Below are 549222 nucleotides of genomic sequence, written 5' to 3'. Positions count from 1 at the left end.
AATTCATTTTGGGTGGGTGCAGTTTCGATTTTGAAAAGACAGGCTCATTTCATTCACAGTCATCATGAACACCTGCATTGTAGAGAGGGTGATCTGATGGTCAGTCTTATTGTCATCTCATTATTTGTGTGTACTCCAGTCAAAGACTCTGTACACATGTTCTCCCAACTCTTTGTCAGCATAAGTTTAAACAATCGAAATTCAGTTACATGGAACATGCAGAATATGACTCCATCTGAAACAGTTTAATGTTCACTCAATTACCACTAAATTGTAAACAAGATCTCAGTTCAGGAAGGCTAGTTATCTCCAGAAGACTTTGCAGTGATTTAAAGACTTGTTGACCAGAAAAAAAGAGTAAATAATGACTTCACAATTATGAATCTGCAGAACTGAGTGATCTAAAATGTGTTAGATGACCATTCTAATATAAATAATTTCTGGATAAATCTCTCTCCCTCCATAACAGAAACTTCCCAATGAAAAATACAAAGTGTGCCACCAATATAAAATTATATATACTAAGGGAAATGTAACTATAAATAACGACTAGGACAAGTATAGATCACATAATATTGAAAAATCCAGTTCATTTTGTTCTATGACAACAGCTTCATGGAAAGTCATTTTCTTAATTTCTTCAAAATACTAACAACAAAGGTATAGTTGATAATATTTCAAGCAAAATTCTAAAAGCTTGTTCTGACATAATTGTTACATTATGTTATATATGTAATGATAAATTTCAGAAGGAGTTTTTCAAGAAAGATTTGTTTGTTGCTTTTGAACATGTGGCAGTACAGTCAGGCCAATAGCCTGGTCATGGGCTTGAACCACAGACTTTACCTTTTGTTGTTGAACACAGCTATGAAAACCGAAGTAATGCAGATATGAATAATTATTGACTCGTTTCATAGTTAATACACCCATGTTCCAGAAAAACAGAACACCCTGAATGACTAAAGATAGGAAGTTCATATTCACAGGACATGTACATTAGTATGTCCTGCAGGAATGATCAGCATTTCTGTCACCTCAGTTCAGCATGTGTCCTTTTGCCTAGTAGGCACAGGGTCCGCCATGGATCCTGATAACTTGTTCCATGCATGATGGTATCAGTGCATATAAGGCGCAAATCGAGTCCTGTTGTGTAGCAATCTGTGCTGCATTCACCTAGTTCCGAAGTTCATCTGTGGTGGTTGAGAGTGGGTCACAGCGCTGCACCCCTCATTTCAGCATATCCCACAAATTTTCAATTGATGATGAGTCTGGTGATCTGGCAGGCCAGGGCAAAAAGGCTGATATTCTGTGACACTAAGAAGGCACATGTTCACGCAGCAGCACGTGGTCATGCATTGTGTTGCTGAAAACTGGCGTCTCGGGTGACGTGCAAAATGGGTATGACTACGGGTTGCAGGATGTCATTCACGTAAGTCACACTGGTCACAGTACCCTGGACACACAGCAACTGCGATTTGTGGTTTTACCCAATAGCACCACACATCATAAGGCCTTGAGTTGGCACTGTATGTCTGGTGTGAATGCAGTTGCTGTGATGCTGCTCCTCCTGTCTGCAACGAACAAAAATGTGGCCATCATTTTCAAACAACAGAATGTGCATTCATCCGAAAACGCTATCTGAGGCCTTTCCTGTCCCCACTGACATCGTTCCATACACCATTGCCATTTAGAATGTTTCTGCAGATTTGTCAAAAGTAGACTGGTAAGTGGATGACTCACACATAATCCATGCTGTAACCAACAGTGACGGACTGTCACCCCCGGTAAGGTACGGTGTGTTCAACTGTTGCACCATAACCGAGGAGGACGCAGATCTGTTCTGCAATGCCATTCAGATGTGGTGTCGATCTTCTCGGGTGGGGGGGGGGGATGGGAGGGGGGGGTGATACGACCTGACCCATCTTGTGTTCTACGACCTTCCGCGAATCATTCTGCACACATTGGTTGCACTACCAAGATAATTCGTCCCACATGAGCATTAGTTTCCCCGATGGATGCATCACATTCTCTCAGGCCAATGATGCGCCCTCTCTCAAACTCACTGATTTGGTGGTACAGTTCACTCATACATCTGCGAGGCATCCTGCATGTCTACTCATGTCGCACCGATCCATTACCTCCAGCCGCAGACACATTTTCCTCAATGGTGGTGTGCTGCAATATTGATGTTGATCTTGAACCTGTGGACCGACGTGATCCAGATACTAATCATTTCTGCAGAGTATACTAATGTACATGTCCTGTGAATAAGAACGTCCTATTTCTAGTCATTCAAGGCATTCTGTTTTTTCTAAACATGGGAGTATATTTTTCACAACTCTTTAAAAAGGTAATTTATCCAAGATTGCTTGAGCATTTCTACATTGCATTGTAATACAGGGTGTTTCAAAAAGAATGTATGTATTACAAATTATTATATTGTCAAAACTATTGATTGCTGTGCCATGGCTCAGTTATTGGAAAACCAAATGCATAGTCTAGTCCATATTCATTGCCACAATCAAACTAGGGAAAATCTAGGATGGAATAATGGCAGTGTTAATGTAAAGGACAGACTTTTGTTCATCATATAGAGATGTTGAGCCACAGATAGGCACAACAAAAAACTGCTAAACATGTCAGCTTTTGCCGGAAAGGCATCCTTCTAAAGTAGACAACATGTGCTATCTAATTTAGAACAGTGTTCATATTCATTGCTGCTAGATGTCAGTTGTCTTCTGTTTACTTGGGTACCATCACCTGTTGCAAAATGGCTTCTCCATGCAGAAATAATTGTGTGTTCTCGACGTTGCAAAGTCATTTCAAGTTGAGGTACCAAACAGACCCTCCAAATGGATGGAACATTCGCAGATGATATCAACAGATTTTAATTATCTTGTGTATGTAAAGGGAAGAGTCTTTGTGTTCGCAACAAAAATATCTTACAAATTCAGACTGCTTTTCAGCATAGTCCTACAAAAGTCAAATATCATGCCAGTGGGAGTTACAACTGCCTACAACTTCAGTTTAGTGTGTTTTGAGATGTCAGTGGGTTCTGAAGTTTCAAAAGTTCATCTGTTACAGTATCTTTGTCATGGCAACAAACTGAAGTGTTTGGCATTTTCTGACAAACTTCAGAATGCTATTGTCAATGATAACACTTTTGCACAATCCACTGTGTTCAGTGATGAGGCAACAATCCACTTTAGTAGAAAAGTAAACAAATATGATGTTTGAATTTGAAGCCTACAGAACTTGCATGCACACAGTGAACACGTACGAAATTCACCCAAAGTCAATGTGTTTTGTGCGATAACCCACTCATTTGTTTACAGCCTATTCTTATTAGATGGAAACACAGTTAACAGTCAGCAGTATCTTGCTATGGTGCAAAACTGGTTGTTTCTGAGGCTGAACGAGGACAACTTAATTTTTCAACAATATTGGGTAAATCCCCCCCCCCCCCCCTCACCACTGAAGTCACCAAGTGTGTGAATGTCTGAATGAAACTCTACCGAACTGTTGGAATGGTTGCCAAAAAGCCAGCGACGTAGCACTTAGCTGGCCTCCGTGGTCACCAAATTTGACACCCTGCAACTTATTACTGTGAGGTTTCATTAAGAACGTTTCTACACCATCACAACCACAGAACCCAGAAGAGTTGAAGAACTTGATCCATACAGCCTTAACATCAGTGATGATGGACATGTTTATCTGAGTACGTGAGGAATTCAGGTATCAATGTAATATTGATTGTCTTATTGGTGGAGGACATATTGAATGTCTATAATCTAAACTTGTGAGATTCAAAATATGTATCCCAAGTTTCATAGTTGTACGACTTACACTTTAATAAATACATGCATTTGAAATATGTATATTCTATTTGAAATATCCTGTATATTTCATTAGTTGTATTCCATGGATCCAATGGAAGGAGGTCTCTGTGATGAAAATAGATGGCAAGAATGTATGTGCAGTTCAATGAAATGACATAACATTATAAAATATTATTGTATTACAGTACTAATTTAACTATAAAATAACACAAAACATTAATTTTAGAAGTTTCCGTAAAGATAATGTTCAGCCATGTGGAAAGAATTGTCTGACACAAAAGAACTAGAGCTGGTCCCACTGGCATGGTAGCAGAGTCATCAAAGGCATTTTTTTCCTCAAGATTCATGGTGAAGGACAACTTCTCCACTTCCTGCCACAACTGAACTACTTTTCCCAACTCAAATTTAACTGGTCATTTTCCATATCCTGGACATTTACCTCCATGTCACTGAAAACCACATCTGAACCTCAGTCGATTTAAAATCAACCAACATCCTAGTTGAACAAAATGACATCGCCAAACCACTGTCCGTACATGATGGTTCCTACCTGTGCAATAGCAATAGTTTCCACTGTAAAGCCTGCCCAATGCAACCCCCCCGCCCCACTACCACCTCTCCATCCCCACCACTGGTAACTCTTACAGTATCCAAGACAGAGTAACTTGTGGAACCACACATATTGTTCATCAACTAGCTTTTTTTCCACTATACAGTTAGTGCTGGGTGGGATGGTTTGTGTGCATCAGTGACTCTGAGGGTTATGCCACACTTCATATGAACCCGAAATCTTTCAGAAGCTGTTAGCAACAGACCTGGCACTTCAAACCACATACAGCTGTACACCGTCAGAAGACCACTATGCCATCCCCTTTACCAATGTGAGCAACTTCACATAAGTTAGGAAAAACAGTACACAGAAAGTTGTTCCAAGTCAAAGAAAGTGGCAACTGATGAGCCTTCTCCCTTTCTGATGGTTATTTTACTGTCGAGAATATTGAGATCCACGTGGAGGAACCAGAGAGCCGGGCACCGTCTTATGTTCCCCCCTGACCTCTCGGATAAATTACCTCCACCGAGGAAGGAAGACAAGGACAATAATTGCTAATCAATGGCTCCCATAGGAACTTCTGTGTTGCATGGAACTTAAGTGATTTCCAGTCATATTTGGAAGAATTATAGCTCCCGGCCCAGCAGAGACCATTCGGCATGTCTTACAAGAAACTCCTTTTAAAGTCATTGATACACTTGCATCAAGGGGCTATCACGACTACAAGAAGCATTTATGTCGATGGAGACAGGACTAAGGGTAGTGTGTGGGTTTTTTGTCAATGTCAGAGCCATTCCTCTCCTGTCCTTGTGCCAGGGCCATACAAGCAGTTGCAGTGGAAGTTCTCACAACAGTTATAATCACAGAGTGTTCTCCTCATGATCTGTTGGATGCAGGTACACTGACAGAACTGTTCTGGGCACTTCTCTGCCCATTCCTCCTTGTGGGGGATTTCAATGCACACAATGTACTGGGTGGCTTGGCTACCACTTGCTCCAGGGGTCGAATTACCGAGTGTCTCATCCATTCAGAGAATATCTGCCTTTTGAACTAAGAGGAACTCCTGGAAGGAATTTGTGAATTCCATTAAGCAGATCATTTCCACTGCTCTAGTTTGAGACTCAGTAAGATGAATTCCAGGCAAAGGCAGCTTACATCCCCTTACGGCCTTGTTGAGAAATAGGGTTTTGTTGACACACCCAGAAGACATGGCTCAACTTTGCACTGATCATTTTTTTACCGTCACTGTGTCATTGAGATGAACCAGAGTATTCCAGGTGTTTTGTAGGACTGAGGAGATGAGGAGGCTCTGCTACATTGTATGAAATGAGGATGTATGCAGTCTTAGAACTGGAATCAGCTCTGTCCACAGCTGGAGACAGTGTTCCAGAACACGTGGTCAACCACAGCCTCGTCTGTCTCCTTGAATGCAGAGGTCATCTGTGCTGCTCCCAATGCAGTTTCAGGTGCTTCAGTTCTGCTCTTGACAACTTAATTGTACTGGAGACAACAACACCTGGTTGGTGGGTCTTTTTACCTTGAATAACTGTACAAAATCACTTGGAGGTACAATATTCTTCATGGATGGGGTCCACCTGGACATCTGCTGCTTCTTATCCAATCTTTTCAGTGCTTTCAATGTTGCACTGATGATCCCTTGTCTGATTGCTGTGTTAAGGAGAGCGGGGTTCCCAAAGGAAGTGTATTCACTGTCACATTGTTTGCAGTCACTATCAGTAACACCACCTCCACGGGCGGTAGTCCTATTAAATGCTCATTGTTTGTGGATGACTTTGCAGTCTTCTACTCTGTCTCAGATCTTACAATGACAATGAGGTAATTACAGTTGACCACCTGGAGGCTGGAAGCTTGGGCCAGTAAAACTTGTTGTAGGTTTTCATTAGAGAAGACTACATGTATCAGTTTTAACTGTGCTCGTTGAAGTTTAAGCAACCAGAACTCACAGTGGGAGACAATATTTTCATTTTAAGGACAATGTGCACATTTTGGCCCTAATGCTTGATTCTAAATTAACTTGGCTACCACACCTCAAAGACCTGTGGACAAAGGGCTTCAAATCATTGGATATTTTAAAATGCCTCTGCAGAAAATGTGGGGAGCTGGCAGGTCCCTCTTCTTGCAGTTTTACAGGGCATTTGTCAGTCCACAGTTACTTTATGGCAGCATGGTTTGTGGATCAGCCCTTATTTCCTACCTCAAGATGTTAGACTCTCTCCAACATGAAGGTATTTGATTATCGACTGGAAGCTGCCGGACCAGCTCAGTTTAGAGTATGTGGGTGTCTGGACCCCACCCCCAATGAAATTACAAGTGACCTAATTGCCATGCAGTGAAACTGAAAAAAGATATTTTAATTTTCAGTCATATAATGAGAAAGGGGTATGCACTGTTGATAAGTCAGCAAGACCATCAATACATTTAAACTGTTGATATATCAATAACCCCATCAGCTATCGCTCATCCCTACTTTAGCAAGATACACTACTGTACATTGTTGGCCTTGCTTGAGGTCAGTTATTGTTTTGTTGATCAGTTTAGTTCTTACTTGCTGTTGAATTTAATGTAAGCGCTGCAATTTATTGTTTTCGTGCTGTGTGCTGTTATGATAGTTTCTAATTATGCATAAGTTCATGACAAGAAAGAAGAGGAAAACCAATTGTGATTCATCTGCTAACATTATGGTAGATTAAAAATATGTATGCCCTGCTATAATAGCCTAATTCCTTGAGTGTTGCAGTTTAAAGTTAGCACTGGAGTCATAATTAGGAGACTGGTAGAACTTTTGGGTTGACATATTTCAGTATTTCATGAGGCAGCATAGTGGTAAACATCATTACAAATAACATTAAACTAAAGTCAGTGCACAAAAATACACTCCAATTTGCCTGTGTCACCCAAAAATCGCATTGAACAACAAAAATATCACCTAAATGACATAGTTACATTTATTTAAAAAAAAGTTGCTCAAAATTTTATCATTGGTAGCCCAAATAGCTAAATGTCACCCAGTCTGGTCACCTGTGTGGCACTCTGTTATGAAAAGCAGTTCTGGTATGGATCATTGGGGTTTTTGGAGGCTGGAAGAGGTATGTGATGATGGCACATTCTACAATTTGTTTGTTACAAAAATACAACAACCTGTGGTCAGGGGAGGGGAGGGGGGGGGGGGGGAAGAGTCTTCGATTAATAATCAAAATTTCCTTGATCCTGCGTTCGAAACCTGCCTCTGCTTAAATTTAGATAAATAATCAGCATTGGCAGATGAAGACTTCTAGCATAAGAAGTCAGTCTCATCCTGCCAACAGCCTTGTCAAAGAGTGTGGAGGAGTGCAGAGGTCCTTGGGGTGGAAACTGCCCCTAAAGCTGGAGGAATCAGCAATGATCGATGGCATGATGATGCAGAAGGCAATGGAAACCACTGCATTAAAGACACATAACGTGTATCCACAGAACATGTGACCTGTAATTGAAAAATTGTCAAGACAACCTCTCCATTGGCAAAAGATTCTGGAATAGTCCCCCATTCAGATCTCCAGGAGGGGACTGCCAGGGGGGAGGTGACCAAGAGAAAAAGATTGAATAACCAAAAAAAGGTTACATTCTATGAGTCAGGGTGTGGAATGTCAGAAGTTTGAATGTGGTAGGGAAGCTAGAACATCTGAAAAGGGAAATTCAAAGGCTCAACCTAGATATAGTAGGGATCAGCGAAGAAAAATGGGAAGAAGACAAGGGTTTCTGGTCAGATGTGTATAGGGTAATATCAACAGCAGCAGAAAACAGTATAACAGGAGTAGGATTCGTTATGACTAGGAAGGTAGGGCAGAGTGTGTGTGTTACTGTGAACAGTTCAGTGATAGGGTGTTCTTGTCAGAATTGACAGCAAACTAACACCGATAATGATAGTTCAGGTATACATGCTGATGTTGCGAGCTGAAGATAAGAGATGGAGAAAGTGTATGAGGATATTGAAATGGTAAAAAAATATGTAAAAGGAGATGAAATCTAATAGTCATGGGGGACTGGAATGCAGTTGTAGGAGGAGTGGAAGAAAAGGTTACTTGAGAATTTGGGCTAGGGACAAGCAATGAGAGAGGAGATTAGTTGAGTTCTGTAATAAATTTTGGCTAGTAATAATGAATACTCTGTTCAAGAATCACAAGAGGAGGAAGTACACTTGGAAAAGGCCAGGTGAGATGGGAAGATTTCAGTTAGATTACATCATGGTCAAACAGAGATTCCGAAATCAGATACTGGATTGTAAGGCATACCCAGGAGCAGATATACACTCAGATCACAATGTATTAGTGATGAAGAGTAGGTTGAAGTGTAAGAGATTAGTCAGTAAGAATCCATATGCAAAGAAGTGGGATACGGCAGTGCTAAGGAATTACAGAATATGCTCAAAGGATATAGGTACAGCAATAATCAATAGCTCAGTAGGCAGTACAGTTGAAGAGGAATTGATATTTATAAAAAAGGCAAACACAGAAGTTGGAAAGAAAAACATAAGTACAAAGAGGGTAACTGTGAAGAAACCATGGGTAACAGAAGAAATACTTCAGTTGATTGTTGAAAGAAGGAAGTACAAAAATGTTTAGGGAAATTCAGGAATACAGAAATGCAAGTCACTGGGGATTGAAATAAATAGGAAGTGCAGGGAAGCTAATATGAAATGGCTGCATGAAAAAATATGAAGAAATAAAAAAAGAAATAATTGTTGGAAGGACTGACTCAGCATATAGGAAAGTCAAAACAACCTTCGGTGAAATTAAAAGCAAGGGTGGTAACATTAAGAGTGCAATGGGAATTCCACTGTTAAATGCAAAGGAGAGAGCAGATGGCTGGAAAGATTACATTGAAGGCCTCTGAGAGGGGAAGATTTGTCTGATGTGATAGAAGAAGAAACAGAAGTTGGTTTAGAAGAGAGAGGGGATTCAGTACAAGAATCAGAATTTCAGAGAACCTTGAAGGACTTAAGATCAAATAAGGCAGAGGGGATAGATAACATTCCATTAGAATTTCTAAAATCATTTGGAGGAGTGACAACAAAACAATTATTCATGTTGGTGTGTAGAATGTAGGAGTCTGGTGACATACCATCTGACTTTTGGAAAAATATCACCCATACAATTCTGAAGACTGCAGGAGCTGACAAATGTGAGAACTATCACACAATCAGCTTAACAGCTCGCGCATCAAAGTGACTTACAAGAATAATATGCATAAGAATGAAAAATAAAATTGAGGATGTGTTACATGATGAACAGTTTGGCTTTAGGAAAGATAAAAGCGCCAGAGAGGCAGTTCTGATGTTGCGGTTGATAATTGATGCAAGACTAAAGAAAGATCAAGACACCTTCATATAATTTGTCAACCTGGAAAAAGTGCTTGACTATGTAAAATGGTGCGAGGTGTTCAAAATTCGGAGAAAAATAGGAGTAAGCTATAGTGAGAGACAGATAATATACAATATATATACAAGAACCAAGAGGGAATAATAAGAGTGAATGAACAAGAACGAAGTGCTCTGATTAAAAAGGGTGTTCAATCTGTACATTGTACAAGGAATGGTGGAGATAAAAGAAAGATTCAAGAGTGGAATTAATATTCAAGGTGAAAGGATATCAATGATACAATTCGTTGATGACATTGCTATCCTGAGTGAAAGTGAAGAAGAATCACATAATCTCCTAGATGGAATGAACAGTCTAATGAGTACAGAATATGGATTGAGAGTAAATTGAAGAAAGACAAAAGTAATGAGAAGTACTAGAAATGAGAACAGCAAAGAACTTATCCCGGATTGATGGTCATGTGTAGATGGAGTTCAGTGATTCTACTACCTTGTTGTTGTGGTCTTCAGTCCTGAGACTGGTTTGATGCAGCTCTCCATGCTACTCTATCCTGTGCAAGCTTCTTCATCTCCCAGTACCTACTGCAACCTACATCCTTCTGAATCTGCTTAGTGTATTGATCTCTTGGTCTCCCTCTACGATTTTTACCCTCCACGCTGCCCTCCAATGCTAAATTTGTGATCCCTTGATGCCTCAAAACATGTCCTACCAACCGATCCCTTCTTCTAGTCAAGTTGTGCCACAAACTTCTCTTCTCCCCAGTCCTATTCAATACCTCCTCATTAGTTACGTGATCTACCCACCTTATCTTCAGCATTCTTCTGTAGCACCACATTTCTACTACCTAGGCAGCAAAATAACCAATGATGGATGGACCAAGGAGGACATTAAAAGCAGACTAGCACTGGCAAAAAGGGCATTCCTGGCCGAGAGAAGTCTACTAGTATCAAACACAGGCCTAAATTTGAGGAAGAAATTTCTGAGAATAAGTGTTTGGTGCACAGCATTGTATGGTAGTGAAACATGGACTGTGGAAAACCAGAACAGAAGAGAATCGGAGCATTTGAGATGTGGTGCTGCAGATGAATGTTGAAAATTAGGTGGGCTGATAAGGTAAGGAATGAACGGGCTCTGCAGAGAATTGGAGAGGAAAGGAATATGTGGAAAACACTGACAAGGAGAAGGGACAGGATGATAGGACATCTATTAAGACCTCCATGGTATTAGAGGGAGCTGTAGAGGGTAAAAACAATAGAGGAAGACAGAGATTGGAATACATCCAGTAGATAATTGAGGAGGTATTTTGCATTTGCTACTCTTAGATGAAGAGGTTGGCACAGGAAAGGAATTCTTGGTGGGCCGCATCAAACCAGTCAGAAGACTGATGACTCAAAAAAAAGTTTTTCAGCTGGATGCTTGAATTCATCTTAGTCATCTGTGCCCTGCATGTTTTTATGATATTAATTATGAAAGTTTTTTGAAATTTGTTACTGTTTGTTGGACAATTAACTCATAAATGCGCTTAAACAATGATAATGCTTCACTGATTAGCAATCAATTGTTGTACATGGTGAAGAAAGGGACTGATTGCGTAAAGGAGAGGAGAACTCATTATGATCGAAACTCAGGGTTGAAATATCGCCATATTAGGAAAAGGTTAGATTGTACTCATCATAAAGATGACAAGTGACAGTCTGACTTTCATATATCTTGAAATAGTTTCTAATTTGTTTGAAGACCTGAAAGTGTTAATAGATGTGTTTCTTATATGTTAACTTTGTGATATAAACTGTATGCTTGTATATTTTAATGGTTTGTTCCATACGAAAAAATTGTGTGTCATTCTGTGACATGGCAGAGGTTACAGAACACCAAAAAGTGGTGGCCACACCTACTGGATGCCATTTTTCCCTGTCTGGCCTATTTCTGCTCTGGCAGATGGCATCCTATCATGACCGTATGTCACTTGTCCTGAAACTCCATGTAAAAGTTGTCACAATGTATGTACGAGGGAGCACTCCATAAGGATTTATGCAATTTTCATTTGTGAACAAACTTAAACAAAAAGATAACAGTTTGTTTAATAAGACAAGATGTTGTTATGATTTAAAACCAGAATGCTCAGAGTAGTGTACAGCTTATTGTATCAATATTTATAAGTTTATTTTTGAAACTCTGTTGATATTCTGATGTTACTAGTAACTCATCATGTAGAAGCATTTAATTTTTTAGGACAACAGTGTTATTTGCGTCATTCCAGTCTGTATTTTGTAAATACTTCTTTAATTCCTCAATTTCTTTTATTTATTACTCTCACCTTTTCCCAGCTCTTTTAACGTCTTCATGCAGCCTCTTGGGTATTGTTTGTGTAGTTTCTCTGATGCTTTACCAAATCTAATGAGGTGGATGGTGCAGACCTGCTTAATTGCCAGGCTGGCTACCCCTTAACACAGGATGGCACATGCAGGGCAATGGGTCATAAAACAGCAACAACTCGACTGTCATGAAATAAATTGAGCTCAGTTAGAAAATACATTTTCATATTTAATAAGATGCTCATATAGTGATTGAAGGTGGTGACTTGATGCTGTGTGGTGGTCTCCAGGCAACAGTGACTACCTCAGCGTAATAGAAGGCCATATGCTTGACTGCAGCAGTTCACGGTCACCAGGTAGGAGTGCTGGCTCTGCGAAGCGGCAGTGTTAACATGCACATTGTGGACCTGGGGCAAACATCAGGTGTTGATAGCTAGCAATCACGTTTGTGTGGAGTGGACAGGCAGCTGCTCAAGCAGTCGGTCTAGCTTGTCCTGCACCGACACACAGGCTCCAACCCCAAGATCTTTTGGAAACACTCAGACTGGATGAAGTCAGACTGGAGGTGGTCCCTCTTGGTAGCTCTAACTGAAGGCTTGTACTCATCAGGTCTAACAGCAGCTTACAGACTGGCAGCTAGTGGATGTAGTGGCTTGACTTAGATGAAGGTGGTTGACTTACTTGGGTCCGTCAGTTGGCACTTAACATGGCTTGGCGTCAGTACTAGTCGAAGACAAAATGATACTGGGTCTGAGCTGTGAGTATTTCTGGTGGCTGTGCCAAACTTTGTTGTGACAGGGACCCCCTTGGTCATGTACAGGATCAATGCACTGCAACATTAGCTCACTACTTCAGCAGACTGCTGTTTACAGCGTGCTGCCTCAGCAGTGTTCCACCCCTGGCACTAGGATTTAGCTAGCTTGCCTGCCTTGATGCAGTTTGTGAAGTCTGCATGGAGGAATGTTGTCACAATGCAAGGGTGTGTATGGATAATATCCCACTGAGTCCAATAATCAGCAGGTCTGTTACCTCAGTTTACCACACAACACTCTGCCCCTGTTTGAGGAAGGATGCTACCACAGATGCAACTTGATGGTCATCATCCAATACTTTAATGAATTATGCATTGGTGCTGCTGATGTAATGGTAAGATTTAATGTAGTTTACCTGTTCATCTTGAGAGATATGATCTGAGAAACCATCAGTTACAGAATAATTTATGTCTTGATACTTCCACAAAAATGTTATCAATAGTGATGCTGTTGGCTCAAGTAATGCTTGCTGCAGATTGGGTGAGAGGAATTTGATTACAGTATGTGGAATGACAAAGGACTCAAGTATAATTCTAAAATATTTAAATTGAAAAATTTACTATTTATTACTATACCTCTTTTTGTGTGGAAGTTAAAAAGTTCAGTTACACATAAAGTTGTTTTATGAATAACTAGGGTACATGACTTGGGTAGTTCATGCAGCTCTGTTGACCATAATGCTGCGATGGTGTAATGGTCAGCATATCTGCCTAGTAAGTAAGAAGACCCAGGTTTGAGGGCCAGTCAAAGCACAAATTTTAATTCACTTCTTCAGCTTCCATCGTTATTGTAGACAAATTAGAGATTTAAATGTCTCAGGGAAAATTTAATTGAAGGTCTTTATGATCACATGTAGTACTGCACTTTTCCATTATGTCCAATGCTGGGGTGCTATGCCAACGTCAGAGAGCCCTGGTAATAGTGACAATATAAGGGGAGCTGTGAATTGGAGTTTGTGGTGGAGAGGGTATTTGACTTGGGTAGTTCGTGCAGCTATGTTGACCATAATGCTGTGGTGGTATAGTGGTCAGCATATTTGCCTAGTAAGCAAGAAGACCTGGGTTTGAGTCCCAGCCGCAGCACAAATTTTAATTAACTTCTTCAGCTTCCAATGTTACAAAATTATTTACTAGTGTCCTATATATTATGAGTTTTACTGTCAACTTTCCGTGCTTTTCTTGCTCTGTGCACAAGCTTCAAAACTCTGTTCAAAGCAAAATCTAAGAATAACAGTGTTCCTATTTGTATGTTCACCTCCCTCCCTTAATGAAAGTGGCAAATCCTTTCTCCACATGTCACCTGCAGTAACTGGATAATGAGTTATATCCATTCATATTCAGCTTTCTTGTTTTAGTGGTCAATCTGGATTCTGGAAAGGTCCTTTCACTGCAAGTGCCATTTATCAATTTACAAACAACATAATAAAGTATTTAAATGATAAAATATCACCTATTAGTATATTCTGTGAGCCATCTAAGACACTTTTTTACACATATTAAAACATTCTTTTCGCAAAATGTACTCTTATTGGCACTATAGGCATATGTAATAATTGGTTTTCTTCAGATTTAACTAGTAAAGATCCAGGGACTCATGTAGGGCAGGTCCGTTAGTTTTGATATAGAGTCATATTTGGACGGGGAAGGGGGAATCTACTTTCAAAGAGTTTGATACTGGTCAATGTGTTATATTTAGACAACCTGCTGCATTATACCACTGAAACAGAAATAATTGTCTTTATTGATGATGTAGGTGCAATAATCAGGGCCACTAAAGATGCACTGGCCAAAGAGAAAGTGAATTTTTCAGCATGATAGGTTAGTAACAGGACAGCAACTTATGTTAACCAGTTTGATATAGAAACAGCCAAAGGTGCAGAATTAAGTGTTTTTTATTTACTTGATGACTAGTTTTGGGTTACGTTGAACCAATTATCAAATCATCCACACAGGGAAAACAATATTTTTCTGTAATAGCATGCAAACCATGTTGAGATTGCACCTACAAGTATATCAGTGTCAGGTAATTCTATGAACAGTGGGAATGGCAGTTGTATGTTTGCCTTGCAATTGATAATAGAAAAACTTGATTTTCATATACATGTATGTGCAATTTTAACATGGTTTGCATGCTGTTATGGAAAAAAACACTGTTTTGTCTACCTGGATTGTTGAAAGTGGTTTCAGGTAAGTTGAAGCTAGTCGTCAAATAAATTAAAAAAAAGAGAATTTTGCAACTTTGGCTGTTAGTATATCAAACAAAGGAAAAGTATATTAAATTTGCTCTAAAATAATTGGATGACTTCTGTAAGTAGACTGTCATTTATTTTAGAAAAAACACAGTTCTGCATGCAGCAGGTTGCAACCTTCACAGCAGGTAGTAGAATACAGGATGACGGAAAATGTAAATCGGAATGTCTAAAGTTTCTTGATACGCATATTCATAAGAACTTGCTCTGGAAACGACTTGCATTTTTAATTTAATTAACTTTGCCATTGTGAGTTAATGCTGATTTTGTTATCAGAAGTTAGAAATTTTGTTTGCTTTTCAAATATCCTTTCATTAATGTCACTTGGAACAATACTCTTAGGTAATTCTATTGATATGGTATTACATGTCTCCACAGCCTTGAATCTCCTGGAGATAATTCTTGTGAACAACTCAGGAGATTGACAACTCTATAATACATTTAGCCCATTGTGAAGTTTGTGTGACGTGGACAACTTTTTCACATCACACAACTTTCGACTCAGATATTTGCAGTATCTCCTTTCGTAGACAAATTGTGATCAGCAGTTCATGAAACAAAGACCAATATGTTTTTACAACTTAATGACTACTAAGAACAGGGATTCATTTTTAAAGTCGAACTATGATTTCTTTTGCATCAGAATAGCAGATTTCTATGAGACAAATTCTGCAATATAACTCTTTAGTAAGTATGAAAAGAGATTTCAGAATAAAAATGCATTTAATACGGGGATTTTTGTGCTGTTGTTGAAGCCATTTGAATGGTGTGCTGCCTGACAAAACATTATGCTACTTTCCATATAAACTTGGGTGATTTTGCTAAATGGGGACTAATGCAGGAAATGATCCCTGAGAGGATGAGGAGAGAAAATGGTTATATGGACACACTACCAGAAATGCTTTCCAAGGGAGAGGCACCTACTCGAGGGTGGAGATAAACGATCTTTGACAGTGTAGATTGCAATGATTGACAGCACAAATGAGAACACACCAGGCAAGTGAGAATTTTCTTTCAGTACTAGTGTTTTAGCTACACTCTCAAGATGGCTGTGTGTTGTAGCAACATCATACAGCAACTGCATCACCCTTTGCACCAGTAAAGGCAACTCTTCAGCGGTGAGGCAAGGTCACCCACAGGTAGTGCAGATATTTCTCACCTGTGAGATGTTGTGGAAGTACAACTGGTCCCACGAGACAAGTCACTAGTGATCCCTGCTCTCACAAAAACATCCAGGAAACATGGGCTCTACAAGCTATGAGCACTTGTTCATTTTCACTACTGTGAAAAACATTTCATTTACTGTGCCCACAGAGCTAATAGCACTCTTCGGGCAGGGGTGATCAAGCAGCTCGATGAACTGCAGAATGCGCACAAAAGTGCCACATGGTGGGCAGCCCACATTACCTGTGCTTACCGGCTAACACAGCTATGGGCAGCTACAGATGCCTTTGCCCTGTGAGGCAGCATTGGAATAACTGGTGTAGTAAATGAAATTCCACCATGATAAAGACCAAACTGAGAAACACTGCACGAAGGCCAGAAATGATATTCATATGGTTCACACATTCATGGTTTGCCTAGAGATAGACATCCACCACCACCTTTAAAGGAAGGCATGGGAGACAAGATATTGGTACCAATATAAGAACGAAGGGAAAATGAAGTTTCTGGATCACCACAGCAGTCTGAAGAACCTGAACAGCAAGAAACTGTAGGTCAACTAGTTTATTATTCACTAAGTAGTAGTAGTGACCAATGAATACAGCTATTAGAGAAGACACAGTGACATCAGTACCAGACAAAATGCCAAGCACTTCTTGTGGAGGTGCAGGACATCAAATAATGAGTCCTGACAGTGATGGTGGTCCATCTAAAAAGAGGTAAAATAAGTGGACCTTTTAAAGGTGGCAATCAAATTAGTAATTCCTCAAATACCAGAGACTATCCATTACCTGCACCCACATATTCTCCTATTGTAGATGGTGATTTCGTAGTAATGGTGATTTCGTAGTAATGGTGACCACTAGCTGAAATACTTTTTGCTCGACCATTTTTGTATATGTCATCTTCTCCATTTGATTTATTACCAGTGGGGTGCCAGTAGAGGGGATGCTAGGGCACATAACTCGCATATAGCATTCCCCACGAACTCCTCATTTTGAAATCTTGCAACACTGGATCAAAATAAAAATTTGGTAACAGACAGTGGTTTGAATTTACAAATGCCAAGGATTAGTCTTCAGCCTGTTGCATTTGAAGCTACTAATATTGTGGTAACAACTGTTATTAGTAAAGAATGAGGTACAGCATTAGTAGGTTATATGTGAATAATTGGTATGGATTTAATAATACACATAACAGCTTCTCAGCAAATGTTGAAAAGTATAAAACGGGTCTTCATTTTAATAGAAAATTTTAATACTCTTTCATTAATCATGCTGGAACTAATAACACACACACACATGGTGTTGGAGATGATTACAGAGTTGTCTCAGAAATTGACACTGATATAATGACATATAGTTCTATTATTCATTCTGAGTACTCTCCGTAACTTGATTTAGTATGTAATCCATACCCATTGCTTAATATTATTTTTCCGGCTGTATTAGAAAATCAAATACACATTACATACTTGAATAAACAAGGACCTTATATTAATCCACATGTGGGTAGGTTAAATTTTGGTATAAACCCAGCATCTGTATTAACTGCTACAGAATCTGCCTTAGCAACTGAAACTGTTACAAGTGTTGAAAGTTACACTGATCTCGTAGGGAAAGCTGACACATAAAATCTAGGAAATAGAAATAACAGTGACCCATCTTTGCAGTCGAGTGTATGTGTTGGCATAAATCCTACGTACACCTTATCCACATTAACTGCTCCAAATGAAACTTCATTTACAGATACTATGATGTTGTTGAAACAACTGCAGAATGTACTGTGTACTGTGATTGACAAGGAACACTAGCCAAGAGCATATTAGTAATGTGAATAGCTCAGAAACAGTACTTGGTCTAGTCAGAGGCAGTCATTCAACTATGTTCAGTAACCAGTATGATATATAATATACCATTCCAAAAACAAATAACTAATTTTTATAACATTTATTCTAAATATGGATTGGGACTGATAAATAAAACAAGGTTTTAATAAATGCGTTTTTTTATTTCTAATTCCAAAATCGCCTTTTACCACATCAGTATTAAGTAAGAGACTGAATAAGCAACACATTTAAAATCCTCTATAGCACCATCTTCCACTGAAATTTCGTTATCGAGTATAATCCTTCTGTTTACAGCATCTCGGAGCACAAACTGATTTGTTTATTATCGTACTGGTTAATATGTCCAACATTTATTGCTAAGTTGATGAAACAATTAAAAAAAAAACAGTTTTTCCATTATTGTTAGTCCAATGATAATTAAAGCATTTAACTTTCTGTTGAATCTGTTATCAGAAACTCCACTTTTGACATCCATTTATTCCAAGCATTTTTATTGAACCACAGAACTAAATTATTAAGAAACATCAGTGTTATCTTTAAACTGAAAAAGAAGAATTTTATTCAACCATGTTAAGCTATCAAAAAGAGTATAGTAATTGTTCCAAATTTCATTTAACCCTTTAACTGCTCTGAACGTGTTTACGCGTGCCACCAGTCCTTCTACCTACACGTAGACACGTTCAGAGTACCAGGTAGAAGGATTGGTGGCGCGCGTAAACACGTTCAGAGCACACAGGGACAGGTACAAAGGCGTGCACATTAACACGCCCAGAGCAGTTAAAGGGTTAAACTACTATAAAAAGCGTTACTTTCACCAGCTGATGTTAACATTTCTTCAATACCTTGTAAGTCAAGTTCACTAATTTTGCATTTATATAGTTCTAAACTAACATCCCACCATTTGTCATATCTTGGATTTATAAGTATCTCAAAGGTAGATTGATTCATTGGAACAATTATATTGAGATTTTCTGGTGGCATATAGTTGTACTAAATTAGTATGGCCAGAAGGGTCACCTTGATCCCTGATGCTTCACACCATTTTCTTTTAAGGCCCAGGTACTATAGACTGTCAGTTCCTTGATGTGGTAGAAGTGTCTATTGGCCATAAGAGAATGTCCACCTATTTCCCCTTCCATTCATTCATGTACTGCAAGAGACCATGGAACCACTCTAAGACTTCAGCCCTTCTAGGTGTTCCATGGGAGACAGTTCTATATTGTACTTGCTTGTGGTGGTGTTGGGTTGTGTGTTCACATAGGAGCTATAACATTCAGCTGGCTGTTTCAGGTCTTGGGTGACAAAGATGTCTGAGATATAACAGTAGGGACTATTTTTAACTTCTAATTAAACTGCTACTTTTTTTAACTTGTAACTAAACTTAGCAGTTTACCAGAACTGAAGCATCTTCTGTATACTCCTAATGAAGTTAAGATATCTGAATCTTCATTTGGCCACAATAGTATCCTACTCAACACCAACAACTTAGAGAGATCCGCTTGCTTGACTTGACACATTTCACCCAAGTTCATCCAAATAGTTGGTGGGAACATGTGTCATGTAGTACTGTAGTGTACTGTACAGGTGGCCCAGTACACTAGTCAGGAACAGGCCAATCAGGTCTTTACATATGGACACGCAAATGGCAGCAAGACTGAAGTATCCCTGCTGACAGCAACCATATCATAAACTGTTTGCAGCAATTGTTTGTGTGAGGCAGGCTCCTTTATGAGAATGGGTAACCATCAGAGGAAGCGCCTGGACATATGCAAGCTTTGTAGGAACAGGCATTGAACATTATAGAATATGACACAAGTATGAGCACAAGGCTGATGGCCCACCAGCTTGGGGTAAGATGGCCAGCCATATAGAACATTCTGCATGACAGTTGCCACTATCTATATCACTTAAATGTGTGCATGCTTTCTTATCTGTGGACTTGCCTTCACAGTGACTGTTTTGTTGTCAGTTCATTACACAGACCACCATGGTGCTGGGATTTCTGTCATCCACACTATTCACAAATGAGGCGACTTTATGAGAGGCAATGTTGGCAACCTTCACATCACCTGTGGGCTATGGAAAACCCAGTGGTATACTGACAGTGAACCATTAAAACCCGTTCACTCTCAATGTGTGGGTGAGGATTGTTGGTGACTGTCACGCAGGACCAATCATTCTTCCACAATGCCTCACAGATGAGGCATATTTGCACGACCTGTGAGTGACACTGCCTCCGCTGCTAGAAGACTTGACTTTGGTGGTACAAAAGGCAATATGGCTACTACGTGATAGTGCCCCAACTTGCTTCCACATTTCCATGCAGAGACATCTTGGCAACATCTACTGTCGCTGATGGAATGGATGAGCTAATCTAGTTGCATGGCCTGCCCTATCACTGGTTCTCAGCCTTTTAGATCTCTTCCTGTGGGGGCACCTGGAAGAAGTTGTGTACGCAGAACAATCCTGGACCAGTCACTGCGGAATTGTGTTCACACGTGCTTAAGAGGCCTATGGATATCGCATTGAACAGTTTGTGTAATGGTGGTCTCATCACAGTATGGTGTGCACTGATTTGCACTGTACAGGCATGAAGAATTAATTTTTGGCTGTATGTCCATGTAAGTCCACAGCTCGTGGTAGTGTTCTCGCTTCCCAAGCACGGGGTCCTGGGTTTGATTCCTGGCGGGGTCAGGGATTTTCATCTGCCCCGAGATAATTGGGTGGTGTTGTGTCATCTTCATCATCATCATTCATCCCCATTACGGTTGGAGGAAGGCAATGGCAAACCACCTCCATTAGGACCTTGCCTAGTACAGCGGTGCGAGTCTCCCGCATCGTTCCCCTACGCTCTGTCAAGCAGTATGGGACTTCATTTCCATGTACATGTAACCTTTCTTCCTTCTTATCTTCTAAGGGGCTGTTTTGTGCAGTTTGCCCCCATTGAGAAAAATCACCCTTTATAATTTGCACAATAGGCATTCTTATTCACTGAACTCACTCAGCTGGTATTAAAAGTGAGACAGTTGTCTTTTTACCTCCTATAATGTTCAACTAATGGTCAGATATCTGTCATGACATCTGATGCTTGCACTGAATTGTTGATGGTAAATTACATTATTTTACTTGAACATCAAGTGAGTTCTTCTTGTTAACGTTTTTACAGTATGGTGCCACATTTGCATGCAGATAAAATATCGTACATTAAATAATACATGTAAAGAAAACTAAATATTGTTCACAAAAAACCAGACATGATTTTTATGACACAAAAATACTAGCTCAGTTAAAAAAAAATTGCAAATCAGAAGTATTTGACGCATTTCTATTTGTAGCATTATGTCACTACCTGTGAATCTAATATACTGGGTGTATCAAAAAGAATCATCCAAATCAGATGATTCTTTTTGATACACCCAGTATGCCGATTTGGCATGTCTGTATTTCTGAAACTAATAAACATATACAATGAATTTTGTTTTTTTGATGAATGGGAAACTCAAAAAAGTTTTTTTTTCATACCTTTTCATAGGTGTTCAATACGCCCACCTTGAGAGGCACAGCATATGACAGTGCAATATTCAAGTTGTTCCCACACTGCAGCGAGTGTATCTTGAGTTACAGCTTCCACAGTGCTGTTATGCGATGTCTCAGTTCATTTGCTGTTGTTGGTAATGGAGGCACATAAACAGTCTTTTATAAACCCCCACAAGATATAATCACATACAGCCAGGTCTGGTAACCTTGGAGTCTAGTAACGTAAGGCTGAATCACTTGGTCCAGTGCGACCGATCCATTGATCAGTTATCCTTTGATTTAAAAATTCCCGCACTTCCAGATGCCAGTGGGGTAGTGCCCCATCCTGTTGGTAGATGAAGTTGTTTGAAGCAGTCTCCAACTGAGGGAAGAGAAAGTTCTCAACCATATCGAGATATGTGCTTCCTGTAACAGTGTGCTCAGCAAAGAAAAATGGACCATACACCCTTTTCCTGTGAAGCTGCACAAAACACAGTAAATTTTGGAGAGTCCCTTTCATGTTATACAACTTCATGTGGAACCATGGAAAACTTGAGAGTTTGCTCTTTCCAACAGTACAGTGTTCACGCACATATCTCAAACAACATAATAATTATGATTTTTTAAAATTGGGTGGTACTTTTTGACACACCCTGTATTACTGGTGTGATTTTGGATGACTCCATTCCAATGGGAAATCATAATGGAATATTGCGAGCTAATGTTAAACAAAGGAACACTTCCTAATATTCTGAAAAATTGCACTCATGAACTAGATTTCGGCTTCTTAGGTCAGCTTCAGGTTATCACCAAAAGCAAGTTTATTACCAAATAAATATAATTTTGCAAAATATTAGGAAGTGTTTCCTTATCTAATGTTGTTATCACATTTTACAAAGCACTGATGGAAAATGTAGTTCATGTTATTGCCAGTTGATGTTTATCTCAAGATCTTTAACTGATGTTCGTTTATACAGTTAAAGTGTCAGAAAAAAATTAAGAGAATGCCAACTGGGGATCCTGCGATGAAAGTTAACAAGAAAATCTTCAACAAGTCTCCAAACAAATCTCAGTTTTGTAATAACCATAACATTGGAGTATTATTATTGTCTACTGACTTGAAATTTCCTGGTAGATTAAAAGTGTGTGCCAGAACAGGAATCAAACATAGTTTCCATGTCTTTGAAGAGCAATGCTCTTTCTGGGTCAGTTATCGAGGCATGTGTCTCATTTTTAAAAAATTGACCCACATAAAAATTTTATTAGTGGCAAGCAAATGCAGCTTATTGATTGAAACGGAGTATTTTTCCTTAATGGAAAAAGAGATCTATGGAGACAGCTGTCTTGGGATTTTGATAAATATGTATTTTCCATCTATGAAGGGTATTGACTCACTTGTTTGTATATATAATTTCTGGTGATGATGTGTGTCGAAAGCAGGCTGCAGTAGCTATTTAAAGTTTCAAAATTATAAGAAGTAAGAAAGAATGGTAAGATCATTGTTGTCCTTCACTTTAACCCTTTAAATAACACTTGTAAATATATATACCACTGAAACTACCATGCAATAATTTTTTCTCCTTGTGCATTGGTATGAATATTTACCACCTGATTACTCATGTATTTCTAAATACATTATAAATTGACCAGTTTTGTCACTTACTGGGAGAAAAATCCTTGCTTAAAATTGGCACATATTATAAGTAAGCAACTATTATAGTGACCTTTTCACATCTGTATCCAGTAATAATGTAAAGAGAGAATATTTTCTTTGGAAAAATAATAAAATATGTGTTTATTGCAGTATGGAAACATTAGTTGCATCACATTATTCTACATCTTCCTTCTAAGAGCAGAAAAGTACTGTTGAGACAGAAAATATCATTTGTCTTCAAAGAGAACTTCATCGAGAACAACATCAGTCTCAGTCTGTGGAATTTCAGGTACAATTTGTTCTTTGAATGCTAGTCCTAATATTGTAGGGCGTTTCTCCAGTTTCTTGAAACACTTGGCTAAAAACTTATCATAATAGCCTTTTCCTCTTCCTAATCTGACTCCATCTTTGGTGAACGCCTGCCCAGGAGCCAGAACTAAGTCCAAAGTACCTGTAATCATATTTTGTTAATTTCAATGACTGAATAAGGAAAATGTAGTAGAAATCAAGAATTATTTCAGTATGATATATCTATACTGAGCTTATCTGTTGGAGTAAACAACTTTACACTTGTAAACTTATCAGTATGACAGAAAAAACTTATGCACTTTAATGCTAGCAATATGACAGAACAAATCTATCCAACTGGATGTTGCCAATGTACAAGGATGGCTGAACTCTGACAATGTGGATACCTAATAAGAATCCCCTACCTTTTACACTTTCACTTTGTTTTATTTACGAGGACTGCCTTTTAAATTCTCACAAAATCAATGAAATAAAAATATATTTACGCTAGATTTCGTTTTCCTGTTGCTTAAAATAAACACCTTTAAAATTTATATATTTTTTGGATGTGTTTGAACAAATTATGCTCAACATTTATTTCATTCTGATGTTGGAAACATTCATGCTTGAGGTGATGAAACTTGTGTCCACAGTTTTTGTTTGATGTAGGAGAACAAAAAGGAGTAAAGAATAAGTCAGGTGAATACAGGCAATGAGACATTATTTGGTGGAGAAAAACATCAAATTAATCAATTAGTTTATGTGCTGTGTGCCAACTGGCAGTGTCATGTTGAAGAGTAGAGGAATTTTCTCAGTATATTCTTGGTATCTTCAAGGACTTCTGTGATATGCCTAAGGATATCTGTATCTGAGAATATGTCACACACTGATCCTCATCAGTCATGTTGCAAACATCAACTAGGTTTGGTTGGCCTTCATAAAATTTGTTGCGTATCGATTGTAAATCTTGCTTGAAGATAACTGATGAATGAAGATTTTTCGAGATATTGGTGTGAAAAAAACTGTAAAAAATTTTCCAACAAAGACCATTACATGAAATATCAATTTTATTAACAGCACCATTTCTTTAAGCACTCATGCTAACCATTTCTTTAAGCACTCGTGGTAAACAAATTACTCCACCAGTTTCTGAGCTACCATTGTTTTAACAATATCAAATGACCAAAATGTAAAACAATGGTAATGTCACATGTCAGTAGCCTTGTATTATATCTGTTTATGTGTTTCTGAGAGTATAGGAATGAATTTGTTTTCACTATTTAATATCTTAATTGGAACTTTAAAACACGTGTTTTGAGTAAAGAGTTGATGTAGTATGTGGGTTCAGATATTTTTGGCTAACAAAATCAGTCTGTGGTTTGCAGATGCATTCATGTGCCCACTTACTCAATATTTTTGATCAGTACGTCTCCATGTCATGATTGTCTGTTATTCAGTTTCCATAGAGTTGGCGGGAAATGATATTCTTGCTCCTTTATCAGTACCATTTGTGTTACACTGAGGTTATTGTTTTATCCTATGCTTCCTGTCACTTGTCACTATCATACTGGCCCAATAAGGGGTTCTTGAAGAATATAAAAACTGGATACTGATTGTGAAAAGGTCCACAACTTTTGACAATTTGACTGTTCTTACACAGTAAGATCTTTGATGATCATGCTTATGGATTCTCCCTGTTATTGTATACCTGGCAGGTAAATTTTTTTACTGGTATTGTGTAAAAGCTGTTGTATAAGGTGTGCTTTTTAATTAAGGACTGTATATATAATTGGAACCCAATAGTTGAACCTGCTTTTCCAACATAATATACACCAATATGAATACACCATAACAAACAACATACATCTGAATTCTATTCTCATAAAAATGTGCTATTTGGTGTGCAAGCACAAATGTCAGTTTCTGAGCATGCCACACCTTTTGTTTTTGATTGTTTTACACAGTTTGGTTGCAGTCTCACAATGTGCATCAGAATTGTGTTTCCTTGACACAAAAAAAGTTACTCCTCCCCTTAGCCCCCTCCCCAACTCTCCCTGTACGCCTATTCCAGGACCTATATCTGGATCAGAATAATGTGATTGGCAGTTGGACATGGAAGGGGGAAATGCTGGTTTGCTGTTTCATGCAAGGGCAATATGGCTCCCATAACATCAGCTGTGAGGCTCCATACTGACTACATTCCAATGTTGCCCATTAAAGTAAAGTGTTGAGTTTGCTTTGTAGGGTAATAATAATCTTAACACTTTTTTACACAACTTCACAGCTATCTTCACACATTCTGAAAAACGAACATACTGGACAGACAAATGAAGCATATAAGAACAAGTCACAACAATCATCCTATAAACAACAAGCTGTCAGTCACTTTGTTATTTTGACCCAAGTATAGTGCACATGATTTTAGGGCTGAAATTGTTTTCTTGGACTTCGGTTTCTTTGGTAATGTTAAATGAGTCCACTGTCATTTTGATTCTGGTCAGTGTGCAATTACCTTGTGTGGGGAGTTCTCAAAGTCTAAGGTGTATCACAACAAGCCTCATAGTCTTCAATAACTGCAGCAGAACATTTTGGATGAGACTGTAGCAATTACAGCAGTCCAGCTTCGACTTTTTAGGGAGCTGTTCCTCTCTTTGCATATGATCTCTACACTTATCCATAACAGTTGTCATGTTTTATCTGCAAACTCCTGCCCTTGGCTGCTCATGAGTCACTGTCATCGTTTGTGAGGTCCACACAGTCCAGACACTTCTTTATAAGACTGTTTTTCCAGCCCTGTACCACTGCATTGAAATATGTGATCTGTATGAGATCCATACCCATCCTTTGCAGAGTCACAAATAATTTGTATTCTGTGAACAGCGTGTAGAGCTGCTGAAGCATTGACAGGTTTGTTTTGAGATGACAACATCTATGTTGTTGCTCTTTCAATGAATTTGGATCAGGATTCCATGTCCCTTTTGATTAGGTTTTCATACAGCTTAATTTTACTACTTCATTGCTGACTATATCTTAATGCCTGAGAGTCTCACCACATTTGCTTCCACTCCAGACTGTGGTCCAGCTGGACTTACTTTTGTATTAGTATAATGTGGTGTGGATGTTCCACAGAATGAGTCTCCACTGTTTTACTTTTTTGTCCAGCATATGAGAGATTACATTTAATTGTCATGTAATTGGATAGATAAAAAAATCGACTCACCAAACAGCAGCAGGAAGAATTACTTTATTCAGTTACATTGAAATGGACTGCTATAGATTCCTAGCTTTTTGTAAGTGTAAGTCATCTTTAACATAGCCAAGTAAATTGTTTCTTTTGATCAGTGATCATGCCACACATTTGCCACTGCAACTTTTGAGGATTTTGTTGACTTTTTGTGGGAACTATCCTGTGTAATATAGGTACACTTAAGTCTTTGGCTTTTCTCTTACTTTCTGGGTGCAGTTAGTCAGACACATTCAACTTGACAATGAAATAACTCCTTAGATGTTGGAACTCAGAGACTATCTTAATATGGCAGGATGTGTGTTCTGTGAATGGGTCTTCACCTTAACATTCTGCTGTACAGAATGGTGAAAATAAATTGTGTGGCTCTACAAGTTAGTATGTGTTGGATTTTGGTAGTTGCTGTGTCTGTGTGACCTACCTGATGCCTCTTACTGAATCATCTGTCCATTCTTTCCTACTGTTATGGTATAGATGATAGTAGAATGGCATGAGCAGAGATGTTGAAGGAACTTGTTGAGTTCATCTAGTCTGTTGTGCTAATCACAAAAGTGTAATCCACTTATCATATCAAGAGAGACAGGTTAGTTTGTGAGTGAATGATTCCAAGGCCACTCCCTCAAAGTGTGTCATAAACAGCAACCATCCTAGAGAACACACTGTGCATGGCTACAACTTCTGTTTGTTAATAATATTCTGATAGATGTTAATGTGCCTGAGCATGTTAAATATTGTGGAGTCAAGAAACCTTTAACTAATCAGTTCTAATGTGTCTAAAGACATTCAGATGAATGGGAAAACTCTATCTAAATGACAGTAGCACTGAAATTCAGTCCATTAAGGTTTTGGAGTAATTCCTTCAAGCTGCATCTTCAAACATGGGGGAAGCACAGACTTGGAGAATTTTGTGGCTGGGCAAACTGCAGTACCTGTGTATAAGGGAGAAAAGTCTCCCTCCTCATCTAGAATTAATTTGATTTTTGTAGGAAGGATTTTACTGCTCTTTTCTTTGAAACAATTGACAAAATATGTAAATCTTTGTGTTTCCCTTAGTAACATTGCAGGTACCCATGCAGTATTGGGGATGTTTTTGGCTATTAAGTGCTCTCTATTTAAATATGAAGTGTTGAATATACCAGATTCAAGTAAACGCCATATAAAGGCAACAAATGGTAGGTATATTCTGCTAAATTATTCAAAAAATCATTCATCACAAAACATTATCTTACGTAGGACCATGGAACTAAACACAAATTTTCTAAAGAAAACTAATCCTAATTTCTAGAACAGCTTGGAAAAGTGGACCATTAAAATGTGAGTTGTTGCCAAGCCAAGGTGGTTTCCAGATCAACAGAGTGGAAGAACCTGCCTTCATTTAGCTGAAAGAACAGTATGCATCAAAGACAGAACCTGTGTTATGGGAGTGAGTTCTCTGTTTATCTGTGATGAGAAGAGGGTTTTGGTCTATAAATAGACTGCCTTGATCCAAAACAAAGGCCAGGAGGCAAATGCAGACTGTAAACATTTTACTACTCTACAAAATTTGAAGTGGGGAAACTTGGCCAGTTAGGACAGAAATGTGTTCTAATCGCTCCGTGCCACAATCCAGTTTATACTGGCACTGGAGGAGGAGGAGGTTATTAGAGACAGAGCACAAGCCTGGATTAGGGATGGATGGAGAAGGAAAGCATCCATGCCCTTTTGAAGGAGCCATCCTGGCATTTGCCTTAAGTGATTTATAGAAATCATGTAAGACCTAAATCAGGGTGGCCAGATGCAGGTTTGAACCATCATTCTCCCGAATTCACGTCCAGTGTGCTAACCACTGTGCTACCCCACTCACCCTGTCACTGGAGTTTGACAGCTAAAATAATGTTGTCATCTAGTACTGTTCTCATGCTATTTTAACTATTTCAAAATATGTCATTATACATATGTAGCATCATATTTTACAAAAACACAAACTAAACAAAGGAGAAAGCACTACTTATGTTTGAATTAACCATTATGCAATGGAATTTGATTCCTCACAGTATACATAATTGTATATGACAAATTACAGGTAACTGCACTAAAACATACCATTATCAAAAACACTCTCTCTTTGGTCATCAGGTGAGGGCTGTTTTATGTTCCATTTATTTATTGGTAGACTGTTGTAGTCTTGTAGTGAGCGAAGTATAATCATCTCCATTTCAGGAATACCTTTCTGAAATCTTTTAAGGAATTGCTTTTAAATTCTTGTTTCTAAGCAAATAATTCTTTTTTAGAAACAAACTCATTTGCACTTACCTGGGTATGTAACATGTCTTTCCATTCTTGAGTATGTCTTCAACTAAAGTTCCTGTTTGCACTTCCTTATCAAAACTTAGGTATATTGAAACAGAGTTTGCTTTTTGATATGCTGGATGCTTCAGGACCTTAAAAATTAATAAGAACATTTTATTACACAAAGTTTCATCTGAATAATATGAAAGTAAGTGCACTACTCACCAAGTAGTATAGGCAGGCACATAAACAAGACTTAAAACTTAACTAGCTTTTGGACAAATATGGTACTTTTTAAAGCTAGAGAACACTGTGCTAGCTGAATATACAGTGCTAGGACTGCAGTTCTGCAAGTGGACTGGGGTGAGGGTTGAAGAGGGGTGGGAAGCAGGAGGCTGGATTTGGGAAGACTGACTGACTGTTTGAAGGGAGGCAGCATGTGTATGGGGTAAGTATGTGTCACGGAGGAGGAGCAGATGCACTGGATAGGAATGCCACACACAATGAGTGCAACATGCTCAATTTCAATGGCTGCTTCACCATGCGGGCCACCTGCATCTGTTTCTGAGCTCTACAGTTGGGTGTTACCATTGCAACTCATTCTTTGTTTCTAAAGTCTTCCTGTCCTCAATTACCCTTGCCCCCCACATCCACCTCCACCTTGCGCAATAATCCCCAAACTTCACTCATCCTGCAACCCCACCTTCTTCCCCCCAGTCTCCCTTCCTCTGTTCTGTTATTCCCTCCCTGTCCACTCCTCCAGGTCACTAACATTGTACACAGCATGAACTCCCAATCCCTCCTGCGTCCACCTCCTTTCTTCCCTCACCTACCCCACCAAACGCAACCCTTCACCCCAGTCTACTACCTGCAGAACTGCAGTTCTGATATTGTGTATTCAGCCAGTGTTCTATGTATCCGTATGTGTAAAGTTAGTGAAATTTTCGAGTGGGGGGGGCGTTAGGTGGCCTGCCCTAGCTCGAAAACAGATATGTCCAAACACTAGCAAAGTTTTCATTCTTATTTATGTGTCTGTCAACAACTCAGTGCTGCTACTGTACTTTACTCCTAAGTGATTACAATTTACCACAACTTTTCATACTGTATTTGTAAGGTTTTATTTTAGCTATGTTTAAGGGGTGTTTCATGAAAAAATTCAAAACATGTGCACACAGGGAGTGTGTCATTGATAAATTGTCATACATTGGTGTGTTATTGTTGTGAGGCTCCATCTTGTTGAAGAGTGAAACTATTAGTGTGCTTTTGCCATTATAGAAGAAAATGCTATGTAGTGTTTTGAGGTAGTTCATTCGAGTTACTGAGTTGTCCTCAAAAGAGAATGGGCCATACACTTTTTTGTAGCAAATGACCACAAAACACATTCTCTTTATGTGAATCTCTTTCATACTCAATGATTCCCTGATAAGTACACTTTATGTCAGTTAAATTTACTGAAAATTAATCATGATAAAAATCTCTTGCCTTCTGTGTCCTCTAAGAGAATGTTGCTGACATTAGTGTGCTTTCCTTTAGCACCAAAATTTGAAGAGCATGCACTAATTTTAGTTAGCACACCAAACATCACCTTAACACTCTACATACATTTGTATGGAGAACTGCAACTTCTCTGCTTGCATGAGGAGTGTACTTTCATGGGCTCTGCGCAAAAGCCTGCTTAAAGCTCTTCACTCTTTTCTCAGAAGTTTAAAGTCAACCTGGACTCTTATCTTTGCACAGATATCCTGTCTCTTCATTTTAATGATACCAATGACAAATGTTTTTGATGACAGATTGAATCATCTCAAGATACCAATGAAAATTAGGCTAGATCACAATCACTGTCTCGAAATTAGACTGACAAAGATACTTGTATTCATAGAAGTACATTTGTACATAATAATGTCATAATAAATAATCGTCTAAACCAGGAATATAAAGCAGATTTAATGTATAATTCATTTATTAGTGAGAAATGATATAATTTTCACAAAAGGTCATAACGTTACCAATCATGAACTAATACACTGGATATTTAGCATCTGATGGAAACTGGAAAATTGGTACTGTAGATTAAAATTAATTGAACTTATTCTTTTAATAACACAATGAATTTAGTCAGTTGTTAAAAACATAAATAACCTCACTGTGGAGACTGCATGGTTCTTGGCTGTTTAGTTTTGTCAAAGTTGGTCACTCTGTTACTGTACAGGTCTTGCACTTATGCAAAATAGTTTGAGACATACCAAACAAATGCACTGATGTTGTTGTTGTGGTTGCAGTTGTGGTCGTGATGGTCTTACATTGTGAAGAGTAGTTTGATACAGGTGTCCATGCTAGTCTATCCTGTACAAGCCTCTTAATCTCTGCATAACTACCATAATCTACATCCTTTTGAATCTGCTTCCTGTATTCATACTTTTGTCTCCCACTACAGTTTCTACCTCTTCCCCTCTACACACTCACACATCTTACCTTTCATCCGTTGATGCCTCATGGTGTGTCCTATCAAACGATCTCTTCTTTTAGTTGAGCTGTGCCACAAATTTCTTTTCATTAGTCAATCCACTCATCTAATCTTCTTTTATAGAAACACACGTCAAAAGCTTCTGTCTTCTTGTCTGAACTACCTACCATTCATGTTTTACTTCTGCACAAGCTACACTGCAGACAAACACCATCAGAAAAGACGTCTCAACACTTAAATTTATATTAAACAGTAACAAAATCTTTTTTTTCAGAAATGCTTTTCTTAATACTGCCAGTCTGCATTTTATATGTTCTCTACTTCAGCCATCATCAGTCATTTTGCTTCCCAAATAATAAAGCTCATCTACTGTTTTTGGTGTCCCATTTCCTAATGTACTTCCTTAACATCACCTGGTTTATTACAGTTACATTCCATTACAATTTTTTTACTTTTGTTGATGCTCATCTTATAATCTTTTTTCAAGACACTATCCACTCTGTTCAACTGCTCTCCTACATCCTTAGCTATCTTTGACAAAAATACATTGTCATCGTCATACCGCAAAGCTTTTATTCCTTCTTCATGAACTTCAGTTCCCTTTCCAAATTACTCCTTGGTTTCCTTCCAGTGTTCCTAATGTTCTGATCGAATAATATCAGGTATAGGCTATGACCCTGTCTCACACTTTTCTCGACTACCACTTCTGTTTCAAGTCATTTGACTGTTATAAATGCAGTCTGATTTTTGAACAAGTCATAAATAATGATTCGTTCCCTGTATTTTTCTTCAAAAAATGTAGCCAGTCCACATTGTCAAAAGCTTTCTCTGTGTGCGCAAAGGATATAAACATAGGTTTGCTTCCCACCCCACCCCACCCCCACCCCCTTCCCCCAACACATATTCTAAGATAAGTATTACAGTTAGTATTGCCTTGCGTATTATTATTTTTCTCCAGAACCCAAACTGATCTTTCCCAAGTTGGGCTCCATCAGTGTTTTTGTAAATAATTTGTGTCAAAATGTTTTGCAACAATGACATAAACTGATGGTTCAGCAGTATTCCCACTTGTCAGCACCTGCCTCCTTTGGGATTGGAACTGATACATTCTTCCTGACGCCTGTCTCATATATCTTGTACAACAGATGGAATTATCCATGAGTGCAGGCTCTCTAAAGTATCTCAATAATTCTGAGAGAATATCATCTACTCCAGGGACCTGGTTTCTACTTAAGTCTTTCAGTGCTCTGTCCAATCCTTTTTACGGTATCGTATTTCTCATCTCATTTTCATCTATCACCTGTTTCTATAATATTGCTTTTAAATTTTTTACCTTAATATAGACCTCTATACATTCCTTCCAACTTTCAGCTTTGCCTTCTGTACTTTGTACTGGCTTGTCATCTGAGTTCTTGATATTCATACAGTTGCTTCTCTTTTCTTCAAAGATACCTTTAATTTTCCGTTGGGTAACATTTAAATTTCCCCTGGTTATGCATTCTTATGCAGCCTTGAATTTGTCTTCAGCCATTCCTGCTTAGCCATTTTGCACTTTTTGTCAATTTCATTTTTAGGTGTTTGTGCTTCATTTTGGCTGCTTCATCTCCTGCATTTTTATATTTCCTCTTTTCATCAATTATATTCAATATCTCCTGAGTCATCCAGTAATTTCTACTAGGCCTTGTCTGTATGCCTATGCAATCCTCTACTACCTTTCCTGTTTGACCTCTCAAAGCTACCCATTCATTTCATTCAATATTCCTTTCCTTTGTTTCACTCCTGTGTTGCCCAATGCTCCCTCTGAAACTCTCACCAGTCTCTGGTTCCTTCAGTTCACCCATGTCCCATATCCTTCATTTCCCACCTTTTCACAATCTCCTCTATTTTACTCTGCAGTTCATAACCAATAAATTATGATCAGAGTCCACACCTACCCCTGGAAATGTTTTACAGTTTAAAAATTGGTTTCAAAATCTCGTCTTACCATTACGTATTCAATCTGACACCTTCCAGTGTTTCCACGTCTCTTCTGTATATACAGCGTTCTTTCACAATTCGTAAACCAAGTATAAATGATGATTAAATTATTCTCTGTGCAAAATTCTACCAGGCAGCTTCCTCTTTCATTCCTTTTACACTGTCCAGATTCTCCTAATATTTTTCCCTCTCTTCCTTTTCATTCTGCTGAATTACAGACATTAATTACAATAATCTTCCATCTCCTTTAACTACATGAATAACTTTCCTTATCTCATCATACATTCTTTCAGTATCTTCATCATCTTTAGAACTAATTGGCATATAAACTTGTACTACTGTGTTGGGTGTTTGCTTTGTATCTGTGCTGGCTATGGTAATGTGTTAATTATGTTGTTCTGAGTAGTTTACATGCATTCCTATTTTCTTTTTCATTATTAGGCTCACTCCTGTATTACCCCTATCTGATTTTGTGTTGATAACTCAATAACAGAACAAAAATGGAAATTCCTAGATGGAATCATATGTAAAATAAAGGAAAGGCAGGCACTTGACTACAGCTGACTGATGTGTGCTATATAGAAACACTCTACTTGCTCTTCTTCTACACACATTCATACACACCACCACACAGACACATAAATGCACACACATGTGGCTGTGGTGGGATTTGGTCTGTGTCAGTGAAGTATTGTGAATCTGTGTACTTTTACTAGAGGAAGAGCAAGTGCTTGAAAGTTAGTGAAACACAGTTTTCTGTTGCATGTATCTATGTGCCACACATTGATCAGCAATAGGTGAGTGATTGCCTTCCCTATATTTTATGTATCAACCCAATACTAGTCTCACCAAAAGTCCTGTTCTTCATGCCATCACACTTCACAAATTCCCACTATACCTATGTATGTATGTATGTGTGTATGTTAACCGGGGACGTAGAAACGACGGAGAGGCTCCGCCCTCGCAGCAGCCGCAGTGGTCCACAATGCCACGATGACTACTGCAGTCCACATCACCCCTCCACCAGCCCACACCGAACCCAGGGTTATTGTGCAGTTCGGCCCCTGGTGGACCCCCTCCCACCCCCTCCCCCTCCCCAGGAATGTCTCACACCAGACGAGTGTAACCCCTATGTTTGCGTGCTAGAGTAATGGTGGTGTACGCGTACATGGAGAACTTGTTTGCGCAGAAATTGCCGACAGAGTGTAGCTGAGGCGGAATAAGGGGAACCAGCCTCTATTCACTGAGGCAGATGGGAAACCGCCTAAAAACCATCCGCAGACTGGCCAGCTCACTGGCCCTCGACACAAGTCCGCCAGGCAGATTCGTGCCGGGGACCAGGCGCTCCTTCCCACTCTGGACCCACTATACCTAACTTTAACCAATTCATTTTCCTTTTAAAATCCTCTAAGCTACCATCCACCTGATGGGATCTAACATTCCACATTCTGACGACCCGTGGAATGTGTCTTGTTTATCGAAATGATGATGTCCTCCTGAGTAGTCCCTGGACTATTCCTGACAACTACATGAAAGTTCTAAATCATAAATGGGCACTTACCTTCCACACATAATTTAGAGACCTAGGGAGACTACCTTACACTCAAATGGGGAACTACCTTACATCTGCAATATTTTACCTAAGCATTATCATTACATACAGTAGATGTGCATGGCCATGTTGGCTAATGTTGCAACCTAGATCAATCATTCATCTAGACTGTTGCCCCTGTAACTACTGAAAAGGCTGATTCTCCTCTTCAGCAACTATAGGTTAGTCTGGCCTCTCCACAGATACCCATCTGCTGTGGTTGCACGAAGTCTTATCTGTATCGTTGAGGAAGAAGAGGCCCCCATCTCTGCATGGTCCATGTTTCATAGAGGGAATGCACTGTTATTAAAAGTAAAAACCTAGGCCTGTAAATTATGTGTGGAAGGTAAGTCCCCATTTATGATTTAGAACTACGAATCTTTAATTTCCTTTCTACACTGATTGCATGTGGTTGTCTGGTATCAGTTGGTATCCAAACTAATGCCCACAGAGTTTTATTTGATGTAAGAAAAATTTTTCTGTAAATTTTGATTGGAAGGAAATGTTAATTGTTCAATTGCCTACAGTTGGGCAAAGGGCACAGTGTTTCAAACTAATGCTGTATAGGTCATACACAATAAATGCATAGACTAGAATCTAGCAGCATTTTTCTAAAACCCTGTGCTACACATATTCTATTGACATACATTTCCTTTCCTGTATACCTGAAGTGTCATAAATCAGAGCACTTTATAATTTGATAGAGAGCAATTCCAGTAAAAAAACAAAACAAAAAAACTTTAAGGTATACTGAGTTTTTTCTAAGTGATAGCTGTTTATAATATACGTTCATCAACAAATTTTAAATGTTAAAATCTAATATCAAAAACCCTGTATTTGACAGTTTGCCTGATTTTGATACCAGGATTATAAAAAGTACAGTATCACAAGTTTGGACAGGCGGATAAATCGGCTCCAGTTTGCCATCAGCTATGTAGGGTGAACCTTGGCAATGCCAGTCACCATGCTGGTGAAGCATCAGAAAAATTCTTAAACACACACTGGCTGATGATCTTGGGAGAAAAGCTAACATGTAATTCATCAACAAGTGGCCACAAAAGGTTCAATTCTGTAAATTTGTATCTCTTCTTAATAGCTGCCTTTGACTTTAATACCATATTTTCATTCAGCCACACATTAATTGCATAGATCCAATTTTCAGGGGAACCTCTTAACAGATGTGAAGTCAGGAAAAATTGTCACCACACTGATGCAGTTGTGATGAAATGCTTTTGTACACTACAGTGGATACGGTAACCATTATTAAAGACAGACTGCTGAAGTTATTTATGAAGGCCACTTTTTACACTTAGCTTACACTCAGAAGACTACAAATTATTGTATTAAATAACTGAGAGAAAATATATAATTTAAAAAAATGCTGTTGCTTTTTATGAGCACATTATTAGCAGCAATCTATCTACTACTATCTACGCAACAGTAATGCAAGTGTAAGGTCTCATTGATGTTAAATATTAACACTTAATATGTACTGTATGACTGAAGCCTTTCTTATGATGAACACTGAAAACTAGGATTTGTAAACTCAGAAGTTAAAAATGTAGATACTTCACAGAACAAGTTGTTAATGGAAGTTTAGTTTTATGTCAATAGGCAAAATTTTTTCACCAGAATAAAGATCTCCACATAGTAAAGCTATTTGAGCAGTCCACATATTACGCCAATATCCTAGCTCTCCTGGTAACAAAAGGACCTCATTGTTTCAACTCATCAACACAGTGGAAGAAATCAGTAACTGAAGGATACTGCAGCATCAGGTTACTTGTGTTGAAAGAAATGTTAAGAGAAAAGTGTGCAATATTTTTGTTCAGCAGCAGCCTCAAAAACTGTTCATTAATAACTTGTGTAGGCAGCAGTAAGTATTTACTTCTCAAATTAAATAAACATTAAGATGTGTGCTCTGTGCAAGACAATGGGGATGGAAAATAACTCTGTCAAATTTTTTTAATTGGATGAATAGAAAAAAATCTTCTCACCAAGTGGCAACAGAACACACACATAAAAGAGGGCTGTAATAAGGCAAGTTTTCAGAACCAGTGGCTCCTTCTTCAGGCAGACGGGTTGAAGGGGAAGGAAGAGGAGTGAAGGAAAAGGACTGGAGAGGTCTAGGAAAAGAGGTAGGTTTCAGGAAAGTTCTGGGTGACTTTCTGGAAATCCCCCTTTTCCTGGACCTCTCTAGTCCTGTTTCTTCATCCCTCTTCCTTGCCCTTCAACCCTTCTGCCATTAGACAGAGCCACTGACTCTGAAAGCTTGCCTAATTACAATCCTCTTTTATGTATGTGTCCTGCTGATGCTTGGTGAGTTAATTTTTTTATCTATCTAAATGAATTACAAAATTGATTGTTTTCATTTTCATTAAAATTTTGATGCAGTGTATGTATGATTATCATCATGCCAGAAATAGTCATTGAAACTCAACTCACCATGCCATTTGTTTTCTCTGTTCACTATTGAATTCATTCCTATGTGTGTTTCTGTATAAACTGAACTAGCGGTTCTATGTCCGGTTCATATTATCTTTTGAAAAACTGTCTAGTTTTATTTCACAAGTTTCCATGGCAAAATGGTGTGACACTATTCCATAGGCTATAGTTTTGTCTTGACGTTTGCTTATGGATCTTGTATGTCATTAACTGTAGTGATGTGATCAATAACACAATTATCTTCATATGCAAGCCAAAAAAGGGACATGACAACATATCTTCTTCTCTGGATGTTTTGGTCATCAGAAATAAATTTTAGGCATTTAAGGAGCACCAAACTTGCAGTAGCATAAACTGTTAATTACCACCGCAAATGGACCTATCTGTGAAACACGAGGGAGCAGGCTGATAATTCTGTAATAATGAATTGTCAGTTTACACCTGTTGTTTCAACTACATTTCTTGTGTAGGTTTGTTGGTGCCTACAGATAATTTTTTATTCCTCGCCTGATCATGCTCATTACATCATCCAGCCTAAAACATACAGCACTGTTGTCTTACAACACTGTCAGTTACAACATTCTTTCTATGAACTGCACATATTTTATTATGGATGTCAGCAGATTTTTTTTTATTTTTTGCCCACAGAAAATGAATCACTGTACATACTTCACAGTCAGTGGGAATTAAAGCACTGCCTTTAGTAGATTGCTAGAGAAGACAGGGACATAAATAAAATAATATCAAATATTGTGAAAACTGACAGTGATTCAACCGCAACCTGATGTGAGGGAGACTTAGAGTCAGCATGGTTTAATGTGAGAAAAATGAGAATAAAAAAGGATCATTTCAAAACTTATGTATACAACAATGTAGAATGAAAGGTACTACATTCTTTGTTGTGGCACTCCAGCCTTGTTACTCAGGCAGTCATGGCTGACATAAAGCTTACTTGTTCATCTAGCATCTTTTGACCCAGCATCTAGGTGGGCTCATTTTGTTCCTTCCTCACCTGTTTAACCTACTTTTTCACTTTCTTTCTTTCTGACAAAGACTACTGTTGCTCCAAAAAGAATGTAGTATGGTCTGTGTTGTATAGTCCTAGTTTCTCACAGTTCCATTTCTTAGGAGTGTTTTGCAATTTGTGTCTTATTTCAGCAGTGCTTGTATACAGTCCAGTCACATGAATGTGACTACTGCCTGTGTTTGACATCAGTGTGCAATAGACAGTCACTTATGGCAGGTGGCTGCACTAGCAGTGGCGGGTGTATGAAGTGTACTTGTGTGTGTGTGGGGGGGGGGGGGGGCGGGGGGGCGAGGCGGCAGTTGAAAACAGTGCAGTTGCTGCCATAATGCAGAAATGGAGCGATTTATCGGTCATTCAAAAGTTAATGATCACTGACTTTTGGGCCAAGGCTGGAAGCATTTCTGAAATGGCTAAGATCATAAAGATCATGGTGCCTTGGTTGATGTATACCAAACATGGCAAAATGACACTATCCTAAAACCAGTGCCAAGGCAACTGCAGTGCACCACAGGTCATAGATGGCAGGGGTGAATGACTACTGTGGAGATTTGTATAGCCGAATATATATGCACCTGTTGAGTAACTTACTGCCCAGGTAAATCAAGAGGCTACAAACAGTGTGTTTTCAATGACCATTTGGTGAATGTTGCTGCATGTGTGCTTCACAGCAGATGCCTAGTTCCTTCGCCCATGCTGACTGTTGTTCATCAGCGGTGAAGGCTGGAATTTGCATGCCATTACCACAACTGGACGTCCACTGAATGATCACAGGTGGCTCTTTCAGATGAATCTCATCTTATGCTCCATCAGATAGATGGCTATTGGTGTGCACAGCATGAAATGTCTGAAAGCAAACACCCTGTAGCAATTGCCAGAGTGTTAAAGTCTGGGGACTGTTTTTGTGCCATTCTGTTGGTGATCTCATGATTCTGGAAGACACGATAACACAAGTGGGCATCTACACTTGGGGACCGTGCCACCCCTACATGCAGTTTGTTTTTCCTCAGTATGATGCCATCTACCAGCAGGGCAATGCAACATGTAACACTGCGTACAGCGTATGTGTTATATATGTGTGATTCAAAGAGCTCCAGGATTAGTTTATGATGCTCCCCTGGCCACCAAACTCTCCAGATTTAAAGCCAGTAGAGAATCTGTGAGACCAGTTTGATTGATTGTTTGCCCAGTGGATTCTCAGCAGAGAGAGTTAGTGCAGCTGACCACTGCACTGGAGTCAACATGGCTCCACATCCCTGTCAACACCATCCAGATACTGTTTCGGCGTGTCTCACTGTGCTCTGTGCCGCAAAAGGTGATTATTCAGGCTTTTGACAGGTGGCCGCATTAATATGGTTGGACAGTGTATATTCATAAAAGTCACAGACTAGGCTTACTGCCTTAGATAAACACAGTAACTGTCGTGTAAAGTTTTTAATTATATGGGACATGTTGAGAAAGTAAGTGTACTGGCATTTATATACTCTTTTTAGAAAAAATGCATTTGAAAAAAATTATGGTATATTGTTGATAAACTTGTTGACTTTTTTTATTTTTACATATTCGCCATCCCGCTCAGGGCATGTGATGAGCCGTGGCAAATGATTTCTTATGCACTTCTCAAAGATCTCTTCAGATAGCTCCTTTTCTCACTTCAAACCGCTTTCTGCACCTGCTTGTCGGTGAAATTTAATACAACTCGTGTGATTTCAGGGAAGTGAAAAGATGATAACCTGAAGGCGCCAAGTCTGGGGAATATGGGGAGCGGTTCAAAACATCCCAACCAAATCAGTTCAAGAACGATGTGCTAGCTAAGGTTGTGTGAGGACGGAGCGTTGTCGTGCAACAAGCACATTCCTCTCCTTAGCATTCCCCTCCTTTTGTTCTGAATGCTCCTTTTGAGTTTTTTTACGGTCTCAGAATATCGTCATACGTTTATGATCTCCCACTGAGGCGCAAATTCAATCAGAATAATGCCTCTTCAGTGCCAAAACTCTGTAGCCATGACTTCTTTTTGCCCGAAATTGTGGTTCTGAATTTTTTCGCACATAGGGAACTGGTATGACGCTACTGTGACGACTGTCTTTTTGACTCAGGCGTGCAATGAGCGACCCATGTTGCATCTCAAGTCACAACGGTCCTCGGAAAATTCTCACCTTCCAATTCGAGTCGCTCAAGCAACTCGAATGGGTGCTACTGTCCTAATTTTTCTTATGCTGCTGTTTTGGGACCCATCTTGCGCAGTTTCCGGCATCCCAGCGTTTCTGTGAGTGTTTCGTATAACAGTGATCTGGAGAGTTGTGGTAACATCGCCGAAATTTCATCCACTGTCAATCGACGGTCTTCGGGAACAGTTTCCTCGATTTTTTACACCAACTCATCAGTCAGAATGGAAGGTCTTCCACTCCTCTGTTTGCTATGAACGTTTGTTCTGCCTCCACTGCACTTCCTACACCACTTAAACACACTCGTTCTGTTCATAACACCTTCGCTGTAAATCGTTTTGATCCTCGAAAAAATTCGGTTGGTGTTATTCCTTCCGCGAATCGGATCACACCACGTGGCTCTTACTGACATCGTTCGCACGACTGGCCGCTAAAACGTGAGTTTACGTGCTACCCTGTTCCTGCGCTGCTCGCTCGGTAAGGGAATCCATCCCCCTCTCCTATTTAGTACTGCCAAACCTCAAAACACCACACAGTACACTTGCTTTCTGACCATTCTTCGTATATTTCAGTCTTAGGTCACATATGTGGTATCATAAGCAGTTAAGACTTATTACCAAGTCATCATGGGATCAAAAAAACCATGAACTCGTTGTGTCTGCTATGTAATAATACTTGTAACTTTTGCATATGCGGGGTATCATTGTTCACCCAATCAAAAGCCTTTCGTAAGTCACAAAATATCCCCAATATCAGTATTTTCTGACTGATTGATTCTACCATATCTGTCATGGTAAACAGAGTTCTTAGAATCCAAACTCTTTGGTACTGAGTATGTTTTTCTGTACTAGTCTATTGTACATACTCTTCTCGATCTTTAAAAAAATACTGTCAGTTATGAGATGCGCTGGTAATTTTTTACCAATGTTGTCTCCTTGTATTGAAAAGGCTTGACAAATTTCTCTAGGAAAGTACCACTGTGAAAAGATTTGTTACATAAGGAACTCAATATCAAAAAAATGGTTTAAATGGCTCTGAGCATTATCGGACTTCACATCTAAGGTCATCAGTCCCCTAGAACTTAGAACTACTTAAACCTAACTAACATAAGGACATCACACACATCCATGCCCGAGGCAGGATTCGAACCTGCGACCGTGGCGGTCGCGCGGTCCAGACTGAAGCGCCTAGAACCGCTCGGCCACAGCGGCCGGCTGAACTCAATATCAGTTGTACAACATTTGTACATCTACATCTACATGGGTACTCTGCAAACCACATTGAAGTGCCTGGCAGAGGGTTCATCGAACCACCTACACAATTCTCTATTATTACAATCTCGTATAGCGCGCGGAAAGAACGAACACCTATATCTTTCCCCACGAGCTCTGATTGCCCTTATTTTACTGTGGTGATCGTTTCTCCCTATGTAGGTCGGTGTCAACAAAATATTGTCGCATTCGCAGGAGAAAGTTAATGACTGGAATTTCGTAAGAAGATCCGTCGCAACGAAAAACGCCTTTCTTTTAATGATGTGCAGCCCGAATCCTGTTTCATTTCAGTGACACTCTCTCCCATATTTCGCAATAATACAAAACGTGCTGCCCTTCTTTGTACTTTTTCGATGTACTCCGTGAGTCCTATCTGGTAAGGATACCGCACTGTGCAGCAGTATTCTAAAAGAGGACGGACAAGCGTAGTGTAGGCAGTCTCCTTAGTAGATCTGTTACATCTCTATGTGTCCTGCCAATAAAACGCAGTCTTTGGTTAGCCTTCCCCACAACATTTTTATGTGTTCCTTCCAATTTAAGTTGTTCGTAATTGTAATTCCTAGGTATTTAGTTGAATTTACGGCCTTTAGATTTGACTGATTTATCGTGTAACCGAAGTTTAACGAATTCCTTTTAGCACTCATGTGGATGACCTCACACTTTTCGTTATTTAGGGTCAACTGTCCATTTTCGCACCATTGAGATATCATTTTTAAGTTGTTTTGCAATTTGTTTTGACCTTCTGATGACTTTATTAGTAGATAAACGACAGTGTCATCTGCAAACAACTGAAGACGGCTGCTCAGATTGTCTCCCAAATCGTTTATATGGATAAGGAACAACAAAAGACCTATAACACTACTTTGGGGAACGCCAGAAATCATTTCTGTTTTACTCGATGACTTTCCGTGAATTACTACGAACTGTGACCCCTCTGACAGGAAATCACAAACCCAGTCACATAATTGAGACGATATTCCATAAGCACGCAATTTCACTACAAACCGCTTGTGTGGTACAGTGTCAAAAGCCTTCCGCAAATCCAGAAATACAGAATCGATCTGAAATCCCTTGTCAATAGCACTCAACACTTCATGCGAATAAAGAGCTAGTTATGTTTCACAAGAACGATGTTTTCTAAACCCATGTTGACTGTGTGTCAATAGACCGTTTCCTTCGAGGTAATTTATAATGTTCGAACACAATATACGTTCCGGAATCCTACTGCATATCGACGTTATTGATATGGGCTTGTAATTTAGTGGATTACTCCTACTACCTTTCTTGAATATTGGTGTGACCTGTGGAAATTTCCAGTCTTTGGGTACCGTACGGATCTTTAGTCGAGCAAACGGTTGTATATATGATTGTTAAGTATGGAGCTAATGCATCAGCATACTCTGAAAGGAACCCAATTGGTATATAGTCTGGACCAGAAGACTTGCTTTTATTAAGTGATTTAAGTTGCTTCATTACTCTAAGGATATTTACTTCTACGTTAGTCATGTTGGCAGAAATTCTTGACTCGAATTCTGGAATATTTATTTCGTCTTCTTTTGTGAAGGCATGTCGGAAGACTGTGTTTAGTAACCCAGCTTTGGTAGCACTGTCTTCCATGGTATCTCCATTGCTATCGCTCGGAGAAGGTATTGATTGTTTCCTGCCGCTAACATACTTCACATACGACCAGAATCTCTTTGGCTTTTTTGCCAGGTTTCGAGACAAAGTTTCGTTGTGGAAACTATTATAAGCATCTCACATTGAAGTCCGCACTACATTTCGAGCTTCTGTAAAAGATCGCCAATCTTTGGAGTTTTGCGTCTGTTTAAATTTGGCATGTTTTTTTCGTTGTTTCTGCAACAGTGTTCTGACCCGTTTTGTGTACCAAGGAGGATCAGCTCCGTCGTTTGTTAATTTATTTGGTATAAATCTCTCAATTGCTGCCGATACTATTTCTTTGAATTCAAGCCACATTTTGTCTACACTTATGTTATTAATTTGGAAGGAGTGGAGATTGTCTCTCAGGAAGGCGACAAGTGAATTTTTATCTGTCTTTTTGAATAGGTATATTTTTCGTTATTTTTGGAGGATTTGGTGGTTACAATATTCAATCTAGTTACGACAACCCTGTGTTCACTAAACCCTGTATCCGTTTTCATGCTCGTTATTAACTCAGGATTATTTGTCAGTATTTTACTACTGATTTCGTCATAACCTTTTGAACATTTGTTTCCGAGAGAGTTGATAATGGTGGAACCTTGTTTTGGTCGTGTAGAATGAAGCTGTATTTTATCGAACAAGTTTTGGAAGGCTTTACTTAGAAACTGAAGGCTTTCTACTAAGGAAGTGCTCAGACCTAAGATACCTATTGTTACTGACGGTAGCAGTTATTAAAAGTTTCTGCCATTTTAGGGTTATCTTTGATGAGTCCATTATCAATGGTGCTGTTAAAGAAATATCTTCGTTTTCTTGATTTGTTTTTCATGTTTCGTTTCATACTAAGCTGCAGGTGGCTCTTATTTTGTTGCCTGAGGAGCTTATTCTATAACACACACACACACACACACACACACACACACACACACACACATATTTTTAGCGTGAATACACGGCTTACCGTACCTATTTTATGACGGGCCGAGCAGGGTGTCGAAGGTAAGTCTGATAAATATAAAGAAAACTTTTTTTTTGTACGCTTGATAAGACAGTTGAGGTTTTGACTGGACTCTACGGGTGCATTGGAACCGACCTCATTGGTGCTAACCTGTTCTTCAGACGGAGAAAAATCGCTACTCACGGGAAACATGAGGCTTTCGTTAAACGTGTACGCCTGGAGCGACTGAATGAGCGATTCATGTAAACATAATTTCAGAACCGTACGGCGAGAATTATCGTGTCATACAAAACACAGTTGGCGTCAGTCGTATTGTGCAAGTGCAACTACTCGTACATCATTGGTTCTGTTGACAAATGCAATGCATCACGTGAGACACTGACGCCACACTTGCGACAAACTATATCCAGCACGTCTGCATCGGCAGTAATTTTTCAAACGTTGGACATCAGCATGTGATGAACGTGAAGGCATATAGGTTATATTTAATTAAGAAATTCGTTGACTTTTCTTGCTAATTGTCTGAAACAATCAGCATATTAGAATTGTTTTATCTTCGCCAAGGTCCGCTACTGAACTACGGTACTCGGCGCTATATAAGAGATACGGTCACATAGAGATAATAAACACTGGTTTAATGTAATCCTTACTTTAATTAATTTAATGTTCAAAACGCCTCTAGCTTTTTGCCTGTGTTCGGATGATTATACAGGATGAAAGTGACTAATGTGTCTAATTATGGATGTAGGCGCCCGCAGATATTTTTTAGGAGGGGATAGGAATAAAAAATTGCTAGTTCTAGTATTAGGCCTAGTGATTTGACGAGTTTGAGATCGTATTGTCCCAAGAGGTAAATTTGATGAGAAGTATCGTAGACAATACTTTTAATACCTCAAACCCTTGATAGTTATCCGGTAGATAACTTCGATATCTAAATCTACAACTACATCTACATTTATAATCCACAAGCCACCCAACGGTGTGTAGCGGAGGGCACCTTACGTGCCACTGTCATTAGCTCCCTTTCCTGTTCCAGTCGCGTATGGCTCGCGGGAAGAACGACTGCCGGAAAGCCTCCGTGTGCACTCGAATCTCTAATTTTACATTCGTGATCTCCTCGGGAGGTATAAGTAGGGGGAAGCAATATATTCGATACCTCATCCAGAAACGCACCCTCTCGAAACCTGGCGAGCAAGCTACACCGCGATGCAGAGCGCCTCTCTAGCAGAGTCTGCCACTTGAGTTTGCTAAACATCTTCGTAACGCTATCAGGCTTACCAAATAACCCTGTGACGAAACGCGCCGCTCTTCTTTGGATCTTATCTATCTTTTCCGTCAACCAGACCTTGTACGGATCCCACACTGATGAGCAATACTCAAGTGTAGGTCGAACGAGTGTTTTGTAAGCCACCTCCTTTGTTGATGGACTACATTTTCTCGGGACTCTCCCAATGAATCTCAACCTGGCACCCGCCTTACCAACAGTTAATTTTATATGATCATTCCACTTCAAATCGTTCCGTATGCATACTCCCAGATATTTTACAGAAGTAACTGCTACCAGAACTTGTTCCGCTATCATATAATCATACAATAACGGACCCTTCTTTCTATGTATTCGCAATACATGTTAAGGGTCAGTTGCCACTCCCTGCACCAAGTGCCTATCCGCTGCAGATCTTCCTGCATTTCGCTGCAATTTTCTAATGCTGCAACTTCTCTGTATAGTACAGCATCATCCGCGAAAAGCCGCATGGAACTTCCGGCACTATCTACTAGGTCATTTATATATATTGTGAAAAGCAATGGTCCCATAACACTCCCCTGTGGTACGGCAGAGGTTATTTTAACGTCTGTAGACGTCTCTCGATTGAGATCAACATGCTGTGTTCTGTTTGCTAAAAAGTCTTCAATCCAGCCACACAGCTGGTCTGTTACTCCGTAGGCGACAGTGCGGAACTGTATCCGACCGCTGTTTCCGGAATCCATGTTGATTCCTACAGAGTAGATTCTGAGTTTCCAGAAATGACATGATGCGTGAGCAAAAACCATGTTCTAAAATTCTACAATTCTAAATGGAACGCATGTTTCAATATTATATGTAAAGTCCATTGTAATGTAAAGGTGGATTAATTAAGATGAACAGGGATGACAGGTTTTTATTCAACGATCTGAAATTACATCGTCATATGATTAAAACCAGGGTGAAATTAAGCAAGAAAATATGCCCACCATGAACTAATGTTTTCATTATGTTTCACTGCAATTGAAAATTATAAATCTGAAATAGGAAAATGTCAAAATGGTTGAGAATATCGTGTTGAACGTCTACAAAAATAACAAAACAAATTTTATTTCATCTACAACACTTCGTTTGCTTGCAAAACTTTACATCTTAATGGGTTTATTGCATTACTTTCATGCTTTCTGTTTTTTTTTCGGTCTTGACTAGCATAACTAACATTAAAGAAAGCGTGTTCTGAATGCTACACTTTTTGGGATGGTTGGCTGAAGTGTAAGGGGGCCAGTATACGATTACATGAACGAGGGAACTCTGCTAGATGCAGCCTCAGATTGGCCGGTAGACTCGATTTTTAGCAGGTTTCGACTGAACCAAGCGAGTCCACGTCTCTGCAATTCGTCACGTTATTGTGCATCCATGCGCACTGGCCTGAAGAATTCTGCGTTACAACTCATATAGTTTGAGCACGTACCAATTCTTAGAGAGGTATTCTTTTCGACCTCGAAAGTATTTCCTTTTTTCATGTGATACATTTGAGCCAATGGATTCAATACAGATGTTCGTACCTACAATGTAATATGCCAGGATCTTCTGTAACAGCTTTGCCGTGTAAAACTGAAAGTAGAAAGCACACAGGTGTCTTGTTTGCCTGTATACAAACCAGCGAAAAACAGTTCCTGTTTGAGCACAAAAAAGGTTAATATCCTGCTCTTTAAAAGACTCTGACAGAAAACTGGGGAATCAGCTACCTCAGTCCTCGCCAAAAAGTTTCGACATGGGAACATATTCTCGCTTTTCTTTAACACACAACGTTCTATATCCTATTACCCACTCTCTCTTTGTAGTGAAGCCTTCATACTCAGCATCTCCTTCTCACTGCCACTGTGGCCTTTTTCTCCCACTGGCACTTCCTCCTGTCTCTCTCTCTCTCCCCCACTGTCACTGTCTTCACACCTTTCTCTCACTCCTCCTTACCACTGTCTTCTTCTCTGCCACTTTCACTCTCTCTGCCCCACTGCCATAGTCTTTGTCCCATGCTTCATCTCTCCTATTGCCACTGCCACTTTATATCTCGCTCTGTAAAGTTCTGACGCCGCCAGGTGGCACCATAGAATAATGTCCGGATATAGACAGCCTGTACAGGCGTGACGTGGCTATTACACAGAGACAGCAGGTCATAAAGTTTTATTGGTGAAAAATCGGCGACTAAAAACATAGTTTCTTAACCTCAGAATCCTTCATATGATTCCAGAATACTTGTCATGTGTTCACTACGTCAGTTAAAACTACATTTACGCCTCAGATGGGATATTACATGCGTATTTTGCGTGGACAAGTACAGTAACTTTGAACCTCTGGTTCAAGTGGACATCCTCACAATCCTAGTACCACAATATCCGATTTTTCAGAGTTTTCTCTTGAACCGCCCGTGAACAAATGGTGCTTTTATAAGCCGTCTAAAGCCCACCGTGGACCATACCTAATGCAAGATAACCAACGATTTGTTCAGTTTATATGGGCTGGAGGAAGCGTGTAATGCTTAAATTTTGACCCCGTAGTGCAGGATCCTTACAGTGCGCCCGTTCTTCCGATAGGAGCACAAATGATCGCTAGGCCAAGGGCTATCCAAGACACTTGACCCCTTATCTCTGTGACCAATAGAAACCGAGATATGGCCCCCTTAATATTCTCAATTTCGCATGCGGCTTTTTGAATATATTGGTCCGGTGCACAGGCCAGTGGTGGACTACAGTTGTGTGACTGTTACGCAGCAAGGAGGGGTAGGGAAAGCGTCTCTGGCGGATGAACAGCACGCACGGTAATGCTGCCATGTAGTTACGTTGTGCTGGGAATCTGCGTGCCGATGCTTGTCTGTAGTTCGATAAGAGCTGTACGAGAAAGGGGCAGAACAAATATTGAGAACACTATTTCAACGATGTTTTATAAATATTCGCATCCATCTTGACCGCAGAACAGCGCTGAAATTGCCGTCGAAGTAGCAATCAGCATAATTTACCGTGAGCAATGTGACAGCCATGGAAAAAAAAAAAGATATGTAGCGGTTGCTAAAATTTTAGTAATTCCCATCGCGCTCGGCGACGTTAAAATGCATTTAGTGGCGTGCCAACAATCATTGGCAGAAATGCGTGAGAATACTGAAATAAATCAGAAATTTATATCGTAGATTATTCCAGGCGGATGGGAGGGCAAGGGGCCCCTCTTACACTCCCCCACTGCCCTCCCTTTGCAGACGGCAGTCCGTCCCCGTTAAGTTACGTTGTGCAAGACGCGACAGTTGGCTGCGACTGCGACGCTGCCCCCTCCTCTTTTCCCACCCTGGCAGACGGCGACACGGCCGCAACACGACTGGAGTCGTCGCCGTTTCCCAAGCTCCGGTCGGTGGCGGCGGATTCAAATACATAAGAAAAATAAGAATTCCGATTTTCTTGCTGTAAAAAATACTGTATGTTAATGCAACAAAGTTACATCGGCTCCCAGAGTTAGTTTTTCGATACAGATTCTCCTTTTACTTTAAAAATTGAAAAGTATCTCTTCCGGTTTTGCGTGTTTTTTTCGCTGTATATTACTTCTCAATCAATTGTGAGGAAAGTAAAAGGCACAAAAAATTGATGTTTGCGTATCTTAAGATTTCACATCACAGCTTGATAATGAGGTGTCTATTTTTCCGATATTCGTCACAGTTATTCCGATACTTAATTTACAAGTAACCTACTGCATAAAATTTGAATTGTGTGCAGTGAAAAATGTGGTCGCTGGCTACTTTACGTATGGTTCACGTTAGGTCATACATCGTTGCCGATGAAAAGAAGCTAACATATCGAAATTATTTTTAAAGTTGAGATCAGAATGATATCGATCTCCGTTTCCGAGATTTGGGCTCATATATCTCCGGGAGCGTCGCGACTAGCCGCCAGTTCTGTCGACGCGCAACGAGAATCGTGTGGTCATCACACGATAGAGAATGCATTTGTTTTGTTTCGCTGACACATTTGGACCTAATGAAACCATTTTATGTCATATTTCTTCGGTATGAGTTACTAATATTTCTCCATATGCTCTTGACAATTTCATTTAAAATGCCACGAAATGTAGGTTTCTTAAAGCCAAGTGGTCAAGCAGAACCCATTTTCTTGGTTTTGCTGAGGCATCTGAACCTGTTCCAAGTTTTCTTTCTCGTTTATTTCTCTGATACGAGTCCCGAATATTCCTCCATCTGTTTTTGCACATTTTGCCTAAAATTCCAATGAAAGATAAGTTTATTAACAATAAGCGCACGCTAGCGTCATTGCATTGTTTAAAGTTCTTGACAACAAGATAGGGTTACACCTTAAACATTTCTAGAATTTTGATTCTGAACGTCTACAGTATACACTGGCAGAAATGTGGAAGAAATAATGTCCGTGCTTGTTCACAAAATTTCCCCAAATTATACTTGTCAGTTTCTCCCATGCAGAAACTTTAGGAACAAGCTAAGGCTCCCATCCAAATGAACTTCCATATTCTTATATTCTGACAGCATACATCGTTATGGATGACATGAACATTTAATCTTGCCAAGCTGCACTCAAAAGATGACTCCAGGATTTACAAAAGACGAATTTCAATTGTGAACTGTGTCAGACCAGAAGGGCCTTGTAAAACAGTAGTGCACTTTTGGCACAAGTTTTTTGAGCACCGTCTTCTACCAATGAATTGAAGTGAATGTGACAAATTACTTATTGCAGCATACTGTTTGCGCAATCTGTTGAGAAACGCCTTCCTCAAAAACGAACATCTATTGATTACAGAAAGCTGTACAACAATCTGGTGGTGGTTTTTCACAACTAGAAGGTATCATCAAGACACCAATATACCGTTTACTTTCAAAGTGAAGGTATTGTAAAATGTAACTTTCTCGTTGTACTTTAGATTGTTCATTTTATAATGTATTTGCCGTTTTCAATTTTTATCGTCACAAAAAAGAGTAATGCGAAAATTGACCTTCAAGTTCATTTTCATCATTCTAATTCTACATCTGCATGGATTATACTGATTTTCATAACAGGCCTGAAAAATTTGCATTAATGGGAAAATATTATATATTTCACTCACCTGCCAGTTTCAACTGTGCACCAATTTCTTCCCAAATTCTGTCTCTGAACATAGTGTCTCTATATTTATGGTTCTTCAAATCGTAAAGGCGAGGATGTTGCGAGACCAGCTCACAGAGCATCACATCCTGTGAGTGGCTCATTTCAGTTTTCCTTGACTGGCTCGACATCTTTCTGGCAGCCGTACGTCTTTGTGTCGTGCGACTTCCGTCGCAACACTGCTCACTGGTGCAGTGCTGCGGCAGCTGCCGCAACAGTCGCGCGTCGCATCCCAAACTCGAACTGCGCATGCGCCAGCAGGCAACTTCTGACGTCACGTAGCGACCCGTCGCAGTCGCTAATGTGCGTCGCGTCTTGGACAACGTACCTTTAGCTGAGTGGTCAGGCGGTGGAATGCCACGCCAAGTGGCCTGGGATCTATTCCCAGCTGGGGCAGGAGATTTTCTCCGCTCAGGGACTGGGTGTTGTGTTGTCCTCATCATCATTTCATCCCCGTCTCAGACGCGCAAGTCGCCCAATGTGGCGCCGAATGCAATAAGTACTCGCCCTCGGCGGTCGAACTTCCCCGAATGGGGGAACCCAGGCCGACAAGACCGTACGCTCATTTCCATTTTTTTTACGCGGATGGCTATGAATGGATGCTAATTATGCGATCTCCCAGAAAGCACGCTATTAACTGGTGTTAGTTATGTTTCTTTTGTCGCCTTTCCGAGAAGATACGATGAGCATTGGTTAACAACATTCGACAAAATATACCTTGGCCCATTTGATTCATTCTGGCTGTCCGATGCAAACGGCAACTAATTTCACAATTGCTTTCCCTGTCTTGACACTTTAACTGCTAGTAATGTTTCATCACAAGTTTTATTGTACTTTTCCTAATACGTAACGCTGGACGTACCCTCATTTGGCGAGAGGTGGAACATGTAATGCACTCAGGAACAATTTTGAATATGATAGTTTTGGTTCCTGGTTTTATGGTGCGAGGAGGCATAATGCAGCTTGGATGGACTGACATACGAATCTTTGAAGAAGGCACACTCACCGGTCAACGTTACTGTGACGCCTTACTACTTCTCCATGTGCGCCTTCCCATGGGTGCATTTGACCGTGGGTTCATTTTTAAAGAAAACTGCGCGGCCGCATCGAACAGCGCAGGTGGGGGAGCTCTGGGAACGATAAGATAAGCGAATCAGCTGGCCTGCCTATTGCATCGACGTAAAAATACCATCGAGCACTTGTGCGATATGCGCGTGTGTGTGTGTGTGTGTGGGGGAGGGGGGGGGGGGTTGGTATTGCAGCACATATACATGCTGCACGAACGGCCGCCCAGCAGTTGTCAACAGTGCAGGTGGAGGAACAGAACGCCCTGCCACAAGAACTCCTTACCACCGTTGTGGCCAGCACGAGAGCGCGTTGCAGAGCACGCACTGCCGCCCACGGTGACCGCACACCCAATTAAGAACCATGTCTCGCCTTTTATAATGTCCAGAAGACTGTGAATTCAGTGCAATTAGAGTTAAAGTGTCTTTTTTGTTCTTCGCATTGCCTATTTCTTTCAGTTACCTTTTGTACTATACTGAAGCAGTTATTCCCATGTATGATCCAAGCTTCATGGAGCTATGTTGCTTGGCAGTGACACATCGCGCGAAAGTCATTTTCGTCCTTAAGTTTTGCACACCATTGTTTAAAACACTTTCTGCCTCACCCTGAAATTGCGTAAGGCCCAAAACGTGACGAAACGCCGCTCAATAGAAATTATTGCAGGAGCGGAAGGAATGTTGCTAATGAATACATTACTGTAATTAAACAAGTGTAGCCATCTGAAGATGGACATGATATCCTGAAACCGGTAACGCCTTTTACAAGTATGTGGGGCTCGTTCCACTCTCCACCAACAATCGGTAACTGAATAACAAACACGGAGTTCAACAAGGTCCTGCATGGCTAAAATAACATTGACACATGTTTCCCGCTCGTAGGAAGATAGACTGAAGGGACTGGGATGTGTCCTGAAGGGTTTCTTCCAACCAAATTTTCAGCCTTGTTCTCTCCAGTGATGGGATGCTAGAGATTGAGTGATAAGAAGCCAACCCCTCAAACTGCCATCGATCGTCTTGTGAAGAGGACGGAGGAAGCGGCAGAAGCTCGCGGCACCTTTTTAGTCTTCGGATGGAAAACTGGCCCTGGGGCCAGATAAGCTGCATTCTACTACGCAAGACAAAACAAACAGTGATGTTAAAGACGTATGAGTTATCTAAACAATGTGTGTGTGTGTGTTTTTGTTTAACAAGAAAGTCGTTCTGAGAGAAAAATGCTCGAGGCAATCCAATTTTCTGCCCAGATGTTAGTGGGGATAGCCAAAAGAAAAACAAACAAATGTTATTTCATGAATGAGGGCGTTTTATGTTACAAGTCTCCAAGTGATACTCGAATCTACATCTACATGATTACTCCGCAACCACAATTAAATGCCTGGCAGAGGGTTCACCGAGCTACCTCCAAGCAATTTCTCTACCGTCCCACTATCGAAAAGTGCACGGGAAAAAATAACACTTAAATCTTTCCGTTCAAGTGCTGACTTCTGTTACTTTATTATGACGCTCATTTCTCCTTATGTAGGTTGGCACCAACAAAATATTTTCACTCTCTGTGGAGAAAGATGGTGACTGAAACTTCATGAGGACGTCCCTGCAACGTCCCGTGGCACTCTCTCCCCTTTTCGCGATAATACAAAATGAACTGCCCTTCTATGGACTTTTTCGATGTCCTTCGTCAATCCTATCTGATGTGGAACCCACACCGCACAGCAATACTTCAGAAGAAGGGAAAAGTGTAATGTAAGCAGTATCTTTACTAGATCTGTTGCATTTTCTAAGTCTTCTGCCAATAACTCGCACCTTTCGTTTGCTTTCCCCACAGCATCATCTATGTGATCGTTCCAATTTAAGTTATTCAGTTGAATTGACTTTAGATTTGTGTGATTTATTGTGTAACCGAAATTTAGCGGATTTATTTTTGTATTCATGTGAATGACTTCACATTTTTCATTATTTAGAGTCAATTGTTACTTTTCGCACCATAGTTATATCTTGTCTAAATCATTTTGCCATTGGTTTTGATCACCTGATGATTTTACAATACGGTCGAAACTACAGGATCATCTGTAGATGATCTTATGGGGCTGTTGAGATTGTCTCCTAAGTCGTTTATGAACAGTGGAGGGCCTGTAACACTTCCTTGGGGAGGAACTACAGATATTACTTCAGTCTTGCTCGACGACTTTCCATCAGTTACTACGAAAGGAGCTGGAAAAACTGAAAGGTTGCTATGGCAAGAACAAAAGAAATGTGTGTAAACGGAAATGTCTAATGGACTACAATCACATGATGTAGCTTTTAATCATATATGCTGTAATTCTATTGTGCGGGAGGAAAGGAGTATGAATTGCTGGTAACAAATGAAAGCGAAGAAAGTTTCAGGTATTTCACTATAAGTGTTCATTAGTCGAACAAAACAAAACTCATTTGATAATTGCGAGAGGTAGAGGTATAGGTCTACTACGAAGACAATGTGAGGACCAGAATGGAACGCAGGAATAAGATTTTGCACTATAAGGCATCCAGTGTGCTGATCTTTCAGATCATTATCTAGTAACGGTGGTTAATTCTGAAATTACTTTCTGAAGCAAATAAATATATGATTGTCATATTTGTTGTAAATAATCCATTTACAGAATATTACATTAAAACATGCTATGAAAAGAAACCAGAGGTTCCACAATGAAAGTGAACATTAAAACCCGTTCCACTCATCGAAAAGATTAAGAAACTATGTCTTAGGATATCACACCATTAGTCATACAGTTAACTAGCGGGAGACAGCTAGCACTGTGGAATGCTGAAGTTATTTACAGGAAGGTGAGTACGATGTTCGCATGATGAACGGACTTGTGCTAGTGTGGTACCGCAAGCCGAAGTTATTTATAGAAATACTACTAAGGTGAGTATCATATTCTCATTATGAACAAACTTGTGTCACTGTGGTACTTGTCACCTTTAGGTGCCAAATTTCGACTTATGGTTCGCAACGTGACAATGCGGAAGACTTGTGTTGGAGAAGTAAGACGCTTCTAGGAGTGCAGTCTTTGTAATGAATGAAGAAAAACTCGATGAAAAAATAAGAAATATCCATAAAAAGCTTCAATAAACAGAGAAGTTCTGTTCCTATCGAATTTTTGAACGCAGTGCTATGTACAGCTTTCTTCAGCAAAATCATACTTATGTTTACAAAAAGAAGTTCACAGTTTATTACGAGGACTCGACCTTTGGCCAAAATAAGTAAAGCCAACGTGCTGCTATGAAGTCTTCCTCGCTGCATTTTTTTTCTCGGAGTCTGTTGAGGGTCGTATACCATTGCAGTCTTTTTCAGATGTTTACTTTACTTCAGCAACAATGCCAATATATCGATATCAAATGTAGATATTCAATTAATGCACAATTGATTTCAAGACTATAAAGGCTGGTAGGGTATAAGTGAGGCTATTTCTCTTCATGACTGAGGACAGTGTACTGAACAACATACATCGGTATTTACTTTATTTGCAGGCTAGTCGTTATAGCTACTACGAGTAGTATATTTTGAGATTGGTTAGAGCCTCCATGTATGTATGGCATAAGCCAGCCACTGACGTTTACTGTATTTTCCTCGAAGTGGGTTCATATTGAGGTACCAGTTATCACAATATCTGTATCTATACCCCAAATACCCTGTATAGTCTTGTTATCAAACAACAAGCATGTCTTAAAAATCGAGTGCATCTAACTGCTTTGCGTCAGTGCCCTTCACACTTAATTTTTGAGGCACGGTACAGAGTAATGACCTAATTATGATTTATTTGATGACAGACTTTTTTTTTTAAATTCATGCTTGTTGACTCAGAGGAAGTCATTCTGTTTTAAGGTAACTCATTGTGCTTCGGTTCAGAATATGTTCTAAAATTCTACAACAGACGGACGTCATTAAATGAAACTGTGTTTCGTGTATAGCTTCTGCTTCCTTCTTGTAGATGGGTGTAACTTCTAATTTCTTCCAATCACTGGAAGAAGGACGTGTTGTCATCCATATCATTTACAGAACTGTAACTACACGAGTCGATTTTTGGCTAATTAAACTCTCCTTCAATGATGACAGTGATTGGAGAAATTACGTATTACCAAGCTGTTGGTGTTTTCATTTACATCTGGGTATTAGTCTGGTGGTCGATAGGAGGATCGAATTATAAGCTTATGCTCACCGTAGGGAATCTTGCCCAAACAATCTCGCATTCAGCTTCAGTTTCTATCTCGCTAGATTTGAGTTTCTTGTCTACTGTAACAAATACACCACCTCCACTTCTTAGTAGCCTGTCCTTCCGATGTAGATTCATCACAAAAATGTCACTGCTGTCAATGTCGGGTTTTAGGCAGTTTTCAGTAGCGGTTGTTATATGAGCCTAACTACTTTTTACGACCGCTTCAAATTATGACTCTGTGTTGCTGATGCTTCGGCAGTTCTTCACTTCCATTTTAATCGTTTCACCTGTGGACAGCAGTTGTTAGGTCTTGCACTAATACTTTTGGGTTCCCTACAGCGGTCATATTCTAGAATGGATGTAGTGTCGCCACAGCTTTCTTTAAATTTTTTTTTTAACCTTGTGTACTTGTACTCCGCGTGCAGTCAGCCACTGGGTAGTAGGATAGCACCTCTGATGTGTAGTGTGCTCCTGACTCATTTGGGTGAACCCTACAATTCTCAAACGCAAGTCGAAGCCTAGCTTGTCGCATAACCTTCCTGTTCTCTAGTTCAAATATTCTACAGGGATCAGAACCAAGGGCCCACGATCTGTTCTGGAGAAAATGCTGCAGACTTCGAGCTTTGCTGGAACTCGATGTGCAAAGTTGGTTTTGTCCACTTTCTCTGCCAGTCGCTGGAATGTACCATGTTGTAGGGGCAGGCCTCATACACCATTCGGCTCATATTTGGCAAGTCACTTGTGTACAACCTAAAATGAAAGTATCTGAGATATTCTGGCTCAACAGCTCTCCGGTTTTGAGAAAACCACCTCCAAAGTTCATCACGCGCAAACGACTCAAAATTGAAATGCTCGATAGATAATTAAAAATTGGTATTTTTTCATTATCATACGTGGGATCCGCAAATGCATATTCTCCCAGAAATCGAGGAAAGAAACTATTACGGCTACTGATTATGTACCAATAACGTAAAGGCTGTTAAATGAAAACGCCGCTGGTGTAACGACCAATTAGCAAATGTGGTACAAATAAATTTCGCAAAAGAGGTTGATTGTTTACTTATTTATTATTGCTAATAATTTCGGCACCCGCCACCTGAAATCCAGTGGAGGTTGTTCAGTGCAAGAAGTGTAATTTAATGGTTGCGAATAAAGCGTCTTCATAAAGCTACCAGCTTTTGGAAACACCTCATCATTCTTGACTTTTTATTGTTGTTATTTTTATGATAACTTGAACGGTTATTGAGTATTGTTATTGTTATTCATAATGGCTCTGCGCTGTGGTTGCCCTCCCCAGAAAGTTGTCTGAACCTATCAGTGTGGTTTGGTTTTTAATGTAGATAATTCCTCGAAAGTTGGGACTCCGTAACTGTCCATTTACCATTATAAACCTGAAGATGCGTCTATATTGATGTGAAACCGGTAGTTGCGAATAAAGCACCTTCGTACAGATATGCCGCTATTGGAAACACCTCATCATTCTAGATTTTTTAATTGTTGTATTTTTTATAATTTGAACTGTTATTCATAATTTAAGGATTTTCATTAACTGTTGTTGTTCTTCTTGTGGTCTTCAGTCCGAAGACTGGTTTGATGCAGCTCTCCAAGCTACTCTGCAAGCCTCATTATCTCCGATCTACATTCTTCTGAGTCTGCTTACTATGTTCATCTCTTGGTCTCCCTCTGCGTTTTCTATCATAGTCCCCTCCAATAATAAACTGGTGATCGCTTGATGTCTCAGAATGTGTCCTGCCAACCCATCTTTCTTTTAGTCAGTTTGTGCTACATATTTCTTGTCTCCCCAACTCTATTCCGTTCCTCTTCATTAGTTACGCGATCTATTCATTTAATCTTCAGCATTCTTCTGTAGTACCACAACTCAAAAGCTTCTATTCTCTTTTTGTCTGAACTGTTTATGGCTCATGTTTCTCTTCCATGCATGGCTATACTCCGTAACTAGTGAAATTAATTATAAGAAAAATAGAAAATTTGTAAAATGTTAAGTGAAAAGGAAGAAGACCCAAAACTCTTAAGCCATTGTACCACATCTGCTAATCATCTACACTACCTTCGTAGCAGGTGGATTACTGGCAGTTCCTAATCTTAACGATTGGTAAACATGAAGGTTAGTAAAGAATTGAAATTTTAAGCCTCATTTTATGAAAACAATTTCGATTAATACTGCTGAGAATTCGTCACGAGGGAGCACGGATGACCGATTTTATTTGGAGGTTTCAGAACTGTAAAGTGCATCTGCAAAGCCAGCAGCAACTGCACAACCGGGCGGATGCATCAACGATTCTTAGCATAATTCATTATCAATTTTAGCACCTGTTTTTCAGGCGATGTATGCGCGGTATACGTTAAAAAGTATACATTAAAATCAACTCCCGAAAAAGAAGTTTTTTAATGTAATCCAAGTCTATTTCCCGTCAAATATTCGGAAGAAACGAAGATTGCAATCATTGGATGTTCTTGGTGCCGCGTGTATATTTGTTTCGAATGTTTATATGACAAGCATTATCCTTATAGTTGTTCGAAGGGAAGTGAGGACATGTAACAGAGTGAGTGAATGAGCCATTGTAAGGCAACCAGGATTAACATTTTAATTCTGTGCTAATCCAAGTAGTCTGAGAAACCTCGTTATTCTTCCTTATTGATTATCTTATTAACCCTCGTGTTTCTACCAATTTCGATACTGAAAAAAATACAAATACACAAAAAAAACTGCAGGATGCATTTGGGAATCGAACACTGGTTCTCCTCCTCCCCAGCCAGAAGCCCTCATTGCCACACCAGCAGCATTTATATTTGACAGCGTTTAGCTTATGTGTACATTAGCGGAAGTCGTAGCAGTTTACTCATATGTCCTAGATTTCTAACGGTTCAATCCCGCGTCCGGCCATCCTGATTTAGGTTTTCCTTGATTTCCCTAGATCACTCCAGGCAAATGCCGGGATGGTTCCTTTGAAAGGGCACGGCCGACTTCCTTCCCCATCCTTCCCTAATCCGAGCTTGTGCTCCTTCTCTAATGACCTCGTTATCGAAGGGACGTTAAACACCAATATCCTCCTCCTCCTAGATTTCTAGAAAAATACGTGTTTACGGACTCCACATATGATGATGAAACATGCTCAGTTATCAATTCTCTATGTTACCGACAATTCTGAATCGATTAAGTGTCATGAACGTTACAAGCGTACTTCGGAAGCCACCGTACGGCGCGTGGCGGAGGGTACTGTGTACCACCACTTATCATTTCCTTTCCTGTTTCACTCGCAGATAGAGCGAGTGAAAAACGACTGTGTATACATCTCCATATGAACCCTCATTTCTCGCATCTTATTTTCGTGACCCTTACGCGAAGTGTATGTTGGCGGTGGTAGGATCGTTCTGCAGTCAGCTTCAAATACCGCTTTTCTAAATATTCTCAATAGTGTTCTTTGAAAAGAAAGTCGCCTTTCCTCCACGGATTCCCATTTAAGTTCTCAAAGCATCTCCGCAACACTTGCGCGTTGGTCGAACATACCGGTAACAGATCCAGAAGCCCGCCTCTGAATTACTTCGATGTCGTCCTTTAACCCGACCTGGTGCGGGTCCCAAACACTCGAGCAGTACTCAGGAATCAGTCGCACCAGCGTCCTATATGCGGTCCCCTTTACAGATGAACTAAAATTCCGTAAAATTCTCCCAATACACCGAAGTCGACCACAATCATCACATGCTCGTTCCATTTCATATCGCTTTGCAACGTTACACCCAGACATTTAAGCGGCGTGAGGCGTGACTGGGTCAAGCAGGACACTACTAATGCTATATCCGAAAATTAACTTTCTTTTTTCTACATTTAGAGCCAGCTGCTATTCATCACACCTACTAGAAATTTTGTGTAAGTCGCCTTGTATCATCCTATGGTCACTTGTCTTCGATTCCGTCCCTTACAACAGGTATTATCCGCAAACAACTGCAGATTACTGCCCACCCTGTTCCCCGGATCATTTATGTACACAGAAAATAAAAGCGGTCCCATCACACTTTCCTGGGCCACTTCTGGTGGTACCCTTGACTCTGATGAACACTCGCCGTCGAGGAGAACTTGCTGGGTTCTACACTCCTGGAAATGGAAAAAAGAACACATTGACACCGGTGTGTCAGACCCACCATACTTGCTCCGGACACTGCGAGAGGGCTGTACAAGCAATGATCACACGCACGCCACAGCGGACACACCAGGAACCGCGGTGTTGGCCGTCGAATGGCGCTAGCTGCGCAGCATTTGTGCACCGCCGCCGTCAGTGTCAGCCAGTTTGCCGTGGCATACGGAGCTCCATCGCAGTCTTGAACACTGGTAGCATGCCGCGACAGCGTGGACGTGAACCGTATGTGCAGTTGACGGACTTTGAGCGAAGGCGTATAGTGGGCATGCGGGAGGCCGGGTGGACGTACCGCCGAATTGCTCAACACGTGGGGCGTGAGGTCTCCACAGTACATCGACGTTGTCGCCAGTGGTCGGCGGAAGGTGCACGTGCCCGTCGACCTGGGACCGGACCGCAGCGACGCACGGATGCACGCCAAGACCGTAGGATCCTACGCAGTGCCGTAGGGGACCGCACCGCCACTTCCCAGCAAATTAGGGACACTGTTGCTCCTGGGGTATCGGCGAGGACCATTCGCAACCGTCTCCATGAAGCTGGGCTACGGTCCCGCACACCGTTAGGCCGTCTTCCGCTCACGCCCCAACATCGTGCAGCCCGCCTCCAGTGGTGTCGCGACAGGCGTGAATGGAGGGACGAATAGAGACGTGTCGTCTTCAGCGACGAGAGTCGCTTCTGCCTTGGTGCCAATGATGGTCGTATGCGTGTTTGGCGCCGTGCAGGTGAGCGCCACAATCAGGACTGCATACGACCGAGGCACACAGGGCCAACACCCGGCATCATGGTGTGGGGAGCGACCTCCTACACTGGCCGTACACCACTGGTGATCGTCGAGGGGACACTGAATAGTGCACGGTACATCCAAACCGTCATCGAACCCATCGTTCTACCATTCCTAGACCGGCAAGGGAACTTGCTGTTCCAACAGGACAATGCACGTCCGCATGTATCCCGTGCCACCCAACGTGCTCTAGAAGGTGTAAGTCAACTACCCTGGCCAGCAAGATCTCCGGATCTGTCCCCCACTGAGCATGTTTGGGACTGGATGAAGCGTCGTCTCACGCGGTCTGCACGTCCAGCACGAACGCTGGTCCAACTGAGGCGCCAGGTGGAAATGGCATGGCAAGCCGTTCCACAGGACTACATCCAGCATCTCTACGATCGTCTCCATGGGAGAATAGCAGCCTGCATTGCTGCGAAAGGTGGATATACACTGTACTAGTGCCGACATTGTGCATGCTCTGTTGCCTGTGTCTATGTGCCTGTGGTTCTGTCAGTGTGATCATGTGATGTATCTGACCCCAGGAATGTGTCAGTAAAGTTTCCCCTTCCTGGGACAATGAATTCACGGTGTTCTTATTTCAATTTCCAGGAGTGTATTACTAACGAGTTCTTCGAGCCACTCACATATCTGGCAGTCTGTTCCATATGCTCCTTTCTTCGTTAACAGTCTACAGTGGGGTACTTTGTCAAATGCTTTTCTAGAAAGTACATTATGTGAGAAAAAGGCAAGCTGAGTTTCATACGGGCGATGCTTTCTAAAACCTTGCTTTTCTAGACAGTACATCATGTGAGAAAAAGGCAAGCAGAGTTCCATACGGGCGATGCTTTCTAAAACCTTGCTGGTTCGTGGACATTAGCTTTCTGTCGGTAGGGAATTTATTATATTCGAACACAGAACTACGTTGCAGAATTCTGCAGACAAATCGATATTGTTATAAAGTACTGCAGCAAATCGATGTTAAGGATATTGGTCTGTAATTTTGCGGGTCCATTCTCTTACCCTTCCTAGGGGTGTTTTCTCAAGAACAGGTGGCTGTTGAGCCAAAAATCTTAGAGACTTCCGTTTTAGGTTGCACACAAGCGACCTTCCAAATAAGGAATGAGCCTATTCGGTTGGTCATGTGTGACGTCTTCCCTTGTGAACCCTGGCGACAGGCATCGTTAGGCAAAGTGCGCCTCAATCTGCAACTGTTTGCACCCTGATCACTCACTGGCTGCCACAGAACTTGTCTTGACGTGTCGAATGAGATCCCCAGATATATACATTTAGTGCACGAGGCGATTATTGCTATCCGTTTGTGCCATTTCCTCGAGAGCAACCATTATTCGCCACACGTTGGAGCTGTCTACGATTAACGGACCCCTATCGTTACCCTTTTGTGTTTGATTCCCAGTCACGCGGGACACACGAGACTTCCCAACGGGCGCAGTGTGTCACACTGGCTCAATTTCGGCATCTGTCCATCAAAGTGTTGTATTTACGTTGGATCTACAAAAGAGCATTCCTTTCTTTAGGTCGATGGCGTGCTAGGCCACACATTTTACAGGAAAAAGTTCCACACAGACTTGTACCTACACGTAACGATGTGCCAGCATCGGGCGCAGACGCATGCATACGTTGTTAATCACTCTGGTACACATGGCGCGCGTCGAAGAAAACGAACCAGCCGAGCTTTAACACCTGAAAGAAGTCTCCGTCTAAATGCGTAAAGTGAAGCCCATATAAGAAAAGGTTTTAAGGAAAGAAATGATGCAGCAAACCAGGAAGATGAGGCACTAAATAAGGAGAAAAAAAGGAAGAAGGAAGGTTAGTGGCTAACGTCCCATCGACAATGAGGTCTTTAGAGACGGAACATAAGCTGAATTAGGGAAGGTTAAGGAAGGAAATCGGCCCGGCATTTAATTTGAGCGATTTGGGTAAAGGAAGGCACCACATTCTGGCCAGATCGGGAGCGACCGACCGCCGTGTCATCATCTGCCAATGACGCTACTGGATGCGGTATGGAGTGGTATGGGCTCAGCACACCGCTCTCTAGGGCGTCGTCGCCTTGCTTGACTTTGGACCCGCTACTCCTCACTAAGTAGCTCCTCAGTTGGAATTACGAGGCTGAGTGCACTCCGTTCCAGTCCTCGCACTATGGAAAAATCCCTACGAGAATCTAATCCCGGTCCATGGCGTAGCAGCCAGGCACGATGCCCCTCAGCTTCAGAGGCGAACTACGGAAATCACGGGAAACCTAAATCTGGATATCAGAGCGGTTCGAGCAGTCGTCCTTCTAAATGCTAGCCCAGTGTGCTAAACTATGCGGCAGCTAGCTCGGTGCAGGAACCACTCTCGGCCATTAGGCTTCTAGACAAATGCAACATCAAAATCGTCTTTCCTCTCCGAAGGACTCAGTGAAGATTCACGTATCAAGAATATATTGCTACAGTTTCGTAACTCTGTGAGTTGCAGATCCACACTGACCGTGGCAACGGTAGTTGTGAACTTGGGACCAGCGATCTCTATGCTACCTGAGTTATCAAAGTAACAACTGTACATATACCTTGCGGTACCAACTGTATACCGCACATTTCCGCGTTAAAAAGAGGAAAAAGAAACAAAACACGAAATCCGATAAACCGGAAATCCGGATTAATGAGAGCCGGATGAACAAGGTCTTTGTGTATTCCTGTCCCAGCAGATTCCACGAAGAATCTTATTTCTTATTTTATTAGTCTATTTAATTTTCAACATCTTTCTAAGCACACATCTCAAACTCTTATATTCTCTTCTTTTTCGGTTTCCCCACACCACACGGTTCACTTCCAGAAAATACCGTGCTCCAAACCTTCATTGAAATAAATTGAAAGACCAATACACTCAGTTTTAATTTTTTCTGTCATTTTCAGTTCATATTCAATTTTTATTTTTTAAGGAGTTTGTTACACTAAACACCCAGATTTGAAGACTAAGGTTTTGAGCAATAATCAAAAATTTAACAATAACAATGATGGCTAAATTGAAAAAGTTTTAAGCTCAATATTTTTTCAATAATGAATATGTCAATGTTTTTTCTAGGTACCAAAAATAGAAAACGTATAAAAAGACTGTAAATTTGGCTTTTTTAGGTACTTGATGCTGTGATATGACAAGGTACCAATCATGTTCGATGAGGGGGTCCTCGAGAAAATTTTGTTGGGAACCCCTGCGTTAGGCTATCCGAGCATGACTCAGGTCCAGACCCAAAATTCCACCTGTCCTCGTACATGCATTATGTATATTCTCGCACGGGGGAGACATTTTAATTGAAAGTTGCTCGCCCTTTGTCTGCGTATAAATACGATATTACAGTGCATGCATGTCTGACGGAACATTGCATCGTACTTCAGAACAACACAGGCACTGCAATATCGTATCCATGAATAATTTCCATCGTATTATAAGGAGGTATATTAAAGAGACCTTTGGAGAAAAGAGAACCACTTGTATGAACATCAAGAGCTCAGATGGAAACCCAGTTCTAAGCAAAGAAGCTAAAGCAGAAAGGTGGAAGGAGTATATAGAGGGGTCTAAACAATGGCGATGTACTTGAGGGCAATATTATGGAAATGGAAGAGGATGTAGATGAAGATGAAATGGGAGATATGATGCTGCGTGAAGAGTTTGACAGAGCACTGAAAGACCTGAGTCGAAACAAGGCCGCGGGAGTAAACAACATTCCATTAGAACTACTGACAGCCTTGGGAGAGCCAGTCCTGACAAAACTCTACCATCTGGTGAGCAAGATGTATGAGACAGGCGAAATACCCTCAGACTGCAAGAAGAATAATAATTCCAATCCCGAAGAAAGCAGGTGTTGACAGATGTGAAAATTACCGAACTATCAATTTAATAAGTCACGGCTGCAAAATACAAATGCGAATTCTTTACAGACGAATGGAAAAACTGGCAGAAGCCAACCTCGGGGAAGATCAGTTTGGATTCCGTAGAAATGGAACACGTGAGGCAATACTGACTCTACGACTTATCTTAGAAAATAGATTAAGGAAAGGCAAACCTGCGTTTCTAGTATTTGTAGACTTAGAGAAAGCTTTTGACAATGTTGACTGGAATACTCTCTTTCAAATTCTGAAGGTGGCAGGGGTAAAATACAGGGAGCGAAAGGCTACTTACAATTTGTACAGAAACCAGATGGCAGCTATAAGAGTCGAGGGACATGAAAGGGAAGCAGTGGTTGGGAAGGGAGTGAGAGAGGGTTGTAGCCTCTCCCCGATGTTATTCAATCTGTATATTGAGCAAACAGTAAAGGAAACAAAAGAAAAATTCGGAGTAGGTATTAAAATCCATGGAGAAGAAATAAAAAACTTTAAGGTTGGCCGATGACTTTATAATTCTGTCAGAGACAGCAAAGGACTTGGAAGAGCAATTGAACGGAATGGACAGTGTCTTGAAAGGAGGATATAAGATGAACGTCAACAAAAGCAAAACGAGAATAATGGAATGTAGTCGAGTTAACTCGGGTAATGCTGAGGGAATTACATTAGGAAATGAGACACTTAAAGTAGTAAAGGAGTTTTGCTATTTGGGGAGCAAAATAACTGATGATGGTCAGAAGTAGAAAGGATATAAAATGTAGACCGGCAATGGCAAGGAAAGCGTTTCTGAAGAAGAGAAATTTGTTAACATCGAGCATAGATTTAAGTGCCAGGAAGTCGTTTCTGGAAGTATTTGTATGTAGTGTAGCCATGTATGGAAGTGAAACATGGACGATAAATAGTTTAGACAAGAAGAGAATGGAAGCTTTCGAAATGTGGTGCTACAGAAGAATGCTGAAGATTAGATGGGTAGATCACATAACTAATGAGGAGGTATTGAATAGAATTGGGGAGAAGAGAAGTTTGTGGAACAACTTGACTAGAAGAAGGGATCGGTTGGTAGGACATGTTCTGAGGCATCAAGGGATCACCAGTTTAGTATTGGAGGGCAGTGTGGAGGGTAAAAATCGTAAAGGGAGACCAAGAGACGAATACACTAAGCAGATTCAGAAGGATGTAGGCTGCAGTACGTACTGGGAGATGAAGCAATTGCACAGGATAGAGTAGCCTGGAGAGCTGCATCAAACCAGTCTCAGGACTGAAGACCACAACAACAACAAATAATCAAATGTGTGTGAAATCTTATGGGACGTAACTGCTAAGGTTATCAGTCCCTAAGCTTACACACTACTTCACCTAAATTATCCTAAGGACAAACACACACACCAATGCCCGAGGGAGGACTCGAACCTCCGCCGGGACCAGCCTCACAGTCCATGACTGCAGCGCCTTAGACCGCTCGGCTAATCCAGCGCGGCACCACAACAACAACATAGAAAGTAACACTATAGGAGAAGACAGAACGGAGAACTGTAACAAATAGTCAAGGACGCTGGGCGCAAGTTCTTCAACGATGAAGAGGTTGGACCGCGCGGGATTAGAAGAGCGGTCTAGGGGCGCTGCAGTCTTGGACTGTGCGGCTGGTCCCGGTGGAGGTTCGAGTCCTCCCTCGGGCATGGATGTGTGTATTTGTCCATAGGATAATTTAGGTTAAGTAGTGTGTAAGCTTAGGGACTGATGACCTTAGCAGTTAAGTCACATAAGATTTCACACACATTTGAACATTTTGTGAAGAGGTTGGGAGATGAGAGGAATTCATGGTGGAATCTAACAAACCAGTCACAAGACTGATGACACCCCTTCTCCCTCCCCCCCCCCCCTTCCCCTAGATAAAAGGAGAGAAATGTAAGTACGCACAACAGTAACTGTGGATTACTTTAAAATCAGGTACACCGGTCCAAGGACCAACGAACGGCGCACATTTCTACCTCACGACGCTGCATCCAGCACGTAATTTTTCTCGGGACCTGTTACGTAAGCGACAGCGCTGCTCGGCGGGGTTGTTCTGGCGCGCGTGCGTGCGACGCGAGCGACACGATCCGAGTGTCGTTTCGTCCCGTGGCCTACTTGACAGACTCATGCCTCGCCGCTGCTATGCTCTGGAGCAAACACACCCGTGGTTGGGCCTCTCTCTGGCAACTGATGCATTAGCGTTACCCACCTAACAGAACCTAATGGTTCCTTTGGGTTACAACTGGTATCAAGCCGTCATGTGACCTTCCACCTCAGACGTAATAAATGTGTGTGTGTGTGTGTGCGTGTGAGTGCCAATCGGTTGTATAGTATCAGCAGTGAGGTGGGTCGACGTGGCCGTAAGGAGCTATCGTATTTGTACATGTCCATGACCACACTGTGAATAAAGTTACTCGATTTGTTGGTGTATCAACGCCGACTGTCCAGTGAACTTAAAAGGAATGGTGTACCACTCGCACCCATGTAACGGGGCCTACGAAAAGCAGCCGTAAAAAATTACTGACCGATAGAAGCCGGGGACGAGTGTTATGGTTCAAATGGCTCTGAGCACTATGGGACTTAACATCAGTGGTCATCAGTCCCCTCGAACTTAGAACTACTTAAACCTAACTAACCTAAGGACATCACACACATCCATGCCCGAGGCAGGATTCGAACCTGCGACCGTAGCGGTCACGCGGTTCCAGACTGAAGCGCCTAGAACCGCTCGGCCACACCGCGAGTGTTATGCCTTCTCAATGGCAACCATCTACATGTACATTCCTACTCCGCAAGCCACCCAATGGTGTGTGTAGGAGGGCACTTTACGTGCCACTGTCATTACCTCCCTTTCCTGTTCCAGTCGCGTATGGTTCGCGGGAAGAACGACTGCCAGAAAGCCTCCGTGCGCGCTTGAATCTGTCTAATTTTACATTCGTGATCTCCTCGGGAGGTGTAAGTAGGGGGAAGCAATATATTCGATACCTCATCCAGAAACGCACCCTCTCGAAACCTGGACAGCAAGCTACACCGCGATGCAGAGCGCCTCTCTAGCAGAGTCTGCCACTTGAGTTAGCTAAACATCTCCGTAACGCTATCACGCTTATCAAATAACCCTGTGACGAAACGCGCCGCTCTTCTTTCGCTCTTCTCTATCTCCTCTGTCAACCCGACCTGGTACGGATCCCACACTCATGAGTAATACTCAAGTATAGGTCGAAGGAGTGTTTTGTAAGCCACCTCCTTTGTTGATGGACTACATTTTCTAAGGACTCTCCCAATGAACCTCAACCTGGCATCCGCCTTACCAACAATTAATTTTATATGACCGTTCCACTTCAAATCGTTCCGTACGCATACTCCCAGATATTTTACAGAAGTAACTGCTACCAGTGTTTGTTCTGCTATCATATAATCAAATAATAAAGGATCATTCTTTCTATGTATGCGCAATACATTACATTTGTCTGTGTTAAGGGTCAGTTGCCACTCCCTGCACCAAGTGCCTATCCTCTGCAGATCTTCCTGCATTTCGCTGCAGTTTTCTAATGCTGCAACTTCTCCGCGAAAAGTCGCATGGAACTTCCGACACTATCTACTAGGTCATTTATATATATTGTGAAAAGCAATGGTCCCATAACACTCCCCTGTGGCACGCCAGAGGTTACTTTAACGTCTGTAGACGTCTCTCGATTGAGAACAACATGCTGTGTTCTGTTTGCTAAAAAGTCTTCAATCCAGCCACACAGCTGGCCTGATATTCTGTAGGCTCTTACTCTGTTTATCAGGCGACAGTGCGGAACTGTATCGAAACGCCTTCCGGAACTGAAGGAAAATGGCATCTACCCGGGAGCCTGTATCTAATATTTTCTGGGTCTCATGAACAAATAAAGCGAGTTGGGTCTCACACGATCGCTGTTTCCGGAATCCATGTTGATTCCTACAGAGTAGATTCTGGGTTTCAATAAATGGCATGATACGCGAGCAAAAAACATGTTCTAAAATTTTACAACAGATCGATGTCAGAGATATAGACCTATAGTGTTGCCCATCTGCTCGACGACCCTTCTTGAAAACTGGAACTATCTGTGCTCTTTTCTAATCATTTGGAACCTTCCGTTCCTCTAGAGACTTGCGGCACACCGCTGTTAGAAGGCTGGCAAGTTCTTTCGCGTAACCAGTGCCAAACTCGACAGGAATTGCTGCTGTCAGTGAATGCAGGTCCTTCATAACCAGTTTCCGACCGAACATTGCACATCGCAAGAGAATTGTATGCAGTGGACACCTGGATTGGGGTACCTCGCGAAAGGCCACCGCTCACAGCCTCACAAAAAGCTGCACGTCTGTCGTGGCGAAATAATGCAAAAAACTAGACAGTAACTGGCTGAATCCGTGTAATGGAATCCAAAGGGCTGCGATTTGTCTATTTTCAAATCGGGCAAGCCCTGTTTTGAATTTATTTGAACTGAACATGATCATGTACCCATAAGTTATGCGTGATAGAGCAAAATGCAGTATGTAATAAGACAAAGTACTTTTTCTGCCACCATAAAAAGTTAGCGACGAAAATAAAAAAAATAATTTACTGCTATTCAAGCCTCGGTTAAAGTACTCATTTATTCTACTATTTTCTTGTAACTTTTTTGTGTGACTTCCAACAGTGCGTTTCCCTTTACAATTGCTCCACTCCACCTTATATGTTTCTTTATTTTTGTATCATCATCAGTCTTGAGGCGTTCCTTTCACTCGTTTTTTCCTGTTCATTACTGTCATGCACTGGAACCGAACTCTACCATTATTAAAGAATTTTTATCATCACCTCTGTCTTCCTCCATTACAGATCAGATTCACGTCATTTTCCTGTTTTATACATAAACTGTTAAAACTATTTAGGGGAACATGTGTATCAACGTCCATTGTGCTAATCTATTTTGATACAGGCGCCAACGGCCTTGCCTCAGTGGTATCACTGGTTCCCGTCAGATCACCGAAGCTAAGCGCTACTGGGCTAGGCCAGCACTTGGATGGGTGACCACCCGGTCTGCCGAGTGCTGTTCGCAAGCGGGGTGCACTCAGACCTTGTGAGCCAAACTGAGGAGCTACTTGATTGAGAAGTAGCGGCTCCGGTCTCGTGTACTGACCACATGCCCCTCCATATCCGCATCAAGTGACGCTTGTGGGCTGAAGATGACACGGCGGTCGATGGCTACCATGGGGCCTTCATGGCCTGTTGGGGCGGAGTTAAGTTTAGTTTTTTGATACAGGCTGTACCTCTGGTCTGAGATGAGTTGAGATCTTCGCTTTCAGAACAGACAACAATTATGGCTGTTATGCATTACACTGTCAGGTGATCGCTCAGAAGCAAATGAATACCGGTGTCGCAGTGTTTTCTAGTGAGGCACACAGACGACAGTTGTCATCTGTGGACGTTGTATTCAACCAAGGGCATTTAATACGACGTCTTAACGCAGTGCAAGTTGCATCAGCGTTCTATTTGATCCAGAAAGGATGGACTTTGGATTCCGTTGCTGCACACGTCAATGCCTCTCCAAGTGTCATCCGTAAGTTGTGGACACGCTTCAGGGCAACAGATCAGTACATCAGTGCACAAGGTGAGTTCGACAAGGTCGCCGACGCAGTACTACCCTACGTGAAGTCTGATATTTCGCCAACTCTGTGCTGCGGCGTCGTACGGCTACCGCCACAGCACTGCAAGACGATTTCAGAAGGGCCACTGGCGCGTAATGGGGCCCCTTAGGGAAATGGCAGCAAGAGAGGGGAAGAAAACCAATGTGCACTCCGTGTGCATACCGGGGGGAGTCATTCCAGATGTGGAAAGGGTCCTTCCGGATGCCATGAAGGGTACAGGGTGCACCCATCTGCAGGTGGTCGCTCATGTCGGCACTAATGATGTGTGTCGCTATGGATCGGAGGAAATCCTCTCTGGCTTCCGGCGGCTATCTGATTTGGTGAAAACTGCCAGTCTCGCTAGCGGGATGAAAGCAGAGCTCACCATCTGCAGCATCGTCGACAGGACTGACTGCGGACCTTTGGTACAGAGCCGAGTGGAGGGTCTGAATCAGAGGCTGAGACGGTTCTGCGACCGTGTGGGCTGCAGATTCCTCGACTTGCGCCATAGGGTGGTGGGGTTTCGGGTTCCGCTGGATAGGTCAGGAGTCCACTACAAGCAACAAGCGGCTACACGGGTAGCAGGGGTTGTGTGGCGTGGGCTGGGCGGTTTTTTAGGTTAGATGGCCTTGGGCAAGTACAGAAAGGGCAACAGCCTCAACGGGTGCGGGGCAAAGTCAGGACATGCGGGGACCAAGCAGCAATCGGTATTGTAATTGTCAACTGTCGAAGCTGCGTTGGTAAAGTACCAGAACTTCAAGCGCTGATAGAAAGCACCGAAGCTGAAATCGTTATAGGTACAGAAAGCTGGCTTAAGCCAGAGATAAATTCTGCCGAAATTTTTACAAAGGTACAGACGGTGTTTAGAAAGGATAGATTGCATGCAACCGGTGGTGGAGTGTTCGTCGCTGTTAGTAGTAGTTTATCCTGTAGTGAAGTAGAAGTGGATAGTTCCTGTGAATTATTATGGGTGGAGGTTACACTCAACAACCGAGCTAGGTTAATAATTGGCTCCTTTTACCGACCTCCCGACTCAGCAGCATTAGTGGCAGAACAACTGAGAGAAAATTTGGAATACATTTCACATAAATTTTCTCAGCATGTTATAGTCTTAGGTGGAGATTTCAATTTACCAGATATAGACTGGGACACTCAGATGTTTAGGATGGGTGGTAGGGGAAGAGCATCGAGTGACATTATACTGAGTGCACTATCCGAAATTACCTCGAGCAATTAAACAGAGAACCGACACGTGGAGATAACATCTTGGACCTACTGATAACAAACAGACCCGAACTTTTCGACTCTTTAAGTGCAGAACAGGGAATCAGTGATCATAAGGCCGTTGCAGCATCCCTGAACATGGAAGTTAATAGGAATATAAAAAAAGGGAGGAAGGTTTATCTGTTTAGCAAGAGTAATAGAAGGCAGATTTCATACTACCTAACAGATCAAAACGAAAATTTCTGTTCCGACACTGACAATGTTGAGTGTTTATGGAAAAAGTTCAAGGCAATCGTAAAATGCGTTTTAGACAGGTACGTGCCGAGTAAAACTGTGAGGGACGGGAAAAACCCACCATGGTTCAACAACAAAGTTAGGAAACTACTGTGAAAGCAAAGAGAGCTTCACTCCAAGTTTAAACGCAGCCAAAACCTCTCAGACAAACAGAACCTAAACGATGTCAAAGTTAGCGTAAGGAGGGCTATGCGTGAAGCGTTCAGTGAATTCAAAAGTAAAATTCTATGTACCGACTTGACAGAAAATCCTAGGAAGTTCTGGTCTTACGTTAAATCAGTAAGTGGCTCGAAACAGCATATCCAGACACTCCGGGATGATGATGGCATTGAAACAGAGGATGAGACGCGTAAAGCAGAAATACTAAACACCTTTTTCCAAAGCTGTTTCACAGAGGAAGACCGCACTGCAGTTCCTTCTCTAAATCCTCGCACAAACGAAAAAAATGGCTGACATCGAAATAAGTGTCCAAGGAATAGAAAAGCAACTGGAATCACTCAATAGAGGAAAGTGCACTGGACCTGACGGGATACCAATTCGATTCTACACAGACTACGCGAAAGAACTTGCCCCCCTTCTAACAGCCGTGTACCGCAAGTCTCTAGAGGAACGGAGGGTTCCAAATGATTGGAAAAGAGCACAGGTAGTCCCAGTCTTCAAGATGGGTCGTCGAGCAGATGCGCAAAACTATAGCCTATATCTCTGACGTCGATCTGTTGTAGAATTTTAGAACATGTTTTTTGCTCGAGTATCATGTCGTTTTTGGAAACCCAGAATCTACTATGTAGGAATCAACATGGATTCCGGAAACAGCGATCGTGTGAGACCCAACTCGCTTTATTTGTTCATGAGACCCAGAAAATATTAGATACAGGCTCCCAGGTAGATGCTATTTTTTTTGACTTCCGGATGGCGTTCGATACAGTTCCGCACTGTCGCCTGATAAACAAAGTAAGAGCCTACGGAATATCAGACCAGCTGTGTGGCTGGATTGAAGAGTTTTTAGCAAACAGAACACAGCATGTTGTTATCAATGGAGAGACGTCTACAGACGTTAAAATAACCTCTGGCGTGCCACAGGGGAGTGTTATGGGACCATTGCTTTTCACAATATATATAAATGACCTAGTAGATAGTGTCGGAAGTTCCATGCGGCTTTTCGCGGATGATGCTGTAGTATACAGAGAAGTTGCAGCATTAGAAAACTGTAGCGAAATGCAGGAAGATCTGCAGCGGATAGGCACTTGGTGCAGGGAGTGGCAACTGTCCCTTAACATAGACAAATGTAATGTATTACGAATACATAGAAAGAAGGATCCTTTATTGTATGATTATATGATAGCGGAACAAACACTGGTAGCAGTTACTTCTGTAAAATATCTGGGAGTATGCATGCGGAACGATTTGAAGTGAAATGATCATATAAAATTAATTGTTGGTAAGGCGGGTACCAGGTTGAGATTCATTGGGAGAGTGCTTAGAAAATGTAGTCCATCAACAAAGGAGGTGGCTTACAAAACACTCCTTCGACCTATACTTGAGTATTGCTCATCAGTGTGGGATCCGTACCAGATCAGTTTGACGGAGGAGATAGAGAAGATCCAAAGAAGAGCGGCGCGTTTCGTCACAGGGTTATTTGGTAACCGTGATAGCGTTACGGAGATGTTTAATAAACTCAAGTGGCAGACTCTGCAAGAGAGGCGCTCTGCATCGCGGTGTAGATTGCTCGCCAGGTTTCGAGAGGGTGCGTTTCTGGATGAGGTATCGAATATATTGCTTCCCCCTACTTATACCTCCCGAGGAGATCACGAATGTAAAATTAGAGAGATTAGAGCGCGCACGGAGGCTTTCAGACAGTCGTTCTTCCCGCGAACCATACGCGACTGGAACAGGAAAGGGAGGTAATGACAGTGGCACGTAAAGTGCCCTCCGCCACACACCGTTGGGTGGCTTGCGGAGTATAAATGTAGATGTAGAATGTAGATGTAGATGAGCCGTTGTGTCCAGGAAGACTGTAAGGAACAGGTTAGGAGGAAGGACCTAATGACCCAGACGTCCTCTTCGAGTACGTCACTTGACACGAGAACATCTTGCAACAAGCCTTCAGTTGCGCCGTTCCCATGTCAACTGGCAACTTCGTCACTGGCGGAACGTGTTATTCACAAACGAGTCCAGATATTCTCTGACACAAGGTGATGACAATGTTCGCGTGCGGAGACATGTGGTGTGCGGTATATGCCAACTGTTGTCCAGAAAATTGACATTTTCCAATGTTGTGGGGAGGCTTCAGTGTTGACAGCTATACGGATCTTGTCGTTGTCCATGGCAGGCAGTACTTCGAACAGATCCAACACGGGTCCTGGGTTCGATTCCCGGCCGGGTTGGGGATTTTCTTCGCCCAGGGACTGGGTGTTTGAGTTGTTCTCGCCATTTCATCATCATTCATAAAAGTGGCGAGATTGGACTGAGTAAAGATTGGGAATTTGTACGGGCGCTAATAACCGTGCAGTTGAGCGCCCCACAAACCAATCATCATCATCATCATCATCATCATCATCATCATCATCATCAACAACAACAACAAATCATGTTGGACTCGTGTGGTGGCTGCTGCATCGGGTGGTGGCCCTGAATTCCTTCTAATACCTGGGCCTATGTGGCGGACCTCTTGGGATGTTTTGCGAAGCCTGGAAACTGAAGTAATGAAATGGTCAGGGCTGAGTCCCGACCTAAAACCCATCGCGTATATTTGGGACTTGCTTGACAGGCGCGTTCGTGGTCGTGCTGTTCCACCACGGACTCTCCAAGAACTCTCTTGGGCTCTCATTGAAGAATGGGAACTGATGCACAGGCTGACCTCCGTAGACTTATAGGGAGCATGCCACTTAGGTGTCATGCAGTGATAAACGCTCACCGAGGGCATATACATTGCTGAAGCTCTCAAAGTCCAGTGACAGGCACCCAGGACGACGGCATGAATGATTGTTTCCGACATCTGACTGACATTTCAGCTCTTTTTTATGTAAACGATCGAAGACGAAATGATGTTTTATAGTTTACTTAATTTTTTGATAGATAAAATTATAATTTGGTAACATACCTAGACCTCAATTATTGGTCTGTGGGGTTTCCCTAGTTATTTTGAGCAGTATATAAATGGCGTTTCTCCTAAGAGTCTTCAGGAGCACTCTCTCTGATGTTTTGGCACATATCTGTAATTTAGTTTCTGCAATGTTGAGCTGGAATCAGCCCAAACAAATACTGCTCGTCACGTTCTTCATACGACGTCCAGTGTCGACGGAATGGGTTGCTTATTTTCCTGTTACAAACAAAATTATTTTTACACGGGAATTTTACGTGGCCATTCGATAGATCGGCCTCAGATTAGTCTAGTGCAATATTTGTTTCATCGGCACGTATTAACGGGGACCGTAAAACACGAAGAATGGCGAGTAGTCCAGCAGCGATTGAACAACACTGCTGCTTGGCAGTAGCGGTCAGCACAGGCCAGGGCGGCATACGAGTCTCTGCTGGAGTACTCGTTATTCTTCGCGTTGTACTGTATTGCTAGAAAAAACTCTAGGGATTATGTATATGTATAATCCCAAGAGTCAACAAACGGAGTGGGCGAGCGGTTCTAGGCGCTACAGTCTGCAACCGCGCGACCGCTACGGTCGCAGGCTGAATCCTGCCTCGGGCATGGATGTGTGTGATGTCCTTAGGTTAGTTAGGTTTAAGTAGTTCTACGTTTTAGGGGACTGATGACCTCCGAAGTTAAGTCCCATGGTGCTCAGAGCACTTTGAAACAACAAACGGAAATTTGCCAAGTTGCGTTTATTTTGCCACAAAACAGTGTAAACAGGTGATAGTAAAGTAGAAATAACGTAAAGAATGCAGAACGTAATCATCTGGAATATTCATAACGTCAGGCAAAAATGTTCTTCGTTTTTTTTTCAACTTGACGGATTTGCATACACATTCTGGCAACTGTTTAATGTGCTCAGAATGGGGTGTGACCACCTCTGGCACCAATATAGGCCTGACAATGACGGGACATGCGGTGAATGATGTCATCAGTCTCCTGTTGAGGCCATAACGCCCATTCTTCCTACAGAGCAGCTCACAAGTCTTGGAGAGTGGTTGGTGGATGCTGATGTGATGCAACCCGTCTCCTTAGCGCATCCCAGACATGCCCTATGGGATTCAAATCGGGAGAGCGAGCAGGCCACGCCATGCTTGCAATACCTTCCGTTTCCAAAAAAGAAAAAGAAAAGACATCAACCACCCACCAGATCGAGCATTATCGCCCACCAATACGATGTCTGGGCCCACAGCACCTCGCAACAACCGCACATGAGATCCCAAGATCTCCTCACGGTATCTGACAGGAGTTAAATCTTGCTTATTCACCCGTACAATTTCATGAAGGGGTGTTCGGCTGGTCAACATAATACCTGGGGGGCCACACCATTAGGGATCTTCCTCGATATCGGTCTCCTTCCACGATTGGGTCCCGAAATCATCGAAATCATGTTAAATGTGCCCCCCCCCCCCCCCCCAGGTACGAATCCTTCGGGAATGACCCCCCAGCCCAAATCGAGACTCATCTGCCCATCTGTAGAAAGAAAATTGGCCCACCATTCGACCATACAGTTGGCATGATGACGGCTCCACTCCAGACGTTCCCTTCTTCACGCCGGAGATAAACAGGTAGTAGATTTCCAACAATAAAGGCCACTCCGCTGACGCCTTCTGTACACCGTTTGCCTGGATGCAACACGTCCAGGGGATACTGCGAGGTCAGATGGCAGTTGCAGTGCTGTAATAAGGCGGTACCGTCGTGCCCTTACAGCCAGATAACGGCCCAGTCTTTCTGACGTCACGCATGGTCGGCCCTGACCTGCTCTCCGGGATACAGTTTCGGTCTCTATAATCTGTAACCTCATCCGAGAAACAACAGAACGATTCAAATTAAGCCATCGGCCACATCAGTTTGACTCTCCTGCTTCCATTCTTCCTGTGGCCCTCCACAGCAGACAGTCTGTAGGCGTCTTCTCTGTACCATACTGCACAATCTACGACTGTGAAGACAGCGATAGTGGATGTGAGACTACCCTGCAAACACTACCCGAAAAAAAAGTCCAGTAATTACAAGCGACCCACAGAATGCAATAAACAAATCAGAACACCTTATTCTGTTACGGCGAAACAGCAGACCTTGGAATGTAAAATTTACTTGTTATTGCATACGACCGCCGGCCGCTGTGACCGAGCGGTTCTAGGCGCTTCAGTCTGGAACCGCGCTGCTGCTCCGGTCGCAGGTTCGAATCCTGCCTCGGGCATGGACGTTTGTGTTGTCCTTAGGTTAGTTAGATTTATGCAGTTCTAAGTCCAGGGGACTGATGACCTCAGATGTTAAGTCCCATAGTGCTTAGAGCCATTTGAACCATTTTTGCATACGACCTACACTTTGAGCCATCGCTAAAAATCATCTCTATCATTTCCTACGTCGACTAATTAGCTTCCATTGTGCTGGTAAATGCAAAGATAAAACTACGATGTAAAAGCATTTCACATACTCATCAAAACACAAACTGGTCCCCTCAGAACTAATACAGGGCTATTACAAATGATTGAAGCGATTTCATAAATTCACTGTAGCTCCATTCATTGACATATGGTCACGACACACTACAGATATGTAGAAAAACTCATAAAGTTTTGTTCGGCTGAAGCCGCACTTCAGGTTTCTGCCGCCAGAGCGCTCGACAGCGCAGTGAGACAAAATGGCGACAGGAGCCGAGAAAGCGTACGTCGTGCTTGAAATGCGCTCACATCAGTCAGTCATAACAGTGCAACGACACTTCAGGACGAATTTCAACAAAGATCCACCAACTGCTAACTCCATTCGGCGATGGTATGCGCAGTTTAAAGCTTCTGGATGCCTCTGTAAGGGGAAATCAACGGGTCGGCCTGCAGTGAGCGAAGAAACGGTTAAACGCGTGCGGGCAAGTTTCATGCGTAGCCCGCGGAAGTCGACGAATAAAGCAAGCAGGGAGCTAAACGTACCACAGCCGACGGTTTGGAAAATCTTACGGAAAAGGCTAAAGCAGAAGCATTTCTTAAACAGGAGATTGGAAAACCGATGTATCGGTCGTGGTGGAGATCATGATCAACAATTCATGTCATGACCTCCACGCTCTCCCGACTTAACCCCATGCGGTTTCTTTCTGTGGGGTTATGTGAAAGATTCAGTGTTTAAACTTCCTCTACCAAGAAACGTGCCAGAACTGCGAGCTCGCATCAACGATGCTTTTGAACTCATTGATGGGGACATGCTGCGCCGAGTGTGGGAGGAACTTGATTATCGGCTTGATGTCTGCCGAATCACTAAAGGGGCACATATCGAACATTTGAGAATGCCTAAAAAAACTTTTTGAGTTTTTGTATGTGTGTGCAAAGCATTGTGAAAATATCTCAAATAATAAAGTTATTGTAAAGCTGTGAAATCGCTTCAATCATTTGTAATAACCCTGTATATACGTAGCGATTACCCAGAACTGTGAACATAGTTTATAGTAATAGCACAACAGATGTTTACTGCATGCTGCGTCCATTGACAAGAAGAGAGGAATGTGTCCTCACTTGTTTACTGCATTCTGCAGGTCGTCCGTAATAGCAAGGGGCTTACAATAGAATAGATACGTTTCAGACTCGCGAAGATGAACAAGTACTCGTAGCTCATGCTTTTCAGAGCCTTTGTCTACGGTATATTTTTCTGTTGCTTTGGTCCATACTATCACTTCTCAGAATACGGAATACTTTTGTTGTGTGTGTGTGTGTGTGTGTGTGTGTGTGTGTGTGTGTGTGTGTAAGTAACTGTTGCTTCAGCCTCAAAAACGCCGTTTTTTATTATTTATAGCCTAATTTTATTAATCTCAGCTTATAACTCCTACGATCGCTTAAAGATTTACGCTAACTCTGATCACTTCTGTTTGACAGTATCTTCTGCAATTTTTCATTTCAGAAAGTCCATAGCGACGTAAGTATAGGCATTAAGAAAGTAGCGTCGCGTGAAGACTTCCCGATTGCTCAGTAATAAAGTCTACTCCGCTGAAGTTTCTAGTTTTTATTTCTTTTTAAAAGTGACGCCTGAATAATAGCAACATAGAAATATGTCACTGCTCTGAAATGAGGAACGAATCAGGAGAAACAGTCCTCCATAGCGCCTTTGAGTCGGCAGGAAACAAGTAAGACTAAACAGAGATTCCCAACATCACCGTTGCTGTCTTGACGCCAACATTTAGATCGTTCAAAAATTATCAACGGCCATTGTAAGTGCTACTGCGTCAGTAGTACAAATGGCTCTGCGCACTATGGGACTTAACATCTAAGGTCATCAGTCTCCTGGAACTTAGAACTACTTAAACCTGACTAACCTAAGGACATCACACACATCCATGCCCGAGGCAGGATTCGAACCTGCGACCGCGGCAGTCGCGCGGTTCCAGACAAGCGCCTAGGACCGCTCGGCCACCGCGGCCGGCGTCAGTAGTACCCCGCAGACAGTGATGTACGCCTTGGCTTGGGTCATGGGCGGAAACAAATAGCAGCAGAAACACGGCCGTCACGCGGCAGAGCACCGCCAAGCTGGCAATCACCGAGCGCCGTCCGCAGGGCCACCTGGGCCACCTGTTGCTTTCGCAGCAGACAGGACTCTACTGTTTACACGCGGCCCGTGTTCCTTGGCGCGGTTCGTGTTGCCCGGACGCTGCGAAAACAAGAGACACGTCTCCGCTCGGCGGTTACGCAGTGTCAGTTCAAAGGTCGGAGGAAGACAACGGCAAACGACGTCCAGTAGAACTCTGTTTTGTACAGCACTAAAAGTGAAATTTTGCCAGCCAATCTGACTGAAAACCCTAAGTAGATATGATAATACGTCAAGTCAGTAAATTGATCACAATATTCGCCCAATGACCATACTGGCACCGAAAAGGAGACGACAGAGAGATGGTCGAAATACTGATTTCAGCCTTCCGAAACTGTTTTCGTGGTTGGTAGTAATATGTTTCTTCTTTTCAATCATCGCACGAACGCCGAAATGGCGGGCGTTGACATAAGTACTAGCGGAATAGGAAAACAACTACCGTCGCTCATCGGTGGAAAGGCAGCTGGACTAGATGAGATACATGTGAGATTCTACAAAGATTATGCAAAAGAACTTGCTACCTCGCTGGCAATAGTCTGTCGTAGGACTCTGGAGCAACGAAGGTAACTACACTCATGCTCATAAATTAAGGATAATTGCAGAATGTGGTGACACACAACGTGACGCTACACAAAACTGGAGCTAATAGCATAGGCACATAGGAACACACACGACACACATCTGTTAAGTCCACGGTATTGGCGATAAGTTGAGAAAACCGTTCCGAAACACATGTGCTACAAAACGCCACTGTTTCCTGCGCATGTACACCGATATCAATATGGGATGTGATCACCATGCACACGTACACAGGCCGCACAACGGGCTGGCATACTCTGGATCAGGTGGTCGAGCAGCTGCTGGGGTATAGCCTCCCATTCTTGCAGCAGTGCCTGTTTGAACTCCTGATGTGTCCTAGGGGTTTGAAGACGTGCAGCGACACGTCGATCGAGAACATCCTAGACGTGCTCGATGGGGTTTAGGTCTGGAGAACAGGCAGTCCACTGCATTCGCCTGATATCTTCTGTTTCAAGGTACTCCTCCACGATGGTAGGTCGGTGGCGCAGTGCGTCATCATCCATCAGGAGGAAGGTGGGGCCCAATGCAGCCCTGAAAAGACGGACATACTGGTGCAAAATGACGTCCCGATACACCTGACCTGTTACAGTTCCTCTGTCAAAGACATGCAGGGAAATATGTGCACCGATCATAATCCCACCTCACACCATCAAACCACGACCTCCATTCAGGTCCCTTTCAAGGACATTAAGGGGTTGGCATCTGGTTTCTGGTTCACGCCGGATGAAAACCCGGCGAGAATCACTGTTCAGACTATACCTGGACTCGTCCGTGAACATAACCTGGGACCACTGTTCCAATGACCATGTACTGTGTTCTTGACACCAGGCTTTACGGGCTCTCCTGTGACCAGGAGTCAGTGGAATGCACCTTGCAAGTCTCCGGGCGAATAAACCATGCCTGTTCAGTCGCCTGTAGATTGTGTGTCTGGAGACAACTGTTCCAGTGGCTGTGGTAAGGTCCCAAGCAAGGCTATCTGCAGTACTCCGTGGCTGTCTGCGGGCACTGATGGTAAGATATCGGTCTTCTTGTGGTGTTGTACACTGTGGACGTCCCTTACTTTAGCGCCTGGACACGGTTCTTGTCTGCTAGAATCGTTGCCATAATCTTGAGATCATACTTTGTGGCACACGACCTGCTGTCTTTGACCAGCCTCCAGTGTTCTTTGAACCATATTCAACACACAGTCACCATTAACACGTCTGAAAACGTCTACACACTTACTCGCTGCACCGTACTCTGACATGCACCAACACACCTTTGCGTACGTGGACTGCTGCCAGCGCCACCGTGCGACGACCGCAGGTCAAATGCACCGCATGGTCATACCCCGAGGTAATTTAAACCCGCAAACCGCCCACCAGAGCGTTGTTTCACCATGTATCAACATTCTCATTAACTTATGAGCATGAGTGTAGCAACTGCAAAAAAGGGCAGGTCATTTCCGTGTTCAAGAAGGATCGTAGGACAGTTGCACACACATCGCTGGAAAAAATTAGTAAACCATTTTAGAGGCTTCCAATCCACTCAAAATTTATTGTTGCAACAGTGCATTGGGAGTACATGAAATGATTACACTTAACAGATCAATAGCACAAGCGGTTCTGAGGTATCAGGTATCGACCTGTGCTGCAGCACCCGTATCAGTATTCAGTACGCTTCCACAGGTGGCAATGCAGGCGCTGACTCCGGCATCCATTCGATCGTACAAAAGGCTAATACTGTCCTGGGATACGTTATGCCACGCATGCTTGACATGTTCACGTAGTTCTGTAAGAGTTGTTGGCTGGCGAGTCGCATTAGCTGTTTCTCGTCCCATCATATCCCACATGTGTCGATTGAAGACAAGTCCGGAGATCGTGCTGGCCAGGGAAGTTTCTGCACGTCTTGCAGAGCACGTTGAGTCTCATGGACAGTGTGTGGGCGAGCATTATCCTGTTGGAACAACACATCCTTCCTGTTGCAAGAACGGCAAAAGAACGAGTCTAACAACATTTTAGGCTAGGCGCAAATTGAGAAGCGTATAGCACGTGTGACGTGACACGACACTACAGCGCGACACGCACGTGCCGCTCGGGTCGCGCGGGTGCAGCGCATATTGCGACGCGTACACCGTACTTCGTACGCGCCGACTGGCGACGCTCTGCGCTGACTGAACCGAAGCGCGCGCAACCTCTTATCTTTCTCAAGCGATTTTACGGAAACTATCCTCTGAAAATATATGATTTTTGCCTTACTTGTAGCGTTATATGTCAGCTTCGTGACGAAATGCCCATCACCTCGCTAATGACCATTCTTATTGTGATGTACACATTTTAGTAAGACACTACGCAAAACTCAAAAAATTTGCAACGAAAATCAGGGGCTGCAATGATTTTACGTTTGGTGCGTATTACACCATATGTCACTGCGTATGAAATTTAACTAACACACTGAATTTTTGTTTAGACTTGGGAGGAGATCTCTATCTGCCTCCGATCTCGAGAAAATGGATCCCATGTAGCGGGCTCACTTCCGATCTCACGCCCGCGAGAATGAAATACTCGCAACATCTCTCATATCTCCTAAACCGCTCGAGACATCGAAACGAAAGTCTGGCGAATGATAGCACACAAGGATGAGAGTGTTTCGCCAATTATTAAACACACGGAACTTTCTTATCTATGGCGATATATCACTACTTCTTTTTTTATTTCACTCCAGTGACTGTAATTTTTTAAGAGTTATCGACAGCTAACGAAACAAGAGCTTCCTAGTATGAAAATAAACATGAAATTTCTTCTTTTATGTTACTGCAAACCGATACTATGAGGTTTTTCGTAAGCTATTGAGCTCTGTGATTGCCAATTACTTGTTTAATGAGGCCCTCCATTTCGGAATTCTGTCTCAATAGCTGCTGTGAGATGAGTTTGGCAAATTACATTGTGACAAAGGAAGTACAATGAAACCAGTCACCAAGAGGAATGTGGCCTTTCCTCATAAATGTTGATGCTTCTTCGAATGAGAAAAGGTTAACAACTCACACAAAAACAGATTGGCAATTCTGTTGGAATTTTGGTGGAATCCTCGTAACCCATCGTATTTTTAACACTGAGCGACTGGAATGGAAACTTAGCAAAGGATTTTATTCCTTCTTGATCTGAGCAGCATTAAAATAATGACGAGCGTTCCTTCAGGCGGAATGATAGGCACATGCCAGATACTGTTTACTCACCTAGGGCTTGCCTAACTGACAATGCGTGGTCGCGAATAAAATAGTTGTTATTGAGAAAAATAAACAATTGATCTGCCACACAACACAATGGTCAGTGTATTGTCAGTAGCGAAGGATGATGCGCGCGACAGGAATGCACAAGCTAGCCATGTGTGCCTTGTGAGATGGAGTTCGAAAAACATTGTCATGAAAGTAGATCTGCCTTTGTCAGCAGCACATTTCAACAAATTAAATATATCTAATCATAACACTGTTTTAGGATATTCCTACTTTCGTAATAATACCGTCCATTTTCTTTATTTGTGTAGCCTCTTTTTGTATAATTAGTTTACTAATGCTGATAATGACCATGCAACAATTGAAATGCTTTTTCTCATCACGGCGAGCCAATTAAAACATTGTTATTTGTGACTGCTTTTCGACTCTTTCTAGCTTGCAGTGCAAATATGTTGTTCACATGCATGTAATACAGTGTATTACATTACATTACATTTCTCATCACGGCGGACCAATTAAATCATTGTTATTTGTGACTGCTTTTCGACTCTTTCTAGCTTGCAGTGGAAATATGTTGTTCACATGCATGTAGTACAGTGTGTCGTATTACATTATTACATCCATATCAGAGTAATCACAGTGAAACTTCTATACTTCAGATCTTGGACGCTTTTTACCAGAAGCACAAAGGGATCACACACCTGTGGAGATTATCCCTTTCTAAATTTTTGTAACATCGTACAGATACGCTAGCTTACTAGGCAGCGAGAAGATAACCTTGCTTTACTTTCCTGCCTTGATTCTTAATCACATGATTTTATAATATTCCTTCCTTCCTTATTCACTACCCTCTGTCCCTTCTTGCGATCTGAAAACATCGCGGAGACATATGGTGCAATTCCAGCGGCCAATGGCTCATCAGTTACTGAAGTATACATTTTTCTTGACAGATGAAAAACAAAACAAAACTATGCAGATATAAATAACAGAAAAGTATAACGTGCTAACGAAGAAAGCTGGAGCGTTTAAATGGCTAAAAACGAAACACTACCCAAAGGCAATAAAACTCAGTACACAGCAAGGCAAAATTTATCGTATGGGCAATATTACCACTGCTCATATGCGCCGTTCCGATGTGAGCATATGGCCGGGCTACTTTACCGCTCCCCGCCTCAAATTTCCCACGGTGCTAGCGAGTCAAGCGCGACGCGCGGCGCGAGAAACTGTGCCTCAACCACAACGCCGCGCGACCTGGCGCAGGCGCGTGTCGCGTCCCAGTCGCGTCGCGTCACAATTTGCGCGGTCCCATTTGAACCTGTGATGTTACAAAAACACGCGCTGCGCTGCGTCGCGCCACACGCGCGTTTTTGTAACATCACAGGTTCAAATGGGACCGCGCTAATTGCGACGCGACGCGACTGGGACGCGACACGCGCCTGCGCCAGGTCGCGCGGCGTTGTGGTTGAGGCACAGTTTCTCGCGCCGCGCGTCGCGCTTGACTCGCTAGCACCGTGGGAAATTTGAGGCGGGGAGCGGTAAAGTAGCCCGGCCATATGCTCACATCGGAACGGCGCATATGAGCAGTGGTAGTATTGCCCATACGATAAATTTTGCCTTACTGTGTACTGAATTTTATTGCCTTTGGGTAGTGTTTCGTTTTTCGCCATTTAAACGCTCCAGCTTTCTTCGTTAGCACGTTATACTTTTCTGTTACTTATATCTGCATAGTTTTGTTTTGTATTTCTTCTGTCAAGAAAAATGTATACTTCAGTAACTGATGAGCCATTGGCCGCTGAAATTGCACCATATGCCTCCGTGATGTTTTCAGATCGCAAGAAGGGACAGAGGGTAGTGAATAAGGAAGCAAGGAATATTATAAAATCATGTGATTAAGAAGCAAGGCAAGAAAGTAAAGCAAGGTTATATTCTCGCTGCCTAGTAAGCTGGCGTATCTGTACGATCTGTTACAAAAATTTAGAAAGGGATAATCTCCACAGGTGTCATCCCTTTGTTCTTGTGGTAAAAAGCGTCCAAGATCTGAAGCGTATAAGTTTCACTGTGATTACTCTGATATGTATGTAATAATGTAATACGACACACTGTACTACATGCATATGAACATCATATTTCCACTTGAGGCTAGAAACAGTCGAAAAGCAGTCACAAATAACAATGTTTTAATTGGCTCGCCGTGATGAGAAAAAGCAGTTCAATTGTTGCACGCGCATTATCAGCATTAATAAACTAATTATACAGCAGGCTACACAAATGAAGAAATGGTCGGTATTATTACGAAAGTAGGAATATCCTAAAAGAGTGTTACGATTAGATATATTTAATTTGTTGAAATGTGCTGCTGACAAAGGCAGATCTACTTTCATGACAATGTTTTTCGAACTCCATCTCACAAGGCACACGTGGCTAGCTTGTGCATTCCTGTCGCGCGCATTATCCTCCGCTGCTGACAATACACTGACCATTGTGTTGCGCGACAGATCAATTGTTTATTTTTCTCAATAACAACTATTTTATTCGCGATCACGCATTGTCAGTTTGGTAAGCCGTAGGTGAGTCAACAGTATCTGGCATGTGCCTATCATTGCGCCTGAAGGAACGCTCGTCATTATTTTAATACTGCTCAGATCAAGAGAAGGAATAAAATCCTTTGGTAAGTTTCCATTCCAGTCGCTCAGTGTTAAAAATACGATGGGTTACGGGGATTCCACCAAAATTCCAACAGAATTGCCAATCTGTTTTTGTGTGAGTTGTTAACCTTTTCTCATTCGAAGAAGCATCACCATTTATGAGTCAAGGCCACATTTCTCTTGGTGACTAGTTTAATTGTACTTCCTTTGTCACAATGTAATTTGCCAAACTCATCTCACAGCAGCTATTGAGACAGAATTCCGAAACGTAGGGCCTCATTAAACAAGTAATTGGCAGTCACAGAGTTCAATAGCTTACGAAAAACCTCATAGGTCGGTTTGCAGTAACATAAAAGAAGAAATTTCATGTTTATTTTCATGCTAGGAAGCTCTTGTTTCGCTAGCTGTCTATAACTCTTAAAAAGTTACAGTCACTGGAGTGAAATAAATAAAAAAAGAAGTATAAGTAGTGATATATCGCCATAGATAAGACAGTTCCGTGTGCTTAATAATTGGTAAAACACTCTCCTCTTTGTGTGCTGTCATTCGCCCAACTTTCGTTTCGATGTCTCGAGCGGTTTAGGAGATACGAGAGATGTTGCGAGTATTTCATTCTCGCGGGCGTGAGATCGGAAGTGAGCGCGCTGCATGGGATCCATTTTCTCGAGATCGGAGGCAGATAGAGATCTCCTCCCAAGTCTAAACAAAAATTCAGCATGTTAGCTAAATTTCATACGCAGCAAACGCAAAATCATAGCGCCCCCTAATTTTCGTTGCAAACTTTTTGCGTTTTGCGTAGTGTCTTACTAAAACATGTACATCACAATAAGAATGGTCATTAGCGAGGTGATGGGCACAAAGCTGACATATAACGCTACAAGTAAGGCAAAAATCATATATTTTCAGAGAATAGTTTCTGTAAAATCGTTTGAGAAAGATAACAGGTTGCGCGCGCTTCGGTGCTGTCAGCGCAGAGCGTCGCCAGTCGGTGCGTGCGAAGTACGGTGTACGCGTCCCAATATGCGCTGCATCCGCGCGACTCGTGCGGCACGTGCGTGTCGCGCTGTAGCGTCGTGTCACGTCACACGTGCTATACGCGTCTCAATTTGCGCCTAGCCTTATACGTAACGAGATCTGCTTAGCGGCCCCTCCAGAAACGCCACAGGTCTACGAGAGTTGTGCTTATCGCATCCTAGACCATAAGACGTGGGATGGGGCTAGTGTGTCTTGGACGAATGCTCTCTACGAGACAGCGCTCACCAGTTCTACATCGTACGCAGTGAGCACTCCCTATTAAAGGGTACACACAGATGGAGCGCTGGCAACTATGGCAATATACTATCTGTTGGTGGACGACGTTGAAACCATTATTAGCATATCTGTTATCCCCCAGGTGGGATATGCCGTCATCGGATCAAAATCAACATCGTCTTCCCTGGTGTACCAACTGTTTTCCGACAGTGTAATTATAGGCCCGTATCGCTAAGGCGACGCTGTTGCAGAATTGTGGAACATGTTTTTGCTCACGTATTGTGATGATTCTGAAGAACGAAAATCTCTACAAAAATCAACATGGATTCTGCATACAGAGGTCTTGCGAAATTCATCTCGCTCTGTTTATCCATGAGATTCTTAGAGCTGTAGACGACGGCGCTTAGACTGATGCCATGACTTGACTTCAGGAAGACGTTTGACATCGCATCGAACAGCCATTTAGTGAAAAAAAAAATACGAGCTTACCGAGTATCGTACCAGTTTCGTGCTGGATTCAAGGCTTCCTTGCAGATAGAGCTCAACACGCTGCTCTTAACGGAACAAAATCGACAGATGTAAAAGTAAGTTCTGGAATACACCAAGGAAGTGTGATAGGAGCGTTACTGTGTAGACGTAGTGGATGTGGTGTTCTAACCAACAATTGTGTTTGCTTTATCTCGCGACTGATGTTAGACGCTTGTGATACCCCACCCCTATATTATCTGCCCCCCCCCCCCCACCCCCACTCTCCTCCCTCACTAGGAAGGCATCTGTTTCATTTCTACAATACCAATGAAAGAAAAACATTTTCTGTGGCATCCCCAAGACATGGTTCTGGAAGGATTCAGCAACTTCTTAGAGTGATGGGAATCGCTGTCCATGCTTTTTTAGTTTGACTTAAGAGAACAGAGGGTGAATTGAGATAGTGCGGGTAATGATATTGGAATTCGTTGTTTTTCCTCGTCAAATAATCAATTGTTTGACTTGTTGTGTGACACCTGGAACTGTCATTATGAAGAATTATCGATGTTGTCGGTTGTTTCTCCTGATTTTTTGTTAACTTGCGGCAAACAAAATTTTATATGCTTAGATCCTCAACAGTAGTGGCTGCTACATATCAAGTGTAAACAAATAAACGAACGAACAACCATTTTCTTGGAAATGCTTCGCTAACGAACCTCGTTTTGTTGGTTTTTCCGTTAATCTTGGAACACCCGAACAATTATCGACTGCTGCTTAATTCCCGGCTCCTACGACAATACCCAAGTTTCAAGTCTCGTTGCGATGTTATATAAAGGGCCTTCTTTCGGAGGCCATACAGTCCAGAATCGGTATGCCAATCAGGCTAAATCGCCGTCAACAATGAGGCAATCATCCCAGCGGGAACTATGACCGTGCGGTTCTAGGCGCTGCAGTCCGGAACCGCGCGACTGCTACGGTCGCAGGTTCGAATCCTGCCTCGGGGATGGATGTGTGGATGTCCTTAGGTTAGTTAGGTTTAAGTAGTTCTAAGTCTAGGGGACTGACGACCTCAGATGTTAAGTCCCATAGTGCTTAGAGCTATTTGAACCATTTTGAAGCGCCAGGTTGGCGGGTACCCTTCTGGTAATACACCATGTCCTCATGCGTCGGTAAGTCCGTAACCGCCTGCACCACATACCCGTGCGACAGGAATCGTCGTCCCATCAAGGCCTTTTTTAAGGGACAGAGAAGTGATAATTGCATGGTGAAGGTTCAGAGCTATAGGAGGGGTTCCCGAGTGTCTCCCACTCGAGTTGGCGTAACTTGTGCTTCATGATATTTGTGATATGGGCCCTGGTAATTCGAGAACAGGGTAAGCATCACCTTTACAGTAGGTGGCTGACTCCTGAATTCCGAGGGGACGATGTATGACACCACTGCAGAATCGACACTTAAGACCACGGTTCCCTGTGGCGGCACAGCTGCAACAATGCGCTCAAGGGCCGTGGCGCACCATTCCACAACGGTGGACAGACATGCTGCCCCATACATATTCTCCATTCTCCGGTGGATGTCTACTGGCGTGCGTGCTTGAACCCCCTAATAAACAATAACAGTACGTTGGTCCTTTTTGAACACATTTGGCAAAAACGTCCTCATAGTTTGTGTTTCTGTATTTACCGCATGCGCGTTGGAAAGACACGAATGCTAATTAATGTGTGTTTGAAATCTTATGGGACTTTACTGCTAAGGTCATCAGTCCCTAAGCTTACACACTACTTAACCTAAATTATCCTAAGGACAAACACACACACCCATGCCCGAGGGAGGACTCCAACCTCCGCCGGGACCAGCCGCACAGTCCATGACTGCAGCGCCCTAGACCGCTCGGCTAATCCTGCGCGGCTGCTAATTAATCTCATGCCTACATGTCGGTGCTTATATACACGCATCCGGGTCGCGCTAGGTTGCATACACGCTGCAACAACGCCCTCGAACGGAAACTTTTTGATCGCCCTTTATATATCAGATTTTTGTGCAGAATCCATCACGAAAAGCCCTTTTTCACAACTCGCTATCTGATAGAAAGTATGTGGGCACCTATTACTGGACATTCGCCTTTATGGCGGATTGAATTTTGCCCGCGGACAGTTTCAGTGAAGTGGTCTGTGGAGGAATGGCAGCCCGCTCTGACTCAAGAGCCGAAACCAAGTACCATGTACGCTGGGGCTTGGAGCGAAGTCGACGTTCTAACTCATCCCAGAGGTGTTAAACTGGGTTCAGGTCGGGACTGTGGTCAGGCACGTCCATTTCAGGAACGTTATTGTCCACAAACCATTACCTCATAGCTAGTGCTGTATGTCAGGATGCACTGTCGTACTGATGTAATAATAGTCTCCAAACTGTTCCTCTACTGTGTACAGTACAAAATGCTGTGAAGTGTGTTCATAATGTTATGCATTTAGCGTTTTCATAAAAGCAACAAGGAGACCACACCCTAACCACCAAAAACACCCCCAAACCGTAACACTACCTCCTCTGTACTTAGGTGTTGGCACTATACATGATGCCAGATAACGTTCTCCAGGAATCAGACAAATCCATATCTCCGATCGGATTGCCACAGAGCATAGTGTGAGTCATCACTCCTTATCACCAGTCTCCAGACATCCGTCGTCCTTGCTCTTTACGTCACCTCAAGCGCCGCTTAGCAGTTTCTCGACCACTGCACCCCATTCTTTTTCATCCCTACACACACTCATGGTGCTAGTTACACTGCTGGTAGCACTTTGGAACTTACGAGTGATCCCTTCCGCCGATTTAATGCGATTTTTACATCCTCCCTCCACAATGCTCGACGATACTGTCCGTCAGTACACGAGATCTGCCTGGCCTTGGTTTAGCTATGGTTGTTCCTTCGCGGTTCCACTTCAGAGCCACATAACCATCAGTCGACTATCGCAGGGTCAGAATGTCCCTCACGTAGTTGTTACCCAGGTGACATTAAATGACTAGTCGAGGTATGATGTTACTGAGCTCTCCTGACCGCTCATTCTGCCGTTACAGCTTCTCTGCTGACAACACAATAGTCCTCGCTCCCTTTCATACTGGCGAGTCCGCCTCTCGTGGCATTTAATTACTATTCCACATTTCATAATGGTGTCAGGATACTTGACGTCAGATAATTTATGGGGCTACTAGTTGCATTAGATAATTTTGCCTGGACAAACGGTTACTCTTACATAAAAGAGTTTGTTTGGCTGTTATTACGTAAAAGACTTTTAATCACAGTCGTTGTTTACATTTTCGTTACAGTAGCTGCTTATATACACTACTGGTCATTAAAATTGCTACACCAAGAAGAAATGCAGATGATAAACGGGTATTCATTGGACAAATATATTGTAGTAGAACTGAAATGTGATTGCATTTTCACGAAATTTGGGTGCATAGATCCTGAGAAATCAGTACCCAGAACAACCACCTCTGGCCGTAATAACGGCCTTGATACGCCTGGGCATTGAGCCAAACAGAGCTTGGATGCCGTGTACAGGTACAGCTGCCCATGTAGCTTCAACACGATACCACAGTTCATCAACAGTAGTGACTGGCGCATTGTGACGGGCCAGTTGCTCGGCCACCATTGACCAGACGTTTTCAATTGGTGAGAGATCTGGAGAATGTGCTGGACAGGGCAGCAGTCGAACATTTTCTGTATCCACAAAGGCCCGTACAGGACCTGCAACATGGGGTCGTGCATTATCCAGCTGAAATGTAGGGTTTCGCAGGGATCGAATGAAGGGTAGAGCTACGGGTCGTAACACGTCTGAAATGTAACGTCCACTGTTCAAAGTGCCGTCAATGCGAATAAGAGGTGACCGAGACATGTAACCAATGGCACCCCATACCATCACGCCAGGGGATACGCCAGTATGGCGATGACGAATACACGCTTCCAATGTGCGTTCACCGCGATGTCGCCAAACACGGATGCGACCATCATGATGCTGTAAACACAACCTGTATTCATCCGAAAAAATGACGTTTTCCCATTCGTGCACCCCGGTTCGTCGTTGAGTACACCATCGCAGGCGCTCCGGTCTGTGATGCAGCGTCAAGGGTAACCGCAGTCATGGTCTCCGAGCTGATAGTCCATGCTGCTGCAAACGTCGTCGAACTGTTCGTGCAGATGGTTGTTGTCTTGCAAACGTCCCCATCTGTAGACTCAGGGATGGAGATGTGGCTGCACGATCCGTTACAGCCATGCGGATAAGATGCCTGTCATCTCTACTGCTAGTGATACGAGGCCGTTGGGGTCCAGCACGGCGTTCCGTATTACCCTCCTGAACCCACAGATTCCATATTCTGCTAACAGTCATTGGATCTCGAACAACGCGAGCAGCCATGTCGCGATACGATAAACCGCAATCGCGATAGGCTACAATCCGACATTTGTCACAGTCGGAAACTTGATGGTACGCATTTCTCCTCCTTACACGAGGCATCACAACAACGTTTCACCAGGCAACGCCGGTCAACTGCTGTTTGTGTATGAGAAATCGGTTGGAAACTTTCCTCATGTGAGGACGTTGTTGGTGTCGCCACAGGCGCCAACCTTGTGTGAATGCTCTGAAAAGCTAATCATTTGCATATCACAGCATCTTCTTCCTGTCGGTTAAATTTCGCGTCTGTAGCACGTCATCTTCGTGGTGTAGCAATTTTAATGGTCAGTAGCGTACTATTTTCCAAATGTTCAAATGTGTGTGAATTTCTAAGGGACCAAACTGCTTAGGTCATCGATCCCTAGAATTACACACTACTTACACTAACGTAAACTAAGAACAACACACACACCAATGCCCGAGGGAGAACTCGAACCTCCGACGGGAGGGGCCGCGCAGTCCGTGACATGATGCCTCAAACCACGCGGCCATACTATTTTTCTTTACGCCACAGTATCGACACTTCTTGTCCGCTTTTCTGATGACAACACTTGGATGCTGACTGCTTTAGATGAACTGAAACGTCCGTGATTGATTGGATACTCAGGTGACATCCAAACATCCAATTATTAGCCCACTTTCGAGGTCGCTGAGCTCTCCTCAATGACCCACTGTGTTGTTACTCCTTTCTACTGACAACACGATACTCCCTCGCCTCGTTTTACACTGGCGGGACCGCCTCTCGTGACATCTAGTGGTCATTTCTGCATTGCATAGGAGTATCCCCATTATTTTGGTCGGTTTTTTAATTGTTGTCGGCCGGGGTGGTCGAGCGGTTCTAGGCGCTAGTCTGGAACCGCGCGACCGCTACGGTCGCAAGTTCGATTCCTGCCTAGGGCATGCATGTGTGTGATGTCCTTAGGTTAGTTAGGTTTAAGTAGTTCTAAGTTCTAGGGGACTTATGACCTCAGAAGTTAGGTCCTATAGTGCTCAGAGTCATTTGAACCATTTGATTTGTTTAATTGTTGAAGCGAAAATCGAATGTGCTGTAGTTTTCGAAATGCCAAAGGATGCCACCAACTCGCGCTACATTACATGCCGATTCTCTTCAGCCTAGACGTTTTCTGGAACAAAAATCGATTTAGGTAGACCTTCACGCAATTTGTAGCGACGTAAGTACTATCACGACAGAATTCTGCAAAGCAATGGCAAACCGTCTTTTCTGAAGATGACTGATTACCTACAGCTCAATGAAGCGACTCAGTTGTTGTTGTTATTGACGTAGTCTTTTCATAAAATAGTAAATAAAAAATATAAGAAAAAACATTCAGGTGAAACTTCGACTTTTACACAACACTTTCATTAAACACTGACTGTAAACGAACTACTCGGATAATTTCTGAGCTCTTTTGCTTTAATAAGTACTAGACATGAATTCTGAGATAATAGTAATGTCACGTCTGAACTGCGCCATCCAGTGGTCGATTGTTAAGAGTTTAAAGGTGAGCCTCAAGTCAAGGAGAAAGTCGGGCGTTATCTTTCTGATCTCTTCCGTGCGACCTTTAACGAAAAAAGCTAACGACGTTTGACGAACTGTTTCGCGCATAAATTAAACTGGGATGATTACTGCGAAAGAAATGTCGTTCTCCTTATTTAAGTTCATCAGGTATATGTGTAATGCCCTGGAGCCTAGATAAAGTGCACAGCTGTCTCGTCCAGTTTAATGCCCCTGCTGTAGAATGAATTGCTCGCTGCAACACATATCACGTAACGGGGTTCCTTAGCAGATACTCCGCAGCCTTGCGCAATACCTCATTGGCGTCCTTGGCAAGCCAGCGTCTTCCTATCGCGCTTGTTTGTGTAACTTTCTTTTCTTCTGTAGTGAAGTGGCTGTCTGTAACTGGTGCGGCAGCAGAACCTTAGATTTGAAATTTGATCCGAATGCGGCCAAAAATTAAAAAAAAAACCTTTCTTTTATTAAACGTAAAGCAAATGCCTGAAATAGTCTCCTGAAACAGTGTTACAGTTTGTTACTTACACGGTTTTTACTAAAATCGAGCAGGTCCTCTGCAACTACCTCGAAATTTATAGGAGACTGGCATCGCATGTCGATGCTTGTCAGCAGTTGCTCACTGCATTAAATGTGTGTGCACTAAATACTTCAGGCGTTTGCGGTCTCGAATGCATCCTACTTCGAATGTGACATCACTAACTGAACATGCCTGCTAAGTTCGTGTGTACAGAAACGATGCTTATCTATTATAGATTCTGTACGACACATAATTGTATATAAATGGAAATAGATACGGATAACTCCGATCATTCACTTAAGAAATATTTGTTTATTTCGATTAACTAGTTTTCGCCCTTTTCAGGCTCATTTTTAGATAAGATGTATAGAAGATAAGCCTGAAAGGTTTACTGTAAATTAACAAACATTTCATAAATGACTAGTCCAGTTATCCTTATTTATATTCATATGTTCACAAATTTAAAGCATATAAATCTGTATCTAAATATCCTGCAAGCCAATATACGGTGCTTGACAGAGATTATCTTGGAGCACCGCCGGTCATTCGCTTTCCTGTTCCACCCACAAATTAACAAAGTGAGGAAAACAATTGTCCATAAGCTTCCGTACGAGCCCTAGCTTCTCTTGTCTTGCCTTCGTGGTCACTACGCGATATGTATGTTGGTGGCAGTAGGATCGTTCCGCAGTCTGTCGCAAATGCCGTTTCTCTAAATTTTCGCAACAGTGTTCCGTGAAAAGAACGTTATCTTTCTTCCACGTGTTCCCATTTGAGTTCCATAACACTCGCGTGTCGATCGAACCTACCGCTAACAAAACTAGCAGCCCGCCTCTGAACTGCTTCGATGTCTTCTTATAACCCTACCTCAAGAGGATCCCAAACACTCGAGCAGCACTCAAGAATGGGTCGTACGTGTTCTGAACGCGGTTTGCTTTATAGACAAGCTAGAGTTTTCAGGAGTTCTCCCAAGAAGTTTCGTGATCATACTATTGTAATAGGGGGAGACTTCAATCTACCAGGTATAGAATGGGATAGTCACACAATCAGAACTGGAGCCAGGGACAGAGACTCTTGTGACATTATCCTGACTGCCTTGTCCGAGAATTACTTCGAGCAGATAGTTAGAGAACCAACTCGTGAAGCTAACGTTTTAGACCTCATAGCAACAAATAGACCGGAACTTTTCGACTCCGTGAATGTAGAAGAGGGTATAGTGATCATAAGTCAGTGGTTGCATCAATGACTACAAGTGTAATAAGAAATGCCAAGAAAGGAAGGAAAATATATTTGCTTAACAGGAGTGATAGGGCACAAATCGCAGAATATCTGAGTGACCACCATCAAACGTTCATTTCTGAGGAAGAGGATGTGGAACAAAAATGGAAAAAATTCAGAAACATCGTCCAGTACGCCTTAGATAAGTTCGTACCGACTAAGGTCCAAAGCGAGGGGAAAGGTCCGCCGTGGTATAACAATCATGTACGAAAGGTACTACGGAAACAAAGAAAGCTTCATCATAGGTTTAAGAGTAGTCGAATCATAGCTGATAAGGAAAAGCTGAACGAAGCGAAAAAGAGCGTAAAGAGAGCAATGAGAGAAGCATTCAACGAATTCGAACATAAAACATTGGCAAACAATCTAAACAAGAACCCTAAAAAGTTTTGGTCATATGTAAAATCGGTAAGCGGATCTAAATCCCCTATTCAGTCACTCGTTGACCACGATGGCACCGAAACAGAGGACGACCGAAGAAAGGCAGAAATACTGAATTCAGTGTTCCGAAACTGTTTCACTGCGGAAAATCGTAACACGGTCCCTGACTTCAGCCGTCGCACGGACGCCAAAATGGAAAATATTGAAATAAACGATATCGGAATTGAAAAACAACTGCTATCACTTAGTAGCGGAAAAGCATCCGGACCAGACGAGATACCCTTAAGATTCTACAGTGATTATGCTAAAGAACTTGCCCCCTTTCTATCAGCAATTTATCGTAGATCGCTGGAAGAACGTAAAGTACCTAGCGACTGGAAGAAAGCGCAGGTCGTTCCCATTTTCAAGAAGGGTCATAAATCAGATGCGAATAATTATAGGCCTATTTCGCTTACGTCAATCTGTTGTAGAATAATGGAACATGTTTTGTGTTCTCGTATTATGACGTTCTTAGATAATACAAATCTCCTTCATCATAACCAACATGGATTCCGCAAACAGAGATCATGTGAAACTCAGCTCGCCCTATTTGCCCAAGAAATTCAGAGTGCCGTAGACACTGGCGAGCAGATTGATGCCGTATTCCTGGACTTCAGGAACGCATTTGATACGGTTCCGCACTTACGTTTAGTGAAAAAAATACGAGCTTACGGAATATCGGACCAGGTTTGTGATTGGATTCAGGATTTCCTAGAAGAAAGAACACAACATGTCATTCTTAACGGTTCAAAATCTGCAGATGTAGAGGTAATTTCGGGAGTACCACAGGGAAGCGTGATAGGACCTTTATTGTTTACAATATACATAAATGACTTAGTTGACAACATCGGTAGCTCCGTGAGGCTATTTGCAGATGACACGGTTGTCTACAAGAAAGTAGCAACATCAGAAGACTCGTACGTACTCCAGGAGGACCTGCAGAGGATTAATGCATGGTGCGACAGCTGGCAGCTTTCCCTAAACGTAGATAAATGTAATATAAAGCGCATACATAGGGGCAGAAATCCATTCCAGTACGATTATGCCATAGGTGGTAAATCATTGGAAGCGGTAACGACCGTAAAATACTTAGGAGTTACTATCCGGAGCGATCTGAAGTGGAATGATCACATAAAACAAATAGTGGGAAAAGCAGGCGCCAGGTTGAGATTCATAGGAAGAATTCTAAGAAAATGTGACTCATCGACGAAAGAAGTAGCTTACAAAACGCTTGTTCGTCCGATTCTTGAGTATTGCTCATCAGTATGGGACCCTTACCAGGTTGGATTAATAGAAGAGATAGACATGATCCAGCGAAAAGCAGCGCGATTCGTCATGGGGACATTTAGTCAGCGCGAGAGCGTTACGGAGATGCTGAACAAGCTCCAGTGGCGGACACTTCAAGAAAGGCGTTACGCAATACGGAGAGGTTTATTATCGAAATTACGAGAGAGCACATTCCGGGAAGAGATGGGCAACATATTACTACCGCCCACATATATCTCGCGTAATGATCACAACGAAAAGATCCGAGAAATTAGAGCAAATACGGAGACTTACAAGCAGTCGTTCTTCCCACGCACAATTCGTGAATGGAACAGGGAATGAGGGATCAGATAGTGGTACAATAAGTACCCTCCGCCACACACCGTAAGGTGGCTCGCGGAGTATAGATGTAGATGTAGAATAAACCGAAGTCGACCATTCGTCTTTCCTACAACTGATCTTTAATAATCTTTGTATTTAATGTCGCTTTGCAGCGTTACGCGTAGATATTTAATCGACCTTACTTTGTCAAGCAGCACGGCAGTAATAATGTATTCGGACATTAGATGGTTGTTTTTCTTACTTTTTTATCCACTAAAGCTAAGCTGCCATTCATCACACACAACAGAAATCCTATCCAAATCATGCTGTATCCTTGTATACTCAACTCAAAGATAACACTTTCCCTTCACTACAGTGTCATCAGCAAACTATCACAGACTGCTGCATATTATTCCCGTCAGGTCGCTTACTGATGTAGAGAACAAGGGCGGTACAGTTACATTTCCCTGCGGTAGTCCTGATGATGCCTTCTGTTTTCGATGAACACTCGCCATCCACGACAACGTGCATGGTTCTGTTACTTAAAAACTCTTCAAGCCATTCATTTATCTGAGAATCTATTCCGTATGCTCGGACCTTCGTTAACAGTCTGTAGTGTGGCATTGTGTCAAACGCTTTCCGGAAACACAGGAATATGGAATCTACCTGTTGTTCTTAGGATGGTACGCAGGCTATCATACGAGAAAAGGCCAACATTAGTTTCGCACGAGCGATGTTTTCGAAATTCGTGTTGCCTTGTGGCTATCAGCTGTTCTCTCTCAATGTTATTTACGATATTCGAACTTACAATATACTCAAGAATTACGTAGCAAACCGACATTAAGAATATTGGTCCGAAATTCTACGGGGCTGACCTGCGCTTTATTCCAGTTGTTTGGGAATTTTCGCTGGGCAAGAGAGTCTCCCAAGTAAAATCGAACAGGGGTTCCGTCGGATCTGGCGTCTTATTAGTTTTCAACTCTTTCCGCTTTTTTTTTTTTTTTGGGATGCTTCAGTATCTGTCTAGTTTTTAATAACGTCTGGGAAGTGGGACCCACAATCCTTACAGAATTACTAAGTAGCCGTATGTTTTCTTTATCAGGTTCTAAGCGTTATACATGTGGCTTCATGCCTCACACTGTGAGCTGATTTTGGCCACTGTGGACACTTTCAAATGAAGTGTATAGCCTCTTGTGTAATGGTTACATTCCGGTAAAGGAGAAATGATGGAACCTAATAATCTTCTTTCCACTCTTACACGAAATTTTCAGCGGAGCAGAAGAACACGTCTGTGATAAACTGCTCGTCCAGCGGCAGTGAGCTGGAGTGCTTTGATAAAACTTGCCACAGCGTTCAGCGTCGGAAACAGTCGTGCACTATTACTCTACAACAAATAGTACCTCAGTAGAGTGAGCAGTACCAAAACTGTCCGCAGACGCTACTCAAGGCACTCAGGATAGGGATGGAAAAAACCGACCAGTTAAAACCGATAACGGCATTTCAGTTCTGAACAATCGGTATTTTTCGGTACTTATTTGCTCTTGGTTACAAAAGGTACTTTTGTTTTTTACTGAAAACCGATTAAAAAGTGATATATCTCTATCATGGCAGTGATGTTACAATTTTTGATTTTTAAATAACCCTTTTTTTTTAAAAAAAAACGAGTTTGGTAGGAAGTTCTGTAGATTCTGAAAGATTTCGTGTTGTCTTTGAATGATATTGATTCTGATTAAAGGAGTCAGCTTACAGATCAACACATTATATAACGAGTAATATGAACAGACTGGGGAATAAATACATTAATTCATTATTCAAATTTTAATTTCAATTTGACATGTAATCGTTTCTGGTGAATGACGTATTTTGTCTATTACCGAACTTATTCATCTGAATTTTTTGAAAGTGCAGTTCTCATGTTGTCATTAAAAAATCAGTTGTACTCAAATTCCCATAAAAAACATGAGGTTTTAATTTAAAATAATAAAAGAAAAATGCAACAAATATTTCAGAAAAGCTTATTACTTGTCATTTCTACGAAATTATAAAAGACAAATGAAGTTGTGGCAACAGCAGTAAATTAAAAACTTAACAATTTATACATAATTTGCAATAAAAAATAGAAAATAGCGGATCTGCTACGTATGCCTACATATATGATCTAATCTACTTGTTGTCCTTGGAAACACACAGTTTACCACGAAAAATAGAGTTTTACAACCTCAGTTCTCACTCTTTAGCATTGACTATTCCTATTATTTTCGAGCAGTGATTAAAAAAAGAAAAAATAGAATCAGTAGAGAACACTGGTGAATTTTTTGTAGCGTTCAATCTCCCATTATTTTTCGAGCACAGTAAAAAACGCTGGACAGACTAAATTTTCTTTTATTTGCCATTTTGACTGTATGCATCTTGAAATGTATAAAATAAATGCGAGGGAACCTTAGAATTATCCAGTTTCTGTTTCTGTCGACGTATATCGCTGAAATAATGACAACAAAAAACCGAAAATCGAGTATTTCAGAAACCAGTTATTTTCTCAGGTTAAACTGGAGATGAAAAAAACCAGCACAACCAAAAACCGGTTGTTCCAAAGATAACCGCCATTCCTTTCTCGGGGTGAAGTCAGAACTATATCCGAATATAAGTGCAGGCAAAGTACGACTATCCTATACAGTAATTTTCATAAAATGAGCAAGTGCAGAGACAAAAGCATCAGCTATGAAAGGCACGCACAACCAAGTATTCTGCCGGAGAGATTTCAAAGGCTGGCGCCGGTCCAAAGACAGTGGCATCACGACCTCCCTCCAAAATCATTTTCCTGCAAGCGATGATATTGTTATGATATTTTTACATGTCTCAATTTCAAAATTTCGCGTCTAATTTTCGGAGAATAAAGTTGCATGGAAACTAAGAGTCTCGAAAGTGGTAATGAGTTCTATAACTTACAAGCTACTCTTAACACTGAATGCTTTACAGTGGCTTACATGAAGGGACCTGCCCACGTCTTTGTGCTTGGTGTCTGGCCAGTGACATTCCAGCTGCCTAAGTGTGCACATTCAAAGGTTAACTGTACCTGCTGCCAGCGACAAATCCGTTACGGTTCGTCAGTCCACAGGTAAAACTTGCCTAACCACAGGAAGTCGAGCAGGGCAAGACACAAGAGGAATGACACTCCGCTAAAGGGGGGAGGGGGGGCACAACAGAAAGGTTGGGTACCTGAACACAGCAAAGAACGACTCAAAGGTACAGCATTCCCGTCGTTTACGTGCTCGCACAGCCATATTTTACACGACTGACTGCAGAATCGCGGTGCTAAGTTGAATTCTGATAATGGTGAGTCCAGTTTCCTATTTTACATCGGGTAGATTACGACGTTGAGGGAGTTGCGAGAATTTGTTGCTATCATTAGTATTAGGTTGGTGCATAAGTTCGTAGAGTATTTGTTTAGCACGTTGATATTCCGATTGCTATGGGTTAATTTATCGACTGTAATTTTTCATTTGTAATTCACTGTTGCTGTTTGGGTTTACATATTGTCATTTTGTCACATGGAAATAATGAGTGGAACTGTGGACGCTAGAAAATGCAGTTCCAAGTGGAGAAATAGGAACATTTCCGAAGTACCGTTCTGTTTGAGTTCAAAAGATGGGCGACAGCAGCGGGGATAATGGTGTTGGACAAAGCAAGACGTGAAAATGGTTTTATTGTTTTAAGGAGGATGATTTTGACCTTAGGAACTGTCCACGTTCGGGGAGACCTCGAGTGTTTGATGAAGATCCTTTACACGCATTAATGGACAAAGATGCACGTCATTGTACTCAAGAACTGGCAGATGTGATGCACTGTGATCATTCCACCATAGTGCGACATTTGCATGCAATGAGAACGGTCCAAAATCGGTTGTATGCGTGCCGCATGCTTCAAGCCAAAAGCACAAAACTCGGCGCGTGGTCGCATGTGCACCTGTCCTTGGTCGTCATCAATTGGCTCGCGAACAGCACCGTCCATTCCTATCCTGTATCGTTACTGGAGACGATAAATGGTGTTTTTACGCTAACACAGGAAAAAGAAAGGATTGGGTGAGGCTAAATAAAAAAACCTACGCGTCAACGAACGATAATGTTATGCATCTGATGGAACAGCGAGGGTGTGGTGTACTACGGACTGCTTCCCCGAGGTGTAACCATCACTGCTGACGATCATTGTGAACTGAGACCTCTTGCCGACGCACTCCAAGAACAACGACCAGGAACGCTACGTGAAGTGATGTTACTCCGTGATAACGCCCGCCCGCGTTCTGCTAGAATGACAAAAAACACTACACGGGAACTGGGTTGCGAAGTCATTCTACACCCACGTTATGCACATGATTTGTGCCCTCGGAATTTTACCTCTACGCTCTCTATCGAACAACCGTCAAGGAACTTCCTTTCCAGATGAAAATGCGCTCCGAACAGGTCTTGACGACTTCCTCGCCTCAAACAAAACTACGTGATTTCTACAGTCGCGGAATCTGAAAGTTACCCCAGCCTTGGCAGGTGTTGTAAATAGAGAAGGAAAATATATTATTGACGACAACAGTCTCTGTTATGTGTACCTGTTGTGTTTACTAAACTTGTGAAAAAATAATACGAACTTAAGCACCCAACTAATATTATTATATTTATTAACGTCGTAGGGACCTGTGTCACATTAAAAGTTGAGATGACAGCAGGTTATCTGGAGAGCGAGAAACAGAAACAGAGAGAGAGAGAGAGAGAGAGAGAGAGAGAAAGGAAGCTACCTTTCTCCAAGATCCGCGCCTGTTCGCGAGCATTAAATGTGTCCAGGTCTGTTGGCTACTCAGCAGGTCTAAAGCATACTGTTCGGGCCGATGGTAAGACAGGGCTCCGATAAGTAAGGGTTTGTTCGGCTTTGGGGGCTTTCGGGGACGTCCTGGGTGAGGGGTTACGCAAGTGTCCACGGTAAAAACGAACTTATTTATGTCTGGATAAATTCAATTAATGGAAATAAATAGATTTTTAAAAACCTTAGTTAAATTTCACAAATGAAGACTAGCGCGTAGGTAGTTTCGTGCGTATTTTATATTTAAAAAATAACGGCCAGCACACTTAGACGCTCTCCTACGCACACATTTTCCACACTTCGTTGTTGAGAAGAATGAGAAGTTGCCGACAATCGACGATCACATGCCCCGAGCTTCTGCCGCCGTGCCCGCCAGACAGTTTTGCTCATGCAAGCCAACTGTGCAAGTCTAAATTTCATTCCACACCGTGCCGCAAACATATGTCGATACTGCAGTACATCGACTTACATAACTTCGTATCATTTGTATTCGTTAAGATTTATTAACTCGTCTTGGTTTTATTTGCATCTCTTACCTATTTTTTTAAACTGTAAGCGTGCTAATAATCTTACTATTAATCGCCATAAAATCCGAATAACAGCAGCCTATTCCTTGTTTCCAGATGCAAAACATCACAACGTGAATGCTTATTTAATAGCGAACTGCAGAACAAATATCCACCTTTAAAGACAGGAAATCATGACGGTTTGTGTCGAGAAAATAAACCGCTTCAGAGTCCGGGATTTTCGAAGTCTTCGTCAACATCTACATGGATACTCTGCAAATCACATTTAAATGCCTGGCAGAGGCTTCATTGAACCACCTTCACAATTCTTTATTATTCCAATCTCCCATAGCGCGCGGGAAGAATGAACACCTATATCTTTCCGTACGAGCTCTGATTTCCCTTATTTTATCGTGGTGATCGTTCCTCCCTGTGTAAGTCGGTGTCAACAAAATATTTTCGCATTTGGAAAAGAAAGTTCGTGATTGGAATTTCGTGAGAAGATTCCGTCGCAACGAAAAACGCCTTTCAAAAAATGATGTCCATCCCAAATCCTGTATTATTTCTGTGACACTCTCTCCCATATTTCGCGATAATACAACACGTGCTGCCTTTCTTTGAACCTTTTCGATGTACTCAGTCAGTCCTATCTGATAAGGATCCCACACCGCGCAACAGTATTCTAAAAGAGGAGGGACAACTGTAGTGCAGGCAGTCTCTTTAGTAGGTCTGTTACATTTTCTAAGTGTCCTGCCAATAAAAGGCAGTCTTTGGTTAGCCTTCCCCACAACATTTTCTATATGTTCCTTCCAGTTTAAATTGTTCGTAATTGTAATACCTAGGTATTTAGTTGAATTTACGGCTTTTAGATTGGACTGATTTATCGTGTAACCGAAGTTTAACGCGTTCCTTTTAGCACTCGTGTCAAGGGTTGGCAATTTAAGTAATGGCAATCCTAGTAAGACATTACTGTCATATATTTATCGTCGCGTCTCCGATACAGATGTAAACGACAGAAATACCTGTCGGTAAGTAACAGGGCATGATTGTCATTGCCCAGCAGCGCCCAGCAGCAACTGACGACAAGAAATAATGTATGACCAACCCTTGTGTTGTCGGAACAACATTGGTCAGTGGAGCAGTGGAAGGAGGGCTTCTTACACAGTCGTGAGTCAGGGCACAAGGACGTGGTATTCAGACAGATGCGCGTGGACCTGTCCAAACCTGTTTGCCTAAGCGCGTTACGCGGGGAGGGGAGGAGTTGTAACGGCGTGGGGCTGCTTTCCTAGCTTTGGGCTCCCATCAGTAGCTTTACTCGATGACATCGCAGTTCACGCTTCCCGTAATGTGGCAATAATTTCTAAACATACCTGTTCTGCATACGCAATGTCTCCTGCCTGAAAAACAGGGTCCATTGCATCATGGTTGTGGTGGACTGGTCTACTCAGTGTCTCGACTTGAACTTCACAAAATGCCACTGCCGTGACAGATCAGTGTGCAGAAAAACGCGACATCAACTATTCCTCATCAGGACGAGCGTAAACAAGTTCGTCTACAACTCTACCAGAAATCAGAGGAACGCCTTACCTACATCTACATCCACACTCCCCGTACAACCATTGTGAAGTGCATGGCGGAGGATACTCCCTAGTGTATCACATAATAGGATTTTAAGATTTCTTCCTTTTTCCTTCGAATGATTAGAACGGGAAGAGTGTCTACGACAAAGCCTCCATGTTGTATTTAGTGTAACCTTATATTCGCAATCCCTACAGGAGGGACTCGTAGAAGATTGTAGTACTTAATACAGCTTCTCGAACGTTTATAAGCACATTTCTCTGACGGTCTCCCATGAGTCAAACAAACATGTGACCATTCGTGATGTACTTCTTTACATACCTTCAGTATCTCTTGTTAGTCCTGTTTGGTGTGAGTCGAAGTCTGCCACGTGCTTTACGTACTACAAAGCCTATGACACCATCGTATTTCATTGTTGTTGTTGTGGTCTTCAGTCCTGAGACTGGTTTGATGCAGCTCTCCATGCTACTCTATCCTGTGCAAGCTTTTTCATCTCCCAGTACCTACTGCAACCTACATCCTTCTGAATCTGCTTAGTGTATTCATCTCTTGGTCTCCCTCTACGATTTTTACCCTCCACGCTGCCCTCCAATACTAAATTGGTGATCCCTTGATGCCTCAGAACATGTCCTACCAACCGATCCCTTCTTCTGGTCAAGTTGTGCCACAAACTTCTCTTCTCCCCAATCCTATTCAATACTTCCTCATTAGTTATGTGATCTACCCATCTAATCTTCAGCATTCTTCTGTAGCACCACATTTCGAAAGCTTCTATTCTCTTCTTGTCCAAACTATTTATCGTCCATGTTTCACTTCCATACATGGCTACACTCCATACGAATACTTTCAGAAATGACTTCCTGACGTATTTCATGTTCTCGCAAATTACTACATTAAAGTATTTTTATGAGTTTATTGATTCCATTGGTGAAATATTCAGACCTTAGTCGTACGATACCTCGTTTTAGCAATTTGTGAACAGTTTTACATATTTGAACATATAGAGCAAGTTAGCAATCCTAGCATCACCTAGAAATTGTGTCACGATCTGACTGGGTAGAAGCAGCTTTTTTTCAGATTATCATTCCACATGTAACTGCGTTATCTGCAAAAAGTCCGAGGCTACTTCTGCTTCTGTTGACAACTTTTCATTGAAGGTAACATTCTGCGTCCTCCCTCCCAAGAAATCCTCCCACTTCTCATAGGCGACCGTAGAAAAGAGGGCTCAAGATCCTAAAATTATCGTTTTCTTGTATCTGATCGGTGAATCTGAGCCACATTAATAACCCTCGAAGTGGACTTCAGCTCCAAACCAGCCCCCGCGCCGAGGAACGTGCTATATCCCACGAACCGAGTGACAATCAAACAAACGCAAGTAGCATTGTGACGGGTAAATCCACATTACTTCTCAAAGCATTCCGAAATGCTAAAACTGCGATGTGGTAGACTCGCTAGAAATTAGTTAGAATCTTGTAATGAATGAAACATCTGTACTCCTATATTCCTGGAGGGAGAAAGTGCCCCCTCTTGCCTCCCATTTACAGACGTCTCTGCTCCCTCTCAAGAAATCCTCAATCCAGCCCAAATGATGGTACTTTCGTTTGGCCTTGTACTGCGTCAAAAACATTTCGAAAGTGAAGATATACTGTATCTGCCTGTTTGCCTTAAACCATGTTTTTAAGCGTGTCATATAAGACGAGTGTCGGAGTCCGGTAAGTAATAGCAAACGCAAGTACGCTATCATAGTTACGGCTGCTGTTTCCTGGGTAACTTCTTCGGAAGGAAAAACAACTCGAGTACGAAGACTTAGGCAACTGTAGTGCACCTCACGTAGGAAACCGATCAGCACATACCCTTCTATTAACCCACGGCGGCCAATGACATTCAGTCTTCCTCCAGACGCCTTGCCGTGCATTGTGGAAGCTGCCTCCTCAGCCATCTTCTGGCTGTAGTATAGCCATACTTAAGTGGCGAAGCAATGTTATCCAGAGCCGTCCGCAGCAGCACTTTGTAAGGCTTAGCAACATGGAAGGTGCTTGCGCCCTCTCTGCAAAACATCCCCGCTTCCTTAATGTTATCCCTCTGCGGCGAGGCACCTTTCATGTCACGTGCCCAATAGTGAACATTGATGTGCTCAAAAAATTTTCAAATGTGTGTGAGTTCCTAAGGGACTAGATTGCTGAGGTCATCGGTCCATAGACTTACACACTACTTAAACTAACTTACGCTAAGAACAACACACACACCCATGCCAGAGGGAGGACTCGAACTTCCGGCGGGAGACATTGATGTGTAAAGTGGGCATTAAGTACGTAGGTTTTGGGCATTAATAATGAACATGGCCGGGAGACCCCTCGCGGGGCGGTTCAGCCGCCGCTCCACAAGTTCTCTAACGCCACTACGGCGACTTGCGAGTGAATGAGGATGAAATAATGATGAAAGACACACAACATCCAGTCATCTCGAGGCAGAGAAAATCCCTGACCCCGCCAGGAATCGAACCCGGGACCCCGTGCGCTGAAAGCGAGAACGCTACCGCAAGACCATGAGCCGCGAACTTTTGGGCATTGATGTTGTAGTGAAATATTCATAAGTGTGTCGATTTTAAAGATCTGATAATGGTGTACTGGAAAATGCACCATGAAAATTTAAGAATAAAGGGAAAAGACTTTGGCGACCAGGATAACTGTATAATCGTTAGTGCCAATGTGGCCAAAGATGCCCTTAAAGAATTATTGTCTAAGGTGATGGAATAACTAGGTACGTGCAGAAGAGTGCGTCGCTAAAGGACAATACACACGTCAGGTACATTACGCATTTACGAGGACTGATCGATTGTTCCTGTAAACATAGCGTGGTGGAGGTTTTTACGAGCCGCTGAGTGTTATACCTTGTCGGTGATGATGCGGGACTGGCGTTGGATCTCGGCGTCGGTGAGTGCGTCGACGGCGGCGGCCACCTGCTTCCGGAGCGCCGCCTTGCGCTGCTGGATGGTTGCGGAGCTCATGGTAGCCCTGGCGAACTGCCGCTCCTTGCCCAACTGTCCCGCCAGCGGTTCGCGCCAAGCCAACACGAGCGCTAGCGCCGCACGCCATTGGAGCGCCAGCCGCCTGTGGAGGGGCGAGGAATGCGGTCTGCCGTGCGCCTTCTGCTATCGGCATCTCGTTAAGTGGCTGGAAGGCCGCTTTCTTGATCGTGGTTCACTCGCTTACGACAAATACGTAGTATTTTCCTTTTTCCAGAATGACTGTGCATCCGAAACAGGAAGGTCGACACATATAGCGCGCGCCAAGGCGGGGGATGGGTCTTATCTAAGAGATAACGACCTACAGTGCAGTATGTTCACAAAGCTTTGTTGACGGCCGGTACGAAGAAACCGGGCGCCGCTTGTCTTTCTCACTGAGCGCGTCGTTATGCACCACAAGACAATGATTCACATTACACGAAGTCAATTAAAACAACCTTCGGTGAAATTAAAAGCAAGCAAAGGAAATTTCACTGTTAAATGGTAAGGAGAGAGCTGATAGGTGGAAAGAGTACATTGATGGTCTGTACGAGGGGGGACGACTTACCTGATGTGAAAGAAGAAGAAACAGCAGTCGACAGGGAAGGGGTACGGAATCCAGTATTAGAATCAAAATTTACAACAGCTTTCGAAGATTTAAAATCAAATAAGGCAGAAGGGATAGATAACAATACTATCGGCATTTCTAAAACCACTAGGGTAAGAGGCAACAAAATGATTAAACACTTTGGTGTGTAGAATTTTTGAGTCTGGAGTATGAGTCCGGCGGTAAGCCACTTACGAAAAAATATCACCCGCACAGTTCCGAAAGACAGCAAGAGCCGACAAGTGAGGGGATTATCCCACAATCAGTTTAACAGCTTACGCATACAAGTTGCTGACAAGAATAATATACAGAAAAATGGAAAAGAAAATTGAGGATCTTGTCAGATGACTCTCAGTATGGCTTCAGGAAAAGCAAAGCCAGCAGAGAGGCAGTTCTGACAATGCGGTTGATAAAGGAAGCATGAGTGAAGACAAATTAAGACACATTCATAGGATTTGTCGACCTGGAAATAGTGTAAGATGTTCTAAATCCTGAGAAAAACAGGGATAAGCCATAGGGGAAGACAGGTAGCATACATTATGTTCAGGAACCAAGAGGGAACAATAAGAGTGGAAGACCAGGAAGGGAATGTTCAGATCAAAAATTGTGAAAGTCAAAGAAAATCATCAAAGATGTAGTTCTTCGCCCCTGCTGTTCAAGCTACACGTTGAAGACGCAATAACGGAAATAAAAGAAAGGTAAAAGGATATCGATGTTATGATTTGCTGATGACATCGCTATTCTCAGTCAAAGTGAAGAAGAATTACAGGAGTTGTTGAGTGGAACAAACAGTCTAATGAGAACAGGTATGGAGTAAGTCGAAGAAAGTCGAAAGTAATGAGTAGTAGATGAAATGAAAATAGCGAGACATTTAGCATAAAAATTGATGATCTCGAAGTCGATGAAGTTAAGGAATTCTGGTACCTAGACAGCAAAATAACCCATGTCGGCCGGGGCAAGGAGGACATAACAAGCAGATCATCAGTAGCCAAGAGAAGTCTACTAGTATCAAACACCGTCCTTAATTTGAGGAAGAAGTTTATGAGAACGTACGCTTGGTGCACGGCGTTGTGTGGCAGTGAGACGTGGATTGTGGGAAAACCGGAACAGAAGCCAATAGAAGCATTTGAGATGTGGGTTCTACAGAAGAATGTTAAAAATTAGGAGGACTGATAAGGTAAGGAATGAGGAGGGTCTGCGCAGAATCGGCAACGACAGAAATATGTGGAAAACACTGACATGAAGAAAGTACAGGCTGAAGGTACATCAGTTAAGGCATAAGTGAATAACTTCCATAGTACTACATGGTGCAGTAAAGGGTAAAAACAATAGAGGAAGACAGAGATTAGGATACATTCAACAAACAATTGAAAGTACGTTGCAAGCGCTGCTCTGAGATGAAGCGGTTGGCACAGGAGAGGAATTCGTGGCGGGCCGTATCAAACCAGTCAGAATACTGAAAACAGCGAATGTAGCTTCAAAATTATATCATTTTACGACACATAGCTAATGAGATTTGATGTTTCATAAATGGGAATTCGATTCTTTAAAGAGTCTGGAGTGGAGGTTTAATGGTTTAGTTAACTGAGAGGCAAAGACGAGGAGAGAAAACGCCCTGCGTCCAGTCAATTAAAGCTTCATTATTTCCGCATGCTACTCATATAGCTCAAACGATTGAATTGGTGCGTGAGTTCGTAGCGTCCTTCCATAAGTTTAATAAACACAACAGATGCACGTAACAGAAACTTTAGCAATCAATAATATCTTCTCCTTCACTATTTACAACAGTGTGCCAATGTAGGGGTAACTTTTCGATTCCGCTAATGTAGAAATCACGTGGTTTTGAGGCGACGAACTCCTCGAGCCCAGTTTGGAGTGCATTTCCATCCGGAAAGGAAGATCTGTTGAGGCTGCTCTATAGAGAGAGAAAAAGGTGAAAATCTGAGGGTGCAAGGTCAGGTGAATAAGTTGGGTGCGGAATGACTTCCCAACTCAATTCCTGTATAGTGTATTATTTATCGTATGGCATATATATATATATATATATATATATATATATATATATATATATATATATATATATATATATCAGAATGCGGGCGGGGGGAGGGGGGGGGCGGGGTCTTATCGTGAAGTAGCATCACTTAATGCAGCCGTCCTGGTCGTTAGTCTTTGGCTGCGTCTGGAAGACATTTCAGTTGTTAACAAGAAATATCAGCAGTGATGGTTACACCCCGGGGAAGCAATTCGTGGTACACCATACCGTCGCTGTTCCACCGGATGCATAATGTTATCTTTCATGAATGCTCGCAGGTCTTTGTACGGGAGTTACTGATTTCTTTGGGCTCAATGTGTTACCATATGTTAGCATAAAGAGACCATTTCTCGTCACCAGTAACGATACAGCAGAGCCAGTTGATGACGAACAAGCAGAGATGCACACATGGCCACCCACTGAGTTTTGTGAGTTTGGCTCAGAGCATGCGATATCCATACAACCGATTTTTGAAACTTTCCCACTGCATGAAAATGTCGCACGGTGGTGGAATGATTACAGTTCATCACATTTGCCAGTTCTTGAGTACACTAAAGTGGATCGTTGTGGATTAAAGCGTTTAAACGATCTTCATCAAAGCCCGAAGGTCATTCCGAAAGTGGAGAATCACTAACGTCAAAACGATCTTCCTTAAGACGAGAAAACAATTTTCTCGCCGTGCTGTGTTCAACACCATTATCCTCATACATTTCCGGCTGCATCCAATGCTGTCACCCGTCTACTGAACGCAAACAGAAGAATATGTCGGAAGTGTTCCAATTGCTGCCTTGGCACTCCATTTTCTAGCGTCTAGAGTTCCGCTCACTGACTCCAAATGACAATTTGTAAACTCAAATAGCAACAGTGCACCACAAATAAACATAACATTCGATAAATAAACCCACAGCAACCGGAATACCAACATTAAAAATAAATACGGTACGAACTTATGCAGCAACATAATACTGTATATTGTCGAGGCATCACACCGAACGATAGACACACTGGACTCATATTTATGACGGCGACTGTTGATATCTCCCTCCGACCACCCAGATCTAGATTTTCCCTGCATTGCTTAAAGCGAATGTTGGGATGGATGCTTTGGAAGGCCACGGCAGATTTCCATTCCCACGCTTTTCCAAGTGCGAAATGCTGTTGTCAACATGAAACATTAGTCTATCGCAATAATATTGCACCCGGGAGTGAGCGAGCTTCTGTCAACTTATCGTGAGTCAGCGCGTAATCAGCGTAGTGGAGGGACAGAGGGGTGTTATAACTAGAGTTATCCACTGAAAACTGCACCAAACTTGGAGATTAGAGTTATGAAGTGAATGGTCCATCACACGAGTTCTTCACCTGCTGTATCTGTTTCACTGGTATCTGTTCCAATTTCATGCATCGCGTCAGTTTCCACTGTCGTCGTTATCTGCTGCATATTCATCCTCACTCTCCTAATCAATATTGATTATTATATTCTCTATTGCTTCTTCCGTTAACCCATGTCTACGCCAATATTCATCTTCAACTCTTTTCAATGTTCAAAAGCTTTTAACCAATCATGTTGTATAATTCTACATAAGGACTCTCTGATTATTTGTTTTAGGGTTATGAAATTAATGGAGGAAACATTTATTTTCTGTCTCTTATGTGTGAATGCGTTGTATGTTTTATATTCGTGTTTAATTTCTTTTTATATCTTTCGATGTCATTTAATTAGCACGCGATTCGTGTTTCTAGTAGTATGCGAGATTGTAGGATCGCACCCACGTGCTTCGCATGTGGTGTACTGAGGCTTCAGCTATGGTAATTCATCTTCTTATGCCGTAGGCTTTGTTATAATCTTCCATGTGTGTGCTTTCATTTAATTCAAATATCTCTCGCGACTTGGGTGTTTTCCATTGGGTATCTTGTCTGAGTCAGACCTCCTGTGTTCTCGAATCGTGGCGAATTTTCAAGACAATATAATCCGTTATTGTATGCTCCGAATACCAATTTCACCTTATTCTGTATCGTGTGTCAAATTACTTTAGTTCCAAATTTTTCTATATCAGTCGTATTTCCGAAGTATTTAAGTTACTGATACTGCGGTCGACCAGTAAAACTAGTCACTCTCTGGCCCAAATAGAAACATCCCCATAGATTTTATTCTTCTCTGTGTATGAATTATTATTGTGAATGTGCCTGTGCTTTGACGAATCTTTCCTTTTATTTATCCTACAATTAATGAAGTGCGAACTGCATTGTCTAATGAGTACCAGGCACCAGCATTCCCTTGCGATTCTGATTTTCATTTGATATCTTTTGTGTTGAATAATCTAACCAGAAAATAAAAATTTCTTAATTGCGGTCCTATTGTTAATTCATGCAAACAAGCGCCACTTTCCAGCCTAAGCTTCTTCAAAGCCATCCGCTTACCAGTCCCTCAATGAAAACTGTTTGACTTTAATATTTTACTTCATATGCTTAATTAATACAAGAATCTCTATTCTGATTTCGATGAAATACTAATCAGAGAGGTAATTTTGTAACAGCTCCCTTTATTTTAACTGCATTATTTATTCACTCAGAGTGAACGTGCACCAACCAGTCATTCGTCTTGGCCATTCAGTAGGATGCGTTAAGTGAAAACTGAGTAGGAATCATTTAGCTAGATCACGTGCTGCTTATGTAATTCATCTTTATGTTCTAACGCATGTTCATGTTCTCAGGCGTAGCAGTCGGCCGAGACACCAGCAGCATCAGGGAAGTAACCGATTTTGTGACATTTTACGAGTTTCTGACCAGGAGCGAATTGTATAATTTCATCTGCGTGCTCTGGTAGTGCAGTTTCTTGAGTTTCTGCGTGATAATTTAATATTTAAGAGACCCAGTTTTCGCGCTTTCGTTTGTGTCGGAAAGTAAACAGATCCTAATCAGGAGCGAATTATTTAGTCTCACCAGAGTCCTTTGGTTGTTCAGATTTTGAATCTCTGCGTATTAATCTAATTTATTAGACACAGTTCTTGCGTTTTCCTCTGTATCTACAGTAGAGTTTCATATAATGAAAAGTGCTAAGAGGAATTCGTTAAACTTCGGTTACAAGATAAATCAGTCAAATCTGAAGGCCGTAAATTCAACTATATACCTCGGATGTGATTCTTCAATTTCTACAGGTGTTTTTTTTTTAATTTTTTTTTTTAAGAAATAAATCTCGAGTGAACAGCCTGGTACACTGTACACACTCATACCAGGCTGTTCACCCGAGATTTATTTCGTCGTATACCTAGGAATTACAATTCCGAAAAACTTAAAATTGGAAAGAACACATAGAAAATGTTGCGGGGAAGGCAAACCAAAGACACTATATTATTGGCTGAATACTTAGAAATTGTAACAAATCAATGAAGAGACTGCTTACACTACGATTTCCGTTCCTCTTTTGGAGTAATGCTGCGCGGTGTGGGATCCTTACCAGATAGGATTAACGGAGTACATCGAGAAAGTTCAAATATGAGCTGCACGCTTTGTATTATCACAAAATAGGGGAGAGAGTGTCACTAACATGGTACAGGGTTTGGGGTGAACATAATTGAAACAAAGGGATTTTTCGTTACGGCGGAATCTCCTCACGAAATTTCGATCAGCAACTTTCTCCTCCGAATGCGAAAATATTAGGGAGAAACGATCACGATAATGAAATAAAGGAAATCAGAGCTCGCACGGAAAGATTTAGATGTTCATTTTTTCCGCGCACTCTTCGAGATTGGAGTAATAGAGAATTATTGTGAAGGTGGCTCGATAAACCCTCTGGCAGGCACTTCAGTGTTATTTGCAGAGTATCCGTGTAGATATAGATGTAGATGAAAGTATTCTGGAACTTTCTCATTAATGTGACAGAAGTATGTTCGGGAATATTCGATGCTATGCATAAATAAGAACGCTCTCCCTTTTCTCCTTTCAGTAGCCAGTTTGTTCTACTTTGTGTACGTGCCATGGAACGTGGACCAATGAACTGCAAAATTCACTGGCTGGTCCCTCACAATTCGGCACAGCGCTTACCGCAGACAGAACAACCTGCTCTACATGCATACAAGGTAGATGATGTATATCTTAATAGAAACAGTGAAAGATGAGTAGATTTTTGTATAATGTTAAAAGTAACAATTATCTTAACGAACAGTGCCCGAGGCGGTTTCCTGCTTATTTGCATTAGGCAAAAGTTACTCCAAAAGAATGTCAAATCAAATGGTTCAAATGGTTCTGAGCACTATGGGACTTAACTTCTGAGGTCATCAGTCCCCTAGAACTTAGAACTACTTAAACCTAATTAACCGAAGGACATCACACACATCCATGCCCGAGGCAGGATTCGAACCTGCGACCGTTGCGAAAGAAATGTCAAAGCAAATTTTTAAATATGTGTAATAATTAGTTGTTCAATCCATTGACGTGTCGACAACCTTCATTGTGATTTTCTGCGCTCATATTCGACTATAGCTCACAGAGCTAACGTAACTTTTTATGTACGGCCATTTTCGTAAACAAATTGTTGTTTGCCCGCCAGTTATAGGCGACAACTACCTTTGGAGATCGTAGTGGTCCCAAAAAAACAATGTTTTGTCTGAGCGTACACCAGACACGTTGTAAACCACCTATGACGTGCTTCACGACGAGAACCATGTCCCGTGTGTGGACAGCTTTAATCGCCCTGATCGCGAGGGTAGTACAAACATTTTGAATACCAATATGGGCGTCATGGCCTGAACAGACATTATAAGTGTTGGAAGGATGAAGGTGTATCCGACCCCGCTAACAAAATGAAGAAAATTAAAACTGAACATGAAGAAACTTGCGCCTTTATTTTACCATTGTAAGCTCTCCCTTTTGGATTTTGCGTATACTCGTATTGCCGTTTCATTAGTTCATTTATTTATTTAGTTATTCTGCGATCGGATTTGTAAGGGAGGCGACTTAAAACATAGCACGTCCGACATGAAATAAACCGTCCATCTAATTTTCATGACATTTCTGTAATTAATGGCTGTAATGGTGAAAGGTCTCTGTTGGATTCCTTTCATGTTAATTTCTTAAATATGTTGTCATTTATGGCATAAATTCCTCTTCTAAATTTACTGTGGTGTTTCTGACTATCTGGGAGGAGACCGAGCAGTGAAACGTGTTACTTTTGCACATAAACAAGCACGATCTGTCACACTACTACACTTTAAAACACAGTTTATATGTAATTCATGTCACACAGTCTCATACGGAACCTACATCCGCTTTCTTTTATATACTGTATATGATAAGATACTATCATTCCCCTCCCCTTCTGTGTGAGAGGATGAATGAGCAAATGTATTTCTAATTGCATGCTTGATGGTAGCAGACAAGCCTGTCTGCTAGAGAACAGTAGTACCAACGTCGAAACAGGTAGCTACGCTTTCTAAAAGCAGAGAGGTTTCTATTCTTAGGATGGTCCTGTCCATCCCTTGTCATATTGGTATAGGAAGCTGCCTCTCTGGTCACATCCGTTTGTATCTGTTAAGCACGCTCGGTAGGAGCCCAGGTCAGTCTGTCCGCGGCGAGCGTCTGAAGTGGTAAGATCTCTGGCTAAGCGCGTGTCTGCTAAGTCCGTAGGACAATGGATTTCTTAAGTTCAGCCTAACTGAAAATTTAATCACCTTTATTTCAGGTTTAGTTCTAAAATATCTAATGTTATCTTAAATTACAACACAGTGTAATTCGAGTGTGAAGTTCAGAATATCTTCCGGTAGTTGCTTTGTCACTACTTTGTGAGTAAAGTGGAACCACGTGTTGATCAGTAACTCTAACTAAGATCATCAATCTTAAATGCGAATGTGCGTGAGATTATAACGTCTCGTCTTGACAATATTTTTCAATATAGCAACTTTTCTTTATGTTCAACCCACGTGGGGTGTACTTTGTGAGACCAGTACCACGTGCTTATACAATTGTTTGACCCATCAGGTTAATAGTAAGACGATAGTAACCAGTTCGAGGTTTTTCTTTTGTAAATTGCGTTTCAATGTAATTTATTTTAATTATCAATATTATTGTGGAGTTATGCTCCTTGTGTAAACTAAGTTGACCATGTGAAGCATTTGGTGTAATCATCAAAGTAGCCCTCAGCTATTCTTTTCGGGAAAATTTCACAGAGAGTCAGTATGAATTTAGTATACCAGTGTATGGTAATTACATGACGGACAGGATTGCGCTACGAACGTAACTTCTTTGGGTGAAAATTGAATCGGTTGGTTGTGGTTAATTTCCTCTTGCATATGTTTTAATGTTTTTTGTGTGTTATTTTATGAATGCAGTGTTGTATGCAGTCTCCCAATCTTGGCTCCATATTTGATGTGTTCCGTAAGATTACAAACTCACATTTTCACAATCCTAAATAAGGCACCAGTTTAGTTATGAATCAAGTTTACTATGCTGAAATTTTAACCGCACAATGGTCAATGTTAAAATAAATGTCCAAATATAAACTGATTTATTTCTTTTTATTTAAATTGTCTTTATATATATATATATATATATATATATATATATATATATATATATCACTGGTTATCATAAGATGAGTACTAAAAGATTATAATTAATGTTAGTCTGGTTGGGAATTTGGTAAGCTAGACTGGATACCTGGTGAAACAGTTGCTCAGTAATACAAGGTTAACTTCCCCAGATAGCTCACAACTTTTAACCCGCTTTTATTGTCTTGAATATCAGCACCGCTTTCAGAATAAATTAATGCAACAACATTACACATAACAACATTACAATGGATAATTACACATGATCAGGATCCGTTACGAATGACAACACGATGCAACGTAAGTTGGGGGAAGACGCAAGTTGGGGGAAGACGCAAACATCGTTAGATTCATTGAACAAACAACTAGCTGGCAGCACCTCCAGTGTCAGAGCGTGTAGCTACAATCTGTGGACGCTGTGCTTGTGAATGCCACTGTGTTCATCGGCTTTAATCGTCTGAAAAGTAAACTGTTTGACTGTGATGAGTTCACATATTATATCATTGCGCTGTCGATTCTTAAGGTTTGGTGACGGGATCATTAGATTAGACGCGATAATGGTGTGATGTGATGTCGTGCGCAGCTTGGGGAGCATGTGGTAGCGCGAAACAACCAGGGGGAAGCCGCAGTGCACAAAGACATCGTAGTGTCTTCTTTCCCCAATGCTTATTAACATAAAACAATTCACATCGAAACACTTAATACGGTATTTTGTGAGAGAGGAGCATTAGTAATCTAAAGAAGTCGTCAGTTTAGTGTAAATAATGCCATAAACTGAACATAACATGATTAATAACCATATTAAAACACGTTGTTTATTCATGTGTTTAATTAGTTATTCATCCTGCCTTAAAACAAATCATGGGGAGAACGTATGATCGTAAAACTCAACGTGCAGCTTACACAGGAGAAGATCTGCAAGAGGCCTGTGAATCAGTAAACAGCGGGTCATTAAAATTATGGGATGCAGCAAAAACATTTGGAATACCTTACAAAACATTAAAGCGGTATCTTGAGACATTTATTTTTGTGGAAGGATCGCGCAAGGCTTCTTTAATAAATGTTTGTTCGGTTAAATGAAATCCATTTTACAATATTCTTTACTGATATTTGCAGAATGTCTCGGAATAGAAAATGAGAAAAGACTTGTTGAATATATTTAACATCTTCAGAAGACAGGTTGTAAGTAGGCTGTTTAGGTTTTTATGTTGGTAACGCCATGTGGCGCTCTATATGAAAATCACTGACTGTGCTGTGTGCAATCTTTGGCTGGTTTGCATTGTTGGAATAGTCGCCATTGTAGTGTTGGGCAGTTGGATGTTAACAGCGCATAGCGTTGCGCAGTTGGAGGTGAGCCGCCAGCAGTGGTGGATGTGGGGAGAGAGATGGCGGAGTTTTGAGAGCGGATGATCTGGTCGTGTGTCCATCAGAGACAGTAAATTTGTAAGACTGGATGTCATGAACTGATATATATATATATATATATATATATATATATATATATATATATATATATATATATATCTATAATTACTTTTGAACACTATTAAGGTAAATACATTGTTTGTTCTCTACCAAAATCTTTCATTTGCTAACTATGCCTGTCAGTAGTTAGTGCCTTCAGTAGTTAGAATCTTTTATTCAGCTGACAGTATTGGCGCACGCTGTATTGCAGTAGTTTGAGTAACGAAGATTTTTGTGAGGTAAGTGATTCATGAAAGGTATAGGTTATTGTTAGTCAGGGCCATTCTTTTGTAGGGATTTTTGAAAGTCAGATTGTGTTGCGCTAAAAATATTGTGTGTCAATTTAGTGATGATCGGAATAAGTCAAGTGAGAAATGTCTGAGTACGTTCAGTTCTGCTCAGCTGTTTGAAAATCAAATAATTTAAGAGGTTTACCAGCACAATCATTCATAAATTTTTCTAAGGGGACATTTCAAGGTTTCCACCTGCTGAAGCAGATATCCGACGTTTGTTCTTTTCATTTTTCGAAAAGAATAGTATAGCCCACCCCTTCAACAAAGAAACGAAAATCGCAGGCTGCGATTGGCTGCAGTCATTTCGGAGAAGACATTCTGAGGTAGCTGAGCGAAAGGCGCAGGGAATTTCGATGGCAAAAGGGTTGGGAATGAACCGCGCTGAAGTTGGAAACTATTTCACTCTGCTACTGCAAATATCTGATGAAAATGGCTTTGGGGGGCATCCAAGCTAGATTTACAATGTGGATAAATGCGGTCTGGAGTTGACTAATGATCCAGGGAATGTCCTGACAATGAAGGGTCCCTGTGATGTTCATCATGTCGCATCATCAGAAGCCGGCCGCTGTGGCCGAGCGGTTCTAGGCGCTTCAGTTTGGAACCGCGCGACCGCTACGGTCGCAGGTTCGAATCCTGCCTCGGGCATGGATGTGTGTGATGTTCTTAGGTTAGGTAGGTTTAAATAGTTCTAAGTTCTAGGGGACTGATGACCTCAGATGTTAAGTCCCATAGTGCTCAGTGCCATTTGAACCATTTGCATCATCAGAGAAGGGTGAGGCCATCACTGTAATGGCATGTTGCAGTGCAGATGGAAGATTTCTGTCTCTGTATTGCAATTTTTAAATGTCAAAGAAAGAAGGCCGAGTTTGAAGATGGGATGCCACTGGGGGCCATCATTCAGGTGAACCAGCGTATGTGAATTCAGATGTTTTCTTTCAATTGCTGAGGACACACTTCACCCCACATAAAGACCCTGGGAAGGTGCTCCTTATTTTAGATGGGCACAGAACACATTGTTCTGATGTTTCTGTGCTGGATTTCGCATTTGAACATGAAGTGATACTGATATGCCTCGCAAGTCACACGACTCACCATGTTCAGCCCATGGATAGGTCGTCCTTCAAGCCATAGCAGACATTTTGGCAGCAGACCCTAAACAACTGGATCCAATCTGACCTGGGCCACAGAATCAGACTTCATTTTGTGTCTTTGCTGAGCGCTGCCTGGGATTGCACAGCCATTGTTGGAAATGGCAGTGTGGGATTTTGTGCATGTGGAACGTGTCCGTATAACCCACAAAAACTTTCAGAAAAAGCGTTTACCATTTGTGACAATGTAAAAGGGAATTTATCTGACAACAACGAAGTCAATGCCCATCCAGCCGTAGCTACAACAAGCAGCAGCGGTGCCACAACTTCTTTTGCGGAAATCAGTCCTATCTGCAGACGACAGACACATAAAAAAACTAGAAGAAAGAATGAAACTGCAGAAATCCCTATGACGTGGAGAAACGAGATGTGTTGAGATGAATGGCTGCTTCGACGACAAAGAAAAGAGGAAAAATTGCACAGAAGAGGAAGAGGAAGGGCAGTTCATCTTCAGCAACCTCTGCTCCTGAGGAGGACGATGATATTTGCGTTGTGTGTAAGGGATACTTTCTTGACAACAAGGGCCGAAAAAGCGTTTGGCTTCAATGTATAACATGCAAGAAACGGCTCCATGAAATTTACTGCAAAGACAATTTGCATTCCATTAAACGTTAAAAATAAAACAATAAAACAAATTGTAAGTAGGCTGTTTAGGTTTTTATATTGGTAACGCCACGTAGCGCTCTGTATGAAAATCACTGGCTGTGCTGTGTGCAGTCTGTGGCTGGTTAGCATTGTTGTAATATTCGCTATTGTAGTGTTGGGCAGTTGGCTGTTAACAGCGCGTAGCGTTGCGCAGTTGGAGGTGAGCCGCCAGCAGTGGTGGATGTGGGGAGAGAGATAGCAGAATTTTAAGAGCGGATGATCTGGACATGTGTCCGCCAGAAAGAGTAAATTTGTAATACTGAATATCATGAACTGATATATATATATATATATATATATATATATATATATATATATATATATATATAATGACTTTTGAACATTATTAAGGTAAATACATTGTTTGTTGTCTATCAAAATCTTTCATTTGCTAACTATGCCTATAAGTAGTTAGTGCCTTCAGTAGTTTGAATCTTTTATTTAGCTGGCAGTAGTGGCGCTCGCTGTATTGCAGTAGTTCGAATAACGAAGATTTTTGTGAGGTAAGTGATTTGTGAAAGGTATAGGTTAATGTTAGTCAGGGCCATTCTTTTGTAGGGATTATTGAAAATCAGATTGCGTTGCGCTAAAAATATTGTGTGTCAGTTTAGTCTTGATCAGAATAGGTAAAGAGCGAAATGTCTGAGTACGTTCAGTTCTGCTCAGCTGTTTGAAAATCAAATAATGTAAGAGGTTTATCAGCACAGTAATTCATTAATATTTCTAAGGGGACATTTCAAAATTTATTGTCCAGTGTCCCCCCTCCACCTCCGTCCCCTCCCTCAATGATTTATAATGGATACTGTGCAGTGTACCTTCTATGTTGAAATAAATTTTGTAATTTTGTCCATCACAACTGTTATTTCCAGATATGTCGCTTCTTCCCCTGCATTATGTGGCATCTTCCCCACATTATGGGGGGAACAAGCCAGGGTTGTTGCCGTCCATGTAAATGCATATTTCTCAGTTTGACGTGACATTAACTATAATAATATGTCTGTGATTAATAGTATAAAACCCAACCAGGGCGTTTACATAATTGATGCTTTGTCCCTCACTTATTTCTGCCAGTAAATGTTGGGTGTTGCATCTTCCCCCGAGATACCTTTATAAAAACTTAGCAATGAATGTTCTGAACCATTTCTGAATACCTACAATTTTGTAACCCACTCTGATTATTTGTCATTTCGGAGAGTCACTACATTTAATTGATTCTGATTCTTTCACTGATCCCAGTGTCAACTTTTACATTAGTCCCCTATGTGTCGGTGATTCTGATTAGTAACTTCAGTTCTACTCACACTAGAAAGGCTAATGCTCGCTCCTTCTGCTTATGTTTTACACAGAGGGTAATTCTGCTACTTGGGTGCAAACAGAAGGAAAAGTTCGGATAAGGAGCAAAAAAAGGGTCATACGCACATATATCTGGAAATGCATTCAAAGGGAGGTACACCCATTCCGTGGAGATTACAGATATTTGACATTGTAGGTTTCACTAATCGAAAACTTACATGAGAACACACCAGGTGAAAAGGGATTTCCTGAAATTTTCTGGCAGATTAAAACTGTGTGCTAGACCGAGACTCGAACTCGGGACCTCTGTTTTTCGCGGGCAAGGGCTCTACCAACCGAGCTAACCAAGCACGACTCACGATCCGTCCTCACAATTTTACTTCCGCCAGTACCTCGTTTCCTGCCTTCCAAACTTCACAGAAGTTCTCCTGCGGAATTTGAAGTACTAGTACTACTGGAAGAACTTATGTGAAGTTTGGAAGGAAGGAGACGAGGTGCTGGTGGAAGTAAAATTGTCAGAACGGGTTGTGAGTCGTGCGTGGGTAGCTTAGTTGGTAAGAGCACTTGCCTGCGAAAGGCAAAGGTCCCGAGTTCGAGTCCCGGTGCGGTACACAGCTTTAATCTGCCAGGAAGTCTCAAAATCAGCGCACACTCCGCTGCAGATTGAAAATTTCATTCAGGAATTTCCTGTCTGTACTAGTGTTTTAGATCCACACTCAAGAGGGCAGTAATGTCATCCATTATGACGATGCGCTCACACATCGGTACTACAGGGCATCCACTTGTAACCTCCCCCTCACTTATCGGCCTTAATGACAGTGAAAAATTAAACCGCGTGTACCTAATGGAAATTTGGGAAAAGCAATCGTCACCGAAGTTAATCTGTCGGTAAATAGGGAGGAAGGGTTACATCTAAATGAAAGGAAAAATGCGAATGAAATTGGTGGAAATTAATTTTGAAAAGGGGTAAAGTTAATAAAGAAAGTAAATTTGCGGTCTTTACGTTAACAATTAAGTGGCGTTAATTAGATATTTGTGATTTGGGGAAAATTACGGTCGCCAGTCCTATGGACAACTACTATAACAACTGAAAAGAGAAAGGTGATTGCACATATAATTTGCACTAAAAGCGTGGCAACTGAAGGTTGACACGTATTGTGTGAAAACTGAATGTTTGTCAGAAGTAATAAATTTCGCTACACTCTGACTTAATTTAGCAAAAGAATTAATAAAACCGGAAAACTGAAACTTTATTTAGTGACTGAAATTAATAGTGAGCTTTGTTTCTGAAGCACTACGAAATTCAGTAAAATAAGGTTAGTCTTGGGCTACCTCAACAATCATTTCAAAAGATACTTGAATCTACGCGATTTAGAAATAAGAGATTTAACTTTGAACTTGAATTAAATGATTCTGAACAATTAACAATAGTAAAATTTAGTACGTACCAAGCTGAGCTGCAGTCACTGGTAATCTAAAATATGGTAACAAAACTCGCACTCTTAATTTGTGCTTGTGTAATCTAAATATTGCAGCCAGCTATGAATACCTTAACTGAACTTTGAAATTAAAGCAGTGAAATCGAATGATATTACTTTAATGCTGGCGTTTGAATTTCAACGACACTCGGGTTCATTTCGGAAAAGGAAGGGGCCCTGCTTGGTAATGCAGTTGGGACAATGAGCAAAAAAGGTTCATGCTAAGTTGCTGTAATTTTGTGAGGCAAATGGAACATTTTTAAAAGCTGAGGTCTGCCATACAGTTCTAAAACTTTTCGTGCTTCCAGTCTTCCCTGTTGGTTGATTGAAGGTTTGAAGTCGTCCGTCGAGGAGGTGCTTAAAGGCTCGTAGAGGCTGATTCGATCACCTTGTGAAGGGCGGTTTTGTCACAGCATGTCGTACACTTCATTGTGCTATACAGACATGACGAGTTAATAAATACCGTGCAGCACAGACACCACGCGTTTCCGACCGTACGTCCATGTGATCTGTTTTTCTACTTATCCTCTCAGGTATCTGTTCTGCAGTTTGTCCCTGTTTAGCAAAATCACTCTACATATAATTAATAATTTATAACCGCTCGGCTTCTTAACGTAACTCTTTCTCTCAACGCCGTCCTTAGCTTTTACTGCAACCGATCCGCATCTTAACAATTCTACCTCCTGACCTCTACCTACTCGCGTGCCTCCTCGTTACATATTGGTACACTGCCGATGCGACTTGACTATGTCCAGGCCGCCGTACAAAGGCGCGTAACGTACCAATGGTTCCAGGACGCCAGATTCGCCGCATAGCACATGTTAACCGAAGAGTAGTATCCCCGCCGACAACAAACGCACCACGAACTGTTTTATCGTTTGTGTGAGACAGGTTCGTAGACGGACATGAGTGTTAGGTGTGATTCTTCAATATGTTAGGTGTTGCATCTTCCCCTGAGTTACCTTGCATAAACTTAGCATCGTTGGTTTACGTCGTTCAAGACAATTTTACCAGAATACGCAAAGGTTGGTTATATTCGCCTCAAAATATATCACTTCTATTCGAATCAGGTCCGACGCTAGAAACGCCACGGTCGAATCATATCACCATAATTAGCAAACGCCTGGCAACGTGTGGAAAGTTAGGACGTACTCGCGGGCCGGGAAATACCTGATAATCCCCACAATTTCCAGCTTGGAGTGGGAAGAGTACAATGATCAAAGAAGAAAATAAGGTGCGAAAAGCTGAAAATAGTGAAATGTATATCATATTCTCAAGACAAAACAAGTAAGAAAGATAAGCAGCCACCGCAGTTTGTGATAGATTAGTTTAGTGAATATTCTGATCATTACACAAAAAAAAAAAAAAATGGCTCTGAGCACTATGGGACTTAACATCTGAGGTCATCAGTCCCCTAGACTTAGAACTACTTAAACCTAACTAACCTAAGGACATCACACACATCCATGCCCGAGGCAGGATTCGAACCTGCGACCGTAGCGGTCGCGCGGTTCCAGACTGAAGCGCCTAGAACCGCTCGGCCACAGCGGCCGGCCACATTACACATTGGAGGGAAATAGGTCTATATATTTTTTGTCTCTTGTCTGCCTCCCTTCTCCTTATCGCAGCCCGCATCTCGTGGTCGTACGGTAGCGTTCTCGCTTCCCACGCCCGGGTTCCCGGGTTCGATTCCCGGCGGGGTCAGGGATTTTCTCTGCCTCGTGATGGCTGGGTGTTGTGTGCTGTCCTTAGGTTAGTTAGGTTTAATTAGTTCTAAGTTCTAGGGGACTGATGACCATGGATGTTAAGTCCCATAGTGCTCGGAGCCATTTTGAACCTTATCGCAACAACATCCTAGTTTTAGCTAATTGTGTTTTTCCGCAGACATACCGAAATCAACATTGCAAGCATCGTTTGTACTTTTTTTTTGAGTCATCCGTCTTCTGACTGGTTTGATGCTGCCCGCCACGAATTCCTCTCCTGTGCCAATCACTTCATCTCAGAGTAGCACTCGCAATCTTCAGTCTCTGTTATCGTCTACAGGTTTGACCCTTTACATCTCCCTCTAGTACCATGGAAGTCATTCCCTGATGCCTTAACAGATGTCCTATCATCTTGTCCTTTCTTATTATTAGTGTTTTCCACATATTCCTTTCCTCTCCGATTCTGCGTAGAACCCCCTCATTCCATACTTCAACAGTCCACCTAATTTTTCACATTTGTCTGTAGCACCACATCTCAAATGCTTCGATTCTCTTCTGTTCCAGGTTTCCCACAGTCCATGTGTCACTACCATACAATGCTGTGCTCCAAACGTACATTCTCAGAAATTTCTTCCTCAAACCAAGGCCTATGTTTGATACTGGTAGAATTCTCTTGGCCAGGAATGCCATCTTTGCCATTGCTAGTTTGCTTTTGATGTCCTCCTTGCCCTGTCCATCATTGGTTATTTGCTGCCTAGGTAGCAGAATTCCTTAACTTCATCTATTTCGTGACCATCAAAATGGCTCTGAGCACTATGCGACTTAACTTCCGAGGTCATCAGTCGCCTAGAACTTAGAACTAAATAAACCTAACTAACCTAAGGACATCACACACATCCATGCCCGAGGCAGGATTCGAATCTGCGACCGGAGCGGTCTCTCGGCTTCAGACTGTAGCGCCTAGAACCGCACGGCCACTCCGGCCGGCTCGTGACCATCAATCCTGATGTTAAGTTTCTCGCTGTTCTCGTTTCTGCTATTTCTCATTACATTCGTCTTTCTTCGATTTACTCTCAATCCATATTCTATACTCATTAGACTGTTCTCTCCATTCCGCAGATCACTTTCACTCAGGATTGCAATGTCATCAGCGAATCGTGTCATTGATATACTTTTACCTTGAATTTTAATTCCGCTCCTGAATCTTTCTTTTATTTCCATCATTGTTTCTTCGATGTACAGATTGAACAGTAGAGGTGAAAGATTATATCCCTGTCTTGCACCCTTTTTAATCGAAGCACTTTGTTCTTGGTCGTCTACTCGTATCATTTCCTTTTGGCTCTTGTACATATTGCATGTTACCCGTCTCTCCCTATAGCTTACTTCTATTTTTCTCAAAATTTCGAACATCTTGTTCCATTTGACATTGTCGAACACTTTTTCCAGGTCGACAAACCCTATGAAAGTGTCTTGATTTTTCTTTAATCTTCCCTCCATTATCAACCGCAACTTCCTGATCGTCATCCAGCACATTCTCAATTTTCTTTTCCATTCTTCTGTATATTATTCTTGTAAGTAACTTTGATCATGAGCTGTTAAACTGATTGTACGATAATTCTCGCACTTGTCGGTTCTTGCAGTCCTCGGAATTATGCGATTTTTTTTTCTGACAGTCAGATGGTATGTCACCATCACCAACGTGAATAGTCGTTCTGTTGCTACTTCCCCCATTGAGTTTAGAAGTTCTCAAGGAATGTTGTCGATCCCTTCTGCCTTGTTTTATTTGAAGTCCTCCAAAGCTCTTTTAAATTCTGATTCTAATACTGGATACCATATCTCTTCTAAACCGACTCCTGTTTCTTCATCTATCACGTTAGACAAATCTTCCCCCTCACAGAGGCCTTCAGTGTACTATTTCCACGTATTGCTCTCTTCTCTGCATTTAACATTGAAATTCCCGTTGCACTCTTAATATTACCACCTTCGCTTTTCATTTCACCAAAGGCTGTTTTGACTTTCCAATATGCTGAGTGAGTCCTTCCGACAATCATTTCCTTTTCATTTTCTTCACATTTTTCATGCACCCATTTCGGTTTAGCATCCCTGCACTTCCTATTTATTTCATTCCTCAGCATCTTGTACTTCTATATTCCTGAATTTCCCTGAACATTTTTGTACTTCCTACTTTCTTCGATCAGCTGAAGTATTTCTTCTGTTGCCCATGGTTTCTTCGCAGTTGCTTTCTTTGTATCTATCTTCCTGTTTCCAGCATTTGTAATTGTCCTTTTTAGAGATGTTCATTCCTCTTCAACTGTACAGCCTACTGGGTTATTCCTTATTGCATCATCTATAGCCTTAGGGAACTTCAAGCGTGCCTCGTGATTCCTTAGTACTTCCATACCCCACTTCTTTGCATATTCTTTCTTCTTTACTAATCTCTTAAACTTCAGCCTACTCTTGATCACTACTTTATTGTGATCTGAGTCTACATCTGCTCTAAGGTACACCTTACAATCCAGTATCTGATTCTGGAATCTCTGCCTGACCATGATGTAATCTGACTGAAATCTTCCCATATCACCCGGTCTTTTCCAAGTACACCTCCTCCAGTTGTCATCCGTGAACAGAGTAATCACTATAACTAGCTGAAATTAGTCTTTCTCCTCTCTCATACCTTGCACCAAGTCTATTTTCTCCTGTAACCCTTTCTTCAACTCCTTCCCCTACAACTGCATTTCAGTCCCCCATGACTATTACATTTTCATCTCCCTTTAGGTACTGTATTGCCCTTTAAATATCGTCGTATGCTTTCTCTATCTCGTTATCTTCAGCTTGCGACGTCGGCGTGTATACCTGAACTATCGTTGTCGGTGTTGGTTTGCTGTCGATTCTGACCAGAACAACCCTGTCACTGAACTGTCCACAGTAACACACTCTCTGGCCTACCTTCCTAGTCATAACGAATCCTACTCATGTTATACTGTTTTCTGCTGCTGTTGATATTACCCTATACTCATCTGACCAGAAATCCTTTTCTTTCTATTTCACTTCACTGACCCGTACTATATCTAGATTGAGCCTTTGCATTTCCGTTTTCAGATTTATAGCTTCCCTATCACGTTCAAGCTTCTGACATTTCAAGCCCCGACTCGTAGAACGTTATCTTTTCGTTGGTTATTCAATGTTTTTCTTATGGTCACCTGCCCCTTGGCAGTCCTCTCCCGGAATCTTTTGGCAATGGAGAGATCATCGTGGCACTTTTCAATTACATGACACTTTTGTATTAATTTTCCTTAATCTTTAACCATTTCTATTGAAACATCGTCAACATCATCTTTCCCTGCTCATTCCTCTAATGGCTTTATGCAGTTTACAATGAAGATTATGAAAAGTGTTACACTATGTAGTACCAGGCTGATATTTACCTAAGTTTTGGGAGGTGTCATGACATAATGTGTATTAAATCATTAAACTTTCATTCCATTCGGGGCTGATGTACATCATCAACATCACTCTTGTATTCCATGTGACATGAGAGCAAACAGACATGAGGAATGTATGTCATATCTGAAACATGTGCTGTGTCAGTTTAAAAAGGATGCCAGCTGTAAGCTGGTGTGAAAGCGTGGCTTCCCATTGCATTCCAGATATATTGTGTGAGAGACGAATGAGTGTATTGTGCAGACCAGTCAAGAATCTTAGTGAAATTCCTCAAGGCGTTGTAATGTTACGTGAGCCTATCTGCCCTTTTCTTAACTAATTTGCGCCTAATTTTATTCTGAGAAGCTCAGTAATGTATGTAAATACCAAGTGAAGCGCAGTTGAACAGCAAGAAACTCTTTAGCGCGCAATCCCCGCAATGATAGTAGTAGTGAATCTTTGAGTATGGACTCTAAAAGTAAATTGATTTATTAAAAAAAAAGGGGACTGTTAATTTGTCTCTTGTGGAAAGAGGACGTGTTGTTAAGCCGTCGCTCAGAACGTATTGTTACATGTAATTGGATTATGATCTTGTAAATAGTATGGTGCTGAGCCCCACTGACCAATGTTGATGTAGCAGGACCTGTAGTTTGAAGGAAGTTTGTGGGCCAAGTAATCTCCTTTTCTCACGAAAAGCAGATAGCTGTTTGATCTTACTCACTTACATCAGTGGCCCCTTAGGTATGATAAGCTACGAAAACTTGGGTTCAAAGCTATCCGCAATACGGTCAAGTAACCAACAGAATCGAACTTTAGATCTTAAAGAACAATAACTTCCTCCAAATTATAATACATCACCAACTGGTGCAGAAGCTGATCATTTAAGGAGGCAGCAACCAAAATTCAGGTACCAATTACGACTTAAAGTAAAGTATTAATCAAAATCAATCTCTCTCTCTCGAAAAACATATATAAATATTCATATTATTAAGATAAAAGTCATTTTCTAGCGTTTTTAGTGTTAACTGCTGGAATGTGCCAATTGGTATCCTGGTCACGCAGGGTTTATTTGACATTCTTGTCACGTACTAGCGAGCATTCAGCCCCCCTTCAACAGGAGTTGGAAGGGTACACGTGTCGAGACTCATTGCTTTCTGTTACTTTTGCGTCTACGGACACGTTGTCGTCTCTGTGACCGCCAGTAAAAGAAGCGACACCCATCGTTGTACACCACAGACTGCGACTCAATGTCCCAGTTGTCTCGGTCTCCACACCGTGCACATCTCTATCGCCTGCGGTGGGGTGTCAGCGATAAGAGACATGTATCAACTGCAGGTATCAACTGAGCTACAAGTAATCTGTTCCTGACGATTCGTGTTGATAGCCTGGAATTTGTGGCCAGATTTCAGCTGTTGTTATTCGTCTATTCCCCAGAGCCAGTTGAACAATCATATCATATTCTCGTAGTGTAGCCCCTGTGGAAGGACCCAGGCCTGCTCTTATTGCCACGCCATTGTCTTCACTAGTTCTGTCGTCATTGCACTTCAGCCAACTGCCCTCATACTAATGACTCGACCTTTCTCAAAGTCCGAAAGATGGCGGTAAGCTCCACGTGCACATCTTCTGAGAGTACTGTGTTGTGATCTCCAACTGAAATGTTCCTTTGACGTTAGACAAACTCATGGCCATCACGTGTTCACATCATTATTCATCGTATAATGTCAAATCAAACACGTCTCAGACCACTAAATTTCAAAATTGTTATATTATTGGGCTACCAGTTTCGGCGATGTGTTACGCCATATTTAGGCCCCTTGACTGATGTGTAGGAAGATTACAACCTCGGTTCTGATCAAAATAGGTGCCAGCATTCTAAGACTGGCATCTGTAGAATTTGAGACAGCGATCATTTCAAACATCACCTGCCTGGTGTAGTATATCGCCAAAACTGGTAGCCCAATAAAATAGCAATTTGGAAATTTAGACGGCTGAAAGGTGTTTGATTTGATATTCTGTACTGAACAGCCAAGGTCGCGAACCATCTCTGAAAAGATGGACGAAGAGAGACATCATTCTTCATCTGTAGGAATGCCGTTTTCTTCTGTACTGAGAATAAAGGAAATAAGTTTACTTAAAGATGAAATTTTAATCAACATGTCTCACAGGCGTGAAAATGCTGGAGTACCAGTTTGGTAGAGTGTTCACCGTTTAATATCTTCCATTTCCGTCAGTTTATGTGCTATTATTCCCAGGATGCCATTGTTATTATCAGTTATCTGTGTTACTGACTTAGTTTTTGACCTACACAAATAGATAAAAAAAAACTTCGAACTCTTGGATAATTTTCTGTCTTCTTCCACTAGTCTTTCACCTGGACCGGAAACCGATTTCCTAGAAACCTGCACATATCGCGAGGGATTCCGACAACCCTATCCACGAGTACATCAGTCCTCCGAGGCGCTAACGGTTTGGTGCGACACGTGAAGAGTGCTACGATTGGACAGAACTATGCTGGCAGCAGCACCTGAGTTCTTCTGGTTCCCAGGGCTTGCGATCTGTTCCAACAGATCGCTTGCAGATCGCGAGCCACCAGATAATAGAGGCCACTGCTGTCACTTAACAATGAACCAATGTTTGTGTTAGGAGACTTCTACTCACGGCGCTGTCTGCAGCACGGACTGGCGACCACTCCAGCCAGACATGTTTCTCATAAAGCGATTTATTAAGATTTGTTACTTTAAGGGTGCTAATAGCTGTTTGGCGTGAGTACGTCTTGGATATTGGGATCCACCAAGGCTGACTTCCGTTAGTCCTCACTAATATACAACTGTGTACCCTCTCCCCAGTTCTAAGCGAGTCACTTTTTAGAGCTATTATAACTAGTAGTATCTGCTAAGTAATTAACGTATAAAATGAACAATGCTCTTATTACACTTCCGTGGAGCATACAATATGTTATTCCTGTGCTGTAAATAACGTTTCGTACAGGAAAACAGGGCTGCATTCTCCTTGTCAGGAAATGTCCAATCAGTAATGTAACACAATATTTTTCAAATGATGCCATATTCACCATCGACTGTACTATTAATTTCTTACCGAGCGAGGTGGCGCAGTGGCTAGTACACTGGACTCGCATTCGGGAGGACGACGGTTCAATCCCGCGTCCGGCCATCCTGATTTAGGTTTTCCGTGATATCCTTAAATCGCTCCAGGCACATGCTGGGAGCTTCCTTTGAAAGGATTATCCGATGAGACCGATGACCTCGCTGTTTGGTCTCCTCCGCCAAACAAACAACCCAACCCAACTAATTTCTTCATTTGTGTGGCCATATTGTACGTAGTTGCTTTACAGTTCGCGAGGGTATTTTGTTCCGACGTTACAACTACAAGAAAATGCATTTGTTTTTTACTAGACGAGTTTCGCTTTATTCAGGTAAAGCACCATCAGTGGTCTGCAATGAAAGATATTTACAATCTAACTTGTTTTTAAGATCAAAAAACAGTTCGTCAACAATTTATTGGTTTTTACTTAGTGATTTTTGCTTGGATTCTCGCCTACATCAGGAAATCCCGTCTCCTAGCATGTCTTTGGTGTCTTTCTTCTTTAGACACTGATACTTGTAGACTAATTTTTCGTTTCTCTACAGAACTATGCATTTCTTATGTTTTACAGAGCACACTTTTTCGTACACCACTGTTTACTTTCTATTTTTATACTTCTAAGTGTGTATTGCGTTTTGTAGTGTTGCCAACTTAAAATAGCCACTATTTTGTCTTGGACCTACACTTTTAAGTCAAGGGCATGCGTGCTATTCTGTTTAATTATGTTGCTGTGTATTTATATACTGTGTAAGAGTAATGAAGGAATAGTGATGGAGCGTTTTTTTCTTTAAATGGATGGAGGAGGGAGAAGCAAAGATGAGTGATTGCATATTTGTTAAAAAATAGTTATGTAAAAACACACGCGTATCCCAATGAACGTTGTATCTAAATTTCAAAGGATTTTGTCAAAAACTTTCGAAGATTTGCGATTAGGAACATTTACAGTTTTTGTATAAGTGCAAACTTAGATGTTCGCTTCTTCAAAATCACAAATCTCTGACAGTTCTTCGCGGATTGGTTTGAAATTTTGACACAACGCCGCATTCGAATACGAAAGTGTTTTTATATACTTATTGAAACGCCATCTGGTACATATGTAACATATATGTAATAAAAAGGGAAACGTTATAAAAAAGTAAATGTTTGTTTGTTCAAAATGGTTAATTTCCGGAAGTTTTTGACTGATTGCATTAAATTTTGACACACGTCGAGTTCTAATACAGGCGTCGTTTTAGGTACCTAATTCTTTAATATTCGTATATTTTAATACATATAAGTTATATATAATATACAAAGGGAAAACATTTTTACAAAAAATCTCAAAATTTATCTTTTCGCATCACTGTAATAATTGTTTAATACATATAGACTATATACTTTTTAATATATAAATATACAATAGCGATACGTTGTTAGCAAACAGGAAGGTTCTATTTATGGCTTATTAGCTTGTGATTAGAATTCTACTGCAGAATCTGAATTTGCAGTAACGATAAACAAGGGTCAAGGTCAGAGAGAGGGGAAGGAGAAGATGGACGTAGGGGTGGGAGGAAATGTAGAAGGAGGTAGACAGAGGAGGCAGGAGGGTATGAAAAGAGGGGGAGGTTGGAGATGACAGAGAAAGGGGGGAGGAGCTTATGGACTGACAGAGGGGTAGAGAGAGGGGATACAGAAAGTGGGTAGGAGAGGATGGGCAGAGAGTGTGGGAGGAGGTGCTGGACAGAGATAGGGGGAAGGAGAAGGAGATGGACAAAGAAAGGGGGAAAGGAAGACGGACAGAGAGAGGGAAGAGAAGGAGATTTGGGATGTATATCCAATTCCCATACATATTAAAAACGTGTACTTGCTTTTTTTCTTTCGTTTCCATTGAAGCACAGCCACACTAAAGCGTGGCGCGGTATAGCTAGTAGTATTTAAAAGTCGAATTGACGGTCAAGTATTATGAAAAAATTGTTCCTGTGGGTGGGTGGAATTTGTCTTATGGAACGGATGAAATGGTAGGGCGAACATTATGCTTTTACATAGAATTTCTAAGCTTTTTGCTGAATTAATACATGAATTTTCGGGATCTGGAGATCTCTATGAATGACTGAGTTTGGTAGGTAACAGAGTGCATCGATTGGAATTTGTATTGCACAGTTTATACTTCCTTGAAATGAATAGTGGCTGCCAAGGACCAGATTTGAGAGCCATAAGTGGTCGCAGGGAGAATAAAAACTTCGAAGATTGTTGGTTTTATCTTGATGGTGAGTGAAATTGCCTTTGATGAGAAGATAAATTTCATGCATGAGGTGATTTTCTTTATGGCAGATGCGGACAGTGTAGTGTTGTTGTTGTTGTGGTCTTCAGTCCTGAGACTGGTTTGATGCAGCTCTCCATGCTACTCTATCTGGTGCAAGCTGCTTCACCTCCCAGTACCTACTGCAGCCTATATCCTTCTGAATCTGCTTAGTGCATTCATCTCTTGGTCTCCCTCTACGATTTTTACCCTCCACGCTTCCCTCCAATACTAAATTGGTGATCCCTTGATGCCTCAGAACATGTCTCACTAACCGGTCTCTTCTTTTTGTCAAGTTGTGCCACATACTCCTCTTCTCCCCAATTCTATTCAATACTTCATCATTAGTTATGTGATCTACCCATCTAATCTTCAGCATTCTTCTGTAGCACCACATTTCGAAAGCTTCTATTCTCTTCTTGTCTAAATTATTTATCGTCCCCGTATCACTTCCATACATGGCTACACTCCATATAAATACTTTCAGAAACGACTTCCTGACATTTAAATCTATACTCGATGTTAACAAATTTTTCTTCTTCAGAAACGCTTTCCTTGCCATTGCCAGTCTACATTTTATATCCTTTCTACTTCGACCATCATCAGTTATTTTGCTCCCCAAATACCAAAAATCCTTTACTACTTTAAGTCTCTCATTTCCTAATCTAATTCCCTCAGCATCACCCGACGTAATTCGACTACATTCCATTATCTTCGTTTTGCTTTAGTTGATGTTCATCTTGTACCCTCCTTTCAAGACACTGTCCATTCCGTTCAACTGCTCTTCCAAGTCCTTTGCTGTCTCTGACAGAATTACAATGTCATCGGCGAACCTCAAAGTTTTTATTTCTTCTCCATGGATTTTAATACCTACTCCGAACTTTCCTTTTGTTTCCTTTACTGCTTGCTCAATATACAGATTGAATAGCATCGGGGAGAGGCTACAACCCTCTCTCACTCACTTCGCAACCACTGCTTCCCTTTTATAACTGCCATCTGGTTTCTGTACAAATTGTAAATAGCTTTTCGCTCCCTGTATTTTGCCCCTGCCACCTTCAGAATTTGAAAGAGAGTATTCCAATCAACATTGTCAAAAGCTTTCTCTAAGTCTACTAATGCTTGAAACGTAGGTTTGCCTTTCCTTAATCTTTCTTCTAAGATAAGTCGTAGATTCAGTATTGCCTCACGTGTTCCAACATTTCTACGGAATCCAAACTGATCTTCCCCGAGGTCGGCATCTATCAGTTTTTCCATTCGTCTGTAAAGAATTCGCGTTAGTATTTTGCAGCTGTGACTTATTAAACTGATAGTTCGGTAATTTTCACGTCTGTCAACACCTGTTATCTTTGGGATTGGAATTATTATATTCTTCTTGCAGTCTGAGGGTATTTCGCCTGTCTCATACATCTTGCTCACCAGATGGTAGAGTTTTGTCAGGACTGGCTCTCCCAAGGCTGTCAGTAGTTCTAATGGAATCTTGTCTACTCCGGGGGCCTTGTTTCGACTCAGGTCTTTCAGTGCTCTCTCAAACTCTTCACGCAGTATCGTATCTCCCATTTCATCTTCATCTACATACTCTTCCATTTCCATAATATTGTCCTCAAGTACATCGCCCTTGTATAGATAGACCCTCTATATACTCCTTCCATCTTTGTGCTTTCCCTTATTTGCTTAGAACTGGGTTTCCATCAAAGCTCTTGATATTCATGCAAGTGGTTCTCCTCTCTCCAAAGGTCTCTTTAATTTTCCTGCAGGCAGTATCTATCTTACCCCTAGTGAGATAAGCCTCTACATCCTTACATTTGTCCTCTAGCCATTCCTGCTTAGCCATTTTGCACTTCCTGTCGATATCATTTTTGAGACGTTTGTATTCCTTTTTGCCTGCTTCATTTACTGCATTTTTATATTTTCTCCTTTCATCAATTAAATTCAATATTTCTTCTGTTACCCAAGGGTTTCTACTAGCCCTCGTCTTTTTACCTATTTGATCCTCTGCTGCCTTCACTATTTGATCCCTCAAAGCTACCAATTCTTCTTCTACTGTATTTCTTTCCTCCATTCCTGTCAATTGTTCCCTTATTCTCTCCCTGAAACTCTGTACAACCTCTGGTTCTTTAAGTTTATCCAGGTCCCATCTCCTTAAATTCCCACCTTTTTGCAGTTTCTTCGGTTTTAATCTACAGTTCATAAACAATAGATTGTGGTCAGAGTCCACATCTGCCCCTGGGAATGTCTTACAATTTAAAACCTGGTTCCTAAATCTCTGTCTTACCATTATATAATCTATCTGATACCTTTTAGTAGTGTAGTGTATACATCTTAATTATGGATCGATGATGAGGGGTGGATATTTGATCTTGGCCTTCCACGGTAGATTGGTCCCTGTAGTAATAATTACAGCATTCTGAGGTATCCGTTTGTTCGTAAACATAATGACTTATATTCGGGGGCAATAATGGCAACATTTCAAAGGAGAATCCAGTTCTGAATTTCTTGACGGTCGTGTACTTTGCGGGCAATGAATTGAATAGTGACAACATATTTTGATCTATTTTTATGAAGGAACAATTGTAGCCATAATTAAGCACTTTGGCTTTCGTTTAGTTATTTTTTTCGGTCCGCTGTTGTGTGAAAAATTGTCTGGATACTAATTTTTTTTGTATCAATAACAGTCATAAAGCCAGTTTAGTTAACATGTGCTCATTCTGTAACTATTCTATAGTAGTTCCAGTTCTTTTAAAAATTTGCATACCAAAGTTGTTCTGCCAAGTACATAGTAGCTAGAGCTCTACTGACTATTCACTAAAACCTGAGAAGGACTTCTCTGTTTGAGACGATTGACAGAAATTTTAGTAGCAATAGAAGGAGAAAGGATACAAAATATAAACCATGGTTATTGTATTTATACTTTTAATGTTGACCAAGTATTTGATCAATGAATTTTCAGCTCGTTTCAGCAGTGATTTAAATGAAGGCTATTTCTAGGAGAGAGAATCAGAGCACTGAAAAAGCTTACTACTGGTACCAAGAGGGCAAACAAGGGATACATAATGTGAAAGAACGAAACTGTGTTCATTGGGAAATGTCACAACTCTGAGCCTTCAGCAGTTGGATCGAAACATTTGTGCAGAGAGCTTCTGCGGAGAGAATCCCGGAGCTCTTGTTGGGATAAGTGGCTTTTCACAGGTAACATACAGGCACACTAACAAGGGAACCTCCCCATCGCACCCCCCTCAGATTTAATTATAAGTTGGCACAGTGGATAGGCCTTGAAAAACTGAACACAGATCAATCGAGAAAACAGGAAGAAGTCGTGTGGAACTATGAAAAAAATAAGCAAAATATACAAACTGAGTAGTCCATGTGCAAGATAGGCAACATCTAGGAGAACGCGAGCTCAGGAGCGCCGTGGTCCCGTGGTTAGCGTGAGCAACTGCGGAACGAGAGGTCCTGGGTTCAAGTCTCCCCTCGAGTGAAAAGTTTACTTTGTTTATTTTTGCAAAGTTATGATCTGTCCGTTCGCTCATTGACGTCTCTGTTCACTGTAATAAGTTTAGTGTCTGTGTTTTGAGACCGCACCGCAAAACCGTGCGATTAGTAAAGGACGTGCCTCTCCAATGGGAACCGAAAACATTTGATCGCAAGGTCATAGGTCAACCGATTCCTCCACAGAAAAACACGTCTGATATATTCTATACGACACTGGTGACGGCATGTGCGTCACATGACAGGAATATGTTGTCGACCCACCTAACTTGTACACTTGGTGAATGGGTCAAAAGATTCTTCTATCTTGCCCGATTTAGTTTTTCTTGTGGATGTGATAATCACTCCAAAAAAAGTGAGGAAAACATAAGAGTTTGTCACATAAACTGCAACAAATGAATGCAACAGTTTCACAGTCGCACAGTTTTCCCTGTGCTCTGTCAAAACATATGTTTTTAACGTTTTCAAATTTTTCCGTGTGTAGACCGTCAAATCCTGCGTATGTCCACCAAGCAAATCTGAACATGTCCTGGAATTTTGGAGAGCGAAATTGATTCTGTGCGAGCGCCTGAACTTTGATAATTGTCTGAAAATAAAAAATTAAACTTTTCACTCGAGGGAAGACTTGAACCAAGGACCTCTCGTTCCGCAGCTGCACACGCTAACCACGTGACCACAGCGCTGTTGGGTGCACGTTCACCTTGATGTTGCCTATCTTGCTCATGGACTACTCAGTTTGTATATTTTGCTTATTTTTTCATAGTTCCACACAACTTCTTCCTGTTTTCTCGATTGATCTGTGTTCAGTTTTTCAAGGCCTATCCACTGTACCAACTTATAACTAAATCTGAGGGAAGTGCGATGGGGAGGTTCCCTTGTAAGAAGTGTAGCAGTGTAGCACAGCGGGCTGTAGTCTTTGACACGGGTACTAGGAATTAGTATTTCTGTATCTTGAAAGATTGAAAAAGTTGCGACCACTCACTTTTGCCTGATAATTTATTTCTCCGTTACCAATATCAGGCTCGTCTGCTCTTGTTCATTTGGAGAGAGAAGGAATGGATGTAATTGTATTTCATTTTCCTGCGTTTTCGCTGCAACAACGGTGTTCGGTGTCCACCCATGTTGTTGTTGTTGTGGTCTTCGGTCCAGAGATTGTCTTGATGCAGCTCTCCATGCTACTCTATCCTGTGCAAGCCTCTTCATCTACGAGTAACTACTGCAACCTACATCCTTCTGACTCTGCTTCGTGTATTCATCTCTTGGTCTCCCTCCACGATTTTTAATCTCCACGCTTTCCTCCAGTACGAAACTGGTGATCCCTTGATGCCTCAGAACGTGTCTTTCTTCTCCCCAATTCTATTCAGTACCTCCTTATTGGTTACGTGATCTACCCATCTAATCTTCAGCATTCTTCTGTAGCACCACATTTCAGAAGCTTCTATTCTCTTCTTGTATAAACTGTTTATCGTCCATGTTTCACATCCATACAAAGCTACACTCTGTACACATACTTTCAGAAAAGACTTCCTGACACTTAAACCTACACTCGATGTTAACAAATTACTCTTCTTCAGAAACGCTTCCCTTGCCATGCCAGCGTATATTTTGTATCCTCTCTACTTCGACCATCTTCAGTTATTTTGATACCAAAATAGCAAACCTCATCTACTACTTTAAGTGCCTCATTCCCTAATCTAATTCCCTCAGCATCACCTAATTTAATTCCACTACATTCCATTATCCTCGTTCTGCTTTTGTTGATGTTCGTCTTACATCCAGCTTTGAAGACCCTGTCCATTCCTTTCAACTGTTCTTCCCAGTCCTTTGCTGTCTCTGAAAGAATTACAATGCCATCGGCAAAGCTCAAGGTTTCCATTTCTTCTCTCTGCATTTTAATTCCTACTCCAAATTTTTCTCTGGTTTCCTTTACTGCTTGTTCAATGTACAGATTCAATAACATCGGGGATAGGGTAGAACCCTGTGTCGCTCCCTTCTCAACCATTGCTTCTCTTTCGGCCCCTCGACTCTTATCACTATCACATGGTTTATGTACAAATTGTATATAGCCTTTCGCTCCCTGTATTTTACCCCTGCCATTTTCAGAATTCTAAAGAGATTATTCTAATCAACGTTGTCAATAGTTTTCTCTAAGTCTACAAATGCTAGAAACGTTGTTTTGCCTTTCCTTAATCTAGTCTACAAATATTGATTTTAATAATCTCGCAAAGGAAATTCCGCAATGATTTCCCAGAAGAGGCATGGTCTTTGATACAGTCTGCTTTCTTCTTTCTTTTCTTGTGTATCTGTGCCGTATCAGCGTATGGTCGACACTGTTATTTATGGATTTGAAACGGTTAATTTAAAAGGTGGCCGGATGTCCTTCCTATCGCCATCCCGCTAACCCCAGGAGGCAGTCTGTGTACCCCCCACTGTCTGTGTGTACAGTCAAGTGAAAGTGGGCGAAAGCTTTTAAATGTCTGAGGTGAGATTTGGGTACCAGTCCGGCCTTCACCTACTGGGATGTGGCTACCCCCTTAAACACTACATCTAGGCTGGCCGGCACGCCGACTCTTGTCTTTAGTCCGCCGGGCGGATTCCATCTGGGGCCGGAGCACTTCCCCATCCCGGAGCGGCGCTTTAACGCACACAGTTATCCGGCCGTCTTCTCCGTCTTCACTAGCGAATATTTTACAAACTGCAAGGGACATTACCCGGTTTTGTGTCGTTTCCAGAGAACACCACAGGAGGTAGTCTCTTGTCCGCGTTTGTATTTATTCCAGTCTTCTGTTAGTTCACCTCTTCCTGCTCCCTCGCTGTTCATCTCCTCCTCCCTCCTCTCATTTCCTCCTCTTTCCTTTCCCTGCCCATCTCCTCTTCTCCCCTCTGTCAATCTCCTCCTCCCACCTGCTGTGTCCATCTCCTCTTTGTCCCCCCTTCATCTGTCCATTCTTCTACCCCCTTCTTTCTCCACTTTGCACCCCCTCCCCGATAGGAGGCTAGTGGCTTTCACCGCCACAGTATTTCTTTCCAGATCAGAGCTAATACGTGCACCAAATTTCGTTGAAATCGTTTCAGGTGTTTGGGATGAGCTTTCTACCCATGGCTTTGCTCACGTAAACATGTGTCAAATATACCCCGAAGAGCCAAGGAAACGTATAGGCATGCGTATTTAAGTACAAAGATATGTAGCCAGACAGAATAAGACGTTGCGGTCGGCAACGACTATATAGCACAAGTGCCTGGGACAGTTGTTAGATAGGTTACTGCTGCTACAATGGCAGGTTATCAAGATTTAAGTGAGTTTGAACTTGGCGTTATAGTCGGTGCACAAGTGATGGGACACAGCATCTCCGCCGGCCGAAGTGGCCGTGCGGTTAAAGGCGCTGCAGTCTGGAACTGCAAGACCGCTACGGTCGCAGGTTCGAATCCTGCCTCGGGCATGGATGTTTGTGATGTCCTTAGGTTTAACTAGTTCTAAGTTCTAGGGGACTAATGACCTCAGCAGTTGAGTCCCATAGTGCTCAGAGCCATTTGAACCACAGCATCTCCGAGGTAGCGATGAAGAGGGGATATTCGCGTATGACCATTTCACGAATGTACCGTGAATATGAGGGATCCGGTAAAACATCAAGTCTCCGACACCGCTGCAGCCGGGGAAAGATCCTGCAAGAACGGGACCAACGACGACTGAAGAGAATCGTTCAACGTGACAGAAGTGCAACCCTTCCGCCAATTGCTGCAGATTTCAATGCTGGGCCATCAACAAGCGTCAGCGTGCAAACCATCAAACGAAACATCATTGATATGAGCTTTCGGAGTTGAAGGCCCACTCGTGTACCCTTGACGACTTACACGACACAAAGCTTTACGCATCGCCTGGACCCTTCAACACTGACATTGGACTGTAGATTGCTGAAAACATGTCGCCTGGTCGGACATATTGTATCGAACGGATGGGCACTGCATGTAATTAGGGGACTGTTCAAACTGGTGGAGACTCTGTAATGGTGTGGGGCTTGTGCAAATTTTACATATTCACATACAACTTTACCTTTAACCCAAATAAATACAGACTCATTTTGATTAATTTTTCTTTTGCTACGAGTATACAAGACAAGAGGAGAGGTTGAGTCATAAGCTGATTTACCAAAATCTTTATTACCAATTTCAAACATATGATAGGTACGATAGCCAATTACATCTCTATCATTAAAACTTTCAAGACCTGGTACACTAGGTACTCCGCTACCACCTCTTACTATGGCAACGGTGAACCATCCATTTCCATGTGAGAAAGTGTCGTTTATATCCAAACTGAAATTAAGAGAACATCCAAGAAATACACAGGGTCCATCGACGAGGGCGTGGGCTGCAACACTCTTCACTGGAATGCGATTCATCTTGTCTCCTGATGTTGTTGTAAGTTCAATGTTTTCTATGGTTTTGTAGACTGTTGAAACGAGACTCGTCCGACCAGGCAACATGTTTCCAACCATTAACAGTCCAATGTCGGTGTTGATGGGCCAGGCGAAGCGTAAAGTTTTGTGTCGTACAGTCTTCAAGGGTACATCCGAGGGTCTTCGGCTCCAAAAACCCATATCGTTTCGTTGCCATGTTTCGTTGAATAGTTTACATGCTGACATTTGTTGATGGCCCAGCATTGAAATCTGCAGCAATCTGCGGAAGGGTTGCACTTCTGTCACGTTGAACGATTCTCTTCAGTCGTCGTTGGTTACGTTCTTGCAGGATCTCTTTCCGGCCGCAGCGATGTAGTAGATTTAATGTTTTACCAGATTCCTGATATTCACAGTACACGCGTGAAATGGTCGTACGGGAAAATCCCCACTTCATCGCTACCTCGGAGATGCTGTGTCCCATCGCTCGTGCGTCGACTATAACACCAAGTTCAAACTAACTTAAATCTTGATAACGTGCCCTTGTGGCAGCAGTAACCGATCTAACAACTACGCTAGACACTTGTCTTCTTATATAGGCATTGCCAACCGCAGCACCATACTCTGCTTGTTTACATATCTCTGTATTTGAATATGCATTCCTATACCAGTTTCTTTGGTGATTCAGTGTAACTGTGTGTATCTGTGTTGCGGCCCGTCTTGAAAACGGGAATGACCTGAACTTTCTCCCAGTCGCTAGATACCCCACTGCCAACGAGTACGATGTGCATTAAACTGTTTTTCAGTATTTACGTAATTTCCAATGATTGTCATGTTTTCTTCTACACTCCTGGAAATGGAAAAAAGAACACATTGACACCGGTGTGTCAGACCCACCATACTTGCTCCGGACACTGCGAGAGGGCTGTACAAGCAATGATCACACGCACGGCTCAGCGGACACACCAGGAACTGCGGTGTTGGCCGTCGAATGGCGCTAGCTGCGCAGCATTTGTGCACCGCCGCCGTCAGTGTCAGCCAGTTTACCGTGGCATACGGAGCTCCATCGCAGTCTTTAACACTGGTAGCATGCCGCGACAGCGTGGACGTGAACCGTATGTGCAGTTGACGGACTTTGAGCGAGGGCGTATAGTGGGCATGCGGGAGGCCGGGTGGACGTACCGCCGAATTGCTCAACACGTGGGGCGTGAGGTCTCCACAGTACATCGATGTTGTCGCCAGTGGTCGGCGGAAGGTGCACGTGCCCGTCGACCTGGGACCGGACCGCAGCGACGCACGGATGCACGCCAAGACCGTAGGATCCTACGCAGTGCCGTAGGGGACCGCACCGCCACTTCCCAGCAAATTAGGGACACTGTTGCTCCTGGGGTATCGGCGAGGACCATTCGCAACCGTCTCCATGAAGCTGGGCTACGGTCCCGCACACCGTTAGGCCGTCTTCCGCTCACGCCCCAACATCGTGCAGCCCGCCTCCAGTGGTGTCGCGACAGGCGTGAATGGAGGGACGAATGGAGACGTGTCGTCTTCAGCGATGAGAGTCGCTTCTGCCTTGGTGCCAATGATGGTCGTATGCGTGTTTGGCGCCGTGCAGGTGAGCGCCACAACCAGGACTGCATACGACCGAGGCACACAGGGCCAACACCCGGCATCATGGTGTGGGGAGCGATCTCCTACACTGGCCGTACACCACTGGTGATCGTCGAGGGGACACTGAATAGTGCACGGTACATCCAAACCGTCATCGAACCCATCGTTCTACCATTCCTAGACCGGCAAGGGAACTTGCTGTTCCAACAGGACAATGCACGTCCGCATGTATCCCGTGCCACCCAACGTGCTCTAGAAGGTGTAAGTCAACTACCCTGGCCAGCAAGATCTCCGGATCTGTCCCCCATTGAGCATGTTTGGGACTGGATGAAGCGTCGTCTCACGCGGTCTGCACGTCCAGCACGAACGCTGGTCCAACTGAGGCGCCAGGTGGAAATGGCATGGCAAGCCGTTCCACAGGACTACATCCAGCATCTCTACGATCGTCTCCATGGGAGAATAGCAGCCTGCATTGCTGCGAAAGGTGGATATACACTGTACTAGTGCCGACATTGTGCATGCTCTGTTGCCTGTGTCTATGTGCCTGTGGTTCTGTCAGTGTGATCATGTGATGTATCTGACCCCAGGAATGTGTCAATAAAGTTTCCCCTTCCTGGGACAATGAATTCACGGTGTTCTTATTTCAATTTCCAGGAGTGTATATTGTAATTCCTGTTCGTTGCCCATACACGATGGAAGTGATTTTAAATTGCCGTAAATTTGGAATCTGTTTAAAACCTTTGCAGTAATCTCGTCAGTCTTAATTGCTAACTTCTTTCATCTTTTCCAACGAAATTTAAAATTAATAGGTCAAACTGATGGCCGTGGTACTCTGCGCCTTCTCGAAGGCTTGTTTTACTAATGAGTAAATATTTGGATAAACTTTTGATAACGTATTTAACCTTCGGCTTCACCCATCAGAAACGTGTTAGTGCGATGGTTCCTTCCATTGAAATTCCACATATCTCTTGGTATATGCTCCTTATCAAGCTACTGGTCTACAAAGTAGTCGTAGAAGTCCTGAAGGTTTCGGTTTTCAGGCGTGCTGTCATTCTTATGTGATAAAGTATTTCTTCGCTTTCCTTAGGCAGGAACAAGACTACAACGCTGAACTTGTTGTTCACTAGGGTGATAATTGCAGCCGATAATTTCAGTTTCAGGAAACATACTTCTAGCTGACTGGATGAAAACAATTTTGAAGTTCATCATCGGTGGCTCAGTGTTCCATCAAGGCACATTAGTTTTAATAGCTTAAAAAACCGATGATATACTGGGTGATCAAAAAGTCAGTATAAATTTGAAATCTTAATAAACCATGAAATAATGTACATAGAGAGGTAAAAATTGATACACATGCTTGGAATGACATTGGGTTTTATTAGAACGAAAAAAAAACTCCCCACATTGCTAGACGCGTGAAAGATCTCTTGCGCGCGTCGTTTCGTGATGATCGTGTGCTCAGCCGCCACATTCGTCATGCTTGGCCTTCCAGGTCCCCAGACCTCAGTCCGTGGGATTATTGGCTTTGGGGTTACCTGAAGTCGCAAGTGTATCGTGATCAACCGACATCTCTAGGGATGCTGAAAGACAACATCCGACGCCAATGCCTCACCATAGCTTCGGACATGCTTTACAGTGCTGTTCACATTATTCCTCGACTACAGCTATTGTTGAGGAATGATGGTGGACATATTGAGCATTTCCTGTAAAGAACATAATCTTTGCTTTGTCTTAGTTTGTTATGCTAATTATTGCTATTCTGATCAGATGAAGCGCCATCTGTCGGACATTTTTGAACGTTTCTATCTTTTTGGTTCTAATAAAACCCCATGTCATTCCAAGCATGTGTGTCAATTTGTACCTCTCTGTATACATTATTCCGTGATTTATTCAGTTTTCAAATTTATACTGACTTTTTGATCACCCGGTATTTCTCGCATTTGTTGGGTTGCAAAACGTAAACAGCTGAAGTAGTGTTTACTTCCTCTCAATAAATTTTAAGATTAGCGTGAAGAATAAACAACTGTCCAGTCAGCTTCCTCGATTTCTTGGACGTTCAGTCCAAAAAGAATGATTCACAGCTTTCCCCTTTTCGCTGGCAAATACCAATACTCTCTCATTCGATCCTATGTTGGCATCTGTAAGTACAAAATTGCTGCCATCATTCACTCGTGAATTGTTTTCTTGAATGAATATTCCTCCAAAATCGGTTGGATTTCGTGTAAGTCCCATATATTTTCGCATAATGTGATGGATCTATTGTTCCACATTAATATGTTAGTAATTCATAGCCTTGGCCGAAGAGCTACCTACTTCTTCAACGTAAACCGATGAAACTGTGGCATATGTTTCTTTCGCACATACAACGTGTTTTCGCTGTTCATTTTCTGCTTCGCCTGGAATACAAACATTCGCCTGAAAGTATGTTATTTTTAGTGGATGGTTTTCCTTGGCATTCATTCTTCATTACGTTTATGCAAGACAAGTGAGTTGCATCTTCTTTGTTGGTATAGTGCACTATACAGGGTGTTACAAAAAGGTACGGCCAAATTTTCAGGAAACGTTCCTCACACACAAAGAAAGAAAATATGTTATGTGGACAAGTGTCCGGAAACGCTTACTTTCCATGTTAGAGCTCATTTCATTACTTCTCTTCAAATCACATTAATCATGGAATGGAAACACACAGCAACAGAACATACCAGCGTGACTTCAAACACTTTGTTACAGGAAATGTTGAAAATGTCCTCCGTTAGCGAGGATACATGCATCCACCATCCGTCGCATGGAATCCCTGATGCGCTGATGCAGCCCTGGAGAATGGCGTATTGTATCACAGCCGTCCACAATACGAGCACGAAGAGTCTCTACATTTGGTACCAGGGTCTCTCAAATGCCCCCATAAATGAAACTCAAGAGGGTTGAGGTGAGGAGAGCGTGGAGGCCATGGAATTGGTCCGCCTCTATCAATCCATCGGCCACCGAATCTGTTGTTGAGAAGCGTACGAACACATCGACTGAAATGTGCAGGAGCTCCATCGTGCATGAACCACATGTTGTGTCGTACTTGTAAAGGCACATGTTCTAGCAGCACAGGTAGAGTATCCCGTATGGAATCATGATAACGTGCTCCATTGAGCGTAGGTGGAAGAACATGGGGCCCAATCAGGACATCACCAACAATGCCTGCCCAAACGTTCACAGAAAATCTGTGTTGATGACGTAATTGCACAATTGCGTGCGGATTCTCGTCAGCCCACACATGTTGATTGTGAAAATTTACAATTTGATCACGTTGGAATGAAGCCTCATCCGTAAAGAGAACATTTGCACTGAAATGAGGATTGACACATTGTTGGATGAACCATTCGCAGAAGTGTACCGGTGGAGGCCAATCAGCTGCTCATAGTGCCTGCACACGCTGTACACGGTACGGAAACAACTGGTTCTCCCGTAGCACGCTCCATACAGTGACGTGGTCAACGTTACCTTGTACAGTAGCAACTTCTCTGACGCTGACATTAGGGTTATCGTCAACCGCACGAAGAATTGCCTCGTCCATTGCAGGTGTCCTCGTCGTTCTAGGTCTTCCCCAGTCGCGAGTCATAGGCTGGAATGTTCCGTGCTCCCTAAGACACCGATCAATTGCTTCGAACGTCTTCCTGTCGGGACACCTCCGTTCTGGAAATCTGTCTCGATACAAACGTACCGCGCCACGGCTATTGCCCCGTGCTAATCCATACATCAAATATGCATCTGGGAACTACGCATTCGTAAACATTGCACTGACTGCAAAACCACGTTCATGATGAACACTAACCTGTTGATGCTACGTACTGATGTGCTTCATGCTAGTACTATAGAGCAACGAGTCGCATGTCAAAACAAGCACCGAAGTCAACATTACCTTCCTTCAATTGGGCCAACTGGCGGTGAATCGAGGAAGTACAGTCCATACTGACGAAACTAAAATGAGCTCTAACATGGAAATTAAGCGTTTCCGGACACATGTCCACATAAAATCTTTTCTTTATTTGTGTGTGAGGAATGTTTCCTGAAAGTTTGGCCGTACCTTTTTGTAACACCCTGTGTACTGACGCCCTTTGTAAATCAATGAAAGTTCCCTTTCGGTTGTCTCGGTGAACTCCATCTCTGCAACACTTACAACACGGGACACCAGTCAGAGATCAACTGCAGTACTGAACTCTGATGAAAAGGTTGTAAGTGGGCTGCTTCTGTGTTGGCAGTGCTGTGTAGCGCTTTGCATTGGATCTCTGACTGCGCGTTCTTTGTAAGAGACTCTGGGGCTGGTTGGACTCGTTGTTGGAAGTTAATCGCCTGTTGTGTTGGGCAGTCGGAAGTTAGTCGCCAGCAGTGATGGAAGTACTGTTGGGCAGTTGGAGGTGAGCAGCCAGCAGTGATGGATGATAAATGTGAGAAGTTAGCATTGATGGAGGGTAGAGGTCTGAAGTGTTAGCGTAGGCTAACAATCTGGAAGTATCCGACTTGGAGATTGAAAATTATTCATGATTATATATCTTTGTACTGGATGTCACTGACGATTTATGTTAGTGTTTGAACTGAATGTCTCATTATTAAGGTAAAAAATACATTATTTGGTTTGCAACAAAATCTTTCCTTTGCTAACCACATGCCTGTTAGTAGTTAGTTGCTTTAGTAGTTGGAATCTTTTATTTAGCTGGCAGTATTGACGCTCGCTAGATTTTTGTGAGGTAAGCGCTTAATGAAATGTATATGTTATTGTCACGGTTGCTTCTTATTCAGGGCCATTCTTTTGAATTAATTATTTGAAGTCAGGTTGTAATTTTTTTTGAACAGTCACATTGCGTTGTGCTAGAATATTATGGGTCAGTGTTGATATGATAAGAAAAAGTAAAGAGAAAGTACGTTCTGTTTAACTCAGCTGTTCCAGAATCAAATAACGTAGAAGTTTCGTCTTCTCAGTCATTCAGCAATTTAAGTACAGACGCACTCATTTAAGCAAAGAAGTTTCAAGGTACGCACGACAGCCGTCACTGAGTGAACGGGTGTGAGGTCTCTCCCAGTAGTACTTCGCAGGTAGTGACAGACAGACCAGTTTATCCTACTTCTGGAACATCCTATTCCGAACTCCACTAACTGAAGTCTCCTAGGCTCCACAGAAATGTCAACACATTCATTTCCGCGCAAGAGTCACTCCATGAAAGCGTCGCGGACACGTCTACAGTTACTACAGCCAGACCTGTGCTACACGTAGGATGGTAGAAAATACTTCATGACACAGTGCCTACATGAAAGTCCTTAAGTAGGTCTTAAACCATACAAACGACACTACCAAAACTTATTATGAATAACCCTGAGGAGCTAACGTTTAGACAATAAAACTGTGTATGAAACTGCATAAAAATTTGTCAGATAAAATGACAACGCCTATTACTTCACGCTTATCGGGTTTGGCTGTAGGTATTTTGGCTCTTTAGGTGAGAAATATATCTGACTCCACCTCCCCTCTCCCTCTCCCAATAAAAACTCTGTATTGTTTGCACCTTGTTTTGAGTCATCAGTCTTCTGTCTGGTTTGAAGCAGCCAGCCACAAATTTCTCTCCTGTGCCCATATTTTCATCTCAGAGAAGAACTTGCAACCTACGTCCTCAGATATTTGCTGGATATATTCCAATCTCTGTTTTCCTCTTCGGTTTTTATCCTCTACAGCTTCCTCTAGTTCCGTGCAGATTATTCAGTGACGTGTTAGCAGTTGTCCTATCATCCTGTCAATGTATAACATAAATTGCTTTCCTCTCCGATTCCGAGGAGAGCGTCCTCATTCCTTACCTTATCAGTCCACCTATTTTGCAACATTTTTTTCTGTAGCACCGCATCTCAAATGCTTCGATTCTTTTCTGTTCCGGTTTTCCCACAGTCATGTTTCACACCGTACAATGCTGTGCTCCAAACGAACATTCCCAAAAATTTCTTCCTCAAATTAAGGCCTATATTTGATGCTAGTAGACTTCTCTTGGCCAGGAATGCCATCTTTGCTAGTGCTAGTCTGCTTATTATATCCCCCCTCTCCGTCCGTCGTGCGTTATTTTGCTTCTTTGATAGCAGAATTCCTTGACTTCCTTTACTTCCTCAGCCTCAATTCTGATTTTAAGGTTCTCGCTGTTCTCACTTCTGTTACTTCTATTTACTTTCGTCTTTCTTCGATTCACTCTCAGTCCATACTCTGTACCCATCAGACTATTCATTCCTTTGAACAGTTTCTATAATACTTCTTCACTTTCACTGAGGGTAACAGTGTAATCAGCGAATCTTATCATTGATAACCTTTCACGCTTAATTTTGATTCCGTACTTGAATCTTTCTTTTACTTCCGTCATTGCTTCTTCGATGTATAGATTGAACAGTAGGGGCGAAAGACTACATCCTTGTCTCACATCCATATGCACTCCCAAGCATCTTAGAAACTAATTTTTAGTATTATGTTGTTTAGGTGGGCAATACAAAAATTACGAATTTAACTAACAAAAGAGGAGCAGGAGAAAATATTACGTTAATAAAATCTTGGAATTAATGTAAAAGTCCGAAAAGCTGCCATACACTTCTGACTCGAACATTTACTAAAAGCTCGAAAAGGCGCAGTTCCACACAGAGCAATTCGACCAGGGCGCCACGAGTCGACAAGAAACGACGAACCGCACGTTGCCGCCAGCTGTCCGCCAGTCACTGATCTGTACGGCCTGTGGCATACGACATGGAGCGGTAGATTCAGAACAGGACTTAATTCACTGAAGATTATCGTAATTCACGTGAGCTGTCGGGCATTAAAAGGTGTGACTACGAACATGACGGATTAAGAATCAACGGGCTTGGGCGTTTCGCCAAGAGGAGGAGGAGGAGGAGGAGATTAGTGTTTAACGTCACGTCGACAACGAGGTCATTAGATACGGAGCACAAGCTCGGGTTAGGGAAGAATGGAGAAGGAAATCGGCCGTGCCCTTTGAAAGGAACCATCCCGGCATTTGCCTGAGGCGATTTAGGGAAATCACGGAAAACCTAAATCTGGATGGCCGGACGCGGGTTTGAACCGTCTTCCTTCCGAATGCGAGTCCAATGTGCTACCACTGCGCCACATCGCCCGGTGTTTCGCCAAGAAATGTTGTTTTAGTGTTTTGAAAGCAAGAAGAAAATCAAGAACTTGTGGACAGTATGCACTGTGAACGTAGAAAGACTTCCTGTAGGGAAGCAGGAATATGTCTCGGATACGCAGGATGATCCAGCACCCCACCGACAAATTTTCAGAACTTGTTCGGGGATACCTTCTGGGGGTTATCTTCTGAGTACTTGCATATATGGGACCCAACGGCCTCCAGCAGCTCCTTACAGAGTTATTGCATTCCGTTTGATTTCTTACTCCAATTAGCTTTGTATCTGTACTGCACTAAAAATGCGCAAATTTCGACGGTGTGCGCTACGTCTTGTTTGGAAAGAAGCTTGTTCCATTCACTCACGGTATTTACTGTTGTCAAAATGCCCACTTAACTCTTCTCTCTGAAGCCTGCATTCAGCGCTGCTCTGTTCTCTCCAGGGTCCGTTTTTCCGGCAATGTTAGTTGTAGCTTAACAGCGTACTGTATACCGCAGTGTGGATAGGTTTATTGACGCAGAGTTGGCAGAGGTACATCTTGTGTGTGAGTTCACTGAACGCAAAGGAAGAGCGGTACAAAGATGTTACGCCACACTGTTCCCGCACCGAAGGCAACCACGTCGTAATACTTTTGCATTCAAGGTTTGTTGCAGTACTCTTTGTTTAGCGTTTGGTGAAAAATATTTTCACAGAAAGATAGGTAACTGGAGCAACAAACTTAGTAAATCACAAGTAAAGAGCCACCTGCGACCGTGCGCCCCTTATACCAAAATTTTCAGGAGGTGTCCATGAAGAAACTTTGTCGGTGGAGTTATGGTACACTGAGTGTGTACAGGGTTCCGAAACTGTTAGTTTAAATTAGTACAGGATGTTGAGAACAATAAAATAAACATGTTTATTTTTGGAACATATGATCCTCGACGTGATTGTCATATGATTTCTCAAAGCAATGGTGAAATGCGCTGGCGCCCCATCATGCTGGAAGTTCATAATTTATCTTACAGTCTAAGCACAACTCAGGTCTAAACATCCGTACAAAGAACAGTCTTGAATGTCAGTACACATTCCCGTTCTGCGGTGGTGACTAAACAGCTTACATCAGCATCACTAACAAAATGATCCCAAACACTACAAGTTCACTTCAGTGACCATATGGTCCTTATCGAAATATATTTGTTTCGATGTTCTTCACATCCTGTATTAATTTGAACAAGAAGTCTCGGAACACCCTGTATACAAATTATATAATATGTCTTGAATGCCAGTATTTACCTAATTACCTGTACACAATCGTGGAGAACACGTATTGTAGCTCTGCGAATTTGTGGGATGATTCTTAAACATTTGGTGCAGAGATCCAGAATATGTACATCAACGAAGAACAAATATCAATTGCCACTCAATGCCCCAATGTCACTAACAATCTACCATCAGCCGGAATCACCTCACTATAGTTGGTGTCTGATTTTCTTATCATCGACGTGATTTTATACAGCAACAACTTAAAATCTTCCAATCTCATTAGTGTAAAACTAGTTAACGAAGTTTCATTGTTACTAAACTGTTTCCTAGAAGTTTTTTGCAATGTTCCTGACCTCCAACAAGTAATTATTCTCTCCAGCGTTTTGGCTTTCTGCTTTCCCTTCTGTTGCTAAGATGACGACCAAGAAAATAGCTACTGTTACTGTTTACAAATACATATTGCGCCATTCTGATGTTGCTTCAGTGGAACTGACGGAGGTGTGCGATGCAAACAGTGGCAATTTATAGCATTCGACATCAGGCAACACTTTTGTCTGAGCAACAAACTATGTAGCACCGTTTCATGTCGCACACCAAATCGTGACCACACTAGACAACGTGTAGCATGCGGCTTGGGGCAAAACGTCACCTAGTGCTGCCCCGGGGGGGGGGGGGGGGGGGGGGGCTGCTCGTAGATGTTAGCTGCATGCTGTAGCTTGTGCGTCGTTCCATAGACACCGTTAATGCTCGGATTCACACAGAGAGCCTAGCCTATACTGAGCGGATGGAAATTAGCTGGTAATATAACAAAGGCGTCGTATCATAGACAGCGTTAATGCTCGGCTTCACATAGCGAGCCAGCCTATACACGGTGGAGGAAAATTAGCTGATGACGTAATAGGGGCAGGGGACATAGAATTTTCCAGACAACCATAGATCGGAACTGCACCGTTGTGGAACTACGACCTTAAGGCGTGAGCCATTCACTGACGAGGGAGCGGAAGTGTGTGCATTTAACTGACTTGCCCCAGTTAACATTTGTTTTGCTAAAGAATAAAGTTAAGGATTGGATTAGCTGAAGATAACTGTTTCAGTTGAACAGTGAAACCTTTAAATTCCTATCCGTGATTGGTTATGCTAGTCTCGAATTTTCTGAGATGTTTACGGGATAAGGCTGGACTACTGAAAAACTACATTAAACGCAACATAATGTCGTTAATTTATTAAGGTAACAGGCTATTCTGCAGAAACGGCATGCTGTAAGATTGTCGACATGTAATAGAGGAGAGTGTTGTACCTGGAGGATAATGTTCCGAGGAATGCTTAATGTTTCCTGATCAGTACACCAGTTTAGTTCAAATAAATGGCTCTGAGCACTATGGGACTTAACTTCTGAGGTCATCAGTCCCCTAGAACATAGAACTACTTAGACCTAACTAACCTAAGGACATCACACACATCAATACCCGAGGCAGTATCCGAACCTGCGACCGTAGCGGTCGCGCGGTTCCAGACTGTAGCGCCTAGAACCACTCGGCCACCCTGGCCGGCATCAGTTTAGTGATTGGCTTTAGAATCACATGAAGTAATGCCATAAGCAGATTCCACCATTTATACAGTTTTTGTTGTTGTTAGACATGAGAACGTGTTTTGTGCAGGGTTTGTAAATGTTTCGAGTTCTACACATGCTGTATAATATATTCAAGCTACACTACTGGCTATTAAAATTGCTACACCAAGAAGAAATGCAGATGATAAACGGGTATTCATTGGACAAATATATTATACTAGAACTATCATGTGATTGCATTTTCACGCAATTTGGGTGCATAGATCCTGAGAAATCAGTACCCAGAACAACCACCTCTGGCCGTAATAGCGGCCTTGATACGCTTGGGCAGAGTCAAACAGAGCTTGGCGTGTACAGGCACAGCTGCCCATGCAGCTTCAACACGATTCCACAGTTCATCAAGAGTAGTGACTGGTGTATTGTGACGAGCCAGTTGCTCAGCCACCATTGACCAGAGGTTTTCAATTGGTGAGAGATCTGGAGAATGTGCTGGACAGGGCAGCAGTCGAACATTTCCTGCATCCAGAAAGGCCTGTACATTACCTACTACATGCGGTCGTGCATTATCCTGCTGAAATGTAGGGTTTCGCAGGGTTCGAATGAAGGGTAGAGCTACGGGTCGTAACACGTCTGAAATGTAACGTCCACTGTTCAAAGTGCCGTCAATACGAACAAGAGGTGACCGAGACGTGTAACCAATGGCACCCCATACCATCACGCTGGGTGATACGCCAGTATGGCGATGACGAATACACGCTTCCAATGTGCGTTCACCGCGATGTCGCCAGACACGGATGCGACCATCATGATGCTGTAAACAGAACCTGGATTGATCCGAAAAAATGACGTTTTACCATTCGTGCACCCAGGTTCGTCGTCGAGTACACCATCGCAGGCGCTCCTGTCTGTGATGCAGCGTGAAGGTTAACCGCAACGATGGTCTCCGAGCTGATCGTCCTTGCTACTGCAAACGTCGTCGAACTGTTCCTGCAGATGGTTGTTGTCTTGCAAACGTCTCCATCTGTTGACTCAGGGATCGAGACGTGGCTACACGATCCGTTACAGTCATGCGGATAAGATGCCTGTCATCTCCACTGCTAGTGATACGAGGCCGTTGGGATCCAGCACGGCGTTCCGTATTACCCTCCTGAACCCACCGATTCCATATTCTGCTAACAGTCATTGGATCTCGACCAACGCGAGCAGCAATGTCGCGATACGATAAACCGAAATCGCGATAGGCTACAATCCGACCTTTGTCAAAGTCGGAAACGTGATGGTACGCATTTCTCCTCCTTACACGAGGCATCACAACAACGTTTCACCAGGCAACGCCGGTCAACTGCTGTTTGTGTATGAGAAATCGGTTGGAAACTTCCCTCATGTCAGCACGTTGTAGGTGTCGCCACTGGCGCCAACCTTGTGTGAATGCTCTGAAAAGCTAATCATTTGCATATGACAGCATCTTCTTCCTGTCGGTAAAATTTCGCGTCTGTAGCACGTCATCTTCGTGGTGTAGCAATTTTAATGGCCAGTAGTATACTTCGAATATGTTGTTAATTCCTAAGTTACAGAATCCTATGGCAAGTGAAATTCTGTTTATTTTATAACCAATTTTATGATGTGTGGACGGTTAACCCTTACTTCGTCGGTCATGCACCATCTTGTACCTTGAAACAAGAGGTCTCGTACCATGGCACAGATGGTATTTACATATTAACTGAATTTTGTTAATGTCTTCGCAGTTTTATCTTTCTTGAAAATGGAAATTTGTATTAGTTACTAATAGTTTCTATTTCAAAATTTATTTAACTTGTAACTAGTTTTTGATAATACTTATGATTAATTTGGTTTCACTTACTGGTTATTATACTCGTATATAATAAAGTAGTAATGAGCACCTAGACTATCAAATACGGTACCGACAAAATTTCTCAGTTGCATACTTTTAAATTCCAACAGAAAATTTGTTCCTAGGTAAATGACCATGTAGTACCTTGGAAGAGGTTTTCACATTTGGAGAAATCTTAATTTTCCACAGTAATGTTTTAATTTCAGAAAAAGACTGCAGCACATATAAAATGATTGCAATCATTTAGAAACGAAATAAGATAATATATTAAAGTCTTATTACAAGATTGGCTAGAGGCGAAAGTGTGAAAACTGTTCTTGGGTACAACAGTCTCACCTACTGTAAGGTGGATGTTAATAGAACCCGAATTTTAATGACGAGTCATACATTTTTGCTGGACTTGAGGCTGAATTTTACAACTATCTATGCACGAATCCAGGTAGTGTAGTGAGGAAAAATGTATTTTTACTGTGCATATACGGTGTTGTTACACCATTTTAGTAACATGTCATATTTCGGTCAACTTTTTGCCAAACATGCATGTACTCGTATTTGTTGTGTCTTTAAGGACAGAAGAATAAAAATATGAAATTGTTGTTCACATGACAATATTTCGGGTGATACTCTCACAAATAAACAAGAGTTACTACAAAGATTTATTTCCCAGGAGTACGCTGAGGTGAAATACATGGGATAGCAGCATGCACATATACAGATGGCGGTAGTATCGCGTACACAGGGTGTAAAAGGACGGTGCACTGGCGGCGCTGCCGTTTGTACTCAGGTGATCCATGTGAAAAGGTTTCTGACATGGTTATGGCCGGAAGTCGGGAATGTGGATAAAAAATGGTTCAGATGGCTCTGAGCACTATGGAACTTAACACCTGAGGTCATCAGTCCCCTAGAACTTAGAACTACTTAAACCTAACTAACGTAAGGACATCACACACATCCATGCCCAAGGCAGGATTCGAACCTGCGACCGTAGCGGTCACGCGGTTCCGGACTGAAGCGCCTAGAGCCGCTCGGCCACACCGGCCGGCGGAATGTTGATAAATTAGTTTATTATGATCAGAAAATGTATGTGAAAGTTCTGTTACGGGTGCAGAAATTCAAGAAACAGACACCTTCGCTGCTCCTCCACCCCCAGTCTGCTCCTAAACGACGGGTTTCTTGACTTAATGCTGCTGAGAATTACTGAACCAACTACACCAAATTAAAGACAATCTGTTATGAGCTCGATAGCGATGAATCGAGAGCTATCAGATCTGTGAAAGAAGTGTTTACAGATACCTTTTCTGGAAACTTCGCATACGTCAACGCCAACTTTTCGGGGTACAAAAGTCATCAGCCTACTGAAAGCTGCCGGTACTCAACTGTTTGACCTCCGTATATTGTGCAACATGAGCAGTGCGAGTTGGATCGAACTCGTGATCATGTGACTGCCAAGGTGAACAATAAATTGCAAAATTTTCTCCAGTGCATTTCTGGATATTCTACAATGTGCGAAAATAGTGATAGTCTTTTTGGGAATGCCACAACATTTCTACATGTATATGATTACTCTGCAATTAAAAATTAAGTTCCTGGCAGAGGATTCATTGAACCACCTTCAAATTATTTCTTCACCATTCCACTCTGTAACGGCACGCGGGAAAAACGAATACTTAAATCTTTCTGTGCGAGCTCTGATTTCTCTTATTTTATCATGATGATCGTTTCTCCCTATGTAGGTGGGCACCAACAGAATATTTTCGCAGTCGAAGGAGAGAGTTGGTGATTGAAATTTCACGGGAAGATTGTGCCACAACGAAAAACGCCTTTATTTTAATGATGAAGCCCCAATTTCCGTATCAAGTCTGTAGCACTTTCTCCCCTATTTCGCGCGAATGCAAAATGAGCTACCTTTCTTTGAACTTTTTACGTGTCCTCCGTCAGTACCTTCTCATGCGGATCCCACACCACACAGCAATACTACAGGAGAGGGCGAACAAGCGTGGTGTAAGCGGTCTTTGGTTTTCTTTTCCCACAACATTATCTGTTTGATCATTCCAATTTAAGTTACCCTTAACTGTATTTAGTTGAATTTACAGGTTTTAGTTTTGTGTGATTTATGTGTAACCGAAGTTTAGTCCATTCCTTTTAGTTTTTATGTGGATGACTTCACGCTTTTCCTTATTTAGAGTCAATTGCCACTTTTCGCACTAAACAGATATCTTGCCTAATTCATTTTGCAGTTCGGTTTGATCATCTGATGACTTTACAAGATGGTAAATGACGCCATTATCTGCAAACAACCTAAGAGAGCAACTCAGATTGTCTCCTATGTCGTTTACGTAGATCAGGAATAACAGAGGTCCTGTACCACTTCCTTAGGGAACGGCAGATACTATTGCTGTTTCTCTCGGTGACTTTCCGTCAGTTACTACGAGCTGTGACCTTTCTGAAATTCTGACAGGAACTCAAGAATCCAGTCGCACAACTGAGGCGATACTCCATAGGCACGCAATGTCATTAGAAGTCGCTTGTGAGGAACGGTGTCAAAAGTCTTCTGGAAATCTGGTAATATGGAATAAATTTGACATCCCCTATCGATAGCACCCATTACTTCCCGAGGATAAATAGTTACTTGTGTTTCACAAGAACGATGTTTTCTGAATCCGTGCTGACTATTTGTCAATAAAGCGTTTTAAACGAAGTTTTATAATATTTCGATACAGTTTACGTTTTCCAAAATCGTACTTCAAAACGACTTCGGTGGTACTCCTATTTCCTTTCTTCGGTACTGTTGCGACTTGGTCAACTTTGCAGTCTTTAGGTACGGATCTTTTGACGAGCGAGTGGTTGTATATGAATGCTGAGTATGGAGCTATTGTATCAGCATACCCTGAAAGGAACCTGACTATTATACAATCTGGACCTAAGGTGCTGCCTTTATTAAGTGATTTAAGCTGCTTCGCTACACAACTCAAGTTGGCAGTTGTTCTAGATTTGAATTCTGGAATATTTACTTGGTCTTCTTTGGTGAAGGAGTTTCGGATGACCGTATTTAGTAACCCTGTTTTAGTGGCACTGTCATCAGTGACATCACTATTGCATAGTGCGCAGTGGAGGTGTTGATTGCGTCCTGCCACTGGTGTACTTTACATATGACAAGAATCTCTTTGGGGCTCTGCCATATTTCGATACAGAGTTTCGTCACGGAAACTATTAAAAGCATCTCGCATTAAAGCACGCGCTAAATTTCGAGATTCTGTAAGACTTCCCTAATCTTGGAGGTTTTGCGTTCTTTGAAATGTGACATGTTTTTCCGCTGCTTCTGCAACAGTATTCTGAACTGTTTTGTGTACCATGGGGTATCAGTACCATCTAGTACTAATTTATTATATATATATCTCGACACTATTTGTTTGAATTTAAACCACGTCTGGACTACATTAACATAGTCAGATTGGAAGGAGAGGAGACACTCTTTCTTAGAAAGGTGTCAAGCGAATTTTTTTAAGTTTATTTAAATTCGTGTCTTTTCGTTTATTTTTGGTGGGGTTGGATGTTTGGTAGTCAAACGCGCTACAGTAACCTCTTGGTCACTGATCCCTGCATCTGTCATGATACTCCATGTTTGCTCAGTATTACTTATTTCTAAGAGATTTAGTATGCGAGAAAGAACCAAAGCTGGCCTTCAGTGACCTCCTCGCCTTCAAATACGCTTCTTTGACGTCCTGTGTTGAGAAGAGGAGCTTTTACAGATACAAAATTACCCTCAACGGCAACTACAGATTTTTGACACTGGAAAACCAGAAAATGCATCTTGCGATCCAAAGCAACTCTGCAGAAACTGAAGATTGACAGGACGTGCCAACTAATTCGCAATACTTTTAAGAATTGGTGTGCAGTAATGAAAACAAGGCATTATTGTCTTCACTGTACTTCGTGTCTCTTTCAGATACATACTGATGACATTTCAAAAATAAGCTCTAGTTACTTTCAGGAATTGCAAAACGCAAGTAGTATACTCACAATTTGTTCAAAAGTGAATTTTGTATTACATGGAATATAAAAAAAAATCAACAAGAACGTTTTTGATTAAACATATGAAGTCACATTTTATTTTCTATGATGATATTTATTTGAATTTTAGGTCATAATTGCTTGCATATCTCACTGCTTCTTAGGTCCTTAAAATCTGGGCGATAATTACAAATGGCTCAAATGGCTCTGAGCACTATGGGACTTAACATCTGAGGTCATCAGTCCCCTAGACTTAGAACTACTTAAACCTAACTAACCTAAGGACATCACACACATCCATGTCCGATAATTACATCTAAAGGCCACTTGTCTTAGTTTTTCTTCAAGTAGAGAGAGTAGTAATATTCATTTTAACAGGTAGAGTAGTTCAGAAAGTGTGAACTAAGCCAAGAACGGAAAAGAAAAAGAAAATTAAACTTTAAATTATCGTTTCTTTCTCAAACTATTTTTTTACAGCAAACGCTCGTAATTCTTACCTCCGGTATCGCTACAAAGTTGACGTCATAGAATAAACCAAGAATCGCATTGAGAGACACGTCCAAACACGTTCGCTTACCGGACAGACTCTCGAGAACTCGTCGCTGCTGATTGGCTGCCGTTTTATGGCCGTAGCCCCATAGCAGTGCATCTCCGATCTACGGTTGTCTGGAGAACTTCTCTCGATTCGACGTCCTCATCCTTCCTCTGACCTAGTATGAGATTGTTTTCTTCTACCCTGTACAGATAGAGGACGTCCAATGATGATATCGTCCCTGATTGACTGAGAGCTCGGGACGCCATGTTTTTCCAGTATTATGTTTGTTTACCCTGATGTAATGCGCGTGGTGGCGTTGTATATTGCATTAACGCTCTGAATATCCTTTCCTTGGCGTATTATCTCTTTAAGGAAATATAATACGTCTCCTCGTGTTATGTCTTTTGCAATTTCATTTTACGTAATTTAACAGCAATAAACAACTTATTCTGTAAGTCGAGTATGTGGCGATAGTTTGTGAATCAAATTTTCACAGCAATTTTTTGGGGCTAAATTTTGACTGAAGGTGATTTACTGGTTATAAATAATGTGGCTTATGTAATTTGAGCATTAATCTAGAACCATGCCAAGTTCTTTTACTGTTGCCTCAGAAGTCGTAGACGACTTCATAATGCGAGACCGCAACAACAACAATAATTTCTTATAATTAAATGTTTCTCTGAGACATTTAAGTCTCTTTTTTATTATCTACAATGATGATCGAAGCAGAAGAAATGAATTAAAATTTGTGCTGCTGCCGGGACTTGTGGCGTAATAAATAAAAAAATTTAAATTTATTGAATTTTTTGAAAAGAGGAAAAAATTATGGATATGGAACTGTAACTTTAGAATTTTTTAAAGTTGTTGGTCTTTTTTTTTTTTTTTTTTTTTTTTTTTTTTTTTTTTTTTTTTTTTTTTTACGGGCTGTATTGACCAGCTTGAATGCGGACAAACTCTGTGCTGCGTGAAATTTGCCTATAATATAATTTACAATTCCGATTAATTACATTTTTGAATTCTACGTCATTGTTGATTTAGTCAGAGTTCTCAGCTTAGACGTGGAATTAGTCCTTTTGCCAAAATATTAATTCATTTGTCGCCATCGAGGTTCTCTTTGTTGACCGTGTGTATCTTCCTAAGTCGGCATCGGTTTACTTCACGAAGACGGTGGACACCAAGGAATACAATGCTACGTCGCTTTAATTAATTCTCGTAAAACTTCGATACTTCTCACTATCTTTTATTCACAAGACAATAAGACGTGCTCTGCTCGTCGCATAAACCAGAAATACTAACAAGATGGATGCCTTTCCGCACACATCAAAAATTACGTCCATCCCCTACAAGGTAACAATCGAAAGTGTATCTTAACTCCTCCTTGGAGTATGAAACAAAAGAGAATCCAATATGAACATTACAAAGATTATTTTCTACATGCCTCTCAATTTAATCTTTGGCGCAGTCTCTGCGTCGGAATGTGTCATTACAGACCCTAACCCGTTGTTGTTGGAGAGGGCACTCAGCTTAGGTAGTTCGTGCAGCAACGTTGACTGTTGTGTAATGGTTAGTATTTCTGCCCAACGAGCAAAAATACCCGCGTTCGAGTCCCGGCCGCAGTACAAATTTTTATTCATTTCGTCTGCATCGGTCATTACCATTGATAATAAAAAGAGAGACTTAAATGTCTCAAGAAACATTTAAGTATAAGATCTATTAGGTCACCAATGGCACAAGGACGACCCATTACGTCCAATGTTGGGGTGCTTGCCAATATCGGAGAGCCTTGGCAGCAGTGACGATATATAAGGAAAAATGAATTGAAATTTGTGTTGGGGAGGGCACTCAGCTTAGGTAGTTCGTGCAGCAATGTTGATCATTGTGCTGTGGTAGTGTAATGGTTAGCACTTCTGTCTAGCAAACAAGAAGACCCGAGTTTGAGTCCGGGCCACAGCACGAATTTTAATTCACTTTGTCTGCTTCGATAATTATCGTAAACAATAATTTCAGTTCTCTTATAATTATGTAAGTTGAAGGCGGAGGAGCAGAAAGGAAAGGACAGGGAAAGGAAGGAATTGATGATATCAGCTTCATTAGGACTTTATGCGAAATCAGTGGCGATGAGTCAATATCTGTAATGGATCGGGATTCGATCCCAGGATCGCCTGCTTACCAGCCAGTTGCGTTAATCACTGCTCCACCCAGACACAGTATTAATCACAAACGAGGAAACTATCTCGGCATGCTCCTCGGCCATCCCACATTCCAACCTAGAGCAGTCTCCTTCCGTGTCCTCCTTGCTTGCTAATTTTAGATTCCCTCTCGAGGTCGAACGGAATTGTGCATCTGTGCATATGTGCATGTGTACTGACGTTTGTGGGTTCATAGGCGTATTAATTACATGAATGTGTGGTGTCCGTTCGTCCGCTCTTTCAGGCACGTCCAAAAAAGCAGACTCCATGTGGAATATATTATGTAAACGGAAGGTGGTGGGTGAGAAAGGAAAGGGAAAGGAAGGAACTGATGACAGCAGCTGCATTGGGATTTTATGAAAAATCAGTTGTGACAAGTGAAAATGTGAGCTGAACTGGGATTCAAACCCAGGATCGCTTATTGAGTAGGCAGTTGCATTAACCACTGCGCCACCCGAACAAAGTGTTGATTGCAAATACGCATACCATCTTGGCCCGCTCCTCAACCGACCTATCTTCCAACCTGGTGCCACCACTTATCCGCTGTCCCCGTCCATGGCCTCCGTACTCATAGAGATAAGCCCTGATCTGCTATGAGCCCACAACCATCACTGCAGATGCGCAATTACTTCGACATCCGGCAGGAATTAAAATTAGCCAGCACGGACGACATGGATAGGGTAGCGGCGCTAGGTGGGTATGAGGGTTGGCCAAGGAGCGTGCCACGATAGTCCACACATTTGCAATTAATACTTTTTCTGGGTGGCACAGTGGTTGAAGCAACTGCCTAGTAAATAGATCCCGGTTTCGAATCCTAGTCCGCCACACATTTTCACTCGCCGCTGATGATTCCACACGAAGTCCCGATGCAGCTGAAATCATCAGTTCCTTCCCTTTCCATTCCACGCTCCCCCATCCCTCCACCTTCAATTTACATAATATGTATCACAGCTGGTGGTGTCTTTCGGATATGTGCGAAAGAACAGACATCATGCATTCATCTCTGTCAGGCCTATATCACTAACGTCGATTTGCAGTAGGGTTTTGGAACATATACTGTATTCGAACATTATGAAGTACCTCGAAGAAAACGATTTATTGATACATAGCACGGTTTCAGAAAATATCGTTCTTGTGAAACACAACTACCTCTTTATACTCATGAAGTAATAAGTGCTATCGACAGGGGATTGATTCCATATATTTAGATGTCCAGAAGGCTTTCGACACCATTCCTCACAAGCGTCTTCTAACCAAACTGTGTGCTTACGGAGTATCGCCTCAGTTGTGCGACTGGATTCGTGATTTCTTGTCAGAAAGGTCACAGTTCGTAGTAATAGACGGAAAGCCATCGAGTAAAACAGAAGTAATATCCGGCGTTCCCCAAGAAAGTGTTGTATGCCCTCTGTTGTTCCTGATCTATATTAACGACATAGCACACAATCTGAGTAACCGTCTTAGATTGTTTGCAGATGATGCTGTCATTTAGCGTCTTGTAGTCATCAGATGATGAAAACGACTTGCAAAATGATTTGAGATACGATATAGTGCGAAAAGTGGCAATTGACCCGAATAAAGAAAAGTGTGAAGTTATTCACGTGAGTACTAAAATAAATCAGCTAAATTTCGATTAAGCGATAAGTCACACAAATCTGAGGGCTGTAAATTCAACTAAATACTTAGGGATTACAATTACAAATAACCTAAATTGGAACGATCACATAGATAATATTGTGGATAGAGCAAACCAAAGACTGCGATTCATTGACAGAACATGTCTACGAAAGACACTGCTTACACCACGCTTGTCCGTCCTATTCTGGAGTATTGCTGAGCGGTGTGGGGGTGGGGCTGACGGATGACATCGAAAAAGTACAAAGAATGTCAGCTCGTTTTGTATTATCGCGAAATAGGGGAGATAGTGTCACAGACATGAGACGTGAATTGGAGTGGCAATCATTAAAACAAAGTCGTTTTTCGTTGCGACGGGATCTTCTCATGAAATTTCAATCACCAGTTCTCTCCTCCGATTGCGAAAACATTCTGTTAGCACCCACCTACATAGGGAGAAATGATCATCACGATAAAATAAGGGAAATCAGGGCTCGCAAAGAGAAAATTGAGTGCTCGTTTTTCCCGCGTGCCGTTCGAGACTGGAACAGTAGAGAGACAGCATGAAAGTGGTTCATTGAACCGTATGTCATGCACTTCATTGTGAATAGCAGAGTAATCACGTAGATGTATATGTATAATTGCACTATGGCACATTAATTGATTACAAAATACTTCCAAAACTGAGTTGGCGTTTATGAATAGATAACTGGCAAGGAACCTCTTGAAAGCGATGTCGCAAGTTCAATCTTTAACAGGGCTCATTAGAAAGCGTTGAGTTAAAATTATGACAGGAAAAGATAAGCTGCTAATGACTCACTATGTGCATCAGGAGGGCGACAGAACATGAGTTTGCCGGCCGGAGTGGCCGTGCGGTTCTAGGCGCTACAGTCTGGAACTGAGCGACCGCTACGGTCGCAGGTTCGAATCCTGCCTCGGGCATGGATGTGTGTGATGTCCTTAGGTTAGTTAGGTTTAATTAGTTCTAAGTTCTAGGCGACTGATGACCTCAGAAGTGAAGTCGCATAGTGCTCAGAGCCATTTGAACCATTTTTGAACCAGAACATGAGTTTAGGGGAGGGAAACCTTATATGGGATGTCTGTATTACACTTCACAAAATGGACATCATCGACATTCAAGAAATGTTCGAAAGAAACCATTAAGTTGCGCCATGAACACCGAATGAAAAAAGGCGCTTCACATTGATCATAAAGGTTCGCACCATCAAGATCGAAGGCGAACTCCTTGGGGATTACAAACCGTCATATTGACGTAAAGGGTTGGTGAGAATGCAACCGAATGCGAAGCAGTCTGTCGTGGAGTTTATCGTGAAACTGGTTATCCCTTAAGGCGTACCTGCAGAGAGTGCGATAATATGCTTTATAAGGAAGAAAAAACAAATATCCAGAGGCTAAAATCGTTCAGTGGTTCCAAGAGATATGAACTGCAATGTCGTGTACTTTTCAGGAGGGATAGTTTGCTCTAAAGGATTATGATTTTTATACGAAGACCAAGAATCTAGAAAAAGCAAATTATTTTGACCAGCTGTTGGCCAAAAGCAGTGCTCATACAATAGCTGTGGTTCTGTCGCGCACATTTTCCCACTCTTGCTTGCTATGACGTAAATATCCCGTATTGCCCTTGCAAGATAACACACGAGAAACAATCGGAGGGGGCAGAGCACCTCCAACTTCACGCAGCACAGTAAATAACTTTGCAACCAATTTACCATCCAGATTAACAGTCGGCTTAACTGTACACGATGCTTTAAGGTGTTGATGTTACTTGATCTTGATACAGTTCTCTTGGTACCTGTTATTTCCAGGATTCCTTTCATTTATATTTCCTGTTCAAATACTGATTGGTCGAAGTTGAAAACAAATTCCTTACTGAACGAGGGGGTAAGTTTGTTTATCTCACGTACAAATTTAGGGGCCGATTCGGCAGTTTCCAGTGCATAGTCAAGTTGACGCTTTGTTTGAAATTTCGTTATCGTACGTCTTTCAGTTGTGTAGCACTGTCTGAATTTATGCAACCACCCACTGCTTCCCTTGAAATCACTATAATGTATGTCGCGCACATTTTCATGTTCATAACGTAGTAGGTCACTACCATGCACATCATGTGAACTGAGTCGAGCATCCTTGAAACGCGCAAACACCACTTTTTATCCTCCCTTGAATATCGGTAGTTTTTTCTGTGCACTACACGGATTTATTGCAACGGATTTATAGAAATCTGATCATAATTGTTTTATTACTCTGCAGTCGACCCCTGTTGCCGATAGCAGCCAATGTTGTGGTTGTATAGTAGACAAACGTGGGGCTTCGAATGCCTTTTGGGACCTCACACTCAGTGGTTTCCTTGTGAGGTATAGTTGTTGCATACTGTTCATCACAAAAATTTATCCGGCGGTGTGGCCGAGCGGTTCTAGGCGCTTCAGTCTGGAACCGCTCGACCGCTACGGTCGCAGATTCGAATTCTGCCTCGGGCATGGATGTGTGTGATGTCCTTAGGTTAGTTAGGTTTAAGTAGTTCTAAGTTCTGGGGGACTGATGACCTCAGATGTTAAGTCCCATAGTGCTCAGAGCCATTTGAACCATTTTTCGAATTTCGTGTAGTAACTTATTTAATAACGAAGTATCACAATAACTATAACCATTAACGAAATTATCGGCAGTTCCTTATGAAGCTAACGGATGAGGCTACGACATGTGGCAGAATAAATGTTTTTTACCGAATAGTATTTTTAAAATCGTTTGAGAAAGACTGCAGAGCGGTCCAGATACACGCGCGCCTCCTTTTCTGCAGTGTAGTGAGTCGGTCCCTATAGCGCCGAAGCAAAGGCTATTTTGTCCATAACAGACGGAAGTGCTCAGAGCAGTAGGGAACAGAAGGGCGGACTCACCAAGCGCTGAGGTCAAAAATGCGTTTCATTGTATGATCTAGTTTTTCTTGTGGGAAGTTAGAAGTTTATCCATTGCCGCAGCTGTGAGTCAGCATTATTGGCCAGTGTGCTTCATTACTGAGTGGGACTACAGAACTCTGATACCGTTCTGGCGAGAAAAGAAATGCTTTTACGTTATGTTGGTCGGGATGCAGAACAGTAAACGACCTAAACTATCAGAACGAAATTTGTAAATTTCTTTTGGATTTCTCTACAAATTTAGCAGCCTCTATCAAGATTTTGGCATCCTAGACAGCTGCACACATTTGATGGTAACTTCCAGTGGTTTGTGGCAGAAACGGGCCATGTCACTAACAATAGTGTTAAAAGAAGATGCTGAAATGAAGCAAATATTGTATCACTCACCTCAGTGATTTAATGCACTTTTTTTTACTACATTTGGGGAATGTTGATTCAAAAGCTGTCTAACAGTGTGTAATGTGAATTTAAGGAATGCCAAACTTGTGTAATACATTTATAAATATACTCAAGCTACATTTAGACGACTGAATATAATAACGAAAGCAACGAGGCTCTCACGATGGAAAAAATGTCGCTTAGTGAAGTTATAGTCTACAAAAGCTATCGACTGCGTCCTGGCATTGAACAAATGTGATGTAATATAGTAGGAGAAAAACAACTGTATAGAAATACAGCCAGCATCAGGCTTTATGGTGGAAAATAACCAATCTTCAATAAAGTGTCCGATGTAAACCCTTTAAAAATGCCTTCACGAGAGCAAAAGGGACCCTAGTGACGCTACAACATAACATCCTCTCCCAAAAACTGTATATGTAGGTATTAAAACTGTATACGTGGGTGTTATATGCAGAGTACTTTGATGTCTTTGAAATAAAGAAAAACAGTGAAATGCCAGTTTCTAGAGTTTTTAGACGACAGTCTCAAATTGATTCGCAACAAGTCAAAAGAGGTGCACTGAGAAGTTGTTCTGCATGTATTTCAAAAAGACGTGGTAAGTAATCGAGTAGGACTGCTGTGATTTAGAAATCATTTTCCGAAAAATTATCTTCCCCTTGCTCTGTGTATATATTCCCAGCGTGTACGGAAGGCAGCCTCAAATTTTCAAGAAGTGCTCATTCGTTTCTTATCCTTAGACTGAAAAAATCTCATTTGTATTACTTGTACTAATAAAAAGTTTTGTCGTCACTTACACTTGCGAGTTACTAAATACAGTTTTCCCGAATTCCTTCACGAAAGAAGACGAAGTAAATATTCCAGAATTCGAAACCAGAACAGCTGTTAGCATGAGTGACATATAAGTAGATATCTTAAGTGTTGCGAAACAACTCAAATCACGTAAGAAAGGCAAGTCTTCCGGTCCAGATGGTATACCAAACCGGTTCCTCTCAGAGTATGCAGACACAATAGCGCCTTTCTTAGCAATCATATACAACCGCTCACTTGACGAAAGGTCTGTTCCTAAAGACTGGAAAGTAGGACAGGTCACACCAACATTCAACAAGGGAAATAGGAGTAACCCATTGAATTACAGACCCATATCACTGACCTCAATTTGCAGTAGGATTTTGGAGCATATACTGTACTCGAACATTATGAATCACCTTGGAGAAAATGACTTATTGATACATAACCAGCACGGGTTCAGAAAATATAGTTCTTGTCTAACACAGCTAGCTCTTTATTCCCATAAGTAATGAGTGCTGTCGACAAGGGATCTCAGATCGATTCCATATTCCTAGATTTCCAGAAGGCTTTTGATACCGTTCCTCACAAGCGACTATTAATCAAATTGCGTGTATAAGGAGTATCGTCTCAGTCGTGTGACTGGATTCGTGATTCCCTCTCAGAGAGGTCACAGTTCGTAATGATAAACGGTAAATCATCGAGTAGAACGGTAGTGATATCTGGCGTTCCGCAAGGTAGTGTCATAGGCCCTCTGCCGTTCCTGATTTACATAAATGATCTAGGTGATAATCTGAGCAGTCCCCTTAGATTGTTTGCAGATGACGCTGAATTTACCGTCTAGTAAAATCATTAGTCGATCAGTTCCAATTACAAAATGATCTAGAGAGAATTTCTATATGGTTCGATGAACCCTCTGCCAGGCACTTACGTAGGAATTGCAGAGTAACCGTGTAGATGTAGATGTAGACAAATCAGAAAAATGGATAGAAGTTTTCGATGGGAATAAATATTATTCCATTCAGGAGTATAGTTTATGAAATTGTGCTGTTTCCACATTCATAGTTCACCTTCTCCTTTTTCTGTTCAGGTAAACTATAACAAACCTTTTGCCGATAACTGTTTCTACACTCTTCTTTCTGTGCCCCACCTGAATCGTACCTCATGATTACTGCTGATGAGCTGTAACCTGGCGCCCTCTGTAAGATTTTATTCAGTTTATTTTTATACTACTAAAATGCTTCTACCCTTCGAGCCGTCGCGCAATCGATAGCTCGCACCACGTCTCCTGGAACACAATCTTTGGCATGAAGGGGACGTGGCACGTTTGCCGCGAGTGTCGTCGAGGCCGTTTTGCAGGAGAGAGGCAGTCATTGTAGCAGCGCGGACAGCGCAGGTCTGCGAGGCAACGGGCTGGTTGTTCGTTTTACCGCCCGTGTGACTTACAAGTTGGTCTGGCTGAACATCTTCCGGACACGAGGGACGTGCACTTGAAATGGGAGTGGACACAGTGTTCCTTTGGCCGACCAAGTCTGGAGGCTCTCCTGGCTTCTCCAAGCTTTTCCACTGTCATCCCAAAGCGGATTTATATGCTCGGTGAGTTACTTTTAGTTCGTTGTTTCGGTGCTGAGACCATGCGGCATTTATAAAGACTGCTCTTCCTTCCCGCTGTTAGCGTGATAATCGCGACTGGTTTGCTTCCTGTGCGTGTTTGTGCCCTGTTGCTTCTATGTTGCACTCGGTTCAGCCTACTGTTGTTGTTGTTCCCTGTTCCTGTCTCTGGCCTGCTGGTAATTGTCAGGGAGTTATGACGTCTTAAATTATTGGGTTTTTGGAAATTTATTTTATGTTCAATGTCATTAATCATGACGTCCAAAACGTTCTTCTTGTCTAGTACCTTGTGTACAAAATCATCGCGTCGCTTTCTTTAGTTACTTGGAGCCTAAGGGCCTATTCACAGGGGCAAATTTTGTTGCTTGTGTTTTGGTGGGTTATACTTGTAAGCAATGAAAGGTTGAAGGAGTATACAGAGGGTCTATAAAAGGGAGATGCACTTGAGGGCTATATTACGGAAATAGAAAAGTACGTAGAGGAAGAAGAGAAGAGGGTTAGGATACTGCGTGAAGAATTTGACAAAGCACTGAAAGACCTAATTGGAAACAAGGCTCCAGGAGTAGACAACATCCAATTAGAGCTACTGACATCCGTGGGAGAGCCAGCCATGACAAAACTCTTCCAACTGATGAGCAAGATGCAAGAGACAGGCGAAATTCCCTCAGACTTCAAGAAGAATATGGTATGTCCAATTCCTAAGAAAGCAGGTGCTGACAGGTGTGAAAATTACTGAACTGTCAGTTTAATAAGTCACGGCTGCAAAATACTAACACGAATCATTTACTGAAGAATGGAAAAACTCGTAGAAGCCAACCTCGGGGAAGATCAGTTACGACTCCGGAGAAATGTAGGAACTCGCAAGGCAATACTGACACTACAACGTCTCGTAACATTTGTAGACTTAGAGAAAGCTTTTGACAACGTTGACTGGAATACTCTCTTTCAAACGGTAACCGTCGTAGGGGTAAAATATTGGGAGCGAAAGGCTATTTACAATTTGTACAGAAACCAGATGGCAGTTATAAGAGTCGAGGGGCACAAAAGGGAAGCAGTGGTTGAGAAGGGAGTGAGACACGCTTGTAGCCTGTCCCCGATGTTATTCAATCTGTATTCTGAGCAAGCAGTGATGGAAACAAGAGAAGAATTTGGGGTAGGAATTAAAGTCTACGGAGAAGAAATAAAAACTTTGAGGTTTGCCGATGACATTGCAATTCTGTCAGAGACAGCAAAGGACTTGGAAGAGCAGTCGAACGGAATGTACAGTTTCTTGAGAGGAGGATATGAGATGCACATCAACAATAGCAAAACGATGATATTGGAATGTAGTCGAATTAAATCAGGTGATGTTGAGGGAATTAGATTAGGACATGACACTTAAAGTAGTAAATGAGTTTTGTTATTTGCGAAGCAAAATAATTGATGATGGTCGAAGTAGAGACGATACAAAATGTAGACTGGCTCTGGCCGGCAAAGCATTTATGAAGAAGAGAAACTTGTTAACATCGAGTATAGATTTAAGTGTCAGGAAATCTTTACTGAAAGTATTTGTATGGAGTGTAGCCATGTATGGAAGTGAAACACGGAAAATAAACAGTTTAGACAAGAGAATAGAAGCTTTTTAAATGTGGTGCTACAGAAGAATGCTTAAGATTGGATGGATGGATCACATACCTAATGACGAGATACTGAATAGAGTTGGGGAGAAGAGAAATTTGTGGTACAACCTGACAAAAAGTGGGGATCAGTTGGTAGGACATATTCAAAGGCATTCAGATATCACCAATTTAGTACTGGAGGGAAGCGTGTGGAGTAAAAATCGTAAAGGCAGACCAAGAGACGAATACAGTAAGCAGATTCAGAAGGCTGTAGGTTGCAGTAGTTACTTGCAGATGAAGAGGCTTGCACACCATAGAGCAGCATGGAGAGCTGCGTCAAACCAGTCTTTGGGCTGAAGACCACAACAACAACAACTTCCAAGCCATACTTACGTTTACGTAGGTGAGGTTCATCAGCCAACCGTTCGCATCTTTCTTCAACCTATCTTTCCCGCCTCTCGCGTCTTTTAAGAATTTACCGTTTCCGACTCGTGGCGTGATATGAAGCTGAATCTGGATTGGCCGCTGAACTTCTTTAATATCGGTGTAAGTGGGGGTGGTTGCCTTGGGCAGTTAACTTGTTATCATTAGCTACTTTTCTCAAATGTTTTGTCTTCGCTGCCAGCGTGTAATCTGATGTCTTAAGTTTATTCGATTTACTTAAAAATTATTTCTCTGTTCATCAGGCTACCACTGTAAGTTTGTGCCTTAAGGCTTTTTCTCCCTGGTTGCTTAGAAAAGGAGGAGTGTGGTGAGCAGTTTATTACACCTGCCCTAAGTAATTTGGGGTCCGTTCGTCCGGACCACACTGCGCAACGCGTGGTGGTTTCATATCAAGCGGCTTTAATTGTTTTTCTTTCTTTTCAATGAATTCCTTTTATTCTAAAGATATTTGTGGACTACCTACTTGGAGGCTGTTTTCTTAGAAACTTTGAAGAGATTGTTATGTAATTTCAATTTGTGAAATATTATCTTGCTTCTCTAACTGAAACTTGCTGTAAATATTTCAACAATAGTAATCAGTGGCACACAAAATTTGTATATTTCTGGAAAGAGAATAATATTTGTTGTAAATTTAGATTTTCGTCCTTTATGTTCTGATGAATGACTTTCGGAGAGTTGAGAGCAAGTATCTGAATTAACACAATTTGTTATTTGATCTAACTGAAATATTTGATAACACTGTTGGTCGATTGCCTGTAATTGTCCTTGAATAATTTTATGTGATTGGACAGTTTTGCCTTAATATGGCAAGGGCCTGTTGGTCTAATTACTAAAGTTATTTTGGCTGACAACTGTTAGAAAAATCTTCATACGAATGATGTTCAACCCTTATTTGGCCCCGTCCTTCCACTCCCAGGAAAGCTTACGCTAGTAGCGCATACCACACTTTATGTTACTTTCCAGGTTAAAATCTCTCTTCCAGTGTAGCCAAGTACATGTACGTAAGAGACAGAACTTTCGTATTCTTTTATGTCGAGTCTTGTCTTGAAAGTCGTCGGTCTCAGCAACTTTTCATGAAAACTTTATTTGTAATGATTAACTTCGCTCCATTTAGTCCAGGAAACTGTTTTTCTGCTATTTGCTTATCATATAACAGTGTCTGGGAGAAGGAATGCAGGTAAAACCAACTTTATTGATTTATTTTCCTTTTACCTCGTATTAGCATCCTATTTTACCCTTATCCATAACCTAATGACAGTTAGATCTGTGATGTAGGAATATATGGTTATTGGAGTGCAGGTATGATCGCAGGATCATTGTAGCTTCTTCGACTCTCGTTGTAGAAGCATTGGAAGGTATGTTGGATTTTTAGCTTTCAAAGCTGGCTCGTGGCATGATCGGACCAGAGACAACAGCTTGTCTTGTTCTTTTTCGAAGTTTTTCTTGTGACTGGTTAGTCAGGTCAGCGGGATACTAGTAAAATTTTCCGGTGAACCCTTATTGCAATTTTTGTTCGGTAAACTGGTGAGAGACTGCATAACAGAAGTTGTAATTCTCAATTTCCAACCGACTGGGCGAAGCGTATGGAGCTCCGAGGTCGGTTTTTGTGACAATTGACTGGCGGTCACCTGATGAAGTTTATACCAGAGCACACAGCGTCTGAGTTGTTTTAGAAAGTTTTTGGTTACAGTAAGTCGTGGTCTCATGGTGAGGTGAGTAATATGTGCTGCTCTCGAGTGCACCTAAGATAAAACATTTTGGTTAGGAATATGGTTAGCAGTTTCGCTTTCATAATGAAGGTAATGCCTGCAGTAATTAAACTGTCAAGGAAGATTTGCACCTAAATTCCGCGTGCGTGAATTTTATCAATTTCCAACTCAGTCTTGGAAAGGCGACATGTTTCTTCATTAACCACCGCATTAGAATTTGTCCATCACGTTCCACAAATTTTCTTGAGCAGAATGAATGGTCGCAAGCTAGGTTTGATGACAACCGCTCGCAATTCATAGGCATTGTTGGTGAATTTATCTTCTATGTCTTCCTTCCACTGCTGTAGTGAATGCTTGGGATTTTAATGTGTTCGCAAGACCAACAGCGTTCCCTCTTTCTTAAGATACAAATCTTTGCTGACAGCATAACGTCCACAGAATTTGTTAAAAAATCAATCACCATAAAGAACCGTAATAATAGTGTGGTTTTTGCTTTGTTAAATGATCGCTGAGATTGAAGGACAGTATATCTCATTGTAAGTAGGCTGTTTATGTTTTCTTATTGGCAATGTTACGTAGCGCTCTGTATGAAAATCACTGGCTGTGCTGTGGGCAGTCTGTGGTTAGTTTGCATTGTTGCCTGCCATTGTAGTGTTGGGCACCGGCAGCTGGATGTTAACAGCGCGTAGCATTGCGCAGTTGCAGGTGAGCCGCCAGCAGTGGTGGATGTGAGGGGAGAGATGGCGGAGTTTTGAAATTTGTTATACTGGATATCATGAACTGCTATATACATTATGACTTTTGAACACAATTGAGGTAAATAAATTGTTTGTTCTCTATCAAAATCTTTCATTTGCTAACTATGCCTATCAGTAGTTAGTGCCTTCAGTAGTTTGAATCTTTTAATTATCTGGCAGTAGTGGCGCTCGCTGTATTGCAGTAGTTCGAGTAATGAAGATTTTTGTGAGGTAAGTGATTTGTGAAAGGTTTAGGTTAATGTTAGTCAGGGCCATTCTTTTGTAGGGATTTTTGAAAGTCAGATTGCGTTGCGCTAAAAAATATTGTGTGTCAGTTTAAGCACAGTCATGTACAATTTTTCAAAGGGGACGTTTCATATATGGCGACCCTGCCAGGATACCTCACTGGAATCTTCTGATTTTATCTTGTAGTTTGTGTAATTAGTGTAGATTTTGTTTATTGCTAGCACGTAATTGTAGAGAGAATCTCCTTTATAGTTGCAGCCTTTCATTGTTGTACAGTAAAACAGTTGTGGCATGCATGTAGATTTGCACCAAGTATTTCGCTGCTGCGCTTGCAATTAACGAGATATTATTTTCAGTGCTATGTTAATGTGTTCTCTTATTGTTGCTCTTCAAATTGTGTTTTTCTGTGTTATCGTGTGAAATATTGTGACAATAATGGCGTGTGAAAAACGTAATACTACGCTCCAAAGAAAACTGAGAAATGACAGTGAAGACAAAAGCAGTGTGTTAGCGCCACTGAGTACTGAATTAACTAATGTACAAAGTAGTAATTTGGTAATTGTACATAGGGAAATGGAGCGGGCTGCAAACAATGGTGTAGACAGTGAAACAATTAGTGAACAGGGAAGCATTATCGATCGATCGGTCAGCAACAGCTTGCCTCAGGAATCCGAAATGACAGGACACAATCTTGCAAATACTGTAGATTCAGGTTTTGCGTCCTCACCCTTTTCTCAAATAAGTCAAGACACATTTTCTGCTTTTCAAACTGCGAATATTGCCGGTTCAAATGCATTGCCGAATAGCACTGAGGAACATGTTTCAGACACCAGTGTATTGTTATTACAATTAATGCAACAAATGGGACAAAAGCTTCAAAAGTTAGACACAATGGAACAAAATCAGAGATAAACACAGCAAAAGTTAGACACAATGGAACAAAATCTTCAAAAGTTAGACACAATGGAACAAAATCAGAGACAAACACAGCAAAAGCTTCAAACTTGAACAAACATGTGAAGATTTAACTACTGAGTTACATAACATTGAATCGAAATGTCAAAAAGTCTGTAATGACGTAAAAACACAAATTTGTGAGCATTTTCAACCTATTTTTTCGCGGCATGAAAATGCATTACAGAATCACGAAGCAGCCATAAAAGAACTGCAAACTATTGTTCATCAAAATCATGAGACCCTGCAAGCTCAAATTGACTCAGTTGCATCTGCCGATTCGGTTACGCAACTTGCAAAAACTCAAGAAAACTTAAAGGACACAGTAGATACTCTGAAAATTGGTTCAGAAAGACACATGGAGGAAATTAGCTCATTATCAGAGAAAGTAGTTGAACTTTCGGATCAGCTAAATAATTTATCTACGAAGGTAGATGATAATCTGAATGACACAAAACCGGTAGTCTTTAATGACACAGAAGAGTGCGAACAAATTAGGAAACTGAAACAAAATCTGAATCAAATTAATACGCAACACCAAAGAGAAATCCGGGAAGTACAAGGTCAGCTGACACAGGTAATACAAGAATTACGTATTTCAGAGGACACTCGCGCTCCAATACGGGAAGAGGGACATAGAAATACGGAACAGCCACAAAATAATAACACAGGGCACTTTGGAAATTATGAAAGAAATTGACAAGGTACACCGAATTTTGAGATGGAACCGCTGAAGCGACGTAACAATGACCGACATGCGACTCGCCGACATGATGATTTTGACTATAAGCTGTTCATTACTACACGTAAATTCAAAACGTTTAAGAATTCTGCCAACGACATTCATCCACAAGCGTGGCTCCATCAGTTCTCTCATTGTTTTCCTCCCAACTGGTCATTAGAACACAGATTAGAATTTATGTGTGGCTACTTTGAGAATGAACCAGCTCTAAGAATGTGTTCGGTCATTCACGATTGCCACAGTGAAGGAGAATTTTACCATGCCTTCCTCTCAGCATATTGGTCTCAAGCCACACAAGACCGAGTAAAACATAGCATCATGATGATGAAACATTTCGAACAATCTGAATTGTCCAGTCTTGTGAAATATTTTGAAGACATGTTGCACAAGAATCAGTACCTGTCAAACCCATACAGTCCCTCAGAACTCATCCGCATTTGCTTAATCAAGTTACCTGAACATTTACGGCATATTATTTTGGCAGGACGTTGCAAAGACGACATTGAAGCTTTTCAGGGGCTCTTACAAGATCTGGAAATTGACACTGACAATCGCGGAACGCGAAAACAGGACCACAACAATTACAGATCACATCTGTCACAATTCCGCAATGACAGAAATAATAATTGGACGCGACAAGGCTATTCTCACAACACAAATCGTGACCAAAACAGACACCACCCGTATGACAACCGTTGGCAGAATAGTAATAATTACAGGGAAAGATCACCTCTCCGCGGTAATGACTATCACAGAGACAGAGAAACAAACAATATGAGAACCAAAATAATTATTATCAAGGGAGAAAGAATAACTTTAGATGCAACGGTCCAGCGCGCAGTTACAATTCAGGGAGAAATTCTCCACCACATGACCGACAAACAAGAAACTATGTAAACTACCGACCTGAATTCCATCAGAACTGGCGAGCTTCAAACAGGGCAGGGCCTTCTCATCAAGGTGAATTTGTAGAAGTTCAGTCTCCTAATCCCAATAATGGCGCGCGCCAACAAAGAAACATACAATGACTCGCACCGCAGGCAGCCACGTGCGCCCGCTGACTCAGGGAAAAATAACATAGACGCTGGCGTTGAGAAAAATTTTAGCATTCCTTACCGACGTATACAACATGATAATTGCGTTGAAGTTGAAACTCTGCGTACTAGGAAGAGTAAAGGTTTACACCACATTTCACATGTAAAACCGTTTATTGAAAGATAATCTGCTTTTTAACTTTCTCTTTGCCATATAACTTTTCACTTCACATTTCTAGTATGCATTGTCAGACTTAGAATCTGCTAACATGCAACAATGTTTTGAAGTTAAATATCCAGTCAAGAACCAAGAGAACTTATTTAAACAGAAATTACGAATGCATTGTAGTGAACGGACGACGCAGTGTTGTTGTTTGTACATTCTTGCTTGTTAGTTGCACGATCGCGTAACGACTATGAGGCTCACATACTTGGAACATATACCGGCACTGCTAATGAGATTTTCATGCAACATTTTGGTTTGCTTGAGAGTGGATTCTGGATTTGAGGTGCTTTCTGTGAAATGCCAGATGAATAACTAAGATATCTATACGCAAAGCATTTCACTTTTGTGTATCATGAGGTAAGTACATTGGCTTCTGCAGAACTTAGCTTTCGGAGGACGATAACTAAGACACTTCCACAGAGATTATTTTACAACAAGACGCACATTTAGCGCTACAGGACACGTATTTGAGTGATTAATTTTGTACTTAAATCATTTATTTTTGAAGATATTTGAAGTACAATGATACAAAGGTTTTCCGTAATACATTTCATTCCATTGTTGTAATCTGTAACACCTGAGGGTATAATTACATTAATCCTCAGGGGGTACATGCCTACTTTGTGTACCATGTGTGTGGCAAGCACAAGGAGCCCTAGCTAATATGGTATTTGCTTATACAACTTTACACATCGGTACCATATTTCTCTAACACAGAATCACACAGCTATCTGATTATTTACCTGAGAGAGACAAACATTTATTTTACTACATCAGTGACAGATGTTTATGTAATTACACCGTTGGATAACTTCACACTTACGAAATTGTATGTTGTTTGTACTTTGTGAACTGTTCATATTTTTTCGGAACAATTGTGATACTATGAGAGCTTTGAATGATGTATTTGGTAAGAGAGCATGATTTTAAAGTACGTTTTAGGTAGATGACACTATTGAAATGAGCAGAGAATTTTGTTTAGGTTTTGAAATTATTGGAGGAAGCTACGACGATTTTGAGAATTGACTGAGATGTTATGATATTATTAGACGACGATATGTATGATGCTGTTGAGGTATGTTTATGATCAATAAGATGATGCTACCATATATGAGGAATTTGGTTATGCTATGTATTTATTATGATGAAATATTGAAGAAGTGTCGACGAATATTTATATGTGTAATAAGGTAAGGAATAATGAGTAGTGGTTAGGGACTCTGACTTATGAAAAAGGATGTTGGAAACCGAGAATCGCACTTTAAGAGTTATGAAATGTGTGTGTATATGCGTGAATGTATCACAATGCCGACGAAAATTTTTTGGACACTGTTATATGAATAGCATTTTGTTTCTACAGATTTGTAACGCAAATTCTTGACCTGTGAAATATTTTTATATGAAACTGTCACTGTAGCGGAAACTGCTGTCATAAATATTTCCGTAAGAAAGTTAACGGACCACCTGCACGTAATGCGTCGTGGGCACCCAGCTGTGTCAGATGCCTGAAAAAAAGCCATTAGTGAGGGCCTTTTCAGAGGCACAGGTAGAAAAAAAAGGGAGGCCATTATCCTCACTATTGACATTCCTTTGTAGAAAGCATCGCAAATACGACACACTCGAACTTGAAAACATATGATAACACTGTGGAGCTCTTAATTTATGATATTTACTAAAATGCCTAATGAAATGATGAGAAACATTTTACATCTATTGTCTTTGTAGTTGAGAGATTGCTCATTTTGTATAATATCGGGTTTCCAGCTGTGTTGCAGCATTAGTTTTATAAAATAAACTTAGATGCATTTGCTAATGTGAACACTTTCTGTCAACGGATCTATTAAATATTTTTTTTTATGATCCACATTCTTCAGAAAGGGAGCTCTTGGAATGGAAAGAACAATAAGAAGGGACTAATAACAGTAACTGCATATATAATTTTCTTTTCAAGTACTTGGTAATTTCTTTTGTAGAAATAGTTGTGGTGCACCACTTTAATTACATAGACATTAAGATGTTATTATACATTTCCCTTATCTGCGTTGTTATTTTTAGTGTAATATTTTTTCTACTTGAACTTTGTCATGTTTAGGTATAAGTTATTTCATTTGCTGCTGCTGTTTGCCAGGCATCGTGCTATTACATTTCACTTTGTATTACTCTGTTAATCTAGTTTTACTACTGATTTATTTTTCTTGTTGCTGCACATTGGCTCATATCAGTTGTAATGTTGTATTGCGTGGTAATTTAGATGTACTGCAGCTTGCTTTGACAATTTCCATTTTTTTCCCCATTGCTGTTTGTGTTAATTGTTTTGTACTGCTGCATTGCCTCGTCCCTTAGTTTAGCATCTGAGCTCAGTAGATTTAAGTTAGCTTAAGAGGGGGTAGCCTATAAGAGAATGAGTTGCGATGGATTTGAAGAAATGCACTGAGAGGCTATACGAGCAAAGTACAGAAAGCAGGTATAGATAGGACTTTTGGAAATAATGAAGAACGAAGGGAGATCTCCGAGAAGTAAAGAAAGTTTTGTTTGCAAAATACTGCAGTAAAACAAACCCTGTCCTTTCCTTGTATTATTCCGCTATATGTTTGTTTACCCTTCTGTATTTATGTTTTTCCTGTATTTATATGTTTATCTGATAAGACTTACGTTGTAGAATTTTTCTAATACTAAACTACATCACTATGATGAGGAATACTGTTATCCTCAAATATAATTGGCATTAATAATATGTTATTTACCTTGTAAATATGCTTAGACATTATTTATTCTGTTTTGTTTTAATGTTCATGTGTGAAGCTGATGTTTCAAAATTTATTCTGATCTTTTATGTATGTACTCGTGTCATAATTCCTGTAACACTGATGTATATGTGATTTCGATCCTTTTGTAAAGCCTGTACTACAAATGTTATCTGTATTGTTATGTTCTTTAATGATGTATTTTGTACCTTTGTAATTGTATTCTTATGTTATAAAATTGTAATTGGCACCAGTTCATCATATTATTAACTTGTAAGTTACATTTCACTGTACACGTTTCTGTTGGTCATAGTATATGGACAATATGTGAGAAGTAGGGACTGTTAGTGTTTGCACGTGTGTTAATAATTCAGCAAGGGACTGGATAACAGTATTGCTGGTTCTAAGGACATTCAAACAAATTTTTTGTGAGTGGACAAGTGGTGGTTTATGGACTTGCTATATGCTCCTCAAGACTCTTCGATGGTGATTGTGCACCTGCACAGTTGCAACAGATGGTTGCTGGCCGTCTCTACAAGGACTACAGTAGGTCTGCATCTTTGGTGGCCCACCAATACCATAATCTCTACCAGGACTACAGTGGGTCTGCTCTGTGACGACCTACCTACCAATATTCTTCAAACCTTCGAATGACTCTGCTGTGGGTTTGCTCTGTTGTGGCCCATTACCTGTCTGCATGTCAAGAGTCAGCACTGTCTTTCCGTTGGAAGGACAACACTACTTCTTCAAGACTGCATGGAAATCCACTACTTCTGTGTGCATTCTCTTTTACTGCTCAGACTTTGAGGAAAAAAAAACAACACTGCAATTTTACCGTGATGAATGATCAGGACTGTCTTTATGGACTGTGAGAAAATTTTAGCTTTTGACCAACATTGTATCAATAAGTGTGTGCATTTGACATCTTTGTTATTGTAATTATGAAAAATTTTATCAAATCATCACTGGCCGCTGCCCAAAACAATTTGTAAAATTTTTTGTGGGGAGCATGGGGGCTATGTAAGTAGGCTGTTTATGTTTTCTTATTGGCGATGTTACATAGCGCTCTGTATGAAAATCACTGGCTGTGCTGTGGGCAGTCTGTGGTTAGTTTGCATTGTTGCCTGCCATTGTAGTGTTGGGCACCGGCAGCTGGATGTTAACAGCGCGTAGCATTGCGCAGTTGGAGGTGAGCCGCCAGCAGTGGTGGATGTGAGGAGAGAGATAGCGGAGTTTTGAAATTTGTTATACTGGATATCATGAACTGCTATATACATTATGACTTTTGAACACAATTGAGGTAAATAAATTGTTTGTTCTCTATCAAAATCTTTCATTTGCTAACTATGCCTATCAGTAGTTAGTGCCTTCAGTAGTTTGAATCCTTTAATTATCTGGCAGTAGTGGCGCTCGCTGTATTGCAGTAGTTCGAGTAATGAAGATTTTTGTGAGGTAAGTGATTTGTGAAAGGTATAGGTTAATGTTAGTCAGGGCCATTCTTTTGTAGGGATTTTTGAAAGTCAGATTGCGTTGCGCTAAAAAATATTGTGTGTCAGTTTAAGCACAGTCATGTACAATTTTTCAAAGGGGACGTTTCATCATATAAATAAATGTCCATTTTCGTGGAGTATGATTCGCTAGTCGTTCCACCCACATGTTTTCCATCACTCCATTCGACCTTTAATAAGTGAGAATAGCTGTCCGGCTTGAGAAATGTGTTATCAAATTATCATTAAGTTCATTCCTTGATCAGTCATACTGAAGCTGTTTGTTGAAATTCTGCTCCGTGTTCAAGATAAATCATAGGGTCAAATCTCATTATTTTATCTTATTGACTTCACCTGACGGTGCGTGGCGGAGGGTACCCTGAGTACCTCTATCGGTTCTCCTTTCTATTCCAGTCTCGTATTGTTCGTGGAAAGAAAGATTCTTGTGACTTCAGTAAAATCTTCTTCTTCACAACTCAATAAATCGATTACACCAATGAAAACAAAACATAATGATATTCCATTTCCACAACCCATCTCACACATAAAAAAACTAGTACTCATGTTTTCAAAAAACTAAACTTTCCAGCAAGTCATAGAAGATGGTGGTCAATGCATATACAGGGTGATTCAAAAAGAATACCACAACTTTAAAAATGTGTATTTAATGAACGAAACATAATATAACCTTTTGTTATACATCATTACAAAGAGTATTTAAAAAGGTTTTTTTTCACTCAAAAACAAGTTCAGAGATGTTCAATATGGCCCCCTCCAGACACACGACCAATATCAACCCGATACTCCAACTCGTTCCACGCTCTCTGTAGCATATCAGGCGTAGCAGTTTAGATAGCTGCTGTTATTTCTCGTTTCAAATCATCAATGGTGGCTGGGAGAGGTGGCCGAAACACCATATCCTTAACATACCCCCATAAGAAAAAATCGCAGGGGGTAAGGTCAGGGCTTCTTGGAGGCCAGTGATGAAGTGCTCTGTCACGGGCTGCCTGGCGGCCGATCCATCGCCTCGGGTAGTTGACGTTCAGGCAGTTACGGACAGATAAGTGCCAATGTGGTGGCGCTCCATCCTGCTGAAATATGAATTGTTGTGCTTCTTGTTCGAGCTGAGGGAACAGCCAATTCTCTAACATCTCCAGATACTGTAGTCCAGTTACAGTAGCACCTTCGAAGAAAAAGGGACCAAAAACTTTATTGGCTGAAATGGTACAGAAAACGTTCACCTTAGGCGAGTCACGTTCATACTGAGTTGTTTCCCGCGGATTCTCAGTGCCCCATATACAGACATTGTGACGGTTGACTTTCCCGTTAGTGTGGAAAGTTGCTTCATCACTAAACACAATCTTTGAAACAAAAGATTCATCTGTTTCCATTTGAGCAAGGATAAAATCACAGAAATCGATTCATTTAATCTTATCAGCTGCAGACAGTGCTTGAACCAATTTCAGACGATAGGGTTTCATAACTAACCTTTTTCGTAGGACTCTCCATACAGCTGATTGTGGAATTTGCAGCTCTCTGCTAGCTCTGCGAGTCGATTTTCCTGGGCTGCGAACAAATGCTTGCTGGATGCGTGCTACATTTTCATCACTTGTTCTCAGCCGTCCAGAATTTTTCCCTTTGCACAAACACCCATTCTCTGTAAACTGTTTATACCAACGTTTCATACACCACCTATCAGGAGGTTTAACACCATACTTCGTTCGAAATGCACGCTGAACAACTGTCGTCGATTCACTTCTGCCGTACTCAATAACACAAAAAGCTTTCTGTTGAGCGGTTGCCATCTTAGCATCAACTGACGCTGACGCCTAATCAACAGCGCCTCAAGCGAACACATGTACAACTAAATGAAACTTTATAGCTCCCTTAATTCGCCGACAGATAGTGCTTAGCTCTGCCTTTTGTCGTTGCAGAGTTTTAAATTCCTAAAGTTGTGGTATTTTTTTTGAATCACCCTGCATAATTTACTACAAAGGAACCTCTATTTCCTTGGTAAACAATGAGCAGAAATCAGGAGCTTATGCTCTGCTGTAAAATGTCATGAAAGTTCCACTACCTGACATTATATGGTCCACTTTTTGTACATTTCTCAAAAATCTATCTGCAAGTGAATTACACACAGTCTTTGTGGAGGTACTCCACAAGGGTGCAAAAGTCATATTTGACGACTATTCAGCCGTAACTAACATGTACTGATAACCCTGTCGCGTCCTCAGGAGGGGCCAGACAAGTCAGTGGCGGCAGAAACCCTCTATTTCACCAGAATAATGAGATAGATTGGACGGCCGTTACGCAAAACTGTCATATTCTTTCCAGTAATTCTGTCAGCTCTTCTGATTCACTATGTTTTCACTTGATTCATACCGAACCCAGCATTTGTACTATCACTTCCCACATTTGGTTGTGGTGTGATCCGTTGGAGCTCATGCAATGCTTCCCCATGCTTTCTATATATCTCAGTCTGATTTCGCCTGAATTTTAACAGCGTCTGGATATGTGTCTTGTCGCCTACTGCAACGGGACAAGTGCGAACAGAGTCATCTGTACGGAGAGAAAGTCGCTCAACGGCAGCGGCTAGCAACTCCAGATTATCCAAAACTTTTGCTACCTCTTCTCGTCATTCGTTTAATACTTCATCATGCTGCACAACTTCCTGAAACTCGTTCTGTAGCAATTCCGTCTGCTCTCTGGTAATTTCACTTATGATTTTGCAACCAGCACAACACTGCATAGCAAATCCAACTCTCTTTCAAAAATTATCAACGGTTATCTATCCCTTCAGTTGCGTTGGCCTGGTTTTCTGCCACCTTGTCTGCCTTACAGCTCTCTTCTTGACGCCAGTCATTCACTGTTTCTGACTCTGTCCTGACTACATTGTCTCGCTCCTAATTTCTTTTGCGGCATCCTTGCTTTTGGCGAGATAAGCATCTAATTTGACATTTTCCATCTCAGTCGTTTTACCAACCTCTCCTCTAAACCAGAGCTCTGCGCTTTAATTTCCTTTCTCAAGCGCTCTAAGCCAGTATACTGTATTTCCAATTTCTTTCCTAGATTCTCCGTCTGCGCCTGTAATTACTGCATAATTAGATTCTGAAAAGCGCCAAAGTCAAACCTGGAGATAAAAAATGAGCCTGCTCTCGCCGTTGTTTTCGTATGTACAACGAACTTACACTGTACCTACCCTGCTGGTCCATCAAGTGTTTCTGTCGCTCGTTGTCTATAACCCTCTGTTGGAGTATCCAAGGGGCACGTCCCCTGCATTATATTTAGGTCACAGTTCGAAATTTCCCCCCAGCTTCGTGTAACTCCATTGTGTCTACCGACAAAACTATTTCATTCTGGAACAGATCTCCCAATCGCTCTCACTGACATCCCAACCTACGCTTTTGCCAAGTTCATGTATCATCTCAGATCAGTCCACGGTTTGAGACTGAGTGTATCTATGCATATCCAGAACAGAAAATAAGAACAATGATAAAATCGAGATGGAATGCTAAATAACAGTGCTTAATGCTTTTCCCCACATCTACTCACAGAGACTAGTGCTTCATAAAATTCATACACATATAAAACAAAAACTCCCAAAATGTGTGTGAAAAGTACAACAAACAATGCCGTATCTCAGTGCTGTTTTATGCAACACAGAATTGTGTGACGCCCTGCGATATAAATTTTACAGATTAGACATTTCAGTAAATTTAACGACTAATGAAAGTTACGTAATATCAGAAAAAATCAAGGCAGGCGATATAAGACAAAAGACGTCTGTTGTTCTTTTAATTAGATTTAACCTTAACTTCGAACTTGAGCACTATTCCAAATATGAGCTACACCTTTCAGCATACCTAATGGACTAAGCAGAACTACTTACTTCCTATCAAAAGCAGAAAGTGTCTCTCTATTGGTAAATTGGTATGAACTTCCTGCCAGAGGATTTGAGGAAGAATGACTAATATTCATGTTTCTTTTGTAGAATTTTCGATAGGGTGACCATCTCCGGTGGGACCATGGGAAGATTACTGCGACAACAGCATCCAGAGATAAGAGAGTTGATAGTAAAGAAAAAACGGAATTAATCCACAGAGTGATGACAAGTGAATTAAGGAATGTACACCTATTCAGATCTATTGAAAATGTATCAAGTAGGGAAAAGAAGATACACCAAGAGGAGTATATTGCAAGGAAAGCAAGGAAAGGTAGACATTTCGACAATCTTCAACCAGATGCGTGTCACTGTGCTTAGTAACTTTATATTTTGCATTCTGCTTAACCATATGTGCTGCTTATACTGAGTGTTCACAGATCCAGTAGCAAAAGAAGTGTTAGGTGCTGATCGACCAAGATGGGAATGGCTGCAATGACGAATACGATGTTTGTCTTCTTATATTTTCTTTGTGTAACTTTTATTGTTGTTCAGTAGTAGTAACTTGGAATTGTTTTTGATTGGTTTGTGGATCATGAGTTGCGATGTGTGTAGTTTAGTACATGTGTTAGTTGTGGAGTAGGTGTACTACTTGTAGAGAATGAAGAAAAGTAGCGACAACCATGTAGTCTATTATACAATTGGTAGTACAGTTTGTGATAGTATATTAGGGTGAAAAGTACGAGGAAAAGAGGACTCATTCCTGTATCAGCTGAACTCAGGTATAGTGTGATGGTTAGTCAGTAGCAAATTTTGTGGTCTAATTTTAGGTTTTGATTTTATGACCATTTGCATTTTAAAGGGATTATGGTGATGGTCTTCTAAATTAAAATGACCATTTCTTGTCTTACGTGTGGCCTCACCATGTGTCTGACTTAAGTAAGAAACAGCTTTTAGAGCAGCGTGGAAAATTTTACTGGAGAAAGTAAGCTTTGTAAATAGCTAAACAGGAGTGTACCTCGGGTGAGAGAGAGATGATACTCAGTTACAGCTTGTAATAATTATTTTAGATTGTATGGTATATAATGAAGACTTTTGTGGATATCCAGTGTCAACATTTTTTTTGTATGTAGACTAAGTATTGTTTTTCTATGTTGAGAGGCATTACACATCACACTGTAGAAGCAGCGCCAATCTCTGTGAGGGCAGCAGCAGAGGATCCTCCAGAGCTACATTAGGTTGCACAGGCGAGTAGAGGTCTGCGGATGCCGCACTGACCCTGCTGCTGACCACCAGGGGCAGTACTCATACCCCTTGCTTGGCGCACTTCTCAGACCTCAATGGCATGAGGACCGTCCTACCTGCAATCTGCTATTCCAGGCAGATCTTGATGATGACTCATCAACTGGCTGGTAGTCTTGAGGCACCAACAGGTCCCTCTGTTCACGTCACTGGGGGCGTTCCACACAATGGACCCTCTCCCAAAATGGACTACTTAGAACGCTGTATACTATGGGAGCATCCACATCTCTTCACTGACTGCTAGTTCTTCCACAATGGTAGTTAGGCCAAGTGAAACTGGCTGACAAATGATTTGTTGTGGTGGGACATCTTTTACTAAAAGGCCTTGGGCACTGGTGCTGGACTGATGATCATTACGTAAACAAGAGATCTGTCTTGACGTGTGAGAATATACGATGGAATAGCGTGACCACTGATATGTGAAGTAAGAACACAAAGTGGCTGTGTCATCTGTTTCTAATGCAACTGGCTTAGTTCTTGGATCCTTATGTCAAGGCGGAAAAGAAGAAAAAATCGCTAGATCCTGGTATCATATAGTAATAGCAAGTCCAGCATGATTTTTGTTACTGACATTGGAGTAATGAAAGGTGTCTTTTCAGCCACCTTTAATCAAGGCAAATGTATAATAACTAACTTGGCTTCACCTAAAGTGCTTTTCCGCTAGTTGGTTATCATATAACAATGCGTGAAGAAGGAATGCATGGGAGTCAGCTTTACTGATTTTCTTTTCTTTTATCTTGTATCAACATCCTATGTTACACATACTCATAACCTAACCACAGTTAGCTCTGTGATCGTATTTTTTTCCGTTTTCTGTCGTTCCTTAGTTGCATCAAAATTCTTGGAGGTATATTTCATATTTCCAACTAAAGGAAAGGTAATTTGCTTTTTTGCCATACACGTTCTGCTTGACTTATTTATGAAGCATCTCCAGTGGCCTGTAATATGTTTGTTTTGTGAATATAATAAATAGGTTATATAGTAGTTACAGGGCTGTTACTATATTATGTTTTTCTAGATATTTTCTTGTTTTTCAGGTTAGAAACAACTTATTGCAACACAAGTTTCGTGAGGCTAAGTTCCTCCAGATGGCGATTTTCGGTGTTTTTGACCAGTTTTATCTAAACATTTCACTTTCACTTTTCATTCAGTGGTGAATGTGTGTGTTTACAGTGTGCAGTGTTGTCAGCTGTCGCTGTTTATCCTTCATCTTTTGTTTGTGTTGTGGGTTGTATCTGTGGTTTGGTATTTGTTCACATGTTATGTATGGGTGTGAGCATCTTTTGTGTCAGTGGATTCGATTAGTGTGTGTGTGTGTGTATGTGTTAGAGAGAGAGAGATGTAGAGAGAGAGATTAATGTATTATTTAGTCTCGTTGTTTTACATCTGTTTGTTGTTGTTTTAGTGGCTAACATGATAATTGATAATTGTTTGTATTGACTTGACCATTAATATTACTTTCTTTTTCGTTGCAAGGGCCCTTTGTATATGAAAGTTTTCCTGTAATGTCGAAATTTTTTAGAGTAATTGTTCAGTCCAATAATTTCTGTGTTCTGTTCCATGTTGGATGGTCCATCTCCATGTTTTACGAGTTTTTCAGTAAAGGCAGAATGGGTATTTTCATACTTAGAGCTTCATGTATGCTCTTTGTAGCTAGTTCCGAAATTTCTGCTTATTTCCAGATACACTGAATCATGTTTCTAAATTTTAAATGGTATATGTCTGCTCTGTGCTATTTATCTGGCTGGCTTAATGCTCTTTGTAAATGTGACTGGAGTGTGTTTCTTTTTCTGTAAGCAAAATGTAATCCTTATTTATTCAGTACATTTGCTATTTGTGATTTGTATTTGTATGTTAAAATGTATCATTCCTTTCCATTGTTCGTGTCTTAAGTGTTACTGTTTTGTGTTTACGTGTACTGTCACGTCTGATTTGTTTGTGTTCTGTGGTGTTTGTGTTCTCTGCTTGTTTTCATCTTTCTTTAGTTGTATTTTGATTTCGTGGGCGAGTCTTTGTGCTATACAGCTGTTATAACCATTACTTTTTCGTTATGAGTTGTATTATTTGTAATTCTTTTTTGTAGTTGTCTTAGCTGAGTGGGATATTATTTAATCTGTGTAAACAGTGACATATTGCTGCTAACTTTTGAGTTTGTGATGGTTGGGCATGGTATATGTCACTGTCTGTTGCTGTTGGTTTTCTGAAAATATATGTTTGTGCTTATTTCTGTCTATTTTTGTTATGTATTTGCTTTTGTGTCTTCTTTTCTATGGTGAATAGGCCATTTTATGCACATTTTTTTTACCTATTTTCCTCTTTTGACTGATCTACCATGCATATTGACATCTGTACCAGTAAACAATTCTGTATCCTTTACTTGTGAGGATTATATCAAAAATTGTATTTTCTATGTGGCTGTTGAAAATATTTGCTTATGTTTCTTATATTGGGAATTCCATTGGAACTTCAATTAGATTTATTAGGCCTGTCATAGGTATCAAGATGACCATGCTCTCTGTCAAAAGAATTGAGTGATTATGCCATTTGTGGGATATATAAGTCTTTCATTTGTGTTTTTTTCGCATTTTGCTGTTCTTCGTTTCATAGTGATGCATTATGATTCTGTTCATGTGTGGCACATTCACGAAATTATTAACAAGCTTTGCTGGAATTTCAGATTTGTGATTTTGAGTTGGCTTGTGAATGTTGGTGCTTTTGAGTTCTTCTGTGTGATGAGATGTTTTTGTATGTCCGTGAGTATATGTTTAATGTCGTTGAGGTTATTCTTGTTTGTGTCTGGATAAGTGCCGATGAATCTGATTTCAGTTTACTTGACAGAAGGTAATTTACTTGGGAGAAGGTGAACTTCTTAGCTGACATGGCTTGTAAACAACCTTTATTTATTTGGTAAACATAGTTAGCACCTTAACATCTCGATTAAAGGTTATTACACGTCTCCCGTACCAGCTGTAGAAATACTATTTCTAAAACATCGGCGGGTATGTGAGGGATTAGATGAAAGATGCATCGGCAAGTTAAAGTGGTGTGGATATGTGCATTTGGCGAATTACTCCTTATATTGACAAGCGTACGCATCATTTATCTCATTCCTCACATATCTAGCATTGTTTTAGAAGAGTATTTGTATAGCTGGTATAGAAGACATGTAATAACCTTTTGTTGAGGTCTGGAGATGTCAACCATGCTTATCGAAACCAGTAATCGGCAATAAAGATAGTTTACAAGCGATCTTGGCTAAGACGTTAACTTTCTCTCAAGTAATTATTGCAGATCGCCTATTACCACTCAAGATGAGTAAACTAAAATATTTCAGTTTTGTTAAATTGCTAGAGGAGAAGAAATCTTTAATTTTTCTATGTTGTTGTTGTGGTCTTCAGTCCAGAGACTGGTTTGATGCAGCTCTCCATGCTACTCTATACTGTGCAAGCTTCTTCATCTCCCAGTACCTACTGAAACCTACATCCTTCTGAATCTGTTTAGTGTGTTCATCTCTTGGTCTTCCTCTACGATTTTTGCCCTCTACGCTGCCCTCCAATACTAAATTGGTGATCCCTTGATGCCTCAGAATATGCCCTACCAACCGATCCCTTCTTCTAGTCAAGTTGTGCCACAAATTTCTCTTCTTTCCAATTCTATTCAATACCTCCTCATTAGTTATGTGATCTACCCATCTAATCTTTAGCATTCTTCTGTGGCACCACATTTCAAAAGCTTCTATTCTCTTCTTGTCTAAACTATTTATTGTCCACGTTTCACTTCCATACATGGCTATGCTCCGTACAAATACTTTCAGAAACGACTTCCTGACACTTAAATCTATACTCGATGTTAACAAATTTCTCTTCTTCAGAAACGCTTTTCTTGCCATTACCAGTCTACATTTTATATCCTCTCTACTTCGACCATCCTCAGTTATTTTGCTTCGCAAATAGGAAAACTCATTTACTACTTCAAGCGTTTCATTTCCTAATCTAATTCCCTCAGCATCACCCGATTTAATTCGACTACATTCCATTATCCTTGTTTTGCTTTTGTTGTTCATCTTATATCCTCCTATTTTTCTATATATTGTTTTTTATTTGTCAGTACTGTGGTTATGACTACGATGTTGTTAGACTGCAGTTTTTCTTTTAATTTCTTAGAAGTATTGTTTTCTGTTTGGAGTTCTCTGTTTTGCTCTTTCTTTGACGTGGTGATTATGTTGCTTATTTACTTCTTCACTGGTTGTGTGTTATCCCATTTTCAGTGTTATTTTCTTTTTTCTATTCCTCTATTAAGATGCTTTCTGTTTCTACAATCTGATTTTCTATGTAGTGGTTGTCTGTCTTTGTACAGACGTGCTGTCTGAGCCATTTCTCTAACAGCTGCGTCTCTTTCTCTGTTAATTCTGTGTCTGTGAGGCTTATTAGTTTCGGGTGGACATTTTGGAGATGTGTGAGCTGTGTTTTGTTTTGTTTTGTTTTACTCTCTGGTTGTGTTTCTTGGTGAGTACTTGAATTTTCGAATGTGTACATTGCAGTGTTCTTGCTCGATGTGTTCAGTTTTCCTCTATTATGTTAATCATCAGTGTTGAGTTGTTGATAAATGTAGCTAACGCGAGATTTACACCATATAACATTCTATTAAACACGAATTTCTTGGTATAAAACAATTGGATTTGTTTCTTAACCAAGTCTCTTCTGCAAATATTGCCGTTCTTTGTGCTGCCATTGAGATATTGCATTTGCAAGTCTGAATCTGCCGTGTTGGATGGTCTTGTGGAGTCTGAATGGATATTCTTGAAACAATTGTGTAAGTTGACGGGAAATGCCTCATATGGCTGTATTATCGCCGTAGTTTCTCAGTTTCTTAATGGAGGGATATTCCGTCTTTGCAACTAATGCTTTGCGGTGTTTGGGTATATGATTAATTGGGAGTGCATATGTGATCGTCTTATTAGTATAGCTTTCTTTGTTCTCACTGTAGAAGCGTGGGTACGTTTGTCGAATTTTTAACGTTCGTAGCTGGCTTGTGATGTGACTGGGCTGGAGACAATTATTGGTGAGTTTACCTTCTAGTGTCTTCCTTCCACCATTGTAGTGAGTGCTTGAGGTTTTAATGTGTTTACAGGAGCGACCGTGTTCCATCTTTCTGATAGCATGATCCTTTGCTGACAGAATAATGCACGTAGGATTTGTTAAGAAATCAACACCCGTAAGGAACCATAATACCAAGGTGATTTTTGCTCTGTTAAATGGTTGCTGCAACTCGAGGGGAGTATACTTCGTGTACTTAAATGTTCGTTTTCGTGGAGAATGATTCGTTAATCTTTTCGCCCACATGTTTTCCACCAATCCTTTCCATCGCCTGTGACTACTGAGATTTGTTTCTCTGGTTGAGAAATGTGTTTTTAAATTATCAGTGAAATGCATTCTCTGACCAGTCGTAATGAAACAGTTTAGTCAGATTCTGTTGGGTGTTTCAGATAAATTATGCAGGCAAATCTCATTAAATTCTCTTGTCGGCTTCAGAGGACGCTGCACTCAGTGGAATTCGCCATTAGTGTCATTGCCTGCACTTGATAGGAAATACAGTAGTTTTACCGAGTCCGTTAATTATGACGAAAGGTGTAGCCCGTATCTGGAACACTGCTGGTGTTCAAAATTAAGATTAAATCTAAGTAAAAGATCAATGGGTATCTTTTAGTCTTCCTCTAGCTTCGCTTCCATACCTGATTGCTAGAACACCGACTGTGTTGAAAAATTTTACACCTGGTTACACTGAAATCTATTTCCACATATACTTTTTTGTGATGTTCTAAATAATGAAAAAAATAGTTCTCTAACTGGAAAAGACTCGGAATAAAGTTCCCTTATAGGCTGCATGCAGCCTATAAGGGAACTTTATTCCGAGTCTTTTGGCGAAGATATTTCAGTTGTCTTTTAACTCCTGCTTTTTTACCTAGTTCCTTGGTACAGACTCGTCGGCTAAAGATAATGGGGCACTTTATCTGCTAAAATGTAGCAGGGCTTAATTTCCAAAGTCTTGCATCCTGGAAGGTAACATCTGTTCAACCATACAGCCCCCCCCCCCCTACCTACAAGCCATAAAAATCATAAGTTTCGATTTTTGAAAACGTGTGATAAAACTTAAAAATGAGAAATCCTTTTGTACAAAGTATAGTTCTGAAAAGCTTTTAAAACATAGTTCTTAGTCAAAGAATATTCCGCACTGGCTGTATGAACGATTTTTATTAAATCTGCGACCGGTTTCGCACCACTTATCGGTGCATCCTCAGGCAATATACGCTATTTATAGTAACGCTGAACATTGCCCTGTAGCCACTCCCCACCATTCACGTCCAATATACCGTCATCTGGTTAAAGCGGTAGTTAAAATTTAAAAATCTTTTTAAAAATTTGTTTAAATGATGTTCAGCGTTACTATGTAATAAATACCTTATATTGCCTGAGGATGCACCGATAAGTAGTGCGAAACCGGTCGCAGATTTAATAAAAATCATTCATACAGCCAGTGCACAGTATTCTTTGAAAAAATGTCGAGGTTTGGCTGTGGTTGCCCGTCCTACAAAACAACATGTTATAGTTTTTTGTTATAAAAAGAATAAAAAGACGAGATTTGATGCAGGTAACAGGTGATGCCATCTGTCCCCGTAGCAGCGTCACTTTTTCTTCTTAGTTTTGCTCGATACATATCGGCACAAGCCGGTAGTTTTAGCGACAATGACGTCATGTTTTCAACTGCTGCAAGCCACAACATTCAAACATTTGCATTGTAGCTGCTCGGTGAAGCGGAAGTTCTAGGTATGCACTTGCATCTCTAGGTTTTAGAAAAGCCCACCATAAATTGTACATATTTTGTATGAATGTTCTATACACTAATTGAAATATATCACTAACTAACATGTTATTGTGATTAGGCAGTTCCTCGCTCTGCGGCCCGGCCCATCGTATCACGTTGGTCACCCATTGCCACGTTCACTGGCGGCAAATTACAGTTACCTTGTTAACCCGTGTAGTATTTTAAGTCTCCGATGTCGAATTGTTCCAGTGAGTACAAAAATATTCCCTGTTCCGGCCGAAATCAAGCCCTGAAATGTAATCGATTTCGTGGTCGTGCATCTGTTGTAAGGTTTGCGTCATCAGGAAGCCTTTTTTGCCGCTGTCAGATTGTCCACCTGCTTTTTTGCGGCGAATGCCGAGCCGTCCGTTGCCTTATGCCTTTTACTGGTCGCTTGCAGAACACCAACGCACTGCTTAATTACAGCTGTTAGCAGGGAGATACGGTTGTTGTCGGAGTTCATTATGTGAACTTCCTTGATGGTCTAAGCAGACACTAAAACAATACAGGGTGATTCAAAAAGAATACCACAACTGTAGGAATTTAAAACTCTGCAATGACAAAAGGCAGAGCTAAGCACTATCTGTCGGCGAATTAAGGGAGCTATAATGTTTCATTTAGTTGTACATTTGTTCGCTTGAGGCGCTGTTGACTAGGCGTCAGCGTCAGTTGATGCTAAGACGGCGACCGCTCAACAGAAAGCTTTTTGTGTTATTGAGTACGGCAGAAGTGAATCGACGACAGTTGTTCAGCGTGCATTTCGAACGAAGTATGGTGTTAAACCCCCTGATAGGTGGTGTATTAGACGTTGGTATAAACAGTTTACAGAGAATGGGTGTTTGTGCAAAGGGAAAAGTTCTGGACGGCCGAGAGCGAGTGATGAAAATGTAGCACGCATCCAGCAAGCATTTGTTCGCAGCCCAGGAAAATCGACTCGCAGAGCTAGCAGAGAGCTGCAAATTCCACAATCAACTGTATGGAGAGTCCTACGAAAAAGGTTGGTTATGAAACCCTATCGTCTGAAATTGGTTCAAGCACTGTCTGCAGCTGATAAGATTAAATGAATCGATTTCTGTGATTTTATCCTTACTCAAATGGAAACAGATGAATCTTTTGTTTCAAAGATTGTGTTTAGTGATGAAGCAACTTTCCACACTAACGGGAAAGTCAACCGTCACAATGTCTGTATATGGGGCACTGAGAATCCGCGGGAAACAACTCAGTATGAACGTGACTCGCCTAAGGTGAACGTTTTCTGTGCCATTTCAGCCAATAAAGTTTTTGGTCCCTTTTTCTTCGAAGGTGCTACTGTAACTGGACTACAGTATCTGGAGATGTTAGAGAATTGGCTGTTCCCTCAGCTCGAACAAGAAGCACAACAATTCATATTTCAGCAGGATGGAGCGCCACCACATTGGCACTTATCTGTCCGTAACTACCTGAACGTCAACTACCCGAGGCGATGGATCAGCCGCCAGGCAGCCCGTGACAGAGCACTTCATCACTGGCCTCCAAGAAGCCCTGACCTTACCCCCTGCGATTTTTTCTTATGGGGGTATGTTAAGGATATGGCGTTTCGGCCACCTCTCCCAGCCACCATTGATGATTTGAAACGAGAAATAACAGCAGCCATCCAAACTGTTAACGCCTGATATGCTACAGAGAGTGTGGAACGAGTTGGAGTATCGGGTTGATATTGCTCGAGTGTCTGGAGGGGGCCATATTGAACATCTCTGAACTTGTTTTTGAGTGAAAAAAAACCTTTTTAAATACTCTTTGTAATGATGTATAACAGAAGGTTATATTATGTTTCTTTCATTAAATACACATTTTTAAAGTTGTGGTATTTTTTTTTGAATCACCCTGTATTATTGTAGTTCTAATTGTGAGATGAAGAGGTCTGCTGTTTCAGTAAATGCACTGCAGTAACGTAGCTCAGAACTGTGTTTTGTTTCCCCACTTCGAAGAACACTGACTCTGCTGTCGAACTGACTTGTAACAAGTAGTCTAGTAAGTAAAATAATTAACCTATTTCATTTCTTTCGGTTTGATACAGATTGATTTATAAAATGAGTACAATATCGCCGGCCGGAGTGGCCGTGTGGTTCTAGGCGCTACAGTCTAGAACTGTGTGACCGATACGGTCGCAGGTTCGAATCCTGCCTCGGGCATGGATGTGTGTGATGTCCTTAGGTTAGTTAGGTTTAAGTAGTTCTAAGTTCTAGGGGACTTCTGACTTCTGACCACAGCAGTTGAGTCCCATGGTGCTCAGAGCCGTTTTTAGTACAATATCCGTCACTCCACGAAGAAGAAAAGCGGGTAAGTATTGAATACCTTTTCTAAAAGACTAGGTATACGCGGCAGCTCTTGAAATTCTGTTATGGCTTAAAATTTATCATTTTTCTTCAGATCAGTTTCCTCTTAGGAAGCGTCATGATGGGTTCAGGAAAGAGAAGCGAAAAGCAGAAAAACTGTAAAATAAAATATCAGCAATATTTTAAAGAACGAAAAGTTTGATCGGGTTTGAGTGTTCCATAACAATTATATTATTACATTTACCTCTCATGTGCTCTACTTTCGCTTTTGCAAATTGTGTAGCTGTAGTCATTTATTAATTTTGCTCTTTGTGTGGAGTGAAAGCAGTCGTTGCAGGCCGGTGGAAATCTCACAGAAGAACATTTCCACCAGTATTATACGTTTAGGAGAAAGAGATGAGCTCTAAAGCAAATTTACCGTTTGCAAGTGCGCTGAATTTGTTCTGGTCGATGTAACACGTGTGGAATGTTGATCACTTTGCATCACAGTCTGTACTCGTGACCCCACAAAATCACTGCTGTGGTGTAACTACAGTTGTAAATTTGTTTAAAAATAGCGAAAGCATTAGTTTCTGGCTGGTGACTGTGTCACAAGAAAACTTTTGAGCTAGTGTTACATCTTGAACGCTAACAAGGGGAGGCCGCCAATTGCGAAATTCAGATTCGATTCATATTGCGCATAATAAAAGCTCATGGCCAGAGGTGTAATGTGGCAAAGCACCAAGATGCACTTCTCAGCCGTTGTTGAGAAAATCGACAGTTAAAAGAAACCGTTTCGGTGAAATACTCTCTACGACTAATGATTTTCTACAGCGTCGTGTCGCAGCGGTAAGCGCTCGGCTTCGTAATCCGAAGGTCGCCGGATCGAATCCCGCTCCATGCAACTTTTTTTTTTAGTATTTGTTTTTTGTAATTCAAATATATATATATATATATATATATATATATATATATATATATATATATATATATATATATATATAAAATTCCCGGCATTGCAACAATTATGCATATAATAAGTTGTTGAAAGTCGTTTGTCGTGAAAAACAAAGTTGTATTTCACAAATGTTATTAATTGTCTTCATAATGTTAACCACGTATAGTTAACGGAAGACGTAGAAACGATATTCCGAAACGAATACGTATAGCGTAAGTCAAACGTTCGAATTAGAATAGAGACCCCACGAACACAAATTTGCTGTGGCAGGTATGAAATATAAACTCCGTTACTCGCTCGTTACACTTGAAGGACAGATGTTGAATGGGCCGAAACGAGCCGCCGCATAACAGCGTAGTTGCCTGCTAACTCCGAAAGAAGGTAGATGCGGTCCCTAGCGCAACTTATAACATCGTCGAAAATCAGTGCGGACGGGAGAGCTTTGGTACACCCTGTTAAACAAACGTAAAAATGGAGGCGGTACAATTAGAGAGCGATCCGCCTTCACCAACATGCATAAGCAATTCATTAATAGTATATATATATATATATATATATATTTATTATTAGTTTTTTGTAATTCAAATATATATATATATTTTGTAATTCAAATAAATAAATAAATAAATAAATATATATATATATATATATATATATATATATATATATATATATATATATTTGAATTACAAAAAACTAATAATAAAAAAATTGCACGGCGCGAGATTCGATCCGGCGACCTTCGGATTACGAACCCGAGTGCTTACCGCTGCTCCACGACGCTGTAGAAGATCATTAATCGTAGAGAGTATTTCACCTTAACGGTTTCTTTTAACTGTCGATTTTCTCGATAACGGCTGAGAAGTGCATCTTGGTGCTTTGCCACATTACACCTCTGGCCATGACCTTTTATTATGCGCAGTATGAATCGAATCTGAATTTCACAATTGGCGGTCTCCCCTTGTAAGATATGGTTAGCTACGCCAAAATACCAACATCGCAGTGGAAAATTAGTTACGAAGGCTAAGGTAATGTTAGATTGGTGCTTAAGCTCGTAGCGTTTTCGTTTTGCAAGTTGGTTTTCCGGTTGCTATCGTTTATTTATCAATTGCCATTTTTAATTGTAGTTCACAGTTGCTATATGAGTTTACATATTGTCATTTGGAGGTAGTGAGTGGAGTGCCAAGTGGAGAAATCAGAACATTTCCGACCGATACTTCTGTTTGAGTTCACAAGAGGGGTGACAGCAGCCAGAAACATTTGCACTGCTTATGGGTATAACGAAATTGGACAGAGCACGACAAGAAAATAGATTTCCGACACTACACAGAAGTTGGGCAGGGAAGTCATTCCGCACCCACCTTATTCAAATGACCTATACCCCTCTATATCGAACAACCTTCAAGGAAGCTCCTTTCCGGATGAACATGCGCTCCGAACATGGCTCAACGAGTTCTTCGCCTCAAAGCCGCGTGATTTCTACAGTCGCGAAATCGAACAGCTACCCCAGCGTTGGCAGACTGTTGTAAATAGTGAAGAAGAATGTATTATTGATGACTAAAGTCTTTGTCAAGTGTTGCGTTTATTAAACTTATGGAAAAACGCTACAAATCTAAACACCAACCCAGCAGTCTGAGGTATACGAGTAGCATGCGGATATAATTACACTTTCACTGACTGACCGTTTTCTCTGCTTGTTCTTGCTTCTCAGCTCGTTTGTGGGTAAACCAGTAAACCCCCACCCCAGATTATTTAAAGAATCTAACTCTCATTTATAAACCATTATATCTCACGAGCTATGTGTAGTAAAATGATTTAAGTTTTTAGGTATGTGGTATGTGGATTCTGTCTCCAAAATATAACACAGGTAGATTTGGTAGTACAGAAGTAATAAATTAAACGTCATGTCTAGTGCTGCAATTTTACTACATGAATAGCGAAAATATAATAACCAATTAACTTTTAGTTACGCAGCCGCAAGAGACGTGCACAGTTTCTAACTAATACCAGACTTCTTGATGCAACTCTCCTTGCTACTCAATCCTGTGAAGGCCTCTTCATCTCCGAATAACTACTACAACCTAAATCCTTCTGAATCTGCTAACTATATTCCTCTCTTGGTCTCCCTCGACGACATTTAACCCCTTCTCCCCCTCCCCCTCCACACACACACACACACACACACACACACACACACACACTTCTCTTGCTTTCCCCCTACGATTTTTACCCTCCACGTTACCCTCCAATACTAAACTGGCGATACCCTGACGTCTCAGAACGCGTCCTATCAACCTATCCCTTACTTAGTCAAATTATGCCATGAATTTCTCGTCTCCCCAATTGTACACTGTACCTCCTCATTAGTTACGTGATCTATCCAGTTAATCATCAGCATTCTTCTGTAGCACCACATTTCGGAAGCTTCTATTCTCTTCTTGTCTAATCTGTTTGTCGTCCGTGTTTTAGTTTCATACGTTCCTACACTCCAGATAAATACCTTCAGAAAAGACTTCCTAATACTTAAATCTATACAAATTTCTTTTCTTTAGAAATGCTTTTCTTGCCATTGCCAGCCTACATTTTATATCCTCTCTACTTCAACATCATCAGTTATTTTGCTTCCCAAATAGCAAAACTCATTTACTACTTCGTCTCATTTCCTATTCTAATTCCCTCAGTATCACCGGATTCAATTCGACTACATTCTATTACCGTTGTTTTGCTTTTGATGTCCATCGCATATACTCCTTACAAGATACTGTCCATTCCGATCAATTGCTCTTCCAAGTCCTTTGCTGTCTTTGATAGAATTACAGTCTCATCGGCAAATATCAAAGTTTTTATTTCTTCTCCCCGAACTTTAATTCGTGCTCCAGATTTTTCTTTGGTTTCCTTAATTGCCTGCTCACTGTACAGATTGAAAAGCATCGAGGATACGCTACAGCCCTGTCTCACTCTCTTCTTAACCACTGCTTCCCCTCCATGTCTTTGAGTCTTGTAACTACCGTCTGGTTGCTGTATAGGTTGTAAATAGCCTTCAGCTCCGTGTATATTACCCCTGCTACTTTCAGAACTACAAAGAGAGTGTCCAGTCAAGATTGTCAAAATCTTTCTCTAAGTTTACAAATGCTATAAACGTAGGTTTGCCTTTCCATAACTTATCTTATAAGTCGTAGGGTTAGTACTGCCTCTCGTGTTCCTACATTTCTCCGAAATCAATACAGATCTTCCCTGAGGTCGGCTTCTACCAGTTTTTCCATTCTTGTGCGAAGAATTGGTGCTAGTATTTTGTAATCATGACTTATTAGGCTGATAGTTTGGTAATGTTCACATCTTTCAGCAATTGCTTTCTTTGCAATTGGAATAATTAGATTCTTCTTGAAGTCTGCTGTAACGTGTGGAATTACTGACATGGCCTGTACCAAGATTAAAAATATGCGTACTTTCATCCACACAAACGAAGTCGCTAATGTGTAGACGTAATATCGGTAAGATGGAGGCCGCTAATTCCTGGAAACGGCAATGTAAAGCCCCGAGAATGCGATAAGAAACGTTTGAAAGGAAACATTACAGTACAGGAACGTATTTTATTATGCATGCAGAGTACACAAGTAAACATTACAATATTAGGAAACGACACTTAGTAGGGACAGTGCCTAACTCCTCTATAACATAAGAGGAACAGAACTCCACACCCAGAAGTTTACTGGGGATGCAGGGCGAATGGATGGGGAGGCTACAAATGACTAGCACAGCGAAATCTGCGTCCGATGCTTTATTTACAGTACAGGGCAGGGCGAGGGTCAGTGTAGCGGGCGACTACGAGTGCTTTCTCTTCTCTAGATATGTGCGGTGCCGGTGCGGTGGGTCGCCGTGCCGGGCTGTGGCGACAGCTGCCACCGTTGGCGGGACCGGGCCGCGCTCCGTCTACCGGCGCCACGGCTTCATGCCCTGCAACAAAACACAGCACAGCACGTCATACGGTAGCAGGCTAAGTCACACAGCTCACTGCCGGCAAAAACATCACTTACAACTATTCATAAAGGATGTCCGCAATGCTTTATAAGCCGGCCGCTGTGGTCGAGCGATTCTAGCCGCTTCAGTCCGGAACCGCGCGACTGCTACGGTCGCGGCTTCGAATCCTGCCTCGGGCATGGATGTATGTGATGTCCTTAGGTTAGTTAGGTTTAAGTAGTTCTAAGTCTAGGGGACTGATGACCTCAGATGTTAAGTCTCATAGTGCTCAGAGTCATTTGAACCATGCTTAATGTAAACTTACAGAGGTTCTAAAATCTCGACAGTTTCGTTCCCTTCTTAGGCGTCCGTTCTTATCCTACCAGTTAATCCCAAATTCCTTTGCGAACCGAAATACCATGTATAAAACAGCTTCAAACGTCTGATTACTTTACAAATGTTTTAATGTGTTTAATATTTGATGTTAAGCATGTAAGTAAGAGAAAGTTTGGAAAAGATTTGAAATTATGCTTCAAGTTTGTTGGAGACGATAAGTGTTCTCATTATGTGAAACACTGGATGAATATACAGGATGATTCCTCCCCCCCCCCCCCCCACCTTGTACAAACTCTAGAGATTGATCGATGAGAGGATACGGAACAAAAAAGGTCTAATGAACTTATGTCCGGGAATGCATGGTTTCCATGCTGGAGACCATTTAGTCAGTCATACTTTGTTACAGATAAAGCTGCCCAAAACGTTCTGTACCATACAGCCACAGTTACAGTATGCATGGTTTCCTCCTAGAGGGTGGTACTGTTCCTCTTACGTCATGCCCTTGCCCCCCATCCTGGCTTAGTAATTGGTAATGTTATGTCGGATTCACTTTTCTGGCTGACTCACCTTGCAGTGGATGTGATACAGCGGTGTACACAATGGTTCCGTATTCGAATCGAGAGCTTGCTGACAAATGGGAACTGGCGGCGGGAGCAAGGTTGTACTAGGAGACTTATCCCCGCCGACAACAACCACAGAATTCAATGTTTGCAACAGTGTTTCGCCGTTTGTCTGAGACAGGGTCTTTTCAGGAAGCAGGAAATAATGAAGTACGTACTTGATATGTTCTGACACCAGACTTCAAGAAAATGTGATTAACACTGTAGAAGGCGACCGCCGTGTCATTACCAGGCAGTTGGCCCGCCGGTACAAGGTAAGGCAGATGACTTTGTGGAACATCCTCCATGACAATTGTTACTACACTTATAATTTACAGCGTGTTCAGCGCTTACTAGCGACGGATTTTCCACATCGGGAGCAGTTTTGTGACACGTTTCTTCACCAAGGATTCTTCACCGGGGTTTGTATCATCCATCCTATTCACAGATGAGGCCACCTTTACGCGGAGTGCTATCTTCAACTTCGGATAACAGTCATCTGTGGCATAGCATACAGAATCCCCGTGGTATGGTGACAGCCAATCATCAGCATCGGTGCAGCCGAGATAATTGGCGACTGTATTTTGGGACAGGTCTTGCTTCCACGCCACGTAACAGGCCGGAACTATCGGCGTTTCTTGCGGGTGATTTTGCCTCCCTTGCTGAAAGAAATACCATTGATGACTCGAGGGGATATGTGGCTGCTGCAAGATGGTGCTCCAGCCCACTTCGCCGTTAACGTCTGGACTCGTATCAGGCACGGCCTGCTCGTTCGCCGGATCTCAACCCTTGTAGTTTCTGGTTATAAGACTATCTCTAAAGGGTCATGTCTGTAGAGCCCATTTCAGATGTAAAGGCACTGGAGCAGCGTATTCATGCTGCCTTTGACACTGTTCGGATGCAGCCTGGCCGATGAGTACGTTTGAGACAGAACATCTACGGCGCACCTTGAGGCACATGGAAACCATTTTCAAGACATACTGTAACTGTGGCTGCGAGGTACAGCACGTATTAGACCACAGTCTCTGTAGCAATGTGTTATGAATAAATGGTCTCTAGCATGGAAACCATGCATTTCCGGACATAAGTTCATTAGAAGTTTTTTGTTCTGTACTCTCTCATCAATCAATCCCTAGACTTTGTACACGGTGGAAAAAATCAACCCGTGGTGTGGGTAATGTGCGCGCTATATTAAGCATATAGTTTTTCACGCACCTCAGTGTTTAAGTCGTCATATCTCCTGAATTATGTGTCGAACAGTGTTATAATTTTTTAGGTATATTCAGCGATATACAGGGTGATTCAGCTGCCCTTACCCATGGATTTTATGCAACCTGCGATGCCTTCAAATATCAGCCGCAAGATTTTCATGCTATCTAGCTCGTTACATGCAAACTGTTAGTTCTACAGAGAAAATAAACAGGTGCTTTTTGGATGGAATTAAAATTAAATGTTTTACTGGGATACGTTTTCACTAGAGGCTGTAGTTTTCCAGTTATTCAAGAAAGACGTACAAAAGTGACCCTCAGACGCATTTTCCTTGAATACCTCGTAAACCGTGGCCTCTAGCGATAACGTACCCCAGTACAAAATTAGCAACATTAAATTTCTTACAAAGTGGTTACGTTCGTTTTTTTCTGTAGGACTAATAGTTTGTGTCTAGCGGGCACGCCCGCAGCTCGTCGTCTAAGGGCTAGAGTTGCTGCCTCTGGGTCACGGTGTCGCGGGTTCGATTCCCAGCCGGGTTGGGGATTTTCTCTGTCTGGGGGCTGAGTGTTTGTGTTGTCCTCATCATTTCATCATGATCATCATTTATGAGAGTGACTTGATTGGAATGTGAAAAAGAAAATGGACTGAGCAAAGATTGGGACTTCGTACGGGTGCTGATGACCGCGCAGTTGAGCGCCCCACACACCAATCATCATCAAATATCGTCTACGAGCGAGAGAATATGAATCTCTTGCATGTGTGTACATACATTGTAACGGTAGGTGCAGCTTAATCACCTTGTATGTAGGTACTGACTGCAAAGTGAGTTACGAATAGAGTTAGTAGTAAAGAAGTAAAATTAAAATATTGTGCCTGATATTGAAGTTCTACTGCGTGAACAGCGAAAAATGTGGTAAGTAATAAATTTTTTCCTTTCACCTTTTTGTGGGGCGTGTCAGCGAGAACAAGTTTCTTAAATGTTTGAAATTATGAGTAATGTTTGTTGGCAGTTGCTAAGTGCTCTCGTTCTCGAAAACTAGATGAATAAGTTTTCAGTATTTGCGCGCCGCTATTTCAAGGCAAACTCACAGTTTCTAACTAATACTTGTCTTGCTGCGTTTAACTTTTAGCATAAGAGTGTACCTCTAAGTGAATGCATTATAACTGACTTTTATTTTTTGTAATTCGGTCTGTAACAACGTGAAATACTGAAAATCAAATTCTTTTGCCCGAGAAAGCCGTTAGACAGGCAACCTTCAACTGGAATCTGTTTCGAGGTCAGGATTCCAGGTCAGTCGCTTTATAAATGGACGGCGTACCTGCGTCGAAGACATCTGCACTGCCCATCTGTGTCACATTCGTCATATCTAACCTAGTGTTTATTGTTTCTATAGTCCTGCAGTCCCAACTGCTGTTACCGTTTCGCTTATGTCAAATGACTGTATTTCCTCGTTCTGCCAGTATCTCGGGGCATGTATTCATTCATTGCCGTCGTTAAACACCATTAAGGTGAAATACTCAAAGCTTCAAACGCCTTTAGTACGGTCACCCCGTTCGTTGTGAGGATACTACCTGTCCTACTAACCGAAAAAAATTACTTAAATACCTGTTTCAACTCCTTTATGCTTGTATAGTTCTAGATTACATCTCTTTTTATCTTCACACTTCTTGGCTTCTACTCATAAATATCACTAAATATGTTTCGTTCAGATTCGTCTGCATTTTGAGGCATTTGGTTGTTTTATCATTATTCGGATTGATATTCATTCCTGATATGTTTCTTGCGGTTACTTCAAAGCATAGCAGTTCTGTAAAAACATTTTCTATTAACGTGGGGATTTCAGGTAGCTGAAAGATACGATGAAATTTAACGATCGAATAATATGTTGCTGTGATGTTCAGTCCGAAGACTGGTTTGCTGCAGCTGTACGAGCTTTCGTTTTTGCGTAACTGCTGCAACTTACACCGATTTCACCCGGCTTATTGTAGTCAAGCCTTAGTCTCCACTCACGCTTTTTATCCCCATTCCCATACACACACAATCCACTCCATCTGCAAATGACGATTACTTTATGCCTCAGGACCTATACTAAACAAATGATCCTTTCTTTTACTCAAAACGCACCATAAATTTCTTCTCCACTCCCCCGCCCCCCCCCCCCCTCCCAGTTCGATTCAGTACCTCTTTGTTTGTTATCTGATCTACCCATTTAACCTTCAGCATTCTAGAGTAGCACCAGATTTCAAAAGTTCCTATTCTGTTCTTATCTGAACAGTATATCGTCCACGCTTCACATTCCAACAACGCTACACTACAGAGAAATATCTTCACAATATACCTCCTAGCACTTATATTTATATTCGGTGCTCACAATTTTCTCTTTTCCAGAAACACTTTTATTATTATTGTCAATCTTCATTTTATAACCTCTCTATTTCGGACAGCTTCAGTTATTATCCTACCCAAATAGCAAAGATCATCTGTCCCGTTTCGTAATCCAATTCCCTCAGCAGTACGAGGTTTAATTCAACTATATTCCCTTATATGTGTTTTGCTTTTGTTTGTATTCCTCTTATAATATCGTTTCAAGGCCTATCCATTTGCTTCAGCCGCTCCTCCAAGTCCCCTCTGACAGAAGTACCGAGTGGGGTAGCGCGCTGGACTGGGCTCGCATTCGGGAAGATGACGGTTCAAATCCCCGCCCGGCCATCTGCATTTAGGTTTTCCGTGATTTCCGTAAATCGCTCTAGGCAAATGTCGGAATGGTTACCTCGAAAAGGGCATGACCGATTTCCTTTCCCTCCTTTCGTAATCCGAGCTTGTGCTCCATCAATAATGACCACTTGTTGACGAGACTTTAATGTTCCTTCCTTCTCAACTATCGCTTCCCTTCCCTCTATTATTCTGCAATCAGGTTTCTGTACAAATTGTAAATCTTTCGCTCCTTGTATTTTATCCATGGTACCTTCAAACTTTTAGAGTGCCTTAGGAAGACAAAATTTGAAACGAGTTAGAATGGTCTAAAATGACACTGGAGAATGAGAAGAGTGTCGTGAAACCAGTAACAGATATATCGATGATGCTATTAAAACATGCTCGCAAGTGAGAGTATGAGTAGAAAGTGATAGGCGGACAGAGGTATGTGTGAGGGAACACCCACCTGCACAGGAGTGGGCGGGGCAGCTGCCCTCTTCTTGCGGTACTGCGCAACAGCCAGTGGGCGAGAGAAGTCTGCCAGCCGGTTCGTCTGCATCTGAAACACAAGCACACACAAGGGCTCAGACGTTATCACCTCTACACCAACGATCGTTCGAGGAGAGCCACAAACCCCGTTCCACAAGAACGGGGAAGGAATTACGTCGTATATGTTCCAATCCCTGGCACTCACACGAAGTGATTTAGAGGAACCATGGAAAACCTAATGAGTGCGACTGGAATTGGATTAGAACCCAGCTCCTTTCGACTATAAGTCCGATAGTCACCCTGTTGGGTATGGCGGGTAATCTTTGCTAGAGCGGAGGCATGGGTTAGCCTCGTTCCATTTCATCTATTGGAAGAATTAGATACAGCAACACAAATGTATTCTGTTCCAAACACACACACACACACACACACACACACACACATATATATATATATATATATATATATATATAAAACATTGCAAAGCATAAATTACGATTGAAGTTTGATCGACATTATTCGAATGCTCTGACCCACGGTAGTTTCAGATGTGCAACACAAATCTGGTCCCATGCAGGTGTATTAAATCGAGGAAAGGCTCTCTTATCTAATATACTTCACACAGAGAAAGAATAAACCTGGCAGCTAGCAGTGCTGTTACCAGCTTTCAACTGCGAAACACAAAAGGCTGTTGGTGGTACCGAAGCTAGCTAAAACAGCAGTCATCTATAGGGTTTCCCAAACTGTGTTCCAACGAATGCTGGTGTTCTGATGGGAGCGAATAACTGCTCCGCGAAAAACTATCAATAGCATTCCGTTTTATGTCGGCTTTTTGATGATGCTAATTACTTCTTTAAAACTTTATTATTATTTCTGTGTCATTAGTTTTGACTTAAAATTGAAGTGTTTTACACGTTTTTCTCGTGTTTTTAGAAGTTTTATTAACTTTCGACGTACACAAGGAGTTCCATTCAAGTACCAAGGTTCTCAAAGTGTTCCGTTAGAGAAAAAGTCTGGGAACCCTGATCTCTGCGGCAACACTGAAGCGATGTGAGAGAGACGTATACAGAATCGCGTAATGTGATTCGCTGTGGCGGAAGCGCGAAGCAGCCACGCCAACCCAAGGCAGGTGGTGTCAACACATTGAGCAGTTTGAACTGTTGTTTCGCAGTAAGGACTGTGTTACACGTTCATTGCATTTATGGAGTTTATGGAAGATGTGGAATGGGACCAAATGCAGAAAATTTGACTAATTTGTCGTTTATCTTTGACACTTGACTGTCTTGGCTAAAGGTCTTAGAGAAATCACCAAGTAGTAAGAAGTGAGGGCGATTATTCAGTTTAACCCCTGGAGTGTAAAATATTCAAAGTGTTGTCGGATGAGTGACCGGGATGTTGAAGGCAGAGGTGCGCAGTATTTTGGCAGCAGACTAGAGTTGTTATCTTCAGTCGAAACTCGCTTGTCGAAATATTGTGCATTGTACCTCTCTGTTCAGATACGATTTAAATTAACATAGGCACAATATTTAAAAAAAGGAAAGGAAGTTTCAATTTCACATAAAGGATATTCTGTTGTCTTAGATACTTGTTGAAAAGAATGGTCGTGAGTGAACGTGTGAGATGTCAAGGGAATTCACCACAAGCTACATTACTGATGTGTTCATTTCTTTCTGTTGTTTATAGGCGTTCTACAGTACCAGCTCTTCTTTCTGAAGGTACATTTACGTCGGAGCTTTGATAAACGATGAGAGAGGTAAAGAGAACAAAGACTGACGCGAAGTTTGATTCTTAACTTTTGTGATGGAGCGTTGATAACATCGTGGAGATGAGTGCTGAGCGCTATGTTTGTTTTGGCGTTGGAATAGAAAACAAGATAGCCCTAAATTTATAACGTAACTTTGTTCATCTGTTTCGTACTGGAGATGCTGAAAAACAATACTGTGTGCGATTAACAATATGTTACTCTTGAAAATCACATTGCATGACTATGAATGCATGAGAAATTGAGAAAAATACACGTGCTTTGCCGAATCGCAATTTCTTCAGGCGTCTGTCTACAGGTCAGTCACTAATTTTGCAGTCCAACGTTTGCTTCTCGCGTTGGAGATGCAGGTAATGCGAGAATCATGAGAGGTAACGAAAGTTACGGGTAAGATTATGGAATTGTTAAAAATGAAAAGTGTAGATATCGATGATTTCAGACAAGTGGGTGTAGACGAAAACTCATTCTAATTATTTGTGCTGTTTTTTTAAGTTGAAAACATGTTCTTTTCTGTTAGGACTTGTTGGTATTGAACATTATTTCACAGGGAAAACACCTACAGAAGCAATAAATGCTAGGAACTGCAATTATTACTGCGACAAACATTTTAATCTGTCTGCTGGTTTCACTTTAGCTGTCTCGTTCCAATGTACATTGTCCTAAAAGGGAATAACTCGAGCAGTTTATTTCATAAGAGTATTTTACTGAGAGACCGATAAATTTCCGATTTAGTCTCGTCAGTGTAAGTGAGTTTTGGAAGTTCCCAGAATCTAAATCTGCCGAGATGTCGACGCATTTTGATCTCCTCTCGTATATGAAGGGCTTTTTCGGAGAAATAGTAAATATTTTCCGAGTTAGTAGCGAAGACTAATTCGGAGAAGACACTCTATACAACATGCGCCCATTTTTTTCGATTAGAGAGACACAGCTGGCGAGGGACATAAGTTTTTATTTCTCATGTTTGTACTCCAGTTGCTGTACGTTTATTTATCGACTGAAATTTTTGTTTTGGATTTGTGCTTAAGTTTACATAGATGAATTTTTCAACTGTGATTGTGATGGTGATTAACTGGCCAGTTGTACTGTATCGTTTGCGCATACCTCATGTATTTAGAAATTCTGCGTATGTCAACATGGTATCTACGAAGGAGTTGTCTAAAGAAAACGCTCGTGCTGCTGCTTGTAGAGAATACGGCAAATTGTTTCCTTATTTCAGAGTATCAGATCAGAGTACTCATTCACATTTTCACAGAACTGCGTGAGGATGGTGCCTGCAGTTACATTACACGTAGACAGTCTGTCCTTATCAGTAACAACGGATTCAACAACTCTGAGAAGGTGTTGAAGGTGAACGATTGGAATTTTGTTGTTGGCGAAATGCAAATCACCGACTAATCTCATTAATCGAGTGTGCTGACGAATCTACTTTCACTCGCGACGGTGTCAGCAACCTTCGTATCTCGCATAAGTAGTCCGATGAAAACCCACATACCTTTGTGAAGACTCTTTTTCATCCTTCTCTGCAAATGTGTGCTATTGTATGATAGACTATCAGTCGATTGGACCCGTTCTGCTATCACATCGTGTTACAGGGCCTCGTTATCTAGCCTTTCTTAAAAACTAGCTTTATCGTTATTGGAAGGATACACGGATGGGCACATGGCTCCAACACGACGGGGCCCCTGCAAATTCCAGTTGTCTGGTGTCACACCATCTGAACCTAACATCCCTCACTAGCAGGATCAGCAGACGCGATCGCGTTTCTTGCCCATCTGGGTAACGCGGACAGTTGTTGTTGTTGTGTTCTTCAGTCCTGAGACTGGTTTCATGCAGCTCTCCATGCTAATCTATCCTGTGCAAGCTCCTTCATTTCCCAGTACCTACTGCAACCTACATCCTTCTGAATCTGCTTAGTGTATTCATCTCTTTGTCTCCCTCTACCATTTTTACCCTCCTCGCTGCCCTCCAATACTAAATTGGTGATCCTTTGATGCCTCAGGACATGTCCTACCAAACGATCCCTTCTTCTAGTCACGTTGTGCCACAAACTTCTCTTCTCCACAATCCTATTCAATACCTCCTCATTAGTTACGTGATCTACCCACCTAATCTTCAACATTCTTCTACGCGGACAGTGCACCTTCAAATTTTTGTGCTTGGGGATGGTTGAAAGGCAAAACCTAAAAAGAAAAGGTAAACACAGCAAACAAATTGATCGTTCGAATTATGAACAGTGATGCCTTCATGAAAGAACGCTGAGACGATCTCGGAGGAACTAGACGTGGTGTTGTCAAGAGAATTTGAAAGTGCATTGAAATAGGCGGTAGAATTTAAAAAAATCAACTTTTAACTTAAATATTTGCCATTTCTTAACACCTTCTATGAGTATTTGTTTGGATTACTTTCTAATAGCTGTGTGTCTGTAATCAATAAAAACTGGACGCATGTTTTATGGAATTTTGTATTGGACTTAATCTATACTACCACTACATTACTTCCACACTTTATAGACTTCGAACGGCCCAAGATGCAAGTACTGTTAAAGTAGGCGGCTTGATATACAAGAAAGGTGTCAAGATCAACATTTAACGACTGGCTGTGTATAGTCATACATCCGGCTTTCTATTACCAGCAGTCTGTCGTCTTAGGGTTCTTTTCGCACACTTCACATGAACCTGTGAATGATTACTCGGACATGTCCTAATCCGACCTTCTCGGCATTATTTTGTAAATTTATTACCTGTCTAGCTGTGGAAAACTCTTTGACCCTATAGGACAAGAAAGGGGGTTTTGTGTGTAGCTCTGTGTCAGAGCACGTGCCCCACAGCGTTTACTGCTGCCTGCTGGTTGCTTTCTGGCGTCCGCCACAGCTTTGCGGAAGGAAATGTCAGCCAGTTTACGTTTACGCAACGCTCGTACCGTATATATGTCAGTTAAACCCTTGACGGCTGCGATTTATGGTCCGCTAGCGTCGATTGCTTTACGGCTGCACAAACGCTTCGCACGGGATGCGAGCTTTCTGAATGTATGCGTTCAGAATTGTCTCGGTCTCATAGCATAAATCACAATTCATTTGCGTGGGACGCAAATCGCTTGCCGGAATATCCAGCTGTCGCTGAGAGCTACTGCACGTGGGTAAAGCAGGCTCGTGATTTAACGTTCAGCTGGTCGTTTTTCTTCAGGGTTCCGACTTAATTAAATATCGCTGGTCGCGTATCACAGAGCGATGAATCGATTATGTGATCGTTCTTTTCGTGTCATGTGTTCAGAAGATGAAGGACACTCATTATGATTGAATCTGGTTATGCTATACACGAAACTGAAGACATTACGATCCGCATGGTAATTGTCTGATTACGCCGTTGACGATCAGTCAGTGGAAATTTTGGTAATGGTAAAAATCGACGAGTACGTACTTGGAGTGATTTAAGGTGGGATGAATACGTAAATCTAGTTGTAAGAGAGGCATATATCGCAATGGGATCAATTGGGAGAATTCTAAGCAAACGTTAATTATCTCCGTAGAGATAGATGATAAAATCCTCTTTGTACCTATTCTCAAATAATTTTCATCAGTTTGGATGCTTTATCCCGAGGAATACTGAGAAGACTGAAAGAATAGTATCGTGAGCCACCGAAAAAGCGTCGCGGACGTCTCTATCAGAGAGACGACGTGCGTCAGAGAGAGACTTATTCTTAACATTCTGAGAACGGGTATAACCCAGAAGAGACAAGCTACATCTTATTTCCTCCAACGTGTATTTCACCAAATGAACGTAGTGGGTTGTACACAGACTATACAGCAAGAAAGGGATATATGATCAATATAAATACAGAAAACTGCAACTAGTCACTTTTTAGAAATAGTTGGCCGGCCGCTGTGGGCGAGCGGTTCTAGGCGCTTCAGTCCGGAATCGCGCTGCTGCTACGGTCGCAGGTTCGAATCCTGCCTCGGGCATGGATGTGTGTGATGCCCTTAGTTTAGTTACGTTTAAGTAGTTCGAAGTCTAAGGGACTGATGACCTCATATGTTAAGTCCCATAGTGCTTAGAGCCATTTGAACGATTTGAAGAAATAGTTGTTTATTCCATGAATCGATTTTGGAACCTTTCCAGGTCCGATTACATAGCTATTGCAAAGCGTAATGCTGGGTGCTGGCTTGCGACAGTACGGGGAGATTTGTTGTTAGTAACCATCTATCTGCTTCCATTGTGATGAACGGATGGTAACATATTACTCACTTTAATAGAATATACATGTATATATACCGTAGTAACAAGCAATAGCTGCACAGCGCATGCTGTATGCTGCAAAGTTTCGTTACTACTGTATATAATACATTCATATTCTATAAAAGTGAGTTACGTGTTACAAACTATTACTTGTAACATCCAACAGTTGTATAGCACATTCTGAATGCTGCAATGTTCGTTTACTGTATTTATGTTGAATAAACAGTGTTTCAGGACGTAGCTTTCACCACAAACCGTAAGGTGGCTGGCAGATTGAGGATGTAGACATAAATAAAAAGTGAACAGATTGATATTTTGTTGCACGCACTTTTCACTGCAAATTTTGGCAATGTGATATGAGCGTTGAATTTTTTCTGATTTCCCCGATCTAGGCGTCAAAGAATGAAAGTGATATTGCTGGAATCAGTGACTCGTCAGAGTTATAATACATGTTTGGGACCGCAGACAGTTTACCAGGAAACCTACAGAAATACTTCGCCTTTGTTATTTCCTGTATCTTCTTGTTCTCTTCACGGAATATGTCTAGCGACTCTTTAGTTTAATGTAAAACCTTCGAATTTAATAAAATGTGACTGATTTTTTCTTTTTTTCTTCGGTGTAATTATTTCCTGAGTGACTAGATTAGTTGATAAATATCAGTTTCATTAAACCTAACCTTTGGTATGAATTTGTTGGATGCGTTCTTACTACTACTGCGGATTCCCGGAAAAGATTTCAAGATTTCACAGTAATGTATCGTGAGAATATTTGGTTAAAAGAGGAGCTGCATCGTCTCATTAACGTTTCGGCAAGGTAGAGGTAACCTCCAACGCTAAACGCTGCACAGTGTCTATAAATAGTAGTGGGTATTCTGAGCACTTGCATTTTGGTGGTGTAACTTCACCATTCAGAAGAATGGAAGGAAAACACGTGTAGATGGCAGTTAAGGGAATGTTTTTAGCTTTTTCGCAGTATTAACGACTCGTTACAAAAGTTCACGTTGCAAGAAACGTTAAAAATACAAGATATCGTGTGGAAATATTGAACCGTCTTTGAGTGGAACAAAGAGGACACTGTATTCTTTGACTCCACCTTGAATTAATTCTTCCGAATATGTGTGAGACAGCATTTATGAGGACCAGCCCATCGGCTTGAAACTAAGCTGCAGGACGTATAAATAAAAAAGATTGATCTGGAAATTCCGTACCTAACACCAGTCGTATTTTTATGCAACGGCTACTCTACGTACTGTTGAAGACTCTGATGAGTACGTCACAGCCCGCGATCTAAGAAGTCATCGAGCTCTCTGAAGAAATCAAAATCAGAGGATCCAAACATTCCGTTAACTTATAATTCAGAAATGACCAGCAGAGATGAACACGCACGTTTTAGTTTGGAGGCAACAGAAAAATGGTACGGCTAACATACCGCTTCTTTTTGACAATGTTCTGGTACCTGCCGGGTGTTGCTATTTCATCGGGTCTTTCTGGGGTCTGTCTCTCTCTCAGGCTATATTTCCAGCTGATCGAACTCCTTTCGGATAATTTCCTTATGATATCTTTGCTGCCTCGGCTACGTTGAGCCGAACCGCGGAAAACAATTTTCGGTCCAATTTTAGTTTTTTGCCAACTGTCTTTACAAAAATCGAGCTACACTCCCTCCTCTCCAGTTCGCATGAAAAATCTGCATGACACTAGCACAACATTACTTCGCATAAGCACTCATCAGAATTATTTCTGCGATAAAGATTCTGGATGTGTGCGATGTCGCATTGTCCTTCTAGAATTGCCCACTTCCGTCGGAATGGGCAATGGACATGCATGGATGCAGGTGATGAGACAGGATGCTTACGTACGTATCACCTGTCAGAGTCGTATCTAGACCCATCAGGGGTCCCATATCACTCCAACTGCGCATGCCCCACACCATCACAGAGCCTCCACCAGCTTGAATAGTACCTTGCTGACATGCAGGGTCCATGGAGTCTCGAGTTTATCTCCATAACCGTACACGTCCGTCCGCTCGATACAATCTGAAACGAGACTCGGCCGACCAAGCAACATGTATCCAATCACCAACAGTCCAACTTCGGTGGTGACGGACCCAGGCGAGGCGTAAAGCTTTGAGTCGAGCAGTCATCAAGGGTACACGAGTGGACCTTCGGCTCCAAAGGCCCGTATCGATGATGTTTCGTTGAATGGTTCGCACGCTGACACTTATTGATGGCCCAGCATTGAAATCTGCAGCAGTTTGCGGAAGGTTTGAACTTCTGTCACGTTGAATGATTCTCTTCAGTCGTCGTTAGTCCCGTTCTTGCAGGATCTTTTTCCGGCCGCAGCGATGTCGGAGATTTAATGTTTCACCGGATTCCTGATATTTACGGTACACTCGTGAAATGGTCGTATGGGAAAATCCCCACTTCCTCGCTAACTGGGAAAAACTGTGTCCTATCGCTCGTGAGCCGACTTAGCACCACCTTCAAATTCACTTAAATCTTGAGAACCTGCCACTTTAGTGCAGTACCCGATCTAACTACTGCGCCAGACACTTGTTGTTTTACACAGGCTTTACCTACCGCAGCGCCGTATTCTGTTTACATATCTCCGTATTTGAATACGCATGCCTATACCAGTTTTTCGGCGCTTCAGTCTAAATTAGTGCAGGTGGTACGCACCTCGTGCTGGCGGCGGCGGGCGAGCAGCTCTGCGCGCGCCTCCTGGATGGCCTCCCACAGCTTGGCCTCGGACAGGATCTGCCGGCTGAGGTCCGCCACGGCCGGCTCAGAGTTCATCTCCAGCAGCGTTCCCACGCTCTCGTCCGACCGCTTCTTGCCGCACCCTGCAACACCGAAAACACTGCCATCAGCCGACACTTCCTCACCACACGCAGAAGACGCGGGAGTGCGTGTTGAAGAGCAAGTTCATCGGACAGAATACTAGTCTTCCCCTTAAAAGAACACGGGGGTAAGCCGGTTCGAATTCTGGTGGTAGAAAAGATTTTCTCTGCCAGTATTTGGCCAGCGAGAGGAGGAGATTTGGTGGCGTAAACTTCTTGATCTCCAGACTTTGCGAAAACGTCCCGGTTTAAATACCAAACCTCTCCGCATTGTCTGATGAAATGAGGGCATGCGATACTGCTGATGGTGGTCCGTCCGTCGAATGTGGACTTCAAGCTTGGCGATCCCTTGGTGTTATTCGCGTAGAACAGGCTATGTGACGGCAGTGTTCGATCTAGTAAATTCATCCGTAGCAGCAAATATGACCAATTAAAAAAATGCAAACTGAGCTTGTTGGAGTGTCGGAGGAGCTTGAGAATTATCACATTAACTGCCCACGTAACTAACAAGGGAATCTCCCCACCGCACCCCCTGGATAGGCCTTGAAAAACTGAACACAGATCAATCGAGGAAACAGGAAGAAGTTGTGTGGAACTATGACAAAAATAAGCAAAATATACAAACTGAGTAGTCCATGCGCAAGGTAGGTAACATCAACGAGACTGTGAGCTCTGGAGCGCCGTGGTCCCGTGGCTAGCGTGAGCAGCTGCAGAACGAGAGGTCCTTGGTTCAAGTCTTCCCTGCAGCTGCAGAATGAGAGGTCCTTGGTTCAAGTATTCCCTCGAGTGAAAATTTTAATTTTTTATTTTCAGACAATTATCAAAGATCACGCACTAACACATAATCAACTTTGCTCTCCAAAATTCCAGGACATGTTCAGATTTGCTTGGACATATGCAGGATTTGACGGTCTACACACAGAAAAATTTGGAAACGTTAAAAACATATGTTTTGACAGAGCACAGGGAAAACTGTGCGACTGTGAAATTGTTGCATTCATTTGTTGCAGTTTATGTGACGAACTCTTATGTTTTCATCACTTTTTTGGAAGTAATTATCACATCCACAAGAAAACCTAAATCGGGCAAGGTAGAAGAATCTTTTAACCCATTTGCCAAGTGTACAAGTTAGGTGGGTCGGCAACAAATTCCTGTCATGTGACGCACATGCCGTCACCAGTGTCATATAGAATATATCAGACGTGTTTTCCTGTGGAGGAATCGGTTGACCTATGACCTTCCGATCAAATGTTTTCGGTTCCCATTGGAGAGGCACGTCCTTTCGTCTACTAATCGCACGGTTTTGCGGTGCGGTCGCAAAACACGGACACTAAACTTATTACAGTGAACAGAGACGTCAGTGAACGAACGGACAGATCATAACTTTGCGAAAATGAAGAAGGTAAACTTTTCGCTCGAGGGAAGACTTCAGCCAAGGACCTCTGGTTCCGCAGTTGCTCACGCTAACCACGGGACCACGGCGCTCCTGAGCTCATATGAGCCTTGATGTTGCCTATCTTGCGCATGGACTATTCAGCTTGTATATTTTGCTTATTTTGTTCATAGTTCCACACAACTTCTTCCTGTTTTCTCCATTGATCTGTGTTCAGTTTTTTAAGACCTATCTTCTATGCCAACTTATAACTAAATCTGAGGGGTGTGCGATGGGGAGGTTCCCTTGTAAGTAACGGATGTGTCAAAGTTTTTCGTTTGAGCTGTATTGCACTACATTCTAGTCGCAGGTAGTGAGATTGGCGACACGTAAATACGCGAGAAATGGCACAAACCTGCTCTTCACTTTGCTGTGCGCGTCAATACACTAATCATATTATGAAAAGTGAGCAAGATATAAACTACCAGAGGAACAAAATAACATTGTTTCTGCTTCATTGATTGAAGAAGTACTATGTTGGTTTTAGGGAGTTTTGTACTGACCAGTGAAGGCGTTGCAGAAGGGTCTCTTCATTTTTGCTTCAAACAGTCGATTGAGGAACGGCGAGTCCATATCCTGCAACGATAAAATGACGATGTTACTGTCACTGAAGAAATATCAGTTCTGTGGGCAAGTAATACAGGGTGAAAAATATTTAAATGTCCCCTCTCGACTTTTTTGTGTAGGAAGAGATGCGCAACCTTGTTTACGCAACTCCTGTTACATCAGAGGAGGATCTGGTTACCCGCATGGTAGCAGCAGCAGGAACAATTCAGGATACTCCGGGGGTTTTTGCCCGTGTCAGACAGAACATGATCCGACGGCGTAACCTTTGTTTACGTGTCAACGGAGGCATTTTTGAAAATCTACTGTAATTGATATTGGGTTGTGTTAATGTGTTGTCTCTTGGTCATAAAAATGGAAAAGTATTTGTTGGTTTAATTAATTTGCCGCCAGAGAAATCTTCCTCTACCGGTTTAAATACACCCCATAGGAAAAAATGACATTAGGGAAAAATATTTGTTTTGATGTCCCCTACAACCTCCCAGAGTTTGTCGGTTTAAATACTTTTCACCCTGTATAATCAATATGGATTTTATTCACAATTTCCCATTAAAAATTTACATGAAGGACCGTAGATTACAAGGAATATTTTCAAATTGCCTTGAAAGTAAGTAGACGTTTCCCAATTTCAGGATACTATCGGCGGAGGTGTACGCCCTCTTTGCCGAAATGAGAATGTGTAATTGGTAAGGGAGGCGGTGTGAGGTGTGTGGCAGTGGCTTTGTGCCCAGTGCGGTTGTGGCGGCCGCATGCAAACTGCGTTAGGCCTGCGCGGTGCCACGCTGCGGCCAGGGTGCGTGACGCAGCACCTGCTCACCCGCTCTCCCGCTCACCTGCTCGCCGCCGCACCGCCACCATTAAGGCTCGCTCTCCCGCTGTCTGACCGATGAGCAGCCACTCACCCGCTGACGCACCGTCCACCCCTGCTAGTGCCGTCATTTCCCTCTCTGCGTCACTCGCTGTCGTCGCAACGCCCCCATGAAGGCCCACGGGAAAGACAGGCCGTGGCGGGTACGTCACAGCACGTGACACTGCAGGTCTTACCAGTGCCAGCAGCCGTTTCCGGCGAGGAGCGAGTAACTGCTACCGACGAATTTAATAATTCTTGAATGCGTGTCTCAATGCATAGAAGCTCTTGTAACCTGGTAGCTTCAAAGACATTTGAATCAAAACATTTCGACATATTCGCGCTTTTCTACTTGCTAGGATCCATGAGACACACTATACTGCATGATGTCAAGTAAAATAATATGATACCTGATATCATGTAGCCGGCCGGTGTGGCCGTGCGGTTCTAAGCGCTACAGTTTGGAACCGCGTGACCGCTACGGTCGCAGGTTCGAATCCTGCCTCGGGCATGGAAGTGTGTGATGTCCTTAGGTTGATTAGGTTTAAGTAGTTCTAAGTTCTAGGGGACTGATGACCTCAGATGTTAAGTCCCATCGTGCTCGGAGCCATTTGATATCATGTCGTATAACACGACACCTGCCGTCATGTCATCCAACATGTCATTTGTCAGAACATGTCATTAAAGTTCAGGATGCATCCATCCCCACACTGCGATATTTCCTATTACAGGTGCACCCCCACTCTCGGGTACTTCCTGTTGTAGATGTATCCCAATCTCTAGAAACACAAATTTGTGTCTATTTCCTCTTACACCCTCAACCATATGTGTAACAGAGATGGGTTTAAGAGAGCTCACAGTGCTGAGGCAATAGGGTTAATTCGTGAAGAACCGTGAACATGTCAAGATGTTTTGATTTTAATGTCTTTGAAGTTGCCAGATAAATCGAAAAACTAGTTCCATTCTTTTACATCCCTAACTCTGCCCAGGACATATTCACTGTTTGTGCTACGGCAATAACACTTTTTATTCTGGCTCCCAACTTTTACTCTACCATAATTTTGACATTTGATCGCCACAGCTTGGTAACCTATGTAGAATTCTGTTGACTTGGGCGACGACTGGTCTGGAATAGGTATTTTTATTGTCTTTCGGAGCATGTTTGTGTCGTGGCAAAGGATAAATCTTTCACAATACAAGACGCCCATTCCTTACATGTATTTGCCTAACTTCTTATAAAATTTGATACGATTTGCAGAAGTTTGAAACATAGAAGTGACGCGCGTGAAAAATCTCGGAGAAAATTTGTTTTTTGCAAGTAAAATCAGAATAAAGCTAAATTTCTTAAAGCGAGTTTTCCGTTTTATCGTAAGAATGCATTTTTTATTTATTTCATTCGGTTTAAACCGTTTCCGCGCATTCACGTAAGAATCAAATTTAAGTGCTACTTCTCAGTTGACTTTAAACTATCGTATCTCCACAACGAATAAAGATTATTAGATAAAAAAATAGTTTTGACTTCATCCATTTATCTACCTTCGTGCAAAGTTTGAACCGATTCGTACAGGTTTAAAGTACAGAAGTGGCGCACTTCAAAAACCTCACAGAAACACACATTTTTTTTGCATCCAAACGAATCAAGAATTTTTCAGACGGTTAAAACGTGTTTTAGTCCAAGGTCCAATAAACCGGTGGACCAAATTTGGACCATCAGTCTGGCTCCAGTCCGAAGTTATTTAACGCTGCTTTTGTACATAAAACCAGATTGAGAGTGACTTTTTTTGCACATGAAATACGAACGGTGCACATACAAATGGTGCCATTAACTCGGTATTAATTTTAGCCCAATTAAAATCTTTTGCGAGAAGAATTAATCGATTCACACAATTTGCCTGGGCACCAGCTCCGGTTCGTCGTTTAAACCTTGATTATTATACTATAACATAGCTACAGTAAGACAAATGTTCTAATGGCTACACACATGGCCGCTGGTTCCGACTAGTGTACAAACTTTTTACCCCATATTCCTACCTATAAGAGGAACCGAACACCAACATCTCGCCAAACCGCGATTCAGTGCGCGGCCTTTTGAGACATATTTGTTACATCCCTTCCGCGCTTTAACGATTAAACTTTCATTCCACTAGGAACTGGTGACCATCATCGGTATCAGAATGAGGTTCCACACCCACAGTCACTGAAACACTCTTATAGCTGTTGGTGGCACGCAAGCAAACAACCTCCTAATGCCATCTTAGGAAATCTATTGCTATGCCTAAAACACTTGTAGTAACATTCGGCGAAGATTTCTGGCCGGAGGCTAGTATGATCGTATACGTCTTCCCATCATATGCAATATGTGTTCTGTGGTGATAAATGAGGAGAATGGGCAGGCCAATCACGATCAGTGAATTCCTCAAGCTGTTTTTGGTGTGAACTGCGTCGTAGAGTCTAGCATTAACTTATTACAATAAGCCTTTCGGTAACCTGGTCTTGAAGTGTATAACAACTGGGTTTATCTTCTTTACCACATAATGGCGAACATACAGCCTCCCTTCGACAGTTACCAAATCAGACGTGTTCTCACATCCAATAGCTTCCCACATCGTGATTCCTGAAGCTGCAGAGACATGTGCCTCGAGAATCGCTTCTTTGGCTCTGAGCACTATGGGACTTAACATCTGAGGTCATCAGTCCCCTAGAACTTAGAACTACTTAAACCTAACTAACCTAAGGACATCACACACATCCAGGCCCGAGGCAGAATTCGAACCTGCGACCGTAGCCGTCGCGCGGTTCCAGACTGAAGCGCCTAGAACCGCTCGGCGACACCGGCCGGCGAATCGCTTCTTTTGTGACCTTTCACCAAGTCGTCTACTAGCACAGTGCCAATTTGACCTCCAAAAATAGGAGCGAGACTCACTGCTGAACATCACAGAGTGCCACTCAATGTCCCAGTTAACTGTGGGTCTACACCACGCAAATCTCTGTTCACTACGGTATGGTGTCAGCGATAAACGACGCATAGTAACTGGAGATCTCGACCCAGTCTCTAGTATCGTGTTCCTGGCGTGTCGTGATGGCGCTCTGCCTGTCACCTCACACAGATTTCAGCATATCATTCGTCTATTCGTCAGAACCAGTCGAACAGTCCCACGGTCTTCTCGTGATGCACTCTTCCTTCGTGCCCCACGGTAGCCCTGTGTTCTTATCGTCACCACTCGTTCCTCTCTATTTCACTGCAGCCAAGTCTGGGCAATCAGTCGGTACGACGCTCTGAAACATGGCGGTAACTTACACGGGGACGTCCTCTGGATGTGCTATTTTGCGATATCCATCTGAAAAGTCCCAACAACGTTGCGCACTCTAAATAGCTGTCACGTGCTCATATCACTCTTCGTCTGTAGGACTGACTCTTTTCTGTACTGAAAGTATTGAAAATAAGCTCGCTTAAGGATGAACATTGTTCAACATATTCGACAGACATGGAAATACTGCAGTATCAGTTTGGAAGCATTCGGTCAAGCTATTAATCGTACAAGACTTTCCATTTCCTTTAATGTATGTATATTGTTCATTTATTGCCTGCCATTACGCAGTATTGCTAAGTCTTGGTGACGAAACCATTAAGCTATCATATACTCAGACTGTATAGCTGATACTACAACAGTACAATACATCTTCTGGTGTCTGCTAGCAGTAGTGGACACCAGAAGAGCCCGACGAATATCCCAGCAGAGGGGTCGAAACGTCGATCATTTTAGAAGAAACATGACGCGGCCTAATAACCCAGAAGATTTTAACTTCAGTGACAACGACCACGAAAGCCTGCAGACTTACATATGTAATAGGTTTACAGCTATGGCGATTGTTCATCAGGGGTATCGTCAGGAGTGCGACAGGGAAGTGTGATACATAAATGATGTGGAGGACAGGGTGAGCAGCAATCTGCGTGCGGTGATGTGTCGAAGTTGAGTGACTGTAGGAGGATACTGGATGACTCATACAAAATTTCTACTTGGTGTGATGAATGGCAGCTAGCTCCAAATGTAGAAAAATGTAAGTTAATGCGGATGAGTAGGAGAAACAAGCCCGTAAGGTTCGGATACACCATTAGTAGTGCTTCACACAAATAAATGGGCGTAACGTTGCAAAGCGATATGAAGTGGAACGAGCGTGTCAGGACTGTGGTACGGAAGGCGAATGATCGACTTTAGTTTATTGGAAGAGTTTTAGGAAAGTGTGGCTCATCTGTAAAGGAGATCGCATATGGGACGCTTGTGCGACCTATTCTTGAGTAATACTCGATGTTTGGGATCCGTACTGGGACAGATTAAAGAAAGACATCGACGCAGTTCAGAGGTGGGCCGCTAGGTTTGTTACCAGTAGGTTCGAACAACATGCAAATATTACGGAGATGCTTCGGGAATGGGAATCCTCGGAGGGAAGGTGACATTGTTATCGAGGGACACTATCGAGAAAATTTAGAGAACCGGCACTCGAAGCTGACTGCCAAAAGATTCTAGTCTCTCCAACATACATTACGCGTAAGGACCACGAAGATAAGATACGAGAAATTAGTGCTCATACTACGGAAGCATATAGATAGTCGTTTTTCCCTCGCTCTTATTGCGAGTGGTAGAGGAAAGGAAATGACTAGAACTGGTAGAAGGTACCCTACGTCACGAGCTTGCGGAGTATCTGTGTAGGTGTAGAAGTAGATGTAGCTGGCTGTTTTATGTTGTTTGGGGAGAATGTACGCAACATAACTAGTTACCACTCATTCAGGTTACCGTAAATATGAGCCAGGGTATTCCTTGAAGTTTCGAGATTGCAGCCGCATTACGTCGACTTTTTGCCGCGATATTTCGGTCTACGTCCGCCTCGTTACCTGAGTTGTCTGTGGGTTGTGTTGTCCTCAATATCAGTTCATAATCATCGACACGCGTCGCCCATTGCGGCGTGGACTGAAAGGACTTGCATCTCGGCGGCTGAACTGCCCCAGGTGGGGACTCTCGGCTATCTATGCCACATGATCATTTCATTTCAATTCGGCTGACAACCATTCAGTCATCTTCACGTAAGTGTGTTGTGTTGGAGATTGCCGGTTTACATCGCTAACTGTACACCAAAAATGCGCAAAGGCAGCCGCTACATGAGTGACCTCTGTCGAGTTTCGCGCCCTCTTCCAATATTGCTCCATCTACGAAGCGCAGACGCATGCGTGATTTTGGTACTACAAGCACTCTCTCTGTCGGAGTGCGCACTCGTGGAGTTAAAATACAGGCATCAAAATTAATAAAATTAACCGTCGATGGACATTGTACAATGCTTTCTTCCTGGAGAAATGATAGAAATCGCCGGGTCCCACGCCTTAATCCAGTTGAAAGCTGCCATCACGATGAATGAGATCTTCCACCAAACATATTCTAACCGATTTTTTAATAATAAATCCAAGAAGGATCTCGTCGTGTTTAAGTTTTCCGTTGCAGAATAATGTCCCATGGGGATATATTTCTCGGCTATGGGTGACTTACTGAGGTGCGGAAGGCGAGCGTGGCGATTATGTCCAAAGCATCTTTCACTCACTGTGCGCGTTGTCTGACCAATGTAGGCACTGCCACACTGAAGACATTCTGTAGATGCCAGCCTTCCGCAATCCCAGATCATCCTTTTCCTATCCGAGAAGAGCACAAGTCTTTGAAGTGGGCGGAAGATAACTTTAACATAATGTTCCCTTACGACTCTGTCTAATTTCGACGAAACATTGTCGACGTACGGGAGGTATGCTCTAGACTTAAATCGCAACATCTCCTCTTGATCTTGTGGGTGATCATGTTTCTTCTCCCTTAAAGCTGTGTTGATATAATGCGGAGAATATCCACTATCTTTGAACTCAGATTGTAGCTGCTTCAGCTTCTTTGCAAGGGTGTCTCCATCAGACACAAAATGTGTCCGGTGCATCATCGTGCGAATAACGCTCATAGTTTGTGATGGCTGATGGCAGCTAGACGGCTGCAAATACGGGTCTGTATATGTGGACTAACGGTAAACTGAATGCCCCAATGATCCATCCATTTCAAGAATCACATGCAGTAGAATGTATACTTCAACGTTCTCGATAACCTAGTGTTGTCCTTTTCTCTGCTTGTCATGATATGTATGCTAAGGACATTCCTATCTTCGAAGATTAAAACAGCCGTGTTCACAGAGCTCCATGCAAACATTCCTGGTTTAAGGGACACTCAGACATCCTATCAAATCCTGGCTTTCCCGCTAAGTTACCCGATCTTAATCCCACAGAAAATGTTGGGTACTATTTGGAACAGTGGTTGCGACGTAGCTGTCAACATCCTCGCAATGTGGTAGCTGTGCTGCATCTGATCATCAGTGAGTGGTTTCAGTTGGGATTGCATACTTCAAGATACCTGTGGACTCTGTTCCTCTCTGAATTGAGGCCATGACCAAGGCCGGCGGTATCAGCCAAGGCCGGCGGTATCAGTCTCCAGCGAAGACTAGTTTTTTGCCTAGTGTACTTAGGTACCTTTCCAGAAACATCTAACTCTCTGTCTACATTTAGTACCAGTGGAACGTTCTTCTTGAAGAAATTTGTCTAAGCCTTTGCAACTCTGTTTCTGATGTTTTTCTTCTGGTGGCTATCTTGCATAGCCTGTAGTGTGTACAGGGAGATGATTATGATGTTGGTTTGTGGGGCGCCATAATCGTGGTCATTATCGCCCGTACAAATTCCAAATCTTTCCATTTCCACTCTCGCCACGTCTCTGAAGATGAGGATAACACAAACACCCAGTTTACGGGCAGAGAAAATCCACCACCCGGCCGGGGATCGAACCCGGGGCCCCGTGATCCAGAGGCAGCAAGGCTAACTACTAAACCACGAGCTGCGGACTGTAGAGGGAGAGCCCATGAGACATGGAAACCGCTGTGTGTCCCCTTAATAATTTCAGCGTAACTAAGAATGGGATTGGCCAGTTTGAAACTAGTCTGTCAGAATCTCCAAATTAACTGACGGACTGGTTTCATATTATGCTACTTACACAACCGTGATAGAGTAAGGATGAGAACGGTCTATGTAAAAGACGTAAACAATTGCAAGAGATCAGGCAGTAGTACCTTATGAATACTCCTTCTGTGGTTATGAGGCAATGGCTTTTCAGTTTTAGAATGAGGTGACAAAAGTCACGGGATACCTGAAAATATCGTGTCGGACCTCCTTTTGTTCGGCGTAGTGCATCATCTCGACGTAGTATGGACTTGATAAATAGTTGAAGTCCCTCGCAGAAATATTGAGCCATTCTGTCTCTATAGGCGTCGATATATGCGGAAGCGTTGTCGGTGTAAGATTTTGTGCACGAACTAAGCTCTCGGTTATGTCCTATAAATATTTGATGGGATTCATGTCCAACGACCGGACATCTCGGAATATTGAATTATCTACGATTTGATAAGCATAGCGTCGTTAAAAGGATGCTAGGTTTGAGCCGAGCTTGTCAAGCTTCACGGAACTCATGGAAGCGCGGCTTTTGTTCCGTTAATTCAACTATCCACTTCTGTTTAAGTCACGAGTGGACGACAGAATTGTGACTGCTTATCCATTGTCGAGCAGATGTAATTTCAGTTCATGTATGCTTAACTAACATCTGTATAGTTTAAGGTAGCAGATTTTGCACCTTACATGATGCTAAATCAGTACTGATACACAGAATAATAATTGATAATTGGCCCACCGGTAGGAGAGAATGGACACAGAAAAGGAGGTTGTGTGTGTCATGTCAGACTAACAAGATGGGCTCAGAGGCTGGACCACGGCCGGAACCCCTAAGGACGGTGTTTATGTCACGTCAAACTAACGGGATGGCCGCGGCCGGACCCCTTTGTCGGCTGGCACTTCAGACCACCAAAGACGTTCGGAGAGGCTGGGCCATCACAACAAGAAGCGAGGAGAAGCTATATGCGAGAGAGAGAAAGACAATTTCGCGCCACAGTGGAAAATTTGCGGAAGACTGTGGCGGGATTGGCGCAGAGCGCGTAGAGATACGTGTTAAAGTTTGGCGGCAACAGTAACCGCGTTAGAATTCCGTGTCGTGGTTGGCTACAAACGTGCACGGATACATGGAAGTCTGTGTCGTGATTGGCTACCAACGCGCACGGATCCATGCGGCGAAGAACGGCCAAGTTTACAAAAACTCTGATGGGGGACTGTGGGGTCGGCTGTGGAAGAGAGCAGTCGCGGTGTCTGGCTGCTCTGCTTGGAGAGCGTGGAGAGAAGTAGGTTGGAGAAGTTACCGGCATTGAGTCCAATGGTTACTCTCCAAGTCTGAATAGTTTAGAGCATCCGACTCCACACACGTAGCATTATCTGTTCCTCTGAGGAGAGAAACAGATTAGTACTAATTTGTGGTGTTCATAAGCAATCTGAAGTGTACCTTTGCTGCCGCGCACTTGAGTCGACCGACTACTCTTGGCATATGTGCAAGTAGCTTGAGTATTGACTAGTGACGGACTCCGCAATTGAACACTTACGTACAGGAGTTTACGGGCGTAAACCACGTCCACGTTGGAGAGTAAAGCCAAGCTCGCTCACGGGAAAGACGGCATCACGACGTTGGCTGTACCGACCGTCGTAATCATCACGGAGAATTACGGTGATATTAGCAATCATCAGCCAAAGTAGGGCACTGTAATTCTAAATGAGTTCATATTCCGTTAGCTCTTTGACTGGCGCTCTCTGAGTCTGTGTCCGTTCAGGCAGAACTGCAATAGAGTCACTTGCGGGTTCAGTGTTGACTTAAGTAGTTAGGAAAAGAGAATGCATTGTGCCAATGATAGGCTAGTTAGGTTAGCGAGTGTATTGTATTGTCATGTTAGGCTAGAAATATTGCTCATCCTGTTTTCTGAATAAATCTTAATTTGGTATCATATGATAATCACCGCATTATTGATTTCGTAGCTAGCAAGCACCATATTTTTGTTTAATAATTAGAGTGTAATGATAATTTCGATGCAAATGATACTGGGGGCATAACCGCGCGTTTAAACAGTGCCAACTTTAGTCAGATAGCAACTCAAGGTCGACTAAGACTACCAATAGATATTTTTCAATTCATTGATAATTTTACAATAAACCCCCCGTACGTTGTAATAGTACAATGTGGTCAAAGCAATTGTTGTAGTCACGTCCCGTAGTTTTTCGCAGAACTCATTCCAATTGACATTTTTCGTCCTGTCTTGCTAGTTTTCCTTGTGATTCAACCACAGTGTACCATGACTGCTTCTTACGTTTCTTTAAAGATGTTAAGTACTATTCAGATGTCCCTTTGAGATGCAAATATCTTGTAGAATCCTGACTGCTACTGTGATACTTATGAGAAATGTTAAAGAATGTGATGTATCCTATATGTAAAGTTTCCTTTACATAGTTACTCAGCAACCAGCCCTTTTTAAGTTGTTGTTGCTAGCAGAGTCAGTCAACAGTACGATGGACACCGCGAGCCAGCTGCCCCAAGGACTGAATTTCTTCCTTATTTTGTTTATTCTTAACCAAACTTCTGTTTTCCTAAGTGTCCATTCCTTTGAGCTGAGAGGATTATAGTGTTTTCGGTGATCTCTTAACGTTCATAATTAACATGAGATTTTTGTTGTGTCGTCACAGCATACAGCGACTTACCCTCTTCTCCATGATGACGTCGTCTGCGGCGGCCCGCTGGAGACACGCCAGCAGGACCAGGAGGGCGGGACACAGCAGCAGCAGGGCTCGTGACATTCCGGATTACTTCCTGCAAGCACACCACCCACCACTTTGGTTAGACGAGCAACAGCGCACGGACTGAGCCCTCTCACTTTTTTCCCCTCTTACATTACGAACCGCTAAAACAGAATGAAAGAAGATGATAATAAATGAAAAGCACCAGTTTGCTTTTGTTCGACAGTACTACTTTTATTGCTAACCGGTTTTCGGCTTACAAGGCCATCTTCAGACATTTACTGAGTATTATCACCAAAGAAGTTAAATGTTGGCAGACAACATTGGAAGAGAAGTAACACATCTAGAGTGAAGTAGAAACATACAGTAAGTAACATCTTTGCAATGAAATAGTAAAAACTGAACAGTACATAAATAACAATGGAGTTGACAGGAAAACCTTTAGCACAAAATAGGAATAGCATGCCTACATAACAGTTTCTATTAATAAACAAAACTAATAAAATAAGACAAAATTAGTACTAAACAAGGCTACATCAAGAGGTATGAAACATGGAGTGTGGTACACAACCAATTAAAAAAGAAGAGACAGTTGTCAATGTAAATACAGAATACATAAGGAACTTAAGCAATATCCATAAGATAAACAGAAATTAATAAATGCAGGGAAAATGGAGGTGTTTGAGGAACTTACAGTTTGAGAGTGTGGTGGTACTGCATTTTAACATTAACATTATAATCAAAGCAGTGGCTGTATACCAGTTTTGATTAAATAAATGAGCAAAGTAAAATATGAACAGTATTTGATGAGACAACTACAAGGGGAGTTAAACATGGACAGTAATACAAGTACAAGTTAAAAGGAAACCCTTAACTATTGAAACTACAGCCCATGTGGAATACAAAGACAACTGCAACAAATAAAACAACTTAATGAATACAGGAAAATGGGAATATGTAGGAAGAGAGAGTGTGGGAAGTAATGAACAACAAAGATGATTATATGAAGTTTAGGAGAGGGGAAGTGTTGAGCTGTGTCTGGTCATTTAGGATGAGATCTAGACTGTGAGCAATAAAAGTAATATTGTAGAACAAAAGCAAACTGGTCCTTATCATTTATTATTATAATGTTGTTCTACCAAGAACCGACGGAAGATTCTGTTAATATGAAAGAAGATGAGTTACTGCTGGTAAATAAGAAGTGTGAAGTGATAGTAGTAATACCCAGTGACAAAAGTTCGTATGTGGAACAGCTACCGGCAATAGGTAAATCTTCGTCGAAAATGACCACAGTGTAACTAAAAGACAGCTGCGTATGTTAGCCTTAGAGGGGAAGGGAAGATTTCACTTGACGAGAACGATTATTGCGGCATTGCGGGCTGACGTTTGTCAGTGTTTGGTAACCACTCTGTTTTCGTGTCCCAGTTTTTATTTTTTTCAGTCTATATTTTCATTTATTCTCCATGTCCATAACGCATTTTGGAATCGCCTTCATCAGATGTGTCATAAAGCAAAAAGTATGTAAGGAATAATTACAGTTTAACAATATTGGTCCTTTTATACTTTCAAAACAAAGATATTTCTACTTACTGCAGTCATGATTGTACAGTATACAGGACGTCCCAGGAGAAATGGTCAATTTCAGGGATATGGAAGGAGCGATCATCAGAAGCAAAAACACTTCACATCGACATATGCCATATTCCGAATGGCTTCCGAGATAGAACACATTTAATATGAATTATTATTTAATTTCTGTATTACTCACTACATTGTCAGCTTTACCTATGTACATATGTACAAAAGTTAGTAACCATTATAACTTACGTTTTACAAGATATCAATAGAAAAACACGTATTTTAACATATTTGCCTTTAAGAGTTATTGTTCACGTCACTTTACAACTGTTGTACAGTTCACAATAAACGTTCGAATATCCCCCACACATCTTTAGTGTACACCATTGGCCATTGAAATTGCTACACCAAGAAGAAATGCAGATGATAAAGGCTACTCATTGGACAAATATATTATACTAGAACTGACATGTGATTACTTTTTCACTCAATTTGGGCGCATAGATCCTGAGAAATCAGTACCCAGGACAACCCCGTCTGGCCGTAATAACGGCCTTGATACGCCTGGGCATTGAGATAAACAGAGCTTGGATGGCGTGTACAGGTACAGCTGCCCATGCAGCTTCAACACGATACCACAGTTCATCAAGAATAGTGACTGGCGCATTGTGACGAGCCAGTTGCTCGGCCACCATTGACCAGACGTTTTCAATTTTGAGAGATCTGGAGAATGTGCTGGCCAGGGCAACAGTCGAACATTTTCTGTATCCAAAAAGGCCCGTACAGGACCTGCAACATGCGGTCGTGCATTATCCTGCTGAAATGTAGGGTTTCGCAGGGATCGAATGAAGGGTAGATCCGCGGGTCGTAACACATATGAAATGTAACGTCCACTGTTCAAAGTGCCGTCAATGCGAACCAGAGGTGACCGAGGCGTGTAACCAGTGACACCCCATACCATCACGCCGGGTGATACGCCATTATGGCGATGACGAATACACGCTTCCACTGTGCCTTCACCGCGATGTCGCCAAACACGGATGCGACCATCATGATGCTGTAAACAGAACCTGGATTCATCCGAAAAAATGACGTTTTGCCATTCGTGCACCCAGGTTCGTCGTTGAGTACACCATCGCAGGCGCTCCTGTCTGTGATGCAGCGTCAATGGTAACCGCAGCCATGGTCTCCGAGCTGATAGTCCATGCTGCTGCAAACGTCGTTGAACTGTTCGTGCAGATGGTGGTTGTCTTGCAAACGTCCCCATCTGTTGACTCAGGGATCGAGACGTGGCTGCACGATCCGTTACAGCCATGCGGATAAGATGCCTGTCATCTCGACTGCTAGTGATATGAAGCCGTTGGGATCCAGCACGGCGTTTCGTATGACCCTCCTGAAGCCACCGATTCCATATTCTGCTAACAGTCATCGGATCTCCACCAACGCGAGCAACAATATCGCGATACGATAAACCGCAATCCCGATAGGCTACAATCCGACTTTTATCAAAGTCGGAAACGTGATGGTACGCATTTCTCCTCCTTACACAAGGCATCATAACAACGATTCACCAGGCAACGCCGGTCAACAGCTGTTGGTGTATGAGAAATCGGTTGGAAACATTCATCATGTCTGCACGTTGTAGGTGTCGCCACCGACGCCAACCTTGTGTGAATGCTCTGAAAAGCTAATCATTTGCATATGACAGCATCTTCTTCCTGTCGGTTAAATTTCGCGTCTGTAGCACGTCACCTTCGTGGTGTAGCAATTTTAATGTCCAGTAGTGTATTTGTGCACTGTTACTTGTCTGAGTGCTTCTGCACTTTCGATAATGAAGACAACGGCGTCCATGATGCGACCAAGCAGTTCATCTCGCGTATTCACCTTTCGTTTGTTCACTTCAGACTTCATCCAACCCCATGAACTAAAACCTAATGGTGTATGTCTTGCTACCTCTTTGACCAGTTAACTGCACTACCACGACCAATCCAACCATTAGGATAAGTGCGGCTGACATGTTCCTTCACACGTCTGGTAAAATGTGGGGGAGGGGGGGGCGGCTCCGTCAAACTGGAAGAACATTGCAGTCTGGATGGCCAAAGGACGGTCCTCAATGTGTTTCATAAACGAATTTTCCTAAAAATGCAGGTAACTCTGTCTCGTTACACGTTCTTCTAAAACGACTGGATCTGTCAACATGTTACCTATCGTGCTGCACCAACAGGGAACGAAAGGCGATGGTGAAAATAGGTTTTCACTCTAGCGTGTCGATTTTCCAGCAGCTATCAATGATTGTTACGTGTGTTGTTGATTCCATTCCTTTTAAACGTGGCTTCATCAGCTGCGTGGGTAAGACACATACGTGAGCGCCACTAACTCAAAATAATAATAATAATAAGTGCATTGAATGTGTTCTGTCTCGGAAACCATTCGGAATAGGCCATACGTCCATAAGGAGTTTTTTTTGTTTCGAATGATCGTTCCTGTCATATCCCTGAATAGGACCGTTCCTCCTGGAACACTCTGTATTTTTGTGTTTTAGATGATGATACTGCCAAATTCTTTGGGTTTAAAGACCTTAACTAATAATACCCTGGTAAGTACAATTAACATTTAAAATAATAAGTAACGAAATAATAAGAGAGGAATATATTTTTACCAGATGAGATTTTCAATCTGCAGTGGAGAATAAACGTAAGGAACATCGCTCTCTGCGGAGTGATACAACACAACGCGCAGTGCATTTATTATATGCATATAACGAATATGTATTAAAGGCCATTGAGCAGGCTTCGCAATTGAAAGGGAGCGAAACGTGTATGGCATAAAAACATGCAGCGTTTCATTTAGTTACACAACAATTGTACTGGAACAAATGAACTTGTGCAGTTGTAGAATTTGCCTCAAATCAGATGTTAAACAGAATTTATTCTCAAATATCTCAGTATGGGCGTAATTCCCGTGGACAAATAAATTTTAGAGTTGTTTGGTGCTTGACTGCCTATTTACTAAAGCCTTTAGAACGAAATTCATTTAATATAGTTGGTTTCCAGTAGGTGCAATTTGCCCAGATGAAAGAAGAACCGCCGGCCGTGGTGGCCGAGCGGTTCTAGGCGCTACAGTCTGGAACCGCGCGACCGCTACGGTCGCAGGTTCGAATCCTGCCTCGGGCATGGATGTGTGTGATGTCCTTAGGTTAGTTAGGTTTAAGTAGTTCTAAGTTCTAGGGGACTGATGACCTCAGATATTAAGTCCCATAGTTCTCAGAGCCATTTGAACTATTTTGAAGAAGAACTGAGATCCATACCACGTGGAAACGGCTATAGCATTATTTCGAGAAGATCCGTTGTAACTGCACTACTTAGCTACCGAGGAGCCACGAGGCTTTACTCTACAGCCTTCCTGTCACGGAGGACTGCCACCCACTACAGTAGCAGATATTCACCGTGCACAGGCGGCGTCGCGAAGCATGTCAGAACTCTGCAGCAATTAAATTAAAACGAGACGGGCGCCAGAGAAGTTGGTCGCTAAGTAGCGGATTAGCACAGCTGGTCTGCTGTTACTCGGAAGGAATTCACTGCGGTCTGTCTCCTCTTGTCGTATGACGCTGACTTCCTTTCCACTGCAGCTGGTCGGATCCGAGTGCAGCCACACTCCCACTGAGATTTACCACTGCTTCATTTTGTCGCCTCGCGTTCTCAGCACGAATCCCGAGAAATGCAAGCGCTGGTAGAGGAACGACAGATCAGTTTTACGGCGGAGCAATGTAAAGGTACTCCACAGCAATGCTTTTTACACAACCGTAGACCTGAGGCTTCTCACCTCCCTTTGGGTTACAAATTTAAGGTTCCGTTCTGCAAAAAAAAGTCATTAATAATGGAATTACTTAAAAGACACATGTCGTGGACTCCACACTCAACCCTTTCCTGATTAAAATTTATTTTGCCTATATTTTAAAAATAAAAGGTCAAAAACTGTCTTCCTTTGTGATAAATAATATACTTCCACTCCCAAGTTTTAAGTGGACCGGTTTTGAAAATCGGTGAAGTGTGATACATGTGTCCCACAAACCCAACTAGATCCATGTTTTCATGTGAACCTAGGATTTTCAGAGTTAACTTTTCAATTTTTGAATGATTTTGTAAGAATGGGAATTATGGAAAAAATTGTAATAAATCAGTACCAAAACACATTTATACTCCTGACAATGAAAAACATGAGATATTGCACACGACTTTTGAACATAACTTTTAAGATGGCTTTGATATACCACACGCCAATGTTTTCTATAATCTATGAAATTTTCTGGGGTATATACACCCCACTACATACAAATTTTGTACGAACAGACAGTATTACTGATATGTGCAGTAATGTTTCAGAGAAATGTCTATGATGTATAACTAGTTACTACAGACATCCTTCGAGTGGCAAAGATGGTGATTCGATCTGATTTTCGTGAAACAAATGTGCTGTGCCACCTATAAACAGACTCTGCCCCATTTCATCGCTCACAGCCTTTTATACACCCACGCAACGGTCCGTAGTATTTTTCTCGGAGTTCCGAAAGCATCAAATGGTTCAAATGGCTCTGAGCACTATGCGACTTAACTTCTGAGGCCATCAGTCGCCTAGAACTTAGAACTAATTAAGCCTAACTAACCTAAGGACATCACACACATCCATGCCCGAGGCAGGATTCGAACCTACGACCGTAGCGGTCGCTCGGCTCCAGACTGTAGCGCCTAGAACTGCACGGCCACTCCGGCCGGCCCGAAAACATCGCGTAACGTGCTAGCAATAGACAGATTTAAGTGTAGACGTCCAAACGCACAAAACTACATATTACTTTACCGGGACACGCGTATCCCATCGATCACGAAAGAGTTAAAAGCTATCCCTCTGCGGTAAAAAGGAAAACTATATGGGAGCGAAGGAATAAACAAGCTCAACTTACGTGTGTCGCGTTTTCGATGAAGAAAGGGTGCATGGGAAGGAAACGCAATAGCCACTTTCACCTTAGAATAACTACGAAACAAATCACACCGATGCGCGTTATTTACAGGAAGAAAATAAAATAAATAGATGTGTTTTAAGATGAACTCATGAACCGCTGGTAGTGCTGGAGAGGCTACTTAAAACCAAAATTGGCCAGGTGCGAGCAGGACTCCCACTCTGAAGGTTCCGTACAAACGTAGTTATGTACATTGACAGTTCATCGACGCGGGGATCAAGAAACTCGACGTTTCTTGCCTGTTATCGACATTGATACTGGAAAGGCGTCGGTCCCGGAAAATCCAGTGCTTTCATGAATGTCTTAATTTTAAGTTTGAAGTAGCGTAACAAATGACAAATGAAATTGTTTCGTCTGATATAATTCAAATTAATAATTTTTGTATTTTTTCCTTTACTTTTACTGTGCAGTCTTACTTACTACAAAATAGTAACCTGTAGGTTTTAATGAATGAGTTTGCGAATATCAAAATACGTGATATAATTGGCCGTATTTTTGATTGCATTGACTTAGAATCTTAACTTTTGCACTACCAAGCGACCATAGACATTGTATGCGAAATAAACTGCACTTGATAAATCTAGTCGTTCCTGAGAAAAAGGTGTCTTAACAGACTGAGGGACAAACAGACAATCGGGATAACAAATAAAAAATGTTGGCGTGTGATATAATTACAAAGAAACAGTTTTCAGACGTTTTGGTTTAATTTTACTGTGAAACCTTGCTCCTTGCTAAATTTCATGATTCTAGGCTAACAAACCCTATAGGTTTTGATTAGTGAGTTTGTATCAAAATATGTGATATACGAGAGTTTTCCAGAAAGTAAGTTCCGATCGGTCGCGAAATGGAAACCATAGTGAAAACCAGAAACGTTTTATTTGGAACAGTTAGGTACACCTTCCACCTACTTCTCTACATAGTCGCACACTCAAACTACGAGTTTTGTCGTAGTGTTGTACCAACTTCCCAATATCCTCGTCATAGAAAGCAGCCACCTGTGCATTCGGCCAGTTATCTGCACTGGTCTGCAGCTCGTTTGTCTGTGGAAAAATTTTGTCTTCATCGCCAGTGGTTCTTGTGAGCAGAGATGAGACTCAGGGGGAGCCAATTACGGACTGTATTGTGGGTGATCAAACACTTCTCATCAGAAACACTGCAGGAGCGTCTTCATTATCCCTGCAGTGTGCGGCCGAGAATTTGCATGAAGAAGGAACTGCTCGACAGTTGTGTTATGTGGGCTGCATGACACAGGCGAAATCTCTAACCTGGCCCTCATAACTGGCGGGAGATGCCATTCCCTACGCATCTTTACATGCTCACTGTTCGCTCAAAACTGAAAAGAACGACACGACACGATCGACGGGCGTACTAGAGATACTGCCCAACACATCTGTGCAAATCTTTACCGGATTTTCCCAGTGGTTTCCCTTTCGCGATCGGTCGGAACTTACTTTCTGGGCAACCGTCGTATATGGCCGTATCTTTTGTATGGATTGACTTAGAAGCTCCAATTCCTTACGCCGCCAGGGGACCTTAGTGTGTCACATAAATCTCAACTTGATATGTCAACCTATACCTTAGAAAAAAAGGTTTTTAACAGTCGGACAGACAGACAGACGGATGGACCAGAAAGTGATCTTGCAAGGGTTCCGGTTTTGTCGATTGAGATACGGTATCTTAAAAAGGATAACAATCGACATCTACACATACATCTGCCTCTGTACTTCACAAGCTGCCTTACGGATTGTGGCGAAGTGTACTTTATGTACCACAGTAACTTATCCCTATTCCAGTCGTGAATGGTTCGCGGATAGAACGATTGTTGGTACGCCACCATGTGAGCTCGAATCTCTCTGCTTTTACGTTCATGAGCTTGTCGCGAGAAGTACATGGCAGGAAGCAATATATTGGTTGACTTCTCTAGGAATGTACGCGCTCGAAGCTATATGAGCACACGACGACGTGACGCAGAACACCTCTTTTGTAGCGTCTGCCACTAGAGTTGGTTGAGCGTCTGTCTGACTCTTCCGCGCTTACTAAATGAACCTATAACGAAACGTGTAGCTCTTCTTTGGATCTTCTCTATTTCCTCTATCAGTCCCGTCTGGTACGGACCCCACACTGACGAGCAATATTCTGGTGATGACTGAAAGAGGGTCTTGTTAGTTATCTCCATTGTGGATGTACTGCATTTGCTGAGAATTCTTGCAATGAATCTGAGTCTGTCATCAATCTTACCTGCGATTAAATTTATATGGTCGTTCCACTTTAAATTACAGCGTACGCACGCTCCTCGATTGTTCTGCAAGCGTGTAATCATAGAATAGGGGGTCTTTCTGCCTGTTTATGCGCTGTACGTTACATTTGTTTATGGTGAGGGTCAACTGCCAATATCTGCACCACGCGTAGATTCTGTGCAGGTCTTCCTGCATTCCGGTAGGTATACAACGGCATCATACGCAGAAAGCCTCGTGGAACTTCCGTCGATTTCTACTTCGTCATTTATATATATTTTGATAAGTAATGGACCTATGACCCGCGCATGGGGCACGCACCAAGTTATTTTTCCGTCTGAAGACTTTTCGTCCATGACAGTGCCATGCTGTGCTCTGTCTGCTAGACTCTCTTTAGTGCAATCACACAGTTGGTCTGATATTCCGTATGTTCGTATTTTGTTCATAAGGTGACATTGCAGAACTAATTCGAATGCTTTCCGGAAGTCTGGGAGCACGCCATCGACTTGGGCATCTGTGTATACTGCTGCATGGGTCTCAGCGACGAACGGAGGGAGCTGGGTTTCATACGACCGTTGTTTTCGGAACCCATGTTGATTCCTACAGAGGATATTTGCGGTCTCTAGAAATGTAATACGCGAACGAAAAATTTGTTCCAAAATTATTCAACAGACCGACATCGAAGAGATAGGCGTATAGTTTTGTGCGTCTGTTCAACAATCTTTCTTGAAAACGGGAATGACATGCATTTTTTTAAAAAATCACGAGGAACGCTCTGCTCCTACAGTGACCTACGGTACACCGCTGAGAACAATAGATAACACGAATAATTATGGAAACTGATAACGAAAACAATATCAAATTATACATAAATCGATGAGAAACACAACTACACAGTAACTGAGACCAGCAACATTAACAACTGCCCTTCAATTGAACTGAACAGTGAACCAAACGCTACTGTGGCTACAGTGCTGTTTCCTTGCTTTCCCTGTTTTCAAATCACATATAGTTTTTTGTGGCCAAGTCTACCGCAAAATAAAAACTCCGGTCGAGGTCTCACGGTAGCCCCTTTCCTCTCGGCGTCCTATGCCCGAGTCTTTCTGGCCCGAGCGCAAGCCCAGCACTTGTTCTCACGAAAGAATTTCTGCAAACGTTGAATATGTTTCCATGAACTCGATCGTCTCAAATTCAACTCAAATTTTTTTCAGGGTTCATAGGTGTGCTTTACACAAAGACACGTCAGCAGCTTCTGTAAACACGCCACGAGTTGCAGTCGTGAGGAAGGAGTCATATGTTGGTACTGCGGGAGCTACTGACATCTTCGTTCTTGCCCTTACTCTGGTTCCTGGAAACTCGGCCGACGTAGCACACAGTTTTGGTACTGGAGACCATCTCTCCCCCTCTTGACTTTCACAAAAAGTTTGCCTTAAAACAAATGAGGTTTCCGACAGTGACAATAATTTCTTCAAATGTTGATAAATGAGTAGACAAGTTTGAAAAAGGGGAACCCGTCACCAACTAAGGCATCCGATTTTAACAGAATCCATATTGTAAAGCGTCACCAAAGACGTCTTCTGTTATATCCTAGCCAGTAATGTCACTCGCGCCCGCTGCCAAAAGGTTGGCAGCATCAAAGTCCGGACGCCGTCCGCAAAGCAGCGCCAGCGAGACAGCAAATCGCCGCAAGTCTGCTCGCGCCACCGCTGGCTTCTGGTTTCTTAAGCGCTGGAGTCGCGAGCGCTAGGACAGTTCTGTATTCGCCGCTCAGTTGGATACTCGCCACCGAATTGTGTACTTGCTAGTCAGTTGTGTGTTCATCGCAGCAGAGTTGTTGTTTGTCGTCAGCCGACGCTGACCTAGCCGCTCCGACTCGAACTAGACAGATTTCTGTAGACACGGAGTTCACTACTGTGTTTCTGTATCTTCGTTAATAATGATAAGTACCGACTTTTATTTAATCAGAGTGTTTGGGTTTTCATCTTTCTGTTCACTGTTCCAGCGGACCGGTCGGCCCGCTATTAAAAGTGTGGCGGTGACTTCGTAAGCCGTTTCTACAGCGAATTGTTTGTCGCTACGAACGCCGCCACAAAACTGGCGACGAGGACTTCCGAACTCGTGTGCAGGGCTGGTTCAACTTGTTTCTGGTTATACTAATTATAGCGATAAACTTTTGGGGTCTGGTTTAATTTGTGTTCACTATGTCTGCCGACTTACAACAGTTGATCTTGTTACAGAGTCAGCAAATACAAAGTCTGGTGGAAGCAATCGCCAAACAAGCGGCTAATCCTCCAACACAAAAGGAACAAGCACAGGCAGCACCACCTTTCCGTGCTTTTGATGCATCAAGAGAAGAATGGCGAGAATATTTCGCGCAGTTGCAGGCGCACATGACAGTCTACAAAATCACAGGTACTGAGCGGCAGCTTTATTTAATTTCCACTGCAGGCGTGGAAGTCTATCGACTACTTTGTAAGTTGTTCCCGGAATCCCAGCCAGAAGCTTTAGACTATGACGTTGTTGTTAACAAGCTTGCTGAGTATTTCGAGTCGCGAGTTCATGTGGCAGCAGCCAGATTCAAGTTCTTCAGATTAAAGAAACTGCCACATCAATCTAATAAACAGTGGTTAACAGATTTACGGGGCCTCACCCGTCAGTGCCGATTTAATTGTGTGTGTGGAGCTTCCTACAGTGATGTCATGTTACGAGACGCTATTACTCAAAACATTGCAGATTCTCGTATTCGTGCTGCTATCTTAAAGTTGCCTGACCCGTCATTAGAGACTGTGATGAACATCATTGAAGCCCAAGATACTTTTGACTATGCTGAGTGTGAGTTAGATCAGCCATGTATTTCTCAAATTGCCTGTGCTAAGCAAGTTATGTCACGCCCGCGGCCCCACCGGCAGAGTCAGACTGTAAACACTAGCCGGCCGCGTCATGTTAAACACATTCGTCAGCCGCGTGTGCAAAATGATAGAGTTAAGTCTTGCCCTAAGTGTGTTCTTGCTCATCCTCGTGAACGTTGCCCGTTAAGAAACGCGGTTTGTCACTTTTGTCAAAGGAAAGGACACATCCAGACTGTTTGTTTGCGTAAACGCAAGAACAATTCTAGTGCTGCCCAGCCCATGGGTATTCATGTTCTTCAAAGCCAGCCCGCCCAGAAGGTCGCGTTTAAAGACTCTTCCACGGTTCGTGTGGCATTACTGGCTAGGATATAACATCTTCATTCTCTAGAATGAAAAAAAATTGATCTTGTTCATTAGCGATTCCATACAGTCGAAGAGCTTAAGAATATCGTGAGACGCATTGGTTCGACGTATTCAATATCTTGACGCGAGAGGAATATTTAGTCAAATCACTTTATTGTAATAATTGTACTGAAGTTTGGATATAACGATGAGGACGTAACAAGTGGATACAGAAGACGTTATTATCCATTGACTGCGGCCTCCAAGCGTGCTATTTCACCACCTAGCGAAAATGAGTGCTATGCTAAAGGAAATCGGCGAGCGAGCACTCGTTTATTGGACTTTTGACTCTTTCACGGCTAATAATGATAATTCCAATTCTTTTTTTCTAGTTTTATAATTTTATATGAATATCATGCTAGTAAGTCTGGGTGAACACAGCGATCGTGAAACAGGTTGGCCCAATTAGAGGTGGAGTCTACTTGCACATTGCCACTGCAACCTCCAAAATCTAAAACCGGATATTTATTCCGGATATTTATTTGATTACTGCACTGGCACTCTTAGAATCTGTCTACCCACCGATCGTCACGTCTAATGTAATTATTTTCAATATATGTTATTTCAATCTGCAGGATAGGCGCGCATTAGCATGTCGCTTCCTGAATTCGGGAAGGCGTGCCGTACCCCGACCGAAGTCACCCAGCGAATTAACGCCGAGGACCGGTGTGCGGCCAGGTTGCTGTTGGTTTCAGGCGATTTCTCGCATCCGACTAGTTGGTACCCACTTCCCGCCTCAGTTACACGATTCGCAAACATTTCAATATGTTCTCACACTTTCACATAGAATAACACTAGATGCAAAAAGATGGGTTTCACACATTCCGTTCCGGAGGGGAGGCCTGGCGAAAGAAAGGGCATCCGGCCACCCTCTACCACTTACATTGCCAAATCCAGATTAAGAAGCCGACACTGTGAAGACACGCCATAAGGCCAAGAAAATGAAGAAGAAGAATGTATCCTACTTCGATATACAGGGTGGGCCAAATAAAAGTGGCCCGGAAGAGTGAATACGATTGGCCGTGACTGTGTGCACGTAACCACACCTGTGCAGTTACTTCCAACAGGATGTAGCAACTGCCCATACAGCCGACTAAACCTTGGAGCACATTTACACAACCACCACCACTGATAAAGTTGTTAGCAGAGCTCAGTTCGGTTGCGGTCGTTGCGGTCCTAGCTTGCCACCCAGGTCATACGCTCTGTCAGTATGCGATTACTTTGTGTGGGTAGCCATCAAGTATAAAGTGTATCGCAACAACCCTCATAGCCTTTATGAACTCCAGCAGAACATTTCGGATGACACTGCAGCAATTCCAACAATCCAGCCTCGATCCGCCTTCAGCAACTTGCTGACCAGGGCCCAAAAGTGCCATGAGGTGAATGGTGGTCACGTTCATTTTCCCCGCACTGTATTTTCATGAGGTAGTGCCCCAAAAACCGTAGATATTTGAAAATTCATGATTACCGCCTTCAGTGGCCGATAAAATATTTATTCAAACACCAGTTTCGGTCGAGCGACCGTAATCGGGTACTTAAAAGCATTCACAGCTTCATACTTAGCGAATATAAAATCACTGTCGTTAGATAATAAAATCATTAGTTTGTCATTTTTGTCACATAGGAATGTAAATTACATCGTCAGTTTATAATTTATGCAGTGTGTATATTGACGACGTAATTTATATTACGATGTGACAACAGTGACAAATTCATGGTTTTATCATCTGATATCGACGATTTTATTTTCGCCTAAAATGATGCTTAAATACTTTTGAGAAAATGATGGTGGTTAGTCGAGAAAAACTGGTTGTTTGAACAAAGATTTTATCGGCAGTTCAAAGCGATAATAACGACATTTCTTATACACTATTTCAGATGTTTTTTCCTAATTCTACAGCGTAAGTCAAACCATTTGAAGTAAGTTATGAATTCTGTGTCCTGTTTACGAAGTTCTGCGTCCTGTTTATAGGGTTCTATACAGTCTGCGTGTGAACTGTACAAGTTTTCTCAGATTCATGGGAGACCCATTGCATAAGACAGACCATGTGACCCGGAAAATATATTGATGTATTGGTTACTTTTACACATCTGCATTGCACCGTTGAAGTTTCACCAAGAATATTCAGTTAATTGAAACGGTAATATTTGACTACTAGGTTGTTGCGTCCCCAAGGACTCTTGTGTGTCCGCCATAATTAACGGTCTGCAATCGCAGACAGTTGTGGACCACAGCCTGTCGTATACACACCTTGTTATAAGTACCTCGGAAGCCTCTTTCTTGTGCCGCCCACTCCTTTAAGAGAGATGTCACAAAGTGGAAAGCCGAGTGTTTATTTTGTTGTGTGCCTTTCTCTTTGACCTGTTTGCTCCCGCTCTCCAGACGGCCGGCGTCTCGGGAGATGCCACTTGTCTGATTGGGAGGTCGCTCAGTGTACGGCTTGTTTGTTCAACGATATCGCAACACAGCCACCGCGGTCACTCGCTACATGTGACCCACGACGTCATCAAAGGTTATCTGCTGGCCGCTAGTAACGCCAACACAGCATTACTGAGTAACACTTTAAAGCAAGTAGAAATGACCATGCAGTTATTACGCTTTATTATCATCTCACTCTCTTATACAGGATGTTTAAAAAAGAATGTCCTGATTTCAAAATTTCATATTCTCTGATAAAAACATCAACAAACATGGAATTAAATGCAAAATACTCACAATATCTTAAAAATTTAGCTATACTATTACAAATGCTCTATGTGTTCACCAGAAGCAGCACGCACACCATCTAGATGATAGCTAATTTCGTCATAAACTTCACATAATGTATCTGCTTTTACAGAATGTACGGCGGCAGTTATTCTGTCCTTTACTTCTTCCATGTCACAAGGTACTAGGTACAAGGAAAAATCTCAAGGGGCTATGTACGGCGATCTTGGAGGCCAAGAATGCAAGAAAATGTCTTGGGGTCCCGTGCACCCTATCCAGTGTTGAGGCACAGAAACTGACGAACATTGCTGTGCCAGTGTTGTGAAACTCTATCCTGTTACAAAATGAAGTCATCGGAGTTCTCCTGAAGTAGTGGGAAAAGCCAGTTCTGCAGCATTTGAAGATAACCCATTCCAATCACAGTGTTTTATTCAAAAAAGGAAGCTGCTATACAGTTTTTCATGAGAAATGGCACAAAAAACATTCACTTTGGGTGAGTCTCTTTCGTGCTCAGTAATGTATGAGGGTTCTGGAGTCTCTATCAACCCTACCACAACAAAGGTCAAAATTTAATATTGATTGTGGTGTTGCTCACGCTGCTAAATACTGCATTTTCAGGCAACAACTAAGTTATTATGTGGCAGGTGTCATTAGAGCACAATTAATAAAGTCATTTCATGTAATAATGAATAAACTAGGCACTCATCTTTTCGTGTTTCCCACGCTGGTCTCGTTGTAAAATCATGGCTCAATCGTTGAAAATCTAGGTGGTGATGATTCCAAGCTCGGGTGCAAAATGGCCTAGGTTTTATTCTGCTATATTCAAAAGTTTTGTAGATGCGCTTCACAAACCATTCTTGAAGATTAAGTCTTTCAAAGCTAGCACAATAGTGACTTAAAAAAGTAATCAGCACTCCGAATTTAAGTTACACTTCTTTTTTATTGCTTTTGTTGCAATATCGCGAAACACACAAAACATCACTTCACAATACAAAACATACTTGAAAACATCTTCATCACTGTTAAAGTTCACATTTTATAAGCTGACTGCGTTATGCGTCTTTCTAACATGATGTCCAAGACTTGACTTTCTTAAGGTCCGACTCTCTAACTAACTAACTAATAATCGCTTACGTGCCCAAAAATCAGAGTTACAAGTACGTCGAAGACCATAGTGACAAAAAGAAAGAATACACATAAGAATAATATCATTGCAATATAAACATATCGATGTATCACAATTTTTTTTTGGCCATCAGTCTACTGACTGGTTTGATGCGGCCCGCCACGAATTCCTTTCCTGTGCTAACCTCTTCATCTCAGAGTAGCACTTGCAACCTACGTCCTCAATTATTTGCTTGACGTATTCCAATCTCTGTCTTCCTCTACAGTTTTTGTCCTCTACAGCTCCCTCTAGTACCATGGAAGTCATTCCCTCATGTCTTAGCAGATGTCCTATCATCTTGTCCCTTCTCCTTATCAGTGTTTTCCACACATTCCTTTCCTCTCCGATTCTGCGTAGAACCTCCTCATTCCTTACCTTATCAGTCCACCTAATTTTCAACATTCGTCTATAGCACCGCATCTCAAATGCTTCGATTCTCTTCTGTTCCGGTTTTCGCACAGTCCATGTTTCACTACCATACAATGCTGTACTCCAGACGTACATCCTCAGAAATTTCTTCCTCAGATTAAGGCCGGTCTTTGATATTTATTAGTAGACTTCTCTTGGCCAGAAATGCCTTTTATGCCATAGCGAGTCTGCTTTTGATGTCCTCCTTGCTCCGTCCGTCATTGGTTATTTTACTGCCTAGGTAGCAGAATTCCTTAACTTCATTGACTTTGTGACCATCAATCCTGATGTTAAGTTTCTCGCTGTTCTCATTTCTACTACTTCTCATTACCTTCGTCTTTCTCCGATTTACTCTCAAACCATACTGTGTACTCATTAGACTGTTCATTCCGTTCAGCAGATCATTTAATTCTTCTTCACTTTCACTCAGGATAGCAATGTCATCAGCGAATCGTATCATTGATATCCTTTCACCTTGTATTTTAATTCCACTCCTGAACCTTTCTTTTATTTCCATCATTGCTTCCTCGATGTACAGATTGAAGAGTAGGGGCGAAAGGCTGCAGCCTTGTCTTACACCCTTCTTAATACGAGCACTTTGTTCTTGATCGTCCACTCTTATTATTCCCTCTTGGTTGTTGTACATATTGTATATGACCCGTCTCTCCCTATAGCTTACCCCTACTTTTTTCAGAATCTCGAACAGCTTGCACCATTTTATATTGTCGAACGCTTTTTCCAGGTCGACAAATCCTATGAAAGTGTCTTGATTTTTCTTTAGCCTTGCTTCCATTATTAGCCGTAACGTCAGAATTGCCTCTCTCGTCCCTTTACTTTTCCTGAAGCCAAACTGATCGTCACCTAGCGCATTCTCAATTTTCCTTTCCATTCTTCTGTATATTATTCTTGTAAGCAGCTTCGATGCATAAGCTGTTAAGCTGATTGTGCGATAATTCTCGCACTTGTCAGCTCTTGCCGTCTTCGGAATTGTGTGGATGATGCTTTTCCGAAAGTCAGATGGTATATCGCCAGACTCATATATTCTACACACCAACGTGAATAGTCGTTTTGTTGCCACTTCCCCCAATGATTTTAGAAATTCTGATGGAATGTTATCTATCCCTTCTGCCTTATTTGACCGTAAGTCCTCCAAAGCTCTTTTAAATTCCGATTCTAATACTGGATCCCCTATCTCTTCTAAATCGACTCCTGTTTTTATTCTATCACATCAGACAAATCTTCACCCTCATAGAGGCTTTCAATGTATTCTTTCCACCTATCTGCTCTCTCCTCTGCATTTAACAGTGGAATTCCCGTTGCACTCTTAATGTTACCACCGTTGCTTTTAATGTCAATGTATCACACATGAAATCAAATCTGAATGTTGTCTCAGAAATATGTTAAGTAGTTTACAGAAACACAGTAGAATATTACCGGTATTGAGAGGTTCAGGTGAGGTGCCGTAATGGTTACGTAATTCAAGTACAATTACAAGTCCCAGTATGCGCACGATGTGTCGGTTTAATTTATCGTTAAAATGAAATGTTGCTTCATCACTGAAAATTGACGTTAGTAAAAATTTATCGCCTTCCAAGTTCTCTAGCAGAGCATTCCTGAAGTAAACCCGTTTCTTTTTATCACTAACCCGAAGAGCTTGCACTAATTGTGGTCTGTATTGTTTACAGACCAATCGACGTCTTGACACTCACCAGACAGTCGTCCGGGGTATCGCCAGTTCTCTGCTTGTGCGGCGGTTAGACTTTCGTGGACTCCGCTCTAACGTTTGCCGAATACTTTCCACCACGTCATCAGAAGTGCGAGGTCGACTTGGATCCTTACCCTTGCACGGACATACTGTCTCTTCAAATTAGAGGGACCAACGACGAATATTTTTGGGTACATGTGAAAGGCACGCTGAACCAAAATCACTGACTCATTCTTTGCAAACTGCAGCACACGAAAAGCCTTCTGCTTTGCGGACACCATCTTACTTCCGACTAACTGCAAACTAAGAAGACGCACTATTATCTAACGACTGTTTTCTAAAACTCTAGACCATGCCCTTGGCGGCACGTCCCATGTTTCGTAATTATAACCGTTTAAAATCACGTCATTATTTTTGAAACAACCTGTAGTCTGACACTTTTACCGTATTGACTAACAATAAAGTCATATGTCGTATGTTACTTACTTCATTAGTTACTAAATTAGAAGTCCGTTTAAGCAAACATGAAAGTATATCCACTCTAGGTACTATCTGGATATTTTATTTCAGAGTTTATCTTTGATTGTTCATGGTGATGATTTTATCTTCGTCATAATTCCTCTCTTTTCAAAGTCAAACCGTTTGTTATTGGTGAATACAAATTGCTTTCTAACCTATACCGTAACAGATGTGTACTATGTTCTGGAAGTAGACTTTCATTCCCAAGCTTTTGCCTAGGTAGCTCGGTTGTTGCAGTTTTCTTTATGGTATCCCATTTGTTATTTAACCCTCTGCACTAATATTAACTAAAAGTTATTAACTTGTTCTCGGTTAAGTTCGTAGCAGATGGTGGTTTTAGGAATAGAAGGAAATACTTGGCTCACATTTCGTCGGTGACGCATGCACGCATGCATGATTGCATCAAAAAGCTAGGCGGTCGGACACGCATTCGAACGTCGCTCCTCCCAGTGGCGAGTCCAATGTTCTGACAACGCTGTCACCTGATTTTATGAGTTCTTCAGCTTTGTCTGTAGCTCAGATTTTCGGACAAAAGGCGGCAACCGCGATATATACTTTTCGGACACGGTTATTTGCGGTAATTTTGGACGAACAATACGGGGTTTGTCAGAAACAATCTGTAAAATTACAAAGATGTTGTAGGAGAGGTTGTGCTAAGAAATAATTGTTAAGAAAAAAATTTGAGCCGTTTCCAAATAATTAGTATTCAAGGTAGCCGATCAGGCCGTTGCGCGAGCAAACTGAACCGGCCCGCCGGATATAATTAGTGTCAGTCGTCCTCGTAGCGTAGATAATAGCGCACGAGACTGCTCAGCCTTTAGCTCGGTTTCGATCCTTAGTATCAACTTTTGTATCGCTCTCTTGTTCCGTCTTAGAGCATGAAACGAAAAGAACACACTTGGTGACACCGTCTCTCGTGGGCAGCATGAGCTTGGGGGCGCAACGGCCTGTTGGGCTAACTTCAGTGCTAATTAACTCGAAAATGGCGCAACGTACCGATTTTTTTTTTAACAAATATTTCTCAGCACAACCTACCCTGCAGCACCTGTACAAGCTTTTCAGACTGCTTTTGACCACCCTGTAGGACTAAACATTACAAAAGTGTAAACAGTTGTTCTGAATGACAGCACGAAACCAAAGTAATAATTTAAGGGCCTAGCAATAGAAAATTTGTATTTTAAAGGCGCTTATTCCAAATTGAGAAAGGAATCTGAACTGGTAAAAGATCCATTGGCATTATCTGATTCCGACTGTTGTGCAATATAAGAGATCGATATCTAGTTGACTACTTAGTCTGCTTTAAAGATGCATAATACAAAGAAAGTAAACTCTAGGTGCTTCAAGAGAACTGTTATAGAGTGCAGAATTGTACGACAAATCCTTTCGTTTATGGCGTCGTCAACAATCTTAAATGGTGCGAAATGAAACATTTTCGACTGAAGGTGTCAACAATTCTTCACGTAGTCTGTGGATGTACCTGAAATTTCTCTTAAAATCTCAATGACTTGTACCTTCTCTAAACAGAACTGTTGAATATCTCGGACAGTCAAAAGTTAACCTTTCTTGGATTAACAGAATATAATTAAGAATAAATATATGAATCGATCGAGGGTTTGTTTCATCTCACATTATGTGCAAACGTGACAGACACCATCATACAATGCTCGTATATCCTTAAAAAAGTGGCATATTTGGTTAATTACTATTACAAAACTGTTAAAAAGTTGTTTGGTAAAAAATAAAATATACAAAATAAGCTAAATTGATGCCTTCAACTCTTGAACACGAATAACCATCCACCTTTTCACTTTTTTTATTTGGGGGTGGCAGTTACACCAATCAAATTAAATCAGAATTCGCTTGCTATACACATATCTCGCTATGATATATAATATTTAAGTAATGATTTTTGTATCACACTGATATCCAAGCAGCTGCGACCGAAAGAAGCAGGCGCCACGACGATACGTTGAAAGTCTGGAAGAAGTTTACGTGGGAAACGTTAATCACACTGTAAAGACCTTATACTCTTATACGTAATTTTTCTATTTGATATTATTTTTTAAATGTGTTTATTCTTTTATCTGAAGTCGAGGTACGCGATATCAACTCAAGTAATATTTAGCTGTTATAATAAACGCGTATCCTGACCGACAAGAGTGGACTTTAGAAAAGCAGTGTTTGGGCTGGCCCCGTATGTAGGACTTCACTAGGTGCGGCGATGCCGTGTAATCTAGAAGAAATGTTATTCTGATGATTCGTTAACTATTTCAACAGAGCTTTAGAGAAGCGGATTGAAAAATGAAGTAACAGACAGGCTATCTAGAATTTCTGTGTGAAAAGTTTGAGTGGTATCTACTGGCGCACAGAGTGTTATTACTGCATTATTTTTTACTGTAAATCTTTAATAGGTGCTAGATGACAAACGAACAAATGAAGTAATCTTCATGAAATATCATTAGTCTCGTATTAGAACCTTCATTATCGAATACGTTGTTTTGCCGCCATTGGTCAGAAGACGAACAGTAGTGGTAGGAATACTATCACACTCCCGCTACCAATTGTCATAGTATTACGTTTCTGTTCAGTACGTAGTCAACAGATTCACTAACAGCGAAAGTGCACTACCTTAGTTTTCACGAAGCTGTTTTTCTAAATAATACAGAACACAAGCTCAAAGTCATTAGACGAATATTGGCTTGTGAAAAAAAAAGGATATATGGGGAAGGTATATAGGTCCATTAATAGCTTCACATAATCAGTTACATAACATCAGCTACGACAACGAGAGGTTCAAGTCTAATCCTGTTGTACTTTTGTTAAACTTAAGACTTTTCTGCGTTAAGAAGTTAGATGTTCATGATTCATATGTTTAGTGAAGCATACAATTTATATAACTGTAGCATTAAGTCCAAGTCAATTTTGATAAAATCCATTTGTTCACCTCTGTTGTCAAAGATGTCTTTAAAAACTGATTTTACTTAAAAAAAAAACTGCCTTATTTAATTCACTGTCATCCAACTTCTGACTTAGGCGGCATTAGAGTATTGAAACTTAACGGTTTAGCCGTAATAAAGATAGTATGTACACCAGAAGAAACTAAATAAAGGAATGAGGAAGGGATTTTCGGTTTCATTACGAAATTTCGTGATGAGCATTACGTCATCACTTTGTTGACGTAACCAACGCGCCACGTATAAAAATGCTGTTTTGCAGTCACTTGCGTGAAGTATTAGTCAGAGAATGCCCCAAAACCGTGTGTCCTCTTACTCGCGTAATTTTCGTGATCGCAAGGTACCGGTTTAGATAACTATTGTGCATTATTTTGCACTGAATAGGATTCGCTGACTGGGCTACCGACTGAGTGCCAGAATCTTTGGATACCGTAGATGTAATTTGCTGGCAGATTTCGGTATTCCATAACGGGATAGAAGGGTTATACTTATTTCTGTTTGAAGTACATGTTACTTAAGTCGATCCCTCAAATGGCTTTGCAGTGGGCTACAACAAGAATGAGTGATTTCTGAGTTAAGAGGATACATTTATGCTGAAAAGGTTTGAAAAGACTGCGGGTTCTGTACTAAAAATACCTACAGAATCTGTAATAATGAGATCTTACAGCCGAAGAAATCAGTATATGTTCTTGATTTGCCAAGTATACGTCACTTCCGTAAAATAAGTTAAGGAGAAAGTTTTCGTTATTCGTGCTATGAGTACACAAAGAGTTCCGGAAAAATGTAGGCCACAAGGTCTTACGTTAGGGATCTTCAGACATGAACGTGATAGTTTTTGACTGGCAATTTTGTTCATTGGAAAAGCTTGTTATTTTTGTACAACGTTTAGGGAGACGGAAACAATATACGCTGAGGTGACAAAAAGACATGGTATAGCGATATGCACAAAATAAAGATGGCGGTAGTATTGCGTACACAAGTTATAAAAGGCAGTGCATAGACGGAGTTGTCATTTGTACTGTGATTGAAGTGAAAGTGTTTCCAACGTCATTACGGCCGCACGATGGGAATTCATAGACTTTGAACGTGAAATGGTAGTTGGAGGTAGACGTATGAGACATTCCATTTCGGAAATCGTTAGAGAATTCGATATTCCGAGATCTACAATGTCAAGAGTGTGCTAAAAAATGTAAATGTCGTGTGACTAGAGCCTCACGTCGGGTAGACCGTCCGCCGGGTGCAAGTCTTTCGATTTGACGCCACTTCGGCGACTTGCGCGTCGATGGGGAGGAAATGATGATCATTAGGACGACACAACATCCAGTCTTTGAGCAGAGAAAATCCCCAACCCAGCCGGGAATCGAACCCGGGCCGTTAGGATTGACATTCTGTCGCGCTGGCCGTTCAGCTACAGGGGGCTGACAAGAGTGTGCTGAGCATGCCAAATGTCAGGCATTACCTCTCACCATGGACAACTCAGTGACCGACGGCATTCAGTTAATGACCGAGATCAGCAATGTTGCGGAGAGTTGTCAGTGTTAACAGACAAGCAACGCTGCATGAAATAACCGCAGAAGTCAATGTGGGGCGAACGACGAACGTATCCGTTAGGACAGTGCGCCAGAATACGGCATTAATGGGCTGTGGCAGCAGAAGACTGACGCGAGTGACGTTGGTAACGGCACGACGTCACCTGTAGCTGCTCTCCTGGGCTCGTGACCATATTGATTGGACCCTAGACGACTGGAAAATCTTGGCCTGGCCAGATGAGTCCAGATTTCAATTGGTAGGGCTCGACTGTGGCGCACACTCGACGAAGCTATGGACTAAAGTTGTCACCAAGGCAGTGTGTAAGCTGGTGGAGGCTCCATAATGGTGTTTTCTGGGTTTACATCGAATGGATTGGGTACTCTAGTCCAATTGAGCGGATAATTGACTGGTAATGTCTATGTTCGGCTACTTATAGACCATTTGCGACCATTCAACGATGGAATTTTTATGGATGACAATGCGCCATGTCACCGGGCCACAACTGTTCGCAATTCGGTTGAAGAACATTACGAACAATTTGAGTGAATGATTTAGCTACTCAGATCGTCCGACATGAATCTCATCGAACAGTTATGGGACGTAATCGTGCGCAAAACCTGCTGCGGCAACACTTTCACAATTGTGGATGGCTATAGAGGCAGCATGACACAATATTTCTACAGGGGACTTCCGACTTGTTGAATCCATGTCACCTCGCGTTTCTGCACCGCGCCGAGCAAATGGAAGTCCGACACGATACTGGAAGGTATCCCATAGCTTTTGTCACCTCAGTGTATTGATACTTGTGGCCGCGCGGAATGACCGCGCGGTTTGAGGCGCTATGTCACGAACTGCGCGGCCCCTCCTGCCGGAGGTCCGAGTCCTCCCTCGGGCATGGGTGTGTGTGTTGTTATTAGCATAAGTTAGTTTAAGTAATGTGTAAGGCAAGGGACCGATGACTTCAGCAGTTTGGTCCATTAGGAATTCACACACATTTGAACATTTGATTTATTGAGGCTTATTGTAAAAATAGATACGTGGCTATTTCAAACAAGCTTTTCTGCGTTTAAATTGTTTCACTCTCCCAGGACGTTTGTACAGGCGGCTACAATCAATAAACAATTTCCCACTGCCAAAAGATGGGAAACTTCATGCAGGAGTCAAACATCCCTAGCAGCGAGCTACAATATTGTACTTGATGTTGGTTCTTTTCTATTTTTACAGAGAAAATTTAATTTCTCTCGTCAAGGAAGGAAAGAAAGAAGCTTAGACTTCAAAGTTTTTTGACATTTATATGTACAGAATGCTAGTATGCTTCAGTTGGATAAAGATTGGAGAATAATTCTCTGGGGCTTTGTTGGAAGAAACAGTTTGTAGTTCGCCTGAAACAATCCAGTGAACCCAGAGAAAAATACTAAGTCACGCTGGATTCATAACTGGTAACTGTGGTGTAAGCTTGACTGGGGTTGTCTTTTGTTTCAAGAGAACGCCATAGAGCGGATTAAGTTGCTCTGAGAATGGTTACGAGTGGGTGATACCATGGGTCACGCATCTAATGGAGCTTTCCTTTGCAGTATATGATTCAAATCATAAAGTTTTATCTGCCATTTATTAAAATTTTTCTCAAAGACAATCTTTTACGTATAATGCGCGTCAGACTTTGGTTTGTTTGAAATAATCTCACAATTATTGCTAGAAATACTGTCCTTAAATGATCACCAATGCGATCAACATACCCCATTTTGACTACACTTAAGTAACAATTTATTTGCGAGAAATGTTGCCGATGCAGACTACCTCTTGAGGTATTCATTATTTTTAAAACTTTTTTGATCACAGTATTAACTTGAAGAATTTGCTGTTGGGTTGATAAGCTCAGTCTACATGACAAGATTTTCTGTAACGACTCATGTTTCTTCATTTGCGACAGCTCTCTCGATGTGACTGTACTGCAAGTAATGGAGCGCTACGGATTTAAGAATTAAAATAACTAGTCAAAGTCAGTACCGTATTCTAAAAATGAGGGTTTGGGACAGTGGGCGTGTACCGCACTCCATTAGACACTGCGGGGAGGTTTCTATTTTAATTTTTGTCATTGGCGCAGTCTCTGTGGATGAGAGGAACTGTATGTAGCCGCCAGTCCTCCTTCCCTTGCGACCAAGTACTAGCGAAACATTTCCTTTGACCACCAGAATTCGAATCGGTTATTTCAGAGTCGAACGCCACTACACAGACGAGTGTTATCGACTTCGGCTCTTTACAGCAAAATCAAATCAAATACCTTGAGAGTAGGAAATGGAGAAGCTGCGGCTTAACGTCACTTGTTTAGGCACTGGAAAGAATTTTCGCTCTGCTGCGGAGTCTGTGCTGATTTGAATCTTGGTGGCAGATTAAAACTGTGTGTCGCACTAGGTCTCGAACTGGGAACCTTTGTCTTTAGCAGGAAAGTGCTCTGCCGACTGACCTACCCAATCACGACGCACGATCCTCTCTCATAGCTCTTTTTCTGCTAGTGCTTCATCTCCTAACTTCCAAATCTCGCAGACGTTCTCCTGCATAGCTTATGGGACTAGCACTCCTGGATGAAAGGATATTGCGGGAACATTGGTTAGCCACAACCGGGGGGAGTGTTTAGGCGCTAGTTACAACACAGATAATGTTAAAATTCGAGATTCATTAGTTTTAAAAAGAGATTCTCATATCGTAACTACAGTCACTTCCAGATCCGAAAGCACGGTCGTCAATGAATTACAATACTTAGCATTGAAAGAACGTTTATTACAGACTCCAGCGTACAGACGAACAGAACTGCTCCCCTTGATAGAGAGTACTGCTGTTTATACAAACGTGGAATATTCCAGAAATACAAACATGAAAATGTAAGAAATTTCCAGAACTTTCTAGAAATGATAAATATTAAATAGCAAATATTTGCAGGCGATCGGATTTCTAACTAGCGACCCACAGTACGCCAGTCAGCGAGGCTAAGCGCTGTTTCACTCTGCACGCAGCGCAGCATGCGCCAATATTGCACAGCGAAAGTTCATTGGGCGTTTGTTCTCTTATATGTAAGGAAGCGTAGCAAATTTCGGAATCATGGAACAACAATAAAAGAATAACACTTTCTTGAATTACTTTGTTTGACCGGCAAAGATAGCAATTGGCTGGAAACATTCTAGAACCATATTCAATGCAATGCTTCTGACGATATTCATATAACGAACTCTCCGCAAGTATTTACTTGGCAGTAATTCTTCATCATAGCACGTAGCATAGTTAAAGCGGCTACGTAAGAGTAGTTTCACAAGTGGAGCAGCGATGTTGGAGGAGCCGCTAACGCCCGGGAGCTCCCAGAAGGCAGCACTCGTCCACAGAGAGCAGCTCTTGGCGATTAGCAGGCAAGAGTTCTCTTCCGGCGCTCTCCGGGGCCACCTTATCGCGAGGTCAAAGCCTCTCGCGCCCTTTCCTACCTCTCGGCTGCCGTAGCTGTCTCTCTGCTGTGTCCCAAAAGATACCACCGACGTAACAGATACGCAACTGGAAAAACTGAACAGAGAGGGCGCTAGTTTCGATGATCTCATTTATGTTTATGTGTATTAAACAAGGACCTTTCCTTGGATCTGTACGAGTTCAATTTTTCCCTTTCGAAACTCTCCAAGACGTCACAGAAAATCACTGTTTTTCGTAACTCTGAGTGAAACGAAAATATTCAAGGAAGAAGTCCTCTCGTTTTATCAGCTGAGAAGCCACGTCACCATTCGACGAATTTCCTACGCCATTAAGCAAGTCATAATTTTAAAAAACCAGATGGCAGTTATAAGAGGGGCATGAAAGGGAAGCAGTGGTTGGGAAGGGAGTGAGACAGGGTTGTAGCCTCTCCCCGATGTTATTCAATCTGTATATTGAGCAAGCAGTAAAGGAAACAAAAGAAAAATTCGGAGTAGGAATTAAAATCACAGAAAAGAAATAAAAACTTTGAGGTTCGCCGATGACATTGTAATTCTGTCACAGACAGCAAAGGACCTGGAAGAGCAACTGAATGATATGGACAGTGTCTTGAAAGAAGGATATAAGATGAACATCAACAAAAGCAAATCGAGGATAATGGAATGTAGTCGAATTAAATCGGGTGATGCTGAGGGAATTCGATTAGGAAATGAGACGCTTAAACTAGTAAATGAGTTTTGCTATTTGGGGAGCAAAATAATTGATGATGGTCGGAGTAGAGAGGATATAAAGTGTAGACTGTCAATGGAAAGTAAAGAGCTTCTGAAGAAGAGAAATTTGTTAACATCGAGTGTAGACTTAAGTGTCAGGAAGTCGTTTCTGAAAGTATTTGTATGGAGTGCAGCCATGTATGGAAGTGAAACATGGACAATAAATAGTTTGGACAAGAAGAGAATAGAATCTTTCGAAATGTGGTGCTACAGAAGAATGCTGAAGATTAGGTGGGTAGATCACATAACTAATGAGGAGATATTGAATAGGATTGAGGAGAAGAGGAGTTTGTGGCACAACTTGACTAGAAGAAGGGATCGGTTGTTAGGACATATTCTGAGGCATCAAGGTATCACCAGTTTAGTATTGGAGGGCAACGTGGAGGGCAAAAATCGTAGAGGGAGACCAAGAGATGAATACACTAAACAGATTCAGAAGGATGTAGGTTGCAGTAGGTACTGGAAGATGAAGAAGCTTGCACAGGATAGAGTAGCATGGAGAGCTGCATCAAACCAGTCTCTGGACTGAAGACCACAACAACAACAACAATTTAAAAAATCGCAAAAGAACTACCCGAGAAAGGCTGTAATCACTATGAAAAAAACTTCGGGAATTTCCAACGTGCTCGTGTTTTAAAGACGTTCATCGATAGCTTTTTCTGGCTTTCCTCATTACGTCACCTGCCGCCAGAACTCATGATATAGACAAGATGACGAGCCAGCTAAGAATATGTATGGATGATGACGACGGCTTCACTGTGCCTTCTAGAACTATTTCTGTAGTCATGGGAAATGAAAAGTCAAACGCTTAGTACAGTCTTATTATTCTCCTATCTGGACATCGCACATAACGGAACAAGGGACAAAGTGACTTCTGGCATACTCCACCAAAAACAATTTCATCGCTCATCGGTGTTCTTATAGGCAAAACACACACACCACACCACACCTCACCTCACCTTTGATCACCCTCAGCTGTGGTCGTAGTGTACAGAATCCTGTCTTGGAGCAACTGCTTATTTCTGTCCACTGAGGCCAGGCAAAGGTACTGTTTGGTAAGAAGACCTGAGGTTATGGACACTGGATGTGGCATAATGGTACGTCGTAGATATATGGAACATTTCACACTGAAGGTGTGCGGATGTTTCGTGATCTATTGCTGAGGAAATGTTACTTGGAGGTTATTATTTCATAATCGTGACGATTAAGGTCACCCTCCGCCATGCACCATGGCTTGCGGAATATCTATGTAGATGTAGATAAAGGGGCACGCTTAGAATATATGTACCACTAGGCTGAAGCTGCATCGCGTGCACTATTTGAAGGTATCTACGACAAACAGTATTTTAGTACAATGTGAAAACTTTATAATTGACGCCATCTTTCGACAGGAATGGTGATGATATATATAATGAATAAACAATAACCCTGCGGATTGCGATTTGTTTTATTAATGGTTACAGGCTTCGATCCGGTCAACTGATCAGATTTGGCGCAGAAGGAGATGTTTGTCAACGTATGTATCACTGTTGACAAATTATGCTTAACTGCGCAGATCTGAAGATGACATGCTGGACAGATCGAAACAGGTAAATATTAATAGAAGAAATCATGTCCACACCGTGTTTGTTAGCCGTTATTGCTCATTCATTATGTACGTGTATGGTGTGTTTTCTCGCAACTTGGACTTCCTCACTGTTACGGCGCTAAGTCAAGCTCCGGCACGCCAGTCGAGAACGATAGGAGAGAGATGGCTGTGAGAAGGGGTCAGCCAACCGCACGCCGACCGACCTTCCTCCAGGACGACGACGCGACAGCAGCGGCCCCTAGGTGAAGAGCACATAAGCGCCGCGCCCTACTGGTTGTAACACACTTCGATAGCAGCATCAACGCTAGCCACTTCGTTAGGAGTCTCTATGTAGCACAGACTTGTGTTGTCTGTTCTGAAGAACACTGATCATTTTGCATGTCCCCTTTTGCTTGCGACACATATCAAAGTTAAGCAATTGTAAATGTCTTTTGTAATAAAACTTATTAATACGTGTTGCTTGATTGTTTGTCTAGCGAACCGAGTATGCATGATTCATAGACACAATACTCATGACTTCTTATGCAACTCATATACTTCTAAATAATGGGGTGTTACAATACTATTGTGCACACAGTCACTTGTGAAAATATGCCAAGCCTTAGCCTGGTAAGCAATCTATTGAATTTCACACATTGAAATTTGGAAATTTGTGGTAAGATCTTATGGGACCAAACTGCTGAGGTCATCGGTCCCTAAGCTTAACCACTACTTAATCTAACTTAAACTGGCCATTAAAATTGCTACACCAAGAAGAAATGCAGATGATAAACGGGTATTCATTGGACAAACATATAACACTATAACTGACATGTGATTACGTTTTCACGCAATTTGGTTGCATAGATCCTGAGAAATCAGTACCCAGAACATTCACCACTGGCAATAATAACGGCCTTGATACGCCTGGGCATAGAGTCAAACAGAGCTTGGATGGCATGTTCAGGTGCAGCTGCCCATGCTGCTTCAACACGATACCATAGTTCGTCAAGAGTAATGACTGGCGTATTGTGACGAGCCAGTTGCTCGGAGACCATTGACCAGACGGTTTCAGTTGGTGAGAGATATGGAGAATGTGCTGGCCAGGGCTGCAGTCGAACATTTTCTGTATCCCGAAAGGCCCGTACAGGACCTGCAACATGCGGTCGTGCGTTATCCTGCTGAAAGGAGGGTTTCGCAAGGATCGAATGAAGGGTAGAGCCACGGTTAGCAACACATCTGAAATGTAGCGTCCACTGTTCAAAGTGCCGTCAATGCAAACAAGAGGCGACCGAGACGTGTAACCAATGGCATCCCATACCATCACGCCGGATGATCATCTCGACTGCTAGTGATACGAGGCCGTTGGGGTCCAGCACGGCGTTCCGTATTACCCTACTGTACCCACGGATTCCATATTCCGCTAACAGTCATTGGATCTCAACGAGCGTCAAGGGTAAACGCAGCCATGGTCTCCGAAACGATAGTCCATGCTGCTGCAAACGTCGTCGAACTGTTCGTGCAGATGGTTGTTGTCTTGCAAACGTCCCCATCTGTTGACTCAGGGATCGAGACGTGGCTGCACGATCCGTTACAGCCATGCGGGTAAGATGCCTGTCATCTCGACTGCTAGTGATACGAGGCCGTTGGGATCCAGCACGGCGTTCCGTATTACCCTCCTGTACCCACGGATTCTATATTCTATATTGGATCTCGACGAACGCGAGCAGCAATGTCGCGATACGATAAACCGCAATCGCGATAGGCTACAATCCGACCTTTATCAAAATTGGAAACGTGATGGTACGCATTTCTCCTCCTTACACGAGGCATCACAACAACGTTTCACCAGGTATCGCCGGTCAACTGCTGTTGGTGTATGAGAAATCGGTTGGAAACTTTCCTCATGTCAGCACGTCGTAGGTGTCGCCACCGGCGCCAACCTTGTGTGAATGCTCTGAAAAGCTAATCATCTGCAAATCACAGCAACTTCTTCCTGTCGGTTAAATTTTGCGTCTGTAGCCCGTCATCTTCGTAGTGTAGCAATTTTAATGGCTAGTAGTGTAACTTACGCCAAGGACAAACAAACACCCATGCGAGCGGGAGTACTCGAACCTCCGACGGGGCGAGCCCCGCGAACCGTGACAAGACGCCTCAGACATTGAACAATAACTTTCCTTCTTGTGAAAACAAGGGAGCAATTGTGAGACGTCTGGGCCCTACACTTTCCATACAAGGAGGTGTGAGCGTCCATTGTAAACTAATTTAATAATATAACGTAGTATTTGTAAAGAGATAAACAACCCTTTCTTTTCCCGAGTCAAAGCCTGAGTCATGCTGTACCAGCAGATTTCTGGTCTGCCCTCTTGTAGTCGGTTGCGTAAACTGCGCTGCTCGTAAAGCTTTGAACCACGCGACGTCAATAAAAGCGGGATAAGCACATTGTATTAAAGTAGCGTTTATTACGCCTAAACATACACGACAACGGGAGAAAGATGGGTGAAAATCGGTGACCCGTTGTGTGCATGCTTCGCTTGCTGAGTGATTAGCTCATTCGAAGCTGTGTGCGTCTCGAAAGGAAAGGAAGGATTCTGTGTACATGGCCGTCCATAAGACAGCAAACACTTGAGTAAACGAACATCAGGAAAAGTTCATTTGGGTATATATCGATCCACACAAGCTTCACAATAATTCCAGCATGGAGCCCCTCACCACAAATATGTGAAACAAAAGTATTTCTTTTAACAGCGTGGCGCAGACTTCCTTATAATGCCAAAGACGTAGACGTAGCTATTTTGCACGGGCTTCTCAGAAACAATTTTCCGGTGGTCAGCTGACAAGAACTAAGCATGCGCCTCTCAAACATGACGCCCCTCGCTTCGAATTCCCAGTGGCAGCCGGCCAAATATTTGACATTTCGTTTGGCGGTAAGAATTTTAAAACAATGGCTGACGGGATTTCGGTGTTTGAAATGGACTACATTTTGCGAAAAGGCGATGTCTTTCATACGTCGTTTTATTCAAACCAGAACCCACAAAACGTTAGAGATTTTTCTTAGTATCGAGGTCGCGCTAAGAATGTACCTCCCACGTATGATCACAAACGGCCATGGGAAACGGTTGTTTTCGTAATTGAAATTGATCAAAAACAGACCTCGAATCTGTATGTCAGAAGATAGGTACAACATTTTGTATTCGTTTAGTGTCTAATATGATACTTTAAGAGAACTAAGATACGAATGTATTGTAGGTATTTAATAATTTTTTTCATAATAATTTTTTTCATAATGAGGGCCACAGTCATCTTATATTTCTTTAAAGTTAGTACCGCCATTAGACTGTTGTTTATTTACAGTGTTACATTTACACTTACACAATCATAATTTCGATTTCAAAGTGCTATTATCAAGTGTTTTAAGTGTTGTAAATTGCCTAAGACGGCATACTGTCGTATTAAAATACACTATTAGACACATTGTCTAAGAGTCGATATTTCTGGCAGAGTCTACAGCTTTGTTTCATAACTGAGTACCATTACTGAGTATGCCATCTTAGGCAATTTATAACACTTAAAACACTTGATAATGGCACATTGAAGCCGACATCATGATTGTGTAAGTGTAAATGTAACACACTAAATAAAAAAATAGTCTAATGGCGGTACTGACTTAATATAGTATGAAGTGTAGATGTGAGCGATTTAGCCAAAAAGATTATTTAAAAGTTTCATCATAATCATGACTATTTGGAAAAGTACTAATTTCAACAAAGTACTGGTAAAATTTACTTCGTTGATACACTCTTGTTATCTTACATTTGCCCAACAAACATGTTTGCTTATAGTTACAGTATATTATTTTCAAAACTGAAAAACGGATTTTTGCGTGGACATGAACAAACATCTATATTTACATCTACATTTATGGACACCAAGTCCATTTGAAGGTGTGTGGCGGAGGATACTTTTGCTACCACTAACTGATCCTTCTTTTCCAATTCCATTCGCGAATGGCGCCTTAGAAGAATGATCGTCGGTAAACCTACGTATTAGCTCTAATTTCTCAAAGTTTCTGTTTGTGGGAGGAAGTAAGTTGTCCGACGGATTCCAGAACGTACTCTTTCGGAATTTATATATTACCCTTCTCAGTGATGCACAACGCCTCTCTTGTACCGCCTGCAACTGGAGTTTGTTGGGCGTGTTCATAACGCTCTCGCGCCTACTACTAAACAGTCCCGTGACGAAACGCGCCGCTCTTCGTTGTATCTCGTCTCTCTCTTCTACTAACTCAGTCTGGTGCGGGTCCCAGACTGATGAGGAATACTGAACAATCAGTCGAACAAGCTTTTTGTAAACCACTTCCTTCGTAGATGAGTTAGATTTCCATATCCTATGAATCTCATTTTGGCATCTCCTTATCCTCCTATTTGTTTTGTGTGGCCATTCCACTTAAGATCGCGCCGGATGGTTACCCCTTGGCACTTTGTGGTAGTTACTGTTGCCAACAATTTGCCATCAACTTAATTTGTTTTTAAGTGTACGGTACGGTAGTTGTTCATTCATAGCGATACTAATAAATCGTGTTGAATACCTTAATGATTTGAATCCTGTTCATTTTTTTAATCTCATAAGTTCACGAAACCATAAATTGTTCTATAAATTTTTATACAATTCATTAATAAATCTTAAATGCTGTGCTATAGGTTTTCGGTTCCAATATTGCTCTAAAATACCACCTTTGCGGGTTAGTCATCAGTAACCATCACAACGTTCCACCTGGTAAAGCTCGCTCCGTTGGTGTATACGTCCTAACTGCGGTTCCTCTTATATTTATCTCGAGAAATACTAACTCGAAAGAAGACAAAAGCTTAGTTTTTCCGTCGTATAATACAAAAGGAACAGCGAAGAACGTTTCCCGCGTGTTGGTGGGAAATGAGGAGGGCGCAGCGGCGCTCCCCGTCAAGCGCCGTAGTCGTGATTAGCGTGAGGTGTCGCCCTGGCTGTGACTGCCGGACTGTCAATTCTTCGCTGCGTCGCAGTAATTAAACGCGGATTGCCGTGCTGCTGCTGCTGCTGCTTGGCTGGTTGCCGCCGGTAGCAGCCGGCCCGGGCGTAGGGGTGGCGGTCATCGCTGAAACAACCGGTCTTGAACCGTCTGCAACTGGAGTTTGTTGCGCTTCTCCATAACGCTCTCGCGCCTACTAAACTATCCCGTTTAACCTGAACGGCAAAATTCATCAAAAGAACCGGTTTTTGAAATAATCGATTTTCAGATTGTTATTACTATTATTTCAATACTACTCGTAGACTTTGAACAAAGATTGAAAAATTCTAGTGAAGGTTAAGGAGTACCAGATCTCGATGGATATGAGATTGAGGCTGTGGCAGAAATCAGTCTCAATATGATGGTCGAAGTAGAGAGGATATCGAGACTGGCAATGGCAAGGAAAGCGTTTCTGAGGTGAAATTTAACATCGAGTATAGATTTAAGTGTCAGGAAGTCGTTTCTGAAAGTATTTGTATGGAGTGTAGCCATGTATGGAAGTGAAACATGGACGATAACTAGTTTGGACAAGAAGAGAATAGAAGCTTTCGAAATATGGTGCTACAGAAGAATGCTGAAGATTAGATGGGTAGATCACATAACTAATGGGGAGGTATTGAATAGGATTGGGGAGAAGAGAAGTTTGTGGCACAACTTGACTAGAAGAAGGGATCGCTTGGTAGGACATGTTCTGAGGCATCAAGGGATCACCAATTTAGTATTGGAGGGCAGCATGGAGGGTAAAAATCGTAGAGGGAGACCAAGAGATGAATACACTAAGCAGATTCAGAAGGATGTAGGCTGCAGTAGGTACTGGGATATGAAGAAGCTTGCACAGGATAGAGTAGCATGGAGAGCTGCATCAAACCAGTCTCAGGACTGAAGACCACAACAACAACATGTTCAGCAAAGACGGCGAAGGAGAAGGAGACGGGTGCGGCTACTGGGAGGCGATAGGTCTTGCCGATGACCTTTCTGCATCGTCACTTTTGGATACTGCGAGTTTTTCATCCTGAAGCTACGACAGAATTAAGGGTTGAGCTATGATCCTAAATCTATAGCATGTCGATAAAATTATAGGTATATTAATATAATTTACTTACTCTTCCGAAGAATTTTTGGATGTTTCCTCCTTATACGACGTCGCAAGATTGTGTTATCCCTCCTCCAGGTTTTAATATTTTAAAGCAAGTGGTTTATTGTCCACCATTGCTTCCAGACTAGGTACGGTACCGTTCTGCAATATAACCGATGTCCGAGGTCGACAGAGAGAAACTACCTTATAGGTCAGGCGGGGGCAAGTCTTGCATACTGCCTGTCCACATACCGTCTAACAGGCCACGCCACAGGGTAAAAGGTACGTTATTGTCTCAGCAGTGCAGTATCGATTCTTATGTCATGTATTTCTTACTAGTTTCCAGCTGTTGCCGTCATTATTAAACTAGCACTGATCGTGTTTCTCATTTTCTATAATAACCCGATATTTCAAAGTAATGGAAATTTTAAGGCTAAACATTAGTCATTGTTAAAAAAAGTTTTATTTAAAGTTCTAACATTTTGGCACTGCTGTTAGGGCCTGTCTTTTTTTCCCTGGTTATTAGCAAGAAAATGAAAAAAAACTTTCATAACCGAGATTAAACAAATGCCGAAAAATGCCGGTTATTCAAACCTAAAGTACCGGCATCGGTTTCAACCGGTCGTTTTCTCCCACCCGTACCCGGGCGGCTGATTGTGCGGCGCCGGGGAGCCCGAATGTTGCTGCATTTCGCTCAGTGAAATGTCCATTCGTGGCGTACATCCCCTGACGCGTCAACAGCCACGGAAGTGTGGTCGCAGCAATGCAATTACGTTTTTTTCAGCTTTTATTTGCGTTTGATGTACATAGCATAAGGCCAGCTTCAGATATCATTAGCGGTGCCCTATAAGATCGGATAAATGTGGACACTCGTTCGTGATGCGGAACTGACCGTCAGACGTCAGAAGAGGTACAGCCGCTAGTTTAGCATGGAGTAGGAAGTATTGCGTTGTCAGTATACAAGCAGTAAGAGTGGAATGGATCGGTCGGGACAGCTCAGTGATTTCGGACGCGGGCTAGCCACTAGATGCCACCTGAGTAACAAATCCATCAAGGATATTTCAAACCTTCTAAAGCTGCCGTAGCGTCAGTGATGTGACTCTGAAGTCCAAAAGCGAAAGAACAGCCACAGCTAAACCAAGACTAGGCAGATCTCATTTAGTGACAGAGAGGGGCTGTAGAACAATCGGGAGGGCTGTTGTACAAAATCGCATCAAAACGGCGGAAGGAATCACTGATGAGTTCCAAAGTGCTACCAGCCGTCGAGCTAGCACCACGACTGCGTGTGACAGTTAAAAGAATGGCGTACAGTGGCCAAACATCTCTTCATAAGTCACATATTTCTGTAGTCAGTGTTAAGCTACGGCTGAGGTGGTGTAAAGGGAAACGCCATTGGGCAGTGTATGGCTTGAAACGAGTGTTTTGCAATGACGATTCACGCTACGTTCTATGGCGATTCGATGGAAGGATTTGGGATTGGCGAAGGCCTGGGGATCTACATGTGCTATTGGCAACAGTGAAGTATAGAGGAAGTGCTGTTACTGTGCGGGGTATTTTTCATGGTAAAGAAAACTCTTAATGCGGAAGAATATGAATACATTTTACCACACTGTATACTGCGTACAGTAGAGCAGAAATTCGTAGACGATGGTTGTTCGTATCAACATGTCAGTGTATCCTGTCATAAAGCAGTATCTGTGAGACAATGGTTTGGGTATGATAATATTACTGAAATTGACTAGCGTGCCCAGAGTCGCGATCTGAATCCAATGGAACATCTTTGGGATCAGTAGATCTCCGACTTCACACCAAACACCAGCGTCCACCATCAATACCTTCTCTGGTTTCGACTACTGAGAAAGAATGGGCTACCATTCCTCCGAAGACGTTTAGACACGTTACTGAAAGTGTTCCCAGCAGAGTTCAAGTCGTCATAAATCGACGGCTGAATAGGCACTACACTAATGTCCAGGAGTATGTGTCCGAACACTTTTGATCAGATAGAGTATGTCTGAGTGTAAATGAATGTAAGGAGGTACTGAGCACATGGTACTCAAGCTGTACGCCACGATGCACTCAGTTACATACGCACATCAAAAACAGTTTTGCATCACCCCAGTTCCCAAAACTCCTGAATATAGACGTTGACTGTGGATATTGTATCACAGACACAGTCCCTTTGATTGTTCAGAGATGTCACTAAACCCACCCAAAGGTGTAAACAACAATGCATGAGCAGCGCCTATTAGACAGAGAGGGTCCGACAGCCGATCAGTTCCAGCCATTCCATCAGGAAGGAGGTACACGGCTCCTGTTGTCTGTAGTACAACCATGCCTAGACGGTCAATACCGCGGTTCGATCGCGTCCGCCTTGTTACTTTGAGTCAGGAAGGGCTCTCAACGAGTGAAGTGTCCAGGAGTCTCGGAGTGAACCGAAGCGATGTTGTTCGGACATGGAGGAGATACAGAGAGACAGGAACTGTCGATAACATGCCCCGCTCAGGCCACCGAAGGGCTACTACTGCAGTGGGTGGCCGCTATCTACAGGTTATGGCTCGGAGGTACCCTGACAGCAACGCAACCATGTTGAATAATGCTTTTCGTGCAGCCACAGGTCGTCGTGTTACGACTCCAACTGTGCACAATAGGCTGCATGATGCGCAGCTTCACTCCCGACGTCCATGGCGAGGTCCATTTTGCAACCACGACACCATGCAGCGCAATACAGATGTGCCCAACAACATGCCGAATGGGCCGGTCAGGATTGGCATAACGTTCTCTTCACCGATGAGTGTCACATATGCCTTCAACCAGGCTTTCGTCGGAGGCAACCCGGTCAGGTTGAGCGCCTTCGACACACTGTCCAGCGAGTGCAGCAAGGTGGAGGCTCCCTGCTGTTTTCGCGTATCATTATGTGGGGCCGACGTACGCCGCTGGTGGTCATGGAAGGTGCCGTAACGACTGTACGACACGTGAATGCCATCCTCCGACCGATAGTGGAACCATATCGGCAGCATATTCGTCTTCATGGACGACAATTCGCTTCCCATCGTGCACGTCTTGTGAATGACTTCCTTCAGGATAACGACATCGCTCGACTAGAGTGGCCAGCCTGTTCTCCAGACGTGAACCCTATCGTACATGCCTGGGATAGATTGAAAAGGGCTCGCGCCACAGACAACAGCGGGGGCAATATTATGGCGTGGAGGGCATCAGCCTGTACTTCCAAGGGATCCATAGTGGTAGTCAAAGGGACCGTGACAGCTGTGAACTACTTGAGTATAAATTCCGACCACCTACTGTTCTCTTCAAGTTTGATTTCTTCTCCGATGCCGATGGCATTTTTCAGCAGGATAACTGTCAGTGGCTATAGGTGAGAATCGCGGTTTAGTGGTTTGAGGATAGTGAAATGTTGATGTTTTGGCCACGGAAATCGTCAGATCTGAATGTGAAGGAACACATCTGGGACGTTATAGCGCGCCACCTCTCTGGACTTATACCATCGACCCGTAATTTTCGGGAATCATGCTACTTATGCTGTCACATGCGTCTGGACACCCACTGAGGACTTGCCGAAAGCATGCCACGCAGGATACGTTCTGTACTGTGTTCTAAAGATGGACAGATCAACACGCTAGGCGCTTCAGTCCGGAAACACGCGGCTGCTACGGCCGCAGGTTCGAATCCTGCCTCGGGCATGGATGTGTGTGATGCCCTTAGGTTAGTTAGGTTTAAGTAGTTCTAAGTCTAGGGGACTGATCACCTCAGATGTTAAGTCCCTTAGTGCTTAGAGCCAATTGAATTATTTGAACCGACACGCTGTTAAGCAACTGATCGTAATGTTTGGTTTCGCAATTGTGTCGAAATGATTCACTGGTACAGGTGCCATCGTTCCTCACGAGCGAACGAATACGCATTTATGGAAAGAAGTCATCTTTTTTACTCTTTTGTTAGTATATGAGCGTACTCATATGATTTTATCCCCTGAAAACGCTGTCACTATGTTTGTGCACGTATCCGATATATCTCCAATCAATTGTCACTTAAGTGTGGAGTTATCACCAAATCTGCAGTACTGTAATTATACCAAGACACACCGTGTTTATAGCGATTGTGTTAAGCAGACTATTATGATAATTATATGTATCCTGCATCTGAATGGCTTATGTATGACGGAAATGTATGGTGGATTCAATGATGTGCAATGTTTTTCTCCTTGAAGATGACTGTAACAATCGAAACTGGTAGAGGACGAACATAGTATTGTGAGCTAATTGCACAGATACGATTTTGAAGATTGACTGGCGCTGCGCAGCTACGTGAGCGTGGCCTACATGTGCCACGAAAAGTGTCGACCGGTTGTTGTCTGGATAAGCCCGCGGGACGAGGTTATTGCAGCCCCCTAGGCCAGGGGGAGTGGGCGCAGTTTGCCGGGACAACATCCGCGCCGCGGCGCGCTGTGTACCCGCCGGAACCCGCCCCAGACGAGGCCTAGGCGTGGGCGTGGGCGTGGGCGTGGGCGTCTCTGGGTGCCGGCACACGGCACCGCCGCGCCTACCCGGCCGCTACTGGCTGAGGGCCTCTCACTGTCGGCTGCACTTCCTCCCATTCCTGACGAGACACCCAGATGGGACGCCCACTTATTGTTGTTGTGATCTGTCCGAAGACTGGTTTGTTGGAGGTCTCCACGGTGCGCTATCCTCTGCAAGACTGTTCATCTCTGTACAACTATTGCAACCTAAATCCGTTTGAAGTCGCTTGTTGTAGTCAATACTGGTCTTTCTCTACAATATTTATCCCTCCCCCATCTTTACACTTCAATCCATTGGTAAGCAGACGACTCTTCGATGGCTCAGGATGTTTCCTGTGAACCGACACCTTCTTTAAGTTATGCTGTGTCATACATTTCTTTTCTTATGTAAGTCTGCAGGCTTTCGGGGCCGTTGTCGCTGAAGTTGAAATCTTCTAGGTTATTAGGCCGCGTCATGTTTCTTCTAAAATGTTCGACGTTTCGACCTCTCTGCTGTGATCTTCCTCAGGATCTTTTGGTGTCCACTACTGCTAGAACAATAGCAGTCTAGGGGACTGATGACCTCAGAAGATAAGACCCATAGTGCTTAGAGCCATCTGAATTATTTGAACCGACACGCTGCTAAGCAACTGGTCGTAATGTTTGGTTTCGCCATTGAGTGTCGAAATGAGTCACTGGTACAGGTGCCATCGTTCCTCACGTTGACTGTGGATATTGTATCACAGACACAGTCCCTCTGACTGTTCAGAGATGTCACTAAACCCGCCCAAAGATGTAAACAACAATGCATGAGCATCGCCTATTAGACAGAAAGGGTCCGACAGCCGATCAGTTCCAGTCATTCCATCAGGAAGGAGGTACACGGCTCATGTTGTCTGTAGTACAACCATGCCTAGACGGTCAACACCGCGGTGGACACCAAAAGATCCTGAGGAAGATCCCAGCAGAGGAGTCGAAACGTCGAACATTTTAGAAGAAACATGACGCGGCCTAATAACCTAGAAGATTTTAACTCCATTTCTTTTCTTCTCCATTCCAGTCACTACTTTTTCAATATTTATCCGGTATACCCATCTGACCATCTTTCTTCTCCATCACCACATTTCAAAATCTTCTACGCCTTTCTTATCTGAACTTTTTGCCGTCCACAATTCACTTTCATACAAGGCTACACTGCAGGCAAATACATTCAGAAAATACTTCCGTAGTTTAAAAATATATCCGACTTTTTAGCTTCAACGTCCAAAAGACGCAGAGAACCATTATCCGAAGAACATAAACAGGCACTAGTTGGTGGGCTCAGAAGATACTGGCAGGAAGTCAAAGCTGGAACAAGAACAAGACCTGGATACTAAAATGAAATTGGTTGTTACCACGCAGTCCATAGAGGCTCAACACTATAATAAAAAAAATCCGACTTTAACATGTTTCCTTTTTTCAGAAATGCTTTTCTTCACATTGTTGGTCTACATTTTGCATCTTCTCTACGTCGGTCATCGTCATTTACATCGCTGTCAAAATAGCAGAACTCATCCTCTGCTGTTAGTATCCCTCAGCATCGCCTGATCTAGTCTACGTTCCATTACTCTTGTTGTTCTTTCGTAGGTCTTTATCTCGTAATTTTTTTTTCAAGACGATATGCATTCCCCTCAACGGCTCTTCAAACTCCCTTGCAGTCTGTGACAGAGTCTCAGTATTGTGGTAAAATTTTAAGGTTTTTAAGTCTTTTTCATGAAATTTAATTTCCTTTCCAGATTTCTCCTGGGTTTTCTTTAATGCTTGATCAATGTACAGTTAAATAATATCGGGGAGACGCTACAACCGTGTCTTACTCTATTCTCCGCTGCTGTATCCCTTTCATGTTACTCGTCTCTCAGTACAAAGTCTCGTTTCTGTATTTTATCCGTGTTAACTTCATAATTTCAAAGTGCATACCAGCCCACATTGTGGGTAGCTATCTAAACCTATACGTCATATAAATATAGGTTTGCATTTCTTCAACTTATTTCCTAAGGTGTAACGTAGGTTAAGTGTTCACACGTTTCTCCGTAGCCGAAACTCACATTTCTCGAGATCCGTTTCAACGAGGTGGTCATTCTCATTCTTTTGCCAGTCCAGGATTGGGCTTCATGGACTCACCATCTCTTCCTCGTTCGTCCTACACTCCTTCTTCCAATAGGATTCTATTCCATTCTCTGAGGTGATATGCGCAATACACGCTCTTTCCAGTCCTGCTTTCGTTGCATTACTTTTTCAGTTAATGGCTGTGTCCCCCAATTCTCTCCTTACTACTTCGTTTATTTTGTCTTCTCCTGTGCAGCCTTTCACTGGTCTTAGGAACTTCGTTTCTGATGTTTCAGATTGTGTTTGGTCTTTTGATCATAGTGTTCACCTTTCTGCATCGTATAGAACTGTGGATTGTGCCATAAGTTTATGAAATTTAACTTGGGTTTCTCTTTTCGTTTTACCGTTCAGTGTTCTTACCGCGCCACATATACACTGAACCGCCAAAGAAACTGGTATAGGCATGCGTATTCAAATACAGATATATACAAACAGGCAGAAGACGATCGACAACGCCTATATAACCTATATAAGGCAATAAGTGTCTGGCGCAACCGTTAGGTCGGTTACTGCTGCTACAATGGCAGGTTATCAAGATTTAAGTGAGTCTGAGCGTGTTGTTATAGTCGGCGCACGAGCGATGGGACACAGCATTTCCGAGGCAGCGATCAAGAGGGAATTTTCCCGTACGACCACTTCACGAATATACCGTGAATATCAGGAATCCAGTAAAACATCAAATCTCCGACATCGCTGCGACCGGAAAAAAGATCCTGGAAAAACCGGACGAACGATGCCTGAAGAGAATCGTTCAACTTCACAGTAGTGCAACGCTTGAGCAAACTGCTGTAGATTTCAATGCTGGGCCATCAACAAGTGTCAGCGTGCGAACAAAACAACGAAACATCATAGATATGGGCTTTATGAGCCGAAGGCACACTCGTGTACCCTTGATGACTGCACGACGCAAAACTTTACGCTTAGCCTGGGCCCGTCAACAGCTACGTTGTACTGCTGACGAATGGAAACATGTTGCCTGGTCGGACGAGACTCGTTTGAGATTGTATCTAGCGGATAGGACGTGTACGGGTATGGAGACAACCTCATGAATCTATGGACCCTCAGGTCAGCAGGGGACTGTTCAAGCTGGTGGAGGCTCTGTAATGTTGTGGGGCGTGGGAAATTGGAGTGATACGGGACCCCTGATACGTCTAGATGCGACTCTGACAGGTGACACGTGCGTAAGCATCCTGTCTGATCACCTGCATCCATTCATATCCATTGTGAATTCCCACGGACTTGGGCAATTCAAGATGGACAATGCGACACCCCATACTCCAGAATTGCTACAGATTGGCTTCAGGAACACTCTTCTGTGTTTAAACACTTTTGCTGGCCACCAAACTCTCCAGTCATAAACAGTATTGAGCGTATAAGGAATGCCTTGCAACGTGATGTTCAGAAGAGATCTCCATCTCCTCGTACTCTTACGGATTTATGGACAACCCTACAGGCTTCAAGTGTCAATTTTCTCCAGCACTACTTCAGACATTTGTCGAGTCCACGCTACGTCGTGTTGCGGACCTTCTGCATGTTCACGGGGGCCCTACACGATATTAGGCAGGTGTGCTAGTTTCTTTGGCTCTTCAGTGTATGTTGGAAGGTATTAATTTTCTTATTCATCTCTTTCTCTTCTTCAAAAGCTATGACACGTCCTAGGTACTGTAGATGGGACACTTTTTCTATTATTATATTATGATTGTCCTGTTTCTTACGAAGGTATTTTCATAAAAAGACCCTTGTTTTTGTTTTCGTTGTTGATATCTTTAGGTTATAATTTAGGCATATATTGTTCAGTATGTGTATCACTGTACGTAGTTTGTCTTCATTGTCTTGTATGATTACCTGTCGTTGCAAAAATATCGTATTTAGAAATTTATCTATCCTATTTCTTATACAGGGTGTCCCATTTATCTTGACCACCCTAAATAACTGTTTGTCCAGATGCAAATTACAAAATGTTTCAAGAAAATGTTCTTTAGCCGTCAGGGGGACATCAATCAGCATGACTGCCTTCGTTGTAGCTTTGTGTTTTACAAAGTTATGAACAGCGGTATGACTTTTTAAATGGCACCCTGTAATTTTTATTTGGTAATTAATTTCCTCTCCTAAAGCCCTATTGAAAAATGTATCAAGGTGTACCATTCATTGAAACACAACGTTACTAACTACACAACACAACATTGACTTTGAGCCCGGGATCACAAACTCGTCCACTTGCTGGAGTTGTCAGAAAACAAATGAAAGCCAAGAAAAAACATAACACAAAATTGACTTTGACTCTCCCGTACCATTGCCCAGGAGTAGAACATTCAAAGGTGCTCAAAGAGGTGACCCTGGACACCGATACACTGGTGCACCAGTTGAATAAAGGATCATTTACTGCTTCCACTGTTGCCTGCTAAAGAGAATTACAAGCAAGCGCGATACGTTCCTGCATGTCCTCTGTAGTTGTTGGAATATCGCGGTAGACAATGTCTTTAATGCATCCCCAAAGAAAAAGTCCAGAGGATTTAAATCAGGAGACCTAGCAGGCCAAGTAACTGTTCCTCCTCGACCAATGCATCTGGCAGGGTACCTTGGGTTCGGACCACGACGTGCACGCAAGGCATTATGTGCTGGACATCCATCGTGTTGGTACCACATAAGCATTCTGGTTCTTAGTGGCACTTCATCCAGAAGAGGAGAAAGAATTCGTCTGAGGAAGTTGGCATACGCTGTGCCGTTTAGACTACCATTGATGAAATAAGGGCCAATAATTGTAGTACCAAGCATCCCACACCAGACGTTAACTCTTCATCGACGCTGATATTCTACTTGTCGTGGGTTCAAAAATGGTTCAAATGCCTCTGAGCACTATGGGACTTAACTTCTGAGGTCATCAATCGTCTAGAACTTAGAACTACTTAAACCTAACTAACCTAAGGTCACACATCCATGCCCGAGGCAGGATTCGAACCTGCGACCGTAGCGGTCGCGCGGTTCCAGATTGTAGCGCCTAGAACCGCTATGGCACCCCAGACGGCTGTCGTGGGTTGTCACTGGATCAATAATGCATGTTCCTTGCATTTACCTGTTCTTTGTTTGAGAAGGAACATTCATCTGTAAATAGAACATTGGAGAAGAAGTTCGGGTTGGCGAAGACTTGCTGCTATGCCCATTGACAGAACTGTACACGATTCTGGAAATCATTTCATGCAATTCTTTGTGTAGATGTGCATGGTAAGGATGGAACCGGTGACGTGTAAGAATACGATGTACACTGGTTTTCGGTATGCCAATCTCGTGTTCAAGCTGTCGTGTGCTCACTTGTGGGATCATAGAAACGGAAGCGAGAACAGTAACTTCTACACCTTTGCCTGTGCTAGTGCTACGACGACGAGTGCTACAACGATTGCGTTGTCGTGGGTTGAAACTTCCCATTTCCTGAAGCGTCGCAAGACGAGAAACATCCATCGGAAGGTGGGTTCTTGTCAGGATATCGCTCTCTGTACATTCCGGCTGCCTGCGTAGTATTTCGCCTCTCTTCAACAACAACAACAACAACAACAACAACAATTAAAAAAAGTTACGTCGATGCAGTTTGTAGGAAGGACAGCCTTTACTGTATGCCTACCCTAAACAACAATATTTAAAAGGGCTAAACTACTGCACTAAATGTACCCGTACGTAAGAAAACAGTATTGCAATTACTGTTCTGCTAACTTACATTCCCCATGGGTGAGCAGCATTTCTGCCTTCGCTTTTTTTGTGTACATTCTAGTCACACAACTCTTCAACTGACGGTGATTGACGGAATGACGGGTGTGCATCTACTTACGTTTATATTTGTCCTCTGTCAACGTCAACAGGTGGATGTGTTCCATTACCCCGAGTACCTGCACTAAGCACTGCGACCGTCAACGTCAATGTTGTGTTATGTAATTAATAACGTTGTGTTTCAGTGAATGGTACACTGTGACACATTTTTGAACTAGTCTTTAGGAGAGGAAATGAATTAGCGAATAAAAAATACAGGGTATCATTTGAAAATGTCATACCGCCGTTCATATCTTTGTAAATAACAAAGCTACAACGCTGATTGATGTCCCCTGACGCCTAAAGAACATTTGCTCGAAACATTTTGTAATTTGTATTTGGAAAAACAGTTATTTAGGGTGGTCAAGATAAATGGAATACCGTGTATAGCGAGGTGTTCTGTCCATCATTTCGTGACCAGGTCGCCGATGTAGATGTTGAACAGTGAAGGTGACACACTGCAGCCTTGCCTTACTCCCTGCTTTGTCTCTACTTCTTGTGTGAGTTCTTCGCCAACATCTGTTCTTATTTTGGTGCTCTGTATAAAGCTTGGCATATTTTTGTCACGTACCGGGGGAAAACTTTTTTATCTATTGCTGACAAAGAGCTATTCTCTGTGGATATGGTTAAACGCTTTTTCATAGTCGATAAAACTGAATTCTCGTCTTTTTTGTATAATTTGTATCGGTATGAAAACATCGTCAGAACAGGATTTTTCTTTACAAAATCCTGCTTGCTATTGTACTAAAATTGAGTCGGAGATATGTCGAAGCCTTTCGCTAATTTTTGTACTATAGCTCTCATAAGAAGAACGGTGAAATATTTTCAACGTATCTCCATGTTTCTGGTATTTCGTCTGTCCGCCAACACATGTTATAGAAATGGAGCATTCTAAATTTTAGGAGTATACGATCATATACGAGAGGCGCTGAGTAAGTAATGCAAAACTTTTTGTGAAAGGAGACTAATTTTAATCAGTATTCCAATACACTATATTATAATTTTGTCATATGATGACATGATGGAGACCGTGGCTGTTATTTGAGGACAAATGCTGATGGTGTTAGGACAGCAACCAGCCACAAATTTACTTTCAGTTTCTTTATTCGAAGGGCACCGTTACCGGTTTCGAATCGTTGTGATTCATTTTCAGACGGTTTACACGCTTCACGACAGTTAATCTGTAAAAAACACGCCACTTGTCATAAGGAAAGCGTGTAAACCGTTTGAAGATGCAGCACAACGATTCGAAACCGGTAACGGTACCCTTTGAATAAAGGAACTGAATGAAAATTTGTGGCTGGTAGCTGTCCTAACACAATCAACACCATATTATTCCCCACTATTTTGGCTACAAAAAACTATATTTCAACATGACTCCATTCGGTGTAACTTTTTTACGTCACCGTACTGGGAGGGTCTGCATGTCCGCTTGGTACCACACTGCTAATCGACGTCGTTGCTGCATTGATAACCTCCCCATCATCCACGCACTACTTCCCCCGGAGTGCATACTTCGTTGGTGCAAACATATGGAAGTTGGAAGGAGCGAGATCCGGGCGACGAATATGTTGAAGTCGTTTCTTCAATTTCCTGAGGGTATTTAACTATGCTTACGAGTTGATCGTCGCACCAGTAGCGAGAACATAAAACAGAATAACCCCTTCAGAATCCCAGAAGACCGTCACCATGACTTCACAGGCTGAGGGTGAGGCTTCAAACATTTTCCTTCCAGAAGAAAGACTGTGGCGCCATTTTATGGATTGGAGTTTTGTTTCCGGTTTGAAGTGATGAAACCATGTTTCATCGTCTGTGACGGTGTGCGACAAAAAACTGTCACGTTCAGCTTCTTAACAGGCAAGCAATTCCGCGGACATGATCCTTCGTTGCTGTTTTGGTCTTCTCGCAGGCGCCAGCGTGCACACACCTTTGAGTACCCCAACTGGTGGACGAGTGTGTCAGCACTACCAAAAGAGATGTTCAGTTGTGCAGAGAAGCGTTTGTTATCGTCGAACGACAGTGTCTGCACGTTCCAACATTGCAGGAGTGACAGCTGCGTGTGGCCGGCCGGCAAGAGCGAGATCGGGCAGATTTACGCGACCTTGTTCGATGATGACAGACGCCTCGCCCAACGACTCACCGTGCTTTTGTTCACTGTCACCTTTCCGCAGACGTTCTGCGAGAGGTTTTGTGCTCTGTAATCCCTGGTTTTCCGCCAAAAGAAACTCAATAACAGCTCTCTGCTTGGAATGCATCTCCGTTACAGACTCAGCTTTCAAAGCTACGTATAGCACCGCCACCAATCGGGACTTTATGAAATTATAGGAGCTGAAGCAGAATTATTCCAAGATGTCCCTGAACAAATTACGGATTTTTTTCAGCATAAACTGGCCGAGAAAAAATGTGTTTCATTATTTATTGAACACCCTCGTATTATCAGTTCTGAGTTAACTCCATCTAACCCAGGTGCTTTTCTATATCTTTGTTTTCTTGAATGCTGTTTTAATCCTGTCAAACTATTATATCTGTCTCTTCATTTGTTTTTCCTTCCGTTGGCTCTTCTGTATCTTCATTATACCACAATATCTTATAGTGATTTCCCCTGTCTTCTGAAGGAATGCTATGTACGATCATTTGCAATATTTTTATTGGTTCGTTGTAAATGCCTGAGAAGTCTATTTGATATTTCCTGTCTACCATGAGTATCATGTACAACTCTGCTTATAAATGTATCCCAAGAAGATGTATGTGTCTGCCTTTTTATTTTTTGGTTTCATTTCTGATCTTATTATATTTTTCCTTACTTTCCTTAGTCTCAGTTATCCGTTTTTCCGATAATAATTCATGCCAGTACAGTATACCACTGTAAACGAGCAAAATCTGGAGAAACACAAAGACGAGGTTAGATGGAAGAGTATAAAGTGAGATAGTTTGATTATACAGGGTGTTCCTCACACACAAATAAAGAAGAGATGTTATGTGGACATGCGTCCGGAAACGCTTAATTTCCATGTTAGAGCTCATTTTAGTTTCGTCAGTATGTACTGTACTTCCTCGATTCACTGCCATGATTTCATACGGGATACTCTACCTGTGCTGCTAGAACATGTGCCTTTACAAGTACGACACAACATGTGGTTCATGCACGATGGAGCTCCTGCATATTTCAGTCGAAGTGTTCGTACGCTTCTCAACAACAGATTCGGTGACCGATGGATTGGTAGAGGCGGACCAATTCCATGGCCTCCACGCTCTCCTGACCTCAACCCTCTTGACTTTCATTTATCGGGGCATTTCAAAGCTCTTGTCTACGCAATCCCGGTACCAAATGTAGAGACTCTTCGTGCTCGTATTGGGGACGGCTGTGATACAATACGCCATTCTCCAGGGCTGCATCAGCGCATCAGGTATTCCATGCGACGGAGGGTGGATGCATGTATCCTCGCTAACGGAGGACATTTTGAACATATCCTGTAACAAAGTGTTTGAAGTCACTCTGGTACGTTCTGTTGCTGTGTGTTTACATTCCATGATTAACGTGATTTGAAGAGAAGTAATAAAACGAGCTCTAACATGGAAAGTAAGCGTTTCTGGACACATGTCCACATAACATATTTTCTTTCTTTGTGTGTGAGGAATGTTTCCTGAAAGTTTGGCCGTACCTTTTTGTAACACCCTGTATTCGTAGTAGAACAAGTATGTAATATATCTGAATACAACTGAGCATGTGGCGAATTAAGGCTGTAAACTGGGGTGGTTTCAAGGCTAATCTCTGGCCTTTCGGACAAACGTTCTGTCACTGCAATTTTACTGCAAGCCTGACGGTCAGGCCTGAAGATTCCACACATATGAGTGTCGTGCAGTCAGAGAAGAAACAGGGGCAGCATTCACGACAGGATATAAAGAGATGACCGTACTTCGTGGTACTGGAGACAACGCTGAAATGAGCTTGGAGGATGGTGCTTTCCTTAAAGATTATTTTGGAACAGAAAGAAGTTGTCACGTATATAAAATGTTAGAAACTCTACAGAAACTTTTAAAGTTCCACATTTAGTAAATAGTACTACATCAGGTTATAAACTTAACGTATTTTTTATTCTGCAGTTGCCTAGGACGGTGGGAAATGAATTTCATTGAGATGAGTGCTGTTGAAAACAAAGATTGTTCTAGCTCTAAATATATCTGTGAATCCAGGATGCAACTAGCGCTATGTGAATGTGGTGATACAATATTCCGTTCGGGCATGGATGAGTGTGATGTCCTTAGGTTAGTTAGGTTTAATTAGTTCTAAGTTCTAGGCGACTGATGACCTCAGAAGTTAAGTCGCATAGTGCTCAGAGCCATTTGAACCAATATTCCGTTCAAGTAACCGTTTGGAATCTAGCTGGGAGAAGTAATTTTAACCGCCACTATTTGTCTGGCGAGGGAAGGGGAAGTGGTGGCGTAAAGTTAGTGATCACTAGTCTTTACAGCAGTACGCTGGACTAAATTCCAAATATCTCCGCAGTGTAACATGGAATGAGGACATGTGATACTGTTGATGGTGATATGTCCGGCGGATGGAGATGTAAATCTCAGCGGCGCCATAGGTGCTATTCGAGCATCGGGCCTTACTTTATCGCTTCTGTCATATGGTACAATAAAAACGTTACGCACACCCATTACAGACACCAACACTCCCCAACTCCATCGTGCCGCGAGGAAATGGGCCATTGTGAGCGGAGACAGAAAACTCTTTGTGATTAGGCAGATGAAAATGTCCCTCAGGGACAGCCAACAATGCCATACATTTCCTCTTTTCTTTTCATTCCATTAATGTACATGACAGCAGTTGTTTTTCTAAATACACTACTGGCCACTAAAACTGCTACACCATGCAGATGACGTGCTACAGGCGCGAAATTTAACCGACAGGAAGAAGATGCTGTGATATGCAAATGATTAGCTTTTCAGAGCATTAACACAAGGTTCGCGCCGGTGACGACACCTACAACGTGCTGACACGAGGAAAATTTCCAACCCATTTCTCATACACAAACAGCAGTTGACCGGCTTTATCTGGTGAAACGTTGTTGTGATGCCTCGTGTAAGGAGGAGAAATGCGTACCATCACGTTTCCGACTTTGATAAAGGTCGGATTGTAGGCTATCGCGATTGCGGTTTATCGTATCGCGACATTGCTGCTCGCGTTCGTCGAGATCCAATGACTGTTAGCGGAATATGGAATCCGTGGGTACAGGAGGGTAATACGGAACGCCGTGCTGGATCCCAACGGCCTCGTATCACTAGCGGTCGAGATGAGGGGCATCTTATCCGCATGGCTGTGACGGATCGTGCAGCCACGTCTCGATCCCTGAGTCAACAGATGGGGACGTTTGCAAGACAACAACCATCTGCACGAACAGTTCGACGACGTTTGCAGCAGCATGGACTATCAGCTCGGAGACCATGTCTTAACTGAGCGAGGTGGCGCAGTGGTTACACACTGGACTCTCATTCGGAAGGACGACGGTTCAATCCCGCGTCCGGCCATCCTGATTTAGGTTTTCTGTGATTTCCCTAAATCACTCCAGGCAAATGCCGGGATGGTTCCTCTGAAAGGGCACGGCCGACTTCCTTCCCCATCCTTCCCTAATCCAATGAGACCGATGACCACGCTGTCTGGTCTCCTTCCCCAAACCAACCAACCATGTCTGAGGTTACCCTTGACGCTGCATCACAGACAGGAGCGCCTGCGATGGTGTACTCAACGACGGACCTGAGTGCACGAATGGCAAAACGTCATTTTTTCGGATGAATACAGGTTCTATTTACAGCATCATGATGGTCGCATCCGTGTTTGGCGACATCGCGGTGAACGCACATTGGAAGCGTGTATTCGTCATCGCCATACTGGCGTATCACCCGGCGTGATGGTATGGAGTACCATTGGTTACATGTCTCGGTCACCTCTTGTTCCTATTGACGGCACTTTGAACGGTGGACGTTACATTTCAGATGTGTTACGACCCGTGGCTCTACCCTTCATTCGATCCCTGCAAATCCCTACATTTCAGCAGGATAATTCACGACCGCATGTTGCAGGTCCGGTACGGGCCTTTCTGGATACAGAAAATGTTCGACTGCTGCCCTGGCCAGCACATTCTCCAGATCTCTCACCAATTGAAAACGTCTGGTCAATGGTGGCCGAGCAACTGGCTCGTCACAATACGCTAGTCACTAGTCTTGGTGAACTGTGGTATCGTGTTGAAGCTACATGGGCAGCTGTACCTGTACACGCCATTCAAGCTCTGTTTGACTCAATGCTCAGGCGTATCATGGCCGTTATTACGGCCAAAGGTGGTTGTTCTGGGTACTGATTTCTCAGGATCTATGCACCCACCCAAATTGCGTGGTAATATAATCACATTTCAGTTCTAGTATATCTGTCCAATGAACCCGTTTATCATCTCCATTTTTTCTTGGTGTAGCAATTTTAATGGCCAGTAGTGTATATTTATCGGTATACCATTCAGTTTTGGAACTTCGTCGGCGGCCGCTGTGGTCCTGCGGATCTCGTCGTGGGGAAACAAGAAATTTTTTAATAGTTTTAAGTGAAATGTTGACGAGAGGCGTTGTGGTTACTGTTGCATCTGTAAGTAGGCTGTTTAGGTATTGTATGTTGGTAGTGGTCTGCAGCGCTCTGTATTAAAGCTCTGACTGCACTTTGTAAGAGACTCTGTGGCTGGTCGGACTCGTTGTTGGAAGTTAATCGCCTGTTGTGTTGGGCAGTTGGAACTTAGTCACCAGCAGTGATGGAAGTACTGTTGGGCAGTTGGAGGTGAACAGCCAGCAGTGATGGATGTTACATGTGAGAAGTTAGCATTGATGGGAGGTAGAGGTCTGAAGTGTCAGCGTAGGCTAACGATCTGGAAGTATCCGACTTGGAGATTGAAAATTATTCATGATTATATATCTTTGTACTGGATGTCAATGGCGATTTATATTAGTGTTTGAACTGGACGTCACATTATTAAGGTAAAAAAATAAATTACTTGGTTTGTAACAAAATCTTTCCTTTGTTAACCACATGCCTATTAGTAGTTACTAACTTAAGTAGTTAGAATCTTTAATTTAGCTAGCAGTATTGACGCTCGCAATATTGCAGTAGTTCGCGTAATAAACATTTTTGTGAGGTAAGTGCTTAATGAAATGTGTAGGTTATTGTCAGGATTGCACATTATTCGGGGCCATTCTTTTGTGTTAATTATTTGAAGTCAGGTTGTAATTTTTTTGAGTAGTCAGATTGCTTTGCGCTAGAATATTGTGAATCAGTGTTGACACGATAAGAAAAAGTAAAGAGAAAGTAGGCTCAGTACGTTCAGTTTTACTCAGCTGTTTCAGTATCAAATAACATAGAAGTTTCATCTTCTAAGTCATTCAGCAATTTAAATACAGATTCACAAATTTAAATAAAGAAGTTTCACATCATACAGGATCACAATTATAGTACTACATGAAAAAAATGTAAATTAGTTAGAAACCACAGCACGCATACACTGTATTCAACATGTAAGCGTCACAACAGATATTAAAATTTAGGGTTTGGCATGTTCGATATGCCGGCCGGCATTGGCTATTATGTGGTGCAGATGAATAGCAAAATTCTGCATAACCCGCTGAAGTGTCGGAACAACGATGCTGTCGATGACCTCCTGAATGGCTGTTTACAGCTCAGCAATGGTTTTGAGGTTACTGCTGTACACCTTGTCTTTAATGTAGGCCACAAAAAGGAGTCGCATGCATTCAGATCCGGAGTGTATGGCGGCCAAACGAGGTCCATACCGTTGGCCTCTGGTTACTCGTGAGCAGGAATGCGGTACCCAAAGTACTCCTCCAGGACATCACTCTCTCGCTTCGATGGGGTCGAGCTACATCTCGTCGAAATCAGGGTCACTTTGGATAATGGCGAAGAACTAATCTTCCAAAACCTTCAAGTACCGTTCGGTAGTCACCATGCCATCAAGGAATATTGCATAGATGGTGCCGTGACTGGACATTGCACGCCACAAAGTCACCCGTTGAGACTGATGAGACTTCTCAATCGCGAAATGCGGATTCTCAGTCCCCCAAATGTACCAATTTTGCTTACTGACGGACCCATCCAAACGAAAGTGGGCTTCGTCGCTAAACCACTACTAATTCCCATCATGACTCGCAGCCAATCATACAGCTTGAACACCCTCAGGCAAACCATTCAGAAGTAATGACAATTTTATTTCATATAGTTCAATAAATGTTACCTTTACTAATTCACAGTAATTGTCATATAACTAAGAAAGACTATTCCAAGGGAGATACATACAAGTAATCAAAGTTATTTGCTTCGGATTTGTCTCAGTTACTCATGCAATGTGCTGTGGTCTTCTCCACCAACCATCACGGCGCCTAGAGTATCAGCAACCAAACTGACAGCCTGCAGCCGCGGGTTGCCCGCTTCGCAGGCACACCGAAGCACTACACAACCGACAGGCAATATTGATGAACGGCCACAACAACAACAACAACAACAAGACCACAGCAAAGACACCAGCGGCCACGAGGGGCCACTATCGGCCCACATAAACATAAGGAAGAGGTCGCTGCAGATCCCGGAACTATTTTCACACGTCAAACCACGTGATGGAAAATAGTTCCGAGATACTCAACCGCCGAAGCGCTACAAAGGCCGGGGCTCGGCCGCACATCGGCAGTTCATCGATCGCCAGCAGATGTGGATAGCTGCCGCCCCGGCAGCCCAGCTTGGATCTTCTCGCTGATCTCTGGATTAGGCTTGGTATATCGGAGAAGTCTCTGGCGGAGACTAGTAGAAAATTATTTCAGTGGTTTTCTATATTATTCTTGTATGTAGTTGTGATTCGAAGATGGATCACTGTTTTGTGTTGGTGTTATACTTGGAGAATTTTTTTAATTGAACAGTCCAATAAATGGTTTTCGGACTTTGATCGTTAGTTTCTTCTGCTTACGCAGACATATCACAATGTTTATTTTTTCAGTTGGATTAGTTTCACCAATATGAGCATTGCTCTTACAGAAATTAAAATTTCTAATATTGTTCCATTGTTAATTTAAAATGGCTGGTGAACCTGGAAGCCCCGTGCGATACCTATAGCGTAGCCGCCCCGATTAGATGTAAAAAGGCCGCCGCTGCTGTACCGGAGATCCGCGTTCGCCATTCGTCACTGGGTGACAGGAAAGGACGGGCGTGTCACACGGAACAATAGCGCGGCGGGTGCGCCGGTCTGCCGCTAATTGGGCCTCTTGCAGGTTGCGCTCTTACGACGTGCCATAAAAATTAAAAAAGCGGCACGAGATAATCCGACGATTGTCCCTGTAATCCCGGCGCGCCGCGCCGCGCTCTCGCGAACTGCAATAAGCGTCTGGCGCCGGCGGGCTACCACTCTTTCTATTTTACCCCCTCCTCCTCTTTTTTTCCCTTTTTTTTCTTTTCAATATTCGCGGACAGTGTGCGCTGCGTTTGAGTGGCAGCCGCGGTTACGTCACGGGTCTGGGATCCGCCCGCGGCCGGCTCTGAGCCGGACAGAGGCGACGACAGGCGCACACCTGCGCTGCTCACACAGCGCCGCCGAAAACAGCGCGCCCGCAGTTGAGTCGGCTCTTTTTGTGTATGGGTGCAGGGACTCGTTCCATTCAGAGTTACTACGTCCACTCTGCGGCGAAGGGTGCGCTGTTGTGAAACCTCCTCACTGATTAAAACTAGTGTGCGGGTGCGGACTGAACATTGAGGGGTGGCATGAGCCCCCTCTCATATTTCTATCTTAATATGAGTAATTCGATTTTCCTCTCTAATTGCATGCAGTGAAAAGTTGCTATTCCTTCCCACGCGGACTTCCCACGCAGCGTCTCTCGTCACCTGGGTGGTCTGGTGACAGGCAGGTTCTGCTGATCTTGAAAGGGTTAAGCTAACAGTTGTGAGGGAGTCGAGTGGATGCTTTCCAGATGCCAGCATTGTCATAAGAGTGGGGGCGACACGCCCACAGGGGCCTGAAGGAGCGGCTGGGCTAGAGATTCCGTTACTTCGCAGAAACTTAGTGAAAACACTTTCTGGTGGGCTACCAGCGAGGCGTGGGAATGACTTGTGTTCCCAGGCAGTCTTGGCGGGCCAATTCCCGCGTTTTCTGCAAAATCATATCTGTGATTGGCTTGCTCACGGGATAACTCCGTGACGCAGCAAAATCGGCGCAGAAATTGGCGCCAAGTATCTACATTGGTGGACTAGTAGTGCGTCGGCAATAGAGTGGAATTTTCCGCTGGTTTTCGAGTTGCTGATTGGAACGTTTAACCACGGTCACTGTCGTGGGGGCGGGAATGTTCTGTGTTTGGCTTGTACGGGTGCTCTTGAGAGAGTCGGCTCTCACCTTTCGGTCGGACCTCTCGCTGCTCTGGACACCCTGCCTTCCGTTGGCTGTCTAATATACTTTTATTTAATTGTAGCTGTTTGACGAAGTTGCTGAAGTTTCGACTTCAACGTAACTTTCCGAGTACAGTTGGCAATTGAGCGTTCTGTGTACAAGCGGCCTATGTTGTCTGTCTTGAGCAGTTTTGGCTAAAGTTGACTGTATCGGAGTTACTGTGGGACTTCGCTTGTTAAAATCAATCACTGTACCGTCAGTGATTGTGTGGCGGTTCTTCTTCATCTCCCTCAGAGGCGCATTTGTATTGCTAGGAAGTCTTTAATTTGGAACAACCAGACAAGGATAATTTGTTTCGGGCTATACTCGCGACATTATCATCACCACGACGGGATGTCGAAGCAACCAGCCATCGCCTCCGGTACGCCAGATCGTGTTCTTGCAGTTAAGAAGACAGCTTGGTAATGTATGTCTGCAGCACCGGCAGATTAGGGAATTTTGCTAGGTGACAATCAGAGCTCAGCAGAGCGCGCCTGTTCGTCTTTTCTAACTTTGTTCTGTCTTGGGTGTTCATTATCTGAGTTCTCACTACTGTAGCAGCAGTTAATGTTGGGTTGGCTGGGTGTTTCTCTTAAGATTTGAGTTGCAAGGAATTGGCTCCACATACCACTTCGTCATAAATGTCACAATTTAGTTTATGGACAACTTCACCTTCACAGCATTTATTTGAGTATCCGATTTGATGTATTGTAAATGTTTCATGTGTTTTGTTTATTGAGTTAAATCATAATGAATCAAATGGTTATTTTGGACAGAACTTTCATTCTGTTAATCGGTAGAGCAACCCTTTCATTTCTCACTATGTTAATGAAACTTTCCTTTATTTAATTAATTTTTATCAAATTAAATTATTGCAGGTGCCAAACTCTTTTCTACTCCACTTGCAGGGTCGATTACAGTCAGTTTGCGTTTCTTCTTAATCCATGTGCAACAGCAAAAGTCGGAGTTAGAAAAGGGGGGCTTAGAGCAACATTTACATATGAAGATTCTACAAGAATTTAGTGTTAAATACACTGCTAGCCCCGGCACCTCGCAACATGTCCAGGATAAAGTGTGGGCACCTTTTAGTGGGTGTATTAATTATTTGGAGAACAGATGGACGCCAGCCAGTGATGACAGAAGCGAGAGATCTTAAATTAGAGAAGGGAGTTAGTTATTGCGGAACCATGGAGTATAAAAATCTATGGAGTGAGCATTCGCATGCGCAGAACGAGATACTATCCACAACATCATCTGCAGCTGAAGTCACGTAATCTTTGAACGGTGCATTTTAGTTTGTATAGCCCTTAGCGTACTTTCGGTTTTATTACGTCGCGAAACTTTGTATACGCGTGTTAGAGACTTTTTAAGAATGTGATACCAGGAACTGAAATTAACTTTGCCGGCCGCGGTGGCCGAGCGGTTCTAGGCGCTTCAGTCCTGAACCGCGCGACTGCTACGGTCGCAGGTTCGAATCCTGCCTCGGGCATGGATGTGTGTGATGTCCTTAGGTTAGTTAGGTTTAAGTAGTTCTAAGTTCTAGGGACCGATGACCTCAGATGTTAAGTCGCATAGTGCTCAGAGCCATTTTTTTAAAAAATTAGCTTAAAGATGTCAAGAGCAATGGTACTGTACTTTTTCGCCACAGTGCTACAGCTTAGATTCCACTTTATTTACGTTTTTTTTGTACCGGGATAAGAAACGTCAGCCAACAGTATTTTTTTTACGTTTTCTATCGCACTTCTCGATACTGTCGACTCTCTGTTGTAATTAATTACGTTACACTGACACTGTAGAAAGCACCGAAGTGTCACGAAAAAAAAAAGAAAACAGAATTTGGAACTATAGAATTGTTACAGCATATACGGTAAGCGATTTGTACCACTTGATTGTCCATTATTATTTCAAATCTTTATTTAGCCGCGCGAGGTAGCCGTGCGGTCTAGGGCACCTTGCCACGGTTCGCGCGGCTCTCCCCGTCTTAGGTTCGAGTCCTCCCTCGGGCATAGGTGTGTGTGTGTGTGTGTGTGTGTGTGTGTGTGTGTGTGTGTGTGTGTGTGTGTGTGTGTGTTGTCCTTAGCTAAGTACGATTAAACAGTGCGTCAGCCTAGGGACCGATGACCTCAGCAGTTTGGTCCCAAGTTCCCAAAATTTTCTTCTTTATTTACCCTTTTGCTTTTTAGAGAAAAGTACAAATTCTGTAATGTTGTTTCACCATCTCATCAGAAAAGTAAAACCATAAATTATGCACAAAGAATAAAAAAATACGAGATCAATGCTCGAATTTTTGAGTAATAAAAGAACTGACACCCAACAGTATATTTTTAGGTTTTCTACGTCTACATCTATATCCATACTCCGAAAGCCATCTGACGGTGTGTGGTGGAGGGTATTTTGAGTACCTCTATCGGTTCTTCCTTCTATTCCGGTCTCGTATTGCTCGTGGAAAGAAAGATTGTCGGTATGCCTCTGTGTCGGCTCTAATCTCTCTGACTTTATCCTCATGGTGTCTTCGAGAGATATACGTAGGAGGGAGCAATATACTGCTTGACTCCTCGGTGAAGGTATGTTCTCGAAACTTCAACAAAAGCCCGTACCGAGCCACTGAGTGTCTCTCCTGCAGAGTCTTCCACTGGAGTTTATCTATCATCTCCGTAACGCTTTCGCGATTATTAAATGATCCTGTAACGAAGCGCGCTGCTCTCCGTTGGATCTTCTCTATCTCTTCTATCAACACTATCTGGTACGGATCCCATACTGGTGAGCAATATTCAAGCAGTTGGCGAACAAGTGTACTGTAACCTACTTCCTTTGTTTTCGGATTGCATTTCCTTAGGATTCTTCCAATGAATCTCAGTCTGGCATCTGCTTTACCGACTATCAACTTTATATGATTATTCCATTTTAAATCACTCCTAATGCGTACTCCCAGATAATTTATGGAATTAACTGCTTCCAGTTGCTGACCTGCTATATTGTAGCTAAATGGTAAAGGATCTTTCTTTCATTGTATTCGCAGCACATTACACTTGTCTACATTGAGATTCAATTGCCATACCCTGCACGGATTCATAAGGTCGAATCTGTTCTAATTAATTAGTCACAAAGACACTGTAAAAGAAACTGTCTCATGCAGAAATACTTAAATACACACAAGAATTTGAGAACTTGCATAAATTGGAAAACATTAATCAAACTGCCATGTATAAATTTTATCTAAATATAAACGTAGCACCAACATGTATACACTGCCTGGCAGTTTACGCAAGGACATCTGCAAATTTATCTCGCACTTGTCTCGTAAACACATGGCATCAAATCCCAGAAATCATCTTTATAATACAAGACTTTATAATACTGACTCGATGTTTTTCAACATATAAAGAGCCTCATATCAATATGTCATTTACAGTTATACGTTTGTTGTACACGTCTATTAAAAGTAACTGGTCCTCCTTTCCCTTGCTTCTCTTTACATCCGTAAGAACGACAATACAGCGGGATAGCTGTAACTAAAACTCACACTTACAGGAACTTACGTAAAACAAACCGAATACGTATAATTATGGTTCAAAGGGCTCTAAGCACTATGGAACTTAACATCTGAGATTATCAGTTCCCTAGACGTATAACTACTGAAACCTAACTAACCTAAGGACATCACACACATCCATGCCCGAGGCGGGATTCGAACTTGCGACCGTAACAGCAGCGCGGTTCCGGACTGAAGCGCCTAGAACCGCTCGGACACTTCACTATTACCGCAAATTGTGGACAAGCAGTATCATCCCAGAATAACGTGACTAGCGCGGTTTGTTGTTGATAACATTCGCAGTAGGCTATGCTCACTCCATAGGTAAACATACTCTATGGGCTGGGGATCGATGGCCTTTGTAGTCTGGTCCCTTCAATCCCGACAAACCAACCAATCTATGTGCTGGGCTAAAGTCAGCAAAGGAGTGAGAGCCACACGTCCTAGCTGGCGTTAACATCCGCCTTAAGGAACACCAGAGCAATTGTTGTCTTGGGGACACCGATAAAATGGCAGTAGAAGACCATGAACTTGCTCCAGCGAACCACCAAATTCGTTTCTCCGGCAATTTGGTTTTATCAGGATCCAGTCATTACTAAGCTAGGATGTACATAGAAGCCATAGGAACTTAGAGGCACAAAAACAACTTGATCAGAAAATAAGACGGACTTAAAGGTGACAAGTTGTGGGCCTTCGTGCTAAATACAGCAAACAGCCCCGATTCTTCCCCACTACACTCTCCATAACACAAGCCGGCGAGACTACGTGATCTTACGCTGCAGTCTAATGAAGTCAAGAGCCGACCATTGCTTGGGCACGTATAAACAGTTGGGCTTGCGCAGCTTATTTGAGTCGTTCTGAGTCTTTAGAGCTTCTGATAATGACTCTAACAAAGCAAAACAAAATTTTAGGCAGAAAAATGTGCCTTGGACCACTGACTAATGCCCATAAAACAAAAATCACCGACACTATCCTTCGTTCGTTTGTCTTTGATTCCTAGCCGCTTTCGATTTTAATTCACATCAGAAGTATTCGAAAAACAAAGACATTTATATGCATGATGGTTTCATCAGGATTAGGTGCCGCGGTAGCAGAGATGGATATGCGGAAGTGATTCGGGATGGACGAACTCTCCAAGTTTCACAAGACGCGTATGGGCTGTTATAGTTTTCAACACTGCCCAATGCTTCTCAGAATGTAGAAAGCGGAAACGTTGAACATCGATTTAAAAATAAATACTGTAGCTCCATTTGCTGTATTACTCAGAACAGTTCTCCAATACAATAATACTCAAATGCGTACAGTATAAATGACTCAGCAAGCAACGCAAAATATCAGCTCCTCTTGATTTGCAAGACTGTATGAGTTATCTCCTTAAAAGCAGATTTCGAATGAGATGGGACATCATTAACGACTTAATCTTCTGGCCTCACATTCTCGGTTCTCAAATGTCATATGTAACATAATTATGTGAACTCATAATTTTTGCGTTACTGCAATGAAAGGAATTACTCTTCTTTTTTTACGTGAAGTGTTATCAGACAGTATTGTCAGAACTACGTACGACACAAAAACTGCCAGTTATAGTATTCTTTGCTGAATTTAACGTGCAAACCCTGTAGCGCCGAAAGTCACACTATGAGATACGTTGTAAATGTAACGCAATGCACTATGCAGCCTTGTTACTTTATCATACCATTTTTTTAGTTTAGTCAGATTTAAATGACTCACTGAAACTCGAGGCTTAAAACCTTAGATCGCGATGTTGTACTGAATTTGCTCAAATTAAGATTTCGCTGATATCAGAGATCAACAAAAGTTCACGCATACAAATTGGCATGGAGGAGTGTCATTGCGAATCACACACAATGTCGCTGCGAATGGATGGGTGCAAATCTGCATTTAGATAACTAATTTCCTGACCGGCCTCGAAGGCCGCCAGATAGGACCATATCATCAGCCACTTAAATGCAGTCGAGTATTCCCGCCACGCACTACCTACGGTGACTAAACTGGGTAGGAGACACGCTTTGTACTACACGTCCTTTATGTACTTTTGTCTGACATTTTAGCTTCCATTTTTCTCAGAATAATATATGTTTTCTGCTACTCATATGAGCACGTGCGCATATATCACTCATTTTGTAAAGAGGAATCAAGAGTAGTGAACGATTTTGATTGATGAAATTGCTATAGAAGTGAGCTTTCTTGTCGTTGCAAAGTTGCAACTGGTCGCATATTTGTTGAGACAATGAAATAATTATCGTGTGGAGATCTTAAGAAGCACAAAATGAAACAATGACATATTTTATCTCAACAAGTGATAAATCAAATTTCTGTTAGGAATTCCTATTAGTTGGTTTTCAGTGCTATTTTTCTGTAGAAGTAACATCTTATTCGTCCATTAGAGAATCATTTATCGATAGGAGAAAGACGAAGATATTTCAGATGTCTATGGCTGGCCGCTAATCCTCGTTATAACGGTCAAATACAAGTGATGAAAACCTCTCCGGCTGCCACGATAGTCGACCATCAATAAACTGCAGAAAATTTGCACCCTCGATCACGAAATCCTGTGTACTACAATTAATGGTGCAGAAGAGATTGTGTACGAACTGCTTTTCAATATGATAACTGAAACAGTTAATACTGCGGTAGGAGATTTAATTTTGTCCTGACAGTGTACGAAAAAATAATTATGAAATTTCTGAATATCGAGCAGCAACTAAATTGTAGTATCACACAAATAATAAAATCGCTTCATCGATACTTTCTAAAGTGTAATGCACGTGTGAGTTTTAAAATCACAGTGCACCGTCTGCTTTCTCGCGGCATTAGCGTAAATTATAGAAGGAATTGAGTTAACCACCATTATTCATTTTCACTGATGTGTTTTACTTGGAGTGGGACTGGTGCTGATGGATATATGTATAACAAAGACATACGTCACTATATTGTGTTGTGTCTTGAGATAATTTCATAAATCATCTCGTGAAATTAATTTATATTCGACTTCAGAGTTCTTACTGAGATTACCCCTGCCACTAAAACATACCTTAAAGTTTTTACAGAAAATAACATTAAATTTTTGTGGAGTGTGAATTAGTTGAGCTTAGTTATCGATTGGGAACACGAAAAGAGTTTACAATAGCGTAATTTTACTCATGTTGTTTTGTTTACCAGACTCTCAATCCTTTGGTTTAAAGAACATACAGGACTTAGACTGAGGTCCGATTCAGAGATTAAAATTAACAGTAAACTACTATTTCAATAATAATTTACGAGGACAATATATTTTTTCATCTTTACATTTAACATTCAATCTCAGCGTGTCTTGCTTCAAAGAAAAGAATTACTTCTCATCTGTGCCTCTCATATTTTTACGTAACTTGTGTTCTATCACACTTAAGTTCAGCCAATACTATTACTAGAAAATGCATGATACACATTTTCTTTTTTTAACTCCAAAAAATATTTTTAAATTATATCAAGACGCGTACATAGATCAGCGTCAGTGTCACTCCAAGTAAAAAACAATAGTGAGAATGAATAATGGCATAAAATTAAATTCCTTTTATAAGTTACGTTAAAGTCGCAAGGAAGCGTATGGTGAGAGGCGGCTTTAAAATTTGCGAGTATTACTCTTTTGAAAGTCCCTATATCAGATATTCCTAATAAGCAGGTTGTTGATTTTATTATTTACGTGATACTACAAAAGTTCGCATTTTAAGGACATTACGGGGCTCATATTGTGTCTTAAAAATATTCTATGAGCAACTCAGAGCACCCCCACAGGCATCTTACATAAGCAAAACAATTTCTGTTATCTAAGATCATCTCATGCTGAAAGAATCTAAGCAAACCACACATGTACCTTTCTCGTGATGGAAAATAACTGTATGCTCGAAGCATGCCTTGCACTAGCGGTCGTATGAAGAAACACGGACCATTTGTGCCTCTGGGATCAAGTATGGGTCCCAAGGGGGCGCAGTGACGTTGGCTGGGACGGCGTTATGTCCTGCACTTTGCATTGTGAAACCACATTGCCTTAACGAAAACTGATGGACACAGGGTACGCTGTGATAGAGTTACCATGTAAGCCAGTCAATAGTCGACGGATAACGGTAGCTGGCTGTTATAGAATAGTCTAATATCTGCTTAGTTGAGATATCCGTTGCTGTTCATTTGTTTTAGTGGCCCAAGAGAACGTAGGATGGTAATTCAGGTCCGTGAAACCGCAGTAATATCGCAAAAAGTATCGGTGAAAACGTTTTCTTTAGATAGACTGCGCCTCATGCACGTACCGAGGTCTTCGGGTGGTTAGCTAGAAACGCAGTAAATTGTAATGAAACACTCTGATGGAAAAAAAATCTGTTATTCTCGAAGATAATCGTAGTCTGGACAGTTACTGACCAGAACTCATTATCTTGCCGACGGTTGATGATGTGGCAAATGCGCGCTAGGGCAATCGGAAAGTCTATACCCCTATTTCTTGTTTGCCGAAATAAGGTACATACAGGTAATTACAAATATACACTGCGAAGACAAAAGTCATGGGACAGCGATATGCACATATACAGAGGAAGGTAGTATCGCCTACACAAGACATAAAGGAGCAGTGCAGTAGTGGAATTGTCTACTCGAGTGATTCATGTGGAAAGGTGTCCGACGTGATTATGACTGCACAACGGGAATTAACAGGCTCTGAATGCCCAGTGGAAGTTGGAGCTAGACGCATGGGAAATTCCATTTCGTAAATCGTTTGGAAATGCAATATTCCGAGGTCCACGGTGTCAGGATTGTGCAGAGAATACCAAATTTCAGGCATTCCATCTCACAGTAGCCGTCGGCCTTCACTTAACGACCGGTAGCAGCGGCGATTGCGTAGAGTTCAAAAAATGGTGCAAATGGCTCTGAGCACTATGGGACTTAACTTCTGAGGTCATCAGTCCCCTAGAACTTAGAATTACTTAAACCTAACTAACCTAAGGACATCACACACATCCATGCCCGAGGTAGGATTCTGCGTAGAGTTGTCAGTAATACAGACAAGCAATACTGCGTGAAATAACAGCAGAAATGAATGTGGGACATACGACGAACTTATCCGGTAGGACAGTGCGGAGAAGTTTACCATTATGGGCTATGGCAGCAAACGACCGACGCAAGTGTCTTTGCTACAGCACAACATCCTCTGTAGCGCCTCTCCTGGGCTCGCGTTCTAGACGACTGGAAAACTGTGGTCTATTCAGATGAGTACCGAAATCATTTGGTAAGAGCTGACGGTAGGGTTCTAGTGTGGCGCAGCCCCCACGAAGTAATGGGCCCAAGTCGTCAAAAAGACGCTGTGCAAGCTAGTGGCGGCTCCATAATGGTGTAGTCTGTGTTTGCATGGAATGGATTGGATCCTGTGGTCAAAGTGAACCGACGACTCGCTGTAAATGGTTATGTTCGGCTGCTTGGAGACAATTTGTAGCTAAATAACGATGGAATTTTTATGGATTATAGTGCTCCATGTCATTGGGCCACAATTGTTCGCGATTGGTTTCAAGAACATTCTGGACAATTCGAGCGAAAGATTTGGCCACACAGATCGCCCGACTTGAATCCCAAGGACATTTATGGGACATAATCGAGAGACCAGTTCGTGCATAAAATCCTGTACTGGCAACACTTTCGCAATTATGGATGTCTATAGATTCAGCATGGCTCGATATTTCTGCAAGGGATTTCCAACGACGTGTTGAGTCCATACCATGTCGAGTTGCTGCACTACGCCGGACGAAAGGAGGCCCGGCACGATATTAGGAGATATCCAACGACCTTCATCAACTTAGTGTACGTACTACTCTAAGCAACTTAAAATATTTTTCTACATACTCCCACATCAGTACAGAGATTTATTCCGCTGCAGCACTAAATCTGAGATGCTCCTTTAGCAGGATTCGTCCGGGTGTTTATAGAACCACCGTCGGACTGCTGTCTTGGTTCACCTTCGCACGTGAATCGCTGTCCTTCCAGGAACGTCTTAGGTGAACCGATAACGTATAACTCATTAGGAGGGATGTCCAAATTGCATGGCGGGTGTTCCAAGCTCTCCCAGTGAAAGGACAGGATGCTGTCGGCGCTTCTGATTGCCACATGTGGCCTCGCATTGTCGTGGAAGATAACCACGTCGACCACATCGAGAATACCTCAGCGCTTCCCGTGGTGGCAGCCCGTAGACATGACAGCGTGGAACAATAACAGTTGGCATGGAGTGATGTGGTCAGTCAGCGACCGACGCAGCCTCATCGAACACTCATTGTCAGGCAAGCCTCCACAAGCTTTTGCGAATTTATATCGCCACAACCTCGCTCTTTTCATAGCGAGACACTTTTCCCAATACGTGGCATGCATTTCCGTGTGGATTACAATCGAGATTCGTTCCTTGTTCCGCAGAAATCGAATCACACTTCGTTGCTCTTACGCCGTGAACGTGCGAGGTGCAACTAGCATCTTCAACACAAGACAGCAGCGTCTTGCCGTCAAGGAAGTTCCATCGCTGGGAACAGATATGTAAACTTAGCGTTTACAGCCGTAATATGGTAAAAAAAAAGTAAAAATTGGCCAAGTGCGAGTAAGACTCGCGCAGTGAGGGTTTGTGCAAACTTAATATGTATGCACAGTATATATATATATATATATATATATATATATATATATATATATATTAGTTCGTCCATCCTGGGAATTGAGAATCTCAAAGATGTTTGCCTGTTTTTGATATAGATGCTGCCAAAATATCGATCCCGGGAATTCCGAGACCGTATGAAAATCTCTACAGTAATTCCTCAGACTAGCCCGGACATACAAAGAGAAGCAAGCAGGGGACTTAAGTTTATATATGTAGATATAAAGAACTCCGTCTTCAGGCCACGAGTGACTTACCGGGACCATCCGACAGCCGTGTCATCCTCAGAGGAGGATGCGTATAGGAGGGGCATGGGGTGAGCACACCGCTCTCCCGGTCGTTATGACGGTATTCTTGACTGAAGCTATTGACTGAGTATTCGGTCGAGTAGCTCCTCAATTGGCATCATGAGGATGATTGCACCCCGAAAAATGGCAACACCGCATGGCAGCTGGATGGTCACCCATCCAAGTGCCAGCCATGCCCATGCCCAACAGAGCTTAACCTCGGTGATCTCACGGGAACCGGTCTATCCACTGCGGCAAGGCCGTTGCCCTTATATATGTAGATACAGAAGATCTAATAAAATATTTTTTATTTACTTACTAAAACGTGATAGCAACTTACATATTATGTTTGCATGCAGTAATGTTCGTCTATTGTCCTTTTGACAGATGGTGAATGCAATCTATGTTCTAATGGTAAAATATTTTTTATGTGATATAATTACAATTGAACAATTTTCAGGCTTCTTTCCTTTATTTGTACCGTGATATCTTGTTTATTGCCAAAATTCATTATTATGTATCAGTTGGAACTACCCTATAAATTTCGATGAGTGGGTTTGCGGATATCAAAATATGTGACATAAATGGCCGAATCTTTTGATTGAATTGACTTAAAAGCTTTAATGTTTTACACCGCCAAGTGATCATAGATTTTTTTATATAACATAAATTTGAACCCGATACGCCAACTTGTTCCAGAAGAAAAGGTCTTAACAGACGGAGAGACAGACAGATGGATAAAAAATGATAAAAAAATATTCTTTTCGGGTGATATAATTACAGATCAGCAATTTTCGATTTTTTTCTTTTCCTTGTAGTGTGAAACTGTGCGCCTTTGCAAACATCATGGTTCTAGGTCAATGAGAAGTACGCTATAGGTTTCGATGAGCTAGTTTTCGAGTGTCAAAACATGTAACATAAGTAGACATATCTTTTGATTGCATTGATTTAGAAGCTTAAAATTTTTACACCGCCAAGGGAACTTAAACCTTAGTAAGTGACGTAAATTTTAATTAGGTACGCCTGACTGTTCGCGAGAAAAACAGGTCTTAACAGAAGGACAGAGAAACAGACGGAGGGATAAAAAAGGACAAAAAATATTTTTTCGCGTCGTATAATTACAATTAACGATGTCCAAGTTTTTACTTTATCCATATTGTGAAACCTTGCTTCTTGCAAATTTCATGATTCATCTAGGTCTACGGGAAGCTCCTATAAGTTTTGATTATCAAAATATTTGACGAAAATGGCCGTATATTTTGGTTGAAGTGACTTAGAAGCTTCGTATTTTACAAGAGACCAAAGGCCTTAGTATGTGACATAAATTTGAACTTGATAGTGTACCCGTTCCTGAGAAAAAAGGGTTCTTAACAATCGGACAGACAGAAAAACGAAACCCACAAGAACCCTAAAAAGGTTCCGTTTCTACAGACTGAGGCACGAACATTAAAAACAGAGACAAAGACTTTCTGATTTGTCCTGGTGTAACGGATCGTTTAATAAATAATGCCCCAAATATCATTTTAGCTGCTTGATGTTTCTCCAGCACGTGTGAGAAGTTTCTAACAATTCCGACAGATGACCGGCCCGTAGTGATCCACGAAAATGGCGTCCACGCAGAGTGGCGTAATTGTATTTTAGGTTGTGGAAAAGGAAGTCGTAGTGAACATCCATAAACGTTTGCGTGCAGAATATGATAACGATGTATTTGATATGAGTACTATCGGGTGATGGGTAAAGATCTTTATAGCATCAAGAAGTGCAGAAACGGAGCTCTGCGATCGTCCACGTTAGGGACGTCCTGTGGCAGCCATTGTTCCTGACATGGTAAATCACACGAATGTCATTAACGTGTAGACCGGCGCATCACAACTCGACATTTGGCTCTACAGCTGTTGGTGACCATTGGAACTGCGGGAACAGCGACTGAGACTCTTGAGTAACGAAAGTAATACTCGAGATGCGATTCATGAATGTTCACATCGTACCACAAGATTCAAAGAAAAGCCAATTCATCTGAACTGTTGGAGCAGTTAAAGGCCAATGGATAGACCTTTGTGTCAGGGACTGTTACAGTGAAAACATGGCTAGGAGCACAGAATAAGAGTTTTTACCAACTGGGAGTAGATGCTCTTGCACAAATCTGGCGTCAGATCACAGAACGAGATGGAGACAATGTAGAATAATAGCAAATCTAAATAAATGCTGAGTTGATATTGTCACCAAATACTAACTCTTGAGAATAAGTATCGTCTGAGAAAAAAAATTTTGGAGCGTGATCTACTGCACGACTCTTGTATTGATCTAGAATAGTATAAAGGCTGTAAATTTCCTGAAGTAAAGCTGTTTATTCACCAAGTAAGTGCTTCGACAGTTGCATTCATTCACCTGTTGTATGTATTTAGGCTAAGTGTTTTTACTTCCAGCCGACTGACGGAAATTGAGTAGACTAATCTTTTGCCATACGTTATTAAGTTCACCGAGGAGAAGTAATCGAATCTGTTAACGAAAGTTGGTGTTCCCTTGTCACACGCTCCTTCCGATTCAGTCCGTCATTCTCGAGACTGAAGACTAGCGATCTGTGGAACGCCTTATAGCCGGCCCCCCGCAAGACATATAATTTGTTGTTGTTGTGGTCTTCAGTCCTGAGACTGGTTTGATGCAGCTCTCCATGCTACTCTATCCTGTGCAAGCTTCTTCATCTCCCAGTACCTACTGCGACCTACATCCTTCTGAATCTGCTTAGTGTATTCATCTCTTGGTCTCCCTCTACGATTTTTACCCTCCACACTGCCCTCCAATACTAAATTGATGATCCCTTGATGCCTCAGAACATGTCCTACCAACCGATCCCTTCTTCTGGTCAAGTTGTGCCACAAACTTCTCTTCTCCCCAATCCTATTCAATACTTCCTCATTAGTTATGTGATCTACCCATCTAATCTTCTGCATTCTTCTGTAGCACCACATTTCGAAAGCTTCTATTCTCTTCTTGTCCAAACTATTTATCGTCCATGTTTCACTTCCATACATGGCTACACTCCATACGAATACTTTCAGAAATGACTTCCTGACACTTAAATCAATACTGGATGTTAACAAATTTCTCTTCTTCAGAAACGCTTTCCTTGCCATTGCCAGCCTACATTTTATATCCTCTCTACTTCGACCATCATCAGTTATTTTGCTCCCCAAATAGCAAAACTCCTTTACTACTTTAAGTGCCTCATTTCCTAATCTAATTCCCTCAGCATCACCCGACTTAATTAGACTACATTCCATTATCCTTGTTTTGCTTTTGTTGATGTTCATCTTATATCCTCCTTTCAAGACACTGTCCATTCCATTCAACTGCTCTTCCAAGTCCTTTGCTGTCTCTGACAGAATTACAATGTCATCGGCGAACCTCAAAGTTTTTATTTCTTCTCCATGAATTTTAATACCTACTCCGAATTTTTCTTTTGTTTCCTTTACTGCTTGCTCAATATACAGATTGAACAACATCGGGGAGAGGCTACAACCCTGTCTTACTGCCTTCCCAACCACTGCTTCCCTTTCATGTCCCTCGACTCTTATAACTGCTGTCTGGTTTCTGTACAAATTGTAAATAGCCTTTCGCTCCCTGTATTTTACCCCTGCCACCTTTAGAATTTGAAAGAGAGTATTCCAGTCAACATTGTCAAAAGCTTTCTCTAAGTCTACAAATGCTAGAAACGTAGGTTTGCCTTTTCTTAATCTTTCTTCTAAGATAAGTCGTAAGGTCAGTATTGCCCCACGTGTTCCAGTGTTTCTACGGAATCCAAACTGATCTTCCCCGAGGTTGGCTTCTACTAGTTTTTCCATTCGTCTGTAAAGAATTCGTGTTAGTATTTTGCAGCTGTGACTTATTAAGCTGATAGTTCGGTAATTTTCACATCTGTCAACACCTACTTTCTTTGGGATTGGAATTATTATATTCTTCTTGAAGTCTGAGGGTATTTCGCCTGTTTCATACATCTTGCTCACCAGATGGTAGAGTTTTGTCAGGACTGGCTCTCCCACGGCCGTCAGTAGTTCCAATGGAATATTGTCTACTCCGGGGGCCTTGTTTTGACTCAGGTCTTTCAGTGCTCTGTCAAACTCTTCACGCAGTATCGTATCTCCCATTTCATCTTCATCTACATCCTCTTCCATTTCCATAATATTGTCCTCAAGTACATCGCCCTTGTATAGACCCTCTATATACTCCTTCCACCTTTCTGCTTTCCTTTCTTTGCTTAGAACTGGGTTTCCATCTGAGCTCCTGATATTCATACAAGTCGTTCTCTTATCTCCAAAGGTCTCTTTAATTTTCCTGTAGGCGGTATCTATTTTACCCCTAGTGAGATAGGCCTCAACATCCTTACATTTGTCCTCTAGCCATCGCTGCTTAGCCATTTTGCACTTCCTGTCGATCTCATTTTTGAGACGTTTGCATTCCTTTTTGCCTGTTTCACTTACTGCATTTTTATATTTTCTCCTTTCATCAATTAAATTCAATATTTCTTCTGTTACCCAAGGATTTCTACTAGCCCTCGTCTTTTTACCTACTTGATCCTCTGCTGCCTTCACTACTTCATCCCTCAAAGCTACCCATTCTTCTTCTACTGTATTTATTTCCCCCATTCCAGTCAATTGCTCCCTTGTGCTCTCCCTGAATCTGTGTACAACCTCTGGTTCTTTTAGTTTATCCAGGTCCCATCTCCTTAAATTCCCACCTTTTTGCAGTTTCTTCAGTTTTAATCTACAGGTCATAACCAATAGATTGTGGTCAGAGTCCACATCCGCCCCTGGAAATGTCTTACAATTTAAAACCTGGTTCCTAAATCTCTGTCTTACCATTATATAATCTATCTGAAACCTTCTAGTATCTCCAGGGTTCTTCCATGTATACAACCTTCTTTCATGATTCTTAAACCAAGTGTTAGACATACATAATCAATGCACAAAATCGTGGTGCAGGCGCAATGTGAAATAGCGTGGGGCTCTATGAGGAGCAGAAAGAAGACAGTTAAAAAGGTAAAAAGAAAGACAGAAACTGAATGTGTCATTATGTCAATTTTGAAACAGTAATATGAATAGTCTGGGTACAGAGCCAAACAAACAGGCAAGAAACGAACAAAGTTCGTAGATGTAGAAGTTCATTAAATGATGTATAGTGAAGGAAACGTCATAGAAGACGGCCTAATGGAAGGTGGGTAAGCAACAGCGGAAAACAGATCGAAAAAAACTAGGAAACGTAGATAAAGGAGAAAACTGAAATAGGTTTTTATCAGTTGGCGAACGGAAAAAAACTGATTTTATGAAATCTCTTGCTAATGTCTCTCGTTGGACTGTTGTAATGCTAATCGAGAACCTTACTGGTTTCCGAAAACTGTCTCCTCATAATTTTAATTAATCGCTTAACTGTATAATATTTTATTAATCGTATATTACATGTAAGTAGTCTTACCAAGAGGTCTGTAATCGTTTTGTTTTAATGTAACATATGACTTTTTATCCAAGATTGTATGCTGAAATTTATCCATTTACAAGTTCTCATTTTACTCATTTGGGCAATAATAATAAACAGTGTTTACAACCAAATTTTCATTGTAACGGCCAGGATCAGTCAATAAGTTTTCATCTAATTCCTACCGGAACCTACAGTTAGGTTGATTAAATTGATTATTTTTATTGAACGTCCTCGTCCCGAACATGGAATACGACAACACCACACTCATTGAAAAAGAAGTGTTCGTTTCTAACTTACAGACGAGGATTTCTTGCTCAAATGTACAGTTCGCCGAGCCAGTCTAGGGGTTAGTAGGAATATTTACTATTATTCCTAAATTTTTTCGCTTGTATTTTCGTCTGCAGTATTCGAAAACAATTCACTGTGACCTACGTGCCGAGTAGGATCTTCGCTTCAGTAGAGGTTGTTCGTTCCCGTGAAGCATGCTGAACAAAAAGCCCCTATGGAGTGCTTTTAAACAGCCAGTAGGGAGTGTGGGAGAAGTTCACGTGTTGGCTGCCGGCCACTGGTGAAGCGGTGGACCGAGACGGTGCGCTCTCTCTGGCACGGTTTTCGACTGGCTGCGACGCGAACCCTCCCCTCTCTCTCCTAATTTTTTCCGACTTTATGCCGTCATCAAAGTTTATCTTTGGATGACCACAGCGACTGGACGATGGGCTCACAGGTCGACTCGGACACGTCCATCTGTATTCCGTATAAAAGAAATAGCACAATTTAAGTTTAATTACTGTTTTCATTATGCAACTCACTTCAAGTGCCCACGTCCTTACATACCCCTGCCACTAGCCATTCTGGCCCTAACGCTTAACTATTTTTCATTTTTCGTGTAGTTTAACTCATTCTCTAATATTTAGTAAAAGATATAGCACCTCTTGTTGGTGACTATCACGCCATAGTAACTCTTCCTTCACTCACTAACTCAGTTATAGATTTATCTAATTATACATTGTTCTACATTGAAAATAAACATTCTTTCGTATCTAAAACTTTCCGTATTCTTTGCAAACTCGTAAGTTATACCACAGCCAAGGCCCTACAATTTCGAATGTTTTGTTCACGTCTGCTTCCGCAGCCTCCCGTTCAGATGCTGACTCGGAACAGTGGAAAAGTTCCTGAAAGTGTTCGTCTAGATAACAGCATTCTATGACAGTGAAACGTGGACAGAGAGCAAACAAGAGGGGAAATACTAGAACCTCCGCAAAGTTCGGTGATATGAATATGTTAATAATGGAGAGGCACTGGGAAGAATAGAATGGTGGGAATGTATGGAAAAGACTTAGCCGACCATGGTGGCCGAGTGGTTCTAAGCGCTACAGACTGGAACCGCGCGACCGCTACGGTCGCAGGTTCGAATCCTGCTTCGGGCATGGATGTGTGTGATGTCCTTAGGTTAGTTAGGTTTAACTACTTCTAAGTTCTAGGGGGCTGATGACCTTAGAAGTTAAGTCCCATAGTGCTCAGAGCCATTTGAAAATACTTACCTGACACAGGATAGGTAAATAGGATGTGTCCAAGGCGATTCACGAATAATCAACTTGCAATATGCGGAAAAAAGAAGAATAATTATACAGGAAGATAGAGATTACAATATGTAAAACGAATTATCGAGCACGCTTGGTGTAATGTCTAATTGAAGGTAAAGAAAATGTCATAATTACTATTTTAGATTGTGTTACATGATATAGCCCTTCATTTAACATTTACTGTTACTAGCTTAATATTTTTTTCTACCACGTCATATCAGTATGACAAATAGACTAAGAAGGTCGTAACGCTTTGCCCTTTTCCAAAATCATCCATAATTATTCCATCATATTTCGCCATGGTATTATTTCTTCTTCCGATAGTTTGACTGAAAACCGTACAGCCATCTTCAAGGTGAGTTGTCGACAAAATTTAAACCACTTGACACAGTGGAGTTATGGGACTGATCACTGAAATGGATAGCATGCTGGAAAGACAGGCTATGAAAACTTCGAATAGCAATCGCTCTGAACGCGTAGATACGCAGCAGAAAAACTGTTGTGTTTCGCTTTACCAGTCTATTGAAGAAACACCTGTAGAGAGTTATTTTTGTTCTTTCCTCCAACACCACATTCAGTCAGTTACGTGAACTTCAGTTCTCTGCGCTGGAACTTTGGAGACAGAAGAAAATTTCGAATTTCCGGCCTTCGGAAGTTGCCGGAGAAAGACGAGCCCGATCGGCGTTCGGCTGCAGTTGGCAAGAACACTGGCCCACGTTTCCTTCTGCCACGTTCCAGCTTGAAAACGTCCCTCACTGGACCCATTTACTAACTTGGCATCAAGAAGAACCTAATGAGTGGTTCCGAGCTTCGCATCTTGATGTATCAATCGAATAACGTGATGTTTTAATGTACTACTTGCATTCGTGAAGTACTTTGAAGTAACAGTCAGCACTATGTTTTGTCGTTTTATTATTATGGAGGTGAAGTTTATCTTAATTTGTGCCTTAGTGCTACATATTTAACGTACCTCCACAACACTATGCAACCAGTGTTAATCGTTTTTAAAAACATCGAAACCTAGGTCAAGGGTTTCTTAATAAACCTTACTATTGCAACTGATTTGGCCGTTTTTCAATCTTTTCCTCACGAACGTCTGTAAAGAGTATGAAACAAGTTTTGTAAAGTGTGTAACTTGTTTAATTAGTAAGGCGGCCAAGTCCGAGTATAGAATTTGGTTCGAAACGATTTTTGTAGGTTAAAAGTTTTGATTTTCTGCACCATTTGTGTGATACTTAAAATTTACCAGTGAACCTTAAGAATCACAGTGTGTGTGTGGCGTAGCGATGTGAATTGACTGTTAGGAAGCAGTAATGCTCACCTCTGTGGTCTCGTTCCTACAGAACGTGTGCCCGAACTGGAAAGCTGCCACCTGTCGTGTTACTGCCGGGTCGTTGCAGACCCTGTGATTTGCGTGTATGGGCGCAGATCGTTTTAATCACACACTGACCTGTGAAGTAATGAAGTCATTTGCCGTTCACCAGTCGAGATGAAAGTTTATGTAGCCTTTCCGAATGGCAACAGTTAACTGTTGTACGTGTTTCAGTCGTATTCGTGAAATAGTTTCGGAGATATTAATAATTACCAAAAAAATAAATGTTATAGCTTTCAACTAAAAGCAAAAACCTGAAAGATTAGCACGTTTTTGTAAATACATCAAAGGACGGCTGAAACTAGATACTTTATTGATAAATAATTAACTCAACAATATTTCGTCCATAACAGGGTAAGTTAAATGATAGTCTTGGTTTTCAAACGGTAATTTTTGTTTGCAGTTCTATGACATTATAATTATTAGTATTACAAATGCCCACATTGGAGAACGATAAGCAGGTGACCTTCAATCTGTCTTACGTTTCTTCTTGTTTTCCCAATATTTCTTCATCTTCTCCCCGAAAGCCTTCTTTCTTTCTTAGGTCCACTTTGGTAGGTATGGTTTTGGTTCCATCTCTGGAAAAAACTTCCCCTTACCAATTTTGCTCCTGAATGTATTCCTGTCTGACGTGTTTGTTACGTCAATTTTCGCTTTTGTCAAATCTTTCTTAACTTCTTTTAAAGCAACTTTCACAGTTATCAATAGTAACAGGTAACTCTTGCGTTTGATCATGATGTATACCGTTCTACTGAGTACAAAGAAACAATAACTATCTATACATTTCTTTATTTGTAAAATGTATTTGTATCAAAAATAACTTTGGTTACATAAAAGCGCAGTAGTTACGCGATCAACTAATTTTTATTTCTTATAAAACGCAATTTACGTTCTGTAAGGATCTAAAATACACAATGGACCAACACTAATTGATGTGCAGTTCTAATTATGTGCAAAACAAACAAAGAAACGAAGATACGTCGTCGGTTTCCGTTTCACCTCCTACACATTCATTTATGTTTCTTCCCCTACCAGTTATACCAGTACCACCAGTAATCCTACCATTTACCACGTCATTTATGTAATGTACCAAAAGTATCGAACCGTAGTTTTAGTAGAGCGCAACTCTAACCTTTACTTTAACAATATGAATCACCATTATGTTGTCAACGAATAAGCTGCGTTTGTGAAAACCACGTCCGCTTCTTGCTGCATCCGTTACTGTGAGCTGCCAAAACGTGGCACTTTCTGCGAGTACTGTGTGGACGTCTGCGCCGTGGCGTGACGTATGGTGGGCGTTTGTCACGCAGCGCAGATCACACGGCAACTGCGAAGCGTGGGGCGCTAGGCCATCCTTCAGACAACGAGGGCCTGGTCGTCGAAATATGGCGATCGTAAAATGTGGTCGCGATCAAGCCGCGAGGGCGCGCAAGCGTAGGCAAGGGTCGAGGGACAGCCTGCCCCTGTCAGGGAAGCGCCGTGCCACACCTCCGGTAGGAAAGGTGACGAGCTACTCGATGGAAGCCGTCGACTATAAACTGGTCACTGGCTGGTTGTTTTCGTTTTCTTATCGCGAAATGTCGTATTGTGTTGACCAGAGACAGGTGTTAAACTCGAACAAAGGGTGTCCATTTGCAAAGTAGCATTTACGCTATGACCTGAGACAGGGGAAAGGCTGCCCCATTTGAAGATGCACCGTGTATGACGCCCCAATGGTGCACATAATGGCGCAGGTGTAGGCAAGCTATCTGGGAATTCTGTAGTAAAGATGACAGCACGTCGCGAGTTAACCGACTTTGAACTTTGGCTGATAATCAGTGTAAGACAGATGGCTCATACCATATCGGAAACACAAGAATTCGGGCTTCGTAGTCAACAGTGTCTAGGGGGGATCTTCAGTATCGCAGAGACAACGTTTCCAAACGCATAAATCGCTACGTAGGACGATCACAGGTGTTTGGCGAACCGAGTTCACGTCGCCACCGCAGAGTCATATGGGGCGCATCAGTATCCCAATACTACCAGTGCTGTACGGAGACAAGTGGGTTAGCCGACGACCGGCATTAAATCCAGTGAATCCAGTGGCTTCCCGTGCTCATTCACTGTAATTGCAATGTTGTTTGCGCAAGGTTTTTGAACGTCCACGCTGAGACACATTTTACACTCTCTTCGTGGTTGGAAACCTACAATGCCGGCCGTTTATGGCCGAGCGGTTCTAGGCGCTTTAGCCCGGAACCGCGCTGCTGCTACTGTCGCAGGTTCGAATCTTGCCTCAGGCATGGATGTGTGTGATGTCCTTGGGTTAGTTTGCTTTAAGTAGTTCTAAGTCTAGGGGACTGATGACCTCAGATGTTAAGTCCCATAGTGCTAAGAGACATTTTTGAAACCTACAATCGTCGATTCCACTTGGCCTTTGTTCACTAACAAAAGATTCCACAATGTCGCCGAGGGAAGCACATTACTGCGTTTGACAATGATCTGTGTGGAGAGTGATAACTTTTACAGTCACATTATGACCGAAAACGAGATGTCGATATCGTACAGAGCAAGGTGACGCAGAGGTCGTCAGAACACTGTAATCGCATTCGGGAGGACAACTTTTCAGATTCCCTTACCACCGTCAAGATTTAGGTTTTCTGTGATTTTAGATAAATCACTCCAGGTGAATGCCGCGATGGTTTCTTTGAAAAAGATACGGCCATACTTTTGGAATGCGAGCTTGTGCAGCACCTCCAATGACCGTGCCGTCGACGGGGCGTTTAAACTCTAATCTTGCTTCTTTCGATGTTGTACAAAACTCTGGTAACAAAATGATGGTCGGTATGTGAACACCGCTCTTTCCGAACACCGGTCCAGTGTGTTCACAACTGCAATGCCATTCTTGGCCTGTATAGAAAGAAGTTAAACATTTTAAATGTGATGCAACGGAAGGATGATAAAAATTAAGGAGGGCTATTGTATGAAGGGAAGAGCTATTAGAAGGAATACACTGATACAATGGGCCGTAGGAAACCCATTCCAGGAGAAAGGGCAAGTCGCTGGAAAGCATGCCGAAGTGTCTAGGTACGCAGGACAGATGAGCTTGACTCTGGAAAGAGCAATCGAAGGGAGCATTTATTGGCATGGAGAACAAGCAAAAATGTGCATTATCGGCTATAACAGATTATAAAGGATATTGCGTTTGTCACACATACAGAAAGCAAAATACTAACAGAACATAGGCAGAAATCAAAGAGCCAACAAGATGTCAACACAATCTAATTATTCGTGAGACATGGTGAAAATTATTTTTATTTCTTTTTGTTTTTTGCACAAGAGTTCTATCTACAAACGGCGGCTGTGGGCAGCAATTGAAATGTTATATCTCAATATACATCCACTGACTTGTCATCCAATGACAGAAATGATAATGCAGTAAGGAACTGCTGTAATTTGTCAAATACGGTTGGGGCTGAACAAGTGGAGAGGCGAATGGGCTTGGGAGGGGGGAGGGTAGGGGAATCCTGGACGAGTCTAAATTCGTCCTTCTGTTGAAGATCCATTTGGTGCAGTTCTGCTTGTCATCAGTGTGCAGTGACGGTTGCGCAAAGTACTGTGTGGAGAAGCTGCTAAACACAAACGGATATTTGGCAACTGAATAACGACCGATATCTGATTAGCGATGAAGCAATAAGCCATTTCAAGTAACGCTTTGTCAGTAGATGTTACAAGAGAGGTGGAACACATCGTGGACAGCCCACGTTCCAAAGATATTCGAAGGACATACTGCTTTCACAACATAAACTGCCCGATCAAAAGTAGCCGGATACCGATTAGTGGACAGTAATATGGGATGGTTCCAGTCTTCGCCTTTATGACGGCTTCAGATCTGCTGTGGACACTTTGAATGACATGTCTGCATAACTGTGGAGGAATTGTAGACGATGCTGTGAAATGTCTTCATATTCTTTCACATTTGGCAATTTCTTATGCTCGATAAGGGGACCACATTCTAACAACGAACTCCCCTCCCCCTCCCCCCGTGCTATAGCACAGCTTCTTTCGTACTTCAGTGACGCAGCTACACATGATGGAAAGTAACGTATTCCAGCCATTTGTTACTGGGTGTAACGATTTCATCACTGCATATCACTCGCTACCAGTCATCCACTGTCTAGGGGTTTCTCTCATTAAACCATCTCAAACGTCGCTTAGCACTGACCATAGGAGCAACTCGCCCGTTGTACCCCATTCTCTTTAACTCCCTATGCAGTATCACTGTGTTAGCTGCACTCCTGATAGCACTTTGGAACTCACGAGTGATTTCTCCTGCTCATTTCACGCGATCTTTTTACTACCATTCCCCGCAGTGCCCAGCTGTCTCTCTACGTCAATGTATGAGGTCTGACTGGTCTCGTTTTAGTTGTGGTTGTTATTTCGCTTTTCCTTACCACAGTCACATCACTAACAGTCGGCTTGGGCATTTTTCCAATGGTTGAAATGTCGTTGATGGATTTGTTGCTCAGGTGGCGTGCATTAACTACTGCAGGTTCGAATTCACTGTGGTCTTCTGGCCGATCCATTCTGCTGTTACTTCTTCCCCATTGAGAACCTACGTTTATACTGGCCTGTCGGCCTCTCGTGACATCCATTGAGCAATTTCACGCTAACCACTGAGACGACAAAAATCATGGTATAGCGATTTACACACATACGGATGGCCGTAGTATCGCATACACTTGGTACAGAGCGTGGGCGGAGCTGTCATTTGTACTTAAGTGATTCATGCGAAAAGGTTTCCGACGTGATTATAGCCGCACGACGGTAACTAACGGTGTCTGAACGCTGACTGGCGCTAGATGTTTCGGAGATGCCATTTCGGAAGCCGTTAGGTATATTCCGAGATCCACAGTGTCAAGAGTGCGCCGAGATTATCAATCTCAGGCATTACCTCTCACCATGGACGACGCAGTGGCTGACGGCCTTCACTTAACGACCGAGAGCAGAGGCTACTGCCTAGAGTTTTCAATGCTAATAGACAAGCAACACTGCCTGAAATAACCGCAAAAAGCACGGCGGGACATACGACGAACGTATCCGATAGGACAGTAGGACAGTGCTGCGAAAATTGGCGTTAATGGGCAATGGCGGCGGACGACCGATGCGAGTGCCTTTGCTAACAGTGCGACATCGCCTGCAGCACCTCTCCTGGGCTCGTGACCATATCGGTTGGACCCTAGACGACTGAAAAATCGTGGCCACGTCAGATGAGCTCGCATTTCAGTTGGTAAGAGCTGATGGTAGGGTGCGAGTGTGGTGCATACCCCTCGAAGCCATGGACCCAAGTTGTCAACAAGGTACTGTGCAAGCTGGTGGCGGCTCCATAATGGGGTCGGCTGTGTTTACGTGGAATGGACTGGGTCCTTTCACCCAACTGAACAGATGATCTACTGGAAATGATTATGTTCGGCTACTTGTAGACAATTTGCAATCAAACAACGAATGAATTTTTATGGATTACAATGGTCCATGTCACCGGGACACAATTGTTCGCCATTGGTTTGAAGAACATTTCGAACGTTGGCCATCCACATCGACCGACATGAATCCCATCGAAGATTTATGGCATATGAGCGAGAGGTCAGTTCGCACCGGCAACACATTGCAATTATGGACGTCTATGCAAGCGGAATGACCCGATATTTCTGCATGGGTCTACCAAAGACTTGTTGAGTGCATGACATGTCGAGTTGCTGCACTACGCCGCTCAAAGAGGAACCCCACAACTTTAGTCACCTTAGCTTCCTACTATAATGTGCAAGTGTTCTTCATGAACGGTGCTAGTACACTACTGGCCATTAAAATTGCTGTACCACGAAGATGACGTGCTACAGACGTGAAATTTAACCTACAGGAAGAAGATGCTGTGATATTCAAATGATTAGCTTTTCAGAGCATTCACACAAGATTGGCGCCGATGGCGACACCTACAATGTGCTGAGATGAGGAAAGTTTCCGACCGATTTATCATACACAAAGAGCAGTTGACCGGTGTTGCCTGGTGAAACGTTGTTGTGATGCCTCGTGTAAGGAGGAGAAATGCGTACCATCACGTTTCCGTCTTTGATAACGGTCGGATTGTAGCCTATCGCGATTGCGGTTTATCGTATCGCCACATTGCTGCTCGCGTTGGTCGAGATCCAATGACTGTTAGCAAAATATGGAATGGGTGGGTTCAGGAGGGTAATACGGAACGCCGTGCTGGATGCCGACGGCCTCGCATCGCTAGCAGTCGACATGACAGGAATCTTATCCGCATGTCTGTAACGGATCGTGCAACCACGTCTCGATCCCTGACGGGGACGTTTGCAAGACAACAACCATCTGTACGAACAGTTCGACGATGTTTGCAGCAGCATGGACTATCAGCTCGGAGACCATGTCTGCGGTTACCCTTCACGCTGCATCACAGACAGGAACGCCTGCGATGGTGTACTCAACGACGAACCTGGGTGCACGAATGGCAAAACGTCATTTTTTTCGGATGAATCCAGGTTCTGTTTACAGCATCATGATGGTCGCATCCGTGTCTGGCGACATCGCGGTGAACGCACATTGGAAGCGTGTATTCGTCATCGCCATACTGGCGTATCACCCGGCGTGATGGTATGGGGTGCCATTGGTTACACGTCTCAGTCACCTCCTGTTCGCATTGACAGCACTTTGAACGGTTGAAGTTACATTTCAGACGTGTTACGACCCGTAGCTCTACCCTTCATTCAATCCCTTCGAAACCCTACATTTCAGCAGGATAATGCACGACCGCATGTTGCAGGTCTTGTACTGGCCTTTCTGGATACAGAAAATATTCGACTGCTGCCCTGCCCAGAGCAATCTCCAGATCTCTCACCAATTGAAAACGTCTGGTCAATGGTAGCCGAGCAACTGGCTCGTGACAATACACCGTCACTACTCTCGATGAACTGTGGTATCGTGTTGAAGCTGCATGGGCAGCTGTACCTGTACACGCCATCCAAGCTCTGTTTGACTCAATGCCCAGGCGTATCAAGGCCGTTATTACGGCCAGAGGTGGATGTTCTGGGTACTGATTTCTCAGGATCTATGCAACCAAATTGCGTGAAAATGTAATCACATGTCATTTCTAGTATAATATACTTGTCCAATGAATACCCGTTTATCATCTGCATTTCTTCTTAGTATAGCAATTTTAATAACCAGTAGTGTACTTGGTACAAATTTACCTAATTAGGTCGGCGACTGTTTCCTTTTGCGTAATTTCAGATTACTTTATTACTAACAGAACTTTGTTTCGATTCCGTTTGTTGGCTCAAAATGGCTCTGAGCACTATGGGACTTAATATCTATGGTCATCAGTCCCCTAGAACTTAGAACTACTTAAACCTAACTAACCTAAGGACATCACACAACACCCAGTCATCACGAGGCAGAGAAAGTCCCTGACCCCGCCGGGAATCGAACCCGGGAACCCGGCCGCGGGAAGCGAGAACGCTACCGCACGACCACTAGCTGCGGACCCCGTTTGTTTCACTGTTGCTTCCTTTCAATAGAAATCTTTCGAGTAACGGAAAACAGTCCGATACAATTCCGTTACACACGATCACGGTCATTTCAAATGCTTTCACAGTAGTAACATTGTCAGCGAATTGCTAGTTTAGTTGTGTTATAGGGAGGGCGATGTAACCTCTGTCTCACGCGGCACAGTGGCTTGCGGAGTTCGGATGTGTACGTCTAGTAGGCATTTGGTCGTAAGGTGACACACGATGCTAGGTGTAACAACTACTCGTTTTGATTTACGGGACAGGGGATAGATATGCGTCATCTGGGAGCCCACCGGCGCCCAAGAGAAATACAGGCCCCACAACGAACGTGTGACGTCATACTAGTCAGCTTGTCCGTAACACTTCACGAATTCTCGGCTCCTTGCAGGGCTCGCGGGAACTCAACATGTGTACCAACTGAAAGTCTTTGCCTTGTGTTTTCCAGAGCTCGCATGCATTTAAACATGCAGTCAACAATTATTTTTCAGAAATAGTTATTCGCTCCCCGAGGAAGATGGCTGCTTGCACTCTTTAACATCTGCAGGGTCACGTACTGTGACGCACGTGCCGTGGCCTGTCCATCTCGTCGGCCTCGTCAGCCCAGTAGCGGCGTTGTCAGCCACCAGAGCGCGACGCAAGCAGGCGGGGGCGGCAGCGACCTCTGGGGCTGCCAGATCCCGGCGCGCAGTCATCCACCACGGCCGGCAGCGCGCCGTGCATAATAGAACCGCACCGCTCACACGTCACCGCTAACTGCAGAGGTGCGCCGCCGCCTGTCCGCCGCTGTGAGCTTCAAGCAGGGCAGGCGCGCTGAAAGATTGCGTATAGCCCGCTGCGAGGGCGGGACAACTGGGCCGGGCACCTAACGCTGATTAATACGCACCCGTGCTCTGCAGCTCCAGATATTACACCAGAGATGAACCCGTAAGGGCATCTCCCTATTTCCACAACGCGTCCTGTATTAGGATTAACAAGACGTGCACAGAAGTGACAGTGAGAAGCCCGAGAAGTGGCAGATTCATTACTGTGCCCACTGAATGCCAAAATCGAATTCCTGTACTCAAGTAAGCGTGAGGTTAAAAGTTAGTTGAAAAGCGCCTAAATGACACGTAACGTCAACTACTTCGTGTAAACGCGAACGCCAATGCTCAGCTGATAACAGCAATGTATTTAATAAAGATTGTAACTAATACCGGGTGATCAAAAAGTTAGTATAAATTTGAAAACTTAATAAACTACGGAATAATGTAGATAGAGAGGTAAAAAATGATTAACATGCCTGGAATGACATGGGGTTTTATTAGAACCATCCCATATTGCTAGACGCGTGAAAGATCTCTTGCTCGCGTCGTTTGGTGATGATCGTATGCTCAGCCGCCACTTTCGTCATGCTTGGCCTCCCACGTCCCCAGACCTCAGTCCGTGCGATTATTGGCTTTGGTGTTACCTGAAGTCCGAAGTGTATCGTGATCGACCGACATCTCTACGGATGCTGAAAGGCAACATCCGACGCCAATGCCTCACCATAACTTCGGACATGCTTTACAGTGCTGTTCACAACATTATTCCTCGACTACAGCTATTGTTGAGGAATGATGGTGGACATATTGAGCATTACCTGTAAAGAACATCATCTTTGCTTTGTCTTACTTTGTTATGCTAATTATTTCTATTTCGATCAGATGAAGCGCCATCTGTCGGACAGTTTTTGAACTTTTGTATTTTTTTGGTTCTAATAAAACCCCATGTCATTCCAAGCATGTGTGTCAATTTGTACCTCTTTATCTACATTATTCCGTGATTTATTCAGTTTTCAAATTTATACTGACTTTTTGATCACCCTGTATTTCATAAGTAGATGTATACATTTGCAACTGATAATTTAAGGAAAAGTTTGTATTAAGCCATCGTCTCTTGTGGTATTGTTGTTAACGGGATGTTAATTCCTAAATTAATTAGTTTACTCATATTGAGCTCAAAGGGACGATCTGTAGTGATTACTTAGGTGAAGAAGAACTTCTTAGCTGAGATCCCTATAAGGAATTTTATCGTATATAACCGGTTTCTGTGGAACTAAGTTACCATCTTCATATCTTCGTAAAGGTTATTACACACATATTTTTCCAGCTACACACAAAATTTTTTCCATTGAATTTCCAGGTCTCGTGGCGCCCCGGCAGGCATGACGTATTACGTAATGGTAACCATGTTTTGGCGAACAGTGATGTACATATTAATTTCAGTTTTTACGTGTAAAAGCATCTCTAATTTCGTGTTTTATGTACCTGAAAATCTTCATTGGAAAGATTTTGTGTGTAATTGGCAGAAGATGTTTGTAATAACATTTATGAAGCTCTGAAGATGGTAACTTAGTTTTACCGAAACCAGTTACCTACAATAAAAAATTTTATAGCCATCTCGGCTAAGAAGTTCTTCTCCTCCTAAGTAATTCCTAATTTCCTCCCTTCTTTTAGCATCACATCGTCCTGCCTGAATCAGAACGTTCATATATACTTCACTTCTTGTATATGTCGACGGAGTTTGTAAACAGTTTTTAGAAGCACAAAAAAGAAGTCGTTTTCATCTGTTGGAAAGATCATGCCCAGCATTTGACTAGTTGGTTCGCTGGTTGTTTTGGGGGAGGGGACCAAACGGCGAGGTCATCGGTCCCATCGGATTAGTGAAGAGAGGTGAAGGAAGTCGGCCGTGTCCTTTCAAAGGAACCATTCGGGAATTTGCCTGAAGCGATTTAGGGAAATCACGGAAAACCTAAATCAGGATGGCCGAACGGGGGTTTGAACCGTCGTCCTCCCAAATGCGAGTTGTGTGTGCTAAGCACTGCGCCAGCTCGCTCGGTCTAATATTTGGGATTCTTGCTTTTGGTTACACTCAGACGGTGAATCAGAAACTAGCGAACACTGCACACATTTTCTGGACCAGTTGCGTGGAAGAATACACGAAAATAAGCCTAGGTTGTAAAAGAAAAAATAAAGAATTTTACATCAGGACAGTGTACCTATCGAAAAAGCTGCTTTAGTAAAACAGAAAGATTTGAAATATGAACTGTTGGAACATCCCGTCTTTTCACCAGATATGATACCATGTATTTCCTTGTCTGAGTAGATTTGTGGATGAGACTTTTCGAGCCTAATGAAGAGGTTATGACACCTGTATTTTACAGGGTTTCCAGAATCTTGCTTCCTCTATGGAATCTGCCCACTCCTAATGCACTCAAAGTACATTGCCCTAAGTGGGAAAACGAAAAAATAAGTGACTTTCAGGCTTAAAAAATTCACTTTTGCTGCCAGACCGAAAACTCTTCACCTTTCTCGTGTAGTCGTGTTGCCGGTCGTAGCATCGCTGGTGTCAACTCGAGTGACATATTCGAAATGGGTTTCGCTCCGTCCACTGCTCCCGCTTCAACCTCGCGACATGTGGATCATAAACTGCATTATTCAGGAGATCGGTATTCTTTATTGAGGGTGTAATCTTCCATTTTAATGCCTATAGCGCGTTTTCGAATTCTATTCCAGAAGACTCTAGTCAGACAGTTCTGGATGGATGTAGTACGGTCATCCGAACTGCACACCTCCGTCTCAGGTGGTAATGAGTGGAGCTTACGGATAGAGACCTTATTTGCATTGGTTTTCTATAAAACTGAGGCCCCCCTTTTACGCTACAGAGTGTGATGACATGGAGCAGATATAGCGCGGGGTCTTTTTCTCCCTACTTCGTGATGTAATGATCTGTAGCTTACGTTTTATGATGTTGTTTTCGGCAAATACACCACTGGCCATTAAAATTGCTACACCAAGAAGAAATGCAGATGATAAACGGGTATTCATTGGACAAATATATTATGCTAGAACTGACAAGTGATTACATTTTCACGCAATTTCGGTGCATAGATCCTGAGAAATCAATACCCAGAACATACACCTCTGGCCGTAATAATGGCCTTGATACGCCTGGGCATTGAGTTAAACAGAACTTGGATGGCGTGTACAGGTACAGCTGCCCATGCAGCTTCAACACGATATCACAGTTCATCAAGAGTAGTGACGGCGTATTGTGACGAGCCAGTTGCTCGGCCGCCATTGAACAGGCGTTTTCAATTGGTGAGAGGTCTGGAGAATGTGCTGCCAGGGCAGCAGTCGAACATTTTCTGCATCCAGAAAGGCCAGTACAAGACCTGCAACATGCGGTCGTGCATTATCCTGCTGAAATGTAGGGTTTCGCAGGGATCGAATGAAGGGTAGAGCCACGGGTCGTAACACATCTGAAATGTAACGTCCACTGTTCAAAGCGCCGTCAATGCGAACAAGAGGTGACCGAGACGTGTAACCAATGGCACCCCATACCATCACGCCGGGTGATACGCCAGTATGGCGGTGACAAATACACGCTTCCATTGTGCGTTCATCGCGATGTCGCCAAACACGGATGCGACCATCTTGCAAACGTCCCCGTCTGTTGACTCAGGCATCGAGATGTGGCTACACGATCCGTTACAGCCATGCGGATAAGATTCCTGTCATGTCGACTGCTAGTGATACGAGGCCGTTGGGATCCATCACGGCGTTCCGTATTACCCTCCTGAACCCACCGATTCCTTATTCTGCTAACAGTCATTGCATCTCGACCAAAGCGAGCAGCAATTTTGCCATACGATAAACAACAATCGCGCTAGGCTACAATCTAACCTTTATGAAAGTCGGAAACGTGATGGTACTCATTTCTCCTTCTTACACGAGGCATCACAACAACGTTTCACCAGGCAACACCGGTCAACTGCTGTTTGTGTATGAGAAATCGGTTGGAAACTTTCCTCATGTCAGCACGTCGTAGGTGTCGCCATCGGCGCCAACCTTGTGTGAATGCTCTGAAAAGCTTATCATTTGCATATGACAGCATCTTCTTCCTGTCGGTTAAATTTCGCGTCTCTAGCACGTCATCTTCGTGATGTAGCAATTTTAATGGCCAGTAGCGTATTTTGAGGATTTTACATTCTCCGAGGCAGCCAGCGAAGATTTTGTTAGTTCGTATCTCAAGAGATTATCCACTCGTACAAACTTATCAAACATTTAATTTTAGTATTGTAAAACAGTATAACTGTAGAGTGTGAAGTACTGAACTGAATTTTTTTTTACCACATGGCAGTGAGGTATCAAGTGAGCAACATAAGGATTGTATTCGATCCAAATGTCTGCTCGGAACGATCGCATTCATTGATTAGAAAGTATCTGTCAAAAGCAGGTGAGAAAGAAGTTGCTGCTGAACTGTCGATACAGTTTATTAACCGTTGCCAAACACACATTCCTACATTTCCAGCACTTACTGTAGCTGTTGTTTAGTGAGTGGTGATTCTCTTCTCGTTAAACAAGTTTCGTTACATAAATTGTAGGACGTATTTGCAAATGACATGTGCAACTTCGGAGCTGTGAGCCGTTGGCTATTGTGTTTCACACAAGGCGGCCCCGTCGTTAATTTACGGAACCGGGTGCGTCAATAGAGAGCGCATTTACATAGTTAAGCGCGAGTATACCCAAAGTCCGCGCGTCCGGCCAGTGTTAAGGGCGTGAAATATTCATAAGCGGCCGCGCGCCGGCGCGATTGGCCCAGGGGGGCCGCGGTCCAGCGCCGCCTTCTCGGCTCTGTCCCGCCTCCTCTGCAAACGACCCTCCCTAAGTGTAGCACTACGCACTCACTTAACGGACGCTTTCGTAATATTTTCCATGGCAGTCAATGAGACCCTTAGTACTTCCAAATCATTTTTTCAACAGTTTTCCCATATGTCTTCCTGTACTAGGACATGTCACCATTCCGTTGCTGCAAAGGCTTGGCATACGTAAGCGAACCTTACGCGATCAGTAAATGTGACACAATATAATGAGTTTTACAGAGAAAGGCCTGAAATTGCTGATCCTTAAAGATAGATGTCGATTACACCGCGAAAGCCTACTTAAAAAGTCTTGACTTCCGGAAGGCGTTCGATAGAGTTCCGCACTGTCGCCTGATGAACAAAGTAAGAGCCTACGGAGTATCAGACCAGCTATGTGGCTGGATTGAAGAGTTTTTAGCAAACAGAACACAGCATGTTGTTCTCAGTGGAGAGGCGTCTACAGACGTTAAAGTAACCTCTGGCGTGCCACAGGGGAGTGTTATGGGATCATTGCTTTTCACAATATATATAAATGACCTAGTAGAGAGTATCGGAAGTTCCATGCGGCTTTTCGCGGATGATGCTGTAGTATACAGAGAAGTTGCAGCATTAGAAAGCCGGACGGTGTGGCCGAGCGGTTCTAGGCGCTAGTCTAGAACCGCGCGACCGCTACGGTCGCAGGTTCGAATCCTGCCTCGGGCATGGATGTGTGTGATGTTCTTAGGTTAGTTAGGTTTAAGTAGTTCTAAGTTCTAGGGGACTGATGACCTCAGAAGCTAAGTCCCATAGTGCTCAGAGTAATTTGAACCATTTTTTGCAGCATTAGAAAATTGCAGCGAAATGCAAATGGCTCTGAGCACTATGGGACTTAACATCTGTGGTCATCAGTCCCCTAGAACTTAGAACTAATCAAACCTAACTAACCTAAGGACATCACACACATCCATGCCCGAGGCAGGAATCGAACCTGTGACCGTAGCAGTCGCGCGGTTCCGGACTGAGCGCCTAGAATCGCTAGACCACCGCGGCCGGCAGCGAAATGCAGGAAGATCTGCAGCGGATAGGCACTTGGTGCAGGGAGTGGCAACTGACCCTTAACATAGACAAATGTTATGTATTGCGAATACATAGAAAGAAGGATCCTTTATTATATGATAGCGGAACAAACACTGGTAGCAGTTACTTCTGTAAAATATCTGGGAGTATGTGTACGGAACGACTTGAAGTGGAATGATCATATAAAATTAATTGTTGGTAAGGCGGATGCCAGGTTGAGATTCATTGGGAGAACCCTTAGAAAATGTAGTCCATCAACAAAGGAGGTGGCTTACAAAACACTCGTTTGACCTATACTTCGTATTGCTCATCAGTGAGGGATCCGTACCAGGTCGGGTTGACAGAGGAGATAGAGAAGATCCAAAGAAGAGCGGCACGTTTCGTCACAGGGTTATTTGGTAACCGTGATAACGTTACGGAGATGTTTAGCAAACTCAAGTGGCAGACTGTGCAAGTGAGGCGCTCTGCATCGCGGTGTAGCTTGCTGTCCAGGTTTCGAGAGGATGCGTTTCTGGATGAGGTATCGAATATATTGCTTCCCCCTACTTATACCTCCAGAGATCACGAATGTAAAATTAGAGAGATTCGAGCGCGCACGGAGGCTTTCCGGCAGTCTTTCTTCCCGCGAACCATACGCGACTGGAACAGGAAAGGGGGGTAATGACAGTGGCACGTAAAGTGCCCTCCGCCACACACCGTTGGGTGACTTGCGGAGTAGAAATGTAGATGTAGATATAGAAGAACCGGCGTTAAGTGAGGAATGTTGGATTACAGGGCGAAAAGTGGGTTGGAGCGTAAGTTCGTAGCGTTATGCCCTAAGTTTAGTAAAACAACAGATAAACATAACAAAGACTTTAGTCATGAATAATATATTCTTCTTCACTACTTACAACATCTGCCAACGATAACTTTTCGATTGGGAGACTGTAGAAATCTAGTGGTTTGAGGCGAAGAATTCGTCGAGCCACGTTAGGGGCACATTTTCATCCAGAAAGAAAGTTCCTTGAAGGATTTTTCGATAGAGAGTGGAAAATGTGAAAATGTGAGGCCGCAAAATCAGATGAATAAGGTAGGTGCGGAATGACTTCCCAAACCCAACACCAATGTCGTGTGTTTTCTGTCTAACAGAAGGCTGGCGGTATTTATCGTGGAGTAACATCACTTCACGTAGTGTTCCTGGTCATTGTTCTTGGACTGCGTCTGCAAGAGGTCTCAGTTGTTGACAATAAATGTCAGCAGTGATGATTACACCTCGGGGAATTCCTTGTACGCCACACGGTCCATGTTCCACCAAATGCATGACATCTTTAGTGGATGCGCGCAGGTTTCTGTACGGGGACGTGTTGCTTTGCTTGGGATCAGACATCCCCTTCTTTTGCTTATGTTAGCATAAAGACATCATTTCTCGTCATCAGTAACGATACAGAATACGGCTCAAAATGGCTCTGAGCACTATGGGACTTAACAGCTGAGGTCATCAGTCCCCTTGAACTGAGAACTACTTAAACCTAACTACCCTAAGGACATCACACACATCATGCCCGAGACAGGATTCGAACCTGCGGCCGTACCAGTCGCGCGGTTTCAGACTGAAGCGCCTAAAACCGCTCGGTCACCCCGGCCGGCCTACAGAATACGAATGATAGGTGCTGTTCACGAGGCAATTAATGACTAGTAAGCAGAGATGCACATATGGTCACCCGTTGATTTTTGTGATCCTGGCTTAGCGAACGCGGTACCCACACATCCGATTTTTGAACTGTTCCCACTGCATTCAAATGTCGCACGTTGGTAGAATTATCGGAATGATCACAATTCACATCTGCCGGTTCTCGATTACACTGACGTGGTTCATTGTGGATCAATGCGTTTAAACGATCTTCAGTATACCCCGAAGATTTTAATGAATGTGGAGAGTCACCAATGACAAAATGATCCTCCTTAAAACGAGAAAACCATTTTCTTGCCGTGCTCCCTACTCACGGCACAAATGTTTCTGACTGCCTCCACTGCTGTCGTCCCTCTATTGAACTCAACACAGCTTCATTCACTATCACCAAATGACAAAACTCAGATAGCGACAGTGAACTACAAATAAAAGACGACAGTCGATAAATAAACCCATAGCAACTGGAATACCAGCATACGAAAGAAAAACGGTACGAACTTACGCACCAACCTAATATAAATGATTCATTCGTTTTCAGAGTTCCTTATCTTCCAAAGTCTTATATGTATAAACACGATAGATGCATGTATTAATCGTAAACTCACCCAGTCGCGTTGTGTCCAACAGTTGGCGTTACGAGAGCAGTGCCTTGACAAAAATGCGACAAAGCAAAGAAAGGAGTTTTTGTGTGTTGAAATATGCCAGATGCTTATCTGTTAAAACAGTGCAGCGTGCGTTCAGAAGGAATTATGGAGGAGAGGAGAACAGCCATGTAAACAGTGCACTGTGCGTTGGTATCGACAGTTTAGGGACACCGGTTGCCTTTGTGAACAGAAATGCGCCTGTCGACCAAGCGTACACACACACACACACACACACACACACACAAATACACACACACACACAGTAATAGTCCGCGCAAAGTGTTTGCAAGATTTCGCGACGGCGGTTACATTTCAAACCTTACCGTCTGCAGCTCGTGAAACAATTAAAACCGGAAGATTATGGCTGGAGCTTTCAATTTCGCAATTTTGCATCACACTGTAGGAAGCACTTGAAGATGGGCATTTCGCCTCCAAGCTGATATTCAGCGACGAAGCAACCTGAAATTTGTCTGGAAAGTTTAATCGCCACAACATGAGAGTGTGGACACTGAAATTGCTCATGAAACTGTGTTTCATGAACTAGATTCTGGGACGGATGATAACCTCTGTACAGTCTCACAGACGAATCTGTATGGCCGTTTTTCTTCTGTGAGAAGACTGTGACGGGTACCTCCTACCTCAATAGGTTGCTGTTGTGGTTGTTTCCACAACTGACTGCCGAATCCGAGAATTTCATCTTCCAACAAGACGAGACAACCCCTGAATGGAGCGACGAACTTCCGCGGTGCTGGGTTGAGCGTAGTGGTGTAGATGAAGTGGCTCTGTTTCCTTGAACCCCCCTCCACGTCGCCAGACCTAACGACTTGCGCCTTTTTCCTTTGGGGTGTGCATTAAGGAGTTTATTGACCCCCAAATCCAAGAACATTGGACCAGCTCAGAGAACGCATCAATCTTGCTGCGATGACCATTGACAGGATGTTGCTAAATAAGGCATGGAACGAACTTGACTACGAACTGGACGTGTGTTGCGTGATCAGAGGGGCAGCCATAGAACATTTGTAGAGCGCAAAATGCAAACTTGGTGAGTTCACGATTCTGTTCATGCGGCAATCATATTCGTACATGTAAAACGTTAGAAAAAGGAATGAAACATTTACAGTAGCCTTGCACTACCAACCCCTACGTACGCCGCGCGAAAGGCGTGCGAAGACAGAATTAGGCTAATTACCGCTGCGCAGAGGCATTTATGCAGGTATTCACCAGGCGATTCGTATGCAAATGGCACGGGAAAAACCCTAACAACTGGTATAAAGAGCAGTACCGTCTGCCGTGCACTTCACTATGGTTCGAAGAATATGTACGTATATGATACTGGCCGTGAAATGGAGGGGGGATATTGACGGAAAACGAACGTCGGATACTGACACTTCATGTTGATAAGAATCTGAACTTTGTGATAACCGGCATGAGTGCTGCAAAGTGATGATGTTGCTGTAGTCATATTGGGCCTCCAAGATGTTTGTAAGAAAAATAGTTACTTGTTTAGCTGAACGTGAAAAACTCTAGCGTGAACTGTGGCCAGTAACAGTACGTATGACACTCTCGAAGCAGCAACGGAAGGCGGAGAGGACTTCTATGAAGTTAATTTAATGGTTCGTAACTTTATTGACACATAAAAAACAATAAATTGGTAAGCTATTGCCCGTACATGTTAAACATAGAGCGATAAAAGAGCAAGCCGAGTAAAAAAATTGTCATAATGAAACTCGCCACAGTGCAAAATTTAGAAAGGAACAATACTGTCAAAAAGGTCGGAACTGCAGCAGACGACCTCCTCGATGTTTCACATATTCTGTCTGATTTCTTGGCCACTTTTAGTAGATAATGTTGAAATAACTTCGTCTAACAAGGGGACCACGCTACTCGTCATCACCGATTTTCTCCAAATTGATGGCATGCCGACAATACCATTATTTTCTTTAATCAAGCAGAAATGGCACTGCCGTAATTCATAGTTATCAACTGTAATGACTAGCTGACTATACCTGTATTCAGAAGCTAAGAATAGTCGGGAAACGAAAGCATATGTCTGTGACAGTAAGTAGCCAAGTTACAGGCTAAAGTTAAAACTCAATAGTACCCAAAAAGTTTCACTAGAAAAGCTCTGAGACGCAAGATATATATTTCAAAAAAAGTAAAATAACCTAAAAATATTTTACACAATAACTGAAAAGGTTAATAAAGTAGGTCTACCCCGTGTTACAACATATGCTTGGCAACAACGTGCCGTATTGGCTATGACGTGTTTAAAGAGTTGTGTATTGCAGTCTATTCCATTCTGAAGAAATTCAAGTGAACTGAACTTAATTTATTTTCCAGCTTTTTAGTTACGTGGTTTTATGTCTTTCTGTGTACTGAATTTAATAGAGCGGCTGAATTTACCCGTTTAAATGTTCTTTCGTTCCCACCCTCCTTATGGGAATAAGAGGTGCGGTATACAGACATTGAAATTATTATGTTGTTTGTCTAAATTACTGGTAGCAGTGTCTTCGTTCAACGATTCCCGTGTAAGATTTATGAACATCTCCGAGACATTTTCTTACTGACTGTTACCGTAGCAGTATGTCTCTGAACTCGTTCTTCCTACTCCTCTGCACCAAAAAAATCGCACAATTCTCAGTGGGAAAACAGATAAGACTCTAGTATGAGGCCTCATATTCAACAGCGTTACCTTTTCCTAATTAGCGTTTAAGCGCTGGACGTAACGAAATAATACTGTTACAGTCCCAAACGTACATCGAATCCGAACGGCGTGTTGACAACCTTTTGTCTCCCACATCGGCCAGCTTGAGTGTGATATTCAGGCGGCTTTCCACTCTCCTTTAAGCAAATACTTTGCTGGTCCCCATCTCAGAAAATACTGCGAAAATAAGATAGCGCACAGAACAAAGTTTACACGATTTACAGACATTTGGTGCAGGCGACCGTTCTAGGTTAGAGAGCCTATATAGGGCGACAGTAATTCTCAGGTGGCCGCCATGTCTTTTCCAGACTGCGAGCGGGATGATCAATTATATTTGGTCTATATCGAGACAGAAATTTGATAAGTAATACCAAAGCAGCATTTCTTGCTTGTTATTTCGTACGTGGCTAAAATAAATACTATTCCTATATGGTTATACATTTATGTGGAGTAAACTGAACAGTCTGGTGTAAAACAGTTTATACTGCTGACGGATGTCACAAGGAGTGAAACATTAGTCGCTTATTGTAACATTCTTGACGTTCTGGAAACGATGAAAATCTAGTAGAAAAAGTTCAATTTGATTTATTCCGGAGGGTGTGGAGAGATTTCAGGTTTTCCTGCTGGGATATTCATAATTATTGAAGTTAGCCACGAAGCTTTGAACATCTAATTGTTATTCCTGAGTAATGTACTTTCGAGAGTCATTGTGGATCCAACAGAGCTCTCTCATACTGCAGCCTTCCAGAAAATATATTTCTGTACTGACATTTAGAAACGTTAAATTATTTAAAAAATCGGAAAACAATTTTACAGTAGCTGATCTTAAAAAAAACAAATAATTGTAGTTTCTTCATTGACACAGTACTAGTCATGCATAAGAAGTAAACGATTATCCATCTTACGCGCACTAACAAAACATCCATCGTCAGATTTACATTCAATATCCATCTTTTCTGTAATAAATAATTGCCCTGTGAAGCTGAATAAACAGCAACAAAAAAATTAGTCTGTGAACAAATTGTAAATCAAATTTTCCACATGAACAAGTGACTGCCAGGGGTGTAAGACGCGAGAAATGAATAATAAAAAAAAAAACACCAACTGACTAACGATGAACGCGAGATATTTGTACTGGTAATCTGGCACTTCGCACCAACCTACTCCCTAAAACATGGAAACAATTATCCAATACGTTATGCATCAAATGAATATTTTAAGGATGTTTGATGGCCTGCTACTAAAATCATAGCTTGAGAGCTATTTGTTATTAAAAATGTGCTTTTCGTTTTTATTCTTGTGCTAGCAACATAGAAACTGCACACTGCAGAACGTGCAAGTCTTTGAGCAACAATAGATGCAATGAAATGTTGTCGGTTAGACATTACTAATGACATATCACAGTAGAAAATAATTTGTTTTCCACAAATTTTCTTTACGATTCCCCTCTCTGTCTGGTTAAATTTCACTGGGGACGGTTTGCGTCTTTTTTTCTTTCCGCTTTTCTTGTAAATGCAAGCTCTGTGGAGACCCTTTTGCAATAAATAGGATACTGCCTGACATTGTTCTTAATAATTACGTGAATCATATTATTAGCTACATTCAGTAAACACCGATCAATCAACATCTAGCCTAAGTCTATAAAACATTTTGTAAAAATCAAATAAGAAAATTATCGCTGCAGATTCGACTTACAACATGATTCTTTAACCGATGTTAGTACATAAAATGAACTGACAAAGGACATGGAGAATTGTACCAAGGTCTACCGCATTTCTGAATGCAGGAGATATAAACGAACTTAATAATATTTTATTTAAATACTTTAAAAATAAGAAAGTCCAGGATTAGGCAGAATGAATTTTCAGCTAATGAAATATGGTGGGATGATTCTTAAATTCGAGCACTCACCTTTCATTAACCTTTGTCCGGAAACAAAAATAACACCTGAAGCATGGAAGAAAGTTAAAGTAATGTCACTTTTCAAGAACGGTGATAGAATTTCTTGTAATACCTATAGTGGAATAAGTCTACTGAATGTTGGGTATAAAATATATGTTAAAGCAGTAAACAATAGTGTCAGGAATATAACACACTCTTTTGCAGGAAGAACAATGTGGATTCAGAAAAGGGAGATCTTGCTTAGAAAATTAACTTCAAACGGATACTGGAGAAGAGAATTTAGGTTAAAAACCTACATCGCATTCGTTGATTGCGTAAAATCTTTTAGTATGGTTCATACGGAGCGGTATGGAGGATAATGAAAAAGAGTGATTCAGCTTATCCAAGATATAGATGCGAAGAAAATTATGTGTATAGGCCAAATAACTGGGAACTGAAAGGAACATGTGCACTCTGGAGTAAAATTCAGTAATAATACGAACGAATATATAGTCGTGTTTACAGGTGATCAATTCATCCTACAGGACGATGAGGATAAGCTTGAGAAAACATGGATTGACAAGAAAAAGTACCCAATAGAGACAAGATAATAATTGACGACCAAACAATAGAATATGTTTCATGCTTCAGTTATCTTGGTTGTGATTTATGGTTTAGAGATGATGAAGAGGCGAAGCAAAAGCTTCATCTACTCCAATATATGTGCGGGACATTCGGCGAAATAGAAGGATGAGGTGAGACAAGAGACTCAAATTATATTTTATAAGACTATGGCTGTGCCAACATTAACGTGAGTAAACGAAAGTATTGAAACAAAATGCAATTTTCTGATATGCGGTTCCGCAGATCAGTGAAAGGATCCTCCCTAATACACGAAAAACGCAATGAAGAAATAAGGCACCAACTAAATAAATTATCGTTGAGTGACAGTTCCTAAAACGAGGAAATTGGGAAAGCCACATTTTTCGAATGGAGGACAATAGAATTCCGAAGTTTGTCCTTGGGTATCATACTACCGTAAGAGAAGCTGTTAGTCGATCCATGAAGAGATTGCAGGAAAACTGAGGCTACTAGCCTAATTCTGGAAGAAAATGAAAGTAAGTAAGTAAGTAAACGGCTCTAAACACAATGGGACTTAACATGTGAGGTCATCAGTTCCCTAGACTTAGAACTACTTAAACCTAACTTAACCTAGGGGCACCACATACATCCATTCCCGAGGCAGGATTCGAACCAGTGACCGTAGTAGCAGCGCGGTTCCGGACTGAAGCGCCTAGAACTGCTCGGCCACAGAGGCCGGATAAGTAAGTAAGTAAGTAAGTAAGTAAGTACATACACTCTAAGGAAAAAACCCGAATGAGAGGAAAATCGGCACATTTGATGCACATGTACAGACAAACAAATAATTACAGTTTCGGAAAATTTGGGTGATTCAAGAGAAAGAACTTCACAAGCTGAGCAAGTCAGTAACGTGTTGATCCACTTCTGGCCCATACGGAAACAGTTATTCGCCTTAGCATTGATTGATGCAGTTTTTGGGTGTCCTCGTGCCAAATTCTGTCCAACTGGGCGGGAGGTAGTCAAAATCCCAAAATGGTTGGAGGGCCTCGCCCATAATGCTCCAAACGTTTTCAATTGAGGACACATCCGATGATCTTACTAGCCAAAGTAGGGTCTGGCAAGCACGAAGACAAACAATAGAAACTCTCGTCGTTTGCGGACGGGCATTATCTTGCTGAAATGTACTCCAAGGGCGGCTTGCCACGAAGGGGAACAAAGCGGGGCTAGAATATCATTGGCGTACCGCGGATGAGATCCTTTGGAGACCTGCTATGAAAAGACAGGACACCGCAGACCATTACTCCTAGTTGTCGGGCCGTATGGCGTGCGACAATCAGACTGGTATCTTATCGCTGTCTGGAGCGTCTCCAGACATATTTTCGCTGGTCATCGGGCGTCAGCTGGGTCTCATCACTGAAGACAATTCTACTGCAGTCATTAAGATTCCAGCCAAGTGTGCCCAACATCACTGCAAACGGGCTTGTTGGCGTACAGAGATCAACGGGAAATGGCGAAAGCGGTGCCGTGAGTCCTTTTGGTCACTGAAGCACCAGTTGCATTTCGGACCGATGACAATGATGAATTCGGTGCTCTGAGTGCCTCTCTGACGACTGATCGGTCCTCACGTTCTGTCGTCTCTATATGTCGCCCGCTTCCTTCTTGCCTCCGTGTTGGGCCACGGTTCACCCATTCCTGCCAACATCGTAGAATAGTGGCATGTCGAGCGATTCACCGATTACTCCAACCGCCTTCTTTGATTCCAACGACACGTCCTCTTTCAAATGGCGAGACCTGCGTATATTTTTAACGCGCCTGGCTGCGAGGCATAGTTTCTGTCCAACTGAATGCACGGAATGAAAGTTGCGAAGACTTTGTGTCCTGGTATCGATATGTCCTCTGTTTACTATCCTTGGCAGCTGTACGGTGAAATAGCGCTGCAGCGTCACACATTCATCCACCGGCCGCCAACGTTTACAACTTCGCATTTTCCGTCGATGCCTGACTCCGTCATGGTATGTCATTTTTTTCTTCTTAGAGCGTAAATAAGCTACAGTATAGGTGCTGGGAGCGTTAAAAGACGAGGGTGAGTCAGATGTAAACCGTAAATATTTTTTTAAATATTATTTATTGTGCTGAAGTGGTACAAAGCTGTATCACTTTGCAACATAAACTCCCCCACGATCAATGCAAGTCCTCCAGCGCTTACAAAGTGCATAAATTCCTTTAGAAAAAAATTCTTTTGGCAGTCCTCGCAACCACTCATGCACCGCGTGGCGTACCTCTTCATCAGAACGGAACTTCTTTCCTCCCATTGCGTCTTTGAGTGGTCCAAACATACGGAAATCACTTGGGGCAAGGTCTGGTGAATATGGTGGATGAGGAAGACACTCAAAATGCAGGTCTGTGATTGTTGCAACTGTTGTACGGGCAGTGTGGGGCCTTTCATTGTCATGTTGCAAAAGGACCCCTGCCGACAGCAATCCATGTCGTTTTGATTTGATTGCAGGCCGCAGATGATTTTTTAGGAGATCTGTGTGTGATGCACTGGTGACAGTGGTCCTTCTAGGCATGTAATGCTCCAAAATGACTCCTCTTTAGTCCCAAAAGAGAGTCAGCATAACCTTCCCTGCTGATGGTTCTGTTCGAAACTTCTTTGGTTTTGGTGATGAGGAATGGCGCCATTCCTTGCTCGCTCTCTTCGTTTCCGGTTGGGGGAAGTGAACCCAGGTTTCGTCCCCAGTAACGATTCTTTGCAAGGAAGCCGTCACCTCCTCGTTCAAAGCGCCGAAGAAGTTCTTTATAAGCATCAGCAAGTCGTTCTCTCATTTCAGGGGTCAGCTGCCGTGGCACCCATCTTGCAGACACTTTGTGAAACTGGAGCACATCATGCACTATGTGGTGTGCTGACCCATGACTAATCTGTAAACATGCTGCAATGTCATTCAGTGTCACTCGGCGGTTTTCCTTCACTATGGCTTCAACTGCTGCAATGTTCTGTGGAGTCACAAATCGTTGTGCCTGACCTGGACGAGGAGCATTTTCCACTGAAGTCACAACATTTGCGAACTTCCTGCTCCATTCGTAGACTTGCTGCTGTGACAAACTTGTATCACCGTACTGAACCTTCATTCGTCGATGAATTTCAATAGGTTTCACACCTTCACTACGCAAAAACCGAACAACAGAACCTGTTCTTCCCTGGTGCAAGTCGCAAGTGGGGCGGCCATCTTTATACTGATACTGCGACGGTATGTGTGCATCTGCGCCATACTGCCACCTACAGGCCATTCTGCACGCTGTTTGTAGCACGCTTACCAACTTACAGGATAACGGCGTGAAATTTCGATTTGTTATTACAAATTTAAGGTCTTCATTTGGCTCACCCTCGTAGGTCTACGGCAGCTCTACGCACCTACTGCAGCCACAGTCAACACGACTTAGGAAGGAAAAAAGGTCTCCAAGGCATTCAGTCAATCTGTACGGTCACAGCTGTAGCAATAAATGACTCGAGTCACCAATTCACTTGATGAGAACATGCAGTCCCGTTCCTAGAGAACGTGACAGGATTTGTCCTTCGTGCAGTTCGAGTGAACTAGTCACGCGCAGTAATCACCTGGCTGCGGTGTTCTCGTCTGTGAGAGCAGTGGTCGGACCTGGCGGGTAAAGCAGAGCCGCAGGGACAGAGCAGCCGTTGTTCGGTGCAGACCCGGCGCACCAGGGCCATCAGCAAATGTGGAGCGCGGCTGTTAGCAAGTCTGCGGTAATCCCAGGGTGCCGGCGCACGCGGCGCGTTGCCGTCTGCGAACGGCTCCTCTGCAGCCGCAAGTTGGCCGATGGCGCGGCAGTTCCTGCAGTGGTCCGATGCGTGGAGCCCCCTCTAACGTGCAGCTAGTTCTAGATCTGCTCGCGTCTCCCCGATGTTGAGAATGTCGCAACTGAGCCGTCTGGAAGTCCATTACCTTCTGGAGAACCAGTTAGAGACGCCTGTGCTAGGTATCGTTTGAAACAACGGCAGCTGCATCGGACAACTTCGTAAGGTGAGGTGCGAAGGTTATGCTAACCCACGGGTGATGTCTAATTTTATCTTTGGGAGCCGCAGTCTTGCGTAACGGATTCTAAGAGAGCCACATTGTTTAGTGACTAATAGTTACCATTAACGAAAAAAGTAAGAGCTCTTGCACCATCTTCAAGTCCGTTGATTCATGTCTTACAAATATGGAATGTTGCTGTTGATCTTTGATATGTTTTATATTTATGTTTATATGTCGTGTTCCGTACGACCAAATTGAGGCGAAAGTCTTCATGGTCATGAAACGAGCCAGTACCTGAAATTAAAACAGAAGAGTAATAAGAGATAAAATTGAACATACATGAATCCTATGCAGGCGACAAACCATAAGCGTAAATAAACATAACAAACAGCGTAACAGGTATTATCTTAATTTTTATTTTTTCCTTGAGTTCCTCGACAGATTAGAAAGAGGAAAATCTTCAGTTTGGACTTGAAAGTGCCTGGATTACTGCTAAGATTTTTCAGTTCTTGTAGCAGCTTATTCAAAATGGATGCAGCAGAATACTGCACACCTTTCTGCACAAGAGTTAAGGAAGTGCGATCCAGATGCAGGTATTAACTGAGTGAAAGCTGCTAACTCTTGGGAATTAAAGAAAATATTGAGAGGCCAATGTCAGAATTCCCAAACTACTGAACAGAGTGACGAGAGGATCGCCAAATTTCGCCACATATTGCTCGAACCATCCGTTTCTGAGCCAAAAAAAAAAACCGTTTTTGAATCAGAAGAGTTACCCAAAAATTATGGCACACGACAGAAGCGAATGAAAATAAGCGAAGTAGATTACTTTTCGTGTTGAATTATCACTTATATCATATACTGTTCTAATGTTAAATAAAGCATCATTTAGTTTTTGAAAAAGATGTTGAACATTGGTTTCCCAAGTGAGCTTACTACCCATTTGAAAGCCTAGGAATATGAAACGTTCAGTCTCACTAAAATTATGTCAATTCTGTGTAATCAAAATGTCAGTTTTTACTGAATTGTGTGTTAGAAACTGTAAAAACTGAGTCTTACTGTGATTTAGCATCAACTTATTTTCTACATGCTCTGAACTTACGTCTTGAATTGCATTATTTGATACTGTGTCAATAGTACACACAGCATCATTCACTACAAAGTAGGTCTCATCATCAAACAGAAACATTTTAGAATCATCTGTAATATTGGAGGGTATATAACTTATACAAATAAGAAACAGTGGCGGACCCAGCGTCAACCCCTGGTGAACCCTCCACTTAACTATGCCGCATTGGGACTGAACATAGTAGCCATTCTCAGTGCTGCAGAGAATGATCTTCTGCTGTCTGTTTTTAAAGCAAAAAGTGAACCACTTGTGAGCTACTCCCATTATCCCATAACGGTTCCACTTCTGCAGTGATATTTTATCAACACAATCAAACGCCTAGTTAAATCAAAGAAGACGTCTAGCGTTTGTAGACTCGTCCAAAACCAGCCACATGGCTGAAGAATCACCAATATTTTTTATGCAAATTACGTACAATATCGCCACTGATAATACGAAATAGGCTCTATTGTGTTTCTAGATGCTGTTTGGTCAATAATTTTTTGCAGTTTCTTATTTTCGGAGGTAAATAGAGACAACTTAAAAAAAAAAAAAAGATCAGTGCGTGTTCAGCAAGGAGTCTGCTTATGACAAGTGTACAGATGTCAAAGATCAACCGCAACTTGCCACATTTGTAAGATATGTATCAAAACAGAAACAAGTTGCGCAGTTTTCTTCGTTATAAAATGCCCCTCTGTGTAAAGTTTCTTAGGATTTACGCTCATAAAAACAGAAAAGCGTTACACAATGGGAAGTTTAGAAAGTAGAACTTTATACAATTTGCTTCTATTTTACACCCCACTGACAAAAGAAACTCGCCTCCCTACGGACATCGCCAATCATTTGTTGCTGTTTCTTATTTTCGGGGTTGAATCTCTTTCGTTTGTAAAATTGGGCATAACTCTAACCTTGATGTTTTTCCTCCAATGATGTCCGCCCCGGTAGCTGAGTGGTCAGCGTGACAGACTGTCAATCCTAAGGGCCCGGGTTCGATTCCCGGCTGGGTCGGGGATTTTCTCCGCTCAGGGACTGGGTGTTGTTGCGTTGTCCTAATCATCATCATTTCATCCCCATCGACGCGCAGGTCGCCGAAGTGGCGTCAAATCGAAAGATCTGCACCAGGCGAACGGTCTACCAGACGGGAGGCCCTAGCCACACGACATTTCAATTTTTTTCCTCCAATGATGACAGTTTAGCTTCCCATCTTTAACGATTTTTAAGGTGGTGCGATGATAACAAGCAGTCCGACTATGCCAAGCAGTTGCACGTAAGCAGGACATAATTCAGAGGTCGGTCGGCAGACCCTGAAGGAAGAAAATGCTACACGGTTTGGGATTGTTGTTCTGTTTTTCAGTATCAACGAACGAAACTGTGGGACCGCCTCTCTATTAGTAAAACGTTAGGCTTTCCCCTTCTCTCCTGACCTAGGATGCAGATAGGTAGCTATTCATTTCGCCCCACGCGAAGACCATTGAGGAACAAGAGCGGCGCTTTGTCGGAACAGGGTACATGTTCTTGGTTTCGCCGCGCGGGGTAGCCGTACCAGATCGGGTTGACGGAGGAGATAGAGAAGATCCAAAGAAGAGCGGCGCGTTACGTCACAGGGTTATTTGGTAACCGTGATAACGTTACGGAGATGTTTAGCAAACTCAAGTGGCAGACTCTGCAAGAGAGGCGCTCTGCATCGCGGTGTAGCTTGCTGTCCAGGTTTCGAGAGGGTGCGTTTCAGGATGAGGTATCGAATATATTGCTTCCCTCTACTTATACCTCCCGAGGAGATCACGAATGTAAAATTAGAGAGATTCGAGCGCGCACGAAGGCTTTCAGACAGTCGTTCTTCCCGCGAACCATACGCGACTGGAACAGAAAAGGGAGGTAATGACAGTGGCTTGTAAAGTGCCCTCCGCCACACACCGTTGGGTGGCTTGCGGAGTATAAATGTAGATGTAGATGTAGAATTAACGTCAGCAGTTCCTGGTCATGTTGTTAGCGTTAGTGACTCTTGCTCATAGGGCCACGGGTTCGAATCCCTGCAGGGTCGGGTCTGTGTGTGTGTGTGTGTGTGTGTGTGTGTGTGTGTGTATTTTGTCCTCATAATCATTTCATCACCATCGACGCTCTCTATTTTATCATCTCAACAGGGAGCGGAAAATGCGCGAGACATTGGCAATCGACGCGTGGATCACACAGGAAGTTACGAAGACCTCCGACAGGGTGGCAACTGAGAGGAAAATTCACGCTCGTTTTGTGGCTCTTTTTCAAGATGTGTATGTTGATCCCGACGCGCTTCGCAGTCTTTTACAGAGGATTCCTCGTGTTTTAGGTTGCACAGACCGAGCTCACTTCAGGGAGAGTATTACGCACCATTACTTGGATGCAGCTGTCAAACGGAGCCCTAGGGTGAAATCTCTCGAAATGGACGGCATTCCCGCAGAGTTTTATTTGCAGTTATTTCACCTTTTAAGCGACACATTAACTGCGATCACCAATAAAATTATAATTGCACTGCTATACCACCGGAATTTGCAGTGGGATGCAGAGCGCTCATTCCGAAAACGAATGCGTCGCCGAAAATAAGTACTGTTCGATCAATAACGTTGTTGAACGGTGATTATAAGTTCATGGCGAGGTGCGTCGCGCACAGAATGCGGCAAGACATGCCGCATGTTATAAGTGAACATCAGACTGGTGCCGTGTTTGACAGAAACATATTCGAAGCCACTCTGACTTATAGGGACTGCGACGGTTTGTAAAAAGCAGCAGGATACGATCGGTTGCGATAATGTTGGTCGATTTTCAGAACGCGTTTGATAGGGTCAGTCATGTTTATTTATGGATAATGTTGGTTGCGATGGGCTTAGGCCATAAATTTACGCACATGATCCAAAGCTTTTTGCGGAATGCCGCTTCGAGTGCTTTCATTAACTGCTGTCTAAGTCCAGAGATACAAATTGGTCGATCGGCAAGGCTAGGTTGCCCCTTGTCTATGACGCTTTACAGTTTACACCTTAGCGCTCGACCCACTGATAAGATGTATCTGCCAGGAGTGTCGGACCTATGCCGACGATCTTGGAGTACTCTTAGAACGGCCGGCAGATGTCGATAACTTGCACTTCCTTCTCCAGCAATCTGCGAAGGCGTCATTATTTTCTACCCCATATTCCTCGGATGCGAAATGTATGTCGAGATTGGTTCTGTGTCGTGCAGCAGCGCAAAGTACTGAGTGTCACTGCATCTGACAATCCTCAGATTATGGAGGCATTCAATTGGCGAACCAGTTTACATAAAATTAGGGCGATTGTAAAAATACATGCGGCCCAGCATTTGGCGCTTTGTGATAAAGTGAATCTTATCAGCATCACTATTTTAGCCAAAGCGTAGTATTTGGCACAAGTTCTCCCAGTACCGAAGCAACTTGACCGTGCTATTAAACAGGCCGTCTACTGTCTGCTCTGGAAAGGTGAAGTCTTCAAAGTTTCCACGGCCACCTGCACTCACAGCCCAGCAGATGGGGGGCTGGGTTTGGTGGACGTCTCCGTGAAATGAACTGCGCTCCTCCTGAAACGGGTTACAGCCGTATTAGAAGAGGGACTCAGCAGTGCAACAGTTATTTTGTTCAATAAATACCGCCCACACTCAGTGGCTGCCCCGGTCTCCGTCTGTCACGGTCCGTGGACGCTCGATCACACGCGCTGTTTTTATCTACATGACAGCTATCTTGCTTACAGTGACTACAAAGGAGGTCGTGTCCGCGAAATCATTCGTGTTCTGCGGCGATCACCGGCCAGAAACAAGTAGGAGTTCCGCATGCCACGTACTGATTGGAAAACGGTCTGGAAAAAAATCGCCGGCCGGAGTGGCCGTGCGGTTCTAGGCGCTTCAGTCTGGAACCGCGTGACCGCTACGGTCGCAGGTTCGAATCCTGCCTCGGGCATGGATGTGTGAGATGTCCTTAGGTTAGTTATGTTTAAGTAGTTCTAAGTTCTAGGGGACTGATGATCACAGATGTTAAGTCCCATAGTGCTCAGAGCCATTTGAACCATTTTTTTTGGAAAAAAATCGCCATACCTGTCATTCTTGCACATGTTCGAGCGACGTGGTACAAAGTTTTGAATCGTACGATTCTGACAGATGCTAAACTCCGCTCCATTAATTTAATTCCAGCCGCTGCCTGCAACGAGTGTAGCGATGAGGATATAATTGAACATCGCTTTGTGTGCCGCCTGGAACACTGCTCGGGATTAGGTATGCCTGATCAACAGATTGGCTACGGCACAATTGGCAGTGACCGACGCCATTGTACCTCAGTGTACGGCATATCCGAACATAGGACGCAGTGTCACACATTGGATTTTCGGACGTACCATTTATTCTATATTTTTCCTCAAACTGACGGATCACCTGGATTTCCTCACCTATTTATAGACTGAACATAACAAGGGACGAGACACAGTAGCCTATACCGTGCCTTCTGCCAATTGGTTTTGCTTGTCTCCTTGGCGCATGCATTTGCTAAATTGTCGATGACTTATTAATCTTCGTTACACGTTACTGACTAATTCTATGAAGTGATAGCGGGAGGAATTCGTTGTGAAATGGATGAATAAGAACAAGTGAACAGAACATAAATAAAAAAACCTTTATCCCTTTGGAGTTGGGAATCGCCTAAAAATGACATATACAATGATTCTTTGTTTTACATTCATTTCTTTTACCTATCTATTTACAATATCCTCTGTACTGATTTGGGATAATGTCCACCGAGAAGAAGCATAGAACACAGGTGTTTTTTGGGGGTCCGACTCATCTTGTGTGTTGATCGTGATTAATGGTTCTGCCACTTACTATAATCTACACACATTTTCAAATTCGACGGATGAACGGACAATATGCTATGTGGCTCTTTGCATTGATTTCTTTATGACCAGAATTTACTGGTGAATTTTTACGGACGGTACTGATTTTTGTTCAGGACTGTTCACGAATACACCGTCCCAGTATGTGTTCAGAAATATTTTAAGTTCCCCGTTTCTGGGGGGCAGTTTGGTTTTGTATATTGCTGACTGGACTCTTGTTGGAAAATTTCAAGAAAATTGCTTCTTTTTTTTCTTATTATTTTATCCGTCAAAGACGCCATACTCTGCTCAAAGCTGATTTGATGTCAAGATGCAATTATTTGGGTTATTCTTTCTCACCTGGTCTTTCATTACGAAGATGCTGTTACTTTCGAGCCATTGCTTGAGTGGAAGACCATTTCCTTTTCCGTTTTGTCCGCCGCTCGTGGTCGTGCGGTAGCGTTCTCGCTTTCCACGCCCGGGTTCCCGGGTTCAATTCCCGGCGGGGTCAGGGATTTTCTCGGCCTCGTGATGACTGGGTGTTGTGTGATGTCCTTAGGTTAGTTAGGTTTAAGTAGTTCTAAGTTCTAGGGGACTGATGACCATAGATGAAACGTGTATCAGGCTAAACTCCAGACAAACACTACGTTAAATATCTTTTCTTTTCAGAAACGCGTTTCTTGTTATTGCCGCCGCTCCTAACGGAGGTTCGAGCCCTCCCTCGGGCATGGGTGTGTGCGTTGTTCTTAGCATAGGTTAGATTAAGTTAGTTTAAATAGTGTGTAAGTCTAGGGACCGATGACCTCAGCAGTTTGGTCCCTTAGGAATTCACACACATATGAACTTTTTTTTTTGTGGTTGCCAGTATGCATCTTATATCTCCTCTACTTCGGCTCTGACCAGCTCTTTTGCTGCCGAAATAGCAAACTCGTTTATTACTTCTATTGTATTATTTACTAATCTAATTCCCTCCATATCGCTCGAATTAATTCGATTCCATATAATTGCTTTGCTTTTGTTGAGATTCATGTTATAACCTCTTTTCAAGATGGTATCCGTTCCGTTCAGTTGTTCTCTCAAGTTCTTGGCCGTTTGTGACAGAATTACATTTTCATCGGCCGTCCTAAATTAAAATCAACAACACAGATTTTGTACGTCGCTATTCTCAAGTTAACGCGCGGGACAAAATTTTAATCACTCTGTGGAGACATCGCGCTGGTACCGCATAACACCGCTTCTGGCCTTCATAAAATGGCGACAATTCCGAGAGGAAGAGAGTCCACAAGTTTCTTCAGATTTTCCGTAATCAGTTAAAGCCACTCACTGTTGACTACGTCCTGTAGAGCTGCCAGATTCCGCTAATATTGACCGTTACGTTTATCACACAGTTTCAAATAGACTCTGACAGTTTGATTAACATCGGACGATTTAGGAGGCCAGTCGGGCAAAGGCGCCCATACAATACTTTGTAGGAAGGGTGAGGGTTAGATCTGAGGTATGTATATTTTTAATATTTTGGAAGACGAATGGCGACTTGTAAGCAGCCATAAAAAACTACTGATCCGACCACTTAAAGGCGAGTGTACTACTGATATTTAAATCGTTTTCTTGAAAGAATCACACCTGAGTACACTATATTTTTTTTTTCCCTGAGAGGTAGGTGGCGCCGTCCTTTCCCCTCCCCCCTCCCTTGTCCATAGGAATGAGTGTCCTTGCAGTCGAGCTGCGATTGAGTGCCCGAATGTTCGTCAAACCAGGAAAGTGTGGCTGCGGCCCCGTAAATACAGCTGTCGCCATTTTGGAAGACGGGAGTGTTCTCAGCATATTCATCAAGAAATAGGATAAAAGGCAGCTGTTGGTCACCGAGAATGTTGAAATAAACATGCTGCTTCGTATACTGTAAGTAGGCTGTTTATGTGCTTGTATGTTGGCAGCGCTGTGTAGCGCTCTGCATTAATAACGCTGACAGTGCTGTGCGCTCTCTGTAACAGACTCCGTGGCTGGTCGTCGCACTAGCGGTTGGAAGTTAGCAGCCAACGGCGATGGAAGTTGGAGGTGAGCGGCCAGCAGTGATAGATGTTAGAGGTTAATAATTAGCAGTGTTGGAGATTTGTAGTATTATCGTGAGCAGACGATCTGGACGTGTCCGACTTGGAGATTGAATATTATTCATGATCATATAATTTTTTGGAACTGGATGTCATGCACGATTATATAATTTTTTGAACTGGTTGTCTTATTATTAAGGTAAAAATACATTGTTTGCACTGCAACAAAATCTTTCGTTTGCTAACCTTATGCCTATTAGTAGTTAGAGCCTACAGTAGTTAGAATCTTTTATTTAGCTGGCTGTATTGGCGCTTGCTGAATTGCAGTGGTTCGGGTAATGAAGATTTTGTGAGGTAAGTGACTTATGTAATGTGTAGGTTATTGTCAGGATTTCTTCTTATTCAGGGTCATTCTTTTGTATTCATTATTTGAAGTCAGGTTATCATTTTTGAGTAGTCAGATTGCGTTGTACAAGGATATTGAGGATCACTGTTGAGATGATAAGAATAAGTAAAGATTAAGTAGGCTCAATATGCTCAGTTTCACTCAGTAGTTTAAGTAGGTTCACTTGCATTCAGTTTCACTCAGCAGTTTCAGAATTAAAAAATGTAGAAGTTTCACCCTCTCAGTGATTTCAATTTAAGTAAAAAATTTAGAAGTTTCAATACGAATACTTGCTTTTGTGGCGATATACAGTGAGATGACACAAACTCGTGGGTTAGTGATATGCACTTATTGAGATGGCGGTAGCATCGCGTACACAAGGTATGAATGGGCGATGCATTGGCAGAGCCGTCATATGTACTCAGATGATTCATATGAAAAGGTTTCCGACGTCACTATGGGTGCAGGACGGGAATTAACAGACTTTTAACGCCGAACGTTAGTTGGAGCTAGACAGTTGGGACATTTCATTTCGGAATCCAAGTATCCCAGATCCACAGTTCAGGAGTCCAGCAAGACTATCACATTCCAGCATTACCTCTCACCATGGAAAAGACACTGGCCGACGGCCTTAACTTAACGACCCAGAGCAACGGTGTTTTCGTAGAGTTGTCTATGTTAACAGGCACGCAACACAGTGTGAAATAACCACAGAAGTTTAGGTGGGACGCACGACGAACGTATCCGTTATACCAGTGCGGCGAAATTTGGCGTTAATGAGCTATGGCAGGAGACGACCGACATGAGTGACTTTGCTAACAGCACGACATCGCCTGCAGCACCTCTCCTGGGCTAGTGACAATATCGATTGAACCCTAGACTTCTGGAAAACCGTGGCCTGCTTAGATGAGTTCTGATTTCAGCTGGTAAGAGCTGATGGGAGGGTTCGAGTGTGGCACAGACCCCACAAAGCCATGGATCCAAGTTGTCGACAAGGCACCATGGACTGGGTCCTCTCGTCCAACTTAATCGATCATTAACTGGAAATGATTACGTTTGGCTACATGGAGACCATCTGCAGCCATTCATAGACTCAATGTTTCCAAACAACGATGGAATTTTTATGGATTACAAGGCGCCGTGTCGCTGGGCCACAATTCTTCGCGATTGGCTTGAAGAACATTCTGGACAGTTCGGGCAAATAATCTGGCCAACCAATTCGCCTGGCATGAATCTCTTCGAAAGTGTATGCAACATAGTCGAGACGCCATTTCATGCACAAAATTCTGTACCTGCAAGACTTTCGCAATTATGGACGGCGATAGAATCAGCATGGTTTAATATTTCTACAGGGGACATCCAACCACTTGTTGAATCTATGTCATGTCTAGCTGATGCACTACGTCGGGCAAAAGGAGGTCCGACACGATATTAGATGTCCCATGACTTTTGTCACCTCAGTGTATACCGACAAAATTCTTCCAGGCTGCCAGCCTCGTCAAGTGGTTTAAAATCCATGAGATTTCGACTGCATAATGCTCGGCCATTGTCAAGTGGTTACTGTGGGGCGGTTGCTGCTGCCTTCTTTATTTAGCGGCTCTATCACCTGTGGCGTCACAGGAAACCAGTCAGCGTCAAGATAATGTTTGGATTCAAAAGACCGTCGCACCGGTATCAACATTCCTACGGAAAGATCCCAAGCTGTGCTTAACTGTAAACTACAATCTTAATTAAGAATGTTTCGAGAAATATTTATCTCGATCCCTTCTTCTACGAAGCTATCAGATTTTTCGTCGACTGCAATTCGGTGTCCGTTTTCCAGATCATGCCCATGATTTCTGAGGATACCGCAAGCAGAAGCACCTCTCATGATATACAGGGTGGTCCCTTGATAGTGACCGGGACAAATATCTCACGAAATAAGCATCAAACGAAAAAGCTACAAAGAACGAAACTCGTCTAGCTTGAAGGGGGAAACGAGATGGCGCTATGGTTGGCCCGCTAGATTTTCGCTTTGTGATAGATGGCACTGTAATAGACACAAACGTATAAGTACGTGGTATCACGTAACATTCCACCAGTGCGGACGGTATTTGCTTCGTGATACATTACCCGTGTTAAAATGGACCATTTACCAACTGCGGAGAAGGTCGATATCGTGTTGATGTATGGCTAATGTGATCAAAATGCCCAACGGGCGTGTGCTATGTATGCTGCTTGGTATCCTGGACGACATCATCCAAGTGTCCGGACCGTTCGCCGGATACTTACGTTATTTAAAGAAACAGGAAGTGTTCAGCCACATGTGAAACGTCAACCACGACCTGCAACAAATGATGATGCCCAAGTAGGTGTTTTAGCTGCTGTCGCGCCTAACCCGCACATCAGCACTGCGCGAGAATCGGGAATCTAAAAAACGTCGGTGTGGAGAATGCTACATCAACATCGATTGCACCCGTACCATATGTCTAAGCACCACCAATTGCATGGCGACGACTTTGAACATCGTGTACAGTTCTGCCACTGGGCACAAGAGAAATTACGGGACGATGGCAGATTTTTTGCACGAATTCTATTTAGCGAAGAAGCGTCATTCACCAACAGCGGTAGCGTAAACCGGCATACTATGCACTATTTGGCAACGGAAAATCCACGATGGCTGCGACAAGTGGAACATCAGCGGCCTTGGCGGGCTAATGTATAGTGCGGCATTATGGGAGGAAGGATAATTGGACTCCATTTTATCGATGGCAATCTAAATGGTGCAATGTATGCTGATTTCCTGCGTAATGTTCTACCGATGTTACTACAAGATGTTTCACTGCATGACAGAATGGCGATGTACTTCCAACATGATGGATATCCGGCACATAGCTCACGTGCAGTTGAGGCGGTATTGAATAGCATATTTCATGACAGGTGGATTGGTCATCGAAGCACCATACCATGGCCCGCACGTTCACTGGATCTGACGTCCGCAGATTTCTCTCTGTGGGGAAAGTTGAAGGATATTTGCTATCGTGATCCACCGGCAACGCCTGACAACATGCGTCAGCGCATTGTCAATGTATGAGCGAACATTACGGAAGGCGAACTACTCGCTGTTGAGAGGAATGTCGTTACACGTATTGCCAAATGCATTGAGGTTGACGGACATCATTTTGAGCATTTATTGCATTAATGTGGTATTTACAGGTAATCACGCTGGAACAGCATGCGTTCTCAGAAATGATAAGTTCACATAGTACATGTATCACATTGTAACAACCGAAATAAAATGTTCAAACGAACGTACGTTCTGTATTAAATTTTAAAAAACCTACCTGTTACCAGCCGTTCGTCTAAAATTGTGAGCCATAGATTTCTGACTATTACAGCTTGTACGTTTGTGACTACTACAGTGCCATCTATCACAAAGCGAAAAAAGTGGTCCAACCAAAACATTCATATTTCTGTACGTACTACACGAACATGTAATAAAAAAATGGGGGTTCCTATTTTAAAAAACGCAGTTGATATCCGTTTGACCTATGGGAGCGCCATCTAGCGGGCCAACCATAGCGCCATCTGGTTTCCCCCTTCAAGCTAGACAAGTTTCGTTTTTTGTAGTTTTTTTGTTTGACGCTTATTTCGTGAGATATTTAGCCCTGTCACGATCAATGGACCACCCTGTATATGGTGCTGAACAGTAGTCCGCACGGTCTGTCCAGCATAAAACTGTCCACACCCACACGGTATTTTGTATACTTCTGGCGCTATGAGATCTACATCATCTTTCAAAGTCCTCATGAGTTGTCGAAGTTTTGCTAGCGGCCTGAAGACCGGCTCGATTTTGTGCATCTATAGGATCTTTCCTGTCGCTGAGCCACAGAACAGAAAAAAACGGAAGATTCTTCATGTTCTCCTAGGTAGGCTTCTGTTTTGCGAGTCTTTGCCGAAGTAGTTTTAGAAATTCGTCGGCTGTTGTAATAGTTTTCTTTGAATACTTTTCATAAGTGGCACGAAACTGAGATGAGAGTAGCGACAAGAACGACGGAGCTAAACTGTGGCATTTCTCGAGTCGAGGGCGTGCACTCGTAACAGACAGTTGCCGCAGCGCCTCAATTAAAATGAGCGCCGCGGCTAAGCCCGTCTCGCGCTCGCAGTCAGTGGCGCTCCGGCTGGGCGGTTCGCCACAAAGGCGGCCACACCCCCGCGCGCGGCAGCTTTTGTGCGCGCCCTGACGATTATTTGAGGGCAGCGCTTCTGTGCGCCTCCAGCGTGTGCTGCTCCCGCTAATGGAGCACCTCCACAGGTGTCGCGCCGGCTCGGATCGCTGTGTGCTACCTCTACACATATTTACAGCTTCTTCAACATGTACTTCCTTCCGTCTGTACTTAATCTCAGTTATACACTCTTACTTGCTCTTTAAGTCGTATGTCTCAGCGCCCCCACCTCCCTATCCCCCTATCAACCACGATTATTGCTGAGACGACGTGGCTTGCGTGCCTCAACGATACAAGTAACTGTACTGTAGGTGAGTAGAGTCTCGATAATTCGAGTTTCGGGATTACAAGTTCCCCATAGATCCGAGCCCCATATGTATATATGGAAGCCAAAAATCCCCACAGAACGGTGTATCGATACCCTCGTGTGTTTGTGTCAATGACAGTATGCACACACTTCTCCCATTTTGTAATTCTTTACACAAGTAAACGTTCTGTTGAAAGCGGTGTTTCAGGTTCGTCATTGTCGTTACAACGCAGGGTTGTATTTCGTTTTCTTTCTTGACTGTTATTGCTTATGTACCTTTTTAAAAATGAGTGCTGTAATAAAAGGAAATTTAAGACTTTCAATTAAAAGTTAGGAACATTGAAACGCCTTCACAAACAAGAAACAGTAAAAAAAAACCAGTCGGCGAGGCTGATGTTTGTGACTGCGAAGAAGCCGACTGAAATTTAAACAGTTTTCTTTAAAGAAATGCTCGTGACCCATAATGTTCTTGTTGTGCTGGTACTATAGACGCCATAAGGCAATGGAAAGCGACAGCTGTTACTTTCTCTCGAAGATATGCTGATCTGCTGTATGGTTAAATGATGGTGGGATCTTCTTGGACACAATTTTCCGAAACTAAGTCACTCATTCGGACCTCCACTTTGGGCTACCCACAGCATGTCGCAGTTATATGGAAAAAATGGCAATCTACAGGCTGAATTGTGGGATATTAGATCCTTTAGTCAGGCAGATAGATTAGAAAATTTAAAAAGAGAAATGGATAGGTTGCAGTTAGATATAGTGGGGATTAGTGAAATTCGGTGGCAACATGAACAGGACTTCTGGTCAGGCGAGTACAGAGTTATAAATATAAAATCAGGTAGGTGTAAATCAGTAGTAGGTCCAATAATGAATAATGAAATAGGAATGCATGTAATATACTACAAACAGTGTAGTAAATCCATTGTCATAGCCAAAATAGACATGAAGCCAGCACCCACCACAGCAGTACAAATTTACATGACAACTATTTCCACAGATGATGAAGAACTTGAAGGGATGTATGATGAGATAAAATAAATTCTTAACATGGTTAAGGGCGAGGAAAATTTTATTTTCATGGGGAACTGTAATTCGACAGTAGGGAGAGGAAGGGAAGGAAAGATCGTAGGAGAATATGGACCGATGGAAAGGAATGAAAGAGGAAGCCTCCTGCTAGGATATTGCTAACATTTAGTTTAAGAAACATGAAAGAAGTTTGTATACGTGGAGCATATCTGGACACAATGGAAAGTTTCGGACTGGTTATATGTCGTGAGACAGATTTCAGATCCAGATTTTAAACTATAAGACGCTCCCAGGCGGAGATGTGGAGTCTTACCATAATCTGTTAGCTATAAATGCAGGTTAAAACTGAGTGAAATTGTAAAAAGGTAGGAAATTAAGGAGGTGTGACCTAGGTTAAGTTTTAAGGACTAGAGAGTGTTGAGAGTTGGAAAGAAGAAAATACAAAAATGCAGGAAATGAAGTAGGCAAGAGGGAATACAGACATCTAAAAAGTGAGATGGACGGAAAATGCAAAATCTCTGAGCAGGAATGCTAGAGGACAAATCCAAGTCTATAGAAGCATATTTAAGTAGCTATAGAAACATTAGAGCGACGTTTGGAGAAAAGAAATGAAACTGTATGAATATAAAGAGCTCATATGGAAAACCAATACTAAGCAAAGAAGAGAAATAAGAAACGTGGAAGGAATATATAGAAGGGCTCTAGGAGGAATATTAGCTTCGAGATAATATTATAGAAAGAGGAAGTCGATGAAGATGAGATGGCGGACATGATAACGTGAGAAGAAAGCACTGAAGGACCTAAGTCGAAACAAGGCTCCTGGTGCAGATTAAATTCCCCCAGAACTGCTGATATCCTTGGAAGAGGCAGTCATGACAAAAATATTCCATCTGGAGTGGAAGATGCATGAGAGAGGAGAAATAATTTGAAGCCATTTTGACTATTTTTCGACCGTGACTGTCTCAAGAATTGTCTAAAAGTTTTTTTTAAATTACCACTACCAGTCACAAACTTCGTTGACTATTGTATTATTTATTTAGCGACATGTTTCGAGGGAGTACCTCATCTTCAGGCTAAATGGCATTACAAAAACAATTTAACAATAAGGTCATACTGATGTTACATAGTCTTTTCGTAAATGCTGTGGTTATCTTTGTTCTTCTGGCGTGGCAGTCTCGTTGTGATGCGCTGAGGTGTTTCCATTTCCGTGGCTCTCTTGGCCTTCTTGGTTTTTGTGATCGTGTTTCCAAGTTACTGTTACGTTAGTGAAAAATTTGTGAACAGTGACCAAGAAAGCCAAGAGAGCAACGGGAATGGAAACACCTCAGCGCATCAACGAGACTGCCATTGAGAAAGATCAGTTTAGGCTCCAGAAAAATGTAGCAACAAGCGAGGCAAAACTGACCCAACGACATATCTTAGAAGATAGATTAAGGAAAGGCAGACCTGGGTTTATAGCTTTTGGAGATTTTGACAATGTTGACTGGAATACACTTTTTGAAATTGTGAAGGCAACATGGGTAAACTACAGGGCGCAAAAGGTTATTTACAACTACAGAAACCAGATAAAAGTGATAAGAGTTGAAGGTCATAAAAGGAAAACAGTGGTCGATAAGTGAATGAGGCAGGGTTGAAGCCTGTATCCAATGTTATTTCATCTTTGGATTGAGCAAGGTGTGAGGGAAAACAGGGGGAAATTTGGAGGCAGTATTAAAGTTCAAATAGAAGAAATAAAAATTTGGGGTTTGTTTTACATTGTTTTCTAACAGAGACAGCAAAGGACTTGGAAGTGCAATTGGACGGAATGGACAATGTCTTGAAAGAAGGATGTAATGTGAACATTAACAAAAGCAAAACAAGGATAATGGAATGCAGTAGAATCAGTTAGGTGATGCTGGGGGAATTAGATTAGGAAATTAGATGCTAAAAATAGTAGATTAGTGTTACTATTGGGACTGTAAAGTAACTGATGATGGCCGAAGTAGAGAATATATAAAATGTAGACTGTCAATAGCAAGAAAAGCGTTTCTGCAGAATAGAAATTTTAACATCGAAGAAGTAAGGAGCAGTCAAATGATAAAGAGACAGTCGGTAAAAAGTAAGTAGACTGTTTACTATGTAAAAAGTAATCGCCATAACTGTTAATATATTTATCTCACTGTAAGAGAAGCGGGTGAATGCCTTTATAAAAAATGTATGCGGTTGCCCTGGGAACCATGATATTACCCAAGTGTGGACCTGTTCGACAGGAGCAAGTCGACGCATGGGTAGAAGTCGGCACTATACGGAGGAGGTGTAACAGCTTTCGGGCGAAACTTCTGCAACGTAGTCTAAACAATCTTGGCAACACGTGGGCCGCCCCACACGACGGTCGCACGTCTACCGCTTAACACTACCTGCTGACAATGATTGGTTGAATTTACAGCTGGCACTTTTGTTACTGTGTTCGCACCACTTATTCGCCAGGAATAAAATCAGTCTCGGAAGTTTTTGGACGAACAGTGTACATCAGTAATGATGAATTGGATTTTATATGGATTATCACACCAGTTTGTCTTAATGTCGGCTGGTTTTCCCAACCCAACAAGAAAAAGACTGCATGGGTTTTATTTTTCGATACGTCCACTGTGTGTGCTACAAGTAAGTGTACTTCAGTATCGAATGAATGGATGATGCCTAGGGGCAATGACACAATCACCAACTTTCGCCCTGCTAACAGAAGACAAAGAAATGTCGCCTGACATTCGAAGAACATGTTTCTTCTTCAAAGTGTCGTACTAACTAGTTACCGCGTTCTGGCCAAAGCTCATCGTCTGCTAGAAAGCAGAATAAAGCAAAGGAATACCATTTTTAGCGACAGGCTTCCATAGTCTGTCTGTTTGGTCAGCGATACTCTTCGCAGCATATGCTCTGTTCTGTATGTTAATGTAGACTCACATGTAGTCCAACCGTTTTTACATCACAAAAAATAACTAAACAAATAAGTAAAATAGAAACAAATCAGTCATTTGCACAAAATGGATAGTTTCATCAGTAGTTATTACTGTTAGTATTAATTTCTTTAAACAATTCGTTACACTTCAGATATTAACACTCACACGCACGCGTGCACGCGCACACACACACACACACACACACACACACACACACACACAAAACGTGCGTTTGTGTATCTGCAACTTTTGAAAAGGCTCTGCCTGATGCACGTGGATGTCAAGTACATAACACTTCTGGCATAGCTATTAATCCAACAGCAGGTAATAAAGGCAGGCCAACAGCTACCCGATAGTGTTATGAGTAGATAGGTGGTGCAGCCTTGGCGTTTGCTGGTGCGGCCAGAGTGGCCCCTCTACGCCGGGGAACCCCCGCGGAGCGACAAGCGCAGCCACTCTCTGCCCGCTGCCCGGCTCATGGCTCAGCTCACGCCCACTCGGCTCTTAACCCCGATGCTGACTGATGCCTGTCTAGCGGACTTTGCCAACGGCGGTCACAACTACACAGCGAACGTAAGTCTTACAAACACACAAGTACCAAACTATTTATATAGTAAATGAATCCGCAAATGCCTTTTCTAAATACGCTGTGTTAACTAAGTTCTTTTTTTACCGACTTCAAAAATACTTCTCAGCAAGTGGAACATCCGAAAATGGCTCGAGCCACTGCAAGTACATTTACGACAGGCATGCTAACCTGACCTAATTCAGAGGCCAAGTTCTTATTGTATGTGAGTCAACGGCGGAAGGAAACATAAAAAAGCATTTTAATATAATATTATTTAACAGTTGCTACTTCTTAATTCATTTATTTATCATAAAATGTTTATGTACAAAGCTCTACAAATATTTTATGATATACTGGATGAATAACGTTTCAAAAATTGCACCACAGTCAAAAGCTGATGTATATCCATTCACAGATAACCAGTTTCGGCCAGTCACGGACTGACATTACATTAAGTTAAAGGAAGATTCCCTAGCTTCAGATACATAACTACTTTTAGTTACATCATCGGTCACATACACGCGCGCCTGTTATCGAAAACTTTTTTGATCAGTCACCGAGTGGATCTTGCAACCAAAGATAACGCAGCAATGCTTTAAAAGAAGACCTTCTCGTCGAATGTGGGAAAAATGTGTGTGTTATGGAAACCAACAGAAGATGTTAGCAAATACATTGACAGAAATGGAACGTGTTACACCATGAAGACCTTTAACAGACGCTACAAAACTGATAATCTAGCCTTTACATGCTTGCGTTGAATGTTGATTAGAAGTTCATCCTCATTTTAGCGTACTATCAATATTTTGAGTACAGAAGAAGCCTTTCTAACAGACGAGAAATGGTGTGAGTACACGATAGCCACAGGGCGTGTCTGAGGTTACTGGAACTTTTCAAGTGGAGTTCGCAGCACAGCATGCCTGCAGCAAGTGAACGTATAGTTCTAGCCACTTTTCGGGCTTTTAGTATGGTCGCACTGTAAGATAGTCATTTCATTTTGGTTTTATAAATTTATCGATGTGCACATCAGAGAGAGAGAGAGAGAGAGAGAGAGAGAGAGAGAGAGATAGCAAGTTACATTACTGTTAAACAATCTTTGGTCTTGTCGTGGCACAGTCTTTGTCTCTGCGCAGTCTCTTATGTTCTTAATTGAAGTGTGGTAGATGATGCTAAGTGGACCTGTGATTGTATCTGTTACATGAAGAAAGATCGATTGTAAAGGACAGCAAGGTGGAATAAGATGTATATATTAGACAGCAAAGAGAATATATATTTTGAATAATGTTATTATCTTTTGAAGAGAAGAAGCTTGACTGCAGCACTGCGCAGCTAGTTTGTCGGAATGATTACTGTCACCTAGTTAACTTTGTTCATTTGCTCAGAGCTGAGAGAAAGACTGCCCCACTTAACATATTATTGATTTTTATAGAAATTCTTTGTTAACATTGTACCTTCTTTAAATCATTGTTCACATTTTTAAGCGTAGTGGTAATCATATGTGAAAATCACTCGAAGTTTTACTCTGTCTTTTTGAATATATACTTCCCTAAAATCGTTGTCCTGGTATGCCTTTTCTTAGGAATAGTTACTCTCCCCATCCCACTGTTTATAATTATGCATTAGCACGTCTCACAGTTCGAATATAGCTTGGAAATTTTATTTAGAAATAGAAATCTAGCTTTGTCGCTGCCTGCTTGTTGTTTGTTGTTGTGTTTTAGAGAAATCTGCAACGATGTTGTGAAGACGCAAGATAAGTGGAAATTTTGATTAGGGACAGTAATTGTTTTACTTCAGTTGCGCATTTAATATAAGACAAGATGCATTGAGATCAGTTACAATTCAGTTCAAATTAGGTTCTGTTTAGTCAAAGGTTAGCATGCGAGTTTAAGATGGATAACAGTTTGTGGGGTCATAGCTTTGGTAATACGTAGACTTAGAATGGGGGGTAATGCTGAACTAGATTTCATACAGAAGCGAAGATAATGGGGAGGTTACAGAATCACTGGCATGAAGAATATGGGAGCTTCAAATATAGAAATCCTGCTGTCAGTTGGTCGTACTATGAGAACAGAACGAGTCGTTACGAGATGGACTCAGGACAACAGTAGGACAAGAAGAGTAAGCACGGATTATTCCAGAAGGACTACACTACGAGAAGATGGTAGGATTGTTCGACTGGCTATGACGAACAGACGGACGACAACGCCTGAAATAGCGACAGAGATTGCAGGCAGAGTAGCACCGCGGACCGTTGGGAACAGATTACTGGGAACTGGACTAGAGGTCTCAAGTTGCCACATGTCGCAGACAACATAGACCTGCTTGGTATGGAGCCAGAGTCAACATTAAGTAGCATTATTTGGTGTTCAGCGCTTCCGATTATATTGGTCAGATCGACACAGGACGCAGTGATTCCTGAGACACGTGCCTTTCCAGCTCTTACAATCATGATGTGAAGAGCTATTTGATTTGACAACATGGTTGATTTGGTAATTGTTTAAGGGAGGTTGAATGCTCGCCAGTATGTGATAAGAGTGGTAAATCCTGTTGTCACTCATTTCATGACCAGAGTACCAAATGAGATACTGTAACAGGATAGTACAAGAACCAACGTTGAATGTCAGACCACAAACGCGTTTTGGAACGTATAAATTCTTTGACTCGTCTAGGCTTTCTCCTAATTTGCCATCCATAGATCAAGCTTGGGATGTGGCGGGAAAAGCTATACTTCGTTAGCAGCCTCCAGCCAGCAAGCCTCAAGAACTGATACATCATTTGTTTCTGTCAAGGCGATTAATTCCTCCACATAGCATTCGGAGGTTGGTTTACTTCATGCCACAACGACTATGAGAACGTGTTTATACTCCAAGGCGTCAGACGTCACACTGATGTTCGTGATGGACATCAGTTGCGAATGAAATGAAAGTTTAACTTACCCGCTATGTGATGAAAATCCCCACAAAGTTTGATAAGTATACACTCGCCATGTACGCCAGTGTAATGCGACTGGTAAGACGAAGAATCTATGCTGGCCTCTCAGATTATGAACAGGTCTATAACAGTTTCACAGAATGCTAGGGGAGAGACACGCTTAGTATGTGAATTCGCTGCTAGACTTGGCGAGTGACTCTGCACTAATGGACCCCATCGTGTGCTGAGCTGGACGTGTGACATCTAGTGGGAGAGGCTGCCGCAAACGCCAGGGGCCGACTGCTAACCGGCCGCCGCACACGCGCTGCACCAGCGGTATAGTGGCTGCTCTTATCAGTAAAGCACCTTTTAATAATCTGGCTGTCTGAAAGCTGTAAATAAACCCAGGTAAGCAACTCTGCGATTTCCAGTAATTGAATGAGACTATCACATTTTTTCTCATAGAGAATGATAGAAATACACTGTTTGTGTCGCCATTGCCAAGGGCAACTATTTAAAATTATAAAATGTAATTAACGTTAGCAGACTTCAGACGCGAGGCATAATGTAATTGTATCACGACACAGTATTAGCATTAGCTTGACAATGCGGGGCTACCTATACTAGCCGCTACATAATTGGCGCTTATTGTTGGGCTCTAAGAAAATCTGTTACTACACTACTGGTCATTAAAATTGCTGTACCACGAAGATGACATGCTACAGACGTGAAATTTAACTGACAGGAAGAAGATGCTGTGATATGCAAATGATCAGCTTTACAGAGCATTCACACAAGGTTGGCGCCGGTGGCGACACCTACAACGTGCTGACATGAGGGAAGTTTCCAACCGATTTCTCATACACAAAGAGCAGTTGACCGGTGTTGCCTGGTGAAACGTTGTTGTGATGCCTCGTTTAAGGAGGAGAAATGCGTACCATCACGTTTCCGACTTTGATAACGGTCGGATTATAGCCTATCGCGATTGCGGTTTATCGTATCGCCACATTGCTGCTCGCGTTGGTCGAGATCCAATGACTGTTAGCAGAGTATGGAATCGGTGGGTTCAGGAGGGTAATACGGAACGCCGTGCTGGATGCCGACGGCCTCGTATCACTAGCAGTCGACATGACAGGAATCTTATCCGCATGGCTGTAACGGATCGTGCAACCACGTCTCGATCCCTGAGTCAACAGACGGGGGGGGGGGGGGGGGGGGGACGTTTGCAAGACAACTACCATCTGCACGAACAGTTCGACGACGTTTGCAGCTGCATGGACTATCAGCTCGGAGACCATGTCTGCGGTTACCCTTCACGCTGCATCACAGACAGGAACGCCTGCGATGGTGTACTCAACGACGAACTTGGGTGCACGAATGGCAAAACGTCATTTTTCCGGATGAATCCAGGTTCTGTTTACAGCATCATGATGGTCGCATCCGTGTCTGGCGACATCGCGGTGAACGCACATTGGAAGCGTGTATTCGTCATTGCCATACTGGCGTATCACCCTGCTTGATGGTATGGTGTGCCATTGGTCACACGTCTCGGTCACCTCTTGTTCGCATTGACGGCACTTTGAACAGTGGTGGACGTTACATTTCAGATGTGTCACGACCTGTGGCTCCAGCCTTCATTCGATCCCTGCGAAACCCCACATTTCAGCAGGATAATGCACGACCGCATATTGCGGGTTCTGTACGGGCCTTTCTGGATACAGAAAATGTTCGACTGCTGCCCTGGCCAGTACATTCTCCAGATCTCTCACCAATTGAAAACGTCTGGTCAATGGTGGCCGAGCAACTGGCTCGTCATAGTACGCCAGTCACTACTCTTTATGAACTGTGGTATCGTGTTGAAGTTGCATGGGCAGCTGTACATGTACGCGCCATCCAAGCTCTGTTTGACTCAATGCCCAGGCGTATCAAGGCCGTTATTACGGCCAGAGGTGGTTGTTCTGGGTACTGATTTCTCAGGACCTGTGCACCCAAACTGCGTGAAAATGTAATCACACGTCAGTTCTAGTATAATATATTTGTCCAATGAATACCGGTTCATCATCTGCATTTCTTCTTGGTGTAGCAATTTCAATGGCCATTAGTGTACAAACTGGCTAGAGTTCCCACCGGTAGTTGCCTTTTTTCAGTGCGACGACATTAGCTTCAGAACGCACAGGATGTTGTTCTATAACTAACTTTACAATATGTACCTAAACTAACTGAACTCCTTCCGAACAGCTCTCGCCAACACCCTACGGTGCTGACCGACCGTCGTGTCATCCTGAGCTTATAGGCGTTACTGGATGCGGATATGGAGCGGTGTGAGGTCAGCACACCACTCTTCCGGCTGTTATCTGTTTTCATGAGCCGCTACTTCTCAGGTAATTATTTCCTCAATTTGCCTCACAAGGGCCGAGTGCACCCCACTTGCCAACAACGCTCAGCAGACCAGACGGTCACCGACCCAAGTGATAGTCAAGCCCGACAGCGCTTAACTTCGGAGATCCTACGGGAATCGGTGTGGGCACTGCGGCAAGACCGTTGGCGCAATATGTACCTCACAAGTGGAAAATAGAACATCCGTCAGAATGTGGGGTGCAGTAAGGAGACGGCGCCACATTGAACTCTATACGATGATGTGCACAATGTCTTTTTGACACCATTCGTATGTGCGTGTCTGGTTATTACGAACCTTAAGTGCTTGAGGCAATGGCAACAATTCTTTAGTGAGACGTACAATGAAGTGCAAGCGGGTTATTTTGTTACTACTTTTCGTGGATGTGCTTCAAGATAACCGTCGTAAGAACAATTCCAGTCACTATGCCCTTACCTCTTCTCCCGATTTACGGATGTGTGCAGAAAAATAAGAGGGAATTTTGCGACCACCTCTATGCAAACTATTTCTTTATTACTTAAAAACTGGTCTTGACGATATCACCAGCATCAGTGGGCTTTATTTTAGTCTTTTAAAATACACAGTACACCAGTACAGTAGTAATATGTAACAAATATAAAAAGTTTGCATCAAGGCGAATCCACAAATCCCATATTGTAACTAATGAAGTATTTACAAAAGTGGAAGTTGTGGGGATGCAAGCGCTTTTGCTGCGTAATAACAGTGAGAGAGGGGGAGGGACTTTCCCTACTCTTTGTACACGGCCTCAAGGTCAAACCGAGCGCGCCTTTAACGTGTACTTGTGACGACAAAGCATTGCACAATTGTGTTACACGGAAATTAATTGTTGTTAAAATTTTGTGCATAGAATAGTGTAGAATGATACAGACGTAAGGAATACCAAGAGTGAACAAAATCCAGTTAGTAGTTTCCCAAAAAATCTACATTTGTCGTAATTTTTACAGGCGGCAAGGAAAAGAGATAAATAGCTGAAATTCGGAGAATATGTGTGTTTTGATGTAATAATGAACTGTAAAAGTTTCGACGGAGTTAACTTCAGTACTTCTCGAGATTTTGAAATAAACGTTAATTTTTCGAGAAACAAACGGGGAGCCTCAGTAGATTATCCTGTAGTTGGATATAATCAGATATAAGCCAGGGTATAGGAAATGCCACACTCGTACATATGAAGTAATGAAGTTATGTAAAATTGCAGCGTACCATCTGAATTTTACTGAGGCACAGAAATAACAAAAGAGACTGCTCCGAGGGTAAACTCACTCATGATTATATTGAAGAAATCGTAGCAGTTATAATTAAGTAGATACAAAAGGAAAATTAAAGGGAAATCTTCATGAAGTAGATTTGCCAAAGGAAAAATTACAGAGGCGAAACATATGCGTTAGAAGTTATTAATAATTTAATATGTAGAGAGAGTGTTTTTTGAGCACTGAGCCAGGAGTGCTACATTTTAGAGGCGAGTGTTCCGATTCGCGATTTGCTCCAGGCTACACAAAAGATATACAGGGTGATTCAAAAAGAATACCACAACTTTAGGAATTTAAAACTCCGCAACGACAAAAGGCAGAGCTAAGCACTATCTGTCGGCGAATTAAGGGAGCTATAAAGTTTCATTTAGTTGTACATTCTGTGCCATTTCAGCAAATAAAGTTTTTGGTCCCTTTTTCTTCGAAGGTGCTACTGTAACTGGACTACAGTATCTGGAGATGTTAGAGAATTGGATGTTCCCTCAGCTCGAACAAGAAGCACAACAATTCATATTTCAGCAGGATGGAGCGCCACCACATTGGCTCTTATCTGTCCGTAACTACCTGAACGTCAATTACCCGAGGCGATGGATCGGCCGCCAGGCAGCCCGTGACAGAGCACTTCATCACTGGCCTCCAAGAAGCCCTGATCTTACCCCCTGCGATTTTTTATTATGGGGGTATGTTAAGGATATGGTGTTTCGGCCACCTCTCCCAGCCACCATTGATGATTTGAAACGAGAAATAACAGCAGCTATCCAAACTGTTACGCCTGATATGCTACAGAGAGTGTGGAACGAGTTGGAGTATCGGGTTGATATTGCTCGAGTGTCTGGAGGGGGCCATTTTGAACATCTCTGAACTTGTTTTTGAGTGAAAAAAAACCTTTTTAAATACTCTTTGTAATGATGTATAACAGAAGGTTATATTATGTTTCTTTCATTAACTACACATTTTTAAAGTTATGGTATTCTTTTTGAATCACCCTGCATAAGGGACGCCAAAGCTGCCTCGTGGTGCATTCGCACGAAGTCTTTCCCCTGTAGTGTGTGCTGGCGCAGCGCCGAACACCGCGATGAAACGCATTGCGTTGTGATATGCAACCGGGAAAGCGAATTGTCGGGTGGCTGTGTACGGACACTTCTTAGTGATACTGAAAAACTTTGAAATCGCACTTTTGTAGAAAGGGCAGAAGTGAATATTTGAAAAGATTTTTTACCTTCGGTGTAACGTGGTTTGTGCGCTGGTCGTCGTATCATCAATCCGCATGGCAAGTCGAGTAAGGATTTGCCACTTTTAGGCGAGCAATAAGCAGAACAGAAATTAACTAGGAAATGGAATTTTGACGAGGTTTAGGCTCTGAACTGTGCCAAGCGCTGGTTAGTGTAGCATAAAGTAATGTGCTTTATAAAAGATACTGCGCGTGTGAAACAATAGATTTTTTTGAATATATGTGGTTATGTAACACAATTGAAGACCTCTATCAAAGGAGATTGTATATCACAATTTCATAACTTTGCAGGAAGTAAGAATAATTGTTGTTTCCTTTGGCACTATTTATTTATAGTTTTTTTTGTGTACTATCAAGTGATACAGTATGTATTATAGAACAGGGACATGTGTTTAGCACATTTTACAATATTTAAAAAATTATCTTCATTTTTACATAGCTTTTTTTGTAAGAACGTTGCATATCCTGTAAAAGTACACTGTGAAATGGCTCTGAGCACTATGGGACTTAACATCTATGGTCATCAGTCCCCTAGAACTTAGAACTACTTAAACCTAACTAACCTAAGGACATCACGCAACACCCAGTCATCACGAGGCAGAGAAAATCCCTGACCCCGCCGGGAATCGAACTCGGGAACCCGGGTGCGGGAAGCGAAATCGCTACCGCACGACCACGAGCTGCAGACCACTGTGAAATAACGCTATATATAAAGAAATATAAATTTTATGATATAATCGCAAAAGTAGTGCACAGTATTAACAGAATGTATTTATATTACGTCCAAACTAAAAATGAACTAGTTCTATATAGGGCTAGAACAAAGAAAAAAATTAAATACAGAAAAAATAAACTGAACAGTTCCCTCAGAAGGTAGTTTACCTAAAATCCTGTATTGTACATAAAAAGAATGTACACATATCCAACAAGTCCTCTGTTTGCTATACCAGCAGACGAAGATGTTCTTTATACGAAAAGGAAACCTCGTAACAGGTACAGGGATATTAACTTGATGTTGATTTGATCATTTATTTTTAGCGGAGAATGACTTCCCCAGGGCTGAATGACATTGTGACTCAGGTACACTTCATTCTGATCATCTGCATTGGTATACAAACATGTAAGTTCTAAACTTCAAGTTTGAGCCAGGTACCATAATTCCTTCAAGAACATTGACAGCAATAACGTCATTCTGGTTCATTTCCTTTCTAATTAAATGCATACTTACACAAGCTTCAGACATCACATACTTCAACTCGTTAAAACAAGGTAGTTGTGTAAGAATATAATTGTATAGTTGTTTGGCCCAAATGAACGACCAGACCAAACATATTACTTTAATGCACAATTTTTACTTTATAACGATATACAGCATTCTTGGGCGTATCATTTTTGCTGTAGTTTTTTTCAGGCACCTCTTTACCAGCTGCAAAAATATAAAATTTTCCACTGTTCCTCCAACTTTTCTTGACATTCTACTTCCAATTCACTGTACCTATTTTCCTTTTTATGCTTTTATTTGACGGTACAATATCGTTTGGAGTGAAACTTAACATTAGGCACGTCCGCCATTTTCACTGATATACAACCTTCTTCCAGTATGGTCCAGTATGGTCAATAGCTCAACTTGTAAACACAAAAATACATCCGTTGCTATTGTATTAAAAAAATGGCTCTCAGCACTATGGGACTTAACATCTGAGGTCATCAGTCCCCTAGTACTTAGAACTACTTAAACCTAACTAATGTAGGGTCATCACACACATCCATGCCCGAGGATTCGAAACTGCGACCGTAGCAGCAGTGCGGTTCCGGACTGAAGCGCCTAGAACCACTCGGCTACAGCGGCCGTCTGCTATGATGTGCTACTTTGTTCCAGTGAAAACCTAGTTTTCCCTAAAAATGTGGTGTACGATCACCTTTGAGGGAGTTCTTCAGTTAGTTTCTTATTCCCTTCAAAGCAGCGAGTATGAATATGTTTCAGTCAAGACGAGCGGATATGTGGACAAGTGGAATGTAGCTTACGAGTATCTGGTTTCAGGTTATAACCCTGCGCCCCATAAAGTGACTAACTCCAGTGGAGTTATACGCTGTGTAGCACACAGCACTGTTACTCTCCAGTTAGGTCGTTTCGGAGGGACGTCGGGACAGTGAAGGGCTGTCTTCGCACATTCAAGGAGAGCGGCCGTCGGCCTTCCCAATGCGTGTCTTGTGTAGTGGACCCGCGGAGAGAGGCGACGCGCAGAATGGAAGTTAATTGAGTGGTACAGAGCGACTGGCCAAGGCCATTAGCGCTGTTCGTAACAAGCGGCGGACAATTCGGCTCGCGAGCACGTCCCGGCACAAAGCCGCCAGCCGCTGTGTTTGTCGCGCTGTAGCCCGCAGGTAGTCGCACGCAGCGGGCACTTGCTGAGGGCACATATACAAAAATACCACCGCCTTTGTCCGCGTGTGAGAACGATTTTTTGGACTCCGAGCGGCAAAGAGTTACCTGATATACGCGACGTTTAAGCGGTCGTCCTGTTAAAAACCGATACGTACAAGTTCTCGTGCAAAACTACCCGCAGCAAAATTAAAATACGTACTGGAACAGTAATCCAACCACTACCATGGCTTACGTTCTGTTTCGTGTCACGGTATTCTTAATAAGTTGAATCGTGAATTTACTTTCAAATCTTTTTCTTAAGAATTTACTTCATTTACTAGCGATTCATCAAGAACATTAACACATTTAATCACACTATGTGAGCGTGGAAGTAGTGGGCAAACGGAGAAGAATGGTGGGGCGACCTCAAAACAAAGCTGCTGGTGACCTCACCAAGAAAACAAGTAGAATTTAACAAGTAAATGAAACAACATATCTCCAATCACTTAACTTCTAATAAACTGCGATTTCTGGCGAAGACCTGGCGCAGCACCCCCAACGCTCTCCCGAACCGTCTGCTGCCAGCCGCTTCAACGGACGCAGGGAGGCGCGCCGATCTCCCGTCTCACGGCGTCGCAGCTCGCACCGGCCAGACCGATGTCGTGGGTTGACTCCTGTTGCTCTCGTGTCAGCCGCGAAGCCACTATCCCTCGCTATACGGCGCGACCCACTGGACTCACGTGGCGACCTCACATGCGCCGACGCTCAAGGCGGACAAGTTATCTTGTGTCTCAGTACGCGACCGACCAACCGATCGATCCAACCGCCAATGACCGTTGTCCGAGCAACTCGAGCAGACTGACGGCCTAACGCGCAGACTCAGATGCAGGAACTCAGCTCCGACCGGGCGACCACTAGTTGAGTTCTGTTACTGGCGGAGTGACAAGACTCTCATTTTGCCGGCTTTAAAGTTTGATCCAAACGACAGACATACTAGCACTCCGAACGACAGACAGACACTAACTGCCGCACCAATGAGAACGAGAGACAGACCAGCAACTGGTGACGAGTGACTGACCCAGACTCACTCCGACTGACCAGCTGCCACTGGTGAGCTTATAGCGCTCCTTAAATGCACGTGAACAGGCAACCTTTCCCCTTTTCCACCAAATGGAGACACCAAAGCTACGATTGCCACAACGACGCCACCGCCAGAAACGAATGGCGACTGCTTCACACAACGCGCTGTGGCGCGCTCTTCAAAACAGCAATTTTTTCCACGGCTCATAAGTCAACGTTATTTGCACTGATGAAAGTTGATACACCATCAACACGTTGGCCGAGAGCTAGCAAATACACTGAAGAGCCTAAGAAATTGGTACACCTGCCTAATATCGTGTAGGGCCCCCGCGAGCACACAGAAGTGCCACAGCACGAAGTGGCATGGATTCGACTAACATCTGAAATAGTGATAGAGGGAACTGACACCATGAATCCTGAAGGGCTGTCCATAAATCTGGAGGAGTATGGGAGGGGGGGGGGGGGGTTGGAGATCTCTTCTGAACAGCACGTTGCATGGCATCCCAGGTATGCTCAATAACGTTCATGTCTGGGGAGTTTGGTGGCCTGTGGAAGCGTTTAAAGTCAGAAGGTTGATCCTGGAGACACAATGTACCAATTGTGGACGTGTGGGGTGTCGCATTGTCTTGCTGGAATTACCCAAGTCCGTCGCAATGCACAATGAACATGAATAGATGCAGGCGACCAGACGGGATGTTTACGTATGTGTCACCTGTCAGAGACGTATCAGGGGTCCCATATCACTCCAACTGCACACGCTCACACTATTACAGAGCCTCCACCATCTTGAACAGTTACCTGCTGACATGCAGGGTCCATGGATTCATGAGCTTGTCTCCATACCCGTACACGTCCATTTACTCGATACAATCTGAAACGAGACTCGTCCGACGAGGCAACATGTTTCCAGTCATCAACAGTCCAACGTGGATGCTGACGGATCCAGGCGAGGCGTACAGCTTTTGAGTCGTGCGGTCATCAAGGCTACACGAGTGGGCCTTCGGCTCCAAAAGCCCATATCGATGATATTTCGTTGAATGGTTCGCACGCTGACACTTGTTGGTGGCCCTGCATTCAAATCTGCAGCAATTTCCGCAAGGGTTGCACTTCTGTCACGTTGAACGATTCTCTTCAGTCGCCGTTGGTCCCTTTCTTGCAAGATCTTTTTCCGGTCACAGAAATGTCGGATGTTTTACCGGATTCCTGATATTGGACGGTGCACTCGTGAAATGATCGCACGGGAAAATCCCCACTTCAGCGCTACCTCGGAGATAGTGTGTCCCATCGCTCGTACGCCGATTATACCACCGCGTTAAGATTCACTTAAAACTTGATAACCTGCTATTGTAGCAGCAGTAACCGATCTAACTGTGCCAGGCACTTGTCTAGGCGTTGCCGACCGCACCGCCGTGTTCTGCATTTTTGCATATTTCTGTATTTGAATACGCATGCCTATACCAGTTCTTTGGCGATTCAGTATAGATACGGCAATATTTTCATGCCTGAGAGATAGGTTGAATAAAATTTGATTTTTATGAGTACTTATTTTAAGTACAGAAACAAGCCGCTCCTACAGATAAAGAGTGATGTGCGTACATGATTTGATGGATGTATCTAACGTTACTGGTTCTTTTAAGGTGCAGGTCGCAACAGAGCGTGACTAGAGTACGTGCACATAAACAGTCCTTCCCACAGGAAAGGTGACTCATTTTATTTTCGCGGAACTACTAGCATTCTCTGTAAGCGGATGCACGAATTAACGTGCGCGGTATTTCGAATACCATCCGTTTTAAATTTAACAGCACGGCCATCACGGACTGCTCGTAATAACCAAAACTAAAGCACGTTTTGAGCTTTAGTCGTGAAAGAGAAAAGGAGTCATATTCGAACATTAAATTTTATTGTAAATCGGGTAAATGTACCACCGACATATTTGAAGTGATACAGACTGTTTATGACAGTGAAGCACTGGGCCACAAAAAATGTTTTTATGTGATATGCAAGGTTTCGTGACGGTACAGTGAGCACTGAAAATGATTCACGTCCAGTAGCATGATCGACAGTTCGAGTCGACGGAAATGCTCAGACTTCAAAATGATCGTTGTGCATGTGCCAGGTTAATTGTGGAGCTAACTGGAATCTCTAAAACAACTTTGCATCAGATTATAACTGAAAATTTGAGCAAAAGGAAGATATGTTGTCGCTTTGTGCTCCACTCATTCGCTTACAATCAAAAAGATTGAAAAGTTGAAGACTACGAAGATATGAAAATATCTGCCGCTAGGGACTCAGACTTCATGACTTGCATCGTAACAGGTGATGAACACGGTGCTTAGTATGGGCCACTAACAAAGCGCCGAAGCTCAGAATTAAAAAGCACAGAATCTCTGAGACCGAAAAAACTGCGCATGCAGCAAAGCCGCCTAAAGATAGTGAGTGCTCACTATTTACTTTGATTAAAAAGGAGTTATAATCACTATAGAAGGTCAAATGGTGAACGCATGTTATTATTTGAGTGTTTTAATAGTTTACGGGCAAGGATTGCTTAGGTTCGACATGAATATCGGAATCAAGAAAGCTGGCGTTTGTTGCACAACAATGCACCAGTGCACGAAGCCAAGGACGTACGCGATTTTTTGGCTCAAAAATGTATGGTGGCACTTGAACGCTCTCCTTATTCGCCTGGTTTGTGTCCGTGACTTCTGGTTATCTCTAAAACTGAAAATGGTAATGAAAGAAAAGCGTCTCGACACGATTTCAGAAACCGAAGGCTACGGCCATGGTGCTACAGGCAATTTCAAAGGCTGAGTATCATAACAGTTTCGAAAACTTTTTTCTGACAGTCCTGTTCTGCATTGACTCAGAAGGAAGATATCCGGAATGAAAAGTGATGTAAACTAAAAATAATATTTTATTTCACATCAGTCAGCTTTCTTGTGAGACGGGCTGTGGACAGCTCATCGCCATCTTTCTGCCTGAAACCTGTTTTCATACCCATTCTGACTATAGTACCAAATGGGATATTCCAGCAGGATAATGTAAGACCTCCACCCTGCAACCAGAGACGCCTTGAAGATTGTACGTGTCAGGTCATATTTTGCCCTGGAATACGTAAATATTACGTGAAAACTGTCGTTTCTTTAGTTTTTTATCACCGGAAGTACGTGACGAATCAATGCTGGAGCAAAATTAAGAATGCAACGTTTTTTCTGTTCCTTTTTATCTCACGGAGTTTCCAGTGTAAAATTTTGCTGCCGGACGAAGTAGGCGCAACCTACGAGCGTCACAACAGAGCAGTGTGTAGAGAGCAGTTGCTATACTATCCAATAAATGCCAACGTACTGGACAAAGACTGTGAATACAGACATAAAGGGTTTTCAAAACGAACGTACCGGTTTTAAGGCGTTGTAACATTTATTACGTTCAACTTACAATTGCAAATAATACTCCAAACGAAAGAGCAGCTCAAACAGTTTTGTTTGTATACCTGTGCGCAATGGGAAAAGTGTGGAATGACAAAGAATGACTGAAAAACGTGTTCAACGAGTGCTAGTCTTTCACCGTTAGCCGCAAGAAATCTGATCGGAAGGCTAGTTGTGAATTAGCAATTCCAGTGGCGTCTGTGTGTAGACTTTTTACGATATGCTTGCAACTACGTCCTTGTCTGCAATTGTTACAAGTTCTAAAGCCTACAGACTACGGTTTAAGTGCCAATTGTGCAAACGAAACGTTGTTGCATGACAACGAAGATTTTCTGGATCGTTCATCTTCGGTATGGGATGGTGATGAGGTAGGTGGACCGCTGTGGCCTGTTGTGGGGTTGTGAACCACTGAGGGCTACGGCGGGACGAAGCCTCTCCGTCGTGTCTAGGTTCACGGTTTAATACACAAAACACACTATACACGTACAGATTAGAGTAAGACATCTCCTCGGATGCCTCTGTTGCTCTGTTGTAATTTTGGATTGCTGGCCGAGGACGGCGTCTATCGCTAAGGGCGAAATATATACTTGATATAGATTTAGAGAGCTTATACCCTGTTCAGAGTGTTTTAGAAAGAGTGTCACATATTGCTGCAGGGAGTAACATTGATCAAAGCTTGAAGAAAATTTCATATAATAATGTCTGTAAACCAATGAGGTCCGCAGTTTATTGCCTGCATATTATTGACATACCAGGCAGGATTCACAAGAGATGGCGTAATACATTTCGCCAATACGCACTTGTGGAGAGACACAAATCCTCGACTAGTCTTGAGGGTGAGGCAGGAATTGTCGGTGACCGGCTCATCAGGCCATACACTTTACAAAACAGACGAACACATGTTGTTTATCTCCGATTTGAGCGTGGCGAATTACCAGCGCTGTTGGAGAAGGTTATCCTTGTAGAAAGACAACGACTGTGGCTTATACACTACGGAGCACCACTCATTTTCTACGGATCGTGCGACACTACTTCACCACTAGCGTTTCAGTGGTGACATTACAAGTTTTGGGCCGCATCACATTCCTCTTCTAGATCTACATCTACATCCATACTCCGCAAGCCACCTGACGGTGTGTGGCGGAGGGTACTTCCAGTACCTCTATCGGTTTTCCCTTCTATTCCAGTCTCCTATTGTTCGTGGAAAGAAAGATTGTCGGTATGCCTCTGTGTGGGCTCTAATCTCTCTGATTTTATCCTCACGGTCTCTTCGCGAGATATACGTAGGAGGGAGCAATATACTGCTTGACTCCTCCGTGAAGGTATGTTCTCGAAACTTCAACAAAAGCCCGTACTGAGCTACTGAGCGTCTCTCCTGCAGAGTCTTCCACTGGAGTTTATCTATCATCTCCGTAACGCTTTCGCGATTACTAAATGATCCTGTAACGAAGCGCGCTGCTCTCCGTTGGATCTTCTCTATCTCTTCTATCAACACTATCTGGTACGGATCCCATACTGGTGAGCAATATTCAAGCAGTGAGCGAAAAAGTGTACTGTAACCCACTTCCTTTGTTTTCAAAAATTGTTCAAATGGCTCTGACCACTATGGGACTTAACTTCTGAGGTCATCAGTTCCCTAGAATTTGGAACTGCTTAAAGCTAACTAACCTAAGGACGTCACACACATCCATGCCCGAGACAGGATTCGAACCTGCGACCGCAGCGATCGCGCGGTTCCAGACTGTAGCGCCTAGAACCGCTCGGCCTCTCCGGCCGGCCTTTGTTTTCGGATTGCATTTCCTTAGGATTCTTCCAATGAATCTCAGTCTGGCATATGTTTTACCGACGATCAACTTTATATGAACATTCCATTTTAAATCACTACTAATGCCTACTCCCAGATAATTTATGGAATTAACTGCTTCTAATTGCTGACCTGCTATATTATAGCTAAATGGTAAAGGATCTTTCTTTCTATGTATTCGCAGCACATTACACTTGTCTACATTGAGATTCAATTGCCATTCCCTGCACCATGCGCCTATTCGTTGCTGATCCTCCTGCATTTCAATACAATTTTCCATTGTTACAACCTCTCGATATACTACAGCATCATCCACAAAAAGCCTCAGTGAACTTCCGATGTTATCCACAAGGTCATTTACGTATATCGTGAATAGCAACGGTTCTACGACACTCCCCTGCGGCCCACCTGAAATCACTCTTACTTCGGAAGACTTCTCTCCATTGAGAATGACATGCTGCGTTCTGTTACCTAGGAACTCTTCAATCCAATCACACAATTGGTCTGATAGTCCATATGCTCTTACTTTGTTCATTAAACGACTGTGGGTAACTGTATCGAACGCCTTGCGGAAGTCAAGAAACACGGCATCTACCTGGGAACTCGTGTCTATGGCCCTCTGAGTCTCGTGGATGAATAGTGCGAGTTGGGTTTCACACGATCGTCTTACTCGAAACCCATGCTGATTCCTACTGAGTAGATTTCTGGTCTCCAGTAAAGCATGACATGCTTCTCTTCAGTTTCTTTTCACACTAACGACGTTTCGACCCCTATGCTGTGATCTTCTTCACGGTCTTATGGTGTTCCCGGTTAATTGAAACTGATAACGCAACTTTATTTTCTCGAGATGAAAGTTAAAACTTCACGACTACCCATTCTACAAGAATATTTTACGGGTCAAAGTTTATACGAGGTGAGAAAGTTAAGTGCCTCGTCCCGTATTCTCATTCTGTGGGACGGTCGGTCCTTGTTTCGCAGTGTTATTACAGTTTCTGTGATTTGTCCTTATTTCGCGGCAAACAGCGTCCGACTGGCGCGCCCAAGTGCCCCGCGCAGTGGCTGTAGGTTGTCAGCTGGCGCACCCCGCACAGTGTCTCGCGCGGCGGCCGGCGGTGACCGGCGTGCATTATTCAACGCCCCCTGCCCCGGCCTGGCCTGGCCGCTCTATTTGCAAACGGACGGCGCGCTTAATCAAAACTCCCGCGCTCGGCTGGCTACTTGTTTACGTAAGGGCTCCGCTGCCGGCGCTGTTGTCTGCCTTTAATTCGCAAAACATTCTTCCTTCCCGGATCGAGTGGCGCTCCCTCCCTGGCTTTACTGCCCTTCTACGGCCGTCCCGTTAAAAATGGAAATACAGTCAGCCATACCACCGACGTTACACACTAACACGGAACGTATGAAATGAGAAACGACAATCTGTCAGTAAGCGAAAATTTTCCAGGTTCAGGGTCCCGATGGTGGTGAGTTATTCAGAGATGATAATCCTAAAGAAAAAGATGTGACATTCAAGTAGGGAGAATATTGATAGGAACGTTTAGCGTCTCGCCGATGTCGATTGTGATATAAACCCAAAGTCTCGCATACGGGCTGATGTAAAGGTGTCAGATGGTATGTGTTCTAAATGTGGTGCTACAGAAGAATGATGAAGATTAGATGGGTAGATCACACAACTAATGAGGATGTATTGAATAGAACTGGGAAGAAGTGGAGTTTGTGGCACAACTTGACAAGAGGAAGGGTCCGATTGGTAAGACATATTCTGAGGTATCAAGGGATCACAAATTTAACATTGGAGGGCAGCGTGGAGGGTAAAAATCGTAGAGGGAGACCAATAGATGAATACACTAAGCAGATTCAGAAGGATGTAGGTTGCAGTAAGTACTGGGAGATGAAGAAGCTTGCACAGGATAGAGTAGCATGGAGAGCTGCATCAAACCAGTCTCAGGACTGAAGACCACAACAACAACAACAACAACAACAACAACAACTGTGTGTCTGTGTGTGTGAATTCGTACGGGCCAAACTGCTGAGGTCATCGGTCGCTAGACTTACACACTACTTAAACTAATTTACGCTCAGAACAACACACACACACACACACACACACACCCATGTCCGATGGAGGACTCGAGCCTCCGGCGGGAGGGCCAAGAAATCCGTGACAAGGCGCCTCTAACCACGCGGCTATCCCGCGCGGCTGGTTTAAAAGGGTCTACTGAGCCTAGATACTTTTGCTAAAATTCTGGACGTGTCTTTGTGGTGAGACCCGGCATTCAACAGTACATTTGGTCCAAGAACACGATTCTTAAACGACCATTTCTCGGTGAGATTACAGCACAGAACTAAAGTAAAATTGTGATGACAAAATGTAATTGTTCCCCGAAGCAAAATTAATTAAATGTTTTCCCTTTTTTCTAACAGGCTGATGAAATATTTCAATAGAGGATATCCCTAAATGACCCCAAGAAGGTTAATTTGGCCAGATTAGGGCTATCATGCCCTCTGTTACATTTCACCAAACATTCTACATATTTTCCTATATATTCATTACGGTGAGCATGTCGTAAATTACATGTAACGTAACATTTAGATTTTACTGCGTGGGGTTTTCATATGTTTCCTGCCATTATAAATAATTCGCTTATGCTGTACTGTGACAAAGATGCATGAGCGCACTGCACAAGTAATTGATAAGATCCTTGACTCGGTGTTAATGGAATCTGTGTGTGCTTGGTCGCCAGTCAGTTGTGCTTCGCTCTGGCATTCTTATTAGAGGCACAGTAGCGGGCAGTTGAGTTTTCAGAGAATGAGATCTAATATTTGTGAATCTGGGAGAAATTATCTGCCAGCCGGTGTGGCCGAGCGGTTCTAGGCCCTTCAGTCTGGTACCGCGCGACCGCTACGATCGCAGGTTCGATCCTGCCTCGGGCATGGGTGTGTGTGACGTCCTTAGGTTGGTTAGATTTAAGTAGTTCTAAGTTCTAGGGGACTGTTGGCCTCAGATGTTAAGTCCCATAGTGCTCAGAACCATTTAAACCATTTTTGAGAAATTATCTGAAATACTTTGTTGTGGAGATGACAACTTGTTTACTAAACAATTTTATTGATTGTGTTGATGGAGAAGATTTTTGGAGTAATGTTTCAAAGTAACCCACGCACGCACAAGAATGAAATGTTTATTTGTCAGATCTATTGACTGAAGGAAATCTATGTCCCTTAGACAACAAATAATAATCATAATGTGTGGTAATTTGATCTCTTTGTTTTCATTATGTCACATACTACGCAACTGGTTGAAATGTCTGTAATTTTCGTAATGAGAGAATTTCGTAACTGTTAGTCTTCTTATATTGTACAGACTCGTTTTGATAATTTTCTTTAAAGTAAAACCCTCCTCCATCATTCTTAATAAAGTTTTGAATATTTTGTTGTGTGTGCATTGCACCTTATGCCATACACAGACACAGATTGTTTCTGACATGCAGAGAAAAATTTAGAGTAGATTATTTTTCTTTAGATGCTGCATTTGCTGATTTCAATTTGTTTTCGACAACGTCAGGACACCAGACACAAATTAATACGGTGAGTGTGAGGTAAGTTGCCTTTATTTCAGGGCAGCTTTCACTTTGCATTCTTGCGAATAAACAGTACCCATTAAGAATTCAGGTGTTGTTCTAGGTAATCAGATTAATTTACAGCGAACAGTGTAGGTTATCTTAAACAGCTATTTTTTACCGTGAGAGTTGGAAAAGAGGAAGAGGAAGAGGAACGTGATAAAATACAAATGATGAGGACAGAGGAAAAGAGTGACGTCACAGTCAAATGAACAGAGAAAGAAGCGAAACGAAGAAGATGGGAGCATTGGCTTTACTACTTGACAGAGGGGAAAACAAGCCATATACGTTAATTTTTGGGAAAACGTTATGCAGGTGACAGAATGAAGTGCTTCAGCTGCTTCTAAAAAGCAACAGGGCAGATAATGTGTGCAGAGTGCAGCGTGGCTGTTCACAGAAGCAGACGGCAGCGACAGCAAAGGAGTTTGCGATTGTTTTTGTGTTAAGGACTGACACAGTTAGGGCATTTGACACAAGGTGGCGCAAAATGGGTATTCAAAAGTTTTTGTCTATTACAACGTAATATAGACTGACTGATTCTTGTTATCATACTGTGTTTATGCTATGGCAGATAACCTGAAATTTAAGACAGTTGGTTTTCAAAGTGCTTGCCTTCTGCAGCAATGTGTTTGTAGCGCTTGTAACTAAATTCTCTCACTAATTTCTGGTCAGCATCATTTTAGATTGCATGAAGCTTTCCAGAAACTACAGTACTAACATCCTGGAATGTTGCAGGTGTATCTTTGAAGATTCTGTCCTTCAGATAACCCCATAAGAAATAATCACACGGGTTGTGATCGGGACTATAAGGGGGGCCATTCCACGCCGTATCTAGGCGAACGATACGATCACTGAACGTTTCCTGAAAGAAATCGAAGACATCGTCAGTACTGTGGGAACGTGCTCCACCCTGCATGAACTAGAAGTTTCGGACCATTCGGCCGTGTCGTACAGCCGGTACAAATTGATGTTCCAGTACCTGTGTGCATTTCTCTGCTGTGACAGGTCCGTCTACAAAAATTGGCCGAATAACGCATTTTGCACTGACGGCGCTCCAAACACTGACCTTTTTCATGATGACGTGGAGTAACATGTTGAACGTGTGGATTCTCAGTAGCCCAGCGGCACCATTTCTGTTTGTTGACGTACCCATGCCGATGGAAGTACGCCTCTTCACTAAACCGGATCTGATCCTATCGACTGTTCCATTTTCATAGCCCTTAGTCTTCTCATTTCCGAAAGAATGTCGCCGCTCCACAGCCCTGTCCGACAGAAGTTGGAATAACTGAATTTCGTGATGGAAAGGGTTAAGTTTCTCTTTCATTATACTCTGGAGAGACCATCTTGACACCCTGAGCTGTGTGCTGCGTATCTTGTTAAAGTAGTAGACTTGTCACCGAATAAGGTTCGCACTCGTTTTACATTCTCCGGGGTTGTAACTGAGGCTGGTCGTCCAGACCAGACGTATCCATGCCGATGGAAGTATGCCTCTTCACTAAACCACATCTGATCCGTATCGACTGCATTGCCCTTGCAGATGCTCTGCCCCTATTTGATGAAACAATGGAGTAAGCAAAGAAACAAAACCTTGAACTAGAGAAACAAGCACCTAAAATACATCTTAACATTTCGTTTGCAAATCTAAAAACTGAAATAATGACGAACAACAAACACCCAAATAAATATTTAAAAGTCTAAGAACAGGAAACAAAAGTAGTGAAATAATATAAATAGCTTGGGGAATGGATTAGTTGGAATGCAACAGTATGCAAGGCAATAGAAACCAGGAAAACAAACTTGAATTTGCGGTCGGGTCGACAAAAGAGAAATACAACGAGGAACCCCTTTATGGGGGTCCAAAGTTAAGCACTACAAAGCATTGTATGTGGCAGAAACCCTAACCATGAATCGCAAATGGTTCAAATGGCTCTGAGCACTATGGGACTTAACATCTGAGGTCATCAGTCCCCTAGAACTTAGAACTACTTAAACCTAAATAACCTAAGGACATCATACACATCCATGCCCGAGGCAGGATTCGAACCTGCGACCGTAGCGGTCGCGCGGTTCCAGACTATAGCGCCTACAACCGCTCGGCCACTCCGACCGGCTGAATCGCAAAGGCCACCCACAACAGTTAGAACTAGAATAATAATTTTAAGAAAAATCATAGAAACAAAATTTCAGGATAATAAAATAGAATGCACGAAGAATAAAATACTTTATTTAAGAATTCGAACACACTCAGATACTACGTGAAACACGAGACTAAATTTTTACAGACATCTTCTCAGAATGAATTGTTTTTGACCAGCTAAACGAACTGTAAATGAAACCTTATTGGTTTACGGAAACTGAGAAAGACCTAAGAGAATTAAAAATTACAGAAAAATTATTACTCGATAGAACAGCTCACATAACTCCTAAAGACAAAAAAATAAGGTTCCAGGACAAAATTTATAACAAAGGTGAAACCCATGATCTCGGAAGAGGGGAGAAGAAGATGGTCAGAAAGAATGAAGAAATACTGGGCACAAAGGATGGAACGACTAATTCATTGTACTCTAAAGAGGGTGAAACGAAAAAAGAAGAAGAAATGAATGAATTAGAGTGCAATGCAACCTGAGCTGAGCAATGACGTAGCAGGAGCACCCACTGCCTTACTGTAGGAATCATTCTGGCATTCGCCTGTACCGATCTGTAGTTACCGAGGGTAACTTAAATCAAGATATGAACCACGGTACTTTTGTAAATGAGTCCAAGCGCCAGCTTACTAAGTGAACTTTCTGGTAGAGAGGAGAGAGAGTTGTGTGGGGGGGGGGGGGGGGGGATAGAGCTTGATAAGACCGAGTTTAAATATGTTTGCTGCCAGTAATAACGGTTTGGAATATTATGCAAGCCATTCAAAATGAAAGTGTTGCCCTTAAGCATTTTTCGTAGTTTGTGAACGATAGGGGTATGTACGAAAAATGGTTCAAATGGCTCTAAGCACTATGGGACTTAAATCTGAGGTCATCAGTCCCCTAGACTTAGAACTACTTAAACCTAAGGAGATCACACACATCCATGCCCGAGGCAGGATTCAAACCTGCGACCGTAGCAGCAGCGTGGTTCCGGACTGATGCGCCTAGAGCCGCTCGGCCACAGCGGCCGGTGGTATGTAAGAGATTTTGATAAAAATCTGTCTGTTCACTACCTGATATAGGTTTTCCGAATTTAGCTTTAGTTTCTATAAGAAAAACTTTCGCTGCATTTGGAAAATTGCGTTAAACATGACGCAAACGCAGACAGCAGGCTAATTCAGATTTCCAATCGTTGGCTTCGACTACTCACGACAAAATTAACATTCTCCAACCTCGGCTACACGACAGGTCAACTGTTTTCACAGCACCACAACCGAGACTTCAGTGAGGGGAGAGAGATTATCACACTTTATCGAGCACTATGTAGCATCTGCCTTGACCTAGGTATCATCGTTTGTAATAACATACTTTAAGTAGGAGATGTTAGGGGTCTGTAGCGAAATGTGATGGAAGAGGAGAAGTATGTTTATACGAAAGAAAGCAGACGCTGCGAATGATCTGACCTAAATAAACTTAGCGTGAATCAGAGATACACATCCACAGGTAGCATAATTAGTGGAAGGTATATGAGCTAGGAGGTTACTAGATCAGATGTGAAAAACCTGCGGAGCAGGATATTATGATCAGATTCCCTGTGGTAAAACCATCAACCTACAGAGCAAGGCACGCGAAAAGTGTCAGACGTTCAATTAGAAATAGCGTGCTCACAAAAATCTATTTATGCTGTTTATAAGAGAACAGAAAAATGTACGTAGAGATACTGCGCAAAGATCAGTATGATTTCAGAAAAGATAAATATTCCGGCGAAGCAATACTGGTTCTTTCCTCAACAGTGGTAGGAAGAATTGGAAATAGCAGGGTGCATTTATAGCGTATTTTGTAGATCCAGAGAAAATGTTCGACATTTAAGATGAAATAAAACGTTGGATATCATGAAAAGCATTCAGGGATTACAGACGCAGACAAATATCTATAAAAACCAAGCGAGAGTAATAAAAATAGAAGGCTAAGGAATAAAAGATCGCATTAAGAATGCTATAAGATGTACGTTACGACCATCACCATGGCTATTTAAGTCGTACTTGACGAAGAGAACAAATAACAGTACTAAAGCTTACTGGTGATGTACTCATTCTGCTCGAATATGAAGAAGATTTGTAAGACTTGTGCAATGAAATACATGGCGTACTTAGCACAAAATGTGTGTTAAGCATAAACAAAGCTAAAATGGAACTGACAAAGACCAGTTAAAAGGAAAATATTGACTTCCTTTAACGGTAAATCTGGGGACGAATTGGAAAACCGTTTCCGAATATCTAATTGCAATGGGGCTCCTGCTCCTCATCATCGATTTCGTGAATTAGTGTCGTACACAGGACTTGGTCAGAAATAAAAGTTACAGAAATGAGAGCTACAGGTGACCAAAGCGTTTAGAGAAAATAGTACTTTTGGCGCGGCTGGCGCGAGGCATGAATAATTTATGTTAGCGTACTATCCAAGCAGCCGTTGCCACAGCAAAAAGAGTACAAAACAGTAATCCGAGGGTCTTTGGGTCGAGTTGGACTTATTTATTTTCAATTTTTATGATAATTTCACTGCATATAGGACAAAATAATGCTTAATATGCTTAATATATTGTATATATTTTCATAAAAGACATGAAAAGGAAAGACAGAGGAGAATTCTGGATTGCAAATAAATTTCCGAAAAGGGACTGTAGGGCACACACGAGAACGTCGTATATAAGATTAGATACGCTTATTATTTTGAAGTTGATGATTCGTCGTAAAAAAAAAGGAGCAGTAATTTCTTAGGTATCTCGTACATGCTATGAACGCCGAATTTTTGCAACCACATGTTGGTTTTTCAAGTTTTTATAGAAAAACAAAATTCTGTTACATTCATAAAAGGTACTCTCTCATCTCATAGTGGGGCAGGAAACAAGACGTAGAGTATGATGTCAACAAATATTGACAATGGAATATGTTTTGATGCAGTCTTCTTCCGGTATGATTTCTTTTTCTCTCTCAATGAGGTAGAGCAGTTTTGTAACTTGGTAATCAAATTCTTTACCTGATGATAAAAATAGATATCGGAGGCTTGCACGAGCTTGTGGATCTGGGAGGGAGGGAGAGGGAGGGGATCACTTTCATACACATGACGGCAGCCATCATCTTGAAAAATGTGGTGGTATAATTGCGATTCTTTTGTTTTCCCCACGTGTAAGTTAACAGAAGAAATTTGTTGTCCTCCTCGCAAGGCTTCATCACATCAGTCAAAAACTTTTCCTTTGAAGTTCTTTCAAGTTCGCCAAGTTTTGATGAAGTAATGACGAAATTCCTACATTCTGGGGCATATTCATCCACCAAATTTTCCTTTGCCTTTCTTTTTCAAGCATTTTATGAAAATATCAATAAACACAATACACTGAGCATTATTTCGTCTTATTTTCAGTGTAAGTAAAGTAAAAATTGAGAAGAAAGGAACCGTTGCCGCACAGGGTCTCGAAACCCGATCCTTGGATTACCGTTCAGAACTTTTTTTTGTTGCGCCTACAGCTCCCTGGAAGGGATGCTAACATAAAAGGAACCATGCCTCAGCCGATCCGACCTAAAAATACTATTTTTTGCTGAACGCTCTGTTATCTGGAGCCCCCACTTGTGTTTCTTTAACTTCTGGCCAGGCCCTGCGCCTCCTGTATCATAAATCTGGACGAAACTGGTGATGAGGAGTAGGCGCGGTCTCCTTGTCAGTCATGATTCACGAGATTGAACACTGCTAGGTAGGTGATCAGATGGAAGTTTTTATTTTACTGGCTTTTGCTGTAGATACCGTCTAGCGAGCGTCTTACTACACAGTTGATAAATATTAAAATGAATGAAAATAAATAAAGATGTGTAAGGACATACGGAGCACATTTTAGTTGACAAGGAATGATAACACAGCTTGGCAACCGGAAACGATTCTCTTAGATTACTGTGAAAAAAAACAAGAAATTGTAAAAAAATATACTGATTCGTTCTAAAGTGAAATTCTTCGTAATCTCGAGGTTGTACGACAATTTCTGTTAGGGGAAAGAAAAAACACTAGATAGAGGGGCTCCGTAGTAACAGGTGCTTCACTGTATGTACAGGTTACGTGGTATTAAAAACGTCATCGAATCTAAGTCGTATTTTATGGTGCGAAGACAACGGACGTAGTACCGTCAAACGGGGTGTCTTCGGACGGTTTTGTCGTTATTTGATTGTAACTTTCGTATATATTGTTAGATTAAATTGATTTTTATGGAAGTGCTAGGGTATATGTGTAACGAATAAAATATCCCAGAACCAGAAAGTGTATGTGTCGGTATATTTATCTGAGGCAGTTAAATAAAATGTCCGAAGTCACCCCATGGATTGGGGTGATTTCGGACACATGTGTTTTTTAAATCTCTGTCCGAAGCTACAGTACATAGAGGACGAATTCGGACAGTTACTGCCTTTTTTTAAAATTCTATATGCTTTTTATTTGATTTTGGTGACATTTTACGCACTTTAAGGGAGCCCTTTGTTACGAATAAGTGATATGGAATGATATAATGAATTTTATATATTACAGATAAGTTTTTATTTTGCAAGAAATTAAATAAACAGTCTCTTTGTTCACTTCTGCACGAGCTCATTTAGTATTTTCGTTTAAGTGGATGGAAAGATCTTCTGACTGTCGATTGAGGAATAAATGAACCCATTCTTCTCCTGGCAAGATATTACGAAATTTCTTCTCTTTTTGGCTAGATTTAACAAGGCAGCCTTTAACTAAATATCTAATATCCAATTTAGTGAAGGGAAATCCCCAATGTACAGCCCTCAAGATACCTTGCTTCAACATTTCTTCTCCTTTATTTAGCACTGGCTGTCCTCCCATTTTTTTCGGATGTGCTTCCTGCACTTTATTTTGTAGGGTTGATTTAGGTATACCATACAAATCACACACTTTTCTGCACAATAATTTACCACTCTGAATATCACGAACAGCTTTATCTAAAAGTTCCGGGTCATAATTACACCGTACTGTAGCGCCTCTCCTGCTCTTGGCATTGTCCGAAATCACCCCACACAGTACACAGTTTTACAAAAACCGTCGTTATTTTAAAACCTTGCACGAGAAACTCGACAAACTTGTACAGAAATTGTCTCAATGCTGTTATCTACTGAGCGCGTCGACAATTTCGGTTACAATAACTTCCCGCTCGGCGCAACAATAGGAAGTTTCCACTTTACGATAATGCATGGATTTCTAATTATTCACCTAGGGACAAAATTTACGCAAAATAAAAGTTGTGGAAAGCGATAAATGCAATCTCGCGCTTAAAATAACTGGCGCACGGACGTTAAAATAAGTAACTCTTTGTTCCTATGCAGTAGCAAAGAGCAAATAAGCCATACTGTCCGACTTAACCCCAGTGTCCAAAATCGTAGTCGGAAAGTGATGGTTCAGCTTGCTCGATCTCATGCACAGTGTTGATTGCTGGTCGAAATATCTCTTTTACGAAAAGGACAGATTATTTCAATTACCTTTCGATTCTGAATTGGTTGGACTGCTTCTGACGCTTATCCTGTTTAGGTGACTGGAGAAGTTTCAGTTTCTGTTTTGGAATGACGTCCTTATGATGGTCGTCAGGGGTCGTTTGCCATCTGTCCAATATGTCTCTTTTCCGGGGCAGAACAGGTTGTACACTATATTAGTGGGGGCCACTGCTCCTTTCTGTTTGTTCCACTTTTCACTCGTTAAATGGCGTCATTTAAGTTTAGTGTCGTGACTGGATACATTAAAATGACATTAGCAAGTTTCATTTATGCTCTGCGTCCTTTGCAAGGAAGTCTACTCATTCATTTTGTATGAGGCATTGGTATCATGGTACAAAGAGAAAGTTCACTGAGATTCCATACAGCTGCAGCTTAACCACCTCCTCCTTTATATCCATAAGATAAACATTGTTGTTCCAGCATATTTATGTGAGTCTCAGAACCAGTATTACACAAAAAAGTAAAGTCGTATGACATTTTTGGCTGGGAGCCCTCGAAAAGCAGGTGTAACCGCCTTAATAGAAAGGTTTTCTTTGCTTCAGGCACAATGGCACCTTTCTTTCACGAACTCAGAGTTGTGTTCTTAAATGTATCTCATTGGTTTAATGAGCGAGTGTATGTAGTGTGGTTTGATGTTTGTGTTAAATAATGGTGGGAGAAGGAGGAGGGTGCAAGCCAGTGCCGGTACATAACCTACTCCTCTCGTCTAGCACCAAGCGGTCCGACGGGCTGGACATCACCGTCCGGCGGACCGATCAAAATGGTTCAAATGGCTCTGAGCACTATGGGACTTAACATCTGAGGTCTTCAGTCCCCTAGAACTTAGAACTACGTAAACCTAACTAACCTAAGGACATCACAAACATCCATGGCCGAGGCAGGATTCGAACCTGCGACGGTAGCGGTCGCGCGGTTCCAGACTGTAGCGCCTAGAACCTCTCGGCCAACCCGGCCGGCTTTACTTTCCCCCGTCTGTGAATAATTTAATCGAATTGGGGCAGCGCATTAGGACCGTTCTCATGAATATGTTTATTAATTTGATGTGTCACGTTTGAGAAGAAGGTGGATGTTGCAGGAAGAGAATTGACGTATTTAGATCCTTCGGGGAACAAATTTATCGACGACGATCCAACGCCGAATATGCAGAAGTATATACGCTGTTTGCAGAGCAGAAAATTGGTCGGCAGACATTTGGTCGGTCTTGACGTCTTCGGTCTTTGCAGATTCTGAAGGAGAGGTACTGGTTTTTGTCTGACTTGGTGAGCGCTAATTTGACGCTGCTGTGGTTAAAGATCGCGCCGACATCTAACTGGGTCGCACGAGCGGTCGATAGTGGGTGAGCACAGTGGCGACAAGAGCACATCATCAAGTACAAAGTAAAAATATTCCTTATCGCGTGTTCTAGGCTCAGAAGCAGATGTCTGATGTTGGCTCCACGTCAATCGTGAGCCGTAGATTAATCCCAGAAGTCGCGAAGTAAGTGATATCGTATTGTTGTAAACACCACTACTTAGGTTTCTGGGGTCGATTATTATAGCCTACTTTTTCAGAATCAATCTGACAGTATTATGATAGCGCGATGTAGTCTATGATAGGTATCTTGAAACGATGCATCCTTTGAGTAGATATATACTGTATATCGACTGCATATTGTAGATGGTTCAAATGGCTCTGAGCACTATGGGACTTAACATCTGAGGTCTTCAGTCCCCTAGAACTTAGAACTACGTAAACCTAACTAACCTAAGGACATCACAAACATCCATGCCAGAGACAGGATTCGAACCTGCGACCGTAGCGGTCGCGCGGTTTCGGACTGAAGTGCCTAGATCCGCTCGGCCACTTCGGCCGGCTATTGTAGATGGTAGGCACGTTTCAGTGTAGATTGTGTGCAATAATGGGCTGACAATATCCTGTGAGAACTGATCGTCTCAGTGAACAAAACTTCACGAAGACTACGCAGCGCGAGACTAAATGCTGCCTCAAGGTGTTGGCACGTGATTCAGTCTGGAAAATACACAAGCGGAACCGAGACGAAAGAGGAATCAAAGCGATAATACGGGCCGCAAATGCGGAAATCCAGTGACGTAAGCGACCTTGACAAAGGGCTGACTGTTGTTGTTATGGTCTGGCGCCAGTGAACGAACATCTCAGAAACGGCGAAGCTGCTCGGTTGTTCGCGTGCTATTGCCGTGCGCACGGAAAGTGGCTGAAGGACGAGCGGGCGACAGGGTATTGGACGTCGCGTTTCATCACTGAACGTGGCGGTCGGAGGCTGCCCTCTCTGTAAAACAGGGTAGGCGGCGATCTGTGGCAAATCTGAAGACAGAGTACGATGCTGGTGCAGGCACAGGTGTTTCGGAGCACATACACCGTTCAGCGTAAATCCTAGAACGTGGGACTCCGGAACAGAGGACCCCTGCGTGCACCGCGCTTGGGCACAAGCCGGTTCTGGCTGTATAATTCAAGGGGGACATTCAGGTGAAACATTCAAGTGAACATCCATGGAACCCGTGGTAGTAATGGAAGACCCCATGAAAGCAGTGGTCCACGTGAACATTATCACCGACAACCTACATTTCTCCGTGGTTGTCGTCTTCCCGGACGGCGATGGCATGTTTCAGCAGGATAGTCCGTGTGAGAAGGCCAGAATCGTTCCATAGTGCTTTGACGAGCATGTTAGTAAATTCACATTGATCTCTTGAACACCAAATTCGCACGGTATGAAGCGGACGGAACAGACCTGGGACGCTGTCGGGCGCAAACTCGACGCCCATAAATCACCCGTCTGTAATAATTAACGGGAATGGCGCAACCTATACGCAAACATCTAGTGCTCTACGCATCCGGAAACTTAGCAAGAGCTTGACGAATCGCAGCTGCCCTAATGCTTGCCAGTGATGGACCAACAAGCTATTAGAGTAGGTGGTCATAAAATGTTGAATCATCTTATCTTACCTGAAGATATGATTCCAGCTGAAGAGACACAGCTAGCTAACTTGAAATTTCTATGCATGGTTCGTTAAGTCGGACGCCAATTTTCTGTGACGTGTGCTGGATAAGTCTTCACTATTAAATAAGTTACTCTAATGGTATAGTCATGTTATTAATTTGTCAAGATAATAAACAGTAAGCAGTTTAGTCGGTCAAAACTGCACTGCTAGACACAGCCAAACACTTTCGCCTAGGGATAAACTTCCACACGCCCATTGCTGATTGACGTTTATGGCCACATCTTACAAGTGTACATATATTGATCCTCCATCTGACAGAGCGTATCTGGACTTACTCATCTTTGCTCTAGTGCATATAAGCTTCCTGCGTCTTTGGAGATAATATGGGTTAATTAATAATTATTATATTACAATCCTCTTGTTGTAGTTGACCGTGTATACCGAGACTTCGTTCATTGTTAAATGCAATGGTGTGGTACTAACTGATGGAGACGCATTAAGAACTGGTAAGATTTAATCTATTTCCTTTATCACATTGCACAAACATAAACACAATATTATTCAAACTGTGTGCCACTACTCTTAAACACAGAGATAAATCCTTCGCTACGCAACCGCCTTTGGCTCACGGAGCCTACACCTTCCACAGCCTCTCAACAACTGCCTCTGCTTGAGACTCTCTGCGCCACTGGGCATTGTCGCCCTCCAAAGAACTACCACTTACAGATACTACACACAAGTACCCTCACATGGAGTAGTGTTGTTGACGCGCCGCGGAGTGGCTAAAGTTTTGTAAGGACGTTTAAATGTGAACTACGATCAGTTTCTAGATGAACTGAAACCACACCGCAGTTATCAAGAGTCCAGCCAAAGCCATCACTCTGAGTGGGTCGCGGGTGCGCGTGATGTGTGCGAACGCGTATCAAATTGTATCAACTGAAAATCCGCCTAAATTTCAAAATTATCTCATTAAAAGGCGACCGCAAAGCACCGAACAGTAATTTCAAACTCAAATAGAACTGCGTTAAGGGTGTGTGAATGTATAACATCCTTCATGTGCTTAAAGAAAAAAAAAATATTGTTCATTTGAACATTATTAAGGTAAGTACATTGTTTGTTCTCTATCAAAATCTTTCATTTGATGACTATGCCTATTAGTAGTTAGTGCCTTCAGTAGTTAAAATATTTTATTTAGCTGGCAGTAGTGGCGCTCGCTGTATCGCAGTAGTTCGAGTAATGAAGATTTTTGTGAGGTAAGTGATTCATGAAAGGTATAGGTTATTGTTAGTCAAGGCCATTCTTTTGTAGGGATTTTTGGTAGTCAGATTGCGTTGCACTAAAAATATTGTGTGTCAGTTTAGTGTTGATCAGAATAAGTAAAGAGAGTAATATCTGAGTACGTTCAGTTTTGCTCAACTGTTTAAAAATCAAATAACGTAGAGTTTTATCAGCACAGTAATTCATAATTTTTCAAAGGGGATGTTTCACAGTGTTAGCCTCATTCAACCTTATCATCATTGTTGTAGTGTTTTGGGCCGGCCGCGGTGGTCTAGTGGTTCTAGGCGCGCAGTCCGGAACCGCGGGACTGCTACGGTCGCAGGTTCGAATCCTGCCTCGGGCATGAATGTGTGTGATGTCCTTAGGTTAGTTAGGTTTAAGTAGTTCTAAGTTCTAGGGGACTGATGACGACAGAAGTTAAGTCCCATAGTGCTCAGAGCCATTTGAACCATTTGTAGTGTTTTGGTGTAACTAATCAATAGAAGTAACCGAAGTCACGACAGCACGTGATAGTAGCCGCATGGTGGGGATCTTTGATAAGTTAGCACGTGAGCGTTTTACTTAAGTCTGCCGTCCTCTGCTGTCGTAATTTACAATTCTATTGCCTAGAGCTTTCAACAGCCAAATAACTGAAACATTTATTTACCCAAACGAAGGGACTGGTTTCAAGCTCCAGAACGGCGCATTCCCGACCTATTGTTGTTTGGAAAGCATTACTCTGCTGTGATCTGCCACGTTGTTTTACACTACTCTGACAACGCCTTACTATCACCTTTGTACTTGGAAGTATAGTGAACGAGTCGTATCTGAATATTTAGAGTCCCGCTGCTCCATAGATTATGTTTGGCTACGTTCTCAGCTACGAGCCGTTGGAGCGCGAAGGAGCAACCAAAAACGAGTAACCTCTGCATCTTGCAGGATCTTCCTCGTACCCAATCGTAAGTGGTGGACATGATTTCCTAGCAACTTTTCCGTAGACCAACCGTATTTACCCGTAAATTTAGCAATAAATCGAATTTTAGAATCTGCTTCACCGAGGACATTAGTCATGCTGTAAGAGGTCCATGATTAAAGAATTTGTTGCTAGCGCACTCGAGCAGATGTAATTTCGATGGATTGCTCACGCGCTGTCTGCGATATGTAAGCTATAAGAGAATCTCAGACCAGAGAGCAGTGTTGTCAGCAGTAGGAACTGTGTAGCAGTTGGAGTAAGTAGTTGCTAGCGGTCTGGTGTATGGAGTTGGCTGGGCCGGTCGTGTGGAGCGATGGCGGTGCCTGAGCACTGTAGTATAAGGTAAAAGCAGCCTCGCGCATATGTAGTATTATTATATCAAGTCCCATGTAAATGTTTAAAAAAAAATCTCTTAGTAATAATCTTTCCCATAAAAAGTAACTTTTGACAATCATTCATTTCAATTTAAAGAATTTACTAATTTCTCCAATCCTTAGTCATCCCGATTATTGAAAAGAAAAATCAGTTGTTTCTTTTTATACATGACAAATCTATCGGCCAGCATTGCACTGAGCTGAGCCAGAAAAATTTCTTAGAGGAGCAGATATATACGCGTTATCCGGCGACCTTATTGAGGTAAGAATTTTCTATTTATTCAAAATGATCTTTCAGGGCCATGACGCAGCACTCAAAAATGGTTCAAATGGCTCTGAGCACTATGGGACTTAACATCAGTGGTCATCAGTCCCCTAGAACATAGAACTACTTAAACCTAACTAACCTAAGGACATCACACACATCCATGTCCGAGGCAGGAGTCGAACCTGCGACCGTAGCAGTCGCGCAGCTCCGGACTGAGCGACTAGAACCACGAGACCACCGCGGCCGGCTGACGCAGCACTGCTGACGTCCAAAATTTACCAGTTTAAATTCACAGTCAATTATTGAAAGGTTATAAGTGAGCCACAATTTATTTTTATTGAGAGATTAGTCACATTATATTATTGATAGGTTACGCAATTTATTAATTGGGAGGTTACGCTAAATGTCAATGTTATAGTTATATTTTTTTACTGTTGGGAGGTTTCGGAACTTTTCTGTTGGGAGGTTACACTAAATGCGAATGATATATTTATATTATTTTACTGTGGGGAGGTTACAATGCAAAGGCAGAACGCTTTCGATTTCTCGACGAGCTGCCTCCCGGCAAACGATCCTGGCTGCCTGTGGTGGCGCCGTGTAGGGAGGGGAGCGGAGCGCTCTGCATTCCTACGTGGTCCGCGTCGCAGCAGCCCGGAAGCGGGAAGCGCGGCCGCCGCCGCTCTGGCCAACTGTGCGCTCATATTACGGCGGCGCTCGGTTGCCTCCCGTCTTTAGCTCACTCTTGGGCCACACTTCTACATCTACATCTACATGGATATTCTACAACTCACATTCAAGTGCCTCGCAGAAGGTTCATCGAACCACCTTCACAATTCTCTATTATTCCAATCTCGTATAGCGCGCGGAAAGAATGAACACCTATATCTTTCCGTACGAGCTCTGATTTCCCTTATTTTATCGTGGTGATCGTTCCTCCCTATGTAGGTCGGTGTCAAAAAAATATTTTCTCATTCGGAGGATAAAGTTGGTGACTGGAACTTCGTGAGAAGATTCCGTCGCAACGAAAAACACCTTTCTTTTAATGATTTCCAGCCCAAATCCTGTACCATTTCTGTGACACTCTCTCCCATATGTCGCGATAATACAATAATTGAGCCCTTCTTTCAACTTTTTCCAATGTTCTCCGTCAGTCCTATCCGGTAAGGATTCCACATCGCGCAGCAGTATTCTAAAAGAAGACGGGCAAGTGTAGTGTAGGCAGTCTCCTTAGTAGGTCTGTTACATTTTCTAAGTGTCCTGCCAATAAAACGCAGTCTTTGGTTGGCCTTCCCCACAACATTTTCTATGTGTTCCTTCCAAATTAAGTTGTTCGTAATTGTAATACCTAGGTATTTAGTCGAATTTAAGGCTTTTAAATTAGACTGATTTGTCGTGTAACCGAAGTTTAACGAGTTCCTTTTAGCACTCATGTGGATGACCTCACATTTTCCGTTATTCAGGACCAACTGACACTTTTCACACCATTCAGATACTTTTTCTAAATCGTTTTGGAGTTTGTTTTGATCTTCTGATGATTTTATTAGTCGATAAACGACAGCGTCATCTGCAAACAACCGAAGACGGCTGCTCAGATTGTCTCCCAAATCGTTTATACAGATAAGGAACAGCAAAGGGATTATAACACTACCTTGGGGAACGGTAGAAATCACTTCTGTTTTACTCGATAACTTTCCGTCAATTACTACGAACTGTGACCTCTCTGACAGGAATAACGGAGACGATATTCCGTAAGCACGCAATTTCACTACGAGCCGCTTGTGTGGTACAGTGTCAAAAGCCTTCCGGAAATCCAGGAATACTGAATCGATCAGAAATCCCTTCTCAATAGCACTCAACACTTCATGTGAATAAAGAGCTAATTGTGTTTCACAGGAACGATGTTTTCTAAACCCATGTTGACTGTGTGTCAATAAACCGTTTTCTTCGAGGTAATTCATAATGTTCGAACACAATATATGTTCCAGAATCCTGCTGCATATCGACGTTAACGATATAGGCCTGTAATATAGTGGATTACTCCTACTACCTTTCTTGAATATTGCTGTGACCTGTGCAACTTTCCGGTCTTTGGGTACGGATCTTTCGTCGAGCGATAATCTGCATATGCAGAAAGTTGCTGATTATCAGGGTGTGGATTATTCCTGGATTGTACTGCGATTAAAAATAAATAAAACGGAGTCTCAAATATTCCGTTCTAAATACGAGGGCTATTCGGAAAGTAAGGAACGATAGGTCGCGAAATGGAAACTACAGTGAAAATCGAAACTGTTTTATTTGCAACAGTTAGCTACAAGTTCCAGCTACTTACCTCAATAGTCGCCGATCCGACTTAGGCGTTGTACCAACTTTCCAATACCCTCGTTATAGAATGCAGCCACCAGTGCTTTCCGCCAATACTCTACGCTGGCCTACAGCTTGTTGTCTGTGCCAAAATGTTGTCTTCATAGCTAGCGGTTCATGTAAGCAGAGGTGAAACTCAGAGGGAGACAATTACGGGCTGTATTGTGGGTAATCAAACATTTCCAACTGAAAACGATGCAGGAGCATCTTCACTGCCCCTGCAGAATGCGGCTGAGAATTGTCTTGAAGAAGAAAGCGCGCGACAGTTATGTAATGTCGGCTGCATAGCTTCAGGCGAAATTTTTCACTAGGCCCTCGTACTTGGCGGGAGACACTACTGTTCTAGGTATCTTTATATGCTCCCTGTGTGCTCAGAACTAAAAAGAACGACGTAACGATATCGACGGACATACTAGAGACACTGCCCAACATACCTGTGCAAAACTTCATCGGATTTTCACTGTAGTTTCCATTTCGCGACCGATCCTTCCTTAGTTTCCCAATAACCCTCATAGAACGGATATTTTCGTTTAGAATTCACTGTCACGTACACTGAGGTGCCAAAGTCATGGGATAGCGATACGCACATATACTGCTCTCGGTCGTATCGCGTACACATGGTATAAAAGGGCAGTGCATTGGAAGAGCTGTCATTTGTACTCAGGCAGTTCATGTGGAAAAGTTTCAAACGTGATTACGGCCACCCGACAGAAATTAACAGACTTTGTACGCGGAATGTTAGTTGGAGCCAGACGCATGGGACATTCCATTTCGCAAACCTTTAGGGAATTCAGTATCAATGTGGACCGTACGACGAACGTATCCGTTAGGACTGTGTGGAGAAATTTGACGTTAATAGCTGTGGCAGCAGAAGACCGATGCGAGTGCCTTTGCTAATAGTACGACATCGCCTGCAGCGCTTCTCCTGCGCTCTTGACCATACCAGCTGGATGACTGCAAAGTCATGGCCTTATCAGATGAGGCCCGATTTTGGATGCTTAGTAGCGGATGGTAGGGTTCGAGTGTGGCGCAGACCCCACGGAGACAAGTTGTCAACAAGGCACTGGGCGAGCTGATGGTGGCTCCATAATGGCGTGGGTTGTGTTTACAGCGCCCCTCTGGTCCAGATTAACTGGTCATTGACTGAAAATGGTTATGTTCGGCTGCTTGCAGCCATTCATGGACTTCATGTTCTCAGACAACGATGTCATGTAACCTGGCCACAATTGTTCGGAATTGGTTTGAAGAACATTCTGGACAATTCGCCCGACATGATTCCAACCAACATTTATGGCAACTTATTCGAGAGGTCAGTTCGTGCACAAAATCCTGAACCGGCATCACGTTCGCAATTATGGACAGCTTTAGAGGCAGTGTGACTCAGTATTTCTGCAGGGGACTTCCAATGACTTGTTGAGTCCATGCCGCGTCGAGTTGCTGCACTACGGTGGGAAAAAGGAGGTTCGACAGAATATCAGGAGGTATCCCACGGTTTTTGTCAACTCAGTGAATGTGACTCATGTTACACGGACGGAAGACGATGCGGACTATCATCCTGACGTCGGCCATATTTAAAATGTTGTTCCGTTGTTTCCCATTTAAACTTGGGCGTCTACATCTACTTAAATACTCTGAAAACTGCTGCAAAGTGCATCACAGAGGGAGCTTAATGTCGTATTACATGTTAGGCTTTCTTCCCGTTCCAGTCGCGCATAGACCGTGAGAAGAATCATTACTTAAATGTCTCTCTGCGCACTGTACGGTAGCGATACATAGGATGCTGAGTATATTCCTAGAATCTTCACCAACAATCAGTTCTTGAAATAAGTAGGTTCTATCGCGACAGTTTCCACCTACCTTCAAGAGTCTGTGAGTTCAGTTCCTTCAACATCTCTGTGAACCTCTCTCAAGGATCAAACAAAGCTGTGACCATTCGTGTTACCCTTCTTTATATACATTCAGTATCTCTGTTAGTCCTGTTTAGGCAAGTCCCACGCTTTTGTGGAACATTCTGGGATGGGACGCACAAATTATATGTAAGCAAGCTTCTTCATAGACTGATTGCATTTCGCTATTATTCTACCAATGAACAGAATTCCGCCATCGAGCCTATATGACCATCACATTTCATATCACTACAAGCAGTTAGGCGTACGTATTTGTATGATGAGACAGATTCTAATTGTGGATCATTCCTTTTGTGGAGTGAATAATTCCACATTTATTTACAATTACACCAAGTTGCAAAACTTTTCACCATCTCAATTTGTTTCATTTCCCGTGTGATCGTACTTTTGTTAATAGGTATTTTTGTGGTACCAAGACAAAACTTTTCGGTAGTTAAAAATATTTCATGAAGTCGATTGCCTTCATCCATAATTCGTGATCTTCAGGTAAAAGTGGGGACACGATACTTCTAAGGCATCCCCTAGACGATCAATAATATTGCACAATTTGTCCTGAAGGGAAATAATGTTGAACGACTAAGGGTGACACTGAGAGATTGCGCAATAATACTGGGAATATAAAAAACTTTTGACATATATTGCGTGGCCTGGAAATGTTGGTCGTCTGTTGGCAGTATTGACAACATCTTTCACAGTGTCTCGCGTGCTGCAGTCTATAGGGACATTCGTGTTTTCCGTTTGGTGTTGTTATCGACGTTGAGCGTGGGAAATTGAAAATGACCGCAAAACAAGAGGAGAGAGCATTTTCATTATAGTGCATAGAGCTCTAAAACTCGATGCTCGCAGTGTGGGACGTAAAGTCAACAAGTTAAAAAAACCATGAAGAATTAGTGCTATGGAGTTATGCTAACGAAATATAGAGAACGGTATCATACAGCCACAAAGGAAAATGTGGTAAAAAAAGAAAAAGAAAGTAAAAAGAATAAAGGATTTCAGGAAAAGCGTTATTGGCGCGAATGAGATGTTAGAATACAATAAAGAACTGCAAGTGTGCCAATGAATGCAAAGGCATAAATAAAAGTATATGTAGATATTTATGTGTGTTTACAAATTACTTACTTGAATATAGGACTTCAGTGCACGTATTACTGCATGAAACGTTTCCATAACTATGTCTCCAATACTCTGAGGTGAAACAGCACTTGTAAATTTCAGTTCGCTCAATGAATTGCCAGTAATGCGTCAAATTTAGACCATCAACACATAAAAATTTATGATTATCTTGTTTTTCCTTCGACCGCATTTCCCTCAACAGGTTTTGTGAGCGAATATTTCGGGCTCCTTGTACCAATTTTTCATCACTCTTCTTTTCTTTTTCAGTTCGCAACAAAGTAGAGCAATTATCACACCAGCAGAGTCTTTATCGTCCATCATTTCGAACACTCTATGATTCAATAATATTGTACAATAGTACTGCGCAGCTTTATTGCCCGGCCCAAGGAGGAACTGAATAATATTGCACAATATTATTGCTGTCTCAGTGGCCGATTTTCTCTCTCTCAGTGTAGCCCTTTCCCTAGGAGCTGAAGATTCTTAATTTCCAACTCACAGAACGCCGCAGAAGGTGAATAGTAGAATAAATTTGCGGAACAAATTTCTGAATGTGAAGACACGGGTGGTTAAATAGCGATGTCTGTGAATCGGCGTTTGAACGGCTAGTTGACGCTGGTATTGTGAACAAGCTTTGTTCGGTTGAGGAGGATTTAAACTGGGGGACCGAGCGAGGTGGGGCAATTGTTACTACACTGGACTCGTATTCGGGAGGACGACGCTTCTAATCCGCGTCAGGCCATCCTAAAACGCTCAATGCAAATGCCGAGACGGTTCCTTTGAAAGGGCACGGCTGGTTTCCTTCCCCGTTCTTGAAACATTCCGAGCTTGTGCTCCGGCCCTAATACCTCGATGTCGAAGGGATGTTGAACCCTAGTCTTCCTTCCTATCTTTCTCGATTCTGGTCTCGCTCACTTTCCAGTTCTGCAAGCTAGTGCGCTGCGCGATACGATATACGAGCAGGTTGATTTGTTACTAGAGTATGCGTGAGAAAATTCGTTTCACAATACCGATGTTTCGATTCTCCGGATAATGAGATCTGTGAGCAGGATAAAAGTGAATGATGAACAAAAACATTAAAACATGACTGTAATCTCCAGCAAGTGAACTGAAAATAACTGATACGAAATACAGTGTGTTTTATGTATAGTTTTATAAATCAGTTGTCAGTTTCAGCGAGTATGGTGTAAGTAATACAGCGGTCTTTGAAATATGAAATCTAGCATGTTACGTAAGAAACGTGTGCATAATTGTTCGTTTTAAATTATCCGGGTTTTTCGGTTATCCGTGCACTGTGGTGTCTCTATTGATCTGTATAGTCTGGAGCTTGCTGTGGAAGGATGACCAACAAAGGACATGTGATAGGCAGGGATGTGGTCGCAGCACGTCACTTTTGCACTCTTGTGCATTTAGACTCACTCCAGCACAGCGTTTTATAGTACGCACCTTAGACAGCCGCTAAATAACAGACTTAAATATCTGACTAATTTAATATAGCTTTAGGTTTTGAGGCTGCTTTAATGTCTGGTTCCCAAGGAAGAGAGAAGCCAGAGAAAAGCCATGGAGTCCCCTGAATACTCGTTGTGATTTTGCGTGGTCTGGTTTGAAAAGCACAATATTTCAAAAATATTCATCCGATTTCACAAGACTACATTTTCTGCATGAATTCATACATACTATAAAAATGGATGTATGTACGAGGTGTGGCTATAAAAAGAAAAGGGACTGTTGCTGTCACAAACTACGCATGCGCTAAAGATGAACGACCAGTAGCCGCGAAGCGTGAAGCTTTCTGTCGAATGCTGCCCCTCTGGTTCTGTAGACAAACCATTGTGGCCGTGGCTTTCGTTTGTGTGAGAGCTGTTATTTTGTTTTGCCGGAGAAACGATGACTGTCATAATAGAGCAACGAACTGTCGTGAGGTTTCACATGAAACATGGAAAACTGGTTCTGAAACCCATCTTTTACTAAAAGAATTTTTTTGACGTAGGCTGTTTATCACGTACGCGAGTTTTTGTGTAGTTCAAGCGTTACCAATATGGTCGAGAAGGCGACGGAGATGACTTACTTCCGGGACGCCCTCGACGTCAAAAACGGATGAAGATATCGCAAAAGTAGGTAATCTGATTCAGTCTGACTCTCGATTGAGTCTTCGATCGACTGCTGAAACTGCAGGCATTGACAGAGAACGCGTAAGACATATTTCACATAACTAATTTAACATGGGAAACGTGTGTGCGAAACTGATGTTCGAACAAAAAGAAGCTTGTGAAAATGTTTGTACTCACACTTTGAATATCAGTGAAAATTATCCCAATTTCTTGGAAAGAGTGATAACATGTGACGAATCTTGGTTTTTCACCTGTGATAAGGTCTAAGCGTTAATCCATGCACTGGAAGGGGCCAACTCCATCAAGAGTGAAAAAACCTCAAATGAGGAAATGAAGATTCAAAGCGACGATGACTGACTTTTTTCGACATTCATGAAACTGTGTATCTTCACTAGTTTCCTTAATATCAAGCTATTAGTCAAGATCACTAGACTGACCTACTTGCTCAACTCCATGAAAAACTAAGCGAAAAAGGAAGCGAACTGCGGAAGTCATGGATTCTCTATCAGGACAACGCACCGGCCCATACCGCATTTTCTGTTAAGAGATTTCTAGCAAAGCACAGCATCCCAGTGTTAGACCAGCCACCTTATTCGCCTGACCTAGCACCATGTGACTTTTATCCATTTCTCAAGGTCGAATCAACATTAAAAGGAACAAGATTTCAGTCTGTCGAAAAAGTGAATAAAAAGCCCACTCCCAACATTTTTTCCATCAACGGTAAACTCACATGAAGTGTTGAAGGCATAGAGGAGAGGAGTATATTGAGCGTCACAAGAAGTAAATATTTATGTTTTTGAAATAAAATGCTTTAGAAAAATTGTCCCGTTATTTTATAGCCACACCTCGTATGTGTGTGTGTGTGTGTGTGTGTGTGTGTGTGTGTGTGTGTGTGTGTGTGCGTGTGTGTATGTTCAACATCTCCTCCTAAACCACTGGACCACTTTCAACTAAACTTGGTACATACATGCCTCACATCCCTCAGCGTCAGGCAACAATCGCTGTGGGGTAAGAAGTACTTAGTTATCATAGTTCAGGAGATATCACGTCATAAACACTGAAATGCATGAAAAACTGACGCATTGTGCATGAGATTAAATTTTTTTTAACTGTTTGCTATTAACTCTACTCGTAACATATTTCGCTGACAGAGTCCACGCATGCCGCTGAATGTATCTATATAAATACACCATTGTACGGCACACATTTAAAGAGATATGACGTCATAAACACTGAAATGCGTGAAAAATGTTGCATCTTGCATGTAGTTTTAATACATTTATTCTTTTCTATTAAGACACTCCTAGAGTCCAGCCAACTCAACGATATCCCTGACACCTGGCAGCCCTTTTGACAGCTTCCAGCAGAGCCCAAATGGCTGTAGGCGATTATTTATTATTATTTTTTATTTATTTCAGTAACAGTACAGGGTAACGCACCATCCTGAAACGTAAGTTGGATCGGATGCTAAACGATCAGAATATATAAAAAAATTTCTAACGTTACAGAGAATTTAATACTAAAATTTCTAACGTTACAGAGAATTTAATACTTTACGATTGTTATAGTGGTTCTATATAATTTATTTCTGTCTTGTTGAGGAGAATATAATTTATAATTTAAATAACGCAAACGTCAAAAAAAGAGAGGAAAGAAAAAGTGTAACACAATAAGAGTGGTAAAAATAAAATGCAGTAGCTAGAGGGAAATGATATACTACATTTGGATGTGTAATACAGTCGACGTACTTTGTAGGATTCCAGAACGAGATTTTCACTCTGCAGCGGAGTGTGCGCTGATATGAAACTTCCTGGGAGATTAAAACTGTGTGCCCGACCGAGACTCGAACTCGGGACCTTTGCCTTTCGCGGGCAAGTGCTCTACCATCTGAGCTACTGAAGCACGACTCACGGCCGGCCCTCACAGCTGGTTCGCAGGAGAGCTTCTGTGAAGTTTGGAAGGTAGGAGACGAGATACTGGCAGAAGTAAAGCTGTGAGGGCCGGGCCTGAGTCGTGCTTCGGTAGCTCAGATGGTAGAGCACTTGCCCGCGAAAGGCAAAGGTCCCGAGTTCGAGTCTCGGTCGGGCACACAGTTTTAATCTGCCAGGAAGTTTCACTTTGTAGGTTGTTAATTGCCTATTTCTACCTATTTCAGGTGACAATGTCTCGGTACAACTTCGAGTTATTCTCATCGAAAATGTGTTTATGTAGGTTTGTTGTGCCTGTGTGTATTGATATATTGCTTGTAGTGTTGCATGTCAGGACACCAGATGATACTCAGTAGGTGAAAACGGTAGGCGGCTATAGAGCTACGAAGAGCGTTGCCATAGAGACGTTTACAAAATCGCGTTGTAGACACGCGAAGCAGCTGCGGCCAGCGTACAGAAACTGTGCGGGATCACGTTTCTTAATTTGGAGACTGCACTTATGCATCTGTACGTTATGCATAGTCCTTCGTATGATTGTTTCGTAACTTCAAGGGTGTTTTCACGAACCCAAAGAAATGATATTTTTTCGATGCTTCACCACACACACACAGTTAATTTTTTGTGTCCGTTTCTAATAGAAAATTGGCAAAATAAATACCAGGGCAATGCTGAGCTTGTCAGCTAGTGAAGATATAAACTTGGGATATTTGTAACTTACGCATCGAAACTAAAAGTTTACCTTGGCGCCACTGAAATCTGCCCTGGTTGGTGATAGGGGTCTCGATGTTGCAGCTGGCCCGCGTACTCGTTCATGACGGCTTTTTGGACAATTGCGGGAACATGCCGAAAATTCCAATTTTCACCAGGAAAGAGCTCTGGACATTAGAATATATCTGAAAGAGCTCTGGACATTATACCATTTCTTAATAACAAGCTGCCTTAACGGCGGATCGCCAGAAGGGGCAGACGAGTCTCACATTGCACCATTGTCCTCCAAGGTCGCCTAAACGCCCCTCTCGTTTTTTTGGGTTGGGTCGTATGTGAGAGACTCCATCTACGTGCCTCCCCTTCCAACATCTTTTGATGAACTACGACGTCGCGTAACAACAGAAGTGGATGCCGTCACCCTGGACATGTTGCAAAAGAATAGGACAAGTCTATCTTCTGCATGTTTGCCGTATGTCCAGCGGAACTGAACGTTTTGAAAGGTAAATTGGCAATTGAATCTCAGTGTAGACAAGTGTAATGTACTGCGAATACAAAGAAAGAAAGATCCTTTATTATTTAGCTACAATATAACCGGTCAGCAACTGGAAAAAGTTAATTCCATAAATTATCTGGGAGTAGGCATTAGGAGTGATTTAAAATGGAATGATTATATAAAGTTGATCGTCGATAAAGCAGATGCCAGACTGAGATTCACTGGAAGAATCCTAAGGAAATGCAATCCGAAAACAAAAGAAGTAGGTTACAGTACACTGCTTGAATATTTCTCACCAGTGTGGGATCCGTACCAGATAGGGTTGATAGAAGAGATAGAGAAGATCCAACGGAGAGCAGCGCGCTTCGTTACAGGATCATTTAGTAATCGCGAAATCGTTACGGAGACGATAGATAAACTCCGGTGGAAGACTCTGCAGGAGAGACGCTCAGTAGCTAGGTACGGGCTTTTGTTGAAGTTCCGAGAACATACCTTCACCGAGGAGTCAAGCAGTATATTGCTCCCTCCTACGTATATCTCGCGAAGAGACCATGAGGGTAAAGTCAGAGAGATTAGAGCCCACACAGAGGCATACCGACAATCTTTCTTTCCACGAACCATACGAGACTGGAATAGAAGGGAAAACCGATAGAGGTAATCAAGGTACCAAAAAAATGGTTCAAATGGCTCTGAGCACTATGGGACTCAACTGCTGTGGTCATTAGTCCCCTAGAACTTAGAACTACTTAAACCTAACTAACCTAAGGACATCGCACATATCCATGCCCGAGGCAGGATTCGAACCTGCGACCGTAGCAGTCGCACGGTTCCGGACTGCCCGCCTAGAACCGCGAGACCACCGCGGACGGCTAATCAAGGTACCCTCCGCCACACACCGTCAGGTGGCTTGCGGAATATGGATATAGATGTAAATGAAAATTTTCATCCTAAACGTCACTGTAAAGAGTACCCATGTGAAGCATCCTATATCCTATGGAGTCCTATGTGGATTCATCCATTTTAAAAACGTATAGTTTTCCCCCAACTTTCTGACTTCATTCATATAGAACATATACAATTGTGATATTCGATGAATCTTCTGAAACACCCTGTATTCTTCCGGGTATAGGAGTAATTAATTTTGTTAACACGTCAGAAAAACTTAATAGACCCCCCTCTCCCTCCTATTTTCTCGGACGAAAGGATAAACGATAAGAAAGCTTTCGGAGGGCAGTGGAAACGACTGGCAACTATACTGACAATGATTAGTTATGAAATATTTTTACTGAAAAATTGTCCTTCTTTCTTCTGCGTCGAAAAACACGAACGAACCTATAAATTCAAGAAAAGAAGGGCAGCAGAAATCAATAAATGAAAAATAAAAAAGTCTACTACGTTATCCAGACGATATATTGCAGGAGTAGATAATCTGAGGTGTAATTTACCGCGGTTCATCCCGTTGAGGTCCACTGCGCACATTGTAACAGAGCAAGATAGGACTATCATCGTAGTTCTTATACCACTCCTGACACTGATATATTTTTTCCTTTATTTGACGTCGTTTTGTTAATAGCACATATGCAAGAATTACACGAAATAGCCAATGTCCTATACAAGCGGAGATTAGTAAAATATTATCACTCACGTGTAGTTTCTTACTTACTTACGACAATACTATAGTTAGTTCATACGGAAATATTAATGATTTACTATACATGCAAACCAGGTGAGGCTGAAATTTTATATGCGCAAATACTGGATTGTTTCCGAATGGGTACAGTTCATTTAAAAGCGCTCATCGTCCTGTATTCAACAAACGTTTTACGTTTTCAAAAAGAATTGCATTTCGGAAGTGTATTCAAAATTTTTGTGCTCTAGAAAGTTGAAATTATAAGTTGTGGTTATTTTCAAAATACAGTAGTACCATAGTCAGCCCAGATTTATCAGATTCCAAGATTGCCTTTTTTTACTGAAATAACTTGTTAGTTAATTATTAAACTAGAAAATTTCATTTTTTCGAAACTTTGTTGGGGTTTTTGGAAATCTCATTTACCTTAAAACCAACCTCATAAAGTAGCACCTATTATTTTTGCCACTTTCTGTTTATCGTGTCTTCGTCTCTTTTAATTTTCCTGTTTTCATCTCATCATTTAACACGTAACATGGGTATATTTTACCATTTCTTAATTTTTAATTTTTCACCCGTCTATAAATAATAGGGCTCGTCTACAAAGTCTTAGTCAGTGGGCGTCCGATAGTCAGGCTGTATGAGTCAGTCTGTGGTTAGGTTGTTGTTGTGGTCTTCAGTCCTGAGACTGGTATGATGCAGCTGTCCATTCTACTCTATCCTGTGCAAGCTTCTTCATCTCCCAGTACTTACTGCAGCCTACATCCTTCTGAATCTGCTTAGTTTATTCATCTCTTGGTCTCCCTCTACGATTTTTACCCTCCACGCTGCCCTCCAATACTAAATTGGTGATCCCTTGATGCCTCAGAATATGTCCTAACAACCGATCCCTTCTTCTAGTCAAGCTGTGCCACAAACTCCTCTCCTCCCCAATTCTATTCAATACCTCCTCATTGGTTATGTGATCTACCCATCTAATCTTCAGCATTCTTCTGTAGCACCACATTTCAAAATCTTCTATTCTCTTCCTGTCCAAACTACTTATCGTCCATGTTTCACTTCCATACATGGCTACACTCCATACAAATACTTTCAGAAATGGCTTCCTGACACTTAAATCTATAGTCGATGTTAACAAATTTCTCTTCTTCAGAAACACTTTCCTTGCCATTGCCAGTCTACATTTTATATCCTCTCTACTTCGACCATCATCAGTTATTTTGCTCCTCAAATAGCAAAACTCCTTTAGTACTTTAAGTGTCTCATTTCCCAATCTAGTTCCCTCAGCATCACCCGACTTAATTCGACTACATTCCATTATCCTCGTTTTGCTTTTGTTGATATTCATCTTATATCCTCCTTTCAAGACACTGTCCATTCCGTTCAAATGCTCTTCCAAGTCCTTTTTTGTCTCTGACAGAATTACAATGTCATCGGCGAACCTTAAAGTTTTTATTTCTTCTCCATGGATTTTAAGACCTGCTCCGAATTTTTCTTTTGTTTCGTTTACTGCTTGCTCAATTTACAGATTGAACAACATCGGGCAGAGGCTACAACCCTGTCTCACTCCCTTCCCAACCACTGCTTCACTTTCATGCCCCTCGACTCTTATAACTGCCATCTGGTTTCTGTACAAATTATACATTGCCTTTCGCTCCCTGTATTTTACCCCTGCCACCTTCAGAATTTGAAAAAGAGTATTCCAGTCAACATTGTCAAAAACTTTCTCTAAGTCTAGAAATGCTAGAAACGTAGGTTTGCCTTTCCTTAATCTATCTTCTAAGATAAGTCGTAGGGTCAGATTTGCCTCACGTGTTCCCATATTTCTACGGATTCCAAACTGATATTCCCCGAGGCTGGTTTCTTCCAGTTTTTCCATTCGTCTGTAAAGAATTCGTGTTAGTATTTTGCAGCCGTGACTTATTAAACTGATAGTTCGGTAATTTTCACATCTGTCAACGCCTGCTTTCTTTGGGATTGGAATTATTATATTCTTCTTGAAGTCTGAGGGTATTTCGCCTGTCTCATACATTTTGCTCACCAGATGATAGAGTTTTGTCAGGACTGGCTCTCCCAAAGCTGTCAGTAGTTCTAGTGGAATGTTGTCTACTCTTGGGACCTTGTTTCGACTTAGGTCTTTCAGTGCTCTATCAAACTCTTCACGAAGTATCATATCTCCCATTTCATCTTAATCTACATCCTCTTCCATTTCTATAACATTGGCCTCAAGTACATCGCCCTTGTATAGACCCTCTATATACTCCTTCCACCTTTCTGCTTTCCCTTCTTTGCTTAGAACTGGGTTTCCATCTGAGCTCTTGTTAGGTATCAAATTGCAAACATCATGTAATTTGCGTTTTGTGTAGAGCAGTCATTACGTGAATATCATGTAGGCAGTCTCTGTTTAGCTACCAAAATGTACAATTCGTGACCGAATCGTGTAGATTCAGGTATTAGTCTGCCACCACAGAACTTCATGATGTTGTGCTTATTAGGGCAACTTGCTCATCGGGTTCGAACATTTAGACGGCTTGTTAGAAAGATGACCGTCAGACGGGGAACACTGAGTATAAATATATATTCGCTGATCGAAAATCAATTACTGTAGAGTGGTGTAGGTTATTTAACATATGTCCATCAAGCCAGTTAATAGCAAGAGGACAATTCAAGAAGACCAACTGCTAGACCACTGGAGGCAATTCCAGGTTAGCAAGCTTACGACGTATTCGTTAAAACTTCGGGAAGTGCTAGCAATTCACTGTTAGTGTTTTTGCGGTCTTCACTCGGATGGGGCACTTTGCGCTAGGCCCATGTGCAAACCCATTCATCTCTGAATAATTACTGCAGCTTACATCCATTTCAATGTGATTACTGCACTCAAGCATAGCCGTCCCTCTGCTATTCTCCCCCCCTCCCCCGCTCCAATCGGTTTTTCGCTCCATTACTAAGCTGACGTTTCCTTAATGCCTCAATGTGTGTCCTCTCAGCCGATTCCTTCTTTCAGCTGGGTTGTGCCATAAATTTCTCTTCTCCTCAGTTGAATCCAGTACCTCCTCATTAATTATTCGATCTACACACAAAGCCCTTAGCGTTTATCTGAAGCATCAGATTTTAAAAATTTCTCGCTTGCACTGTTTCACTTCCACATACGGCTATACTCAAGACAAACACTTTCAGAAAAGAATTCCTAACACTTAATTTTATATTCGATGTTAAAATACTTCTCTTTTCCAGTGAAGGTTTTTTTGCTTTTGATAGCCTACGTGTAGTATATTCTTGCCACTGCTACCATCAGTTAGTCTGTTGGCCAAATGGCAGACTTCATCTACTACTTTCAGTGCCATATTTCCTTACTGAATTCCCTCAACATAAACTGATTTAATGCGACTTCATTTCACTATCCTTGTTTTACTTTTGTTGATGTTCATCTTCTAACTTCTTTTCGTGATGCTATTTCATTCAGTTTAATTGATCTTCCAAGTCCTCTGCCTTCTCTGACATAATTACAACGTCATTATCAAACCGTAAAATTTTAATTTTTTTCCTTGAACTTTAATTTTTTTCTAAATTTCGTTTTAAGTTGCCTTTACCGCTTACTCAGCGTACATATTGAATTCGTTGGGATTAGGCTACAACCGTGTTCCACTCAACCAGTACTTCTCTTTCATTTCCTTGGATTCATCCAGTTGCAGTCTGGTTTGTGTAAAAGTCGTAAATGACCTTCCACTCCTTTTATTTCTTTCCTGCTACTTTCGAAATTTTGCAGAGAGTTTTGGAGTTATAAGAAGTAAAATACAGGGAGGGAAAGGTAATTCACAATTCAATACTAAGTTAATATAAATACAAAATAAAGGAAGAGCAGCAAGCCAATCAGCAGAAACACGATACACTGCGGTTTAATGAGACATCTAAAGCTCTTAGTTCTGAACCATCCACAACTACACTGAAAAGGCAAAGAAACTGGTACACCTGCCCAATGTCGTGTAGGGCCCCCGCGAGCACGCAGAAGTGCCGCAGCACGACGTGGCATGGACTCGACTAATGTCTGAAGTAGTGCCGGAGGGAACTACCAAGAATCCTGCAGGACTGTCTATAAATCCGTAAGAGTACGAAGGCGAGGAGATCTCTTCCGAACAGCACGTTGCAAGGCATCCCATATATGTTCATGTCTGGGGAGTTTGGTGGCTATCAGAAGTTTTTAAACTCAGAAGAGCGTTCCTGGAGCCACACTGTAGCAATTATGGACGTGTGGGGTGTCGCATTGTCCTGCTGGAATGCCCAAGTCCGTCGGAATGCACAATGGACATGAATGGATGCAGATGATCAGATAGGATGCTTACGTACGTGTTACTTGTCGGAGTCGTTTCTATACGTATCAGGAGTCCCATATCACTCCAACTGCACTCGCCCCATACCATTACAGAGCTTCCACCAGCTCGAACAACCCCCTGCTGACATGTAGGGTCCATGGATTCGTGAGGTTGTATCTATATCCGTAAACGTCCATCCGTTCGATACAATTTGAAACGAGTCTCGTCCGACCAGGCAACATGTTTCCAATCATCAACAGTCCAATGTCGGTGTTGACGGGTCCAGGCGATGCGTAAAGCTTTGTGTTGTGCATTCATCAAGGGTAAACGAGTGGGCCTTCGGCTCCGAAAGCCCATATTGACGATGTTTCGTTGAATGTTTCGCACACTGACACTTATGATGGCCCAGCATTGAAATCTGCAGCAATTTGCGGAAGAACTGCACTTCTGTCACGTTGAACGGTGAAGAACTTTCGGAGATTTAAGATTCCGAACAAACGTTTACATTTTTATTTTTACAGATTACATCCAGCGTTTCAGAAGATGACTGTGAAAAAACTAAAAGACGCACAGGAAATATACACGAATCAGTGGATAGATCATCTGTCCAAGTTTTCTACTCACATTACTGGTGCTCACTACGGACACCATTTGTGGCACAGCAGACACAAGGCGCTACAGTAACTCTTACTGGACGTCTGTTCATTGGGTTGCCTATCTGCAGGTGCGAACTAATTTGAAGTGGCATTACGGAGCTGATGATTTGTCTGCGTGTTCTAAAACGCCTGCCACATAGTGCAACTACTCCACGCCGCTTATTACGAATCGAAAGGCGGAGAGATGCTCTATCGAAGTACTTCTGTTAGATACCTTTTGAGATTTTTGGTAACAATGTTTCCGCATTATATATTACGTATACGTTTATATATTAAAAATATATGTAGAGAATGTTCCTTAGAGTTTAGCGTAAAAATGTGAGGTAAATAGATCAAGAACTTTTCGAGGGTCTTCGTAATAGCGTTTCACCTTTACATATTACTTGTTATTTATATATTACATATATTTAAAAAAGGTATATAAAATATGCGCTTTTTCGGAAGAAACGTTGTGTCAAAATTTCGAAGCAATCGGTGAAGAAGTTTCGCAGATGTAAGGTTCTGAACGAACGAACATTTACATTTTTATTTTTACAGATTACCTCCAGCGCTTCAGAAGATGACTGTGCAAAAACTATAAGACGTACAGGAAATACACACGTATCAGCGGATAGATCGTCTGTCGAAGTTTTTAACACACATTACTGGTGCTCAGAACCGACACCGTTCGTGACACGGCAAGCGTCAATACGTGCGCGCAGTTCACTGAAGTCGCTGATAGGAGCTGCCCAGGAAGACGCTTCAGCAACCCGCACTGGACGGGTCTTTGTTGGGTTGCCTATCTGCAGGTGCGAACTAATTCAATGCGGCAATACGGAGTGGATGATTTGTCTACGTATTCTGACACGCCTGCCACATAGTGCAACTACGCCAAGGCGCGTATTACGAATCGAAAGGAGAATAGATGCTATATAGACCGATATGTGTCATTTTCTGCATGTCATAGTTTCTACAGTGTCGTGAGAGACCATACAGGATGAAAAGTATTTAAACCGACAAACTCTGGGAGGTTGAAGGGGACATTAAAACAAATATTTTTGCCTAATGTAATTTTTTCCTATGAGGAGTATTTAAACCGGCAGAGGAAGATTTCTCTGGCGGCAAATTAATTAAACCAACAAACAATTTTCCATTTTTTTTATGACCAAGAGACAACACATTAACACAACCTAATTTCAATTACAGTAGATTTTCAAAAATGCCTCCGTTGACACGTAAACGAAGGTTACACCGTCGGAACATGTTCTGTCTGACACGGGCAAAAACCCCAGGAGTATCCTGCATTGTTCCTGCTGCTGCTACTATTCGGGCACCCAGACACTCTTCTGATGCAACAGGAGTGCGTAAACAAGGTTGCGTGTCTCTCCCAACACAAAAAAGGTCAGAGGGGACGTATCTGGGGATCGAGCAGGCCATGGTACAGGACCACCTCTGCCAATGCACGTCTCTGGGAACCGTCGGTCCAGGAATCGACGCACACGACGACTGAAATATGCCGGCGCCCCGTCATCTTGGAACCACATACGTTGTCTTGTAGGGAGCGAGAGGTCTTCCAGCAATTCTGGCAATGCTCTGGCGAGAAAATTGTAGTAGTGCCTGCCATTTAATGGCCTAGGTAGCAGATACGGCCCGATTAAACAGTCCCCAACAACACCGACCCACACATTAACGAAGAACCGCACTTGATGCGCGCTAGTAACTCCCTCCAGATATGAGAACTGTGCATGTTGAAGACTCCATCACGCCCAAACGTTGCTTCATCGGTAACCAACACAGAGGATGGAAATGTAGGATACATTTCACACTGTTCCAGATACCACTGCGAAAACTGTGCTCTGGGAGGATAATCAACTGGTTCCAGGTTGTGGAACAACTGAAGACTGTAATACGGCCTCCACCGGTTTAAATAATCTTCATAAGAAAAAATGACATTTAGAAAAAATATTTGTTTTGATGTCCCCTATAACCGCCCAGTGTTTGTCGGTTTAAATACTTTTCACCCTGTAGATAGTTCTGAATATCCCTATTAGATAGGAGAGGAACGAGAATGTTGCATGACGAGGGATCTCCTGCTAAGAATGACGGCAACTTCTAAATGTGGACTTGGAGCTATTGTGGCCAGGCCCGATAACTGCAACAAAACTATAAAGGTAGGGTGGGGCAGTAGGCCGAACCCGGAAGGACGGCAACGGGCTGCGTCCCGGAGGGAGGCTAGGCGTGTGCTGCGGCAGGCAGGAGGCTGTGCGGCGTCAATGTCGTCATCTCGGCTGATGGCGGACACGCGCCCACACACAATGGGGACCGCCCGGCCGCTGTTGCACCGCGTGGAGCGTGGCGCGCGGTCGGCGCTCCGCCTGATCAACCGTCGTGAAGCGACCATCGGCCTCTGCGCCTCTCACAAGACCGCAGAACACGGCTCTGAGTGCTTTGCAGTTCCCTTCCAAGAGACGAGCATACCTGACATTTCTGAGACGGAAAGGTGTACAAACAAAATAGACTGGCATAATGGAAATTAGGAATTTAACAAAACATAATTGTGTGAGGACGAAAAATCTTCAAATCTTTTTTAGAAGAGAGGAAAAATCGTAAATAAAAGGTGTAGTGTCGATAGACCGACCCACAATAACGAAAGAGATATATTAAAATATGGGGTGTTTCATAATTAATAGCGAAAATTGATAAGGTTCAACGGTACGATAATAGAAGCAGGAACGTTACAGTAAGCACGGGGCTGCGTGGTAACTTCAAGCGTGTGGCTGGGTCCCGACTTTGACTTTGCTATCAAATACTGTCGTTGTTAGTATAAATGTATTTGACAAGTAGACTTTTCTAATAATTTCCTATGTAATTGGGCTCAAACATCACCCAAGCCCTCCCTTATCGTGAAATACAATGCTACTTCAGCATGTTACAGGTTGAATGTAATGTACACTTGTTTCTGGCTCCAATGCAACACTCATTTCGACAGAGGGTTCCCAATGCCTTCAAACACATCCTCATCATGTCGTAAATCTTTACCAGCTTGTATAATTCTCTGCTCAGGTTCTTCAACCTTACCAACGGGAGTCCTATACGCTGCAAGTTTGGGATGACCACAGACAGAAAATCCAGAGAGGATTGAGGCCACATGATTTTGGAAGCCAAGGTGTAAGCACTTTCCATCTTGGACCATACTGACGTGCGAGGTGTCGTCTTGAAGCAGCAGCAAAAAGCGCAAGTGACCCATCACGCATCTAGCACATTCTCTATGGGCCATGGGTGCAATTTGACGCCAGTTAAATGAGAACTTAATCGAGAAGTTTTCGTTTCAAATACGTTTGAACTAGACCAATATTTCATACGGAAATTGGTGCCGAAGCGTACCTATATATTCACTGTTATCTCACAAAGGTCTCGTTTGCGGAACTATGTTCACTAGAACTGTTTTGCTTCTACTAACGTGTACTTTCACCCGTTTCAATTTTCGATCTTAATTATCATACATTCTGTACATGTCTGGGGAGTAGCTTCGTGCAGATATGAAACTTAGTCACGAAATGAGGAAAAAGCTGTGATACATCGCAACATACGGCCGCGAAAGTAATTATTAAAGTCGTTATCAGTTCGGACACTGGTTTGAACTAATATGGTCCTTACTAGGTGCGATTCTGTGAGTGGTAGTGTATGCCCTTGCCTTTGTCAGATCTGTGAACTGGACTATGGGTTAACGTTGAGTTCGAAACAAGGTATAACTTTGCATTTTTTGTGAGACAATTCGTAATAAATCCATTATAATAGTAAATATATATCGAGCACTTGCAAGTAATTTTAATCTGTTCATAAGACTCCTAGAAACATTATTGGCCAATTTGTTGTTTATTTCAATATAGATTCTCTTAAAAACTTTTCCTGTAAAAATTTATTGCGGACAGTAACATCTAAATCTGCACCTGAAATTTACATCCAAGTGCTTGGCAGGAACAGCTGTGACGTATATGCTACAGCACATTACAACGCATGCTGCAAAATACTGAAGACTGTAATACAGACAACAAAGCAAATGTATTATGACAAAAACATAGTCACATCAAGTAACAAAATAAAGGTAACATCGGGTATAGTGAAGGAAGAGACTGTTACACCAGAGATAAAAAGAAAGAAATAGGTTAAGAGTAAATGATGCGTTCGTAACAGATGTCTGTACTGTTGCAGAACTTTTCGACAAGCACTTCAAAATTGTTACCGAAAAGATGGTGTTTTTACGTTTAGCAGAAGCTACCGTAGAGTATCTGAGACCAGTCATTACAAATAATCCCAGTAACATGAATATGACCCACACTACACCACTATAAACTCTTCAAGATCAAAAATATCTAGGGGTTATGATGAAATATGTACAAGGTTGTAGTGTTTTTTTGACATAAGCAAAATGTTTATTTGTGAAACCAGTCGTTTATCACTCAAACATTTCCCAGTTCTCTGAAATATTCTAATGTGAAGCCTTTTTATAAGAAAATAAACAATGAAATACCATCAAATGTCCGACCAGTATCACTTTTGCCAGTATTCTAGAAAATTTAAAAACGTGATATACAAGTGTCTTCTGAACCATCTGACTAGAATTAATATAACGCCAGAGTCACATTTTGGATTTCTAAGAGGTTCTGATATTGAGAAAGCAATAAATCATAGGCTATGGTATATTTTGTGGTCTAACAAAGGCATTTGGTTGTGTGAACAACAGTATTCTTTTGAGTAAATTATAATATTGAGATTTAAAAGGAAATGTTCCAAAATTGTTCAAATCGAATCGCTGTGATAGGAAAAAACAGATTGTTAATACGAAAGCCTCCTGTGTTTAGCTATCAGGCGTCATCCAACTGGGAACTAATTACATGTTGCGTCCAACAACAAGGTTCGAATGTAAGGTCATTACGTTTTTTGGTATGTATTAATGACTACTAATCAGTAACATTACCTGAAGCAAATTTTGTTTTGTTTGCAGATATAAGTATTGCAATAAATCGCAAATCAAATATAATTATATAATGATTGTACAATGAATTTTTCGTTGATTTTAATACTTGATTGCTAGGTAATTCATTGTCACCAAACTTTGTAAAGACACACTGTATTCAGTTCAGCAGTTGTTTGATATGTCCCCCTCTCCCCCCAGTAAATGTTTGAAATATGATGATAAACAGAATGAGATTTTCACTCTGCAGCGGAGTGTGTGCTGATATGAAACTTCCTGGCAGATTAAAACTGTGTGCCGGACCGAGACTCGAACTCAGGACCTTTGCCTTTCGTGGGCAAGTGAAGCTGTGAGGACGGGGCGTGAGTCGTGCTTGGGTAGCTCAGTTGGTATAGCATTTGTCCACGAAAGGCAAAGGTCCCGAGTTCGAGTCTCGGTCCGGCACACAATTTTAATCTTCCAGGTAGTTTGATGATAAAAAGACAGAAAACGCCTGATTGTCTTAAATTCTTAGGATTACAGCTTCGTAACAAATGGAATTGGGAGAAACATTCCACAGAACAGCTGAAGTGCCTAAACAAATCCTTATTTACATTTCATGTGTGATATGAAAATAACAAAAAGGCTTACATAATTTGCTTATTCTCATTCCGTAATTTGATAAATGATCATATTTTCGATAAACTCGTCAAACCAAGATAAGGTATTCCTAGGCTAAAAGCACTTAATAACAAATTACTTGTGGTGTGAACTCAAGATCGTCCTGCAGAGGCCAGTCCAAGCAACTGGGGATAGTAACTACAGCTACCCAATATATTTATTCCTTAATTAAATTTGTCGTAAATAATATGAATCCTTTTCAAATCAACAAATCAATTCTTCAAATCAATATTGGAAAAAAAATAATCATCACAAATCATAAAAATTCAATCCCTTACTTTGGTCCAGGAAAGTGTCCATTATTAGGGAACAAACATTTTCAGTAACTTGCCGGCAGCTATAAGGAATTTAACTGTTACTAAAGTTCAGTAAAATAGCAGTCTAAAGCTTGTATTGGTGGCCAATTGCTTCTACTGAATTGAGGAATTTCTTAGTAGAAGCGCTTGTATATTATTTATAATATCAAATAACATTAGCGGTACCTTAAATCTGACTTCTGCGCATTTTCAGTGCAGTAACGTGACCAACGTAAATAACTTGACAATTGATTTTCTGTTTGATAAACTAGGCATGTATGTTTACAAGTTTTGTGACGTACTTGTTATTATATCATGCATATAATGGACTTGAATATGCAGATAGCAATTCTTTTATCCGCGTAGATTCCTAACTATAGTTTTTCATACTAAATAAGAGTTCACAAGAGCATGTGGTACCAAAACTTATAAAATAAGTTATAAAAGTATAAGTTATAAAATAACTTACCACAAATGTAGTTTGATTACAATACCTAAATAGGCTTTATGTCTTATTATCATTTATCTGACTAAAGAGGAAGGATGGCTTACGGGTTACTTACTTCTCGATCTATTGGGAAACACTGGGATCAAGATGACATCGGACCCATTACCCAAGAGTAAAATGTCTTCAATTGATGTTTTCTATTTAATTCGCTTAACATTTCAGTCTGACTTATTATACTGGTTTCATGAAACATATTAGTTATATCTGATCCATAACAATTTATTTATATGGAAGAGAATGTTGTTGTCTCATTGTAGCGTGGGAGAATTACCCGGTTGAAACTAATTACCGATGCGTGATAAAAGGCCTCTAGGGAGCTGTAGAGAGGGCACCTACGTGCTGAAGCACTTTTTAAGAGGGGGATGAATGTAGTCTTTATTGGAAAATTAATTACCTTAATCTGCAGAGACCTCGCTAATTAGCCAACCTGAGAGCCTCAGTAACGCCGAAATCTTTTGCGCGTTGCAAGTGCGGACCCATTATTCGACTATATGTGCCGCTCACAGTGGCTGTCTCTGAGGGAGCGCATAGCGGAAGCTGTCTTTATTGCTGGCCATCCGTCGCGTTTCACTTGCCGTAAAATGTTCTGAAGTGTCCTCCCCGATGCACTTCGTTCACCTATCAACATACAGCGATGCTGTTAATGTTGCACTCGTGACACTTATGCAGGTTAGAGCACTTCCACAAACATATTTGATTTTACAGCTGTCGCTGTCAGCTTCTCCTTAGGGCTCGATAATCAATAGTAGATTGATTTAGAATAACAATACCAACAGACAAAGCTTCAAAGAGTTTAGTGAGACGTCATGAATGCTGAGCTGAAGTTTCGAACTGTATCGCTGAAGCTCCTTCACGTCTTGTTTAACGAAAGACAAAGCGAACATAAACATTGGAAACAGTTACAGCTCAGTTAGTGCTGCATGTTCCGCTGCAGAAATTTATGACGCTTAAGTGGCTCCTCTGTAATATCCCTTTTACGAAGATGGTAACGATATCTCTGACGACAAAATATCTTGTAAGAAAGATGCTGCCTATGAAAACTGCTGCGCCAGGAACGAAAGCAAATAACGAAATTTTATTTATTGTGTGTATTGACTACGGTAGGAAGAATACATGATTAAATTTTCAGGAGACTTTGGCAGGTCAGTTCAGTTCAGGAATGTCATTGACCACAAACCATTGCCTCACGTATGCTGATTAATGAGGTGCGTTGTTATGCTGATACAAATAATCGTCGTCTCCTAAATGTTACTCTGCTGTACGCACGGCACTATGCTGTGGAAAGCGTTCACATCTTTCCACGTTTAGCACTTTTTAACCGCAATAAGGGGACCACACCCTAACCCCGAGAAACATCCCATGCCATATTCCGCCTCTTCCGTAATTGGCAGTTGGTACTACACATGGCGGAAGCTGACGTTCTCCAGGCATTCGTCAACCCACACCGTTCGATCGGACTGCCATAGGATACAGCATGATACATCACACCAAAGCTGTCATTTCCAGTTATCCACTGTCCAATGGTGACGCTCTTTGCACCACCTCAAGCACTGCTTAGCCCTGACTGCAGGAATGAGTGGCTTGTGACGAGCTGTTCGACAACTGTACGCCCTTTTTTTAAGTATCTAAGCGCAGTCATTGTGCTAGGTGGACTGCTGAAGGCACCTTGGAACTGGCGAATTCTTACTTCCACTTATTACACGCGACTTCGTACAACCAGTCTCCGCAGTGCTTGAAGCTCCCTGTCCGTCAGTACGAGGGTTATCCGGAAAGTAGGGTCCGGTCGGTCATGAAATGGAAACCACTGTGAAAATCAATAATATTTTATTTGCAACGGTTACTAGACCTTTCAGCTACTTCTCTACAGGGTGGTCCATTGATCCATCATGTTGGAAGTACATCGCCGTTCTGTCATGCAGTGAAACATCTTGTAGTAACATCGGTACAACATTACGTAGGAAATCAGCATACATTGCACCATTTAGATTGCCATCGATAAAATGGGGGCCAATTATCCTTCCTCCCATAATGCCGCACCATCTCGCCAAGGTTCCACTTGTCGCAGCCATCGTGGATTTTCCGTTGCCCAATAGTGCATATTATGCCGGTTTACGTTACCGCTGATGGTGAATGACGCTTCGTCGCTAAATAGAACGCGTGCAAACAATCTGTCATCGTCCCGTAATTTCTCTTGTGCCCAATGGCAAAACTGAACACGACGTTCAAAGTCGTCGCCATACAATTCCTGGTGCATAGAAAGATGGTACGGGTGCCATCGATGTTGATGTAGCATTCTCAACACCGACGATTTTGAGATTCCCGATTCTCGCGCAATTAAGACACCTAATTGGGCATCATCATCTGTTGCAGGTCGTGGTTGACGTTTCACATGTGGCTGAACACTTCCTGTTTCCTTAAATAACGTAACTATCCGGCGAACGGTCCGAACAGTTGGATGATGTCGTCCAGGATACTGAGCAGCATACATAGCACACGCCCGTTGGGCATTTTGATCACAACAGCCATACACCAACACGATATCGACCTTTTCCGCAGTTGGTAAACGGTCCATTTTAACACGGGTAATGTATCACGAGGCAAATACCGCCCGCACTGGGGAATGTTACGTGATACCACGTACTTATACGTTTGTGACTATTACAGCGCCATCTATCACAAAGCGGAAAAGGTGGTCCAACTAAAACATTCATATTTCTTTGCGTACTACATGAATGTGTAATAAAAATGGGGGTTCCTATTTTAAAAAAAAACGCAGTTTATATCCGTTTGACCTATGGCAGCGCCATCTAGTGGGCCAACCATAGCGCCATCTGGTCTTCCCTTCAAGCTAGACGAGTTTCGTTCTTTGTAGTTTTTTCGTTTGATGCTTATTTCGTGAGATATTTGGCCCAGGCACTATCAATGGACCACCCTGTATATAGCCGCCGCTCCGACTTAAACATTTATCGCATCGTTGCACCAACTTTCCAATGGACTCGTCATAGAAGGCAGAAGGCTTTGCTTTCCGCCAAATCTCTACACTGATTTACAGCTCGTTGTCTGTGCCAAAATGTTCTCTTCATAGCCAATGGTTCACGTGAGCAGAAACGAAACTCAATGCGAGCCGGTTACGGACTGTATTGTGGTTGTCAAACACTTCCCATCGAAAACGCTGCAGGAGAATCTTCATTGCGCTTGCAGAGTGCAACCAAGAACTGTCATGAAGAAGGAAGCACTTGACAGTTATGTTGCGATGGCTGCATGATATCAGGCGAAATCTCACACCACACGCTCACACTCGGCGGGAGATACTATTTTCTAGGCGTCTTTACGTACTCACTGTGCGCCTCAGAACACAAAAGAGCAACGTGATTCGATCGGCGGGCATACTAGAGGCACTGCCCAACACATCTGCGCAAAGTTTCATCGGATTTTCCCTGTTTTCACTTCGCGACCGATCGGACCCTACTTTCCGAGTGGCCCTTGTACATGACGTCCACCTGGCCTGATTTAGCTACGATTATTCTTTCACATTTTCGCACGACTATCACATCACTAACAGTCGACTTGGGCAGCTTTAGAAAATTTGAAATGTCCCTCATCGATTTGTGTCTCAGGTGACACTCAATAACTAGCCCACGTTCGGAGTTATTGAGCTTTCCTGAACGATCCATTCTGTTATTATTGTTCTTCTGCTGACAAAACAGTACTTCTTTCCTCCTTTCGCGCTGACGGTTCAGCTCCCAGTGAAATGTTGTTCAAATGGCTCTAAGCACTATGGGACTTAACATCTGATGTCATCAGTCCCCTAGACTTAGAACTACTTAAACCTAACTAACCTGAGGACATCACACACATCCATTCCCGAGGCAGAATTCGAACCTGCGACCGTAGCAGCAGCGCGACTCCGGCCTGAAGCGCCTAGAATCGATCGGCCACAGCGGCCGGCCCGTGAATCTGGTAGACAGTTTCGCCTTAGGTAGGGGTGTCCCGGTACTTTTGATCAGATGGTGTAGCGTAGCCACTGTCGGTGCAGTGCTCGCCCTCGGCCGATTTAATAGGCTGTACGTATGAGCCGGGAGTACCTTCGGTGTTCCTTGCAACTTCCACGGACAAAGAATGGAATCCAGCTTATTCTTTGATCTACTCACAAAGATGACACTGCACTGCATCGTGTATTGATGCAATCGAAATTCAGATATGTAAGGAGTCATCAAAAAGTTTCCGTTAGAAGGCCGTACAGTCCAGAACCTGCATGCCAATCAGGCCAAACCGACGTGAGCACTAAGGCAATGATCCCGCGACTCACCAAGTTGAAGATATCCGTTTGGTAAAATACCGCACATCCTCTTTCGGCAGTAATCGTCGATCCTTCAAGGCCTTTTTTAAGAGACTGAAGGCGTGATAACTGCGTGAGGAGAGGTGAGGACTAGAGGGCAGATGCTCGAGTGTCTGCAGTGGATGAGGCTGGCCTTCTAGATCGATCGGCGTCTTGTGTCGAACCGCGGCAAGCAAGAAACTTGGCGTGCATTTCACACTTGTGGTTTTAGACAGAAATGCTGCCCTATAAACATTATTCATTCTCCGTTGGATATCTAACGGTGTTTGTCCTTCGGCAGCCAAGAAAAGAATAAGAGCTGTTCCATTTGGTAACAACGTCACCATAGTTCAAGTTTCTCCATTTACCACACGCACGTCGGAAAGACACGAATGCCACACTAATCCCTTGTCCTCATGTCGGTGGTTACATACCAGCATCAGAGTTGCGGTACGTGGCGTATACGCTACAGCAAAGTTTACAAACGGGAACCCTTTTGTTGCCCCTTACAGACCGAGCGTCAAACTACAAGTATAGTTCATATAAAGTTCTTTGCCGACGAACATCATCTCTCGCAACTGGGTATTTTGTGACTCCCAACGCCGTAGCTCTAACCTGTCAACTCACTCGGTAAGATGGCCGAAAGGTATACGCCCGAAATATTCGTTGAAGAAATGGATTTTCTGCGGCTGCACGCCAGAAACCTAGTGGATCACACTCCAATGTCTTTCAAAATTTGTCGGTTTCGTCTTGTTAGACTCTGTATCTAAAGAATTTATTTATACCAACGCCATCTCTTTGCCAGATCAGGAACTATTCATCTAGCCTTTGCAATATATTGTTTCCCTGAGCCTCTACTACAAGTACTCTCAATTAAGTGAGCCACGCTAAAGGCTCTGGTGACGTAGGTCTGCCGCCGATAGAGATTGCAGGGCGTGGAGGTGAGATCAGCTTTTAGCAGAGGGATGCCTGCCCTCGTGTCCATGGGAGGACCAGAACTGCGTAGCCGCGCTCTTAATTTCTTTTTTACTATAAAAGAGAGGAGCAGGAAGCTGGTGTTGAGTGCGACACCTGTAGCGGCCAGCTAATTAAAATAGCAATTACGGCGACTGCGGCCGCGGTTGTCAGGGGCAGTCAGACCGCCGCCCACCACCAGGAAGCGCCGTGGGCCGCCCGCTGTTGTTCGCATCTGTAGTGTCACCGGCCCGCCTAACTCCGGAACAAACGTTCTGACAACTTCACCGCCCAGTCCGCCTGTAATTGCTTGGGTAATGAAAAGTGCTCTTCTCTGGCACTTTCACTGAGTACTGATGTCTGTATCTGTATCTTCATCTGTTTGTACACGTAAACTCCACAAGACGGTGAAGTGCATGGCGGAAGGCACTTCGCCCCAATACAAGTAAATGGTAAGCTTTATAGGTAGCTCGTATTCTTTCTTGTTCTTCTCTTTAACCTTGTCCTGTTGCTAATGAGACATTGGCATCGTTACAAGGGTGATGCAATGTTAGCAGTGATTTGGTTCCCAGGTGCGCACATGAATGTAACCTGTTTACTCCATCTGCCTGCTTCTAGACTATCTATACTGAGGCGACAAAAGTCGTACGATAGTGATATGCACATATGCAGATGGCGGTGGTATCGCGCACACAACATATAAAGGAGCAATGCATTGGCGAAGCTATCATTTGTACTCAGGTGATTCACGTGAGAAGGTTTACGACGTGATTATGACCGCACGGCGGGAATTAAAAGACTCTGTACGCGAAATGGTAGTTTGAGCTAGACCCATGGCACATTCCACTTAGGGAATCGTTAGGGAAGTCAATATTCAGACACACAGTGTATCAAGAACGTGCCGATACTATCAAATTTCGGGCATTATTTCTCACCATGGACGATGCAGTGACCGACGGCATTCTCTTAACGACCGCGAGCAGCGGCTTTTGCGGAGAGTTGTCAGTGCTTGAAGACAACCAACACCGCATGAAATAACAGCAGAAATTGATGTGGGACGTACGACGAACGTAGGACAGTACGGAAAAATTAGGCGTTAACGGGCTATGGCAGCAGATGGTAAGCTTTATAGGTAGCTCTTGTTCTTCTGGTTCTTCTCTTTAGTCTTGTCCTGTTGCTACTGCGACATTGGCATCGTTACATGGGTGCGACAGTGTTAGCGACCGCATTTGCTGACAGCACGTCACTGCCTGCAGCGCCTCTTCTGGGCTCGTGACCATATCGGTTGGACCCTAGACGGCTCGAAAATGGTGGCCTGGTCGGATGAATCCCGATGTCAGTTGGTAAGAGCTGATGGTGGGGTTCAAATGTGGCGCAGACCCCACGGAACCATGGACCCAAATTGTCAACAAGACACTGTGCAAGGCAGTGGTGGCTCCATAATGATGTGGACTGTGTTTACATGGAATGGATTGTGTCTTCCCGTCAAACTGAAACGATCATTGACTGGAAACGGTAATGTTTGGCTACTTGATGTTCCCAAACAATGATAAAATTTTTATAGATGACAATGAGCCATGTCACGGGGGCAAAATTGTTTGCAACTTGTTTGCATGGTTTCCCCTGATCAGCCTCCTTTGGGAAGTGCACATAACATCTCCTCTTCCCTATGTTGCTATCGGGACATACTCGCTGTTGCTCGCGCTTGTCGTATGCACGGACTGTTGGTAGTTGTTGACTTCAGCCAGGCATTCAGTCGCTTAGATCACGACGACCTGGAAAAAGTGCTCCGCAATATGGGACACCCTGATATTACCGTCGACGTCGCAATGCGCCCCCTTCTTGGAGCTAGGTCCCGTGTACTCTACAATGGCCGTCTCACCCCTCCCTGACGTCAACACCGCTACGAAGAACGACGAAGAGATCGTCTATTGTCCAAACTACGGACTGGGGAAGTAGGCCATCGTTTAGGAGCCCTCGATCTACAGCGGACACAGTATGTACATTTGGCGTCAAGTATCCACCACGAGACACAGACATTTCCTATTCCGTCGTCCATGCTAACGGCATTGGGTTCATGTGTTTGCCGCAGCTTGCTGTTGAAGGTAGGGTAGGAGATCCTCACCCTTCCGCGATGGATGGGCGGTTTAGATCTGTATCATGTGCGTGAAAGAGCGATAGCTCTTTTCGTCAGCTGTCACATGGCACTGTAGCGCCCGTTGCCCTACGTGCTTTACCAGGCTATTGTTGGAGTCCCTTGCACCACACCCTCTCTCAGCACTCATACAGCTTTCGGATGTCCCGACACCCTTCTTTCACTTCCGCCACTTTTCCCTCTAACTGGCTACGTCCGTACTGCGATACTGGCGACCCACTTGATATCCATGGAGGTGATCTATGGGTTTCTTCAGCAGCCTGGGTCACCGAATTTGGTTGAGAGAAAGCATCCCCACCTCGGCTGGCGTGCTGTTTGGCGATCGGTGTGCTCTCCTTATCTTGACACTGAAGTCCAGTCTGCTTGGTAGCTTACTGTCAATGGGAAGCAAGTTTGCCGGTCGCGCATTCGCGGGATTCACCTCGCAGACAACCTGTTGTGTGTCGCCTGTGATGTTTTGGACACAGACGAGCATCACCTGGTGTGATGATCGGCAAGAGGTGTCTGGTTACTGGTGCGACAGATGTTGTTCCTAATTACCCGTACGACTCCTCAACAGATACCTACTCACCAGCTCCTCTTTCCGGACGCGAGATACCGCAAGCGACGACGAACTCCGTGAAGGGGATTTAAGGACACGCAGTTCACTACTTGTTTGCCGAGGGCGAGAAAAAATCCTTGATTTTTGGCACTTCGTTAAGGCAGATGTCTGCAATCTCAAATACAGACAATTTTTCTGCGGTTTCCTTTGTAGTGTCTTCCTTAACCAACCCCAGAGTTGGAGTGTTGCTGGAATGACGAGTTGATCCACGCCTTTTCCAATTCTAGAACTGATTATTCTCTGTGCATCGGAATGTTCTTCTCCGCAAAACTATGCGTCGATAGTCTCACCGAACCTAGATACCCGCGGCTCCCTCCTCTTCGCGACGCCGTTTTCCTGGTCTTCTCGGTGTTACTAATAATCATGAAGAAAGAAATTAATATATAAATAAAGCATTCATGTTTCTTGTACTTCTACTCCACGTTCCCTACACTTTTCTTAGTTCCTGAGCGGTGGGAACAGGACACAGTGGCGAGTCCTTGGTTTGCGACCCTGCCCACTTTGCATTCACCTCTCCCTTTTGGACCGAGCGAGGTGGGGCAGTGGTTAGCACACTGGACTCGCATTCGGGAGGACGACGGTTCAATCCCGGGTCCGGCCATCCTGATTTACGTTTTTCGTGATTTCCCTAAATCGATTCAGGCAAATGCCGGGATGGTTCCCTAGAAAGGGCACGGCCGATTTCCTTCCCCATCGTTCCCTAATCCGAGCTTGTGCTCCGTCTCTAATGACCTCGTTGTCGACGGGACGTTAAAGAGTAATCTCCTCCTCCTCCTCTCCCTTTTGGAGCCAGGAATGCAAAATTCCTTAAAAAAAGGAGGGGGGTAGCGTCTTTGACTAGTTATCAAAACATCCTAGGTTCCAAGTTCCAAACTCGCCATAGCTTAAATTTTGAATAATAATCAGCACTTGGATGCCGAAGACTTCCAGTATGTCACCCTCATTCTACCAGCAGCCTTGTCAGAGTGCGAGGGAGCGGACAGAGTTTCAGGGCACTCTCTTGCCCTTGAGGTGGGAAACTGCTGCTAAAGGCGGAGTAATCAGCAACGATCAACGACATGAGGACGGAGAAGACAATGGATATCACTGCTTTAAAGAGACATAACGCGTACCTACAGGACATGTGGCTTGTAACTGAAGAGGGGTCATGATGATCCCTTCAATGACAGGAAATACCGGTGTAGTCTCCCATTCCGATCTCTGGCAAGGGGCTGCCAAGGAAGAGGTGGTCATAAAAATGGTTAAATAACCAAGGAATGGATAACGTTCTACTAGTTGGGGCGTAGAATGTAAGAAACGTGAACGTGTTAGGGAAGCCAGAAAATCTGAAAAGGGAAATGCAAAAGCTCTGTTTAGATATAGCGGGGGGTCAGTGGAGTAAAATGGAAAGAAGGCAAGGATTTCTGGTCAGATGAGCACAGGATCATGTCAACACCAGCAGAAAATGGTGTAACGGGAGTAGGATTTGTTATGAAGAGGAAGGTGGAGCAGGGAGTGATAGGTTTGTTCTCGTCAGAATCGATAGCAAACCAACACCGACAACGATAGTTCAGGTATATATGCCGACTTCACATGCTGAAGATCAAGAGATAAAGTATACGTGAACTGGTAATCCAGTACGTAAATGGAGGTGAAAATCTAATAGTCATGGGAACGAGAAGAAGAAAAGTTTGCGGGAGAATATGGGCTTGGTACTAGGAATGAGAAAGACTAATTGAGTTCTGTAATTAATTTCAGCTAATGGCAGCGAATACTCAGTTCAAGAATCACAAGAGGAGGAGTTATACTTGGAAATGGCCAGGAGATACGGGTAGATTTCAATTAGATTATATCATGGTCAGACAGAGATTCCGAAATCAGAGAATGGATTGTAAGGCGTACCCAGGATGAGATATAGATTCAGATCACAATATAGCAGTGATCAAGAGCAGGCTGATGTTTGAGAGATTGGTCGGGAAGAACCAATACGCAAAGAAATTGAATATGGAGGTACTAAACCGCGGCATTTCACGGTAAACCGATGTTATGTAATGGAATAAATAATTAAATAGAACTGGATACAGTCTAATCTATGTTATTCCAACTGAAGCTAACAAATTGTTGGGGCTGAGGTAGCTCGAATTTTTAATTATTTTCCTTCTACACATGTCCCTATAAATTCGTGTGTGTTAATAGAAATTAGTGTGTGGTTAATTTCGTACGAGAAGCAGCATATGTCTTCCAGTCCAGTCGTCGAATTAGGGGCATCTCAGTGCACTGAAATAATAACAGGATTCGAGACAAATAAAGTTTGTGGGTCAGAGTGGGCTGGTTACATTATTAAAGCAATTAAACGGACGTAGCAGCGGGAAAGCTGGAATCAGCCATGCCAATTTTTGTTTCTTTCATTTATTTCGTCCTGTATGTGGGGTATTTCGTTGCGTAACGGAAGAGCGTGCGCTGTACGTCTGAAGCGTGTGGGCCATGGCAGGGTATGCTCGCAGCAGAACATGTGGTGTCCCCGACGAAGAGTTCTTTCCATGAGCAAAGGTTCGTGTTTGGAGTCGTATACAGCGGCTGTAAGCAATCGAACCTGTCTTCGACAGAAAACATTACGCCATAGAAATTTCAGACGCTTTTTTTAAAAATTAAGACAATAGTCTTACACTGCGTTTCGAAGGGAATGAAGCGACATTCATTTTAGCACATCACTGGAATTCATTTCATCTTTGGCGGTTGCGGTATTTAGATACGACTTTTTTCACCTGGTCTTCTAATTTAACATCGATCGTTAAAATTTTTATTTGAGTATTAGAGAGAAAGGTTTTACGCATTCGTAAGACGTCACAGGCGGCGTAACAGAAAATTTATTTCATTCGTCTCCCTGTGAAAGGTAACTTTCAAATTTTAGGAGCTTTTCTTATATATCATACTACATGTTTCTGTATACAGCGCGCATCCGAACACCGGAGAAGTTTTGCAGATTGTTCAGGGACATTTTGTGAGTATTTTGGTATAAGGGATCGCCGGTCTCCGGTGGTTCGTTACAGAATAATAATGTAATTATGTATTATGTCTGTTACCTACATTACCTTTGTTTCTGGAAAATATCGACACAACAGCGAGAACGCCTGTAATGTGCAATCACTAAACCGTACAATACAAATCTAAGGGTACTGGAACAAGCCTCAAATACAAAGGTGCTGTGGTGTGGCCGCCTCCTCTACGAGAACAGCCCAGCACAGCGCTGTTGTTGTGCTCTTCTATTGCATTTAGTGATCCCGTACACGAGTTACATGTCGGCTAACTCTACAACAGCAAAACTTTCCACACTTATGTGTATCACTGTTACGGAGAAGTGACACTACCAGAAAACAGACCCTAGGCAGCAGCGAGCAGCAGTCGATGCAGACTTGAAGGTGAGGAGTAATTTAGGCCTTAATGTGGTCAACAGCGAGTGCCGCAAGTGAGTGAAACAAGTTTGTTTCCAAACAAGACACGCAGTGCTCGCCGTCGACATTTTCACTGTTGTGCAGATATTTTCTTTGTAATACAAAGATAAGTGTGGTAAGGACTCATCCAAAATGTAATTACTCGGCAAGGAGCAACCAGACATCACAGTTTCCTTGTACCAAAATACTCAATATTCCTGAACAACATCTGAAATTCTGTCACTGGAGTTCCAGTTATCCACTTACGTCGTTCGAATTCACTCTTTTCTGATGGTGCAGTCAGAAAAAAGTAATTTTCACACTCGTTTTCATAATAATTGTTCGCTTTTTCTTGTATAATTTCCTTGTTTGTAATACCGTGCAATGTGTTTTATATTTTTCCGTGAACTCCGACAAAGGGCCTATCTTTATCATATCACGTAACGGTATCTGGTCAAATGCGCTTGGCCTAAAACCAATTGTAAAAAAGGACGTCCATGATACGATACCAAAATTAACAAAAAAATTACGAAGTACTGTGAGACGTCTTCAATGTTATCTGAACGCAGACGGGCAATTCGAGAGTGCGTTTCATGTCAGTACATTTCATACCAAGTGAAGCAAAACGGTTTACTATTTCGTTGCAATGTCTTTGTTTGCATAAAGGTTATAAAGGTTGTTTTGGATTTGAAGTTTGTCTTGGAGCGAGGAGGACACCCTCCTTATGATCAGCTCTTCCTCATTCCAGTCTACAAATTCCTTCAAGCCCAATTTATTGACATCTTTTAGAGGAAGAAATAACACTTAACTGAATTCACTGACACAAGATGGAGGGACTCAGTGAGGATTAATGGAATTAATGACGTGAAATGATATAACCGAAGTACGCTTAGAAAATGCTGAACTCTAATGTAATGAATGTATCTTTAGTAATGAAATTACTCGAACTCCGTTTTTCCTGCTTGCTGCGACAAGTAATATGTTCCTCTGAACACGGATATACAAACTGCTATGGTATGTTACGCCGTCCCCTAAAGCGATGCTGATTTTATTCACTTGGAGTGTTACAGGAGGGTGCCTGCAGTGCGACCGTAGCCGCAGAACGTACTGCCTGACTTTCAGGAGGGGAAGCGTGCACCGTACAACGCTTTGTCCCCACGTGCACGCATTCTTGGTGTGCCATCCGTTTCATTACTGCATTCCCGACGGAAGACGTCGGCCGCTTCTTGCCTTTCGCGTCGCGCGTCATCTGTGGCAAAGAAATGTTGCCAATCGCCGAAGCTCTGAAGTCTCCTGAGGAATAGACTGACTTGTGCAGGGATTTTACTCCACGCTGAAGCCTCCGTGCAAGCTGTCTCATACAGAATTTGTCAAGTGGACTTCATTTTCAACACAAGATATGAGGAAAAATAGTAAGCTAATCGTTAGTTACATGTAGGCAAACCTCCCATAGGTTATTGAAGCTGGGTATAATATTCTTTCTCATTGTGTCAATCCACTGCACACATGAGCAATAATATAATTTTATTTTATTTGTCTATTTATTTAACCAGATCTGATTAAGGCCACCGGGTCCTCTCTTACATCGGACCAGGGTTTCACACGTACAATACCGTTTTTACGTTATAGTTACTTACGAATTAACAATTTTAACGTGACTAAGAGTTTTAAAATGATTTGAGTGTCAATAGAAAGAATGTAAGTAAAACTGACTATGAACTAATAAAGTTAATGCTGGCAGTAATTCTACTAATGCTGCTGCTATCACTAAAACAGGTAATAATAATAATAATAATAATAAGATGAAGTTAACCGACACCTCATGTTCTGTTATTACCAAGCAACAAACTTAGGAACCTACACAACTGGATACAGATCACAAGTACACACAACATTTATTACCAGATACCCAGAATTAAAATTTTTAACAGAAAAACGACTAGCTGATCAGATTTGTGTAATAATCAAAAATAACAGGATACCCCAGTCAGAATTATAAAACATCAAACAACAAGTACAGCAAATACTGGAACAAAATAATGTGCAATCAGAAGAAGAAGAAAATACAGTAATGGACTCAAACATCCCAGAGCAAACAAACAAAGAACAACATGCATCAATTAACCAATCAGAGGAAAACGAAATCTTAAGACAGCCACCAGAACAAGCACAAATAGAACATGGAGTAACACACGTGTTAGATACAGAAGCCGGTCGGAGTGGCCGAGCGGTTCTAGGCGCTACAGTCTGGAAACGCGCGACCGCTACGGTCGCAGGTTCGAATCCTGCCTCGGGCATGGATGTGTGTGATGTCCTTAGGTTAGTTAGGTTTAAATAGTTCTAAGTTCTAGGGGACTGATGACCTCAGAAGTTAAGTCCCATAGTGCTCAGAGTCATTTAGATATAGAAGAAAAATTTGAGTTGATATATATATAGAATACAAAGACACAAATACAGGCATTAGACCATTCTTGCATAGACCACCAAATAACCCACAAGTCGAAACAACAGTAACAACTATCAACACAATCATACCCAACAAAATAAATGAAAATACAACTATGGAAGAGTTACAACTACTGGTTTATGTAGGAGCATTCACTACACTAAATATACACACTAGGCAGAGATCAGAACGAACCAACACACAGAAGAAACCGACAAAAGTAGCATGGCAGATCAGAATAGAAAAACTGAGAAAAGACATTGGACAGCTAACACAATTTATAAGAAATGAAATATCAGACAAAAAACGAAAAAGGTTAGGTAAAATCTCACAACAAGAAGCGATAGAGCTATTACATGAAAAGAAGCAGAAATTACAAGCATTGGACAAATGACTTAGAAGATACAAAAAAAGTGAAAATAGAAGGAAACAAAACCAAACATTCAACACAAACCAAAAGAAATTTTACCAGACATTAGATAACACACACATTAAAATATACAATCCACCAAACATAACAGACATGGAAAACTTCTGGAGCAACATATGGTCAAACCCAGTACAACATAACAGACATGCATGGTGGATACAAGCAGAAACAGACTCATACAAGATGATACCAGAAATGCCTGAAGTGATAATTTTGCAACATGAAGTCACCCGAGCAATTAATTCTACGCACAATTGGAAAGCCCCTAGAAATGATAAAATAGCAAATTTCTGGCTAAAGAAGTTCACCTCAACACATTCACATCTAACTAAATTATTTAACAATTACATTGCAGACCCATACACAGTCCCTGATACACTTACACAAGTAATGACTTATCTGAAACCCAAAGATCAAGCAGACACAGCAAACCCAGCAAAATATCGCCCAATAACATGCCTGCCAACAATATACAAAATATTAACTTCAGTCATTACACAGAAATTAACACAACACAGAAAAAAATTATAAATGAAGAACAAAAAGGCTGCTGCAAAGGAACACGAGGATGTAAAGAGCAACTGATAATAGATGCAGATGTGACATATCAAGCTAAAACCAAACAAAGGTCGCTACACTACGCATACATTGATTACCAAAAAGCTTTTGATAGTGTACCCCACTCATGGTTACTACAGATATTGGAAACATACAAAGTAGATCCTAAATTGATACAGTTCCTAAACATAGTAATGAAAAATTGGAAAACCACACTTAATATCCAAACAAATTCAAATAATATCACATCACAGCCAATACAGATTAAGTGTGGAATATACCAAGGAGACTTCTTAAGTCCTTTCTGGTTCTGCCTTGCTCTGAACCCACTATCCAAAATGCTAAATAATACAAATTATGGATATAATATTACTGGAACATACCCGCACAAAATCACACATTTACTATACATGGATGATCTGAAACTACGGGCAGCAACAAATCAACAACTCAACCAATTACTAAAGATAACAGAAGTATTCAGCAATGATATAAATACGGCTTTTGGAACAGACAAATCTAAGAAAAATAGCATAGTCAAGGGAAAACACACTAAACAAGAAGATTACATATTGGATAACCACAGCGACTGCATAGAAGCGATGGAAAAAACAGATGCCTATAAATATCTAGGATACAGACAAAAAATAGGAATAGATAATGCAAATATTAAAGAAGAACTAAAGGAAAAATATAGACAAAGACTAACAAAAATACTGAAAACAGAATTGACAGCAAGAAACAAGACAAAAGCTATAAATACTTATGCTATACCAATATTGACCTACTCATTTGGAGTACTGAAATGGAGTAACACAGACCTAGAAGCACTCACTACACTTACACGATCACAATGCCACAAATATAGAATACATCACATACATTCAGCAACAGAAAGATTCACATTAAGCAGAAAGGAAGGAGGAAGGGGATTTATCGACATAAAAAACCCACATTATGGACAGGTAGACAATTTAAGAAAATTCTTTATAGACGAGCAGAAACTAGCAAAATACACAAGGCAATCACTCATATAAATACATCTGCAACACCACTGCAATTTCATAACCACTTCTACAACCCTTTAGATCATTAACTTCAACAGATACGAAGAAAGTAAATTGGAAAAAGAAAACACTACATGGCAAGCACCCGTATCATCTAACACAGCCGCACATCGATCAAGACGCATTCAACACTTGGCTAAGAAATGGCAATATATACAGTGAGACGGAAGGATTCATGATCGCAATACAGGATCAAACAATAAACACCAGATATTACTGCAAACATGTTATTGAAGATCCCAATACCACAACAGATAAATGCAGACTTTTCTCCCTGCCGCCGTTGGATAAGCAGCTGAGCAGCAAGTCGTATACTCCTAGCTCACTCATTTGTTACATAGTTTAATTCTTAATTTCTTTGCGTGTTTTTGGTACTTGCATTGTTTAATTCATAAATTTCGGACGTATTATAGTATTTGAGAGTTGTAGCATCGCGTTTTAGTACCTGAATAGTGTAAATTCGCGTAGTCGTTTGTCTTCTGTTTTTGTTTTGAACGGCCAGTGTCGGTTGGTCACAGTCAGTGTGCTCCCTGCCGCTGTTGGATAAGCAGCTGAGCAGCAAGTCGTATACTCCTAGCTCAATCATTTGTTACATAGTTTAATTCTTAATTTCTTTGCGTGTTTTTGGTACTTGCATTGTTTAATTCATAAATTTCGGGCGTATTATAGTATTTGAGAGTGTAGCATCGCGTTTTAGTACCTGAATATGTAAATTCGCGTAGTCTCCTTCCGCCTCCGAGCAGTGTCAGCAGTGCGCAAGTAGCAGCATTACTGCATTTACTAGGCAATCTTGTATTTTAATAACCGTTTAAATTTTGTTGATTTGTTTGCGCTCTCTGTAGATTAGTTCAGACGTTCTTTGCAAAACAGTTTTTAGCATGGGTAGGGACTGCAACTGCTGTGTTCGGATGCAGGCTGAGTTGGCATCCCTTCGCTCCCAGCTTCAGGCAGTGTTGGCTTCGGTCACACAGCTTGAGGCTGTTGCCAATGGGCATCACTGTGGGGGTCCGGATGGGGGTTTGTCGGGGACGGCCAGCTCGTCCCACGCATCCCCTGATCGGACTACGACTGTGGTTGCCCGGGATACTGCCCGCATTGAGGCTGATCCCTCACCTGTGGGAGAGTGGGAGGTCGTCTCAAGGTGTGGCAGGGGGCGAAAGACATTCCGGAGGGCTGAACGGAAAGCCTCTCCAGTTTGTCTGACGAACCGGTTTCAGGCTCTGTTTCAGGCTGATACTGATCTTCGGCTTGACATGGCTGCTTGTCCTGTTCCAGAGGTTGCCCCTCAGTCTGCAAGATCCGGGCAATCGCAGAGGGTGGGCTTACTGGTAGTTGGAAGCTCCAACGTCAGGCGCGTAATGGGGCCCCTTAGGGAAATGGCAGCAACAGAGGGGAAGAAAACCAATGTGCACTCCGTGTGCATACCGGCGGGAGTCATTCCAGATGTGGAAAGGGTCCTTCCGGATGCAATGAAGGGTACAGGGTGCACCCATCTGCAGGTGGTCGCTCATGTCGGCACCAATGATGTGTGTCGCTATGGATCGGAGGAAATCCTCTCTGGCTTCCGGCGGCTATCTGATTTGGTGAAGACTGCCAGTCTCGCTAGCGGGATGAAAGCAGAGCTCACCATCTGCAGCATCGTCGACAGGACTGACTGCGGACCTTTGGTACAGAGCCGAGTGGAGGGTCTGAATCAGAGGCTGAGACGGTTCTGCGACCGTGTGGGCTGCAGATTCCTCGACTTGCGCCATAGGGTGGTGGGGTTTCGGGTTCCGCTGGATAGGTCAGGAGTCCACTACACGCAACAAGCGGCTACACGGGTAGCAGGGGTTGTGTGACGTGGGCTGGGCGGATTCTTAGGTTAGATGGCCTTGGGCAAGTACAGAAAGGGCAACAGCCTCAACGGGTGCGGGGCAAAGTCAGGACATGCGGGGACCAAGCAGCTATCGGAATTGTAATTGTCAACTGTCGAAGCTGCGTTGGTAAAGTACCAGAACTTCAAGCGCTGATAGAAAGCACCGAAGCTGAAATCGTTATAGGCACAGAAAGCTGGCTTAAGCCAGAGATAAATTCTGCCGAAATTTTTACAAAGGTACAGACGGTGTTTAGAAAGGATAGATTGCATGCAACCGGTGGTGGAGTGTTCGTCGCTGTTAGTAGTAGTTTATCCTGTAGTGAAGTAGAAGTGGATAGTTCCTGTGAATTATTATGGGTGGAGGTTACACTCAACAACCGAACTAGGTTAATAATTGGCTCCTTTTACCGACCTCCCGACTCAGCAGCATTAGTGGCAGAAAAACTGAGTGAAAATTTGGAATACATTTCACATAAATTTTCTCAGCATGTTATAGTCTTAGGTGGAGATTTCAATTTACCAGATATAGACTGGGACACTGAGATGTTTAGGACGGGTGGTAGGGACAGAGCATCGAGTGACATTATACTGGATGCACTATCCGAAAATTACCTCGAGCAATTAAACAGAGAACCGACTCGTGGAGATAACATCTTGGACCTACTGATAACAACCAGACCCGAACTTTTCGACTCTGTATGTACAGAACAGGGAATCAGTGATCATAAGGCCGTTGCAGCATCTCTGAATATGGAAGTTAATAGGAATATTAAAAAAAAGGAGGAAGGTTTATCTGTTTAGCAAGAGTAATAGAAGGCAGATTTCAGACTACCTAACAGATCAAAAAGAAAATTTCTGTTCCGACACTGACAATGTTGAGTGTTTATGGAAAAAGTTCAAGGCAATCGTAAAATGCGTTTTAGACAGGTACGTGCCGAGTAAAACTGTGAGGGACGGGAAAAACCCACCGTGGTACAACAACAAAGTTAGGAAACTATTGCGAAAGCAAAGAGAGCTCCACTCCAAGTTTAAACGCAGCCAAAACCTCTCAGACAAACAGAAGCTAAACGATGTCAAAGTTAGCGTAAGGAGGACTATGCGTGAAGCGTTCAGTGAATTCGAAAGTAAAATTCTATGTACCGACTTGACAGAAAATCCTAGGAAGTTCTGGTCTTATGTTAAATCAGTAAGTGGCTCGAAACAGCATATCCAGACACTACGGGATGATGATGGCATTGAAACAGAGGATGACACGCGTAAAGCTGAAATACTAAACACCTTTTTCCAAAGCTGTTTCACAGAGGAAGACCGCACTGCAGTTCCTTCTCTAAATCCTCGCACAAACGAAAAAATGGCTGACATCGAAATAAGTGTCCAAGGAATAGAAAAACAACTGGAATCACTCAATAGAGGAAAGTCCACTGTACCTGACGGGATACCAATTCGATTCTACACAGAGTACGCGAAAGAACTTGCCCCCCTTCTAACAGCCGTGTACCGCAAGTCTCTAGAGGAACGGAGGGTTCCAAATGATTGGAAAAGAGCACAGGTAGTCCCAGTCTTCAAGAAGGGTCGTCGAGCAGATGCGCAAAACTATAGACCTATATCTCTGACGTCGATCTGTTGTAGAATTTTAGAACATGTTTTTTGCTCGAGTATCATGTCGTTTTTGGAAACCCAGAATCTACTATGTAGGAATCAACATGGATTCCGGAAACAGCGATCGTGTGAGACCCAACTCGCTTTATTTGTTCATGAGACCCAGAAAATATTAGATACAGGCTCCCAGGTAGATGCTATTTTTCTTGACTTCCGGAAGGCGTTCGATACAGTTCCGCACTGTCGCCTGATAAACAAAGTAAGAGCCTACGGAATATCAGACCAGCTGTGTGGCTGGATTGAAGAGTTTTTAGCAAACAGAACACAGCATGTTGTTATCAATGGAGAGACGTCTACAGACGTTAAAGTAACCTCTGGCGTGCCACAGGGGAGTGTTATGGGACCATTGCTTTTCACAATATATATAAATGACCTAGTAGATAGTGTCGGAAGTTCCATGCGGCTTTTCGCGGATGATGCTGTAGTATACAGAGAAGTTGCAGCATTAGAAAATTGTAGCGAAATGCAGGAAGATCTGCAGCGGATAGGCACTTGGTGCAGGGAGTGGCAACTGACCCTTAACATAGACAAATGTAATGTATTGCGAATACATAGAAAGAAGGATCCTTTATTGTATGATTGTATGATAGCGGAACAAACACTGGTAGCAGTTACTTCTGTAAAATATCTGGGAGTATGCGTGCGGAACGATTTGAAGTGGAATGATCATATAAAATTAATTGTTGGTAAGGCGGGTACCAGGTTGAGATTCATTGGGAGGGTGCTTAGAAAATGTAGTCCATCAACAAATAAGGTGGCTTACAAAACACTCGTTCGACCTATACTTGAGTATTGCTCATCAGTGTGGGATCCGTACCAGATCGGTCTGACGGAGGAGATAGAGAAGATCCAAAGAAGAGCGGCGCGTTTCGTCACAGGGTTATTTGGTATCCGTGATAGTGTTACGGAGATGTTTAATAAACTCAAGTGGCAGACTCTGCAAGAGAGGCGCTCTGCATCGCGGTGTAGCTTGCTCGCCAGGTTTCGAGAGGGTGCGTTTCTGGATGAGGTATCGAATATATTGCTTCCCCCTACTTATACCTCCCGAGGAGATCACGAATGTAAAATTAGAGAGATTAGAGCGCGCACTGAGGCTTTCAGACAGTCGTTCTTCCCGCGAACCATACGCGACTGGAACAGGAAAGGGAGGTAATGACAGTGGCACGTAAAGTGCCCTCCGCCACACACCGTTGGGTGGCTTGCGGAGTATAAATGTAGATGTAGATGTAGATGTAGAACAAATAGAAACATTAGATCACATCACAAGCGGATGTACAATATTAGCAAATACAGAATACCCCAGAAGACATGACAGTGTAGCAAAAATAATACATCAACAACTTGCCATACAACATAAACTAATAAAACAACACGTTCCCACATACAAGTATGCACCACAAAATGTACTGGAGAATGATGAATACAAATTATACTGGAACAGAACCATTATAACAGATAAAACAACACCACATAACAAACCCGACATCATACTCACCAATAAAAAGAAGAAATTAACACAACTAATAGAAATATCCATACCCAATACAACAAATATACAGAAGAAAACAGGAGAAAAAATTGAAAAATACATCCAACTGGCTGAGGAAGTCAAGGACATGTGGCAACAGGATAAAGTTGACATTGTACCAATTATACTTTCAACTACAGGAGTCATACCACGCAATATACACCAGTACATCAACGCAATACAGCTACATCCAAACTTGTATATACAACTACAGAAATCTGTAATTATTTATACATGTTCAGTTACCCGAAAGTTCCTAAATACAATGTAACATATGCCGTACAGTTAAAAGGAAGTCACGCTTGATCAAGGTCCGCGTCACTTTCCATTTTTAACCAGACATAACGTCTGAGAAAAGGATAATAATAATAATAATAATAATAATAATAATACAAACAGCAAAAACAGTTTTGCATCACTCTGATTCCCAAAATACCTTCAGAAAGACGTTGAGTGCGGATATTTTATCACAAATACGGTTCTTTTGACAGTTCAGAGATGTCACTAAACCCGCCCAAAGATGTAAACAACCACGCATGAGAAGCACCTATTAGGCGGAGGGGGTCCGACAGCCGACTAGTCCCAGGAAGGAGGTACGCAGCTCGTGTTGTCTTTAGTTCAACCATGCCTAGACGGTCAGTACCGCGGTTCGATCGTGTCCGCATTGTTACTTTGTGCCAGGAAGGGCTCTCAAAAAGGAAGGTGTCCAGGAGTCTCTGAGTGAACCAAAGCGATGTTGCTCAGACATGTAGGGGATACAGAGACAGGAACTGTCGATGACATGCCTCGCTCAGGCCGCTCAAGGGCTGCTACTGCAGTGGGTGACCGCTATCTACGCGTTATGGCTCGAAGGTACCCTGACAGCAACGCCACCATGTTGAATACTGCTTTTCGTGCAGCCACATGACGTCGTGTTACGACTCAAACTGTGTGCAATAGGCTGCATGATGGGCAACTTCACACCCGACGACGACGCCACGTGAGGTAGCCACGCAGTCTTAGGCGTCTTGTCGCGGTCCGGGCGGCTCCCCCTGACGGAGGTTCGATTCCTGCCTCGGGTATGGGTGCGTGTGTTGTCCTTAGTGTAAGTTAGTTTAAGTTAGATTAAGTAGTGCGTCCGTTAAGCCCCTACCAAAAAATTTCCAAATTTCACTCCCGATGTCCGTCTTTGCAACCATGACACCATGCAGCGCGGTACAGATGGGCCCAACAACATGCCGAATGGACCGCTCTGCATTGGCATTACGTTCTCTTCACTGATGAGTGTCGCATATGCCTTCAACCAGAAAATCGCCGGAGACGTGTTTGGAGGCAACCGGGTCAGGCTGAACGCCTTAGACACACTGTCCAGTGAGTGCAGCAAGGTGGAGGTCCCTTGCTGTTTTGGGGTGGCATTATGTGGGGCTGACGGACGCCGCAGGAAGGTCCCGCAATGGCTGTACGATGCGTGAATGCCATCCTCTGACCGATAGTGCAACCACATCGGCGGCATATTGGCGAGGCATTCGTCTTCATGGACGACAATTCGCACCCCTATCGTGCACATCTTGTGAAAGATTTCCTTTAGGATAACGACATCGCTCGACTAGAGTGGCCAGCATGTTCTCCAGACATGTACCGTATCGAACTTGCCTGGGATAGATTGAAAAGGCTATTTATGGACGACGTGACCCTCCAATCTCTCTGAGGAATCTACGTCGAATCACCGTTGAGGAGTGGGACAATCTGGACCAACAGTGCGTTGATGAGCTCGTGGATAGTATGCCACGACGAATGCAAGCATGCATAATGCAAGAGGACGTGCTACTGAGTATTAGAGGTACCAGTGTGTACAGCAATCTGGACCATCACGTCTGAAGGTCTCGCTGTATGGTGGTACAAAATGCAATGTGTGGTTTTCATGAGCAATAATAAGGGCGGAAACGATGCTTATGTTGATCTCTATTCAATTTTCTGTACAGGTTCCGGAACTCTCGGAACAGAGGTGATGCAAAACTTTTTCTGATGTGTGTAACAATAATAATAATAATAATAATGAAACAGTAATGATAGTGGCACATATAAAATGAATTTATAGGTGTGCAAAATAGAGTTTTCTAATATATTGAGTTTTGGGGTATGAAACTTAAAGAGACAGCACCATTTAAGAATACCGGGAAATGAGGAAGACCTGGTCGGAGAGAAGTATGTGCTAGGGTAAGAAATGCTTACAGGTACAATGGTAGTCATAACTGTTGTTTCAGTAGATATGTCATTAACTGTCTACTGAAGCTGGAAATGTTATTCGGTTCTCTAATATTATTCCAGAGTCTGGTTGCTACTACTAAAAAGAATTTCGAGAAAGTGGCTGAACGATGGAATGGGACAGAAAGGATATTGCTGTGATGGGAATGGGTCGTTCTATAGTGTTATTCAGACAATCGTGTTATGAAGGACAGTGTAAGTTGATAAGGCAATAGAGAGGACAGACGTTATGGAAATCTCTGCACTTGCCTGCAAGCAGATAGGACAGCGGTGCATATGATGGAGAAACGTGATCAGAGATTCTAACATCACAGATATCGAACAAAGGCATTCATAACCAGTTCCAGATGGAGTGAGCTTTCCTGAGAAAGGTGTTGCAGGATAACATCGCTGTAATCAATAATTGGAAGCATAAGTGATTGTACAAGTTTATTTTTAAGGTTATGGAGAGATGCTGATTCTTTCTTGCACATTGCAGTTACGTACCCTGTCCAATTTAGATTTTCATTTGTTATACTCCCAGACTCTTTGCTGAGGTATACATGTTGATATTTGTTCCCTGGCGGGAAGGCGATATTTTTTTCGAGAAACACTAAAGAGAAAATTTAGAGTACCGACATTTAAAGCTGACTGCCAAACGATTCTACTGCAGCCAACATACTTCGGTCGTGAAAATTCCTTCACCGTATTTGCGAGTGGAGCAGGAAAGGCTGATGACTAGTAGTGGTACATGGTACCCCTCATCACGCACTGTGCGGTGGCTTGCAGAGTATCTGTGTAGATGCAGATAGATGTAAATTTGGGATTGAAGGTGGAAGGGTTTACCTATATTTTGGGACAATGAGCCTAGAACGACTAACCAGTATCCCTTGGGGTTTGGATGGATTGAGCTTTAACCCTTGCTTGCGACGTGCCGGTCACAAGAGTAATGAAGGTCCACGTGGAGTAAAGTGAAAGACCTCCGCTATCTCTCCCTCCCCACCTCCCTCCACCCCCCCCCCCCCCCACACCTACTCTCCAAGGAGAGTATTAGATTCATAGGGCGAGACAATAGTGCACATAGGTCGCTAACAATTAGAAACAACTGGAGTCATCAGTAATTGTATAGGATAAAACTGACGACACGTCATTGACATACAATGAAAAGAGTATACGATCTAATACTGAAAACTGGGGCATATTTTATGTTTGACTTGACCGAGCGAGGTGGCGCAGTGGTTAGCACACTGGACTCGCATTCGGGAGGACGACGGTTCAATTCCGTATCCGCCCATCCTGATTTAGGTTTTCCGTGATTTCCCTAAATCGCTCCAGGCAAATGCGGGGAAGATTCCTTTGAAAGGGCACGACCGACTTCCTTCCCCGTCCTTCCCTAATCCGATGAGACCGATGACAGCGCTGTGTGGTCTCCTCCCCCAAACAACCCAACCCAACCCAACCCATCTGTTTCACATGACTTTATCTGTGATTTCTCGTTCTTCTGCTGACGTCAGGACAGGTGTGTTGATTTCAGTGCTGTCTGCATGGCATCTTAGGTATATCTATAGCGGAACTTCTCCTTCGACGCAGTTTAATATTTCTGGTAATGGATCTAAATAGACATGGTAAAAATAGATTGCAATGTGTCTTGCTCCTTGAAGCAGAAAGAAGCCACCCTAATAAGGAAGCTCACAATAAATTCTGCCTATGAGAGCTCTTTTCCATTGGCTGGATTGGGGTTGTTGGGCTTCTTTTGCAACAGCCTGTTTCTTGCCTGCAAGAAATAACAGCAATGGTAATTTTCTTCAACTATTGCAACATTTCGTCTCATTAGATTTACGTTAAACAGCATATATAGTTACAGATTGGTACATGCTTTCGACGCGCCGGTCACAAGAGTAATGAAGGTTCACGTGGAATAAAGTGATGGACCTCAGCAATCTCGCCCTCCCCCCACCTCACCCCCTCCCCACAAAGCTACTCTCCAAGGAAAGGATTAGATTCATAGGGCGAGACAAGGAGGTCCGGACCACGCAGGGCACGTGCGAGGCGCAAGATGGCCTGTCACTGGCGCTGCCGAAGCGGATAGCTGAATATTGAATACGTAATGGGGGGCGGCGATTTCCTGTCCGCCGAATATTGACTCGGCCCATGGTCAGGCCCGCCCAGCCCTTCCTTCACACTGGCCGCTACGTCAGTCAACGAGGAGGCATCTGGCTGGCACACACTGGACCTCCAAAGCAGTCCATCAGCACGGGGCAGAATACACAGTGGCTGCTGAGGAGGAAGGTCCTGCAGAAAGCGTCGGGTTACCAATTTCAACATGTTGTCTTGCTTATGGGCTGATAAGTATTTATCCGTACGGGCTGCAATGAAAAGGAACTAACTGCTGTCGCTGAACACGTAACACGTCAGTTTCACTTGCTTCTCTGCTACTATCGGATGTTAATTATTGCAATAAGAATAATTTTTGGAATAATGTTCCCTGGTGTGGAAGACACTAACCAATATGGCTACATGATCGTGAGCGAAATACTAGGCGCATAAAAGAAATCAGAATGAAATTAAGATGACACCGAAAGAAATCACAAACAATAAATTAAAACGAAATAGCAAAGAGAGTCAGTCGACAGTTTCGTTCTAAAACCAAATTACATAACTTAAAAAAAGGAAACACAATTTACATGGTAATCCAGCGCAATATTAAAGTCAATAACCTTAAATTCCAGAGAAAAAATGGAGGCAGCATATCGACTCCGCCTTAAGAATACGTGGAGCACCCAGAAGCGCAGGAGGAAACGAAATCAAACTTCACTCTTTGAGAGGGCATGTGATATTACTTCAGCGATTACAAAATCGAGTCACACTTACAAACAACTTGGCAGTGTGAACACACTTGTCAGTATGACGTTGCACCCTCTCTGTCATGGTTGGATGCACTGATTCCGGTGTGAAGGGTGTGATAACGCCGTCGTATCCACTCCTGACGTAAGGTGGCCCACAGTAATTATAACTGGTCATTGATATCCTCGAATGTTGCAGCGGTATGGAACTGACGTCCGGGCTGGTCGCCACGAGTACTGTCAGGGACTGAGGTGGAGCTTTTGCTGGCCGAGGGAGTTCCTCAGTATCGCCCAGACGGTTCATAGAGATAAGATTAGATTAGATTCAGTTTTCGTTCCTTAGACTCAAAAAATGAGATGATTCTCGTGGGTGTGGAACGTGTCAGAAAGTATAACATAAAAAACGTAAAACATTTGAATATAATACTTGCTACCCTGATCATTTGTCAGCAGATTGTCAAAATGGGTGAATACATTACAGTTAACTGGAATCGCTAATATTAACAGAATTAAAATACTGTCAGAATGAAACATTGTTATGCACTTTTAATGAATTTATCATACACAAAATACCAATCTTGACAATTGTGACCGATTGCTCTCAAAACTGAAATCTAACAGACATTTTTAATTAAGCTGGTCTAACAACCCTGTTAAGATATGCATCTAAAGAGTAGGAGCTGCCTATCAAAAAGTCTTTCAAACTCTGTTGGACCCCTTTTTGGACCAAAATAAGTGATTTTATGTAGATCGTTCTTATTCCTAGTACTGATACTACGTATTCAGCTATTGATTGGAAATAGAGGTATATTACTTGCAACAAATTTCGTTAAAGAACAAATATACTGAGAAGCACTGGTTAGAATACAAAGTTTCTTGAACAGGTTTCTACATGATGTTCTCGAATTTACACCGCAAGTGAAATTATTACCCTTTTACGCATGCCAAAAATTTTTGCTTGGTTTGATAAGTTACCCCAGAATATGATCTTGTATGAGATAATAGAATGAAAGTAAACAAAGTATGCAAGTTTTTTTTATATTTGTGTCTCCTGCAGCTGACATCATGATCACTGAAAATACAGATGTCTCTATGTGCTGCAGCAATTCTGTGGTATGCCCTTCCCTACTGAATTTACTATTGAGTTGCAATCCCAGCAATTTAACACTGTCAGCTTCTTCGATCTACATGTCTTCATATGTTATACACATGCTGGAAGGAAATCTCTTACAGGTTATGAATTGGATATGGTGGGTCTTTTCAAAGTTTAATGACAGTGATTTAGTTTTAAACCATTTATTAATGTCAATGAAAATTTTATTAGCAGCTGTTTCTGTTTATGTAATTGACTTGCTACTTATTGCAATGTTTGTGTCATCTGCAAATAAAACAAACTTAGCCTCTCGCAATGTAGCAGACGAGAGGTCCTTAATGTACACAAGAAAAAGCAATGGACCCAAGATGGAACCTTGAGGAACACCACATGTAACTAATTCCCCATCAGATGAAGATTAACTGCTTATTGCACAGGTATTTCGCAACGACACCCTTTGTTTCCTGTTAGACAGACAAGACTAAAACCATTTCGCAGCATTGCCGCTGACATCATAATATTCTAATTTACTTAAGAGAATGCTGTGGTTCACACAGTCAAAGGCTTTCACAGAAAATGCCAGTAGCCTCTAATTTAGTATCTAATGAATTAAGTACATTCTCACTGTAAGTGTAAATAGCTTTCTCTATTAAGAGATCCAAAGTGTGACTTGATCAATATATTATTTGCAGTCAGATGCTTAAGGAAATGCTTGAACACAACCTCTTCAAATATTTTTGAAAAAACCGACAAAAGCGACATTGGTCGATAGTTTGATGGTATCTCTTTATCCCCCTTCTTGTAAAGAAGCTTAACTTCAGCACATTTTAGCCAGTCTTGAAATGTTCCGCTGATAAGAAATTGAGACACGTGCCATGTGTGAAATAGCTTGTCCTTTTCAAAAACGGCACCACGATATTGCCACACGAGACACAAGACATGAGGTCGCTGGATGTCCAAGACACGCAGTTGTGCCGCTAGACTCCGTCATTACCAGCCGTCATCCCAAGCTATACCCGACGGTTACCCATACCTTGACGCCAGAGTCACTCGGCTGTGCGTCTCCAAAACATTGGAAGAATGGACCTCTCCTCATGTCGCCGCCATAATCATTGACAATAGTCATTCGGGATACAGCAGAACCGTCATTCATAACTTCCTAGTCTAACAGCTGACAGTGTCCGATCAGAGATGCGGGATGGCACAGAATGTTGTAAGGAGTTCTCCGATGACAGGCTTGGATGTTAGGGGGGTCAAAAATGGTTCAAATGACTCTGAGCAACATCTGAGGTCATCAGTGCCCTAGAAGTTAGAACTGCTTAAACCTAACTAACCTAAGGACATCATACACAACCATGCCCGAGGCAGGATTCGAACCTGCTACCGTAGCGGTCGCGCGGTTCCAGACTGAAGCGGCTAGAGCCGCTCGGTCACAGCGGCCGGCTTAAGGGGTTCAAATGTATGCTATGTACGGGGTTGTGTGCCCCACATACCGGAGACATTTCTCACAGCAATGGTACACCAACTGGCACCAGATGACGGAACTCAACATGTACAATGCCTAGGCCAGCCAGCGGCAATGCAGGAGCCGCCAGAGAACACAGACCCCGTGGACCTGTTTGCCTGCGTGGACCACGTGATCGCAATGAATTCATCTAGTATCACTACCCAGCCTGGGTGTTTAGGAAGGCGAAGTGCAACTCCAAGGGATCTGCCGGTGAGCTCTGGACCAGGCGCCTATTGCACCTGCTGTTCCTCAGTCAGAGCCTCGATCTGAACTTTCGCTACGTACGACGCCATGCTGCACCAACCACTGCGGATAGGTGGGGCTGCCTGTGCATGCCTTCACCATCTCCGGGACTTGGTCTTCGCATCGCAGACGTCCAGGAACATGGTATCGGCCGTCGACCATCACTACGTGAACATTAACATTGACTGTTTCATCATTACGCCCTTCAACCCCAGTTGGACATTTATAAATTCAGTGCTAATCACTAACTATCACAAACTTGTAGTGATTAACTTTTCTGCAAAGGAGGAGTGTTTTGGTTTAGTAGTGTTACACGTTGTTTACTTGGGCTGTGTTCTCATTGCACCTCAGCCGGTGCAAGACAGCAATATATGTTGTGCACAGTACGGCTATCTTCCCTTGTAGTAGTCAGAAGTGATCTACCGGAATCTTGAAGAGCATTTCTAACGACTCGGTTCCATTAATCCAACATCGGGACACCGTCACATCCGAATGTCCACAAGTCTGGACAACACACGATTCAACCTGCCGATCAAATGGAGACCCACAATGAAGCGCCTTTCATACTCCGTCAGGTGCTGAAAACGTCATCTCACAGGCCTATGCGACATCTCCGTGTCCTTCACAATGCTCACTCAACATTTGACTCCGTCCTTACATACCCTACCAGGCGTGGTAACGGCTCTAAACACGAACAACACTAATGCATGCTGGTGGTCGCTCTGTCTGTCACTGAGAACTACAGCTCTAATTATTTACATATCTGCAGATGGCGTGTGAGTGTACGAAGTTACGTTGGCATCTGACCGTATCTTTTGGGTGCTACGTTTTTTTGACAGGAAGTGCATTTCCAATAAGAAGTGTACCTAAAAAACAAAACTGAAACGTTAAGTGTTATTAAACAAGAACATTGTTATCTCTCAGAGTTACCAATGTTGAACTGCAAAGCTAAGCCTAATGTCGATAACATTTAGAAAACAAGATGTTAACTATACAGTAAATTTTGCCGTAAACGCCTACCATCACTTACATTAACAAGCTACGATAATATTAAACGGTCGACAGAATTTTCCACTTACATCAGGAAATGAAGAGTCAGATTTTGCGCTCATATCAAGAGATTCGTGCCATCAAACAATTACTTCTACTTAGTGAAATATTGAGTAAGTTAGAACACATCATATCGCACTTTTGTCTCAAAAACATCAAAAACATGACGGAGAATTACTGTAAGAAATATGATATTGGTAAATCTTTCAAGCGCCGCACAAGTAAAACCTGTCCACGATAACATAAAATTAAGGAGAGGTAAATATGTAAAGTTGATCGTACATATAACACGATCAAAAACGTTTAAGTAAAAATGCAGTTACCGTCTATGAGAAGGTGAGAGAACTGGGCGAATGAGAGCCCTTATGTTTGAGAATAAGTTAACATTCTTCTGCTGGAGTGTTTTCTAGGCCTCAGTACTGGCCTTACATTTGAAAGAATTCCTGTTATGCTGGTGACAAGCTATTTTTCCCACGGAATCCAAGATAAAAAAATGATTCTAAAATACACATAGTAAAGTAGAGAAAGATATTACAGAATAGTTTCCAAAATTTAAAAATAGTGTATTTAATTAGAAAATTACAAAATTGTTTCTGTCATGACACCCGTAAGCCGTTAAACAGATTATGTGTACGACTTTCATACTTGATGGAAATATCCACTAAAGACGGTATAATAGTACAGGTACATGTTTAAAAAATACCGTCTTGTAACCAATGGAAAATAGTAACAGAAGTCTTCATGTCGACTCTACTAATTTTAAGCTTGTTATTATTAGAGTAATGTAGATGACACATTTGTGGTCTGGTCCTAAGGCGTCGAGAAACATCAGTCTTTGGACCATCTTAATTCTATCCATAAAACAATCAATTCAACACTGAGATGGAAAAGCACGGACGCCTCACTTTTATAGTTGTTCTAGTTGACTGAAAAATCGACAGCAACGTGGGATGTGGCTATCTTCCACAAGACGACACGCGAGAATTAGTATCTCCAAGCAGGCAGCTGTCATCACCTATATCGCTGTCGACTGTGTGATCAGTAGATTTTCCCACAGAGCACCAGTTTTGTGAGCAAAAATTAAAAATATTTTTGAAGCTAATGGTTACTAGCCGCATTCAGACCGAACATAAGCGTCTCAGATCAAGAGGCATGTAGGCAGTCTTTCTCCTCAAATAGGGAGAATTCTCGCTACACATAACGTGAGGGTTACCTTTCGTCTAGCATAAAAGACACCATTACCGTTGCTTCTATGTTTATTAGGTGGGCTGCACCGTCACTCTTACGGCTCAAAGGATAAATAGCGGTTCTCAGCCGAAATATCAGTAGAGAAGACGTTTTGGATACGGCTGTATTCCTGTAACAGAAGTTCAACCAAGTTGTTGATTCCATTTTATGTACAATATTTCGGCGATCGAACCAGTCGTCTTCTTCAGGTATTGCGAGTTCCGATGTTATGTGTAGCTGGGGCCTGGACTCCAACTTGATTGTGGACAATTGCTACTGTCGCGTCGATCTTTTACAGCTGAGTTCGACTCCGTCGCCCACTATGCCCTTTGATACTCATTTGTTTTTCTGGACCCACACTAATATTCCGTGAAACGGACATTCTCTGACCCTCTTTCTTCTTTGGTGGACAGGATAGTCGGCGAGATCTTAATAGACTGAGTGCTGAACCAAAAGTCGTGTTTGAAGTGAAAATTCCGTCCTGGTTTACTAGGATTTTTGAAATTTTTATATCAACATACTCCTTGGTAATGTTGTGCTAGAAACTTGACGGTTGTACCACGATACTGGTCTCACAGCAATACATCATGATCATATTCGAGGCAGTGTTTGGCGAGAACTGGTTTGCTTGGCTATTGTAATCGGATGTGGACATCTTTGGACGTCTCGTCGACTGTTCTGATTGTCACGCGTGTCATGTAGGAGACGCCACATTCGCACGGGATGCGTAAGCCTAGGGATGGGAAAAATCGTCCTGTTAAAACCGATACCGGTGTTTTAGTTCTGAATAACCTCTAATTTTCGGTATTTGTCTGGTCTCCGTTATAACTGGTGTTTTCATTTTTGAGTAATAACAGGGTAAAAAAACCGAAATATGAGTTAGCTATAGCAGCAGTGATAAAATTTTTCGTTGTTAAATAAACCTTTTTTTTGAAGGATGAGTAATTTTTAATCGTAAAATTTACACTGCTTTGAAATATTGCTTTATTACAGAAAATGGGAAAAAGCATATTTGAATAACAGTGAGGACAAACACGAGCAACAAAAAATGGCATAAGAATTGGTACAGTATTGCTGAGACAGTAATGTACCTGTTACCCTGTGGCGTGGCGCATGTCCATGCAGTGTGCAAGACTTGCTCCATCTGGTCTGTATGGCTGTGTGTCATTGTAGTCACCGAGTATCAGGTTTATTACAGAATGACACCAGCTCTAGTCTGGAAGTATTATACGAAGAGCGATATCAATGAAGTACAATGTTCCATTTGCTCTAAAAGATTAAACTCGGGAGTAGCCACAACAAAGCTGTGACGTAACATAAGGAGAAAACTTGAAACATAACTCTTCATTCATAATTTATAATAAAAACAGAAAGCAGCTGAGCTGCTTGTGTCTACGTAATCTGCTTGTAGCCCGTGAAAACGGACTAATTAAGACGAAAAACAAAGTTGTTCAACCTCAGTTTCCACCCTATCGCAATGACTATTCGTAATGTTGAAATAGTGGTATGAGACCAGATTGCAACATGATTGTTGAGTTTCAAAAAATTAGAACGAATAAGAGAATACTGATGATTTTTTTAGTCGTCAATCACTTATCACTTCCATTTCTTTGTTTGTTACAGGAAATAACAGGAAAAAACGGAAAGTCGGTTATTTCAGAAACCGGTTGTTTTGAGAGGTTTTAATTGCCTTATCAAACTAGCGTCGAAAAAAAGAAACGATACAACCGGAAACCGGTTGTTTCAGCGATAACAGTCACTCTTAATGGGCCTACATGTCCAGATTTCGGAGACCTGCACCGTCTTTAACATCACAAAGAACACTTTTTATTTTTGTCGCCCGAAGCGAAATAGATTGGATGCCATGTTTCCATAGATCTTTCCAGAGACTGGGCCAGCACAAGGACAGTTAAACGATTTTTGGCTTCTCTTTTTTTCTGTCTCAGTCTCAACGTCTTCCGCAGGCGTTGTTGATTTCGAATGCAACGCCCACTGAATTTGCGGCGCTTCTGAGTAATTTCAGAAAATTCTTGAATTAACCTGCAAAGAAACTCGATATGATTCTGGATCACATTTCCTGTCGGAAGTGCATAGCAGTAAATTTACTTGGTTGAAGTAGTAAGCAAAAGCACGCAGTTTTAAAAAGCAAAGTTTTGATTGTGTTGGGGGAGCGAGCAGAACAAGTGGCGGAGCCGCGGGAAGACCCTCTGGTGCGGCGCCCACGCGGCGCTGCGCACTCCTCTCGCATTCTGATCCCGGTCCTCGACCGCCCGCGGCACCGTACACCGAGAGCTCTCCACAGCCCACACACCGGCCTCCAAGTATATCAAGTCCAGCGGCGGCTGCGGTCGTTAATAAACGTGTTAATGGCGTAGGATACACATACTGCTATTTGTCGCCATTATACAGGGTGGTCCATTGATGGTAACCGGGCCAAATATCTCACGAAATAAGCATCAAACGAAAAAACTACAAGGAACGAAACTCGTCCAGCTTGAAGGGGGAAACCAGATGGCGATATGGTTGGCCCGCTAGATTGCTTCGTGATACATTACCTGTGTTAAAATGGACCGTTTACCAATTGCGGAAAAGATCGATATCGTGTTGATGTAAGGCTATTGTGATCAAAATGCCCAATGGGCGTATGTTATGTATGCTGCTCGGTATCCTGGACGACATCATCCAAATGTCCGGACCGTTCGCCAGACAGTTACATTATTTAAGGTTCAAATGGTTCAAATGGCTCTGAGCACTATGGGACTTAACATCTGTGGTCATCAGTCCCCTTGAACTTAGAACTACTTAAACCAAACTAACCTAACGACATCACAGACATCCATGCCCGAGGCAGGATTCGAACCTGCGACCGGAGCGGTCACGCGGTTCCAGACTAAAGCGCCTAGACCGCACGGCCACACCGACCGGCATTATTTAAGGAAACAGAAAGTGTTCAGCCACATGTGAAACGTCAACCACGACCTGCAACAAATGATGATGCCCAATTAGGTGTCTTAGCTGCTGTCGCGGCTAATCCGCACATCAGTAGCAGACAAATTGCGCGAGAATCGGGAATCTCAAAATCGTCGGTGTTGAGAATGCTACATCAACATCGATGGCACCCGTACCATCTTTCTATGCACCAGGAATTGCATGGCGACGACTTTGAACGTCGTGTTCAAAAAAAAAAAAAAATGGCTCTGAGCACTATGGGACTTAACATCTGTGGTCATCAGTCCCCTAGAACTTAGAACTACATAAACCTAACTAACCTAAGGACATCACACACATCCATGCCCGAGGCAGGATTCGAACCTGCGACCGTAGCAGTCCCGCGGTTCCGGACTAAGCGCCTGAACCGCTAGACCACCGCGGCCGGCACGTCGTGTTCAGTTTTGCCACTGGGCACAAGAGAAATTACGGGACGATGACAGATTGTTTGCACGCGTTCTATTTAGCGACGAAGCGTCATTCACCGTCAGCGGTAACGTAAACCGGCATAATATGCACTATTGGGCAACGGAAAATCCACGATGGCTGCGACAAGTGGAACCTTGGCGGGATGGTGCAGCATTATGGGAGGAAGGATAATTGGCCCCCATTTTATCGATGGCGACCTAAATGGTGCAATGTATGCTGATTTCTTACGTAATGTTGTACCGATGTTACTACAAGATGTTTCACTGCATGACAGAATGTCGATGTACTTCCAACATGATGGGTGTCCGGCACATATCTCGCGTGCGGTTGAAGCAGTATTGAATAGCATATTTCATGATAGGTGGCTTGGTCATCGAAGCACCATACCATGGCCCGCACGTTCACCGGATCTGACGTCCCCGGATTTCTTTCTGTGGGGAAAGTTGAAGGATATTTGCTATCTTGATCCACCGACAAAGACCTGAAAACATGCGTCAGCGCATTGTCAATGCATGTGCGAACATTACGGAAGGCGAACTACTCGCTGTTGAGAGGAATGTCGTTACACGTACTGCCAAATGCATTAAGGTGGGCGGACATCATTTCGAGCATTACCACGAAGCGAAAAAAGTGGTCCAACTAAAACATTCATATTTCTGTACGTACTACACGAATATGAAATAAAAAATGGGGTTCCTATTTTAAAAAGTGCAGTTGAGATCCGTTTGACCTACGGCAGCACCATCTAGCGGGCCAACCATAGCGCCATCTGGTTTCCCCCTTCAAGCTAGAAGAGTTTCGTTCTTTGTAGTTTTTTCGTTTGATGCTTATTTCGTGAGATATTTGACCCAGTCACGATCAATGGACCACCCTGTATTGTCAAAAGAGCTTCTGGTTTAATTTTAAAATGAATACTGTGGGATGAAAGTTGTTTTACTGAGTTTTCCATCCGCATTCGAAGTCAGTCAAGTCTCACAGTGGTACATAGTGTTACCATCGTTACAAAAGACGTTTTGAGAGAAATAAGTTTACTGTACTGTTGCTATTCATTTTTATTTTGCGTTCTGCTACGTTTCGGCTGTGTAGACCCTCTCAGGTAATATGCTTAATCCGTTAGTTAGACACGTGTTAGCTTACAGTCACGTAATTTGATGGGCAGTCAGTGGTTAGCCGGGCTTGAGAGGTATAGCCGTGGTATTCGTTACAGTCAAAACAGTAGCACACAGCCCAGACGTTTATTAGTGTGAGGGAGCACCGAAGTGTGTGCAGCGACAACACGAGTAAAAGGCTAGGCTGCGTGCCACTAAAAAATGGTTCAAATGGCTCTGAGCACTATGGGACTTAACATCTGAGGTCATCAGTCCCCTAGAACTTAGAACTACTTAAACCTAACTAACCTAAGGACGTCACACACATCCATGCCCGAGGCAGGATTCGAACCTGCGACCGTAGCTTTCGCGCGGTTCCAGACTGAAGCGCTTAGAACCGCTCGGCCATACCGGCCGGCCTGCGTGCTACTATTAGTACTGTAATGAAAATCACAAAACATGTCTAGCTAACGGGTTAAACATTTTACTTGAGAATGACTACACATCCGAAACATAGTAGTAAGTACACAAAATAAATATAAAATGAAAATTAGTAACAGCCAGTGCAGGAAACTCATTTGTTTCAAGACGCTATCTTGGATGTGGACCATGTTGCAACTGAATTATACAAAAGACTTGAATGACAACTATTTGAGATATTCCTGAAGTTTTCTTTCTTGAAAATGTCTAGACGTGAAAAGAAACAAATACTGAGTGTTAAAAAAAGTATATTATATTTTGAGAGATGATAGTACAGACCAAATCAATACGGAAATGGCCTGTAAACATGGACTCCAAAAAGCCTACCTTAAGAGCTATGAGCACTTGTTCATCTTCGCTACTGTGAAACACATCTCTCCTGCTGTAAGTTCTTTGCTACTTACGCACAACCTATAGAATACAATAAACAATTTTGTTACTGCCCATGAGTACCGTAAGCAATAAAAATCTGTTAGGGTTGTTACTATAAATCGTACTCGTACTTCGGGGTAAGTGCAGCGCGTACGTAAGTGCTAATGCAACCAGGTTGCGTAAAGTTTGTAAAATACTTTTACATTGTAGTTTCATCTTACCAGCATAATAGAAGCCTATTACTGCACACGGGAAATGGAAGATGTTGTGGTATGGTCTCGCAAATAGAAGCAACGTATTGTGTTTCACAGTAACAGAATATGTATTGTGTTCTAATTTTTTTTACTGCGTTCTGTAGTCGTTCGTAATAGCAAAGAGTCTGTAGTGGAAGAGATGCGTTTCACAGTAGCTCTTAAGGCATATATTTTAGATCCTTCTCTGTGTCTGATGAACATTCTGAGCCAGATGCAGTATCTTGCCCTGTTTCAGGGAAAGCTTTCAGCCTGCAGGATCAGGGCAGTCTCTGTGTGTGGGGTTGGTATCAGTTGCGAGCGCCAACGTTTAGGCTTGTAACAGAGCCCCTTAGGGATATGACTGGCAAGGAGGGGAGGAAGTTTAGTGTATATACCGGGAGGAGTCATTGCAGATGTGGAGCGGGTCCTTCTGGATGTCATGAAGAGCACAGGGTGCAGCCAACTGCAGGTCGTGGCTGATGTCGATACTAACGATGTGTGTCGCTTTGGATTGGAAGAGAGTCTCTCTTGCTTCGGGCAGCTACCTGAACTGCTAAAGACTGCCAGTCTTGCTTGCGAGATGAAGGCGGAGTTCACCATCTGCACCATCATTGATGGGTCCGACTGAGGACCTTTGTTATAGAGCGGAGTGGACGGTGTGAGTCAGTGGTTCATACGACTGTGCGACTGTGTGGGTTACCTGTTCCTCGACTTACGCCGTAGGGTAGCGGGTCTCCGGGTTCTTCTTAATTGACCAGGGGTCCACTACACATATTAAGCAGCTACACAGGTAGTGGAGGCTGCGTGGAGGGGACCAGGCAGCTTTTTATGTTAGAGGATCTCGGGAAACTACAAAGAGCGCATCATTCTGAAAAGATGCGAGCAATAATGTCTCATCTCCCTGTTTGTAACCTTTTTCTTTTCTTGGTATTCCTCTCTCTGTAGGCTCTCTGCTGTCCAAAAGAAGCCTGATTTATCAGTTCTTTCTTGCTGGCTGTTAGCTGTGCAATTGCGACCACCAGACACTGGTTAACTACTCGCGGATTGCATCTTCGGGGAGGGTGCGCCATCTATCCTGCTTCTATTGCACTGCTAGTCTATATACACCAATATGTAAGTAATTTTTTCATAGTTTTCACTTTGAGAAAGCTTTCTTTCACAGCTAATTTTACGTTGCGAATATTCTTAGTCATCTATTTGCTAAAAGAGGGCCTGCCGGTGTGGCCATGCGGTTCTAGGCGCTTCAGTCTGGAGCCGCGCGACCGCTTCGGTCACAGGTTCGAATCCTGCCTGTGGCATGGGTGTGTGTGATGTCCTTAGGTTAGTTAGGTTTAAGTAGTTCTAAGTTCTAGGGGACTGATGACCTCAGATGTTAAGTCCCATAGTGCTCAGAGACATCCTTTTTTTTTTTTTTTTTTTTTTTTTGCTAAAAGGGTTACCAACTTTATGTTACTACACAGTAAATTGTAGCCTTCAGTTCGAACATTGAGAGCACAGGTATGTGTACGTCGTGAGCGCCTCTGCGCGCCTGTTCAGTTGGCGAGTTACTGTGTGACGTACTGAAGTACGTATTCTTGTTTATAAAAGTTAATGTGATATACAAATGGTTCAAATGGCTCTAAGCACTATAGGCTTAACATCTGAGGTCATCAGTCCCTTAGACTTAGAACTACTTAAACCTAAGTAACCTAAGGACATCACACACATCCATGCCCGAGGTAGAATTCGAACCTGCGACCGTAGCAGCAGCGCGGTTCCGGACTCAAGCGCCTAGAACCGCTCGGCCACAACGGCCGGCAATGTGATATACAATTTTGTTTCCTAATACACAGTCTGATAAAACGAAAGTGAAGTACCCAGAAGGCATGGTCGGATGTCAAAGTAACTCTGTACACATATACACCAGCAGCAGGTATGTAAATGATTAGTATCGCCTTTGTCTGTGACATGTACAACAGCCACCAGAGCGCATTAATGTTGTTTGTGTCTAGAGTTTGTGCCAGACCTCTTCGGGTCTTTAAGTGGCGTGAATGGCGTCAGACGTTGCTAGATCACTCTGAAGGACCCAGAGATCCCGCGCACTCGTGTGAGACATTGTTATCAGCACAACTCACAGTATGAAAATAGCCCCATTGTGGCTCTCCATTTGCCAACTAGACGAATAGTATGATATCCAGATATGTGAGGCACTCTTCTGAAGAAGAGAAATTTGTTAACATCGAATATAGATTTAAGTGTCAGGAAGTTATTTCTGAAAGTATTTGTATGGAGTGTAGCCATGTATGGAAGTGAAACATGGATGGTAAATAGTTTGGACAAGAAGAGAATAGAAGCTTTTGAAATGTGGTGCTACAGAAGAATGCTGAAGATTAGATGGGTAGATCACATAACTAATGAGGAAGTATTGAATAGGATTGGGGAGAAGAGAAGTTTGTGGCACAACTTGACCAGAAGAAGGGATCGGTTGGTAGGACATGTTCTGAGGCATCAAGGGATCACCAATTTAGTATTGGAGGGCAGCGTGGAGGGTAAAAATCGTAGAGGGAGACCAAGAGATGAATACGCTAAGCAGATTCAGAAGGATGTAGGTTGCAGTAGGTACTGGGAGATGAAGAAGCTTGCACAGGATAGAGTAGCATGGAGAGCTGCATCAAACCAGTCTCAGGACTGAAGACCACAACAACAACAACAGTATGTGACAGGAGTCCGAAGTTGAAATGCATGAGACGTGAGAACAGGCATACTCGTCCTCAAGGTTCTGGACGACATCTGACCACCATAAGAGAGGATCACCGTATTGTGCACCAAGCACATGGTAACTCCTTCATGTCTGCATCTACCATCTTATAACATGTGATGGACACCTTTTAACATTTCCTGTGAATCCACGCAACATGTCGGAGACTAGCAGCACCTGCAGTAGGAAATTACAGTTACACGCGAAGGCTGCCGCTGTCACAGCAATAGAAGTGACTGCATTTGGAGTGCTGCCGTGACCGGAAAGCATGGAACGCTGAAGAATGGCGTCGCACTGTGTTCAGCCCACGAATCGCGTTTCTGCATTGCTCCGGATGAATACTGTCGGCGGGTATGGCGGCGTCCTGGGGAGAGAGCCCATTCTTATAAATTTTTGGACAGGCACAGCGGAGTTACTCCTGGTGTCAACTGTCTGAAGCAATCGGGTATGACTTCAAGACGCGGCTGGTTGTCACTAAGAGGGAGCTCTGAGGCACAACGATTCGTCACGGGCATCACGCGTCTGCATGTGTTACCTCTCATGCGACTGTATCTTGGTGTCAATTTTCAGCATGACAATGCTCGTCCTCCCATGGCACGTGTGTCGATGAAATGACTGCCTCATTTTGAGGTAATCTCATGGCCAGCAAGTTCCTCTGATATGTCCCCTCTAGGACATGTGTTGGACCGGTTCGGATGTCAATTCCGTCGATATCCAGAAGCAGTTACAGTAGTTGTAAGTCAGCTTGTCTCTGGAGGTATAAAATGGTTTTGAAGCGGTTCCCAATCGATCTAGGCGCTACAGTCTGGAACCGCGTGACCGCTACGGTCGCAGGTTCGAATCCTGCCTCGGGCATGGATGCGTGTGATGTCCTTAGGTTAGTTAGGTTTAAGTAGTTCTAAGTTCTAGGGGACTGATGACCACAGCAGTTAAGTCCCATAGTGCTCAGAGCCTCGAGCCCAATCGAATTAGTGCATGCATCTATGCCAGAAGGGGTGCAGTGTCACAGTGATAAGTGGACTCATAGTGTCAAGTTGTTTGCAAATGGGACTCGATTTTGTTCAAATGGTTCAAATGGCTCTAAGCACTATGGGACTTAACATCTGAGGTCATCAGTCCCCTAGACTTAGAACTACTTAAACCTAACTAACCTAAGGACATCACACACATCCATGACCGAGGCAGGATTCGAACCTGCGACCGTAGCAGCAGCGCGGTTCCAGACTGAAGCGTCTAGAACCGGTAGACCACAGCGGCCGGCTCGATTTTGTAATCATTGAAATAACATCACATGATGCCTCCTCCAGTGAACTTTCATTTCTTTTCCTCTGCACTTTCTCGCTGCTTCGCTTTTTTTTGTCAGGTATTATATTTTACCACCCTCTTTTCTTTCTTTGTTGGGTTATCTGACTACGCCTCGGTTAAAAATCGAAACCGGTAATGATACCACTTGTGCCACCTGAGGCTGAAATGTATAATAAAAAAATTACAAGAGGGCCACTGTGTTTCCCTCAGGCAGTGTTCCTAGTCTGTGTGCTTCCCTATTCCTTGTAGGTGGAGCGCTGGCTCCGAAACCCTGACTTTTAAGAGAAATGCGTAAAAGAGTGGTGTGTTATGGATTTATTATTGCTCTCATAAAGTTAGAGTTCTTTCAAAAATTCGACGTACAGAGGTGAAACGGTAATTTTCGGAGTTGTGATAATCAAACACGTTCTGAATATATTTAAAGTGGCATTGCGACATAAAGGAATAACGATTTAGAATGAAGCACGTACATCTTCTTGGGAAATGAATGGCCACTTATAGTCTGCTGAATCAAATTTAGATAGCGTGTGCAAAACGGCGCGGGCACGGTTAATACTGTATGGTTAACAGCTTCGCATGAATTTTTTCTCGGTTGGTTTGCTAACTTCTTTCTTAAAGCTGCCTTTGGTACTGAATACAATAAGATAATCAGGGAAGAAAGTGCTAATTGCACATCACATTCGGATAACATCTGGAACGAGAAGACATTTCCCATCTGGATATAAGATGCCCGCTCAGTGTTCCCGTTCAGTAATGCAGACCATTAATAGTTATAGCTATATCGTTAATATCAACTGTGGATGAGAAAATTTGGCAACATTTATACGCGGCTGCAATAAACGTCCGAGGAAATATAAAAGGAAAGAATTTGACAGAAGTTTGCTTCCGAGTTCCCTCGTTGTTTTGCAACACTCATTGCCGCTACAGAAGTTACTCGTCCGCTGCGGTCCGTACTCCGACGTCGTGCTTTTCTTGTGACGCCTCGTAGCCAAGACGTCGCTAACTGTCGGTCTGTGTGGGCGGCGTCGCGACGCCGCCAATCAGCGTCGGCGTGCATTATGCATGCCAGCCGCGGGCTGCGGCGCTAATGACGCACGCTGAGGTGCACAAACACTTCTTTGTTGTCCCCAGGAGAAGAAAGGGCGGCAATCAGACTCACGTCGTTTTCGTAATCCAACCGCGGTGGGGGGACTCTGAGGAACCACTGTGTGTCGGCGTCCCGCACCGAGTTAGCGTAAAGCGATGGCCAGATGCGGCAAGCAGCACACAAACTCTAAGGGGAAACCAGCTTTCTCAGCCAGTCAGAAAGCCGCGCGAGCTGTTCTCGAACGAATCTCATATTTAGTTGATGAAATCGTCGTGGGTTCTCAGGGAGTGGTGGTGTTGTCTTGTCGCAGTGTTTTAGAGGAGTTATATATTCGCCATCGTCAGGAGAAGTCTTGCTCAGATACTTCAGCCGTTTTCAATATTTCAAGGGATAGTAAATAAGTTCTCGAATACAACTATTAAGACAGAAATGAATATTACCTTCTCACACACACATATACTTCCAATTTGTAAATATCTCAGCCGGCCGTGGTGGCCGAGCGGTTCTGGGCGCTCAGTCCGGAACCGAGTGACTGCTACGGTCGCAGGTTCGAATCCTGCCTCGGGCATGGACGTGTGTGTTGTCCTTAGGTTAGTTGGGTTTAAGTAGTTCTAAGTTCTAGGGGACTGATGACCACAGCTGTTAAGTCCGATAGTTCTCAGAGCCATTTGAACCATTTTTAAATATCTCAGTTCATCAGTAATTTTAAAAATGTATACAGTAAATTTCCTTTACAACGATAGTAAGACGATAATATCTGTGAAAGGGCAATGAAAATGTTTTTAAAATATGAATGTCAATATTGTTAGATTTTGGACAAATGTTCAGCGAGATGAGTAAGAGCCACTGTTGCAGATCAATCTAGGTCTGCTATGGCATCTGCGAGCCCACTTTTTAAGTAACTGATTACAGTTCAGTAGAAAACATCCCTGTATTATGCTATCAGTCACCAACTGAGAACTAATTAAGTGTGGCGCCTCACGTGTGTTTAATGAGTATTTTAATGGTCTTCCGTAATTTACATTACCAGATGCTAAGTTTGTTTTGTTTCCATATGATATTAACAGCGCGATAAATTGCAAGATTTGTTAATGATATTTTGATGCACAGTAATAAATATTTTCGAGCGGTTTATTTGTCACTGAACTTTGAAGAGGCACACTGCATATAGTTCAGCATTTGTAAGTCATGCGTACAAAATATAATGACAAGCGGTTAGGAGAGGTTGACAATGTAGAATTCTTTGGATTAAATTTGACAATAAATTCATCTGGGGCGAGCAAAACACAGAAATGAAAACATAGGTGATTTGAATAGTTTCATTCGGTATTGTCACACGCGACTATTTTTTAGGTAACTTGTAAAGTAAACATAAAGCTTTACGAGTTCAAAAACGTGTAATATCAATTATTTGGTGTGAGTCCCTTAACATCGTCAGAGGCCTGTTTCAGAAAGTAGAAATACTATCTATTCCTTCCATGTAAATTTATTCCTTAATAGTCATAAATAATATATAATTTTTTTTTTCAAATCAGCAACACAGTTTCTGGCATCTGTACTCGAAATAAGAATCATCTACGTGAAGACTTACGTTGTTCCAGACAGCTGACAGTTATTCAGGAACACGTGTTTTCCATAACGTGTCATAGCAGTCATAATATGTTTTAAATACTAATAAAGTACAGTTCAGCAGGAGCTTCAACGATTTATTGCTGCCCAACCCCTGTTTCTTCATTTATGAGTTTCTTAATAGAACTAAATGATATATAAATTATTAACAATTAAAAATAACGAAAATGTTACATAAAATCTGACTTATGTACATTTTCAATGTAGCAATTCGATCTATGTAATTAAGAGCTGTATACTGTTGTCTGTTTAGTCAGGAGTGTTTACAATAGCCTAAAAATTATCCTATGCTCCTCAAGGTGTGTATATTTACAGGTTTGTCTCAAGGTTGGTATTAATTTTTAATGTAAGTACTTCTTCATTTTTGACTAATCTTTGAGGACCATTTTAATTAGGATCTGTGGAAGGAACATAATGTATCTATCTATTTTGATTTCTTTTCGTAGTGGATGGTGGGAAGGCAGTCATGTGATTTGCAGTTGAATCGGTGTGTTAAAAATGAGGACTTGTCCCAGTAAATAATTTTTTCAAGAGACAAAAAGACTAATTTACTACACAACAGATATAAGTGTGGTGACGCGGAGTTGCTCTGTAGCGATTGGCCCCAGTGTGAAACAATACGCACCATATCAACAAATATTATGTATCGATTATGGTCAGTAATCCAGTTTCAATGTACCTTTTTGGAATTGATGATTTCGATGAGGCAACCATCGTTCTGTCTACAATGGAAGGATTGTCTTACGCAAGTTTATATTATTTATGAAACTTCCTGGCAGATTAAAACTGTGTGCCCGACCGAGACTCGAACTCGGGACCTTTGCCTTTCGCGGGCAAGTGCTCTACCATCTGAGCTACCGAAGCACGACTCACGGCCGGCCCTCACAGCTTTACTTCCGCCAGTATCTCGTCTCCTACCATCCAAACTTCACAGAAGCTCTCCTGCGAACCAGCTGTGAGGGCCGGGTGTGAGTCGTGCTTAGGTAGCTCAGATAGTAGAACACTTGCCCGCGAAAGGCAAAGGTCCCGAGTTCGAGTCTCGGTCGGGCACACAGTTTTAATCTGCCAGGAAGTTTCATATCAGCGCACACTCCGCTGCAGAGTGAAAATCTCATTCTATATTATTTATATTTATTAAAGGAATAAAACTGTGTTATGAGCATAACGGTGTAGTTAATAATGTACCCAAAATACAACCATAGTCAAAAAGAGCAAAGCAGGCATTGGTATGCTTCAGTGATCTTTATCTTGTCCATCTTCGCTAGCCACTGGCAGGTACTGTTACAAAATGGTTTCCGCTCGTTATGCATGTCTTGTAGAATCGCTACATCCTCCTTTGAACAGCGTAGACAGGAAAGCAGTAATTCCATCAGCAAATCGCCTGGCTTTAATAAGTCAAGGAGAATTGGTACGAGAAACGAAGTGGTTGTACATACGAGATATCTGAAACTACATACTTATTTAGCTACCACAAGAGCAAACTGATGTAGCATCCCTTTTGTAGTGGCTAAGCCACCAGGTCTTGAAGTCCACAATATCCTCTGTTTCCAAATTTATGAAGCTGAATCTGCTTCTGAGCTACAGAGGCAGCACGTGCTCTGCCTAGCACCTTATCGGCGAATTACTTCGAGAACGAGACATCTCTGGTCATGATGCCTTTTCTAACGCTGTACATATCTAACGTCCATGTCTGTTGATGGGATATTACCCCTTGCTATACAAAGCGAAGCGTACAGACATTATGATCTGAAAAATGGACTTTACCCTTTTCCAATCCACCATTAAAATATAAATAAATTAATCATTTTCGGGATTAACAGCTCCATCTTCAAACGCAGCTGTAGCAAAATGCTATCGTGACTTGAAAGTTTATTTTTTGTCTCGGTGCCCTTTCAAAATAATATTCACACGGCTTTATCACACAGATTTCTCTTTGTTGTTGTTGTTGTTGTTGTGGTGGTGGTGGTCTCCAGTCCTGAGACTGATTTGATGCAGCTCTCCATGCTACTCTATCCTGTGCAAGCTTCTTCATCTCCCAGTACCTACTGCAACCTACATCCTTCTTAATCTGCTTAGTGTATTCCTCTCTTGGTCTCCCTCTACGATTTTTACCCTCCACGTGATCCCTTGATGCCTCAGAACATGTCCTACCAACCGGTCCTTCTTCTTGTCAAGTTGTGCCACAAACTCCTCTTCTCCCCAATTCTGTTCAATACCTCCTCATTAGTTACGTGACCTACCTATCTATTCTTCAGCATTCTTCTGTAGCACCACATTTCGAAATCTTCTATTCTCTTCTCGTCCAAACTATTTATCGTCCATGTTTCACTTCCATACATGGCTACACTCCATACAAATACTTTCAGAAACGACTTCCTGATACTTAAACTTATACTCGAAGTTAATAAATTTCTCTTCTTTAGAAACGCTTTCCTTGCCATTAACAGTCTACATTTTATATCCTTTTATATCAGTTATTTTGCTCCCCAAATAGCAAAACACATTTACTACTTTAAGTGTCTATTGCTACAGTGTTGCTTCTTTTAAATATAATTTCGCTAGCATGTCATTTGCGGCTGTGTTTTGTAGTGTTCCAGTTTTGTGGCTCTTGAGAGGCATTTTTTGTTACATGTGTTCTCGTAACATAATGTGTTTTAATCACTTTTTCATTTTACTCTGCCATGATGGTTTCTCATTCATTTCGTTTGTTATTATTTCTCCCAAGTATTTAAACTTTTCAAAAATTTTGATGTCGTGTTCTCCAAATCTAATTTTGTTTGCCAGTGGCGGTTCCGTTAGAAATATATCCGTTTTTTCAAAAGATATTTTATGGTCAATACTCTGGGCTATTTCCTTTAATGATCGTATTTGTTGTTTGGCTTCTCTAAGGTTGTTGGTGACAAGAGCGGAGTCACCATCATACTCTAAGGTGTTCAACTTCATGTCATCTTTTTGTGCTCCAACCTTAATGTTCTTTGGATTGTACTTGTACCATTCCGTCATTGTGTATTCGAGAGCACGATTAAAAAGAAATGGTGACAGACTCTTTCCCTGCATTACACCAGTTTTTACCAAGAATGATTCAGAAAGTTCTCCTCTGAACTTAATTTTCGAATTTGTGTGTGTTAAGGTAAATTCTATCAGTTTAATTAACTTTGGGTGGAGTCCAAAATGGGTCAAAATTTTTAATAGTGAGGGTCTATGGATAGAATCATATGTTTTTTAAAACCTATAAATGTAATTGTTTCTCTTGCGGCAGTAAGCAATGATTAATTTCTAGTAACTATTAGTTTGGCACAACTTCTCCAAGTTCTGATGCCTCTTTGGTATACCCCAAGTTCCTTACCCAGACGTTCTTTGATCTGATTGTGTAAAATCTTGGAAGAAATCTTGTAGGTACAATCCAAGAGCGAGATTCCTTTATAGTCTGGATCACTTTTGTCTCCTTTCTTATGAAGCGGGACAGTTACAGCCATGGTCCATTCTTCTGGGAATTTTTCTGTTGCCCAAGTCGTTTGATCAATTATATGTAAAGATGTCTGAGCTTTTTTGGCAGTATATTTCCACATTTCCGCAAACACTTGATTTTCACAACAGGCGTTGTAGTTTCTCATTCCTTTAAGTGCAATTTCTACTTCTTGTACTGTATATATTCGCTGGTCTGGTTTTTACATGGCTGCTTGAGTTTATTGTTAAAAGATTTCCAGGTTCATCACAGTTCAAGAGCTTGTTGACTGCTTCTGCCATGATTTCTGCGTTTCCCTAGTTATCGTGAGCTATTGTTCCATCTTTATTTCTCAGCAGTAGTGTGGGAGGGCTGTAGTTACGCAACAGTTTACCAAAGCCTTTGAAATCCTGTCTGAAATTGGTTTTGTAGCAGTTTTCTTCAATTGAACTCAGTAGATATCGCCGCCTTATTTTTATGGTAATTTGAGAGAACTTTTTCTGATGTTTGTGAGGTTAGCTGCATTTTCTTTTTTTTTTGTGCGTATGAAATTTTGCCCAAGCTTGATGTCTTTCATCATGAATTTCATCACATCCTGTAATCCACCATGCATAATTTTTACCTTGATTTACTGTGGCCGGTTCTTCAGTATGTCGTTTTAAAACTGGTATTAGTGCCTCAAGATTGTCCGTTACTATTGCATTTTAGTGTTTTTCTGATACTTGATATTTTTTATTAATTCGTGTGGTTTATACTTTCTTTTATCTCCAGTTGGTCTCTGTCTTTTTTTCCGTAATGGGGTGAATTTGATTTTGATTTTGACCAAATAATGATCTGCACCTGCTCCTATTCCTCTCAGTACTTCAATATTTCGAATTTATGAAAGAATTTGTCCATGCACACATGGTCCAGCTGCCACGCTCCTCTTGTCCAGTCAGAGTGTTTCCATGTCATAAGTTTGCTTGGTTTACTTTTAAACTATGTAGATCTAGAGATGAGCCCACGTATACTGCACATTTCAATGAGTCTTTGTCCGTTTCTATTAGTTTTTTATGTGGAGCCTATTTGCAATTATATCTTTATACCTCTTTTCTTTCCCATTTGGGCATTGTAAGCCCCTCTTAAGATTTTTACGTTGTTTTTATTGACTTTATTTATTGTCTGATCCAAAAGATCCCAGAATTTTTCTACTTCTACCATAGTTCTTGTTAGAAAATTGTTATCATTGGTAGGGGGATGGGCGTTTATGATAGTCTAGATCTTATTTGTGGTCTTCAGAGTTAAAGTTGCGATTCGAGGGAGAAATAGCTTTAAAATCAGTTATTGAATATAACTTTCAAATTTACTGTAAATCCTGTTCCGAATTATGGGCACTGTTTCATAACTCTTTGTCCTGTTTTTCTATTGTAAATTCTATAAACTTGACACTCAAATGGATCTTCTTTTGTATTTCTTATTTCTTGGAGTCCTCCTGTTATGATGTTTTGTCTGTCCAACACATTTGTGAAGTTCTCGACGTTTTCAGTTTTCAGTAAAGAGTTTATGTTATGTGTTGCAATATAGTTAACATTTTTATGTTTAATTTTGGTAATATGCGCTTGATGAGAGTTGGTTGATTTCGAATGCTCCGACTCATTTGAGTCTTCTAGTTGGCTACCCACCGAGTCCGACGCAGCCTTCTCTTTCCTTACTGGGTTGGACGCTGGAAATTTTTCTCTAAAAGACCTTTTCATATTTAACTCCTAGAGATCTTTTTAGTAACAATAATAGAAAAGAAATAGAAATAGATGCACATCCAGCAAAAGCTAACAAAAGACCACTTCAAGAAAAGATCGCGTAGTTGTTGTTGTTGTTGTTGTGGTCTTCAGTCCTGAGACTGGTTTGATGCAGCTCTCCATGCTATTCTATCCTGTGCAAGCTTCTTCATCTCCCAGTACCTACTGCAACCTACATCCTTCTGAATCTGCTTAGTGTATTCATCTCTTGGTCTCCCCCTACGATTTTTACCCTCCACGCTGCCCTCCAATATTAAATTGGTGATCCCTTGATGCCTCAGAACATGTCCTACCAACCGATCCCTTCTTCTGGTCAAGTTGTGCCACAAACTCCTCTTCTCCCCAATCCTATGCAGTACCTCCTCATTAGTTATGTGATCTACCCATCTAATCTTCAGCATTCTTCTGTAGCACCACATTTCGAAAGCTTCTATTCTCTTCTTGTCCAAACTATTTACCGTCCATGTTTCACTTCCATACATGGCTACACTCCATACAAATACTTTCAGAAATGACTTCCTCACACTTAAATCTATACTCGATGTTAACAAATTTCTCTTCTTCAGAAACGCTTTCCTTGCCATTGTCAGTCTACATTTTATATCCTCTCTACTTCGACCATCATCAGTTATTTGGCTCCCCAAATAGCAAAACTCCTTTACTACTTTAAGTGTCTCATTTCCTAATCTAATACCCTCAACATCACCCGAATTAATTCGACTACATTCCATTATCCTCGTTTTGCTTTTGTTGATATTCATCTTATATCCTCCTTTCAAGACACTGTCCATTCCGTTCAAATGCTCTTCCAAGTCCTTTGCTGTCTCTGACAGAATTACAATGTCATCGGCGAACCTCAAAGTTTTTATTTCTTCTCCATGGATTTTAATACCTACTCCGAATTTTTCTTTTGTTTCCTTTACTGCTTGCTCAATATACAGATTGAATAACATCGGGGAGAGGCTACAACCCTGTCTTACTCCCTTCCCAACCACTGCTTCCCTTTCATGTCCCTCGACTCTTATAACTGCCATCTGGTTTCTGTACAAATTGTAAATAGCCTTTCGCTCCCTGTATTTTACCCCTGCCACCTTTAGAATTTGAAAAAGAGTATTCCAGTCAACATTGTCAAAAGCTTTCTCTAAGTCTACAAATGCTAGAAACGTAGGTTTGCCTTTCCTTAATCTTTCTTCTAAGATAAGTCGTAAGGTCAGTATTGCCTCACGTGTTCCAGTATTTCTACGGAATCCAAACTGATCTTCCCCGAGGTCCGCTTCTACTAGTTTTTTCATTCGTCTGTAAAGAATTCGTGTTAGTATTTTTCAGCTGTGGCTTATTAAACTGATTGTTCGGTAATTCTCACATCTGTCAACACCTGCTTTCTTTGGGATTGGAATTATTACATTCTTCTTGAAGTCTGAGGGTATTTCGCCTGTTTCATACATCTTGCTCACCAGATGGTAGAGTTTTGTCAGGACTGGCTCTCCCAAGGCCGTCAGTAGTTCCAATGGAATGTTGTCTACTCCGGGGGCCTTGTTTCGACTCAGGTCTTTCAGTGCTCTGTCAAACTCTTCACGCAGTATCGTATCTCCCATTTCATCTTCATCTACATCCTCTTCCATTTCCATAATATTGTCCTCAAGTGCATCGCCCTTGTATAGACCCTCTATATACTCCTTCCACCTTTCTGCTTTCCCTTCTTTGCTTAGAACTGGGTTTCCATCAGAGCTCTTGATGTTCATACAAGTGGTTGTCTTTTCTCCAAAGGTCTCTTTAATTTTCCTGTAGGCAGTATCTATCTTACCCCTAGTGAGATAAGCCTCTACATCCTTACATTTGTCCTCTAGCCATCCCTGCTTAGCCATTTTGCACTTCCTATCGATCTCATTTTTGAGACGTTTGTATTCCTTTTTGCCTGCTTCATTTACTGCATTTTTATATTTTCTCCTTTCATCAATTAAATTCAATATTTCTTCTGTTACCGAAGGATTTCTACTAGCCCTCGTCTTTTTACCTACTTGATCCTCTGCTGCCTTCACTACTTCATCCCTCAAAGCTACCCATTCTTCTTCTACTGTATTTCTTTCCCCCATTCCTGTCAATTGTTCCCTTATGCTCTCCCTGAAACTCTGTACAACCTCTGGTTTAGTCAGTTTATCCAGGTCCCATCTCCTGAAATTCCCACATTTTTGCAGTTTCTTCAGTTTTAATCTACAGGTCATAACCAATAGATTGTGGTCAGAGTCCGCATCTGCCCCTGGAAATGTCTTACAATTTAAAACCTGGTTCCTAAATCTCTGTCTTACCATTATATAATCTATCTGATACCTTTTAGTATCTCCAGGGTTCTTCCATGTATACAACCTTCTATCATGATTCTTAAACCAAGTGTTAGCTATGATTAAGTTGTGCTCTGTGCAAAATTCTACCAGGCGGCTTCCTCTTTCATTTCTTAGCCCCAATCCATATTCACCTACTACATTTCCTTCTCTCCCTTTTCCTACACTCGAATTCCAGTCACCCATGACTATTAAATTTTCGTCTCCCTTCACTATCTGAATAATTTCTTTTATTTCATCATACATTTCTTCAATTTCTTCGTCATCTGCAGAGCTAGTTGGCATATAAACTTGTACTACTGTAGTAGGTGTGGGCTTCGTATCTATCTTGGCCGCAATAATGCGTTCACTAAGCTGTTTGTAGTAGCTTACCCGCGTTCCTATTTTCCTATTCATTATTAAACCTACTCCTGCATTACCCCTATTTGACTTTGTGTTTATAACCCTGTAGTCACCTGACCAGAAGTCTTGTTCCTCCTGCCACCGAACTTCACTAATTCCCACTATATCTAACTTTAACCGATCCATTTCCCTTTTCAAATTTTCTAACCTACCTGCCCGATTAAGGGACCTGACGTTCCACGCTCCGATCCGTAGAACGCCAGTTTTCTTTCTCCTGATAACGACATCCTCTTGAGTAGTCCCCGCCCGGAGATCCGAATGGGGGACTATTTTACCTCCGGAATATTTTACCCAAGAGGACGCCATCATTATTTAATCATACAGTAAAGCTGCATGCCATCGGGAAAAATTACGGCCGTAGTTTCCCCTTGCTTTCAGCCGTTCGCAGTACCAGCACAGCAAGGCCGTTTTGGTTATTGTTACAAGGCCAGATCAGTCAATCATCCAGACTGTTGCCCTTGCAACTACTGAAAAGGCTGCTGCCCCTCTTCAGGAACCACACGTTTGTCTGGCCTCTCAACAGATACCCCTCCGTTGTGGTTGTACCTGCGGTACGGCTATCTGTATCGCTGAGGCACGCAAGCCTCCCCACCAACGGCAAGGTCCATGGTTCATGGGGAGGGATCGCGTAGTAGTAACTTCAAAATCCGCTTGCATCACTCGACTATTATAGCACTAATATTATAAGGATGTAAAGCATTAAAATTCAGAAATAAGAATCAGGAAAACTGTCAATATTAGAAACATACTAAGGAAAAATATATGACCGGTATGTTACGAAAATAACATGGAATGAAGAATAAGAATAAAAATGAAGAATTAAGAGAGCTGGACAAACACCGTAACATTATTGAAGTCTTAAAAGATGAGGAGATCGAACAGTGCAGGCCATATAGCAAGAATGACGGAAGATAGAATACCTAAAATAGCATACGGCAGGATAGTAGATGGAATGAGAGGAAGAGGAAGACGAGAATCAGGTCGCGAGATAACCCTGGGGATTTCAACACCGATTGGGCAAACAGTGCACTCGATGGAAAGAAAAGGAATAGGCTCGTACAGCAAACATTTGGTCGATAAGGCACTGCCGCATGTAAAACAAAGTAAAGTAATGCTTCCGCCATGCGAAACAACTTAAATTCATTGTATTAAGTTTTCCTCCCGCTCCGTTCATGGATACAACAATGCAAGAACGACTGCGCGGGCGCCCGTGCGAGAAGTATTTTTTTCTAATTTATCTTCACTGTCTCTATGATATTCATATGTAGGGGACTCAAAGCTGGTTCTTTGTAATTTTTAAGCAGCTTTTAGCGAGACATTCAGTTCTTTTTTATCGCCAGCCATGAGTTTTCGTCTATTTTGTTACTCTCTCCCACCAGTCAGACAAGCCTGCAATCATTCGCGCTCCGGTCTTTTTTATATGCTCGATGACTGACCTAACATCGATACCATAAAACACGTGAACAATATGGCAGTATGAGTCGTTCCAAATGATTAATAAGCGTTATCTTTCACAGCAAAAAACTGAAGTTTTCCAGTATTTTATCAATACGTCGAAGGGAAATATTCGTATGATATGACCCGTTCCAATTTTGTCTTGCTAATTGCGTGGTCATAGAATATTATAGTCTACATGTCTATGAAGACTGGGCCCTAACGCTCCATCTGTCTGTGGTGTCGGTGTTTCGTATCAGAACTCCACCCTATATGGAATTTCCGTTGTCATACATACGCTGAAATTTTATTCCTTGTGCAAAAATTATTTTAAAAATGAGTGGAAAAACGTTTAACCAGAGCGACATACGTAATATTTTCCAACTAAGTAGATTTGTCAGTTAGTGAAAATTGTTTTTCTCTCAATCATATTTATTCTCTCCTTCCGCACTCGATCTTACTTCAGAAAATGAACTTGGATATCTAAGCGCGACTTTCGATTCAGAGAAGTATGTGAACTAGATTAATATTATGAACCGGTAATATAATCAAGTGTTGCCACAGATTTCTTCTGTGAAGATATGTTGTCTTTATGACGTCAAGCTACTCTCACATCTTCCATGAAGGATCAAATATGCGTGTGTACAAAACTTTGCAAAACTTTGCACAGATAGTACCAGTACATTTTTAGAAGAATTATTCATTGCTGCTTTGGTAAATAGCTTATGAATTTGTTCTCGTCGGTAATAATTTCCTTCTGGAGACGATCTTTCTTCCGTATCTTAAATATTTGTTTGGAGAACACCATGTGAAATAAAGGTGAACATTTCCTGTGAAGCTGTTCTATATTGTTCTCCTCTGATACTCCCACGCCGTCCAAGCAGTTCTCTTCGAGCATATTCTATTGATGCTTCCCGGTGTTGGTTGGATATTTCATTTACTGAAAGCGGTCCTGTACTTAAGTGTATTTTTAACATAGGAATGGTTTGAATGAAACGGAACCGGGATTTGCTTCTTAATCGAACTCTCTTTGTGTTAGACTTGTCACGCGCAGGCATGGTACGGAATAAGATATTGAAATCTTATTCAGAAACAGAAAGCGAAGTTTAGTCTCCGTTTAATCGGCGAGAGCGACTCCACCGAAAGTAGGTAATTCAGTCGGAAGACTGTTTTTGTTTTAACGTTTGATTTCAAATTAGAATTTCAATAGACGAGGAATTTACTCACAGGAGAAATGGTGACTTTGAATTTCTAGTAGCAGGTGTTCGTCTCAGTATTCAACTCTTCCTTCGTAGTCATAATAAGAGCAGGAAGACTGTCATCAGAAAATGATCGTGAGCAGGAACTATACATCTTATTGGCTACAACATCGGCAAATATATAATTGAATTCTGATCGCAGATGACAGCAATAGTGTGCGCATTGGCAGTAAAAAGTAAAGTGATGAGTAGGTAATTATTAATGTTTACTGAAGGCCATATGATTCTTCATGAGCAGAATAATTTTACGTATCTTTGGACTGTCCCGTATGCTCTTTTTTTTTGCTAACCTGTGGTCAGCACTGCCAGAGGCTGATGTGTCGCTGGAGTCGGTAGCACCGTAAGCGGACTGCAGCTGCTACAAGGACTGTACAGACACCTATGTCGATGGTTAGCGGTTTTTGTACTTAAACTCGGAATTTAATGCATTGCACTGATCTGGCACTAGTGTCCAACATACTTTTAGGTCCTCTTCATTCTTATCAGAATCGTTCACTAATTTATGAGTTTCACTAACCATAATCGGTTATTTAAAAATGTTATATTTTCACAACCCTTGCAATCAAACGTTTCTTGAGGTATTTTGTTAAGAATGTCATTTTGTAATAAGTATGTTTATGGAGGTTTTCCGGTCTTGAGGTTTCAAAACATCTTTTTTTCGTATGTTGACTCTTTACAGTCTTAAGAAAATATGATCAAAAGGATTTTATAGGGAAATTATTCTTTATAACTGAAAATCACGTTTCAATGGTTGCGCGTGGACAGGCTACCCTAGCCGCTCTCGGCCGTTTGCGACTCCCAACGACAACTCTTTTTCAGTAAAGCTATTATAACACTCTAAGTCGAAGAAAATATCGATATAGCTGTTGTACGTGTCCACCAGACGTCCCAAGTATAAGGTTTCGACAAAAGTGAGATGAAAAAAGCGGTTATAGCGATACTTGATTTCAGGAGTTCAACGAATGACGATTCGCAGCACGATCACTGTTCTGAAAGTTGGTGCAAATGGAATCAAGCTGAGATGAACGAGGCATTGGATACTTTTGATCATAAGCCACCACTGAGGACTGAAATTATTGAAGCTATTTGTGATGTGTACAAACAGCTGACTGATGACAATATGATGGGGAGATATCTTAGAGCCTATATGCAGGACAACAATGAAGCACTGAATTTATTAATAGGGACTTACGCTCCAAACCACATTTTTTATAGTGTAAAATTATTCAAAATTGCTAACAGTCGTGAATGCATCATTTTTGACGACGGATGTAACTGTGTCCTTGTAGCATGAAAGTCACTGGAGTCGTCACGGGCACCTCGGCTTGCTCATTCGCCACGAAAGGGAACGAGAAACGCCTCAAGCATTCGGACCGGCTCTCATTCCAGAGCAGCGTCAAGCTCAGAATTTCATCTAGAGAGGGCCGCGCTTTAGAAAATGAGGTCTTCAAAGAAGAGGAAGTTATATACACAAAAATCGAACTCAAAATTTTAGCTGCGTATCTCTCGAGATAACGTTTTTAAAGCTGGTTCGCACGATGACATGAAAACCACCTAGTAAAATTGGGATCCGTTTTGGATTTAATAAAATAGACACTTGTGATATTGGTGTGAACCTCAAAAATAAAACATTTTTGATAATGTTTGTTATTTACGCATATTTCAAGCCAACAAAATAGGTCGAGTTTCAGTACCTACGTTTTAAAGTCACCGACCTTTTGAAATACACCTCAGACAAATTAATTTCGGAGGTTCACACCATAGAGAATTTAGCTATGATGATTTACATACGTTTAATTTTGATGGAAGACCTGTACTTCACCCTCAGTCGTGCGATCCGTTTATTTGTGTAATCCGCGCAGAGTTGGGTATTTTGACCGCTATTTTATGCTCCGTAGGCTCAACAAGCTACCAGCAAAAAATTATTTAGATAGTATTTAAACATGTAATTCTGTTTGTTAATGAAGACTTACATGAAAAAAAATAACTTTTTTCCGAACAAATGTTGAACATGAGCATAAAGTAAAGCTCCGATACCGGAAAACCTCTTTAAGTGTACACCAGTAACGTACTGACGGATTTATTTTCTCTATGGCTTCGTTTCGCAGTAAGTGCGCATCCTACCAAAAATTTAGCTCTTGCGGACTTCTCACCGAATTATCACAAGTTATTTTCCCTGTAAATATACGCTGTATATGTGCAGACACATGTTTTTAGATCGTACGTGGGATTTATCAAAATTTAAAGGCCTATGGGTACTCCTCAACTTGTTGGACAAGCCAGTTCGTAGTTACAGGTCAGTAAAACTGCAGTCTATAACATTAAGACCATGTCTAGTAAAGAGCTGCTTAAACAAATCATTGTGGCTGCTTTGCTTCACGTTTCATTCCGCAGCTACAATCAATTAAGATGTGGGACCGTTTCTTTGTAGGCCGCTTAGTACACCGTTGCAACTTGTGTATTATGTTATTTCCAGCACGTGTATCGTTCCTTTGCATCATACATGAGAGTAACAGCGGACACTTGCCGATCACAACTGTGAACAGCAAAAACCACGGAAATGAGTACTACCATGTCGTCAGTTTTTTGCTAGCTGCCGTCTTTTCTTCAGAAAAGTGACCGCCGAGTTCCACACGATCAATACATTCTTGTAGAATATTCTACGTTAACATAACGCCAACTTTTATCGTCCATATTTATTTGTGAGAAAATAATTTTCAAAATTATAATGATGAAATTCTCATGTTGTTTCCTAAATATATGTTCGTCCTCACCCACCTCTTATACTACGTGCTCACCAAACAATTCTTGGTCTCCTTTACCTCCCTAGAATTCTGAAAAAAGTATCGCTTTCTGGCACCTTCCTATAAATTACACTTATATTAACCCTTTCAATCACTTAACTTCCTTTCTGAAACACGAGTACTCTTATGTCACTGCTAAGTACATCCAGTTCTGTGTCTTCCGTCTATCTGCAGGAGCATCCCAAAGCTCCATTTTTTAAATTCTCAAATATTCAATACACAATCGACACATTTCGACCATCCAGCTCTAAATAACTTCTTAAATATGCGGCAACGCCCTCTTTTTATCTCTACACACAGTCCTCCAGATTTCCTAATGATTCCTCCAATCCAGTTTCAATGGCGTAAGTGCTGATACAATTTTCGTAACGTGAATAATGGTAGGATGTATGACCAGTCAGATCGACTTCTCCGGTTCTTCTTTTCCCACACGCAAATACTTAATCAAGCATAATAACGCAGTCAAGTACTTCTAACTAGGTCTAGATTACAGACTATACCATCTACTAATCATCCAACTGAAAGTTGATTATTACTGTTCAGTCGAAAAGAGAAATGGACCATCCCATCGTTCTACGGATATACGGAACTTAATCGTACCTATACCCTCAACCTCTGAATTCTGCCAGTCCTTACAGGACTTTAGATTCATCCAGTCCCTGGAGCACATATTTTCTACCAGATGCTAAAATTCCCTCCCCTCCTCAAATTCCTGCGACACTTATATAAATTCTACACTTCTTATAAAATAAACCATCGAAAGCCGATCGCATTCCCTCTACTCAGCTATGACAAGTTACTGCTACATCTACATCTACACATATTCTCTTCGAGAGACTCCCACATGCTCCATTTCCTATTACAAGACAGTTTCAATATTCTTCCTTTTCTCGATCTAGCAACTAATAACGACGTCTAGCTTTCAAATAATTTGTCACTCCTCCCTATCCTATCCTATAAAAAAATCAGTGCTTCATGATCCACTTCTCAATGCGGCCCTTGACAGCCGAATAGCCCTAGCATTCACACCAAACACAGACGTACCCTTGCTCTGATGCAGGATTGAATCCATCGTGGCTCACATGAAGCCAGCTCTGGTCCAAATTGTCCAGTTCTTCAATGGAAAGTTTACGTAAGTAGCACAGAGTATGTTGTCGTTGTCCACGTCCAAAACCAGATCGTTTCAAACGATCCCACATTAGTTCGATTCGGGTCACTTCCGGTGAACAAGAAGCCTGCACCAATCTGGTGATCCTAGCATGCTGAAAAACTTGTTCACGAGAGCAGCACGATGAGTACGCGAGTTATCATCAATCAAGAGCAAATTTTCACCAAAATGTTGGCGATACTGTTGCACCATTGGTTGCAGAATCTCGTCCCTTTACTGCAGAGAAATGAAATTGCCAGCAACAACCACGGACGGTGGACGGTGGTCCCCGATAATGCCACTCCAGAACATCACTTCTCCACCACCTCGTTGCACATGTGAGACAAAGTGTTGGAGGTGTTCGATATTATGAGCTGTTTCCAAACACATTGTCTGCGATTATCAAGGTACAAGCAGATCCGAGTTTCGTCTGTAAACAATACCCGACGCCAATCCCGAGACGTCCATTCTGCATGATTTCCTGCCCATCCGAAACGGGGTCCATGGTGTTGTGATATGCGACATGGTGTGCCATGGTCGTCAAGAATGGAGATTCCCATCATGAAGTCATCTCTTAACCGTTTGTTGCGCATAATGACGTCCTATAACCTCTTCGGACCCAGATTCAGTTCTGGAGTACTCAGACCACGGTTCCTTTGACTCAAAAGTCGAAGATATTAATCATCTTGTGCACCTTTCGAACGTGAACGACTTGTGCTGTTTAAGTCCTTCACGATACATGTTAATGGGAACCGCTTCCATGTCCGCATCACGTCAGTTTCACTCTGATGAACACATCGAGCAACAACGTTGGTTAACAAGCATTCTGCACATAACGTGATGGTACAGACCCGTTCATTGATCCTAATGTCCTTCGTGGCATGATGGATGTTGTTCACCCTAATGTTCCACTGACGTCTCAGATGCGTCCCTACTGGTGCTTTACTCTCAGCTGAAGTGCTACAATCCCCTCGATTGCAGTGTTCCACCAGTAGATAGCGCTCTTGGTAAAAATATGTATGTTAAGAAACAACGTACAGGAACAGTCACTATAGAAACACACCAGCACGACATATCGGTATGATGGGAAACTGTTGTTGATATGTGTATAATAAACATCATGAACGCTGGCCGTAATTTCATTGTGGCTTAAGCGTTGTTTTCAACTACATTTAAATAATATAACTCTCTTAAAAGAGCACACTGGCCGCTTTCGAACGCTGCACTCTGTGTGGAACTGGTACTAAGCGGTCACGGGATCCTTCACCGCTGGCGTATGTTACGGCGCTGGAGTGGGCTGTATGTGCTAGTCGGTAGTATAGAACTAGTGCAGTAAGACAGATCAACATGGTTACCTGACAGAATGGCACTATCGTGTTTGGAGGTGCCCGTGATCACATCTTAAACGAAGTTGCCCGATTTGTTGGTGTTTGGATGCAGAATGCCGATAGTGTCTACAGGAAATGATGTAACGCTAACAGCTACGTAACAAAGCACAAGCAAAATGGCTGTAAAACGGTCCAAACCGACAGGGGGCGGAGACGAGTGTCATGCCTTGCCATTGACAGTCAGCTGCTGCTGTCAGCGAATGCAGGAACATCTCAACCAGTTGCCAACCGAGTATTGCGAGGGAACTGTATGCTGTGGACATCTGGAGTCGGGGTACCTCGCGAAAAACCGTAACTCCAGCGGCAGTTGAAGCTGGACGCCTTCAATGGGCCATACGACATAGAAATTGGACAACTGGAGGCGTGCCATGCAGTCCAGCGAGTCACTGGAATGGTTAGCGTCGCTGCCTTCGGTGCGGAAGGAACCACGTTTGATCCCTGGTGCACCCTCAAATTTTTTCTGAGTTAAGGTCTGGAACGGGGTCTACTGAGCCTCGTGAAGCCAAACGAGTAGGTGGTCGAATAAAGAAGGAGAAGCATCATCAGGACTCTACTACTGGCAATAACGGCTGCAGGCATTGACGACATGCTGATCATATGTCCCCTGTAGGCAGCAGTCAGACAGTCGCCACTCGGAACAAAGCTAAAGCGTAATCCCTGTGTGGTGGTGTTTTCAAATGACGTAAGGCCTCGAGGGCATCGACGTTGCAGTGAGGCAGTGTGTGTCGGAAGTGGTTCTGTGATGCTTTTGTGGTGTTTTTCGTAGCATAACTTCGACCTGCTGACTCAGGTTACCCTGAACAGGAACCAGGATGTTTACTTCAGCACTCTCGGTGACTAAGTGCTGCTGTTTCTTCTAGATCTTAATGATGAGTATTCTGTGAACCCTCCATACCAACACACTAATAGCCGTTTTCTCAAGGCTGCACACACACACCTTCCTGGACGGCGAGGTTTAACAAGAAAGAAAGACGTGACAGAAGATACTAGGCTGGCTTTCTTCGGTCAGAGTGTGAGGTGGGCAGGTGTCGCTGGCGCCTACGCACGCGTCGCGGCAGGACAAAGCGGAGGTAACCGCGTTACGCGACTCCCCGCCTGCGGCCACTCGAACGCCGCTAATCGCATTGAGCGCCTAATGGCGAATGATCTGCGGCGCAACGCTTTCAGATCGACCAATGCGATTAGTCGGCGATTCGCGGCGCTGGACGCGCCGTTTGCCACCCTCGGACGCGTCTCCCGTCATTAGCAGGAGAGTTTCCTGTGCGCCGCGCGTGTCGCAGTACGACGCCTGAATAGATACTGGCGACCCTTTTCAAAATAGTCCCCTTCTAGTAACTGGCATTACGGGTTCTCTCTGCGCAGCTGAAACGGCAGCATTCCACGGGCACTGCTGACCGAGTCTCGGTATAGAGTCCAGTGAGCCCTTCTGCATTTATGAACCACTTACCTGGTGGCGCAAAACGTGTGTTAAAAAAGTATTTGCCTACGACGATTTCGTATGGGGTGAGAGACTAATGTTATCATATTTAGGCAAACAACCTGAAATTTAATACAATAGATTCTCAAAGTGCATTCCTCCTGTAGTAATGACTGTATAGAGCCTTGAACTGAATTCCGTGATGCCTTTCTGAAGAACAATGCCTTTGAGTGCACAAAACTCTCTGGAAACTGCATAACGATTATCCAGCAGTGCTGAAGGCGCATGTTTGAAACTGTTTGAAGACTCTGTCCTTTATATTATATCCTAAGAAAAAATCACACGGATTGAGATCGGAACTAATGTTGATGTGTCCAGTATAACGATTCGATTGGCAGGGACTGAACTCTATAATGAAGAAGACGCTTCACAGGTTCTCAACAGCTATACTCGCGTAGAGGTGCCTCTGGTTGACTCTCCGTACATGACTTTCGGAATATTGTGTGACAAAAGCGCGAGTTGTGTTTTACATAATCTACGATTTCGAAACCCTTGCTGGTTGCCAAGGAGGAAGGACATTCCAGAAGATTTTCCAAGTTTCTACAAAAAACCGACATCAAGAATATTGGAAGCTTGTTTTGGGATTACTTTTACAGCCTTTCTTGTATGTGTCAGTGACCTGTGCGTTTTTCCAATATTGGGCATGGTTTTTTGATCAGGTGACCTTTGGTATATTGTGGATAAAAATTCCGCTAACTCAGCCGCAAATTCGGTAGAGAATCTGATAAGGATTCCATGAGGCCCTGGAGCTTTGTTTAGCTTCAACGATTTCAGGTGTTTCTCAGTGCCACTGACGGTAATATCTAATTGTCATCTTTGCAGTGGCACGAGGCTGAAATTGAAGCATTACTTCTGGGTATTCCTTTACAAAGGAAAACCCAAGAGTAAAGTATCATTTTAAAACAGAGTTAAGTATTTCTTCTTTTGCGTTACTACCTTCTATTTCAGTTCTTGTCGCGTCCATGTGTAGCTAGACACTCACTTTGGGGCCATTAACAGCCTTTACATGCAACCAGAATTTCTTTGGGTATTGTGAAAGGTCTTTCGATAATATTCTATAATATTTGTTGAGGATGAACTGCAGTCCTTCGAACGCACTCATTTAGAACTAATAGTTATCTCATGTAAGTTTCCACCTTGCGAAAGGAGCAAATAAATAAGAAGACAGACAGATTAGTGTCATGCGCTGTGGTTGTGGCGAAACTTAGCGTGAGAGTGGCTGACAGAGTGAAAAGCGGCTAGAAAGGTTTGGTAGAGACTTACTGAGACACAATATTGCTTTATGAAAGGATGAGGGGGGGGGGGGGGGGGGGGTTGGAGTGCATAACCTATAAAAAGTGCCAGAGTACGACAGAACAACGAAGTCAAGGAATCGCAGCCCCCTTGCCTTTAAGTTGTGCGTGTCCCGCTTACCGTAGAAAGTAATTCCTGACTTCAAGACAAACAGGCAAAGAGGGTCTGTTCATCAACTCATCTCGAAAGATGAAAGATTTCTTTTTAAAAGCAGTGATTACAAAATGAAACGAAAAGCTGAAAAATAGCATGGAGGGATGTACCGGAGTCCGACTATCCGTCACGAACATCCCTTGTGCGACCCAGTTTGGACACGATATTATCGAAACAAACGCACTTCGTCTTGGCCACTCATGAGCGGCAGACGCATAAGACTTGTGTGTCGACACTCGTGAGCTGGCAAATACGATTGAGTATAGTGGTGTACAGCATTCATGAGATGTACATTAGTGACCTTTCTCCAACTGGTGTTGGTTTTTTCTATCCACGAACAGTTAGTTACAGTTAGTTAGTTAGTGAAAACAATCAGCATAAGATAAAACATTGCTTCCTGAAAGCAAAGCAATGATGTGTTGTTGCGTGACTATTGTAAACGGATATTAAATGGCTCTGAGCACTATGGGACTCAACTGCTGAGGTCATTAGTCCCCTAGAACTTAGAACTAGTTAAACCTAACTAACCTAAGGACATCACAAACATCCATGCCCGAGGCAGGATTCGAACCTGCGACCGTAGCGGTCTTCCGGTTCCAGACTGCAGCGCCTTTAACCGCACGGCCACTTCGGCCGACGTAAACGGATATTATCCTAACTTAAGTTTTTTTTCGGGTTGTGAACGCGGTGGCAATATTGGCGTTTTTGTTAGTCCCTGCTGAAGTTTTTGCGTATAATGTATGCCTTATATTGGGTGTATCTGTTGTGCGACGGGGCTCAGAGGTGAAAGTACAGATGAGGGTCTATTGTGCTTGAAGAGTACAAAGGTGATTTCGGTCCACTGGATTTTACAGGGTACAGAACCTGCACGCCCAACCACATTATTCAAAAACAGCTTTTAAAATGGTTCAAATGGCTCTGAGCACTATGGGACTTAATATCTCAGGTCATCAGTCCCCTAGAACTTAGAACTACTTAAACCTAACTAACCTAAGGACATCATACACATCCATGCCCCAGGCAGGATTCGAACCTGCGACCGTAGCAGTCCCGCGGTTTCGGACTGCAGCGCCTAGAACCGCACGGCCACCGCGGCCGGCAGCTTTTAAAACCCCTAATGTCACAGGCAACATATCATGGCAAGTGGCAGGAATTTTTTTTAGCAGGCGGGTACTAATTACCGAGACGCATGCGACAGCGGTATACTATGTGCAGAGACAGAAACGCTGAACCTTATATTGTACGCGCGTATCGACTGATCGACAACCAGTCAAAGCCGGCGGCGCGATTAACACAGTGGCAGGCAGCGAGCGAGATGAGCATGTCACCGGCTGCTGCATTATTTACCGGGTGCGGAAGGTCACACAACACTCAGCTGATTTCGCGACATCTGCTGCAAAGGGCAGACGCCTCTTTGCCGCGTGATAGGGAAAGTTGCTATTGTACCGTGCTGGCTCCCGACACAATAACACGGGGGATTTTAAACAGATTCGTTCGATTTCACAAGACTGTATGTACGCATCGAAAATAAAAGTTTACCTTGGCGCCAGTTGTAATTTGCCGATTCATGTAGTTGATTGTCGGAGACTCGGTCATTACCCAGCATGCGTCGGTCCAGATAGCGATAACACAGTGTAAAGGGGCGTTTTGCCTCCGTCGTTTCAACAGGTGCAATTCAGTTACAACTGCGCAGAGTGATTTTCGTGAGAGTACGGCGGTGTACCTTGTACAGCTCAAGGCGTTCGACTGCGACACCGTCAATGTCACTGGTTGTTTTCGTAACCAGAAATCTACAGGTCGCCTCAGTGAGCTTGTTCAGTACGTCAGAGCGCATCCGACAGACTTAGTGCAGCTCCACGGAAGCGTATTCCTTGTGCCAGCCGAGATATGTTCATTCCTCATTGGTTTGTGTGTGTGTGTGTGTGTTGTGCGGTGACCTCTGTGTATCAAACCGTCCAGAACTCAACCGCTGAAACCACATCATGAAAGTGATAACAACATGTAGAATTTTGTGAATTCATTCCGGGGGCAGGGATGGAGTATAAAAATTTCCTTTCATGTTTAATGTTGAATAATGGCGCTACGTTGGGTTTAAGTGGGAAAATGAACCACCAAAACTTAAGAATATACGTTATGTCCCACAGCTACGTTCGAGAAAGGCCCTCCAAAGCCATTTCCCGACTAAAATATTTATGATACCGTCTTTTTTGCTGAAACACGATTGTAGAAATAATGTACCTTGGTATGTTGAAATAAAGGCTTTTTCCACAATCATAAGAGCCTGCCACAAATTTAATTTTTTAACATGACGAAGCTCCACCTTAGTGGCACCTGCATGGAAGAGAATTCATCGGCAGTAAGAGGCGAAAGTGTCTCGCATCTGACAATTAACATCCAAGGTAACTTTAACTCATGATATGTGTTTTCTTTTTTCTGGGAGCTCGTGAAGAATTTCGTCTCGGTCCTCCCCGTAAATTGAGACGCCACATAGTAACAACAACGCATAAAATAGCCGCTGACATGCTCGGAGCACTATGTAGCGAGTTTGGCTATCGTCTGGATGTTGGCTGTGCGTTTCAAATTGTATAGAGCGGATGGACTTCTACGGGTATAGAGACCAGCTTATGAATCCATGAACCCTGCATGACAGCAAGGGACTGTACAAGCTAGTGGAGCTCTGTCATTGTGTGGGGCATGTGCAGTTGGAATGATATGGGACCCCTGATATGTCTGGATATGACTCTGACGGGTGACACGTAAGTGTCCTGTCTGATCACCTGCATCCATTCATAACCATTGTGCATTCCGACGGACTTGGGCAATTCCAGCAGAACAATGCGACACACCATACGTCCAGAATTGCTACAGAGTGACTCCAGGAACAGTTTTCAGAGTCTGAACACTTCCGCTGGCCACCAAACTCCCCAAACATGACCATTATTGAGTATCTCTGGGATGCCTTGCAACTTGCTGCTCACAAGAGATCTCCACCAATCATACTCTTACGGATTTATGGACAACTCGGCAGGATTCATGGTGTCAGTTCCATCCAGTGCTACTTCAAACATTACTCGAGTCCACGCAACGTCGTGTTGCGGCATTTCTCCGTGCTCACGGGGGCCGTACGCGGTATTAGGCAGGTGTACCAGTTTCTTTGACTCTTCAGTGTTTTTCACACAGTGTTGCTTGTCTGTTAACACTGACAATCCCATGTAAACGCCGCTGCCCTTTGTCGCTAAGTGAAGGACTTCTGCCACCGTGTTGTCCGTGGTGAGAGGAATGTCTGAAATTCGGTATTCTCGGCATAATCTTGACACTCTCGGAGTACTGAATTCCCTAACAGTTTCCGAAATGGAAAGTCCCACTCATCTACACAACTACCAAACCGCGTTCAAAGTCTGTCAATCACCGTCGTGTGGCCATAATCACATCGGAAACCTTTTCACACGGATCACCTGAGTACAAATGACTGCCGTGCCAATGCAGTGCCGTTTTATAGCTTGTGTATGTTGTACTACCGCCACCTGTATGTGTGTATATCGCTAACACGTGCCTTCTGCCACCCCAGTGTATGTCTAATGCAGCTGCATGTCATTGTATACAATAAAGCTAAAGGAGTTATTTTGTGGATTAGTTCATGCGAAACCTAGGAATCCTTTAACTGTAATTGAACTAGAGCTGTAGAGATCATTTTTTTGTCGAAAATACAGACTGTCTTAGAAATTAAGCTTCTTCAGGGACTCCTCCACTTCTCAAAAGTTGGCGTATTTTTGAAATAAATGGGAAAAATTCTGAACTGAATCACTTCGTAACGGTAAAAAACGTGGCACTATTCTGAAAAATGGCACGCAGAACTTTTACTGTCTTCTGAAATAGGTGCTATTGCGTGCTATTGTTACCTGTTCACAATTGTGTTACGTAAGAGATCTCTGTGTATATTAATCGTTTGTGTTATCCAGCAGATACTTTCCTTCAGTAAGCTACACATGAAAACTGTTAGTATAATAGAAGTGCTTAGGAGAGAGGTACTGTTGTCTGACTACTGCCATTAGTTTACACAGAGTTTGAGGCGTTACTTTCGTTTTGCCTCAGGTTACAGTAGGAAGTAATTATGTTTTCTATATCGAGATATAAGTTTTTCTTTGATTGCTACCAGCTTCAATACTTCGCTGGGTGAAAGGAATATTTGACGCATTTGTTTATTTCTTTTCATCATTTCACAAAGAGGTCACACGCCGTTTATATGTATACTCCTTGTTCCATCCTGTATGAGTGTGCATGGGTATGAATGGAAGTCAAATGTAGCGGGAGCACGGACCAAAGGGAACAGTTTACGGGAATAGTAGTCATCGCCAACATTACAAGAATAACAGCAGGTAGCCCAGAGCAGCAAGCAAAGATGAAAACAGGCACGAGGGTAGGTTACAAAGTTGGTGCGGGGGTGAGGTGAGTCTCCCCACCACCGTGTTTGAATAGGAACGTTAGTCGGATTTTGGCGCGTGGAGAGCACCGTAGGGATAGCCATAAGACGGACCGGACGCGGGAGCACAGCAACTCGCAGATTTGGTGAGATAAAAATGACCTAATGTGGCTAAAAATTCACGACAGGGTATGCTCATAGCACGCATTCAACATATCTTCATCGGTACTGGTTACGGTTATAATTTATTTGCAATAGTTTTCTCGGAAATGTGTTTGTAAAATTTTGCTTTGTGGTAGTGAGCATGCAACAGGAACCATCAGTTCATGTAGCTATTTCCCAAGTTATAAGCTTCACTTTTAGCTCAATGAGTGCAGATTGCGTATCAGATGGTAGATCGAGAAATTTCTGTCGCGAAATTTAATTATTTTTGGTACTTTCTTTGTGAGTTCAGTTCGCACATCATTTTGGCGCCAATAGTACATCATTTTTGCCCAGAATCTTTTCTTTGATAGAGGTTTTCTACCTTCAGCAGTGGCCTACCTTAAATTTCTAGTAGTGCAATTCATGCATGATGATACGTGAGTCTTAAAGAATGAATGACGATTATCCCGCTAAAGACGGTGTGGTCCACTTATGTATTTTTTGTGTTATTATGAAATTATGTGTCATACATGAAATTATTCGTGTAGTGTTTTCGTTTTGTCATTGTTCTATCCATGAGAGGTTTAACGCTGATTCAGACGTGAGTTTTGTAACTAAAGAAAAATTCTAATGTGTCGTCTTTTAAAGTTTTCATCAAAGTGGAAAATAAATCTATTAAATGAGAGTCAGCATTTCAGTTAAGAAATATTCCCCCAGTCACTTGATACATGAAATGGGTAGGATGTATCTTATTCAGTTCAATTAAACCTGGGAAGACTTTTCAGTTCGATTTTCTAAAGACAATGAAGACAGAAATAATCTGCAATGTGAATTTAGATAGGCTACCAGCTGCTATAGTGACTGCTTTGAGTTCAACCACCCCAGAACGTGTTATCTTAGAGAAACTCGCACCAGTTTCCGTTGCGCACATTTCAAAAATAATTAATTTGTTTATCAAGTTAATCAAATAAGGAACACAATATAGACACCATTTCTTATGGGCCTGGTATATTAGCAGCCAGGACGCAAAGTCGAGTACAATTCTCTAAGGTAACGCGAGGAGATGGTCAAACAGGTTCAATATAAATTAAAAGTATATAAAGAACCAGCATACAGCCAACCAGCAGTCATACAGCAAGTTGTTTAATAATCTTAAATTTGATGACTGAAATGAAAACAAAACAAAACAAAATAGTGCCCCATTCAGATGAAACTTGTTGATTGTAAGTATTGTAGAATATTGTGGCTGCATATTAATCGACTATAAATACAGATAACAGTGACCAGTCAGTTAAGAAATAGTTGTTTATTTTCATTAGCTAGTTTCCGAGCCTTTATGAGCGTCTGATGAGACTCTCAGAAGTCACGTACTGGTGTCTTCAGCGTGATTCTGTGTGCTGGAGTTGCTTATTGCATTATGGCGATTCTGTTGTTATCATCTACCTGACTGCTTCCATTTGCATTGAATACCTGTCGCAGAATTAAGTGTAAATCACCATAACCTCTGAGTGTCGCCAGAAATCCGCCAGCATCCAACATATGCTGCTGAACAGCTGATGTGTACACTAACATAGTTGTCCAGCACTTTCTGGATTCTAGTAGGGAATAGGCGATGAAAACGGAAGCTGCCACGGGGATGTTAACACGAATACCATCCGTGCTGCATCGAGAAGCGACTTCAGTACGCAGTATCACGTTGTAAGCATGAATACGTAACTTCTGCATGCTTCATCTGAAGACGAGTGAGGAAAACCTTGGAATCTAGTTAACAGGCATAAAAAAATTCATTAGCGACTGGTCGCAGTTACCTGTACTTATAAAAAAATGGTTCAAATGGCTCTGAGCACTATGGGACTTAACATCTGAGGTCATCAGTCCCCTAGAACTTAGAACTACTTAAACCTAACTAACCTAAGGACATCACACACATCCATGCCCGAGGCAGGATTCGAACCTGCGACCGTAGCGGTCGCACGGTTCCAGACTGAAGCGCCTAGAACCGCTCGGCCACACCGGTATTCTCAGTATGAGTGTCCTATTGTTGATTAAAATGGGTGTGGTATAGCGTCATTGTATAAAATACTACACTTCCTGAAAAGCTGTTGAGGTCACCGTGTCCTTCAGAAATTCAATAAAGTACGGCCAAAAATTGATACCAGAAAAGCGAGAACCATTTACTATCGAGCTAACAATGTTTTACTAAGGGAAAGGATACAACTACGCAGCTTCATAGATTGCAACAACAGGCAACTGTAACAACAGGCAACTGTACAGCAACCATTTATGATTTCATCAAATTTCTCAGCGAATGAATGGGTTAACATCGACAGAATAACTCACAAACAAGTCTGCATGGAGAGAGAGTTGGTCAGCAGTCGACAGAAAAAGGACCATCAGGAACTGACGCGGAACAAACGAGGTAGACAGCAAAGTCTGGAGAGAGCTCGTACAGTGGTAAACATCGAGACGCAGACTATTAGTGTGGCGGCGACGTCAGTTCTGTCTAAAGAGTTAAGCTTTGCAGTTGCGCCCACAAAGTTTTGCACAGAGGAGATTATTCAGTCTGTGGAAGCGTCTCTTCATCAAGTACCACATGTTGAAGCACAAAACATAAGGCAAGAAACCGTCAGAATATTGTGAGATGAAAGCTACCAAGACACAATATTACACTTGAAGAAAGACAGTTATGAAAGAGCTCCAGAATAACAAGGATCCTGTGGTTCTCCATGCGGTTAAAGGAAACGCTTCGGTTTTGATGGACACACCTCAACATGAAAAGAATATGCACGAACTACTAAGTGACTCCACTTAAAGAGAACTCTGGAGCGATCCGACGGTGATAATAGCCAAGAACACGATGGCCTCGTAAAGGACTGAGAATTGATCCTGACACGTGGGAGGCTCGTCACCAAAGTTCCCGTGCCTCCTAGAATTTATGGAGTACCTAAGCTCTATAAGGCGGCTACCCATTGAGGCCTCAAGTGAACGGAACGAACAGGCTCCTATGTGAACGATTCTTCAAACTTTGTACAGCTGATTAAGGAGCAACGGATACAGTCAACAGATATTACAAATTACCAAGTCTCTATACCTCTAGAGGAGAACATGCGCGTCCTACAAGAGCAGATCCCACTTGATACTACTATCATCAACGTACTTTAACTGGCGTGGAAAATATTACGAGAAATTAGATGGAGTGACAATGTGCTCTCCACTCTCTTCGCACGCTGCGCCCATCTTCATGGGAACTTTAGAAAAAACGGTCGTACCTCCTCCAACGTTATGCCCATATTGCTGGCTACGGTATGTAGACGACACATTAGTTACATGGCCATACGAGGAGGGGGAGTTGGGAAGGCTGCATAAGAGTGTGCACTTCACTTACGAAACCCAAAACAACGGCGCATTGCCATTTTTGGACGTGGAGGCATATAGAACTGCAGATGCTATAATGGGACACAAAGTGACCCGGAAGCCAACCCCCATAAATCGCTTCCTGCACTCGGAGAGCCACCGTCACCCAGATCAGAAGTATTCAGTTCTGGAGACGCTGACGCTCGTGCTACCTGATAAGTTGCGCTAACAAGTGCAAAGAAGAACTGAGGGAGCGACGCAAGCCGTTTCGTGCAAACGTTATGACAACCACAATATAAGAAAGGCGACCGAAGTCAACTGAAATAAAACAAGAGTTGAAGGTAAGGAAGAGAAGCGTCCGCTAGTGCACTTAAAATATGTGAAGGGCGTCAGTGAACGACAAGCCAGCATCCTCCGATGACCAGATTTCAAACCTTTTTTCCGCAGCAGCCACAGTATCCACAACGTGATAGGTTCCACCAAGGATACAATCAACGAAGTAAATGCTGCAGGAGTATATAAACTACGTTGTGAGTGCGGAACTGTCTACATAGGCGGACAGGGAGACCAGTTAGTACACGAGTAGCAGAACATGAACGCTACGTGCGATTAGGACATCATAATACACTACTGGCCATTAAAATTGCTACACCAAGAAGAAATGCAGATGATAAAAGGGTATTCATTGGAGAAGTATACTATACTAGAACTGACCCGGAAGCCAACCCCCATAAATCGCTTCCTGCACTCGGAGAGCCACCGTCACCCAGATCACACAATTTGGGTGCATAGATCCTGAGAAATCAGTACCCAGAACAACCACCTCTGGCCGTAATAACGGCTTTGATATGCCTGGGCATTGAGTCAAACAGAGCTTGGATGGCCTGTACAGGTACAGCTGCCCATGCAGCTTCAACACGATACCACAGTTCATCAAGAGTAGTGATTGGCGAATTGTGACGAGCCCGTTTCTCGGCCACCATTGACCAGACGCTTTCAATTGGTGAGAGATCTGGAGAATGTGCTGGCCAGGGCAGCAGTCGAACATTTTCTGTATCCAGAAAGGCCCGTACATGACCTGCAACATGCGGTCGTACATTATCCTGCTGAAATTTAGGGTTTCGCAGGGATCGAATGAATGGTAGAGCCACGGGTCGTAACACATCTGAAATGTAACTTCCACTGTTCAAAGTGCCGTCAATGAGAACAAGAGGTGACCGAGACGTTTAACCAATGGCACCCCATACCATCAAGCCGGGTGATACGCCAGTATGGCGATGACGAATACACGCTTCCAATGTGTGTTCACCGCGATGTCGCCAAACACGGATGCGACCATCATGATGTTGTAAACAGAACCTGGATTCATCCGAAAAAATGACGTTTTGCCATTCGTGCACCCAGGTTCGTCGTTGAGTACACCATCGCAGGCGCTCCTGTCTGTGATGCAGCGTTAAAGGTAACCGGAGCCATGGTCTCCGAGCTGATAGTCCAAGCTGCTGTAAACGTCGTCGAACTGTTCGTGCAGATGGTTGTTGTCTTGCAAACGTCCCCATGTGTTGACTCAGTGTTCGAGACGTGGCTGCACGATCCGTTACAGCCATGCGGATAAGATCCCTGTCATCTCGACTGCTAGTGATACGAGGCCGTTGGGATCCACCACGGCGTTCCGTATTACGCTCCTGAACCCATGGATTCCATATTCTGCTAATAGTCATTGGATCTCGACCAACGCTAGCAGCAATATGGTGATGCGATAAACCGCAATCGCGATAGGCTACAATCCGACCTTTATCAAAGTCGGAAACGTGATGGTACGCATTTCTCCTCCTTCCACGAGGCATCAAAACAACGTTTCACCAGGCAACTCCGGTCAACTGCTGTTTGTGTATGAGAAATGGGTTGAAAATTTTCCTCATGTCAGCACGTTGTAGGTGTCGCCACCGGCGCCAACCTTGTGTGAATGCACTGAAAAGCTAATCATTTGCATATCACAGCATCTTCTTCCTGTCGGTTAAATCTCGCGTTTGAAGCACGTCATCTTCGTGGTGTAGCAATTTTAATGGCCAGCAGTGTAAATCGATGATAGCGGAACACCACCTTGACTAAGGACAGCCTGTTCCTTCCAGGAACTCCGTGTGCTGGCGAAAGAGTGGTGGACGCGCCAACACAAAATTCAGGAGGCGATTGAAATTATTAAGCAGCCTGACAGCATCAGTAGAGAGTACGGCTACAAACTTCCGGCGTCCTGGCAGCCTGCTATCCCTGTCCAACGGGCCGCGAGCGGTCGCGGGGCAGAAACCTCACCGGGCACGGACGCTGCAGGCTAAACAAAAGACGGTAGAGGTACTGTGTGCATTTACCCCACAATAGGAAAGAAAGCATACCCATCAGAAACCAAACGCGGATTTGCAGACTGTCAGCGATCACTGACAAGCCGTCTAGTCCACAAATAGCTTCTTTCCTAGCCTTTACCTTTATTCACGACTAGCCTATTACATGCTAGGGCCAATAAAGTTTCACAAATATGACGTATTGACACCGATCGTCTGAAATAAACAGAGGCACCTTTCCTCCACCAAAACCAATCTTCGCCTGAGGAAGGCCGCTGAAATACTGTCGGAACGTTGGTTTTACAGCTAGTAATAAAGTATTTTATTCAATGACACGATATCACACCTAGAATTTTTGATAAAGACGACACAGGCCGCGGAAGCCTACATAGTGATACGAGTATTTTCTTGTTGGGCGTGTGTTATAAAGGGAGCACGATGCCTATCTCGGAGCAACCCCTGATTTTTCAGTCTGAGAAGTTGTCGGCCTGGCGCGTCAACGTGGGTGGCAGCGATTCTCACGCCAGGGCGCGGCGCGACAAAAGCTTTAGTTATTTTTAATTAATGGGGCCGTCCCGCCGCGCTGATTTCGCGGGACCTAATTTCCGCCGCCGCCGCCGCTCCGTCCGCTGGCTGTGCAGCATACAGCCCGCACCCCCATCCTTTTGCCACCCTTTGCCTTTACCGCAACCCCTGCCCTCGGCTCCGGAGCACTCCATTTCTGCTTGTCTGCCTTTCATTCGCAGCTAGTGTGCAGCCAACCTGTGGAGCGCACCGTTGACAGCCCCTCTCCTCAGCGCATTAAACGCTGTAGCACTTACCAACACTGCTGTGGGGTATCACAGAAGATTCTGAATTTGTGCCGGGAACGGAAAACTATTTTCTAATCGAAACAGGCTCTCATGTTATGTGGGGCCTATTGTTACCGAATACTGTACCGTTAGCCAATCAATCTCCTTCTTCTTCACTTCATGTGCTGAGCAATTAGCCTGTCACAGTACCCATCTCTTGTATTGCCTTCCTACATTTCTTCTTCCACTGCATTGATAATGTAGATCCTTTACCAGGAATGTCTCACCACGCATACGGTCCACATGTTCCTTCCACTTCCTCCTGTTTTCCTTCAGTTTTTAGCTTAGATTATATATTCCTAAACCTTTCCTTATATCTTCATTTCTTTTTCGATCTTCCCTAGTACACCCTTGTTCTCTTCTTAGATATCTCATTTCTTGGCGCACTGTTGTCGTCCATTATTCACTTCCATAAGTAAGGGTCGGTACTGCTACTGTTTTATAAAACTTCAGCAGGGTTTCTTTCCTGCCTTTGTTCTGCAAAATTTTTGCGATGATTCCACATACAGAAGTGAATTTATTTAATTTTTGGTCCAAGTCACGGTTACATTCGTAAGAGATGTCGCATCCTAGATATTTAAAATGTTTTATTTGCTCCAAGATTTTATTATTCAAGACTATTTTAGATTTTACTGGTTATCTGCTCTGAAATGCCATCACTTTCGTTTTATCTACAACAATTATAGGTTTAATTTGGGGCTATCTGCTGAATCTTACAGACTTCCATCTGAAGATCATCTTCATTCTCTGTAATCAGAATTACGTCATAATTAATTACATTTAATCTAGCGTTACGATCTGAAAGAACTCTATTTACGTTCAACATTTTCCATTTTCTGTTAACTATATAATGAAGACTGTTGGCAAAATACAGCGTCCTTGTCGTACCCCTTTGTTTGTGTTCGTTGGCGTTGGCTTTGTTGTTATATTTCTCATACCTATAACAATTACGGTGTTCGTGTATACTCTTGATAGCATTTATGAGCTGAGAGGGATATTCCATAGCATTTCTCTATTGTGACGCATCTAATTAGTGGTAAAAGTAATTTCAGTGATTTGCGCTTTACAAAGAACATTTATTACAAGTAAAGTATTGAAACTTTAGATTTCTCGGTGACATATAAAAATTCCATGAACAATTATATAAAGGAAAAACGGTATGTTACCTCACTGTGATCCCTTTTTTTCTGTCTTATTGCTCCGAGCATCTGTATAACATTCGATGTATAGAGGCTTGCTGCCTATTCATGTAAGCTGAAATACCGTTAAATAATAATTATCGGTGTTGAATTTTAAAAATTTATTCTTGCTGTGAAGGAAACTTTTCCTCTCCTTACCATTTACGTAAATGTGTCCAAGGTTTAGTACGGGTGGAAGCTCTTGTGGTATTTTAATTTCATTCCAAAGGTAGCTTAAAATTAGTTTTTCATTTCGCGTGCTCTACAGTCTGGTCAACATTTTAATAATATTTACGAAATTCAGTTTTCAGGCAACACAGTCAGAAAGAAAAATATTTAATATCCGTACCGGAGTTAATTTTTCGTAGCAATAAAATATATCTATGATTTTAAAATAATAATTCCTAACATTACGATATTTTTGACTTTATGTAAGGGATGTATCTGAAGTGCAATTTCCATTATTAAATGTAAAAAGACGCGTTCATGATATAAAGGGTATTTATCCCTTCTTTCCCAGTAATTGTTTATCGACATACTTCCTCAGTTTTCCGTAACAAATTCAGGTAGAGTCTAGTTTACTGTTCACATTATTGAATGCTTTCTCAAAATCCACAAAAGCAAGACGGGTTTCCCTATTGAACTCTGGTCCATTTTCTATAACTTGTTGCAGTGTAAAAACGTTGTCAGTGGTCGATCGTCCTTTTCTAAACACTGATTGTCCTTCAGATATTAAATTTTTCATGACATTTTTAAGTCTTGCATTCAGGATTTTGGCATACAGTTTATAGTCCGAATCCAGGAGGTTTATACCTTGATAATTACATTTGTTTTTATCGCCTTTTTTATAGGTATTTCTTTGGATCTCAGCTATTCTTTTGGCATCTTCTTATTTCTCCAACATTGACTAAATACGTCCCTAAGTCTTAAGTGTGGGAATAAGCCTCCATATTCCACAGTTCCATATTAATGCTATCTAAATCAGTAGCTTTCATATTTTGTGTAGCTTTTATAGCTTGCATCAGTTCTCTTACAGCAATATAGTCCAGGATTTTTGTGTCATTTAATGCAGTTAATGTCTGAATTAAAGTCACATCATATCACAATTTCTTTATAATTAGCTATCCATTCATTCTCTCCAATATTATTAATACATATACGATCATTTTCTTGTCTGTTGAGTGATTTCATCATTTTATAAGCGATAGTTGGTGTGCCATGTGAATCATGCTATATATCGTTAATAAATCGTTTCCGTGACTCTGCGTGCGCTTTGCGAATTACGCATTTCGCATTATTTTTCTTCTCTTTATTATTTCTTAGTGGGATTCTTTATGTAGGTCTTGATAGCTTCTTCTTTTTCTTTAATTGCTGTTTCTATCTTTGAAATCCAGATCCCTACTCCTCTACGTTTCTTCGTTTCCTTTTCTTCCCCAGAACCTCATTAGCTATGTCAGATACGGCTGTTTTTAAGTTTTTCCAATCTTCTTCCAAGTCTTCTACTGTGTATAAATTTGGTAATGTTTTTATCATCCGCTTTTGGTAGAGCTCTCTCATGCTGCTAGCTTCTAAAAGGTAAACTGTAAGAGCTTGTTGTTCCTTTTCATTCTTAATTGTCTCTTCGGCTTTCTCCATCAGTCAATCAATCTGGCGACAGTGTTACGCCAAACTAGAGAATTTGTTACTGCCTGCATCTGATACAAAAAGAGAGTGCACATCCGGGCCTCTAGTACTCACAGTCGTGTAAAGAGAAATATCAAGACAGGTTGGAGCAAGCAGCGCCCAGCACCTTTTATGGCAATCGGTTCCCATAGAGTAGACCTTACGAAGAAAACTACATTTTTATCCATATCTGTACTCCGTAAGCCAACTTATCGTGTGTGGTACATACATCAGAGAACCATAAGATAAGTAATTTTAGAAATGGAAAAAATGAATATTTTTAGGCGATATGAGGTCCAGGTAAGGGAAGTGAAATATATGTTTGCAAATTGAGTGTTTCATAACAAGCATCTGCCTACCACAACGACTTTGGTGGCGTTGCCTTGAAAAACATTTGACGATCATCTGTGGTATATCCAAGAAGGAGTTTGACACTGGGTTTCATTTCATGAGTGGCAGTCGAAAATGGGACGTTAGTCCTTATGAGAACTTTTAGACATGTCTTTAACGTATCTTCCAGCACTGTGGGTGCCTATAAAGTCGGATGAAAGTAAACAGTTAAGTTTCGTATTAGGCGCCATCGTAATTAGAAGAGAATTATTGCAGTCAACAGAAAATTAAGACAAACCGTGGCGCTCAAGCCACACGGACAAAGAATTGCTTACAAAATTGTACTTACTGAGATAGTGTCAGGTCGCGGGCGAGTCCTCCCGTTCACCAACAAGCACCCATCAACTTGCCCGTGAAATACACACTTGGAAGAACACAGTTTGCAGAGTAATGATGAAGCAGGAGTTACACTGTGTCATAAACAACGTGAACAAACAATGACACCATTTGATTTTGAACCCTGAGTTCCCAGGCAACTCTTGTGATGAGACACAATCTTAGCTCTGAGGAGCTGCTGTGAGCTTAAGGTGTTCATGTCAATGAAAAAACGATACATTTATTTTCGACCATTTTTTCCTTGTCTCATAGCACTCACTTTAGTGTTGTCTAATGGTTTGTGACAGCTTTTACGTCAGTGTTTTTTCTGATTTTATCCTGATTATCGTTACGCAATAAATAATCTGGACGAGAATGTGATGATTAGATGAAGACATTCAATCAGTTGAGAAGCGTGATGCTAGATTTGTCACCGGCCAATTCTTTTAGTACGAAAATGTCACAGAAATTCTGCGTGACCTCAGATGGAATCCTTTGAAGGAAGAATACGGTCTTTTTGCGAAAACTTCAGAGCACCAGCATCTGCAACGAACTAAGGAGCGGTTGTCCTGCCTCCAACGCTCACCTCACGAAAGGACCGCAAGGAAGATCGGAAATCGTATAGAAGCATACAGGGAATAATTTTCCCTTCACCGTGTTTGCGAGTGGTACAGCAAATTAACTGGTGCAAAGTACTTTCCGCCTTTCACTGTGCAGAGGCTTATGGAGCGAAGATGTACATCGTCCAAGAAGAAATGTAGATTCGACCAGTCGGTTGTGAGCAGGCTGTGTTAAGAAGTGGATGTGCGGCCGTTGCGAGTCAACATTGTTGTAGCACAGAAGGCGGTGTAGTAACGACCTGAATGTCTCTAAATCAAGTTTTCAAGACAATTAAGAAGAGAAAAGTGTGCGCATAGTTTGTCCCGCACATCTTGACTCCCCAGAAAAAACAACTATGTGTGGATATCTTTCTTGATTTGATCGAAATATAAAACGCGGACAGTTCTTTGCTGAAAAAAATTGTCAGCTGTCACGAGACTTGGTGTTATGAATACGAACTTACCACAACACGATAAAATGCTGAAATCCGCATGAAAGATCAATACTTTGACGACGTACCTCACATTCAAGTCAATATGAAGTGCGAACTGAACAACACCGTGAAGGAGTTTTGTGACATATTGTTAGATGAACGTTCTCTGCATTCGAATCAAGTGGGGGAAGATTGACCCAAATGGGGGAAGACTATGTGGAACATCTGAAGCATTAAAATCACCATCATAACGTTTCTCTATTTTCTGTTAAACCAGTCACGAAACTTTTTTGGACTGGTGCGGTAAATGTTTCTTCACTCCTACTGGACATCTACTGTGGACTAGACAGTCCTTTGATGAACTGTACAGCTTTGAATCCTCTCTAGTTCTTCCGAAAATTAAAGTTGCTAGCTGTCAAAGGCTGATAAACAAAGTCAAGACTTGCTCGAACAAGGTTTGTGTATGTAAACTCCACCGTAACTGAATTTTACTGCCTTCAGATAAATGTGTGTGTATCTGCCCTCTCCACTGTTAGTTTTATGTGGCCGCTGAACTTCATATCACTCTCTACAGATGCTCGCTGATCCTCGGCGGTTCTGGCTGACGTCTGTCACTGATCGCCGATGGCACAGACCAATGGTCGGTAACACGTCACACTCTAAAACCATTTCATGCATGTCACAGAACCATCACTGTTTTCATCATGATACACGGAACAAAATTGCAAGAGATTTTAACTGTTTTTTCAAACCACAGTACTCGCTACATACACAAAAGCAGCACTTTTCTCGTGGCAACCCTGGCCTTACCTCCGTTCACCTTACTTCAACAACCACTTTGTTTTGCGTCATTGTCGTTAAGTGGCCAAGTTTTCTCTCTCTTACTCAGCAGCAGAAAAATTTAGGAAAATTCTTTCACTTTCAGCTATTTTTCGAAGACTTATGCTCTATCCAGCTTCATATGATGTAGAATCGAGCTATTACTGTACAGCCTAATCTAAATGTTTTAAAACCCTTTCATCATTATTTATTTCTTACGGATATCTTAGCTCCCAATGCGCCAGTGTTGCTCAATTTCTATCGCGAATTCATCGACTTTTTCATTGTTCTGTTGAGAGGGTTGAGGTGCTTGTTTGACACCACAGTTTGCAGACAGATAAATCTTAATCGGCTTTTTTCACCTAATCGTACTGCAGCGTGAACGGCATTTCCAAAATAATCCGTTCCCATAGTCATCTTCCGAAAAATATGAACAAAACCTTTCTCTGTGACTCGTAAGTTATATTCGTTTTTTCTTGAATTACAAGACTTCTACATTAAATTACATAAGTTGCATAACTAAACAAGTGTGTGTGTGATATTTATCTTCTTAAATAAAGTTTTGTTATGAAAAGCTTCATTATGTTTCTTTAGCTAAATTTCTATACCTGTTTCAATGCTTCATTTTAAGTAAATGTCTAACAAAGTTACTAGCAAAACAAAACAGTTGTTGAACTTTAACTTAATATTATTCACCACCTTTAAAATATCAAGCTCGAAAAGAGTGCGACTCACAAGGTGTTCAGATTGTGACAACGTCACCAGCGATTCTAAACGGTTGCCGACCCCAGGTATAAACGAACTGTATTTCGTTTGTTCGGATATTGTCACGCATAAGTCATGTATGTTGATAGCCAACTATTACTCGTTATACCAAGTAGAGATCGTACACAGGTTTCCGTGCTGGGTTTTGACCACTTGGGAAAATTTACAAGCCTGAAGTGCAGAAACAGTGCGATGAGACTGCGCAACATCGGATAGTGATTGTTGTTAATATTTGCACCACTCAGACTTCTGTACTGAGGGTGGAGCGGAAGTAGCTGTGAGTGCCATGGCCTCACGTTATCAATCTATGCTTTATGTGTAGGACAGCACTTTCCATGAGGCGATGCGGTACAGAATCATGCACCAGGGTATACTTCTTAAAATTTTTTTTTTTTGTGGATACACGGGTGGAGTCAGTCCTCTATTATGACGTGGCGGTGATAATTGTTCGTTTCTGGCTTATCTCTGTAGGTGCAAACCAATGCATAATTGGCGGTGGATTGATTTAACAAGTTATTACAGATTTTATTTAAGTGTGTTTAGTGAAGACGTGAATTTCATTGAGTAGTTGTTTTTAAAAAAAATGGCTCTGAGCACTATGGGACTCAACTGCTGAGGTCATTAGTCCCCTAGAACTTAGAACTGGTTAAACCTAACTAACCTAAGGACATCACAAACATCCATGCCCGAGGCAGGATTCGAACCTGCGACCGTAGCGGTCTTGCGGTTCCAGACTGCAGCGCCTTTAACCGCACGGCCACTTCGGCCGGCCAGCAGTTCTTTTTAAATCACACTCTAACCACTTTTTTTTTATCAGTGGCCTCTGTCCACATCCAGATGGAAGAGCAAGTTAACGGAAACGGAAGTGCTACCCGTGCGAAGTGAACCGCGGTGTCAACTGGAAAGCAATAATATCGTATAGCTGTCTGGCGTGATGTTATCGTTGACTAGAGTAAGTGAGTAGCTGATGGTGCCCACATCCTAGGAACCTGGCGCTTCAGTATGAGACTGACTTCATTGTCCCTCGATGTGATGTGAAAAGTCTAGTTTCATCAATTTTCAGAAATCTATTTGTTGGTATGTGTGGAATCTGCGATTTCCATTATTTGGTAATTATGTGTGAGACATGTCTCTCTTCCCATACACTACAAAGTAAGGTTCATTACTGTCCTAATATAATGAGAAATAAGCCAGTAGCAGCGACTAGTAAAGTAAAAATGTTACTGAAATTCACATGCTATATTTCTGGCATGAAATTTATACTAGTGTGTAGATTAACAACGATATTTATTTGAAGTAGCTCCCTAAAGATCGCCCTTCATTTTCATGACAAACCGTACAACATTTCACGGGTCATCACATTCCATCCAGCACATTGAGAACCTTTGTCAGTTAGGACAACGAGACAAGTTTAACGTTGTACTTGAAAGTAAGGTATCCCACAGAGTTACCTTTCGTCTGGACTAACTGTGTCGTTTCAGAACTACCGTTCAAGGCAACGGATTACTGACATTACACTTCAAAGTTGGTGGAATTTTATATGGATGACGGTTTGTGATGGGAAACATTGGTCGCATTTTGAAATTTTTTTATAATTAATGATTGAACCCGGTTCTATGCATGTTTGTTAGTTCACTACTAAAAGCAGTCCTGGAGAACACTTTACTGGCCGACTATAAGGTTCGCCTTGCCAGTCTTTTTTCCTCGCCAGCGACATTCCACGTTTTGCCTCTAGCGTTGAAACTTCAACAACGAATGGTAGATCGTGACAAAGAAACTCTGAAAGTAGACCTGAATATCAATTCTAATGTGCAGTCAACGCAGAAGAAAACAGTGTATATTAAGAATAATAGGCTGCAGTAGGTACTGGGAGATGAAGAAGCTTGCACAGGATAGAGTAGCATGGAGAGCTGCATCAAACCAGTCTCAGGACTGAAGACCACAACAACAAGAATAAAGTAATAGAAGCAGTTGATGAGTTATAAATTTTAGGGCAGTTGAAGATAATATGTGGGTGGACAGCAGATGACATAAACAGAAAAATAAGAACGAGCAAGGATGCATTTTTTGGCTAAACAGTTTTGCTAAGTTTTTCACATGTTTTTTAAAAGTAAAGTTTAAAATCACTGTGTGTTATCCGTTTTGACTTATGGCAGTGAAACATGTATTTTTAATGTGAAAAACACTGAGATTTACTCAGCGAGAAAAGGTGAATAGCTGGGAGAGACAGAATAGCACACAAAGGTATTAGTGAACATACCTGAGTCGATGATGTAATTATGACTGCAATGCAAACTGTGTCGAAGGTGTTCTATCGTCTAAAAAGCCAAATGGGCAAAGTTGTTGCACAACATTTCTTTCATTTATACAACTTGTATATTACACAATGGTTCAGTTTAGAGACAGCTGGAACTGTGAGATTGCCGTTCAAGATGTACGTGAGAAAGACAACATGGTAAGTATATGCCGCGTAAGAAGAAAAGGCGATGTGAACACGAGGCGTAAACTTTTTCGGGCTGCTATCAGAATGATTGTGTCAACTTTGTCCCGGCAGAAGACCGAGTGACGCTGGGACTTGCCGTACAGCCCTGAGCTGGAAAGCGTGGCTGCGAACGACCACCTGTTGGTCGTTGTGTTCCCACCCTCTCCATGTCAGCCTCTGCGCGTGCGTAGATGTTAACCCTTACCAGATGGAAGACGCGTATCTGCAGCAGTGGCACAGCTTCCTAATAGCTACAAGTGCTGATTTTTTTAAATTCTGCGTTAATAATAATGATATGTCGCAGAATCACAACTGAAGGAATATAACTATTGCTTTCAATATCGAGAGGAAGCAGCGATGTATCTGAGAACTATGTCTTGTGTCCCAGACACAAGCTCAAGAGCTTAAGTCGAGTTAATGGCGTTGAGAATGCCTTTGTTTTCTGGCACCTCATCAGCTGATACTACTATGAAGAGGGGAATCCATTAAACTCGGCAGGGGCTAAGAAAAAATGCAACTGTGTCACAGTCCTCCGGGTGTGTGAGTTATGTCGCACGATAGACTACACAGGCCTGTGAGTCCCACATACAACGAATCAGGATGAGTGTCAATTTAAACCGCTGCGTCGTTGTCATTTGATGGTTATTAGACTGGTTTCAAATAGTGTAAACCGTGCAACCTTTTTTTTTTTCTTTATGAAGTAACAGGTTACCACAGCCCATTCTCTCACTTATGACATTTATATTTCGCTGAGCATCACTCTTGCTCGCAACCCTAATTGTTGTTTGCCGCTCACATAGGCAACGATTGTACAGTGTTACACTGATCGGTAAATTTATCCTCAAAAGGCATGAGTGATCCACAAATCATCTGCGAAAATGTAAAAAAGAAATTAATAAATGCTCTCATTATCGAAAACAGTGATCAAAATCGCTTGAAACTCTCTTGATGACGTAACACTGTTACGTAATAAAATGATTACACTGTCACAAATGGAAAAGCGCAGAAAATCTGTACTAACTGAGATTCTAGTAGCTGTTGAGTCCCGTCTAAAAGTGGACAGTGGAGGGAATAGACATGTGTGGTCCGTCTGCACATAACTGCTGCAACTGGATCTCCAAATACTGTAAACAGCGACGTCTATCAAGTGTCATCTCATGAGATTCCACGTATTGTTTGTTAACTAAAGACAGGATTGTGTAGCAGCTCACAGAAGAATGGTACTGTTATGGAGAATCTTATGAGCACTTTGACTGTGCTCGGGTGTGCGTTGTTCCTCTAGAAGTAAAGTTTCTGGCAAGTCCCACCATCCGAGACAATAAGTGTAGACGGCTATCAGTGCCAGTGGTGGTGACACGGGCGTCGCACCCCTACCATAATGAGTCTGGCACACAGTAGCTACGGATTTCAGCCGGTCGTCATACTGTCACGCGACCTGTCACTGTGACGACCAGCACTACTTACATAGTTACCACAAAGCGATTTCAAGTAACTTTCTAAAATTACATTACTAGAAATGTTGAGTGGAGCGTTCTAAGTGATCATTGTACTTTGTTCTTAGACGAGTGGCTTTTAGTTTTTACCACTTTTATATGAGACACTGCTATCCTACGACTGTAGCTTGCGCTCAGGTAGAATTGCTAGGATGGATTATTCGTTTTTTATACGGCCTAATGCCATTCTCAACCCAAACATCGCTTTTATTTGAGCAGACTAATGTGACAAATACCCCTGCGAGTCACATAAGCTCTGTTCTGAACGTTTTCGTATTCCAATTTTTTGTGCACTGTGTTTATGAGAAATAGTGGGCAAATCAGGCTAAACCACAGCCAGACAAGTCCGTGTATTAGGTCAATGCGCTCTCCGTGTTGCACGTTGTATGACCAAGTTTCATTTGAACTAGAATAAGATGTATTTGCAGAAAAAGGAAAGATTTGTTTCTCCCATGTTTAGTACACATGGGAAAGGGCATTTGTTTTACAAGTATTTTTCTCAGTGGCAGTTGACACCTGAATTATATAACCAAGTTTAGTGTATTTCGACGATGACTTCGGTTATAGAAGCCTGATCATGACGAACATTGAGGTACTTGAAAATGGCCAAAAGCGAAAATCGTGGTTGCTCAATAGAATAAACGATGTGAACAGTTAAATGGCGGAACTATCATTTAAAAAATATTGTAGCCCCAAACCGTGGTAAAATTATCAACAATTTTACAAATAGTATGTAACTTTTCTTTGAGATAATTCTGTTACTTTGCTAGATTTTTAGGCCGACATCGATCAGCAATAATTCTTCATCACTTTTTAAAAATTCTAAAACACTTGGAAAGTACATTCCTGTACAGCGAAATTACGGTGATTACAATGTTGTTGTTAACAGTTCTGTGAACACCAAACAACTACATTCTTGCCATTTTATACGCACATAGTTTACGTAAACATAAGAAACTAGTCTACACAGGTGACTGCCAGATTAACAGCTACACCATCATACACAGTGGAACGAGTAGCTACGTTTTTATCCAAAAATGTGAGTTTTTGGAAACAATGACCTAGTAAATCGAGGCCAACATGCAAGGAAAACACATTATGCTCAAATAACATCTACAACACATTCGTACATCGCAGTTTGATGATATGAACATTATTTAAAGAAAAAAATTCAAAAGCAGCCGTTTATATTGTAGATATTTCTGCCGTATGAGGACATACAGAACATAAGGATGAAATTCATGACAACAATATTTTAAAATTAACGCAATTATGCAACGTTATACATTCTTTACATTTTAAGAGGTTTTGTATAAAAAAATTGAGGCTGCCGACCTGTCACTAAAACTAGTTTAGGGATAACAAACGATTTGCATGAAGATGGACATACATGCAAGTGGAGATTTTAAGTTTACGGCGACTAAGAATATGTTGTTCCTTTTGCAGATAAATCATTTGAGCTTCTTAGAGAATTAGTTGAACTCTATAAAACGTAGTTACCTCTACTGCTGTACCACTTGTAAACAGCATAGTTTGCCATTTGATCCCCTGCTTACGTAACACAAACTAGGGGCGTCACCAACAGGTTGCGTAAGCGCGACGCTTCGTAGGAGGCACACGGATATCGAACAATGGTTAGGCGGATGTGTGGCCATCTGTTTCCTAATGGGACGCTGTACTACATGTAAGACATAGGCAATACCGCAAATAACTGCATAGGCTATTGAACTTATCGTCTGGCAATTGACACTTATTATTATTAGGATAAAAGGGACTGCTACTCTTACGTCACTTAGTTGACCCGAACGCTTGGTACTTAATGTACCGCTTACAAAAGGTAAACTGGGAAACACGATAAACTATTAAGTAAAAGCACTATGAAGTTTCTGGATGAAGATAGAATGTCTGATGTTTCTGCCCTAGATCAGCATTGGCCAGCCAAGTTCGCTAAAAGTCCGAATTTATCGTTGGTGACAGACGCCCGAGGACTTATATCTCTCTGCTGGCAGGTTTTCAGTGGCACCCTGCGAATACTACTGTCTGTTTCAGTCTGGAAACCATTCTTACACATTTATTTACATATGTTAGCGCCCCTACACAGATAATTATGACCACCATGTTTACGACCATGTAGAGGATATAAGGACTTGGAAGAGCAGTTGAACGGGATTCGTAGTGTCTTGAAAAGAGATTATAAGATGACTAGCAATAAAAGGAAAACAAAGATAATGGAATGTAAAGAACATCACGATTGTGATAACGCTAGATAAAGAATTTAGATAAGGAATGTATTACGGAGGACGTTATATAAAAAGGTTGTGGGATACACATGCGTTGATGAACTGTATTTTGAATGTAGGAATTAGGAGATAAATAGGATTTCAGTTAAGCAGGAAGAGAGTCATCTGGAGTTTTAATTCGGGATGGAACAGGTGGGATACGTTACAGTTGATAGGATAGCCATATCTCATGATCTTCTCATGGTCTATGAGGAGGAGGTAGTTAAAATTGCCCTGGGGAACAAAAGAACGGTGAATGCGCAAATGTTGTCGTGGTGCAGATTAGGGATGTAATGGGGTGTTGACCAAAGTTTACAGGAGATGTGACAAAGGCGAAGGTATTGTAGGTGCGTGAGGAAGAGTCAGATCTGACCTCAAGTAATCGTCGGTACACAACATCGATAGACTGTCTTAAAGAGGTCCAACCAACGTTTTGATATTTGCTTATGATCAGCATTTAATAAATAGGCTACCCATATTGCTGGAAGCTCTCTCATGATTAGTTATTCGTGCAAAATATCTGACGCTCTTTTCTTCTGATACGTCTATGGGGATCACTTATCTCTTACACCTTCAACTGCTGTTAGTCCAATACCTTATTGCACTTTTTGTCATTTTTTTGGTTTATTGTTGCAGTTTCAGAATAATATCCAGGGGAAGTACTGTTGCCATTTCATAATTACAGAAAAGGGAGGATTACTTCCGTCATATTATTCTATCAGACACAGTCAGGAGGGCAATGAAACAAGTTTATGATTGGTTCTAGAAAAGTAATTTAACTCTCAATCCTACAAAAATCGATTTTAGACAATCCTGAACAAATAAAAATGACTGACAGACACTAGAATTATATGTCTATGGACACGCGCTGCATGAAAGTATGTGTACGACATTTCTAGGCATCTAGATGGATAATAAACTAAGGTAGCACTAGCACAGGGATAAATGTGTGAAAAAGCTTAGTTCTGTCCGCTTTGGGCTTAGAAATTCTGTAACTGTGTTGGCTTGCAGATGGGACTGCTAGTACATTCCTCACAATTACACTATACGTTGTCTCACGGCATAATCTTCTGGGAAAATCTAGTCAAGGCGAAATAATATTTATTCTGGGTGAAGCAAGCAGTAAGCATACTGACTGACGCTGTAAACCGAACAGCTGACAGGAGCTTCTTGAGGCACCTTGTGATTGTTATATGTAAGTGAGAATAAATTGACTCTCTGATGGTATTTGTGGTCAATGAAAAGAGAAAATTTAGAACATACTGTGGAACTCACGACCGAGTCATTATAAACAAAAATAATTACCAGATAGACTATTCACCCATGTCTACGTTTCAGAGTGAATATTGTGTTCTGGTGCTAAAGTTTTTAATAGATTTCCAGTCTAGCGTCCGGAGAGGAGTTTTATATTCTGCTGCAGAAGTTTTTAACAGACTGCCAACAGACACCATGCAGGAAACTGGAAATCTGTACGTATTCAGCACTGAAGTAAACGAGTCCTTATTTGACTTGCTTCTATAACTTATTAAGGTATCAAGATTTATCGGGATGCAAAAGTCTAGTTAACACTAATGTTCACATTAAACAGGATTTAACTTTATTAATGTTCTGTGGGAAGTTAATATACACTTAGTGTCAAACAGGAGGAACACTGGCTTTTTTTTTTAACTAGCTGCTTTTTTGTTAATATAAAGTAACCTAGAAGTAATTCTTCTCATAACTATCAGTGTGTGTAGATTAGCACTAGCTTTAACCGATTGTCAGTACAATTTACAGATGTTGTCCATAGTGTCTCCTTCTGTATACTGATCTACAACTTGACCAGTTGCATCAGCTGAAGGCTCTCTTTCATTATGTTTATTGCGACAAGACGTGTGAATCAATGGATAAATATATATCTTTACTTACTCCAGGTGAATTTCCGTTAGATAAAACTATCCTTAAAAGAATTTTATTGTGAAACAGCTGCTACGAGACTAGTTAGAAAGCCATATAAACAAGTCTTTCACAGACCAGAATGTCACTTGCACTGCATCATTATGCAACCAAGTATACATTACAAAAACAAGATTAAGTTGATGTCGACTTCTTCTCTGTGTTCAGCTGATAATTTGCCTCTGTGTCCTCTTTTGTAGCATGTGACTTCATAAGGTTGTTTGTAGTAATCCGAGCACAATCGCTGCACAAGCACAAACGACATACGTGGAGCTTTCAGAGCTGATCGCCGCATTGCATGGGACATGTCACGTGAGCATGTCTCGTGAGATTTTACCTTCACAGAGTAATGAGATGAGACAGAAGAACCACTTATCGAGCAGCATGTGCTCAGAGGTGTCTTCACGAGTGTTCAACCGCCAGACAAGTCTTCGCCGGTGAAAAAGCGATATGCACCTCGCTAAGATCCTCGTTAACAGGAACAACATTCATATGTCAAAATTCAACATTCCTTGGATAAACTGAGTTCAACAAATTGTGATTTTCGATTTGGTTCTCGATATGCTCACCGGATCATTCTTCTTGTTGCCGATAACTGATGGACACAGTGGCAACGTGTCCCTCTAACAAAGATTGCTTGGATTAATGGCATAGTCTCCGTAGTTGTCAAGACCGCTATGTACATGCTGCATGGTATCACTTCAGACTTTCTATTACTTCAGACTGTGCTCAAGTATCTCGGATATATATTTACTACAGTGCAATAATCATGCAGTCAAGTGCTAATCCGCGAATCCTGTCGATCCCAATGATCAACTCATAAAGAGAGCTTTGAAATTGAATCCATAATGCGTCTCAGCAGCGCTCACATTCACGTAGCTAAAAAATCTCGAGTAATTTACTAACATGTAAACAGACTTCCTAATCTCTCAAGAGAGCCTAATCGTTTACAAGCTGTTGTTAATGGTCTTGATGCCGGCAGAACGTTAAGCGTCCTTTATTCCTTATCTCCACTGCTATCCTGCACTACTCCTGTCATCGCTTCCGACGTCGATAACTCACGCTGTTCAAACTTCACTCTTCATGCTGCAAGATATCTTCCATCCGGTAAGGGGAGAAGAAGAGGTAATGTACAAATTTCTAATACCATGCTTGAATAGTAAAACTATGTGCAGTGCGTTAAAGAGTAAGTTGCCTGACACTGTTGATTATGATCCGTGTAACCACAAGATAGGAACGTCAGATTCGACAGCGACGTTTCTGTTAGTTAATACGACTGCAGGCTCACCAAATGTTATATATTCTCCCTTATTTTCGTTGTATACCCATCGACAAGAACACAAACATAACAATACACTGCGTACAACTTCATCACAATCATCTACATGATCCAAGTCCTGGAGTTATTCCGGAAGGTCAGCTTTGTATATCAGTATCCATTACGACTTCCGCGATAAGCCGCGCGAGTGTTCTTGATTGGTGGTGATTGATTTAACAAGCGATTTTCACTTTACCTCGGGAATCCCTTTCTCAGTATTCGGACAACAGCAAGACCGACTGGATACCGAGCTGTGTCTTTTAGTTTTCTGCAGGGCTTTACAGAGAACAGGAAATTTCCGTCTCGCAGCAGGACAGGGGCAAATCCACGGTAGCCGCTTCGCTTACAGTAAAGCTGGTTGGCCACGAGACTCCCGTGCAGCGTCGCCAACAGGAGGACACAGTTCCACGAATAAATGCTTAGAAACTGCGTAGTGTAGCAGAGCTTGCCGAAACCGTGTAACAGCGAAAGTCTCCCAAACATCGTCCGATTGCGCTATACGTCGTCATCGATCCACGAGCTTTCCAGTTACCTTTGCATGCCACTGCGTGAGGTTTCTGTTATTCTAATAGTTCACACTGTCACTACGAGGAATTCACAGGAGAAACCGAGATTCCAAAAGGAGCAGTCTTCGGTGTTCCGTCTTAGTGACATTTTTCCCATCCATGCAACGACAGGAGACATTGTAACACAACTAGCTACAATTAAAATCAAATTAAGAAGGTTTCAACAGCATTTTCTGAATATGTAGAGAAATTTATAGGAAATTTAAAAAATAATTAGTGTACTGAATGTACTGAAGTTTGTGAGTGTTGACAGTGAAAACATTTTTTTTAATTTTATTTTATTTTTATTTTATTTATTTTTCCTGCGAATTGATTTCTGGTGAGAGAAAAACCAAGTAATGGCTGATACCCTTTGGAGTCTGAAGAGAAGTATTTAAGGGGACAACTCAAACCAAGTCTTCAGGTAGACACTGGTGATGTAGGTAAAGCACGTCAGTTGTGTAGTGCTTCGACATACTGAGACCTCTTCCTTGAGTATCAAGGTATTATTATTATGGTACTAAAATAAAAAAATGGGGAAATTATGAATGTACTTCCAAGCTGTTCTACCTAGACTGCTCTGCCTCTAGGCCAGCACTCTGGGGTACTCCCAAAGGTAGCCAAGACTTCTACTACAGCCTGTATTGTTCAGGTAGCGCAGGGAATAATGGGCTGGAAGTCCCCCCTCCGCCCCCACTCATCGTCATTCGATGGACAGGCGTTGCAGCTGATAATTAAAAAAGCCACTTCACCTGTCTCGGTCCGTGTTATGGCGGACGACCTGTACAAGATCTCCCTGCGTGATGCAGCCGACTACAAGGTCATGCAACTGCTTGACTAAAGGACCTACCCGAGTACACTCTTCCATTGGGCCCCTCAAACTCCTGAAGGTGGTCTTTCCCCACTTTTCCGTTAAGATGGTCCACAACCACCTGAAGAAGTAACTAGAGAGCTTCAGTTTTGGCGTGCAGTCCACCTCGTGGATGAAGTCCCCTAGGACGCACTGCCCCATGCCACTCCTCCTCCTGATTGTAGCCTACAACGTCGACAACTGCAGGATATTTCTTCTGGACCAGACTGCTAACATAAATATTATGGTCAAGCCGCTCTGTGCCAAACTGATGCTGGGCACAATTCTTTTTGTGCTAGGGCATCAAACACGTCCATTTCTGCTCAATGCCAGTCCACTGCATCAAGTGCATGGACTCTAATCCCAGCGAGGATCTGCTAAGAAGGAGGAGGAGACACCCAAGTGCTGCAACTGTAGTGAACTGTAGATCGCCAGCTACAGAGGATGCAGTGCCTTCAAGAAGGGCACCAGTAGGCGCGGAAGAACTGTACATTCTAATAGAGTATAGCCCCGTCATATCTTTCCCAATGCTGCCAGGGGGCCGATCGCACCACAGCAGACGACAGAGGCACCTTCCCCGCCTACACCCCTGCAACACCCTGACCGTCATGTCCAGCCAGCACACCTTTTTGGACTTTGGACTGAGCCCCCCCCCCTCCCCCTCCATGCCACCTGGCAGACTGTACAGGCAACTTGCAAGGGTGTATGCCCGACAGAGCCTGTCACAATTGCCACCAGCTCACCACCTCCCTCCCCCTGCCACAGCAAGTGCCCTGCACTGCCTCTGCTCAGGACGAGATCGCTGATGGCGACTTTTCCCTGCAGCCTGCTTGTGGCAACACGGAAGTGATTCAGGATTTCCTGTGCAGATTGACCAACTTTCTCGACCAGCTTCCCATAATGATTACTGCACTCATGGTGGCGCTCCAGACTGGTTCCGCTGACCCTCAGTCCACTATGGATAATCGCCACATCCAAGGCTTCACCCTTTGCGCCTTCAGCGCAAACTGCCTCTGACGCCAGGAGGGTGAGTTTCTCCAATTCCTCCATTGACGTCTGTCTGGTCAGCTTAACCTTCCTGAAACATGGGATCCACATACGAGGGGCCAATTATTCCTGCTGCCGCACAGGCAGGTTGATTTCTGAAGGCAGCACTGCCAATTTCAAGTGGTCTGTCCAGAACATCCAACTGCCAGAGCTCACCGCTGTTGAGACAGCAGGCGTAGCAGTTCCACACTTTTGTGGGCCCAATCACACCTGTCACAGTCTACAAGCCGCCTAGGGGGTTCCTGGACATTGCTGATTTCGATGCCCTCATATCCATGCCAGGGAAGATGTTCCTCAAGGGCGACCACAAAGCAAAACATGTCCACTGGTGTTCACGGTCCATGAATACCAATGGTCAGTACATTCTTCACAGTGTGCTGCAATGTGACTCCACCATCTTCAGACCACATGACATCACCTTCTAGCCTAATGGCAGGGGTCTCCCATATGACCTCGATGTCATGATCCTCAAGGATGTCATTCATTTCCTGTCAGTCACGACTCACTGTGCCCTGTGGTCTGACTATCTTCCAATACTGTTCATCACTGCACTCGATGGGGTGGCATGGCCCACAAACTGCTGCACCTACCACAGCATCGATGTGGAACAGTTTCATGCCAACCTCGCCATGCTCTAGGACCTAGTCATGTGAGGACAAACGACATGTTTGAAGTATTAACCCATCAGACGCTGTATGCCACAACACAGCCCTGTGCAGGAGCCTGCATGGGCACTGAGAGTTCTCCAGGAAACTTCTGACTCACACGAGTGCTACTATCACAGATAAAAATCGCCTCTTCTGTGAACAGCAACTTACCCAACAGCTGGCAACCAAGATGTGCCCCAAAATTAAAACAGCAATTGTAAACCACCAACAGCGTGACTGCACTGCCCTGCCCTGGTTTCGATTTTCAGTCTTGATGGAAGCAGTGCCTGCCTCCACACCAGACAGTTCCTTCCCTGCCGGCACTGTGTTCTCCAACTAAACAGTGAACTGGCCGATAAGGTTGATGCCAAAGTCATGCTGGTGGCCGACCATGTCGACGACACACGCATCAGGTTGTTTGAAGAATGTGCCCCACCTTCCTGGCTGTTAGGGATGCCAATGCCAGGATTGTACAAGAAGGCACAGAGGCGCTGACAGGATTGGCAGTTTCCTTCAACATCGCCTGCCACCTGTGGTTCACCAATCACATGCTGACATTTCCAATGCTGTCTTCTGTCTGCAATCTATCACTTTGCATAGAAGCATGTGAAGGTGGCCACACTCCCAAAGGTTCGTGAGGACCTTTGACTGGTACAAAACTGTTATGTGATTACTTTATTTCCGTCCGTTTCCAAGGTGTTTGAACATCTCTATCTTCAGTGGCTGCTCCAACATGTTACTGCTGAAGACTTCCTACCTGAAAAACAAGTTGGGTTCCATCAGGAGTACTCCATTGCTGCTACTGGTAGAGGAAATGATGTGGGCACTGGAGACTCATGAGTTCTTTGAGACAATTTTTCCTGGTAACCTCAAGGCGTTTGACTCTTGGCCACACAACCAACTTGTAGATAAATTCTTTATAGATGGGCTGCCAATATCACACGTGTTCCTTCTATGGTCAGTGAAGCAGCTCCACAGAGGATGACCCTACTTCTACATCACCACATGCCAAACCACAAGTGAGTTCGCGCTGCCTCCTCCCACCAAACCATGAATCTGCAGAAATAGCGTACACTTGCTTCTTGGCTTGCACCTTGCCTCCCCACCCCCAGCCGCGAACTCAGGAAGACCTCGCCACACTGAGTGGCAGCATCAACGCTGTAAATAGTGCAGTCGTTGTCGTAATGCGGAAACAGAGCTATTTGTCCGACAGCCGAAAGGGTACTTCCATTGGCTTTCATTCGAAGGGTAAAAGAATTTTCGAAACAACTGAAATCGTAAACCGTTCGCATGTCGCCGTCGTTAAAGCATACTGTGCATGGCTAAATGGCGCCGTCCAACTGAGGCAATGATGGTGTACTACAGGCCATAGATGACAGGGATAAGCCAAAGCTCCAGAAATGTGTACGGCTGGATAGACATGTTGCTTTTGAGCAATTGACCATGCAGATGAACGAAGGGGCTACTAACAGTTTCATCGGAACGACCGTCCAGTAAATGTTCCTACGTATGAGCCTACGAGTTGAGACGTGGACTGTCAGAAGCTTGAACTTGGTAGGGAAGCTAGAAAATATGAAAAGGGAAATGCAAAGGCTCGATCTAGATGTAGTAGGGCCAGTGAAATGAAATGGAGAGAAGGCAAGGATTTCTGGTCAGATGAGTATAGGATAATATCAACAGAAGCGGAAAATAGTATAACGGGAGTGAGATTCGTTATGAATAGGAAGGTAGTGCAGAGAGTGTGTTACTGTCGAAACCTCCTCTTAGAAAAATTTCAGTGCTGGAAAACCTCTTACGTTATTTGATTTTCAAACAGCTGAACAGAATTGAAAGTACTCAGACATTTCTCTCTTTACGTATTCTGATCAACACTAAATTGACACACAATATTTATAGCGCAACGCAGTCTGACTTTCAATAATCCCTACAAAAGAATGGCCCTAACAATAACCTATACCTTTCATGAATCACTTTTAAAAATCTTCGTTACTCGAACTACTGCAATACAGCGAGCGCCAATACTGTCAGCTAAATAAAGGATTCTAACTACTGAAGACACTAACTACTGATAGGCACAGTTAGCAAATGAAAGATTTTGATAGAGAACAAACAATGTATTTACCTTAATAATGTTCAAAAGTGATCATATATATATCAGTTCATGATATCCAGTATTACAAATTTACTCTTTCTGATGGACACACGTCCAGATCGTCCGCTCTCAAAATTATGCCATCTCTCTTCCCACATCCACCACTGCTGGCGGCTCACCTCCAACTGTGCAACGCTACGCGCTGTTCATATCCAACTGCCCAACACTACAATAGCAAATATTCCAACAATGCAAACCAGCCACAAACGGCACACAGCACAGTCAGTGATTTTCATACAGAGCGCTACTTGGCGTTACCAACATACAAACCTGAACAGCCTACTTACACAGTGAACAGTTCAGTGATAGGGTTGTTCTTATCAGAATCGAAAGCAAACTAACACCGACAACGATAGTTCAGATATACATGCCGATGTCGCAAGCTGAAGATGAAGAGGTAGAGAAAGTGCATGAGGACATTGAAAGCGTAAAGGAGTACGTGACGGAAGATGAAAGTTTAATAGTCATAGGGGACTGGAATGTAGTTGTAGGGGAAGGAGTAGAAGAAAAGGTTACAGAAGAATATGGGGTTGGGGCAAGGAATGAGAGAGAAGAAAGACTAAATAAATTCTGTAATAATTCTGTAATAAACTTCACTTAGTAATGGCGACTACTCTGTTGAAGAATCGCAAGAGGATACTTGGAAAAGGTCGGGTGATACGGGAACATTTCAGTTAGGTTGCATAATAGTCAGACAGAGATTCCGAAATCAGATACTGGATTGTAAGGCGTACGCAGGAGCAAATATAGACTCAAATAATATTATAGAAATGATGAAGAGTAAGCTGAATTTAAGAGATTAGTCAGGAAGAATCAATACGCAGAGAAGTGGGATACGGAAGTACTAAGGAATGACGAGATACGCTTGAAGCTCTCTAAGACTGTACATACAGAAATAAACAATAGCTCAATAGGCAGTACAGTTGAAGAGGAATGGACATCTCTAAAAAGAGCAATCAGAGAAGTGAGAAAGGAGAACGTAGGTACAAAGAAGGTAACTGCTTAAAAGCTATGGTTAACAGAAGAAATGGTTCAGCTAATTGATGACAGAAGGAAGTACAAAAATGTTTAGAAAAATTCAGGAACACGGAAATACTAGTCACTGAGGAATGAAATAAATAAGAAGTGCGGGGGAGCTAAGACGAAATGGCTGCATGAAAAATGTGAAGAAATCGAGAAAGAAATGATTGTCGGGAGGATTGGCTCACCATATAGGAAAATGAAAACTACCTTTGGTGAAATGAAAAGCAAGAGTGCTAACATTTAGAGCGCAGTGGGAATCCCACTGATAAATACAGTGGAGAGAGGGGAGAGGTGGAAAGAGTACACTGAAGGTCTCTATGAGGAGGAAGATTTCGCTGATGTGATAAAAGAAGAAAGGAATCCAAAATTAGAATCAGAATTTAAGAGAGCTTTGAAAGACTTATGGTCAAATAAAGCAGAAGGCATAGATAATACTCCATCAGAATTTATAAAATCATTGGGGGACGTGGCAACAAAACGACTATTGACGTCGGTGTGTAGAGGTATGAGTCTCGCGACACACCATCTGACTTTCGGAAAAATATCATCCACACAATTACGAAGACTGCGAGAGCTGACAAGTGCAAGAATCATCGCACTATTACCTCAACAGCTCTTGCATCCAAATTGCTTACAATAATGATACACAGAAGAATGGAAAGAAAATTGAGGATTTGTTAGATGACGATCAGTTTGGCTTTAGGAAAGTTAAAGGCTCCAGAGAGGCAATTCTGAGGTATCGGTTAATAATGGAAGCAAGACTAAAGCAAAATCAAGACACGTTCATAGGATTTGTTGACCTGGAAAAAAGTTCGACAATGTAAAATGGTGCAAGGTTTTGAAATTCTGAGAAAAATAGGGGTACCCTATAGGCAGAGACTGTAATATACAATACGTACAAGGGCCAAGAGGGAATAATAAGAGTGGACGAGCAGGAAGGAAGTGCTCGTGTTAAAAAGGGTGTAAGACAGGGATGTAGCCTTTCGCCGCTACTCTTCAATCTGTACATTGAAGAAGCAATTATGGAAATAAAAGAAAGGTTCAGGAGTGGAATTAAAATACAGGGTGAAAGGATATCAGTAATATAATTCATTGATGACATTGCTACCCCTAATGAAAGTTAAGAAGCATTACCTGATCTGCTGCATGGAGTGAACAGTCTAAACAGTACAGAATATGGATTGAGAGTAAATAAAAAAAGACGACAGTAATGATAAGGAGCAGAAATGAGAACAGCGAGAAACTTTACATCAAGATTGATAGTCACAATGTAGATGAAGTTAAGGAATTCTGCTACGTGGGCAGCAAAATAATCAATGACGGACGGAGTAAGGAGGACATCAAAAGCAGACTATCCCTGGCAAAAAGGGCATTTCTGGCCTAGAGAAGTCTGCTAGTATCCACCATAGGTCTTAATTTGAGGAAGAAATTTCTGACAGTGTACGTTTGAAGCACAGTATTGTATGGTAGTGAGACATGGACTGTGGAAAAACCGGAACAGAAGAGAATCGAAGCATTTGAGATGTGGTGCTATAGACGAATGTAGAAAATTAGATGGACTGATAAAGTGACGAATGAGGAGATTCTGTGCAGAACCGAAGAGGAAAGGAATATATGAAAAACACTGAAAAGGTGAAGGGACAGAATGATAGGACATTATGGTATCAGGTAGTGACTTCCATGGTTCTAGAGAGAGCTACAAAAGGAAAAAAAAACTGTAGAGAAAGACAGAGATTGGAATACATCCAGCCAATAGTTGAGGACGTAGGTTGCAAGAGCTACTCTGGGATGAAGAGGTTGGCACAAGAGAAGAATTCGTGGCGTGCCATATCAAACCAGTCAGAAGACTGAAGACTCAAAAAAAAATAAAAAAAATAAAAATGGGTATCCACAGCAGGCGCCTGGGTCGTGCACCCATGCTGACTGTTGCTTATCGGCGACGGGGGCTGGAATTTGCACGCCGGTACCGCAAACTGACGTCCACCGAATGGCGACAAGCGGTCTTTTAAGATGAATCACGTTTTGTGCTCCATCGGAAAGATGGCCATTGTCTTGTACAGCGTGAAACGTTTGAAAGCAAATACCATTCAACAATCGTTGGAATGGTCCAGGGGGTAGTGGAGAGCGTTTTTTTATTTATTTTTTTCCATTCCTTAGGTGATGTCGTTATTCTCGAAGGCAAAGTGGATCAACACAAGTATGCATCTGTCCTTGTAGACCATATCCATACCTACATGCAGTTTGTTATTCCTCAGCACGGTGGCATCCACCGCCATGGTAGTAGAACAGTCACACATCTCGCAGCACACGTGTGTTGTTCGAAGAGTACCAAGATGAGTTTATCTACTAACCTGGCCACGTAACTCCGCGGATCCTCCAACCGAGAAACCAGCCCAGCTGGCCACGGCAGTACCTTCAGGAAGGTCACTGATTTTCTTCCTGCTCGTCTCGCAGTGACTCGAGCTGCAAAAGTTCTTTATTCAGGCTTTTGACAGGTGGTCACATTAATGCGGCTGGACACTGCAGAACACCATGAACCACTCTTGTTGGTCTATTTTTTTCTATTTACAGTAAACGCACAACAGCCGTCGCACGGTAGAAAGCTTTGGAAGCGTGTGTATCTAGTTCCCCGAAGGTTTGAATGAGCACACACGCCGTAGGAAATTACTTTTAAGCAAGCCCTCTGAAGTAATTCCCAAGCGAGACACTGTTCACGGCATCTCGTTCGCCACGTAGCTCTCATCTGGCACATAATTAGCGCCAGTTTTTAAAAATAGCGGAAGCTTAGAGTTGCGCCTGTGTTAATGACAGAACGGCAGCCGGCGCTTACCTACATTACTAGTACCTTCCCAGCCCCATCAGCTCTGCTACAAGTGGTCTCTCAGCGAAACACGACAAAATATCCTGTACTCGTTTTCACGAACGCCGAGGGGGCTTAATCTTGTCTCGCAAAAGTATTTTCACGGGACTTACGCCAGAAGTACTCATATTAATAGACCCAACGTTGTCTCGCTTCTAATTATTTCCCGCTCAACTTCCGGAAAGTAGATTTTTCTTATCACAGTCGCGAGAAAATGCGTTAATAAATGCTAAAATTGTAAGTACGCTCAGAATGTGAGTTCTTTTGGTGAGACACCCTCCTCTCTGACGTCGAATAGGTGATCGACAAAACTAAAGTTCAAAGCAAGCACACTTTTTAGCTTATATCGCTAAGTATGTGTAGCTAACTATTAAGCTAGAAGGATAAGTACTCAGTATTTGTTTGCTGTTGATCGTTGATGAATATCTTGCTCGTAAAGTATTGCTGGTTCTTGTAATAAATAATGCTCGTGTCTAATGGGTACGCTCAGGTTTAACAATACAATTTGGACTCTGCTCTCATCAGTTTCTTCATCACTTGTTTTATTTTCTTTGTATCACATTTCCACAAAATTCCACTAATTAAACTTCCATTACAATAATTTCATTAACAAAATCTTTTCCAGCCAAAACCGAACAAATTTACAGCCCAGCACCTTACTGCTCCATTACTGACTGACTGGTTACTATTGCTGTTACCTTTGATGTTAATCAGCGTGAACATTGAGCTCCTTGTGATCACCTGGCACTTTGATGCCAGTCCCTGATTGTAAAACAGATCACTTATTTTTGCATCAGTTAGCGGAGGAGCTCTTACGAGATAATAAAAAAAGATTTTAGATTTAGAGTTCCAGACTTTCTCATTCAGTAGGACAGCTATGGCCTCCACTTCCCTCCTCTGAGGACATCCCCTTTGATGTTGAGCTTCATTATTTCCCACATGTTGCACACAGTGTTACTGGTATCAGGTAAGATATTTCTCAGGGTAGCAACGTCTGCTTGGACATATGAGTAGCAAAAAGTGCAAGATCTTTTCTAAAGCAAGTGCCTTCCGCTGTGCACATAAGGCTTCCAACTGCAGTGACTCGCTAGACGGTCCCCTTTCACGCTAACATTCAAAGGAGAAAATGTTTCCCCTCAAAATATATCACATGGCTATATACCCTGCACAAGGAGAAATAATGTACCATTTTATTACTAGAAATTATAACGCATTACCAAATGCGTTGTGAATGAATTTAGATCTCTGTATATACACTATAATAAGTTGATTAAGAACTCTGTAGATACACTAGAATAATTATAGTGAGTTATCAGCTTTCAATCTGTTTGAAAACAATATGCAAAATGACGAGGGAAATTAATTAAATTTTGATGCTAATAAATTAAATGAAATATAAATAATTAAAACGAATTCTGATCATCATCACAAGAACAAATTACAGCAGTACCACCCGCCGTGGAGCTACTACGGACAGATGTCGCTGTATCGGTTGACTATTGAAAGATTAAGGGAGCCCGAGATTTCCCGTACTCCATCGTAAACTACTCGAGGCGCTAGAGACGTGTTCAGGCACTGCGCTTGCGGGGACAGCGAGGACGTTCTTGACCTGGGAAAAAGAAAATATATGAAATCTCTCATCATACTGAAATATCCTGTGCAGTAACGCAAGCAAGGTTTCAGTTTTGCACATAAAACTGTTTTAAGTAATCATGTGGTGGATGTTTCGTTGGAAACAAGAAATTGGAATATCGGCCGGGCTCGATATTTTTATTTTAAAGAGCTTATCTTCAACAGAAATCAACTTAAAAGTTGACGAAAGTTTTCTTATACTTCCTTTGCAACAGACAGGAAACGGGTGGTACTTTCCATTGAGATTATGAGGTTCCAGAACTGCAATGGAAGATGCCGTCTTTCAGAAAGTACACAACGTAGCGATCGGCAGTTAAAGTTGTAAGAAATATTTGACGCCATAATAGACATGTAACGAGAGAGACAACGTTAAATTTTACACGAAGAACAATCAGGAATATTTATGGAAGCTGGGTGACGAATTTGTTGAATTCTAAAGAAATTTAATTGCGAAAACGAATTTTTCAGGTTGGAGGTATTATCGTTGAATGATTGTAAGAAAATACAGAAGGATTTAGACAAAGTTGTCACTTGGTGCAATGAGTGACAGTTCTCTTTAAATGTGGATGAAAGCAAGATAATGCCCACAATAAAGAGAAAGAACCGGGTAGCAACCGATTACAAGATTAGTGTCGAACATCTTGAGCCCGTCACACCTTATGGGTAATAGAGGAAATAATGAAACGGAATATGAAATGGGACCGATGTATAAACTCAGTTTTAGGTTGCAAGGCTCGGAAAAATAGGAAATAGTCTAGAAGACTCTTGTGTCAGCACCTGTAGGGCAGCCTTTGAAGCCCTTATCAAGTAAGCATGACAAGAGGCATCGAACGATTTCAAAGATGCGCCCCTGGGGTCGTAACAGAGCGGTACAGCCACGGGGAACTTAAATGGGGTCCTTGGACGAAAGGTGTCCCAGTCTTAATTTAGAGAACCTGTATTCGAAGAAGGCTGTGCAACCATTTCATCGCCACCATTGTACCCCTCAGTGCAAGTATCATGAGAATAAAATGAGATTAGGGAATATACAGAGGCATAAAGTCGTTTTTCCATCGCTCTATACCCAGTGGAAAGGACAAGGTACAGCAAAAAGTGGTACGAAGTACCCTCCACCATATACCATAAAATGAGTAGTGTAGTATAGTTGTAGACTTTACTTTTTCTTTTTTAAACGGAATCCAGATGACTGTATCCGCGCTTTTGTTATTGTGGATGAGATATGGATCCATCTCACCATGCTAAAAGTAAGTGGCAGTCAAAGTCGAGGGTATAAATCTATGGCCCTGCATGAAAAGTGGGGAAGTTGACTGTATCTGCTGGAAAGCTTACGGATAGCAGTTTCCCGAACGGAAAAATTTTATTATTGATTACCTTTAGATAGGATAAAACAATAACTGACGAAGGCCATTCATGTTTTGTGACACAGCAGCAAACGACCTGAGAAGAGACCTGGATTGCAAAAGAGAAAAAGGATGTATTATGAGGGCAATACAACTAACCACATAAGCGCTTCTGGCAATGGAAAAAACTGTGGAATTTGCAGTGCGAACTGTGTGAACATCCACCATCTCACTCCCATTTATTCTCTCATTGTACAAAATTGTTTTTCTCGGCAACGATTTGAATCTCATGAAGTTACGACAGATTCAGGTCGATATTTTGCAGCTCTCACACGATCTCTGCTCAGTTGCTGAATCTAGGACATGGAACAAAAATATGAACAAGAGGAAATTATGTAAAATGGAACTACGTCAAAAACCAGTACGGTTTTTAATTTGCGGTAGTGATACCGATGGAACGAGATCGCAGTCGGTAGCAACGAGACCGACTGCTGTGTCATAACCAGAATTGGTGCCACGCGTTTCCACGACTTCCAGAAGAGTGTACATATTTGATTGGTGGCTGTTCTGTCGGACAATTCACACAGAACACACACCACTTGCGATCACGCAGCTGGTGCATACATTTATATGAATAGAGAATGTGGAAAGGAAGGGAAGAGATGGGTGAGAATTAGTGACTTCCAGCGGCACAGAGAATTGCGGTAATGCAATGGCGAAACCGGATTTACCGCTTCTTATCAGCGGTTGCCTTAACCGCTTCGGCCATACAGACACGGTCTGACTCGAATCTCCAAATAATTGCACGCTGCAATGCAGGGTCCCTTGTTCATTAACCCCTAATTGCAAATTATTGTTGCCGTAGGAGTCCGGACGATATTAATGCATCCACAAAGAAACAAACAAACGTTAAGGAGCTGTCGCGCTTTTACTTACTTACTGTCTGTTCTGTCGGACATGTCGCGAATTCATCCCTTCCCTTTCTTACCCCATTCTCTACTTCATATAAAAGCTTCCAGAATTTTTGGCCTCGTGTGCAAGTCAGACGCTCTCCAGGATGGGTTAAGAAACCGCACGGAGTGATGCAGCTGCAGAGAGCTCGTACTGTATTTGGTTTGTGATCGGTCCAAACTTGCTATTTTCTTAACAACTGCTTACAGCCTGATTTAGCGTAGTAAAGACTATAATTGTCTTATAGTTTATTCAATACAGACGCTCTGTTGTTACTAACAACACATTGTTTACTCAAAAGCACAATCTATCGCCAGAGAGAGAAATTTTCTCTTTGTCCTCACAACTGACCGCAGTGGAAACTAAGAATGCTACCAATCTTAAACTTGGCGACGAACTACTACTTTGCATCAGACAAGAGCAATATGAAGAACGAAGGAGATATGAAAGAGCTTGTGGCTATCTTTCGACGCATAGAAATTCATATTATAGCACTGGAATAACAGCGTCTTATTAAGGTACATTCACACTGAAAATTAACTCCAACAAACAAAAACACACAACTGTAGAACTTTCGCAAACTCGCAACCGTTGTGAGTTCGACATCTTACAGTTGTTGTCCACTATTACGAAACGTCGACAACAGTTTCAAACTCTTTCAACACACACATTCGGTTGTTATTTTTTATTTGTTTTCCTCAGAAAAACAAATGGATTCTGACTGAGAAGATTCTTGATATAATTGCTTGTCACGAACTCAAAAAAGCGCATTTGGTCCAGAAAGTTTTTGTTATAAAGAGAAACCAGTGGAGCTTATAATCCTGTATTGGAGGAGTTCTATATTGAAGACAGACAAAGTTTGAAGAACTTGGTCGGAATGAAATGTGGCCAATCTAGAACTCTTGAGTCAAAGGTAGGACATAAATTGTAGAGCTGCAGTCAGCAGAACAATTTCCTGCAAACCTTCCATTTCTGGCAACAGGTGACAGTTATAATAGTTTAATGTACTCTCGCCGAATATCAGTGGCTAAGACTAGTGAAACTGTGCCTGGAGTGTGCTGAGCTATCCTGACTGTACTCTGAAAGGAAGCAACCAAGATATATTTCAAGATCCAAAATGCCAGTGAAATGGAGTGTATGTGCTACTCGGTTATATGGAATCAGCGCAGTAACTTGGATGGACAGGGACATTTAACAAAACGGCAGAAAAGAGCTACCGTGTTTAAAACATGCCTATGATAACACCGTGAATCAAGTAGCTAGACATTTTGGTGTATCAACGCAGACTGCCCAATGTGTCTACGGGGAATGGTGTACACTCGCAGCCATGTGACACGATGTAAGAGCCGTACTCGTAAAAAACTCTCAACCGACAGCTTGCCGATATGACTGTAACGCCGCGTCAGTAACAGGGGGTTTGAATCCCTACAGTAATTTCTGCTGTGAGTGAATGCACATCCATTTGAATCAGTCCCGGGGGAATATTGCGAAGGAAACGGCATGCAGAGCCTATGCCGAGTCGGATTGCTCGCAAAACATCGTCTCTCATAGCGGTGCATTAAGTTGGACGTCTTCAATGCTCTAAAGAACACACCAACTGGACAGTAGCTGAACTGAAGGAGTGTAGTGCGATAAGGCGAGTCACGATTCTGCTTGTTTCAAATAATGCAAAGCGACGAATGTATCGACGGCGCAATGAGGCGTTTATCGTTCTGCTTGTGGAGGGTGTAGTTAAGGTATGTTTTCGCACCATGACTTGAGCCGACTCATTCAGGTTATAATGAAATTGAACTCGGATGCTAATTTAGACATTCTTGGTAACGAAGGGTTGCCCTTTTCTTCTACATCTTCAAGATGAGTGTGCTGTGGACAATCCCACCATCCACGATGACAGGCTGTGCCGCTGTGGCCGAGCGGTTCTAGGCGCTTCAGTCCGGAACCGGGCGATGTGTGTGATGTTCTTAGGTTAGTTAAGTTTAAGTAGTTCTAAGTTCTAGGGGACTGATGACCTCAGATGTTAAGTCCCATAGTGCTCAGAGCCATTTGAACCATTTTTTCCACGATGACAACAGGCGTTTTCAAAGGGCCGCACGTACACGTTCCTGGTGTGCCGAACAGTCAAACATATCTCGACTGGTCCGCTAAATTTCCCTACTCAAACACGTGGGAAATGTCTTATTATTTGCAACAATAGTTAGAATGTAACAATCAACATCTTCGCAATTTGTTAATTAAAAGTGTTCTAATCATCAATGAGTGATTTCAGCTTGTCATGTCATACTTGGAGACACATGGAGAAGTTCGTCCTCGCAAAATTGAGGCTTTCATGAAGGTTAGATGCGGTGTTCCGGGTATTAGCATGATATCACATAGAGTGCCTAACTTTTTGTCCTATGTTCTTACACTCGCGTTATAATTAACCATTAATAACATCTGTACATGATTACAAAACAGTGTCCGCCCCGGTGGCTGAGTGGTCAGCGCGACGGTATGTCATGCCAAAGGGCCCGGGTTCGATTCCCGACTGGGTCGGAGATTTTCTCCGCTCAGAGACTGGGTGTTGTGTTGTCCTAATCATCATCATCTCATCCCCATCGACGCACAAATTCACCGAAATGGCGTCAAATCGAAAGACTTGCACCCGGCGAACGGTCTACCCTACGGGAGGCCCTAGTCACAAGACATTTACATTTACACTCCTGGAAATGGAAAAAAGAACACATTGACACCGGTGTGTCAGACCCACCATACTTGCTCCGGACACTGCGAGAGGGCTGTACAAGCAATGATCACACGCACGGCACAGCGGACACACCAGGAACCGCGGTGTTGGCCGTCGAATGGCGCTAGCTGCGCAGCATTTGTGCACCGCCGCCGTCTGTGTCAGCCAGTTTGCCGTGGCATACGGAGCTCCATCGCAGTCTTTAACACTGGTAGCATGCCGCGACAGCGTGGACGTGAACCGTATGTGCAGTTGACGGACTTTGAGCGAGGGCGTATAGTGGGCATGCGGGAGGCCGGGTGGACGTACCGCCGAATTGCTCAACACGTGGGGCGTGAGGTCTCCACAGTACATCGATGTTGTCGCCAGTGGTCGGCGGAAGGTGCACGTGCCCGTCGACCTGGGACCGGACCGCAGCGACGCACGGATGCACGCCAAGACCGTAGGATCCTACGCAGTGCCGTAGGGGACCGCACCGCCACTTCCCAGCAAATTAGGGACACTGTTGCTCCTGGGGTATCGGCGAGGACCATTCGCAACCGTCTCCATGAAGCTGGGCTACGGTCCCGCACACCGTTAGGCCGTCTTCCGCTCACGCCCCAACATCGTGCAGCCCGCCTCCAGTGGTGTCGCGACAGGCGTGAATGGAGGGACGAATGGAGACGTGTCGTCTTCAGCGACGAGAGTCGCTTCTGCCTTGGTGCCAATGATGGTCGTATGCGTGGTTGGCGCCGTGCAGGTGAGCGCCACAATCAGGACTGCATACGACCGAGGCACACAGGGCCAACACCCGGCATCATGGTGTGGGGAGCGATCTCCTACACTGGCCGTACACCACTGGTGATCGTCGAGGGGACACTGAATAGTGCACGGTACATCCAAACCGTCATCGAACCCATCGTTCTACCATTCCTAGACCGGCAAGGGAACTTGCTGTTCCAACAGGACAATGCACGTCCGCATGTATCCCGTGCCACCCAACGTGCTCTAGAAGGTGTAAGTCATCTACCCTGGCCAGCAAGATCTCCGGATCTGTCCCCCATTGAGCATGTTTGGGACTGGATGAAGCGTCGTCTCACGCGGTCTGCACGTCCAGCACGAACGCTGGTCCAACTGAGGCGCCAGGTGGAAATGGCATGGCAAGCTGTTCCACAGGACTACATCCAGCATCTCTACGATCGTCTCCATGGGAGAATAGCAGCCTGCATTGCTGCGAAAGGTGGATATACACTGTACTAGTGCCGACATTGTGCATGCTCTGTTGCCTGTGTCTATGTGCCTGTGGTTCTGTCAGTGTGATCATGTGATGTATCTGACACCAGGAATGTGTCAATAAAGTTTCCCCTTCCTGGGACAATGAATTCACGGTGTTCTTATTTCAATTTCCAGGAGTGTATTACAGAGCAGTTATGAACCAAATGATAGCTTGACAGGCCAGTTTTCAACATTGGAATTTGAATATTCAGAACATTTATTCACTCACTATTTCGACCATATTAACAGATGCTCATTCGTGAAGAGAGACAATTCATAGTAAACAAAATCTTAGTTATCACGTGAAGAAGTATCGTCATGTGTCTCAACTTTCTGAGTTTATGCCATATGATTCTCTGAAGTACTTCACAAGAAGGAACACCACTACAAAATGGATATACAGGGTGATTCAGCTCCCCATACCTATGGGTTTTATGCAACCCACAACACCTTCAAAAACTACACGCGAGATTTTCATATTCCCTCGCTTGCTACGCACAAACTATTAGTCCCACAGAGAAAAGGAACAAGATCCTTCTGTAGGAAATTTATTGTAGTTAAATTTTGTACTGGGATACGTTATCGCTAGAGGCCACAGTTTTAGAATTATTGAAGAAAAACGTTCAAACGTGCTCTTCGAACTCGTTTTTCTTGAATAGCTCCAAAACCGTGGCCTCCAGCGTAAATGTATCCCATACAAAATTTAACTACAGTGTATTTCCTACAAAAAGTTCCTGTTCATACTTTTTTATAGGACTAATAGTTTAATCACAGCGAGCGAGAGAATATGAAAATCTCCTTTGCGATTTTTGAAGATGTTGTAGGTTGGATAAGCCCATAGGTAGAGGCAGCAACTCGTTTCTCCTGCTATTCCCTGTGCCTCCTTAGAGTTTGCATTTGCTGTGGCACGAGATTTGTTTCGTCGCTTTCCGGATGACTCACCAAAGCCCAGAATTTAGACAAATGAAAATGAAATTGTTATCAGGATTTCAGCCCCTATCCCTTAAAATTTTATTTAGATAACGCGTGGCTTAGACAGTAAATATATGTTACTATGTAACCTATCTTTCAAAATAATAGGGTGAGCTCGCCGAAAAAATAACAGATGGTACTTTCTAGAGTAGGCAGCTGAGCAATGTGAACGTAGATACTAGTTGGGCTTGTAAAGCGTCACTGCAGGGATGAATTGTCCACCACACCTAAATTATGAGTAGAATTAGTTTACACAAAAACGTACACGCGATAGAAGGCATAGCGTCAGATTAGTGTGTCTAGTAATCAGTATGCAGCCCGACGCTTTTGCTATAGTCACCATCTCATTAGCTGCACACGCGATGGGAGCTTAACGATAGTATCACAGCTACTTCACGTTGTGGCAACCATCGACAAGAGATAACAGTATTAAGTATTTAAAGCAAAATAAAGTACTCCTCTAAACGAAATAAGGTATTTTATTTGGCTGAAGCGCGTCTGGGATGGCTGTTTTTGTCAAGTTATTCACAGACCTTTCAATTAAAACTTCGCAAGAATGCTGTTTACAAATGCAAGTCGCTTCTAAGAATTCAAAGCCGGTATTGCCTGCTTATTGTGTTGCTACTAACAATAGTTCACCACAGTATCGAAGCTGTCGTCATAAATTGTCACTATTGATTTGAAACTTGGAACAATAACGGAGACGAACTTCAAAATATTTCAATGCACACGGTGTTTCCCAATACCTATCACAGGCTTCTAGAGGCTGTAGAGGTGTCTTTGTAGATTACAGGTAAGTTCTGGTAGGAAACACGTATATGGAAAGACACTGTTTGATATAAAATAAGTTTTAAGATCGGATCCCTTTCAAATCTCCCGCTTTACAGTACGGCACGTAATGGTGGAGCTACGCAGTATATGTATCGAGAATGTTTTCCAGATAGCGTCAGTCCGTCACACACCATTTTAGTCCGAGGAACTCGTACTTCTGTAACTAGGATAGTTGACTGCGGTGCTACAGAGACAACCACCACAGTTCGTGGACCGTGTGTGTGAAAGCAGGCGTCCCAGATACATCTTGTGCACGTGCAGCACGTCCTGTAGAACTCACGAGTCGTAGCTCATTTTCACCGCTGTGTGCGTAACGGTACATTTCCGAACATAGCTTCCTAATTAAAACATTATCGGCTACAATCTCCGAAAACCTGCAATAGGAATTGTGAAACACTCTCTTCGTAAATCTAAAATTAAGTAATATATTTTTATAAGTCTTTTGATGTACTCTTCCTTCACAAAATAACTTCAGAGAGCGAAGACTAAGTGCAAAGTGGGAGTGAAAAAATGAAATGTCGTGAGACGAGGGCCTCCCGTCGGGTAGACCGTTCGCCTGGTGCAAGTGTTTCGATCTGACGCCACTTCGGTGAATATGCGCGTCGATGGGGATGAGATGATGATGATTAGGACAACACAACACCCAGTCCCTGAGCGGAGAAAATTTCCGACCTAGCCGGGAATCGAACCCGGGCCCTTTAGATTGACAATCTGTCGTGCTGACCACTCAGCTACCAGGGCGGACTAAAGTGGGAGTAATCAAATATGAAAATGAAGAGTATCTGAACTCAGCTAAATTATATGGTGTAGAGAACGTATCGTCAAGTATTGCAGGTTCATTGCTTATCCTCGTTTCACAAGTCAAAGCATTTTACTTGATTTCGAGATCACTAACAGCTCACTTTGGATACACTCAGGCAACAAAAGTCATGGGATAGCGATATGCACATACGCATATATGCAGATAGCGGTAGAATCTTGTACACAAGGTGTAAAAGGGCAGTGCACTGACGGAACTGTCATCTGTACTCAGGCGATTTATGTGAAAAGGTTTCCAATGTGATTGTGGCCGCTCTGCGGAAATTCACTAACTCTGAATGCGGAATGGTAGTTGGAGCTCTCCGCATGGGACACTCCATTTCGGAAAATATTAGGGTTTTCAAAACTCCGCGACACACAGCGTGAAGTGTGTGCCAAGAATACAAAAGTTTAGGCATTACCTTCCACCACGGACAACGCAGTGGCCGACGGCCTTTACTTGACGACCGAGAGCAGCGGCGTTTGCGTAGAGTTATCAGGGGCTAACTGGCAAGTTCAAATGGTTCAAATGGCTCTAAGCACTATGGTACTTAGCATCTGAGGTCATCAGTCCCGTAGACTTAGAACTAATTAAACCTAACTAACCTAAGGACATCACACACATCCATGTCCGAGGCAAGATTCGAACCTGCGGCCGTAGCAGCAGCGCGATTCCAGATTGAAGCACGTGGAACCGCTCGGCTACAGCGACCGGCTAACATACAAGTAACACTGCATGAAATAACGGCAGAAATCAATGTGGGACGTATGACGAACGTTTCCGTTAGGACAGTGCTGCAAAACTTGGCGTTAATGAGCTATGACAGCAGACGACCGATGCGATTGCCTTTGCTAACAACACAACATCGCTTGGACCTTAGACGACTAAAAAACCATGGCCTGGTCAGATGAGTTCCAGTTTCAGTTGGTAAGAGCTGATGATAGAGTTCGGCTGTGGCGCAGACACCATGAAGCCATGGACCCAAGTTGTTAACAAGGCACTGTGCAAGTTGATGGTGTGGACTGTATTTACATGGAATGGACTGCGGCCACTGGTCCGACTGAAACAATCGTTGACTGGAAATGGTGGTGTTCGACTTTGCCAACTGCGGTCATTCGTGGAGCCGTTCGTGGATTTAATGTTCCCAAACAACCATTGAACTTTTATGGATGACAATGCACTATGTCACCGGGACACAACTGTTTGTGATTTGTTTAAAGAACATTCTGGACAATTCGAGCGTATGATTTGGCCACCCAGATCGCTCGATATGAATCCCATCGAACGTTTATGGGAAATAATCGAAAGGTCAATTCATGTACGAATTCCTGAACTGGCCACAATTTCGCAATTAAGGACAGCTATAGAGACAGCATGGCTCAGCATTTCCGCAGGGTTCTTCCAACGGCTTGTTGAGTCCATGCCACGTCGGGAAAATGGAGGTCACAACGATATTAGGAGGTATCCCGTGGCTTTAGTCACCTCAGTGTATATCGTCATGAAATACTGCGCAAAACTAAGTACCCGATTACATTTCAATGAGACATGTAATCTTGTGGCAGGAGATGGTTCAAATAGCTCTGAGTACTATGCGACTTAACTTCTAAGGTCATCAGTCGCCTAGAACTTAGAACTAATTAAACCTAACTAACCTAACGACATCACACACATCCATGCCCGAGGCAGGATTCGAACCTGCGACCGTAGCGGCCACTCGGTTCCAGATTGTAGCGCCTAGAACCGCACGGCCACTCCGGCCGGCTGTGGCAGGAGAAGGAGAAGTGTTTAACAGCTCGAAAAAATCAAAGGGTCCAGGAGAAAAAATTAAATTAAGAAAGAAGATTGTTTAAGAAAGAGAGGCGATTGACTGGAAAGTAGCACAGGTCACACCAATATTCAAGAAAGGACATTGAATTACAGACCCATATCACTGACCTCAATTTGCAGTAGGATTTTGGAGCATATATTGTCCTCGAACATTATGAATCACCTTGAAGAAAATGACTTATTGATACATAACCAACACGGAGTCAGAAAATATCGTTCTTGTGCAACACGGCTAACTCTTTATTCCCATGAAGTAATGAGTGCTGTCGACAAGAGATCTCAGGTCGATTCCAAATTCCTAGATTTCCAGAAGCCTTTTGATACCGTTCCTCACAATCGACTATTAATCAAATTGCGTGCATATGGAGTATCGTCTCAGTTGTGTGACTGGATTCGTGATTTCCTCTCAGAGAGGTCACAGTTCGTAGTGATAGACGGTAAATCATTGAGTAGAACAGAAGTGATATCTGGCGTTCCGCAAGGAAGTGTCATAGGCCCTCTGCTGTTCCTAATTTACATAAATGATCGAGGTGACAATCTGAGCAGCACTCTTGACTGTTTGCAGATGACGCTGTAATTTACCGTCTAGTAAAACCATCAGATGATCAATTCCAATTACAGAATGATCTAGAGAGAATTTCTGTATGGTGCGAAAAGTGGCAATTGGCACTAAACAAAGAAGTGCGAAGTCATCCACATGGATACTAAAAGAAATCCGATAAATTTTGGGTATACGATAAATTGCACAAATCTAAGGGCTGTCAGTTATACTAAATACCTAGGAATTACAATTACGAACAACTTAAACTGGAAAGACCACATAGATAATATTGTGCGGAAGGCGAAACAAAGACTGTGCTTTGTTGGCAGAACACTTAGCAGATGCGACAAACCCACTAAAGAGACAGCTTACACACACTTGTCCGTCCTCTGCTGGAATATTGCTGCGCGGTGTGGGATCGTTACCTGGTGAGATTGACGGAAGACATCAAAAAAGTGCAAAGAAGGGCAGCTAGTTTCATGTTATCGCACAATAGGTGTGAGAGTGTCACTGATATGATACGCGAGTTGGGGTGGCAGTCCCTGAAACAAAGGCGGGTTTCTTTGTGGCGAGATCTGTTTACGAAATTTCAATCACCAACTTTCTCTTCCAAAGGCGTAATTATTTTGTTGACACCCACCTACGTAGGGAGCAATGACCATCATAATAAAATAAGAGAAATCAGAGCGCGAACGGAAAGATTTAGGTGTTCCTTTCTCCCACGCGCCATTCGAGAGTGGAATGGCAGAGAAGCAGTATGAAAATGGTTCGGTGAACCCGCTGCCAGGCACTTAAGTGTGAATTGCAGAAAAACCATGTAGATGTAGATGTAGACGTTTAGTCTGCGCTTAGATTCTAAGAAATGGAAGAAAGAGAAGGTAAAGGTTTCTTCATCACGGAGATCAATAGAACGGGAACATACACTTAGCTCGTTGGGGCTATGATGGATGAAGAGAGTGGTTGTGGCCGTTTTTAAGCAGCCAACGCAGCATTAGCCTGTAATGAATGAGGAAAATCGGGACTAGAGACTAGGCAAGTGTTCATTTGGAGAAGCATTAGGAAGAAGATGGTTCGACATCTTTTTGAAGAAACAATCCTGTCATGTGGCTCACATGATTTAAACGATCCACGAACATCTAAACAAGACAAGAAGAAAGAGCTAGGTCTGTTGACTGGAAGCGCCACACTAATTAGAAAAGAATTACTGTCGTAGAGTAGAAACAGGACTTGCTGAAAATAAAAACTAGAACAGGGTTGTTTTCTTCTTTTTTAAATTATTGGTAGTTGATTGTTACAGTCATCACTGACGTCAAGAATTTATGCTGCGTAAGAAGTAACGTCGCACTAGATCGCCGAAGAGACAGAGGTATCAGTAGCAAGTTGGAGCTGGAGAAGAGAGTATTTTTTTTTTAATTTTTAGGTACTGAGACATAATTGTGTGGCTGGATTGAAGAGTTCCTAGATAACAGAACGCAGCATGTCATTCTCAATGGAGAGAAGTCTTCCGAAGCAAGAGTGATTTCAGGTGTGCCGCAGGGAAGTGTCGTAGGACCGTTGCTATTCACAATATATATAGATGACCTTGTGGGTAACATCGGAAGTTCACTGAGGCTTTTTGCGGATGATGCTGTGGTATATCGAGAGGTTGTAACAATGGAAAATTGTACTGAAATGCAGGAGGATCTGCAACGAATTGACGCATGGTGCAGGGAATGGCAACTTAATCTTAATGTACACAAGTGTAATGTGCTGCAAATACATAGAAAGAAAGATCCTTTATCATTTACCTACAATATAGCAGGTCAGTAACTGGAAGCAGTTAATTCCATAAATTATCTGGGAGTAGGCATTAGGAGTGATTTAAAATGGAATGATCATATAAAGTTGATCGTCGGTAAAGCAGATGCCAGACTGAGATTCATTGGAAGAATCCTAAGGAAATGCAATCCGAAAACAAAGGAAGTAGGTTACAGTACACTTGTTCACCCACTGCTTGAATATTGCTCACCAGTGTGGGATCCGTACCAGGTGGGGTTGATAGAAGAGATAGAGAAGATCCAACGGAGAGCAGCGCGCTTCGTTACAGGATCACTTAGTAATCGCGAAAGCGTTACGGAGATGATAGATAAACTCCAGTGGAAGACTTTGGAGGAGAGATGCTCAATAGCTCGGTACGGGCTTTTGTTGAAGTTTCGAGAACACACTTTCACCGAGGAGTCAAGCAGTATATTACTCCCTCCTACGTATATCTCGCGAAGAGACCAACAGGATAAAATCAGAGAATTAGAGCCCACACAGAGGCATACCGACAATCTTTCTTTCCACGAACAATATGAGACTGGAATAGAAGGGAGAACCGACAGAGGTACTCAAAGTACCCTCCTCCACACACCGTCAGGTGGCTTGCGGAGTATGGATGTAGATGTAGAATTAGAGAATAGGGTTTGTGAAATGTCTGTAGCTCAGTACGGGTGTGAAATATAGGTAATAAGAATACTTGAGGAGAAAACACTGAAGATATTCGAAATATTATGCCGTAGGAAGGCATTAAAATCAATTGTAGAAATGAAATACCGAAGAAGTAGTAACGGATCCAATAGAGTGGTAGAGTAGTCTGTGAAAAACTCTTAGCAGAAGCAGACTTGTGGAGTATGTGTCAAGGCCTCCAGCAACAGTTAAATTGTCATTGAGAGATGCGTAAGAACGAAAAAAAATGTGTGAACAGAGTGTGCAGTGTGTCAGACGTCGAGGACGTTACGTACGGCAGGGAAGCAGGGATGCGAATGCTTGCGTGCTATCAGATATGTCACAAAACAGATTATGAAACAATTACGTGTAGCTGAAGGGGTACATTTCTGTTTCTGTAACTGATCGATTGCGAGTCTGTTTGGTGTCAGCACTCACCTTTGCCTTTTACGGAAAGTCGGCCATGTAGGCGATTACTTTGATGGCAAGCCGGCAGCACGAGACACCTGTCGCGTTGCATGTCGGCCGTAGCAGTCGCCGCTCGCAGCGTCGATTACCTGACGCCGCCATTGTCCAGCGACACGGGCGTTGCGTTAGCGTGAATTGCCCGTGTACTACGGCGCATTAAACGTGACGGTTAAGCGCCGACCCTGTAGGCAACTAAACTCACACAACTGCGGCGCGGGCAGCTGCTCTTGACAAGTACAAGGCGCTTCAGTGGGCGACGACTCCCTCGTACTTCGTCAGGGAAATCGTTCCTGTGACTGAGTCTGCCAAAGCGTGTTCTGTGTGGCCTACCCAACTTTTGAATCTTGGAAACAAAGCTAAAACCACCCCTAAAAATTATTTTATTCTAGTTCCGAGTCCTACAGAAGTAACTGTTATTTTACTTGTGAAACATGTTCAGTCAAGTTGATACATCAGGATTAAATGTGTTACAGCCACAATCGTTTCCTTACTCTCAACTGCAGGCACGGGCAGTCAACAATTTGCGAGGTCTGTTATATTTTAGCCTGATGTCTTGAAACAAGTAAAGCAACCGCATTAGTTGCAAATCCGTACCTACAGCACATTTTAGAGACAATGAATCGAGTGTCCAGCAAGCTATATGCAAAAGTCATACAGTGTTTCCCGAAGTTTTGGATCACGAATAAAACTTGGGAACGGTTGCCGTCTAACCCTCAAAACTGTAGAAGTCGTTTGAATTTTTGTAGAATAATGAGCTGTGTGTGCTTCGTCGTTCCTTAAGCACAGAACATAATTATTGTTTCAGACATACCTTGCCTCGAAAGCCACGTGACTTAGTGGCACTTACTATGAAAAGAAACTATTCAGTTTATTGATATACTTACCCTATGGTGCTTGCAATTCTCTGTCTGTCTGTCAACGTGATGTCGCTGGCGATGAAAAAAGTTGGTGACAACGTTTTTAAAGTGATTCTCGACAGAACAATTATCTTCAGGTGTTAATTCTTTTTTCGGAAGTCTAAACACAGCGACTTGTATGTCAGTCTTTTAACTGTCAGTTACTCTTAGAAATTAATAAAAATAGTACATTATTTTTTAGTTTTATAACATATCTCACCGATTGACAACGAGCACAATTATCACTTTCGTATTGCACTTATTTGGATGATTATTCATACACATTATTTGATACCTAAGGTAAGAGTTGGTTAAAAAACTATTTGGTAACTACTAGAGCAGTTACGTGTTTCAACTCCTATTACGTATCTGGGAAGCTTTTGGAATTCTTGCGGCTCGTGTTGTTTATTAATGACACTGAAGACTATATTAATAGAATACTTATGTTTTTCACAGATGACGAAGTTATCCACATTAATGTCCGAAAAAAGTTGCAGAAATGTTCAATTAGATTTTGATAAGATTTAAAAGTAGCTCAAATATTGATAGCTTCCTTTAAATGTAGAGGAATTTAATGATATTTCAAGGCATATTTTGTCCAAATAGATATGTGCAGAAACATAATTCAAAACGTATAACAATTGCAAGTACATTTGATTTTCAGCTGTTATTAACTATTAACGCTAAGCGATATGTAAAAGCCGTGTTTCATTACGGTCTGGTACCAAAATAAAACGAAGTATATTGTGCGGGACACAAAGATAACGATTTTTGATACATGGGTAACTACCCTTAACCTGCAGGCAGTGATGGAATTTCAAATTTTTAGTGAGGATTATTTTCACCAGTATTAAGCGGTCTTTAGGCATAATATTTCATTTTTCTGTCTAAATCATTTCGAAGCTACAGTTCACATTCAAAGTCTTGGGCGTTACATCTTCTTCTGTTTGTCAAGTATCAGTAAATGAAAGACAAAGTCTTGACTTCAGTGCCATGAGGTACGTAGCATCACACAGTTAGCTACCTCAGAATATATGTGACGAAAAGTGCGTTTGTAGATTTCTGTGATGTCATGGACAGACTTAACCTACTCTGGTGTTGTTCGTACGGTCGAAATTTGGCATTTTAACTGCTGCGAGAAAAGTAATGGTCAAGTCTTCGATATTTACTTCTCATTCTGCTATGGGCAATTCCAATAATCCGCTGGAATTGCTTGGTCCTTGCTTTACAGTAGCCGGTTCTTCCACGGAACATGTATGTACATACCCGTAGCAATTTTCTGACTCATCAGTATGTAATTACATGTTAATTTAACCTATCAAGGGAAACAGATGGAAAATTTAATTTTCACTTATTAAAGAGAAATATTACTGTATAATGGCTAAATGTTGACTATACATTACTGCGCTGTTTGAAAGTAAACAAAACGTTGATGCTATTTTGGTAACCTGCAAATCGATGACTATATCAGTGATTTCTCAATAACAGTTTATACTATATTTTATAAAAGTTGCGAATTTGAAACAAAGAAAAATTGTCACATACTTTAGCAACGATTAGATCGGTCGTCGATTTATGGTCTCTTTGGTACTTTCTTGTACTTCTTAAGTTAATTTTGTTTCATCTCAATCATTTACTGTCATCATTGCACATTACATAGTAAAATCAAACTTAGTACAATGTGATATGAAGATAAAAATTAGTTAAAGATGCCAATAGAAACAGGGGTACGAGTAACTTAAGCAGCCTCATAAAAATGATTGAGGGGAAAATATAACTCTAACATCTAGTTGAAGTGTTTAATCAAGTGAAATAAGTCATTTTTAGTTGCTCATTTGCAAACCTGAGTATATGAGTGAAGGTTTGATCACAAAACAGGCAGTAGGTAAAAATAATTATCATTTTAGTAAAGAATGGCGATAGATTGAATGTAAGCAATAACACTTCGTTGCACAGAAAACTCGCGACTTTCCTAGCACACGCGCATCGTCAGTTATGAGGAAAAGAATATTCGGGTATTCTGATTTTTGACGACAGTGGCCATTGCAAGAAAGAGAAATTTGTGGGAAGAGGTTCTATAAGGACCACAACAATGCTTTTTTTTACTGCTAGAAATGACCAACACTGCTTCTTTTGCTAACAGCGCATGAACGCAGTGCTGTAGTTTTCAGTTGCTGCGTAATAATGAGATACTAAGGTTCACTCCAGGCTTGTTATGCTCAGATCACTGGTAAGGTAGCTGTTGTAGAGTTTACAGTTTGTGCAAGGAGTGGCTAATCAAGATACGTACATGTGTCTGCAGTGCTCGACCCTAGATTAGCGAGATGACAGCAGTTTTTTTTCTGACGTGAAGGGCAAGGTGTCAGCTGTCGTCGTTTAAGATAAATAGAGAACATAAGAAGACAAACATTCTTCGGAAGCGCGGGTAACAAGCGGGCATAATAGGGTTGCCTGTGTCCACAATCTGCTGGAATACCAGTAACAGTTTCAAACCGCCGACGACGCAGTTACGTAGTTGTACTGCCGACAGGAATCATCACCATCTCCAGCCTCTTCATCTTCCAGAACAAGTTCTAATTTCCCGAGTGCCGTCAATGAGCGCCCTCCACATTATTTCCACCAAAGTAGGTGCAGAGCAAAAAAGTGCTGCGGTAAGGAACTGTACCCGCATTCGGAGACAGAGAGAGAGAGAGAGAGAGAGAGAGAGAGAGAGAGAGAGTGAGAGAGAGAGAGAGACAGAGAGAGAGGAGGGGGGAGGGGGGATGGAGGAAGACGGCTGGCCGGAGTGGCCGAGCGGTTCTAGGCGCTACAGTCTGGAACTGTGCGACCGCTACCGTCGCAGGTTCGAATCCTGCCTCGGGCATGGATGTGTGTGATGTCCTTAGGTAAGTTAGGTTTAAGTAGTTCTCAGTTCTAGGGGACTGACGACCTCAGAAGCTAAGTCCCATAGTGCTCAGAGCCATTTGAACCATTTTGCGGAAGACGGTTTTTTGTCAAGATATTAACATAATATGATATACTTCTGTCCATTTCTTTTTTCTTGTCCTTTCACACCCAAGAGAACTGCAGTAGTACAGGTTTTGTGTTTCTTTCTGCAGTGTCTGTCTACGGGATTTCTGCTGGTATGTACTTAAAATGTTTCTGTGTGCGTAAAACTGCGTATTAATGCGAAATCGTAATGTAGCTTAAAAATTTAAAATATTGTAGTCTATGTAACATTCCGCGAGAGATTAACTTCGAAATGGACCGAGAGGTCACTACGTGAAACGGCAACAAGTAGACTGAGTATTGTCAAGCGTAAGCGAGGGAACTGCGTGTATATAGCAGAAATCTTTTGGACTGTGTCTTTACTACATAATGCGGGCTGTTTTCGACCCACATATTATAGTGTTTCCTATCATGGACTATTATCCCGCAAAGTAAACTTGACAATTACAATGTGTGGGCAATAAAGGAACATGTTTGCCAAGTGAACTTATTTTAATGTAGATACCAAGCGATTCTCGTTACAAAGTATTATATTAGGATATAATATTGTGAAAGCTACAAAATCGGCACAGTGAAGAGGCAGATTTATCACTTGACTGGTTTTGAATACACATCGTGGACTGTGAATTTAAAGCCCATACATACCTCGTGCCGTGGACTAATATTTTCACAAAGCTGGTTAAAAACTATGCTGTTCGAACAGTGGAGTAACGTATTTACTAAGAGGAATGTTTTTGATACTGAGCACGCGCTGTGAAATATAAATATAATTGTGGAGCACTTTTGGCTTACATCACTGATTACAGATACTTCAGTCAACGAGGAGACACAACTAAGCCAGTTGCTTATGGCCAGTCAGAAAAGAGTAGGTGGATTCTCATTGTGAAGCATTTAGACCACGTGAAAACTTAAAAATTGACAGAGGCATGTTGCCTGACGCTTGTTTATGTATCAGAATTCGCCATATGTTTATTGGTGAAATTCAGCTTCAGTCTGAAAGGTCAATTATTTTCATTATTAAATTTTTAATATGAACACTGTCATTTCCGGTGGAAGTAATATTAGGGAGATTTCCGTTTCGCTATAGGTTGAAACAGCGTACAGCCATCCAGACTTTGGTTTTCCGTGAATTCTCTAAATAACTTAAGGCAAATTGAGAGATGGTCCTGTTGCGAAGGATGCGACCGATTTCTTACCTCCTCCTTCCCAAATACCAGAATGAGCTCCATATCTAATGACCTCGTAGACAGAAGGTTGAATCGTAAATTTTTTTCACTCCTTACAGAGTAAGTGACTTCGTCCAATATCTTAAACTGGTAGATTATCTATACCTACGTCTACATCTATATGATTATTCTGTAATTCACAGTAATGCGCCTGACAGAGGGTTCAACGAACCACCTTCAAGCTAGTTCTCTACCGTTCCACTCTTGAGTAACGTGCGGGAAAAACGAACACTTAAATCATTCCGTAAGAGCTCTGATTTCTCTTATTTTTTGACAATTATCATCTCTCCCTATGTAGGTGGGCGCCAAAAAAATATTTTTACGTTCGGAGAAGAAAGTTGGTGACTGAAATTTCATGAGAAGGTAGTGCTGCAACAAAAACCACCTTTGTCCTAATGACTGCAACCACAATTCGCTTGCCGGCCGCGGTGGCCGAGCGGTTCTAGGCACTTCAGTCCGGAACCGCGCGACTGCTACGGTCGCAGGTTTTTAATCTTGCCTCGGGCATGGATGTGTGTGATGTCATTAGGTTAGTTAGGTTCAAGTAGTTCTAAGTTCTAGGCGACTGATGACCGCAGATGTTAAGTTCCATAGTGCTCAGAGCCATTTGAGCCACAATTCGCTTGTCTCTCTCCCCTATTTCACTATAATACAAAACGAGCTGCCTTTCTTTGAACTTTTTCAATGTCCTCCGTTAGTTCTATCTGATGCGGATCCCACATCACACAGCAATTCTCCAAAGAGGACGGACAAGCGTAGTGTAGGCAGTCTCTTCAGTACACCTGTTACGTTTTCTAAGTGTTCTGCCTATAAGTCGCAATCTTTAATTCGCTTTCCCAACAACATCACCTACGTGATCGTTCCAGTTTAAATTATTCGTAATCGTAAGCCCTAAGTATTCTGTTGAAATTGCATCCTTTACATTTGTGAGATTTACGGTGTTACAGAAATTTAGTGCAATCATGTCATGTTGATGACTTCACACGTTTCATTATTTAGAGCCGATTGCCAATTTTCGCATCATACAATATATTCTCTAAATTATTTAGCAATTGATTTTGTTCATTTGATGTCTTTAGAAAATGGTAAATTACAGTATCAACTGCAAACAATCGTAGAGGGCTGCTCAGATTATCTCCTAAAACGTTTATGTAAATCTGGAACGGCAGAGGGCCTATAACACTCCCTTGGGTAACGTCAGATATTAGTTCTGTTTTATTCTATAAATTTCCATCATCTACTACGAACTGTTAATTTTCTGACAGGAAATCATGAATCGAGTCGCACAACTGAAACAATACCCCATGGGCACTTACTTTGATTAGAAGTCGCTTGTTACGAATGTTGTTAAAAGCCATCTGGAAATCTAAAAATATGGAATCAATTTGACATCTGTTCATAGTACTCATCACTTCATGAGAGTAAAGAGCTACTTGTGTCAGACAAAAACGATATTTTCTGAATCTATGTTGGTTAATTTTCAATAAACCGATTTCTTAGAGGTAAATCAAGATGTTCGAACACAGTATACGTTCCAAAATCCTACTGCAAATCGACGTCAGTGATATGTGTTTGTAATTCAGCAGATTACTCCTATTTCCTTCCATGAGTACTGGTGTAACCTGAGCAACTTTCCATTCTTTAGGTACAGGCCTTTCGAAGAACGAGCTGTTGTATGTGATTGCTAAGTACAGAGTTATTGAATCAGCATACTGTGGAAGGAACGTAACTGTTGCACAATTTCGGCTGGAGGCCTTGCCTTTATTAAGTGATTTAAGTTGCTTCACTGCATTGCCGATATCTACTTCTATGTTACTCAAGTTAGCAGTTGTTTTTGATTCGAATTCTGGAATATTTACTTCATCTTCTTTGGTGAAGGAATTTCGGAAAACCGTGTTTAATGGCTCTGCTTTAGTGGCACTATCATCAGCAACATTAACATCGCTCTCACGCAGCGAAGGTATTAATTGCATCTTTTGGCTGTCGTAATTTACATACGAGCAGACTCTCTTTTAATTTTCTGCCAGATTTCGAGACAGAATATTGGTGTGGAAAACATTAAAAACGTCTCACATTGAAATTCGAGCTAAATTTCGAGCATCTGTAAAATTTCACCAGTCTTGGGGATATTGCATTCTTTTAAAGTTTCTACGCTTTTTTTGTCGCTTCTGCAACAGTGTTCTGACCTGTTTTGTGTACCGTGGGGGACAAGTACCGTCTCTTATTAATTTATTTGGCATACATCTCTCAACTGCCATCGATGGTATTTCTTGAAATGTAAACCACACCTAGTCTACAAACATAGTCTGATTGGTAGGAGGCTGTCTCTTATGAAGGCGTCAACCAAATTTCTAGCTGGTTCTTTAAAGAAATGTATTTTGCTTTTATTTTTGGTGGATTTAGGTGTTACGGTATTCAGCCTTGTTACTACAACCTTGTGGTCGTTAATCCCTGTATCCGTCATGATACTCCTTATTCGTTCAGGATTATTTGTTGCCAAGATACCACGTATGTTTTCGTAAATATTTAGAGCTCGAATGGACTCCGGAAGTAATTGTTCAAAATAATTCTCTGAGAAAGCATTCAGTACGACTTCGGACAACTGTTTTTGCTCACCATCGACTTAAAGCGTATATTTTCGCCAACATATCGAGGGTAGATTGAAGCCACTACCAACTATAATTGTATGAGAGACTTAAGTATTCTTTGAACTGATCAGCAACTGTATCACGTCATTCGGGTATTCGGTAAAAGGAACCTATTATTAATTTATTCCAGTTGTCAAGTATAGCTTCTACCCATAGTAGCTCACGGGAACTATCTACTTCGGTTTCACTTCAAAGGAAACTACTTCTGACAGCAATAAACACTCCATTACCGAAAGTATTTAAGCTATACTTCGTAAAAATTCTGGCTGAATTTATCTCCGGCTTTAGCCAGCTTTCAATACCTATAACGATTTGAGCTTCAGTGCTTTCTATTAGATCGCTTGGGGGTCTGTTTCTCTCCCGACACAGCTTGTGACAATTTATAACTACGTTCAATACCGATTGTTGCTAGGTCTACCATTGTCTTGTGTTTCTCCTGCACCATTTTAGACTGATGTCCTATCTGTTGTTTCCAAGACACTCTAAACTAAATTTAACTTCCCTTGAGCGTCCTCTTTCTCTCTTACCTTTTCTTTTTCACTTCGAAATTTAAGAAGACTATTCTTTAGAGATGTCTCAATTATTTTCGTATATCTTCAAATCTCATTAAAAGATTGCCTCACTAGGACAAGATTGTACGTTTCATCATATTTTACTTCGACCGTCATCGTCTTCTGAATCATAGTTCTTAAGACGTTCATCTCCACTGTCAGTAGCTTACTGATATTTCTGTCCGTTTCTAGACTATAAGTGGTAACGTACGAAGAAGTTCAGACCAGGTGAGGTTGGATAGGTGGGAACATTGCTACTGATATGACAGTATACAACACTGCCTAGGACTGTCTAGCTGACAGTCTGGCGGCCAGCACCAAACTAAACTAAGGTTTGGACATTATTTACCTCTTAGCATTTTTTATGAAATCCGGATACAGGGTAACACAAATTTATCAGAACAGTGTTGTGTTGTAGATAGGATAGGGGCCTGTCAAAGGTTAGGGAGCAACGGAAAATGAAGATTTTCCTTTTGCACTAGCCCAGACAACCAGAAAGGACGGTAAAGTTGTCAAACCACTTTCAACAGTAACATGAAGAATATCAACAGAAAACAGAACATTTATTTGGATTAATCTGGAGAAGAAATTAAGAGGTTTCCGGTTGAAAAATGCGGAATTTGTTATCGAACATCGTGGAATATTCCTGCTTTAGCCCCTACTGTTTCATGAAATTCAGACCGCTCGCGGCGCTAATACGTAGCCTTCAAAATGGCGTCTGTAACGGAGGTGCGTTCCGAGCAGTGAGCTGTCTTTGAGTTCTTTTTGGCGGAAAACCAGATTATTCTAGCTGTTCATAGGCGCTTGCAGATTGTCTACGGAGATCTGGCAGGGAACAAAAGCACGGTGAGTTGTTGGGCGAGGTGTCTGTCATTATCGCAACCAGGTCGTGCTAACCTGTCCGATCTTCCGCGTCCCTGCCGGTCGCACACAGTTGTGGCTCCTGCAATGTTGGAACGTGCGGACACTCTTATTCGAGGTGGTTGACTCAAGGCCTCACACAAACCTGCGCATCCTACAAGAGCTCACAAAACTTCATTGGACTGTTTTTTCTCATCTCCCCTACTGTCCGGATCTCGCACCTTCTGACTTTCATCTGGCCCAATGCAGGATGCTCTCCGCGGAAAACATTACATGGATGATGAGGTGGTTATTGATGCAGCAAGACGTTGGTTCCGACGCCGACCAGTACACTGATACCATGCGGGGATACAACCGCTCCCAGTAAGGTGGCGTAGGGTCTTCGCACAGAACAGAGATTAAGTTGAAAAACAGGGTTTTGTATTCAAAAGAGGGGGAATAATGTAGAATATTGGTAATGTAGAATATTGGTGGGGAGGCTTGCGTGCCTCAGCGATACAGATAGCCGTACCGTAGGTGCAACCACAACGGAGGGGTATCTGTTGAGAGGCCAGACAAACGTGTGGTTCCTGAAGAGGGGCAGCAGCCTTTTCAGTAGTTGCAAGGGCAACAGTCTGGATGATTGACTGATCTGGCCTTGTAACAATAACCACAACGGCCTTGCTGTGCTGGTACTGCGAACGGCTGAAAGCAAGGGGAAACTACAGCCGTAATTTTTCCCGAGGGCATGCAGCTTTACTGTGTGATTTCATGATGATGGCGTCCTCTTGGGTAAAATATTCCGGAGGTAAAATAGTCCCCCATTCGGATCTCCGGGAGGGGACTACTCAAGAGGACGTCGTTATCAGGAGAAAGACAAATGGCGTTCTACGGATCGGAGCGTGGAATGTCAGATCCCTTAATCGGGCAGGTAGGTTAGAAAATTTAAAAAGGGAAATGGATAGGTTGAAGTTAGATATAGTGGGAATTAGTGAAGTTCGGTGGCAGGAGGAACAAGACTTCTGGTCAGGTGACTACAGGGTTATAAACACAAAATCAAATAGGGGTAATGCAGGAGTAGGTTTAATAATGAATAGGAAAATAGGAATGCGGGTAAGCTACTACAAACAGCATAGTGAACGCATTATTGTGGCCAAGATAGATACGAAGCCCACACCTACTACAGTAGTACAAGTTTATATGCCAACTAGCTCTGCAGATGACGAAGAAATTGAAGAAATGTATGATGAAATAAAAGAAATTATTCAGATTGTGAAGGGAGACGAAAATTTAATGGTCATGGGTGACTGGAATTCGAGTGTAGGAAAAGGGAGAGAAGGAAACATAGTATGTGAATATGGATTGGGGGACAGAAATGAAAGAGGAAGCCGCCTGGTAGAATTTTGCACAGAGCACAACATAATCGTAACTAACACTTGGTTTAAGAATCATGAAAGAAGGTTGTATACATGGAAGAACCCTGGAGATACTAAAAGGTATCAGATAGATTATATAATGGTAAGACAGAGATTTAGGAACCAGGTTTTAAATTGTAAGACATTTCCAGGGGCAGATGTGGACTCTGACCACAATCTATTGGTTATGACCTGTAGATTAAAACTGAAGAAACTGCAAAAAGGTGGGAATTTAAGGAGATGGGACCTGGATAAACTAAAAGAACCAGAGGTTGTACAGAGATTCAGGGAGAGCATAAGGGAGCAATTGACAGGAATGGGGGAAATAAATACAGTAGAAGAAGAATGGGTAGCTTTGAGGGATGAAGTAGTGAAGGCAGCAGACGATCAAGTAGGTAAAAAGACGAGGGCTAGTAGAAATCCTTGGGTAACTGAAGAAATATTGAATTTAATTGATGAAAGGAGAAAATATAAAAATGCAGTAAGTGAAACAGGCAAAACGGAATACAAACGTCTCAAAAATGAGATCGACAGGAGGTGCAAAAAGGCTAAGCAGGCATGGCTAGAGGACAAATGTAAGGATGTAGAGGCCTATCTCACTAGGGGTAAGATAGATACCGCCTACAGGAAAATTAAAGAGACCTTTGGAGATAAGAGAACGACTTGTATGAATATCAAGAGCTCAGATGGAAACCCAGTTCTAAGCAAAGAAGGGAAAGCAGAAAGGTGGAAGGAGTATATAGAGGGTCTATACAAGGGCGATGTACTTGAGGACAATATTATGGAAATGGAAGAGGATGTAGATGAAGATGAAATGGGAGATACGATACTGCGTGAAGAGTTTGACAGAGCACTGAAAGACCTAAGTCGAAACAAGGCCCCCGGAGTAGACAATATTCCATTGGAACTACTGACGGCGGTGGGAGAGCCAGTCCTGACAAAACTCTACCATCTGGTGAGCAAGATGTATGAAACAGGCGAAATACCCTCAGACTTGAAGAAGAATATAATAATTCCAATCCCAAAGAAAGCAGGTGTTGACAGATGTGAAAATTACCGAACTATCAGCTTAATAAGTCACAGCTGCAAAATACTAACATTAATTCTTTACAGACGAATGGAAAAACTAGTAGAAGCCAACCTCGGGGAAGATCAGTTTGGATTCCGTAGAAACACTGGAACACGAGAGGCAATACTGACCTTACGACTTATCTTAGAAGAAAGATTAAGGAAAGACAAACCTACGTTTCTAGCATTTGTAGACTTAGAGAAAGCTTTTGACAATGTTAACTGGAATACTCTCTTTCAAATTCTAAAGGTGGCAGGGGTAAAATACAGGGAGCGAAAGACTATTTACAATTTGTACAGAAACCAGATGGCAGTTATAAGAGTCGAGGGACATGAAAGGGAAGCAGTGGTTGGGAAGGGAGTAAGACAGGGTTGTAGCCTCTCCCCGATGTTGTTCAATCTGTATATTGAGCAAGCAGTAAAGGAAACAAAAGAAAAATTCGGAGTAGGAATTAAAATTCATGGAGAAGAAATAAAAACTTTGAGGTTCGCCGATGACATTGTAATTCTGTCAGAGACAGCAAAGGACTTGGAAGAGCAGTTGAATGGAATGGACAGTGTCTTGAAAGGAGGATATAAGATGAACATCAACAAAAGCAAAACAAGGATAATGGAATGTAGTCTAATTAAGTCGGGTGATGCTGAGGGAATTAGATTAGGAAATGAGGCACTTAAAGTAGTAAAGGAGTTTTGCTATTTGGGGAGCAAAATAACTGATGATGGTCGAAGTAGAGAGGATATAAAATGTAGGCCGGCAATGGCAAGGAAAGCGTTTCTGAAGAAGAGAAATTTGTTAACATCCAGTATTGATTTAAGTGTCAGGAAGTCATTTCTGAAAGTATTCGTATGGAGTGTAGCCATGTATGGAAGTGAAACATGGACGATAAATAGTTTGGACAAGAAGAGAATAGAAGCTTTCGAAATGTGGTGCTACAGAAGAATGCAGAAGATTAGATGGGTAGATCACATAACTAATGAGGAAGTATTGAATAGGATTGGGGAGAAGAGAAGTTTGTGGCACAACTTGACCAGAAGAAGGGATCGGTTGGTAGGACATGTTCTGAGGCATCAAGGGATCACCAATTTAGTATTGGAGGGCACCGTGGAGGGTAAAAATCGTAGGGGGAGACCAAGAGATGAATACACTAAGCAGCTTCAGAAGGATGTAGGTTGCAGTAGGTACTGGGAGATGAAAAAGCTTGCACAGGATAGAGTAGCATGGAGAGCTGCATCAAAACAGTCTCAGGACTGAGGACCACAACAACAACAACATTGGAATGATGGATGAAACCAACTCGCTTTCAGAAAAAAGTGTGTTGCATTGCTAACTGAACGCCCCTCGTAGTATACCACAAATGCGTATCATTAAATGACCAAGAGTACCCAGCCACCTCTCAGATATGATGATGATGTCCCATACTCCTTGAAAGAGCGTAGGGGGACGATGTGGGAGACCCGCACCGCCGTACTAGGCAAGGTCCTAGTGGAGGTGGTTTGCCATTGCCTTCCTCCGACCGTAATGGAGATGAATGATGATAATGAAGACGACACAACAACACCCAGTCATCTAGAGGCAGGTGAAAATCCCTGACCCCGTCGGGAATCGAGCCCGGGACGCCGTGCACGGAAAACGAGAACGCTACTGCGAGACCACCACCTCTCAGACAGCTATACAGAAAAACTTCTAGAGGTGACGGACCACGTCATGGGGAACAACTTTTGTTAGAGACAAAATGTTCACTGACACTTCCCAGCGACACCAGGAGTCTTTTATTGTTGGTCGTACCCTGCGAGATGGCAAGGCATAGGCACTCTGTGGCGTTCGTATGCAGTGTGTGTCATCCAGGCATCTACTCCGCGTGAAAGGCGGTAGGCCGTGCAGATTTAAAGTTTCTGATTCAGTTCAGGAACTTCTTTCTCGGATTAGAGGTGTCACTATCATTTTACTACGGTAGGTCGTGTTCAGCACACGTAATATACTGTGCTAGTTCAGTGAAATCTCGTCGTATCAGGACGATAGGCTACTAAACGATGCCTAGCTTCGCTGTGAGGTGTCAGTGAACATTTTGTATCTATCAAAAGTTGTCCTCCATGACGTGGTCTGTCACCCATAGACAACTGTCGGAAAGACTTTGGAACAATATGCTATCTGGCTATGGCAGGGTACGAAACTACAGGCAGGCAAGGGGCAACATCCTAGAAACGCCTTCTATCAGAATGGGTCTGTTCTATGTGATAATGTGCGGATTGGGTCCCAGATGTTCGGGCTGCGAAATTTCGCACGCGCCACATGTGTCTTGGACCGCTGTTAAAAATGTTATTGTGGAGTGAGGTGCCAGGAGAACACGAAACAAAACCTACAGACATGAGTACGGACAGAGAGCACTGAAACCTGAACAATATATTATAGATCTGTGAACCAATGTGCAGAAAACCTTTCCAATTATTAAAGAAGACGATATACGCACATTGGTTCGTAGAAGAAAGGTCGTCGGAGAGGTTGTTACAGGTTTCAAGTTTCCTGTTTGTTTTGTCGTGTGGCAGCATGACAGTACTAACGTACAGAATACAATGATGATCGAACGTGATTAGACGGAAATTTTATGTTTTTACTTAAGAATTTCACTCGATGCCCCTACATGAAACCCATTTACCATCCATGTGAGGAAACACAAATTTGATTTCATTCTAGATCAACTCTCGCAAATGATCAGCTACCAATATACATCTCGTTTTAGAATTTGTGAATCAGACGCATTAGTGAAAAATTTTGCTTGAATATGAGAGCATTTCAAAAGAAGATTCTCATGGTTGTGAATAATTTGGAATGAATTGTAAAAAGTTTCCTGGGGTATAAGTGCGAGCTGAAATACACATAAAAATTAATGTTAGCTTTCCGTTACATGATCAGTAATCGCCTCTTAACGAAATCACGTAAAAAAAAGAAAGAAAATGAGCTGGTGGTCATCTGCAAGGAACTTTCACAATCATTTGACAACTGTAAAGCCCGCCTCATCACAATGCTATGCACCAAACATCTCGAGGAAACATTTGAGATAGTGGTCCAGTCGAATGAACACAAAACAATCAATCATTAAGAAAGTGGACGACAAGATCCCTCACATGAGACTTAAGAAATTTGAAAAAGATGTGGCTATTACATGGCAGAAACTTCGTCTACGATACAAGAGTTCCATTGTTTGAAATAATTTGTAATTCACTTTCGAGGATAGAAGAAGTATTTAGATGTTACATTTAAATCAGTTTTGTTGCCTTAGACAATCTTACGTCTAAGGAGGAGGGAAATGAGAGGCAGACAGAGAGAGAGATAGAGAGTCTACAATGTCTGAGAGAGAACTCAGACTTTCATCTCTCTCTAATTCCGATAGTAGGGAACGTAAAGAATACGAATGACACGAGGTGGCTTCTCTCAGAGCGAAGATAGAGAGCTCTAATGGAGGGAGATCAAAAGCATCTTCAACATGCCTTAGACAAGTATGTTCCGAGCAAGATCTTAAGGTATGGGAAAGACCCACTGTGGTTTAATAGCTGAGTTACAAAACTGCCACGTAAAAAAAGACGGTTACATTACAGATTAAAGAAAAGACAAAAACTAGCTCACAAACATAAGCTGAAGGAAGCGCAAATGAAAGTAATGAGAGAAATGAGAGAATAGTTCAGTGACTTTGAAAGTAAAATTCTGTTAACCAAGCTAACTAAAAACCTGAGAGGGTTTGGTCTTACGTAAAATAAGTAAGCGGTTGGATATGATTATTCACTCACGCAGTGGCCATAATGGCACCGAAACGGAAAATGGCAGGGAGAAGGCCGAAATACTGATTTCGGTCTTCCGAACTGGTTCGCAGTGGGACATCGGAATACAGTCTAACCTTTCAATCGTCGTACGAACTTCAACATGGCAGATATTGAAATAAATGATCACGGAACATAAAAACAACTACATTCGTTTAGTAATGGGAAGGCGTCATGGCCACATGAGTTACATGTAAGATTATGCGAAAGAACTAGCTCCTTTTCTAACAGCAGTTTGTCGTAGGTCGCTGCTGTAAGGAACGACTGGAAAACAGTGCAGGCCATTCGTGTTCTCAACAAGCCTCATAGGACAGATGCACAGGATTATAGGCCTATATCGTTAATGTCAATCTTTTCTATAGTTATGGATCTTTTTTATGCTCAAGGACTATGACGTCTTTGGAGAAGGAATACCTCCTGTATAAAAATTAACATCGATTGTGCAATCAAAGATCTTGAGTTGCTCAGCTCGCACTGATCCTCCATAAGATCCACAGATCTGTAGACATTAGAGTTGAGATTGACGTAGTCTTCCTCGACTACAAGGAAAGGCATTTGACACTGTCCCGCACTACCGGTTAGTAAAAAATATACGAGCTTACCGAGTATCGAAACAGATTAGCAATTGTATTGAAGACTTCCTTGCAGAAAGAACACTACATGGCTCTTGACGGAACAAAATCGACAAATGTAAAGGTACTTTCCGGAATATCCCAAGGAAGTGTGATAGGACCGTTACTGTTTACAATATATATAAATGATCTGGAAGAAATCTTTGGTAGCTCTTTAAGTGTATTCGCTGATATGTGGATGACTACAGGAAGATATTAATGCCGGAAGACAGTAACGATTTGCAGAATGACCTACAGAGAATTGGCAAACTGTGTAGGAACTGGGAGTTGACCCTCAATGCAAATAAATGTAACATATTGCGCATACATAGGAAAAGAAATCCATTACGGTAAAACTACACTATTGATGACAAATAGCTGGAAAAATAGCTACCGTGAAATATTTAGGAGTATCTCTCCGGATCGACCTTAATAGTGATGATCGCTTAAAAAAATTAGGAAAATCAGATTTCAGACCGAGATTCATGGCAAGAATTTTAAGGAAATATAATTTATCCACTAAAAAAGTGGGTTACAAGGCGCTTGTTCGACCGATGCTTGAGTATTTTTCATCAAGCTGGGGTTTACGAGGTAGGACTGATAAGAGAGATGGTGAAGATACAACGGAAAGGGGAGCTTTAATCCCCGCAGACTCTATGAGAGGCGTTGTGCATCATGGAGTTTCACTATTGACATTTCGAGCGAGGGAGAGTCGGACAACATATTACTTTCTCCCACGTTAAGTCTTTCATGCGATGGGCACAACGGGAAATCCTAGTAACTAGAGCTAAAACGGAGGCCTACCAATAATCACTCTACCCACGCGCCTTACGCGAATGGAACATGGAAAGGGGGGTGATCAGTTATTGGTAGCAGAAGTACCCTCGCCACACACCGTCAGGTGGTTTGCAGAGTACTGATGTAGATGTAGATGAACCGCGCACTGCATAGCAGAGTGTAAAGATATGAAGATGCAGAGGGTGGCAGTTGCCTTACAGTACCTTGTATTTGAGCACTACCTGAAAGAGTCAACTGTTTGGGAAGGTGCGTAGCAGAAGGACGGTAAGCTGAAAGGATAGCTGTTCTTGCAGCCATGGAGGCAACGTTAGAAACTTCTTTACGATTGAAGAATTCTGAAATAAGGAACAGTTTACCGCGAATCGCTGCGATAATGTTATGCAGAAGAGAGAATTCGCCCTGTTTACCTTTCAGTTACGTCTTTCTGATGCGACTGACCATTCCTCAATTTTCTTTTCAAAAAGTACGACGGATGAATTACAGCCCTGAGGCGTAAGTCGAACTATGTGCTATGTCTAGGTAGTGCTGGTCTAGCAGGATAGCAGCGGTATAGAAGCTCTGAAGTCGTCCAGGTGGCACTTGCAGGCAGCGTAACTGCCAACGCAAGGGCTTTCTAAGACAGAGATCCGCCTTCACATCCCGGTGAGTTACACGAACTTGCCACAAAAATATATTTTTTCACTTGGTTTGACTTACGAAATTTAGTCTGATGCACAGTATTAATAAAGTAAATACCTTTGTTATCCATTTCCTGATTTCTTATTGTTTATGTTTATGTGAAATACAATCGTTAATGATCCTGTCGTTGACAACAGCAGTAGGCATGGTTGGGGCAGTGGTGCCAGGAGAAAGGCTTCAAATGAAGAAGGCTTGTCTTGTAGCTGAGCGAATACACGGTTCTTAGCCTTCGTGTGTCAGTCCTTCGATGATAGTATCACAGTGTAGGACGTGATTGTCTGAGTGGGAACAGAAAACATTGTCCCAAAACATTTGGACACAAAGGGACATATGTTGGTACAGCAATCAGCCAGAATATTATGACCACCTACCTAATAGCCGGTATGTCCACCTTTGGCACGGATAACAGCGGCGACACGTCATGGCATTGAAGCACTGAGGTCTTGGCAGATCTCCGGAGGCAGTTAGCACCACATCTGTACACACAAGACACCTAATTCCCGTACATGCCGGGGAAGGGAGCGATAAGCTCTGACGCTACGTTCGTTCACATCACAGGAGTGTTCTATCACACTCCTGGCCTTGTGAGATGGAGTATTATCTTGTTGAAAAATGCCATTGCCGTCGGGAAATATGATTATCATGAAAGTGTGCGCCTGGTCTGCAACCGTTGTACGGTACTCCTTGGCCATCATGGTGCTTTGCCCAAGCTCCACTGGACCCATGGATGCTCACGTGACTATTCGCTAGAGCATAATGGAGTCATTGCCAGCTTGTCTCCGTCCCGCAGCGCAGATGTCAAGGATTTGTTCCCCCGGAAGACGACAGATTCGCGCCCTCCCATCGACATGATGAAGCACGTATCGGGATTAATCACACCATGCAGCGCTCTTCCACTGCGCCAACGTCCAGTGTCGATGGTCACGTGCCTATTTCGGTCTTTGTTGCCGATGTCGTGGTGTTAACATTGGCGCATAAATAAGTCGTCGGCTGCGCAGGTCCATCGTTTGGAGTGTTCGGTGCGCTGTTTGTTCAGACACACTTGTACCCTGCCCAGTATTAAAGTCTGATATTAGATCCGCCACAGTTCGCCGCCTGTCCTGTTTTACCAGTCTGCCCAGCCTACGACGTCCGACATCCATAATGAGGGGTGGCCGCCCAACCCCACGACGACGTCAGACAGGGTTTCACCTTGGTTTCTCCACGTGTTGAAGACACTCACCACAGCAGTCCTCGAACACCCGACAAGTTGTGCTGTTTCCGAAATGCTCTTGGCGAGCCTCTGGACCAGCACAATCTGCCTTAGGTCAATCTCAGATAGATCGCACCTTCCCCGTTCTACACACGGACAGCACGCTCACTGATACTACGGGCACCCGATTCAATCCCGTGTCCGGCCAACCTGATTTAGGTTTTCCTTGATTTCCCTAAATCGCTCCAGGCAAATGTCGGCATGATTCATTTGAAAGGGCACGGCCGACTTCCTTCCCCGTCCTTCCCTAATCCAATGAGACCGATGACCTCGCTGTCTGGTCTCCTCCCCCAAAACAACCCAACCCAAGAACCCAACTACGGGCACCGTTCGTGTGTCTCACTAGGAGTCATTCCTCACCAGGTGAGGCCGCTATCGCCTGGACGGGTTTATATCGACAGTAGGCTGGTGGTCATAATGTTTCGGATGATTAGTGTGTACCAGAGAATAGTATCGTGTTACATGGGATTGCCGCTATGTAAATTTGGAACGTTATCTTACGAAACACCATCTGATAAAGTCGTAAATGCGCAATTTCTTCTCTGAGGACCTGATGAAGTATAGTGAAACTCGTGAATAGTCTTCCTTCTCGTTTCATTTCAAAATTATCTCTTAAAGATGTTGCCAAAATAATGTGTAACGAGCTACAGAGCGCTTCTCACGCCTGTAACATGTGTGGACTGCAATCCAATTCCTCTCTTAGCAGATTCAAGGAAACTAGCGACTACGGAGAGAGTCCTCCTACTGCTGTCACTGTGGTTTGGTGCCGAGTAAGGAGCCTAAACCAGGAATGTCGTCGCTTCATTGACACCGCCAGTCGTAGACTTCTCAGCCTACGTCACACTGCAAAGGCCTTTAGGCACGTTGCGCATCAGTGAGATATGCGTTGTACGCTCGATACAATTACATAAACAACTCACAGACTGAATGTTAACAAGGAATATATCAAAAATTCGTTAGTTAATAGCTGGGCAACTAAGTCCTAGAATTCAGGTCTGCTCAGGAAAGCACTGGCGTGTCATAGATGTCGAATCTTATTAATGTCAGAAGTAGCATGGCTACGAGGATAGGAGAGAAACTTTATTAAGTGTTTAAGGAGATAGGAGACATGATATTGCGTAAAGAGCTTGACAGAGCACTGAAAGACCTAAGTCGGAACAAGGCCCCGGGAGTAGACAACATTCCATTAGAAGTACTGACAGCCTTGGGAGTGCCAGGCCTAACAAAACTCTACTATTTAGTGAACAAGATGAATGAGACGGGCGAAATACCCTCAGACTTCAAGAAGAATATAATAATTCCAATCAAAAAGAAAGCAGGTGTTGACAGATGTGAAAATTACCGAACTATCAGTTTAATAAGCCATGGTTGCAAAATACTAAAACGAATTCCTTACAGACGAATGGAAAAACTGGTAGAAGCCGACCTCGGGGAAGATCAGTTTGGATACCGTAGAAATGTTGGAACACGTGAGGCAATACTGACTCTACAACTTATCTTAGAAAATAGATTAAGGAAAACCAAACCTACGTTTCTAGCATTTGTAGACTTAGCGAAAGGTTTTGACAATGTTGACTGGAATACTCTTTCAAATTCTGAAGGTGGCAGGGGTAAAATACAGGGAGCGAAATGTTATTTACAATTTGTACAGAAACCAGATGGCAATTATAAGAACGAGGGACATGAAAGGGAAGGAGTGGTTGGGAAGGGAGTGAGACAGGGTTGTAGCCTCTCCCCGATGTTATTCAATCTGTATATTGAGCAAGCAGTAAAGGAAACAGAAGAAAAATTCGGAGTTGCAATTAAAATCCGTGGAGAAGAAATAAAAACTTTGAGGTTCGCCGATGACATTGGAATTCTGTCAGAGTCAGCAAAGGACCTGGAAGAGCAGCTGAACGGAATGGACAGTGTCTTGAAAGGAGGATATAAGATGAACATCAACAAAATCAAAACGAGAATAATGGAATGTAGTCGAATTAAGTCGGGTGATGCTGATGAAATTAGATTAGGAAATGAGACACTTAAAGTAGTAAAGGAGTTTTGCTATTTGGGGAGCAAAATAACTGATGATGGTCGAAGTAGAGAGGATATAAAATGTAGACTGGCAATGGCAAGGAAAGCGTTTCTGAAGAAGAGAAAATTGTTAACTTCGAGTATAGATTTAAGTGTCAGGAAGTCGTTTTTGAAAGTATTTGTGTGGAGTGTAGCCATGTATGGAAGTGAAACATGGACGATAAATAGTATGGACAAGAAGAGAATAGAAGCTTTCGAAATGTGGTGCTACAGAAGAACGCTGAAAATTAGATTGGTAGATCACATAACTAATGAGGAGGTATTGAATAGAACTGGAGAGAAGAGAAATTTGTGGCACAACTTGACTATAAGAAGGGATAGGTTGATGGGCATATTCTGAGGCATCAAGAGATCACAAATTTAGTACTGGAGGGGAGCGTGGAGGGTAAAAATCGTAGAGGGAGACCAAGAGATGAATACACTAAGCAGATTCAGAAGGATGTAGGTTGCAGTAGGTACTGGAAGATGAAGAACCTTGCACAGGATAGAGTAGCATGGAGAGCTGCATCAAACCAGTCTCTGGACTGAAGACCACAACAATAACATGTATTTAAGACAACGACCACGTCGGGAAACGAGCCAACTTTCCGACTGAAGTCAGACACGTTGACAGCCTGCTGAGAAAGTGGCCATGTTGTAATGCCTGGGCGAGAACTCTGAGTTCCAATACAGTACTCGTGGCTGCTGCATCGCGGTCGCGAAGGGGAGCCGAGGCAGTTTCAAATACGTTTTTACGGTCTGACAATAATTTATGGATTCGGAGTTTTAGCTTGACGATGTCCACTATGGACAAATGGTAGTTACTTTTATTCTGAAGAAGGTTGGGTTATCCCGACTGAATCCTAGGTAAATCTAGATGATCTGTGCAACTGAGGCTGTTGGTTTTTAAAATTAAGATTTGTCTTAAGGCTCTTGTTTGCCGACGATCAGGTAACAGTTTGAGATTCTAAAGACATACTATAGCGAACTCTGTTTGAAATGAACTGAGGAATGGAACAGTACAGTTTCGAAATTTGGCTGCATACAATAGAATCCATGATATTTTGTGGTCCAGCTTAAATTCACTACATGTTAGTCATTAGTAACAAATCCATAAAAGATGTCAGCTTTTCTTCGTTGCAGGGTTTCAAATTTGGAAAACTTGATATTAGAAAAAGTTTAAAAAATTATAGATTCTTTAGAGGTAGAAGCTAAAGAAACAATGAAGGAACGAAACAATGCTGAGGTTCTACAAGACTATGGCAGCAGCACCGGCATCAGCACGTTTATATAGGGCTGAAGTGTAGGTCTTCCATTAGCAAGGAAAAGAGTGGACAAGACTAGAGTTCAACCCTGCGATCTGTGATTCCTTCGATCAGTCGTCGGAGCGACGGAGAGCGACGGAAAAAGAAACAAAGACATACGCAGTCACTCAACATTTGCACCTCAAGCGACAAAATTGAGAATATCAAAATGTGTCTACAGGTGAGCTCGAAGGGTTTCTCAGAATGGTCTGATCAAAGAGGATGGAAGGTCAATTTTGAAGTTCGCAAGAGATCGAATTGCGTAATGGATAAAGAAGACGAAAATAATTAGTATCCCGTGCAAAATGAGAATTTTTATCTTTGCGAAGGTAATGATCACATTAGAGTTGTAGTCCAGGTTAAGTATTCGGTCCATCAAGCTCAATATAAATGCATACTAAGTGTGATACTAAAAGATCTTCTTATAACAGTAATATTATTACAAATATAAGGAAACAAAGCTGCTGCAAATTCTGTTGAAAGAGAATGGACAGGGATAGAACTTAGCATGTCTCCAACACATTTCGCGTAACAAGAGAGATTACGAACAATCTCAGAAAATTATAATCCACTGTATAACCATTGAACGGTTTGTCAATGACCGTGTCCTCTGTTGCTGTTCGATCTGTTGTTCAAACAGAAAACTGCAATAATAAAAGACGAAATTGTAAGAGACGCTTTTAAAAGTTCATTTACATGCAGAGATAGCATTACATTATTTAAGTAGGCGTATGAGCCCCGTTCGAACTCTTAAATGTGTGACAAAGAAATAATCACTCACAATTCTGAAGCGCAAATTAATGAAACAGCTGAAAACAGAAAAATGGCTAAATCGTTACAGCGTGGAAGCGCTATAACAAATAAGCTTGGAAAGACCGCGCCTAGAACAGTAGTTGGAGGGGGAAGGGGGGGGGGGTCTTGGAGCTCGGTTCCTATTTGAGCTAGGAACATAGGGTAAAAAGTTTTTGGTTCAGCACAGGCTAGCAACCATTTGCATAGCCATTCGAACATCTGTTTTACTGTAGCTATGTTACAGTATATTAAGCAAGGTTTGAAAGACGTACCGGAGTGGCCGCGCGGTTAGAGGCGCCTTGTCACTGACTGCGCGGCTCCTCCCGCCGGAGGCTCGAGTTCTCCCTCGGGCATGGGTGTCTGTGTTGTTCTTAGCATAAGTTAGTTTAAGTAGTGTGTAAGTCTAGGGACCGATGACCTCAGCAGTTTGGTCCCTTAGAAATTCACACACATTTGAACACGAACCGGAGCTGGCGTCCAGGCAGATAGTGGGAATCGATTATTTTCTTTTCCAAAAGATTTTAATTGGGCTGAAATTAATTCTCAGGTAATGGTAACAGTTTTCTGTGCACCATTAGGATTTTACTTGCAAAAACAGTGATCCCCGTTCGGGTTATACGTGTAAAAACAGTCACCCTCAAATAACTTCGGACTGGAGTGGGACAGATGGTTCAAATTTGGTCCACTGGTACATCGCAGCTTGATCTAAGAAAAATTTTAACTGTTTGAAAAAATCTTTCTCTGTTTGGGTTTTAGGTGCAAACGAAACGTTTTTCAGGGAAGTTTCTCTACTTTAAACTTATACGAATTCGTTCAAACTTTGCACAGAAGTAGATAAGAGGATAAACTGAAAACAAAATTTTTATTGAATAATCTTTATCCATTGTCGATATACGATTGTTTGAAGTCGAGCTAAACATCACACGCAGTATTAGTTCTTACGTGAACTGAGTGTGCAGGCTTGGTTTAAAGAGAATCATCTGAATAAAAAATGCACCCTTACGATAAAATTGGAAATTGCCTTTTAAAAATCTAGCTTCAGTCGGATTTTTCGTACAAAACACCCGTCCTTTGTCAGTTTTTTTTATTTTAGCGCTCCACTTCTATGTTTCAGACTTGTGCGAATCGGTTCATAGTTTGCAAGAAGGTACATAAATATATGTATTTAATGCATGTACTATTGTTTTGTGAAAGCTTTATCCGTTGCCACGATATAAGCAACATTGTTCGAATGACAATAAAAATACCCATATCGTATCAGTCATCGCCTGAGTCAAAAAAATCTTAGTCGGTTGCCAAGCTATGGCGATTTAATGGTAGAGTACAAGCTGGGAACCAGAATGAAAAATGCTTCTATCATAGTACAAGAAAGGCGAATATATCCTAGGCGGAGTTAGGAAGGAGAATCTAACTACCTTTTCAGCTTATCTGGCAGCTTCAAAGACATTTAAATCAAAACATTTTGACATATTCGCGCTTTTCTACGAGTTAATCCTACTTCTCCAGCTCTCTTAGCTGCACCGGGCGAGGTGGCGCAGTGGTTAGAACACTGGATCCACATTCAAAGGACGGCGTTTCAAACCCGCTTCCGGCCGTCCTGATTTAGGCTTTCCGTGATTTCCCTAAATCGCTTCAGGTAAAGCTTCCTGTAAAAGGGCACGGCCGAGTTCCTTCCCTAATCTGATGGGACCGATGACCTCGCTGTTTGGTCCCCTCCCCAAATCAACCACCTAACCATCTTTTAGCTGCAAGGTGTTGGCACACCTGCATCCTATTTCAATTTATAGGCTGAAGTCCCTGATTCTGCGCCCAAAATCCAGAAGATTCGCCAGCCACATCAAACAATATATAATCTCATATGGCTGAAGAGTATGCATGTAGTAGCTAAAAAAAGTTTTTTACGGTGAAATAAAATTTCTGAAGGTGGTTGCATTATGTTACATGACATGGACACTAATACTAACAAATGAAATAGCGCGAATATGTCAAGATGTTTTGATTTAAATGTCTTTGAAGCTACCAGATCCGTCGAAAAGCTTGTGCCCTTCTTTTACATCCCTAACTCTATCCAGGAGATATTCACCTCTTTTTTTAGCTATGATAGGAGCATTTTTAATTTTTGTTAGGTTTTCTGTTCAGTGCGTATGGAGCCAGGCCCTTACTGTCTTGAATACGAATTTCTCAGGCGGTGAGCAGCCATCACTGACGGGAAAAATGTGCACGTCACAGCAGAAGCGCAAAGAAACACATATGCAAAATTATTGTAAAGTTTCTCCAAAATTGGAATGTTAAAAGATCCTCAATTACGTCATTAGTTTAATAAGAATGGAATTTCTCCACAAGGAATATCTGCTTTCAAATAAACATCGAATATTTAGCAACAGTGTTCGTGTAACAGGTGACCATTGTCTTCATACTCGAAATCGAGGGCACAAGCGAATTGGTACTTTTATTGTACCTACTGTCAAATGATAACAAAGATTTGGTTGTATAGCGTCCTTCTGGGTAGTATGTGATGATTTATTTCAGTCATAATTGCGATTTAATATATCTAGGCAATTACCGGTTTCGGCCATTATGGTCCATTTTCAAGCATTTTCAGCTTAGTTGCGATGTAACGCTTTAATTTCGTCGTCGTATATGATTGCCTCAACTTCAAAATTTTTGCCAAATTTATTCTTAATTTTTTTACGTTCCTAAAAATTATTTTAATGTTGTGACTGTCGTAGCTGAAAAAACCGTAGCGATCTATATTATACTTCACCTTAACTGAAATATTTAATCAAATATAGCTTTTCAACAATTGCTGCTGACCTGTTTGGATATTATGTGTTACCTTATGGGGCTTCCTAGATACTCGCATGAATCTACCTTGAATGGCTTGCTAGGTACAGAACATAATGAGTAAGGATGGCTGGAGAATTTTCTTCAGAAACGAAGATAACTTCAGATTGCAGTAAAGATTACGCTTATGTTCTCAATAGATAGAAATGATGTATCAGATGGAGTGGGCAAACTTAGATTGTTTTGAAGATGCTAATATCAAAATAAAAGCTTCGTTGATAGATTACATAAAAATCCAGAAATATTTTATGTAGCGAATGGTGTCTCACATAAATGGACGTGCACAAATTAATGTCCATAAATACTGTTGATGAAAAGTCTCGCAGTATTCCACTGCTCTATTAACGGTAAAAAGTCTGGATTTTGTAACGTCAAAGAAGTGTCGAGCTCGAACTTTCGGAGCAGAAGTGAGTAGAGCAAACATATTAAGTTATATTGATAGAAGTTCTGTGGAAAATATCGATTTCTAAGGAGTATTCAAAAATAACTTATCGCTTTTGTAAAGTCTGCTTGGAAGATAGGCTTCAAACTCAAATCACTGCAAGATGGATCCAGATCTTCTCGAGAAAATTATCCGTCTGCACAGGCCTTCAAGGCCCAATGGTGCCGACAGACCGCTATGTCATCCTCAGCTCATATACGTCACCGGATACAGAAACGGTGGGGCATTTGGTCAGTACACCGCTCTCTCGGCTGTTGTCAGTTTACGAGACCGGACTTCTCGAGAAACATTCTTGCTAAATTTCTTTAGTGCATACGGACTGCGTTAGTGTCAGTTGTTACAACAGGTTAGTAAAATTTATCTACCGTGAAAAGGTTCACTAGAGGCTGCACCTATCTGCAGATACTTTTAAGTACTTCCAACTGCCAGAACTTCTGGAAGTCTTCGAAAAAAAGTTTGGCATTCTAAATGACTCATATAAATGTATTCTTTGACGGTATACAGCTAAAAAGCTCATTTTTTACTTCGTAGCTCTTGGAAAGTTGATTTGCTGGATTTCTCTCTTGGTTGCGAATGGTGACCCAAATCTTATCATATAAAAGTTAATATAATAAGAATTTTAATCAATGCTTTTTTAACAGTTTAGGTAAGTTAGCTAAATCCCATGTTGCATTTTACTGCACTGGAATTGTCACTGCAGCTGTTTGCTGCAGCGCCGCCCACAATCTCGTGAGGTAAGGAAATTGGTCGCTACTCTGGAAAAAAAAAACATATCATACCTGAAATTTACTGGCTGAATAGAACATCATCAACACACCAACAACTAACGAAACAGAAGTGAAGTATGGGTCGCACACACTTCTTAACGACCGTATAAGCTAACGCAAGGGTATCACGAAAGTAGTCGTGCAGAAGCAATTACAGCATCTAATTGTGGTACATGTAGATTTTTTTAATTATATGCAATGGGTACTCCGGAAGCTTTCCACTGCTGTGATCCATCGAAACACAGAGCATACGCGATCAGAATTTTCTAAACTTTCGATTGCTTCTAAAGTTCCTCACGTATGTTGTTCGTGAAGGCTACGCGGCGGTGACCAGTATGATATTGCGCATACAAATACGAGTAGCCGTTTGTAGTGTGGCACCCGCGAACACTTGGGCGGAGCGTGTGCAAATTACGTAGTCGCCGGCCTGCGCTGAACAGGTATGAAGCTATAAACGAGCAAGACATTCAGTAGTCCTTGTGTGTTGCCAGTCTCAGAACAAGACGGGTTTCCGTCAAGCTTCATTTATTTTCAGGGTATTGTCGGCTTGTAGTTTTTGCGGACAAAGTGGTCGTGAGGTGTACTATGTACTCAGTAGCAGATACTGCACTCCACATATAATACACTGAATGTTTAAAATAGCCACTGAGCTTAGAAAGAAAATCAAGCAAAAGTAGTGTGCATAATCATAAAAAGTATATTATTTTCCCTCACGAACTAACCTTACATTAACTAAAAATAACGCTGCTACTGATGAAAAGGGAAGCTCTTAAAGCTCTTAAGTTGTACAGCTTCATATTTTCTTTATATTTGTAAGGATATCTGTAATGATGAGATATCTGTAACGAAATAGTGACACCTAAGAATGGGTTCTGATATAGTTTACGTACCTTGAAGCAATCAACAAAGAATTTTTTCGACCATAACTCACAGAATAAAGTAGTCTGAACATTTTGTTTTATTGATAGAGGTGACGATTTTTTTTCTAATAGTGAGTACATTTGCAGGTTATGATTTGGATTCTGTGAACTGTTTGCCTGATCTCAGCAATGAACAAACCATTTCAGCATTAAAATAGATGTTAACGACATTTACTTACATACGTACACTAACCACAAGCAACTTAGCAGTATTTTATGATGGGTTATACTTTGTAGAAAAATTATTGTCGTTGTCCAGACATAGATGGTGCAAAGCAGAAACGACTCCCTATGTTGCTCTACGCGCACATGCACTTCAATCGTTCTTACATCATTTACATACACAATAATCCAGGTGTAGCGGAAGCCTCAGCATTGGTGCTTGAATCGTGTCGCCTTTCGTGCAAATATTCCTGTTTAAATTCTCTGAAAATATGTGTCACACTCCATTACTAGCTATGCCGACGTGTTACCCATGATCCCAACAGCTCGACTCAATTTCTGCAGTCAGTTATACTTTATAACTCGAAGCACTGGAGCAATTTCCTCAACAAACGTGGAGCAGTCTCCAGACCTTCACTACTAATATTCGCTTATTTATGCACGTATTTCACGAGTCGGTGAGCACGTTGAACCATAGGTACTCGTGTAGCTGGCTGGTAAGCTAATTCGAAAGTCGAAGACGGCAGTAGCATACTGCGTCCAATAGGACAATGCCACTGTGGTGTACTAATCAGCCTTCGGGTTGAAGAGAGATTTTTATACGTATAAATTTATTCACATTTAAGGAGGGGTGCCTTTCAGAAAATCTAGTGGAGGCTTCCTTAGAACCATCCATCAACGATACTTGACTTTAGAAGGACATCGTAAGCTAAATGAAAGGATCTAAAAAAAATTTAGCGCGTTGTGTTATGATTGGAAGGTTGGAAATTTAACTACAAAATGTCTCACAGACGGAGTAGTATTTAACAACGAAGACTTTTCCTTTTCTTGTACTTTTTTTTTTTTTTGAAGTGCAACGGCGGGCAGCGCCGCCGGCGCGCGCTACTGACCTGTGTCGGGGTGCGCGCGGCGTCTGCTTGGCTGCTCGGCGGTCTCTGCGGGGTCGGCGTCGGCGTCGGCGGCGGAGAGTGCAGCGCGCGCTCCGCGCCGTCGCTTATATAGGCGCAGGCGAGGGCGTAGCGCGGACCGCGGCTGCCCACGCACCCCCGCCCCACCACGCAGCCGCCGGGCCGCCCCCTCGCCCTCGGCACACCCTCCACACCACACACTTTTGCCACCCGCTGTGCTGACTGTTGTCATCACGCTGCTTTATTCCGTGCAAGCCTCCTCTTCTCTTACTGTAGTCAAGCTTTGACCTCTCTCTATGACTTTTACCCACCACACTTCCGTTCTTTACCTATTAGACCAGTGGTTCCCAACCTGGAGATAATTACCCCGTGAGAGGTAAAGCGAAATTTTCTAAGGAGAAAAAAAAAAGAAGTTCTACACTGAAGAGCCAAAGAAATTAGAAATTGGTACACCTGCCCAATATCGTGTAGGGCCCCCGCGAGCAGGCAGAAGTGCCGCGACACGACGTGGCATGGACTCGACTAGTGTCTTTAGTAGTGCTGGAGGGATCTGACACCATGAATCCAGCAGGGCTGTCCATAAATCCGTAAGAGTATGAAGGGGTGGAGATCTCTTCTGAACAGCACGTTGCAAGGCATCACAGATATGCTCAATAATGCTCATGTCCGGGGAGTTTGGTGGCCAGCGGAAGTGGTTAAACTCAGAAGAGTGTTGGTTCAAATGGTTCAAATGGCTCTGTGCACTATGGGACGTAACTTCTGAGGTCATCAGTCCCCTAGAACTTAGAACTACTTAAACCCAACTAACCTAAGGACATCACACACATCCATGCCCGAGGCAGGAGTCGAACCTGCGACGCAGTGGTCGCGCGGTTCCAGACTGTAGCGCCTAGAAGAGTGTTGCTGGAGCCACTCTGTAGCAATTCTGGGTCGCACTGTACTGTCGGAATTCCCCAAGTCCGTCGGAATGCACAATGGACATGATTGGATGCAGGTGATCAGACAGGATGCTTACGTATGCGTCACTTTTCACAGTCGTATCTAGACGTCCCATATCGCGCCAACTGCACACGCCCCACACCATTACAGAGCCTCCACCAGCTTGAACAGTCCCCTGGTGACATGCAGGGTCCATGGATTCCTGAGGTCGTCTCCATACTCATACACGTCCATTCGCTAGACATAATTTGAAACGAGACTCGTCCGGCTAGGCAACATGTCTCCAGTCATCAACAGTCCAATGTCGATGTTGACGGGCACAGGAGAGGCGTAAAGCTTTGTGTCGTGCAGTCATCGAGGATACAAGAGAGGGCATTCGGTTCCACAAGCCCATATCGATGATGTTTCGTTGAATGGTTCGCATGTTGACACTTGATGATGGCCCAGCACTGAAATCTGCAGCTAATTGCGGAAGGGTTGCACTTCTGTCACGTTGATCGACTCTCTTCAGTCGTCGCTGGTCCCATTCTTGCAGGATCTTTTTCCGGCCGCAGCGATGTCGAAGATTTGATGTTTTACCGGATTCCTGATATTCACGGTACACTCGTGAAATGGTCGTACGTTAAAATCCCCACTTCATCGCTACCTCGGAGATGCTGTGACCCATTGCTCGTGAGCCGACTATAACACCACGTTCAAACTTACTTGAATCTTGATAAGCCGTCATTGTAGCAGTAGTAACCGATCTATCAACTGCCCCGGACACTTGTCTAATATAGGCGTTGCTGACCACAGCGACGTATTTTGCCTGTTTACATATCGTTGTATTAGAAAACACATGCCTATACCAGTTTCTTTGGCGCTTCAGTGTATTTTCAGAAGATCATTATTATTATCATCACTATTTCGTAAAACTGTAATACTGATTACGCAAGTTACGAAAAATTACGTTTTTCATTTCAGATAGTAGCATTAACGCGTGAGACAATGTGGTGCAGGTTACAGCTAGTGAAACGGATGTATGAAGAGCATCTTCCTTATTCCTCACATAGTCCGCCTACTGAACATATACTTTCTATCATCCGTCTGTGACAGTAAAATTGATACATATGTGCTTGAATATCTCATGAAAATGTCTTCTCCGAGTTGTACGTAGTTTCCACAATGGACCACATACCGCTTCATTATTCACTTCGCTAAAATAAACAATCTGGTTGGGATCACAACCAGCTGTCATGACGTAATGGCTACTGCATTGCTCTACTGCAGTGGTCAGACGCAAAGCATTGGCAGCCTGAAGTCTTCCAATTTCTACCATTGAAGGGGTAATAAGTCCAATAAGTCCAGGAATCTAGTGGCACACAAGTAGTCGGTATAGTGTACACCCTTTGACTTGGTTGATTTTAAAATGGTGTTGCAGGGTGTGAGTGAAGGAAATGTCGCTAGGGAGAGGAGTGGTGCAGAGGAAGCACGTTTTGTAGTAAGTATCTACCTTCAATGTAGATAATTACCTTTCTTTCCGAGGAGGAGTTGTAGGTATCACTGCTGATGCTCTCAGAATTATTTCACCTCTCTATAAATATAAATAAAAATGTTGTTAGAATTAAGGGGTACCAATTGTCTCATTGATTCATAATTCGTCGTGTAATAAGGCACCTACGAAAACTAAATATCATTTATTTTCCATTAAAGAAAAGCGTTCAAACAAAATTCTTTTTCATTCTAAAGTTCAGTTAGGCGCTGATGTTGTTGATGGTGAGGGTAGAGGGGTGGGTACAAGCCAGTATCCGATTTCGTTCAGGGCTCATAGTCTCAGAAAGGTTGGGAACCATTGTATTAGACGATACCTTCGGTGCCTTAACGCCTCACGACGCGTTCTTTATTTCATTTACTAGCTAACTCAGAAATGATCCGCAATTCTTAAATATGGGTGGGAATTGGATATACATGCTAAACTGCTTCGCACCCTCTCTGCTTATCTAATCCTCCTTATACCTCTGTTTGTCCATCCCCTCCTCCTCCCCAACCTCTCTGTCCACCTCCTCCTCACCCTTCTCGATGTGCATTACTTCTCGCCCTCCATTCTGTCCTCTTACTCTTCTCTCTGATAATTAGCCTTCTTTATTGTTACTGCAAACGAAAGCTTGAGTCTCTTAAAATGGATGGGTAAATAGGTTGGAATCATTGGTATATGGGGTATGGGAGGGCTCTCCAGCCGATGGATCTGTGAGGACAGTAGCATCACTTTCAGTATTTCGAATTGTTTTAACTCTTGGAGCCCCAATGTTTTCTACTTGAAACCACTAGTTCATTAATTTCATCACTGCTATTGCAAGACAGAGGCATCTAGCGGTACCCTTAGGTACTTCTACGAATGTGGTGCATTGAATCAGTCGCTTATAGCGTTCAAAGCAACAGTCAACACAGAGGTTGTGGTACGTGGTTGTAGATGATTCTAACTTGCGTTTTCTTTTATTGTGTCCTTATTGAGAACATCACTGACAATACAAGGAAGTATATCTAAGATATTGTAACATAAATTTTAGTTTGCTCTACGGCTTTTATGACTACTACCGAAATGAAACCATTAAGACAGTTTGTAGTTGTGATACGAAATTTATTAAATTTTAGGCCAATTTTTGCTTGTTATTCAGGGCTATAATTTCTTTTGAGCATTATGAGTTCATGAGAGTTTCGAGATGTGGGATTTTGTCGAAGAAAAATGCGAATTTGCTTTCAGATATACCATATGGAATGATGGGTGGTTGAAAACTACATGTCCTAAGTGATTCCACAGTGAGACCACCTGCTTAAAACAACTGATTACCTTTATCCAATTCTTCTTTTATTCGTTGCTTACTATGATGATAAAGTTGAATTATGAGAACTTCTTTTAAAAATGTGT

General features: G+C 42.3%; 2 protein-coding genes, 1 non-coding gene and 1 pseudogene across 3 annotated transcripts; 2 read left to right on the top strand and 2 right to left on the bottom strand.

Annotated features, from left to right (window-relative positions):
- Positions 1-13900: 13900 nt before the first annotated feature.
- On the top strand, positions 13901-13973 carry Trnat-agu. The gene has a single exon. It is a non-coding gene; the product is annotated as a tRNA-Thr (tRNA).
- A 9460-nt stretch (positions 13974-23433) lies between these two features.
- LOC124795912 (5-formyltetrahydrofolate cyclo-ligase) lies at positions 23434-107867 on the bottom strand. The gene is made up of 4 exons (XM_047259996.1): positions 107703-107867; positions 29147-29274; positions 28937-29070; positions 23434-23773 (listed from the first exon to the last, which is right to left on the bottom strand). The coding sequence occupies exons 1-4, from the start codon at positions 107817-107819 to the stop codon at positions 23550-23552; spliced, it is 603 nt and encodes a 200-aa protein (XP_047115952.1). The 5' UTR covers positions 107820-107867; the 3' UTR covers positions 23434-23549.
- On the top strand, positions 70070-70187 carry LOC124723585 (annotated as a pseudogene).
- A 92128-nt stretch (positions 107868-199995) lies between the features above and the next one.
- On the bottom strand, positions 199996-545430 carry LOC124803033 (cardioactive peptide). Its single transcript, XM_047264149.1, has 6 exons — positions 545361-545430; positions 227056-227164; positions 216460-216532; positions 214364-214527; positions 205673-205765; positions 199996-200364 (listed from the first exon to the last, which is right to left on the bottom strand). The coding sequence occupies exons 2-6, from the start codon at positions 227149-227151 to the stop codon at positions 200341-200343; spliced, it is 450 nt and encodes a 149-aa protein (XP_047120105.1). The 5' UTR covers positions 227152-227164; positions 545361-545430; the 3' UTR covers positions 199996-200340.
- Positions 545431-549222: the final 3792 nt, after the last annotated feature.

This window comes from Schistocerca piceifrons, chromosome 1 (assembly GCF_021461385.2).
Source record: "Schistocerca piceifrons isolate TAMUIC-IGC-003096 chromosome 1, iqSchPice1.1, whole genome shotgun sequence".
In the NCBI taxonomy this organism is placed as follows: Eukaryota; Metazoa; Arthropoda; class Insecta; order Orthoptera; family Acrididae; genus Schistocerca; species Schistocerca piceifrons.
The sequence above is the reverse complement of the archived record's forward strand: the minus strand, read 5'-3'. Positions and strand labels throughout refer to the sequence as shown.

What these genes read in the sequence shown, in the direction of transcription:
- LOC124795912 (XM_047259996.1), bottom strand. Translation starts at nt 107,819, where the DNA reads ATGAGCTCCGCAACCATCCAGCAGCGCAAGGCGGCGCTCCGGAAGCAG. An exon ending in AAGACATGTTACATACCCAG is followed by an intron (nt 29,071 to 29,146) that starts GTAAGTGCAAAT and finishes ATTCCTTAAAAG; the next exon opens with ATTTCAGAAAGGTATTCCTG. An exon ending in AGAGAGTGTTTTTGATAATG is followed by an intron (nt 23,774 to 28,936) that starts GTATGTTTTAGT and finishes ATATGATTACAG; the next exon opens with GTACTTTGGACTTAGTTCTG.
- LOC124803033 (XM_047264149.1), bottom strand. Translation starts at nt 227,151, where the DNA reads ATGTCACGAGCCCTGCTGCTGCTGTGTCCCGCCCTCCTGGTCCTGCTG. An exon ending in CTTCTGCAACGCCTTCACTG is followed by an intron (nt 214,528 to 216,459) that starts GTCAGTACAAAA and finishes TCGGTGTTGCAG; the next exon opens with GGTGCGGCAAGAAGCGGTCG. An exon ending in CCCCGCCCACTCCTGTGCAG is followed by an intron (nt 200,365 to 205,672) that starts GTGGGTGTTCCC and finishes GTTTTGTTGCAG; the next exon opens with GGCATGAAGCCGTGGCGCCG.